The sequence below is a fragment of the Bubalus kerabau genome, chromosome 2, assembly GCF_029407905.1.
Source record: "Bubalus kerabau isolate K-KA32 ecotype Philippines breed swamp buffalo chromosome 2, PCC_UOA_SB_1v2, whole genome shotgun sequence".
In the NCBI taxonomy this organism is placed as follows: Eukaryota; Metazoa; Chordata; class Mammalia; order Artiodactyla; family Bovidae; genus Bubalus; species Bubalus kerabau.
This window is the reverse complement of record NC_073625.1, coordinates 184,196,176-184,688,913: the sequence shown is the minus strand read 5'-3', so window position 1 is coordinate 184,688,913 and position 492,738 is coordinate 184,196,176. Positions and strand designations below refer to the sequence as shown.

The 492,738-nt window shown below is 40.8% G+C and overlaps 1 protein-coding gene and 1 long non-coding RNA gene across 2 annotated transcripts; both read right to left on the bottom strand.

Moving 5' to 3' along the window:
* Positions 1-16,453: 16,453 nt before the first annotated feature.
* Positions 16,454-22,919, bottom strand: LOC129645023 (uncharacterized). The gene is made up of 3 exons (XR_008711125.1): positions 22,751-22,919; positions 19,890-20,023; positions 16,454-16,990 (listed from the first exon to the last, which is right to left on the bottom strand). It is a non-coding gene; the product is annotated as an uncharacterized LOC129645023 (long non-coding RNA).
* Positions 22,920-40,392: 17,473 nt separating this feature from the next.
* On the bottom strand, positions 40,393-300,443 carry CPNE4 (copine 4). Its single transcript, XM_055569694.1, has 15 exons — positions 300,376-300,443; positions 298,696-298,875; positions 244,999-245,070; positions 242,252-242,326; positions 215,390-215,473; positions 212,414-212,503; positions 93,874-93,972; positions 81,925-82,011; positions 77,943-78,002; positions 66,569-66,702; positions 58,839-58,893; positions 55,805-55,856; positions 53,367-53,500; positions 45,954-46,190; positions 40,393-40,974 (listed from the first exon to the last, which is right to left on the bottom strand). The coding sequence occupies exons 2-15, from the start codon at positions 298,714-298,716 to the stop codon at positions 40,840-40,842; spliced, it is 1,335 nt and encodes a 444-aa protein (XP_055425669.1). The 5' UTR covers positions 298,717-298,875; positions 300,376-300,443; the 3' UTR covers positions 40,393-40,839.
* Positions 300,444-492,738: the final 192,295 nt, after the last annotated feature.

Here is a 492,738-nt window from a genome sequence, read left to right as displayed (position 1 = left end):
ACCATCTTTCTAAATTCCATATATATGCGTAAGTGTACTGTATTGGTGTTTTTCTTTCTGGCTTACTTCACTCTGTATAATAGGCTCCAGTTTCACCCACTTCATTAGAACTTATTCAAATGTATTCTTTTTTAATGGCTGAGTAATACTTGATTGTGTATATGTACCACAGCTTTCTTATCCATTCATCTGCTGATGGACATCTAGGTTGCGTCCATGTCCTGGCTATTATAAACAGTGCTGTGATGAGCATTGGGGTACATGTGTCTCTTTCAGTTCTGGTTTCCTCGGTGTGTATGCCCAGCAGTGGGATTGCTGGGTCATAGGGCAGTTCTATTTCCATTTTTTAAAGGAATCTCCACACTGTTCTCCATAGTGGCTGTACTAGTTTGCATTCCCACCAACAGTGTAGGAGGGTTCCCTTTCCTCCACACTCTCTTCAGCATTTATTGCTTGTAGACTTTTGGATAGCAGCCATTCTGACTGGCATGAAACGGTACCTCATTGTGGTTTTGATTTGCATTTCTCTGATAATGAGTGATGTTGAGCATCTTTTCATGTGTTTGTTAGCCATCTGTATATCTTCTTTAGAGAAATGTCTGTTTAGTTCTTGGGCCCATTTTTTGATTGGGTTGTTTATTTTTCTGGAATTGAGCTGCAGGAGTTGCTTGTATATTTTTGAGATTAATTCTTTGTCAGTTGCTTTCATTTGCTATTTTTTCTCCCATTCTGAAGGCTGTCTTTTCACCTTGCTTATAATTTCCTTTGTTGTGCAGAAGCTTTTAATTAGGTCCTATTTGTTTATTTTTGCTTTTATTTCCAGTATTCTGGGAGGTGGGTCATAGAGGATCCTGCCTTGATTTATGTTGGAGAGTGTTTTGCCTATGTTCTCCTCTAGGAATTTTATAGTTTCTGGCCTTACATTTAGATCTTTAATCCATTTTGAGTTTATTTTTGTATATGGTGTTAGAAAGTGTTCTAGTTTCATTCTTTTACAAGTGGTTGACCAGTTTTCCCAGCACCACTTGTTAAAGAGATTGTCTTTTCTCCATTGCATACTCTTGCCTCCTTTGTCAAAGATAAGGTGTCCATAGGTGCATGGATTTATCTCTGGGGTTTCTATTTTGTTCCATTGATCTATATTTCTGTCTTTGTGCCAGTACCATACTGTCTTGATGACTGTGGCTTTGTAGTAGAGCCTGAAGTCAGTCAGGTTGATTCCTCTAGTTCCATTCTTCTTTCTCAAGATTGCTTTGGCTATTCGAGGTTTTTTATATTTCCATACAAATTGTGAAATTATTTGTTCTAGCTCTGTGAAGAATACCGTTGGTAGCTTGATAGGGATTGCATTGAATCTACAGATTGCTTTGGGTAGTATACTTGTTTTCACTATATTGATTCTTCCGATCCATGAACACAGTATATTTCTCCATCTATTAGTGTCCTCTTTGATTTGTTTCACCAGTGTTTTATAGTCTTTCTTGATTCTAAATAGCTCAGCTGGAATTCTGTTACTTCCACTGGCTTTGAGTATAATAATGATTCCTAAGGTCCACTTGACCTCATACTACAGGATGTCTGGCTCTAGGTGAATGAGCACACCATCATGGTTCAGTTCAGTTCAGTTCAGCTCAGTCTCTCAGTCGTGTCTGATTCCTTGTGACCCCATAAATTGCAGCACGCCAGGCCTCCTTGTCCATCACCAACTCCCCGAGTTATGGTTATCCAGATCATAAAGACTTTTTTTGATATACTTCTGTGTATTCTTGCCACCTCTTCTTAATCTCTTCTTCTCATTTAGGTCTTCATCTTATCTCCAATTTTCTTGAAGTGATCGCTAGTTTTTCCCATTCTATTGTTTTCCTCTATTTCTTAGCATTGTTCATTGAAAAAGGCCTTCTTATCTCTCCTTACTATTCTCTGGAACTTGCATGCAGTTCAGTTATGTCTTTCCCTTTCTCTAAATCATCACAAAGTTTTTGGCCCAGAACAATTACTCTTATTTTTTGCATGCTTTCTGTTGGTCAGGAATTCAGAAAGAGCATAGTGAGGACAACTTGTTTCTGCTTTGTTATGTTTGGGAGCTCTGCTGAAATGATGGAAGACTCGGGGTGATGTCAGCTATGGGGCTGAAGTATTTTGAAGGTTTCTTCACTTCAAGTCTGGTGTTTGATGTTAACTGTCAGTCAGGACCTCTACTAGGCTGTTCTTTGGAACATCTGTAGGTGGTCCGGTCATGTGGCTGCTTGGGGTTCCTCATAACATGAGCATTGGATCCCAAGAGCAAGCATCCCAGGAATACCAGATGTAAGTTGTGTTACCATTTATGACCTAACCTTAGAAATCACATCACTACTTCACTTCAGACACATACTGGCCCAGATTTGAAGAATATAGATCCATGCCTCAATGTGAACATTGAGTCACATTGTTGAAGAGCACAAGAGATGGAAGACGTGGTTACTGCCACCTTTAGAAAGCACTGTTGCTCACAAACACTATGTGCATCCACGTGAAAGGGTATAATGGCATCTAGGCAATTGCAGGGATTGATCAATTGCTGGTCAATTATTGATTGAACAATACCATGACAGGTGTCCTCTGTGAAAAAGCTTCAGATTATGTCTGGCTACACATAATCTGGCTGGAAAGAGAATAAGATTCATTCAAGATTTTCTCCTACTTCCTAGTGCAACTTCTTGGTAAATATCTAGTGTTTCCTCTATTTGGGGAGAAGGCAATGGCACCCCACTCCAGTACTCTTGCCTGGAAAATCCCATGGATGGAGGGGCCTGGTAGGCTGCAGTCCATGGGGTCGCGAAGAGTCGGACATGACTGAGTGACTTCATTTTCACTTTTCACTTTCATGCATTGGAGAAGGAAATGGCAACCCACTCCAGTGTTCTTGCCTGGAGAATCCCAGGGATGGTGGAGCCTGGGGGGCTGCTGTCTATGGGGTCGCACAGAGTCAGACACGACTGAAGCGACTTAGCAGCAGCAGCCTCTATTTGGAGAGACAAAGGCCAGGCTTGAGGGACTATGAGCATTCATGAAGACTTGAATATGACTCAACATGAACAGCACATTCTGGGATGCAAGAGGAGACTGATGATCAAACAGGTTGAGCTGCTGACCCTTGAATGCTCACAGCCACTCCTGTGCCTCCTAGTGGCAAGGACTGTGCAGCAGAGGTGGGTCCAGGAGGAGTGGCTGGCTGAAGGGGTAGGGAGGACACTGCCAAGCTGCTGAGGGGTCAGGCAGTGACAGCATTTCCTACCTCTGTGGTATTTAGACTCCAACCAGGCCTAGCAGGATTGTCATGGCAACTTGCCTGTCTGCACCGCTGAGCTGAGACAGGATTCTCTTAGTAACTGAGGAGCCCAGGAGATGATGCTTAAAATAATCTTTTATGCCCAGGCAGAAATGCCTTTGCAGTTTTGTTAACCATGAAGCATCTTGGGGCATGACTTTCACTCCCACTTTATTTCAAAATGGAACAAAATGGCTTTTTAAAGCAGGAATTTCCACTAAGAGCCAAATGCTGTCTTTGCTCTGCAAAACATACATCCTGCTGAAAGCAATGAGCATCACACCCTAGTTTCTGAGAGGAGCTTGTGGTCACTATTATATAAATTACCTTTGAATAAGCCAGGCCATCTCTGGCTGATATCGGTGGTCTTCATCTCATCTGTTTTCTATTCCCTATTGCAGTCCCAGCTAGTCTCTCAGTAGGGCAAATAGTTAGCTTGGCAAGAGTTTAACACTTTGGCTCTTTAGCCTGACAGTTTCTTGCATCTGATGCCCTCCTGCTCACACCACTTCTCCAATTTTCCCTCATCTCCAAGGCCTGCCTCCTCAATGAAGACTCCCTTATCATCACTAGCCCTGCTTGTTAATTCTTCTGTCTTAGCATTTTATGTATTACATTCTTATACAATATTGTTCTCTTTTATTATAAGTAGTGAGGAGCCTTAAGTTTACAAGCCATTACAAACTTTTTCAAGGCAGGGTAATATATTTCCTCAGTTCTCCCAGAAACTTTACATTTATAATAAGAGCTCCAGGGGAGTTCCCTGGCATTTCAGTTATTAAGACTCCATACTTTCACTGCCAAGGGTGCAGGTTCCATTCCTGATTGGTGAACTAAGATCCTGCAAGCCATGTGGCACCTCACCATCCCATTAAAAAAGGAAAAAATATATATATATAATAAGAGCTCCAGAAACACTTGAAAATTTTAGTGGTGATGGTGGTACAACTTTGTGAATATACTAAAAACCACTGAGGTGTACACTTTGAAAGGGAGGATTTGAGGTATATGAGTTATGCCTCAGTAACAAATACTTGAATCTGATGTGAAAAATCAAAAGTAGTCAGAATCATCACCCCAACAAAAGTAGACACAATGCCAGAACAGTAGCTTGGGTGAAAGGGCCTGAACTTGGGTGACCAAATGACCAACAAAAGGAAAAGAGTCTGTCTTGCTCACCAACATGCTCTTTTTGTCTCCTCCACCAACATCAGGGGCAAAGGATTTGGTCTGCTCATATAATACCTAGGAGCAGACTTCTTTTTACAAGTGGGAAAGTCTGGTTTCAGATACTGTGTCTGCTACTATTTCCATGCACCTGGAGGAGTCACTTAGTTTCTTTGAGTTTCCTCATCTATAAAATCAGGGGGAAAAAACCCTCTCAAGGCAACAATACAGGGGAAATGATGCATGCAAATGCTTAACACAGTAGTTGGCATATAGTAATAACCAAAAGAAAAAAGTCAACTACTATTACTATTAATAATATTTACATTTACTTTCTGTTAGATACTGCAATAATAATGAAAAATCTTGGCTTATTCTTTTCAAACTTTCTCATTAATATTTTCTGCATGAACAAATTCATCTTGATCCAATCATACAAGATTCCTAACAGGTATTAGATCTCTTTGCCCTTGATTTGCCTATAGTGTCCTTTATCACCATGTTTGCTGATCTCCTTTGAATACTACAGAAATACAACATATGAAAGGATAGTGTTTTCATTGTTTAAAAACATCACCATTATCACAGTCATCATCATTTTATTATCAACAGCAGCAGCACCACTACCATTATTATCGGCCTTATCACCATCACCACCACCTTCTTTATCATCTTTATTATAATCACCACCATATTCATCATCATCTTTATCATCATCAACATCACACTGCCATCAAGGAGCCTGGGCTCAAGGTGTAGTATGCTAAGCCTATTCCTTTCTCTTCCTTCCATTTCTTTATTTACTCTTGGAATCCACAGTCTCTAGTCTAGGAGCAGTGCAGAGAATGCTAGGTGTGGGTGGGCAAACTTTGTCTTCAAGTTTCCTTCAAATGAATCAGTCATTATGGGAACAGTAATTTGTATGAGACAGCATGAGTTTTCTGGAAAACAAACCACTTATACGGTAGCAATACTAATAGTAGTAATGGAAAGGCTCATAGTAATTTTTTGAATCACTTATATAGTGTTGGGTGTAATGATAAATGTTTTGCAAATATTATTTCACTTAATCTCTACAATAATATATGGATAAAGTATTGTGGCTGGAGAGGTTAGATAAATTGTCCACGATGAACAACAGGACAAACATGGACAAATGTCCACAAGAAAGCCATGTACCTAGCCCAGTGTGCTTTAAAACCAGGTGTCTTAATTCCTGTTCTGTTTCACCAGTTTATATGTTTCTGAGCCCTTGGGTTTGCTGTTTTCAGTTCAGTTCAGTCAGTCAGTCGTGTCCGACTCTTTGCGACCCTATGAATCGCAGCTCTCCAGGCCTCTCTATCCATCACAAACTCCCGGAGTTCACTCAGACTCACGTCCATCGAGTCAGTGATGCCATCCAGCCATCTCATCCTCTGTCATCCCCTTCTCCTCCTGCCCCCAGTCCCTCCCAGAGTCAGAGTCTTATCCAATGAGTCAAGTCTTTGCATGAGGTGGCCAAAGTACTGGAGTTTCAGCTTTAGCATCATTCCTTCCAAAGAAATCCCAGGGCTGATCTCCTTTAGAATGGACTGGTTGGATCTCTTTGCAGTCCAAGGGACTCTCAAGAGTCTTCTCCAACACCACAGTTCAAAAGCATCAATTCTTTGCCAAAAACAGAAGTTATGCCAATAGAAAAGAGGGGAGGGTTGATCTTTAAAATGAAATATCAGCTAGATTGGAACTAAGGTAAAATGTCATTCTGCGTAGGCAAGGTTTCTGCAGAAGGGAGTTTGGGATTTGGTCACAAACAAAGTAAAATATATCAGAAATTGATTCTTGGGAAAATTGACTTTGTCACCGAAACTTGGCTCTTCTTTCCATGAGCAGAGGGGAGCATCCTTCACTGGAAAGTTGGAGATCTCAGGCAGCAGAAAGATGCCAGGCTTGATGGATGCTTTCTTGGACTTCAAAATAGAGTGGCTTTTCTTGAGAAGGAAAAAGAGGCTATCCTATGGACAAGGAGCCATTATCCCTGAAACTTCTCTCAGTTTTCCTCTTTGAACTTCTAGCAAATTTAGAATGTCCTTCCTGCTTTCAAGGATGTGAGAAAGATTTTAATCTCTTCATTGTTTCTGAATTATCTTATTCCAAATCCTGAAATGAGAAGTGTAATGGGCCATTATATAACAAACACCAAGGGAAATAGTAAGAGGTGGTAGATATAGAATGCTAAGAAGGAACATGGTGGGCTCCTGTAGGCAGAGGATAGGAAGACTTTCCTTTTGTTATTTCTCTGCAGTGACAACTTGCATGATTTGATCCATTCCAGAAACAAGTTGTATCTCCTCTGTTTCTTTTCTATCTCACACAAGGAAGAGGTCCTGATGAATGTACAACATGTCTGTTTCATTCAATGAACATGGAAGGACTTCTTTTGTTTCACATCCCACCTGCTATCTGTATGTGAAATCCTACAGGGACTGTAGCCTGTTCTCCAAAGTCCTAAGGCAGAAGACCTACAATAAACTATTAATAGATGAGTAATTGTTATTAATTTAGATACTTCTCATCCTTGCAAGGGTTCAGCAACCAGAAAGAAGTGAGGGGAATGGGTTCCCTTCATGGCTAGTGAGAGAAGGAATAGCCATGTAGCACCACCTCCATCCACTGCTTCCCTGCTGTCTTTCCTCTCTGCCCAAAGCTGAATTCCATATGTGATTGTGAGCAATAGAAGTCCAACTTCAACTAGACTAGGTGAAAGGATAACTAAGGGCTTTGGTCGTTGAGAGTTCTGGGGGCAAGGTTGAATCCAGAGCCTGGCTGAGGTCATTCCTTTTCCCTTTTCACCTCTTCCTTCTGCACTGGACTCATTCCCATGAGGTAGTGAGGATGCTTCCACACCTGCAGGTTCATGTCCTTACAGAACAGCAACATCAAGGGACAGTTACTCTCTCCTGGGAGCTCCAGCCAAAGTCCTGGGTTTGGAGTTTTTGGCCTGGCTCAGGTCAGATGTTTATCCTTGAGTCAGCCACTGTGAGAAGGACCATCAAATGCTATAGTTTTGTGCTTACTTGAATAAGTTTTTAGCCATCTTTTTGTCTTTAAGGCTACACATCTGGCCCATTATGCTACAAATACTTACTTAGAGACTGCTTATTAGATGCCATGCATTGAGATCAATATTTTAAAAATATTATTTCCTGGAGTCTTCACAACAACTCTAAGAGACAGTATCATTTTCCCATCACTTTGCAGATGGGAAATCTGAGGATCAGAGAAGATAACTAAATTTACATTCTCTACAAAACATATTTGGGCCTGACACCAAAACTCTTGCTCATAACCATCAGAAGTCCGCCTTCTCAAGAGGGTCAGACCAGCTTCATAACTCCTCTTTCTAGAATGGATGCCTACTCTAGAATAAATTGAGACTTGGGGGGAGGAGCCAAGATGGCGGAGGAGTAGGATGGGGAGAACACTTTCTCCCCCACAAATTCATCAAAAGAGCATTTAAACACCGAGTAAATTCCACAAAACAACTTCTAAATGCCGGCAGAGGACATCAGGCACCCAGAAAAGCAACCCAAGTCTTCAAAAGGAGGTAGGAAAAAACATAAAAGACAAAAAAGGAGACAAAAGAGGGAGGGACGGAGTTCCATCCTGGGAAGGGAGTCTTAAAAAGAGAGAAGTTTCCAAACACCAGGAAACCTTCTCACTGCCGAATCTGTGCCGAGCTTTGGAAGCACAGAGGGCAACGTAACAGGGAGAAAAAAATAAATAAACAATTAAAACTCACAGATTGTGAGCCCTACGGTAACTCCCCCAGTGGAGAGGCAGCGCAGACGACTGCACACGCCATTAGCAAGCGGGGGCTGGGCAGGAAGGTGCAGCGCAGGCTGCATCGCTTAGAGTAAGAATCTGGCCTGAACACCCTGAGCACTATCTGAGTGAAATAATTTGGGCTAGCAAACCAGACTGTGGGATATCTACCACGCGAAAAGCCAGCCCTAACCTAAGACACCACCAGGCCCATGCATGGAACAAAGGACTGAACAGAGATAGCCGGCTGCAGACCTTCCCTCTCCGGTGACAGGCAGCCAGAGCCAGAAGGGGGCAATCGCAGCCCCAGAGAGACATTATCTATAAAACTGTAAGCAGGCTTCTTTGCTAACTAAAACTTCTTGGGGGTCTTGATGGTCAACATCTGCCTGAGAAGGTGCGCCGGTTGTACACCCAGATAACCGAGTGGCGGGGAGGCGATAAGTCACAACAATGGCGTTCACCAAACACCTCATCACCTGAGCTGCTCGGACCTGGGAAGAGCACAAAACGCAGGCCTAACCGACTCTGCACCTCTGAGGACTACCTGAGTGCCTGAACCTGAGCGGCTTGGACCTGGGAGGTGCATGCAGCCCAGGGCCGGCCTCGGATGGTTCCCCGTGGAACAACCTAGAGCCCGAGCAGTGTGGGCAGGGAGGCTACACGCGCCGTGAGTGGGGGCAGACCCAGTGTGGCTGAGGCACTGCGAGTGCACGCCAGTGTTATTTGTTTGCAGCATCCCTCCCTCCCTCCCCACAGCGCGGCTGAACAAGTGAGCCTAAATTAAAAAAAAAAAAAGTGTCCTCCACTGTCCCCTTTGTGTCAGGGCAGAAACCAGACACTGAAGAGACCAGCAAACAGAAGAAGCTATAACAGAGGGAACTGCCTTGGACGCTACAGGCAATAGATTAAAACCCTGTGGTTACTACCGACTACCTAGGAAGAGGCCTATAGATCTTGAGAAATATAAGTCGGACCAAGGAACTAGCCAAAAATGAACTGAACCCACAACACTCACAACAAAACCAGAGAAAGTCCTAGATATATTTTTACTATTTTTATGATCATTCTTTCTTTTTTTTTTAATTAAAAAAATTTTTTTAAGTCCTCTATTGTTCCTTTAATTTTCACTTTTATAACCTATTACTTTGCAAAAAAAAAAGACCCTATTTTTTTTTCTTCAGCAAACTTCATATATATATATATTTTATAATTTTTTGACCTTGTTTTTTTTTTCTTCTTTTCTTTAACATTGTATTTTTGAAATTCCAAACTCTACTCTAGATTTTTTTTTTTCTACTCTAGATTTTTAATTTTAGCTTTTTGGTATATGTTATCAATTTTGTACCTATAGTTTTTTTTTTATAATTTCTGTGACTTTTTTTGTTTTTCCTCTGTTTCTTTCTCTTCTTATTTTATATAACATTGTATATCTGAAATTCCAAACTCTACTCTAGATTTTCAATTTATGCTTTTTGGTATTTGATATCAATTTTGTACCTGTATTTTCTTTATAATTTTTGTGACACTGTTTTTTTTTTTTTCTCTCTCTTTATTTTTCTTCTTTTTAACATTGTATTTTTGAAATTCCAAACTCTACTCTAGATTTTTAACTTTTGCTTTTTGGTATTAGTTATCAATTTTGTACCTATATTTTCTTTATAATTTTCACAACCTTGTTTGTTTTTGTTTGTTCGTTTTTTCTCTCTTTCTTTTCCTTCTTTTCTTTAACATCGTATTTTTGAAATTCCAAACTCTACTCTAGATTTTTAATTTTTGCTTTTATGTATTTGTTACCAATTTTGTACCTTTAAGAACCCAATCTTCAGTACCCGTTTTTCACTAGGGAGCGAGATTACTGGCTTGACTGCTCTCTCTCTCTCTCTCTTTGGACTCTCCTTTTTCTCCACCAGGTCGCCTGTGTCTCCTTCCTAACCCCTCTCTACTCAACCCAACTCTGTGAATTTCTGTGTGTTCCAGACGGTGGCGAACACTTAGGGAACTGATTACTGGCTGGATCTGTCTCCCTCCTTTTCATTCCCCCCTTTTATTCTTCTGGTCACCTCTGTCTCCTTCCTCCTTCTCTTCTCTGTATAACTCCGTAAACATCTCTGAGAGGTCCAGTTGTGGAGTGCACATAAGGAAGTGATTACTGGCTAGCTCACTCTCTCCACTATTGATTCCACCTCATCTCATTCGGGTCACCTCTAACTCCCTCCTCCCTCTTCTCTTCTCCATGTAACGCTGTGAACCTCTCTGGGTGACCCTCATGGTAGAGAAACTTTTCATCTATAACGTAGATGTTTTATCAATGGTGCTGTATAGAAGGAGAAGTTTTGAAACTACTGTAAAAATAAGACCAATAACTGGAAGCAGGAGGCTTAAGTCCAAACCCTGACTCCAGGGAACTCCTGACTCCAAGGAACATTAATTGACAGGAGCTCATCAAACGCCTCCATACTGACACTGAAACCAAGCACCACACAAGGGCCAACAATTTCCAGGGCAAGACAAACCAAGCAAATTCTCCAGCAACAAAGGAACACAGCCCTGAGCTTCAAGATACAGGCTGCCCAAGTCACCCCAAAACCATAGACATCTCATAACTCATTACTGGACACTTCAATGCACTTCAGAGAGAAGAAATCCAGCTCCACCCACCAGAACACCGACACAAGCTTCTCTAACCAGGAAACCTTGACAAGCCACCTGTACAAACCCACACACAGCGAGGAAACGCCACAATAAAGACCACTCCACAAACTGCCAGAATACAGAAAGGACACCCCAAACTCAGCAATTTAAACCAGATGAAGAGACAGAGGAATACCCAGCAGCTAAAGGAACAGGATAAATGCCCACCAAACCAAATCAAAGAGGAAGAGATAGGGAATCTACCTGATAAAGAATTCCAAATAATGATAGTGAAATTGATCCAAAATCTTGAAATCAAAATGGAATCACAGATAAATAGCCTGGAGGCAAGGATTGAGAAGATGCAAGAAAGGTTTAACAAGGACCTAGAAGAAATAAAAAAGAGTCAATATACAATGAATAATGCAATAAATGAAATTAAAAACACTCTGGAGGCAACAAATAGTAGAATAACAGAGGCAGAAGATAGGATTAGTGAATTAGAAGATAGAATGGTAGAAATAAATGAATCAGAGAGGATAAAAGAAAAACGAATTAAAAGAAATGAGGACAATCTCAGAGACCTCCAGGACAATATTAAACCCTACAACATTCGAATCATAGGGGTCCCAGAAGAAGAAGACAAAAAGAAAGACCATGAGAAAATACTTGAGGAGATAATAGTTGAAAACTTCCCTAAAATGGGGAAGGAAATAATCACCCAGGTCCAAGAAACCCAGAGAGTCCCAAACAGGATAAACCCAAGGCGAAACACCCCAAAACACATATTAATCAAATTAACAAAGAGCAAACACAAAGAACAAATATTAAAAGCAGCAAGGGAAAAACAACAAATAACACACAAGGGAATTCCCATAAGGATAACAGCTGATCTTTCAATAGAAACTCTTTAAGCCAGGAAGGAATGGCAAGACATACTTAAAATGATGAAGGAAAATAACCTACAGCCCAGATTATTGTACCCAGCAAGGATCTCATTCAAATATGAAGGAGAAATCAAAAGCTTTTCAGACAAGCAAAAGCTGAGAGAATTCTGCACCACCAAACCAGCTCTCCAACAAATACTAAAGGATATTCTCTAGACAGGAAACACAAAAACGGTGTATAAATTCGAACCCCAAACAATAAAGTAAATGGCAACGGGATCATACTTATCAGTAATTACCTTAAACGTAAATGGGTTGAATGCCCCAACCAAAAGACAAAGACTGGCTGAATGGATACAAAACAAGTCCCCTACATATGTTGTCTACAAGAGACCCACCTCAAAACAGGGGACACATACAGACTGAAAGTGAAGGGCTGGAAAAAGATTTTCCATGCAAATAGGGACCAAAAGAAAGCAGGAGTAGCAATACTCATATCAGATAAAATAGACTTTAAAACAAAGGCTGTGAAAAGAGACAAAGAAGGTCACTACATAATGATCAAAGGATCAATCCAAGAAGAAGATATAACAATTATAAATATATATGCACCCAACACGGGAGCACCACAGTATGTAAGACAAATGCTAACAAGTATGAAAGGAGAAATTAACAATAACACAATAATAGTGGGAGACTTTAATACCCCACTCACACCTATGGATAGATCAACTAAACAGAAAATCAACAAGGAAACACAAACTTTAAACGATACAATAGACCAGTTAGACCTAATTGATATCTATAGGACATTTCATCCCAAAACAATGAATTTCACCTTTTTCTCAAGCGCACATGGAACCTTCTCCAGAATAGATCACATCCTGGGCCATAAATCTAGCCTTGGTAAATTCAAAAAAATAGAAATCATTCCAAGCATCTTTTCTGACCACAATGCAGTAAGATTAGATCTCCATTACAGGAGAAAAACTATTAAAAAATCCAACATATGGAGGCTGAACAACACGCTGCTGAATAACCAACAAATCACAGAAGAAATCAAAAAAGAAATCAAAATTTGCATAGAAACGAATGAAAATGAAAACACAACAACCCAAAACCTGTGGGACACTGTAAAAGCAGTCCTAAGGGGAAAGTTCATAGCAATACAGGCATATCTCAAGAAACAAGAAAAAAGTCAAATAAATAACCTAACTCTACACCTAAAGCAACTAGAAAAGGAAGAAATGAAGAACCCTAGAGTTAGTAGAAGGAAAGAAATCTTAAAAATTAGGGCAGAAATAAATGCAAAAGAAACAAAAGAGACCATAGCAAAAATCAACAAAGCCAAAAGCTGGTTCTTTGAAAGGATAAATAAAATTGACGAACCATTAGCCAGACTCATCAAGAAACAAAGGGAGAAAAATCAAATCAATAAAATTAGAAATGAAAATGGAGAGATCACAACAGACAACACAGAAATACAAAGGATCATAAGAGACTACTCTCAACAATTATATGCCAATAAAATGGACAACGTGGAAGAAATGGAGAAATTCTTAGAAAAGTACAACTTTCCAAAACTGGACCAGGAAGAAATAGAAAATCTTAACAGACCCATCACAAGTACGGAAATTGAAACTGTAATCAAAAATCTTCCAGCAAACAAAAGCCCAGGACCAGACGGCTTCACAGCTGAATTCTACCAAAAATTTAGAGAAGAGCTAACACCTATCCTGCTCAAACTCTTCCAGAAAATTGCAGAGGAAGGTAAACTTCCAAACTCATTCTATGAGGCCACCATCACCCTAATACCAAAACCTGACAAAGATCTCACAAAAAAAGAAAACTACAGGCTAATATCACTGATGAACATAGACGCAAAAATCCTTAACAAAATTCTAGCAATCAGAATCCAACAATACATTAAAAAGATCATACACCATGACCAAGTGGGCTTTATCCCAGGGATGCAAGGATTCTTCAATATCCGCAAATCAATCAATGTAATACACCACATTAACAAATTGAAAAAGAAAAACCATATGATTATCTCAATAGATGCAGAGAAAGCCTTTGACAAAATTCAACATCCATTTATGATAAAGACTCTCCAGAAAGCAGGAATAGAAGGAACATACCTCAACATAATCAAAGCTATATATGACAAACCCACAGCAAACATTATCCTCAATGGTGAAAAATTGAAAGCATTTCCTCTAAAGTCAGGAACAAGAAAAGGGTGCCCACTTTCACCATTACTATTCAACATAGTTTTGGAAGTTTTGGCCACAGCAATCAGAGCAGAAAAAGAAATAAAAGGAATCCAAATTGGAAAAGAAGAAGTAAAACTCTCACTGTTTGCAGATGACATGATCCTCTACATAGAAAACCCTAAAGTCTCCACCAGAAAATTACTAGAACTAATCAAGGACTATAGTAAAGTTGCAGGATATAAAATCAACACACAGAAATCCCTTGCATTCCTATACACTAATAATGAGAAAACAGAAAGAGAAATTAAGGAAACAATTCCATTCACCATTGCAACGGAAAGAATAAAATACTTAGGAATATATCTACCTAAAGAAACTAAAGACCTATAAATAGAAAACTATAAAACACTGGTGAAACAAATCAAAGAGGACACGAATAGATGGAGAAATATACCGTGTTCATGGATTGGAAGAATCAATACAGTGAAAATGAGTATACTACCCAAAGCAATCTGTAGATTCAATGCAATCCCTATCAAGCTACCAACGGTATTCTTCACAGAGCTAGAACAAATAATTTCACAATTTGTATGGAAATACAAAAAACCTCGAATAGCCAAAGCGATCTTGAGAAAGAAGAATGGAACTGGAGGAATCAACCTACCTGACTTCAGGCTCTACTACAAAGCCACAGTTATCAGGACAGTATGGTACTGGCATAAAGATAGAAATATAGATCAATGGAACAAAATAGAAAGCCCAGAGATACATCCACGCACATATGGACACCTTATCTTTGACAAAGGAGGCAAGAATATGCAATGGATTAAAGACAATCTCTTTAACAAGTGGTGCTGGGAACTCTGGTCAACCACTTGTAAAAGAATGAAACTAGAGCACTTTCTAACACCATACACAAAAATAAACTCAAAATGGATTAAAGATCTAAACGTAAGACCAGAAACTATAAAACTCCTAGAGGAGAACATTGGCAAAACACTCTCTGACATACATCACAGCAGGATCCTCTATGACCCACCTCCCAGAATATTGGAAATAAAAGCAAAAATAAACAAATGGGACCTAATTACACTTAAAAGCTTCTGCACATCAAAAGAAACTATTAGCAAGGTGAAAAGACAGCCTTCAGAATGGGAGAGAATAATAGCAAATGAAGCAACTGACAAACAACTAATTTCAAAAATATATAAGCAACTCCTACAGCTCAACTCCAGAAAAATAAATGACCCAATCAAAAAATGGGCCAAAGAACTAAATAGACATTTCTCCAAAGAAGACATCCAGATGGCTAACAAACACATGAAAAGATGCTCAACATCACTCATTATCAGAGAAATGCAAATCAAAACCACAATGAGGTACCATTTCACACCAGTCAGAATGGCTGCGATCCAAAAGTCTACAAGTAATAAATGCTGGAGAGGGTGTGGAGAAAAGGGAACCCTCTTACACTGTTGGTGGGAATGCAAACTAGTACAGCCACTGTGGAGAACAGTGTGGAGATTCCTTAAAAAACTGGGAATAGAACTGCCTTATGATCCAGCAATCCCACTGCTGGGCATACACACTGAGGAAACCAGAAGGGAAAGAGACACGTGTACCCCAATGTTCATCACAGCACTGTTTATAATAGCCAGGACATGGACGCAACCTAGATGTCCATCAGCAGATGAATGGATAAGAAAGCTGTGGTGCATATACACAATGGAGTACTACTCAGCCATTAAAAAGAATACATTTGAATCAGTTCTAATGAGGTGGATGAAACTGGAGCCTATTATACAGAGTGAAGTAAGCCAGAAAGAAAAACAGTATACTAACGCATATATATGGAATTTAGAAAGATGGTAACAATAACCCTGTGTATGAGACAGCAAAAGAGACACTGATGTATAGAACAGTCTTATGGACTCTGTGGAAGAGGGAGAGCGTGGGAAGATTTTGGAGAATGGCATTGAAACATGTATAATATCATGTATGAAATGAGTTGCCAGTCCAGGTTCGATGCACGATACTGGATGCTTGGGGCTAGTGCACTGGGACGACCCAGAGGGATGGTATGGGGAGGGAGGAGGGTTCAGGATGGGGAACACATGTATACCTGTGGCGGATTCATTTTGATATTTGGCAAAACTAATACAATTTTGTAAAGTTTAAAAATAAAATTTAAAAAAATTAAAAAAAAAATTTCCACAGTGTATTGTGATCCACACAGTCAAAGGCTTTGGCATAGTCAATAAAGCAGAAATAGATGTTAACAAAAAAAAAAAAAAAAAAAAAAATTGAGACTTGAAGGATGGCAACTCAGCTAGGTTCATTCTGATCCTGGAGTTATTAAACAAAGTGTTGGGGGAGTGTGTAATTTCTTTGGTTCTGTCTTGCCACAGCAAAAATTTGAAACAGAAGACCAGTGTTACAGCTTTGTTACAGCTCAGTTTTATTTGGCAAGTGAAGGAAAATGCATCTTTGAGGCATGAGGGCAGGCTGACTCAAAAGAACAGAGGGGCTCAATTTTGGCTCCTCTTTTTATATGTTTTTTTCTCCTCCCCCTGAGCCTGCCCTATGTAGATTGGGCTAGCCAAGAGGGCTGTTTGTTTCACCTGAGGTTCTCATTCCAGTCCTGGGACTTTCCTTTGTTCCATTTTTGTGGGCTTCTCCTTTCTTTGTCTTTTATCCACCACCATTTTGAACTCCTTTTTCCTAGTCTAACTATTTAACATTCCCCCCCTCAAGAGATAGAAGTACACTTCTTTGGGAGTAGGGACATTGAGGTTTCTCTGGCTACTTCCTGCTGAGCTGGGATGGTGAGGGGAATTTGGCCTCCCCCTCTTGCCATTCCCAAGCCTCAGAGTCTTTATAGTGGTGTCCATCTAAGGGTGAGTGATATTTTCTGTGGCTGGGTGTAGTTTCATATATCCTTGTTGAACTGGCATTGCATGTTGTAGCTTGTTGACCTGGGCAGAGACAAAACTGGTTAGACAATTGACAATATATGGAGCAATCATAAGCAGCATCAATATAGTGATAACAAGGTTTAGTAGGGGCATTAGCCAACTCCAGATTCTCCCTTGCTAGGAGAAGGAGCCCACAAAGAAAGATTGTAGCTATCCTGAGAACTCTCCAGCTCATTCTTTGAGATCTTGTAAGATCTGTTCTTTGGAAGGAATGATGCTAAAGCTGAAACTCCAGTACTTTGGCCACCTCATACGAAGAGTTGACTCATTGGAAAAGACTCTGATGCTGGGAGGGATTGGGGGCAGGAGGAAAAGGGGACGACAGAGGATGAGATGGCTGGATGGCATCACCGACTCGATGGACGTGAGTCTGAGTGAACTCCGGGAGTTGGTGATGGACAGGGAGGCCTGGCGTGCTGCGATTCATGGGGTCACAAAGAGCCAGACACGACTGAGCAACTGAACTGAACTGAACTGAAGATCTGAGTAATTTTCTTGAGGGCTGTGAATCTTTCTCTAACTTAGCTGGAGGTATTTACCCAGAAACAACATGTCTCATTCGAGATACCTCAAGTCCCTCCTTGTTCAGGGGTCAGGAGATCTATCTCCTGTCTATTTTGGAGTACAACCCCTACCAAGCTATATTGGCTTTTGAGAACTATTCTGAGAAATCGTATCCCCAGAAACTTAATTTTGGGGGTGTTCATTAGAATGGTGCTTATTTGTAGTCCTGAATAGGTATCTGGGATATCCCAGGGGCTCACGGGTGTATTGAATGTCCTCTTCTGTTTTCTTCCACAACTTGACTCATGAGTAGTAAATCCAGGAATCATGTCCTGGTACCTTGGCTGCTGTGGAGGTAGAAAGTATTACAGGGTAGGGGCCCTTCCATGTGGGCTGGAATTGAGCCTTTGGGGACCCATCTTTCCAGACTTTAATTAGGACTTGAGTCCCTGGAGCATATAGTGGTAGTTCTTTAGAATCTTTTGGGTCCTGGTTGACACCCCACAAAAGTATATCCTGTTGGGATTGCCCAATGACCATGGTATAAGACTGGAGGCTCTGATCCTCTGGATCTAGGAAGAGGTCATTGACATAAACAAAAGGACTCCCACATAGCATCTCATAAGGACTAAAACCAACATGTTCCTTAGAGGCAAGACAGGTGCAGAGGAGAGCTATTGGAAAAGCCTCCTTTCATCCCAGGGAGGTCTCCTGGGTTGTCTTTGGCTTTATCTACTTTTCCTGAAAACTAAGGCCTCCTGGCACAATGAGGTAATAAGTAACACCCAATCATTTAGAGAATCCTGGGTGACCTTAGAAGTAAATGATGTCCCATTGTTACTTTGTAATGACCTGGGTAGACCAAATCTCAGAATGAATTCATGGAGCAGTTTCTTTACCACTTCCTCAGCCTTCTCAGTCTGGGTGGGAAAGTCTTCAACCCATCCTGTGAATGTATCTATCATAACTAGTAGATATTTATACCCTTGGGAAACTGGCATCTGGGTGAAGTCCATCTGCCAGTCCTCTCCTGAGTAGGTCCCACACTGTTGGACATGCTGGACCAGCTGGGGTCTTCGAGCTCCTTAAAGTTGTTTAATTGGCAAATGGGACAGCAGGAGACCACTTGCCTTATATTCTTCTGGAGGCCTGTTCCTCTGAAGGTCCTTTCTAGTAATCTTTGAAGGGCCTTCTCCCCTAAATGAGTGGTGGCATGTAAGGAGTTAATCAACTTCCACTGGAGGTTCCCAGGCAGAAAAAGGAGTCCTTGCTTTTGGAACCACCCCATATGATCCTCCTGAAAGCCCTCATTCTTAGCTTTAAGAGTCTCACCTTCAGTATATGAAGGAGTTTCTGGCAAATTAGTTTGTGGAACTAAGGTGGCAACCCCTATTAGGTCATTGTTCTGTACTGCTGCTCTCTTGGGTGCCTGATCAGCTGCTTGGTTCCCTCATGCCACTTCCATGCTCCCTTTTTGGTGTCCTTTACAATGGGAGACTGAAACCTCAGCAGGCAGATGGACTGCCTTCAAGAGCCTAAGGATTTGATCACCATTTTTGATTGCGGACCCTCAGGTGGTCAAGTGTCCTCTTTCTTTCCAAATAGCAGCTAGTGCAAATAGCACCAGAAAGGCATATTTGGATTCAGTGTAAATGGCTACTCTTTTTCCTTTTCCCAGCTCTAAAGCTCAAGTCAGGCTTATGAGCTCAGGCAGTTGGGCTGAAGTACCTGGTGGCAAAGGTTTAGCCTCTATGGTCTCAAAATTGGAGACTACTGCATATCCAGCTCTTCTTTTTCCATCTAAGACAAAGCTGCTTCCATCAGTGTACCAAATTCCCTCAGAATTGGTCAGAGGATCTTCTGACAACCCCTCTCGGGGTTTTGTCCAATGGCCCAAAGTTTCTTGGCAAGAGTGAAAGGGGAGCGAGCCCTCAGGGGTAGGTAGGAGGGTAGCTGGGTTAAGAACCTCACAGGGGGATATTGTCAGGCCTGGATTTTTCATCAGCACTGCTTAATATCTGAGGATCCTTTGATCAGACATCCATAAATGGCTTCTCCCATTCAAGAGTTGTTTCATTTGGTGGCTGATAAATATAGTTAGTTTGCCCCCCAAAGAGAGTTTTAAAGCATCTTCTATCAGGAATGCAATAGCTGCAAGATTTCAAAGGCAGGGAAAAATCTCTTCCCAATAAGGGAGTAGGACCCTCAGGGACCACCAGAAATTGGTGAGAAAATATTTGTCCATCCCAGCAACAAAGTGCTCAGGTGAATCTTTTTCTAATTATTTTTCCTGTAGCAACCAAACTGGTACAGGTTTGGGAGGAGAAGGCTCTGGAACAGGAGGTAAGGACAGAGTTGGTAGTCCCTGTGTCAAACAAGAAATTCTCAGACCTACCTGCTGCATCCACTTGCACCCTTGGCTCCAGTCCCATGATGGCTATCCAGGCAGGCTGGCTGGAGTGGGCTACTTCAGTTCTGTTGAACCATCGTGAGGGAAGGCTTGGTGCTTGACCTTGAGGCTTTTGGGTCCTGAGGGCAGAGTGCCATCCAATGTCCCAATTGATGGCATTTGTAGCAAGCCATTTTAGGAGACTTACCATGGTTTGGACACTCCTTAGCCCAATGTCCCATCTGTCTAGATTAGGCATTTGCCTTATGCCTTGTCCTTCAAGGAAACCATAGGGCGTCCTTGGAGGGTGGCCAGCATCTGGGCATGCCTTGTCTCTTTGCTTTTCTCCTTTTCCTGGGCATTGGCTTCCCTCTATTATTCTGTTATAAAAGGTATTGGTGGCTGTCTGGACCATCTCATCTTAAGAGGCAGCAGGGTCCTGCTGCTGTGGCTGTTGTAACTTTATCCTGAAGTCTGGTGTACATTGGGACAGGAATTTGTCCTTTATAATCACCTGTCCCTTGTAAGAGTCTAAGTCCAGTTTAGTAAACTTTTGGAGGGCCTCTTTTAGACTTTCCAGAAAGGCAACAGGGTTCTCATTGAACTCCTGAATTATTGCTGAGAAGTCACAGTTCCATGACTAATAGGCTTCCTTCTATTTCCATGGGTGGACTTTCTTAGGGGTGAGTCTTTCTGAAGCTTATCCTTACCAGTACTGTTGCAACCTGAGAGCCGGGTCTTCCCAAGTCAGGGTACAGATCCCCAGGCAGGCTGAGGTGTGACAGCCTCCTGGAGATTGAATCCTCCAGCAGGTCGAGGCATGTCAACCTCCTGGGACCCCTGTACTGGTGGATCCCCAAGCAGGTTGAGGCATGACAACCTCCCGAGGACCCGATCCTAGGCAGGTAGAAGCAGGTTGAGTTCCTGGGGCCCCGGGCTGGTGGATCCCTGAGAAGGCTGAGGTGTGACAACCTTCCAGGCACCAGATCCCTAGGCAGGTCAAGGCAGGTCGACCTCCTGGGACCCCAGGCTGGAGTTGGGCATCCCCAGGCTCTCTAGCGTGACTAGTGCTGGATAGGATTAAGGCATTGTAATCTTACCTCATTGCTGACTTGTCCACCACAGATGGGAACAGATACCATGATGTAAAGCAGTGCAAGCCTGTGCCCTGAAACTGGGAACCTGGCTAAACAACCATAAGCCTTATCCTCTTATTGCTCTGAGGGAATGTAAGTCACTGATTTCTTCCCCTAGTCCTCCATAAGAGCAGTTTAGGGTGTTTCCAGTGGTAAACATTTCATTGTCATAGACTCCCTCTAGGTAATAACAGAAGTAATGACAAAGGAGTGGGTTATCTGGTCCTGTTGGGGCATTACGAGTATTTTAATAATAAGGGGGTGGAGCGATGTTGCCTACAAGGGGTCAGGGTCCTAGTTGTAGACGTTAGTTAGTGACTTAAGGACAAATTGATAAGAGGCAACAGACCAGATGTTCCATAAAAGTGGAGTGGAGATTTGATCCAGGGGTATGTTTGTAACTTTAGGAGAAGGGTGGTAAGGGTTTGGGCCCAAATGGCCTGCAGGGCTAATTCCCAAGGTGGCAAACACTATCCCCAGAAGCCCAATTGCCCTTGAAGGATGCCACCAACAGATGGACTTCTAGCAGGCATTGTGTGCCTGTCACCTGCTCTAGCAGGTTCTCTGAGAGATGCTGTTGTTGCACATGTTGTAGGAAACATGGAAGATGAAGGCCTGACTATCTAGAGGGATTGGATATTATACAGTATTTCCCTCCCAAGGGCCAGATATTATCTGGTCGTCTCTCCAAAAGATTGTAGAGGCAACACTGTGGGCCCCTACGGGGCTCAGGAAAAGAGCATGAAACAGGAACAAAGGGGGCAGGGCACAACTTTTGAAAGAATGAGATAGCCCAAGGGCATAACATAAACTGATTAAAATCAAATGGGTCCAAAATGACAGACAAGTCAAATTCAACTAAACCTTGCTTCTCAATCTGCAAGCTAAATGACACACCCAGAAGCACCATGATAGTTCCAAGGCACTATCAAAAGACCAAGGAGAGGGTGGTTCCCCGATTGTTGGACCGATCCTCCCACTCATTAGCGTATGAAATCGCCCAGCTCAGGAAAACACCACATTTCATGGCCGCTGGATACAACCTCTGTGCTGGCATATACTCTGTGGACTCTGTTTCTCTCTGAATCCAAACAAATCTACCTCTTACCTATCGCTGTGTCTCTCACTGAATTTTTTGCAATGAGACATCAAAAACCTGAACTCATTACGTCCTGAAGCCAGGCACTCTGGGTTTAGGCCGGGCTCAAGTCCCAGTTGAATACGACTAAGTGACTAAGCATAGCAGAGTCCCTGCCATGTGGGTTTGAGTCCCAATCTTAGGTAAACAATTTCAAACACAACTTTCAGAAATGGGAAGATTATGAGTTGCCCAATACTTTGTAAGCAGTGAAATAGATGGAGAGAGGAGCTGAAGGACAAGACGAAAAAGCAGTGGGAAAAGCATGTTGAGGAATCCCGTTCATAACTTGTTGGAAAATCTGCTTAATGCCTGACCTGTGCCCACAATTTTCATTGGCCTGATCCTTGGCACAAAAGAGGTTAAGGACAGAAGAACCCTCACCTACTTGGGCAACAGCTACTAGGTCATAGCAGATAGTGGAGCCTTCAGGACACATTGGGGAGAAGCCCCTGCCAGAGTCCTTCAATTGCACCCACTGCTGCTCACCTGTTCACAGGGGGGTTCAAGGAAACAAGAAACAAGAGATTGTAAAGGAATTAAGATTTAGTTACCCATATGTCCTTCCAGCCATAGGAGCAAGGACTTCCTACCTTAACGGAGGTCTTCTGAAATCTGAGACTGAGCTGCATGAGCCCTCTGCTGAGTTTTGTTTTTACTGTCCCTGTTTGCAGCATGCTGGGCTTCTTGTCACTTCCAATGCACTGCGTTGTCTTTGCATTCAGCTTCCGCTGCATCAGCTTTCACCAAGTTGGGCTTCTTCTGTGCTTGGTTCCGCCTTACAGGGGCCAAGTCAAGGTTGTTTCAGCCAGGTGAAATCTGAGAAATGGCACCAGATATGTTGGGGGAGTGTGTAATTTTCTCGGTTCTGTCTCACCGCAATAAAAATTTGAAATGGTGGACCAGTGTTATAGCTCTGTTACAGCTCAGTTTTATTTGGCAAGCAAAGGAAAATACATCCTTGAGGTGTGAGGGTGGGCCAATCCAAAAAGAGGGAGGTGGGAGGGGGGTTCAGGATGGGGAACATGTGTGTACACCCGTGGCGGATGCATGTTGATGTATGGCAAAACCAATACAATACTGTAAAGTTAAAAAAAAATTATAATAATAATAAAAAAGAAGAGAGGGGCTCAGTTTTAGCTCCTCTTTTTATATGTTTTTTCTCCTCTCCCTGCCGTATGTAAATTGGGCCAGCAGCATGGCTATTTTTTTCACCTGAGGTTCTCAGTCTGGTCCTTAGACCTTCCTTTGTTCCACTTTTTGTGTGCTTCTCCCTTCTTTGTCTTTTATCCACCGCCATTTTGGACTCCTTTTTTCCTATTCTAACTACCTAACAAAAGAAACTTAAACTGAACATGATGTTAATTTTTGGACTGTGGCTATATTTGATGATATTTTTAATCACTTCCAATTCATTTGATTTGCATTCAACTCTAAATGAATTAGTTAAGATTATGAAACCATTTTCTCAGCCTAATTCAGTCCCTGTGGGTGTATATATTTTTCATATCCTGCACTCCAGTCCACCTGAGTTTGACGTTGGTAGTTTTCTGTAATGCAGGGATTGCAGTCTCAGTGGGTCCCAGTTGCCAAAGATTTACCTGTGGATTGTTAATGTATGCAGAAGGTCCTCTTTAGCATTTTATGTCACTTAGAAAAATCATTCAGTATGCAAGAGGGAAGAAAAGATCTTTCTTTTGAAGTATGCCATGCCTTTTAATCATCTGTGAAAGAAATTCCTTTCTCAGAAATCTCATCTGGCCATCAGGATGGGGTGATAATGGGGGAAGTCCTGTCTGTTCATATTAGAGGGAACTCAGCCAACCTTCAGCTCTGCTTTCAATTTTACAACGTGAAAGCTAATGAATACATGTGCATATGTGTACATAGATGTATAAAAGAAAAAAGCACTCCATATACTATAAGAAAACAATGTATGCTTGAGTCTGTTTTATTTTTCTTTTAGAAATTTTTGGGCAAGATTGGAGAAATTATTCATGCCGTCTGAACTTGAAGCTGTGTTTACAGTCTGGGGGAATGTTTTTCATTCCATCAACACGACTGCAACTTTAGGACTCTTTTGTGTTCTCAGGAGTCACAGAAACAGGCAGGAATGAAATGGCAGACTGGTATTCCTTTGTGAATCCACTCTAGGCTTTTAAAATTAGTAATCACTATGCTGCTGCTGCTGCCGCTAAGTCGCTTCAGTTGTGCCCGATTCTGTGTGACCCCATAGACGGCAGCCCACCAGGCTCCCCCATCCCTGGGATTCTCTAGTCAAGAACACTGGAGTGGGTATCTATAAGTTTCACTAAATTGGAACCATGTTTGAAACCTCAGTGTTCTTGGGTAAGCTTCAGAACTATATACTCTGCCCTCAAGACCCCAAAAGGTCAAGGTCCCAAGCAGTTACAAATCCCAATATTTATTCCTGATGTTCTGCTTACATGTAGGGCTTTCCAGGTGGTACTAGTGGTAAAGAATCTGCCTGCCAATGCAGGAAACTCAAGAAATGTGGGTTCAATCTCTGCATTGGGAGGAGACCCAGGAGTAGGAAATGGCAACCCACTTCAGTATTCTTGCCTGGAAAATTTCAGGCACAAAAGAGACTGGCAAACTACAGTCCATGGGGCCAAAGAGAATTGGACAAGACTAAGCGACTAAGCAGTAGTTTACTTGTAAGTAGCAGAAGCACATCACAATGTGAAGAAGGCTTAGATGCATTTTGACTATGAAGAAGAAAGAAGAATGGGATTGTGGGAATGAATGTGTGTTATTATTGGCAAATGTGAAATTCTTGTAAATATTTTATATTGTTTCTTTTTCTCCTCAGAGTTATTAGATGAATGACATATCATGTAATCCATGAGTTCTTAGAGCAAACAGTGCATTCCCTTTTAAAATGTATCTCCATCATGTTAAAAATGTTCTTTGTTCAGTTCAAACATTTAGGAAAGCTTTGCTGAGTGCTGTTCTCTTCTTGGCTATATTTTGGAAAATTAAGCATGGAGACTGTGTCCATGGTGGTGATGGTGGTGGTTATCGCACCAATCTCTGATTTGTGCTTGGCAGCTGCATTTCTCAAACGACTGTGGGAGGTCTGTCACTGACCAGAAGAGCACCTCCTCTTACTGGTTTAGCCTTGCACACTCTGATACTGTATCTGTGCTGATATTAGGACACAGGGGCTCGTTCTCTGGGAGAAACTCAGGTCCTAGCTGGAGAGAGTTCTGACAGAGGTATGCCCAGATGAAAAGGGAACTGGTAGGAAGACTACTTAGCCACGACTTGGTTTGGGAGGGGTTCTGAGAGGAGTTGTCACCTGAGCTGAGAACTCAGATAAGCAGAAGCCAACTGAGTGAAAAGAAGGGTGGGGGAGCTTCAACAAATGGAGTGTGAAGATGTGGTTAGGTAGCAGTGAGATAACTCAGGTAGGTAGGGAAAGTGGGCAAAGATCAGATGGAAATGTCAGGTACATGTTATGTTTAAGGTCACTTTAAAGTGAGCTATTTTATTTTGAAGTTGGTGGGGAGCCACTGGAGGTTTTAAGTAGGGTGGTGAGAGGCTTAGATTACAATCATCACTCTGGAAGGGTACGAAGGACAGATTTGAGGGAGACAATGTAAATGAGGAAAAGCAGTTAGGAGGCTCTTTTATATTCCAGACAAGAGATGATGAAGACTTAAACTAAGTCAGGGCAGTGACTATGAAAAGAAGGATAACAATGATGCTGACAAGTATAATAGCAAGTGTTACAATGTGTTATGTACTTGCCATAGGCCAGGTGTCATGGGTGTTGTGCTGTGCAACCCAGATCTCCCCTTCAGGGTTGAAGGACTTGACTCCAAACCACCCCTCATCTTGAGGCAGCTCACATCACTGGCTGGTCTATAAGGGAGTATAAAGACCTGGCTGTCTTGCCCCAACTCAAGGTAACTTGGAAAGACTATCACAGCTTCAAATAAACCTGTTGCAACCCAACATTTCCTCTGCCCAGGATCACTTCCTTCTCTCTCCTTCCACAGGTCTTACTTCCAAGAATTTTCTCTTAAGAGCTCTTAATAACCTACCAGAATGAAGTAGGGCAAAATTTAATAGACTTCTGCCAAGAGAACGCACTGGTCATAGCAAACACCCTCTTCCAACAACACAAGAGAAGACTCTACACATGGACATCACCAGATGGTCGACTCTGAAATCAGATTCATTATATTCAGTTCAGTTCAGTCACTCAGTCGTGTCCAACTCTTTGCGACCCCATGAATCGCAGCACACCAGACCTCCCTGTCCATCACCAACTCCCAGAGTTTACACAAACTCATGTCCATCAGTCACTGATGCCATCCAACCATCTCATCCTTTGTCGTTCCCTTCTCCTCCTGCCCCCAATCCCTCCCAGCATCAGGGTCTTTTCCAATGAGTCAGCTCTTGCTTGGGGAGGCCAAAGTATTGGAGTTTCAGCTTCAGCATTAGTCCTACCAATGAACACCCAGGACTGATCTCCTTTAGGATGGACTGGTTGGATCTCCTTGCAGTGCAAGGGACTCTCAAGAGTCTTATCCAACACCACAGTTCAAAAGCTTCAATTCTTCAGTGCTTAGCTTTCTTTCTAGTCCAAGGAAAAACCATAGCCTTGACTAGACGGACCTTTGTTGGCAAAGTAATGTCTCTGCTTTTTAATATGCTGTCTAGGTTGGTCATAACTTTCATTCCAAGGAGTACGGATCTTTTAATTTCATGGCTGCAATCACCATCTGCAGTGATTTGGGAGCCCCCCAAAATGAAGTCTTATTCACAACCAAAGATGGAGAAGCAGTATACAGTGAGCAAAAACAAGACTGGGAGCTGACAGTGGCTCAGATCATGAACTCCTTATTACCAAATTCAGACTGAAATTGAAGAAAGTGGAGAAAACCACTAGACCATTCAGGTATGACCTAAATAAAATCCCTTATGATTATATAGTGGAACTGAGAAATAGATTTAAGGGACTAGATCTGATAGATGGAGTGCCTGATGAACTATGGATGGGGGTTCCTGACATTGTACAGGAGACAGAAATCAAGACCATCCCCAAGAAAAAGAAAGGCAAAAAAGCAAAATGGCTGTCTGGGGAGGCCTTACAAATAGCTGTGAAAGAAGGGAAGTGAAAAGCAAAGGAGAAAAGGAAAAATATACCCATTTGAATGCAGAGTACCAAAGAATAGCAAGGAGAGATAAGAAAGCCTTCCTCAGCGATCAATGCAAAGAAATAGAGGAAAACAATAGAATGGGAAAGACTAGAGATCTCTTCAAGAAAATTAGAGATACCAAGGAAATATTTCATGCAAAGATGGGCTCAACAAAGGACAAAAATGGTAGGGACCTAACAGAATTAGAAGATATTAAGAGTTGGCAATAATACACAGAACTGTACAAAAATGATCTTCACTACCCAGATAATCACGATGGTGTAATCACTCACCTAGAGCCAGATATCCCGGAGTGTGAAGTCAAATGAGCCTTAGGAAGCATCACTAAGAACAAAGCTAGTGGAGGTGATGGAATGCCAGTTGAGCTATTTCAAATCCTGCAAGATGATGCTGTGAAAGTGCTACACTCAATATGCCAGAAAATTTGGAAAATTCAGCAGTGGCCACAGGACTGGAAAAGGTCAGTTTTCATTCCAATCCCAAAGAAAGGCAATGCCAAAGAATGCTCAAACTACCGCACAATTGCACTCATCTCACATGCTAGTTAAGTAATGCTCAAAATTCTCCAAGCCAGGCTTCAGCAATATGTGAGCCGTGAACTTCCAGATATTCAAGCTGGTTTTAGAAAAGGCAGAGGAACCAGAGATCAAATTGCCAACACCCACTGGATAATCAAAAAAGCAAGTGAGTTCCAGAAAAACATCTATTTCTGCTTTATTGACTATGACAAAGCCTTTGACTGTGTGGGTCACAATAAACTGTGGAAAATTCTGAAAGAAGTGGGAACACCAGACCACCTGACCTGCCTCTTGAGAAACCTGTATGTAGGTCAGGAAGCTACAGTTAGAACTGGACATGGAACAACAGACTGGTTCCAAAGAGGAAAAGGAGTATGTCAAGGCTGTATATTGTCACCCTGCTTATTTAATGTATATGCAGAGTACATCATGAGAAACGCTGGGCTGGATGAAGCACAAGCTGGAATCAAGATTGCTGGGAGAAATATCAATAACCTCAGATATGCAGATGACACCACCCTAAGGCAGAAAGGGAAGAAGAACTAAGGAGCCTCTTGATGAAAGTGAAAGAGGAGAGTGAAAAAGTTGGCTTAAAGCTCAACATTCAGAAAACGAAGATCATGGCATCTGGTCCCATCACTTCATGGCAAATAGATGGGGAAACAGTGGCTGACTTCATTTTTCTGGTCTCCAAAATCACTGCAGATGGTGATTGCAGCCATGAAATTAAAAGATGCTTGCTCCTTGGAAGGAAAGTTATGGCCAACCTAGATAGCATATTCAAAAGCAGAGACATTACTTTGCCAACAAAGGTCCATCTAGTCAACACTATGGTTTTTCCAGTGGTCATGTATGGATGTGAGAGTTGGACTATAAAGAAAGCTGAGTGCTGAAGAATTGATGCTTTTGAACTATGGTGTTGGAGAAGACTCTTGGGAGTCCCTTGCACTGCAAGGAGATCCAACCAGTCCATCCTAAAGGAGATCAGTCCTGGGTGTTCATTGGTAGGACTGATGTTGAAGATGAAACTCCAATACTTTGGCCTCCTCAAGCGAAGAGCTGACTCATTGGAAAAGACCCTGATGCTGGGAGGGATTGGGGGCAGGAGGAGAAGGGGATGACAGAGGATGAGATGGTTGGATAGCATCACTGACTCGATGGACATGGGTTTGTGTGGACCCTGGGAGTTGGTGATGGACAGGGAGGCCTGGTGTGCTGCAGTTCATGGGGTCGCAAAAAATCAGACACGACTGAGCAACTGAACTGAACGGAACTGATGTAAAGGGCCAACTCATTGGAAATGGCCCTGATGCTGGGAAAGATTGAAGGCAGGAGGAGAAAAAGACAACAGAGGATGAGATGGTTGGATAGCATCACTGACTCAATGGATATGAGTTTAAACAAGTTTAGAGAGATGGTAAAGGAGAGGGAAGCCTGGTGTGCTGCAGTCCATGGGATCGCAAAGAGTTGGACACTACTGAGCATTAACTACAATCCTGTAGCAAACATTGGATTTGGATCCAGGTTGTTCTGAATGGAAAACACTAGGTATTTCCACTGGACCATGCTCAGTAGGAGAGCACAGAGTCTAGAGGCATTTAGAAAGTTGTTTAATTACTAAGTCATGTCATTCTCTTCATAACCCCTTGGATTGCAGGATGCCAGGCTCTCTGTCCTCCACTATCTCACAGAATTTGCTTAAATTCATGTCTATTGAGTTGGTGATGTTGTCTAACCATCTCATCCTTTGCCACCCCCTTTTCCTTTTGGTTTCAATCTTTCTCAGTGTCAGGTCTTTTCCAATGAGTTGGTTTTTTGCATTGCAAAGTGTTAGAGCTTCAGTTTCAGCATCAGTCCTTCCAATGAATATGTGGGGTTTATTTCCTATAGGATTAACTTGTTTGATCTCCTTGCAGTCCAAGAGACCTCAAGAATCTTCTCCAGCACCATAATTCGAAAGCATCAATTCTTTGGCACTCAGCCTTCATATGGTCCAACTCTCACATTCATACCCAACCACTGGAAAAGCCGTAGCTTTGACTATCCTGACCTATGTCAGCAATGTGATGTCACTGCTCTTTAATACGTTGTTTAGGTTTGTTACAAATTTTCTTTCAAGGAGCAAGCATTTTTGTATTTCATGGCTGCTGTTACTGTCCACAGTGATGTTGGAGTCAAGAAAAGAAAATCTGTCACTGCTTCCACTTTCCCCCCCTTCTATTTGCTGTAAAGTGATCGGACCAAATGCTATGATCTTTTCTTGTTTGTTTGTTTAATGTTAAGTTTTGAGAGAGCTCTTTCACTCTCCTCTATAACCCTCATCAAGAGGCTCTTTAGTTTCTCTTCACTTTCTACCTTTAGAGTGGTATTATATGCATATCTGAGGTTGTTGATATTTCTCCTTGCAATCTTAATTCCAGCTTGTGATTCATTCAGCCTGGCATTTTGCATGATGTACTCTGAATATACCAGAACAAGGCTAGTGAAGGTGATGGAATTTCAGCTGAGCTATTTCAAATCCTAAAATATGATGCTGTTTAAGTGCCACACTCAATATGCCAGCAACTTTGGCCACAGGAATGGAAAAGGTCATTCTAATCCCAAAGGAGGGCAAAGCCAAAGAAAGTTCAACTACCGCACAATTGCACTCATTTCACATGTTAGCAAAGCAATGCTCAAAATCCTTCAAGCTAGGCTTCAACAGTATGTGAACCGAGAGTTTTCAGATGTACAAGCTGGATTTAGAAAAGGTAGAGGAACCAGAAATCAAATTACCAACATCTGTTGGATCATAGAAAAAGCAAGAAAAAATTCTATTTCTGCTTCATTGATTCAGTTCAGTTAGGTTACTCAGTTGTGTCCAACTATTTGCAACTCCATGGACAGCTGCACACCAGGCTTCCCTGTCCATCACCAACTAATGGAGCTTTCACAAACTCATGTCCATTGAGTTGGTGATGCCATCCAACCACCTCATCCTCCATTGTCCCCTTCTCCTCTTGCCCTCAATCTTTCCCAGCATCAGTGTCTTTTCCAATGAGTCAGCTCTTCCCATCAGGTGGCCAAAGTATTGGTGTTTCAGCTTTAGCATCAGTCCTACCAATGAACACCCAGGACTGATCTCCTTTAGGATGAACTGGTTGGATCTCCTTGCAGTGCAAGGGACTCTCAAGAGTCTTCTCCAACACCACAGTTCAAAAGCATCAATTCTTCAGCACTCAGCTTTCTTTATAGTCCAACTCTCACATCCATACATGACCACTGGAAAAACCATAGCCTTGACTAGACAGACCTTTGTTGGCAAATTTAATGTCTCTGCTTTTTAATATGCTGTCTAGGTTGGTCATAACTTTCCTTCCAAGGAGCAAGCGTCTTTCAAATTCATGGCTGCAATCACCATCTGCAGTGATTTTGGAGACCAGAAAAATAAAGTCAGCCACTGTTTCCACTGTTTCCCCATCTATTTGCCATGAAGTGATGGGACCAGATGCCATGATCTTCGTTTTCTGAATGTTGAGCTTTAAGCCAACTTTTTCACTCTCCTCTTTCACTTTCATCAAGAGGCTCCTTAGTTCTTCTTCCCTTTCTGCCTTAGGGTGGTGTCATCTGCATATCTGAGGTTATTGATATTTCTCCCAGCAATCTTGATTCCAGCTTGTGCTTCATCCAGCCCAGCATTTCTCATGATGTACTCTGTGTGTAAGTTAAATAAGCAGGGTGAACCTTGACGTACTCCTTTCCCAATTTGGAACCAGTCTGTTGTTCCATGTCCAGTTCTAACTGTTACTTCCTGACCTGCATACAGGTTTCTCAAGAGGCATATCTTTCCTTTTCTCCTTTGCCTTTAGGTCCTCTTCTTTTCTCATCTATTTGTAAGATCTCCTCAGACAACTATTTTTCCTTTTTGCATTTCTTTTTCTTGGGTATAGTTTTGATTACTACCTGTTGTACAACGTCATGGACTTCCATCCATATTTCTTAAGGCACTCTGTCTCTCTGATCTAATCCCTTGAATCTATTTGTCACTTCCACAGTATAATCATAAGGGATTTGATATAGGTCATACCTGAATGGTCTAGTGGTTTCCCCTACTTTCTTCAATTTAAGTCTGAATTTGGCAAAAGACGTTCATGATCTGAACCACAGTCAGTAAAGCATTTGACTTTGTGGATCACAACAAACTGTGAAAAATCCTTAAAAAAATGGGAATACTAGACCACCTTACCTGCCTCTTGAGAAACCTGTATGCATGTCAAGAGTCAATGGTTAGTATCAGACATGGAACAAAGGACTGATTCAAAATTGGGAAAGGAGTATGTCAGGATTTATATTGTTATGCTGTTTATTCAACTTATATACAGAGTACATCATGCCAGGCTAGATGAAGGTCAAGCTTCATCATAAAGGAAATTAACCCTCAGTGTTCATTGGAAGGACTGATGGTGAAGTTCCAATATTTTGGGCACATCATGTGAAGATCTGAGTCATTGGAAAAGACCCTGATGCTGGGAAAGATTGAAGGCAGGAGGAGAAAGGGGATGACAGCAGGTGGGATGGTTGGATGGCATCATTGATTCAGTGGACATGAGTTTGATCAAACTCTGGGAGAGAGTGAAGGACAGGGAATCCTGGTGTGCTGTAGTCCATGGAGTCACAAAGAGTTGGACATGACTAAGCAACTGAACAAGAATAAGACACTCTGAATATTTGTGAAATAAGCACGGTGGCAATATACAGCCTTGTCGTACTCCTTTCCTAATTTTGAAACAGTTACCTGTTCCATATCGGTTCTAACTGATGCTTCTTGACCTGCATATAGGTTTCTCAGGAGACAAGTATGGTGATCTGGTATTCTCATCTCTTTAGGAATATTCCAGTTTGTTTTGATCCACACAAAGGGTTTATTGTAGTCAATGAGGCAGATGTAGGTGTTTTTCTGGAATTTCTTTGTTTTCTCTGTGATCCAATGAACATTGACAATCTGATCTCTGGTTCCTCTCCCTCTTTGACACACAGCTTGTACATCTGGAAGTTCCCTGGTTCACATATTGATGAAGCCTAGCTTGAAGGATTTTGAGCATAACCTTGCTAGCGTGTTGTATGGTAGTTTGAACATTCTTTAGTATTACCCTTCTTTGGGACTGGGATGAAAACTGGCCTTTTCCAGTCCTGTGGGCACTGTTGAGTTTTCCAAATTTGCTGGCATATTGAGCGCAGCACTTTAACCGCATGATCTTTTAGGTCTTTAAATAGCTCAGCTGGAATCCCATCATCTCCACTAGCTTTTTTCCTAGTAGTGCTTCCTAAGTCTTACTTGACATCACATTCCAAGATGTCTGGCTTTAGGTAAGTGACCACACCATCGTGGTTATACAAGCCATTAAGACCTGTTTTGTATAATTCTGTGTATTCTTGCCACCTCTTATTAATCTCTTTTGTTTCTGTTAGGTCTTTACTATATCTGTCCTTTATTGTGCCCATCTTTGTATGAAAAGTAGAATTTTTTTTCAGAACTGATTTGAAGGTCTGTCTCATGCTGGGGGCAGGGAGGAGGAGGATCATGGGAATGGTTGGTCAGCCTCATGTTTCCTCTCACACGTGTCCCCAACTGTCTCCTTCCACTACTCTTCTCCTTTTAATATTTAAGAGGATCTTCGTGAGAAAGTCCTTAAATCTTGTGTGTCTTAATGTTAGTCATGTACGGCATGCCTGCTGCTACTGCTGCTAAGTCGCTTCAGTCATGTCCGACTCTGTGCTACCCCATAGACGGCAGCCCACCAGGCTCCCCCGTCCCTGGGATTCTTCAGGCAAGAACACTGGAGTGGGTTGCCATTTCCTGCTCCAATGCATGAAAGTGAAAAGTGAAAGTGAAGTCGCTCAGTCGTGTCCGACTCTTCGCGACCGCATGGACTGCAGCCTACCAGGCTCCTCCGTTCATGGGATTTTCCAGGCAAGAGTACTGGAGTTGGGTGCCATCGCCTTCTCTGATTGTATGTCTAGCAGGATCCAAAGCCCTAGAATCAGCAGTTCTGGGTTGGGAGCTCCTCTGGACACAGAGATCATGTATTTCCTCTGCTTCCTTTACTCCTAACTATTCCCTCCTGCATGCCCATCCCCACCCGCAAACTTAGAACAGATTGGTATTTAACAAGTAATGGAAAGCCTGAAGCAAGGTGTTTAAACAGACTCAGAGGAAGCTCTCCTGGGCAGCAATGTGGAATCAATGTATATTTTTACCATCACTCCTTGTCTTTGTCTGGATTCTCTTTCCTTTTCCTGGGAGCCTTTTCAGTTCTTGAACACCCTATGTTTCCTTATAGAATCATCTGGCAATATCCTGTGTTCCCTCTGGGATAGGCAGAATAGCCCCCCAGAGATGCCCAGGCCTTATTCTTTAGAAGCTTTAAACATGTTATATCCATGACATCAGGGACTTTGCAGATGTTATTAAGGTTATAGATTTTCAGATAGTGAATCTTGGATTATCTGGTGGTTCAATGTGATCACATGAACCTTGAAGGCAGAGAACTTTCTTTTGCTGGAGTCAGAGGGATGCTGCAGAAGAAGTGAGGGAGTGTCAATGTTTTAGAGGAGTTTGACACACCAATGCAATGCTGGAGGGGCCACATGGGAACAGATAAGGATCAGAGGCCTCTAGGAGTAAAGACCACTCACCCTCCACCCAAACCTCCCAGCTGGCAGCTAGTGAGGAAATGGGACTTCAACCTGAATGAGCCAGGAAGTAGATTTTTTTCTCTGGGCATTCAGTGAGGAATGCAGTCCTGCTGACATCTTGATTTCAGCCTTATGAGCTGATTCTGAATCAGCCCAGCTGATTCTGCCTGGACTATTTTTTTCTTTTTTTAGTTTTTATTTTATATGAGAATATAACTAATTAACAATGTCGTTTCATGTGGACAGCAAAGGGACTCAGCCATACATAGACGTGTATTCATTCTCCCTCAAACTCCCTTCCCATCCAAGCTGCCATATAACATTGAACAGTTTCCTGGCTACACTGTATAGCCAAGTCCTGTTGGTTCTGTTGGTTATTCCATTTAAAATATAACAGTGTACGCATGTCCATCCCTGATTCTCTAACTATCCCTTTCCCTATCTTTCCCCCTGGCAACCATATGGTTATTCTCTAAGTCTGTGAATCTGTTTCTATTTTGTAAATAAGTTCATTTGTATCATCACTTTTTAGATTCTGCCTGTAAGGGATGTCCTATTTTTCCCTCTCTGAGTTACTTTACTCAGTAAGGCAATCTCTAGGTCCATCTATGTAGCTGCAAATGACATGATTTCTTCCTCTTTAATGGCTGATTAGTATTCTAGCGTGCATATGTACCACATCTTTATTCATTCCTCTAGAGCAAGCACTTCTTAAACTGTGATTCCTGAAGGTCCCTTAGACTCTCTCAGAAAGTCTGTGAAGGGAAGATGATTTTCACAGTAACACTAAGATGATATTTGCCTTTTTCATGTTGTTGATATTTGTACCAATAGTGCAAAAGCATCGGTGGGGAAAACCACTGGTGTCTTGGCTCCTGTCAAGGTAGCATCACTTTACCAGTGGTCATTCCAGTTTCGCCAGCACAACCTTGAAGGAAAGAACATGCAGTTTCACTTAAGGATGCTGTTAAGGAGCAGAAAAATTCTTAGTGTTATTAAATGGACATAAGTTTGAGCAAACTCCGAGAGACAGTGAAGGATAGGGAAGCCTGGCATGCTGTAGTCAATGGGGTTGCAGAGTCAGAGCTGAGCTACTGAACAAAACAAAAATTAAATCTTGACCCTTAAATCCATGTCTTCTCCATATGCTGGGTGATAAAAGCACCAGAAAGCCCCTCTGCCTCAAAGAAAGGCACGTGTGTCTTTTCTCTCATGGAACATCATTTTTATTTAACAAAAGACTGATACAGAAATGAGAGTTACTCAGACATGGGTATTCAGGAGATATTTTCTTGAAAATGAATGAAGTGAGCCTGCCACTTCAATGAAAACAACTGACAGTATTTGTTTCCAATGACAGTATTTGAGCTTTCAAGCAAAGAATAGAATTTTGGAAAACCTGTGTCTGCCGCTGGAATTTGACTGATCCTCAATACTCAGACTGTCTGATGAGATCAACTGTGATATTACACAGCAGAAGAACGTGATTTTTTTTTAGACTGTAAAATAAAGTGTGGAAGTATTTGAAGCATGTGAATAAGAGTAGGTCATTATTTTCCAAATGACCAATGTTACAGAATCATGCATGAGTAAAGGAACCATGGAAAATGCCACAAGTATTTATTGATATGCTTCCATATTCCAAATTGCAACTAACCTTTAAGAAACTTGTTGAGTTTTGGTGTGGTAAAAAGAATTAGCACAATTATCTTAAAAATATTCATCCCGTTACCAACTACAAAACCACATGAGGCTAGATTTGTTTCATTGTACTTTAGCCAAGACCTCATTTCATAACAAGTTGAATGCAGAGACAGAAATAAGAATCCAGTGGTCTTTTGTTAAGCAAGAGACACAATGCATCTTGTCTCACTGACCATTTTTTGGTTTTGAAAATATAGATTTTTCTAAACATATTTTATGTTAATATATAATGAGTTCATTATTGGTATAAATTAATTAATAAATTAATTATAATTTCTGTTTCAACTTCAAATAGTGCAAATATTAATAGACATAAACCACAGAAATAAAATCTTTTTGGAGTCCTCAGAAATTTGCCAGTGTGGGAGAAGGCAATGGCACCCCACTCCAGTACTCTTGCCTGGAAAATCCCATGGACAGAGGAGCCTGGTAGGCTGCAGTCCATGGGGTCCCTAAGAGTCGGACATGACCGAGCGACTTCACTTTCAGTTTCAGGCATTGGAGAAGGAAATGGCAACCCACTCCAGTGTTCTTGCCTGGAAAATCCCAGGGACGGTGGAGCCTGATGGGCTGCCGTCATGGGGTCACACAGAGTCCGACACGACTGAAGCGACTTAGCAGCAGCTTAGCAGCAGCAGTTTTAGAGTGGTTGGTATCTACTGAGGCTTGTTGGAGGCCTCACATGGACGTAACTCAATAATTCCAAATTTGCACTCTAGAGCCAATGTAAAACCAGAGTACTTTTAATTTGACTTTAGCCCTTTTACTATGTAAGACAATTGTTGAATTTTGAATGAGTTTTCTCTAATTACAAACTGGCAGTTTTTATGTGAAATATCACATTTTTCAGTTGTCTTGAAAAACTGAATGGCCTGGCTTTACTGGGTCCACATCCTGCCTGGCCCCTGCAGTTGGGTGGAGTAGCCTTCCTCTGCATGCATGCCTTCCAGTGTCCCTCCAATTTTGCCACATCCCATTCCTTACATTCCTCCCTTTAAACCTGCTCCTCCTCAGTTGTCCACATGGTTTCTAAGCTCCTGGAAACATCTGTGTTTGAAATATCTCATTTACATGGTCTCCTCAGTAGCAAGAAGCTGGGAAGACCTGGGTGTGTCTCGAGACTCTTCCACTGCTCCTTGGGGGATGTTATATATCACAAGATGCCAAGAGCCCATGAAGAGAAGATAAAATCACCAGATGAGTCCAGAATTTTTGAAATGGAGGCAAATGTTATATTTTAAGACTCATTTTCTCAAATATCTTAATAATCTGCTGCTGAATACGGCAAGTGGATGGGTAAGGTGTCAGGAGAGTAGCTGAAATGGGGGTTAAAAAATGAGTTTGTGCTCAAGAGCCAGAGTGTTTGTGTTCAAATCTTGGTTATAAACCTTTTGATAGTTGTGTGCCCTTGGATGAGTTATCCAAACTCGGTATGTTTTAGTTTCAATAAATAAATAAATGAAATAAATGAAAAATGAGACTCATATTATGTACCTCATTGGGTTGTTGGAAGAATTAAATGAGGCAGTATGTGACAAGCAATTAGAATAGTGGCTGGCACAAAAGAGGCCTTCAATGATTCTTAGCTGTTATTTTTATTATTCTTTTGACCTGGGCTCGAGCCCGGCTATGAAAAGGAAAGTCAGCTGCCTTAGGTTCTGCCAGAAAACCTGGACTCTGTCCTTACCACCCTATCTCCCAGATCCCAGGCATCCTGACATGAATGCAGTGGATTCCAACAGATATTTGAGAATGACCTGGTGCCTCATTTTGATTGATGGGCACAGTTACTCAATTCATACCTGTTAAATCTACAGTGGATTTGGCAGAAGTACCTAAATAGACATTTCTCCAAAGAAGACATACAGATGGCCAACAGGTACATGAAAAGACATTCAGCATCACTAATTATTAGAGAAATGCAAATCAAAATTACAATGAGCTATCACTTCAACCAGTCAGAATGGACATCAGCAAAATAATCCACAAACAGTAAGTGCTGGAGAGGGTAAGGAGAAAAGGGGACCCTCCTTCACTGTTGGTGGGAATGTAAATTGGTACAGCCACTACGGAGAACAATATGGAGGTTCCTCAAAAAACTAAAAATAGAGCTACCATTTATCATCTGCATTGTGCTTAGTTGCTCAGTCATGTCTGACTCTTTGCGACCCATTGGACTGTAGCCCTTCAGGGTCTCTGTTCATGAAATTCTCCAGGCAAGAATACCGGAGTTGTTGTCACTTCCTTCTCCAGGGATCTTCCTGACCCAGAGACTGAACCCGCATCTCCTGTGTCTCCTGCATTGCAGGCAGATTCTTTACCTCCTGAATATGATTCAGCAATCCATTTCCTGGGCATGTATCCAGAGAAACCATAAATCAAAAAGATACATACACCACAATTTCATTGCAGGACTATTTACAATAGCCAAGTCATGGAAACAACCTACCTGTCCATCGACAGTTGAATGGATAAAGAAGAGGTGGCACATATATATGCAATGAAATAATGCCATTTGCAGCAACATGGATGAACCTAGAGACTATCATACTAAGTGAAGTAAGCCAGACAAAGAGACCTATCATAAGACACTTATATGTGGAATCTAAAAAATGATACAAATGAACTTATTTACAAGACAGAAAAACAGACTCACAGACATGGAAAGCAAACTTATGATTACCAAAGGAGAAAGGGAGGAATGGAGAGATAAATTAGGAGTTTGGGACTAGAACACACACACTCCTATATAAAAAATAGATAATGAGCAAGGGCCTACTCTATAGCACAGAGGAACTATACTCAATATCTTGTAATACTCTATAATGGGAAAGAATCTAAAAAGCTAAATCACTTTGCTGTACACCTGAAGCTAACACAATATTGTAAATCAACTATACTTCAATAAAATTAAAAAAAAATCTATAGTGGATTTGATGTTGCTCATGAGGCATGTTAATAAGTCCATTCATTTGTTCTTTCATGCATTTACCCAGTTGATTAGTATTCTATTTATTCTTTAAGCATCAGTCTACTGAATGGATTTTTATTCATTAAACATATTGCTTACTATGTTCCTGGCACATAGACATAGAAGCTCATGTCCTTGTTTTGGGTTAGAAACAACCATCAGCTATTTCTGATGAACAGGGTCTAAGTATTTTAATTCTCTGTCTGTTATAAACAAAGATCCACATGTTTCTATGGGACTGTTGAAAGATTTGTTCCTAACCTAAGACCAAGAAACATACATGAAATAAATCACTGTTCAAAAATGGCCTTAAAAAGAGAAACAAGACTATAACTCTTGGAAAAAATTCTGTAAGTACCCAATTTATTTATAAAATAATACACTTTCAATATTTATGATTTTTTTCAGTCATATATTTACCATCATTCCCAAATATGCTTTTGGCCAACATATGTTTGTAAGGTTAAGATCTATATAATACTGGAAATCATACAAGGCACTTGATTTGCACATTAAATACTTCCCCCCTTACCAAACAACAAACAGATCTATTGTGCCTTGTCATTTACCTTCCTGTGTCTCTGAACAAATGTAGGCTCCACCTAGGGCATTTTATACTTGCAGAAGATTATACAAGTGAAACATTCATTCTTTAGGTTCAAGAGTGGCCAGTTTATATCAAAACAAAACACCTCTACCCAAAACAGTCCCAAGCATTTGTGTTGATGATTGAATTTGCTCTCAGGAGTGATAAGAAGCACAAAGAAGCCCAAGACTAAGCGTAAAGATCAGTCTGGTGGGCCACCTCTCTGGGGAGCCACACCACATGGCCATTTTCTGTGGACAAGTCTCCACTGTCATGGGTCTATTGAAGACTCTTTGAGGTCACACCTAAGGACTGACATAAACATGGGGCCTGGGATTCTGTGATAGCTGCTTGGATCTTGGGCTCACACAGACCTATTGCATGAGTCTAAACTTTAACAAGACCCTCTGGTGAACTGTATACACAAGGAAGTCTAAGAAGTGCTGGACTGGGTGCCCCAGCCCCACTTTAAGAAGATCACTTCTAGCTGGATAAACCTCTTCTTCAGGGGAGACACCATTCCCAGCAGGGAGGAATTAGAGATGACAACTGCAAAAACAGTATGGTTTTTTTTTTTTTTTTTATTTTAAACATGCAAAATACAGTCCATGCATCTGCCATTTTAAAAAGTCTCTCATCCTGTAGCAGATAAAACCAAATATGTTTTGGCTATCAACATTCAAGAAATGTTTCAAAATGCTTTACAGTGTAAAGATAATAAGAAATTTAGCAAAATTTCAACAAACCTGTATAAAAAACAGATACAGATAACTTTTTATTTCAAGGCAACATGCTGTAATGTAAAGAGTAAGTTATAATTATCTGTGTTTCTTTGTAAAAAGTCTTTAACAATACAAGGGATTAACAGATCCAGGCCTCAGGGCTACACATGCAAAAAAAATTGTCAGTTAGTTAAAAATCACCAAACGTGCTATTTTTAAATGTGTATTTGTGTGTCTTTTTAAGTACAGGAGTAATAGAAGTATTAAATATTAGCAGGAATAGTATCTGAGAACTCAGTAAAAGTGTGTACAGTTCATGGAGCCAGTGTCCGGGAAGATTCATACATTTCTGATGAACATTTCGGCTTAATCCCTTTCCCGTTGTAATAGTCCACGACTTGGTTTGGGACTTCAGCCAACACGCTTTTTGCCAGGGCAGCTGGAGATGCCTGCAGGGAAGAAGAAATCAGCATGACTCTCGCACCTGGTTGAACTAATCTAACCCAAATCAGCCTAAAACACTTGAATCCTGCTCTGAACAGCAGGTTTCATTCACTCATTCATTTATTCATCATTCATTCTGTACTTGTCAGCATCTACTCCAAGCAAGAGTTGTCAGATTGTTGGAAAGTGAGCTTTTAATTTCATAACTATGGTTTTTTCATATCTGTCTCAAAGTATAGAACTATTCACATCTGAGGATGGGTGAACATTGAATGGTAGGAAGAACTGCCTTGCGTTTTGTGTTTGAATTACATTCAAATCCAGACACTTATTTATGTCCCAGGCACTCTGGGAGTGTTCATAGTGTCTGTGGTTCTTGCTATTAGGGAAGTTACAGTCGTGTGAAGGGCTTCCTTGGTGGCTTTCTGCTGTTGCTAAGTCGCGGCAGTTGTGTCCAACTCTGTGCGACCCCATAGATGGCAGCCCACCAGGCTCCCCTCCCTGGGATTCTCCAGGCAAGAACACTGGAGTGGGTTGCCATTTCCTTCTCCAATGCATGAAAGTGAAAAGTTAAAGTGAAGTCGCTCAGTCGTGTCCGACTCTTAGCAACCCCGTGGACTGTAGCCCACCAGGCTCCTCTGTCCATGGGATTCTCCAAGCAAGAGTACTAGAGTGGGTTGCCATTTCCTTCTCCTTCTTTGGTGGCTTAGATGTTAAAGAATCTGATAGCAATGTAGGAGATGCAGGTTTGATCCCTAGGTTCGGGAAGATCCTCTGGAGGAGGAAATAGCAACCCACTCCAGTATTCTTGCTTGGAGAATTCCATGGACAGAGGAGTCTGGTAGGTTACACTCCTTGGGGTAACAGAGAGTCAGACACAATTGAGCGACTAACACACACACACACACATACACACAGAGTCATGGAGGGGAGCCTGGTGGGGCTGAAATGAACCCTCTCATGAGGCAGAACACAATCCACACCACAGAGCAGCAGACTAGAGCTAATGTATCAGAATCTGCATTTTAACCCAATGCCTAGGTGACTCCTATGCATATTGAAATTTGAGAAGCACTGCCCTAAGGAATCACAAACACTGTATAGCTAAAGCACAGAAAATCAAGAGCGTAAATCATCTAAGAGATCACAGCAGGCTTCCAAGAAGAGACAGCGTTTAAGTTGGGTATGTTTTGAAACAGGGAGAAGGAGAGGACTGGCGTTTGATCATTCTAGGGACAGTGAGTCATCTGATGGGGCTCTGAAGGAAGTGTGTATTAGGGATGCAGGATTGGCTGTGCATTTAGCTGGAAAATGAGATGGAATGCATTGAATACTGCGCTAGTTTCTGTAGCCTTTCTTCTATCAGCATTATAGACTCTAAGCCTTGGGGCAGAGGAAGGTGGAGGCTGACATTTTGCATGGACTCTGGACTCAGGCAGAGCTGGGCTTGACCTCTGACCCTGGCACTCACTATTAACTGCCCAGCCCCTGGGCAAGTAAGATTGCCTGAATCTCATTGTTAGCAGTTACTGCAGAGGTGGAGAACTTGAGGCAGAGTGAAATGTTTGAGGTCCCTCAGGAAAAATCATGAAGGCAAGAGGGCTGGCCTAAACACCAGGTGATGAGGTTTCTACCTCTTGCCTTCCTTGTCACTCAGCCATTCGACTTTGCTGCTGCTGCTGCTAAGTCGCATCAGTCATGTCCAACTCTGTGTGACCCCATAGACGGCAGCCCACCAGGCTCTCCCGTCCCTGGGATTCTCCAGGCAAGGACACTGGAGTGGGTTGCCATTTCCTTCTCCAATGCATGAAAGTGAAAAGTGAAAGTGAAGTCGATTAGTCGTATCCGACTCAGCGACCCCATGAGCCGCAAGCCTACCAGGCTCCAACTTTGCTAAGCCCTGATGTTTTGAGACAGGAAAGGAAAGAATAGGAATTCATTCTACCTCAAATATTCTAGGTGGTTCAAAATGCAAGAGATCTTAAAAATTTCAAAAACAATCTGAAAATACTGTGCTTCTAAAGTGACTGCTCACATTTTGAAGATGGCAGTATGCTGGCCATTGGCATCCATTAATAGTCTTTTATTTGATAAATAACTGCTCAGGCGTGTTAGATCATGGCCAACTTGTACACTGGGGAAAACACAAGAGTCATTGTCTCCCTTTTCTCTTTGGTTGTTGCTCACACAAAGGTTAGAAAGATAAAGACTTGATTTCCCAGTCTTCCTGGCATGTAAGGATGCCATGTGACCCAATTTCATTATTTGAGACCCAAGCGAAGTTTCCTGAGGGCTGTTTCTTGGAAAGCTCTTCAACAGACATCATCAGTTCTATATCACTTTTCCCTTCCTTTTTACCTTGAACTAGAATGTGATTTCAAGAGCTTTAGCAACCATTTAATCATTATGAGGAAATAGCAAAAAGAATCTCTAAGTGGTACTGACACTATTGAATCATTGAAAAAACTAGCCAGTAGCCACTAGCCCTTAACATTTAGTTACATGAGAAAAGAAAAGTATATTTGTACTTACATAATCAATTTTGGCACAATTTCTATTTTGCTATACTAGATATGTTTGATTATTCTTCATGTGGGGACTATTCCTCTGGATCATAGGATGATTACAAGCCTTTCTGGCCTCTACCTACTGGATGCAAGTAGCCATCAAAAACGTTTCTAGACATTGCCAAATTTTTCTGGGGAGAAAAAAATCATCCTTGGTTAAGAACAACTCATGTGATCCACTGTGATATGGGTTTGCTGTTATGTTAAGACAAAAATATTCCTGACCAGTGTGTCAAATAGAACTTGCTTGGGTGATAAAAGTATTCTGTATCTATGCTGTCCAATGTGGCAGTCACCAGACACATGGTGTCTCTGAGCCCCTGTGATATGGCTAGTATGACTGAAAAACCAACTTTTTAATTTTAATGAATTTAAATTTAAATAACCACATGTGGCCCTTTGCTACTGTGTTGGATGGAACAGCTCCCAATGATTCTCCTGCCCTTTGCACATCTGTACTGGTGGTTCTGGTGAGCAAAGACTGCTTGGAGGTTCTTAGGTTAGGAAAAGGAAAAAAAAAAAATATGAAAGTAGCTGGCAACAACAGTAATAACAGCTGCATTTATTAACCACCTACATGCACCAGGCACTGTGCTGAGCTTTATATAGGCCCTTCCTCTAATCTTCCCAAGTGTGTGTCCTTTACCTCATTTTACAAATGAAAGTCTGCGACACAGAGAGGTTAAGTAAATTGCCTTGAGTCACACAGCCCACAGCCTCTGCCTGTCTGAAGGTCTGAGTTACTTTGCAGAGCAGAAAACGAGAGGCAATTCACGGGTTCCTGGCTGTATGAAATGATATCAGCACCTCATCTGGTGCTTTATTTATGGTATACTGAATTCAGAGTAGATTAATTTGGATAATGAAATGGTTCTCAGAATCTAATTTGAAATTCAGGAAGATAAGGTGGGTGTTGAGCTCCTGGTGCTATGCTCTGTGGTCCACAGGAAGCTAGGACTCTGGGGCAGAGGGACAGCCAGCCCACCCCCTTCCTGGCCCCATTAGGCACTTCCTTATTGCAGGTCCCCCGTCCCCTCCTGCCACCCCACCAAGGTCTGCCTTCTTCATGTTGCAACTCCGGCCATGTCTCTGAGGTTTTGTAGTGACAGGGTAGCCCTCCTTAACCACCCACAGATCACTTAGGTGGACACCTGTGTTCCAACTGGGCAATTCTCCAGTAAATTCCCAGAAGTTAGACCCATGGCTCCTCATCTCACTGTGGTCCCAGTGCAAGCATGCCGCAGGCAGTCTGTAAGTGTGTGAGGGAGAGCAGGGACTGGAATTAAAGTGGCAGCCCTACATGGCAATGAGGCATATGTGTGTGTGTGTGTGTTTGCAGCGGGTAGGGAGAGGGTGGTTTGAGGAAACTCTTAAACCCCTTATCACTCAGGCAATATTGTGGGTGGTGGTCACTCCTGTGGTACTTGTGTCAGCTGGACATTACAGTCTGGAAGAATGCCCTCTCCCACCTTGGGCATCACCCTAGCAACTAGCTTCATTGATGGACACAACTGTAGGGGCTTCAGCTCCAGCGTACCCCGACTTGACAAAGATACCCCTCCTTGCTGTCCTGTGCAGACACCTTGGGGGCTTGAAACCTCCCCTGGGCAAGTCGAAGATAGGCTACAGTAGCAGAGGTACCCTTCCCCCAGGCTTAACTGCCCACACTTGTGGCAGCTTTCACAAGGGGCATGGGATGAAGGGGACTCTATAACACAGCAGGGCTCTTTAGGGCCACCACCAACCCAGAGGGAAACTTCACGTGAGTCAGAAAAAAAAATTTCTTTTTTAACCCGTTGGTCATGAGCCAGTTTTGAGTCTACCTTGGCAAACTGATTTCAGCATTTTCCCCTACTGATCACAATCAACTGTTTAATATTATCCTTTAAACTAACTTAGTCATCTTGCTGGTTCTTTCATTACTGAATTAAATAAATCTTTGATGATGCTTACTATATATTTATAGAGGATTTAGGATTCTATCATTTTGTAAACATACTTTGCCATGGCAAACTCAGGCCTCTGCCAGGGCACATGGCTTGACAAGGAGAACTGAGGCTGCATTTCAGCTCCTCTTTCTACTTCAGCTGGGCAGGAAACTACAGCTTCTCTTTCTACTTCCCTTGAACAGGAAACAATCTGTCCAACTGTATATGCCAGCCTTGGGTACACTGAAGACCCTAAATTATGTAGATGAGGCCAAATTCCAATGAAAGATTGGCTACATACTTAGCATGACTCCTCATCCATAACTCAGGGCATACTTCTTTCTCCAATGTGTCAAGCGTTACATGTCCTAGCTGGGAGGTCGCCTGGCCTAGGCAGGTATGGCTGGCATTGCTTCACTACCAACACTGGTGGATTTCAACACTGGGGGGTTTCTGCTTTCCCAAGGTAAGCCCCCAAAATATGCGTACGTGTTTGAAGTTCCTGAAGGGCACGAACTGGACGATGTCACGGAGGACAGGCTCTCCCTTGGGTGATCTCAGAATCCCATCATCACCGTCCAGCATCTGCATGTCGCTGAAGTCTGCGTTGCCTACTCCCACGATGATGACTGACATGGGGAGGTGAGAGGCATGGACGATGGCCTCCCGCGTGTCGGCCATGTCTGTGATGACCCCGTCAGTCAGGATCAGCAGGATGAAGTATTGCTGCCATAGGTCGGACATCAGGAGACAATGGGGACAGAGAGGTGGGGGAGACAAGGACAAAGCCGGTTACACACTCAGGTGGCTCCAGTGCACACTGACCACAAAAAAAGATGACTAACTTTTCCTGAATGCCTGAGTTTACAGCCCTAAACACCAAAGACTTAGGATGAATGGAACTTAAAGGCTGGCTCAGTAATTACAAGTAAATCCAAATAATCACCTTAGTGATGTTTATAAAGAACAGGGTATAGACAGAATAGTAGGGGAGTCAGGGGGCTGGTTTCAAAGCCTCATTCTCTGAGATGGTGGGGATTTTCCCCTGAATCCTCTGGGTCTCACCTTTTTCATCTCTCAAGTGAGTGGTGGAGCTGGCTCATTCATAGGGTCCTCTTCAACTTAGAGATTTGCAAATCTAAAGTGGAGCTGCCTAATTTAGCCACCAGCTTCATGTGACTACTGAGGCCTTGAAATGCCATGAAAGCAATGGAGAAACAGAATTTTAAATTTTATCTCATTCAAATAAATTTAAATTTAACTTAAAAAAAATGGATACCTGATTGATTTACTGGAAATCTTTTAAGTATATTTGCACAACTATAAATATGTAAATCTAGGGGACATATGCAGAGAAGGCAATGGTACCCCACTCCAGTATTCTTGCCTGGAAAATCAATCCCATGGACGGAGGAGCCTGGTAGGCTGCAGTCCATGGGGTCGCTAAGAGTCGGACACGACTGAGTGACTTCACTTTCACTTTTCACTTTCATGCATTGGAGAAGGAAATGGCAACCCACTCCAGTGTTGTTGCCTGGAGAATCCCAGGGATGGGGGAGCCTGCTGGGCTCCTGTCTATGGGGTTGAGCAGAGTCGGACACGACTGAGGTGACTTAGCAGTAGTAGGGGACATATGAATACCTATGGATGATTCTTGTTGATGTTTGACAGAAAACAACAAAATTCTGTAAAGCAATTATCCTTCAATTAAAAAATAAATTTAAAAATATGTGAATCTACTTTCTCAATTATCAATTTATTGAATCTATATAAGGATCAAGTATTTTTGATGATAATTTAGCATCCAAATTGAGATGATATAAGGATAAAATTCGGAGAAGGCAACGACACCCCACTCCAGTACTCTTGCTTGGAAAACCCCATGGATGGAGGAGCCTGGTAGCCTGCAGTCCATGGGGTCGCTAAGAGTCAGACGTGACTCAGCGACTTCACTTTCACTTTTCACTTTCATGCATTGGAGAAGGAAATGGCAACCCACTCCAGTGTTCTTGCCTGGAGAATCCCAGGGACGGGAGAGCCTGGTGGGCTGCTGTCTATGGGGTCGCACAGAGTCGGATATGACTGAAGCGACTTAGCAATAGCAAGGATAAAATACACACTAGATTTTGAAGACTTAGTACAAAAAATAACTTAAAATACTTTATTAATAATTTTTATATGGAGTACCCCTTAAAATGATGGTATTAGTTATGCTGAATTAAATAAAATATGTTATTAAAATGAATTTCCCTATTTTTCTTTAGCTTTAAACTGTGACTACTGAAGAATTAAACATTTCTGCACACCTCCCATTCTATTTCTAGAGGATGGCACTGCACTAAAGCCCTAGGAGAGGTGAGGATTGTGGGCTCTCCTTCTTTAGATTGTGCGCCCTGGACTGGTGAGTGGCCTGCAGGTGGCTGCCCTTCTCCAAAGATGGGGGTGAAGGCTCTTACTACTCTAAATTATGGCTGAACAGGCTTGTGGGAGTCTCATCTGAGGCGGAGACTGGACAGGAGGCTCCATACTCATCAGCACAGGGAGGGCTAGGGAAGGGCTATGGGATCTGAAGAGGGAAAGTTCAGGGAGGGCCTCACTGTCCTTAATTATTAGAGGCATCATGACAGCATCTCGGATGAGAAGGGATTCGGGAATGAGGTTACTGAGATGCTGCTCACACCAAACTCTAAAGAACTTTTAATGTAACCTTTGCAATATGCTCATCTACAGGGAATAAATGTGAGATGGTGAAACCACTCCAAGTTGCCACATTTCAAAGGAGAAAGGCTAGATAGGAAATCACATGTTGAACACATCTGGTTTTGAGAATCACACTTAAAAGGTTGCATATAGGGCTGGTAGTGCTAAAGAGTTCCCATTTTTCTCTGTGAGTCTGAAAAAAATATTTTTAAACAAAACAACCCAGTCAAAATATGACTGGAGAGAAGAGAAATTCATACTATGATGAAGACAGACATGTGTCCTTAATGCTTTTCATACAGTTTAATATAGAGGCAAATTCTGTTCCATGTCTGCTAATTACTCACCCCTAGTTCTAACTGAACAATTTTTACATTCGAGTTATCAATTTTCATCCATATCTATGCTTTTGGAGTCTTATACATTCACAGAGAAAGTGGCCTGGGAGTTTGAAGGAAGGTTTTAATCAGGGAAAGTGATGGAGGAGCTAGGGAGGTGCAGGGAGAAGGGGCCAAAGGAAGCAACTTGGTGGCTTAGGGATGGATGGATGTGATGTAGGAAATACCAGAGTCATAAATGACTCTTTGCAGGGTGTGCCTTGGAGGCTATAACAGGTACCAAATCTGGTTGGAGCCTCCTCCTGATTCCTGTGCAGGTGGCCTTGTGAGTGAATCACACTTCTGCACCCCTACCATTCACTCCTCGCCCTCCCCTAACTCCTGTCTGATCTGATCTTCATGGTTCAGGGCATGGATCTCCCCCACCTGTCCCCTACAACACCTCTGGGAGCAAACAACCTGACAATCACACCACCATATCGAGGAATTTAGAGTTGTCATTGTCTAGATTGCGTGTTGGGAAAATATTTTCTGTAAAGGGGCTATGATAAATACTTTAGACTATGTGGGCCATAATGGTGTCTGTGGCAATGACCTAACTCTGCCTGTTAGAATGAAAATAGCCATAGATATTACTTAATAGGAATGTGCGTGGCTGCGTTCCAATAAAACTTTATTGAGGCATACAAGTTTGAATGTCATATAACTTTTGTGTACCATGAAATATGATTCTCCTTTTGGTTTTTTTTCAACCATTTAAAACTGTAGAAGCCATTCTTAGCTAACTGAAAAACAGGTTGCAGAATGTTGCTGGCTTTTCATTTAGAGCAGGGATTCTTTTTTCTTTCCAGTAATTTTTATTCATTCTTTACTTCTCTCTCATTTGCCTTGATTTCGTTTTTTTTTTTTAAATTTTTTTTTAACTGAAGGATAATTGCTTTACAGAATTTTTTTGGTTTCTGCCAAACATCAGGATGAAGCAGCCATAGGTATACATATGTAACAACTGAGAGAGGTGGGATGGTGAGGGAGATGGGAGGGAGGTTCAAGAGGTAGAGCAGGGATTCTTAACCTGGGCTTTCAGACTGTTGAATTGAAATAATTTCAGGCCACCTGCACAGTTGGGGTAAATTAAAGTTCTGTTTTCACTTACCTTTAACTAAAAATGAATCATTTTTCAATTATGAGTATAATCAACAAATAAAATTGGTTTTAACTGTACTTGTGGTTGAGTCACCAATAGAAATCACAGAATATGTTCCTGTTACAATAGAGTGTATCATTTACATTCAATATTACTTAGAAATAACAGGATTATTAGGCCAGGCACTAATTCTCATAATTTAAATTTATTGCTATATTTAGGATGCTTCTATGTCTCACTTAAAAATATTTAGCTAACTGCATTTCAACATAATTGGTTTACTTTATAACATATATTTTATTCTGTGCATTTAAAGGCCATTCTGAGGAGGGGGTCCATGGGCTTTACCAGCTGCTAATAGTGTCCATGGATCAAAAAGGGTTAAGAAGCTGTGGTCTGAAGAGACTGTCAAGATTCTAGACCTGATCCTTCCAGGTTTAATCTCGCTAAAGGTATTAGGCTGCAGACTGCTGGATCGAAACCCTGATGGAAATTTCCAATAAAGCTTGCAGTAACACTTGCTTCCAAAGTCAGGGTAGGAAAATGCTCATGGGTGAAACATTATAGTCTGAATGTACTTGAGGTCCTGTTTAAATAATGAGGGGATTTTTTCTTTCTAGAAGAGTTTCATAAAACTGGGGAAAAAATCCTATAGCCCTGGACTTCCTGACACCACTTGCCTACAAGGTTCAAGGTTAGGACACTTAGCAATCAGTGATAACAAGGGGGCCCTGGACCACACTCTGTTAATAAGATAACAGAAACTCCTAGGGAAAGCATCAGTGTTCCTGGCATACAAGAATGAGTTATTTGAGAAGATATGGATTAGATCCTTTCAGTACTGTTTTCTGATCTGTCCTTTCAGAGCAGACCCACCTGGCCCTGGAGGAGTAAGTAATGCCCAAAACCTCATTCTGGTTTCTATTAATCCAGAATGCACACCTATGTCAGATTCTCTTTACTCCTGTAAGTGTTGGTACCCTAGAGAGGCTGAGATAACTCAGTTCTCAAACTGGGCTCCATGGAGCCCTAGCGATGCCTTGGATCCTCTTAAGGATAAAGCAGCTTAAGTGTGGACCCCACCCCTTAGCCCAGATTCAGTCAGAACAGTCTGTTTTCTTAAAATCTATATGTTTGGTTTCTAAGAAAGATATTATTTGAAGAATTTGAGGTTCTGGTAATTTAAAAGGGGTTAAAATAAATGAAATACTGATCTTGTCCAACCCTATCCCTAAACCTTGCATCTGTGAGGATTCAGAATTTCTCCAAGGCCTCTTGGGTTTGGTAAGATAGAGCTGCTATTGATTTTGACAAGTGTGGTCTTCAGAGTGGTGTCAGGAGCAAAGTTTTGATGGTATGGGTAGAGGCACCAGTGGAAAGAGACATGGAGATGGTGAGTATGGGCAGTTCTTTCAGTGAACTTTGCTCAAAAAGAGTAAAATAAGGGAGAGTAGCTAAAGGGTAGAGTGGTGTCAAGGGAGAGCTTTGAACTTAAACAAGAGAAATTACAACATGTTTTATTTGCTAATAGGAATGAGTCTTCAGTAGAAAGAGAAATAGAGGATAAAGAGAGAAAGGGAATGCAAGTATGAGGTCAGTGTTCCTGGATAGTTGGGAGGTGTGTGCTGCAGCGCACAGAGCAGACACCACTGTGAGATGGGAATATATCCAGCCCATCCTAACATAAGGGATGCTGAGAACACAGGCAGAGAGCATGGGGGAAAGATGGGCTCACATAGGAAGGTGAGGCAGCAGTATATCATGTTCTTTATGCAAATCTAGTGTTGGGGAATCCAGGATAAAATCATAAAGAAAATTTCAGACATCATTAATATTCTGCTAAATCTGAAAAAAATTTCAGTTCAGTTCAGTTCAGTCGCTCAGTTGTGTCCGACTCTTTGCGACCCCATGAACCGCAGCACGCCAGGCCTCCCTGTCCATCACCAATTCCCAGGGTCCACCCAAACCCATGTCCATCGAGTCAGTGATGCCATCCAACCATCTCATCCTCTGTCGTCCCCTTCTCCTCCTGCCCTCAATCTTTCCCAGCATCAGGGTCTTTTCAAATGAGTCAGCTCTTCGCATCAGGTGGCCAAAGTATTGGAGTTTCAGCTTCAACATCAGTCCCATCAATGAACACCCAGGACTGATCTCCTTTAGGATGGACTGGTTGGATCTCCTTGCAGTCCAATGGGCTCTCAAGAGTCTTCTCCAACACCACAGTTCAAAAGCATCAATTCTTCAGTGCTCAGCTTTCTTTCTAGTTCAACTCTCACATCCATACATGACCACTGGAAAAACCATAGCCTTGACTAGATGGACTTTTGTTGCCAAAGTAATGTCTCTGCTTTTTAATATGCTACCTAGGTTGGTCATAACTTTCCTTCCAAGGAGTAAATGTCTTTTAATTTCATGGCTACAGTCACCATCTGCAGTGATTTTGGAGCTCAGAAAAATAAAGTCTGACACTGTTTCCATTGTTTCCCCATCTATTTGCCATGAAGTGATGGCACCGGATGCCATGATCTTCGTTTTCTGAATGTTGAGCTTTAAGCCAACTTTTTCACTCTCCTCTTTCACTTTCATCAAGAGGCTCTTTAGTTCTTCTTCACTTTCTGTCATAAGGGTGGTGTCATCTGCATATCTGAGGTTATTGATATTTCTCCCTGCAATCTTGATTCCAGCTTGTGCTTCATCCAGCCCAGCATTTCTCATGATGTACTCTGCGTATAAGTTAAATAAGCAGGGTGACAATATACAGCCTTGACGTACTCCTTTTCCTGTTTGGAACCAGTCTGTTGTTCCATGTCCAGTTCTAACTGTTGCTTCCTGACCTGCATACAAGTTTCTCAAGAGGCACATAATGATGGTATGGAAAAAAGATACATAGAAAAATTATTATATTATGGTAATATATGTAACTCTAATGTACTTGGGAGGCGCTTCCCAGGTGGTGCTAGTGTTAAAGAACCTGCCTGCCTGTGCAGGAGATGTAAGAGACACAAGTTTGATCCCTGGGTCAGGAAGATCCCTTGGAGAAGGGCATGGCAACCCATTCCAATATTGTTGCCTGGAGAATCCCATGGACACACAGAGTCTGGAAGGCTACAGTTCATGAGGTCACAAAGAGTCAGACACAACTGAAGTGACTTAGCATGCACACCACATATTAGGAAAAAAACCAAACTCTGGCCTTTCAGCTTTGGTTTGCATTTTTCTTAAGAAAACCACCAAAAGGACCTCAAACACATCTTCCCCATGATGCTGTGTGTTACTTCACTTGACTACTAGTTAGAAGAATAACCCATCATTTTATTTTACTTCCATCTGTAATCTGGATACCCTGGAAGTTAAGCTTAGTTTTGGTCAGTTTTTTTTCTTTTTTTCCTTCCCAGGAACTGAAGGTGAGTTGAGCATTGCGACATGGACTTAAACTCCAGAGAATATAGAGGCTTCCCTTGTTCAATGCCTCTTGTGTTCTGGTAATGTTAAAGACATTTGAGTTGTGTCATCCCTAAACCTCATGTTATTCCAGCAGAGATGGGCATGATTATCCCCATTTTTCAGATGAGGAGACTGAGGACTGGGGATGGAAGGTTAAATCATTTATTCATACTTATGCAGGTAAAAATGCAAATTCATTGTCAGAGTCGGGTGGGTGCTATGGCCAGGGGAGGAAGGGTAGGCACCCACGAGCAGGCAGACCATCCCTCTCCTTACCGACGCCTCCTTCGTGTTCGTCTCCTCTGATGCAGACTTGGCTACCTTCTGGATGATGGGAGCGATGTTGGTGGGGCCGTAGAGCTGGAGTTTGGGAAGGCAGCTCTGATAGGCTTCCACAACTCCTTGAATCCCTGAGGTAAAATTGGCAAAGATCAATAGCTAATAGTCTTCTAAATGTATTTAAATTCAAACACACACACACGAAGTATTAACTTCCCTCAAAGAGTCCTTATCAACAGCACATTTATGTTCTTAAGATAAAAAAGAAAACATCACATCTGGGCTGGTGTTTCTGCCTCCATTCCACTAAAATCATTCTCTTTATGCATTTTAGTTATTTTTGAAATTGGCTGGGGAAGAATTTGTTAATGAATGATTGTGTTTCCTACAGAATACAAACAAGCTTTTTTATGACAAAGAGAATATTCTAGACCCAGTTAAAAAAAATGGCAGTTACAAACCTATGTATTCCCAAAACTTTTTTACACTTTCAAAAATAAGGGATTCATGTTGGGGATATTTTACAACCCTATAGCTTAAGACTCAGAGAGAAATCTTTTAGTCAGAACTCATCCTCTTAAAAGGTTCACGTCAAAAGCGATCATTTTTACTGGTGAAGAAACTGAGGCTCAGAGAGGTTTGTTGCAGACTCAGGATTCACATAGGTGTGTCTGGCTCTAAGGGCCATGCTCAAGGCTTTAACACTTCTCTAGTTTTCGCACCAGCCTGTTGACTCTAGTACACCCGTCCCAGGCCACCTATGTGAATAACGTGTACACACAGCCATCTCTCCAGAGGCTAAAGTCTTTGTGGGCAGGAATTGCACCTTCCTCTCTCATAAGCTCGAGGCATGTCAGGCACATAGTAGCTGCTCCCCAAACGTGTGATGGATGAGGAAAATGACTGTTACTGTTATCTGTTGGGGACTGTAATACAGACAAGTGATGCTCATCACCATGGGCACCCCCCATTTAAGGGGGCTTCCATCCAAACATCATGACAGGTGGGCTTTGTTTGTGCAGCTTCTCCCAGCCTGAGTCTTGACTGTGCACTGAAGGTTCTAATCACGACCCCACAGTGACACGGTCCCATTACCAGTGATTTTTGTTGAAAGGGTCCTCTCCATGCCTGTGCCTGTGTTCCTAAAGCCCTCTCTACCCTGAAACAGCACACTTGTCCTTCAGGCCAGAGAGACTCACAAAGTCCCGCCTATGATTGTTTTCTGTCCATATCTTTCTAACCAGCTTTTGGGCATCTTGGATGTAGCTGTATTCTGTTTTACCTTTATACACACATATGTAACAAAATGTGTATGAAAATGACTGAAAGTGTTCCATTATCTTTAGTCTGCCATTCTAAAGACAGATACCAAATCAATATACACAGCCTGGTTTTGAAGTTAAGTGAATTTTTGCTTAAGATAAGCAAGTTTGAATTCGCTTTCAAAGGTACCAGGCAGATAAATTCTAAGATGTGAAACAGGTTAACATGGGATATGTCCTTCACTCTGCTTTGATGGAAAATCACTCTTACAGTTGAAGAGCAGGCATGGTTCCAGATGAGGGAAGCCTAAATTGTAATAAACTTGGCATGAAGGATGGTGAAAGGGAATAAGAGCTGAGTGGAGATCTGGTCTCAGAGGTTGTTCTGTGCAGACCTGGGGATACTGATGTCATGTTCTTGGACAGTTAGTGCCAGATTTGTGAAAGAAACTGCAGAAAGCTTGACACCCCCCACAGGATCTGAATTAACTATGTTCTGGGTTCCTCTTTGACAGGAAGGAGGAGAGACATGAACATTTCCAGTAGCCCACTGTAAAAATGTCTTACCATTTTCATAGCAACAGATGTGATTGGCTCTATTTATCATTTAGAAACCAGGAAAAATGATTCTAGGATACAATTTATCATCATAGTCATCATCATTATTTTGTGGAATGTGTTGGAGAATCTCCAGCTGGAAATAACAGAATAGGGATCAAAGTCTTTAAGGAGCTCTTTCTGGCACAAAACCACTGAAATGACTCCATTACCAATATGGTAAGATTGTCATATGATGTCCATACTTCCCCCTCTTCTTATTACTACATAGGAAGTTGTAAAAAATAAATACTTGATGACAACTTGGAAAGCAGAAAGGGGGTTATCTTATCACTGCCCATCAGGTGACCCTTCCCTCAAGTTTTTTTTTTTTTTTTTGGCCAGAGGATTCCAGAATTGGGATTGATATTCTTGCTGTAAGCTCAAGACCTCTTCTGCATTCTGTCTTTTCCAGCTCTTATACATCTGCTCTCTTGTTATTTGGGTCCAGGGAGCCTAATTCTCTGCTGTGGACAATCATCACTGACGTACTGCATCAGGAGAGAGAAATTAAGATGGGAAAAGGGGGAAGGGAAGGGCTGTGGGACCCCGGCTTCCTTTCACATCGTGATTTACCTGCACATTCTGGGTTGTCTTCATTAAAGTTGATGGCGAAGTCATGAGAGACCTGGACACCAATTAAAATTTACAAAAGGAAGACAGGAGAATGACAACATTAATCCAGTCAGGAGGCACTGGGGTTAGAGTCTGCAAACAGACGCTCATTACATTCATTTTGTGTCAAGCAGCAGGAGCCATTTTAAGCCTTTACAGAATCTCTCTGAGATGGAGGGTGGATTCTAAGCTCCCTGTGGAGTTTAGGTGACAGGGAGATTTTCTAGAATCAGATAAATGCTGGCAGGGGAGGAAGAATAAGATATATGAAAAAAAATACAAGGAAAGATTTCAGAAAAATGTTAACTCCAAATAGCTTCAAGAGAGAAGTGGCCTCAGAACAGAGGCTAGATTTGGCTGAGTTCTATTTGGGCCAAGTGATTAAAAAATGATAACTCAATAACCCAAGCTGTCTGCTCGAGATGGCTATGCTTACAAAGGCTCCAGCTAAGCTGTTGACATTTACGACTCATTCTAACATAATATATAGAACTGCTGGGCAGGAGGATTTTCACGTACATACAGGCAAAAATAGACTCTAGCTTTTGGAAAAGTAATAAAGTAACATAATTTGGAAACTTCCAATACAGATTCCTCTACCTGGTGGGAACTATGTACAATACAAGGTCAAATAGTATGAGGCTTATTTTTTTCTTTCTAAAACTTGATAAAATAAGAGGTGTGTCTTGGCATCTAGACATTTTTATTGGGTCACATGGAATTTTATTGAGGTTTCCATTTCAAAGGCTAGTTCCCAAAGCACTGACTCTCTGGGACCAAGAAAATAGGTCATTGTGGTAAAAATCCCTTTTTTCCCAGTGGGGGTCAGAGCTGATGCTGTTGGTGCCTTACCCACATTCCCTTGCCCTTGGCTCTCCCAGGCAACTCAATCAACTGTCAGTTATCTTACCTGGTTTATTTACCTTAAGTTTTTCTTGGGCTTCCAGAGCTGGCGTGACTTACCCAAGTGACAGGCAAAAAGTGTTGGGGAATTAATGTCCCCTGAGAGTAATGTCCCTGGAGAGTAGCTCTTCAACATGGGCTGACAGGAGGCTGTGAATCAGTATCCCAGCCCTCTAATCCCTTGGGGTCTGTGTGTACCCTGCACTGTCTCCCAGGATTTGGCTTTGGCTGTCCATGCTGGTAATGACTTGTTAGTAAACCCTATGTTGACTTCTTCCCATTTGCCCTCTCTCTACTGAGGCTTTCTCCACCTCTCAAATAAACTGCTTGGATCCTAATCCTTGCTGCAAGGTCCCTGGAGACTGCAAACTAAGACGGAGGTGATTGTGACTCAGTTTCAATGCAAACTGAGATTTTATCCTGAAGAAATAAGTCATGGTAACCTTATAAATTCTCTGGGGGCACCTGAGTTACTAAGACCATCAGGGCCTGTCTGGAGCGGAGGGGGAGATGAGGCATGGAGATGAGGCATGGAAAAGGGGTGTCTGAATGGCTTTGGGGGAATAGAGTGAGGATGCATGAGGGATGCCTGGTAGGGTAGCAGGAAGAAGTTAGCTGTCAGGCAGAGTGGATCAGGAGGGGAATCAGGACTTTAGCTAACAGGTAGAAGAAGTTGACTTAGGAGGGGGACCAGGCAGATGTCAGGGATGAGGACAGGAAGGCCTGGAGCCAGGTATGCCGCACACCTCTATCCTTAGCCCCACTGGGCCAAGGCTACCTAGGGGGATTGGGGAGTATGCTTACACATCTCAGGAGCTGGACTGGTGGTTGTCCAGGTTCAATTCCAGGTTAGAGGCTTAGCAGTTCTGTGAGGAAGGTGGGCACCCACCTGCCCACATCCCGGAACTGATACCCCATCTGAAGGTGACTGCATATCCTGAGATCTGGTTAATTCTTTTATGTATGACCTTTTAATTTTAGTATTGCCATGTCTTTCAGTGTTTCCAGAGAAGCCAGAAATCTGACATTTTCATGTAATTGTCTAATTCTTAAAAAAAAAAAGTCTCAGAATATATTTGTGGCCTGATTAACACCTATAAGCCAACAGTTGACAACACTTGATCTATATTCTTCCCCCATCATGTGCTCCATTTCCAACAAATGTTTCCAGAATTCTGTAGCATGGCCAGCATAGAAAACAGTGTGGGCCATAGGCAAACAAGCAGGAGGACAGGTCATGGAGACAGGCTACTCCATTACTGCTCACTCCAGCAGGAAAAGGAAGGTGGATTCCTTTTTTCACGAAAAGGCCTTCGGTCTGACTGCTGTGGGGTGGGAGCAAAAGTTGGCATCTGCCTCCTGATGTGCAGCTCAGATTAGGTCAGTAAAATAGAAATTGATAAGTGGGCAGTATTGCTTGCATTTATCTGGGATCTCAGAGGCCTCCTAAAAAACAGAGAGCCCTGCTACTCTCCAAGATTCTCCCACCCGGGCCATCTGGTATACCATGGGAGAGTGCCTCAGCCCCACTGCAGCACAAATCTCTCCATATACAGTCTTTGCCTTCTTTGTGTCATGAGAAATTGGCATCAAGGTCAAATAGGATTCCAGTGTTTTTACAGTAGCCTTTCAGCTCCAAATTCTCTGAACCCAAGTAGCTCTTTCCTCAGGATTTCTATGTATCTCCCACACAAGACTGACACTTAGGAACTTGGGATGAGGGAGTCTGTAGACTTCACTGTCATGGACTTTCACTGTCAGAATGGTCAATAGGGTCTTTCTCCAGGGGAGATCTGAATAGATGGGCTCTGAGCTATTGAAGATCAACTTCCAAGTGTTTCCACAGTGTCTGACTTGTCTATATGAAGCTAAACAATGAAAGTTTTCACTTGGAATTGACTCTGAGACAGCCCATCGAGAACCTCAGGAGAATGGGTGACATCTATACACCAGCTCGAGGAGCTAACTTCACTGGTTGTGAAGATCACTTCTGACTATGGGCCTTTACATGATTATATTAAAGGTTGAAAGTGTGAGACTCCTGTGAGGGAAACCCATGCCATCCTTTGTTTATAGTAAAACACCCACTCACCGTGTACTCTGGGGGTATCCTGGCACCGAACCCAAAGGCTGGGAACATTTTGTCACTGAAATTAAAAAAGAAGTTGCTGCATTTTTTCATCTAATGAGAAAGAAAAACATAAACCTGCATTGCCTCCCTAGAACAGGTCATTATGCCAAATGCTAACTCATGCTTTTTGATTACCTGTGGTAACAGGGGACAGCAATAGAGTGGAAAACTGAAATAAAGAAATAATCCCCAAAGCTCATCACTTTACTGCTTTCCTATGCTATAGGTGAGACGTGAGAAGGAGAAGAATGAACGTTGACTGGCACTACAACACCAGATATGATGCTAGGCCATGTCTATACTTAGTTAATTTTCATACAACATTTGAAGGTCCACCTACTTTTTATTTCTATTTTACTGATGAATAAACTGAGCCTCAAAAAGTCTAAGAAAGTGAACTAAGGTGTTTACCAGCAAGCACTGTTTAATTCCAAAGCCTATGAATTTTCTATTATACCATCAAAACTTAATGATTATGTACAGTATTAAATGTGGTTTCCTCTTGTGCTTTCTATAACTGGGCCCCTGATCAGACCATAAACAAGACACTTCTTAAGTGAATTTTGTGCTGTCACGGGATTGTTGCAGTGGAGTTCAGGAATATTGCTCTTTGAAGAGGGCACATCCTTCTCAGGACACCTACTTTTTATTTGCTCTCCCATTAAAGACTCAATTGAGATTTGTTCTTGGAACAATTCCTCCGTTTCTCAATTCTTGCAGAGTCAGTCAGGGAGAAGAGGAAATTCAGATAAGGGCTCACTGTCCCTGGAATGTTCCTGGAAGCAAAAGGGGAGCCCCAGGCCGAGAAGTCAAAGGATCAAAGCCAAACTGTCACCTATCACCATCTACTGATTTAGATGAGGTCACTGGTAGCCAAAGATGGCTTTGATAGACCTTCACCAAAATACACCCAATTTGACCAAATTTGGGGCAGGGGTTGGGAAATTCAGGGAAATCAGAATTCTTTGAAATCAGAGGCTAAATTTGTCAGAAAATTACCAGTTCCCCCTTTCCCTCTCTGTTATGTAGATATGGACTTTGCTTATATCCACTCCAGTACTCTTGCCTGGAAAATCCCATGGATGGAGGAGCCTGGTGGGCTGCAGTCCATGGGGTCGCTAAGAGTCGGACACGGCTGAGCGACTTCACTTTGACTTTTCACTTTCATGCCTTGGAGAAGGAAATGGCAACCCACTCCAGTGTTCTTGCCTGGAGAATCCCAGGGATGGGCGAGCCTGGTGGGCTGCTGTCTATGGGGTCGCATGGAGTCGGACACGACTGAAGCGACTTAGCAGCAGCAGCAGCAGGTATTAAGGTATTAATGATGATAAACAGAAAATCATAAAAGCTTATAAAGGATTAGACACAGGTCTGAAATACTTCTGGGCCTTAGAAATATTGAAATGCTTTGTCTCAGAGATTCTTTCTTAGCTAGGATAAGGGTGAGGAATGTCAGGGAGTTTTTAGAGGTACTTTCTAGTTAAGTCTGGAAGAAAGCTGTTCTGGGTGGAGGATGGGTCCAGCTTCTTCCAACTCAGATGGTTCAGAAGTCAAAGCAGAGAAAATTAGGAAGCTCCACACCTTTTATTTTCTTTGATGAGTTTAAGAGAGGTGAGATCTAGTATTCTGTTTCTAATCAGCAAACCAGTGTTTCAGATTTTATACCTTCAAGCCACCCTTGGGGATTTGAAGTTTACTGAGCATGAGGCACTGTTACACAATTGAGTTTCAACAGCAGGAAGGTAGGGAAAATGTCTCACCTACAAGGGGAATAATTAATGAGTCATGAGGGTGTCAATTCTCTGAAGTTACCACCACACAGGCTCTAATAAGCATATAAAGGAAAAAAAAATCAAGTCTAAGAACAATAGATTTAAACATTCACTTTCGCTGATTAAAAATAAAACTAGACAGAGAAGGGGAAGGCAAGTTGAGCACACAAGCAAGTGAAGGCTTGCCAACACATCAGAGAACTTAAAATGAGACCTACCAGCACTTATAAAGGGGCCATTTAGAAACTACTGAGATGACTGGTGGAACCTCCCAACCTGGAAAATTCAAGGCAGATTGAATTTTCTGAAGGCACTATTTCTTACTATTGGAATAAAATAGTATAAAATATGATCAAAGAGCCCAGGGTTTTCAGTGGCAATGAGCTTGCTGTCGTGAACTTGGGGAAAGACCTTGGTCAGATGATCTGCCAATGGGAGATGCATTTTTATCTTCCCAGGTAAGGTAGAGGGGGCTAAAGCAAGAGATGAATTAAAGGAGAGACTGTGTCCATAAGGAAGTGGAGATGAACTCAGTAAAATCGCATTTTAGAACAGCTAGACATTAAATAAAGGCTGTTCTCTAAAGTGGAAGTCTTAAAGTTGGGGTATGTAGAGGTGCAAAGCCCTTCTATAGATATAAGAGCATAGCCTCTTTGCTTTTAAAGGAAATCAATATTCAGCTCCTTTACGTCTCCATGTATTCTTTGCTGAAATTGATCTGGGAACGTCTGTGATTGAAGAACCTGCTCCTCATTCACACCTCCCCTCTCCCAGTTACCCTCTGCTCACCCACACAGAATCTCAGCCGCTGTGTGCACTGCTCCCCTTTGTGGAAGCTCCAAGCAGAATACAAAGGGACATTTCCTGATGAGAATGACTTGCTAGCAAACAAATCCTTTCATGAGTCAGGTAGTTGCCAGTTTTTGCTTAAAAGAACTGTTGGAAGTGCTGATGTCAGATGGTAGACCATTAAAAATATCTTTTGATGATAGATATGTAATTTTTTTACATAAAACTTTGAATTGAGAGAACTGCATAACACTGCTAGGCAAATTCTTTCCATTACCATGGACTTATAAAAACAAGCTTTCTTAGTATTTACATTGATAAAACAAAAAATTGAATTAGAACTGATGCTGGACTTTTCCATTCTGGTCAGAGGGGGCAGTTACCCACAGATATGTAAACTAACTGGGGAGTATCTGTTTCATTAAGATTAAAAAAAGATTTTTATAGGCAATAATCAGTTATTGAAATTTCCCAAATATTTGTGATCAAGTAGGCAACAATAATGATTATAATAAAAACTAAACCAGAAGATATTTTTAAATGCTTCAGATCTTTTCATTAGATTTGAAATTTAGAAATTGGAAATTTAACAATTTATATTCATATTTCAATTAAAGATATAGTGATCAATTAAGGAATTTCAAAGCAAATTTTAAAGATACATTGGGATGAAATTCTATGGGAGAAGGGAATGAAAATATGACTTCATGAAAAAGAAGAAACAGAATTCTCAACTCAAGCTGATGAACTTGTTCACGCAGTTTTTAAATGGATGATGGTGGGTATCCAGTGGCGTTTAGTTCTGCTGGATGCATTCAGTAGAGTTATGTAAGAGTTTTATTTTTAAATGTCCATATTTACATTACATTAGAATTTTCATTCTTTGTCACTATTTAAACTCATGATGGAAAATGTTAGATTTCAATATAATAGGGTGTGAAGGTTATATGTTTAAACATTCTTTTTAGGGGTATGTGAGCCAAAAATTGTACAGGTCATTGGTCCAAAATGACTTTAAGGTCTGACACTATAGTTCTTTTCCCTTTTGTGTCAGTTGATGTTTTAAATATAAGTAAAGAGTATAAGCCTCTATCACTTAATAATCCTCTATTATTTATTAAGAATGTACAAAAGGCAGAACTTTTATATCTAATTCTTACAACTACTCTGCAGGGGAAGTTAGCTGAATCTTCATTTGCTGTCAAGGAAACAAGGCCCAAGGAGTTTAACCTCAGGATGTGCACCAGACTAATTAAATCTGGGGATCAGGCCCAGGCACCAGACTGTTTTAGGACTGCAGATGGTGACTGCAGCCATGAAATTAAAAGACGCTTACTCCTTGGAAGAAAAGTTATGACCAATCTAGATAGCATATTGAAAAGCAGAGACATTACTTTGCCAATGAAGGTCCGTCTAGTCAAGGCTATGGTTTTTCCGGTGGTTATGTATGGATGTGAGAGTTGGACTGTGAAGAAAGCTGAGCACTGAAGAATTGATGCTTTTGAACTGTGGTGTTAGAGAAGACTCTTGAGAGTCCCTTGGACTGCAAGGAGATCCAACCAGTCCATTCTGAAGGAGATCAGCCCTGGGATTTCTTTGGAAGGAATGATGCTAAGGCTGAAACTCCAGTACTTTGGCCACCTCATGCGAAGAGTTGACTCATTGGAAAAGACTCTGATGCTGGGAGGGATTGGGGGCAGGAGGAGAAGGGGACGACAGAGGATGAGATGGCTGGATGGCATCACTGACTCGATGGACGTGAGTCTGAGTGAACTCCGGGAGTTGGTGATGGACAGGGAGGCCTGGTGTGCTGCGATTCATAGGGTCGCAAAGAGTCGGACACGACTGAGTGACTGAACTGAACTGAGTGGTTCCAAAGTGGAGCCAAGAGAACAATGGATTGGTGTCTGCAGAGTGAAAAAGACAGCACTGTGATGTGACTTCTGACTTCTAACCCAATCCTCTGCATTCTAGCCTGTTTCATTTCTAACTGTACCTCGAAGCACCCTACCCAGCAGTCTTCGGAAGAGACTCACATCTCTGTCGGGCCCTAGGAATGGATGCCACCCTGGCCTTGAGCAGCCTAAAGAGACCACGTTGTTTGTAGGAGCTGGGGGAGGGCTACAACCGACTGGGAAAAGATGAGCTCATTTGGGAGGCACACACTTGGGGTGTTGGAGGAGATGGAAGGCAGGGGTCTCTCTCTCAGAAACACAGAGAAAATGGGCTAGCAGAGCTGCCTGACAGGCTTAGGCCCTGAGCTTCCCCTCAAGGCAGCCCTGAGAACTCTGAGCTTCACGCGTCTCTCAAGCTGTTCAGCTTCATGGATCAGCTTGTCATGACCCGTGAGCAGTGAATGTACAAGGCAGGAAGAAAACTCTTGGCTGTCAGAGGCTGAGAAGAATTTCAAGGTTCCTGGGGATTAAATTCTGCATCACTGCAGGTGGGCAAAGGGGGCCTTCTGTCAGTTTTTACTCAACTGTTTCTTTTTGAGCAGCAACCTCACTGACTTTGATGCAAAAATAAATTAAATCCAAAGCCCCTACTTGCAACTTCCTGACTGTCTGTCTATTGTCTTTCCACCCACACAGAGAAGTGAGGGAAACTTGTCAGTTTTCATGAAGTGATTAGTGTGCCGATTTCAATGCTGAGGTGCTTTCTTTACATGAAAAATAAAAATGCTCCAGTGAGTTGAAGAAATCTGGTTTTCTTGGCCAGTTGGGACCAACAACTTTGGTATTTTCCTTTAAAAATTTTTTAAAAATTAATTTATTTGAATTGGAGGATAATTACAATATTTTGATGGCTTTTGCCACATATAACATGAATCAATTTTTTAAAAGAATCATCTGAGATGATTCTTTATGTAACCGGAAGGTGATCTCTCTTACTTTTATCTGTACTTTTCAGGAAATACAAAAATCCTCCCCAGGCTTTATCTGGCTCATATTATAAAGGGATAATAGCTCCAAAAGGTGTGTGGGTCCCTCTGACTGTCTTATCTGCATTTTGAGTTTGAGGTAATCAGGAAACAGAAGTTCTATAGCCTGTCGAATAAATCTGCTGCAGAAACACAGCAAGGGCTCTGGGTGTTGGTATTTTAATTTCTGGCCAAGCCATTAATATGCTCTTTGGAATTCATTACTAGGCTACCTCGTGCCTGCAGAGTCAGTCAAGGCCAACTTTACTGACTCAACTAAGTGTCTATTGTGTTGTATTAAGTGCTTTTACCTACTTTATTTTATGAGCATTTCAATATTTAAAAGTTATTAAGAATCCTGAAGAAGTTCTTACTCTTCTTCTCTTAAATGGACACATTATGACACAAGGTAATATTGTGTGTGTGTGTTTGGGGTGGGGGGAGGGGAGAGAGAGAGAGAAAGGAAGGAGGGAATTACTGTGGTGGTATCTTGGGGGATATTTGGAGGAGTTTCTAACAGCGGGAATTGCAATCTGTCTGTTTTTTCCCTCTTGGTAGAAATCTCCATTATGACTTGAGCCTCTCTAAGAATCCTTCCTGAATTGGGGCCTGAAGAAATCAAGAGCTGAGATTCAAGTTGCCTTCACGGACAATATTTCAAGGTTAAGTACAAGTATCATTTGAACAAGGTAATTCAAAATGCTATTACTGCTCTCTGTTCCAAACATGGAGGGGAAGTGTTGGCAAGGGCCTCATGTTTAGCACTATCTGATTTTACTGCATCTGTGCATTCATCCCCAACTAGCATCATACACATCTGAGTTATTGGTGATGACCAATCTGAATCCAGAGACTCGCCAGTGGGAAGGACACTCATCCACCTTCTGGTCACCAGGTTGTATCACTCCCTAAGTGCCTGGGTATCAGGTTTTTAATATGGTTATCACCAATTATGAGACTAGAAAGAACAGAAATCAGGCTATTTCATGAAATCTCTCTGAAATTGGAGGACAGAGTCACTTTATTTTCCTGGTCAATTAGTTACTGCTTGGGCTTCCCTGGTGGCTCAGCTGGTAAAGAATCTGCCTGCAATGCGGGAGACCTAGGTTCAATTCCTGGGTTGGGAAGATCCCCTGGAAAAGGGAAAGGCTACCCACTCCAGTATTCTGGCCTGTAGAATTCTATGGACTGTATAGTTCATAGGGTCGCAAATAGTCGGACATGACTGAGCAACTTTCAAGTCACTTAGTTATTGCTTATTACCAACTAGTCCTGATTTACAATCACATCAGGCTGTCAACTGAGATTTACCCACAATATATTTACACTGGCTCTATTTCAAAGAACCTTCTTAATCAAACATGTGAACAACTTCACCTCAATCTAGAAATACTGGAAAGGCAAAATAAATTCAGTTCAATGTAGCTTATGTAAATCACTTCTTACAAGGAATTCTCTTGGTGGGCAAGGTCAATGTTTGCCATCAAGTAAAAATAAGTATAATACTGATCTGATCTCAAAATTGTGTTTTCTATACAAACATACAAACACATATAAACACTGTCGTGGGCACACGCACACCCTCTGCTGAAGTTACCAATAGCTCTTGAGACCAGTGAAATCCCATGATTATGAGCTTATGCTGTGGAAGGAGCTGGCTCTGGGTTTAAATCCTGCCCTTGGCTGTAGGTCAGGGCACACACCACTTCACCTCCCTGCACAGTTTTCCTCTTCTGTTAAACAACACCCATGACAGAAGGGTTAGTATGAGGATCAGAAAGAATAGTGCCCAATAAACCGGTGCTTCTCAAATCTCAAATTGTACACGAATCATCTTGGAATCATGTTACAATGCAGATGCTGATTTAGATGTTCAAGTGGAGCTTGATGTTCTGCGACATTATGCTGCTAGTCAATGCACCCAACTTTGCAAGTTTCTGTATGTAGTACGGCACATAATGAAACTTCACAAAAGAGAAACCAAAATCTCTGTCCAGTGGTCCTGCCAGCCAAGTAAGAGAAGAAAGGATTTTTTGGTGGCCAATGTGAGCTTGGCATGAATTTAGTTCCTCTAGAGGTGAAGAGGATAACACATTTAGAGCTAGGCTTTATTTTGTCCCCTCATGAGCCTCAGCATAACTTCATTTCCATTATTCTGCCCAGGATCAGCTAGGGGCCACAAGAACCACCAGAGATGGGAAGTCTCATACCTGTCATAGTCTTGGCAAATCTCTCCCACTGCCACCAAGGCCTTCAGGTACTCATTGGGCTGGTATGGGTGAATGTAGTGCAGGGAACAGCTGTTCCTGGGGTCCCCATTTGAGGCCGTGAAATCTATAGCTACCTGGAAGAGAAGATAGGAGAGTGGGTGGATTTAAAGTGAACATATTTCATTTAACCTTGACAGCGATGCAGCCTGAGGGAAGGGGAAAGTGATATATTACATATCCTCCTGACAATCAGAGTTAGAGAAAAAATTCATTAGCTTTAAAAACTAGTTGTTCAAATATTGGAGAGGATGTGGCGAGAAGGGCACTCTCCTATACTCTTGGTGGGAATGTAAATTGGTGCAGCCAATATGGAAAACAGTATGGAGGTTCTTATGGAGGGTTCCTCAGAACACTAAAAATAGAGTTAGCATATGATCTAGCAATCCCACTCCTGAGCATATATCCAGACAAAACTCTATTTCAAAAAGATACATGCACCCTCTATGTTCATAACAGTGGTATTCACAATAGCCAGGACAGGGAATCGACCTAAATGTCCATCCACAGATAAAAGGATAAAGAAGATGTGGTACATATATACAGTGGAATAATAATTGGCCATAAAAAGAATGAAATAATGCATTTTCAGCAACATGGATGCAACTAGAGATTATCATACTAAGCAAAAAGTAAGTCAGAAAGAGAAAGACAAATATGATATCACTTATATGTGGAATCTAAAATATGACACAGATGAGCTTATGTACAAACAGAAACATACTCAGAGACATGGAGAACAGACTTGTGGTTACCAAGGGGGAGAGGGTGTTGGGGAAGGATGGAGTGGGAGTTTGGGGTGAGCATCTGTAAACTAAAGGAAGCCAACCCTGAATGTTCACTCGAAGGACTGATGCTGAAGCTCCAATACTGATGTGAAGAGCCAACTCATTGGAAAAGACACTGATGATGGGAAAGATTGAGGACAGGAGAAGGGGGCTACAGAGAATGAGATGGTTGGATGGCATCACTGACTCAATGGACATGAGTTTGAGCAACCTCCGGGAGATAGTGAAGGACAGGGAAGTCTGGTGGGCTAGAGTCTGTGGGGTCGTAAAAAGTCGGACACAACTTGATGACTCAATAACAACAAGCTGTAAACTATTATAATAGACTGGATAAGCAGCAAGGTCCCACTGTATATTGCAGATGACTGTATTCAGCATCCTATGATAAACTGTAATGGAAAATAGTATTTTAAAAAGAATGTGTATATATGTATAACTGAATTACTTTACTATAGAGCAGAAATTAAAACAACATTGTAAATCAAATATACTTCAATAAAAACATGAAAATAAAATAATTTTTAAAAAGAAAAAAATAGTGGGATAATGGGTGACTGAGTAATGGGTAATTGGGGGTGACCTAAAAGGATCAGTGAAATCTAATATCTTCTGAGATAGATTTCATCCTGAAGGTGAAAGCCAAGCCAGTGAAAAAAGAGAGGAAGATAACATGAACTGTGGTGAAAAGTTAGTTGAGGGTGGCGAGTCTACATGCATTTTGCAATCAAAAAGCATTCTAGGTCACACCGATGGGGCACCAACCAGACAAAGGTCCAGATACATTCAGATAATCCCTGGAAAACTCCTCTAAGGAAGATACTCGAAAGGTACCCAAGAGACAGGGTTTGGAGAAATCAAGCATCTCAGGCCTCCTGGATTTGCTAAGCTTCTACACACACCCACCATGCTTGACTTCTGTCCTGACAAGACACACTTAAGAGACCATGGCACCTCACAGGTGTACATAGTGTTTAAAAGTAAACATAGTGCTGGGAAGGCTAGAAGAAAAGCATCTTTTTCTCTCCTACTGTGGAAAGAAAGCACTTTAGAACTGTAGAACATTCTAGAGACTGTAAGGATGTTGCAGAAATAAACTTGATTCTCAGGTAGCACTAGTGGTAAAGAAGCCGCCTGCCAAGGCAGGAGACATAAGAGATGTGGGTTTGATCCCTGGGTCAGGAAGATCACCTGGATAAGGAAATTGCAACTCACTCCAGTATTCTTGCCTGGAATATCCCAAGGACAGAGGAGCCTGGTGGGCTATACTCCATAGGGTCACAGAGCCAGACATAACTGAAGCGACTTAACACACACACGCAAACTTGATTCTGCTCTGATTTATCAGTGTCATTGCAAATATTGCAAATCACTGATGTTCCAATCTACCTGTGTTTTTTAAAACTGCAGTTGTCCCATGTGTGTTGATTACCTGACTGTCAAGGGTGTCTTGTGACGACAAAAACGTGGTGGTATCTTGATGTAAAACCAGAGAATGAAATCAGATAATATAAAAAATAGAGGAGAAAACCTCCACAAAGAAAAATGGCAACTCAAGAAACATAATTGAACATCTAATCCTGCTAAGCACAGGTGAGATCCTCCAAGCATGTAGGCACCAAGAGGCAGCATCTGAGCCCAGGTGTATCACCTGGATGAGTCCCTGCGGTGTGGGAAGAAGTGCATGTAACATCTGGATGAACATTAAAAATTTTGGCAACAACTATATTAAATTTTGAAAAAAATCATAGGGCTGGGATTAGAGGAAGACAAGAGAGGTGACTAGGCATAAACTCAGGAAGGCACTCATCTGAGCTGATCCTACACTTGACCCATCCGAGTGATGCATCCTTAAATTTTGCACCCTAGGTGCTTTCCTCTCTTTCTTCACTCTGGTCCCAGTGGTCTACATCTTTTCATTTCTATCAACTCTTCATCCTTAGGCTTGGAATAATTCCCTTATGCTTAACAAACAAGGGAGAGGCAGAGATGGTGGTAAGAAGAGGATTATGATGGAATATATTAAGCATGGAATAGAAATAGGATATTCGTTGACTGATTGTGAAGTCAGATGCCAGTTAGGGAAGGGAGTGGCCAGATCTCCTTGGGGATGGAGGAGATTATGAAGTGGAGTAACTTGAAGTTCAAGGTTAGTAGGCAGTATTGAGTTGCCTGTTCCTGGTGGTGCTGTAGAGAAAAACATGCCCAGTGGAAATTGCTTTTTATTTTTCTGCAGGCCTCTGGGGTTTGCACTCTTTTTGTGGGGATGGCCCCCTTATTTATAACAACCACAGAGGCTCTTCAAGCTCAGGAGATGCTGATGAAACTTTGGGGAAGGGTATTAAACTAAACATTATCTGATGAAAAAAGGAAATAAAATAATGATCCCTATCACGTGCTGCTTTCTATAGTTCCCTCTGCTCATAAAAATATTTTATCATTTGTTGTTGTAGTTGTTCAGTCACTCAGTTGTGTCAAATTCATGGACTCCAGTATGGCAGGCTTCCCTGTCCTTTACCAATTCCTGGAGCTTGCTCAAACTCATGTCTATTGAGTCAGTGATGCCATCCAACCATCTTATCCTCTGTCATCCCCTTCTCTTCCTGCCTTCAATCTTTCTCAGCATCAGGGTCTTTTCTAATGAGTCAGCTCTTCACATCAGGTGGCCAAAGTATTGGAGTTTCAGCTTCAGCATCTGTCTGTCCAATGAATATTTAGGACTGATTTCCTTTAGGATTGACTGGTTTGATTTCCTTGCAGTCCAAGGGACTCTCAAGAGTTTTCTCCAGCACCACAGTTCAAAAGCATCAATCCTTCGGCACCCAGCTTTCTTTGTAGTCCAACTCTCACATCCATACATGACTACTGGAAAAACCATAGGTTTGACTAGGCAGACCTTTATTGGCAAAGTAATGTCTCTGCTTTTTAACATGCTGTCTCAGTTGGTCATAGCTTTTCTTCCAAGGGGCAAACATCTTTTAATTTCATGGCTGTAGTCAACACTTGCAGTGATTTTGAAGTCCAGGAAAATAAAGTCTGTCATTGTTTCCATTTTTCCCCCCATCTGTTTGCCATGAAGTGACTGGGCCAGATGCCATGATCTTAGTTTTTTGAATGTTGAGTTTTAAGCCAGTTTTTCCACTCTCCTCACTTTCATCAAGAGGCTCTTTCATCCCTCTTCACTTTCTGCCATAAGGGTGGTGTCATCTGCATATCTGAGGTTATTCATATTTCTCCTGGGAATCTTGATTCCAGCTTGTGCTTCATCCTGCCCAGCATTTTGCATGATGTACTCTGCATGGAAGTTAAATAAGCTGGTTGACAATATACAGCCCTGATGTACTCCTTTCCCAATTTGGAACCAGTCTGTTGTTCCATGTCCGGTTCTAACAGTTGCTTCTTGTTAGAAACCTAAATACAGGTTTCTCAGGAGGCAGGTAAGGTGGCCTGGTATTCCCATCTCCCAAAGAATTTTCCACAGTTTTTTGTGATCCACACAATCAGAGGTTTTAGTGTAGCCAATGAAGCAGAAGTAAATATTTTTCTGGAATTTTCTTGCCTTTTCAATGATCCAGCGGATGTTGGAAATTTGATCTCTGGTTCCTCTGCCTTTTCTAAAACCAGCTTGAACATCTGGAAATTCTTGGTTCACATACTTTTGAAGCCTAGCTTGTAGAATTTTGAGTATTACTTTACTAGTGTGTGAGATGAGTGCAATTGTGCAGTAGTTTGAGCATTCTTTGGCATTGCCTTTCTTTGGGATTGGAATGAAAACTGATCTTTTCCAGTCCTGTGGCCACTGCTGAGTTTTCCAAATTGGCTGGCATAATGAGTGCAGCACTTTTACAGCATGATCTTTTAGGGTTTGAAATAGCTCAACTGGAATTACATCACCTCCACTAGCTTTGTTTGTAGTGATGCTTCCTTTTTTTTTTTTTTTAAATTTTATTTTATTTTTAAACTTTACAATATTGTATTAGTTTTGCCAAATATCAAAATGAATCCGCCACAGGTATACATGTGTTCCCCACTTGAGTTCATACTTCCTCCAAGATGTCTAGCTCTTAGATGAGTAATCACACCATCGTGGTTATCTGGGTCATTAAAATCTTTTTTTTTAATTTTATTATTTGTTTTTTTACTTTACAATATAGTTCTCAGCTACCTCGTCTCACTTTATCATTTTACTTGACAGTAAATAGACAGTCTCAGGTACAAAGCAGCTCAAATATCACCCCCACCCCTCCGCCCCCCAGCAAGTGATGGCTCCTTAAAGTCTCCCTGATGAGGCTGGAGATAAGAATTTTGTCTTCAGGAGGTAGTCTTCTACCACCAATTCTCTGTGCTCTTTAAGTTAGCATGAGTGCAAAGAGAACAGAGAGAAAGGTTAGGTTTATTTTAAAAAGCAACAGGGAGACTGTGAAAGATGGGACAAAGTTGAGAAATAAAAGCAAGAAAATGACTGAAAAATGCCAGTTTGTGGAGGAGGCTCTTGATTCCGGGCTTCCTGAATGTGGCTGGCTTGCAGAGCTACTATTTTCCTCTTCTGCTATGAAGCATTTAGGAAAGCCTGCGGTTCTGGTTTGCACTCCAGTCTTCCCAGTGGGCAGCCCCAGAGCAGGCCTCTTTTGTTTCCCCTTCTGCCCAGGAGGCCTCGCTGTTCATTAAGCAGAGCCATGGAGCAGTTTTGCAAAATCTTGTAAAGTATGAGAGCAAAGTGCTTACTTTCTTTATGCTGCCAAGTCCCCAGTGTGAGGAACTGCTTCCGAAAAAGGCTGGACGCTAACGATGTTATCCTTCCTTGGATATTTTTAGCTTCTTATCTGAACCGAGCCCATGCCTCAGATCCCTTCCCTGCCTCTGACAACTGGGCCATTTAAGACCCACCTGGATGTTTTTTTGGGGAAAGCTGCTATGAATCCATCTCTGGTTAGTTGTCTGATCTCTCTGAAATCTTTTTGATATCATCTGCTATAGGGCAGCTGTTCATTTTTCTTTTTAAGTCTGTATACAGTTTGGGCCTATACAACGAGCCTTATAGGTGGTGATACTGTTCAGTCTGGACCACTTCTTAAATAACACATATAATTCTTGTGCTTTTCTGCCTCCTCAAAACTCCATAGCAGGAAAGAAATAGGAACCAAGACAAGATGAGAAAGAACCTGGATGTTGTCTGGTTCACTTCCTGGAATGTGCAAAACATTCTCCTCTTCAACCCAGGACTCAGTCTCATGTCTCAGAGGTCTACACAAGAGTCCATCACTATTTAGTCTGGCATTTAAAATCAGGATTTAAAACTAAACTGAGACATAGTGTGGGCATAGGATGTCCTAAGTGTATTAAGGTCAGAAAAGATGACATGAGAGGACCTTTAATAGGTGATCTTTTCTTAGGCTTGAAGGCTAATCTTCAAGCTTAGCCACATTTAGCTTGTTATATCATATTATTAAAAAATAGATAATAAAATCAGAGAGAATGAAAAGTGATACTCGCCCTTTTTAAGATTTTTTTTGATGTGGGCCATTTTTAAAGCCTTTATTGAATTTGTAACAATATTGTTTCTGTTTTATGCTTTGGTTCCCTGGCCACAAAGCATGTGGCATCTAAGCTCCCAGACCAGAGATTGAACCCCCACTCCCTGCATTGGAAGGCAAAGTCCCAACCACTGGACCACCAGGGAAGTCCCAGCCAATACCCCTTTTAATTAAAAAAAATTACACATAATAAAAAGGGTCATCTGAATATAATAAGAGAAAAATGACCACTCAGGATTCTACTAGTTCAGTAAGTCATATTTTTCCTTTTTGTTTTACATATATATAAATACAAAATATTTTAAAATTTTATATGTAAAATATATATATAACACATAAAGACATTTAACATAGTTGTAATCATAGGGTAGCTTTGCTTTATATTCTTTTTTTCTTCACTTAATGACATTAACATATCCTCGTGTGATTACAAGTCATTATAATTATCACTTAAAATGGCTTTATCATAGTCCACCTAAATGAGCTACAACGATTTATATAGCCATTACCTTATTGTTGGACATTTGTGTTGCTTTCAACCTGATTCCGTGAAAATCCATTTTACAATGAATGTTTTTTGCATCTGGAAAGGCAATAACTTTCAACAGAAACATTTAATTCTTCTACCATTGTCTTTCCAGATGTCTTATGGAGTCTGGCCTCATCTATGCTGTCTATAGCTGTTGATTTTGTAGGTGAAATTCTAGTATCTGGTTTTCTTTTGGCTGCTGTGCCATGTGCCAAATGCATGGAACCCAATCTCTCTCCCTCAATCCCTGCCCAGCTCTTCCAAGACCATGACATGACTGCTGCTCCAGAGTCCTTATGACTCAAGAATTCACATGAGGAACAAAGGTTGTCCTCACAGGTGCCCAAGGGCATCCTGCAGTTGTGTGTGGGGTGGAGTGTGCGCACTTTCCAGTGAGAGGATATAGATCTTGTGTCAGATTTCAAGTGGTCCATGGGACCGAAAAAGAGGAAGAATCACTGATGGGGGCTCTTTTTAGCATCCTTTATCTGCTTCCCTGCCTGGGATCTTTTCTGCTTATTTTATTACTTAAAATTTCCCTCTTCTCATCCTCAGGTTGGCACCTACTTTCCGCCTCTTGTCTTTCCTTCACTGTCGGCTGTCTTCAACGAGTAGATATACCCACTGCGTTCATGTCCTCACTGTCTGTTACACCCCAAACACCTGGGCCTACGGTCTCATTCTGCTGAAGTTGCTCTTCTGAAGATGACTTGTGCTTACTCATCACATGGCTCAGTCACTGATTTTCATTCTTCACCTTATCTTTTCTTTAGCCTATGAGATTATTGTCCTTGATCCTGTAAGACTTTCTCCTGATTATCTGAGTTACTGCCTCCTCTGGGACCTTTTCCTCTGGCATATCTTATCTTACTGTTGGCTCCTCTTTCCCCTGTTGCTGAATGCATATTTTCCATAACATTTTGTTACCAGGCCCCCTATCTTTCTGTCTTCTTCTCTTTAGCTATCTCCTCCAGACCTATATATGTGCAGCTTCCACCTCTCTCCTGAAACCAAGGGCCATATTTATAAATGCCATCTCACTGGGATACCTGAAAACACCCTCACCACATCTTTGGGGAAGTTCATTCTGTCTGGTGGCTAATCTTGATTTCCATATTTCTGTGAATGGGGCCAACATGCTTTGTCTTCAGGCACAAAACATTTGAGTCATCCTGGACTCACTTCCTCTGTTTTGCCTATCTCCACACCAGGAAGCCCTCTTCTCATTTCTCATCCCTCTGCAAAGTTCCCTTTATTTTTCCAGATGGCTTCAATGAAATGACTGGGCAGATTATAAATACAAGGCCAAATTAAGTAAGGCAGGTCAATTGTTAATAACAGTTTGCATTAAATGCTTGAGTAATAAGAAATTATTGACTTAATTTTAGAGGAAAATGACAATGAGGTGGTTGTTATGTTTTCTTTAACAGAAACCTCAAAATAGAACACCTAGCACCTTCTCCTGCATCCCTGGCCTGGAGCCCTCCAGGAGGAAGGACTTTGTTTCAGGCACTGCTTATGGTCTGGCCTCCTCTCCTTGGCATTTATCTGCACCTGCTCTCCCTCTTCAGAGGTCCTGCTCCTCACTCACTGCAGACTTCCTGCAGGTCCCTCTGTGGATGCTGGAGGGCTGAGAAGTGGGGGCTGGGGAAGTGGTGGTGATAACAACTGAGGTGGTCCCTCCAAGTTGGGGAAGGTCAGCAAAAGTGAGAAGGATGGGACATCTGGTGATCCAGTGGTTAAGTATCTGCCTGACAATGTAGGGGATGCAGGTTTGATCCCTGCTCCAGGAAGATTCCACATGCAACTAAGTCCATGCTCTAAAGCCTGCTAGCCACAACTACCGAAGCCACCACAATGAGAAACCCGTGCACTGCAATGAAGAGTAGCCTCCACTTGCTGCAACTAGAGAAAGTCCACACGTACGTAGCAACAAAAACCCAGTGAAGCCAAAATAAAGTTAAAAAATAAAAAGCTAATTGGCAAGTAACTAGTTTTAAAAAACAGGTTTCTTATTACTCAAGTAATTTCTTTTTACTCAAGCGCTTTTTGAAAAAGTGAGGAGGGGAGAGCAACGCCAGAAGAATAATCTCCTTGGGTCAGGGGGACCACACGACCTCCCCTCTCCTCTGTGAGCCAGGGTGTAGAGCTGGAAACCCTCTGGGCTCAAACTTCCAGTTTTCACTGGGGCTGATTCTTTGCAGCCCAACTCCAAGGGCAAAGCAAGCCCCTGAAGGTTGACTAAAGAGTTGTCCAAAAGCATGGGATCTATAGAACCTAAAACAGACCCAAATCGATAGAGCTTTCACTTGAAAATCTATGAATAGTTTCCTGAAACCAGCCCTTTGCCTAAGATCATGGGACACTGTCTCCTCTGTGACATTGCTGGCTCCTCCACCTCCAAGTGCCCAGGACAGACAGAGGTCGGGGTGTTTGCCCACATGCACATGGTCACTACCTTCTAAACATGCCAGTGTGTATATGGGGGTGGGGTGCTCTATGGGTGTGCCTTTAGAGAACCTTAGACTTTAAAGAAATGACCATAATCTATAATTAACTCCCATATATATTCAGTGGCAAATGAACAATGGCCTGAGTTTAGGCAGGACATAGATAGGTTATAGCAAAAGCCCAGCCTCTATCTAGGGAGACGCCTTATCTCATCCCCTTGGGGAAGCCCCCTCTAATCCTTTGGGTTCCACTACCTTTTGTCTCAGGAACACATTGGTCCAGTCGACTCTTTTGGGCTCAAACCATTTTCTTTGCTTTCCTCACATGATTGAGCCCATCTAGGGAGCTCAATTGGAGAAGGCAATGGCACCCCACTCTAGTACTTTTGCCTAGAAAATCCCATGGATGGAGGAGCCTGGTAGGCTGCAGTCCATGGAGTTGCTAGAGTCGGACACGACTAAGCGACTTCACTTTCACTTTCCACTTTCATGCATTGGAGAAGGAAATGGCAACCCACTCCAGTGTTGTTGCCTGGAGAATCCCAGGGACGGGGAAGCCTGGTGGGCTGCTGTCTATGGGGTCGCACAGAGCCGGACATGACGAAGTGACTTAGCAGTAGCAGTAGGGAGCTCAATAGGGCTGAGTTTCACAGGTACACTTCTGTAAGATGGGGCACAGATGCTGCACAACTTGTTTACATCCACGTGATTTTCCCACAGGTTTTAATAGATCTATTTGTTGTCATCTGGGTATTCTCTTTTTGCAGGTCATGTCTGCTGGAAACTAGGAGGATTTTGAATATGAAGCCACTGAGAGCAAATTTTTCAAGGGCAGGTGGATTTACAATCTTGGCCTACCCAGACACTTAAAAAAGACCCAGCCCACCACCAAATACATTATTAGGAGTGTACAAATCCCATGGGCTTACAGATTCCATTTAGGAGAAGATCCTTAGTCCACTCATTAATTCTATTTCTCAACATTGACAGACTTGTTCTCCAGTCTTTTGGAATCCACTTTTTCATTGCCCAATGAGTCATCTAGATGGCTTACTCTTGGCACTGACCATTGGGCTCGACATGTAAGCTTGTGTTCTGTCCAAATGAACACAACCAAGATGTCAGTCATGGTTCACTGGGATGTTTTAGCACGGTTCACTCCTTCCCCAACCCTTTTCACCCAGTGGTGGAATCTGGCAACCACCCACTGCCTCCTGCCTCCTGCAGTTACTGAAAGAATGGAAAGCATAATAGACTGGTTCCCCAAAACCTGAGGTTGAATGGCATGCATTTCCTGATAGGATGCTGAAAAAATAGTCATGGGGAAAACAGAAGTGTAACCTCATTGTACAGAGATGTTCAGTTCAGTTCAGTTCGGTCACTCAGTCGTGTCCGACTCTTTGCGACCCCATGAATTGCAGCACTCCAGGCCTCCCTGTCCATCACCAACTTCCGGAGTTCACTCAGACTCATGTTCATCGAGGTGGTGATGCCATCCAGCCATCTCATCCTCTGTCGTCCCCTTCTCCTCCTGCCCCCCAATCCCTCCCAGCATCAGAGTCTTTTCCAATGAGTCAACTCTTCACATGAGGTGGCCAAAGTATTGGAGTTTCAGCTTTAGCATCAGTCCTTCCAATGAATACCCAGGATTGATCTTCTTCAGAATGGACTGGTTGGATCTCCTTGCAATCCAAGAGACTCTCAAGAGTCTTCTCCAACACCACAGTTCAAAAGCATCAATTCTTCGGCGCTCAGCTTTCTTCACAGTCCAACTCTCACATCCATACATGACCACAGGAAAAACCATAGCCTTGACTAGACGGACCTTTGTTGGCAAAGTAATGTCTCTGCTTTTGAATATGCTATCTAGGTTGGTCAGAGATGTTACTGTATGATATTTCAGCAGTGAGACCTGAGCAAAGCCAACCCAGGGTCTTAACAGACTGTGGGTCCTCGTGTCCCATACCCAGCCCTGCCCTCCAACCTTGCTCCCTGAGTAAGAACAAACAAACAACTCACTGTAAACTGGATTTGGCAGCCACCCATGATGTAGTCCAAGAAAGAATGCATCTTGTGGATCTGCACGGGAGGAGAGGAAGCTGTATTAGAACAGTGTGATCAGAGTACTTACACATTAAAGGCCTAAGCATGGGGTTTGCTGACCTAGGGGGAGAGCAGAGAAGGGCCTGTGGGAAAAGAGGAGTCAGCTGATTATCTCTCATGAGAAGAGAGAAAGAAAACAGATGGGCCTGTGAGGGCTGCAACCATACCTCCTTTTTCTCACTCTTTTTGGGTTTACATATGATTTTAATCAGCCTCTGCCTCTGGGGTGAGACTGGTACTGTGTTTTCATGGGTCACCACTGGTTTGAAATACATGAAGTCTCACACTTAGCTTCAGTCTTGCTGCTCGTGTCTAAGTCCCAGTTCTGGTAATGTTCCTAACACCACAGTGAAAAAGACAAGTAGCTTCAAGGTCACAATTATCCAAGAAGCTCTCCACCATAAGCTGCCAGCTAGTGAGATTCCTCCCTTGCCATGAAAAACAAGGATTAATATTTACTGAGCCCTGCTGCAATTCATGGGGTCGCAAAGAATTGGACACGACTGAGTAACTGAACTGAACTGAACTGAACTGAACTGTATGCCAAGCTTTTAACATACATGATATTACTTTATTCTTAGAACGAGCCTGTGAAGGTGATGCTATGATTATTATTGTGTCCATTTAATCCACGAGGAAACTGAGGCTAAGATCATCTACCTAGATGGTGGAGGTGGGACCCAAATGTATCCTTTTGACCTCTAGGCTGGAAGTCAATAGGCTTCCTGCTTCCTGCCCCACCCCTAGCTCCTGTGTTCTCACACTCTTTACTGATTTCTAGTCTTCATTTCTGCTTCATTATGATTCTGCTGCTTGAGCCTTGGTGACATTCATCTATGCAGTTATTTGACAAGGATTTATTGAGCCTCCACCATGCCCTGGATGCTAAGGATACAGGGAGAAGAGAAACAGGCATGGTACCTGCAGTTACAGAGCTCACAACCTGGATCATTTTACCGGTACAACCATCAGCTGATTTTTGACCCTTGCTTCTCATATTCCATCAGAAGCTCAGGGCATCTTCTCAAAGACTGACCCACAAAACCCTGTGGCAGCATTTCCAGGCACCACCTCCAGGTGGCACACATCTATCAGCAGACTTGTCTCAGGGCTGATGTTTACTGGGCCCTCAGAATAGTGCCTGCTCCCAGCTTCCTTATGGGGATGGATGCTTTGCCTGATAGTTGAGATGCTGTGTTGTACTTAGTCACTCAGTCATGTCTGACTCTTTGCGACCGCATGGCTGTAGCCCACCAGGCTCCTCTGTCCATGGGGATTCTCCAGGGAAGAATAATGGAGTGGGTGGCCATGCCCTCCTCCAGGGGAGATCTCCCCTAGTGCAGGCAGGTTCTTTACTGTCTGAGCCACCATGGAAGCCCAAGAATACTGGAGTGGGTGGACCTACTACTATATCCCTATCAATACCATGTCCTCTGAGTACCAGACTCTTAGATCGAAACAGTTATATGCACAGTCACCTTACAGAGATGGATGGTTGAACTGACTCATCTGGATCGTCTTTTCTCCTGCTTCTAGGGGCACAGGACTGTTCTGAATGCACCAGGATTTGGTCTGTATAGGTAGGTAGGTAAGATGACCAGAGACAACTGCCTTTGAAAGAAGAGTTTATTATTCACAGCTCCCCAAAGGACTGAAGGCATGTCCTGCCACACAAGGGGGCCACATGGGGTAGCACTGGGTTAGTCAGGAGGCAGGAAGCATGCAGGGAAAGCACAGACAAAAGTCATTATGGTGGTTTTTGTGGGGAGGAATGAGTGAGGCAAGGTAAGCAGTTAATCAGGTTTAGGACTGAATAATGAGTGATTCTGGATGCTCTGGGCAATAGGGATGATCTCTAATTGTCTGAAGCTGGCTCTGGGGGGATATTGGGCTTGCAGGGGGAATATTGGCTTGGTGTGTGAGAGCTCAGGAAAGGGGGTGGCTAGGGATACAGGCTCTGGATTGCTCCATCTGCATGTCAAAGATGGGCTCATAGGCACGCTAATTGCTATCTTGAGGAATTAGCTAAACCTAAGAGAGGCAGTTCCTTCCAGTATGCAAGGCCCCAAGATATCAAAGCATCATAAAATACAGCAAACATTATCAAAACAATGACCCCAGATGGGGTAAGCATTGTTATCGTCTAGTTCCAGTAATTAGTTCATGAGATAGGCCTGTGACCTAAGCCAGACCCATCAGTCTTCCCCCCAATTCTTCCATTATGTGAGAATGGGCTCCTACAGCCCCTGGAAGCCAGGAATGCCAACTCTGAGAAGAGGAACCCGATATATTTAGAGAGAAACTGGATGGCATGGAAGTCTCACATCATGGAGTCAGACAGACAGAGATTACAATCTCAGCTCTTACCATGTGTGTGACAATGAACTAGTTACAATCACATCTGAAAGTAGAAATCTCAGAGTTGTGGTAAGAATAACAACGTATTATAGTTATTTTTACCAAAGTAAGTACTCAACCAGTGGCAAAATTATTCCCAGAGATTTTCTGTGGAGTTAGAGCCCCTCTGGGAGAAATTTTTAGGTGCTTTACTCATCCCCCATGTCTTGTTTTCATGGTATCTCTTCAGCATGGAGGAGGTGCCACATATAAAACACTGAGTGGTAAGTACTAGTGATTATCACTTTGTGTGATAAGCACAGAGTAGGTGCTTTAGAAAGTGTCTAAAAATGACACTTTAGAAAGTGTCAGCAGGAAGGAAAGTGTCTTCCAGAGACAGAGGTGGCACGCAGAATATACGTAAGAAAGATAAATCTTTAAGTCTGAGTATGCCTGTGGTTACGGAAGGGGAAATGGAGAATGAAAGTTTTAGTGAAACAGAGTTCACAGAACAAAAAAGCCTGGTGTAGAGTACTTAATATTGAGATCTCTGACAAGAAAAGATTTATATTGGTGTGTATTGAACAGGTAGACTGCCAGTATTAAAACTAGTTCTTCTGGGAAGCTGTAGATGTTACTTTGAAATGGCAATACTTTAATGTGTGGTATAAAAGCACAAAAAAATAAGAGTTAAAATTTACTCTAAAACTTAATATTAGTGTTTTCTTTTGTGAAATATGCATAAATGAAGATTAAAATTTGAATTTAGAATGTAATAGAAATAATCCTGTTATTGGCAGATTATTGCTATTTTCCATAACTTTTTGTGGTATTACATTGTCTTGGTACAGTTCTGGTATTATTAACTATTCTATTTAAAATCTTTTTTATTAAAAACTTAGTGCTTATTACATTTAAGTTTGGGCTTCCATTTAGCCCAGCTGGTAAAGAATCTGCCTGTAATGCAGGAGACCCTGGTTCAATTCCTGGGTCAGGAAGATTCCCTGAAGAAGGGATAGACTACCCACTCCAGTATCCTTGGGCTTTCCTGGTGGCTCAGCTGGTGAAGAATTCACCTGCAGTGCAGGAGACCTGGGTTCGATTCCTGGGTTGGGAAGATCCTCTGAAGAAGGGAACGGCTACCCACTCCAGTATTCTGGCCTGGAGAATTCCATGGACTGTATAGTCCATGGGGTTGCAAAGAGTTGGACTCAACTCAACGACTTTCACTCACTCTACTCAGGAGCTTTAGAAATGTTAGTTGCCCCCAACTGGGGACCTCCCTCTGGTGCTGTCCTGGGAAGAGAAGGACCTGACTTGTGACCAGGACTCTGTTATCTTTGGGCAGGACTGTCTTTGTTGAGGTGATGGAGGCATTGGCCTACCACAGCTCCAAAACCACCCAGACTTATAATGTATGTCCACTAATACCTTGACTTTCTGATTTTTTTATTTTAAAAAGATCATATCTTCTTGACACTCTTTCTGCGCAGACCACCTGGGCCTTCCTCCCAGACGGCCTTAGTTTCATACTCCTGGAAGACAGGGGCTATGCTTATACCTTGCACTGATTCAAAATCACAATGCCCGAGTTCTTATAATTCTTCTTCTTGGCTTTGTACTTGGGGTTGATACACTCCCACTGCACCTGCAATAAGAAAGATTATACTATGATTGCCAGCTCAGGAAGAAGTGAAGTCATTCATGAGGAGGCCCCTGGGTGCCATTGCAGGCGGTCCTGAGGACTGACACCTGGTCTATAGCTGATCCCCTTGCATCTGGAGGGGAAGGAAGGAGAAGTGGTGAGAGGAAGACTCTGACATCATCTGCCTGGTTTGAATCCCAGCTCCTCACTTTCCAGCTGTGTGACCTTTGACAAATGACTCAATTCCCTCATGCCTTGCATATTGCCTCTGTAAAATGAAGCCCATAATTATAGCTATCTCATAGGGTTACCATGAGGATTGAATGAGTAACCCCTATAATGCATTTAGAATAGTACCTGACACTTATAAATGCTTTCTATGAATGGGGTCAAATCAAAAAGCAGAGAGAAGGAGAGATCTTGGGTACATAGCTGAGTAACCCAAATGCTGAGTGTTAGTGTCTGGGAATTGACTTAAGAGGCAGGAAAACTGAGGAACGTTGAATATTGGTTATAGGAAGCTGATGGGGATAATGAGTTTGCTTAACTTCGCAGAGGACTAAAATGACGGATTGATACACGTCACAATGGTGGCACTTTCTCCGTAGGGACTGCTGTGAGGGATAGAATCAGAACTGAGGAGGCAGATGGGAGTTAATGCGTGAACAGAGCTCAACCTTTCTACACAAGACTTCATGGGACAAAGCTAACTGCATTTTGACCACTGACAAAGTCAAACATCCAAGAGTCACCGAATTGCTCCTGCCCACTGTCCTAGAGGAGTCATCCTTGGATTTCCACTCAGAAGACAAATTTTCACCCCCTGACAACTGGAAGTGTCTGAAAACACAGAAATTTCTGAGGCAGATGTTAGTGGATCGGCTGATACAGCACTGTCCACAATGACCCATTCTTCCCAGTGCACGATGACTCTGAACTTCGTCATGTGACTTGCTTTGACCGATGGGACATTAACAAAAGTGATATGAGCAGAGGTTTCACAAGTGCCTGTGCACTGGGGCTTGCCCTGCTCTTGCTGATTGGATGTTTTCACCACCATGTGAAATTAGCCTAGGCTGGTGTCCTAGAGGACAAAAGAGCACATTGAGAAACATCTCAGCTACTCCAGCCGCAGAGGCACAAATGCAGGAGTGAGTCCTCTTGGCATTGTTTGGAGCAGATTGGAGTTTCCCAGAGGAACTCAGCCCAGATTGCTGACTTCTTGTCCTGCCTATAGCTATGGCTTCCTGAAAAATCTCCCTGCCTCACTCTCTTGTCTCTGTACAATTGATTCTCTATACAGTAGCCAGAGTAATCTTGAAAAAAATTAATGTCATTCTCCAATCTTATCATTCTCCAGCCTAGACTCCTCATAGCATTGCCCAATAAAACTTTCTACAATAATGAGAAGATTCCACATCTGTACCAACCAATGTGAAAGACACTGGCCACATGAGCACTTGATATGTATGTGTATGTGTGTGTGTAAGCGAGCAAGAGAGAACTGAAATTTAATTGAATTTAACTTAAAACTTATTAAAACTGAAATAGGTGTATATAGGTAGTGGCTACTAAATTGGAGAGTTTTCAGTGTGCTCTTAACACATTTATGGGAAAATATGAACTCTTTTCTTCAAGCTATCAGAACCTTCTTTTCCTGGCCTCTGCCTCTGTCCTTGATCATGCATGTCCATGCATGGCTCCCTCACCCTCTCTGCTACAGATAAATTGGTCTCTTTACAGATCCTTAAACATACCAAACTCTTTTCTGACTCAGTAATTTGCAAAGTTCCCTCTACCTGAAATGCTGTTTATTTGCTTTTTACATGGTTGACATTTCATTTTTAATGGCCCTCATGTTAAATTTCATTTTTTTCAGGTGATCTCTTTTACATTACACCTTTATAACTAAAATGGCTCAGTTTTTTTAATAGCATTTGTCACAATGTATAATTACAGTTTTGTTTTGTTGCTGTTCAGTCATTAAGTCAAGTTTGACACTTTACAACTCCATGGACTGCAGCACCCTGGGCTCCTCTGTCCTCCACTATGTCCTGGAGTTTGCATAGTAGACTCACATCCATTGAGCTGGTGATGCTTTCTAACCACCTCATCCTCTGCCACCCCTTCTCTTTTGCCTTAAATGTTTCCCAGCATCAGGGTATTTTCCAATGAGTCTGCTCTTTGTATCAGGTGGCCAAAGTATTGGAGCTTCAGCTTCAGCATCAGTCTTTCCAGTGAATATTCAGGGTTGATTTCCTTTTTCATGATTGACTGGTTTGATCTCCTTGTAGTGCAAGAAACTCTCAAGGGTCTTCTCAGCACCAAAATTCCAAACTATCAATTCTTCTGGACTCAGACACTTCTTTACTGTCCAAGTCTCACATCCACACATGACTACTGGAAAAACCAAAGCATTACCTACATTGACCTTTGTCAGCAAAGTGATACCTCTGCCTTTTAATATGCTGTCTAGGTTTGTCACAGCTTTCCTTACAAGGAGCAAGGGTCTTTTAATTCCATGGCGGTAATAACCTCCACAGTGATTTTGGAACCCAAGGAAAGAAAATCTGTCACTGCTTCCACTTCCTCCCCTTGTATTTGCCATGAAGTGATGGGACTATATGCCATGATATTAGTTTTTGAAATGTTGTGTTTCAAGCCAGCTTTTTCATCCTCCTCTTTCACCTTCATCAAGAGGCTCTTTAATTCCTCTTCACTTTCTGCCACTAGAATGGTATCATCTGCATACTGAGGTTGTTGATATTTCGGCAATCTTGATTACAGCTTGTGATTCATCTAGTCCAGCATTTCACATAATGTACTCTGCATATATTAATAAGTGAGAGAAGTAGGGTAAAAATACACAGCCTTGAGTACTCCATTCCCATTTTTGAACCAGTCAATTGTTCCACGGCCAGTTAAAACTGTTGCGTCTTGACCCACATGCAGGTTTCTCAGGAGACAGGTAAGGTGGTCTGGTACTCCCATCTCTTTAAGAATTTACCACATTTTGTTGTGATTCACATAGTCAAAGGATTTAGCGTAGTCAATGAAGCAGAAGTAGGTATTTTTCTGGAACACCCTTGCTTTCCCTATGATCTAATGAATGTTCTCAATTTGATTGATCTCTGGTACCTCTGCCTCTTGGAAACCCAAATTGTACATCTGGAAGATCTTGGTTCATATACTTCGGAAGCCTAGCTTGAAGGATTTTGAGCATAACCTTGTTAGCATGTGAAATGAATGCAGTTGTACAGTAGTTTGAACATTCTTTGGCATTGCCCTTTGGGATTGGAATGAAAACTGACCTTTTCCAGTCCTGTAGCCACTGCTGTGCTGTGTTGCTGTGCTTAGTCTCTCAGCTGTGTCTACTCTTTACCACCCCATGCTCAGTAGCCTGCCAGGCTCCTTTGTCCATGGGGATTCTTCAGGGAAGAATACGGAGTGGGTTGCCATGCCCTCCTCCAGGGGATCTTCCAACCCAGGGATCAAACCCAGGTCTCCCGCATTGCAGGTGGATTCTTTACCAGCTGAGCCACAAGGGAAGCCTGAGAATACTAGAGTGGGTAGCCTATCCCTTCTCCAGGGGAATTTTCTGACCCAGGAATCAAACTGGGGTCTCCTGCACCACAGGCAGATTCTTTACCAGCTGGGTGGCCACTGCTGAGTTTTCCAAATTTGCTGACATATTGAGTGCAGCACTTTAACAGCATCATCTTTTAGGATTTTAAATAGCTCAGATGGAATTTCATCACCTCCACTAGCTTTGTTTGTATTAATGTCTTCTGGACTTCATACTCTAGGATGTCCAGCTCAGAAAGAGGGAGCACACCATCATGGTTTTCTGGGTCATTAAGACCTTAATTGTACAGTTCTTCTGTTTATTCTTGCCACCTCTTCTTAATCTCTCCTGCTTCTTTAGGTCCTTGCTGTTTCTGTCCTTTATTATACCCATCCCTATATGAAAATTTCCCTTGATATGTCCAATTTTCTTGAGAGTTTTAGTCTTTTCCATTCTATTGTCTCCCCCTATTTCTGTTCTTGTTCATTTAAGAAGGCCTTCTTATCTCTCCTTGCTATTCTCTGCAACTCTGAATTCAGTTTGGTATATCTATCCCTCTCTCCCTTGCTTTTTGCTTTTCTTCTTTCCTCAGGTATTTGTAAAGCCTCCTCAGACAACCACTGTACCCTTGTGCATTTGTTTTTCTTGGGGATAGTTTTGGTCACTGACTCCTGTACAGTGTTATGAACTTCTGTCCATAGTTCTTCAGGCACTCTGTCTACCAGATCTAATCTCTTGAATCTATTTGTCACCTCCATTGTAAAATCATAAGGGATTTGATTTGGGTCATATCTGAATGGCCTAGTGGTTTTCCCTACTTTCTTTGATTTAAGCCTGAATTTTGCAATAAGCAGTTTATGGTCTGAGCCACAGTTAGCACCAAGATCTTGTTTTCACTGACTGTATAGAGATTCTCCACCTTTGGCTGCAAAGAACACGGTCAATCTGATTTTGATATTGACCATCTGATGATGTCCATTTGTAGAGTCATCTCTACAAATTGTTGTTGGCAAAGTGTATATGCTATGATTGGCCTGTTCTCTTGACAAAAACTCTGTTAGCCTTTGCACTGCTTTATTTTGTACCCCAAGGGCAAACTTGCATGTTAATCTGGGTATCTCTTGACTTTCTACTTTTGGATTCCAATCCCTTATGATGAAAAGGACACCTTTTTTGAGCGTTAGTTCTAGAAGGTGTTGTAGGTCTTCATAGAACTTGTCAACTTCAGTTCGGCATCAGTTGTTGGGGTATAGATTTGGATTACTGTGATGTTGAATGGTTTGCTTGAAAAAAAAAAAAAAACTGAGATCATTCTGTTGTTTTTGAGATTGCACCCAAGTACTGCATTTTAGACTCTCTTATTGGACTTCCATGGTAGCTCAGTTGGTAAAGCATCTGCCTGCGGTGCAGGAGACCCTGATTCGATTCCTGGGTTGGGAAGATCACCTGGAGGAGGATAGGCTACCCACTCCAGTATTCTTGGGCTTCCCTGGTGGCTCAGACTGTAAAGAATCCTCCTGCAATGTCGGAGATCTGGGTTTGATCCCTGGGTTGGGAAGATCCCCTGGAGGAGGTCATGACCACCCACTCCCATTTTTTTGCCTGGAGAATCCCCATGGACAGAGGAGCCTGGCGGGCTGCAGTCCGTGGGGTCACAAAAAGTCAGACATGACTGAGCAACTAAGCACACAGTACTTTGACTGTGAGGGATACTCCCTTTCTTCTAAAGGATTGTTGCCCACAGTAGGCAATATAATGGTCATGTGAATTAAACTCACCCATTTCCATCCATTTTAGTTCATTCAGTTCTAAGATGTCAGTGTTCAATCTTGCCATCTCCTGCTTGACCACATCCAATTCCTAACATTCCAGGTGCCTATGCAGCATTATTCTTTACTGCATTGGATTTTACTTTGACCTAGTGGTGACAGATCCACAGCTGAGTGTTGTTTCTGCTTTGGCCCAGCCTCTTCATTCTTTCTGGAGCTATTTCTCCACTCTTCCCCATAGCATACCTACTGACCTGGGCAGGGGCTCATCTTCAGGTGTCATATATTTTTCCTTTTCATACTATTCATGGGTTTCTCAAGGCAAGAACAGTAATGTGATTTGCCATTCCCTTCTCCAGTGAACCATATTTTGTCCGAATTCTCCACTATGACCTGTCCATCTTGGGTGGCCCTGGATGGCCTGGCTCATAGCTTCATTGAGTTACACAAGGCTGTGATCCATGTGATCATTTTGGTTAGCTTTCTGTGATTTTTGTTTTCATTCCAAAGGCAGTGGTATTGTAGTTCTTGCTTATTCTGTCTGCCTTCTGATGGATGAGGATAAAAGGCAAGCTTCCTGATGGGAGACATTGACTGTGGTGAAAACTGGGCCTTACTCTGGTAGAGGAGACAAATAGATTCAAGGGATTAGATATGGGAGACAGAGTGCCTGAAGAACTATGGACAGAGTTTCATAATATTGTACAGGAGGTGGTGACCAAAACCATCTCAAAGAAAAAGAAATGCCAAGAAGGCAAAATGGTTGTCTGAGGAGGCCTTATAAATAGCTGAGAAAAGAACAGAAACAAAAAGCAAAGGAGAAAGGGAAAGATATACCCAACTGAATATATAGTTCTAGAGAATAGCAAGGAGACATTAGAAAACTTCTGAAGTGAATAATGCAAATAAACAGAGGAAAATTATAGGATGGGAAAGACTAGTGATCTCTTCAAGCAAATTGGAGATACCAAGGGAACATTTCTTGCAAGGATGGGGCACAATAAAGGACAGAAATAGCAAGGAACTAACAGAAGCAGAAGAGATTAAAAGAGGTGGTAAGAATACACAGAAGAACTATACAAAAAAAGGCATTAAAGATCTGGATAACCACGGTAGTCTGGAAATTCATCTGGACCAGGCATCCTGGTGAAGTCAAGTAGTGTGAAGTCAAGTAGGCCTTAGGAAGCATTACTACAAACAAAGCTAGTGGAGGTGATGGAATTCCAGTTGAGTTATTTAAAATCCTAAAAAATGATGCTGTTAAAGTACTGCACTCATTATGAAAGCAAATTTAGAAAACTCAGCAATGGCCACAGGGCTGGAAAAATTCAGTTTTCATTCCAATCCTAAAGAAAGCAATGCCAAAGAATATTCCAACTACTGTATAATTGCGCTCATCTCACATCCTCAAGGTAATGCTCAAAATCCTTCAAGCTAGGCTTTAACACTACATGAACTGAGAACTTTCAGATATACAAGCTGGATTTAGAAAAGGCAAAGGAACCAGAGATCAAATTGCCAAAATCCATTGGATCACAGAAAAAGGGAATTACAGAAAAAATCTACTTCTGCTTCATTGACTAGGTGAAAGCTTTTGTGTGAATCACAATAAACTGTGGAAAATTCTTCAAGAAATGGAAATACTACACCACCTTTACATGCCTCCTGAGAAAGTGGAGGCCAAGAAGTTCAAGAAGTAACAGTTCAAACTGGACATGGAACAATGTACTAGGGTCCAGATTGGGAAAGGAGTATGTCAAGGTTGTATATTGTCACCCTGCTTATTAAACTTATATACAGAGTACATCATGCAAAAATGCTGGGCTAGATGAAGCACAAGCTGGAACCAAGATTCTCAGGAGAAATATCAACAACCTCAGATATGCAGATGATACCACTCTAATGGCAGAAAGCAAAGAGGAATTAAAGGGTCTCTTGATGAGGGTGAAAGAGGAGAGTGAAAAGCTGGCTTAAAACTCAATATTGAAAAGACTAATTCATCACTTCATGGCTAATAGAAGGGGAAAAGTGTAGAACCGTTGGCAGATTTCCTTTTCCTAGGCTCCAAAATCAGTGCATACCATGACTACAGCCATGAAATTAAATGATGCTTGCTCCTTGGAAGAAAAGATATGACAAACCTAGTTCAGTTCAGTTCAGTTCAGTTGCTCAGTCATGTCCGGCTCTTTGCAACCCCATGGACTGCAGCACGCCAGGCTTTCCTGTCCATTACCAACTCCTGGAGCCTACTCAAACTCCTGTCCATTGAGTCGGTGATGCCATCCAACTATCTCATCCTCTGTCGTCCCCTTCTCCTCTCATCTTCAATCTTTTCCAGCATCAGGGTCCTTTCCAATGAGTCAGTTCTTCACATCAGGTGGCCAAAGTATTGGAGATTCAGCTTCAGCACCAGTCCTTCCAATGAATATTCAGAACTGATTTCCTTTAAGATTGACTGGTTGCATCTCAATGCAGTCCAAGGGACTCTCAAGAGTCTTCTCCAACACCACTGTTCAAACCTAGACAGCGTATTAAAAAAGGAGAGACATCACTTTGCCAACAGGGTCCGCATAGTCAAAGCTATGGTTTTTCCAGTAGTCACATAGATGTGAGAGTTGGACCATAGAGAAGGGGCTGAGTGCTGAAGAATTGATGCTTTCAAATTGTGGTGTTGGAAAAGACTTCTGAGAGTCCCTTGGGCAGCAAGAGATCAAACCAGTCAATCCTGAGGGAAATCAACCCTGAATATTCATTTGAAGGACTGATACTGAAGCTAAATCTTCAGTACTTTAGCCACCTGATGCGGAGTTAACTCATTGGAAAACACTCTGATACTGGAACAGATTGAGGTCAGGAGGAAAAGGGAATGACAGAAGATGAGATGGTTTGATGGCATCACTGACTAAATGGACATGAATTGAGCAAACTCAGGGAGATAGTGAAAAACTGGGAAGCCTGGCATGCTGCAGTCCATGGGGCTGCAGAGATTTGGACACATCTTAATGAAGGAAATGGCAACCCACTCCAGTACTCTTGCCTGGAAAATCCCACGAATGGAGGAGCCTGGTAGGCTACAGTCCATGGGGTTGCAAAGAGTTGGACACAACTGAGCGACTTGACTAATGCCTGAACAAGAACATAGGATCCATTTCCTCAGAGGCACTTAAAGACTCTTTCTTGTTTGTTTTAAAGCATCAGACTTCAGTATGCTTCAGTTGTGATGTATGCTATAATCTTACTTTTAATATGTTCTCAGCATTCTAAAGATGTAATATTTCCCGTGTTTATTGGTTTGTTTATTTCTCTTTGGAAAGGAGAACAAGGCAAAAGTTGGTAAAACTCTTTAAAATTCCAGAGGGTGATGTGGATAACTGTCATTAATTTATTAACTCAAAGGGGCCTTGTCTTATGCATTCAAAGAACCAACAACATCTCTGGATAAGTTCCTAGTTATTTGGGGAGTCACTTTATTTATAGCTTACTGTTGGTTTTAATTATAGTCTTGAAACTCGGAAAGCCTGCTCATGGGTAAAGGCCTCTATCTGACAAATTTCTTGCAATGCTGGGTGTACAACAGTATATAGAGTGGGTTGTGGAAGCTATGCGGAGAACTGCGCTTGACTTCTCAGGCCAAAGAAAGGTATTCAACAAATGGTCTGATTCTGATTAAGTCTCTGATCCTAAAGGATATTAATTTATGTCCATCCAGTCTGGTTTTATCTTGACTTATATCTGAAAGGAGAGACTTGAACAATGAGTTGGGACATTTTCCCTGAGCAGTAATTCTGAGTCAGTAATTCAGACCAGGAACAGAGTCTTATCTCTTATAGAAAAGGTCTTTCTTTGCTATCACTCTTTTCTGGTCTATGGGTCTAGTGGTCCCAGAGTGAGGATGGCAGATATCTTGGTTTGAGTTCTTCCAGAAGCTAATGCTGAAGCAAAGATTTAAATTCAAGTAGCTGAGCTATTTAAAATCCTAAAAGATGATGCTGTTAAAGTGTTGTACTCAATATGCCAGCAAATTTGGAAAAACTCAGCAGTGTCTATAGGACTAGAAAAGGTCAGTTTTCATTCCGATCCCAAAGAAGGGCAATGCCAAAAAATGTTCAAACTACCAAAAATTTTGCTGATTTCACATGCTAACAAAGTTATGCTCAAAATTCTTCAAGATAGGCCTCAGCAGTATGTGAACTGATAATTTCCAGATATACAATCTGGGTTTTGAAGAAGCAGAGGAACCAGAGATCAAATTGCCAACATTCACTGGAGCATGGGGAAAGCAAGGGAGTTCCAGAAAAACAGCTACTTCTGTTTCATTGACTGTGCTAAAGCCTTTGACTGTGTGAATCACAACAAACTATGGAAGTTCTTAAAGAGATAGGAGAACCAGACCACCTTACCTGTCTCCTGAGAAACCTGTGTGTGGGTCAAGAAGCACAGTTCGAACTGGACATGGAAAAATGGACTGGTTCAAAACTGGGAAGGGAGTATGACAGGGCTGTATATTGTCACCCTGCTTATTTCACTTAGATGCAGAGTACATCATGTGAAATGCTGGGCTAGATGAATTACAAGCTGTAATCAAAATTTCCAGGAGAAATATCAACAACCTAAGATATGCATATGATACCACTCTAGTGACCAAAAGTGAAGAAGAACTAAAGAGCCTTTTGATGAAGCTGAAACAGGAGAGTGAAAAAGCTGGTTTAGAACTCAACATTCAAAAAATGAAGATCATGGCATCTGGTCTCATTAGTTCACGGCAAATAGAAAGGGGAAAAGTAGAGACAGTGACAGATTTAATTTTTTTGGTCTCCAAAATCACTGTGGATGGTGACTGTACCCATGAAATTAAAAGACACTTGCTCCTTGTAAGGAAACCTATACTGTATATTAAAAAGGAGAAACATCACTTTGCCAACAAAGGTCAATATAGTCAAAACTATGGTTTATCCAGTAGTCATAAATGGATGTGAGAGCTGGAGCATAAAGAAGGAGTTGAGCCCCGAAGAATAGATGCTTTTGATTTGTGGTACTGGAGAAGACTCTTAGAGTTCCTTGGACCACAAGGAGATCAAACCAGTCAATCCTGAAGGAAATCAACCATGAATATTCATAGGAAAGACTGGTGCTGAAGCTGAAGCTTCAGTACTTTGGCCACCTGATATGAAGAGCTGACTCACTGGAAAAGACTTGATGCTGGGAAACATTCTGGGAAAGAAGACAAAAGGAGAAAGTGGTGGCAGAATATAAGATGGTTAGATAGCATCACCGACTCAATAGACATGAATTTGAGCAAACTCCAGGAGACAGTGGAAGACAGAGGAGCCTGGTGTGCTGCAGTCCATGGGGTCACAAAGAGTCACACATGACTTAGCAACTGCACAACAACAACAACAAGAACAACAATTCATCTAGTAGGTATTTCTAGGAAACAACAGTAGAAGAATGGGGGACTGGGAGAGAGTGATCAAGTCAGGGACTCCATTGTCAGCCAGGGTCACTCCCTGCTGGTGAGCTGTGTTCAGCTGCTCAGAGCACATCTCAGAGTTCTGCTGCCTGAAGGGCAATAGAGATGGGGTGTTATATCCTGCTTACCACTAGCTATTTTTTGAGGGCAGCTGTCTGAAATATGTACATCTTCCCCGACACATTCAGCCTGCTGTTGGCAGGTGCAGAGCAGGATTCAGCAGCCAGAAAAAGCTCTCAAGCAAAGAGATTCAGATTCTGCAGCTGAAGTTGGGCAGGTGAACCCTGGACAGGTTAGAGCAGAAGTTACATGGTCAGGGTCCAGATGACAGCAACTGAATAATAGATGCATGTATGTATCTATCAAAGTACAGGTGCCTGAAGGATACACAGAGAAGGGGCAGGCTTCTGCATGATGCAGTGAAATCCCTATGTGCCCCTGTGGTATGTGGTAGTGTTCAGATTTATGTCTTGATATCAAGAGTGTAAGAATTAAATGGTGAGACTAAATGAAAATCTGGTGCCCAAAATTCAGACTTGAAGGAATCAATTTGTCCAAAGCATTAAATGTGTAATTAATGCTATCAGGTTATGGAAATGTAGAGCTGGAAAGAGTACTGCTACTAGATAATAATAATAGTACATGTTTTGTAAGTTCCAGATACCCTGCCAAGTGTGAATCATGAATTATCTCATTTAGTCTTCACAGGTAGGTACCATTATCGCCTTAATTTTTTTTTAAGTGAGAAAGCTGAGACACAGAGAGACTAAGTCACTTGTTCAGGGCTACACAGCTAAAGAAAATCTGAACCATCCTTATTTGACTTCTCCACTTTGCCAGTGGACGAATGGTATCACACGGGGCAGGGTCCCGTCCAAAGTCGCACTAATTGCAGTAGGCTGGGTTGGCACTAGAACCTGGGTTATGGATCCCTCCATGCTCCCTCCTGGCCTCATTTAATTATACACTAATATTTCACCTCTAGCTGCTCTGTCTGGGTGCTAACGAGGCATCGTGACAGGCGAGTCTGAGAGAAATACCACAGGGGGCTCACCACGTACCTGTTTGCCTTCCATTGCTCCCCTCATCTCCTTGAAGGTTGAAGTGAATTCTCCAATGAAGTCATGTTTGCCATTGGAGTCCCAGTCCCATACTATGCACTGCAACAGAAAAGAAGTAATTTATTTTTTTTTAAACTTAAGACTGTGTCCACAGCAGCTGAAGGCAACGAAAACTTTCTGGGTCAAAAGTCTAGGATTGCAGCCTGTGGAATGAGGTACGCCTTTGGTTTCCACTGGCTTTACTTAGCATTTTTTGCCATGATCTCCTAGAAGCCCTGTTCTGCAACAGTGACTAATAATTTGCCCATTTTTCAGATAAGACCAGTAAGACCAAAAGGAGATAAGTGACTTGCCAAAGGTACCACATAGTGAATGAAAAGTCTGGGATTTGAAGGTATGTATCCTGACTCCAACTCTAATGCTTTCCCCACAGCAGAGCCTCTGTGGTTTGCAAATGGGACCAGGTGCCTGAGTTCATGCCTGTAGTTTCCACAGTGGCAGCAACGATTTGATTTTATGAATCACATTTTCTTTTTCTTTTTTCCTCTGAAGGCAAGAGAGCCAAAAAGTGAGATCATTAATTGTACCCAAGCAAAAAATGGGTGAAAAACAGAGAGGTGAGTTACATTGGTTAAAAAGCGGGCATCCATCACAGTTAAGACACGACCTTCCAACAAGAGGGCTCCACCTAACAGTGCTAATGCTACTTTCTGGGCTCCCAAGTAACACTTTGCAGAGTAATGCAGATTAAATCAATAGCCACCCCTCTGCTTGGCCACATGCTCTTAGATAAAGAGGGAGTCCCCATATTTTCTAGTGAGGAGGTTGGGCCAGGGTCTCAAGCACTTCAAATGTCACTTCTACATCTTAAACCAGGGATTTACAATCAGGAACCCCAGACCTCAGATAAGATCAAGGGAATAAATGAGACATTTACCTCAGAGGTTTTCCCTGGAATATTGGGGTACATGGGGCATCCTGGTTTTTTTTTTTTTTTTTTTTTTTTGGATGAAGAACCTGCTGGTCAGTACTTCCTGGCAAACTTGGTGTGTAAATCTATTTTCTGACTGTGGGATACTGCACAGACCTAAAATGAAATATTGCCCCAAACAAAACATAATCTCCCCCTAAACTTGTTCCTGGGCTTCCCTTGTGGCTCAGCTTGTAAAGAATCTGCATACAATGCAGGAGACCTGGATTCAACACCTGGGTTGGGAAGATCTCCTGGAGAAGGGAAAGGCTATCCACTCCAGTATTCTGGCCTGGAGAATATATAGTATAGTCCTTGAGGTTGCAAAGAGTTGGACATAACTGAGTGACTTTCACTTTCTTTCTTTTCTTTCAAACTTATTCCTACTCATTTATTTTCTGTCACAGTGGATTTATCAACATCCATCCAGTGGGTAACATCATTCAGGAAGCACACTGTGAACAGCACACTGTCAAACACTTGTCCACTGATTTCAGCTACTCACCACAGGGGTTTTTCTCTCTCTTTGTCAGTTCCTGCCCACTGACTCTGGCACTCACACAGTCATTACCTGGAGCCAGAAGCAAAGGAAAGCTTGTCCAGCTTGGACACAGAAAGAAAAGGAAGTGTGTTCCTGGGGCTCTTTTTTTTAGGCTCTTAACTTTGGCCAGTAGTGAACTCAGCCCTGGGATACCTGAATCTGATGGTCAGATACCCAGTCTTCTGTTTTGGGGAGAAGCAGATAAAAATGTAAAGGGGTCAAAATCAATAAGAGGAAGAGAAGAGAAAGCAGACTTTTCTACACTCCCTTGTGTCTTACTGTGTTTCTTTTTAACTCTTCCCTAGAATATAGGAAAAGCAGGAGGGTAGGATTGACATATGTAAATACTACCATGTGTAAAATAGATAGCTAGTGGGAAGCTGCTGTATATATAGCACAGGGCCCTCAGCTTTGTGTTCTATGATGACCTAGATGGGTGGGATAGGGAGGGCAGAGGTGCAAGAGGGTGCAGATATATGTATACTTATGGCTGATTTCATACTGTTCATGGGGTTCTCAAGGCAAGAATACTGAAGTAGTTTGCCATTCCCTTCTCCAGGTAGTGGAGGTGATGGAATTCCAGTTGAGCTATTTCAAATCCTGAAAGATGATGCTGTGAAAGTGCTGCACTCAATATGCCAGCCAATTTGGAAAACTCAGCAGTGGCCACAGGACTGGAAAAGATCAGTTTTCATTCCAATCCCAAAGAAAGGCAATGCCAAAGAATGCCCAAACTACCGCACAATTGCACTCATCTCACACGCTAGTAAAGTAATGCTCAAAATTCTCCAAGCCAGGCTTCAGCAATACGTGAACTGTGAACTTCCTGATGTTCAAGCTGGTTTTAGAAAAGGCAGAGGAACCAGAGATCAAATTGCCAACATTCGCTGGATCATGGAAAAAGCAAGAGAGTTCCAGAAAAACATCTATTTCTGCTTTATTGACTATGCCAAAGCCTTTGACTGTGTGGATCACAATAAACTGTGGAAAATTCTGAAAGAGATGGGAATACCAGACCACCTGACCTGCCTCTTGAGAAACCTATATGCAGGTCAGGAAGCAACAGTTAGAACTGGACATGGAACAACAGACTGGTTCCAAATAGGAAAGGGAGTACGTCAAGGCTGTATATTGTCACCCTGTTTATTTAACTTCTATGCAGAGTACATCATGAGAAATGCTGGACTGGAAAAAACACAAACTGGAATCAAGATTGCTGGCAGAAATATCAATAACCTCAGATATGCAGATGACACCACCCTTATGGCAGAAACTGAAGAGGAACTAAAAAGCCTCTTGATGAAAGTGAAAGTGGAGAGTGAAAAAGTTGGCTTAAAGCTCAACATTCAGAAAGCTAAGATCATGGCATCCGGTCCCATCACTTCATGGGAAATAGATGGGGAAACAGTGGAAACAGTGTCAGACTTTATTTTTTGGGGCTCCAAAATCACTGCAGATGGTGACTGCAGCCATGAAATTAAAAGATCCTTACTCCTTGGAAGGAAAGTTACGACCAACCTAGATAGCATATTAAAAAGCAGAGACATTACTTTGCCAACAAAGGTCCGTCTAGTCAAGGCTATGGTTTTTCCTGTGGTCATGTATGGATGTGAGAGTTGGACTGTGAAGAAGGCTGAGCACCGAAGAATTGATGCTTTTGAACTGTGGTGTGGGAGAAGACTCTTGAGAGTCCCTTGGACTGCAAGGAGATCCAACCAGTCCATTCTGAAGGAGATCAGCCCTGGGATTTCTTTGGAAGGAATGATGCTAAAGCTGAAACTCCAGTACTTTGGCCACCTCATGTGAAGAGTTGACTCATTGGAAAAGACTCTGATGCTGGGAGGGATTGGGGGCAGGAGGAGAAGGGGACGACAGAGGATGAGATGGCTGGATGGCATCACTGACTCGATGGACGTGAGTCTGAATGAACTCCAGGAGTTGGTGATGGACAGGGAGGCCTGGTGTGCTGTGATTCATGGAGTTGCAAAGAGTCGGACACGACTGAGCGACTGAACTGAACTGATGGCTGATTTCTCTTTGTTGTACAGCAGAAACTAACACATCATTATAAAGCAATTATACTCCAATTAAAAAAAGAATATAGGCAAATTTTGGTTTGTCACTGAATCTGAAGCAGAACTATCACTTCTTCTCTGCCCTCTTTTAGGTTTCCCATCATGCTTCTGTGAGTTACTACCCTTCTTCCACCTGCTGCCATAACGTTCAAGATGTTTGCTCTCTTTAGGGGCAGAACCACCCTGGGGTAGAGGATGAGTCAGGCCCAACAGGGCTCCAGGCCCCACCTCCTTGGGCGGGCACGACTGCTTACATAGGCTCTGCTTGTTCAATCAGTGTCACTTCTCATCACGGCAGTTACAGAATTCTGTTTTAACCTTTTCAGAAGGGATCCCAGAGGAAGGAAGACACAGTGAGACATAAATATAAAAACACTATTTTCCTCTCTCTCCCTGCCATGAAGCTGGCTTATATAACAGCTCTGATTCAGCTGACAGAGGAATGCATCTTGGTGAAGAGTAAACAGATCAACTGCTCTGCAGAAAAGTTGAGACAGAGGCAGGTTCTTGGTGTAAATCAATAAGGAAGCCTTGACAGACTGGTGAGAGAGCAGCAGCTCAAAACCATCTACAAGCCAGGAGGCCTTCTCGAGTTCTTAAGCTTGCAGTGGAGTTTATCATCTTAAAATGTTTAAGCTTGATAGATGGTCTTATCAATGCCCTTGTTTACAGAGAAGGAAATTAATTAAAGAGAAGGGAAGTGACTCCTACAAGTTCATCCAGTACAGGATGGAGATGAAGTCCAGGTTTCCTACCTACCTAATTTCCACCTGAACACAAAATATCAAATTACAATAATTGCAACACATATAGTGCTTACTATGTGCCAGAAACTGTTCTGAATACTTTACCCAGATTCATGTATTACCCAGAACAATTCATCATTATGCCCATTTTACAGATGAGGAAACCAAGGCACAGATAGGTGAAGTAAGTTTTCTAAGACTACACAGCTAACAATAGGTAATCTTTGAATGAAAAGACGTTAAACTTCAGAGTTTGCCCTAACTGGTCATTTTATATGAACCCAAGCAATTTGTTTTTATGGTCTCTAATCCTGTACAATAATCTTGAAGTGACAATATTATTGTTATAATTTACAGATATTAGTCACAGGGTTCAATTCAGTTCAGTTCAGTCGCTCAGTCATGTCTGACTCTTTGTGACCCCATGGACTGCAGCACTCCAGGCTTGCCTGTCTGTCACCAACTTCCAGAGCTTGCTCAAATTCACATGCATCAAGTTGGTGATGTCATCCAACCATCTCATTCTCTGTTGTCCCTTTCTCTTCCTGCCTTCAATCTTTCCCAGCATCAGGGTCTTTTCAAGGAGTCAGTTCTTCACATCAGTGGCCAAAGTATTGGAGTTTCAGCTTCAGCATCAGTCCTTCCAAAGAATATTCAGGACTGATTTCCTTTAGGATGGACTGGTTGGATCTCCTTGCAGTCCAAGGGACTCTCAAGAGTTTTCTCCAACACCACAGTTCAAAAGCATCAATTTTTCAGTGCTCAGCCATCTTTATAGTCCAACTCTCACATCTATACATGACTACATGGAAAAACCATAGTTTCAACTAGATGGACCTTTGTCAGCAAAGTAATGTTTCCACTTTTTAATATGTTGACTAGGTCGGTCATAGCTTTTCTTTCAATGAGCAAGCACCTTTTAATTTCATGGCTGCAGTCACCATCTGCAGTGATTTTGGAGCCTCCAAAAATAAAATCTCTGTTTCCATTGTTTCCCCATCTATTTGCCATGAAGTGGTGGGACTGGATGCCATGATCTTAGTTTTTTGAATGCTGAGTTTTAAGCCAGCTTTCCCACTCTCCTCTTTAACTTTCATCAAGAGACTCTTTAGGTCCTCTTCACTTTCTGCCATAGGGGTGGTGTCATCTGCGTCGGTTATTGGTATTTCTCCCCACAATCTTGATTCCAGCTTGTGCTTCACCCAGTCTGACATTTCACATGATGTACTCTGCATATAAGTTAAATAAGCAGGGTGACAATATACAGCCTTGACTCACTCCTTTCCCAATTTGAAACCAGTCTGTTGTTCCATGTCTGGTTCCAACTGTTGCTTCTTGACCTGCATACAGATTTCTCAGGAGGCAGGTAAGGTGGTCTGGTATTCCCATCTCTTGAAGAATTTTCCACAGTTTTTTGTGATCTACACAGTCAAAGGCTTTGGCGTAATCAATAAAACATTTGTTTTTTGGTATTCTCTTACTTTTTTGATGATCCAATTCATGTTGGCAATTTGACCTCTGATGCCCCTGCCTCTTCTAAAACCAGCTTGAACATCTGGAAGTTCACAGTTCACGTACTGTTAAAGCCTAGCTTGGAGAATTTTGAATATTACTTTGCTAGCCTGTGAGATGGTGCAATTGTGCAGTAGTTTGAACATTCTTTGGCATTACCTTTCTTGGGATTGGAATGAAAACTGACCTTTTCCAGTCCTGTGGCCACTGCTGAGTTTTCCAAATTTGCTGGCATATTAAGTGCAGCACTTTATCAGCATCACCTTTTAGGACCTGAAATAGCTCAACTAGAATTCAATCACCTCCACTAGCTTTTTTTTTTGTAGTGATACTTCCTAAGGTCCACTTGATTTTGCATTCCAGGATGTCTGGCTCTAGGTGAGTGATCACACCATTGCAGTTATCTGGGTCATGATTTTTTTGTATAGTTCTTCTGTATATTCTTGCCATCTTTTCCTAAATGCTTCTACTTCTGTTAGGTCCATAACATTTTTGTCCTTTATTGTGCCCATCTTTGCATGAAATATTCCCTTTGTATCTCTAATTTTCTTGAAGAGATCTCTAGTCTTTCCAAGTCTATTGTTTTCCTCTATTTCTTTGCATTGATCACTTAGGAAGGCCTTCTTATATATCCTTGCTATTCTTTGGAACTCCACATTCAGATAGATATATCTTTCTTTTTTTCATTTGCCTTTACCTTCTCTTCTTTTCTCAGCTATTTGTAAGGCCTCCTCAGACAACCATTTTGCTTTTTGCATTTCTTTTTCTTGGGGATAGTCTTGATCACTGCCTCCTGTACAATGTCACCACCCTCCAACCATAGTTCTTCAGGCACTCTATTAGATATAATTCCTTGAATCTATTTGTCACTTTCACTGTATAATCATAAGGGATTTGATTTACATCATATCTGAATGATTTAGGTGTTTTCCCTACTTCCTTCAAGTTAAGTCTGAATTTTACAATAAGGAGTTCATGATCTGAGCCACAGTCAGCTCCTGGTCTTGTTTTTGCTGACTGTATAGAGCTTCTCCATGTTTGGCTGCAAAGAATATAATCAAACTGATTTCAGTATTGACCATCTGGTGAGGTCCTTGTGTAGTCTTCTCTTGTGTTGTTGGAAGAGTGTGGTTGCTATGACCAGTGTGTTCTCTTGGCAGAACTGTTAGGCTTTGCCCTGCTTCATTTTTTATTCCAAGGCCAAATTTGCCTTTTACTCCAGGTATCTCTTGACTTACTACTTTTGCATTCCAGTCCTTTATGATCAAACGGACACCTTTTTGGGGTGTTAATTCTAGAATGTTTTGTAGGTCTTCATAGAACCATCATCATTACTGATGGGCATAGACTTGGATTACTGTGATGTTGAATGGCTCGCCTTGGAAATGAAGAGAGATCATTTTGTTCCTGTTGGGAGAGCTTCCTTTTGGGAGAGACTGACTGTAGGGGAAAGAGTTTTGTTCTGATGGGCAGGGCCATGCTCAGTAAATCTTTACTCCAATTTTCTGTTGATGGGTGGGGCTGTGTTCCCTTCCAGTTGTTTGACCTGAGACCAAACTATGGTGGAAGTAATGAAGATAATGGCAACCTCCTTCAAAACGTCCTGGGCATGCACTGCCACACTCAGTGCCCCAACCCTGCAGCAGACCACCACCGTCCCATGCCAGAGACTCCTGGACACTCACAGGCAAGTCTGGCTCAATCTCTTGTAGGGTCACTGCTCCTTCCTCCTGGGTCCTGGTGTGCACAAGGTTTTCTTTGTGCCCTCCAAGAGTCTTTTCCCCCACTCGTGTATAAGTTCTGTAATCAAATCCCACTGACCTCCAAAGTCAAATTCCCTAGGGGTTCTCAGTCCCTTCATCAGATCTCCAAGTTAGGAAATCTGTTGTGGGTCTTATAATTTTCTTAACAGTGAGAGAATTTCTTTGGTATAATTGTTCTGCAGTTTGTGGGCCGTCTGCCTGGTGGCTATATGGTGGAGTTAATGGTGACCTCCTCCAAGAGGGCTTATGCCACAGGGTGTGTGACCAGGTCTCCTGCACCTAGAGCCCTTGCCACTGCATCAAGCCACTGCTGACTTGTACTTCCACAGGAGACACTCAAACACAGTTCTGGCTTAGTCTCTGTGGGGTCTCTGGGTCCTGGTGCACACAAGCTTTTGTTTGAGCCCTCCTCTCTGAGCTTCTCTAGCACATATGAGGTTTGATTTTCAATGTGATTTCACCCCTCCTTCCATCTTGCTGGGGCTTTTCCTTTGCTCTTGGACATGGGTTATTTTTTATTGGTGGGATCCAACATTCTCCTGTTGATGGATGTTCAGCAGTGAGTTTTAATTTTGGAGTTCTCACAGGAGAAGATGAGCGCATGTCCTTCTGCTGCTGCTGCTGCTAACTCGCTTCAGTCCTATCCGACTCTGTGGGACCCCATAGACGGCAGCCCACCAGGCTCCTCTGTCCCTGGGATTCTCCAGGCAAGAGTACTGGAATGGGTTGCCATTTTCTTCTCCAATGCATGAAAATGAAAAGTGAAAGTGAAGTCACTCAGTCGTGTCTGACTCTTAGCGACCCCATGGACTGTAGCCCACCAGGCTCCTCCATCCATGGGATTTTCCAGGCAAGAGTACTGGGGTGGGGTGCCATTGCCTTCTCTGCATGTCCTTCTACTCCACCTTCTTAGGCTCCACATTGGTTACAGGCTTAGAGAGATTAAAGACTTGACTAGACATATAGAAAGTGACAAAGATGGATTTTATTTCTTTTTCTTGTCCAATTGCTCTGACATGGACTTTCAACATTATGTTGAAAAGAAGGGGCAAGAGCAGGCATTCTTGTCTCATTTCTAATCTTGGAGAAAAAGCTTTAACATTTTCACACTTGAGTAAGATATTAGCTGTGGGCTTGTCATATGCAGCCTTTATTATGTTGAAGTAATCTCTAATTTTTTGAGCATTTTTACCATGAAAAGTTTTTGAATTTTGTCGACACAGGATTGCTAAAGCAATCTTGAGAGAAAGAATGAGGCTGAAGATGTCACTTCCTGATTTCAAAATATATTATAAAGCCATAGGAATTAAAACATCATGGTACTCCCATAAAGACAGATCTGTAGGCCAATGGAACAGAATATATACCCCAGAAATAGCCATGCATGTATGGTCAGCTGATATTTGACAAGGTGTCATGAATACACAGGGGGGAAAATGTAGTTCCTTCAACAGGTGATTTTTTGAAAATTGAATATCCCCATTGCAAAAAAATGAAATTGAATCCCTACCTTACATCATACATAAAAATCAACTCAAAATGGGTTGAAGGCTTAATCATGAGACTTGAAACTGTAAAACTCCTAGAAAAAAGACACAGGGGAAAATATTCTTGACGTTTGCCTAGGCAATGATTTCTTGGCTATGATACCAAAAACACAAGCAACAAAAGCAAAAATAGACAAGTGGGACTACATCAAACTCCTACAGGAATTATAAAAATCTTCTGCATAGCAAAGGAAACCATAAATAAAGTGAAAAGTATCCTACAGAATGGGAGAAGATATTTTCAAACTGTATATCTAATAAGGGATTAATTTCCAAAATATATAAGGAAATCCTACAACTCATTACCAAAAAATTCCCCAATAACCTGATTTAAAAATTGTCAAAGAACTTGAACAGATGTTTCTTCAAAGAAGATATAAAAATGGCCAACAGGTAGATGAAAATATGCTCATAGTCATTAACTATTAGGAAATTCAAATCAAAATGACAGTGAGATATAATCTCATATCTATTAGGATAACAGTTATCTAAAAAATGCAAAAGATAACAATTGTTGACAAAGATATGGAAAAATTCAAGCCCTTGTAATGGTTGGTAGGGATATAAAACAATGCAGCATCCATGGAAAAGAGTACAGTGGTGGTTCCTTAAAAAATTAAAAATAGAACCACTATATGATCCAACAATCTCATTGTTGTGTATACATTCAAAGAACTGAAGTCAAGATCCCAAATGAAGATACCTTCATTCCCATGTAAACTTCAGCAGCATTATTTATGATAACTAAGATATGAAAACAACCCAAGTGTATGACTAATGAAAATGTGGGATACCTGTACAATAGAATATTATTCAGCCTTAGAGATTGACTCAAGATGGCAGAATAGAAGGATGTGCACTCATCTTCTCCTGTGAGAGCACCAAAATTGCAACTTATGAACAACTATTGACAGAAGGATGCTGGAACCCACCAAAAAAAGATACCCCTTGTCCAAAGACAAAGGAGAAACTGCAATGAGATGGTAGGAAGGGGTGCAATCATAATAAAATCAAATTCCTTCATGCTCAGTAGTTGACCTACAAACTGCAGAACAATAATACCATAAAAGCTCTCCCACTGTTGTGAGGGTTCTGAGCCCCACCTCAGGCTTCCCAGCCTAGAGATCTGGCAAAGGGACTAGGAATCTCCAGCGAATTTGACTTTGAAGGCCAGTGGGATTTGATTACAGACCTTTCAAAGGACCAAGGGAAACAGAGATTCCACTTTTGGGGGGTACAAACAAAATCTTGTGTGCACCAGGTCCCAGGGGAAAGGAATAGTGAACCCACAGGAGACTAAACCAGACCTATCTTCTAGTGTTGTAGAGTCTACTGTGGAGGCATGCATCAGTAGTAGCTGACTGTGGGGATGGGGGCACTGGCAGCAGCAGCTCTGGGAGGTGCCCCTTGGCATGAGCTCTCTCAGAGGTCACCATTAACCCTACCATAAAGCGTGTAGACCTCAGGGTTGGGTCACCTCAGGCAAAACAACTAACAAGGAAGGAGTACAGCGCCACCCATCAGCAGACAATCAGATTGAAGTTTTACTGATCATGGCCCTACCCACCAGAGCAAGACCCAATTTTTCCCACCGCTAGTTCCTCCCATCAGGAAGCGTACACAAGGCCCTTAGCTTCATCCATCAAACGACAGACAGAAGAAGCAAGAACAACAATTTTCCTTTTACCAGAAGAAAAATCACATCACAGAAAGTTAACCAAAATGAAAAGGCAGCAGATTATGTCCGAGGTGAAGGGACAAGATAAAGCATCAAAAAAACAACTAAATGAAGTGAAGATAGGCATCCTTCCAGAAAAGAAAATCAGAATAATGATAGTGAAGAAGATCCAGGATCTTGGAAAAAGAATAGAGAAGATGCAAGGAGTGTTTATAAAGACCTAGAAGAACCAAAGAACAAACAAACAGATGAAAAATACACTGGAAGGAATGAGTAGCAGAATAACTGAGGCAGAAGAATGGATATGTGACCTGGAAGACAGAATGGTAGAAATCACTGCTGCAAAACAGAATATAGAAAAAGGAATGAAAGAAAAAAGACTGTAGACAGTCTAAGAGACCTCTGGGACAACATTAAATACATCAATATATGCATTATAGAGGTCCCAGGATGAAAAAAGAGGGAGAAAAGACCTGAGAAAATATTTGAAGAGATAATTGTTGAAAAGTTCCCTAACACGGGAGAGGAAATAGTCAACCCCAGGAAATGCAGAGTGTCCCAGGCAGGATAAACCCAAGGAGGAATACACGGAGACACATAGCAATCAAATTGCCAAAATTAAAGACAGAGATAAAATATTAAAAACAGGGGGAAAATGATAAAATAACATACAAGGGAAGTCTCATAAGGTTATTAGCTGATTTCTCAATAGAAACTCTACAAGCCATAAGGCAATAGCATGATATACTTAAAGTGATGAAAGGGAAGAACCTACAACCAAGAATAGTTTACCCAGCAAGACTCTCATTCTGATTTGGCAGAGAAATCAAAGGCTTTACAGATAAGCAAAAGTTAAGAGAATTTGGCACCACCAAACCAGCTTGATCAGCAATGCTAAAGGAACTTCTCTAGGGAGGAAACAGAGAAGGAAATGACCTACAAAAAGTAAACCCCATAAATTAAGAAAATAGTAATAGGATCATATATATTGATAATTGCCTTAAATGTAAATGGATTAAATGCACCAACCAAAATACCTAGGCTGGCCAAGTGAATGAAAACATGTACATGTATGCATTTTTACTTATCATATCACTCTACTTAACCCCCTAAATTGTATGTAGTTATTTTATATTTTTGGAGAAGGAAATGGCAACCCATTCCAGTATCCATGCCTGGGAAATCCAATGGACAGAGTAGCCTGGCAGGCTGCAGTCCAGGGTGTCACAAGAGTTGGACACGACTTAGCAACTAAACACCGCCACCATTTTATATTGTTAGGTTAATCATGCTTCCATTATGACTTGGAATTATCTTTTATTTTTTGTCATATTACTGATTGTGAAAACTGATAAGCATATTTTAACATTGTGATTTTGTAACTATCATGATTGGTCAACAGAAAATAATAGACTTCTATATCAATAAAACTATCATTTAATAGAAAAACCTGTAATCACTTTTTAAAATCCAGATGCACATTAAAATTATCTTGGAATTTTTTGAAAAATGCAAGTGCCCCGGTATTTTTTTTCCCCCCAAAGCTCCAGATGTGATTCTAATGAGCATGGTGTTTTTTAAAGTATCTTTGATATTAATTTCTAATATTGATATTAGCTCCTCATTTATATGCTTTCTTCTCTGCAATCACCCTCTGTGTCTTTTCAGTCTTTTAAATTTATTGAGGCTTTCAATGGCTAAGTCAAAGATCTTTCTTGGTAAATGTCACATTGCACTTGAAAATATGTGGGTTTTTCTAAAATATCTTCTGATATTGATTTCTAACATAATTCCACAGTAGTAGAACATATTCTGTATAATTTCAATACTTTTAAACCATGAAATTTTTGCACCTTGTTTTACGTCCCTATATGTGTTCCAGTGTCTTCTGGTTTATAGTCTATAAGAACTTGAGTAGAATTTGTATCCTGCTGTTGTGTGAAAATTGTATAAATCTTATGTTGAACTGGTCATAGTGCTTTTCAGATCTACTATATCCTTCTACTTTTCTGTCTATTGATTCTATTAATTTTTGAGAGTGATATTGAAACTTCAGCTAAAAATCTTACTTTATCTACTTAAAAATAATTATATAGTGGAGCTATATGTAACTTTCTTCTGTATTTTCCAAGTCTCTTGTAAATGTGCTACCATAGTTTTGTAATTAAAATTTTTTAAAGGAGTATTATACAGCCTTAAAGAAGAAACTCTTCCCATTTGTAACATGGATGGACGTTATGTTAACTGAAATAAGCCAGTTACTGATGGATGACAGTGCCTGATTCCACTTTTATGAGGCATCTATAACAGTCAAACTCATAGAAGCAGATAATACAATAGAGGCTGCTGAGGTGTGGGGGAAATTGGGTGCTGTTGTAGTGTGTACAAAGTTTTAGTCACTCAAGTTAATTAGTTCTAGAGACCTGCTGTACAACACGGTGCCTATAGCTTATGATGGGTGGGGGAAATTGGGTGCTTTTGTAGTGTGTACAGAGTTTTAGTCACTCAAGTTAATTAGCTCTAGAGACCTGCTGTATAACACTGTGCCTATAGCTTATAATATACTGCTGTGCACTTCAAAACTTGTTAAGAGTGTAGATCTCACGTCACATGTTTATATCACAAAACAAGCCAGAGACATAAAGAAACATTGGGATGTGTAGGATCTGTCTTTTACCTTGATTCTGGTGATGGTTTCACAGGTTCAAATTAATAAAATTATATGCATTAAATATGTATAATTCTTTATATGTCAATTAAATAAAGCTGTCAAAGAATCTCAAAGTAGAGATTTTCCTCGACAATCTGGGTGGGTCTGATATAATCAGTTGAAAGACTTAAGAGCAGAATGAGGCTTCCCTGAGGGAGGAGAAATTTTGCCTTGGGATCATAACTTAACTTTAGTCCCACTGGAGGGTTCCAGTCTGATCTTCCTGAGGGGCTGCTCTAGGGATTTCAGACTTGTGCAGCTAGCCCTCCACAACAGCATAAGCCAGTTTCTTGCAATAAATCTATTAATGTCTATTTTCCATTGATTCTGTTTCTCTGGTTAACCTGGCCTATGCACCTTCTCTCACCTTCTGCCTTGACATTCATGCCTTCACGTGAGTTTTCAGTGACAATTGGTCTTCTTGCACTGATGGAGTTCATCAAGGCTGTATATTGTCATCCTGTTTTTTTAACTTATATGCAGAGTACATCATGAGAAATGCTGGACTGGAAGAAACACAAGCTGGAATCAAGATTGCTGGGAGAAATATGAATAACCTCAGATATGCAGATGACACGACCCTTATGGCAGAAAGTGAAGAGGAACTCAAAAGCCTCTTGATGAAAGTGAAAGTAGAGAGTGAAAAAGTTGGCTTAAAGCTCAACATTCAGAAAACGAAGATCATGGCATCCGGTCCCACCACTTCATGGGAAATAGATGGGGAAACAGTGGAAACAGTGTCAGACTTTATTTTTCTGGGCTCCAAAATCACTGCAGATGGTGACTGCAGCCATGAAATTAAAAGATGCTTACTCCTTGGAAGGAAAGTTATGACCAACCTAGATAGCATATTCAAAAACAGAGACATTACTTTGCCAACAAAGGTTCATCTAGTCAAGGCTATGGTTTTTCCTGTGGTCATGTATGGATGTGAGAGTTGGACTGTGAAGAAGGCTGAGCGCTGAAGAATTGATGCTTTTGAACTGTGGTGTTGGAGAAGACTCTTGAGAGTCCCTTGGACTGCAAGGAGATCCAACCAGTCCATTCTGAAGGAGATCAGCCCTGGGATTTCTTTGGAAGGAATGATGCTAAAGCTGAAACTCCAGTACTTTGGCCACCTCATGCGAAGAGTTGACTCATTGGAAAAGACTCTGATGCTGGGAGGGATGGGGGGCAGGAGGAGAAGGGGACGACAGAGGATGAGATGGCTGGATGGCATCACTGACTCGATGGACGTGAGTCTGAGTGAACTCTGGGAGTTGGTGATGGACAGGGAGGCCTGGTGTGCTGTGATTCATGGGGTCGCAAAGAGTTGGACACGACTGAGTGACTGATCTGATCTGATCTGATTGAACCCTTAACTTTGTCCTAGGTATTGTTCTAAGCTCTGGTACTTAATCTTCACAGTAACGCCATTAGTGGGACACTATTATTGTCATCTCCACTTTACAGATAAGGAAGCTTAGACACAGAGAGAGGAATGATCTACTGTTATGGAATATTTTGGTGTTTAAACTACAACTGGCTTTGAGATCCAAGTTCTTGGGATCTGAATGTGATTCATTTCCTGGAAGACCAAGATGAGCTAGCTACTCAAACTGTGTTTATGAAACTACATAACTGCAGCTCATCACTGCAGAGTCCTTATAGTAAATGGAATCTATTCTTCTTCCCTTGCTCTTAAAATTTTTACATATGTTTATACATCAGTGTCTCTTTTGCTGTCTCGCACACAGGGTTATTGTTACCATCTTTCTAAATTCCATATATATGCGTTAGTATACTGTATTGGTGTTTTTCTTTCTGGCTTACTTGACATTGTAACCTGTCATTTGTCCAGGTAAAGTAGGGTTCACGGCTGACTTTCTCTAGGCTCTTTGATTATACCATCCCCAAAGTTTCCAGTGCAATCTGTTTATATCTGCTTTGACGTGTCTCTGGCTACCTGGTCACCACTGGTCTATATTCATGACTTGAAGGAAACTTCTGAGTATTAAGCTTTCTATCAGAGTTTAGCTCAGTTCTTGGTCACAAGCAAGAACTCAGATAAATCTGTGATGAGTTCATGAAAAAGGTCTTTCTCCTTAAGTTAAGTGGAGGGCAGTTCTCAAATCGGTCCAGTTGCCGTACTGCAAAGGGAAGGTATCATAATCAACTGGTTAATTTTTATTAAAATAGATGATTAAACCAGGTAATATGTTTTGAAATAGTTATTTATTTTGGCTATGCTGAATCTTTGCTGTTATGTGCAGTCTTTCTTTAGTTATGGGGAGTGGGGGCTACTCTCTAGTTGTGGTGGGCAGTCGTATTGTGGTGGCTTTGGTAGTTGTGGCATGTGGGCTGTAGAGTGTGGGCTCAGTAGTTATGGCACAGGTTTAGTTGCTCTGAGGCAAGTGGGATCTTCCCAGACCAGACATCAAACTTGTGTCCCCTGCATTGCCAGGATTCTTAACCACTGGACTAGCAGGGAAGTCCTTCATTCCTTTTGCAACTTTCTGTTTCAAAGTCTGAGATGATCATATTAAAGTTATAAAATTATTAATTATCTGATTAATGTAACACTACTGCCTTTATTGTCTTTTGCAAGGTATCTTTACACCCCTTGAACAATTGAAATTCAATTATTAATTTCTCATGGTGATCCTCACAAGAGCATCATGAGATGGCAGGTCTGTGTTCACAGGTGATGTTGCTAAAATGCAATACAGCAACTGCTGCTGCTGCTAAGTCACTTCAGTCGTGTCCGACCCTGTGCGACCCCATAGATGGTAGCCCACCAGCCTCCCCTATCCCTGGGATTCTCCAGGCAAGAACACTGGAGTGGGTTGCCATTTCCTTCTCCAATGCATGAAAGTGAAAAGTGAAAGTGAAGTCATTCAGTTGTGTCTGACTCTTAGTGACCCCATGGACTGCAGCCCACCAGGTTCCTCCATCCATGGATTTTCCAGGCAAGAGTACTGGAGTGGGGTGCCATTGCCTTCTCCGAATAAAGCAACTAAAAGTGGCTTATTCCCAAGAATTTAATTAGCCTGTGGACCTGGGTTATTTCTCCGTACCCAGGGCCCTTTTCATTACACTACATAGCTTCATAATATACTCATGCCAGGTGCAATTTCAATGGCAGGCTTTTCTTCTTCCTTTTTTCTTTCTTTCTTAATTAAAAAAATTTTTATTTTAATTGGAGGCTAATTACTTTACAATATTGTAGTGTTCTTTGCCATACATTGACATGAATCTGCCATGGGTGTACATGTGTTCCCCATCCTGAATCCCTCTCCTACCTCCCTCCCCATCCCATCCCTCTGGGTCATCCCAGTGCACCAGCCCTGAGCACCCTGTCTCATGCATTGAACTTGGACTGGCGATCTGTTTCACATATGATAATATACACGTTTCAATGCTATTCTCTCAGATCATCCCACCCTTGCCTTCTCCCACACAGTCCAAAAGTCTGTTCTATACATCTGTGTCTCTTTTGCTGTCTCGCATATAGGGTTATTGGTATCATCTTTCTAAATTCCATATATATGTGTTAGTATACTGTACTGGTGTTTTTCTTTCTGACTTACTTCACTCTGTATAATAGGTTCCAGTTTCATTCACATCATTAGAACTGATTCAAATGTGTTCTTTTTAATGGCTGAGTAATATTCCATTGTGTATATGTACCACAGCTTTCTTATCCATTCATCTGCTGATGGACATCTAGGATGCTTCCATGTCCTGGCTATTATAAACACTGCTGCGATGAACATTGGGGAACATGTGTCTCTTTCAGTTCTGGTTTCCTTGGTGTGTATGCCCAGCAGTGGGATTACTGGGTCATATGGTAGTTCTATTTCCAGTTTTTAAAGGAATCTCCACACTGTTTTCCATAGTAGCTGTACTAGTTTTCATTCCCACCAACAGTGTAAGAGGGTTCCCTTTTCTCCACACCCTCTCCAGCATTTATTTTTTGTAGATTTTTGGATAGAAGCCATCTGATTGGCATGAGATGATACCTCATTGTGGTTTTGATTTGCATTTCTCTGATAATGAGAGATATTGAGCATCTTTTCATGTGTTTGTTAGCCATCTGTATATCTTCTTTGGAGAAATGTCTGTTTAGTTCTTGGGCCCATTTTTTTGATTGGGTTGTTTATTTTTCTGGAATTGAGCTGCAGGAGTTGCTTGCATATTTTTGAGATTAATTCTTTGTCAGTTGCTTCATTTGCTATTATTTTCTCCCATTCTGAAGGCTGTCTTTTCATGTCACTTGGTCATGATGTATGATCGTTTTAATATGTTGTTGGATTCTGTTTGCTAGAATTTTGTTAAGGATTTTTGCATCTATGTTCATCAGTGATATTGGCCTGTAGTTTTCTTTCTTTCTTTCTTTTTTTTTTTTTTTTGTGTGGCATCTTTGTCTGGTTTTGGTATTAGGGTGATGGTGACCTCATAGAATGAGTTTGGAAGTTTACCTTCCTCTGCAATTTTCTGGAAGAGTTTGAGTAAGACAGGTGTTAGCTCTTCTCTAAGTTCGTTCTTTTTTTTTTTTTTTTTTAAATAACCAACTAAATCATGGACATCTGACCTCTCCCAGGGAAGAGTATACTTATGTACATTCTTAATGTTCTCTTTTGTAATAAGCACTCTCAAATTGCCCAGAATAATTAATCCAGGCAGAGCCTTACTGAGCTCATTTAAAGGTAGAATTTTAAATTGAGACCATCAAAATTAAATGCTAACAGAATCAGTAATGTAGGAATCAGACTGTGTTCTCATATTACTTAGTCCAGACCAATTTCCTAACTTCAGCTTTTTGGAAATCAGTCAATGCTCTGTCATTTTAGGAGAGAAGGCAATGGCACGCTACTCCAGTACTCTTGCCTAGAGAATCCCATGGGCGGAGGAGCCTGGTGGGCTACCGTCCACGGGGTCGCGAAGAGTCGGACACGACTGAGCGACTTCACTTTTACTTTTCACTTTCATGCTTTGGAGAAGGAAATGGCAACCCACTCCAGTGTTCTTGCCTGGAGAATCCCAGGGACAGGGGGAGCCTGGTGGGCTGCCATCTATGGGGTCGCACAGGGTCGGACATGACTGAAGTGACTCAGCAGTAGCAGGCAAATATACACAACTGTATTTCAGGATAGTATGATTAAGGATTTGGGAGAATTTCATTCATAGTTTAGTACTTGGAATGGCTTCTTTTTTGTTAAAATTCAATGACAATCCTTAACACAAAATTGGTTTAATGATTTATACAGGACTATAAACATCTACAAAAAAAGAGTATCAAATATCTATTTGTTTATTTGGTGGTTGTGATTTGGGGACAGGCAGACCTTGGTGAGGGTGTCCATGAGAACACTCCTTTGATTATTTTATCATTACTTGATTGTTTTCACTCCCTGCAGACTAGGCAGTAACCTTCTAACATCAACTCAGCTACTAGGATGGGAGTTAAATGTAGTTTCTCCATTTGTAATTGAGAACACTCTGATTTGGATCTCTGAGTTTGGCAGGATGGGCTGCATAGGGAGTTAAGACAGAAATCTTCCCAGTAGAGCAGGGATGAAGCCTAACCCTGGGAGATGGACACATGCAGCATCTGGATGGAGGGAAGAGTCTCTCAAATGAACATAATGTAGCAATAGCCACAGAAATGCAGGCAGGGCTGGGGCCTCAGCCATCTGCATCTCTGGGAGTCACCTTTGCTGGGCTGGTGGGCAGGACTAGTGGACGTCTGTCTGTCTGAGAGCCTGAGTATCTTCGGGGACTCGACCTAAGGGGAAGAGAGAGTAGGACAACAAGATGGGCCCAGGAACAAAGAACTGCATTTTCAAGGAGTGGGCAAGGCTGCACAGAATCTAGTGACCATTGCTCAGAATTTTGCATAAGTTTAACCCCAATAGATTCATGTCTGAGTTCGAGGGAGGGAGTTGTAAGTAGAAAGGTAGCCTGACAGAGCAGTTTTCACAATATAGCAGGGTCGTATGTAGGTCAGGAGAAGAGAGGGAGTTAGATGCACTAAGAAGCCCAGATTTGAGCATGCTGAGGGCTCAGTGTATCTCCATGCAGGGGATGTGCTGCTGGGGGCTGAGGGCAGGGGGATGGCAGGGCAGCCACAGCAGGGTGGTCTGGCAGCTTAGAGAGCACAGTCTGGGCCTCCACACACTCAGGCACCTAGGTACCAAGGCAGAAGCAGCAGCAGTAGAGAGAAAATGTTGCTGAAATCTTAGGTATCCATGGAAGATGACACCCTTTGATCTGGGGGCTAATACTTTCCATGAGCTTCTGATAGACTGAGAGTGGGAAAGGGCCCTCAGTGGGCTTCAGGGGAGGCAGAAGCAGGAGGTGATGCACAGGAAGAGGGTCGGGGCATGGCCCAAGCCAGAGGTAGTGGAAATGACATGTGGGTGAACATATGCAAGAACCAGCTTGAAAAATTCAAGAAATAGTTGAAGGGTGACCTTTAAAGGGAAGGGAGGTCAGAGGTCCTGCTTTAGTTGATGGAGCAAGACAAAGAAAAATGTAGTCTCTACCACCAGTCTTTATTTTCAAATCCATACTACATATTGGATATATCAACTTGTCTTAACTAAGGTGCAGACCCTTACATGAGTCTGTGCACAGTCATCCACCACCTGTTTTCCCTGCCCAGCCTGCTGACACCACCTCAAGAGGAAACACAGAGTGTCTGGGACATGCAGTCCAGCGGCAGTGGGGAGGTGCGCTGTGTCCAGCCTGAGGGTACACCACCTTCCTTGTCAGCGCCTTGTGTCCAGACTGGTGGGGCTCCCTCTAATCATGAAACCAAGCTCAGGTACTCAGTGGGAGAAGCAGTCCAAAGCACAAGTTTCCCTGCAGACTTGGGTCAGGGCCATGTACCTCAATCTGCTCCTTATGTCTTGATCTTCAGGTTCCAGACTCCACTGCTGTCGACTTCATTGCTTTTTCTTCTAAATATTCTCTTGATTTATATTTTGCATTTGCCTCACTACCTTTTCACAAATGGGGCACAGCTTCCTTTTCTAAAATTACAGAGTTGTTGGTTAAAAACGTAGGTGCCTCCAAGGGAGGAAATACCTTGACCTTGGGAGGAATTTGCTAGTGGAGTCATTCAGAATTTGATTCAAATCTCCTCTCTTTCCCTGGACAGCTGTGTAATCATCCCCAGCTCATGCTGTCTCCCTCCGCTCCCCATCAGTTTATTCATCTCTAAGATAGGGATGATAACTCCTCTCCACTCACTAGGTTGTTGTGAGGACTTGTTAGACATTTACATGTTATTTATTTATCACCTACCATGGACTAGGAATCACGCTGGCAATGGGGAAAAGAAATGAGGGACTTAGCTCCTGTTCTCAAGATGCTGATGATGTGGCACAGGAGATGGATATTCAAATAGAGCAGAAATGGCGAAACTGGAGGGTTGCACCAAGGGTTGTCTGGGAGTCTTCACTGAGGACAGTCAAGTCAGACAGCAAATGAGAAAACAGCCCCCAGAGAACAGCATATGGAAGCATGAGGAGTCTTGATCTCATCCACACAGAAAGACAAATAACTAAAATCAGACCTTTCCATGAGGTAGGGACAGATACAGCAGGGGATCATCTACCTGAAGGGACCACTGGAGGATGCAGGGGTACTTTCTTCTTTCTCTTGTTCACACTCAAGCCTTAATGCAACAGGAATGTAATCTAATTGAGTCTCTCCTCTCCCCTCAAATTACATGTCCGAGCAAGAGGACAAGCCTATCAGAGCACGTCTCTGCAGGACCTTGTACTATGCTATGATGAATGCCCCAGGATGTGGGTCCTGTTGTGGCATGTGATGCTAGTATCTGTGAGATATTGGGCAGGTCATTTCATCTCTCTGGGTTTCAGTCCTCATTGTCAGAATGACTATCTTGCACTGGAGGAAGAGTGATATAATTTTTATGTGTATGGTTTTAATATGTCTCAGTCAGTTCAGTTCAGTTGCTCAATCGTGTCCGACTCTTTGTGACCCCATGGACTGCAGTGTGCCAGGCTTCCCTGTCAATCACTAACTCCCAGAGTTTACTCAAACTCATGTCCATTGAGTCGGTGATGCCATCCAACCACCTCATCCTTTGTTGTCCCCTTCTCCTCCTGCCTTCAATCTTTCCCAGCATCAGGGTCTTTTCCAAGGAGTCAGTTCTTCGCATCAGGTAGCCAAAGTACTGGAGTTTCAGCTTCAGCATCAGTCCTTCCAATGAATAGTCAGGACTGATTTCCTTTAGGATGGACTGGTTGGATCTCCTTGCAGTCTAAAGGACTCTCAAGAGTCTTCTCCAACACTACAGTTCAAAAGCATCAATTCTTCGGTGCTCAGCTTTCTTTATAGTCCAACTCTCACATCCATAAATGACTACTGGAAAAACCATAGCTTTGACTAGATGGACCTTTGTTGGCAAAGTAACATCTCTGCTTTTTAATATGCTGTTTAGTTTGGTCATAGCTTTTCTTCCAAGGAGCAAGTGTCTTTTTATTTCATGGCTGAAGTCATCATCTGCAGTGATTTTGGATTCCAAGAAAATAAAGTCTTTCACTGTTTCCATTGTTTCCCCATCTATTTGCCATGAAGTGATGGGACCGGATACCATGATCTTAGTTTTCTGAATGTTGAGCTTTAAGCCAGCTTTTTCACTCTCTTCTTTCATTTTCATCAAGAGGCTCTTTAGTTCTTCTTCTCTTTCTGCCATAAAGGTGATGTCATCTGTGTATCTGAGGTTATTGATACTTCTCCTGGCAATCTTGATTCTAGCCTGTGCTCCATCCAGCCCAGCATTTTGCATGATGTACTCTGCATATAATTTAAATAAGCAGGGTGGCAATATACAGCCTTGATGTACTCCTTTCCTGATTTGAAACCAGTCTGTTGTTCCATGTACAGTTCTAACTTGCTTCCTGACCTGCAACAGTCAAGAGTCAACTCTTTGATATGTCTAAGGAGAGCTTATTAATTTTCAGATTCCTGGGATTTACCTTCAGAGATTCTGATTCGGTTTTCTGGAGGAGGGTCCCAAGAACCTGATTTAGAAGCAAGCAAGTTGTCAGTTTGGATGTATGTAGTCTCTGGACACATTGAGAAACACTGGACAGAAAATTCAGGAGTCCATGGCTTGTGACAATGGTGGCAATAATTACAATTATATCCTTATAAAAGACCCTGATGCTGGGAGAGATTGAAGGCAGAAAGACAAGAGGATGACAGAGGATAAGATGGTTGGATGGCATCATGGATTTAATGGACATAAACTTGGGCAAACTCCAGGATATGGTGAGGGACAGGAAGCCTGGCATGCTGCAGTCCATGGGGTTGCAAAAAGTCAGACACAACTTGATGACTGAACACCAACATTCTGGCTTACACTCTGTGTTCTTCAAATCAATAAGAAACTTGATCACAGATGGAAAACAATATCCAAGGGCCATCCTCATTCCTTAATGGTCATTCAATGTAGCACCACTCTAAATAGGCAGCAAAAAATCCTGAAATATTACACTCATGAGAACTGGACTGAGAGATGCCCAGGAGGAAGGGTGATGCACCTGTCTGCTTTATCTCACCAGTGCATACATCTCTTCTCTTCTGGACTGCAGCCAAGCCTGGAGACATTCCATAGTGAGGTGTGTCACCCTTGGATGCTTTCATTGTAAATGTATGACTTTGGGAGATTTGATTAGTTCAGATAAACTTCAGGGGCCGCCAAATGCTTGTCCAAACCATTTTAACTTCACACCTCACTAGTCTTTAGGAAGACTGAAAGCCCTAGAGTTGTGTAAGTGGAGTGAAGAGGCCAGCTTTGATAGTGACTTATGCCCCAAGCTTTTGTCAGGAGCTCCAACTCCATGACTGGTTACTTTGTGTTGCCTTAACCTGTTCTATACTTCTACCAAATTTACAGGTATTATATCTGTCTGAGAAGCTGATATTCAATCAGAGGACTGATGAGTAGTTGAACTCAGGAAAATTCCTTGGGTGAACCGCAAATGTGAATATAATCCCTACTCAAAGCACAGATATTTGATAATACCAGGCAGTCCAGTGGGCTGTTGTAGTATGATGCATACTCTTCTGAACATCTATTGAAGCACTTCTGTCCTCAAGGAATTCTGAAGTTGCAAGTGTCTCTCCTTTCTCTCTTTGGTCCCTCTGCCTCTTTTATCTATATCTCCACCCTCTATGTATTTCCTCAAACCTATGTTGGATGAGTTTGATGTATTCTATAATAGGAGGCAGAAAAAGTGAAAAAATAGGTTTTATTTTTCCTATCTAATGGTTTCCTTTCATTCATTATTAAACCTTTATTGACTACTTCCAATGTGTCAGGAAATGAACTAGATGTAGTCCATGGAGCTACACATGGGGCAGATAGATGAACTGATCTCTACCTATATAAAGCTCACAGTTTAGCATGGAAGGAACCATGCTAAATGTCCATCAACAGATGAATGGATAAAAAAACTGTGGTACATTTTTTCAGTGGAATATTACTCAGCCATAAAAAGGAACAAAATTGGGTCATTTGTAGTGATGAGGATGAATCTAGAGTCTGTTATACAGAGTGAAGTAAAACAGAGAAAAATAAATATCACATATAGGAAGAAAAATGGTACAGATGAACCTATTTGCAGGACAGGAATAGAGACACAGATATAGAGAATAGATGAGTGAACACAGGGCTGGATGGAGAGGGTGGGACAAATTGAGAGAGTAACATTGACATATATACACTATCATGTGATAGTGTATAGAGAGCTAGTGGGAAGCTGCTGTATAGCACAAGGAGCTCAGCTCAGTGCTCTGTAGTGATCTAGAGGAGTGGGATGAAGGGAATGGGGGGAAGAGTGAAGAGGGAGGGGATATATGTATACATTTAGCTGATTCACTTCATTGTACAGTAGCAGCCAACACTATATTGTAAAAAAAAATTATACTCAAATTAAAAAAAAAACTCACAGTCTAGTGGTAAAGCAGACATTACTCACATATAGAAAAAAAATAAAATTAAAGTGGGTACATCATTGGGTCTCAGTAAGAGTTGGTTAGATAAATGAATGAGTAATGACACCAACATGCAAATGAGATCTTTTATTTAAGGACCTTGGAGAACTTCACAAATGCTAATTCATAATTCACTCCAAATATTTTGGAGGATCAGTGGGATCTGGTACAAACCACTTTCATTTAGAATTCAGATTAGGTACATAACCCATAGCCTCAACTTGAACCTCCGAGTTTCAAGACAGAAAAGCCATCCTAGGACTCCAGGGTCAGATATAGTATCCACAATATGTTCTGTGTTAGATTCTTTAGCCCTGTTCAAAAAGCCCAGATTGTAGTTGCATGATGAGCCTTGAGTAAATGCCCTCTGTGCAATGTAGGTCCTGCAGGTCAGAGGTTACAACTCCCCCATTTCCTTGTAAAGTACCCTCTATGCTAAGTCGCTTCAGTCATGTCCAACTCTGTGCAACCCCATAGATGGCAGCTGGATACATGCTTATTGCCCTGTTAGTTTATCTGTTTTTTAATACAATTGGTTTTTGAGTTATTTCTAAGCACCAGGCACTCACTGGCCAAGTCCTCTAAGTACATCTCATTTAATCCTCATAACAAACCTATAAGGCAAGAGTTGATAACAATATTTTGAAGAAAACTAAAGCCCAGTGACATAAGGTAATTTTCCAGAGGTCACTCAGCTAGAAAGTGATAAAGTTGAGATTTGAACCCTGGTCTCTTGGGAAAGAGCCCCTGCTTTTCCATATACCACACTGCATTTTTACTCATCATTAAATGGATATTTATAATCTGTTGTGTTTTCTGTAACTTTCTGGAGACATTACAATTGAGACAGGATGCCATTTCACTATTTTTATGAAGTCTATCCACCTCAGCATTTATCAAATCCCAGAGAATCCTGTAGAATTTTTTAGCTGCAGGCAAGTCTGAGATGTAAACTATTCTAAATAGGGGAATGACATAATCAGACTAGCAGTGTAGAGAGATTACAGTGACTGCCAAGAGGAGTAAGAATAAAAGGGGTGGGGGATAGAAGTCCAGAGATGGCCTGCAGTAAATGTATGGCATGGGAACAGAGGTATTACAGAAGTGGCAGCTATGGGTCTCAATCTCTAAGTAGAGGTTGGGGTTGAGCAAGAAGAAAAAGAAGAAATTGATATTACATGCAAGCTGCTGGTCTGAGTGATTCAATGTACCATCCAGCTGGGTGCCAATCACCGGCAGGCCCGAGGGGTGGTTTAGTATTTGGCTATGTCGAATGTTGACTCCCACGTTCCTGAACTCTAATAAACACCATGAATCTCTGTGCTCAAGACAGGTGATCATTGTTTTTTCTAGAAAAATGCCTGTGTCTCTATTTCTAAATGAGCCATGCTGCTCATGGTTTATTGATTGCTCTAATTTAATGCCTGGCAGCAATCTCCTATTGGTCCCTGAGGAGGAAAAGGCACTTGAAGACCAGAAAAGAACAGATGACTCCATTCATATGGCTTAATCAGTCTGGAAAGCACAAGCTGGCAGCATGGGGCTCACTGACAGCCAGGAGGGAGTCTTGGCTCAGCCAGGCAGCTTCATTACTGTGTGTTATTGTGTGTTTCCCACATAAGCTCATTTACTCACTTCTCTTGTTTAATTATTGCCTTTGGAACCATCACAGTGAAGTGAAAGTCACTCAGTCGTGTTTGACTGTTAGTGACCCCAGGGACTATACAGTCCAGGGGATTCTCCAGGCCAGAATACTGGCGTGGGTAGCCCTTCCTTTCTCCAGGGAATCTTCCCAACACAGGAATCAAACTCAGGGCTCCCACATTGCAGACAAATTCTTTACCAGCTGAGCCATGAGGGAAGCCCTTGGGACCATCATAGGTGTTCAAAATTTGGAGGTTTTAAAACAAGGGGACAAAATTTAGACCCTAAAATCATGGAGAAGAGAGCTGTTCCTAACAAATCCCAAGAAATGATTTATGGAAAACAGTTTTGTGGCTGCCACATCCAAGCCAATTCTGGGAGTTTGAATTCAACTAAAAATGGAAAACAGTGGCAGATTTTATTTTCTTGGGCTCCAAAATCACTGCGGACAGTGACTGCAGTGATGAAATAAAAAGTTGCTTTCTCCTTGGAAGGAAAGTTATGACAAACATAAATAGTGTATTAAAAATCAGAGACATCACTTTGCTGACAAAGGTCCATATAGTCAAAGCTATGGTTTCTCCAGTAGTCACACATGGATGTGAGAATTGGACCACAAAGAAGGCTGAGTGCCAAAGAATTGATGCTTTTGAACTGTGGTGCTGCAGAAGACTCTTGAGAGTCCCTTGGACAGCAAGAAGATCTAACCAGTCAATCCTAAAGGAAATCAACCCTGAATCTTCATCAGAAGGACTGATGCTGAAGCTGAAGCTCCAATACTTCGCCACTTGATGCAAAAAGCCAACTCACTGTAAAAGACCCTGATGCTGGCAAAGACTGAGGGCAGGAGGAGAAGGGGGCAACAGAGGATGAGATGGTTGGATGGCATCACTGACTCAATGGATATGAGTTTAAGCAAACTTTGGGAAATGGTGAAGGACAGGGAAGACTGGTGTGCTGCAGTCCAGGGGGTTTCAAAGAGTTAGACATGATTTAGTGACTGAACACCACCAATCTATCCACAGACAGTATAAAATATCTCAGGCATCCCAGTCAGATTCACAAATATTGCTCTGGATTCTCCTGCCTCATCACCACCACAGATTGGCCCGTGCTATGTCCCTGTGTTTATAATGTTTCTTTGGCTTCTCTGGGCATCCTAACTTATCCTTTGGGCCCCCATGCATGCTCATCTCTTCAGGTTCTGGCTCCACCTTGGGACACACTCACCCAGGTCTCTTGTGGGCCGACATCACATATGACCTCATGTGGCTCCTGAATACTTATCTAGGAATTGACTTCTGACTGAAGTCTTGTATAGATTTACTCCAACACCTTTGAAACCAAGCTTAGGGAAATCCAAAACTTCTGCTTTTAGTTTCATTTAGTTCCTTGTGATGAGGTTCCTCTGTCAATCAGCCTTTCTACATAGCACCAGCTGTTCCTGGTCAATCTGTGCCTTTCTGAGCAATGCTGCCTAGTACGTGAGTGTAAGGAGAAGAGTATGGAGATTCAGGATGAAATAAGAAAGTAAAACAATGGTACTAAGTATCTAACTTACAGTGGCTACTGGTGAAACTCTCCTGGTCAGAGAGAATCATTTTTCCTCTTCTAAGCAGTAATTATTATAGACAGACTTTTGAGTTGAACACTTCCCTGAGAGATAGGAGGGCTTGGTTCTGAGTTGTCCAGGAAGAAGCCCTATTTTTTCATCTGGATGAAGTCAGAAACGCATTTGCAAGATGGACAAGCAGAAAGCTGAGATTTTGACAGTGCTAAGCAGGGCCACTGACCTATCTTATCAAGCTTATTTCCCAAGTAATTGAACCTTTTTTTTCTTTTCCTCATTCCATTTCTATCACCAGACAGATCAGTAGGTTTATTTGTCTCTGGGGAGATGACACAGAATTTCTTCACCTGGAAGTGTAAATTTGTCCATTCACTGATGGGAAGGCCCTCCTAGTAACAGGGTCATGAATAACTACTTTAAAAGCCAGAAAAAGTAGTGGAAACTAGATTTTTTTTTTTTCTGGCTTTCATAATAGCGCATTTTCATTGGTGGTATTTGATAAATGGACCGAAGTTTCCATCTAAATTCCATTCTCCACATCAAGGTTATTATTTTAAAGAGCAGAAATCAAAATCTATATGGTAGCAAAGCCTTTTAAAAGTGCATTTCATAGAGGACCTATTTTATGGGAGGTTAATAAGGTATCAATGAGAAAGAGCTGAATCCTCAAATAATCTTGGATTATCAAAGTTAAACAGCTTTCTCTGTTTTGCAGACTTTGAAGTGTGAGCATGAGGCTAACCAAGCAACAAGGGCACAAAATTTAAGGAAGCACTTGTTCTTAGGGCAGCACAAGCACAGGGTTGTCACTTGCATGAAGCTGAGAGTGAGTTCTTCCTTAAAATTTGCATCAATACTCCTTTTGCCTTTTCTTACTCCACATCCTGCTAATTTGTATTGTGAATAACTTCCAAGATTAGGGCACATATGCAGTATATAATACACAACTTACTTGGTCAAGGAACTTGGACATGTATTTGTAGAATAGGTAGTAAAGAAGGATGTGCTTGGCAGGTGGACAGCACATTCTGGAGAAGCTGTGCTTAGGTGCAAATTCTTTCTTCTGAATCCATCTTATTTTTCTGTTCTGGCAATTTTATGGTGAGCTCACATTTTCTGTAACCTCTGTGTCAGCGAGGCAAAAAACCCTGTTTCCTCATGAGCAGAATTTATCAGCGTTCTTTTTTTAAAAATGTATTTCTTCTTTGTTGATGGATTCATTGCCTTTATCAGTGTGAATGATGCCTTGGCAAAAATGGGAGCGGGGATAGCCCATTAGACATAGGGATACAAATTATCCTTGATAGAGAAAATCTCTGTTCATCAATACTGATGCTGTGTCATCAATTTAATAGCTGAATGCAAAGGACCATTAAACCTAGCTGTGTTTGCCATATCATTATTTATAACAGTGCCCAAGGGTAACATGTACTTAACTCCATGACGGATTGACATAAAAAATGCATGGTGATCAATCATATTTTATAAACACTTGTTACCAGGCTACATGTGGAATGTGAAGGTTGACTTGTGGTATTTCAGTGCTTCCCTGTCTAGACTGTTGCTCTGGGCTGGTGTGGGGCCACCTCTGATGGGAACTTTATTCTCAGATCCAGAGTCAAAGCTGGTAGTTCTACTTTGATATTCAGTATCATCTTGCCATCTAGCTTAATCTTTGGGAGGGGGCTGGTATGGAGAATTTGCCAGTTCCTCCTTATCTAGAATGGCTCCTCTTTTTAGGTCCCCACCAAGTCATGAGTTTTTCCTTTGCCCATGAATCTCTGCTTTTACTGTTTTCCTTTTGCCATTTGCCTTTAAAGCAATCAATTTCCACTCTTCTCCAAGTTTCCCCTCACTGAAGCTATTTTGTGTTTCCCTTCACTAGAGCTATTTTTTAACTTGTCCTCCTCTTTGAGCTGATCAGGAACAACTTCACTATGAGCAAGGGTAGAGGAGACTGTGTCAGAGTTTCCCTCCCATGCAGGGACTGTTTTGTAAAGTTTAGTCACCCCATGGGGTTAGCCCTCTGCCTATGACAGTTACTTGTAACTTAGAAACTCCACATCCTGTGGGGCCAAAAGAAAGACTGAGCTAGTTATTGAGAGTCATTCCAGAGATAAAAATGTCTGATGGAAAGATATGCCTCTCCCATCAGAATGAGGTTTTTTTTTTTTTTTTTTTTTTTTCTGTGTGAATATTGAGGCTGATATGCAAGAATCTGACAAGGCTGCCTATAGAAACTGGACCCTGTGCTTAGGTGGAGTCTTCCCTGAAATGTGGAGGCATCATTTCAAATACCAATAATAGAAGAAGAGACAGGTCTTTAGAGAGGAGAGAGAGAGGATTCTATACCTCTGTTTTGGCATTTCTTTCTTAGGTCTTGGCCAGGATGGCAAATACCTGGCACAGACATAGCATTCCCCTACTACTCCCTGTCCATCCTCTTATCCTCGCCCATTGCAGACATCACCAATCAGTCATTATACTTTCCTCACTCAGACTCTTCCTCAATCCAGCATCCCAGGCAGTCCTTGTCTATTGTTCATAGTTGGAATACAAGATTAAAACCTGTTTCCTATTGTCAGTTTCAAATCTGATGGGTCAGGATGCATGTTTGTAGGGTGGTTTCTAGGAGGAAAGGAACTACCTGAATGTCATTGTCTTACCCATCGGGGCAAGGATAGAAGCCCTGAAGAGTGAGCCATATCTTGTAAACCACATCATTTTCACTTAATTGTACTCACTGGGTTTATTTTCTTTGTTCCTACCTGCCTTTTAGCAACATGTGGTTTGAATAATTTGACTTTGTCATAGCTGGACCACGTAACACCCAGAGGAGAACGGTATGGCCATAATTGGGTCAGAGTTAAGTGGGAAGCCGGTTACCTTGAGACTACTAATTAATAAACACTCCTAGGAAATGTAGGTCCTATAGTTCAGCTGCTTTTTCTTGCTCTGTGATTCTTCCTCCTACTGACAACTTTAGTGATCCAGAGTGTTCTATTAAAGAAAGTAGCTTTCTTTTTTACCACCTTGACAAGACTCGTGAATCATAATGAGCCAGCAAAAAATATTTCATTTACAGAAATTACCATCCCATCCATCTTCTTCCCACCTCTCATTTTCAAAAAGTCATGTGTTTTCCATGACAAGTCCTAATTTTAGGTCAGGTACCAAATCTCAGAGCTCCCTGATGACTCAAGCCCCAACATCCAATCGATATAGTATTGATGATGATGATTTCCCTGGCATGAGTTTCTAAGAGAACCATAGGAAATGTCTTCTCCTGTTCTACTCAAATGGTTAGCTTTTAAGATGCTCTCTGGAGCTTTGATCTACGAAGAGGTGAACAAATTGGCAAATGTGGACTTTTTAATATCTTATTATTCATATTCACAAACAATTACCTTGGCAAGCAAGTATGTGCTCTATAAAGCTACGTACTGATTTGACATGTGAATCAAAAGAGAATTTGTAAGCTACCTGCAGGCAGGTACTCTTGGAAGATTCAGCTTGGCATGTAATCTAGGGAATTTAAAAGATTTGGACACATAATAACTACTAAATGGACCATCATTCTCCTCTGTGTCTCTCTGGTCTTATACAAATCATTCATTTGGCAGGTTCTTTGTAATTCCACTAATTAAGGGCGAACTATTGGTCTTTTTGGCCCTGAGTCAGGATTCTACAAAATTTTTCTTCAAAGCCCAAACATCATCACAACCAAAAACACAGGGTGGAATTAAGATACAGATTTAAGATACATTTTTTAAACTGTTAATTGGCATTTGACCTGATGTCTGGCTTGGCACTTCTTGGGATTCCCCTCCCCTCTGCAGCCCAGAACTGAGAAACATGAATCCACTTTCATTCAAGTGAGTTATCTTTGGGATTTTATTGGTTTCATACCCTAGGTAAGTGGGTAAGAGTCAATCAAAGGGCCGATGAACAAAAGACAGAGAGATTCACTATGAAGGTACTAAGTCCATTCTGTGCACATATATACTATTGTTTCAACCATTACCTCATTCATTCAACTCAACACCATCCCCTAACACATTCTCCATAGCCTGCCAAGAAACACAAAATGTACAAAATGAGTTTTAAACTGTGTCACTGCCCTCAAGGAGCTTGCTATCAGTAGGGAAGCTAAAACACATATTGGAAGTAACCTAAAACCAGAGTGAAGTTGTCTGGAAATTTATTAGAAACTGCGGAGAAAGGTCTGAGTGAAAACAACAGAAGCATGTTGTGTTGTGGGTTCTCACTGCACATGAGAACAGGGACAGTCTTTTCTTTGAAAAGTGTGCCAGGAAAAAAAGTAAGTGTATTTAATAAAAACTTGATGAATGCAACTGAGAGGAAACATGGAAGAATCTTGAAGGAGATCTTTTTTGAAGAAGAACTTGAAGGAAATATGGAGGTTGGGTTAACAAAGAGGAAGGAGGAGGAAATTCTATGTAGGAAACTGAAGGAGCTTAGAAATAGTGAGGGGATAACTTGCTGAAGCAGAAGGGAAGGACAGAGAATACAGAAAAAGAAACATCGTACATTGGTGACATTGATCTTTGGTTTGGACTTTTTCCCAAATCTGACCCCTGTCAGAAGTACTTAGAGAAACAATACATGCTTTTGATCCTAACCACATGATGAGGATATTGCATTGTTCTCATGTCTTCCTGGGGGTCTTCTGGAGCTAAGACAAAAGTCTTAGCCCGGCATTCTCAAACGTTAGTATACACAAGAATCTTTTGGAAGGATTGTTAAAACAGAGATTTCTGGGTCCTATCAACAAACTTTCTGATTCAGCATATTTGGGGTAAGGCATGAGGATTTGTACTTCTAACAAGTCCTCTGGTGATGTTGATCTGCTAGTTCTGGGACCACAGTTTGAAAACCACTGTTTTAGATAAATATACAGTTATCTTTCCCTCATATTTACACCATTACCCAAGACATAGAATCAAATGCCATAAGATGTCTGTGATGATCAGATCTTTCAATAATGTTTGCTGAAGGCAGTTGTTTCAAAGTTGTTCAGATGGTGTAAGATTTCTGGAATAAAACTGCATTGATTTTCAATGTATAAATGGCTATAACTCCAAAGTTCCTGCTGTTAATTGGATGCTGAGAACTCAGAACAACAAAGTTAAATAGTATTTAACTAGATCTCCAGGTTACCAAAAAAGCCCAGGTCACCTGGAATACAGCTAATGCACTCAGTTCTTCATGCTGCTGCTGCTAAGTTGCTTCAGTTGTGTCCGACTCTGTGAGACCCCATAGATGGCAGCCTACCAGGCTCCCCCATCCCTGGGATTCTCCAGGCAAGAACAATGGAGTGGGTTGCTATTTCCTTCTCCAATGCATGAAAGTGAAAAGTGAAAGTGAAGTCGCTCAGTTGTGTCTGACTCTTAGCAACCCCATGGACTGTAGCCCACCGGGCTCCTCCATCCATGGGATTTTCCAGGCAAGAGTACTGGAGTGGGGTGCCAAAATAACACCATGGCCAAACCACCAGTTAAATCAAACACAACCTTTAACATGTGTGCTTCACGCTGACAGATTGATACTAAGATGTTACATACCACTAACTTTGCCAACAAAGGTCCTTCTAGTTAAGACTATGGTTTTTCCAGTGGTCATGTATGTATGTGAGAGTTGGACTGTGGAGAAAGCTGAGCGCTGAAGAATTGATGCTTTTGAACTGTGGTGTTGGAGAAGACTCTTGAGAATCTCTTGGACTGCAAGGAGATCCAACCAGTCCATCCTAAAGGAGATCAGTCCTGGGTGTTCATTGGAAGGACTGATGCTAAAGCTGAAACTCCAGTACTTTGGCCACCTCATGCAAAGAGTTGACTTATTGGAAAAGACTCTGATGCTGGGAGGGATTGCGGCAGGAGGAAAAGGGGATGACAGAGGATGAGATGGCTGGATGGCATCACCGACTCGATGGACATGAGTTTGGGTAAACTCCAGGAGTTGGTGATGGACAGGGAGGCCTGGCGTGCTGCAATTCATGGGGTCACAAAGAGTCAGACACAACTGAGGGACTGAACTGAACTGAAGTTTTGATAAATATATTTCAGTATATTGGGAACTTCACTAATTGAATGATCTTTAACCAAAGAATATAGAGTAGCATGGCATAAAAATAATGAAATTGTGCATAAAGGAGTTCTTAAAATCTTTGTGCCTTTTAAATTGGATTTATACTGGAGGCTCTGGAGAAGGCAATGGCAACCCATTAAAGCACTTTTGCCTGGAAAACCTCATGGACGGAGGAGCCTGGTAGGCTGCAGTCCATGGGGTTGCTAGGAGTTGGACACGACTGAGCAATTTCACTTTCACTTTTCACTTTCATGCATTGGAGAAGAAAATGGCAACCCACTCAGCCATCTATGACGTTGCATAGAGTCGGACAAGACTCAAGTGACTTAGCAGCAGCAGCATACTGGAGGCTAGGGTTCAGAACATCTGCTTCTTGTATATACCTCTTCTGAGGGTTTCTGTCCACACAAGTTGCCACAATGGTAGAGCATGAGAATAGGTATTTGTGAACCCCTTTTGCTTAGGAGGCTGACCAGATGACCTAGTCACTTCTGCCACTCTGAATGTTGAATGGTTTATTGAGTCTTGAACTCTTTAGTAAGTTCTGTGAGACCTAGTGGTTTAGCAGTTCCCAGAATCCTGAGACTGGAGCAAAACCCCTAATATCTTCTTTCTTTTACTCAGGTGAATTCTTACCTAACTCACCCAAACTAAAGGCCATCAAAATTCCTTTTAATAAAAGTAGCCTAACTGACATATACTCCAATGGAAAAATGCCCTAGTGACAGATTTGGCACATAGTTGCAAAATTGGGATAGTATTTCTTTCTTCTCCCTGCAGATCACTGCTCCTGATGGATGAGGACATTAAAATCCTCAGAGCTTTGAATTCATCAGAACTGAAGGCACATCAAAATGCAAGGAATTAAGGCACAGACAGTACATAAAAGAGAAAGGAAGAATGGGAGTCAGGAGATCAGCCCTCAACACAAAAGAAGGTGCAAAGCGTTGATGAGTTGCATCTAGAAATAATTAGCTCTGCCAGCCTCTATGAGGCTTTGGCCAATTGGTCCAGGCCCACTAGGGATAATGAGGGTTAGGACTGCTGCCAGCAAGCTCAGCTCTAACATGAGTCAGAGGACAGTGTGTTCCAGATACTCTGCACTCATGTAATGTAGATTTACAGGGTCTGAGCACTGTTGTGAGGAGTTCTGGTATTCTTAGATTCATTGAATGGGAACTTACTCACCATGCCTGTCTCAAGTGTCACCAGAATTTTAGTAGTTCAATAGTTATTTGGGGATCATTGCTTTAGGATTCTCTAATTTAAAGATAAGAAAACTGAGGGCAAACATCACTAAATTTATTCATGATAGCATTGTTTTAAAGTCTTGTTCTACTTATTCTTAGCTCAGAGGGAGTAAAAACTTCATCTTAACAATCTATTCAGTCACTTAATTTGTGGGGTCATTTATAATATCTCCCCACACTCACTCTTCCACACCAGCAGCTACACTTTAAAATTTTTATTTTATTTTTATTTTTTTCAAATTTTATTTTATTTTTAAATTTTACATAATTGTATTAGTTTTGCCAAATATCAAAATGAATCCTGTCACATATCTCATTTGCTCCTTTCAACCACCCTTTGGGATGGGCAGAGGTATACTTTCTATTTTACAATTGAAGAGGATAAAGCTGAGAAAGGCTAGGCCACTTTCCCAAAACCCAGATTTTCTGATGTGTAGTCCAGATGCCTTTCCAAAGGAGAACATATTTGGAAACAATTTGTAAACTAAAATTTGAAATAGAAATGCTAGTCTTTATTATAACCCTCACCTTAAGCCCCATATCATATTCTGTGGATTACTGCAAAGGTCTGTCCTTAAAGACAGTGTCTTCTTTGTATTTTCAGTTCTTTGCACACTTTGCAATTACAGGAATTTTCCACAGATTAAGTCAGAGTCTCCACTGGATTATAAATAAGATCCTTTGGAATGCTGGTGACTTCAAAAATTTCTCCCAAAACCATTCTGAGCCTTGGCTGAATCACTGTGACCATTTTCTTCAGAGACTTCTTTTTGACACCAGCATTAACCTACCACCACCAAAACCATTTGTTTATTCATTCATTCATTCATTCATCATTTTGTAGGCAATTACTGTGTGCCAGACACTGTGTTAAAGGCTGAAGATACAAAGATGACAATGCAGAATATCTCTTTTCCCAGGAGGTTATAATTTAGTGTAATTTAGGGAGGTGAGGTGCTAAGTGGAGGAGGGGGAAAAAGGTGAGACAGGAAACTATGCCAGCAATGAAAATATTTTTGCTATAGTTAAAGTGCAGACAGGATACTGTGAAAACACAGAAGAAGGTTCTGATTCAGAAAGAGGGGTCAGAGAAGGCATTTTGGAGGAGATAATACTCATCCTGGGAACAAGCCCTCTGTAAGGACCACCTGCCTTTCTGAATCTGCAGGAGAGCTCTTGGTGCAAGTCAAGATGGCTACAGATGGCAGGGAATGCTTCTTTATAGTTCTATATTCTGTCAGATGAGGGAAACCTCTATGGCAAAAGGGGAAGGATCAAGGAAGAATAATAATTAAGTCTTGCTGACATCTAAGCCTAAAGTTATATTAAGCTATATAACTTTTCTTAAAAGTGTTTGGTCCAAGGATCCATTTTACAGATAAGCAGACACTCATTGAAATCAAGTGAGTATCCCAAAGACAGGAAATCATTGACTGGGATAACTCAAACCCAAGTCTCAGGCTTCCCTGGTGGCTCAGATGGTAAAGACTCTGCCTGCAATGTGGAGAGACCTGGTTCAATTCCTGGGTTGGGAAGATCCCCTGTAGGAGGGCATGGCAACCCACTCCAATATTCTTGCCTTGAGAATTCCATGGACAGAGGAGCCTGGTGGACTACACTTCAGTCCAGTTCAATCACTCAGTTGTATCTGACCCTTTGTGACCCCATGGACTGCAGCTCATCAGGTCTCCCTGTCCATCACTGGAGCTTGTTCAAACTCATGTCCATCGAGTTGGTGAGGCCATCCAATCATCTTATCTTTTGTCATCCCCTTCTCCTCCTGCCTTCAATATTTTCCAGCATCAGGGTCTTTTCCAATGAGTCACTTCTTTGTTGGACTGTATGAAGCCCAAACTTATTCCTTTTGGCCTGTCAGTGTGCACAGAAAACAAAGACAAAAGAGCCTATTTCTAATTTAAAGAGAAACATATTTGGGGAGGGGGCAGCAGTGCCCAGGATACTTAGTGATAGTGACAGTGTTGGTCTCTCAGTCGTGTCTGACTTGTTGTGAGCCCATGAAGTGTCTCTTGAGAAATCTGTATGCAGGTCAAGAAGCAACAGTTGGAACCGGACATGGAACAACAGACAAAGTATTGGAGTTTCAGCTTCAGCATCAATCCTTCCAATAAATATTCAGGACTGATTTCCTTTAGGATTGACTGGCTGGATCTCCTTGCAGTCCAAGGGACTCTCAAGAGTCTTCTCCAACACCACAGTTCAAAAGCATCAATTCTTTGGCTGTCAGCTTTCTTTATAGTATGACTCTCACATCCATACATGACTACTGGAAAAACCATAGCTTTGATTAGATGGACCTATGTCAGCAAAGTAATGTCTGTGCTTTTTAATATGCTGTCTAGGTTGGTCATAGATTTTATTTCAAGGAGCAAGTGTCTTTTAATTTCATGGCTGCAATCACCATCTGCAGTGATTTTGGAGCCCCTCAAAGTTTCTCATAGTGGGTTTCCACTATTTCCCCAACTATTTGCCATGAAGTGATAGGACTGGATGCAATGATCTTTGTTTTTTGAATGTTGAGTTTTAAGCCAGCTTTTTCACTCTTCTCTTTCACTTTCATCAAGAGGCTCTTTAGTTCTTCTTCACTTTCTGTCATAAGGGTGATGTCATCTGCATATCTGAGGTTGTTCATATTTCTCCCGGCAACCTTGATTCCAGCTTGTGCTTCATCCAGCCTGGCACTTCTCATGATGTACTCTGCATATAAGTTGAACAAGCAGGGTGACAGTATACAGACTTGATGTATTCCTTTCCCAATTTGGAACCAGTCTATTGTTCCATGTCCAGTTCTAACTGTTGCTTCTTGACCTGCATACAGATTTCTTAGGAGACACTTCATGGGCTCACAAAGAGTCAAACACAACTGAGAGACCAACACTGTCACTATCACTAAGTATCCTGAGCGCTGCTGCCCCCTCCCCAGATATGTTTCTCTTTAAATTAGAAATAGGCTCTTTTGTCTTTGTTTTCTGTGTGCACTGACAGGCCAAAAGGAATAAGGTTGAGCTTCATACAGTCCTGAGCTATTTAACTGCACAGTAATTTGGGAGAATAAGCTTCCCTTGGCCTTATGGTCTTAACATAAATACAGAAAAGACCTGTCTGATAGGTTCAAAGGAGCACTCCCCAAAGATCCCTCTGCTTCTAAAATATTTATCTCTTAGGAGCCAGAGTGTCCACCATAAGTGGGGCAAAGTTGGATGGCAGAGACTTCTGATAAGAAAACATAATCTATTGTTACAATCTTAGGGTTCATTATTTTATCATTTATGAGCAGTTTTGTCACCACCAAAAACTGTAAAAGAACTGAGACATCAACTTGGAGTTGGGTAAAAAAAAAGATTAAAAATAAATCCTGGATCGATAGGGAATTTCTGAAGGGGTTGATAAGGGGAGACTTTGAGTAACTATAAGGGGCTTGGAGGTGAGTACACAGATGATTTGGGAAGACAGAGCTAATGCTAAAAGAGTAGCAAGGGATGACAGTCAAGATGTCTCTGCTCTTACTGTCCTATGTGCTTCTGAGAACTATATTGGTCCTTTGGTTTTCCACATGTATGTACTGTAGTATCTGGGACTTCTTGGAGCATTTCAAGGATATTCTTGGAGAAAATGCAATCATGGAAGAATGCATTTTCTTCCTTTGTTCTAAACTTCCAGGAACCTGTTCTATTTTCTATTGTTGTAGTTCATTCACTCAGTCATGTCTGACTCTTTGTGATCCCATGGACTGCAGCACACCAGACTTCCCTGTCCTTCACTATCTCCTGGAGTTTTCTCAGACTCATGTCCATAGAGTTGATGATGCCATCCAACTGTCTCATCCTCTGTCACCACCTTATCCTCCTGCCCTCAATCTCTCCCAGCATCAGGGTCTTTTCAGTGAGCTGGCTCTTTGCATCAAGTAACCAAAGTGTTGGAACTTCAGTTCAGTATCATCCTTTCAAGGGGTATTCAGGTTGATTTCATTTAGGATTTACTGGTTTGATCTTTTGACAGTCCAAGAGACTCTCAAGAGTCTTCTCCAGCACCACAGTTCAAAGGCATCAATTTTCGGAGCTCAGCCTTCTTTATGGTCCAACTCCTAGGTGTCCAAGTATGTCTGCATTAGAAAAGACATTTCCAGAATACTTGGAGTATCTGTCAAAGCCCTATATGTTCATGGGATATCCATTACTGGGACAAGGGAAGCAGAAGAGGCCCCTGTTCCCAAGGAGGGAGACATCATTGGCCTGTGACCAGGCTGAGCGAGCAATAAACAGTGGTTCACATCCAAGGGCTTGTGTGTAACCCAGGATTAGGGACCATTGACTTTACCTTGGGGAGGCTGGGGAAGGTTTCATGGCAGACAGTAAAGTTTGAACTTGAAGAACAAGCAGTGTGGCCAGTGGAAGGGTAGGAAGCATTGCAGATGAGCTTGTGAAGTGGCTGCCCACATAATGGGGGGAGGAAAATAAACTTTCTGAGCAAAGAGAGCTTGGAAGAAAGGAATTGTTGGGCAAGGGAGTTGTAACTATAGGTAAAATATGGAGACTAATTAAGGAAGGCTGGGCTTAAAAGACCCAGAAAGGACTTCCTAACAGGGCTGGAAAAAGTACCAAGTTCCCACAATGGTGTACAGGACTTTACACACGGCATCCCTCCAGCAGTTCCCTAGTGACATCATCTACCACCTCTCCCCTTGCTCATTCTGCTCCATATATGGTTCCTCCTATCCCCCCAAAGCTGTTTGGAACATGCTTGTCTCATGGACTTGGTGCTTGCGTTCGCTTGTCCTAACACATTTTCCTCACAGGTTGCGTGTGGCTTGCTCCCTTCCCTCCTGGTTTGTGCTAACATGTCACCTCCTCTGAGGCCTTCACTGACCATCCTAGTGACACTGTTCTCTCTCCTCCTTTTATTTGTCTTGCCTGTTTAATTTGTCTCTATAAGACTTGTGGCCATATGACATGCTACATATTCTGCTTAATTATTTGTTTTCTATCTTCCTTACTAGAATTCAAGGACCACGAGGGCAGAATTTTTTGGGTGTTTTATTAATGCTGTATTCTGAGCTTATAAAAGTGCCTGGACTCAGTATGTACCCAACAAAAATTTATTGATGAAAGAAAGTAAAGAAGGAGAAGAGAAAGAAGGAAGGAAAAGGAAGAAAGGCATGTTTACTTTCATGCGGTAGAGAGACTGATGAGGAAGACCCACAGCACATTTTTAAAAATTTGTATTTATTTGTTTATTTTTGGATTTTTGGCTGCACTGGGTCTCCACTGCTGTGCAGGCTTTCTCTAGTTGCGGCACATAGGCTTAGTTGCCCCACAGCATGTGGAATCTTCCTGGACCAGGAATTGAACCCATGTTCCCTGCATTGGAAGGTGGATTCTTAACCACTGGATCACCAAGTAAGTCCCCCATAGCACATTTTATGCAGCAATTGGTTTCCCCCTGTCCTCTCTTCAAGACTCCTCAGTATAAAGGAGCTCAGTCTACTGATTCTTACCATCCCACCCCCATTTCCTTGATTCATTTGTGGTAATCATGTTAATGATGAGCAGAAAGTCTACAAGTGTGATGGAGAGTCAAGAAAAGGAGAAATAGAGGGAGAGCAAAGGGAAAGAACATGGATTTTGTGAGAAGAGTATATTCATGGTTTCAAGAAGCATTTCTACCATCACTAGCTGTGAGACTTTACACAACTCACTTCCTTTCCCTGGGCCTCAGTTTCCTCCCCTAAAATCCTGGGCTATGGGTAGCCTACATTGGTAAAGCTTATGTAGGGCACTTTGCTGCTACTTTCCCTTATAACCTCAATAGTACCCATCAGTACCTGCCAGATTTACTAACTGAACTTGGACATGACCTCAGAATACCATTGGCAATCTAAGTAGCTTACTACCAGTGGCTCAGAACTCACAACTGAGACACCACTGCCACATTTGGCTTAGATGATCTCTCAGGTGATTTCCAGTTTAGCTTTTTGTGCCTTAAAGTCTGGGGAGGTGGGCACGGAGAATGAGATAGTGGCCCATGTACATGGGGTGGGAGAAAAGCAAATTAAAATGAGATCAGTTGGAATGGTGGGAAGGATTCCTAAGCATTCTGTGGAGACGTTGGTGGCATTCCAAGCTACTAAAAACAAGATATATTGTGAAGGTGCTTTCAGGAGATGGCTGATAGACAGGAAATAGCTACAGGGTGATGAACCTCAAACTGAGAGCATGTGAATCACCTAAGGCTTTTCTAAAACTTTATTTTAATTGGAGAATAATTACTTTACAATATTGTGATGGTTTTTGCCACACATCAACATGAATTGGCCACAGGTATACATGTGTCCCCCCCCATCCTGACACCTAGGGCTTTTAAAGTGCAGATCTTTGAACCTCATTCTCAGAATTTCTGACTCAGCAGATCTGGGGTATAGCCCAAATTTGCATTTCTAACAAGTGCCCAGGTAATGCTTCTGGCCTAGAGGCCACATTTTGACACTTTGCTATAGTGTCAGGAGTGGGAAATACAGAGAGAAAGAGATAACAGTGATTTGGGCAAGAATTTCTCAGAAAACTAAAAATAGAACTACCATATGGCCAAGAACACTAATTTGAAAATGTTCATAGAAGCATTATTTATAATAGCCAAGATATGGAGGCAACCCAAGTGTCCATCAACAGATGGGATGAATGGGAAAATAAGATTTGGTATATATATACAATGGAATCCTACATACATATGTGCATACATAGTCGTGTCTGACACTTTGCAACCCTATAGATTGTAGCCCACAAGGCTCCTCTGTCCATGGGACTTCCCAGGCAAGAATACTGGAATGAATTGCCATTTTCTCCTCCAAGTGATCTTCCTGACCCAGGGATTGAACCCACATCTCCTGAGTCTCCTGCATTGCGGGCAAAGTCTTTACCACTGTAGCACCTGGGAAGCCCTGATAGAATCTTACTCAGCTATAAAAAAGAATTAAATTTGCCACTTACAACAACACGCATGGATTTGTAGGGTATTATGCTAAATGAAGTAAATCAGACAGAGAAAGAGAAATACTGTATGATATCACTTATATGTGGAATATAAAAAATACAACAAACTAGTGAATATAACAAAAAAAGGAGCAGATTCATAGGTACAGAGAACAAACCAGTGGTTACTAGTGGGGAAAGGGTGAGGGGCAATATAGGGGTAGGGGATTAAGAGATACAAACTACTATAAGAGTGTGATCATCACTCTGTACCTATTGCTATAACTTTAAGAATAAAAAGAGAATTGAGATAAGTGGTAAAAAAAAAAAAAGAATTAAATAGAGCACCAGTCATCATATACTCTGAAGATTCTTTGGAGCCACTAAGAAATAAAATTGCTCCCTTATTCATACCAAGCCTAAAATTGCCAAAAATAAAATGGGGAGGGTACTTAAAAACTTAGTTGATTCTACAGCCTGTGCTAAATGTATATATCACAGCAGCATGTGGCCTGTGACATGTGACATACATTCCTGATGCAGGGAGACATGAAACTTTGGGAACAGTAAAGAAACTCTCCAGCCAACAGGTGCCCCTATCTAGGGTCCATTCCTAGTCTCAGCCTGCTGAGGAGTAAAACTGTCATGATTCTTTGTCTTGAAGAATAAAAGTCAAGCACTTCCTGGAGAAAATTCCTGGAACTGTGAAGTTGGTTGACATAGCTATAGGGGAAGATTAGCTTTCTTAGGGTACTGTGAAGAAAGGGGAATCTTTGTGGACATTTCCTTGGAGACTAGAGGAAGCTTTATGGCAGGGAAACCTCTGAAAGCCCATGTAATTATACCATAATGTTGATAACTGGGTAGGTAGGGAGGTTCCTGGCAAAGAAATTAACCAAGTGTTGCTCATTGTCATTTTATGACATTTGCAGAGTCAGCCAATATCTCCCAGCTATGAAAATCACAATATGGCAGGCATTGAGGGGAGAGGCATGAAGGGCAGGGAAAGAAGATAATTCACAATTATTAAACTCTGGGCTCTGTGTTCAGTGAAATGTGCACATGATCCTATCAAATTCTCCAAATAACCTGTGAACTCTTTACTGTACAGGTTCTGGGAAGCTTAAGTAACTTGCCCAAGTTCACCAGTTTGAGAAACATTAAAAAAAAAAAATGTGCCTGATTTCTTGGCTAAAGGTGGAAATGCATCTTGCCCATTCTTGCCAGATAATAAGAATTGCTTGCAAATTCCAAGGCCCCTGCAAGAGTTAAAATCAGAATTCCCAAGTGGAGTTTCTGGGATGTTTTATATATATCCCAGGCATTTTGTAAGATCAGGTTATTTGGGAGAAGTCTTACAATGTATCACACTGCCTTGATGAGTGGCATGAGGTTGGAGAGGAAGTGGGATGGCATAGAGAGAGATTGTGCTGTGCTGTGCTTAGCTGTTCAGTCACATCCAACTTTTTGCAACCTCATGGACTGTAGCCTGCCAGGCTCCTCTGTCCATGGGGATTCTCCAGGCAAGAATACTGGAGTGGGTTACCATGTCCTCCTCCAAGCAACCTTCCCAACCCAGGGATCGAATCTAGGTCTCCCGCATTGCAGGCAGATTCTTTACCAACTGAGCCACCAGGGAAACCCAAGAATACTGGGGTGGGTAGCTTATCCCTTCTCCAGGGAATCTTTCTGACCCAGGAATAGATCTTGGCTCTCCTGCCTTGCAGGTGGATTCTTTGCTAGGTGAGCTACCAGAGAAGCCCAGAGAGAGATTAAGAAGATAGAACTGTCTGATTGGACTGTGACTGTAAGAAAGCAAAGTCTCCAATACCTCATCAACACTTTCTGCCTAGAGTTCTGTGGGCTCTAAATCTAAATCTAAATCTCTGCTTCTCACCCACATCCTTCTCTGAGCAGGACAAAAGCAGAGAATGTCCCTGCCACATTGCCCTGAGTGTGAGCTCTCAAGAGAGCTTCAGCCAGAGCATAGTAGCATGCAGGTGTACACATCCAGAGATGATCTTCATCATACTCATAGGTGGAGAGCAATGTAAAAGGGTTTTGGGAGAGCAGCCAACTATCATGTCCATCTTTTCAGAACACAAAAGTTACTGTAATTGTTAGGTTTACTTAGAAACTAATGATGATGATGTATTCTGAAGAGATGATTTGAAGAGAGAGTTTCTTGGAGCAAGAAATTATGTAAGTTTTAAAATGTTTTAAATTGACCAAATTGTACCAGGGTAAATCCTTTCCCTTTTAGCACAACAGGTTGTTTTCCCTGAGCCCTTGGATCCAGATTTACCAGCTATTTGAAGGTCAGATTAATATTTGCTAATTTTTTTGGCCTTTAGTGAAGATATCACTATCTTCAGTGAAGATAGGCAAAGTAATGGTTCCTCAAAATGTCTACATCCTAACCCCTGGAACATGTGAATATGTTACTTTATAAGGCAATAGGGAATTTGAAGATGTGGTGAAGTTAAAAATATTGAGATGGGAAGATCACTCTAGATTATCCTGGTAAGGCCAATGTAACCTAAAGGGTCCTTATAAGAGGGAGGCAAGAAGGTCAGAATCAGAGAAAAAGATGTGATGATGGAAGCAGAGGTCAAAGTGATGTGAGTGCTTGAAAGAGGTCATGAATCAAGGGGTACAGGCATCCTCCAGAAGCTGAAAAAGGCAAAGAAACAGATCCTCTCCTTGAGACTTCATAAGAGATGCAGCTCTGATGGCACCTAGTTTAGCCTAGAGAGAGACTCCTTTTGGATTTCAGATCTCCAGAACTGTAAAATAATAAGTTTGTGTTGTGTTAAGCCACCAAGTTTGTAGTACTTTGTTACAGAAGAAATAGGAAAATAATACACCACCAGGCTTTTGTTCATTATTTCCATGTTGACTAGGAAGGCTCTTGAGGCCAAGTGGGATCCTTAGGAGAAGCCAACATGGGTGTCAGATTAAGCCCCAAGTTCCAAGTTCATGGTGTTGACTCTGACTTAGAACCACCATTGGGAAAAAAGCCCCAATTTCCTCCCTCAACTACAAGATCCATGGGGTTTTTATTCTTTTTTTAAAAAACTTATTATTATTATTATTATTTTGGCTGTGCTGGGTCTTTGTTGCTGCATGCAGGCTTTCTTTAGTTGCAGTTCATGGGCTTCTCATTTTGGTGGCTTCTCTTGCTGTGGCGCATGGGCTCTAAGGCATGCAGGGTTCAGTAGCTGTGACACACAGCCTTAGTTTGCTCTGAGGCTTGTGGAATCTTCCTGGACTGGGGATCAATGTTCTGTGCACTGGCAAGTGGATTTTTAACCACTAGACAACCAGGAAAGTCCCAGAGCTTTTATTCTGTATGACTACAATTAACAGTGTCCCATCTCAAGACTTTTCCTATGGTTATCTATTCTTACTTCTCCTGATGCTGCCACTTCAGGTGTCCCCTAGGCCATTATCCTTTTGAAACTGTAGTGCTCATGGCCAGCTTCAGAAAATCTTTCCTATTGACCATTTCAGTCTGCAAATCTCACTCTGAGGAAATTAAATGTTTGCTAGAAACAGGGCCATTTGTGTCTCATTCTAATGTGTCCTTTCCTAATTATAATCAATGGCTCCCTTAGCTGAGACCTATGCCTCATGACTGTAACTCAGAGAGTTTCTTATATGTAGTCATCAGCACTAATTTTGGTTTTTGTCTTCTGCCTGGTTTCACCACTCTCAGCAACGTTCTTTAATTTAACTTTCTTACTCCAGTTTTGGTCTTAGGGGCTGCATGCAGTTAACCCCCTGCTCTAAAGGGGATTTCACATGCTATATTATACTAAGAAGAGTGGCAGCTTGATTTTGCTCAGTTTGTAAATGAATTAGAATATCTGTGTACCCACACAAGACCTTAAGATTGTCGTGCATGAAACATGTCATTGATTGTTGTCACAAAGTGTGCCTCAAGTAAAAGTCTTGAAGATCATCTCCTATTTCAATGTACATGAGCAGATGTCATCTGACAGCTAATAGCTGAGACAGAGACACCAAAGCAGAGTAGACAATCAGTATTAAACAGTCTATGAGCTAGCGATGCATCCTGGAAAACTTGTTTGACATATGGATGCCTAATTCCTGGAATTAAAATGGCAAAGTCTGCCCATGGGAAAAAGGAGTATGTTGTTTTGTATGCATAAGCATAGCAGGGGACAGTCATATAAAGAATGGGAACATGATTGGCAGGAAAGGTGGAAACTTGATAGGGCAGGTCAGAAGTGACTGTCCTCTGCACAGTGGCAAGAGGGTCAAGATAGTCTGAAAGCCTCATACTGATATCAGAGTTGTATGTCCATAGGGATTTGCCTCTGTCCCTGGTGCTCAAGTTGCTGATCGTAGAACACAGAATTTCATTGCAGTCAATTTGGGGCTGATTCAGCACCACTGCTTGGGACTGGTGCTTTGTGGCCACATCTAGGGTCATCTATTAGAGATGAAGGCATTCTCCAAGTTCTCTTTAAACCCAGATTTCATGCTATAGTTCAAAGAAGACAATAGGTATGAGGTGAAGGAGGGAGCAGTAAATGGGAGACTAGAGAGTTCATGTGACAATTCTCTGTCTGCAGTGTTTACAGTTTCCCATTTCTACCCTTTTGCTACTCACATAACTCTATTTTTATATCAGCTTTCTTTGTCACTAAACTCCACTGTAGTGATATACTCAAACTAAAGAAAATAAACCTTTTACTTTTATGCAATAAGATAGGTGGGGCATGCTGAAATGAAGTCCATCATTGGGTAATGACTTCTGTTCAGGTTCTGAAACATTATAACGACTACAGTGGATAAAGAAAGGCAATGCCAAAGAATGCTCAAACTACCGCACAATTGCACTCATCTCACACGCTATTAAGTTCAGTCAGGTCAGTTCAGTTGCTCAGTCGCGTCCGACTCTGTGACCCCATGAATTGCAGCATGCCAGGCCTCCCTGTCCATCACCAACTCCTGGAGTTCACTCAGACTCACATCCATCGAGTCAGTGATGCCATCCAGCCATCTCATCCTCTGTCATCCCCTTCTCCTCCTGCCCCTAATCCCTTCCAGCATCAGAGTCTTTTCCAATGAGTCAACTCTTCGCATTAGTGGCTCAAAATTCTCCAAGCCAGGCTTCAGCAATACATGAGCTGTGAACTTCCAGATGTTCAAGCTGGTTTTAGAAAAGGCAGAGGAACCAGAAATCAAATTGCCAACATCTGATAGATTATCAAAAAAGCAAGAGAGTTCCAGAAAAACATCTACTTTTGCTTTATTGACTATGCCAAAGCATTTGACTGTGTGGATCACAATAAACTGTGGAAAATTCTGAAAGAGATGGGAATACCAGACCACCTGACCTGCCTCTTGAGAAACCTTATGCAGGTCAAGAAGCAACAGTTAGAACTGGACATGGAACAACAGACTGGTTCCAAATAGAGAAAGGAGTACGTCAAGGCTGTATATTGTCACCCTGCTTATTTAACTTATGTGCGGAGTACATCATGAGAAACACTGGGCTGGAAGAAGCACAAACTGGAATCAAGATTGCCGGGAGAAATATCAATAACCTCAGATATGCAGATGACACCACCCTTATGGCAGAAAGTGAATAAGAACTAAAGAGCTTCTTGATGAAAGTGAAAGAGGAGTGTGAAAAAGTTGGCTTAAAGCTCAACATTCGGAAAACTAAGATCATGGCATCCAGTCCCATCACTTTATGGCAAATAGATGGGGAAACGGTGGAAAAAATGGCTGACTTTATTTTTCTGGGCCCCAAAATCACTGCAGATAGTGACTGCAGCCATGAAATTAAAAGACGCTTACTCTTTGGAAGGAAAGTTATGACCAACCTAGACAGCATATTAAAAAGCAGAGACATTACTTTGCTAACAAAGGTCTGTCTAGTCAAGGCTATGGTTTTTCCAGTGGTCATGTATGGATGTGAGAGTTGGACTATAAAGAAAGCTGAGCACTGAAGAATTGATGCTTTTGAACTGTGGTGTTGGAGAAGACTCTTGAGAATCCCTTGGATTGCAAGGAGATCCAACCAGTCCTTCCTAAAGGAGATCAGTCCTGGGTATTCATTTGAAGGACTGATGTTGAAGCTGAAACTCCAATACTTTGGCCACCTCATGCGAAGAGCTGACTCATTGGAAAAGACCCTGATGCTTGGAAAGATTGAGGGCAGGAGGAGAAGGGAATGACAGATGGTTGGATGGCATCACTGACTCAATGGACATGGGTTTGGGTAGACTCCGGGAGTTGGTGATGGACAGGGAGGCCTGGCGTGCGTGCTGCGGTTCATGGGGTTGCAAAGAGTCGGACACAACTGAGTGACTGAACTGAACTGAACAGTGAATAAACCCTTTTGCAAATTTTGCACTCCTCCAAATCTGCATGTATCAATATAATTCTGAACCACCATGGTCTCCTCTTTCTGGGCACAGGGCTGTTGGCAGCCTCTGCCCCAGGAAAGTTCCCCAAATCATTCTATTCAGGAATTGTTATTCTTGTCTGAACTTGACTTCCTTACTCCTGGAAAATACTTTTCTTATTTCCACTCACAGTCTTTCTTGTAATAGATTTCTGTCTTAACCAAAAGCTAATGCAAGTTGCTGAGTTGAGTCAAGGCCCTTATAATTCAAATTATGGGGTGAATCAGTGTATCCGTCGATCAGGACCATTTTAGTCACAGGCACAGTCATGCTTAGGCCCCACCCCAGACTTACCCCAGGCGCCCTGGAAGATCCCTGAGTGATATGTGTGCACATTAAAGTTCGAGAAACTTTAGGCTTCTCAGTTTAGGCTATTAGTTGGTTGAATTAGAAAAGTCAGTTTTCAGTATCCTAAGTCTGTTTCTGGGTTTATGCATTCATTTAGTAGTGGGCGTCTACTCTATATTAGGCACTTCCCTAGGTTCCGTGGATAAAGGTAGAGAGGGTACAGTTCCTTTTCTTTCTATTTGCTATGACACTTGTTCACTACCTTGCCCTGTCTTTGGCTCTGATTTGCCTTCCCCTATCTTACCATTCTCTTTAATTTTGGGTATCTGACCTGGCTCTATTCTCTGCTACTTGTGTTTTTCCAAAATATTCCTGATCATCTGACTGTTTTTCGCTTTTGTGCTGTCATGAATCCATCTGAATTTTCTGATTATAATTTGTGACATCTTTCTGATCATCAGGTTCTGCCTTATTTACCAAGTTTCTCGAGGCTCCCTTCTCTGTGCCCATGTGCCCTTGTTACATTTGGCCTTGGAACATAACTTTCTCTTTAAAAAAATCCTTTACTTGTTTATTTTGGCTGCACTGGGTCTTCATTGCTGTGCACAGGCGTTCCTCTAGTTGTGGCAAGCAGACTCTACTCTCTAGTTGTGGTGGGTGCGCTTCTCACTGTGAGGCTTCTCTTGTGGAGCACAGGTTCAAGGGTACAGGCTAAGTAGTTGTGGCACATGGGCATAGTTGCCCCATGGCATGTGGGGTCTTCCTGGACCATGGATTGAAGCTGTATCCCCTGCATTGGCAAGCAGATTCTTAACAAGTGGACCACCAGAGAAGTCCAGCTTTCTCATTTTTAACTGTGAGACATATACTATCCTAGCTGCTACTGAGATCTGTGTCCAGGTTCTAGGAATTGTGGCTGTCCCTAGAGACTTCTAGCAACATACCTTTGGGAGAAGTAACCTTCCCTTGACAGGAAAACAAAAGGCTTTATTTTCCAACCACACAAAGTATATCCTTTTTCTAGAGCTTCTTTTTGTCCTTTCTCAAATTTAAGTGTTTCTTTCCAATAGTAGAGTAATGAGCCACAAGTAGAATAGCAAATAGGTCTAGTTTCTAGACAGCCTGTTAACTTTCCATATCCTTTTCATTCTCTTTTATCACTGACAGAACTTATTGTATATTCAATTCAACCCCAAATACATGTAGATTCAATAAGTTGAGAGAGCTGGACTCACAACTACCGATTTTAATTTGGAGTAATTTTTCAGGTGAGCATCATTTGTGCTTTTTACTCTCTTCAATGAAATAATACTTCACTATAGATGACTGAAGCCATAAAAATTAAAAGACACTTGCTCCTTGGAAGAAAAGCTATGACAAACCTAGACAGTGCATTAAAAAGCAGAGACATCATTTTGCTGACAAAGTCCATATAGTCAAAGCTATGGTTTTTCCAATAGTCATGTATGGATGTAAGAGTTGAACCATAAAGAAGGCTGAGAGCCCAAGAATTGATGCTTTTGAACTATGGTATGGGAGAAGATTCTCGAGAGTTCCTTGGACAGTGAGGAGATCAAACCAGTCAATCCGAAAGGAAATCAACCCTGAATATACATTGAAAGGACTGATGCTGAAGCTGAAGCTCCAGTACTTTGGCTACCTGATGCACAGAGCTGACTCACTGTAAAAGACCCTGATGCTGGGAAAGATTGAAGATGGGAGGAGAAAGGGGTGACAGAGGATGAGATGGTCGGATGGCATCACTGACTCAATGGAAATGAGTTTGAGCAACCTCCAGGAGATGGTAAAGGACAAGGAAGCCTGGTATGTCTCAATCCATGGGGTTGCAAAGAGTTGGACACAACTCTACAATTGAACAACTACACAGAGGGACTCTGTTTAAAACATACTCTTTCCCACCTACATTCATATAGGACATTACTGAATTTCTATTATCTCATTTGATGACAGTACAGAAACTTTGAGGTCTCATAGGGGTGTATCATATCCTATTTTCAGATGGGGATCTCATAGTTGGCAAGTTAAGTGAATTCACTGTACCTTTGACAGAATTGACTCAAACCCAAGTCTTAACCCAAGGCTGGTGCTATCTGTCTATAAAGTCTGATATGCCCCTAGTGGAGACAGAGGATGGTTACTTTCATGCACAACAACCCAGATGCCAAAAATGGACTCTGCAAAAATTCTGGTCTTATGTCTTGGGCCCAACAGGCTTACAACTTTCCAGTAATCCTCAAATGGTTTTCCCAGTTTTTACATCTGCTGGATAAAATCTGAATGAATCAGACAAAAAGGGATATACATGTTTTCCTCCACAATTTCAGTTTCAGCCTTGGGAATAGCTAACTATATTTTTTCCTTTATTTTTCTTCTCTCATGATCTGAATATCCCAGTTCTCATCCTCTCCTCAACTGAAGTGAGATCATATAAATATTATGAACTAAAATCTTTCTGGGTCTTCCCAGGTGGCTCAGTGGTAAAGAATCTGCCTGCAATGCAGGAGCTGTGCTTTTGATCCCCAGGTCAAGAAGATACCCTGGAGAAGAAAATGGCAACCCACTCCAGTATTCTTGCCTGGGAAATCTCATGGGCAGAGGAGACTTGCAGACTATAGTCCATGGGGCTGCAAAGAGTCAGACATGATTTAGTGACTAAACAATAACAACAGAAAAATCTTTCTATCAATGAGTACATGTGTTCAAGAATAAATGATGGTCATTTGTAAAGTTATAGTCACCCTCATACCCCAAGTATCTTAGAGAGTCTTCAGTTACATACCAAAACCAACCTGTCCAGCCATATCCCCATGGGGTATGTCATGCTTTTTCCTTTCTTGTTCAGCCTCCTCCTTAGTCACTTCGGGTTGCCATGTGATTACAGCTGTCATTGGCATCCAGAATGATGCCTCCATGAAGGAAAAGTGAAAGTGTTAGTCATTCAGTAGTGTCTGACCCCATGGACTGTAGCCCACCAGGTTCCTCTGTCCATGGAATTCTCTAGGCAAGAATACTGGAGTGGATTGCCATGCCCTTCTCCAGGGGATTTTCATGGCCATATTTGTATCTTTGGGAAAATGTCTGTTCAGATTCTCTGACCATTTAAAAATGAGATTGTTCTATTTTTTGGTATTGAGTTGTGTAAGTTCCTTATACATTTTGGATATTAACCCCTGCTCAGGTGTATGATTTGCAAATGTTTTCTCTTACTTAATAGGTTGCTTTTTATTTGCTTTTTATTTTATTTTAATGATTTCCTTTGCTGTATGCCTTTTCTCTTTCAATATCTATTAAGCTTCTACTATCCATCAGAAATTATATTACTATATTTCATTTATTCTTAGTTATTACTGGTTGAAAGAAACATCATTGTTTTTGGTTTCAATATGAAACTAAAAAAATCCATGATATTTTATTTTATTTTTTAAATTAAATTTATTTATCTTAATTGGAGGTTAATTACTTTACAATATTGTATTGGTTTTGCCATACATCAACATGAATCCACCACGGGTGTACATGTGCTGCCCATCCTGAACCCCCCTCCCACCTCCCTTCCCGTACCATCCCTCTGGGTCATCCCAGTGCACCAGCCCCAAGCATCCTGTATCCTGCATCGAATTTGGACTGGTGATTCATTTCTTATATGATATTATACATGTTTCAATCCCATTCTCCCAAATCATCCCTCCCTCTCCCTCTCCCACAGAGTCCAAAAGACTGTTCTATACATCTGTGTCTCTTTTGCTGTCTCGCATATGGGGTTATCGTTACCATCTTTCTAAATTCCATATATATGCATTAGTATACTGTATTGGTGTTTTTCTTTCTCTCTTACTTCACTCTGTATAATAGGCCCCAGTTTCATCCACCTCATTAGAACTGATTCAAATGTGTTCTTTTTAATGGCTGAGTAATACTCCATTGTGTATATGTACCACAGCTTTCTTATCCATTCATCTGCTGATGGACATCTAGGTTGCTTCCATGTCCTGGCTATTATAAACAGCGCTGCAATGAACATTGGGGTACACATGTCTCTTTCAATTCTGGTTTCCTCGGTGTGTATGCCCAGCAGTGAGATTGCTGGGTCAATAGTAAATTATTTCTGCATGTTGGAACTCAAGAGCCACTCTCTGAGGGTAAGAGCAAATGAGTACCAAAATAAGCCCACCATGCAGGAAGGGATGGCAGGAAAATTTACATATGTCAATATTGGCACTAGTTAAATGGAGGAAAAGAAAAATCCCCTCTGAGAATTTAAGCCAAACCTGGTATTTACTCAGGGCCATGATCTGAAATTGTACCACAAGAGTAGTGCAAAAAAGCCTCAAGCAAAGAATTTAATTTAAAAGACTCTCAAGTTCATCATTCCTCCAGTGTGTAGAAAAAACAAATGTAAATACTCCTTAGAAGAATTCAACTTGACTTGTGTTGTCCGATATGGCGGCCACTAGCCCCATGTGGCTATTTAAATTCAAAACAATGAAGATTACATGTTTCAATGCCATTCTCCCAAATCTTCCCACCCTCTCCCTCTCCCAATCATGTATGAAACGAGTCCCCAGTCCAGGTTCAATGCATGATACTGGATGCTTGGGGCTAGTGCACTGGGATGACCTAGCTGATCACTTTCTACTCTGTAATAGACTTTCTAGATGTGGTTTCTAGTGTATGGACATAAACCCTCCGATTCCCTTAACTGTTTCTCATCTTCTTGAATGCCTAGGAAGGAGTGCCCCAGAGCTGAGTCTCTAAGTAACTCTTCTTCTCCTGCTATGCTCATGTTCTCATTTCCCAGGGTCGTGTTTTATCAACCTTGGGAGTACTGATATCTGGGACAGACAATTCCTTTTTAAAAAAATTAATAGCTCAATTTTATTTGTCTTTTAAAATTAAAAATATTTTTAATTGAAAGATAATTGCTTTACAATATTGTATTAGTTTCTGCCATGCATTAGTATGAATCAGCCATAGGTATACACATGTCCCCTCCTTCTTGAACCTCCCTCCCACCTCTCACCCCATCCCACTCCTCTAGATTGTCACAGAGCCACAGTTTGAGCTCCCTAAGTCATACAGTAAATTCCCACTATCTATTTTACATATGATAGTGTATATGTTCCCATGCTACTTTCTCCATTTGTCCCACCCTCTCATTCCCCACTCTGTGTCCAAAGTCTGTTCTCTATGTCTGTGCCTACATTGCTGCCCTGCAAATAGGTTCATCAGTACCATCTTTCTAGACTTCATATACATGCACTAATATACAATATTTGTTTTTTCTCTTTCCAACTTATTTCACTTTTTATGATAAGCTCTAGGTTCATCTACCTCATTAGAACTGACTCAAATGCATTCCTTTTTATAGCTGAGTAATCCTATGGACAGAGAAGACTAGCAGGCTACAGTCCATGGGGTCGCAAAGAGTTGGACACGACTGAAGTGACTGAGCATGAGCATGAATATTCCATGTGTATACGTACCACAACTTCTTTATCCATTCATGTGTCAGTGGACATCTAGGTTGTTTCCATGTCCTATCTATTGTAAATAGCACTGCAATGAACATTGGGGTACATGTACCTTTTTCAATTTTGGTTTCCTGAGGGTATGTGACCAGTAGTAGTATTTCTGGATCATATGGTAGTTTTGGTCCTAGTTTTTTTTTTTTTTTTTTTTTTTTTTAAGGAATCTCCATACTCTTCTCTATATTGGCTGTATCAATTTGCATTCCCAACAACAGTGCAAGAGGGTTGCTTTTTATCCACACCCTCTCCAGCATTTATTATTTGTAGACTTTCTGTTGATCGCCATTCTGACTGGTGTGAGATGTATACTTGTAGTTTTGATTTCTCTAATAATCAGCAATGTTGAGCATATTTTCATATGTTTATTAGCTATATGTATGCCTTCTTTCGGAGAAGGCAATGGCACCCCACTCCAGTACTCTTACCTGGAAAATCCCATGGATGGAGGAGCCTGGTGGGCTACACGGTCCATGGTGTCGCTGAGAGTCGGACACGACTGAGCGACTTCACTTTCACTTTTCACTTTTATGCGTTGGAGAAGGAAATGGCAACCCACTCCAGTGTTCTTGCCTGGAGAATCCCAGGGACCGGGGAGCCTGGTGGGCTGCCGTCTATGGGGTCGCACAGAGTCGGACATGACTGAAGTGACTTAGCAGCAGCATGTCTTCTTTGGAGAAATGTCTATTTAGGTCTTCTGGGCCAGATAATCCCTTGTTACGATGAGACAATCCAGTGCTTTTACAGGATGTTTAGCAGCATGCATGCTTGCAAGCTAAGTCGCTTCAGTTGCATCCAACTGTCCATGGGATTCTTCAGGCAAGAATTCTGAAGTGTGTTGCCATGCCCTCTTCCAGGGAACCTGCCTGACCCAGGGATTGAACCTGCCTCTCTTATGACTCCTGTTTTGGCAAGTGGGTTCTTTACCACTAGCCCCATTTGGGAAGCCCTGTTTAGCAGCATCCCATCCCTTGTAGTGGAATCATTATATTTCAGTAGCAACCACCTCAGTCACTCCCAGTTGAAAACCATTGTTGTAGGTATTCTCAGCTAATTTTATGGCTTTAAAAACCACCAGCAAGTGCAAAATACCCACGTTTATGTTCCAAGTTTGTATCTTCAGTTCAGACCTCTCCTCTGCCTCCTCGATCTCTCCATCTGGGTGTGTAATATGAACTCTCCATGAGTCTTTGACTCTAAATCTGTTCTACCTATGGTACAACCCATTTCAGTTGCTCAGGCAAGACTTCTCTCTCCCACATTCAGTCCTTTAGGAAATTCTGCTTGGTTTTACTTTGAAAATATATATCCATAATTCAATTGCATCTCATCACTTCCACTACTCACTTCCTGGTCCAAGCCACCATTTTAAAATCATAATAGCCTCCTAACTTGTCTCTTTCCTTCCATGCTTGCCCCTTTCTAATTCTGTCACCTCCCCACAATAATTCCCACTCTACCATAGGAATACTTTCCATGTTGAGGAATCATATTCTTCTCAAGTGCACATGAAATATTTATGAAAATTGACTTCTTGCTCAAAAAGTCAAAGAATCAATATAAGACAGATTTTGTTCTGTCTTATTACTTATCTGTATTATACTTATGTCTTTTCATGTGACTTTAAAATATTTACTTTTGCTTTTTGCCTTTTTTAACTTTTTCATAATATACATTTATATTTTATTGAAGTATAGTTGACTTAATGTTTCAGGTACACATTCAGTTATACATATACACATATATTATTTTTCAGATTATTTTCCATTACAGGTTATACAAGATATCTACTATAGCTCCCTGTGTTATACAGTAAATCTTTGCTGCTTGTAGTATATCTATTTTTTAAATTAGAAATCTAGCATTCAATTCATACTAAGTCAAACAAGAGGAGTCAAAATGTCAGAAATTTTTTAGTTAGGTAAAAATTCATAAGTTTTCTAAGATAAGTTATGTGTGTGTGTATATATATATGCATATACACACACACAAGCTTTTCTACTATGCTTGATAAAGGTTTGAGAAAGAACATCAAAAAATAATAAGAAGAGATGGAGATATTGGAAAACATAAACTAAATGAAGTGAAAGCAGTGAATATGTAATAGAAAATGTGAAATGAACTAGATAAAAGTAAAAGATCATCATATAATCCAGTTGTTTTTAAATATGACTGCTCATTAGAAACATATCTGGAACTTTGGAGGGAAAAAAAAAACAAACAATATCTGGGCATTTGTATTTTTCAAAAAATTCCAAAATACTTCTGATATGTACCTGGATTTTAAAAAGTGATTACAGGTTTTTCTATTAAATGGTAGTTTTGGTGATATAGGATTCTATTATTTTTCTCTTTAGCAATTATGAGACAATGTTATTAAGTGAGTAATAGTTACATAATCACAACAGTAAAAGATGTTTATCAGTTGTCAAAATCAATAGCCAGACCAAAAAAAAAAAAAAAGATAATTACAGTTGTAAGCCATAATGGGAACATGATTAATCTAACAATAGAAAATAATCACATACATCTTGTGGGGGGGGTGTCAAGCAGAATGATGTGGTAAGTGGAAGTGCATACATGCACATGTTTTCATCTACCCAGCCAGTCTATGTCTTTTGGTTGGTGCATTTAATCCATTTACATTTAAGGTAATTATCAATATGTATGATCCTACTCCCATTTTCTTAATTGTTTGGGGTTTATTTTCTGTAGGGTTTTTCCTTCTTTTGTGTTTCCTGCCTAGAGAAATTCCTTTAGCATTTGTTGTAAAGATGGTTTGGCAGTGCTGAATTCTCTTAACTTTTGCTTGTCTGGAAAGCTTTTGATCTCTCCATCAGCTCTGAAGGAGAGTTTTACTGGGTATAATATTCTTGGTTATAGGTTCTTGCCTTTCATCATTTTAATTAATCATGCCATTCCTTTCTGGTTTGTAGAGTTTCTACTGAGAAATCAGCTGATAGCCTGATAGGAGTTCCCTTGTATGTTGGCATTTTCCCCTTGTTTCTGTTAATATTTTATCTCTGTTTTTAATTTTTGTCAGTTTGATTACTATGTGTCTTAGTATGTTCCTCCTTGGGTTTATCCTGCCTGAGACTCTCTGTGTTTCCTGGACTTAGGTGACTATTTCCTTTCCCATACTCTGGAAGTTTTCAGCTATTATCTCTTCAAATATTTTCTCAGATATTTTCTCTCTTCCTTCTCCTTCCGGGACCCCTATAATGCAAATATTGGCACATTTAATGTTGTCTCAGAAGTCTCTTAGGCTGCCTTCATTTCTTTTCATTCTTTTTTCTATTTTCTGTTCTGTGGCAGTGATTTCCACTATTCTATTCTCCAGGTCATTCATCCATTCTTCTGCCTCAGTTATTCCGCTATTGATTTCTTCTAGTATATTATTCATCTGTATTTGTTCTCTAGTTCTTGTAGGCATTTAGTAAACATTTATTGCATCTTCTCAATAGTTTTCCTGAGATCATGAATCATCTTCACTATCATCATTCTCAATTTTTTTTCTGAAAAGTTGCCTATCTCCACTTCATTTAGTTGTTTTTCTGGGGGGATTTTAAAGAAAAAGAAGAAGCCAAATCAAGATGGTAGGAGGGGCATAATCATGATAAAATTAAATACTATACCCGCTGTGTAGGTGACCCACAAACTGCAGAACAATATTACTAAAAAAGTTCCCCCACTTTTGTAAAGGGGAGAAATGGTCCCTTCATCTGGGATATAATTTTCTGCCTTTTCTTTCTGATTAATGTTCTGTAATGTGGCTTTTAGAGAAGACTCTACACATGGACATCACCAGATGGTCAATACTGAAATCAGATTGATTACATTCTTTGCAGCCAAAGATGGAGAAGCTATATACAGTCAGCAAAAACAAGACCAGGAGATGACTGTGGCTTAGATCATGAACTCCTTATTGCCAAATTCAGACTTAAATTGAAGAAAGTAGGGAAAAGAAAACCACTAGACCATTCAGGTATGACCTAAATCAAATCCCTTGTGATTATACAGTGGAAGTGAGAAATAGATTTAAGGGACTAGATCTGATAGACAGAATGCCTGATCAACTATGGACTGAGGTTTGTGACATTGTACAGGAGACAGGGATCAAGACCATCCCCATAGAAAAGAAATGCAAAAAAGCAAAATGGCTGTCTGGGGAGGCCTTACAAATAGCTGTGAAAGGAAGAGAAGTGAAAAGCAAAGGAGAAAAGGAAAGATATAAGCTTCTGAATGCAGAGTTCCAAAGAATAGCAAGAAGAGATAAGAAAGCCTTCCTCAGCAATTAATGCATAGAAATAGAGGAAAACAACAGAATGGGAAAGACTAGAGATCTCTTCAAGAAAATTAGAGATAACAAGGGAACATTTCATGCAAACATGGGCTCGATAAAGGACAGAAATGGTATGGACCTAACAGAAGCAGAAGATATTAAGAAGAGATGGCAAGAATACACAGAAGAACTGTACAAAAAAAATCTTCACGACCAAGATAATCATGATAGTATGATCACTCACATAGAATCAGACATCCTGGAATGAGAAGTCAAGTGGACCTTAGAAAGCATCACTATGAACAAAGCTAGTGGAGGTGATGGAATTCCAGTTGAGCTATTTCAAATCCTGAAAGATGATGCTGTGAAAGTGCTGCACTCAATATGGCAGCAAATTTGGAAATCTCAGCAGTGGCCACAGGACTGGAAAATGTCAGTTTTCATTCCGATCCCAAAGAAAGGCAATGCCAAAGAATGCTCAAACTACCGCACAATTGCACTCATCTCACATACTAGTAAAGTAATGCTCAAAATTCTCCAAGCCAGGCTTCAGCAATACTTGAACCATGAACTACCAGATATTCAAGCTGGTTTTAGAAAAGGCAGAGGAACCAAAGATCAAATTGCCAACATCTGCTGGATCATAGAAAAAGCAAGAGAGTTTCAGAAAAACATCTATTTCTGCTTTACTGACTATCCCAAAGCCTTTGACTGTGTGGATCACAAGAAACTGGAAAATTCTGAAAGAGACGAGAATACCAGACCACCTGACCTGCCTCTTGAGAAACCTATATGCAGGTCAGGAAGCAACAGTTAGAACTGGACATGGCACAACAGACTGGTTCCAAATAGGAAAAGGAGTACATCAAAGCTGTATATTGTCACCCTGCTTATTTAACTTATATGCAGAGTACATCATGAGAAACGCTAGTCTGGTTTAAACACAGCTGGAATCAAGATTGGCAGGAGAAATATCAATAACCTCAGATATGCAGATGACACCACCCTTATGGCAGAAAGGGAAGAGGAACTAAAAAGCCTCTTGATGGAAGTGAAAGTGGAGAGCGAAAAAGTTGGCTTAAAGCTCAACATTCAGAAAACGAAGATCGTGGCATCTGGTCCCATCACTTCATGGGAAATAGATGGGGAAACAGTGGAAACAGTGTCAGACTTTATTTTTTTGGGCTCCAAAATCACTGCAGATGATGACTGCAGCCATGAAATTAAAAGACACTTATTCCTTGGAAGAAAAGTTATGACTAACTAGATAGCATATTGAAAAGCAGACATTACTTTGCCAACAAAGGTCCGTCTAGTCAAGGCTGTGGTTTTTCCTGTGGTCATGTTTGGATGTGAGAGTTAGACTGTGAAGAAGGCTGAGAGCTGAAGAATTGATGGTTTTGAACTGTGGTGTTGGATAAGACTCTTGAGAGTCCCTTGGACTGCAAGGAGATCCAACCAGTCCATTCTAAAGGAGATTAGTCCTGGGTGTTCTTTGGAAGGAATGATACTAAAGCTGAAACTCCAGTACTTTGGCCACCTCATGCAAAGAGTTGACTCATTGGAAAAGACTCTGAGGCTTGAGGAGAAGGGGACGACAGAGGATGAGATGGCTGGATGGCATCACCGACTCGATGGACGTGAGCTTGAGTGAACTCTGGGAGATACTGATGGACAGGGAGGCCTGGCATGCTGCTATTCATGGAGTCGCAAAGAGTAGGACACGACTCAGTGACTGAAGTCAACTGAACTGAATGTGGCTTTGTTCTAGCTATGGGATTGTGGTTCTTCCTGCTTCTTCTCTCTGACTTCTGATGGAGGAGGCTAAGAAGCTTGTGTAAGCTTCTTGATGGGATAGACTGGCAGTGGGAGAAAAACTGGGTCTTGCTCTGGTGGGCAAGGCCTTGCTCAGTGAAATTTTAATTCAATTATCTGTTGATGGCTGGGGTGTGCTTCCTCTCTGTTAGTTGTTTGGCCTTAGGTGACCCAGCCCTAGGATCTACAGACTCTATGACATGGTTAATGGTGACTTCCAAAAGGGCTTATGCCAAGTGAGACCTTCCAGGACTGCTGCTGCCAGTGCCCCCATCCCTGTGGTGAGACCCTGCTGACCCACACCTCTACAGGAGACCCTCCAACACTAGCAGATAGTTTTGGATCAGTTTCCTGTGGACTCATGGCTCCTTCCCTCTGGGTCTTGTCAAGATTTTGTTTGTGCCCTCCAAGACTGGAGTCTTTGTTTCCCCTGGTCCTATGAAGTCCTATAATCAAATCCTGCTGGTCTTCCAGGTCAGATACCCTGTACTGGGATTACCAGTCCTTTTGTCAAATCCACAGGCTGGGAAGCCTGACATGCAGTTAAGAACCTTTACAACAGTAGGAGAATTTTTTTTAGTATTATTGCTTTGCAGTTTGTGGGTCACCCACCCTGTGGGTATGGAATTTGATCTTATCATGATTGTGCCCCTCCTACCATCTTGCTGTGGCTTCGTTATTTTCTTTGAAGGCAGGGTAAATTTTTCTGGTGGGTTATAGCATCCTTCTGTTGATGGCTGTTGAACAGCTAATTGCAACTTTGGTGCTATCACAGGAGGAGATGAGTGCACATCCTTCTACTCTGCCATCCTGAACCAGAAGCATCTTTCTGATACTTATGTCTTACTCATTATTACTATGGAGAAGGCAATGGCATCCCACTCCAGTACTCTTGCCTGGAAAATCCCATGGATGGAGGAGCCTGGTAGGCTGTAGTCCATGGGGTTGCTAAAAGTCGGACACGACTGAGCGACTTCACTTTCACTTTTCACTTTATGCATTGGAGAAGGAAATGGCAACCCACTCCAGTGTTCTTGCCTGGAGAATCCCAGGGACGGCGGAGCCTAGTGCGCTTCCGTCTATGGGGTCTCACAGAGTCAGACACGACTGAAGCGACTTAGCAGCAGCAGCATTACTACTAAGTTAAAACTTGATTTTAAAACACAACTACATCTTCATATTCTTAATTTATAAATACATTTTATTAATCAAATTAATTAATGAAAAAAGAAGTAATAATGATAACAAAATAACTTGGAACTAGATAATAATGAAGATACTAAATATCAGAATGTGTATCATGTTGTTAAAGTGATCCTTATATGGCAAAACCAATACAATATTGTAAAGTTAAAAAATGAAATAAAAAAAAAGAAAATTTAAAGCCTTAAATATTTATATTACCGATGAAGATGATGTCCCTGGTGGCTTCTGCTTCCATAAGTCTTGGGTGGAGTCTGAGATTCTGAATTTCTAACAAGTTACTCAGTAGTGCTGATGCTACTGGTTAGAGATTTCACAATCTGAGAAATACTAGCTTCTTGCTAATGCTTGTTAATCATTAATTTTAGCTTAGGCCATTTCACACGTCCAGTTTGTAGTTCTGAGTTACATTCATCTTTATGGAAGAAAAGGTCATCCATATAGAAAGTAAAATGATTCTAGAATGATGAGTTAGGAGTTCTTGCTTCTTGACTCAGCCTGTGGATTGAATCTGTGACTTTAAGTAAGTCATACAATCCTCTGGGCCTTAGGAGGTTTAAGGTCTAAGGATGATATGAACTCTAGATAAAATTAGCAGGGATGGAAGAGGGGCAAAATCAAGAAAGGTCAAGAATAGTTGGGAACAATTTAAAGTTTAAAAGGCTTTCTAGTAATGGATAGAAAAAAGAAACTGCAAACAAATTATTCCAGCTTTATATAATCCAACCACAGCTCAATAAAAAACAGTTTTCAGATAATAAGGGAAGAGACAGAGAGTGATATTGAACTAATGATTTGCCTCTGATGAACCAGGCCTGGGAATCTATTGCCAAGAGAGACGCTTGAGGTACCAAACCATCATTGCCTGGAAGAGGAAACAGTAAAAAATTGGAAGGCTGAAATCACCTTGGGAAGTCCTCCAACTAAAAGGACACTGATGACTTAAATCACATTTCTGTGTTGCTATCCATCCAATATTGCACAGGCACCTGGAATGTTAGGTCCATGAATCAAGGTAAATTGGAAGTAGTCAAACAGGAGATGGCAAGAGTGAGTGTCAACATTTTAGGAACCAGCAAACTAAAATGGACTGGAATGGATGAATTTAACTCAGATGATAATTATATCCACTACTGTGGGCAAGAATCCCTTAGAAGAAATGGAGTAGCTATCATAGTAAACAAAAAAGTCTGAAATGCAGTATTTGGATGCAATCTCAAAACGACAGAATGATCTCTGTTAGTTTCCAAGGCAAACTATTCAATATCACAGAAATCCAAGTCTATGCCCTGACTAGTAACTGAAGAAGCTGAAGTTGAATGTTTCTATGAAGACTTACAAGATCTTTTAGAATTAACACCCAAAAAAGATGTACTTTTCATCTGGACTGGACTACAAAAGTAGGAAGTCAAGAAATACCTGGAGTAACAGGCAAATTTGGCCTTGGAATACAGAATGAAGCAGGGCAAAGGTTAATAGAGTTATGCCAAGAGAACACACTGTTCATAGCAAACACTTTCTTACAACAACACAAGGAGAAGTCTCTACATATGGACATCACCAGATGGCCAACACTGAAATCAGATTGATTATATTCTTTGCAGCCAAAGATTGGAGCAGGCAATGGCACCCCACTCCAGCACTCTTGCCTGGAAAATCCCATGGATGGAGGAGCCTGGTAGGCTGCAGTCCATGGGGTCGCTAAGAGTCGGACACGACTGAGCGACTTCACTTTCACTTTTCACTTTCATGCATTGGAGAAGGAAATGGCAACCCACTCCAGTGTTCTTGCCTGGAGAATCTCAGGGACTGGGAAGCCTGGTGGGCTGCCGTCTATGGGGTCGCACAGAGTCGGACACGACTGATGTGACTTAGCAGTAGCAGCAGCAGCAGCCAAAGATGGAGAAGCTCTATACAGTCAGCAAAAAGAAGACCAGGAGCTTACTGTGGCTCAGATCATGAACTCTTTATTACCAAATTCAGACTTAATTTGAAAAAGTACGGAAAACCATTAGACCACTCATGTATGACCTAAATGAAATCCCTTAAGATTATACAGTGGAAGTGAGAAATAGATTTAAGGGACTAGATCTGATAGACAGAGTGCCTGATGAATTATGGATGGAGGTTCATGACATTGTACAGGAGACAGGGATCAAGACCATCCCCAGGGAAAAGATGTGTGGCAAAACCAATACAATATTGTAAAGTAATTAGCCTCCAAATGGGGCTGGTGCACTGGGACGACCCAGAGGGAGGGTATGGGGAGGGAGGAGGGAGGAGGGTTCAGGATGGGGAACACAGATATACCTGTGGCAGATTCATCTCGATATTTGGCAAAACTAATACAATATTGTAAAGTTTAAAAATAAAATAAAATTAAAAAAAAAAAAAAGAAATGCAAAAAAGCAAAATGGCTGTCCGAGGAGGCCTTACAAATAGCTGTGAAAAGAAGAGAAGTGAAAAGCAAAGGAGAAAAGGAAAGATATAACCATTTGAATGCAGAGTTCCAAAGAGTAGCAAGAAGAGATAAGAAAGCCTTCTTCAGTGATCAGTGCAAAGAAATAAAGGAAAACAATAGAATGAGAAAGACTAGAGATCTCTTCAAGAAAATTAGAGATACCAAGAGAACATTTCATGCAAAGATGGGCTCAATAAAGGACAGAAATGGTATGGACCTAACAGAAACAGAAGATATTAAGAAGAGGTGGCAAGAATACACAGAAGAACTGTACAAAAAAGATAATGACCCAGATAACTGTGATGGTGTGATCACTCACCTAGAGCAAGACATCCTGGAGTGTGAAGTAAAGTGAGCCTTAGGAAGCATCACTACAAACAAAGCTAGTGGAGGTGATGGAATTCCAGTTGAGCTATTTCAAATCCTAAAAGATGATGCTCTGAAAGTGCTGCACTCAGTATACCAGCGAGTTTGGAGAACTCAGCAGTGGCCACAGGACTGGAGAACATCAGTCTTCATTTCAATCCCAAAGAAAGGCAATGCCAAAGAATGCTCAAACTGCCACACAATTGCACTCATCTCACAGCTAGTAAAGTAATGCTCAAAATTCTCCAAGCCAGGCTTCAACAATACATGGCCCAAGAACTTCCAGATGTTTAAGCTGGATTTAGAAAAGGCAGAGGAACCAGAGATCAAATTTGCCAACATCCGTTGGATCATGGAAAAAGCAAGAGAGTTCCAGAAAAACTTATATTTCTGCTTTATTGACTATGCCAAAGCATTTGACTGTGTGGATCACAATAAACTGTGGAAAATTCTGAAAGAGATGGGAATACCAGACCACCTGATCTGCCTCTTGAGAAACCTATATGCAGGTCAGGAAGCAACAGTTAGAACTGGACATGGAACAACAGACTGGTTCCAAATAGAGAAATGAGTACGTCAAGGCTGTATATTGTCACCTTGCTTATTTAACTTATATGCAAAGTACATCATGAGAAACGCTAGGCTGGTTTAAGCACAGCTGGAATCAAGATTTCCAGAGAAATATGAATAACCTCAGATTTGCAGATGACATCACCCTTATGGCACAAAGTGAAGAAGAACTAAAGAGCCTCTTGATGAAAGTGAAAGAAGAGAGTGAAAAAGTTGGCTTAAAGCTCAGCATTCAGAAAACGAAGATCATGGCATCTGGTCCCATCACTTCAAGGGAAATAGATGGGGAAACAGTGAAAACAGTGTCAGACTTTATTTTTCTGGGCTCCAAAATCACTGCAGATGGTGATTACAGCCATGAAATTAAAAGATGCTTACTCCTTAGAAGGAAAGTTATGACCAACCTAGACAGCATATTAAAAAGCAGAGACATTACTTTGCCAACAAAGGGTCTGTCTAGTCAAGGCTATGGTTTTTCCAGTAGTCATGTGTGGATGTGAGAGTTGGACTGAGCACCGCAGAATTGATGCTTTTGAACTGTGGTGTTGGAGAAGACTCTTGAGAATCCCTTGGACTGCAAGGAGATCCAACCGGTTCATCCTAAAGGAGATCAGTCTTGGGTGTTCATTGGAAAGACTGATGTTGAAGCTGAAACTCCAATACTTTGGCCACCTTTTGTGAAGAGCTGACCGATTTGAAAAGACCCTGATGCTGGGAAAGATTGAAGTCAGGAAGAGAAGGGGATGACTGAGGATGAGATCATTGGATGGCACCACCGACTCAATGGACATGAGTTTAGATAAACTCTGGGAGTTGGTGATGGACAGAGAGGCCTGACATGCTGTGGTCCATGGGGTTGCAAAGGGTCAGACACGGCTGAGCAACTGAACTGACTGACTGACTGATCCGTCCACTGTCCATCTGTAATGGTCAAACTAACACTGCGTATACCTTGAGATGTGATGAGGCCTTCACCACTAAGAGCTGAGTTATCTACACAGATGGCTTCTTGGCTACCAGTTACAGATAGTATCACCACATCTTTCAGGTTTAGCCAGATTTTTTCTTGGAAATCCTGACACTGTTTTTGGCAGTGGATGGTACCTCAGAGAACATATGTACATTTGATTTTATTTGGCCCCTGGCCAATAAAACTATTTTTTTAATTTAATTTTATTTTTAAACTTTACAATATTGTATTGGTTTTGCCATATATCAACATGAATCCGCCACAGGTATACACATGTTCCCCATCCTGAACCCTCCTCCCTCCTCTCTCCCTGTACCATCCCTCTGGGTTAATGAATGGTCTATCATAACATATAATACAGGTGATGTAGCCTATGTTTCCTGAGCATGATATGCCGCGTGAGCTGTCTGCATTTCTTCCTTTAATCTGACAACATCTCTATAAAGCAGGTACTACTTTATGCCAATGATGAAAGTTGAGAGAAGTATCTCACCTGGTTATAAATTAAATAAGTCCAAAGTTTCCATTATAGAGCTTGGATAAAGTGGGCTATGAGCTGGGTTTTCATTATTTGAAGTCTCAGCATTTGAGCCTTTGTGGCACTTGTCTGAGTGGCCCAGCTGCTAATAAAGCGTTTCTAAAATAAGTCCCATAGAGCAATTCAAGTACTTTCAGACTTTCTCATTGACTGAAAAAAAAATGGGACGGGGTGGGGGGCAGACATTATCATCTTTCTTTTGTAGATGATGCAATTTAAGTACAAGAAAGCTATTAATCCAAAGTCAGTAAGGAGAGTTTCAGAATTGTGAGTGGAAATCAGACCTTGACCTTGGAGAGGACTCAGGAAGCTGCCCATAAAAGACCTCTTTTCAACAGCTGCAGAATATCCAATTTCTAACATAGGAGGTTACTGTGCACAGAAAGAAGTCAGAATTTTACTCTTTGTGACTGACTAAGAACACAAACTCTGCTGCAAAAAGGATGACAAACTACACACAAATAGAAGGATAATAAAAGAAAAGCTTTTGGTGCATATCAGGCTAAAATGCTGAAGAGTTCTGGTTACATTTCTCTTAAAACATACAGTGCCCCAAGAATTAAGAGTTAGGCCAAAGTATTTTCTCCCCATCCACAGCAATATATTTCTTATTATAAGATGGAATGAAATTATCTAAATGTTTTAGATAATTGTATTGTTAACTTTCCTTGAAACCACCTATTCTGTGAAACAAGGAAAATTCCTCTCCTACTTACTATGACAGCAGAAGAGTTCACAAGTTAGAATTCTGTCCTCAGGAAATCTCAAAAAACCTCTCACAGGTCTCCAAAGGCTCAACAAATGCCACAGGCTAAATTCAGAGAGTGAGTTCTACTGAGGACAGCTACAGTGTGTCCAGTATTAGAAACCCATCTCAAATCTGGGCTGTTAGCATTATTTGATATTTTCTTTGGCCATTTAGAGCAGTAGTAAATAGACAAGTTGAAGAAGAGAAATGAGACACATCAGGATGAGGAAAAGGGTTGAGAAGCCAGTGGGCTCTGTTACTGCTAGGTAACATCTTTGCTACCTTGGAAATCATTGATGATGCAGAACTTTAGTCCATGGATCACATCATCCTGTCATCTGAACCACTAGACACCAGTCTTTGGGAACAGAGAATCATGGAAAAGATGGAGAAAGAAAGCCTTTCCACTCTGCCCCCAGAAATTTTAAAACTGCTGTGCAGATCCAGAGGAAACTCTGAAGGCTAAAATAGCTCCCACCCTCTTGTTAAGATACTGCTTTGGCCAGAAAGAAAATTCTGCCTTGCACATGACAACTGGAGTGAGGATGGAGCCTAAGAATGATGGTAAGCAAAGAGCAAACTAGAGTTTCTTGATTCTCATCTCTTAAACCATTCCCTTTGGAACACATTAGATATCCCCAAACCTGGTGATGCTGTGAGAAACCCGTCAAATCTACTGTCAGGGGACACTGCAGAGACTGACTGTGTTGATTCCTATAGAGAGGACCAGGTTATCAGGAGGGCCCTGAGCCCCAGAATCATGCACTTGCTGGTAAAGAAGAGAGGTGGGGGAAGGGATGCAGATGATGGAAGGGAGATAAGACTGGTTAGCAGCCCCACACTTCTCCTTCCCTCTGTCATCTCCAATCCTGCCATACCCTTTCTTTTCCCTTGTCACATCTAATGATCCAGGGAGCAGACTTTTGAATCTAAAAAGAGGGTTTCATAGAAAGCCTGAGATGAAGATCCTGGAGGGGGGTGGGTTTGTAGTACAAAAGCATGGGCTTTCGAATCAGGCTGTGGATATGAATCTTGGTCCTGACCTTACTAGCTACTTGATCTTGAGGCTCGAGTAAAATGCTAATAAGAATACCTACCCTATAGGGCTGATGAGGGGAATTAATACGATTACTCAAGCAAGAAATCAGAGAGGAATACTAATCCCCCTTCCCTTTCTCTTCTTCCCCATGTGATATCAAAGCCCTCATAGTTTACTGTAAAACGTACTATGTAGTCTCCAAAAGACTACTTTGCTCTTACACTCAACATCACTGCACTGCAGGACCTCTATCTCTTACCTGGAGAACAGAAACACAATTGCTTTTTTTCTTGTTTAAGTTCAGGGAGTCAAATTAACTATCAGAAATGCGAATCTGACTATAGTTTCCATGTCTCATAGCCCAGGATGGGTGTCCTATAGATTTTTCTTTTCCTGGTATTTCTGCATTTTAAAGATATATCTGTCTGCTTATATGCTGAGATCAAGTTTCCTCATCACACTTTGAATTCCCTTATGGTGGAGACATTGAACTCTGTACCTCCAGAAACTGGCATGGTGCTTCACAGAGAGTAGTTTTTTTTTTTTTTTTTTTTTTGATTTGCAATGTTGTGTTAGTTTCAGGTTTACAGCAAAGTGATGTGTGTGTGTGTGTGTGTGTGTGTGTGTGTGTGTGTGTGTATTAGCTGTTCAGTCCTGTCCAACTCTTCTTGACCTCATGGACTGTAGCCTACTAGGCTCCTCTGTCCATGTGATTCTCCAGGCAGGAATATGGGAGTGGGTAAGGAAATGGCAACCCAGGGACTAAACCCATGTCTCTTGAATCTTCTGCACTGCAGGCCAATTCTTTATAGCTGAGCCACCAGGGAAGATATATATATATATATATATATATATATATATATATATATATATATACACACACTTTTTCAGATTATTTTCCCTTACAAAATATTGAGTATATTCCCTTGTGCTATACAGGTCCTTTCTGGTTATCTATTTTATATATAGTAGTGTGTTTATGTTATGCCAAACTCCTAATTTATCCCTGCACCCCCAATTTCCCCTTTGATAACCTTAAGTTTCTTTTCTATGTCTGTGGGTCTATTTCTGTTTTGTATATAAGTTCATTTGTATTATTTTTTTAGATTCTACTTATAAGTAATATCTGTCTTTCTCTATCTGATTTACTTCACTTATTATGACAATCTCTAGGTCCATCCTTGTTGCTACAAATGGTATTAGTTCATTCTTTCTTATGATTATATTTATGAGTAATATTCCACTGTGTGTGTATATATATACGTATATATCAAATCTTCTTTATAGGTCTTGAATGGAGACATATATAATTAAATAAATGATCACATATTTTATGATCACATATTTAAGAAGCTTGAATTTAAAGCTATTCAGCAAATGATTATCACTTTCAAGGACTAAATGGTTTGAATACTTAAAATTGAGATGGTTTTGCTCCTTTAAAAAAATTATTTATTTATTTATATGCTTATATTTGGCAACACTGGATCTTTGAGATTGTGCAGGCCTTTCTCTAGTTGCGGCAAGCAGGGGCTCTCTATTGCAGTGCCTGGGCTTCTCGTTGTGGTGCCTTCTCTTGTTGCAGAGCATGGGCTCTCATAGTTTCTAGTAGTGCAGGCTTCAGTAGTTTCTGCATGTGGGCTCATTGAGTAGTTGCAGCTCCTAGGCTCCAGAGCACAGGCTCAATAGTCATGGTGGATGGGCTTAGTTGCTCCATGGCATATGGGATCTTCCTGGACCAGGGATCAAATATGTACTCCCCGCACTGGCAGGCAGATTCTTTGGCACTGAGCCACCAGGGAAGCCCTGGTTTTTCTCCTTGATGACTTTTTTTTTTTTTTATGTGAATTGTTAAGATTGTCTAGGGGATCCAAGATTTGCTGAATGGATAAATGAATGAATGAATGAATCCTCTGGAATAAGGGAAAGGACTATTATCTCCATTTGACTGAGGAAGATAGTAAGGCTTAGCTTAGATAAGTTGCTGCTAAGCTTTGGGACAAGCTCAAGGAGGCCTATCACCTGGAAGTAGGTGGCAGGGCCCGAACTAAGTGCCGGTGGTTTGCCTGCCCCTATGTTCTGCAAAAGTCCTTCCTCACCAGAACACAATGTAACCAGTTGGGCAAATGTGGAAACGAAGAATTTTCCTCAGTTCTTTTCAGTCGCTCAGTCATGCCTGACTCTTGCAACCCCATGGACTGCAGCATGCCAGGCTTCCCTGTCCATCACCAAACCCCAGAGCTTGCTCAAACACATGTCCTTTGAGTCAGTGATGCCATCCAACCATCTCACCCTCTGTCATCCCCTTCTCCTCCTGCCTTCAATCTTTCCCAGCATCAGAGTCTTTTCCAAGGAGTCAGTTCTTCACATCAGGTGGCCAAAGTATTGGAGTTTCAGCTTCAGCATCAGTCCTTCCAATGAATATTTAGGACTGATTTCCTTTAGGATTGACTGGTTTGAGCTCCTTGAAGTCCAAGGGACTCTCAAGAGTCTTCTGCAACATCACAGTTCAAAAGCATCAATTCTTTGGCACTCAGCTTTCTTTATAGTCCAACTCTCACATCCATACATGACTAGTGGAAAAACCATAGCTTTGACTAGATGGACCTTTGTTAGCAAAGTAATGTCTCTGCTTTTTAATATGCTGTCTAGGTTGGTCACAGCTTTTCTTTCAAGAATCAAATGTCTTAAAGTCATGGCTGAAGTCTCCATCTGCAGTGATTTTGGAGCCCAAGAAAGTAAAGTCTGTCACTGTTTTCATTGTTTCCCCATCTATTTGCCATGAAGGGATGGGACTGGATGCCATGATCTTTATTTTTTGAATGTTGAGTTTCAAGCCAGCTTTAAGGTAGAATACCAGACCACCTTATCTGCCTCCTGAGAAATCTGTATGCAGGTCAAGAAGCAACAGTTTGAACTGGACATGGAACAACAGACTGCTTCCAAATTGGGAAAGGACTGCCATATGACCCAGCAATCCCACTGCTGGGCATGCACACTGAGGAAACCAGAATTGAAAGAGACACATGTACCCCAATGTTCATCGCACTGTTTACAATAGCCAGGACATGGAAGCAACCTAGATGTCCATCAGCAGATGAATGGATAAGAAAGCTGTGGTACATAAACACAATGGAATATTACTCAGGCATTAAAAAGAATGCATTTGAATCAGTTCTAATGAGGTGGATGAAACTGGAGCCTATTATACAGAGTGAGGTAAGTCAGAAAGAAGAAGATCAATACAGTATACTAATGCATATATATGAAATTTAGAAAGATGGTAACAATGGCCTTATATATGAGACAGCAAAAGAGACACAGATGTAAAGAACAGACTTTTGGACTCTGTGGGAGAAGGTGAGGGTGAGATGATTTGAGAGAATAGCATTGAAACATGTATATTATCATATCTGAAGCAGATCGCCAGTCAAGGTTTGATGCATGAGACAGGGTGCTCAGGGCTGGTGCACTGGGATGACCCTGAGGGATGGGATGGGTAGGGAGATGGGAGAGGGGGTTCAGGATGGGGAACACATGTACACCCATGGCTGATTCATGTCAATGTATGGTAAAAACTACTATAATATTGTAAAGTAATTAGCCTCCAATTAAAATAAATAAATTAAAAAAATTGGGAAAGGAGTACGTCAAGGCTGTATATTGTCACCCTGTTTATTTAACTTATATACAGAGTATATCATGCTAAATGCTGGGCTGGATGATGCACAAGCTGGAATCAAGATTGCTGGGGAGAAATATCAATAATCTCAAATACGCAGATGACACTACCTTTATGGCAGAAAGTGAAGAGGACCTAAAAAGCCTCTTCATGAAAGTGAAAGAATGTTCCTACACTGCTCTATTTTCTTGGTGTTGATCAGTGATGGATTTTCAAGGTTTGGAACATGGAAAGGCAGAAACAGCAGCTGCTAGGATAGCTGTTGACAGGTGAAAAGCTGATTTGCAGTAAGCAGCGTTCGGGGCACACTGTTCTACTTTATCAGCACATCACAATAGAATAAAAGGGAGGTCATGTCAAATTGCTCCCAAGAGCTCCAAGCTCCACTGGTACTCAATCATTCAATGGTTTGAACTCCTCACCTCAATATATTTTTTGGCCCTGACAGATGGTTCTCACACAGACCCATTCTCATGAATAACTACTACATACAGAACCCACTGTTGCAAGTTAAGAGTTTTGGACACAAAATGCATCAGTGCTACAATAAATGTATTCAGGACAGTGTGAATAGCATGAATGGAAATCCAGTAGAAAGGCTAGTGAAAGGCTGACTCCCTTCCTATAATAGGAAGCACCATCAGGAGAGGGGTATCAGGGCATCTACTTCTGCTCTCTCCCTGCCATGCTGAGGTTGTGGTAGGACCTGTGTTCCTTTGTTGCTACAGCTCCTGGGTGTGGGGAAAGGAGATGGGATCTACAGCTTTACTCTCTTGTAACATAATCCCCTGTCCTTGTTCCATTAGACCTGGGATGGTAAAAGCTTCCTGCTATTGTTATTCCTGGACAGTTAACCATCTCTCATTTTACATCTGTAGAGTAGTCCTTCATTAAACGCCCTGTCAGCATCCTGAAAGGTATAGAGGAGAAAATAATTTTCGGCTTTCTCCTTAAGAGAACAAGCTGTTAGCTCTGCCCTAGAAAAATGTGGAAAGAAAACACACTGCCAGAGACAGTATTAAAACATGTTTGTGAGACTCACAGACTTAGAGAATGAACTTATGGTTGCTAGGGAGAAGGAGAGTGGGAAGGGATAGCTGGGAGTTTGGGATCAACACATACACACTGCTCTATTTAAAATGGATAACCAACAAGGACCTACTGTATAGCACAGAGAACTCTGCTCAATGTAATGTGACAGCCTGGATGGGAGAAGAGTTTGGGAGAGAATGGATACATGTATATGTATAGCTGAGTCCCTTTGCTGTCCACCTTAAACTCACATTGTTAATCAGCTATATTGCAATATAAAACAGAAACTTTAAAAGCGAAAAAAAAAAAAAAAAAAAAGAAGATGGTTGTGGACTAGATCCCTTAAGTGAAAAGCATTTTGTTATTATTCTCTTAGCCAAATTGTGGGCAAGAATAGGGCAGTCTGATACGTGTAAATTTTCATACTTAGAGTAGTTGTACACAATCAGCATTTCATAAGTTGACAAAGCTGTGGGAAATAAGTTTACCATTATTGTCTTCTGTAATGTCATCTGGATGCAACAGAAGAAGGGAAGAGAGTAACTGGTTTTATTCTCAGCTGTAAGCTGAGGGTCAAGACCCTTGACTTTCATTTCTGACTGTGTAGCCTGGGGAAGATTGCTTAATCCTACTGATCTCAGATTTATCACTCCCAACTGGGTAAAAAAATACTAACTCCATAACGTAGGGAGGATTAAATGACATCTTAAAGGTAAAGTGCTGAGCAGAATGCCTAGTGCTTGGTGCTCAGATTTTTTATTAGAAAATAAATTCTACACAAACAAGGGAGTACAGAGACCACCCTCTGGTGTATTCATTTTATGTCACTGTGTAACAAATTACTACAACACAGTGATTTAGAACACACACTTGCTATCTCACAATATCCATGGATCAGGAGTCCAGACACATCTTAGCTGCATACTTGCTCAGGCTCTCACAGGTTGAGGTCTAGGTGTGGGCTGGGCTGCATTATCATCTGGGTGCTTGACTAGGGAGAATTTGTGGCTGTAGAATTCATAGCAGTTTGTTTCCTGAAAGCCAGAAACAGAGATATGGGGTGTCTGCTACTTGAAGTCTCTGATTTCAGGGAAGGCACAGGCCCTCTTTTAAAGGGCTTATAATTAGATCAGGTTCACCAGGATAATCTTCCTTCTGAGCAATTAATGTCAACTGATTAGGGATCTTAATGACATTTTCACCTTTGCCATATAAAGTAACACAACCACAAGAATAATGTCCCACCACCTTTGATATATTTACGGGCTAAAAGGTCACAGGTCCTGCCCACACTTGAGAGGAGGGAAATACGCAAAGACATGGATACTGGAGGGTGGCAATCACCATATCCTGGTTGTGCACAACTGGAGTCAATGGGGAAAACATTAGCACTTGCATTTGTATTCATTTTTATCATAGCCTTGAAAATTCTATCATTGTATACAATTTAAAGTATATATACTGTTATTAGTATAAGTACTGTTATTAGTATACCTACAGTTATTAGTATTAGTAAAGGTATATAATTAATAAAATATGTATTATTAAAAGTGCTTTTGATAGAAATGCATCATAAAAAATTATAAATGATTTCAAGCAACAGATCTTTCCCCTACTTTCTCTTCTCACTTTTGCTAACTATCTGTGATATCCTATGCAAATTATTTAATCTATGACTCAGCTTCTTCATGTGCAGAAATGGGAATAATAATTCTGGCCTTGTCTACCTCCCTGATGAGGTCTTGAAGAGAAAATGTTGGGAAACATTTGGAAATAGACACAATACATACAAAGTAGGCAGAAAACCTAAAAAGTAGGTTATCATCTCTAATTTTACACTAAGAAAAGCAGGAAAGAACTGTTCAAGGTGCATCTCCTTTCTGCCTATACTTGATTTCTCCAACATATATACAGGGTTCCCCCCATGAGACTGAAAATACTATAGGGCTCTCTGGGATTTTACAACAAGCTTACAAAATCCCTTTAGGTTCCTGTTTCCTGGCTGTTCACTGCAAGGGCACTTCACCTGAAATGTGATGGGTGATATTAAGTTGCAGGAAAGTCTTTGGCATTTCTCCTCTTCTCTCGTCCTTTAATCATTGACAATGATGGGTAAATAAATCTCCTATTTTTTTTTTCTCCTTCTTTGAAGACAGCAGTTGAACCCATTCTTCCATTTCTCCCAGGCATCAGAATCAGTTCAGTTCAGTTCAGTCGATCAGTCATGTCCGACTCTTTGCGACTCCATGGACTGCAGCATGCCGGGCTTCCCTATCCATCACCAACTCCCGGAGCTCACTCAAACTCATGTCCATTGAGTCGGTGATGCCATCCAACCATGTCATCCTCTATCGTCCCCTTCTCCTCCTGCCTTCAATCCTCAGAATAGGAAATATAAAAGAAGGACCTCTGAAAACCTTCAGGAAGTATCAGATTGACTTTGGAATCCACCAGATCTGGGCTTGGGTCTTAAGAGATCTGTGAATTTTGAGGGGCTTGTTCAACTCTCTGAGCTTTAATTTCCCTGTTAGCCATGAAATTTTGATGTGTGGATTAGAAGGAATGGAAAATGGGAAAGTATCTGGCATGATTCCTGGCATACAGTAGGCACACAATAGGGGCTTAATGCTCTTTTCTCTTCTGTAAGTCCAGGTTCAAGTCATGATTTGGCTTTTAATGAGCCATGTGGTCCAGGGCCAGTACTTTCTCCTCCCTGGGGTTCTATTCCATAATTCTAAGGAGTTCTAGGTTCAAACAGCATTGCTGCATGAGATCCGGGACAAGTCATGGGAGTGTCCTCCATGTCATCCTCCTCATTTTAGTCATCATTCCCAGCCCACTGATTTTAAAGAACAATTGATGAAACCATGAACTTACAGATGTTCAAGCTGGTTTTAGAAAAGGCAGAGGAACCAGAGATCAAATTGCCAACATCTGCTGGATCACGGAAAAAGCAAGAGAGTTCCAGAAAAACATCTATTTCTGCTTTATTGACTATGCCAAAGCCTTTGACTGTGTGGATCACAATAAACTGTGGAAAATTCTGAAAGAGATGGGAATACTGGACCACCTGACCTGCCTCTTGAGAAACCTATAAGCAGGTCAGGAAACAACAGTTAGAACTGGACATGGAACAACAGACTGGTTCCAAATAGGAAAAGGAGTACATCAAGGCTGTACATTGTCACCCTGCTTATTTAACTTATATTCAGAGTACATCATGAGAAACCTGGGGCTGGAAGAAGCACAAGCTGGAATCAAGACTGCCAGGAGAAATATCAATAACCTCAGATATGCTGATGACACCACCCTTATGGCAGAAAGTGAAGAGGAACTAAAGAGCTTCTTGATGAAAGTGAAAGAGGAGAGTGAAAAGGTTGGCTTAAAGCTCAACATTCAAAAAACTAAGATCATGGCATCTTGTCCCATCACTTCATGGGAAGTAGATGGGGAAACAGTGGAAACAGTGTCAGACTTTATTTTTCTGGGCTCCAAAATCAATGCAGATGGTTACTGCAGCCATGAAATTAAAAGATGCTTACTCCTTGGAAGGAAAGTTATGACCAACCTAGATAGCATATTCAAAAGCAGAGACATTACTTTGCCAACAAAGGTCCGTCTAGTCAAGGTTATGGTTTTTCCAGTGGTCATGTATGGATGTGAGAGTTGGACTGTGAAGAAGGCTGAGCGCCGAAGAATTGATGTTTTTGAACTGTGGTGTTGGAGAAGATTCTTGAGAGTCCCTTGGACTGCAAGGAGATCCAACCAGTCCATTCTGAAGGAGATCAGCCCTGGGATTTCTTTGGAAGGAATGATGCTAAGGCTGAAACTCCAGTACTTTGGCCACCTCATGCGAAGAGTTGACTCATTGGAAAAGACTCTGATGCTGGGAGGGATTGGAGGCAGGAGGAGAAGGGGACGACAGAGGATGAGATGGCTGGATGGTATCACCAACTCAATGGACATGAGTTTGGGTGAACTCCAGGAGTTGGTGATGCACAGGGAGGCCTGGCATGCTGCAATTCATGGGGTCACAAAGATTTGGACATGAATGAGCGAGTGAACTGAACTGAACTGAACTGATGAAATCTGTGGCCACACATTTTGTAAAGAAGTTAGATGCTGTAGCTACAGTTTCAAATGCACACTCAGTCCTCAGAATAGGTTGTGGTCAAGACTGAAGAATGCAGAAATGGGGTAAAGACAAACCCACTTCAGAAAAATAACACAAGTATAGAGGGACAGTACTTTTACTTGAGTGAGTTTGTGTCACCAGATAATCACTCTATATTGCCAGATTTCTCTAAGCCTAAGTAGACAGTGGAATTTATGAGAAGATAAGCCACATTGATTTATAGTCTATTTCCTAATTTTGTATAAGGTATGCAAAATTATACAAAGATAAGGCATGAATACAAAAATAAATTTTGTATACAAAAATAAGGCATGTTTGCCTATCACCTGGAAAACTCTCAGGGACTTTTAAAAATAATTACTTCAAATTTTACTTTTTTAATAGGAAGTAAAAAGGACTAAGCAAATAGACAGTGTTGGCATGGATACTAAAAATTGTGTGTGTATTTTAAACTGATCTTCTCTTTTTCCTTGTTGCAATTCTTAAGGTAGAATATTTTTTTAATTCTTAAAAATTGCTTTATTTATTCAGTCACTGAGTAATATGGATTGTTAACATCATTTTGGTGTGTTTCTTTCTAATCATATGCACATGTGTACTTCACACATGCTCACACAGACAGACAGACACCATCTATTCATTAATAACTCTTATATTCAGCCAGCTTTCTCTTCTGAGAGTCAAACTCACCTAGATATCTGCCAGGTCCAAGTGTCCTGGTTTGCCTAAGACCAGGGATGAAACCAGACAGGGATGATGAGACTTGGTACCAGATTGGCTGTTGGATGGAGAAACAGGAAGAAGAAGGCTTCAAGCATCAGTCTCTAACTCTTGGCTTAGTCACACGGATGCTAAATGGTACCAGTGCATAGAAACTCCAGTGCCTCCCATTGCTCTCAGGATAACAATACAAAAGTAGTTTCTTGGGATGCAGGCCTTTCTGTGTTAAAACTGAAACAACCTTGGGCCAACTGCCACTGGATGACCCATACATACCTCAAACTTATCAGGTATAAAACAGAACTCATCATTCCCACCTTAAAACTCCTGTTCCTTTGATGGTCAGATCTCAAGGAATGATACCATTTTTCATCCATTTGACCATGCCAGGAGTTAGAGACTGATGCTTGAGGCCTTCCTCTTCCTGTCTCTCCATCCAACAGTCAATCTGGTACCAAGTCTCATCATCTCTGTCTGGAAAGTAACTCTTACCTCGATGATTGCTGTGACTTCCAACTAGATGTTCTGCTTCAAGCCTTCTTCCTTGAATCCAAATTCCACAAATAGGCAGAGTACTGATCCCAAGAATTCAAATATAATCATGTTACTCTCCTGCATAGACACTCCAGTGCCTCTCAGTGCTCTCAGGATAAAAATCCAAATTCCTTAACATGACCCATAGGGTTGTGTTTGCCCACCTCTAATCCTCCCCTGGGTCCTCTTCCTCAACACATTAAAATTTTGCAGCATTGGGCCTATTAATAATGAACTTCTGTGCTTTTTTATATATCTTCAAGGTCCTGACTTAGATGCTCTACTCTCACAGGAAGCCTGCTTTGAAGCCTGTAAATATTTTATGTTCTTTATAATAAATTTAAGTTACATGGCAGCAGAAGTCTGAAGCCTAGTTGACCAAAAAAGACTTAACAAAACTTCCTGGGAGATCTTGTATCAGGCTGTTCTCTCCTCATTACCTTTAAGAAATAACCAACCAGGGACTCTGGTTAAAGCAGTGGTCCTCCACCTTGGGTGGACATTAGAATCACTTTGGCAGCTTTTCAAATTTTTTGATGCTTTGGGCTCTTACCCAGAAATTACTTAATTAGTCTGAAGTGGGATCAATACTTTTTAAAGGTCCCCAGGTGATTTTAGTATGTATCCATAAAAAAGAATGAAATAATGCCATTTGCAGCAACATGGATGAAACTAGAGATTATCATACTAAGTGAAGTAAGTCAGAAAGAGAACTACAAATACCATATGAACTTTTCTACTCAACAGAAACAGACTCAGAGACACAGAGAACAAACTTTGTTTGTGGTTGCCAAGGGGAGGGGACTAGTGGAGGGATGGATTGTGAGTTTCGGATTAGTAGATGCAAACTGTTATATGTAGAATGGATAAACAGCAAGGTCCTATAGCACAGAGAACTATATTCAACATCCTGTGATAAACCATAATGGTAAAGAATATGAAAAAGAGAAGATGGCAGAGGAGTAGGACGGGGAGAACACTTTCTCCCCCACAAATTCATCAAAAGAACATTTAAGTGCCGAGTAAATTCCACAAAACAACTTCTGAATGCCGGCAGAGGACATCAGGCACCCAGAAAAGCAACCCAAGTCTTCGAAAGGAGGTAGGAAAAAATATAAAAGACAAAAAAAGAGACAATAGAGGGAGGGACGGAGTTCCATCCTGGGAAGGGAGTCCCGTCCCAGGAAAGGAGTCTTAAAAAGAGAGAAGTTTCCAAACACCAGGAAATCTTCTCACTGCCAAATCTGTGCCGAGCTCTGGAAGCACAGAGGGCAACATAACAGGAAGGAAAAATAAATAAACAATTAAAACCCGCAGACTGCGAGCCCTATGGTAACTCCCCACAGTGGAAAAGCAGCGCAGACGCCTGCATCCGCCATTAGCAAGTGGGGGCTGGGCAGGGAGGCGCAGCGTGGGCTGCATTGCTTAGAGTAAGGACCTGGCCTGAATACCCTGAGCGCTATCTGAGCGAAATAATTTGGGCTAGCAAACCAGACTGTGGGATATCTACCACTCGAAAAGCCAGCCCTAACCTAAGACACCGCCAGGCCTGCGCATGGAACAAAGCACTGAACAGAGATAGCCGGTGCAGACCTTCCCCCTCCGGTGACAGGCAGCCAGAACCGGAAGAGGGTAATCGCAGCCCCAGAGAGACATTATCTGTAAAACTGTAAGCAGGCTTCTTTGCTAACTAAAACTTCTTGGAGGTCTGGACGGTCAACATCTGCCTGAGAAGGTGCGCCGATTGTACACCTAGATAAACGAGCGGCGGGGAGGCGATAAGTCGCAGCAATCGCGCTCGCCAAACACCTCATCACCTGAGCTGCTCGGACCTGGGAAGGGCACAAAACGCAGGCTCAACCGAGTCTGCACCTCTGAGAACTACCCGAGTGCCTGAACCTGAGCGGCTTGGACCTGGGAGGTACAGGCAGCACAGGGCCGGCCACGGATGGTTCCCGGCAGAGCAAACTAGAGCCTGAGAAGTGGGGGCAGGGAGGCTACATGTGCTGTGAGCGGGGGCAGACCCAGTGTGGCTGAGGCACTGCCAGCACACGCCAGTGTTATTTGCAGCATCCCTCCCTCCCTCCCAACAGCGCGACTGAACAAGTGAGCCTAAAAAAAAAAGTATCCTCCACCATCCCCTTTGTGTCAGGGCTGAAACCAGACACTGAAGAGACCAGCAAACAGAAGAAGCTATAACAGAGGGAACTGCCTTGGAAGCTACAGGCAATAGATTAAAACCCTGTGGTTACTACCAACTACATAGGAAGGGGCCTATAGATCTTGAGAAATATAAGTCGGACCAAGGAACTAGCCAAAAATGAACTGAACCCACAATACTCACAACAAAACCAGAGAAAGTCCTAGATATATTTTTACTATTTTTACGATCATTCTTCTTTCTTTTTTTTTTAATTAAAAAAAAATTTAAGTCCTCTATTATTCCTTTAATTTTCACTTTTATAACCTATTACTTTGCAAAAAAAAAAAAAAAGGCCCTTTTTTTTTTTTTTTACAACAAGCTTCACATATATATTTCTTATAACTTTTTGACCTTTTTTTTTTTTTCCTTCTTCTTCTTCTCTTTAACATTGTATTTTTGAAAATCCAAAGTCTACTCTAGATTTTTAATTTTAGCTTTTTGGTATTTGTTATCAATTTTGAACCTATAGTTTTTTTTTTTTATAATTTCTGTGACTTTTTTTTTCTTCTGTTTCTCTTCTTCTTTTATATAACATTGTATATCTGAAATTCCAAAGTCTACTCTAGATTTTTAAGTTTTGCTTTTTGGTATTAGTCATCAATTTTGTACCTATATTCTCTTTATAATTTTCACGACCTTGTTTGTTTTTGTTTGTTCGTTTTTTCTCTCTTTCTTTTCCTTCTTCTTTTCATTAACATCGTATTTTTGAAATTCCACTCTACTCTAGATTTTTAATTTTTGCTTTTATGTATTTGTTACCAATTTTGTACCTTTAAGAACCCAATCTTCAGTATCCATTTTTCACTAGGGAGCGAGATTACTGGCTTGACTGCTCTCTCTCCCTTTGGACTCTCCTTTTTCTCCACCAGGTCACTGGTGTCTCCTCCCTAACCCCCCTCTACTCTACCCAACTCTGTAAATTTCTGTGTGTTCCAGACGGGGAGAACACTTAGGGAACTGATTACTGGCTGGATCTGTCTCCCTCCTTTTCATTCCCCCCTTTTATCCTCCTGGCCACCTCTATCTCCTTCCTCCTTCTTCTCTCCTCTGTATAACTCCGTGAACATTTCTGAGTGGTCCAGATGTGCAGTACACATAAGGAAGTGATTACTGGCTAGCCCACTCTCTCCTCTATTGATTCCACCTCATCTCATTCAGGTCACCTCTAAATCACTCCTCCCTCTTCTCTTCTCCATGTAACGCTGTGAACCTCTCTGGGTGACCCTCATGGTAGAGAAACTGTTCATCTTTAACGTAGATGTTTTACCAATGGTGTTGTATAGAAGGAGAAGTTTTGAAACTACTGTAAAAATAAGACCAATAACTGGAAGCAGGAGGCTTAAATCCAAACCCTGACTCCAGGGAACTCCTGACTCCAAGGAACATTAATTGACAGGAGCTCATCAAACGCCTCCATACCTACACTGAAACCAAGCACCACACAAGGGCCAACAAGTTCCAGGGCAAGACATACCAAGCAAATTCTCCAGTAACAAAGGAACACAGCCCTGAGCTCCAAGATACAGGCTGCCCAAAGTCACCCCAAAACCATAGACATCTCATAACTCATTACTGGACACTTCATTGCACTCCAGAGAGAAGAAATCCAGCTCCACCCACCAGAACACCGACACAAGCTTCCCTAACCAGGAAACCTTGACAAACCACCTGTACAAACCCACACACAGCGAGGAAATGCCACAATAAACAGAACTCCACAAACTGCCAGAATACAGAAAGGACACCCCAAACTCAGCAATTTAAACAAGATGAAGAGACAGAGGAATACCCAGCAGATAAAGGAACAGGATAAATGCTCACCAAACCAAACAAAAGAGGAAGAGATAGGGAATCTACCTGATAAAGAATTCCAAATAATGATAGTGAAATTGATCCAAAATCTTGAAATCAAAATGGAATCACAGATAAATAGCCTGGAGACAAGGATTGAGAAGATGCAAGAAAGGTTTAACAAGGACCTAGAAGAAATAAAAAAGAGTCAATATACAATGAATAATGCAATAAATGAAATTAAAAACACTCTGGAGGCAACAAATAGTAGAATAACAGAGGCAGAAGATAGGATTAGTGAATTAGAAGATAGATTGGTAGAAATAAATGAATCAGAGAGGATAAAACAAAAACGAATTAAAAGAAATGAGGACAATCTCAGAGACCTCCAGGACAATATTAAGCCCTACAACATCCGAATCACAGGGGTCCCAGAAGAAGAAGACAAAAAGAAAGACCATGAGAAAATGCTTGAGGAGATAATAGTTGAAAACTTCCCTAAAATGGGGAAGGAAATAATTACCCAAGTCCAAGAAACCCAGAGAGTCCCAAACAGGATAAACCCAAGGCGAAACACCCCAAGACACATATTAATCAAATTAACAAAGATCAAACACAAAGAACAAATATTAAAAGCAGCAAGGGAAAAACAACAAATAACACACAAGGGAATTCCCATAAGGATAACAGCTGATGTTTCAATAGAAACTCTTCAAGCCAGGAGGGAATGGCAAGACATACTTAAAATGATGAAAGAAAATAACCTACAGCCCAGATTATTGTACCCAGCAAGCATTTCATTCAAATATGAAGGAGAAATCAAAAGCTTTTCAGACAAGCAAAAGCTGAGAGAATTCTGCACCACCAAACCAGCTCTCCAACAAATACTAAAGGATATTCTCTAGATAGGAAACACAAAAATGGTGTATAAATTCGAACCCCAAACAATAAAGTAAATGGCAACAGGATCATACTTATCAGTAATTACCTTAAACGTAAATGGGTTAAATGCCCCAACCAAAAGACAAAGACTAGCTGAATGGATACAAAAATAAGACCCCTACATATGTTGTCTACAAGAGACCCACCTCAAAACAGGGGACACATACAGACTGAAAGTGAAGGGCTGGAAAAAGATTTTCCATGCAAATAGGGACCAAAAGAAAGCAGGAGTAGCAATACTCATATCAGATAAAATAGACTTTAAAACAAAGGCTGTGAAAAGAGACAAAGATGGTCACTACATAATGATCAAAGGATCAATCCAAGAAGAAGATATAACAATTATAAATATATACGCACCCAACACGGGAGCACCACAGTATGTAAGACAAATGCTAACAACTATGAAAGGAGAAATTAACAATAACACAATAATAGTGGGAGACTTTAATACCCCACTCACACCTATGGATAGATCAACTAAACAGAAAAGTAACAAGGAAACACAAACTTTAAACGATACAATAGACCAGTTAGACCTAATTGATATCTATAGGACATTTCATCCCAAAACAATGAATTTCACCTTTTTCTCAAGTGCACATGGAACCTTCTCCAGGATAGATCACATCCTGGGCCATAAATCTAGCCTTGGTAAATTCAAAAACATAGAAATCATTCCAAGCATCTTTTCTGACCACAATGCAGTAAGATTAGATCTCCATTACAGGAGAAAAACTATTAAAAATTCCAACATATGGAGGCTGAACAACACGCTGCTGAATAACCAACAAATCACAGAAGAAATCAAAAACAAATCAAAAACAAATCAGAAACAAATAAAAATTTGCATAGAAACGAATGAAAATGAAAACACAACAACCCAAAACCTGTGGGACACTGTAAAAGCAGTCCTAAGGGGAAAGTTCATAGCAATACAGGCATACCTCAAGAAACAAGAAAAAAGTCAAATAAATAACCTAACTCTATACCTAAAGCAACTAGAAAAGGAAGAAATGAAGAACCCCAGGGTTAGTAGAAGGAAAGAAATCTTAAAACTTAGAGCAGAAATAAATGCAAAAGAAACAAAAGAGACCATAGCAAAAATCAACAAAGCCAAAAGCTGGTTCTTTGAAAGGAAAAATAAAATTGACAAACCATTAGCCAGACTCATCAAGAAACAAAGGGAGAAAAATCAAATCAATAAAATTAGAAATGAAAATGGAGAGATCACAACAGACAACACAGAAATACAAAGGATCATAAGAGACTACTATCAACACTTATGTGCCAATAAGATGGACAACGTGGAAGAAATGGAGAAATTCTTATCCATACACCACATTAACAAATTGAAAAATAAAAACCATATGATTATCTCAATAGATGCAGAGAAAGCCTTTGACAAAATTCAACATCCATTTATGATAAAAACTCTCCAGAAAGCAGGACTAGAAGGAACATACCTCAACATAATAAAAGCTATATACGACAAACCTACAGCAAACATTATCCTCAATGGTGAAAAATTGAAAGCATTTCTTCTAAAGTCAGGAACAAGACAAGGGTGCCCACTTTCACCATTACTATTCAACATAGTTTTGGAAGTTTTGGCCACAGCAATCAGAGCAGAAAAAGAAATAAAAGGAATCCAAATTGGAAAAGAAGACGTAAAACTCTCACTATTTGCAGATGACATGATCCTCTACATAGAAAACCCTAAAGACTCCACCAGAAAATTACTAGAACTAATCAATGACTATAGTAAAGTTTCAGGATATAAAATCAACACACAGAAATCCCTTGCATTCCTATACACTAATAATGAGAAAACAGAAAGAGAAATTAAGAAAACAATTCCATTCACCATTGCAACGGAAAGAATAAAATACTTTGGAATATATCTACCTAAAGAAACTAAAGACCTATAAATAGAAAACTATAAAACACTGGTGAAAGAAATCAAAGAGGACACTAATAGATGGAGAAATATACCATGTTCATGGATTGGAAGAATCAATATAGTGAAAATGAGTATACTACCCAAAGCAATTTATAGATTCAATGCAATCCCTATCAAGCTACCAACGGTATTCTTCACAGAGCTAGAACAAATAATTTCCCAATTTGTATGGAAATACATAAAACCTCGAATAGCCAAAGTGATCTTGAGAAAGAAGAATGGAACTGGAGGAATCAACCTACCTGACTTCAGGCTCTACTACAAAGCCACAGTTATCAAGACAGTATGGTACTGGCACAAAGACAGAAATATAGATCAATGGAACAAAATAGAAAGCCCAGAGATAAATCCATGCACATATGGACACCTTATTTTTGACAAAGGAGGCAAGAATATACAATGGATTAAAGACAATCTCTTTAACAAGTGGTGCTGGGAAAACTGGTCAACCACTTGTAAAAGAATGAAACTAGAACACTTTCTAACACCATACACAAAAATAAACTCAAAATGGATTAAAGATCTAAACGTAAGACCAGAAACTATAAAACTCCTAGAGGAGAACATAAGCAAAACACTCTCTGACATACATCACAGCAGGATCATCTATGACCCACCTCCCAGAATATTGGAAATAAAAGCAAAAATAAACAAATGGGACCTAATTAAACTTAAAATCTTCTGCACATCAAAGGAAACTATTAGCAAGGTGAAAAGACAGCCTTCAGAATGGGAGAAAATAATAGCAAATGAAACAACTGATAAACAACTAATCTCAAAAATATACAAGCAACTCCTACATCTCAACTCCAGAAAAATAAATGACCCAATCAAAAAATGGGCCAAAGAACTACATAGACATTTCCCCAAAGAAGACATACAGATGGCTAACAAACACATGAAAAGATGCTCAACATCACTCATTATCAGAGAAATGCAAATCAAAACCACTATGAGGTACCATTTCACACCAGTCAGAATGGCTGCGTTCCAAAAGTCTACAAGCAATAAATGCTGGAGAGGGTGCGGAGAAAAAGGAACCCTCTTACACTGTTGGTGGGAATGCAAACTAGTACAGCCACTATGGAGAACAGTGTGGAGATTCCTTAAAAAACTGAAAATAGAACTGCCTTATGATCCAGCAATCCCACTGCTGGGCATACACACTGAGGAAACCAGAAGGGAAAGAGACACGTGTACCCCAATGTTCATCACAGCACTGTTTATAATAGCCAGGACATGGAAGCAACCTAGATGTCCATCAGCAGATGAATGGATAAGAAAGCGGTGGTACATACACACAATGGAGTACTACTCAGCCATTAAAAAGAATACATTTGAATCAGTTCTAATGAGGTGGATGAAACTGGAGCCTATTATACAGAGTGAAGTAAGCCAGAAAGAAAAACACCAATACAGTATACTAACGCATATATATGGAATTTAGAAAGATGGTAACAATAGCCCTGTGTATGAGACAGCAAAAGAGACACTGATGTATAGAACCGTCTTATGGACTCTGTGGGAGAGGGAGAGGGTGGGAAGATTTGGGAGAATGGCATTGAAACATGTAAAATATCATGTATGAAACGAGTTGCCAGTCCAGGTTCAATGCACGATACTGGATGCTTGGGGCTGGTGCACTGGGACGACCCAGAGGGATGGTGTGGGGAGGGAGGAGGGAGGAGGGTTCAGGATGGGGAGCACATGTATACCTGTGGTGGATTCGTTTTGATGTTTGGCAAAACTAATACAGTGTTTCAGGTTTAAAAATAAAATTAAAAAAAAAAGAATATGAAAAAGAATATATGTATATGTGTAACTGAATCACTTTGCTCCACAGAAGAAATTAAAACAACATTGTAAATCAGCTTTACTTTAAATAAATTTTAAAAATACTTGTATCGATGACTAGCCATGAAAGAGTCTTTGAGTATCAAGAGGAACTAGAGTGAATGAATGAATAAGCTAGTTTTGTCAAGAAGGAAACAATGGATGCAGATATTGAGAAATTTTAAGGTGGAGATGATGAATTGAAGGAAACGTTGTTGAGGTTGTCTCTGAACTGCTGCTTCAATGTCAGTGATTCTCTGAATGTGAACTCTGGACCAGCAGCATCAGCATCCCATGGTAAATGTGAGAAAAGGAAATTCTTTGGCTCTACCCTGGATGCACTGAGTCAGAAACTCTGGGGTTAGAACCCAGATACGTGTGTTTTAACAAGCCCTCCAGGAGATTCTGATGCATGCCCAAGTTTGACAACACTGTTCTAGATCATATCATATCAGTTCAGTCGCTCAGTTGTGTCTGACTCTGCCACCCCATGGACTGCAGATCATATGTTGACCTGTAAAAAGGTCTGTTGTGGTTTGGCCTCCAAGAGTTGGTTTCATTATAGGGAGCAGCAGGGGTTAGTGAATTGTAAGAGAGCGTATGAAGAGGACCAGCTGGTCTGCAAGGGAGATGAGCTGGAGGTAATGCTTCCTGACAAGTCCATTTAGTGATTTTACTCTTTCGTGGGATAGCTGTCATAACATATTTTAAATGACAGTGCAACCAGGCATGCTGGGTGGTCAACAGCAATAAAATATGGATAGATGTTTAATTGCCAAGGGAAATACAAGTAAAAAAAAAAGAATATGAAATTATAGAAAAAGTTCTGAGGGTCAGAATATAGAAGATGGTCCTTTCTTTTCTCACCTACTCTGGGGGGCTTAATTGAATCCTGCTTGTTTCATTCACCCTACCTCTGTCTCCTGACCTTTTCCATTGAAAATCTTACAGCTTACAGATGAACTGGAATTTTTCATTCCCAGTCCTAGATTTGGTCCCTGCTATTTGAGAGATTGTCTGAGACTTGGCATTTGGAAAATTCACAAGGCTACTTTCCTTCCCTTTCTTTTCTGAGAGGAATTTTGGCCCCACTGGCCTCCAAGGCTATGCCGTGAGAGCCAGCTGAGGTCAAGATCTAGTTTATCCTCTTTGTGGCTTTCATTCTAGCTCTTCGTCCTGAAGGAGTGTTTTTTCCTGTTGGCTTCTCCCTCATTCAGACTGCCCTCTTCCTTTCTTTCTCGCAATCCTACATGCCTGGTAGAAGGAAAGATGTGCTTAAATTTAAGGGAGAAACTATCAGGAGAGGGACATGATGGTAAACGGGCTGTAGTGGGGTGTTCTCTGAGACACTGACAATGAGGAGGGAATGCTTCTGTAATGCATTTAGACTTGCCTTACGTAAAAGGAAGTGTTCCAGGTCAAAGTGATGGATGGCAATAAGAAGTTCATAGTGTCAATATATGTGAGGGTAAGAATAAGTAAGTGGATGAGAGGAGTGTTTTTCTTGGAACCCTTAAAAGGGTAGACCGAAGAGCAAAAACTTGCAGAATGCTTCTAAAAGATCTTGCTAGTGTAACTGTGGGCATGCATATACACCATCTATCCATGCATTAATCCATGCATGCCTGCATCCATCCATTAGGCAAATATTTATCAAGCATCAACTATAATGCTCAGAACTGCTTTAGGAGCTAAGGATATAAAGGGGAATTAGATAGGCCAATTCCTTTCCCTTGGACTTTGGTACATGCATTTCAGGATAGGAGACAGACAATATGTAAACAAGTAAACACGAGGATGACAGATGATGATAAGTGCCATCAGAGAGATGAATAGGGTGGTGAGACAGACAGTACTTGAACAAATGTATGTATGAACCACTCAGACATTTCTGAGTGGCTGGGTTTTGAGCTGACATCTGAAAGTTAAGAATGTTACAGCCATTCAGAGATGGAGAGGGAGTGAAGGAGGACAGACAGAAATTTCAAGCATATATCAAGTTCCAGAAATGTGAACTAGGGGGCCAATGAATTTAATAAAAATTATCCATAACCTGGAGACACATCAAGAGTGATGCCGCAAGTCCTTTCAAAGGTACACTGAAGCTTTGTTTAACAGCCCCAAGGATGACTGATTTTCCTACAAGAATGTACCATTGCAAGATTTTGCTATTTATTACTTATTAATTGAGAGCCCAGACTCTGCAAAGTTATATATGTTAAACTTACATAGGATGCAGTGATTTCTATATAATAGCAAAGATAACCTTGAAATTTATGATTTGTTGCTGTGAGGAACACTGACCAATTTTATGTTTAGAAATCTTTGTCTAGTCATGTTTAAATAAAAAGACTATGTAAACCCTATTCCTCTTAGAAAATAGTGTATCATCATATTGGTTTCCTCAACAATGAATGAGTTGATTAAAATTTTTGATATGTGATCACTGATAGTCAGGTGAGTCATGCTTTTAACTTTTGGAAAATTATATTTTGACAAGTCTCTCCATAGCTCAGCCCAGGGCTCTGGGCCAGAGATCAGCCTTAATGAGTATGTGTAGCCTTGAAATTGTCTGCATTTTAAAAGGCAAATATTCTATTACTCAGACTCTCCAAGGGGGCTTTTGTGTCCATTGCTAACCACAGTAGTGTCTCTCAAGACTCCTCATATGCCCTGGCCTTGATTTTTCAAGCAATGTTCTGATGGCCAACTCTGCTTCTTAAAGGTTTAGATATCAGGAAATGAGTACCTTGTGTGGAGCATGGAGATTATAGTTTTGTTAAATTATTAAACTTTTTATAAATTCATATATTGGTCTCCTGATGTATGCATCTAATTTTAACAGGGGTCACTTCTTCCAGGACCCATCAAGTCTGAGTGGCTGTCTAATAACAGAAGCTAGAGATAGACCACGGCAGGTGGACAGGGGCCCGGCTGGAGCTGTTTAGCTGAGCAGCCACTCTAGGCAACATGAAAAGCATCTCACTTGTTTCTAACTTGTTGGGTAGAGGTGGGTGTTGATCATTCTAGCTTTATTTTCCTCATTGGGATGGACATCTGCAACCTCTGCCATGAATGTAAGGTCACAGGAAGGAAGGAACTCACATGCTCCCAGGGGCAAATACTTTATTTCTTATGATGTCAGTCAGTCTGCCTCCCCTGACAATCGTTTCATGTACTCCCCACAGACAAAATCTTAGCTTTCTCCAACCCTTTTTTAGAAGCCTGAGCACCTTTTAGCAGCTGGGATTTCATGAGCACAGTGGCCATGAAGAGCTATTGACACCTCCTCCAGCTCCTGAGAAGGAAGGCCTGTGGGCCCTCAGCACCTGTGAAAAGGTCATTTCTCTAGGCCTCAATAACTCTCTATAAAAATTATCCTTCCTTGTAAAAGAGAGCTCTGTTAATGTTTTATTTGAAATCCTATTGGAAAGACTTGTCACAAGAAATGCCTAGGATGGCTGCAGACTGCAATACTTATTTATTTAAACCTACATTCCTCTTTAATGTTTAAAATGTTGGAGAGTAGCTGAATACCCTACAGAAATGGATTCAATACAGTGGCCTCTAGGGATGTCAACCCAGTTTATGAAAACTTTCCTATTGACAAGGCTACATTTAAAAACGTTTTTGAAAGTACAAACACTAAAATTGAGATCTTGAGGCAACTTAACCTTTTCAGCTTCAACGCTAACAAAGTGGTACAATAAGCGATGAACAGTGACCTAAATAAACACAAACACACAAGCAAACAAGAGCAACCAGCATAAGGGAAATGCCCATGTTGCCCGCACAAAGCATCATTCATCAGAGCAGGGAGCCCCATTGGGTTGAATTGTGCCTGAAGGCTGTACAGAGCATCCCCATACTTAGTGCAGTCCTTCCTTGCCTTCATTCAGAAACTTGGTCCAGCTGCCTAGTTCTCCCTAAGCATCTTCCCAGGAGTTAGTTAGCTATCTTAATTTTCAGTGAAGACGCAGGAATTGATGGGTTAAATAATGTGAAGAGATTGCTTCTCATCAGAGCAATAAATTACAATTTTTGAAATAGATGTTCTGTCTAGTGGGACATGTCCACCTTGGATGACAAGAGGGCTCCCTCTTTACTTTACATGAAAGATCTCACCAGGGCACTGATTAGTGTTTATTTGGTTTTCTTAGTTCAGAACTTCTATTTTCCAAAGGTGATTTCTTCAAAAATCTTTGAGTTAATTGGAGCATAACCATTGACAATTACCCCCACAAAATAGTTGGGCTAGATTGTGCCAACTCTTCTACACTTTTCACTCATAATGTTGCAAGGAAGGACCACCCCTACACCTCACAAGGGTTTCTGAGAGGGAAAGGGAGGAGTCTGGGGGTCTGAGGAGTTGCCACACCCTCATCCCAGGTTACTGTGCGAGCAAGAGCCATCCTAGGTGTGGTTTGCCAGATGTGGGCAGCACTCAAATGCTCTTTAGTACAGTAATGCCAAGCAGGTGTTTCATAAGCAGAAAGTTCAAAGTCACATCAGCAGGAAGAAGATTCTTTTTTTTTTTTTTAAAGAAGATTCTTTTTTTTGCACACATTTTTTCCATTGTAGAAAAAGCTAAATAACATAAAATCTACTTTTAACCATTTTAAGTGCACAGCTCTGTGACACTAAGTACCTTCACACTGCTGTGTACCCAGCACCACCATCCATCTCCAGACTTTTTCATCTTCCCACTGAAAATGTATACCCATTAAGTATTAAGCACTAACTTGCAAGGTTCCTTTTTTATGGAAGACCAGATGATATAGCTTCCTAGGGGAGGAAAACAGCATTTTGACAAGGTGTTCTCTCTTCTTAGGTATTGAGGAAATCAGACTTGATTCCCCATGATGAAAAAATTATCCTTGCATTGAAGTACCTACTTTTGACATGATTTTCAGGACACCCATTCCTCTCCATTTGGAATCATTGAAGATTGGGCAGAGAATGTCTCCCATGAACAGTGAGCACTTGACACATGAAGAGGGGGAAATTTTCTTCTGGGATGATGTTTTTTGAAGAAGAAGGAATGGGTTGCAGGATGGGATGAGTAGATATAGGAAGGCTTCTTGAAGAGAAAGAGAGGAGAGGGTGGGAGGGGATTGCTCTGGCCACATATGGGCAGTGGCTGCTTTCTTGATCATCACAGATACAGAATATTCCATCACAGAGAGTTTTATTGGACAGAATCAGACAGATATGATTCTGGTTATGTCTCTTGCAAGTTCTGTGAATTGAGTCAAATGATTTCCCTTTTCCAAGCCTCAGTTTTCTCATCTGCAAAACGGGGATATTAAGAGTGTCACCCTGTGGGAAAGCCAGCTCACTAGCCATCAAAAACCCACACAAAATCCAACTAGACCACATTTCTCAGCCTCTACTGCAGTTCAGTGTGGCCATTTGACTGAGCTCTAGTCATTGGAATACAGGCAGCAATGCCAAGTGCTGTTTTCACCTAAAACTTCTAGAGAGTGCACTCTCCCCATTTTTTTTACCTGTCTTCCTGTCAGTGCAAGGAGCAGTGAGGCCTTAGAGTATGGAGGAGCCGCAAGATAGAAGCAACTTGGGTTCTGAATCACTGCACGGAGGAGAGGCAGACACTGATTAGCAAGTTTTAGTTCTAATTGTTATGTGAGCAAGACATAAGCTTATTTTGCATGGAGGCTCTTTGTTACTACAGCATTATTTAACCTAAGATAATTACAGGGTTAAATGAGATAATTTAAGCAGTGTCCAACATAGCACCTGGGAGCTGGTGGGTGAATGCTCAGTGAATGTTAACTGTCCTTTAACAGTGAAGCACCAGAATGATACAGCATGCGAGACCTGGTTTTAAACTAAGGCTGTACTTAGTTTGCTAAGTAATCTTAAGCAATTTTCTCAAAGAGTTTTTAATTACTGATCTGTAAAAATGGAAATAATATTAATGAAAGGAAAAATATTATTAAAATTAAGAGAATATGTAGGTTTTTTTTCCCATTCAGAAACCTCTATTCCTGCATGATTAAACATTCTTTAAGCTAGCTGTTGCTTTTTCTTGCTGCAGTACTGTATAGATTACAGATCTCAGTAGGGGCAGCCTGCTGGGCTCAGGTGCCATTTACTTAAAGTAGCATTGAGAATTCTTGAGCCAGGGCTGATCCAATACAGAGACACATTGGTGAGTCTGCAGTCCTCTGGTAATTGCAGGGCATCTAGGTTGAGCAGGCTATCGACAAGGATAAAACCAGCAGCTCTAGAGTCCAAAGGCCATCAAGAGAGCTCTTACATTTTAACAGATATTGAGAAAGATTCGTGGGACCCGAAGCCACCCCCCAGTTTTTCCCTTTCTATTATTACGTAGGCAGAGAAGGAAGTGAACTTGATTCCCAACTGCCTGGTTCTTTACTAGAGGGGTTTCCAGCAACACTGAACATAGTGATGAACCTCTCAATTCCAACTTGCTCTGTTTTTTACCAAGAATCAGGAAATGCTGGTGTAAGCCATAGGTTTTCTAACGATTAAAGCCCCTTCTATGAGTTTGGGGCAACTATGTGACTGTGGCTCAGACCATGAACTCAGTATTGCCAAATTCAGACTGAAATTGAAGAAAGTAGGGAAAACCACTAGACCATCCAGGTATGACCTAAATCAAATCCCTTGTGATTATACAGTGGAAGTGAGAAATAGATTTAAGGGACTAGATCTGATAGATAGAGTGCCTGATGAACTATGGAATGAGGTTCGTGACACTGTACAGGAGACAGGGATCAAGACCATCCCCATGGAAAAGAAATGCAAAAAAGCAAAATGGCTGTCTGGGGAGGCCTTACAAATAGCTGTGAAAAGAAGAGAAGCAAAAAGCAAAGGAGAAAAGGAAAGATATAAACATCTGAATGCAGAGTTCCAAAGAATAGCAGGAAGAGACAAGAAAGCCTTCTTCAGCGATCAATGCAAAGAAACAGAGGAAAACAACAAAATGGGAAAGACTAGGGATCTCTTCAAGAAAATCAGAGATACCAAAGGAACATTTCATGCAAAGATGGGCTCGATAAAGGACAGAAATGGTATGGACCTAACAGAAGCAGAAGATATTAAGAAGAGATGGCAAGAATACACGGAAGAACTGTACAAAAAAGATCTTCATGACCCAGATAATCACAATGGTGTGACCACTGACCTAGAGCCAGACATCCTGGAATGTGAAGCCAAGTGGGCCTTAGAAAGCATCACTACAAACAAACCTAGTGGAGGTGACAAAATTCCAGTTGAGCTATTCCAAATCCTGAAAGATAATGCTGTGAAAGTGCTGCACTCAGTATGCCAGCAAATTTGGAAAACTCAGCAGTGGCCACAGGACTGGAAAAGATCAGTTTTCATTCCAATCCCAAAGAAAAGCAATGCCAAAGAATGCCCAAACTACCACACAATTGCACTCATCTCACACACTAGTAAAGTAATGCTTAAAATTCTCCAAGCCAGGCTTCAGCAATATGTGAACCGTGAACTTCCTGACGTTCAAGCTGGTTTTAGAAAAGGCAGAGGAACCAGAGATCAAATTGCCAACATCCACTGGATCATGGAAAAAGCAAGAGAGTTCCAGAAAAACATCTATTTCTGCTTTATTGACTATGCCAAAGCCTTTGACTGTGTGGATCACAAAAACTGTGGAAAATTCTGAAAGAGATGGGAATACCAGACCACCTGATCTGCCTCTTGCGAAATTTGTATGCAGGTCAGGAAGCAACAGTTAGAACTGGACATGGAACAACAGACTGGTTCCAAATAGGAAAAGGAGTAGGTCAAGGCTGTATATTGTCACCCTGTTTACTTAACTTATATGCAGAGTACATAATGAGAAATGCTGGACTGGAAGAAACACAAGCTGGAATCAAGATTGCCAGGAGAAATATCAATAACCTCAAATATGCAGATGACACCACCCGTATGGCAGAAAGTGAAGAGGAACTAAAAAGCCTCTTGATGAAGTTGAAAGTGGAGAGTGAAAAAGTTGGCTTAAAGCTCAACATTCAGAAAACGAAGATCATGGCATCTGGTCCCATCGCTTCATGGGAAATAGAATGGGAAACAGTGGAAACAGTGTCAGACTTTGTTTTTCTGGGCTCCAAAATCACTGCAGATGGTGACTGCAGCCATGAAATTAAAAGACGCTTACTCCTTGGAAGGAAAGTTATGACCAACCTAGATAGCATATTCAAAAGCAGAGACATTACTTTGCCAACAAAAGTTCATCTAGTCAAGGCTATGGTTTTTCCAGTGGTCATGTATGGATGTGAGAGTTGGACTGTGAAGAAGGCTGAGTGCCGAAGAATTGATGCTTTTGAACTGTGATGTTGGAGAAGACTCTTGAGAGTCCCTTGGACTGCAAGGAGATCCAACCAGTCCATTCTGAGGGAGATCAGCCCTGGGATTTCTTTGGAAGGAATGATGCTAAAGCTGAAACTCCAGTACTTTGGCCACCTCATGCGAAGAGTTGACTCATTGGAAAAGACTCTGATGCTGGGAGGGATTGGGGGCAAGAGGAGAAGGGGATGACATAGGATGAGATGGCTGGATGGCATCACTGACTCGATGGATGTGAGTCTGTGTGAACTCCGGGAGTTGGTGATGGACAGGGAGGCCTGGCATGCTGCAATTCATGGGGTCACAAAGAGTCGGACACGACTGAGCAACTGATCTGATCTGATCTGATGTGGCTGAATTGGGGGCCCCTGCCAAGGATTTAGATCCTGGGGTTGGAGCAGGGCTGGGGTTTCTTCCTTTCCAAGCAGTAAGAACTGGGGTTTGTTAAGGATGAAAAAAATATGGCAACAAAATCCAAAGGTTCAGCAACACTTAGGGTCCAGGAGTAAGGAGTCACATGGGGGTTGGGAATGTTCTGGGCAAACTCCAGGAGTATACTCCAGGAGTCCAATCCATTGAGCAGCTGTGTGACAGTCTGGCTCAGAGAGTCCAAAGCAAAGACATGGATTCTGTGGAAAAGATGGCTTAGTCACACGTGAGAAGGGAGGACAGGAGCAGCTGGATAGAAGTCAAGGACAAATGCTAGGATTGCCTACAGAGGAGAAGCAAATGTCAGCTTTGCAGTGAGGTGGCAGGAAAAACACTGAGCTACCTAAGAGAAGTGCCAGGAAGCCAGCTAGGTTTGGAGATTCTGTAAAAAAAAACAGTGTTTATCCATGTATGCTTAATGGCCTGCACCAGCACTGCTTAGGAAAACCTTTACACTGAAACTTCTGGGACTACTGGGATTCTGATTCCACAGAGCACTCTGCTGACTGACCAGGAATCCGACTGTGAGGAGTTAGGAGGGAGCTTGTGAACACGCTGTTTTAAATCACCCAGGCATGGCTGCAGAAGAGGGAGGGCATGAAGAAAGACCAAGATGAGCAGCTGGTGAAGATGCCATTGTATGGTTGCTTTAGATGTGTGTCCAGGCCTCCTCTCAACCCTCATGTTTTCCTGAGATTCTCACCTTTGCTTTAACTTGGAGGACCTCCTTCTCTTTCTTTTCTGCTACTTATTTCTCCTGGTTCTGTCTTGCTTGTGCCCACCCCACCATGACCTCAGTTAATAACCCGGGCCTCTCTGCTTAATAAGGCTGGGTGGCAAATTTGTATAGAAACAACTGGTCCTCATCACCCTAGACTCCTCTTCAAAGCAACTAGGTTCTATCAATTATCTTCAGAGGATGCCTGATAAACTCTCTAGGGGAAAATCTACAAGTTACCTGTACAGTTTGAGCACCAGAGAACAGGACAGGAAAGGGCCTCTGGGTGCTTACATGGTATTTGGGTTGTTCTGCATGGTCTTTCCCCCAGTGTTAGGTACGATTAGGGTGTTAATAATACTTGCTGGTGGTCACCTTTCCCTCTCTTCCTCTTTAAGATTCTATTCTGGAAGAATCTATTCTAAATACCAGCAGTGTCTCCCAACAAATATATACTAGATATTAATAATGTGTTGATAAAATCAAAGGAAATGATTCATATCATATTTCACAGGATCAAAGAGACACATATTTATTTTCTTAACAACCACAAATTGGTAGGAAAGCACTGTGTTATAGCTTCACTGAGAGTGTTTTTTCTCCCTTTAATGGTATAGTCAATAGTTGATAGCTTCTCAGACTTTATGAACGATGTTACATAGAGACATGTCTTTCTATTAAATATTTGAATGATGATAAACATTTTGGTTGGGTAAGAGTAATGGGATATGGATATAACGATATTATAAAATAAGGGTGACTTATTTTATATGAAATACAACAAAATAGAGGCAGTACAATTCAACGAAAAGCATGAAATTTGGCATTTGAATGCATGGGGTTTTGAGCCTCAGTTTTTCCATCTGTAAAATGAACACATGGAATCTACCTCAAAGTTTGGTTAGAAGTAAATGAAGTGATTTTGATGGTTTTTCCAGTAGTCATGTATGGATGTGAGAGTTGGACTATAAAGAAAGCTGAGTGCTGAAGATTTGATGCTTTTGGACTGTGGTGTTGGAGAAGACTCTGTTTTATTTTTTATTTATTTTTTACTTAAAAAAATTTTTTGGAGGCTATTTACTTTACAATATTGTATTGGTTTTGTCATACATTGACATGAATCCACCACGGGTGTACATGTGTTCCCCATCCTGAACCCTCCTCCCACCTCCCTCCCCATCCCATCCCTCTGGGTCATCCCAGTGCACCAGCCCCAAGCACCCTATATCATGCGTCAAACCTGGACTGGCGATCCGTTTCACATATGATAATATACATGTTTCAATGCCATTCTCCCAAACCATCCCACCCTTACCCTCTCCCACAGAGTCTGAAAGACTGTTCTATACATCTATGTCTCTTTTGCTGTCTCGCATACAGGGTTATCGTTACCATCTTTCTAAATTCCATATATATGTGTTAGTATACTGTATTGGTGTTTTTTCTTTCTGGCTTACTTAACTCTGTATAATAGGCTCCAGTTTCATTCACCTCATTAGAACTGATTAAAATGTATTATTTTTAATGGCTGAGTAATATCCCATTGTGTATATGTACCACAGCTTTCTTTTCCATTCGTCTGCTGATGGACATCTAGGTTGCTTCCATGTCCTGGCTATTATAAACAGTGCTGTGATCAACACTGGGGTACATGTGTCTCTATCAATTCTTGTTTCCATGGTGTATATGCCCAGCAGTGGGATTGCTGGGTATATGACAGTTCTATTTGCAGTTTTTTTAAGGAATTGGAGAAGACTCTTGAGAGTCCCTTGGACTGCAAGGAGATCCAATCAGTCCATCCTAAAAGAAATCAGTTCTGAATATTCATTGGAAGGACTGATGCTGAAGCTGAAACTCCAATACTTTGGCCACCTGATGTGAAGAACTGACTTATTTGAAAAGACCCTGATGCTGGGAAAGATTGAAGGTGGGAGGAGAAGGGAATGACAGAGGATGAGATGGTTAGATGGCATCACCAACTCGATGGACATGAGTTTGAGTAATCTCTGGGAGTTGGTGATGGACAGGGAACCCTGGCATGCTACAGTCCATGGGGTTGCAAAAAGCTGGGGATGACTGAATTACTGAACTGAACAGAACTAATATGCCATAGAAATCATGGATAATTTCATTCAATTGCTAACGTTAAATATATTTCATTGGATAGCTAATATAAAATATGAATTTCATTAAATAACCAATATCAATTATTAAACCTATTTCATTAAATAGGTAGTATTAGATATTAAATACATCAGTTCAGTTTTAGGGCTTCACTCCAGGCTTCCCTGTCCATCACTGACTTCCGGACCTTGCTCATGTCCATCAAGTTGGTGATCCCATCCAACCATCTCATCCTCTGTTGTCCCCTTCTTCTCCTGCCTTCGATCTTTCCTGGCATCAGGGTCTTTTCCAAGGAGTCAGTTCTTTGTATCAGGTGGCCAAAGTATTGGAGCTTCAGTTTCAACATCAGTCTTCCCAATGAATATTCAGGACTGATTTCCTTTAAGATGGACTGGTTGGATCTCCTTGCAGTCCAAGGGACTCTCAAGAGTCTTCTCCAACACCACAGTTCAAAAGTATCAATTCTTTGGCACTCAGCTTTCTTTGTGGTCCAGCCCTCACATCTATACATGACTACTAGAATATTTCATTAAATAGATAATATTAAGTGTAACCCTAAATCTACTCAGGAAGCGGTGCAAAGTCTTTTACATACTTCAGAAGACATTTCAGCTGGTTGCAGCATCATCTCTTGAGTTACCAAGAAAGAATCTTCTATGAATCCTACCACAGGTATTTAAGGCTCAGTAGACATGGTTGAGAAAGTTCTAAGTCTCTGACACCTTCACAATTACTTTAGAAAATTAACCTGTCAGAATTAATAGGGAAATACCAGAGGCTTTTCCACTATAGTGATAGATAAGGCTAATGGGTAAGCCCTCCACTCTACTATTATTTAACACTGTGTTGGGAGCACTGGTCCACACAAATAAATAAGGAGAATCACTAGGTAAGTGAGTAGGGGCAAAACTATCACTATTTCCAGATGAAATATATTTTTAAAACTCCAAAAAATGACAGAAAATTACTATAAACAACAATACAACAGTAAAATAGTAATTTGAGAAACTAAATCAACAGCTTTTATGTTTACAAACAATAGTCTGAAGGAGTAATGGAAGAGAAAGAAAGACACACACAAACTAGGCATAAACTTAAATATTCTAAACGTCTAAGAGGAACACTAAGTGCTCTTGCAAATACAAAAGGAGACTTGAATGAACTGGAAGAAAAGTCATGTTCTGGGCTGGGAACACAGCATTAGAAGAGATTTCCTTTGCAATTTCAATAAAAATACTATCAGTTTTTGCCTTCTGGTACTAGCTGTTTATATCAGTAAATCTGGAAAACCCAGCAGTGGCCACAGAAAAAGGTCTATCCTTATTCCAATTCTCAAGAAGGGCAGTACTGTACTAAAGAATGTTCAAACCACTGGATGATGGCATGCTAGTAAGCTTATACTTAATATCCTGCAGGCTAGGCTTCAGCATTACATGAACCAAAACTTCCAGATGTCCAAGATGGGTTTCAAAAAGAGGAACCAGAGATCAAATTGCCAACATTTGCTGGATCATAGAGAAAGCAAGGGAAATCCAGAAAAACATCTGCCTTTGTTTCATTGACTATGCTAAAGCCTTTGACTGTGTGGATAATAACAAACTGTGGAAAACTCTTAAAGAGATGGGAATACCAGACCATCTTACCTGTCTCCTGAGAAACCTGTATGCAGGTCAAGAAGCAACTGTTAGAACCCTGTATGGAACAAATGACTGCTTCAGGATTGAGAAAGGAGTATGACAAAGCTGCTTATTGTCACCATGTTTATTTAACTTATACACAGAGCACATGATGAAAAATGCTGGGCTGGATGAGTTATAAGCTGAAATCAAGATTGCCAAGAGAAATAACAATAACCTCAGTGATATGCAGATGATACCACTCTAATGATAGAAAATGAAGAGGAACTAAATAACTTCTTGATGAGGGTAAAGGACAAGGGTGAAAAAGTTGGCTTAAAACTAAATATTAAAAAAATAAGATCATGGCATCTGGTCCCATCACTTCATGGCAAATAGAAGGGGAAAGGTGGAAGCAGTGACAGATTTCCTCTTCTTGGGCTCTAAAATCACTGTGACTGCAGTTATTAAATTAGAATATGGTTGCTTCTTGGCAGGAATACTATGCAAACTAGACAGTGTGCCACTTTTCCAACAAAGGTCCATATAGCCAAGGCTATGGTCTTTCTAGTAGTCTTGTACGGATGTGAGAACTGGACCACAAGAAGGCAAAGCACCAAAGAATTGATGCTTTCTAACTGTTGTGCTGGAGAAGACTCTTGAGAGTCCCTTGGACAGCAAGGAGATCAAACCAGTAATCTTAAAGGAAATCAACACTGAATACTCATTGAGAGGACTGATGCTGAAGCTGAAGTTCCAATACTTTGGCCACCTGATGTGAAGAGATGACTCATTGGAAAAGACCCTGTTACTGGGAAAGATTGAAGGCAGGAGGAGAAGAGGGTGACAGAGGATGAGATGGTTGGATGGCATCACTGATTCAAATGGGACATGAACTTGGGCAAACTCTGGGAGATGGTGAGGGACAGAGAGGCCTGGCATGCTGCAGTCCCTGGGGTCATGAAGAGTCGGACATGACTAGGTGACTGAACAACTAGTTGCTTGTAAATGCAAAGAAAGAACTGACTGGAAAGAGTAACAATAAAATATTCAAGAAAATCCTTAAAAGACAAAGAATACAGAAGTAAGAAAACCTAGTTCTATCAGGTATTAAAATGTGCTACACAACAATTACTTATAAGGGAAGAGAGTAAAAACTAGAAGAAACAGAATAGGAGCTAAGCTTTTCTGAATATATTTTGTAGTTTTGACTTTAGAATCATGTAAGCATTTTATATAATTATAAAACTAATTTTGTTGAAAATTAAATTCTAAAAGCTGAAAGCAAAATTAAACAAAGGAACTCAACAGTTCCATGGGTTAGAGCTTCAACCATGGAGAGGAATTATCTCTAGACTTTAAAGTATGATTGAGCATTCATAAGGAGATACATATCTTACAGAAAAAAAATTCAAACTCTTGAATTTAAAAAACTGATACCAGAAAGCAAGGAAACTATTATTTAAAATATATTTAGTTGGAGGATAATTGCTTTCAATGTTGTGTTGGTTTCTGTCATATATCAACATGAATCAGCCATAGGTATACATATGTCCCCTCCCTCCTGAACCTCCCTCCCACCCCAATCCCATCCAAACTACTAAGCTTACATCAAAAGAACTCAAGAGAGAATTTGAAGGGGTTTTAACTCATGAAACATGGAACGCTATAAGATTTCAAAGGAATAATATTAACTGAAATAGATTGAAACACTAGAATACATTAAAAAATCATGAATTCTTGATAATGTGAGGGATCCCATTAGTCACCAATGAAGGATACTAGAGGAGAAATGTGTTATTCTGAAAATAGTTTTTAAAAAAGAAAGAATAAAGCATTTTCCTGTCTTTCTTATACAAATCACACCCTGGGAACCAAATAGTTCTTGAACTGTTAACCAGACAGTTTTTCTGTAAAGAACTCTAAATAATAAAGAAGGAATAACAGAATTAGAAAACTACCATTTTGAAAATTCTAATGAAATCATGTATGTAGGCAATATGCCTCAGTGACTGTTAAGATCATAAAAGAGCACCATCCTTTGTAAAACATTCTTGCTACAAAACAACCCCTGAATCTGATCAAACCCAGCTAGCTATTTAGAGGGTACACAGAGAGAAAAACAGGCTGGTTTCTTCAGTAAGTAAGTTTCAAGGATAAAAAAGAGGGAGAGAGACTGAAAGAGACTGGAGATATTTCAGTCAAATGTAATGCTTGGACCTTGTTCACATTTCAATGAACAAACCCCAAATTCAGCATTCTTGCCTTGAGAACCCCATGGATAGTATGAAAACTCAAAAAGATATGACACTGCAAGATGAGACCCTCAGGTTGGTAGGTGACCAATATGCTATTGGGGAAGAGCAGAAAAATAACTCCAGAAAGAATGAAGAAGCTGAGCCAAAGCAGAAACGATACCCCAGTTGAGGATGTGTCTAGTGGTGAAAGTAAATTTCAAAGCTGTAAAGAACAATATTGCATAGGAACCTGGAATGTTAGGTCCATGAATCGAGGTAAATTGAACTTGGTCAAACAGGAGATGACAAGAGTGAACATCAACATTTTAGGAATCAGTGAATTAAAATGGACAGGAATGGGTGAATTTAATCCAAATGACCATTATGTCTTCTACCGTGGGTGAGAATCCTTTGGAAGAAATGGAGTAGCCCTCATAGTCAACAAGAGAGTCCAAAAATGCACTAATTTGGTGCAATCTCAAAAGCAACCAATAAGCTTGGTTTATTTCCAAGCAAAACATTCAACATCACAGTAATCCAAGTCTATGCCCCAACCACTAGTGCCAAAGAAGCTAAAGCTGAATGGTTCTATGATGACCTGAAAGACTTTCTAGAACTAACACCAATAGAAGATGTCTTTTTCATCACAGGGAACTGGAATGCAAAAGTAGAAGTCAAGAGAATAATGGAATAATGGGCAAGTTTGGCCTTGGAGTACAAAATGAAGTGGGTCAAAGACTAACAGAGTTTTGCCAATAGAATGCACTGGTCATAGCAAAGACCCTCTTCCAACAACACAAGAGATAACTCTACACAGGAACATCACTAGACCGTTAATACCAAATCAGATTGATTATATTCTTTGCAGCCGAAGATGGAGAAGCTCTATACAGTTTGCAAAAACAAGACCTGGAGTTGACTGTGGCTCAGATCATGAGCTCCTTATTGCAAAATTCAGACATAACTTGAAGAAAGTAGGGAAAACCACTAAGCCATTCTGGTGTGACCTAAACCAAACGCCTTATAGAGTAAAAGTGACAAATAGATTCAAGGGATTAGCTCTGATAGATAGAGTGCCTGAAGAACTATGGACAGAGGTTTGTACAGGAGGCAGTGACCAAAACCGTCCCCAAGAAAAAGAAATGCAAAAAGGCAAAATGGTTGTCTGAGGAGGCCTTACAAATAGCTGAGAAAAGAAGACAAGCAAAAGGCCAAGGAAAAAAGGAAAGATATACCCAACTGAATGCAGAGTTCCAGAGAGTAGCAAGGAGAGATAAGGCCTTCTTAAGTGAACAATGCAAAGAAATAGAGAAAACAATAGGATGTGAAAGACTATAGATCTCTTCAAGAAAATTGGAGATACCAAGGGAACATTTCATGCAGAGATGGGCACAATAAAGGACAGAAATGGTAAGGACCTAACAGAAACAGAAGAGATTAAGAAGAGGTGTCAAGAATACACAGACAAACTGTACAAGAAAGTTCTTAATGGCCCAGATAACCACGATCATTTGGCCACTCACCTAGAGCCAGACATCCTGTAGTGTGAAGTCAAGTGGTCTTAGGGAGCATTATTATGAACAAAGATAATGGAGGTGATGGAATTCCAACTGAGCTTTGGTATTTTAAATACCAAAAAATGATGCTGTTAGAGTGCTGCACTCAATGGAAAACTCAGCAGTGGCCACAGGACTGAAAAAGGTCAGTTTTCATTCCAGTCCCAAAGAAGGGCAATGCCAAAGGATGTTCAAACTACTACACAACTGTACTCATTTAACATTCTATCAAGGTAATGCTCAAAATCCTTCAAGCCAGGATTCAACAGTACATGAACTGAGAACTTTCAGTTGTACAAGCTGGGTTTAGAAAAGGCAGAGGAACCAGAGATCAAATTGCCAACATCTGTTCAGTCATATATAAAGGAAGAGAATTCCAGAAAAAAATGTACTTCTGCTTTATTGGCTATGCAAATGTCTTTGATTATGTGGATTACAACAAACTGGAAAATTCTTAAAGAGATAGGAATGTCCGACCACCTTACCTGTCTCCTGAGAAACCTGTATGCAGGACAGGAAGCTACAGTTAGAACTGGACATGGAACTACAGATTGGTTTAAAATTGGGAAAGGAGTATATCAGGGCTGTTGTCACCCTGCTTATTTAACTTCTTTGTAGATTACATCATGTGAAATGCTGGGCTGAATGAGTCACAAGCTGGAATCAACATTGCCAGGAGAAATATCAATGACCTCAGATACACAGTTGACACAACCTTTATGACAGAAAACGAAGAGAAAATAAAGAACCTCTTGATGAAAGTGAAAGAAGAAAGTGAAAAAAATTGGCTAAAACTAAACATTCAGAAAACATTCATGGTATTCAGCCCCACCAATTCATGGCAAATAGGGAAACAATGGAAACAGTGACAGACTTTATTATCTTGGACTCCAAAATCACTGCAGATGGTGACTGCAGCAATGAAATTAAAGATGCTTGCAACTTGGAAGAAAAGCTATGACATACCTTGACAGTGTATTAAAAAGCAGAGACATCACTTTGCTGCCAAATTTCTGTATAGTCAGAGCTATGGCTTTTCCAGTAGTCATGTATGGATGTGAGAGTTGGACCATAAAGAAGGCTGAGCACTAAAGAATTGATGCCTTCAAACTGTGGTGCTGGGGAAGTCTCTTGAGAGTCCCTTGGACTGCAAGGAGATCAAACCAGTCAATCCTAAAGGAAATCAACACTGAATATTCATTGGAAAGATTGATGCTGAAGCTCCAATATTTTGGCCACCTGATGTGAAGAGCCAACTCAATGGAAAGACCCTGATGCTGGGAAAGATTGAGGGTGAGAGGAATATCATTGAGTAACAATGTTGTAATAGTTTCAGGTGGACAGCAAAGGGACTTAGCTATACGTATACATGTATCCAATCTCTCTCAAACTTCCCTCCTATCCAGCCTGCCACATAACATTGATCAGAATTCCTGGTGCTATACAGTAGGTCATTGTTGGTTATCTATTTTAAATATAATAGTGTGTACATGTCCATGTACACATCCATTCCAAACTCCCTAACTATCCCTACCCTCTATTCTTCCCACCTGGCAACCATAAATTCATTCTCTAAGTCTATGAGCCTTTCTGTTTTGTAAATAAGTTCATTTGTATAATTTCTTATTAGATTCTGCATAAAAGAGGTGTCATACAATATTTCTCCTTCTCTGTCTCACTTACTTCACTCAGCATGATAATCTCCAGGCATTTCCATGTTGCTACAGATGGCATTATTTAATTTTTTTTTTTTAGGTTGAGTAGTATTCCACTGTATATATGTAACACATCTTTTTTATCCATTCCTCTGTTGATGGACATTAAGTTTGCATCCATGTCTTGGTTATTGTAAACAGATAACTGACTACTTTTATGGATGTTTAAAAATTTTCATAATAAATAAATAAAAACATCAATTTCTGAAAAATACTTATTTGTTTAAAAATTTTTCCCCACAAAGGAGGAATAGGAAAAATAAAACAAAAGAAAGCGCTGGTTTTACTTCAACTTGGTGTTACTGTGACCCTGAATAAATGAGAGCTAAAGATATCAAGTCTCATTTGGGACCAAGATCTCATTGTTAGAATTTTGCTAAGACTGAGAATATAAATGGACAGAGGGCTTAAAACTTTTTTAATTTAAAAGTTCACTTTCTATTTTTTTTTTTTTTAATTTTGTGGTGGCAAGGAGGTGCTGCCTTCCAATATGGCATATGGCACCATTTTATATTAGGGAAAGCTAAAGTGGAACAGCACTATGAAAATTTCACAATGGCATTTGTGACAAAATAATGAATACAAATAAATAATAATATAGGAAGTCTCTCCTGCCTCTCAAAAAAGCTGCAGGTGAGTGATGATATTGGGTTTGTCACCTAGGGAGCTCAGCACACCTGGGTATCCCCTCTAGCCCAATCAGGTGCTGTCAACCTTGTAGCACTCCCTGTTCTCCATCCATTCCCTCTAGAAACAGCTTCTGTGTGTACCCTGTGCCAAGCACTGGGCTGGATGCATGGATACGCACGGAAAGAAACATCGTTCTCACCCTGCAGGAGCAAACCAGGAAGAATGAGTCACATGCTCAGGAAAGAGAGATGAAAACAGAAATGTTCTAAACAAGTAGAGAGGTGTCTCCCTGAGGTGGGTGCAGAGAACTGGAGGGCACCCATGGAAGCTAAAAACATCAGGGAAGGTTTCTGGAAGTGGAGGGATTTTGAAGAGATCTGAAGAAAAGTAGCAGATGATGATAATCCAAGAAAAGTAGAAGAGTGAGGAGCATGGAGGGGTGCTGGGAGCCGGCATATTGCATATTGAGTGCATATTGCATATTGAGTGAGGATCTGTAATAGCTCAACTGGAATTCTATCACTGCCGGGAGCCAGCGTGAGGCACTCGTGAGGCACTCCGCCCATGACAAAGGTCATGAGGAAGGAGGCTCGGCATACGCAAAGGCGGGATCGAGCCTCAGGAGTCCCCCTGGAAATTCTCGAACATCTACCCCCAAAACCAGAGTCTGCCTACTTTCTGCTTTGTGCTTTCACCTACACCTCTGACTTTACGGGGGGTTGTCCCCCACTACCTCTCTCTGAAAAAAGAGTTAGCTCACAGCTCCAGTTAATAATTCCTGGGTGTGACAGTGTTTAACCTACAAACTCCTTTGGAAATCCTCTAGCCTGCCTGAATGGGTTTTTCCGGCCACATGTGATTGTTCAGAGCCTCCCAACTGTGAGAGGCAGGAGATGTTCTAAACTGCCTAAACACAGATTCCTTTGAGTAGTTAAAAGATTGATTAGAAATTGTATTGGTGAAGGGTTTTTCACTTGTTGGGCCAATGTTTGCTGCTAAGTCTCCATACTCTTTACCTACTGTGTCCTTGGCAGTGTATTGATTGATATAATGGGTGTATAGAAATGTAAAATGCAGCTTTGTTCAATGCTTTTTGGAAGGCTGGCGCCTGACTTTGGAATAATCACCTTTAGAGAAAGATAAGTTTCTTAAAATGTTAACAGGCCTCCGGGCCAGAAGATGATGTCTATCACCTGAACTTTTGCATATGATAAGTTTACAGGAAAAAAGCCTGGCTTGCTGCATGACTCTACCCCTTCCCCCATTATCCTCTATGCATAACTTAAGGTATAAAAACTACTTTGGAAAATAAAGTGCGGGCCTTGTTCACTGAAACTTGGTCTCCCCATGTCATTCTTCCCTTTAACTTCCGGCTGAGCGTCCATCTGGAGCGTGGATGTCCTCTGCGACCATTTATTTGCCTGGGCTTCTAAGACCCACTCGAGAAGGTGTCTAAGGTGGGGCACCTTCCGCTATTCGAGAGGGCGCCTGCGGCCTCCGTGGTCAGAGCTAACCTGGTGTCACGGGTTATATTGATTTTCCGCGTAAACCAAGCCACTCAGCTTCTTTTCTCCACTGAATTTTCCTACTGAGCTATCCTTATTTCAGCCGCTTTTCTCCACTGAATTTCCTCACTGAGCTATCCTCATTCTATTACTCTTTGAATCTTTGATGAATAAATAAATATAAATAAGTCGCCGACGCCGTCCCCGCTTCGAATACCCTGGATCAGCCGGGGCTGGACCCCGGCAGGTGGCGCCCGAACAGGGGACATTCGAAGGTAGGTCCCCAACCCTTTCCCCCAGTGTTGAATTTTAGGGACGGATAGGACCCCACTCAGGGTGCCGCGGACCCCCCTGTAGGATAGACAGGGCGAGTAGGAGTGGGAAGTGTTGAAAGTGTTAAAGAGTTAGAGAGAAAAAACAGTTTCTGAAGTTAAAAGGCCAAAGAAAAGCCTGATCTTTTAAAAGCTAAAAGCTTTATCTTCTATTATACTTAATTTTCTGACATGGGTAACACTGAAACTAAGAATGGCAACTCTTTATACAAGTAATCTTCAAACTGATAAAGAGGCTACTGTTAATTTAGATACTTGGGTGAAGGTAAAAAACAACTAAAAACTTATCCTATAAATATGATTAAAAATGTTCTGGACCCTCGTCATGAGGCTGTGGGATAGCCTATGGGAGAGGCTATATCGGTAGATGGTAGTGGGTCTCCACCTTCTGCGCAGATCATATTTTCTGCCATTGATGAAGAAAAAGAGGGAGACTGTGCTCTACCTCCCGAGAAAGGAGAGGGCTTACAGGACGCTGCGGCCGGGCGCCCTGGCGAGCCCCCTCCCCCTCTACACAAACCTTTAAAAATTTATCCAACAATTTCTGATTTAAGGAGACTACCCCACCTCCGCTTGCACCTCCCAGGGCCTAGGAATTCCCCAGTTTACATCCAAGCCTCCCAGACCATTGCCTAAGGCTGAAAAAGATTTAAAAAAAAAAAAAAAAAAAATTCTTTTAAACAAAGGAACTTTTAAAGAATACACAATATACAGAGCCTGCTCATTGCAGAAAAACCCCTCGGGGGGCCTCACCCAAGCAAAAAAAAAAAAAAAAAGAGTAAAATAAAAAGAGAAAAAGAAAAAGAAAAAAGAAAAAAAAAGTGAAAAAAAAAAAAAAGGAAAGAAAATAGAAAAAGATCTAGAGAAAGAGCTAAAGAGTGAAAAGGAGAGGAACGGAGAAGGAAGGAATCAGGGAACACATCAAGATAGAAAAAGGAAGTTAAAAAAGGAGATACAGAGAAAAAGATAGAAAAAAAAAATTAAAGAAGAGAAGAGGGTAAAGAGAAAGAAACGAGGGAAAGAAGGGTAGCGAAAAAAGAAGGGTGAGAAAAAAGTGAAAAAGGCAAGAAGAGAGAGAGAAAGACAGAAAGAGACGCTGTGACCAGGTGCCCTGGCGAGCTCCCTCCCGTTCTGCACAAACCTTTAAAAAACAAAAAACTTATCCACCACTTTATGATTTAAGGCCATCGCCGCCGCCTCCGTTTGCGCTTTTCAGGGCCCAAGAGTTCCCCACTTTGCCCCCAAAGCCTCTCAAAGTGTTGCCTAAGCCTGAGGAAGATAAAAAGTTTTTTAAACAGTGGAGCTTTTAAAACAAGACTGCATGCACAATATGCAGAGCGTGCTCCTTGGAAAAAACCCCCTCAGGGGGGTCTCACCCAGGCTAAGAAAAAAACCGTAAGGGGATTTAGCAATAATATTAACCCTTGACTAGCTGGTTACTCCAATTCCAATGGGAGTGGCTGGCCCCCTGCCTGAGGGCATTGTAGGACTTGTGCTAGGGCGAAGCTCGCTTTCTTAAAAAAAAAAAAAAAAAAAAAAAAAAAAAAAAAATTCGGTGGTACATGGTGTAGTAGATTCTGATTATATTGGAAAAATTAAAGTTTTGATCTCACAGCCTACTAAAACTACAAATTAATAAAAGTCAAAAAATAACACAGTTTTTGCTTTTACCTTATCAGACAAGAAAAAATTTGACTTCTCAAGCTAAGAGCCACAAAACATTTAGATCTAGTGATCTAGCCTTTTGGGTGCCAGGAAATTACAGCTCCAAGGCCTTTAAAAGATCTTTTAATTCAAAAAAATAAAATGTCAGGGCTATTAGACACAAGAACAGACGTCTCTTAACATTTCTGGGAAAGACTGACCCAGCTCCTGGCCAACACATACTACTGAAAATGAGTTGGTGGGATTAGAAAAAGCGGAGTGGGAATGCTATAGAGAAAAAGGTGAGGGAGAGTTTAAAACCTTGAAGAGTAGTGAGTTCCCCATTGCTGGAAGTATTCAAACAAAGATTAGATGGTTGCTTGTCATCTAAAAAGCTATAGACCAGATTTAGTTTACAAAACGATAATTGGAGAAGCTTATAAAGATGTTGTGCAACACCTCTTTACTTGCTTCTCATATTTAGGTGCCAAAAGTTTTGAAAATTGATAATGCCCATTTGAAGCTGCAGAGAGATTGTTTACTAACTTTAAATGATTTCCAAAAATTATTAGGGGTTATTAGGGGACAGTAATTGGATACGCCCACATTTAAAACTGACTACTGCAGATTTAAAGCCTTTGATTACTTAAAAAGCAATCCTAATTCCAGTTCTAAGAGAAAGTTGACTAAATGAGACAGAGTCAGCTCTTGTTAAAGTAGATGAGACTTTAAATGATCAGTTAATTAAGATTAATATTACCAAAAGATGAGATTAAATTATTCTTGCCACAGAACATACACCTACAGAGTGCTTGTGACCAGTGACTCCAAGAAAAATAGTTTTATCTTATCCCAGCTCGGTGGCATAATTAATTATAAAAGGAAGAAAAAAGAAGTGTAGAACTTTTTAAAAAAGAAGTAACAAATATAATAATTTCACTTAATAAGGATCAACTGCAAGTCTTTTACAAAATAGTGATGATTGGCAAGTTGCCCTGATAGATTTCAGGAGTCAAATTTTGTTTCATTTGCCTTCAAGCCCCCACAGTAGTTAAAAGTTCAAAAATGTTAAATTGGCAGTTTGAGGATACCTGTAGAACTTTCCAACCCTATGTAGTTCCTATGCTCTTCTTTACCCTATGGGGGAGGGACATGCTGTCTCGAATAAGAGATACTCAGAGAAGGGTTTTCTCAATTTCTTAGTCATCAACAGGCGATACAATTAACAATACTTTATATGTTGTTATAAATACATAATATAAATATATTTGCATAATTACAGTTTGCCTAATTAGGTATGGGTATAAATAAAATATAATAAAGGTATACCTAATTCTATTTATAGATCTATACTTGATTAATTTGTATATAAATTAATATGTATACTATATATGCATATTATATATATACTGTATAATTGAATATATATTGCAGTAATATAATGTGTGAGTGGCTGATATTAATTGGTATGGATTGATGTACTGTGATATATGTTCTATATACTGTATTATATATGTGTGACATGTATTATTGCAGTGCATTGGTTTGTGTTGGTTGGTATTAGCTGTGTACGTATTGTATTGCTGTAATATATATATTAATATATTATAAAGATTAATTCAAGTATATCGATTTATATATATTATATGGTAACAAGTATAAACTATAAATACATTTTGCATTTAGGTATATCTGTATACTAAAATGAGATAAGGAGGTTATACGTTTATTTTTTAAATTTATACAAAGACCTAAACTAAACATTAGACCTAAATTAACATATCTTTAAATTCATGTTGTTAAAATGTAAATTTTAAAAATTAAAAAATTAAATTGACAACTGCTTGACAATTCCTTTGCCATAAAACCCCCATAGGTGTAATTGGGGAAGCCAGACAAAAAATTGGTTTTATGGCAAAACGGCCCCCTAGAGTGGGTCCATCTTCCGGCTCAAACTAAAAAAGTAGCGGCTTCTTATCCAGGATTGGCAGCTACTTTAATATTAAAAAAAAAAAGCAGAACATTGAATTATTTGGTAAAGAGACATCAAAAATTGTAATTCCATATAATAAAGAACAACTTGATGTGCTTCTAATGTTTGAAAATTGGCAGATTGCTATAGGAAACTATTTTGGTCAAAATTTTTGCATCATTTACCTTCACATGTTTTGTTGAATTTTATATCCAGACATCCAGTTAATTTTCCTGTCAGATATAAACAATCTCCTGTTCCAAATGTTCAAATAGTTTTTACTGATGGGTCAACAAATGGTAAAGCCTTCATAGTTACTAAAAATCACCAAAAAGTTTTAAAAACACAAAAAACTTCAGCTAAAAGAGCTGAAATAACAGCAGTCATAGAGGCTTTTGCTATGTTTGCAGATGAGGAATTTAATCTTTACTCTGATTCTCAGTATGTGGTCAGGTTGTTTCCACACATTGAAACTGCGGTTTTGCCTAAAAATAAAACTGCCATATTTCATTTGTTAACTAAATTACAACAACAAATTTGGAAAAAAAATAAAATATTTTTCATTGGACATATTCGGGCTCATTCCAGATTGCCCGGCCCTTTAAATGCCTTTAATGATTTGGCTGACTTGTTAACCAGAAATACAGTGACTACTGTGATTGAGGAGGCCAGAGCCTCTCACTCACTTCATCATCAATATGCTACTGCCTTAAGATAACAATTCCAAAGAGAGATAACAATTCCAAAGCAATTCCCAGAGAGACTGCTCAAGAGATTGTGCGTTCTTGCTTACACTGCCCCACTGTTTATAATAGTCTACCTATGGGAGTTAATCCTCATGGTCTCAAACCTAACGTACTCTGACAAATAGATGTAACTCATGTTTCTTCATTTGGAAAATTGTCTTTTGTTCATGTAACTGTAGATACTTTTTCTCATGTTATTATTGCAACTGCTCGCACAGGGGAAGCAGTTAAAGATGTAATACAACATCTCTTTACTTGTTTCTCATATATGGGTCTGCCAAAAGCCTTGAAAACCGATAATGCTCCTGCTTACACATCTAAGTCTTTTCAGAAATTTTGTATAAAGTTTCAAATTAAACATAATACAGGCATCCCTTATTACCCACAGGGACAAGCCATTGTTGAAAAAACACATCAAACATTAAAAATCCAAATTCAAAAACTAAAAGAAGGGGAGTTTAAGTATAGTTCTCCCCATCAAATCTTGCAACATGCTCTTTTCGTAATAAATATTTTAAATACTGATTTCAGCCAGAACTATTGCAATGCTTCGTTATTGGTGCCTGGAGCAATTAAATACAAAACCATTAGTCAAATGGAAGGACCTTCTCTCAAGACAATGGAAGGGTCCTGACCCATTATTAACTAGCAGTCGAGGACGTGCTTATATTTTTCCACAGAATGCAGATTCTTCAATTTAGACAGGCTGATTCGCCATGTTGCAGACCCCCAGACATCCAGTTCACGCATTGCTTCGATCACAAAAGAGGAGCCCGCCAGAAGGGGAGGCAAGATAAACATCAAGATCCCCGCGGGACCGACGGGGCTGCTGCAGCGCGAACTCCAACCAGAAAATAATTCTACTTATTCTGTTTTGGCTTGTCTACCCTCTTCTTATGTTTTTCTCTTTACCAATGATTCTGGAAAACTTAATGTACATGTGACTTTAAACTGGTGGACCCAATGTAGTGACCTGTGAACAATGTATGCTCTCATCTTGTTTAAACCCTCAATATAATGTTTGCTCCTTTGTAGTGTTACAATGTCCACCTTATCTTATAATGTAACCACTTATTGATATAACTATAGTCTTGCTGTATTACAACAACTTCAGGATTTAATGCGATTGTGACGGTTTGTGGGCTTACTTATTTTAGGAATATCAGCTTTAATAACTGCAATTACTTCTGTTACTGTGGCAGCAATATCATTGACTCAACAAGTGCATACTGCCCAATATGTTGATACCATGTCTAAAAATGTTTCACTAACTCTAGCAACACAGGAAGCTATAGATAGGAAATTAGAGATGAGAGTAGACGCCTTAGAAGAGGCAATAATGCATATTGGGACTGAGTTACAGACTTTAAAAGTGAAAATGGCTCTGTCTTGCCATGCTGATTACCGGTGGATATGCGTGACATCTTTAAAGGTACATGAGACAGATTATGAATGGGAAAAAATCAAAAATCATATCTCAGGTGTTTGGAACAGCTCTGACATTGGCCTGGACTTAGGGAAACTTCATAATCAAATCTAGACCCTGAAACACTCTCGACTGGATTTTACCATCGCTGGAGCAGCTAATGACTTTTTTCACACCTTCTCTAACTTTTATTTCAGGAAAAAACATTCTGTCTAATATCCTTGGATACATCGCTGCTGGTGCTTTAATTTTGCTTCTCATATTCATTCTTCCTTGTATTGTCAGGATTCTTCGGCAGAACATTCAGAAGCTCGCGACTGAGCTGCATCTGGCTGTTTTAAGAAATAAAAAAGGGGGAGATGCTGGGAGCCGGCATATTGCATATTGAGTGCATATTGCATATTGAGTGAGGATCTGTAATAGCTCAACTGGAATTCTATCACTGCCGGGAGCCAGCGTGAGGCACTCATGAGGCACTCCGCCCATGACAAAGGTCATGAGGAAGGAGGCTCGGCATATGCAAAGGCGGGATCGAGCCTCAGGAGTCCCCCTGGAAATTCTCGAGCATCTACCCCCAAAACCAGAGTCTGCCTACTTTCTGCTTTGTGCTTTCACCTACACCTCTGACTTTACGGGGGGTTGTCCCCCACTACCTCTCTCTGAAAAAAGAGTTAGCTCACAGCTCCAGTTAATAATTCCTGGGTGTGACAGTGTTTAACCTACAAACTCCTTTGGAAATCCTCTAGCCTGCCTGAATGGGTTTTTCCGGCCACATGTGATTGTTCAGAGCCTCCCAACTGTGAGAGGCAGGAGATGTTCTAAACTGCCTAAACACAGATTCCTTTGAGTAGTTAAAAGATTGATTAGAAATTGTATTGGTGAAGGGTTTTTCACTTGTTGGGCCAATGTTTGCTGCTAAGTCTCCATACTCTTTACCTACTGTGTCCTTGGCAGTGTATTGATTGATATAATGGGTGTATAGAAATGTAAAATGCAGCTTTGTTCAATGCTTTTTGGAAGGCTGGCGCCTGACTTTGGAATAATCACCTTTAGAGAAAGATAAGTTTCTTAAAATGTTAACAGGCCTCCGGGCCAGAAGATGATGTCTATCACCTGAACTTTTGCATATGATAAGTTTACAGGAAAAAAGCCTGGCTTGCTGCATGACTCTACCCCTTCCCCCATTATCCTCTATGCATAACTTAAGGTATAAAAACTACTTTGGAAAATAAAGTGCGGGCCTTGTTCACTGAAACTTGGTCTCCCCATGTCATTCTTCCCTTTAACTTCCGGCTGAGCGTCCATCTGGAGCGTGGATGTCCTCTGCGACCATTTATTTGCCTGGGCTTCTAAGACCCACTCGAGAAGGTGTCTAAGGTGGGGCACCTTCCGCTATTCGAGAGGGCGCCTGCGGCCTCCGTGGTCAGAGCTAACCTGGTGTCACGGGTTATATTGATTTTCCGCGTAAACCAAGCCACTCAGCTTCTTTTCTCCACTGAATTTTCCTACTGAGCTATCCTTATTTCAGCCGCTTTTCTCCACTGAATTTCCTCACTGAGCTATCCTCATTCTATTACTCTTTGAATCTTTGATGAATAAATAAATATAAATAAGTCGCCGACGCCGTCCCCGCTTCGAATACCCTGGATCAGCCGGGGCTGGACCCCGGCAGAGGGGCATGTGCCAAGTCCTGAAGGCTTGGGGAGGGCAGGGTGGGCATGAGTGCTGGGCAGAGAAAAGATTGTAGAGGTGAGACTGAATAGTAGAAAGTGGTGGGGGCACTGAGTTGAGGAAGGGCTCTAACGAAGGGGCAAATGTCTGTGCCAGGGTTCTCAGTGTGGTCTGGGACCAGCAACATTAGCATCACCCAGGAAGTTGGAGAGTGCAAATTCTCAGGCTCAACCCAGACCTGCTTAATCAGAAACCCTGTGGGTAATGCCCAATAATCTGTCTTAACCAGCCTTGTAGGTGATTCTCTAAATGATTTTACCCTCTATGGGACATTTAGTAATGTCTGAATATACTTTGGGCTGTATGACTGATGGGGGTAAAGTATTACTACTAGTGTTTCATAGCCTGGATGCTGCCAAACATCCTACAATGCACAGGACAACCCTTTCCCCTGCCCTGCCCTCTGCCAAAAAATCCAAATGTCAATGGTGCAGCTGTTGAGAAATCCCAATCCTCTCTTTCTCTGTCTGTGTCTTCCTTCCTTCCTTCTTGTCTCTCTTTTATTCCCACTTGTCCTCTACAGACAGACAGCAGAGCACTCAAAAAACCACAAAATTCTCCTTTTCCACATATTTGTTATTTACTCAGTTACGGATAACCATCTCCTTTTATTGAATTAGCAATGCCCCAGGACTAAGTTGACCTGTGGTTAGTATGGGCATTATCTTATTTTTGTCCCAAAGGGTCCATTTCTCTTCCTGGGAGTGGGATGGGATGGCTCAGAGTATAGGTGACAGTCCCCACCTCAGATCTGAAGCTGTAGGTCTTGGCCACCCTGCACATGAGCTTATACCTGAGGCCCAAATAACCAGGAGTCTTGATTTTGGCATGAAAGACAGTTGCAGTGAAAGTGGAGGCTTCCACAAGAGATAACAGGGATAATTCTGAACTCTTCATCCAGACCACAGAAGTAAGCATGTCCATAGATAGTACAAAGTCCAAACAATGTTTTTAAGCAAAGATGTAAAGTCACATGAAGAGTCTGAGAGTAACCAACAGATAGAATTCTGATCTGAAGGATAACATTGACAAATCCAATAATTATATCCACTAGAAGAAGTTTACAGGGCAAAAAGAGTAAGGAAAGTGTAAAGTTACAAATATAGGCATTGGCAGTGCCCATCCAACACTTTCCAGGGGAGCTGGTGCCCCCAATATGAATGTTTAGTCTGCTTATTATTATTCCACTGTGGTGGTAGGTGTACCAGGCTTTTAAAGTCTGAAGCCATTAACCATTTCCATTATCCAGCTTCTTTGGCTCTGTTTTCAGGCTCTCACACAACCCTCTAATAATGGTCTTCCCCATAGTTAACCCAGGTCATCCAGGTCATGGAGAAAATGACCTGGTAAAGTTGATAACGAATGTTGAGTTTGCTTGAGGGCCATGTTTTTCACTAAACAGGAACCAACTTATCTGTTGATTTATGGCTCTGGCCTCTATTGAATCTACTTAGTCATCCTGATTGATAGAATAACCTCTGGGACACTGACAACATGGAGCTTCTGGACTTCCAAGGTAGCATGAGAGCCAGACCAAAGACCATAAGGAACATCTCTGGGGATCTGGTTCTGGCACTAGCCTGTTGTCCTCTTTGGTCATCCTGATCGTCATAATGCATCTTTTCTTCCAACTTCTACATTCTCATGATACTCAAAAAACATGTGTGGTAGATTGAAAAAAGTGGCCATCATACTCTGCAGCTCCTTCCACCAAGAAGTAGAGTCTATGTCTTATTTCTTCATCCCTAAATCTGAGATGGCCATGTGACTGGACAGTAGAACACAGAGGAAGTGACCTCAAGTGAGTCTGAGACTGGGGCTCAAGACTTGTGCATCTTCTGTCCCAGATCCTTTGGACCCTAAAGTTGTTGAGTGTATCAGTCCAAGCTAACCTGTTGAATGATGAGAAACAAATGTCCCTACCACCTTGATCATTCCAGAGGATAGCCAGACAAACCCCAGGGAGAGAGGTACTCTGCTTGGTACAGCTGACTGCATGTACATGAGGAAGTCCACCCAAGACCAAGAGAAGACCCTCTTGTGGCATGGTGTATGTGTGCTCAATCATGTCCAACTCTTTGTCACCCTATAGACTGTAGCCCACCAGACTCCTCTGTCCATGGGATTTTCTAGGCAAGAAATATTGGAGTGGGTTGCCATTGCCTTTCTCCAGAAGATCCTCTTAGATGAACTCAGCTTGCCAATGCACATAATCATAAGCTAAATAAATGGTTATAGTTTTAAATATTAAATTTTGGAGTGGTATTTTATGCAGTAGATAACTGACAACAACAGTATTTGTGTTTATAATAACTCCTAATTAGTCCTTGAACTTATTGCCACATTTCTCTCTGAGAAGCCATGGGATTTGCCTCTCAACCTAACACAACTGGGATTTATCTCTTATTATCTCAGGAGCCTCAAAGGCTCTAGCAGAAGGAAACCCCTTGTTTTTTTCATCAAGATGCTAAGAGATCTAGGTAAAAGCTACAGAAAATTTTGAGTCTGCCAACATTTGCTTGAGGAGAAACAGGAGGATTAAATATGTAAAACTGCATTTCTTAGACATAGACAGATTTCTGACCTTCAGCCGGCGGTCGGGATCTCCACTGCATAGAGAGTTTACAGATACTTTGAATGATTTCCAGGCTGGGCTTAAGTTATTCATCACAACCTGAGGAAAAAAGACAGGAGTGGTGGGTGGGAGAGGACATGCTTGACATTTTCATTTTCAACATAAAAACTACTTGAGAAGCATCGAAAGCTAGAGAAGCTTATGAAACGGACAATTGTCTGCAACAGGTGCCTTAATGAAAACTTGCAGTAGTAAACCTTTGAAAGGTGCTCACTAAGTGAACATTATGGGCAGAACTCCTGTGATCACTAGCCTGGGTGTTGTTTTATGAATAATAACAATAATATTTTACAGTATGTGGGTGTTGGAAATGACCCTTTCTATATCAAAAGAGGGTAGCATTAAGGAGATGGGCTGCCTCTGCCTCTGATAAAGGATCCCCTGTTCTGTAGGTCATTGCTATGGCATAAATTCCCTTCTATTGAGGTCAGCATACATAAAGTCTACAGGTGGGAAATTCTATTGCTGCAGTTGAGTGGTCTTTGGTGACCCGTGACCTTGGTTAGATCAAATTGCAAGTCAGAAGAAAAATCCTAGGAGTATGCTTGGAGGGCATGAAGGCAGATCTTCAGAATTTCAGGATCACAAACTAAGACTATAATGGAGTGTAATCCTTTTAAAAGCAGTTTACTAATCATGAACTTGGTTAAATCCTGCCTGAGGGTCCATTTGAGTCAAGTCTTATTCTGCCATCAAATGATTCAAATAATTCAATTTGGTTTAGAATGTGTGAGTATTTGCTCATATCTAGGATTGTACTGTATGCTCTGGGGGTGAGTCCCAAAGTGTGATTCTTGGAACTGCAGGAACTTTTTAAGTACAAATTCCTAGATTCCAACCAGATATACTGACAGAAACTCCCTAGGTGGGTCATTAGGTGATCCTGATGCATGATATTTGAGAACCACTGTTCCAGCGGACATACAAATGAAGTTAAATGGAATTCTGTCATATTGATTTCTCTTCATAAGAAGTTTTTAGTTAGCAGAAATCTTAGTATTGTAAAAAAATTAATTCTCTATCCAACATAATTATTTTATAAGTGAGTCCCTCTTCTTCTGAATTCCTTAATATAATGATGAATTATTGAGTATACTGTAGGCTCATTATTAAATTTCCTGTAGTGCATTAAAAAGTAGAAAAATAATGTTCCTGTGTGACTTTGCTTTTTGTTCTCATTCCTTGAATGATCAAAGTGATAGTGAGAAGAAAAGTTAGATAAAATTATTTTGGTTAAATCTCTCACCTTTATAGAAATATTAAGAGTGAAGATGTTTCACTACAACAGTTATGTAAAACTCAATAGCAAATCAAAATTTCTACTAGAAATTAAAATCTGTATGTGTGTGTGCACACATGTGCTTACCCAGGGAGAATAGTATTGCCTGGTTATTTTATATCTATTGAGTAAGAAAGAGGAAAAAGCAATGTTATATTGATCGATTCATTGGAAAACTTTACAATCACATTTCTTGTGAGACTCCAGGAGACCCTCACAATGGGGTATGGGGAAGTGTTAGAGACTCTGGGAACAGGGGAACTTACCAGCATTAAAACTGAAAGAAGGGATGCCGTCAGGAGAGAAGTCAAATATGATGCCACCCCTCTTCCTTCTCCCTGTACATTCAAGTCCCCGTGCACTGGTTGGGCAAAGGCATGAATGGGTACCACTTCTGATTCTCTCCAACATTCAGTTACTTCTTCTGAAAGAACTTCGTTCCATCAAAGGAATCTTTATATGGGGAAAAAGTTCTACTTGGTGGTGGTGATGAGGTGCCACTCAGGGTAACCATCCAAGTTGCATTTGAAACTATTCCCTAGGGAATAGTTTGTGACTGTCCAAAGAGTCACACTGTGCTATTACAGGGAGTGGACATACTATGTATATCCAGCTCCATTCATGTATTCATTCTTTTATTAAATGCTAACCACGTACCAAATTACATTCACAGACTAGCCTGTCCAAGATTATTCAGTTTTTGCTTAGCTTAAATATGACATGAAATGTTCCCCTAAGGCTACATGCAACTCTACCACTTCAGGAAAAAGGAACTAGATTTCCAGTGTGAGGTGTGGGAACACAGAAGCTGCTATACTCCTGTAGGAGACATGACAGTTCCTTCTTCCTTTACGCTACACTGCAAGCACAATAGTTCTCTCAGCTCTGAGCCATTCCTCCTTATCAATGCACTTCTCACCCCAACAAGTCTCTCTCTTGAACGAACTTATACAGAAAATAAAATACAAAGTGGAGTCTAGGGTTGGTTGTTAAGTGGGTGTGTGGTCACGGGTAGTGGTGGGTGGGATACTGAAGGATGAGGTTCACAGACATGTGGAGAGAAGGTGGGAGTATGAGAGGGAGATGCAGCCAGATCAAGTGCCTGCTGACACAGGGCAGCTGTTCATATGCAGACCTGACATCAGTACTGTGTGTGGACTTCCCTGGGGAGGCTGATTGGCTTCTCAAATTACAGCAAAACTCAGGGTCAAACACACACAATTCAAACCTTAGCTCTACCTCTTGCTCACTGTGAGAAATGGAAGGTGAATTAACCTCCTCAAAGTTCAGCTTCTTCATCTGTAATATGGGGTAATAATAGCCATGTCAAGGCATAGTTGTGAGAAGTAAATAAAATGATGCATGTAAAATCACTCAGTAGATTGCTTGGCACCTCATCACGCTCATCAAATGGTGACTAGGATTCATATTTTTATTATTAATAAGTTGCTGGCTTTCTGTATTAAAGGTCAATAGTGGAGAATATGTGTGAGAAAGGGTCTCCTCTTATAACACCCACATTCAGAATAAAGAGAGGACTGGGAAGACCCCAGGTCTTGGGGGAGACCTACAGACATTAAGAAAGGTAAAGTCAGTGTATCATGTTAAGGAAACGAGATGGCAAAACTGAAGATGGCACTTCTCACCTCAGTTCGGTGCACAAGCTGCTGAGTTGCATCATCATTCATTCGAAAAATTTCCAGAAATGGGTCAGATTTACTGAAGAAATCCTAAAATAGATAAGCAAAAATGAGTTTTTTTCTCTCCCCCTTGCACAAACACATTTGCTACAGCCCTGGATAAAATACCCCTGAATTTGACCCTTCCTCGCTTTAGTCTTCATCACCTTTGGCTAGAAGAAGCTGTATCTCAACCCCCAAGTCCTTTGAGAAGAAAGGACTTGGTTGACTGAAGTCCCAAGCAGTCTTCAAAGATCAGTTCAAATGCCAGGTCTCTAAGAAGCGGTGTATCTGCTGTCTTAAACAGGTTCATCCTAGTTATTGTAAAGCCTGTGTCTGATGTGTGAAACGGAGTATTTCCGCCATAGTAAACACGGATGTCACAGTCATCAGCTATTCTGAGCCTCCAAATTTAATTTCTGGGCCCGGAAGGCAGCGAGGAAGAGCAATGCCTCCAATCTGGCAGCCATTAAGCTGCTGCCACAAGTTGCCCCCACTTCCTATGGTGAATGAGGAACTAAGGATGTGAAAAATCAAGTTTCAGGGTGCTGGCCCCAATAGCTGAGATGCATATTAAAGTAATGATTTCAGTTAAGTCCAGACTCTTGCATCTTCCTATACATAGAAAAGCACTAAATTTCTTAACTCAAAATATCTAAAGAAATATTTCCTTAATAAATTATAAGGAAATAATTTTCCTTAATTAACAATAATCTTCTTCGTTCAGACTACCTGCCCCTTGTTGCAAACTTCTTTAAACCTGACTCCCCATCCTGCCTGCATCCGTGAAACAGATGGAAAGACCCTCCATCTCTCAGGGTCATGTGAGATGCTGTCTCCCAGGCTTGAAAACCTAAAAATTCCCACAAAATAAAACATAACACTCTACTTTTAGGTTTTGACTATTTCTTTAAGTTGACAATGACTACAGACACTGTGGGCCTGTTATTATCTGTTCTGCCTTTTGTTATGCTTGTTAATTTTTATCACATACTAGACAGTTCAGTTCAGCCACTCAGTCGTGTCTGACTGTTTGTGATCCCATGGGCTGCAGCACACCAGGCTTCTCTTTCCATCATCAACTCCCAGAGATTACTCAAACTCATGTCCATCGAGTCAGTGATGCCATCCAAACATCTCACCCTCTTTCGTCCCCTTCTCCTGCCTTCAGTCTTTCCCAGCATCAAGGTCTTTTCCAAGGAGCAAGTTCTTTGCATCAGATGGCCAAAGGATTGGAGATTCAGCTTCAAGATCAGTCCTTCCAATGAACATTCAGGGCTGATTTCCTTTAGGGTTGAGTAGTTGGATTTCCTTGCACTCCAAGGGACTCTCAAGAGTCTTCTCCAACACCACAGTTCAAAAGCATCAATTCTTCAGTGCTGAACTTTCTTTATAGTCCAACTCTCACATCCATACATCACTACTGGAAAAACCATACCTTTGACTATATGGACATCTGTTGGCAAAGTAATGTCTCTGCTTTTGAATATGCTACCTAGGTTGGTCATAGCTTTTCTTCCAAGGAGCAAGTATCTTTTAATTTCATGGCTGCAATCACCATCTGCAGCAATTTTGGAGCCCCCAAAAATGAAGTCTCTCACTTTTCCATTGTTTCCCAATCTATTTGCATGAAGTGATAGGACCAGATGCCATGATCTTAGTTTTTTGAATGTTGAGCTTTAAGCCAGCTTTTTTACTCTCCTCTTTCGAAAACTTTCATCAAGAGGCTTTTAGTTTTTCTTTGCTTTCTGCCATAAGGGTGGTATCATCTGCATATCTGAGATTATTGATATTTCTCCCAGAAATCTTGATTCCAGCTTGTGCTTCATCCAGCCCAGTGTTTCTCATGATGTACTCTGCATGCAAGTTAAATAAACAGGGTGGCAATATACAGCCTTGATGTAATCCTTTCCCAATTTGGAACCAGTTTGCTGTTCCATATCCAGTTCTAACCATTGCTTTCTGACCTGCATACAGATTTCTCAAGAGGCAGGTCAAGTGGTCTGGTATTCCCATCTCTTTCAGAATTTTCCACAGTTTGTTGTTATCCACACAGTCAAAGGCCTTGGCATAGTCAATAAAGCAGAAGTGGATGTTTTTCTGGAAATCTCGCTTTTTCGATGATCCAGCGGATGTTGGCAATTTGATCTCTGGTTCCTCTGCCTTTTCTAAATCCAGCTTAAACATCTGGAAGTTCATGGTTCATGTATTGTTGAAGCCTGGCTTGGAGAATTTTGAGCATTACTTCACTAGCATGTGAGATGAGTGCACTTGTGTGATAGTTTGAGCATTCTTTGGCATTGCCTTTCTTTGGGATTGGAATGAAAACTGACCTTTTCCTGTCCTGTGGCCACTGTTGAGTTTTCCAAATTTTCTGGCATACAGAGTGCAGCACTTTCACAGCATCATCTTTTAGGATTTGAAATAGCTCAACTGGAATTCCATCACCTCCAGTAGCTTTGTTTATAGTGATGTTTCTTAAGACCCACTTGACTTCACATTCCAGGATGTCTGCCTCTAGGTCAGTGATCACACCATCGTGATTATCTGGGTCGTGAAGATCTTTTTTGTAAAATTCTTCTGTGTATTCTTGCCACCTCTTCTTAATATCATCTGTTTCTGTTAGGTTCAGTTCAGTTCAGTCGCTCAGTCGTGTCTGACTCTTTGCGACCCCATGAATCGCAGCACGCCAGGCCTCCCTGTCCATCACCAACTCCCAGAGTTCACTCAGACTCACGTCCATCGAGTCAGTGATGCCATCCAGCCGTCTCATCCTCTGTCGTCCCCTTCTCCTGCCCCCAATCCTTCCCAGCATCAGAGTCTTTTCCAGTGAGTCAACTCTTCGCATGAGGTGGCCAAAGTATTGGAGTTTCAGCTTTAGCATCATTCCTTCCAAAGAAATCCCAGGGCTGCTCTCCTTCAGAATGGACTGGTTGGATCTCTTTGCAGTCCAAGGGACTCTCAAGAGTCTTCCCCAACACCACAGTTCAAAAGCATCAATTCTTTGGTGCTCAGCCTTCTTCACAGTCCAACTCTCACATCCATACATGACCACTGGAATAACCATAGCCTTGACTAGCTGGACCTTTGTTGGCAAAGTAATGTCTCTGCTTTTCAATATGCTATCTAGGTTGGTCATAACTTTTCTTCCAAGGAGTAAGCGTCTTTTAATTTCATGGCTGCAGTCACCATCTGCAGTGATTTTGGAGCCCCCAAAAATAAAGTCTGACACTGTTTCCACTGTTTCTCCATCTATTTCCCATGGAGTGTTGGGACCAGATGCCATGATGTTCATTTTCTGAGACATCATGTAATACTAGACACAATGTAAACAGTTATAAAGGCTTTAGATGAGACTTTAGCTTCTAGCAAGCAGTTAGAAAGGGGGCAGTCATCTGAATCCAAATAAGGTTGAGCTCTTTATAGAGGTTGGTTTTTTCAAAAGTCTTTAGAAGTCCAATGTAGTTCTGATTTCTTTATTCCTTAGGTATAGTCCTTTAAGACTCTCACTCAAAAACTCACTGTTTATGAGGGATGTTTCTCCTCGAAAAGCCGTTAATACTCATTTTTGTTTGTGAGAGTCTCTGGAAGACTGTTTATATCTGTTATTTCTTTTTTTTCTCTTTTACATAAAAAAATATTTAAATTGGAGGATAATTGCTTTACAATGTTGTGCTGATTTCTGCCATACAACAATGTGAATCAGCCATAAGTATATATATATGTGTGTGTGTGTGTGTGTGTGTGTGTGTGTGTATAATCCCCTCCCTCTTGAGCCTTGCTCCTACCCCTCCTCCATTCCTCCCCTCTAGGTCATCACGAGCACCAGGCTGGGCTCCCTGTGTTACAAAGCAGTTTCCCACTAGCTGTTTTACCCATGGTAGTGTATGTATGTCAGTGCTGCTCTCTCAGTTCATCCCACCCTCTCCTTCCCCACACTGTGTCCACAAGTCTGTTCTCTATGTCTGTGTTTCTAATCCTTCCCTGAAAATAGGTTCATCTGTACCATTTTTCTAGATTTCATGTATATGTGTTATTTGTTTTCATATTTTTAAAAAAAATGATATTTGTTTTTCTCTTTCTGACATACTTCACTCTGTATAGCATGCTCTAGGCCATAATCTCTTGGCTCTACAGTTCTTGGTTCAGTTTCTTTCTAAGTTGCTATTTGCTAATTAGTGAATGCCCTGAGAGAGTAAGTCACTCCAACTGCTGGGCTGCTTCCCTCCTCTGAAGCCTCTACAAATAACCCAAGCTCTCCCTATAACCCTGAGTTCCAGTTTTGCTTCCCCAACCCCATGAGACGATCAAAACCACTGCTCAGTTTATTTCTTAGTAGCTGTTTTCTGCTAGGGTTCCCAGGTTCTCCATCCTTAGGATTTATGAATCAGTCTTATGGAATTGCCTTGAGTGGAAAATCGGCATAGACCATCTGAATCATCTCAATGGATTTCTCTTCTTCCTGGCTTCTCCACTCCTAAATTTTGACTGCCTTTAAAGACTCCCAAAGAGATGTCCCTTATATCTTGTTCAGTGTTTACAGTTGTTTTCAGTGGCAGAATAACATAAAACAAAGAGGCACTTTAATACTGGAAGCAGCGTATCTTTCTTTTAAGTTTGCTTTTTACCCGAATAGATTATAAACACTTCAGAGAAGAGGAATTATGTCTTATTTTCTATTTCTACCTTTTCCTTAGCATCTTCTATAGCATCTAGTTTTTACTGGCACATGTACTTACTGGATATATGAATGAATACATAGGTGAATGAATGAGTGACATGAACACTGTGTATATAATAGAAGTTATCTGAGAAGAAGCTTTAGTCATCACATTCTTACTATGTATTTCACCAGGTTATTTATTCCCTGCCCCAGAAATCCAGGTGGCAGCAAAGTAGAATAAAGCCTAAAGCCATCTTAGTCTTTAGGTCAAAAAAATACTCTCAGGGAATATACTGATCATGGAAACTTGTGCTTGATATTAAGATTCAAGGAAGGATAAAAACTTTTCTCAGCCCTCCAAAGTGCTATCTAGTTTGGTGCTAAGTATACACATAAACATAACCAAGGGTTAAGTGTGAATGAATGAACAACAGAGAAGAGGGAAAGTCGATGGATTTTGAATATAAAATATGGTTGTGAGAAAAAGAAAACAAAGGATGTCACAGTCATCAGCAATGGCAGCCACCAGGTATGGTGAGCTGGTGGACCCTGAGGAACTCAGGAAGGTAAGAACACCTGCCATCTAGTAGCCATCAGACCGTAGCCACTCTCTACAGTGAACCCGGAGGAAACTCAGGATGAGAAAACACAGGATAGTGGTCCCAGATAGCTGACGTGCATATCAAAGAAATTACTTCAGTGAGCCCAGACTCCTACATCTTCCCATACATAGAAAAGAGTTTAGTTCCCTAACTTGGGATATCGGGTTTTCTTTAATTAACAATAATCTTTTGATGTTAAGACTACCTGGCTTTTGTGGCAAAACTTCTATATACCTGGGTCCTCTCTTTGCCTCTTCTCCTTGCCTCCTCAGAGCAGTTCTCTCAAGGTCACTTGAGATGCTGTCTCCAGGGCTTGAAATCCTAAAAATTTCCACCAAATAAAACATAACTTTCAACTTTTAGGTTATGAATATTAAGTACACAGTTATGAGGAGGATGTTTCTAGGGAGGGAATAGACTGACTGAAGGTGTAAAAGAGAAAAGACACACCAAGTAGCTGAATTATGCTGCAGCCTAAGATTGTGTAGGGGAAGAGTTGGAGGCAATACTGGTGGAGCAGTTCCATGAAGTGGTGGGCCTTCCTTACAGGTGCATCCAAAGTGCTTGCATTCACCTGAGAGGCAGTGAGGAGCCACTAGAGGATTTTCAGCAGGAAAATGTGATTGGCTCTATAGTAAAAACTTTGTAGGATACTTTAGAAAGAGGAGGGAGGTGGGGATATTTGCCTTCCATTTGACTGCCCTCCCCGCTCAACCAGGACCAAATGCACAGAGTATGGAAAATACCTTTCCTCTCTATTTTTGAAGGTGCCTGATTGACACTTCAAGAATACACAGAAGAACTGTACAAAAAAAATCTTCACGACCCAGATAATCGCGATGGTGTGATCACTCACCTAGAGCCAGACATCCTGGAATGTGAAGTCAAGTGGGCCTTAGAAAGCATCTCTACGAACAAAGCTAGTGGAGGTGATAGAATTTCAGTTGAGCTATTTCAAATCCTGAAAGATGATGCTGTGAAAGTGCTGCCCTCAATATGCCAGCAAATTTGGAAAACTCAGCAGTGGCCACAGGACAGGAAAAGGTCAGTTTTCATTCCAATCCCAAAGAAAGGCAATGCCAAAGAATGTTCAAACTACCTCACAATTGCACACATCTCACACGCTAGTAAAGTAATGCTCAAAATTCTCCAAGCCAGGCTTCAGCAATATGTGAACTGTGAACTTCCAGATGTTCAAATTGGTTTTAGAAGGCAAAGGAACCAGAGATCAAATTGCCAACATCCACTGGATCATCTGCTTTATTGACTATGCCAAAGCCTTTGACTGTGTGGATCACAGTAAACTGTGGAAAATTCTGAAAGAGATGGGAATACCAAACCACCTGACCTGCCTCTTGAGAAATGTGTATGCAGGTCAGGAAGCAACAATTAGAACTGGACATGAAACAATAGACCAATTTCAAATAGGAAAAGGAGTACGTCAATGCTGTATATTGTCACCCTGCTTATTTAACTAATATGCAGAGTACATCATGAGAAATGCTGGGCTGGAAGAAGCACAAGCTGGAATCAAGATTGTCAGGAGAAATATTAGTAACCTCAGATATGCAGATGACACCACCCTTATGGCAGAAAGTGAAGAGGAACTAAAAAGGCTCTTGATGAAAGTGCAAGTGGAGAGTGAAAAAGTTGGCTTAAAGCTCAACATTCAGAAAACGAAGATCATGGCATCTGGTCCCATCACTTCATGGGAAATAGATGGGGAAATGGTGGAAACAGTGTCAGACTATTTTTGGGGGGCTCCCAAATCACTGTAGATGGTGACTGCAGCCATGAAATTAAAAGACGCTTACTCCTTGGAAGGAAAGCTATGACCAACCTAAAAAGCATATTGAAAAGCAGAGACATTACTTTGCCAACAAAGGTCCATTTAGTCAAGGCTATGGCTTTTCCTGTGGTCATGTATGGATGTGAGAGTTGGACTGTGAAGAAAGCTGAGAGCCAAAGAATTGATGCTTTTGAACTGTGGTGTTGGAGAAGACTCTTGATAGTCCCTTGGACTGCAAGGAGATCCAACCAGTCCATTTTGAAGGAGATCAGCCCTGGGATTTCTTTGGAAGGAATGATGTTGAAGCTGAAACTCCAGTACTTTGGCCACCTCATGCGAAGAGTTGACTGATTGGAAAAGACTCTGATGCTGGGAAGGATTGGGGGCAGGAGGAGAAGGGGACGACAGAGCATGAGATGGCTGGATGGCATCACTGACTCGATGGACGTGAGTCTGAGTGAACTCCGGGAGATGGTGATGGACAGGGAGGCCCGGCGTGCTGCGATTCATGGGGTCGCAAATAGTCGGACATGACTGAGCCACTGAACTGAACTGATTGACACTTGCATTCATCAGTAAGTCTGCCCTGCAAACCGTGTCTCTCCACAGAAACAGTTCTTGCTTCCCCCCAGACACACTTCTATCTGATGGCTACCTCTTTGTGTAACTGAGCAGGATCCTATGGGGCCTTTCTGGGACAAACCCTTCCAGCACATCCTCTGCTTTAGCTCCTCTCTGAAGTACCCAGATAACAGTATTTGGTGCACATGTCCTGAGTTGTTCCACAGATGTGAAAACCTCCCACCCAACAGAAGATGTGAACTATATAATGACCTTCAGCACGTAGCACCCAGACCTCCTGGAACCCAAGGATTGATCATGTTAAACCGTGTGATAACTTTCCTGTTATCTCACCACCATCAGCCAATCAGAGAATTGTGCGTGAGCTGATCACATACCCTGGGACCCTCTTCCTTCACCTGGCATTTTAAAAATGCTGTGCTGAGGAAATTCCCTGGTGGTGCAGTGTGTGCAGTGGTTAGGGCTCCGGATTTTCACTGTCAATGGTACGGGTTCAATTCCTGGTCAGGGGACTAAGATTCTACAAGCTAAGCGGTGTGGCCAAAAAAAAAAAAAAAAAAAGTTTTGTCAAACTTTAGAGCATAAACCACCCGTCTCTCCTTGTTTGGCCCTGAAAGAAATCTTTTTCTGCTCCAAACTCTGATGTTTTGGTTTGTTTGGTCTCACTGTGCAGGGACACACAAACACGCATCTGCTCAAGACATTCACCCCTCAAGTCTATTTGTGTTTCATCCCTTATGTGAAAGAACTGGAGCCCCCTCCCCACTTCCTAGTGTGGACACACTAGCATGTTTTGCATGCCCGTGGGGCCCTCCTCTGGGGGGATAGACTCTTGGTCTCTAATACACTGGAGGAACTCTATCAGTTATTTTTCTTTTTCCTTTTATTGATCATTGTAAACTTTTTGCTATCATTATTTTTAAAAATAGAAAATATGTATAAAAATAGAAATATGAAAAAAATAGAAGAAAAAAAAATGGTCCATAATCTCACCCATAATACCACAACTATCAATAACAGTTTGATAATTTTGTCTAGAATCTAGATATAATTTTCTTTTTTTTTCTTATAAAAAATACTTGTAATTGTACTCTATATACACTTTGGTATCTTATTTTTCCTAATGGAAGTATATCGTAATTTTTTTAAACTTCATTTCACATTCTTTTAAGATACTATTCAGGATTGGCATGGAATTGTCAGGAGGAGGTACTATAAATCAAGATACAATCTTCACCTTCAAGCAACTAAAAATCTAATGCGTAATGCACTGTCTTTCAAATCCTGATTTCATCATATACAATTGGGATGATCTGGGACACGATATTTAATTTTTTCACATCTCAGTTTTCTTACCCATTAATTGGAGAGGATATCAGCCTTTCCTCATAGCAATGCAGAAGGATTAGAGGAAGTGATGCACATAAAGTTTTGAGTCCAGTGCCTGGCACATGATCAGCACTCAGAAAGCATTACTGCTATTTATTATTACCAATAAAAGAGAGAATACATGCTGCTGCTGCTGCTGTGAAGTCACTTCAGTCGTGTCTGACTGTGCGACCCCAGAGACGGCAACCCACCAGGCTCCCCCGTCCCTGGGATTCTCCAGGCAAGAACACTGGAGTGGGTTGCCGTTTCCTTCTCCAATGGATGAAAGTGAAAAGTGAAAGTGAAGTCACTCAGTCGTGCCCAACTTGTAGCGACCCCATGGATTGCAGCCTACCAGGCTCCTCTGTCCATGGGATTTTCCAGGCAAGAGTACTGGAGTGGGTTGCCATTGCCTTCTCTGGAGAATACATGAGGACACTTAGAAAAGCAGTATACAAATACCAGGGATAATTACTATTAAGAATTTAGCAGTACTTCTATCTGGTTTCTGGAAATAAAACTACTCATAAGCATCTCAAAAGTATCTCAAATGTATACTCAGAGATTCATAGTTAAAAACAACAAATCTGCATCTAATTGTATAGTTACTTGACCACAATCTGGAATTTTCAGCTTTCTTGGCTTTGACCATCAGTGTTAAGAAGGCATTTAGGACAGTTCAGTACAATGAAAATTAATGATAGAGGCATTTTACTAAAGTTTTGCTCTAGTGAAATGTTAATAGTGGAATAACTTGGAGGCTATATGCCCTAGCTCTTTTAGTCCAATATGAAAGAAATTTAGTTAAGGGAGATGTCAGTTGAGGTTTGAAAGAGAAAAGGAAGCAGTGCATAGCCATGACAGTGATCATGAAAGTAGAATACTGGAACTGGAAAAGACTGAATGACATTCAGACACTGTGACTTCTTCACCTTGTGACTTTGGGAAAATTTTTTTGCCTCACTGTGCTTCATCTGTAGACTGGAAGTAATGAGACCCATTGTTAAGAATATGGTTATGTTTGGGGAGTAATGCAGGCTGACGCCTGACACCTGGTATATTGTAGATGCTCATGAATGATAATTTGTATCACTAATGTAGGGTGGATTAGTGTTCAGGCAGGCATACTTGAACACAGTAAAATCACAGCACAGCCTGACAGAGTTACCATTGCTATAGAACAGGGGTCAGCAAACTATGGCATGTGGCCCAAATTCAGCCCACTGCTTGTTTTGTAAATAAAGTTTTATTGGAACATTGTCATGCTCACTGACTTATGTAGTGTCACGACTGAGCAACTAAGCACAGCACAGCACATGGCTGTTTTCATACTGCAAAAGCAAAGATGCATTGTTGGGACAGAGACCATACAATCTGCAAAGTCTAAACTATTCACCATCTGGTCTTTTATAGGAAAAGTTTGCCAACCTCTACTTTAGAGACATTTAGCTGCTTATATAGCACCCCATCAAACTAACATCATGGGAACATTAAGAAAATACAGCATATAATGATCATGATTACAGATGTGAAGAGCACCAGTGCAAGAATCAGTTCTTTTTTTTTTTTTTTTTTTAGAATCAGTTCTAACATACCAACAAGAATACTTTCTCAGGAAAGAGAGGAGAAAGAAAAGAGATATAATTCAATTCATATCTCTACTTGTTAGATTAATCACCAACTAGCTGCTAATGTAATGAGGAGCTTTAGGAGTTAAAAAGTCCATCTCTCCACTAAGTGAATTACATTAACGTTACACTAAAACCATTATTTCCTGCAAACCTCACCTATTTTATGTGTGAGTCTCATGAAGCCTATTGGATTTCTGTCTTGAGTAGATAGCTGCTGATCTGGACAGCTTCGGAAAGAGCTTATCAGGCACTGGTGAGGGATCTCTGGCAGACAGCCTGCCAGGAGGAGCCCCAGGGGCGACCAGGTACCAGGAAGTGGGGAGTGAGGGAAGGTCCAGGCCAGAGCACCGAGACAGAGGGGCTGCTGGGTGAGGGGGAGCAGTTGGGGCTTGGGGAATATTTGGGTGCCTGGAGCAGTGTGTTTGTTTGGCTGGGAGAGGGAGGGACGTGCTTTTCTTTCACTTCCTGGGAGGATAGAGGCGCTGCTGGGGGAGGGGAAGCAGTTTGGGTGCAGGGGCCATTTGGGCACACTGGGAGCGGTTTGGGAGTCCTTGGGTGGCAGGAGCAGCATGCCTGCTCGGCCAGGAGGGGGAGGGATCCTCAAGGGTTGGAGGAAGCCCATGGGGTTTCCCTTTTACTCCAACTGGAGGAGTGCAGGGCTGCTGGGGGAGGGGAAGAGGTTTTGGAATGGTTTGGGTCTCTTTGGGCATCCAGAGCAGTGTGCCTGCTCCACTGGGAGCGGGAGGGACCCCTGAGAGGGCTGGAGGATCCAGTGGGGAACCCTCTGGGGGTAGCCATTGCACTTGGCCCCAGGGAATCTTCTGGGGCCAGGGGCCGGGGTATCTGCCTTCTGGGGGCTCCTCTGCCCTCCGTGGCCCTATCTACTCTCCCACTGAGCCATCTTCCCTTTGTTCTCTGGGGTGCCCTTCTCTGCAGGGATTCCCCAGCCCCACTCCTTATCCCCAACACCGTGGGTCATCTGCACGTGAGGAGTGGGGAGGCTCCTGCAGGGTTCCAGGAATAGAGAATTGCCTGGTGTCCCCTGCCCATGGGCCCTGGGAAGCTTCCTAAGGCCCCCAGGCTGACCTCTCTCTGCCCTTTGGGACGACTTCTGCAGTCCAGGGCCCAGGTCACCTTCCAAAGACTTCTCCAGGTCTCCCTCTGCTCTCCACTTCCAGTTTCCTCCCTCCCTCTGGGAAACCCCTTGGGTTCCCCTCTACCCTTTAAGACCCCCCCCCCTTCTCAGGCACAGTCATTCCTCCAGGCTGAGCACTCAGCCATACAGGATACCAGCCTCCACCTTCCAGAGTCCTTCTCTGTTCTCCATGTTCTTCCTCCCTCCAGGGTTCCTGTCCTCTGTGAGTCCCTCACCCCTCCAAGGGCCCTGACTGCCTTCTGAAACTGGCTCTCCACCATCTGGGACCCCCTTAAACCCTCTGGTTCCCTCCTCCTTCTGGGGGACACCCCCTCAATCCTCCAGGGCCCCTCTCCCTCTGACCTCCCCTCTGCTTTCCAGGCTGAGCCCTCTGCTTTCCAGGTTGAGCCCTCTGCCCTCTGGGGATTATCTCTACTCTCTGGGGCCCCCTCTGTCCTTCAGGGCCACCATCAAGGGCACACACTGCCCACATAGGGCCTGTGGGTGCAGGAGGGAGGGAAGACAGTAGGGCCAGCAGGGAAGGGGTCCCTACAGGTGTGGAGGAAAGGGGAATCCATCTGGTGTTCCACCACCCACTCAGCCCTGGGAGCCTCCTGGGACCTGGACCTTATCCTCTACTCCCCAAAGCCAAAGGCAATGCAGAGGCCACCTCAGATGCATGGAGCCTGGGCCTCCCTCCACCCTCAACCAGGGCCTTTTCTGGAGGCTTGGGTCCTGAGTCAGGACCTCACCCTCATGGGACTCCCACTTCCACCTAAAACTGCCACCCCTTAAGCCATTCCCTACCTAAGCCCTGCCCTTTACAGCCAAGGTTTGTTCTGCCTTTTGGTTTTTATTATTATTTTTACTATTTACCAGTGGAGTTTTGTTTTACTCTCCAGTAGTTGTTTCATACATATACTTATTTTTTTCTACTATTTCTGTTAGTTTTCTAAACTTATTTTAGTACTTTTTAGTCTTTGACCCCTCTTATTTATATTCTTACTTATATTCTGTCCCCTCTTATTTATATATATATAATTGCCTCCCCCCCCCTTTTTTTTCCTTCTCTCTCTTTACTATTGGAATACATTTTTACCCTTCAGGGGTTGCTATTTTTTGTTACTATTCTGCCCCCCCCCCTTTTTTAAAATCCACCCCCCCCCAACAGCTCATGGCTTATGGGATCCCAGTTCATTGGCCAGAGATCAGGCTTGAGCCCCTGAGGTGGGAGCACTGAGTATGAACTGCTGAAACAATAGAGAATGTCAGGTCCCAGAGAATATTAATCAGAGTGAGGGATCCCAGAGGTCCACATCTCAACATCAAGACCCAGATTTACCAAACTGCTTGAAAACTCCACTGCTGGAAACCTCAGCTCAAACAACTAGTGAGACAGGAACACAGTTTCACTCATCAAAAAGGAAAATTAAATGAAAAAAAAAATGTTACAGATGAAGGAGTAAGGAAAAAAACTACAAGACCAAATAAATGAAGATGAAATAGGCAACCTATCTGAAAAAGAATTTAGAGTAATGATAGCAAAGAATTTTCAAAATATTGAAATTAGAAGGGAGAAAATGCAAGAGGCATTTAAAACATTTAACAAAGACCTAGAAGAAATAAAGAATAAACAGTGATGAAAAACACATTCACTGAAATTAAAAATGCTCTATTGATAACAGAGTAACTGAGGCAGAAAGGATAAGTGAGCTGGAAGATAGAATGATAGAAATAGCTGCCAAGGAACAGGGTAAAGAAAAAAGAATGAAAAGAATTGAGGACAGTCTTAGAGACCTCTGGGACAATATTAAATGTACCAACATTCAAATTATAGGGGTCCCAGAAGAAGAGAAAAAGAAAGGGTATGTGAAAATATTTGAGGAGATTATAGTTGAAAACTTCCTTAACATGGAAAAGGAAATAGCCACTAGGTCCAGGAAGCCCAAAGAGTCCCATAAAGGATAAACCCAAAGAGAAGTACACCAAGACAATATTAATAAAACTAACAAAAAATAAACCTAAGAAGCTACAAGTGAAAAGCAAAAATTAACATACAAAGGAATAAGGCTAATAGCGAATTTTTCAACAGAAAATCTGCAGGCCAAAAGTGAGTGGCAGAATATATTTAAAGTGAAAGACAAATATCTACAACCAAGATTACTCTACCCAGCAAGGATTTAATTCCGATTAGATGGTGAAATCAAAAGCTTTATCAACAAACAAAAGCTAAGAGAATTCAGCATCACCAAACCAAACTTAGAACAAATGCTAAAGGAACTTCTCTAGTAGGAAACACAAGAGAAGAAAAAGACAAACCCCAAATGATTAAGAAAATGGCAATAGGAACACACATGTCAATAACTACTTTAATGTAAATGGATTATATGCCACAACCAAAAGGTACAGACTAGCTAAATGGATACAGAAGCAAAGTCTGTGTTTATGCTGCCTACAAGAGACCCACTTCAGATCTAAGGACACATACAGACTGAAAGTCAGGTGCCGGGAGCCAGCACGGGAGTTCCCACCCATGACAAAGGTCATGCGGAGAGGACCTGACATGCAAAGGTGAATCAGAACTCGAAAAGCCCCCTGGACCTGCCCGAGCATCTACCCCAAAACCAAAATCTGTCTGTTTTACTATTTCATGACTTTCACCAACTCTTCTGACATTAATGGGGGGCTATCCCCAACCACCTTTCTCTGTAAGAAAATCAACTTAAAACTCTAGTTAATAAGTCTTCTGGGCATAATAGGAGTGTTTCAATTCAAACCCCTCTGATGACTTTCTAGCTTGCCTGACAGGTTTGTTCGGACTCCTGCAGCTACGCATGTGATTGTTCACAGCCTCCCAACCACAAGAGGCACAGGAAGCTTAAGATATTCTAACAATGCAGAGCTTCTCAGAGAGTTAAAATTGTTAGAATAGAACTAGTAGAGGATTTCTTTGTTGAGCCAATGTTTGCTGCCAAGTTTCCATATCCCTTACCTACTGTGTCCCTGGGAATGTATTGATCAATATAGTTGGTATATAGAAATGTAAGTAAGAGCTTTAATGTTTGTAACCTTGGACCCTTGAGTTAATTCTTTTCTTGTTATAACCCACCACACTTTTGCCCTATAGGAATGCAACTTTATCTAATGCTTTCGGAGGGTGGAGCCTAACTTTAGAATAATCACCTTTAGAGAAAAATAAGTTTTCTGAAGAAAGGGTCATAAAATGTTAACAGGCCTCCTGGCCAGAAGATGATGTAAATCACCTAAAGCTTTTGCATATGATAAGTTTGCAGAAAGAAAGCCTGGTTTCGATAAGGATCAAGGACTGCTGACCTTGCATGAATCTACCCCCCTCCGCCATTATCCTCTATGCACAACTTAAGGTATAAAAACTACTTTGGAAAATAAAGTGTGGGCCATGCTCATCAAGCTTGGTCTCCCCATGTCATTCTTTCTCTTTCCTTTTCCTTTTCAGGCTGATTCCCTGGAGCACAGGGGCCCTCTGCATTCACTTTCCTGCCTGGGCTTCTAAAACCCACTCGAGAAGGTGCCTAAGGTGGAGCACCTTCAGCTATTCGAGAGGGCACCTGCGGCCTATGTGAACAAAGCAAGTCCCATGCTGGGGCTTTATTGGCTTTCTGCGTAAACCAAGGAATATCAGCCTCTTTTCTCTTCTCTATTTTCTCAACTGCAAAATTCTTTACTTATCTCTTTCTCCTTTTATCTATCCTTTTCACCAATGCCGTCCTCCTGAGGGAATCCCTGGATCCAACCAGGGCTGGACTCCGGCAGTCAGAGGATGAAAAAGATATTCCATGCAAATGGGAATCAGAAGAAAGCAGGAGTAGCAATTCTCATATCAGACAAAATTGAGATTTTTAAAAACTGTTACAAGACATAAGGAAGGCCATCATAATGATCAAGGGATCAATCCAAAAGAAGATGTAACAATTATAAATTATGCACCCAACATAGGAACACCTCAATACATTAGGCAAATGCTAACAATCATAAAAGAGGAAATCAATGGTGACACAATTATAGTGAGGGACTTTAACACCTCACTTACACTAATGGACAGATCATCCTGATAGAAAATTAATAAGGAAACACAAGCCTTAAATCACACATTAGACCAGGTGGACCTAATTGATATCTTCAGGACATTCCATCCCAAAGCAACAGAATAAACATTTTTATCAAGTGCACATGGAACATCTCCAGGATGCATTGCATCTTGGGTCACAAATCAAGCTTCAGTAAATTTAAGAAAATTAAAATTGTAGCAAGCATCTCATCTGACCACAATGATATGAGACTAGATATCAACTACAGGTTAAAAAAAAAAAAACCTGTAAAAAACAAAAACACATGGAGGCTAAACAACATGCTTCTAAATAACCAATAGAGAACTGAAGAGATCAAAAATGAAATTTTAAAAAGTACCTAGAAATAAATGACAATGAAAACATAACCACTCCAAACCTTATGGGATTCAGCAAAAGCAGTTCTAACAGGGAAGTTTATAGCAATTAAAGCCTACCTCAAGAAACAAGAGAGACAAAAAATAAACACCTAACAAAGAAGAACTAGAGAAGGAGAATGGAAATTGTCAAAGAAAGGAAACAAATTGTAAAGTTCAGAGCAGAAATAAATGAAAATGAAATAAAGGAGACAATAGCAAAGATGATTAAAACTAAAAGCTTGTTCTTCAAGAAGATAAACAAAATTGACAAACCACTAGCCAGACTTATCAAGGGAAAAAAGGAGGAGACTCAAATCAATAAAATTAGAAACAAAAAAAGACAATGCAGAAATACGAAGGATCATAAGAGACTATCATGAACAACTATATGCCAATAAAATGGATAACCTGGAAGAAATGGATAAGTTCTTAGAAAAGTACAACCTTCCAACACTGAACCAGGAAGAAATAGAAAACATGAACAAATTATAAGCACTGAAATTGAAACTGTAATAAAAAAATTCTTCCAATAAACAAAAGTCAAGGGCCAGATGGCCTCACAGGCAAAGTATACCAAAAGTTTAGGAAAGAGCTAACACATATGCTGCTCAAACTCTTCCAGAAAATTGTAGAGGAAGGAAAACTCTCAAACTCATTCTACGAGGCCAATATCACCATGATACCAAAACCAGAGAAATATGTTATATATATATATATATATATATATATATATATATATATATATACACACACACACACACACACACACATGAAAGTGAAGTCGCTCAGTCGTGTCTGACACACACACACACACACACACATGAAAGTGAAGTCGCTCAGTCGTGTCTGACTCTTTACGACCCCATGGACACCAGGCTCCTCTGTCCATGGGATTTTCTAGGCAAGAGTACTGGAGTGGGTTGCCTTTTCCTTCTCCAGGGAACTTCCCGACCCAGGGATTGAACCCAGGTCTCCCGCATTGTAGACAGACGCTTTACTGTCTGAGCCACCAGGGAACCAATATCACTGATGAACATAGATGCAAAAATCCTCAACATAACTCTAGCAAACAGAATCCAACAATGCATTAAAAGGAAATGGCAACCCACTCCAGTACTCTTGCCTGGAAAATCTCATGGACAGAGGAGTCTACAGCTCTCTTTATGGACAGAGGCTACAGTCCATGGGGTCGCAAAGAGTGGGACATGACTGAGTGACTTCACACCATGGTTAAGCGGGTTTTATCCAGAGATGCAAGAATTCTTCAATATACATAAATCAATCAGTGTGATATATCATATGAACAAATTGAAAGATAAAAGTCATATGATCTTTTCAATACATACAGAGAAGCTTTTGATAAAATTCAATGCCCATGTATGAAAAAAGCTCTCAAGAAAGTGGGCATAGAAGGAACCTACCTTAATATAATCAAGGCCATATACAACAAACCCAGAGCAAACACTATTCTCAGTACTGAAAAACTGAAAGCATTTCCTTCTAAGACCAGAAATAAAACAAAAGTGCCCAGTCTCACCATTATCATTCAACATAGTTTTGGAAGTCCTAGCCACAGAAATCAGAGTAGACATAAAAGGAATCAGAATTGGAAAAGAAGAAGTAAAACACACACAGTTTGCTGATGACATGATTCCCTACATAGAAAACCCTAAAGATTCCACCAGAAAATTACTAGATCCAATCAATGAATATAGTAAAGTTTCAGGATATTAAATTAATACACAGAAATCCCTTGCATTCCTTTACACTAACAATGAAAATTCAGAAATACACGTTAAGGAAACATTATCATTGACCATTGTAACAAAGAGAATAAAATACTTAGGAAGTCAGGAAGCAACAGTCAGAACTGAACATGGAACAACAGACTGATTCCAAATAGGAAAAGGAGTACATCAAGTCTGTATATCGTCACCCTGCTTATTTAACTTATATGCAGAGTACATCATGAGAAACGCTGGACTGGATGAAGCACAAGCTGGAATCAAGATTGCCGGGAGAAATATCAATAACCTCAGATATGCAGATGACACCACCCTTATGGCAGAAAATGAAGAGGAACTAAAAAGCCTCTTGATGAAAGTGAAAGAGGAGAGTGAAAAAGTTGATTTAAAACTCAACATTCAGAAAATGAAGATCATGGCATCTGGTCCCAGCACTTCATGGGAAATAGGTGGGGAAACAGTGGAAACAGTGGCAGACTTTATTTTTCTGGGCTCCAAAATCACTGCAGATGGTGACTGCAGCCATGAAATTAAATGACGCTTACTCCTTGGAAGGAAAGTTAAGACCAACCTAGATAGCATATTGAAAAGCAGAGACATTACTTTGCCAACAAAGGTCCGTCTAGTCAAGGCTATGGTTTTTCCAGTGGTCATGTATGGATGTGAGAGTTGGACTCTGAAGAAGGCTGAGTGCTGAAGAATTGATGCTTTTGAACTGTGGTGTTGGAGAAGACTCTTGAGAGTCCCTTGGACTGCAAGGAGATCCAACCAGTCCATTCTAAAGGAGATCAGTCCTGGGTGTTCATTGGAAGGACTGATCCTGAGGCTGAAACTCCAATAGTTGGGCCACCTCATGTAAAGAGTTGACTCATTGGAAAAGACCCTGATGCTGGGAGGGATTGGGGGCAGGAGGACGACAGAGGATGAGATGGCTGGATGGCATCACTGACTCGATGGACATGAGTCTGAGTGAACTCCAGGAGTTGGTGATGGACAGGGAGGCCTGGCGCACTGCCATGGGGTCACAAAGAGTCGGACACGACTGAGAAACTGAACTGAACTGAACTGAAAGAGAAAAAAGCCCTGTATGCAAAAAACTATGACACTGATAAAAGACATCAAAGATCATACAAACAGATGGAGAGATATACCATATTCTTGGATTGGAAGAACCAATATTGTGATAATGACTATACTACCCAAAGCAATCTACATATTCAGTGCAATCCCTATCAAACTACCAATGATTTTTTTTTACCGAACTAGAATGAAAAATTTCACAATTTGTATGGAAAAAGACCCCAAATAGCCAAAGAAATCTTGAGAAAGAAGAATACAACTGGAGGACTCAACCTTCCTGACTTCAGACAATACTACAAAGCTACAGTCATCAAGATGGTATGATACTGGCACAGAAACAGAAATATAGACCAGTGGATCAAAATGGAAAGCTCAAAGATAAACCCACACACCTATGGGCAGCTTATCTTTGACAAAGGAAGCAAGAATATACAATGGAGAAAAGACAGCCTCTTCAATAAGTGATTCTGAGAAAACTGGACAGCTACATGCAAAAGAATGAAATTAGAACACTTCCTAACACCCTATACAAAATAAACCCAAAATAGGTTAAAGACTTAAATTTAAATGTAAGGCCAGAAATGTAAAGCTCTTAGTGTAAAACATAGGCAGTACACTCTTCAACATACAGCAATCACAGCAATGACCGACCTCATTGGGTCATTGCAATAAAAATAAAAACAAAAATAAAGAAATGTGACCTAATTAAACTCCAAAGCTCTTGCACAATGAAGGAAACTGTAAGCAAGGTGAAAAGACAACCCTCAGAATGGGAGGAAATAATTGCAAGTTGAAACAACTGACAAATGATTAATGTCCAGAATATACAAGCAGATCATGCAGCTGAATATCGGAAAAACAAACAACCCAATCAAAAAAAAAATAGGTGGAAGATCTAAACAGACATTTCTCTAAAGAAGAGATACAGATGACCAACAAAAACATGAAAAGATGCTCTTCATCACTCATTATTAGAGAAATGCAAATCAAAACTACAATGAAGTATCACCTCACACCTGTCAAACTGGCCATCACTAAAACATCTACAAAGAATAAATGCTGGAGAGGGTGTGGAGAAAAGGGAACCCTCTTGCACTGTTGGTGAGAATGTAAAAAGATACAGCCACTTTGGAGAACAGTATGGCAATTCCTTAAAAAAATGATAACCCTGTATGCGAGACAGCAAAAGAGACACAGATGTATAGAACAGTCTTTTGGACTCTGTGGGAGAGGGTGAGGGTGGGATGATTTGGGAGAATGGCATTGAAACATATATATATTATCATATGTGAAACGAATCGCCAGTCCAGGTTCGATGCATGATACAGGATGCTCGGGGGTGGTGGACTGGGATGACCCAGAAGGATGGTATGGGGAGGGAGGTGGGAGGGGGGTTCAGGATGGGGAACACATGCACACCCATGGCGGATTCATGTCAATGTATGGCAAAACCAATACAATATTGTAAAGTAATTAGCCTCCAATTAAAATAAATAAATTTATACTAGAAAAAAAATTAGGCATAGAACTACCATTGAACCAACAATCCCACTACTGTTCATATACCCTGCTGCTGCTGCTGCTGCTGCTGCTAAATCGCTCCAGTCGTGTCCAACTCTGTGAACCCCATAAATGGCAGCCCACCAGGCTCCCCCATCCCTGGGATTCTCCAGGCAAGAACACTGGAGTGGGTTGCCATTTCCTTCTCCAATGCATGAAAATGAAAAGTGAAAGTGAAGTCGCTCAGTCGTGTCCGACTCTTAGCGACCCCATGGACTGCAGCCCATCAGGCTCCTCCATCCATGGGATTTTCCAGGCAAGAGTACTGGAGTGGGGAAACCACAATTGAAAAAGATACATGTGCTCTAATGTTCACTGCAGTACTATTTACAATAGATAGGACATGGAAGCAAGTAGGTGCCCATCAAAAGATAAAGGGATAAAAAAAAATTGTGGTACATATATATAATGGAGTATTTCTCAGCCATAACAAGGAAAGCATTTGATTTAGTTCTAATAAGGTGGATAAACTTAGAGCCTGTTATACAGAGTGAAGTAAGTCAGAAAGAGAAAGAGAAATATTGCATATGAACGCATATATAACTACATTCCATGGGGCTGCAAGGAGTTGGGCACAACTAAGCACACAAACACACATAGAATCCAGAAAGATGCTACTAATGAAACTATTTGCAGGGTAACAGTAGAGACACAGGTATGGAGAATAGATATGTGGATGTTGAGGGTAGGATTAATTTAGATAATGGCACCCCACTTCAGTACTCTTGCCTGGAAAATCCCATGGATGGAGGAGCCTGGTAGGCTGCAGTCCATGGGGTCGCTAAGAGTCAGATATGACTGAACGACTTCACTTTCCCTTTTCACTTTCATGCATTGGAGAAGGAAATGGCAACCCACTCCAGTATTCTTGCCTGGAGAATCCCAGGGACGGGGGAGCCTGGTGGGCTGCCGTCTATGGGGTCGCACAGAGTCAGACACGACTGAAGCGACTTAGCAGCAGCAGCAGCAGCAGCAGTAGCAGTATTAAAACATATACATTACCATATATAAAATTAGATAGTCAGTGGAAATTTGTTGTATGACCCATGGAGCTCAAATCTGGTGCTGTGTGACAACCTAGTGGGATGGGATGGGGTGGGAGGTGGGAGGGAGGTTCAGGAAGGAGGGGACATGTGTGTATCTATGGCTGATATATGTTGAGGTATGGAAGAAACCAACACAATACTGTAAAGCAATTACAAGCTCTGAAAAAACGAATTATTCTGATCTGCAATTAAAAAAAAAAAAAAAACTACTTCTATCAAAAGAAAAGAGGCATTTACTTGTCTTCATGGTTTGCAAAAGTAATATACTCCACAACAGCAGTTCTCAAACTTTTTGGTCTTAGGACCATTTTATACACTTAAATTATTGAGGACACCAAGGAGCTTTTGCTTATGTGGATTATATCTAACAATACTTTACCATATTATAAGCTAAAGCTGAGAAATTTTTAAAATATTCATTTGTTATATCATTTTTAAAATAATAAATATAAACCCATTATATCATAATAAAATAATATTTTAATGGAATATAACTATATTTTCCAAATGTATAAAATTATCAGAAGAATGCCATTATGTTACATCTTTGTAAATCAATTTAATGACTGGATCAATAGAAGGCAGTGGGGTTCTCATACCTGCTGCTGCATTCAATCTCTTGTTATACTAGGCATCAAGTAGTTTCTGGAAAATCACTGTACACATGTGACAGAATGAGAAGAAGATAGAAAATAATGTCCTAGCATTGCTATGAAAATGGTTTTGACCTCATACGTTCTTCTGAAAGCGTCTTGGGACCTGGGACCACACCTTGAGGACTGCTGCCTAATAGCATACATACCCTCATCTTCCTCTTCCCTGGATCCCCTCTTCCCTGAAATACATGGGAATATAACCAAGTTCTCCACAGCCTAAGACCAATCTAACCTGTGTTCATTAAGTCTCTGCCCCGAAAAAAGATTTAGATTGTAGTTGGGTAAACTGATTGGGTTCCGCTCTGTCACTGATTGTGAGTGTGGGTGTGAGTGTCTGTGGCCTTGGGTAAGTCATTTCACGTCCCTAAACTTTCACATTTTCATATGTAAAAGAAGGCTATTTGTATTAGGCCAGAGTTTTCTACCAGAGGTATGTGGATAACTGGAGAATTACTTCAAGGAGACTGGGGGCCCAGATGTCCATAACTATTCTGAATTGGATATAGCATATTCATACTGCAATTTTTCAAATGCAGGTAGAAATTAGTTGCTCTCATGATACTAATTAGCAAAATGTTTTAAATTAAGAGAGCTGTTTACCTCAGTGGCTTTTAGTCATGGTCTATTTTGTCAATTAATAGATATAAGTTTAACTGTTAACACAAAGGGAGCGACAACCTCATTTGGTGCTAAGGCTAGAAGGAGGTCTTCCTTGAGAAGCTCTGGGAACAATTTTACTAGCTGTGACATGAAATACTTGTCCTGTCTTATTCTGATTCTGTCACAAAAATACTGTGGCAGGTTGCATTTTCCACTACAATGTCCACACGCTTTTTTATGCATTATGATTTTGCCACTCCCCTACCAAGACATGAGGTCATTTTCCTCCCGACTCTGGGCAGCCTTATGACTCACTTGTAACCAACAGAAGCAGCAGAAGGGATAATGCATGACTTTTAAGGCTAGGTCAGAAAAGGCCATACACATGACAGTGTTTTTATGTCAGTGCTACTTTCTCAATTTGTCCTACCATCTCCTTCCCCTGCTGTGTACAGCTGAAACTAACAGAACATTGTAAAGCAACTATCCTCCAATTAAAAAAAAAATTAAAAAAAGGAAAGACCACACAGCTTTCACTGTCTTCTCTTGGAATGATATCTCAAGCTAGCCACCATACAGAAAATGTAATAAACCTAAGACCACCATGAAGGCACTCTGACTGACCAACCTGGGAAGGCCAGCCATCCAGCAATCCTACGTGCCAAGCATGTGAGCAAAGCTCTTCCACAAGCTGAGTATAACTGCTCTTAAGTCACTTCAGTCGTGTCCAACTCTGTGTGACCCCATAGATGGCAGCCCACCAGGCTCCCCCATCCCTGGGATTCTCCAGGCTAGAACACTGGAGTGGGTTGCCATTTCCTTCTCCAATTCATGAAAGTGAAAATGAAAGTGAAGTCGCTCAGTCATGTCCGACCCTCAGCGACCCCATGGACTGCAGCCTTCCAGGCTCCTCCATCCATGGGATTTTCCAGGCAAGAGTACTGGAGTGGGGTGCCATTGCCTTCTCTGAGTATAACTGAGTGAACTCTTTTTAATTTTATTAGTTATTTATTTTTGACTGTGTTAGGTCTTCGTTGCTGGGCACTCGCTTCTCTAGTTGCAGCAAGCAGGGGCTACTCTCTAGTTGTGGTGGGCAGACTTCTCATGGCAGTAGCTTATCATGTTGTGGAGCATGGGCTCTAGGGTGCATGGGTTTCAGTAGGTATGGTTCACAGGCTGTAGAGTGCAGGCTCCTTAATTGTGGTGCATGGGCTTAGTTGTCCCACAGAATGTGGAGTCTTCTTAGACCAGGGATTGAACCCACATCTTCTGCATTGGCAGGTGAATTCCTAACCACTGGGCCACAAGGGAAGTCCCTAACTGAGTGGCTTCTGTCAATGTCATAAGGAACAGAAGAATTGCCCAGTTGAACCCTGTCTGAATTTCTGACCCTCAAAATGATGACATATAAAAAAGTAGTTGTTAATCTAAATCAACAGGTTTTGAGGTAGTTTGTGATGCAATAAATAACCAGGCAGCAGTGTCTTGGTGGAAATCATCAGGGATCGCTGAGCTTGTTTCCTGAAGAGTTTGTGTGAGCTGATCTTCATGGTATCATCTTGCTCCTCATCTCTACAGTCTCTCTCCATCTGAGACCATTCACCTCCTAGTCCACACTGGAGCAATGGCTTCTGCTTTGTTCTGAACAGGGCCCACTCCTCTTTGGGTGCCTGAGTCTGGGAAAGACCCCACCTCATTATAGAGGACCTGTGGTCTGTGGCTCCAGGGCATTTGGGTCTCAGTAATTAGCAATCTACACAGTCCAGGGTGGGCACAGCCATCGAGAACCATGGTAGGTGTGGATGGGGATCTTTCAGTTCTGTGAGTAAGTGCTTATTTGGATGAAGGGAAGCTGCTTATACACCTTAGAACTGATGGGCCCACTGACAAACCCCCATTTCCCCTTGCTCGTAAGATAAATCAGTTGGAGTGCATGACTAAGTGGAAAGAAGTCATGAGAAGCCATGAAGTGAGTAGTTTAAAACTGCTACACTGTGACTCAATGGCTTAAAATGTCCCCAGGTAAGATACTACAAAGGAGTCTGGTGAATTATTCTGAAACTTGAAGATGATAGAGAGAAAGAGCCTGATAATCACAGAAAGTGAGCAGTAAGATCTTACACTCCATTGACACCATTGCACTCTATAATTCCCAGTACCTCGTTCAGCTAATGTCAAAAGGTGACAGTTTGTGAAAGTGTCACACAATCCACTCAGGATAACAAAAAAATCCAACTATAATTTCTTCTTAAAAACAAAGTCTTTCCTACTATTTCAAGGCAGAATGGATTATCCTTTTCAGGACACTCTGATTTTGTATCATCCTCCTATAGCTTTAGTATCATTATGTCATTTGTTGTTTAAATTGATGTGTCCCTTGGATGGTGAATTGCAGGTTTTGGATATAAGAATGGCTCCAAGGATGCCCATTTCCCACCAACAGATGCATGACAAGCACACGACAAATGTTTGGTAAATGAACGATGAAGGAGTGAATAAATGAACTGATAGGAGAGTGAATTAATGAACACATAATTAGGCTGAGTACTCTTTGTGTGTGAAAATGAACTATGCCAGGATATGTGCTGCTGCTTAATACTATGGGGAGCTGTGAGAAAAGTTTTTCCTTTTTCTAACGCTTACAAGCAATTGTTCAAAAAAGTAGTGCCACATCCCCAAATCGCCTGTTTAGTTGTATGCTAGGAAAATGGAGTCCTCTGTAAATACACTGGTGGATATGATGTTATGGTTGGAGAGGAAACATTTTTTTAAAGGGGTGGAATCCATAGGATTTTTTCTGTATATACAAGACTAACATGGCCTGTGACTGCATGGAAATTGCGAGATATAACCAAAAGAGTACAGATGGAAGTCAGGCTGACCTGGGACTGAGTCCTCAGAGTTATCACCAACTAGCAGGATATCCTTTGGCGTGTCCTTTGCAGACCTCCCAATTAGGGAATGTAACACTGCTTTTGTATTCCAAAATCCAGTCCTGCCCTCATTCCGAGGCCAGGCTGCACAGGGGGTGCTCCTAGCCATTGCTGTGTGTGTAGGGGCTATAAAGGCACTCATGGGAGATACACAGGACTCCTTGCTGGCTTCCTCAGACTTCCTTCCTTAGAACCTTCTTTAGAATTTTCCTTAGACTATGTGGTGTTGCAGAAACTGCCACTTCTTTCCCTCTCTTCTTTACTTATATTCAGACTTGCATTGTGGCCTGTCAGCTCTCCTAGATATCCTTCTTGTGTTCCCTACACAGGCATTTCTCCTAATAAAATCCTGCTTGCATCATTAATTCTTTCTTGGTGTCTATTTCTTGGATTATTTGGACTAACACATGAAGTGACTTTAGACAATTACTTTATCTTTGAACCTGTTACTTCATCTGTAAAACAGAGTTAATAATACCTGTTACATGGATGCTATAAGAATGATTAACTGTGATCATGCTTGAAAAGCTCTTAACCCCATGCCTACAAATATGATGCTTAAAAAATGCCACTTTTATTCCCTTTCCCATCTTCTTTTTTCCTTTGAAAAGTTCCTAGCAATGGGTTTAAATCCCATTCACCTATGCCATGTGACCTGTAGCATTTGGGGACAAATGAAGTCTTAGTGTAATAAAATTGTCTTAATTATAAATTAAATTAATTATAATTATTAATTATAAACTTAATTTTAATTATAAACTTAATTATAAAATTGTTTTAATTATAGTCCTCCCTTCTTCTCATTAACTGTTTCTTAATTAGGGTGAAGTCTTACTTTCCATCCTCTCTGAAATCATTGATCTATTTAATAATGTGAGTTGAAAGGGAAAAAATAGCTTTGAGGGGAAATCTTATTAAGCTATATGTGCTAACTTTATTATTTTCTTCAATAAGGCTGATGCCAAACACTTTACCTTGTCATCCAGTTTCCGTGCATTGAAGGCAAGTTCAACATAGTCATCATTACCAGATAATTCCTCAGCAATCACCTAAAGGAAAAAAGCATTCATCAGGAGCAGTGGCAGTTGGACCACTCAGCCCAGGGATTCATGAACAATTTGGCTGCTGTTTGATCCAAAAATAAACAAAGACTGACACCTGGCATGGAGTTTCCCACAATCCAGTGAATGTGGCACAGCATCTCCAGGTGTACAAGGGAAGTCCCTAGAACAAACCACAGAAGATAAGTAGACTTCACTGGTGCTGAGCATGAGAACATGAAATATGGGGTGTAAGCTGGAGGAAGAAGTTTTAGAGGAGTAATTAGGGAGAGCTTCTCCTTCAAAGGCCACACAGCACTGAACAGCGTGTCCATAAATAATTATATATATTTTCTTCTTTGGGAAGTGACCAAAAAATGAGGAGCAGGCAGCGATATTTCTCCACTGTTTTCTACCAGATCCGCAAAGGATTGTGAAATAAACTGGTCTGTATGGCCCTTCCAAAGGTTATAAGTTCATCAAAGAAAATTCTAATTGCAATACTTTAAAAACAACAGTCCCTGGACTTTTTGAGATGGAGAGAGAAAGAGGAGGGGGGAGAGGGAAGAAAGAGAACAAGGATCTAAACCCTTAACTCCAAAGAACAGAGAATTCTTGACAACAACTTTGACATAAATGAAGAGATAATAGTATCTAAAAGCCTGTTTCATAAAAAGTTCACTTCCTAATATTGAATAATGACTCTTAAACCCTTGAAGCAGAAATTTATGGGAAAAGGAGAAGAACAATGACAACAACAAAATATGGGAGCAGTGTAGTTGCATATAGGTTAAACTACTTCTAAGTCATGTTAAGACTTAACTATGCATTCAGAGGCCATAATGCCTCTGACCTTGTGGACACCCTTGTCAAAGTTATTATGTGAAGACATTGAGTTTTAATTTATCTCCATTCTATCTGAGCTAAACTTTTTCATTATGAGTTGCATTCATCTGTTTTGAGTACACTTTGGTAGCCTCTGGAAATTTTTATTTTATGCATAAAATTAAAGCTAAAAGAGCTATCTATATAGGGAAGGATCCCTCCAAAGGTGTAAGCACCTGAGGAGTAGAGAACATGGGTCCATACTTGAATTTTGTATGGACCCATGTTCTCTACTCTACAAAATTCAAGTCATTCTTGTGTTTTTGCTGTAAAACTCAAGAATGACTTGATAAACCAGGAATCATCATATTTAGGTTGTTCATTTGATTCTCTTTTGTCCTTTAATGCCTCTTATACTCCACTTGAACTATGGCCTTCAACTATCCTGTGTTATAGACATCTTTGTAAAGATGATGAAAGTTATGACTTTCATCTGCAAAGCCTAGAAAAATGTGCACATATTTTCAAGTGTTTTCCAGAAGCTATGGAAGTTGTTCTGACCCAAGGATCCAAGATCAAGAGGAGTTTTTAAATATTTAAAATTAGGAAGGAGATTGAATTTTTATGGGCTGTGTAGAGAAAGGAAATTCCCAATACTTCTTAGAGAAAAGGTGGGAAAATGAGCTTTTGTTTTCCTGGGAAGGAACCATGGTAGATCTCATAACTGGGTTCACCATCCCAAGTCTTTTCTAGGACCGTGGGCTTTGGGTGTGAGCTTGTTAGAGCACTAGTGGCATCGTCAAAGACCATTTGAACCATTTGTTCATGATTGAAAATGGTAGTCATGAAACAGATCTGACATGACTGCATCATTTAAAATATCCAAACTGACAAACTCAGCTAAGTTCTTATGAGAACAGTCCTAACTTTACCAGTAGAAATAAAATAAATTCTTCCTTAAAAAATGGCTTAATTTTTTTTAATGAATCAGTCACTTTTGAGTTAAAAAGGAATGTTCAAAGAACTTGGGTTTTCCTCCTAAGGCAATCTGCCTTGCAAGCAACTCAAATTCTTCTGGCACTTTTTAAACCTATTGTTATTCTTTGCCCACACAACTAAATGGTTAGACTACTTTATCCTTCTCAAGATCTTCAATACAAGATGCCAAAATTTTAAATCCTGGAGTTCTTCTTGAGCATTGCATGTTTTATTTAGAAATACTTCAAGTTTTGCCCAAGAGAACATTCTGTAATGACAGACATGTTCTGTAATCTGCACTGTCCAGTATATGGATCTACTGAGCACTTGATATGTGGCTAGTGTAAGGAATGACTATTTGCTTTTATTTAATTTTAAATAATTTTAAGTTGAAAAATCACATGGCTATCAAACAGAACAGTGCAGCTCCAAACTATCATATTAAAAAGAAGAGTTAAATGCTAGGCTCTCTGATCATTAGGCAACAGACCAAACCTTGGACTAAATGCTATTAGATGTTTTTTCTCAAGAAACTGAGAAGCTGGGATAGGTAGCTTTGATAATTTGAAAATGCCAGACAATTCCATATTCTTACTATGATCAATAACTTCTTTCTTTGTTCCCTGCTAAAACCTATATTTAATTATAGAAGTGCTTAGTTGAAGTGAATGGCCTCACTTTCAAATCCTTTTTCCTACAATGAAAAGGTTAAAATTGTATTATTAGGAAGGAGAAAGATTGAAAAAAAAAAAAAAAAAAAGAGGTGACCGGTATAGCTGAGCAGTTATGGGATCAACCCCTAACATCCAGAGGGTCAGCTTCCCATGAGGCTGGGTTGGACCAGCAGGCTCCATCTGGGCACCTGAGGGAGGGCTCACCGTGATGGAAGATTTCCCTGCTGTGTTCCCATGCTTCAACAAGGATTTGGACAGCTTTCTCTGGGAAACAATCTGTATGAAGGAAACACAAGGTGGAGATACTAGTCATATATTTGCAAGTATGCACTTCAGTATTTTTCTTATAGAATTCTACATTTACACTTCTCCTTTAAACTATGACATCAATGTCCACTTATTTTCCAAGGTTCTTCTACAAACCTCTGCTAAATACAGGTCATTCTCTCCTTTCCTCTTACAGCCTGAGCTATGTGAGTGAAGAATAACAGATAATTTAGTCACTTAGGAGGTGGTTTAATCATTGCTGAGACATTTATATTGAAATTAGACAAAACATGTTGGATATGTAAATTAAAATAAAGATGATGTTTCAGAATGATCTCAAATTAGCACTAAAACCTCTGTGCAGAGTGGGGGATGGGGTGAATGGAGGAAAGAAACTCAAGGTCTAAATATATACCTCCTGTATCTATAACCTCTTGAGTTCTATTTTTAATATATTCATTATGAAGCTATAAAGTAAGTCATCAGGAGACTGATGTTCAGACAAGCCAAAAGGAGTAATTGGGGTCCTCTCCACAATTTGGTGTCAACTAAAATCATCAGTCCACTGGGAATTATTCTCATTAGAACCCACCCCATCCCCCTCTCATGTTCTTTTCTGGAAGGGAAAGATGGCAAGGCATTGAGACTCAGATGTACCCAATGATTTCTAAAGGAAACAAGGCTTAAAAGACTTGAGCGAAAGCCATGCTCTCAGGAGGGAGAAAAAGTCCCCAGTTGTTGTGGCACTTTCTATCTGCAATGGCCCCAGTGATCCTTGCTTCCTGGTGTTCTTGCCTTTGTTTAATTCCCTCTCCTGAGTGTTGGGTGGATCCAGTGATTTGCTTCTAATGAACAGAATACCACAAAAGTGACGGGATTTCACTTTGAAGATTAGGTTCTGAAATCACCCTGACTTCTTTCTTGCTCACCATCTCTCTTTCTCTGTCTTTGCTCTTCGGAATGCAGGCTGCTAGGTTGTGAACAGCCCTCTAAGAGCAGCCCACATGACCAGGAATTGATATCCCCACTCAACAGCCAGTGAGAACCAGAAGCTGATCTGCAGCCACATAGGTAAGCATGGAATAGGTCCTCCCCGCAGGTGAGCTTTGAGATAACTGTACCTTGACAATACCCTGTGAGAGACACTGGTCCAGAAGACCATTGCTGCAACTCCTGACACACAAATACTGTGAGATAATAAATGTTTTTTTTTTTTTTTAAAGATTTCAAGTTTTGGGATAATCTTTGATGCAGTAATCAGCAGAAGTACACATAATAGGGAAGGAGATCACTGTGAAAAGTGGGGGCATAACCTTATTCTCTGAAATCCTTATTTTGTCTCTGTGTTAGAGCAATATCAGGAGTGTACTAATATCCAATGCAAAAAAGCTCAGAGAACTTCCCTAGGCCAAGCAGATTGAACTATCCTAATGTTCAGTTTGCTATCCTCTGAAGAGGAAGGCGTGTTTCCATAAAAAAATCACTAGTGATGATGATGATGATGACATCAAGGAAAACAATGGGAGCTCCCATGTAAGAACACATATTATGTGGCAAGTGCCTTGTTCATTCCAAAAATAATTATTTAGCTCCTATTGTATGACAAACTTGGTGCTATGCCCTAAGAATAGAGTGGTAAGCAAAGTCAGATACAATCTCTGACTTCATGGAGCTTACATTTTCAGTAGAGGAGATAGCAATAAATCAGGGCTTCCCAGGTGGTGCTAGTGGTAAATAACCTGGCAATGCAGGAGGCATAAGAGATGAGGATTTGATCCCTGGGTCGGGAAGATCCCCTGGAAGAGGAAACAGTAGCCCTCTCTAGTATTCTTGCCTATAGAATCCCATGGACAGAGGAACCTGGCGGACTACTGTGCAAGGGGTCACAAAGAGTCGGGCATGACTGAAGCGACTTAGCACAAGCACAAGTAACAAGCCAAATGGTCAAACAAATATAACTTGTCACAAAGGAGAGATGTACTGGCCATGGTGGGGATGATGAATGGGATAATTGAGGGTGAACCATTTATAAATCTCTGGCAACAGGCCAGGTGAGAGGTAACAGTGACTGTGGAGATGGAGAGAAAAGACTGGATTTATGAGATAAATGTAAAATAGTCAAAATTTGGAAATGGATTGAATATGGAGAAAGTGGGAGGCATCCTAAAGGCATCATTGAATCAGACAGAAATGCCCTTCATTGAGTTGAGTCAATGAAGAGGATATTAAATTGGAAGGCAAAGAACAAAGTTTGAGGCAGAAAACACACTGGAGTAGGTTGATGAAGAGAAAAAGAGGAAGGAAATGGATAAGAAGGTAATTCTTTCAATAAGTTTTGCTATAAAGTGGGGAAGAGAGAATAGATCCTGTGGGGAAGGAGAAATTCAGTAAGATTTTTGTCTTAGTGGTCACTATGTTGCTAACTTTACAGCCCTATGAATTTGGTAGTATTAGTTTCTTTTGATAGAGGACCAAAGTTGGACACAGAGAGTTTAAGTAACTCTCCTATGGCTATAGAGATAAGAGGGGGTGTAGCTGGGATTTGAACCTGGGTCTGACTCCAGAAACTGACCCCCCAGTTGCATTATATCTGGTAAGGAAACTCCTAAAAGAGATTCATAAAATGTCCACAGTGGGGTTTGTACTACATGTGTTTGCTTTTAAGCCCTAGATCTCATGTTAGTGCTTAAGTCTCAGTGTGTAAGCATGGAGAAGATGGTAAAGAAATAATTAAGTTAAACCTTAAGAATGAAGTAATCTAAAGACACTGGCTTTGGTTAAGCTCACTGTGGTTAAATGACTAAGAACATAGGTCTTCCATTGTAAATATGTAAGATATTTTCTTAATCCACTCATCTATTGGTGGATATATATGTGTATATATAATATATATATATGATATAAGATATATATTTTAAATATATAAAAAATATATATTTTTAAATATAAGATATATATATATTAAATATAAGATATATATTTAATATGTATATAATGGAATATTACTCAGCCATAAAAAGGAATGAAATTGGGTCATTTGTAGTGATATAGATGGACCTAGAATCTGTCATATGAAGTGAAGTAGGTAAAAAAGAGTAAAAACAAATATTAATACGTATATATAGAACCTAGAATAATGATTCAGATGAAATTATTTGCAGCTTAGGAGTAGAGACACAGATGTAGAGATTGGACATGTGGACACAGGGTGGGAAGGAGAGAGTGGGATGAACTGAGAGAGTAGCACTGACATATATACACTATTGTGTGCAAAATAGATAGCTAGTGGGAAGCTGCTGTATAATATAGAGAGCTCAGCTCGTGATGACCTAGAGGGGTGGGATGTGGGGATAGGGTGGGAAGGAGGCTCAAGAGGGAGGGAATATATGTGTACATATAGCTGATTCACTTTGTTATACAGCACCAACTAATACAACACTGTAAAACAATTATATTCCAATAAAATAAAATAGGTTTTTAATGTATAGCTATCAGTAAAATGACATGAAAAATTCATATAATAAAGGAATTGGCTTTCCTTCCCATAGTTAATTTTGAACCCAAACTCCTCACCTTTCCCACCCTATCATTAAGAATGTTTCAGTGTTTTTAGTCTTATTGGCAAAATCATTATCCCCCTTACTCCATTCCCAGATGATCACTCATTGTAGAAAAGCTACCATTTCCTAGAATAATGTAGACATTATTTTTTTTTTAACTTGAAATAAACCAAAGCACAGAACACAAACAGTAAAATGGCATTAGGAAGACTTTCTCTCCAGGGGTGTTTAAGTAGTGGGGTAGAGGGGAAGACACATGAATAGATGACAAAACAAGAGTTATTGATAAGAAGTAGCCAGGTCAATATCTGTCTAAAGAAAGGCAATATTATGCCCCATTCCCAAATAAATCTGGTCTCAGGAATACTTTGGTCAGGAATTCCCTGTAGTCCAGTGGTTAATAATCCATCTTGCAAAGCAGGGGATGCAGGTTCAATTCCTGGTTGGGGAACTAAGATCTCACATGTCACGGAGCAACTAAGTTCAGATGCTGCAACTACTAAGCCCGTGCACTCCAGAGTCCATGCACCACAACTGGAGAATCCGTGTGCCTCAATGAAAGAACCCACATGAAGCAACAAAGAACCCACATGATGCAACTAAGATACAACATGATAAAATAAATTTCAAAAAATATTTTGGTTCAGTGTCATTGTGTTCCATCCGCATTTGTTACCTATTCCAATAGCTCCCAATGACCCCAACAATCCTCTCAGCACTGAGATGATCCATGCATTGTGTTACCAGGTGTTGGTAGATTGCCTTTACAGATTGTGTCTTCCAAGATCCACAATCTCGTTGTTCAAGGAAGACCAATTATGATCTTAGGTCTCTCTTCTCACTCCTACTTAGCCAGTAAGTTAGTTCAGTCACTCAGGCATGTCCGACTCTTTGCGACCCCATGGACTGCAGCACACCAGGCTTCCCTGTCCATCACCAACTCCCACAGTTTACTCAAACTCATGTCCATCAAGTCAGTGATGCTATCCAACTATCTCATTCTCTGTCATCTCCTTCTCCTTCTGCCTTCAGTCTTTCCCAGCATCAGGGTCAATTCCAATGACTCACTTCTTCACATCAGGTGGACAACGTATTGAAGTTTCAGCTTCAGCATCAGTCCTTCCAGTGAATATTCAGGACTGATTTCCTTTAGGTTCGACTGGTTGGATCTGCTTGCAGAAGACTCTCAAGAGTCTTCTCCAAAACCACAGTTCAAAAGCATCAATTCTTTGGCACTCAGCTTTCTTTATAGTACAACTCTCACATCCATAAATGACTACTGGAAAAACCATAGCTTTGACTAAATGGACCTTTGTTGGCAAAGTAATGTCTCTGCTTTTTAGCATGCTGTCTAGGTTGGTCATAGTTTGTCTTTGAAGGAGTAAGCATCTTTTAATTTCATGGCTGCAGACACCATCTGCAGTGATTTTGGAGCCCAAGAAAAGAAAGACTGTCACTGTTTCCATTGTTTCCCCATCTATTTGCCATGAAGTGATGGGACCGGATGCCAATGCTCTTAGCTTTCTGAATGTTGAGTTTTAAACCAACATTTTCATTCTCCTCTTTCACTTTCATCAAGAGGCTCTTTAGTTCTTCTTCACTTTCTGTCTTAAGGGTGGTGTCATCTGCGTATCTGAGGTTATTGATATTTCTCCCGGCATTCTTGATTCCATCTTGTGCTTCATTCAGCCCAGTATTTCCCATGATGTACTCTGCTGCTGCTAAGTCACTTCAGCCGTGTCCGACTCTGTGCAACCCCATAGATGGCAGCCCACCAGGCTCCGCCATCCCTGGGATTCTCTAGGCAAGAAGACTGGAGTGGGTTGCCATTTCCTTCTCCAACGCATGAAAGGGAAAAGTGAAAGTGAAGTCGCTCAGTTGTGTCCGACTCTTTGCGACCCCATGGAATGCAGCCCACCACGCTCCTCTGTCCATGGGATTTTCCAGGCAAGAGTACTGGAGTGGGTGGCCATTGCCTTCTCCAATGATGTACTCTACCTATAGGTTAAATAAGCAGGGTGACATTTTACAGCCTTGACATTCTCATTTTCCAATTTGGAACCAGTCTGTTGTTTCATGTCCAGTTCTAACTGTTACGTCTTGACCTGCATACAGATTTCTCAGGAGCAGGTCAGGTGGTCTGGTATTCCCATCTCTTGCAGAACTTCCCACAGTTTGTTGTGATCCACACAGTCAAAGGCTTTGGTGTATTCAATAAAGCAGAAGTAGATGTTTTTCTGGAACTCTCTTCCTTTTTCAATGATCCAAGAGATGTTGGCAATTTGATCTCTGGTTCCTCAACATTTTCTAAATCTAGCTTGAACATTTGGAAGTTCACAGTTCACATACTGTTGAACCTGACTTGGAGAATTTTGAGCATTACTTTGCTAGCTTGTGGGATAAGTGCAATTGTGTAGTAGTTTGAACATTCTTTGGCATTGCCTTTCTTTGCGACTGGAATGAAAACTGATCTTTTCCAGTCCTGTGGCCACTGCTGAGTTTTCCAAATTTGCTGGCATATTGAGTGCAGAATTTTTACAGCATCATATTTTAGGATTTGAAAGAGCTCAACTGGAATTCCGTCATATCCACTAGCTTCATTCATAGTGATTCTTCCTAAAGTACACTAGACTTTGCATTCCAGGATGTCTGGCTCTAGGTGAGTGATCACACCATCAAGGTTATCTGGGTCATGAAGATCTTTTTTGGGTCTGGGTCAGAAGTTCTCCTGTGTATTCTTGCCACCTCTTCTTAATATCTTCTGCTTCTGTTAGGTCCATATCATTTCTGTCCTTTATTGTGCCCATCTGCATGAAATGTTCCCTTGGTGTCTCTAATTTTCTTGAAGAGATCTCTAGTCTTTCCCATTCTATTGTTTTCCTCTATTTCGTTGCACTGATCATTCAGGAAGGCTTTCTTATCTCTCCTTGCTATTAGTTGAAACTCACCATTTAAATGGATATATCTTTCCTTTTCTCCTTTGCCTTTAGCTTCTCTTCTTTTCTCTTCTGTTTGTAAGGCCTCCTCAGATAACCATTTTGCCTTTCTTTTTCTTAGAGATGGTCTTGATCACTGCCTCCCATACACTGCCATGACCCTCCATCCATAGTCCTTCAGGTACTCTGTCTATCAGATCTAATCCCTTGAATCCATTTGTCCATTTCACTGTATAGTCGTAAGGCATTCGATTTAGGTCATACCTGAATAGTCTAGTGGTTTCCCCTACTTCCTTCAATTTAAGTCTGAATTTGATAATAAGGAGTTCATGATCTGAGTCACAGTCAGCTCTCAGTCTTGTTTTTGCTGACTTTATAGAGCTTCTCCAAATTTGGCTGCAAAGAATATAATCAATCTGATTTCTGTGTTGACCATCTGATGATGTCCATGTGTGGAGTCTTCTCTTGTGTTGTTGGAAGAGGGTGTTTGCTAGGACCAGTGTGTTCTCTTGGCAAAATGCTGTTAGCCTTTCCCCTGCTTCATTTTGTACTCCAGGGTCAAGTTTACTTTTTATTCCAGGTATCTCTTGACGTCCTACTTTTGCATTCCAGTTCCCTATAATGGCTCAGAGGGTAAAGCGTCTACCTGCAATGCAGGAGAGTATTCTTGCCTGGAAAATCCCATGGACAGAGAAGCGTGGTAGACTGCAGTCCATCGGATCGCAAAGAGTCAGACACGGCTGAGCAAATTCACTTCCACCTTCACTTTCCCTATAAAATATTTCCCTATGAAATAGATATCGTTTTTTTTGGTGTTAGTTCTAGAAGGTCTTGTAGGCTTTCACAGACTCATTCAACTTCAGCTTCTTCAGCATTACTGGTTGGGCAATAGACTTGGATTATTGTGCTATTGAATGATTTGCCTTAGAAATGAACAGAGATCATTCTGTCATTTTTGAGATCGCATCCAAGTACTGCATTTTGGACTCTTTTGTTGACTCTGACTAGGAAGGCTACTCCATTTCTTCGAAGGGATTTTTCCCCATAGTAGTAGATATAATGGTCATCTGAGTAAAATTCGCCGATTCCAGTCCATTTTAGTTCACTGATTCTAAAATGTCAATGTTCACTCTTGCCACGTCCTGTTTGACCACTTCCAATTTGCCTTGATTCATGGACCTAACAATCCAGGTACCTATGGGTATTGCTCTTTACAGCATCGGACTTTACTTCCATCACCAGTCACATCCACAGCTAGGTGTTGTTTTTGCTTTGGCTGTGTCTCTTCATTCTTTCTGGAGTGATTTCTCCACTGATCTCCCATAGCATAGGGCACCTGCTTACTTGGGGAGTTCATCTTTTAGTGTCCTAACTTTTTGCCTTTTCATGCTGTTCATGGGGTTCTCAAGGCAAGAATATTGAAGTAGTTTGCCATTCCTTTCTCCAGTGGACCGTGTTTTGTCAAAACTATCCACCATGACCCGTCCATTTTGGATGGCCCTACACAGCATGGCTCATAGTTTCATTGAGTTAGACAAGGCTATGCACAACATTCAGAAAACGAAGATCATGGCATCTGGTCCCACCACTTCATGGGAAATAGATGGGGAAAAGAGTGGAAACAGTGGAAACAGTGTCAGACTTTATTTTTCTGGGCTCCAAAATCACTACAGATGGTGACTGCAGCCATGAAATTAAAAGACGCTCACTCCTTGGAAGGAAAGTTATGACCAACCTAGATAGCATATTCAAAAGCAGAGACATTACTTTGCCAACAAAGGTCCGTCTAGTCAAGGCTATGGTTTTTCCTGTGGTCATGTATGGATGTGAGAGTTGGACTGTGAAGAAGGCTGAGCGCCGAAGAACTGATGCTTTTGAACTGTGGTGTTGGAGAAGACTCTTGAGAGTCCCTTGGACTGCAAGGAGATCCAACCAGTCCATTCTGAAGGAGATCAGCCCTGGGATTTCTTTGGAAGGAATGATGCTAAAGCCGAAACTCTAGTACTTTGGCCACCTCATGCGAAGAGTTGACTCATTGGAAAAGACTCTGATGCTGGGAAGGATTGGGGGCAGGAGGAGAAGGGGACGACAGAGGATGAGATGGCTGGATGGCATCACTGACTCGATGGACGTGAATCTGAGTGAACTCTGGGAGTTGGTGATGGACAGGGAGGCGTGGCGTGCTGCGATTCTTGGGGTTGCAAAGAGTCAGACATGACTGAGCGACTGATCTGATCTGATGGCCCATGTGATCAGTTTGGTTAGTTTTCTGTGATTGTGGTTTTCGTTCTGTCTGCCCTCTGATGTATAAGGATACGAGGCTTTTGGAAGCTTCCTGATGGGAGAGACTGACTGAAGAGGAAACAGGTTCTTGCTCTGATGGGCCGGGCTATGCTCAGTAAGTCTTAAATCCATTTTCTGTTGATGGCCTGGGCTGTGTTCCCTCCCTGTTGTTTGACCCGAGGCCAAACTGTGATGGAGGTACCTCCTTCAAAAGATCCCATGCATTCCCTGCCAAACTCATTGCCCCCGGCCCTGCAACAGGACACCGTCGACCCGTGCCTCTGCTGGAGACTCCTGGACACTCATGGGCAAGTCTGGGTCTGTGTCTTGTGGGGTCACTGCTCCTTTCTCCTGGGTCCTGATGCACATAAAGTTCTGTTTGTGCCCTTTAAGAGTCTGTTTCCCCAGTCTTGTGTAAGTTCTGTGGCTCAGTGGTGGGATTAATGGCTACGTCTTCCAAGAGTACTTATGCCATATCCAGGTCTGCTGCAACTAGAGCCCCTGCCTCTGCAGCAGGCCACTGCTGACCCATACCATCACAGGAGACACTCAAACACAGTTCTGGCTCAGTCTCTTTGGGGTCTCTGGTTCCTGGTGCACACAAGCTGGGTGCACACCAGAGACCTCTGAGCATCTCTGGTGGGTAAGGGGTTTGATTCCAAACATGATTTTGCCCTTCCTACCACCATGCTGGGGCTTCTCCTTTGCCCTTGGACATGGGGTATCTTTTTTTGGTGGAATCCAACATTCTCTAGTAGACGGTTGTTCAGCAGTGAGTTGTTGTTTTGGAGTTCTCACAAGAGAAGAAGATAACTTTTTTAGAAATGCTAACATTTCCATTGGTAGGGCCTGAAAAGAATGCTACCATGTACCACCTCCTGCCTTTTATGAATGCTAGGAAGACAAGCAATATCCCAGAAAATATTCCTTCTTAGGAAATGGGCCTTTGAGTACATAAGTGGCTAATCAAGCAGGTATTCAAACAAACTTTTTTTTACAGTTCCAGGCCTCCATCTTAGCTCCAAAAAATGAGTAACAATTAAAGTCTCAAATATCTCATTGTAATAATGATTGGCAATGAGTTGATATTGGCATTGCCATTTTTAGGCATTTGGGCTAGAACAGTAGGATACCCAGCTGGAGCAGTGATCTTTGAAGAAAAGCCTATTCATGCCAATCCCCATCTCACGCAGGCTTTGTTGCAACTGAAGCAACTGCATCAGACTCAAGAAAAACCTTTGGTCTTGTCAGAGGATGAGGGGGTTTGAATGACAAGGACTCACCCTTGTCCCAGCTGACACTGATGCCAATAAATAGGCAGTATTTAGCATTGGGCTGAAGGGGATGCACTTGTCAGAAGTCCTCTCATTTGACTCTTCTCACCCTAGAGTGGGGTCGCAGCTGCAATCCTGAGAAAGGTGAAGTATAGGGGGAGCAAACACTCTTATTAGCAAAGTCAGATCAGAGGGACATTATGACTGTTAAGTCTCTGATCTGCATTCACACGTGAATCTATGGAGGAGATGCTTCTCTCCTTCTGAAGTGAACAGTATTCTAACAGCAGGTATCCTCATTTTCTAGGCAAGTCCACTGTTTCACTTAGATAAATGGAAAAAAATCCAGGTGAATAAAAAACATTTTGGTCAGTATTTTAACATGTATATTCAGCTGGATTTGCATACAAAGGCTTTCAAAACAGTCATTTTGGGGACTAGACTGTTGTTTTTCATGAGCTCCTTTTACTGAAAATATCTCCAGATCATTTCTGGAAATTTCTTTAGGAATTTATTGCAAAACAAACATTTATTGAACATCTTTTCTGTGCTAGGTGCTGTTCTGAGACAACAGAGGTGGACAGGTGAGAGCATATTTACAATACAGGACAATCACACCTCTGTTAGCCAGAACTGAGAATGCCCAAAGCATGTGTTGGCTTCCCCAGTGGCTTTACTACTCCCAGGTAATAAAGAATCTTCCTGCCAATGCTTGATACATGGGTTCAATCCCTGGATCAGGAAGATCCCCTGGAGAAGGAAATGGCAACCCACTCCAGTATTCTTAACTGGAAAACCCCATGGACAAAGGAGCCTGGCAGGCTACCGTTCATGGGGTTACAAAAGAATCAGACACAACTTAGTGTCTAAACAATAACAACAGCAAAGCATGTGTCAGAGAACATTCATTCCATGAAAGGTAAGTAAATATTGTATGAGAAAGTCTTTCTGTAGATAAGTCTGGAAATCATAGGATTAGAAAAAAGCTTGACATCTTAACTGCAGGACATCAACAGAGCTCTAGTTTTGAATTACCCTGAGTACAGCCATGGTAGGAGTATTCTTTATACTTTTTTGGCCCCAGAACCTTTTGTCAAGGAGCATCCCTGGTGCTCCGTAAAGTAGTAGTTACTACTCCCATCACTACAGTGTATAACCAAGCATTCATGATGGCTCCTATAGCAACAGAAGGGGACAGGTCCAGGTCCCCTCAGGCTGGACTCTTGCAGGGCTGGCTGGGCTCCCAACAGCTTACATTGGCATCTCTTTGCCTGCAGGTTCCCCTGGAATCTGTGTCCACTGTCCACCAGCTCAGAAAGCTGCAAGTGGAGAGGATTAACACCCTTGGGAGCAGACAGAAATGCCCCAGCTCCTTTCGCCCAGATATGGGGGTAACTCTGTGGTGTTTGCTCTTCACAGAAGCTGAGTTTCCCAAATGGATGGAGCTTCAGTTACTCCCAGTGGTGATTCCTTAGACATCACAGCCTTTGCTTTATTGACTCCTCCTCCTTTCCTGCCATTTGTCCACTCCCTTTCTAGTGTTTCTTTTACTTTCCAAATAGTCTTTTTTTCAATGCTTGTCTGCTTCTGGGAGACACTATTGACATTCTGCTCTGTGTCAGATAATGTGTTGAGTGTTTCACATACATGATCTCATTTACTGTCATTTAATGAGCAAAATATTAAATCCTGCAATGCAGGAAACCCCAGTTCGATTCCTGGGTTGGGAAGATCCCCTGGAGGAGGACATGGCAACCCACTCCAGTCTTCTTGCTTGGAGAATCCCCATGGGCAAAGGAGCCTGGCAGGTCACAGTCTATGGGGTTACAAAGAGTTGGACATGACTGAGCAACTCAGCACAATGAGCAAAACTCTCTCTTGCCCAGAGAAACAGGGATGAGAGAAGCAAGGCTTTGAGAAATTAAGGTGTTTTTCTAAGTTCACAGAGCATTATGGACTGAATTGGGTCCCTTCCCCTGGCTTCAAATCTTAAAGCCTTGACCCACAATGTATTTGGAGACAGGGCCTATAATGGAAATAACTGAGGTTAAATGAGGTCATAAGTGTGGGGCCCTAATCCAATAGGACTAGTGTCCTTATAAAAGAGAACGATACAGTAGAAGTCTCTCTTTCTCTGTCTCTCTCTATGTATATGCACAGAGAAAAAGGTTTATGAGAAGACCACGAGAAGGCAGAAGAGGCCTCACCACAAATTAACCCTGCTGTCACCTTGATCTTGGAATTCCAGCCTCCAGAAATATGATAAATAAATTGCATTTGTTGAAGTCACTAATGTGTGATATTTTGTTATGGTAGTTCTAACAGACTAATACACAAAGCTATAAGATTTGAGGCCAAGATTTACTCCTTCACTGAGTATCCTATTTATTGAGTATCTATCATGTGCTGGATATTGAGAATAACATGATGGCATAAGGCAAGCACACACCGCTCTCTAGAAGTAGCAACACAAAACACGTGTCAAATTCCGACTCTGCAAGGAGAAGCAATGCTGTGCCATGAGAGGAGGCTCACCTGACCCAGAAGGTCAGGTGAGGCACGTCTGAAGAAATTGCTCCTGACCTGAAGGCTCATGGATGACAACTGAAGAGTCAAAGAGGAGAGGGAATGGTAGCTACCAAGGCCATGTATGAATATGAGGAGCAGGGTGAATATATGAGGCAGAAAAGAAGACTTTTCCTTTATTTCTACAGACCAGGTTCCTGGCAGTGTTGTCCTCTGACTGACACTAGGTACTTTAGCAATGTTGGCTGGGGTAGGTTAAAAAGAAAAAAAAAAAATGACCCCCTAAAGATATCCATTGGCTTCCCAAGTGGCTCAGTGGTAAAGAATCTGCCTGCCAATGCAGGAGATGTGGATTTCATCCCTGGGTCTGGAATATCCCCTGGAAGAGGAAATGGCAACCTACTCTATTATTCTTGCCTGGAAAATCCCAAGGACAGAGGAGCCTGGTGGGCTACAGTCCAGGGTGTCACAAAGAGTCAGACATGACTAAACAAAAAGATATCCATACACTAAATCACTGAAACATGTGTGTATTACCTTATATGGCAAAAAAGTCATTATAGATGTAATTAAGAATCTTAAAATGTGGAGATAATCCTGGATTATCTGGGTGCACTCTAAATGTAATCTAAGGAATCAGAAGGAGATATGATAACATACACTTAGAAATGACGGAAATATGAAGACAGAGCAGAGAAATATTTGATGATGATGGACAAGGCAAGGAATGGATTCTCCCCTAAAGCCTTCAGAAGGAGCATGGCCCTGCTCACACCCTGAGTTTGGACTTCTTTCCCCAGAATTGTGAGAGAATAAATTTGTTGTTTCAAGCCACCAAGCTTGTGGTCATTTGTAACAGGGAACTAATACTGACCTAGCCCATGACCAGGTTCAAAGTCCCAGGAAAAGATGTGATGATGGCTTTGATGATGACTGATTTTAGGGAATTCCCTACCGTCTCCTTTCCCTCCCAAGACTGCTGGTAGACAGGTATAACTTCACCTGGTAGACATCAGACTTGCTAAGATAAATATGCCTGAAGACCCTAGCCTTGACACTCTCCCTCCCTTTTCTGGTCACCTGGCTTCCACCACTGACCCAGATGAACCACAGTCCTATCTGAGCACAGAATAATGCCTGAGAAGCTTGGCATCTTGTATGCACTACCAGTAAAGGGAAACTTTACTATTGTTTTAAAGATCATTTTAAAATAGCCTTTAAAGAGCTATGTTTTTTCTTATGCACAGTCCTATCTGAGCACAGAATAATGCCTGAGAAGCTTGGCATCTTGTATGCACTACCAGTAAAGGGAAACTTTACCATTGTTTTAAAGATCATTTTAAAATAGCCTTTAAAGAGCTATGTTTTTTCTTATGCTGTTCCCTCTCCCCTCAATTGGAAAATTTTATTCATTTTTATGAACTTCATTAGAAGCTTGGAGTGGTTGCTGTGATAGGAGGGATGCGGAGTCACCCGTAGGAGAGAGAATTATTCCTTCTCCCCTCACTTGTGTCCGACTCCCCTCCTCATCTTGCTGCTGCTGCTGCTGCTAAGTCACTTCAGTTGTCCGTTCTGTGCGACCCCATAGATGGCGGCCCACCAGGCTCCCCCATCCCCGGGATTCTCCAGGCAAGAACACTGGAGTGGGTTGCCTTTTCCTACTCCAATGCATGCAAGTGAAAAGTGAAAGTGAAGTCGCTCAGTCGTGTCCGACTCTTAGCGACCCCATGGACTGCAGCCCACCAGGCTCCTCCATCCATGGGATTTTCCAGGCAAGAGTACTGGAGTGGGTCACCATTGCCTCCTCATCCTAGCTGGCTACTATCCAGTTGCAGCAGCACAGCCTACATGGCTAGAAAGGCAGACTCTCAGGGCCCACTGCAGACCTGCTGAGCCAGAATCTGCATTTTGATGAGGTCCCCAGGTGACCTGCATGTACATTAAAAGTGATAAGCACTGAGCTAGAAGTGAGAATTACACGTCAACATTTCATGTTGAATTTCAGCACAGTATGATCAGATTTAAAGGATTTTTAGAAAAGGGTTTTAAAATGAATCCATTCTGCTGATTTAGACTTGGATTAAGAGTAAAGTTGTAGCAGCTTAGAAGCTTTCTCAGATATTCAGGAGAGAGAACAGCAACACATGTGTGCATGCACATTTTACATAAACTCAGTCGGGTCCCCAGCTCCCCAGTGGAGACCTACTGAAGGACCAGCCCAGCAAGAATGATTTCAAGTGACAGGCATGATGGGTAATCTGTTTGCTTGGGCTTCCTGTCTCCGGCTTTCTATTAAGCAGTGTTCTAATTACTTCCAGTGTAATTACAGGCTTTTACCCTTTCTCTGACTTCATTAGTAAGGGATGAAGATATGTTCAGAGAAGGATTTAAGGACTGCCTGTGTATTCTGCACCTTTGCCTCCTGGCCCAGAGGCCATCTCCTCATCCCAACCTGAGGGATACCACATGGCGATCCGGAGAAAGAGGAAGAGCTGCATCTCCAAGCAGCTGCTGCCCAGGGGAGGGCCCTGGGTCAGGTCAAGGGCACAAGGCAGCTTTTCAACCATCCTCGCCTTTGGCAGGGGGTGACTCATTGTCAGTGAGGCTGGCAACTTGATACTAGTAGTCTACAGGAAGAGGAGGATGGGAGAAATCCCTGGACTACTTTTAAGTGAAGGATGCAGATTCCAACTTTCAGGTTATTAGACCAAGTATTTTTATTACCAGTTAACCGGTGAAGAGACAGAAGCTCAGAGATAATTAAGTCACACAACTGTCAAAGAATAATACTACTACTGAAGGAAGAGCACTTACTTTAAGTGTGCCAGCTACTGCTCTGAAATGACTTAAGTGTACTGATTAATTTAATTCTCATAACAGCCCTATAAAGTAAGTATTACGTCCATTTTGCAGATAAGAAAATGAAGTATAAAGAGTGTATTGGTTTGCTAGGGCTGCTATAACAAATTACCACAAATTGACATAAAAAAACAGAACCATCTTCTCTCATGGTTTCAAGGGCAGAGTTTGAAATCAAGCTGTCTGTGGGGGCCATGCTCCCTCCAGGGGCTCTGAAGGCGATTTCTATTTCTTGTCTCTGTTCCAGACTCTGGTGCCTGCCGCTGTCCCCTGGCCTGTGGCTGCATCACTCCACCCCCTTCTTGTGGCCTTCTCCTGTCTGTGTCCCTCCTCTGTGGTTCCTTTGTATGGACACTTGTCATTGGACTTATCCCATATGGATAACCCAGGATGACCTCTGCATCTTGCTAATCCTTACTTAACTAGATCTGCAGAGACTCTTTGTTCAAATAAGGTCACATTCACAGACTGCGGGGTTGAGGATGCACACATATTTTGGGGGTGGCCACCATTCAGCCCACTATAGAGAGGCTAGGTGACTTGCTCAAGGTTCCACAGCCAGGAAGTAAAGGAGCTGAGATTTGAATCCAGTCAGTACAGCCAGAGTCCATCTCTTCTCTGCTGCCTCCTATAAATGACAGAGGCTGGACTTGATCCTGCACTAAACACTGCCAGATGTATGCAGTAATTCATACTCACCCCTCACCCTGGAGAAGCTAACCTCAGAGGGGTGTTCCCTCTCCCTCAGACCACTGCAGAAGCCGCTTGACTTGTACCCTAGCTTCATGCTTCACTCTTGCTATATAATGTTGAGTAAGAAACATGGAGGGACCTAGAGATTATCTTACTAAGTGAAGTCAGACAGAGAAAGACAAATAATATATGATGCCACTCATATGTGGAATCTAAAAAAATGATACAAATAAACTTATTTATAAAACAGGAATAGACTTACAGACATAAAAACTTATGGTTACCAAAGAGGAAAGGGGAGAGGGATAAATTAGGAGTTTGAGATTAACATATACACACTACTACATATAAAATAGATAACCAACAAGGTCCTACTGTATAGCACAGGGAACTATATTCAGTACGTTATAATAATCTGTAAGGGAAAAAAATCTGAAAAAAAGCATATATAATGAATCACTTTGCTATACACTTGAAGTTAGCAAAATATTCTAAATCAACTATATTTCAATTAAAAATGAAGATAAATTAATTTTAAAAAGAATCACACATGAGGCTCCAAATGCTGGGCCTGGTATAGGACAAGCAGGGTGACCTCCTCAAGCCTCAGTTTCCTCTTCTGTGAAATGGTGATAATACTATCCACTCCACTGGTTTATTATCATGTGCATAATGAGTACCAATAAAATTACAGCATCAGTCACATGGAGATGCTTAGGAAATGCTCCTTTCTCTTCTTTTCTCTCCCATCTAATCAATGTCCACAAAAAGATGATTATAGTCATTGACTGGCTTGGACTGGGGTCCTGGAAGTAGACTGGAAAAAGAGGTATAGAGTAAAGATATTTAAGACACTGAGTTGATCTCAGTGTGAATAACAATGGGCATTGGGAAAGCATAATGGGTGGGCTGTGGGGCAGAGGGAATGAGTGGCACAAGGGGAGACTCCCAGTATGTTGTTCTTCCTACTCCATCTATTCCAGGCCTGGCCTCAGATCAAAGATTCCTGTTTGTCTGTGGCTTGCTTGGTGAGCCTGGGACATGGAGAGTTAAACTTCCCATCCTTATGGGCCCATGAGTGTCCTTAACTTATCCATTGTTAGTGCTCCAAGCCCTCGAGGGCCACTTCTATAATCAAAAATATGTAACAAAAGGTCAGAACCAGATGCAGAATAAGATGGATGATGCAGGCTGTACAGAGGTTGCTTCCTGGTCATCCTGTAAATCTTGTGTTGAAAGCCTGGTAGGTGTCACCCACAGGCAAAGGCACAGAAGTGCCCAGGAGCTACATTGAAGACATCATCTGGGTGTCAGGAGGCCTGGGTTTAACTTTGCACACTTGAAAATGGCTTGCATTTAAGCAAGTCACTTCAAGGTTCGGGTCTTTAGCAGAAAATATGGAAATACGACGCTTTTCCCTCAGGGGTTCTGTTAGAATGAAATCAGATGGTTCGTTGGCACAGTTTTCAGCATAGGACAGTATGTATGGGTGGTCACTTTGCTCTCTGCCTGGACTGCTTTCCTACAATTCTCTGCATGGATTATGCCCATACTTTATTCTGGCCTCAGCTCAGAAAGGGCCTCCCAGAACCCTTATTTAAATTAGCACCCATCCCTTCCCATCACTCTTTATTCCTCACCCTGTCAAGATTTTTTCCTTCATAGGACTGTTGCTGTTATTATTTTATGTAGGAACAGGTAAATTCCATGATAACAGGGCTTTGTCCCTTTATTCACAGCTGATGCTCCAGGGTCTAGAGGAGTGTCTGGCATATAGTAAGGGCTCAGTAAATGAATGAATACATACATATTTATTTGAATGAGTGAATAGATACATATTAGCTTTTTATTATTATTGTTTGCATTGAAAGTGTTATTCACTGAATGGATGAATAAATGAATATATATCAGCTATTTTTATCTGATTGTTATCCATATCTGGTACATGAACTATAAAGGTCTGTGCCCAGGGAAGTGTGAGGCATGAATACTGTAAGTTGCTCAGATTCTGTGGTCGAGGAGTATGAAGATAAACACTCACAGATGGATGTCATAGGTTTTCCTGAGCTGGGAAAAAGATACAGAAGTCAATTTATCAACATATGGAAAGGGTCGCTTTCTTCCTGACCTTACTGAGCAGTTACTGCAGTTTACATTTAGGAAGAATTATTCTCCAGTTTTTCTAATCTGCAAAGGTTTGTAGAAACTGAATGCAATGGGGATGGGAAAATGGTATACTGTAGGAAGGCAAGTACCAATATCAGGTCTACTTGGGTTTGAATTTTAGTCCCACAACTTGCTGTCAACATGAGTGCAGATGAATTAGTTGAGCTCTCAGAGCCCAGCTCTTGATTTATTAGGTAACATAGCACCTGAGATATACAAGGCCCTCAGATATCAGTCTCCTCCCTCAACTGAGCACTTAAGAGAAAGTCAGTGGTGGGGACATCTGGAGAGGGATATGGATGTTTTTCTTATTAGGTACACAAAACAGAAGTCCAGAGGTAGTGAAGTTTAGAGATAAGAGAGGAAAAGCTTAGGGCTCTGACTCTGAATCCAGAAGCCTGTTATTACATCTTGACTCTGACTCAGGAGGTGTGGATCTTGGTCTGGTGATGATGATGATAATCTGTGATGAACTGTGATGATGGTGTTGACAGCACCAAGCTCATGAATGCCTGGCTTATGATCAGCACTTGATAAATGTCAGCTATGAAAGTGATTTATTATCATGAAGGGACTGTAAAATATATTGTCCTAATTTGGACACTTGAAAATGAAAGAGAACAGTGTTAATAATTAAACCATGACAATAGGTGTGAGCCAAGATGGCCTAGGGCAAATGGAGTCTAGGTTAGCATATCCTTATGAGGATACCTTACAGTAAGGATGAATTCCCCTCCTTGGAAGTACTTAAGCTGAAGCCAGGAGCATGAGGGCTGACACCTGCATAATGCTGGCTGAACCCAGCTGGCCTTTGGTCTTCCTCCCCATTTCAAGGTTTTCTGATTCCACTGGAACTATGTCTGCAAGTTCACCATAGTATTAGTTTTCCTGGTTCAAGTCTCATTGTGGGGACAGAGGTCTGAATGATTTTCATTCATTTGTTGCTGAAAACTGGCTTGGGAGTACGTGATGTCCTCAGTCTCCTGGTGGGCAGATGCCAAGAAAGAGTGGTGAGCACTATAATCAGTTCACTTGAGGCCTCACCTGACCTGTCCAGGAGGACAGAGGAACCTCAAAGGCTCACATTCCATCCAAAACAAAGTTAATGAATACATACTTGGCCTCCTTTTGCCCTTGAATCTGAGCCCAAGACTCTTGGGAACGATTTTGTAACCCAAGCAGTTGTTGTTTTTTCTCCCTTTAAACTTTATTAGTTTAATTCAAAATAAAATATTCTCTTTTTCAAATTAAGCTTGAACTGGAGATTCTGGAGTTTGGGGGAATGTCAGAACCTCTTTGCGATTCTAATGAAGCTTGCTTAACTTATTCATTATTAGAGCTCCAAGTCCTCTTGGGTCTCTTCTGTAATCAAAAGCAGTACTATGACAGATCGGAATCAGATTACCCAAGGAAAACCTCCTCCCTGTGGGCAGTGGCATGGGAATCAAGTCTTTACCTGCAGCACCTGCAAAATTTTCTCAAAAACCTAACAAAAAGGACAGCCTCATCATCAAAAAGTACACAAATAATAAATGCTGAAGTGGGTGTGCCAAAAAAGGAATCTTCCTACACTGTTGGACTGCAGCCTACCAGGCTCCTCTGTCCATGGGATTTTCCAAACAAGAGTTCCGGAGTGGGTTGCCATTGCCTTCTCTGGGAGAACAGTATAGAGGTTCCTTAAAAAACTAAAAATAGAGTTACCATACATTCCTGCAATCACACTCCTGGGTGTATATCTGGACAAAACTCTAATTTAAAAAGATTCAGGAACGCCAATGTTCAATCACAGAAAACTAACCAATCGAATCACATGGACCACAGCCTTGTCTAACTCAATGAAATATGAGCCATGCTGTGTAGGGCCACCCAAGACGGATGGGTCATGGTGGAGAGTTCTGACAAAATGTGGTCCACTGGAGAAGGGAATGGCAAACCACTTCAGTATTCTTGCCTTGAGAACCCCATGAACAGCATGAAAAGGCAAAAAGTTAGGACACTGAAAGATGAACTCCCTAGGTCAGGAGGTGCCAAATATGCTACTGGAGATCAGTGGAGAAATAACTCCAGAAAGAATGAAGAGACAGACCCAAAGCAAAAACAACACCAAGCTGTGGATGTGACTGGTGATGGAAGCAAGGTCCGATGCTGTACAGAGCAATATTGCATAGGAACCTGGAATGTTAGGTCCATGAATCAAGGCAAATTGGAAGTGGTCAAACAGGAGATGGCAAGAGTGAACGTCAACATTCTAGGAATCAGCAAACTAAAATGGACTGGAATGGGTGAATTTAACTCAGATGACCATTATATCTATTACTGTGGGCAAGAATCCTTTAAAAAAATGGAGTTTCCCTCATAAGTCAACAAAAAATTCTGAAATGCAGTACTTGGATGCAATCTCAAAAGCGACAGAATGATCTCTGTTCATTTCTGAGGCAAACCATTCAATATCACAGTAATCCAAGTCTATATCCTGACCAGTAATGCTGAAGCTGAAGTCAAATGGTTCTATGAAGACTTACAAGATCTTCTAGAACTAACACCCAAAAAAGATGTCCTTTTCATTATAGTGGACTGGAATGCAAAAGTAGGAAGTCAAGAGATACCTGGAGTAACAGGCAAATCTGGCCTTGGAGTACAGAATGAAGCAGGGCAAAGGCTAACAGAGTTTTGCCAAGAAAATACACTGGTCATAGCAAACACCCTCCTCCAAGAAGACAAGAGAAGACTCTACACATGGACATCACCAGATGGTCAGCACCGAAATCAGACTGATTATATTCTTTGTAGCCAAAGTTGTAGAAGCTCTATACAGTCAGAAAAAAACAAGACTAGGAGCTGACTGTGGCTCAGATCATGAACTCCTTACTGCCAAATTCAGACTGAAATTGAAGAAAGTAGGGAAAACCACTAGACCATTTATGTGTTGCCTAAATCAAATCCCTTACGATTAAACAGTGGAAGTGAGAAATAAATTTAAGGGAGTACATCTGATACAGAGTGCCTGATGAACTATGGAGGGAGGTTCATGACATTGTACAGGAGACAGTGATCAAGACCATCAAAAGCACACTGGCTGTCTGAGGAGGCCTTACAAATAACTGTGAAAAGACGAGAAGTGAAAAGCAAAGAAGAAAAGGAAAGATATACCCATTTGAATGCAGAGTTCCAAAGAATAGCAAGGAGAGATAAGAAAGCCTTCCTCAGGGATCAGTGGAAATAAATAGAGGAAAACAATAGAATGGGAAAGACTAGAGATCACTTCAAGAAAATTAGAGATACCAAGGGAACATTTCATGCAAAGATGGGCTCAATAAAGGACAGAAATGGTATGGACCTAAAAGAAGCAGAAGATATTAAGGAGAGTTGGCAAGAATACACAGAAGAACTGTACAAAAACAATCTTCATGACTCAGATAATCACGATGGTGTGATCACTCACCTAGAGCCAGACATCCTGGAATGTGAAGTCAAGTGGGCCTTAGGAAGCATCACTATGAACAAAGCTAGTGGAGGTGATGGAATTCCAGTTGAGCTATTTCAAGTTGTAAAAGATGATGCTGTGAAAGTGCTTCACTCAATATGCCAGCAAATTTGGAAAACTCAGCAGTGGCCACAGGACTAGAAAAGGTCAGTTTCATTCCAATCCCAAAGAAAGGCAATGCCAAAGTATGTTCAAACTACCACACAATTGTACTCATCTCACATGCTAGTAAAGTAATGCTCAGAATTCTCCAGGCCAGGCTTTAGCAATACATGAATCATGAACTTCCAGATGTTCAATCTTGTTTTAGAAAAGGCAGAGGAATCAGAGATCAAATTGCCAACATCTGCTGGATCATCAAAAAAACAAGAGAGTTCTATTTCTGCTTTATTGACTATGCCAAAGCCTTTGACTGTGTGGATCACTGTAAACTGTGGAAAATTCTGAAAGAGATGGGTATGCCAGACTACCTGACCTGCCTCTTGAGAAATCTGTATGTGCTCAGGAAGCAACAGTTAGAACATGACACAGAACAACAGACTGGTTCCAAATAGGAAAAGGAGAATATCAAGGCTGTATATTGTCACCCTGCTTATTTAACTTACATGCAGAGTACATCATGAGAAACACTGGGCTGGATTAAGCACAAGCTGGAATCAAGATTGCCAGGAAAAATATTAACCTCAGATATGCAGATGACACCACCCTTATGGCAGAAAGTGAAGAAGAGCTAAAGAGCCTCTTGATGAAAGTGAAAGAGGAGAGCGAAAAACCTGATTTAAAACTCAACATTCAAAAAACAAAGATCATGGCATACAGTCCCATAATTTCATGGCAAATAGATGGAGAAACAGTGGAAACAGTGACAGACTTTATTTTTTTGGGCTGTAAAATCACTGCAGATTATGATTGCAGCCATGAAATTAAAAGATGCTTACTCCTTGGAAGGAAAGTTATGAACAACCTAGATAGCATATTAAAAAGCAGAGACATTACTTTGCCAACAAAGGACCATATAATCAAGGCTATGGTTTTTCCAGTAGTCATGTATGGATGTGAGAGTTGGACTATAAAGAAAGTCGAGCATGGAAGAATTGATGCTTTTAAACTGCGATGTTGGAGAAGAGTCTTGAGAATCCCTTGGACTGCAAGGAGATCTAAGCAGTCCATCCTATATGAAATCAGTTCTGAATATTCATTGGAAGGACTGATGTTGAAGCTGAAACTCCAATACTTTGGCCACCTGATGTGAAGAGGTGACTCATCTGAAAAGACCCTGATGCTGGGAAAGATTGAAGGTGGGTGGAGAATGGGACATCAGAGGATGAGATGGTTGGATGGTATCACTGACTCAATGGACATGAATTTGAGTAAACTCTGGGAGTTGGTGATGGACAAGGGGGCCTGGTGTGCTGCAGTTCATGCGATTGCAAAGAGTTGGACACAACTGAACAACTGAACTGAACTGAATGTTCACAGCAAGCACTGTTTACAATATCTACAACACGGAAGCAACCTAAATGTCCATCAGCAGAGGAATGGATAAAGAAGATGTGAGATTATATATATATATATATATATATATATATATATATATAAAATACATACAAATGGAACATGGATGGACTTAGAGATTACCATACTAAGTAAAGTAAGCCAGAAAGAGAAAGACAAGTACCATATTATATCACTTACATGTGGAATAAAAAAAAAATGATACAAATAAACTTATTTACAAAACAGACTCACAGACTTAGAAAACAAATTTATGGTGGGGGAAATAAATTAAGAGGTTGAGATCAACATATACATACTACTATATATAAAATACGGTTTTCTTGGTTGCTCAGTGGTAAAGAATCCCCTTCCAATGCAGGAGATGAAGGTTTGATCTGTGGGTTGGGAAGATCCCCTGGAACCCCCAGAGAAAGAAATGGTAACCCACTCTAGTATCCTTGCCTGGGAAACACTATGGACAGAAAAGCCTGGCAGGCTACAGTCTATGGTGTTGCAAGAGTCTGACATGACTTTGCAACCAAACACATATACAAAATAGATAACCAATAAGGATCTACAAATAGCATGGGGAACTATGAGTGATATTTTGTAATAACTTATAAGGGAAAAGAATCTGAAAAAGAATATCTATCTATCTGTATATATCTATAGATAGATAACTCAGTCCCTGTGGTATATACCTAAAGTTAACACAACATTGTAAATCAACCATACTTCAACAAAATTATACATAAACATAAAGCACAGACTCAGCAGATATCTTACTCAAAAGTGTTTCTGATCAGTTCCCTAAATTAAGCATCTTTACACATTTTAAATTCTTCAAAATTTGAAATTTATACAATACTAGGTGTCATAGTTTTCTGTGTGAATATGAATTCTTCCAAGGCATCATGCAGGCTTGGCTTTTTAAAAAATTACTATGTTTTTACTAATATTTATTGTAATTTTTTCCTGATTATAGAGGTGATACATATTCTTTTTAGAAAATATAAAAAATTATGGAGGTGACACTAAAAATCACTCATAACCCTACACTCCACATATTCATTCTTGTCATTTAAAAATGGCAAGTCCTAGTCCTTTGGCCTATGAAGAAATTAGGACTTTAAGAGCTAGTAACATCACTGCCCCCCGTCCCATATACACATTTGAGAGACAAGACCAAGAAGAGTTAGTCTTCTGATGGCTACATTTGATGTTCAGAGGAGTGTATGGTAACTGGTAACTAAATTTCATAAGCAGCCAAGCTTAAAAAAAATGCAGTAATCTTCTCAAGTTTTAAAATAATATCAATAAAACACAAATACATTTCAAAAAATTATTTTTGCTAAATAAAAATATTTGGTAGAGAATTAATTTGGGGGCTACTATATTATTTGGTGGATTGACTTTCTGGTTATTTGACTTCAGCAAACTGGCCATTTGGCATATTGAGGATTTGGTTCATAGTGTTGTAGTGCCTCATGCTTAAGAGTTGAGACAAGTCTAGGACACTTTTGTTTAAGGTGCTCAGAATGTTGATAATTGAGAAGGTGCGACCAGACATTGCTGAGAATATAGGCCAGGACCACATAGTGAAGACAACCTGTGTGAATACCAAAAAGATGGGGTCAGGGCGGGATTTTACAGTCAGTAGTTCTGTGTTGGGTGGAAGAGTGATTGGAATGAAGGCTAGCTGGAAATAAGCAGAAGTGGTAGGTCTGGTCCCAGTAGCTGCCTTCAAACCCAGCTGGTACTTGTGGCTTCCCATATGGGTAAACAGGCCCAGGGCACCCTGACCAGGAAGGCTGAAGGTTGAGTGCCTGCACTGGCCTATTTTAATGTGTTGAGATCAGGTCAAACACCTAGAGCTTCTTTTCAGCAGTAATATGTCAGTTCTTGGAATTCTCACTCAGTTCCAGGTCACTTGCCCTCCTCTCTTGTACTTACATGGAGATAGGAGAGGTACCATATTCTTGTGAATGTATGTGGGAGAGGGCCTGTATACACAGACTCAGTTTAATTGTCACTAAATATATCTTTTGAAAGTTATCTTTGAAATTAAGTAGACATGAGGAGCTGCTTTCCTGGGGGGCACTCAGGTGGGAGAGACAATATGTGGCTGAATGATGTCTATGATTGTCAGGGTCAATCTTGGATGAGAAGAGAAGCATTTGGGTGGGGATCTGGCACCCCACTCCAGTACTCTTGCCTGGAAAATCCCATGGATGGAGGAGCCTGGAAGGCTGCAGTCCATGGGGTCGCTGAGGGTTGGACATGACTGAGCGACTTCACTTTCACTTTTCACTTTCATGCATTGGAGAAGGAAATGGCAACCCACTCCAGTGTTCTTGCCTGGAGAGTCCCAGGGATGGGGGAGCCTGGTGGGCTGCCGTCTATGGGGTCGCACAGAGTCGGACATGACTGAAGCGACTTAGCAGCAGCAGCAGCTGAGGGAAGGTGAGCAGAGAGCACCCTGCAAAGGGATGAGGATGCAGGGAGGGGTGCTTTACTTTCAGAAACAAAGGAAAGATAAGAGATGAGTGAGAATCATTGACTAGTAGAACTGGAAGGAACTTGGAGATTAATCAATACAAAACCTTCCCTCTACAGATGAGGTCTAGTCAAAGCTATGGCTTTTCCAGTAGCCATGTATGGATGTGAGAATTGGACCATAAAGAACACTGACCACTTAGGAACTGATGCTTTGGAAGTGTGGTGCTGGAGAAGACTCTTGAAAGTCCCTTGGACAGCAAGGAGATCCAACCAGTCCATCCTAAAGGAAATCAGTCCTGAATATTCATTGGAAGGACTGATGCTGAAGCTGAAACTCCAATACTTTGGCCACCTGATGTGAAGAACTGACTCATTGGAAAAAACCCTGATGCTGGGAAAGATTGAAGGCAGGAAGAGAATGGAACGACAGAGAATGAGATGGTTGGATGGCACCGTCAGTTCAATGGATATGAGTTTGAGTGAACTCTGGGAGATAGTGAAGGACAGGGAAGCCTGGCATGCTGCAGTCCATGGGATGGCAAAGAGTTGGATATGACTGAGCAACTGAACAACAACCACAGATGAGGTTACTACATCACCAAGATCCCACAGGCTTGTGGGATCACCAAGATCCAGGCCCGGGCTTATGATGCCAGTCTAGGAGACCATAGAGGAGATTTAAAGGTACAAAAGGAGACTCTAGAGGAAGCAGAGGGGTTTCCCTAGTAGCCAAATGTAAGAAGACTACTTGCTGGACAAAGATAGCAAAGAAAAAGGCAAGAATTAGTTTTCTTCTTCTTGGAGAGCTGAGGTGTGCTCACTCACAATTACCCTATGTGAATCCCACAGCCAGCATGGAAGCAGCACTGCTTCCCAGGATTCCTCAACTGGTCTATGGGATCCAAGATAATGACAATTATTGATGACATCATCACTCATATGGTTTCTGCTTGCAGTAATTCTGCAAAGTTAGAGAAAGCTTTCCATGTGAGCTGCAGAAGGAAAATGAGTTGCCAATCTTAAAGTGTAAATTTGACTTCCCTGGGCCATCAGTTTTATGTCATGAGGATACTGCATGTTATGTAGCAAAAAATCAACCGTGGGAATCTCACTTTGGACTTTACATTGAGTTTGCATAGCACCCTCTGCACCATCAAACCTTCACAGTGCCCACTGATTGACCCCATCCCAGCCTGAAACCAAATGCATGTAGATTATTGACAGCTTGTGGTCTGCAATCCTTTCAGGAGTCACTGTGGCTTATCTAATCCTAACATTCACTGTGTCAGGAGAGGCACCAATAGTCTACATAACAGGTCCATTCAACTACATTGAGTGGTTAGGAGAAACAAACTTTGGAAATCAAGATCCTCACTGAGAATATAAACCCAAAGCCAAATGCATGCTTCTTTGGGTGACTACACTTTATGAAGTAATTTTTTCCCTGCTCTCCAGATGTTTTTATTCTCCTTAATTTCTCTAGATAATTGCCCCCCAAACATTAGTTCTTTTGTTATTAAAAAAAGTACTGTCCAAGATTAGCATTCCTTCAGGTTAGCATTCCTCCCCCAAGACTCTGGGGCAGTGATTCTCAGTGTGAACAGCAGTATCTCCATCACCTGGGAACTCAGAAAGGCAAATCACTTGTATTCTTGCTAAAGCTTCTGAATCAGAAACTCTGAGAGTGGGTCCCATACTCCATGTTTTATTAAGTCTCCAGGTGACTCTGATAAGTTCAAGTTTGAGAAGCCCTGCTTTGTGGGAAGATGGGACATGATTCTTCTCTCATGAATAAAAGTCAGAGTCCCCAGAGAGTCTCAGACTCCTTTGAGGGCTTAAAGATTTCCTGCTCACTTATGATGACAGGAAGTTCTTGGTGTTAACATATATTCTCTGACATTTAGAGGAGAAATACACAAAAGAACAGTCACAGGACAATGAGGAAAGGACTCCACACAGTGTAACTGTCCTCCCAGCCATGGAAGAGAGAAATTCTGCCTGCAAAAAAAGTGAAGATGAAATTCAGAGCAAGCACTGAAATTGGATAATGGGCTTATACAACATTGTTGAGGATGAAAAGACCAGGAAGGACAACCTCTGGGTGCTGAATATGTAAGGCTATTATTTTGTGAGATTAATACACTATTTAAGAAGTCAGTCAGTTCAGTCGTGTCCGACTCTTTGCAACCCCATGGACTGCAGCATACCAGGCTTCCCTGTCCATCACCAAATTCCTGGAGCTTGCTCAAACTCATGTCCATCGAGTTGGTGATGCCATCCAACTATCTCATTCTCTGTAATCCCTTCTCCTCCTGCCTTCAATGTTTCCCAGCATCAGGGTGCTTTCCAAGGGGTCAGTTCTTCACGTCAGGCGGCTAAAGTATTGGAGTTTCAGTATCAGTCCTTCCAATGAATATTCAGGACTGATCTCCTTTAGGATGGACTGGTTGGATCTATTTGCAGTTCAAGGGACTCTCAAGAGTCTTCTCCAACACCACAGTTCAAAAGCATCAATTCTTCAGTGCTCAGCTTTCTTTATAGTTGAACTCTCACATCCATACATGACAACTGGAAAAACCATAGCTTTGACTAGATGGACCTATGTCGGCAAAGTAATGTCTCTGCTTTTTAATATGCTATCTAGGTTGGTCATAGCTTTTCTTCTAAGAAGCGAGTGTCTTTTAATTTCATGGCTGCAGTCACCATCTGCAGTGATTTTGGAGCCCAAGAAAATAAAGTCTGTCACTGTTTCCATTGTTTCCCCATCTATTTGTCATGAAGTGATGGGACTAGATGCCATGATCTTAGTTTTCTGAGTGTTGAGTTTTAAGCCAGCTTCTTCACTCTCCTCTTTCACTTTCATCAAGAGGCTATTCAGTTCCTCTTCACTTTTTGCCATAAGGGTGGTGTCATCTGCATTTCTGAGATTATTGATATTTTTCATGGCAGTCTTGTTCCAGCTTGTGCTTCAACTGTTAATGCACTGCACTGAATATGCCAGCAAATTTGGAAAATTCAGCAGTGGCCACAGGACTGGAAAATGTCAGTTTTCATTCCAATCCCAAAGAAAGGCAATGTCAAATAATGTTCAAACTACTACACAATTGCATTCATCTCACACGCTAAGAAAGTAATGCTCAAGATTCTCCAAGCCAGGCTTCAACAGTATGTGACCCAAGAACTTCTAGATGCTCATGCTGGATTTAGAAAAGGCAGAGGAACCAGAGATCAAATTGCCAACATCCGTTGGATCATCGAAAAAGCAAGAGAGTTCCAGAAAAACATCCACTTCTGCTTTATTGACTATGCCAAAGCATTTGACTGTGTGGATCACAGCAAACTGTGGAAAATTCTGAAAGAGATGGGAATACCAGACCACCTTACCTGCCTCCTGAGAAATTTGTATGCAGGTCAAAAAACAACTGTTAGAATTGAATATGGAATGACGGACTGGTACCATATTGGGAAAGGAGTACGTCATGGCTATATACTGTCACCCTGCTTATTTAACTTATATGCATAGCACATTATGCAAAATTTAAGAAATCATGTTATATTTAAAATGAATTCAGTGTGCAAATCTTGAGGAGAGATAATAAAAGCTATTTTTCACCCCAAAAGTTTTCCTATATTGCCTCTATCAATTTCGTACAAGACAAACTTAAAAAAAAAATAAAACCCAATGGTGAATGGAATTGTTTCCTTAATTTCTCTATTTTCTCATTTTCTACATTAGTGTATAGGAATGCAAGGGATTTCTGTATGTTGATTTTATACCCTGAAACTTTACTATATTCATTGATTAGCTCTAGTAATTTTCTGGTGGCGTCTTTAGGGTTTTCTATGTAGAGGATCATGTCATCTGCAAACAGTGAGAGTTTTACTTCTTCTTTTCCAATTTGGATTCCTTTTATTTCTTTTTCTGCTCTGATTGCTGTGGCCAAAACTTCCAAAACTATGTTGAATAGTAGTGGTGAAAGTGGGCACCCTTGTCTTGTTCCTGACTTTTGGGGAAATGCTTTCAATTTTTCACCATTGAGGATAATGTTTGCTTTGGGTTTGTCACATAGCTTTTATTATGTTGAGGTATGTTCCTTCTATTCCTGCTTTCTGGAGAGTTTTTATCATAAATGGGTGTTGAATTTTGTCAAAGTCTTTCTCTGCATCTATTGAGATGGCTTTTATTTTTCAATTTGTTAATGTGGTGTATTACATTGATTGATTTGCGGATATTGAAGAATCCTTGCATCCCTGGGATAAAGCCCACTTGGTCATGGTGTATGATCTTTTTAATGTGTTGTTGGATTTTGACTGCTAGAATTTTATACAGCCACTATGGAGAACAGTGTGGAGATTCCTTAAAAAACTGGAAATAGAACTGCCATATGACCCAGCAATCCCACTGCTGGGCATACACACCGAGGAAACCAGAATTGAAAGAGACATGTGAACCCCAATGTTCATCGCAGCACTGTTTATAATAGCCAGGACATGGAAACAACCTAGATGTCCATCAGCAGATGAATGGATAAGAAAGCTGTGGTACATATACACAATGGAATATTACTCAGCCATTAAAAAGAATACATTTGAATCAGTTCTAATGAAGTGGATGAAACTGGAGCTGATTATACAGAGTGAAGTAAGTCAGAAAGAAAAACACCAATACATTATACTAATGCATATATATGGAATTTAGAAAGATGGTAATGATAACCCTGTATGGGAGACAGCAAAAGAGACACAGATGTATAGAATAGTCTTTTGGACTCTGTGGGAGAGGGAGGGGGGATGATTTGGGAGAATGGCATTGAAACATGTATAATATCATATAAGAAATGAATCGCCAGTCCAGGTTCGATGCAGGATACAGGAAGCTTGGGGCTGGTGTACTGGGATGACCCAGAGGGATGGTATGGAGAGAGAGGTGGGAGGGGGGTTCAGGATTGGGACCACGTGTATACCCGTGGCAGATTCATGTTGATGTATGGCAAAACCAATACAATATTGTAAAGTAATTAGCCTCTAATTAAAATAAATAGATTTAATGAAAAAAAAATAAAACCCATCAAGGTAAATTCCAATATGAATTTGCATTAATAGCCACTATGTCATAATTTATAGTAGTTAGTGATAAGCTATTAGGGTAAATGCAAAAGATCCTGAGGGCCTTAGGAGCCCAAAGAGATCTGTATTCAGATTCTAGCTAGACCCCTCAGCAGCTACATGACTTTGAAGAACCTACCAAGCTTTACTGTATCAGCTTCCTCAAATGGAAGTAGAGATAATGGTAATGTCTACCTTGCAGGGATGCTGATCAATGAGTTGAAGTCTAGTGAGTACCCAGGCCAGTGGCTGGTAAATAAAAATGCTTCCAAGGTGGTGCTTGTGGTAAAGAACCTACCCACCAATGCAGGAAACATGAGACACCTGCCTGATCCCTGGGTCCTGGGTCAGGAAGATCCCCTGGAGAAGGGCATGGCAATCCACTCCAGTATTCTTGCCTGGAGAATCCCTTGGACAGAGGAGCCTTACAGGCTACAATTCATGGGGTCACAAGAGTCAGACACGACTTAGCGACTAAACCACCACAGAGAAAGTTGGCTGCTATGTTTATTATTTTTATTATTTCTGACTCACTGTCCACTGTATAGGTGCATGACAGAGTGGAGAAATATGGGGATGAATGAATGAGTTTATAAGCAGTGACAGAAAATGAAAGCATCACATTAAAAGTCAGCTTGGATAATTGAGAACAAGATGACAGAGGGGTAGGTAGACATGGAGTACATCTCTCTGCAAGGTTATATCAGGAATATACTTTCAGACACAGAAGATCTTGAAGAACACCAGTTGAGAGTGGGCAGGAATACCTGACCACTGGAAAATAATATATAGACTGATGCAAAAACTTGGTAGAATAAAGGAAAGAAGGGAAAAAAGAAGAGGAGGGTGAGCAGGACAGGACCTGCACCTGGGGCAGGAGTGGGATGGGGGAACTGAAGGATCAGTCCCCAAACCAGGGCAATTGTTTGGGACAGAGGAGAAGCACTTGAGGCTGTTGGAGAGTGAAGCAGCTGATCTGTGACAGTTGAATGGAATGCGAATCACACAGACAATCCTTGCCACAGCCCTACATACCCTGGACAGGGACGCAAGTCCCCTAAAAAGTGCAGTTCCTGGGACCTGGAGTGTAGGGATTGAAGAGCAATTCCAGGGCAAGGTCTGCTTTTGACTACCAGGAGATGGCACGAGGGGATGTGAGGGAGGAGGCTGTGGTGGGAAATGCCTGTGGAGGAAAATCAGGCAGCCACGGAGGCAAAGCCATACTACTGAGTCATGTGCAGGGGGTGGAGTCATCACTATAGCCACATCAGCACTGGCAGTTGAACAATAAAGAAGACCCCACAGAGGGTGGTCCTTTAAGTGCCTAACTCATGGAGCAATAGTGGAGGACCACAGGAGACCTGGGTTCAATTCCTGGGTTGGGAAGATCCCCTGGAGAAGGGAATGGCTACCCACTCCAGTATTCTTGCCTGAAGAATTCCATGGACCAAGGAGCCTGGGGTCCACAGGGTCACAAAGAGTCAAACACAACTGAATGACTAACAGTCTCACTTTTGGGTTCCCCTCACAGCTCAGTTGCTAAAGAATCTGCCTGCAATATAGGAGAACCGGGTTGGATTCCTGGGTCAAGAAGATCCCCTGGAGAAGGAAATGGCAACCCAGTCCAGTATTCTTGCCTGGAGAATGGCATGGACAGAGCAGCCTGACAGGCTACAGCCCATGGATTGCAAGAGTTGGACACAACTTAGCGACTAAACTACCACAAGTCAGGTGGCCATTTAAGTGCCTGAAGCACCAAGCAATAGAGAAGGACCCCAGCCAGGGTAGCCATTTAAATGTCTGATGTGCCAAGCAACAGAGAAGGACCAGTCAAAGAGGCCCTTTGATTGCCAGCTAGCAGAGGCTATAAAGAGACTCTATAAGGCCATAGCTCCTATGGCTGAGGCAGTCAGTGTCTCTGGACACTTGGCCCCACCAGAGTCCCCATGAACCAAGCAGTTGTGCCACCTCCACACTCAATCCTCACTAGGGCAGAGCTGTCAGAGGCCAGAAAAAAACCCCTAATAACACCATATCTTCTGTGATAATAGAGGCCTTCATCCCTGTGTACCAGGCATTGCCAGGGTCCCTGTGATCCAAGCAACCACACCACCTTCACAGTGGATTCCCACTGAGACACAGCTGCCAAAGACTAGGAAAAAACCATAAGAGCACCATATTTCCTGCTGCCCTAGCTGCCAGCTCCCCTGCATACCTAGTGCTGTAAGGGTTCCTGTGATCCAAGCAGCTGTGCCACTTCCACACCTGGTCCTCACTGGGGCAGGCCCAAGTCCTCCTGGGCAACCTCAGGAGCACACCCCTGTGGATGACTCATATACAAAGGTGGAGATAAAAACACAATTGAAACCCAGGGGCAGTGTGGCTAAAGAAGAGTACCCAAAACCTTCCTACCAGCTATATAAGCTGCAGGTTAAATCCACATGATCAACTAGGCAGAGTGTCTATGGAATATGTAAAAGGACAATGAGAGTTCCCACAAAAGAAAACTCACTAGCTCTGGCAGCTGTGGACATTGGAGGCAAGAACATGCAGAAATAAGATCAGATTAGAGTCTGAGCTGCCCCCACAGCAGGTCTGAGACCAGTGCAGTATTGGATGGCATCCTAGGGAGGTGAGGTAGAATGTGACTCACAGCAAGGGAAAGGACTCTGACAGCTGAGATCCAAGAAAAAACATTTTATTATTATTCTTATGTTTTTTTTTTCTTCTGTGTTTTTTTTTAATTTTATTTTATTTTTAAACTTTACATAATTGTATTAGTTTTGCCAAATATCAAAATGAATCCGCCACAGGTATACATGTGTTCCCCATCCTGAACCCTCCTCCCTCCTCCCTCCCCATTCCATCCCTCTGGGTCGTCCCAGTGCACCATTCTTATGTTTTGACTTGTTCTGTAGCTGCTTCTGGATTTTTTTTCTTTTTCTTTCTTTTTTTCCCCTCTGTTGCTGTAGTTGTTGATTTTATTAGCAGTATTAAATCTATTTAAGCTTTTGAGAATTTTTTTTCCTTTGTAAACCACTTTTATTTATTTATTACTTTACAAAATTGTATGTGTTCTGCCACACATCAACATGAATCCGCCATGGGTGTACACGTGTTCCCCATCCTGAAGACCCCTCCCACCTCCCTCCCTGTACCATCCCTCCAGGTCATCCCAGTGCACCAGCCCCAAGCATCCTGAGAATTTTTTCTAAATTACAATTTCTATCTCCTTTATTTGCTTCTGCTTCTACATTGGCTTTTTGTGATTCTGTGGGTTTTTTTCTAAAAAAATTTTTTTTTTAATTTTATTTTTTTTTATTTTTATTTTTTGCCATATTTATTCTTTTGTTTGCTTTTCTTATTGCTCTTTACTGCTGCAGTTATTCTTTAATATATATAAATCTTTTTTTTTAATCTACCTCTGTTTAATCTTGATTTTCTATTCTTTCTTTTCTTCCTTTTTCTGACCATGGTTGTTAGCTTGTTTTGTTTTTGCTGCTTTATCCTCCAGTTGGTACCTTGCTTTGGTTTTGCTTTCCTGTGTGTTTTAGTTAGTTTTGTTTTTAACTGGTTGATATCATTTTTAGTTTCCTTTGCTTGCTGGGTTAGTCTCTTGTACTTTCTTCTTTTGGGCTGTTTTGGTTTTGTTTATGTGTGTATATGTGTGTGTGTATATTCCATTATTTTTGTTATTATTTGCTTGATTTTGTACTTACCATTTGTCTAGGGTTCATTTTTTGTTTCTTGTTTTGTCTTTTGTCTTTCTCTGTGTGTTTTAATCCCCTTTAATGCCATAACAAATCACTTGTGGAATCTCAGTTCCCCAGCCAGAGATCAGGCCCCGAGCCTTTGAAGTAGGAGTTCTGATGCAAAACCCTAGGCTGACAAAGAACTTCTAAACATAGGGAGTTTTAATAAGAGAGAACTCCCCCAAAGGCCTCCACCTGTATGCAAGACTGGGACCACCCAACTGCCCAATGCAGGATGCCTCACCTAAACAACAAACAAGAAAAAACCACAAATCAATTATCAGTAGGCAGGGTTACCACCTCACACAGCCCTGCTCATCAGAGGGGGAGAAAATACCCACCACCTCCTCCCACCAGAACACAAGCACAAGTCACACCCAGCACATCGCCTACACAAACCACTGAGCCAAACTTACCCACCGAGAGCAGAAACCAAAAGGAAAAAGGAATTCGACCTTGGAGCTTGGGAAAAGGAGACCTCAAATACAATAAGATAAAAAGAGAAAAGAAAAGGCAGATAAATATTGTGCAAATGAAGGGACACGCTAGAAACACACAAGACCGAATAAACAAAGAGGAAATAGGCAAACTACCTGAAAAAGAACTCAGAATAATGATAGTAAAGATGATTCAAAACCTCAAAAATAGAATGCAGAAAATGCAAGAATCAATTAACACATTTAACAAGGACTCAGAAGAAATAAAGAATAAACAGAGATGAACAACACAATTACTGAAATTAAAAATATTCTATAAAGAATCAATAGCAGAATATATGAGGCAGAAGAATCCATAAATGGGCCAGATGACAGAATGGTGGAAATAACTGCTGAAGAGCAGAATAAAGGAAAAAGAATGAAAAGAACTGAGGATAGCCTCAGAGACCTCTGGGACAATATTAAATGCACCAACATTCAAATTACATGGGTCCCAGAAGAAGAAGAGAAAAAGAAAGAGTCTGAGAAAAGCTTTGAAGCGATCATAGTTGAAAATTTTCCCAAAATGGGAAGGAAATACTTAATCAAGTCCAAGAAGTGCAGAGAGTCCCATACAGGATAAATCCAAGTAGAAACATGCCAAGATACATACTAATCAAACTAACAAAGATTAAACACAAAGGAAGAATATTAAAAGCAGCAAGGGAAAAGCAACAAGTAACATACAAAGGAAATCCCATATGATTAACAGGATCTTTCAGCAGAAATTCTGAAAGCCAGAAGGGAATGATGGAATATACTTAAAATACTGAAAGGGAAAAATCTACAACCAAGATTACCCAGCAAGGACCTCGTTCAAAATTGATGGAGAAATCAAAAACTTTATAGGCAAACAAAGGCGAATTTAGTATCACCAAACTGTTTTACAACAGATGTTAAAGAGACTTAAATGGTCAGGAAACACAAGAGAAGGAAAATACCTACAAAACAAACAAACAAACAAACAAACAAACCTTAAACAACTAAGAAAATGGCAATAGGAATATAAATATCAATAATTACTTTAAATGTAAATGGTTTAAATGCTCCAACCAAAAGACACAGACTGCCTGAATGGGTGCAAACAGAAGACCATATATATGCTATCTATATGAGACCCACTTCAGACCTAGAGACACATACAGACTGAAAGTGAGAGGATGGAAGAAGACATTTCATGCAAATGGAAATCAAAAGAAAGTCAGAATAACCATCCTCAAATCAGACAAAATAGACCTTAAAATAAAGAATATTACAAGAGATAAGGAAGGACACTACATAATGATCAAGGGATCAATCCAAGAGGAAGACATAACAATTGTAATTATCTATGCACCCAACATAGGAGCACCTCAATGCATAAGATAAACACTAACAGACATAAAAGGAGAAATTGACAGTAACACAATAATGGTAATGCACTTAAAGATCCCATTTACATCAATGGACAAATCACCAAACAGAAAATTAACAAGGAAAAACTAGTCTTAAATGACACATTAGATCAAAAGGATCTAATTGATATCTTCAGAACATTCCATCCAAATGCAGAAGAATATGCTTTCTCCTCAAGTGCACATGGAACATTCTCCAGGATAGACCATATCACAAATCAAACCTCAGTAAATCTAAGAAAATTAAAATCATATGAAGCATATTTTCTAACCACAATGCTATGACACTAGATATAAACTACAGGAGAAAGCCTGGTGTGCTGGAGTCCATGGGGTTGCAGAGTCAAACATGACAGAGTGACTGAACTGCACTGGAAGACTCAACAACAAAAAAATTGTTAGAGCTAATATCAATTGAATAAATTCACAGGATTAAAAAAAGGCAATATGCAGAAATTTGTGGAATTTTTATACATTAATAATGAAAGAGAAATTAAGAAAATAACCCATTTACAATTGCAGCATAAAGAGCAGAATATCTAGGAATAAATTTAACCAAGGAAGTGAAAGACCTGTGCACTGAAAACTCTAAGATACAAGTGAAAGAAAATAAATAAGATACAAATATATGGACAGATATTCTGTGTTCTTGAATTGGGAGAGTCAGTATTGTGTCAAAATGTCCACACTGCCCAAAGCAATCTATAGATTGAATGCAATCTGTACGAAATTTCCAATGGCATATTTCACAGAATGATGATAGAGATGTCATATTCCCTGGTTTTAAACTATACTACAAACTATAGTAATGAAAGCTGTATGGTACCAGCACATAAAGAAGCACATAGGTCAATAGAACAGAATTGACAGCCCAGAAAAAGCCCACACACATATAGATGATTAATTTATGACAAAGGAGCAAAGAGCATACAATGGAGAACATCTCCTCAGTAAATGGTGCCAGGAGAATCAGGCAGCCACATGCAAGAGAGTGAAATTAGACTGCTGTCTTATACCACACACAAAATTAACTCAGAATAGATTGAAGATTTGAGACCATAAAAATCTAGAAGAACACATAGGTGTTAATCTCACTGATCAGCATTTTTTTTTTTTTTTTTTTGGTGGCTCTGACTCCAAAGGCAAAGGAAAAATAAAAAATAAACAAATGAGACTACATCAAACTAAAAATCTTCTGCATAGCCAAGGAAACCATCATCAAAGTGAAAAGGCAGCCTCCTGAATGGAAAAAGATATTTGCAAATCATATATCTGATAAGGTGCTGCTGCTGCTGCTGCTGCTGCGGCTAAGTCACTGCAGTCATGTCCAACTCTGTGCGACCCCATGGATGGCGACCCACCAGGCTTCCCCGTCCCTGGGATTCTCCAGGCAAGAACACTGGAGTGGGTTGCCATTTCCTTCTCCATTGCATGAAAGTGGAAAGTGAAAGTGAAGTCGCTCAGTCGTGTCTGGCCCTCAGCGAACCCATGGACTGCAGCCTTCCAGGCTCCTCCATCCACGGGACTTTCCAGGCAAGAGTACTGGAGTGGGGTGCCATTGCCTTCTCCGATAAGTTGCTAGTATCCAAAATACAGAAAGTACTCAAATAACTCAACAATAAAAAATCTATGCAGCCTGATTAAAAAATAGGCAGAGAATCTGAAGAGACATTTTTTCCAAAGGAGACATGCATGTGGGTAACAAACACATGAAAAGATATTCAATATCACTAATTATTAAAGAAATGTAGATCAAAACCACAATGAGATAGCACCTCACAGCTGTTAGAATGGCTGTTAAGGAAAAGACAAGAAACAACAAATGTTGGAGAGGATACAGAGGGAAGAGAACCTTCATACACTGTCGATGTGTCTGCATTTTGGCGCAGCCACTATGGGAAACAGTATGGAGATTCCTCAAAAAACTAAGAATAGCACTACCATATGACCTAGCTGTTCAACTTCTGCCTACTTATCCAGAGAATTCCTGTGCCGTCCCACCTGCCTGCACCGCCCACTTCACAGCAGCACCATCAAAGGCTGCAGAGACACATCCAGGTGGGCACAGTGCCCACCTGCACCCGTGGTGTGGCAGGCACGCCGAGGGCTGAGCACCAAGGGCACTAGAGGCCCTAGGATCTTGGAGAGAGGGGGGCCAGGAAGGGTTCCAGAGCCTGGGCCCAACCTGGAAAGGGACTCCTGAGAGGCAAAACTATGGCAGGAAGCACCCTGTGTTGTATGTAATCATTGATGCACAGCACCATAGGGAAGACAAAGAAGATCAAGACCCCTGCCTCCCCGCAGCTTATACCTAAGCAGGTGGTGCAGCGGTAAAGAATCCGCCTGCCAGTGCAGGAGATGTAAGAGATGCGGTTTCGATCCCTGGGTCTGGAAGATCCCCTGGAGGAGGGCAAGGCAACCCACTCCAGTGTCCTTGCCTGAAAAATTCCACGAATGGAGAAGCCTGGTGGGCTACAGTCCATGGGATCACAAAGAATCGGATGCTACTGAGCACACATCTAAAGAATACAGGAACACATTCAAAAAAGATACATGCACCCCTATATTCAATGCAGCATTAATCACAATAGTCAAGATATGGAAACAACCTCAGTTCAGTTCAGTCACTCAGTTGTGTCCGTCTCTTTGTGACCCCAAGGTGAGGGGTTCCCCCAACTTGACTTGTGGTGGTGATCATTTTGTAGTATATACAGATGTCAAATTAAAATGTTACATACTTGAAACTTACATAATTAAAAAATGGTAAAAAAAAAAAAACTGTAAAAAACACAAACACACGGAGATTAAACAATACATTTTCTAAATAACAAACAGGTTATTAAAGAAGTCAAAAGGGAAATAAAAAAATTCCTAGAAACAAATGACAATAAAAACATGACAACTCAATTCCTATGGGATGTAGCAAAAGCAGTTCTAAGAGGGAAGTTTATAGTGATTCAACCCTATTGCAAGAAACAAGAAAAACATCAAACATACAAACTAACTTTACATATAAAACAAGTGAAAGAAGAAGAAGAACCCCTAAAGTTAGTAGAAGAAAAAAAAAATCATAAAGATCAGAGCAGAAAGAAATGAAGAAAACAATAGTAAAGATCAATAAAACTAAAAGCTGGTTCTTTGAGAAGATAAACAAAATTGACAAACCATTAGCAAGACTCATCAAGAAAAAAGGGAGAAGAATCAAATCAACAAAATTATAAACAAAAAGGGAGAGATTATAACAGACAATGCAGAAATACAAAGGATCATAAGAGACTATTACAAACAACTACATGCCAATAAAATGGACAACCTGGAAGAAACAGATAAATTCTTAGAAAAGTTCAAGCTTCCAAGACTGACCCTGGAAGAAAGAGAAATTATGAACAAGCCAACTACAAGCACTGAAATTAAACTGTGATTAAAAAAAAAAAAATTCCCCAAAAACGAAAGCCCAGGGCCAGATGGCTTCAAAGGTGAGTTCTTCCATACATTTAGAGAAAAGCTAATTTCTATTTTTCTAAAACTCTTGCAAAAATTTTCAGAGGAAGAAACACTTCTAAACTTGTTCTGTGAGGCCACCATCAGCCTCACAAAACCAGAGAGAGACAACACACAAAAAAGAAAATTACAGGCCAATATTACTGATGAATATAGATGTAAAAATCCTCAACAAAATTCTAGCAAACAGAATTCAACAACAAATTAAAAAGATCATACACCATGATCAAGTTGAGTTTATCCCAGGGATTCAAAGGTTCTTCAATATACACAAATCAATCAATATGATACACCATATTAATGAGTTGGAAGATAAAAACCATATGATCATTTCAATAGATGCAGAAAAAGCGTTTGACAAAATTCAGTACCCATTTATGATAAAAACTCTTTAAAAAATTGGCTTAGAAGGAACCTACCTTAACTAATACAGGTCATATGTGATAAAACCACATCAAACATTATTCTCAATGTTGAAAAACTGAAGGCATTCCCTGTAACATCAGGAACAAGAAAAGTGCTTCCACTCTCACCACTATTACTCAACATAGTTTTGGAAGTCCTAGCCACTGCAGTTAGAGAAGAAATGGAAACGAAGAGGTAAAACTCTCACTGTTTACAGATACATGACAATATACATAGAAAACTCTAAAGATATTATCAGAACATTACTAGAGGTAATCAGTAAATTCAGCACAGTTGAGGGTACAAAATCAATACACAGAAGTCACTTGAATTCCTATGCACTAACAATGAAAAATCAGAAAGAGAAACTAAGGAATAAGTCCCATTTACCATTGCAACAAAAAGAATAAAATACCTAGGAATAAACCTACCTAAGGAGACAAAAGAGATGTATACAGAAAATTATAAAACACTGATGAAAAAAATCGAAGACAACATAACCAAATGGAGAGATACTCCATGTTTCTGGGTTGGAAGAATCAATGTTGTGAAAATGACTATACTACCTAATACAATCTACAGAATCAGAGTGGCCCCTATCAAATTACCAATGCCATTTCCCACAGAACTAGAACAAAAAATCTCACATTTCATAAGGAAGCATATAAGACTCCAAAGAGCCAAAGCAATCTTGAGAAAGAAGAATGAAGCTGGAGGAATCAACCTTCCTGACTTCAGACTATACTACAAATATACAGTCATCAAGACAGTAAGTTAATGGCACAAAAACAGAAACATAGACCAGTGGAATAAGATAGAAATAGCCCAGAGATAAACCCACACATCTATGGGTACCTTAATTTTGACAAAGGAGGCAAGAATATACAGTGGGGCAAAGATATCTAGTCTCCTCAATAAGTGCTGGTGGGAAAACTGGACAGCTACATGTAAAAGAATGAATGAAATTAGAACACTTCCTTACGCCATATACAAAGATAAACTCAAAATGGATTAAAGACCTAAATGTAAGACCAGGAACTATAAAACTCTTAGAGGAAAACATAGGCAGAAAACTATGACATAAATCACAGCAAGACCCTCTGACCCATCTCCTAGAGCAATGGAAATAAAAACAAAAATAAACAAGCGGGACCTAATTAAACTTAAAAGCTTTTGCACAGCAAAGGAAACTGTTAACAAGGTAAAAAGACAGCCCTTAGAATGTGAGAAAATGATAGCAAATGAAACAACTGACAAAAGATTAATTTACAAAATATACAAGCAGCTCATACAACTCAATACCAGAGAAACAAACAAGCAAACAGTCAATCAAAAAAAAAAAAAAAAAAAAAAAAAAACAGGCAAAAGACCTAAGCAGACATTTCTTCAAGGAAGACATACAGATGGCTAACAAACACATGAAAAGATGCTCAACTTTGCTCACTATTACAGAAATGCAAATCAAAACTATACTTAGATATCACCTCACACCAGTTAGAATGGCCATTATCAAGTCTACAAACATTAAATGCTGGAGAGGGTGTGGAGAAAAGGGAACCCTCTTGTACTGTTGGTGGGAATGCAAACTGATACAGTCACTATGACAGACAGATGGAGATTACTTAAAAAACTAGGAATAAAACCAGCATATGACCCAGTGATCTCACTACTAGGCTTATACCCTCAGAAAACCAAAATTGTAAAAGGCACATGTACCCCAGTGTTCACTGCAGCAAAATTTACAATGGTAGAACATGGAGGCAAAATAGATGTCCATCAGCAGATGAATGGATAAAGAAGCTGTGGTATATAACACACACACACACACACACGTACATATGTGTATGTATATGTATGTACGTGTGTGTATATATATATATATATATATATATATATATATATATATATATATAAAGTGGAATATTTCTCAGCCATAAAACGGAACACATTTGAGTCAGTTCTAATGAGGTGGGTGAACCTAAAGCCTCTTATACAGAATGAAGTAAGTCAGAAAGAGAAAAACAAATATTGTATGTTAACGCATATGTATGGAATCTAGAAAGATGGTACTGATAAACCTATTTGTATGGTAGAAATGGAGGCACAGACAATGAGAACAGACATATGGACAAGAGTTGGGAGGAGGAAAGAGTGGGTGGGATAATGAGGTGAGTAACATGGAAACATATACATCACCATATGTAAAATAGATAGCCAATGGGAATTTGCTGTATGATTCAGGGAATTCACCCAGGGCTCTATAACAACCTAGAGGGGTGGGATTGGGAGTGAAGTGGAAGGCAGGTTCAGAAGGAGGGGGCATAGGTATACATATGCCTGGTTTATCTTGACGTTTGGCAGAAAGCAACACAATGTTTCATCAGTTAGTTCAGTCGCTCAGTCGCGTCCGACTCTTTGCGACCCCATGAATCGCAGCAGGCCAGGCCTCCCTGTCTATCACCAACTCCCGGAGTTCACTCAGACTCACGTCCATCAAGTCAGTGATGCCATCCAGCCATCTCATCCTCTGTTGTCCCCTTCTCTTCCTGCCCCCAATCCCTCCCAGCATCAGAGTCTTTTCCAATGAGTCAACCCTTCGCATGAGGTGGCCAAAGTACTGGAGTTTCAGCTTCAGCATCATTCCTTCCAAAGAAATCCCAGGGTTGATCTCCTTCAGAACAGACTGGTTGGATCTCCTTGCAGTCCAAGGGACTCTCAAGAGTCTTCTCCAACATAACAGTTCAAAGGCATCAGTTCTTAGGCACTCAGCCTTCTTCACAGTCCAACTCTCACATCCATACATGATCACAGGAAAAACCATAGCCTTGACTAGACTGACCTTTGTTGGCAAAGTAATGTCTCTGCTTTTGAATATGCTATCTAGGTTGGTCATAACTTTCCTTCCAAGAACTAAGCGTCTTTTAATTTCATGGCTGCAGTCACCATCTGCAGTGATTTTGGAGACCAAAAAAATAAAGTCTGACACTATTTCCACTGTTTCCCCATCTATTTCCCATGAAGTGATGGGACCAGATGCCATGATCTTCATTTTCTGAATGTTGAGCTTCAAGCCAACTTTTTCACTCTCCACTTTCAATTTCATCAAGGGGCTTTTGAGTTCCTCTTCACTTTCTGCCAAAAGGGTGGTGTCATCTGCATATCTGAGGTTATTGATATTTCTCCCGGCAATCTTGATTCCAGCTTGTGTTTCTTCCAGCCCAGCGTTTCTCATGATGTACTCTGCATATAAGTTAAATAAACAGGGTGACAATATACAGCCTTGACATACTCCTTTTCCTATTTGGAACCAGTCTGTTGTTCCATGACCAGTTCTAAGTGTTGCTTCCTGACCTGCATACAGATTTCTCAAGAGACAGGTCAGGTGGTCTGATATTCCCATCTCTTTCAGAATTTTCCACAGTTTATTGTGATCCACACAGTCAAAGGCTTTGGCATAGTCAATAAAGCAGAAATAGATGTTTTTCTGGAACTCTCTTGCTTTTTCCATGATCCAGCGGATGTTGGCAATATGATCTCTGGTTCCTCTGCCTTTTCTAAAACCAGCTTGAACATCAGGAAGTTCACGGTTCAAGTATTGCTGAAGCCTGGCTTGCAGAATTTTGAGCATTACTTTACTTGTGTGTGAAATGAGTGCAATTGTGCAGTAGTTTGAGCATTCTTTGGCATTGCCTTTCTTTGAGGTTGGAATGAAAACTGACCTTTCCCATTCATGTGGCCACTGCTGAGTTTTCCAAATTTGCTAGCATATGGAGTGCAGCACTTTCACAGCATCATCTTTCAGGATTTGAAATAGCTCAACTGGAATTCCATCACCTCCACTAGCTTTGTTCATAGTGATGCTTTCCAAGGCCCACTTGACTTCACATTCCAGGATATCTGGCTCTAGGTCAGTGATCACATCATCGTGATTATCTAGGTCATGAAGATCTTTTTTGTACAGTTCTTCTCTGTATTCTGGCCACCTCTTCTTAATATCTTCTGCTTCTGTTAGGTCCATACCATTTCTGTCCTTTATCGAGCCCATCTTTGCATGAAATGTTCCCTTGGTATCTCTAATTTTCTTGAAGAGATCTTTAGTCTTTTCCATTCTGTTTTCCTCTATTTCTTTGCATTGATTGCTGAGGAAGGCTTTCTTATCTCTTCTTGCTATTATTTGGAACTCTGCATTCAGATGCTTATATCTTTCCTTTTCTCCTTTGCTTTTTGCTTCTCTTCTTTTCACAGCTATTTGTAAGGCTTCCCTGACAGCCATTTTGCTTTTTTGCATTTCTTTTCCATGGGGATGGTCTTGATCCCTGTCTCCTGTACAATGTCATGAACCTCATTCCATAGTTCATCAGGCACTCTATCTATCAGATCTAGGCCTTTAAATCTAGTTCTCACTTCCACTGTATAATCATAAGGGATTTGATTTAGGTCATACCTGAATGGTCTAGTGGTTTTCCCTACTTTCTTCAATTTAAGTCTGAATTTGGTAATAAGGAGTTCATGATCTGAGCCACAGTCACCTCCCCGTCTTGTTTTTGTTGACTATAGAGCTTCTCCATCTTTGGCTGAAAAGAATATAATCAATCTGATTTCAGTGTTGACCATCTGGTGATGTCCATGTGTAGAGTCTTCTCTTGTGTTGTTGGAAGAGGGTGTTTGTTATGACCAGTGCATTTTCTTGGCAAAACTCTATTAGTCTTTGCCGTGTTTCATTCTGTATTTCAAGGCCAAATTTGCCTGTTACTCCAGGTGTTTCTTGACTTCCTACTTTTGCATTCTAGCCACCTATAATGAAAAGGACATCTTTTTGGGGTATTAGTTCTAAAAGGTCTTGTAGGTCTTCACAGAACCATTCAACTTCAGCTTCTTCAGTGTTACTGGTTGGGGCATAGACTTGGATTACTGTGATATTGAATGGTTTGCCTTGGAAATGAACAGAGATCATTCTGTCATTTTTGAGATTGCATCCAAGTACTGCATTACGGACTCTTTTGTTGACCATGATGGCCACTCCATTTCTTCTGAGGGATTCCTGTCTGCAGTAGTAGATATAATGGTCATCTGAATTAAATTCACCCATTCCAGTCCATTTCAGTTCGCTGATTCCTAGAATGTCAACATTCCCTCTTGCCATCTCTTGTTTGACCACTTCCAATTTGCCTTGATTCATGGACCTGACGTTCCAGGTTCCTATGCAATATCTCTCTTTACAGCATTGGACGTTGCTTCTATCACCAGTCACATCCACAGCTGGGTATTGTTTTTGCTTTGGCTCCATCCCTTCATTCTTTCTGGAGTTATTTCTCCACTGATCTCCAGTAGCATATTGGGCACCTACTGACCTGGGGAGTTCCTCTTTCAGTATCCTATCATTTTGCCTTTTCATACTGTTCATGGGGTTCTCAAGGCAAGAATACTGAAGTGGTTTGCCATTCCCTTCTCCAGTGGACCACATTCTATCACAATGGTTTAAAGAACACAATGTTTAAAGCAATTATATTTCAATTAAGAATAAATAAATTTATATAAAATAATAAAGAAATAAAGTTAAATAAAAAATAAAGTTGGCTTGCTGTTCAAGATGGTGAGGGGTAGAGTTTCTTCCTAGCATGCTCTCTGATGGGTGCAGCGGGAGCAGGGTTTAGTTTCTGGTCTTCTTTCAGCCAACAGCAATCCATGGATGGTCTGCACACTGACACAGAAGGCATACACAGCTTTCTGAGCATCCTGCATCTATGATTCGCCCTCTTCATCCATCTGCTGAGAACACACAGTTCTGCCTTGAGTGCTTTTAGAGGACATGAACCTTCATCTGGCACCACCACTCAGTGCTAAGTCACTTGCGCTGCTGGTACCCAATGTTATGGCCAGTGCCAGTTTCTAGCATGCTGAGGGCTGCTATTTTCCCTCCCCAAATACCATGAGTCCTGCTGAATCACATGACAGAATGGAAATGTGACAAATTCAGACAGAGTAGGTACTTTAGAGGCTCTGAATGTGTGACTTTCTGGATGGGTTTTGAGAAGTCATTTTACCTTTTGTTTTGGGCTTCAGTTGAGAAAGATACAATCAGGAACAAATTACTTCAGAGAAACCATATTTTACTAAAAGTAGCCTGATAAGAGTAAATATTATACACACTGAATCTTTAACTATATAAATTATGCAACAAACTTAAGGCAAAATTATAAGTTCAGTTTTACTAATTGCCCAGGACATGGGTTCTATCATAACGTTTTCACCTTTTTTTTCCCTTCCACATTTACTCCTGAAACAATGTTGGTCCTTACAAGTGTCCATAGTGGTAGCTCCTTAATAACAGGTTTCAGACCCTGAATGCCAGGAACACTGCTTAGCACCTTATATGTATTTTTTCACTTGATCCTACACTATTTCTTGAGGTCAGAACTATTATAATCTCCACTGTGCAAATGAAGAGACTGAGGTTTAAATGGCTGCAGGAGTTGGCCTCTGGACATACAACTGAGCATGGCTGAGCTGGGATCCAACACTAGTCCACTCAGCTCCGTGGTGCACCATCATGAAACAGCGCTTTGGGCCCCCACCACACTGTTCCTACATCTCCTATGTCTACCATTCCCTGCCCAACTAAGCAGTGCAAGGAAAAGGAATCTTTTCTCACTGCTGAAGTTACAAAGAAGGAAAACGTTGATTTTTTTTTTTTTTTTGCTTGATCACATTAAAGAGAAGAACAATTTGGAAAAAGCGAGAAAATTCCCATTCTCACCAAAAGGTAATAAACTGTCAAACTGTGAAGAGTGAAGGAGGTCTGCCTCCTCTTCACAGAGCTCTCATGACAAATGCATTTGTCTGTTGTGTTACTCTATACATGGTACTAGTTTAGTCGCTAAGTCATGTCTGACTTGTGAATCCATGGACTGTAGCCTTCCAGGCTCCTCTGTCCATGGGATTCACCAGGAAAGAATATTGGAGTGGGTTGCCATTTCCTTCTCCAGGGGATCTTCCTGACCCAGGAATCTAACCCAGGTCTCCTGCATTGCAGGCAAATTCTTTACCTACTGAGCTATGAGGGAAGCCCCCTTTATGTAGTACATCAATATCAAATCTTGTTTTAATCACATGTCTGTTTTACTTATCCCATTCTAAATAACCATCCAAATAACTCTTCACATAGAAAAGGATTTTGATTTTCTGCTACCAACTACCATCTGTAGGGAGTCAGCTCCCAAATCTGTGTCATCATCAGGTCCATGTGGTAAAACAATTGGAAACCTCCTCTGGACTTTTTTCACAGACATCCTGAACTTAAGGTGTTGGCACCACATCCTGCTCCCCATCTCATTCGTCAATCTGATTCCCCTCAATGACAGCAAGTCGCTCCTCCAGTAACCTTTGTCAGATGCCAGAAGACTCTGCATCTCTCACCCAGGTTTGAAAACTTGTTGATTGTGCTCTCAGATACATTCCCCTCTGCATCTCCTCTTCTCAACTTTCATCACCACTTTCCTCCCCAACTCTTCTTTATTGTTTTAACAGCCTTCTAACTTGTTTCTCTACCTCCACATCAGTCCTCTCCCATCCACCATTTACAGGAATACCAAAGTAATCTTTCCAGTACACACAATCAGTCTTGACCCTCCCCTTTTTAAAGCTCCTCAGGGCCTTTTGTGCATCCAGTCTGAGCTTCCCAAACTTTAATGGAAGGCTCATGAAAGCATGGGGTCAGCTCAGCTCACCCTCTCCTGTCTGGCCTCCTTTATCCCTTTCCCAACTCACTTGCCCATCCCACCAAGCTGAGTCACTCAGAGTTCTCTGACATTCTCATGCTGCTGTGCATTGATGTGTACCAGTCATTTTGCATGAGAGTCCTTATTTCTTTTCTCTGCTGGTGAATCCCTACTCACTCTTTGAGACTCAGAGTGAGACAATTTTCTTATGAGACCTCCTCAATTGCTTTAGGCAGAGGTAAGTCTTTCCCTCAGAGCCCTTGAAACACAACTCATTATATAGCAGTTAGTAATATGCATTTTGATGATTTCTTTACTAGTCTGTATCTCCTAGCTAATTATAAGCTCTTCTGGAGCAGGGTCCCTGTCTTTTTCATCTTTGTGCCTGTAGCACCTAGCACGGTACTTTTTATGCCTGGGGTCCTTCCTAAATATTTGCTGAAAAAAATGAATACATAAAAGAAATTTATCATGTCAAAATATAAGTTCATACTGATCTGGATTTTCAAAATTAACTGATCAATAAATTTGACTTAAGCACATGATACATAAAGCATATATAATTGCTTTAGAACCAAAGAAGTGCTGAATGTGGCCTGTGGCTCCCAGCTTTAAAAACTTGTAATCTGGGGACGGACCAGGTAACTATAACAATAAGTGCTAAATAAGAGAGAAATTATTTTAATGAACTGATAAAAAGGAACTTCTCAGTGCAATGTAGGATGATTTACATGAATGAAATGAAGTTGGGTTATAGGAGTTTGGAGTTTAAAGAGATCACTATGGTCTGGGAAAGGGGTTCTGTGGAATATAATTCAATGTTAGGCTTCACTTTGTAAGTGGCAAAATGAATTAGCCTATAGTGGTTCAAACAGCAAAGAGAAGATAATGATTGAAATGTTGAGGACAGGCTGGCTTCAGACAAGACTCGATCTAGGGTGCAGAGAACACCACTCAGTTTCTCTCTTTTTCTCCAATAGCACCCACGTTTTTCTCTTGCAGGGTCAATTTCCACCTCAAAAACCTACATTTTCTTTCCTATAAGGCTCTAGCCAACATATATTTGCATCTCATTGTGTCTGATGAGTTACATGATTTCCCTGAAGCAATCACTGTCGCCACAAAATTGAGACATTCTGATTGATTTCAATCAGTGGCATCCCAACGTGTGGGCCAGGTCGACAGCACCAATCACGTGGCTGATATTATGAGAGGGTGGTTATTTAAAAATATACAGAATACCTAGTCAGGCCAGCAAATCACCGGGGTGGGGTGGGGGATGCCATAATATGGCTCAGGAAGCATGGCTGATTTGCTACTCATGTCTTTTTCCTCCTAAGCCACAATGTCAAAAAAATTTCTCACAACATGCAGCATTCCTGCATTCAGTTCAGTTCAGTCCCTTAGTCATGTCTGACTCTTTGCAACCCCATGAATCGCAGCACGCCAGGCCTCCCTGTCCATTGCCATCTCCTGGGGTTCACTCAAACTCATGTCCATCAAGTCGGTGATGCCATCCAGCCATCTCATCCTCTGTCGTCCCATTCTCCTCCTGCCCCCAATCCCTCCCAGCATCAGAGTCTTTTCCAATGAATCAACTCTTCACATGAGGTGGCCAAAGTACTGGAGTTTCAGCTTTAGCATCATTCCTTCCAAAGAACTCCCTGCATTATCCCTTCCTAAATTATGGCAGAAGAAAGAGCTCTGAATTAAAGATCAACAGCTCCTGACTTCTGGTCTTGGCTCTGTCAAGGCGTGGAATCTTTCTGATTCTGTTTTCTCAACTCAGATGCAAACTAGCATATATAAGATGGATAAAGAACAAGGTCCTACTGTATATCACAGGGAACTATATTCAACATCCTTTGATAAACCATAATGGAAAAGAATATAATGTATATACATGTACAGCTGAGTCACTTTGCTGTACAGCAGAAATTAACACAACATTGTAACTCAACTATACTTCAAAATACATAAATTTTTAAAAAGCCATGAGAAATGATCAGCTTGAAAGCCCTTTCAAAAGCATCAAAGTATACTTAGGAAGGACTATTGGTAATTCACCCAAAGTGTTCAGGTCTACATATTTTTTGTCTTGAGAGATTAAGAAGATTATGTGAATGAACCCCTCAGATTCTCTATTCCTTCCACTCTAGGCCATCTGGCCATTTCTCCATACCAACCCTGATGCTTTTCACTTAAGTAATGGGAAACCTCACCCCAAAGGGCTTAGACTGCAGGACACCTTATTCCCTCCTGAGGAGAAGTCCACAAGAAGGTGGGTTCCGGGGATATTCTCCATCATATATTATATAATGATCATTGTATATCTCTCTCATGACTTTTGGAAAGAGTTGAGAGCACGTAGTTCTTGATAGGTACAGTGCACAATAAGTGGGCAATGAATGAATGAATAGTGGATTTGAGGTGAAATTCTGTAATGTATAAATAGACTTAAGTAAACTTAAATAAATAACAAATAAACTTAAAAGGTGATTAAAATGGCATTTTGCAGATAGAAAAGAACCATTTTAAGATTCTCACTTAGCAATGAGCATCCCACCTATGCATAAAAGTTACATGCTGTCCCAAGAAGTAAATGTAGATCCATTAAGTCATGTGAATAAAATATCTTGTTTATCCAAAGCTTTCACAATTTTGTTTGTGTGAATGTTCCTCAAAATTACCTCTTTTGTAAGGCTTATCTTCCTATGTCACACCAGTCCTTGACCCTCTACCTCATGCCAGGCAGTGTGTCAGGGGCCAGTGACACTGTCTTTGCCTTCAAACAGCTCACACTAGTTGGGGATAAAGATGTAAAACAAATAATTACACAAATAAATCACAGCCATTCTTAGGGAGAAGCACAGAAGAGGAAGCAAACATTGAAAGGATGGTATCAAGCAGACAAGAGCTCAGAGAAGGCGCCCAGAAAGAAGTGACATTTCCACTGAAATTGGGAAGGGAACGTGAGTATGAGCAGGGAAAGGAAGCACATTCTGAGCAGATGGGAACACTGCATACAGTCTCTGGAATCAGGAAGGAGTTTGGCATATGCTGCAGAGTATCTTTGTTTGGATTGCCTAAAAAACTGACTCTGAGACTGAAAGTCAAAGGAGGTGAAGGAAGCACCACAGAGGAGTAGAGCAGTGAGGCAGGAAGAGGAGTGTAGCTTTATAGTCCAACTCTCACATCCATACATGACTACTGGAATTAAACCATAGCTTTGACTAGATGGACATTTGTTGGCAAAATAATGTCCCCGCTTTTTAATATGCTGTCTAGGTTGGTCATAACTTTTCTCCCAAGGAGCAAGTGTCTTTTAATCTCATGGCTGCAGTCACCATCTGCAGTGATATTGGAGCCCTCCGAAATAAAGTCTGTCACTGTTTCCATTGTTTCCCCATCTATTTCCCATGAAGTGATGGGAGTGGATGCCATGATCTTAGTTTTCTGAATGTTGTTTTAAGCCAATTTAAACTCTTTCTTACTAATCCCTAAACAATATCCTTACCTCTACATGGGATTATTGCAGGTTTTGTGAGGCTTGAGGCTTATGTAATTTGGAATCTTGCTTTGTGGAAAAAGTACAACACTATGAATAAAAACATGATACACCCTCTTACACTGTTGGTGGGAATGCAAACTAGTACAGCCACTATGGAGAACAGTGTGGAGATTCCTTAAAAAACTGGAAATAAACCTGCCTTATGATCCAGCAATCCCACTGCTGGGCATACACACTGAGGAAACCAGAAGGGAAAGAGACACATGTACCCCAATGTTCATCGCAGCACTATTTATAATAGCCAGGACATGGAAGCAACCTAGATGTCCATCAGCAGATGAATGGATAAGAAAGCTATGGTACATATACACAATGGAGTATTATTCAGCCATTAAAAAGAATACATTTGAATCAGTTCTAATGAGGTGGATGAAACTGGAGCCTATTATACAGAGTGAAGTAAGCCAGAAAGAAAAACACCAATACAGTATACTAACGCATATATATGGAATTTAGAAAGATGGTAACAATAACCCTGTGTACGAGACAGCAAAAGAGACACTGATGTATAGAACAGTCTTATGGACTCTGTGAGAGAGGGAGAGGGTGGGAAGATTTGGGAGAATGGCATTGAAACATGTAAAATATCATGTATGAAAAGAGTCGCCAGTCCAGGTTCGATGCACGATACTGGATGCTTGGGGCTGGTGCACTGGGACGACCCAGAGGGATGGAATGGGGAGGGAGGAGGGAGGAGGGTTCAGGATGGGGAACACATGTATACCTGTGGCGGATTCATTTTGATATTTGGCAAAACTAATACAGTTATGTAAAGTTTAAAAATAAAATAAAATTTAAAATTAAAAAAAAAAAACAAACAAACATGATACAGAACTTTGGAAGGATCCACATAAGTGAAGATCTATGAATTTTAAGCTGCACTAGTTTCCCAGTAAATCAGTCTGTGGCCTTGATTAAGGGTGGTTGGTCCTCTCACCCCTTAGCTCTGCATGGTTGCTCTGACCTCTATGCCTTGTTTACATTGCCTTTTTACCTGAAGATATCCCTCCTCCTCCTTCAACTCCTGGACCATATTTTTTCAAAGTTTGGTTTCACAATGCCTTTTGTCATTCTCCTCAGCAGAAAGCTCTCCCTTCACTGCAGGCCCACAACCATATGTAGAACCCAGGATGAGTTGCCTCATGAGAGCTTAGAGAACATCATGAGTGGCTCTGTTTGAGGGGCACACACTGAGCCTTCTCCAATTAGTCTTGAGCACAGGGACTATTTCTACCTAGATTCCACCTCAGCACTTATTCAAGTTCTGGGTATAGCAGGAAGGAAGGGAAAAAGGAAAGGTGTTACAAAGTCAAAATCATGGGGCTTGGAGTAAGACCCACTTGGGTGTAACTCTGCCCTTGTTAGTGTGGGGTCTCTGGCAAGTCGATTACTTCTGAGTCTTAGTTTCTCTCTGACAAATGAATGTTTATTTCCCAACACTGTTGTGAGGATTAAGTAAAGCATTTATCATTTGCCATGTATCTATTTAGCCTTCTCTTGGGCTGCTTTTGGCACCAGAGGCTTGGGATAGCTGTGACTGAGCGATACTTCCCATGTAATGGTTCCCATAGTTGAGTTGGGAGATAGGAGATTATGACATATCAGGATAAGGCAATAGCAGACATACAACTGGAGCAGAGTAGGTGCTCCATAAATAGTTATTAAATAAATGACTGACAGAATGAAGGAATTCAGAAACAAAAATGATTAACTTTGCAAAATAGGTAACACCTGATATATCTGCACCATCATCCACATGAAAGTGTAACACTGAATATAATGGACATGGCAGTGCATGTCACACAATGCTACATGTTAAAGGAAATAAAATCAACAGGAGAAAGAAAGCAAGGACTGAATGAGGGGAGAGGGGAAAAAAGGAAGGAGAAAGGCCCTCAGAAGGCTAAAGGGGAGGAAGGGCGTCATGGACCCACCTGGCCAAGCGTGCACTCCATACCGCCCAGAAAGTCGGCCTCCTTCAGCCCATTGTGGGTGCTGCTGATGTCATGGACCTCAAACCGCAGGCGCTGCACCTCCTCGAAGTAAAAGTCCACTGTGAACAGTTTTGAATAGACTGGGTTGATGCAGGTGCGAATCACCTCTGTTCTGTCAACCTGCAGGACAGAGGAAGAGAAAACCCATCAGGAATCAGGGCCTTGTATTGTTATCCTTCAGGAAGCTTCATTTTATGGTGCTCTGTCTCCTTCCAAACTGTCAGTGCCCTCCACCAAGTCACCACGGCGAGCAGTCTGGACATCTTAAGGATACACCTTCTGAGAATGAGTCATGGTTCAAGGAGGAAAATCACAGAATAATCTAAGCTTTATGTGTAAGGGTTTTAGAGTACCTTGTATTGTTAAGTAATAAGGCAAGAAGATGGATTGATTATTAGGGGCCACCTGGAGCCTCAGGAAAAAGTCTGAGGGCATGTTTTGGCTCGGGAGGAAAAAAATCTGTACTCAATTCCTGATGTCTTAGGGGCACAGTTGGGCAAATAACCTTGTAGATGTCCCTTTTAGCCAACCCTATTCTAGTGTTGGTGCCATATGAATCCCTGTGGTCTCCAGTGTGTCTCTTATTGGGCTTACACACGTTGACTCAGTAGTTTCAGTCCCTCTGTCTCAGTCCCCTCATCAACCAGTGAGGGCTAGAGGATTAGGGCAGTGGTTCCCAATCTGTCTCTAGGGACCGGTTTCCTGCAAGACAATTTTTCCACAGACCGGGGTAAGGGGGAGGGGGTTTGGGGATGATTCAGATACATTTATTGTGCATTCTACTTCTATTATTATTAGATTGTGATATATGATGAAATAAACATACAGCTCACTATAATGCAAAATCAGTGGGAGCCCTGAGCTTCTTTTCCTGAAATTAGACAGTCTCATCTAGGGGGAAGTGAGCAATGGAGAGTGGTGGTAAGTATAGATGAAGCTTTGCTCACTTAACTGCCGTTCACCTCCTGCTGTGTGGCCCAGTTCTTTACATGCCACTGCAGCAGCCCCACGGGGTACCCTGAAGGGACTCAGGATAGAGAGAAGCAGGATTCTGGACCGAGGTAGGTGAGGTGCATATCAAAGGAGTGGTTTCAGTGAGCCTCGACTTTTGCATCTTCCCATACATAGGAAAGTGCTAAATTTCATTGGCTTGAGACAGCTGTTTTTCTTTAATTAATGTTATCTGTTGATGTTCTCACCACCTGGTCTTTGTTGCAAAAACTCTTGTATATACGGGCTCCTCACCTTGCTTCTTGGGGGCAATTTCTCAGAGTTATTTGAGATGCTATTTCGCAGGCTTGAAGTGCTCAGAATGTCCTCTGAATAAAACATAATTCTCAACTTTTATGTTGTGCAATTTTTTTCCGTCGACAGTTTATTGGATACTCTCCAAGAGTCATTCCTTAGCACCAACTGTGAAAAACACCTCCCCACTTTCATTACAGTACAAGGAGAGTTTCTCAATAAAATGAGGGGAGCCATTTTTGACCATATCATGCATGTACATGTTATCCATCAAAGAAAAAATCTGATACACTCTTGATCTCAGGGTTTGATCCCTGGCCCCATCTCTTCCTATGCAGTGCCCTGTGTGAGAGAGGGCTACCCTATAAGGTGTACCTTCTGCTATTTCTGGTGGGATGGATGATCCTGGTTGTGAGGAGAAGGAGAATATGGTTCTTTTACATCCTGCTGCAAGAGACAGAAAACCAAATCTCAATCCACTGCTGATTGGGATTTGACAACAAGCTACTGCTCAGACCAATGGTTATTTGACTCTTTCCATGAAGAGTCAGCTATTTGAGCTTAATTTATATGCTTTAAAATGTTCATTCTGGGAGGCAGGATTGTATATGTTATTGACTGACTGTGTGGGTACAAGATTTATTATATTGGTATACTTTTTTTTTGTTATTAAGAGATTATACTTTTGAGTAATAGTAAAAATCAGAGGTCTATAAGTTCATAGTGACCTGGAGGTGTTTCATTCATTCCACTTCAAAGTAGTTTTTAGCCTCTCCTTTGGCATTGGCCTGCCCTTGTGCCTTGAGTTTTTCCTAATAAAGCTAAGTTGTAACCTAGCTGTAAAACTGGTCTGCCATTTCAAATCTTTGCTATGGCGAGACAGAATCAAGGAAATTACACACTCCTCCAACATATATGGTGCCATTTCTTGGATTTAACCTGGCTGAAACAAGGTTGGCTCAGCCCCTGTGAAGCAGAGGCCAAGCACAGCAGAAGCCCAACTTGGTGAAACCTCATGCAGTGGAAGCTGAACACGAAGAAAACCCAGTGCAGTGGAAGTAACAAGAAGCCCAGCAGGCTGGAAACTGGGACAGCAAAAACAAACTGGGCAGAAAGCTCACGCGGCTCAGTCCCAGGTTCCAGAAGACCTCCAGTTAAGAAACCTTGGACCACCGGACAAAATCCAGAGAGGGATTGTCAGAAGATCCTCTGACTAATCCTGAGGAAATCTGGTACACTGATGGAAGCAGCTTTGCCTTAGATGGGAAAAGAAGAGCTGGATATGCTGCTGCTGCTGCTGCTGCTAAGTCGTTTCAGTCGTATCTGACTCTGTGTGAGCCCATAGACGGCAGCCCACCAGGCTCCCCCGTCCCTGGGATTCTCCAGGCAAGAATACTAGAGTGGGTTGCCATTTCCTTATCCAGTGCATTAAAGTGAAAAGTGAAAGTGAAGTCGCTCAGTCATGTCTGACTCTTAGCGACCCCATGGACTGCAGCCTACCAGGCTCCTCCATCCATGGGATTTTCCAGGCAAGAGTACTGGAGTGGGGTGCTATTGCCTTCTCCGGCTGGATATGCAGTAGTCTCCAATTTCGAGATCATAGAGGCCAAGCCTTTGCCACCAGGTACTTCAGCCCAATTGGCTGAGATCATAGCCCTGACTTGAGCTTTAGATATGGGAAAAGGAAAAAGAATAGCCATTTACACTGACTCCAAGTATGCCTTTCTGGTGCTACATGCACATGCTGCTATTTGGAAAGAAATAGGCCACTTAACCACCCAAGGGTCCCCAATCAAAATTGGTGATAAAATCCTTAGGTTCTTGGAAGCAGTCTATCTGCCCGCTGAGGTTTCAGTCTCTCATTGTAAAGTACACCAAAACAGGAGCATGGAAGTGGCACAGGGAACCAAGCAGCCAACCAGGCAGCTAAGAGAGCAGCAGTACAGAACAATGACCTAATAGGGGTTGCCACCTTAGTTCCACAGACTAATTTGCCACAAACTCCTTCATATACTGAAGGTGATACCCTTAAAGCTAAGAGTGACTTACTTCACTCTGTATAATAGGCTCCAGTTTCATCCACCTCTTTAGAATAGATTCAAATGTATCAATTATACCAAAAAAAAAAGCTAAGAGTGAGGGCTTTCAAGAAGATCATATGGGGTGGTTCCAAAAGGAGGGACTCCTTTTTCTGCATGGGAATCTCCAGTGGAAGCTGGTTAACTCCTTACAAGCCAGCACTCATTTAGGGGAGAAGGCCCTCCAAAGATTATTGGAAAGGTCCTTTAGAGGAACAGGCCTCCAAGCGAATATAAGGCAAGTGGTCTCCTCTTGTCCCACTTGCCTGTTAAACAACCCCCAAGGAGCTTGAAGACCCCAGCTGGCCCAGCCCATCCAATGGGGTGGGACCTGCTCAGGAGAGGACTGGTAGATGTCAGTTTCTCAAGGGTATAAATACCTATTAGTTATGACAGATACATTCACAGGATGGGTTGAAGGCTTTCCCACCAAGACTGAGGAGGTGTTAAAAAAAAACAAAACAAAACAAAAAAAAAACAACAAAAAAAAACTGCTCCATGAAATCATTCTGAGATTTGGTCTGCACAGGTCATTACAAAGTGACAACGGGACACCATTTTTTCTAAGGTCACCCAAGGGGTCTCTAAAGCATTGGGCATTACTTATTACTTCCATTGTGCCAGGAGGCCTCAGTCTTTAGGAAAAGTAGAAAGAAGCAACTAATTCTTAAAATCAGCGATAAAAAAGATAACCCAGGAGACCTCCCTGGGATAGAAGGAGGCTTTACCAATTGCTCTCCTCTGCATGCATATTGCCCCTAAGGAACAGGTTGGTCTTAGTCCTTATGAGATGGCATATAGGAGACCTTTTGTTTATGTCAATGACCTTTTCCTAGATCCACAGGCACAGACCCTCCAGTCTTATAGTATGGCCATTGGGCAACTCCAACAAGATATACACTTGTGGGATCAACCAGGACCCAAAAAATTCTAAAGAGCTACCACTATAGGCTCCAGGAACTCAAGTCCTAATTAAAGTCTGGAAAGATGGGTCCCCAAAGGCTCAACTCCAGCCCACATGGAAGGGCCCCTACCTGTAATACTTTCTACCCCCACAGTAGTCAAGGTACTAGGACACAACTCCTGGATTCACTATTCATGAGCCAAGTGTGGAAGAAAACAGAAGAGGACACTCAATACACCTGTGAGCCCCTGGGAGATCTCAGATACCTATTCAGAACTACAAATGAGCACCATTCTAATGGAAACTCCCAAAATTAAGTTTCTGGAGATAAGATCTCTCAGGATAGCTCTAAAGAGCCAACACAGCTTGGCAGGGGTGGTACTCCAAAATAGACAGGAGATAGATCTCCTGATCCCTGAAAATTGAGGGACTTGAACCACCTTGAATGAGGTGTGTTGTTTTTGGGTAAATACTTCCAGCCAAGTTGAAGAAAGTCTCACAGACCTCAAGAAAAACATTCAGATCCTACAGGATCTCAAAGAATGAGCTGGAGAGTTCTTGGGGTGGCTACAACCTCTCTTTGGGGGATCTTTCTTCGGGAAAAGGGGAATTTGGAGTTGGCTAATGCCCCTACCAACCTAGATAGCATATTGAAAAGCAGAGACACTACTTTGCCAACAAAGGTCCGTCTAGTAAAGGCTATGGTTTTCCAGTGGTCATGTATGGATGTGAGAGTTGGACTGTGAAGAAAGCTGAGTGCCAAAGAATTGATGCTTTTGAACTGTGGTGTTGGAGAAGACTCTTGAGAGTCCCTTGGACTGCAAGGAGATCCAATCAGTCCACTCTGAAGGAGATCAGCCCTGGGATTTCTTTGGAAGGAATGATGCTAAAGCTGAAACTCCAGTACTTTGGCCACCTCATGTTAAGAGTTGACTCATTGGAAAAGACTCTGATGCTGGGAGGGATTGGGGGCAGGAGGAGAAGGGGACGACAGAGGATGAGATGGCTGGATGGCATCACCAACTCGATGGACATGAGTCTGAGTGAACTCTGGGAGTTGGTGATGGACAGGGAGGCCTGGCGTGCTGCGATTCATGGGGTCGCAAAGAGTCGGACACGACTGAGCGACTGAACTGAACTGAACTAATATCTGTTATCACCACATTGATGCTGCTTATGATTGCTCCTGCTGCTGCTGCTCCTGCTAAGTCGCTTCAGTCGTGTCGGACTCTGTGCATAGACGGCAGCCCACCAGACTCCCCCGTCCCTGAGATTCTCCAGGCAAGAACACTGGAGTGGGTTGCCATTTCCTTCTCCAATGCATGAAAGTGAAAAGTGAAAGTGAAGTCGCTCAGTTGTGTCCGACTCTCAGTGACCCTATGTACCGCAGCCTTCCAGGCTCCTCCGTCCATGGGATTTTCCAGGCAAGAGTACTGGAGTGGGGTGCCATTGCCTTCTCCATGATTGCTCCATGTATTATCAATTGTCTAACCCGTTTTGTCTCTGCCCAGGCCAACAAGTACAACATAGAGTGCCAGTTCAACAAGGATATGTAAAACTACACCTGACCACAGAAAATACCACTCATCCTTGGATGGACATCACTATAAGGACTCTGAGGCTTGGGAGAAGCCAGAAGGGGAGGTCCAATGCCCCCTCGCTGTCCCAGCTCAGTAGGAAGTAGCCAGAGAGACTGTGACTCTCCATTGCCAAAGAATTGGGCCTCCCATCTCTTGAGGGGGGAATGTTAGGTAGTTAGAACAGGAAAAAGGAGTCCAAAATGGCAGTGGCTAAAAGACAAAGAAAGGAAAAAGTCTGCAAAAGTGGAACAGAAGGAAATCCGTGGAGGGGAGTGAGAACTTCAGGTGAAAGAAACACTCCCCCTTATTGGCTAGCCCAATTTGCATAGGGCAGGCTCAGAGGGGAGGAGACAAATGTATAAAAGGAAGAAGCCTAGGCAGATTGAGCCCTCTCCTTTGGGGTCGGCCTGCCCTCACTCCTTGAGGGTGTACTATCCTTTGTTTTTCCTAATAAATCTGAGCTGTGACAGAAAAAAAAAAAGTAGTTTTCCCTTAATTTGCCAATAGAACAGAAGTACTATTTCTATTCCCCTACCTTTGGTGGGGGGGGGGGGGGAACAGAGATTATCTGGCAACCTGGGGCTGGATTTGTACATGGAAACCAATTGGGGGCTGCCCCATTCAGATGGGTGTTCTTTCTCCATTTTCCAAGCTCTTAATCTTCAATGAATTCTCCCATCTGACTCCTAGAGGCATTGTTGCAACATTCAGTCAAAATTCATAGAATCATGAACCATATGATAAGAGATTTAACTGCATTCATGTAGTGCCTTTTGATAGAGGGTTTTGAAACAACAATCCCCAAGAAGTAACTTATAAGTAGATTCTCAAGATATAGAAAAGATGCTTTTCCTATGGCTGAAGGAATAGAGTCCTGGACAGGTTTAGATTATAAGAGATAGGAGATGGAAACTCAGGTCTTTATTTCTCTGCTTTAACCATCCCAAAGGGCACAAATGGCTGATGTGTATCAGTCCTGCTGGTTTTCTTCTTATTTCTTGATTTTCAAATGCTCATCCACACAAACATCATGCCGCACCTCAGATGGACCATTCAAAGCAATACTGAATGACTTCATTTTGTGAGGGAAAGGAATGATTTGGAAAGAAGTTAAGTAACACACATTTGCATTACCAACATAGATAATTACAAGGATAATCTCAGGACCAGTGAGACTCTTGAATATGGATGCTCAGGACTAGAAGGACAATGGTGATGGGGAAATGCTTGTAACACTTGGTGATGTTTCAAAACATTTGGTGTTCCTAGTCTTTATGGGAGATACATTATCTTTTTTGGAGACTGAAGTCAGGTTTAACCTGAGCAAGAGAGCCTAGGATAGCTGTTGTTTCTCATTGAGAGGCCTCAAGGTCAAGGCAGTTGTTTCCAAAGGACCACCCTTTGCCTGGTGCTGCCAGCTGCATCAGAATCATTGGGGGCAGGTTTCCTTACACTCAATTCATGATCCCTACACTTGGGGTTCTGATTCAGTAAGAGTAGGAGATCCTAGAAATGTATATTTTAAAGGTATCCTAGGAAATCTGAATGTGAGAATATCAGAGTAAAAGAATTGAAGAGATGGAGGGTCTAGCTCTTGCTCTTATGTGTTTTTTTTTTTTTTTTTGGTCAAGGTTTTAAAAATTTTGCTTTCTTTCTGTTACCGAGTCTGCAAAACTGTCAACACTTCTCTCTGCTTCTCTCCTCTGCAGTTGTAATGACTGATATCCTAGTGTTGCTTATGGTTTGCAGAACATATTCACACCCATTTTTGTTTGATTCTTAGAACAATCATATGCTGTAGATTTATATTATTTTATATAAGAGTAAAATCAAGGTCAGGCATCAGGACAAAGTACTGGATGACAGAATGGGCAGTGAGCTCAGGCCTTTTGACCATAAAGTCTGGACTATTTTCTTAATTCATCTTTATTCATAAACATCCCTAGAAGGAAAGAAAAAATGTAGCTGTGTTATGATATCACGATGATAGAATCAATCATTGAATATTGATTTTGATGAGATGCTATTTTAAAGACTTTCATCTAAAACGTTTTTCAGTATCCAGTAAAGTTTATGATAGTTAATGTTTATGGAAGGCCTGGTGTGTCATAGGCACTCACTTTTTAAAAATGCATTATTGAGGTATAATTTACATAAAATAAACCACATCCACTTAAAGTACACAATTCAGTAAGGTTTGATATGTGAAACCATCCCCACAAGCAAGTGAAGGCACCCATGACCCCCTACAGTGTCTTCATGTCCCCTTAAAACCTTCCTCTCACCCCTCCCTGCCTTTGTTCCCAAGCAACTACCAATCCGTTCTCTGTTACTATAATCAGTTTGTATCCTCTATAATGGCATATAAGTTAATTGCACACAGTGTAGTCTTTTTGTCTTTATTCTCTCATTCAGTGTAATTATTTTGAAATTTATTCATTGTGCATCAGTGGTTCATCTTTTTTATTTCTGAGTAATATTTCACCGATGATCTGTTTCCAATTTGGCTGTTACACATAAAACTTCCATGAATATTCATGTATAAACATTTGTATGGACTTTATATTTCTTCTCTCTAGGAGTGAAATAGGTGTATGTTTAACTTCTAAAATTCTAACTGGTGTGTAGTGGTATCACATTGTGGTTTTAATTTGTGTTTTCCTAATAACTCATGAGGGCTTTAATAGCATCTTTTAATGTGCTTATGTTCCATCTGTCTCTTTTGGTGAGGTGTATGTTCAAATCTTCTGACTCTGTTTTCATCCTTATGACAACATTGTGATGTAGGTATTATTATCATCCCCTTTCCTGAGACGTCGAGACACCCATACCTTTCCCAATTTCATACAGCTTGTGAGAGGTAGGATTTTTCATCTTTATGCTAAATAGTCACGCAAATTTGAAGCTTTTTCACCTCAATCTTCTTGTACAAAATAAACAACAGACATGGATATGGAACTAATGGGGAAAGTCAGTGAATGAGGCTGTAGTTGTGTCTCTAGTTTGTCCGCTGGCACATTGGAGATACAGTGGAAGACCCATACACTGCCCAGGGAATTGTGTATGGGACAAGCTCAGTCTGTCATCAAAAATAATTCCACACAGATAATGGCCATCTGCTCCCTGAGGCCCCTAAGGACTGGGACTGACAGAGGCAAAGGAGGTGAGGGGACTGAGAGGTGAGCACTAAACAATATGATGCTATTAATGGGGGAAAAACTAAAGCCAGGAGCCAAAACTGATGTCTCACTAAATGGTCTAAGGTTTCCTGGAGAAGTACAAGTCTTTATCCCAAGGATAACAGGGCTGGAGAAGAGTGATATCATGTGCCAGAGAGAGACATAACCTAACCCTAGGGCAGGCTTATAATTAGATATTATTTAAAATTTATATTCCTTAAATATTTTCTCAGTATTTATTTAGTGAGGGTAAGGAGAAACTAACTTTCTCTGAATTAAGAAAGGATAATGTTCAGATCAAAATAAAGGATTGATTACAGACAATTTTTCAAACCATGGAATTTCCAAAGGGACATATTAAACCACATAGAATTTAGATATTAAGATAAGTCACTGAGTCACAGGAATTAGCATTATTCAGCTTCAGATGCTTTCAAGTGCTGGCTGTGGGGTTGGTGGGCTTCCCTACAGCTGCAGAAAACAAGTCACTGGTCTTGAAAATCACTCAACAGGGGGAGATAGGTTGGTGCTGGTGAGATATGGCTTTTATTTTTATTGTAGTGGGTTTTCTACTTGAACAGGACTAAACTCTTTAACATTTTGCTTGTTATGTAAGAAGTCACACGTGGGAACCTGAGTTTCCTGACGCCATTTTTGCTCTATGTCTTTGTGCTTACATCATTCTGGTGGCATGCCACATGGATGGCTCCTGCTCACTAGGAATGAAAATATGCCTGAGTATTTGTCAACCTTTGCTTCTCCCTCACTTACAATATCCTGGGCTAAAGCTGACTTTGCACCTGGACATATGTGGTCCTCAGTGGGGGCAATACTCACTTTTCTAGGGAGCACGTGGAAATGCATAGAGGTGTCTGGGGTTGTCACAATGATGGGGTGACATCACTGGATGCCAAATATCCTACAATGTGGAGGTTAGTTCTAGTCAACCCTGAACTAAACACTCTCCAAAGCTAGTGGTGTCTTCTATTTGCCCAACCCACTTTCAACTCCAACTAAACAAATAAAGAAGCTTATCCAAGGGTGTTTGGGCCTCAGAGCCAAGCATATGAGTGCATTTACTAGCCAAGAGAAGAATAAATATATACAATTATAAAATAATTATAACTTTATAATAGAAATTCTATTTTATTTATATATAATATAATTATATAATAATATAAAACAAATAATATATAATTAATAAAATAATTATAATTTTATAATATAAATTATAATTTTATTTATATTTTATTTCTTATAAAATTATAATTTATATATAAATAATAATAATTATGTATTTATTGTATAATTATATAATTATTAAATAATAATAATTATATCTTTATTATTTAACCAATAAGTCTATTAAAGCATCATCCTTATTTTGCAGGTGACAAAATAAAACTGAATCAGAAAAGCATTGGTGAAGGAAAGGACCAAACTCAGTCTGTCCAACTAAAAAAATATATGCTCTTTCTACCTTAAGATTTATTATGGGTTGAATTATGTCCCTCAAAGTTCATATGTTGAGTACATCAGAATGTGATCTTATTTGAAGATACAGTTGTTACTGAAGTTAGAAGTTAGGATGAAGTCATACTAGAATAGGGAGGAGCCCTGATCTTATATGACTGGTGTCCTATAAATAGGGATATTCTGATATACAGATATGAATACAGGAAGATGCCATTTGGACATGAAGGAAGAGATTGGAGTGATGCACTTACAACACATGAAACACCAATGATGGCCAGCAAACCACCAGAAGCCAGAAGGGACATGTAGAGCAGATTCTCCCTAATGCCCTCAGAAGGATCAAAACCTGGTTATACCTGATCTTAGACTACTAGTTTCCAGAACTGTGAGACAACAAGTTTCTGTCTTCTAAGCCACCAGTCTAAGGTAGTTTCTTACAGCAGTCCTATTAAAATAGACGTCATTCTACCTATCTCAAGAAATGTAAATTGATATAGCAACTGTAGAGAACAGTATGGAGAGCCTTTAAAAAGTTAACATAGAACAACCATATGATCCAGAAAACCATAATTCAAAAGGATACATGTACTCCAATGTTTACTGCAGTACCATTTACAATAGCCAGGGCATGTATATTTACAATATTATAATACCAGAACATGGCCATGCATCTCTGGCCATGCATCTTTTGCTTTGAGAACTCCATGAACAGTACAAAAAGTCAAAAAGATATGATACCAGAAGATGTCATATTGCTGTGACCCCTAGGTCAGTAGGTGTCCAGTATGCTATGGGGAAGAGGGGAGAGATAGCTCCAGGAAGAATGAAGAGGCTGGTCCAAAGAAGAAATAATGCTCAGTGGTGGATGTGTCTGGTGGTGAAAGTATAATCTGATGTTGTAAAGAATAATACTGCATAGGCACCTTGAGTGCTTAGTCCATGAATCAAGGTAAATTGGATGTGATCAAGGAGGAGATGGTAAGATTGAACATCAACATTTTGGGAATCAATGAACTAAAATGGATGGGAATGTTGAGTTTAACTCACAGGACCATTGTATCTAATACTGTGGGCAAAAAGCCCTAGAAGAAATGAAGCAGCCTTCATAGTCAATAAGGGAGTTTACAATGCAGTACTTGGGTGCAGTCTCAAAAATGACAGTAATCTCAGTTCATTTCCAAGGCAAACCATTCAACATCACATAATCCAAGTCTATGCCCCAACCATTAATGCCAAAGAAGCTGAGGTTCTATGGTTCTACGAAGACCTACACACCTTCTAGAATTAACACCAAAAAAAGATGTTTTTCATCATATAGGATTGGAATGCAAAAGTAGGAAGTCAATAGATACCTGGAGTAACAGGCATGTATGGCCTTGGAGTACAAAATGAAGCAGAGCAAAGGCTAACAGAGTTTTGTCAAGAGAATGCACTGGTCATAGCAAACACCCTCTTCCATGTGATGTCTACACATGGAGATCACCAAATGGTCAATACTGAAATAAGATTGATTATATTCTTTGCAGACAAAGATGGAGAAGCTCTATACTGTCGGCAAAAACAAGACTTGTAATAGCTGTGGCTCAGATCATGAGCTCCTTATTGCAAAATCCAGGATTAAATTGAAGAAAGTAGGGTAAATCACTAGGCCATTCTGGTATGACTTAAATCAAACCCTCATGATTATACAGTGGAGGTGAGGAATAGATTCAAGGGATTAGATATGGTAGATAGAGTCACTAAAGAACTACAGATGGAATATTGTACAGGAGGCAGGGACCAAAACTAACCCAAAGAAAAAGAAATGCAAGAAAGCAAAGTGTCTTAGGAGGCCTTACAAATGGATGAGAAAAGGAAAGAAGTGAAAGGCACAGGAGAAAAGGGAAGATATACCCATCTGAATGCAGAGTTCCAAAGAAGAGTGAGATAAGAAAAGCCTTCTTAGGTGAACAATGCAAAGAAATAGAGGAAAACAATAGAGTGGTAAAGACTAGAGATCTCATCAAGGAAATTGGAGATACCATGGGAACATTTCATGCAAGATGAACATGATAAACAACAGAAATGGCAAGGACCTAACAGAAGCAGAAGATATTATGAAGAGGTGGCAAGAATACACAGAACTGTTCAAAAAAGATCTTAATAACCCAGATAACCATGATAGTGTGGTCTCTTACCTAAAGCCAGATATCCTGGAGTGTGAAGTCAAGTAGGCCTCAGGAAGCATTACTGTGAACAAAGCTAGTGGAGGTGATGAAATTCCATCTGGGCTATTTAAAATCCTAAAAAATGATACTTTTAAAGTGTTGCGCTCAATATGCCAGCAAATCTGGAAAACTTGGCAGTGGCCACAAGACTGGAAAAGGTCAGTTTTCATTTCAATCCCAAAGAAGGGAAATGCCAAAGAATGTTCAAACTACCATACAATTGTACTCATTTCACATGCTAGCAATGTAACGCTCAAAAAAATACTTCAAGCTAGATTTCACCAGTATGTGAAATGAGAAATTCCAGATGTACAAGTTGCATTTAGAAAGGCCGATGAACCAGAGATCAAATTGCCAATATCCTTTGGATCATAGAGAAAGTATGGGAATTCCAGAAATATATCTACTTCTGCTTCACTGACTATGCTAAAGCCTTTGACTGTGTGGATCACAACCAACTGTGGAAAATTCTTAAAGAGATGGGAATCCCACACCACCTTACCTGTCTTCTGAGAAACCTGTATGCAGGTCAAGAAATAACAACTAGAAACGGACATGGAACAATGGGCTGGTTCAAAATTGGGAAAGGAGTACTTAAAGGCTGTATATTGTCACCGTGCTTATTTAACTTATGCAGAGTACATTGTGTGAAGGCCAAGCTGGATGAATCACAAGCTGGAATCAAGATTTCCAGGAGAAATATCAACCTCAGATATGCAGATGATACCGCTAATGGCAGAAAGCTAAGAGGAACTAAGGAGCCTTTTGATGAGGGTGAAAGAGGAGAGTGAAAAAGTTGGCTTAAAATTAAACATTCAAAAAAATGAAAATCATAGCAACTGGTCCCATCACTTCATCACAAATAGAAGGAGAAAAAGTGGGAACAGTGGCAGACTTTATTGTCTTGGGCTCCAAACTCATTGTGGATAGTGACTGTAGCCATGAAATTAAAAGACGTTTGCTCCTTGGAAGGAGAGCAATGCCAAATCTAGAAAACATATTACATCACTTGGCTGAAAAAGTTCTTTATAGTCAAAGCTATTGTTTTTCCAGTAGTCATGAACAGATATGAGAGCTGGATGATAAAGAAGCTGAGTGCCAAATAACTGATGCTTTTGAGCTGTGGTGTTGAAGAAGATTCTTGTCTCCTTGGACAGTAAGGAGATCAAACCAGTCAACCCTAAAGGAAATCAACCCTGAATTATCATTATAAGGACTGATGCTGAAGCTGAGCACCAATACTTTGGCCACCTGATGTGAAGAGCCAACTCATTGGAAAAGGTCCTGGTGCTAGGAAATATTGAGGGTAGGAAAAGAAAGGGGTGACAGAGGATAAGATGCTTGGATGGCATTAATGACTCGATGGACATGAGTTAGAGAAAACTACAGGAAATAGGGAAGAACAGAAGAGCCTGGCATGGTGCAGTCCCTAGGGTCACAAAGAGTTGGACACAACTTAGGGACTAAACAACATCAAGAGAACAGAAACAATCTAAATGTCCAATAAAAGATGAATGGATAAAGATGATGTGGTACTTATATACAGGCTTCCAAGATGGTGCTAATGGTAAAGAACCCACATGCCAATGCAGGAGATAGAAGAGATGCGGGTTCAGTCTCTGGTTTGGGAAGATCCCCTGGAGGAGAGCATGGTAACCCACTCCAGTATTGTTGCCTGGAGAATCCCATGGATAGAGGAGCCTCACCAGCTACAGTCCATAGGGTCACAAAGAGTCAGACACGACTGAAGTGACTTAGCATGCGTGCATGTGGTACATATATACAATGGAATATTAGTCACTAAAAGGAATGACATTGAATCATTTGGAGTGATGTGAAAGAACATAGTGTCTGTTGTACAGGCTGAAGTAAGTCCGAAAGAGAAAAACAAATATATATTAACACATATATATAGAATCTCTGGTACAGATAAGCCTATTTGCAGAGCAGGAATAGAAATACAGACATAGAGAACTGACTTGTAGACACTGGAGGCAGGGGAAAGCAGGTGGGACAAATTGGGAGTGTGGCACTGACATGTATACACTACCATGTGTAAAATAGCGGGAAGCTGCTGTACAGCACAGGGAGTTAGCTCGGTGCTCTGTGGAGACCTAGAGGGCTGGGATGGGGGTGAGGTGGGAAGGAGACTCAGGAGGAAGGGGATCTCTGTATACACATACCTGATTCATGATGCTATACAGTAGAAACTAGCACAACATTGTAAAGCAATTATAGTCCAATTAAAAAAGAGATTCATCTCTGAAAAGGCATTCCTCATTCACCCCACAGAAAAATCTTCAAATGTTCTAGATTAAATTGAATGAATTTAATCTAGAATTACAAAACTCAATCCATTGCCAACCCCCACCCCACCCCACCCCCAACACACACATATCACTTAACTTTCTGCTCTGCACTTCATCTTCCTCTCAAGGAACAGAGTCCCTTGTGTGAGCTGGGTTCTCTTTATGCAGCCCATGGGATGAGTCTGCTGGAGGACCTGGTGTGAGGCAGTCCTTTCAGCACGAGTCTCAGCTGGGTTTGTACTGCTCAGAGTAAACAGCAGAGTCACATCACCTCATTGAAGAGTGTAGCTCAGAAATGAATGAAACGAGCATCACCTAGAGGCACCTTCAGAGAGGTCTCAAGGGCCACAGGCAGGGTTCCTGGGTCTTCCTTTTCCTTTGCTGGCCTCCTCAGCCCCCATTGGCAGGGGTTGCAAGTATCCATCTCTGCACCCTCCTCATGTGTTCCTCTCCCCAATATGAGTGCCCAGTGTGTGTGGCTTAGTTCTCATGGTCAAAAATTCCTATTTGAAACATAAGCCCCAGTGTGATGTTATTAGGAAACGGGGCTTTGTGGAGGTAATTAAGTCATGAGGGTGGAATGCTCACAAATGGGATTAATGCCCTTAAAAAAAGAGCCTGCAAAGAGCTCCCTTGCCCCTTCGGCAACATGAAGACATGGCAAGAAGACACCTCAGTGTTTAGTAACCAGGAAGTAGGCTCTCACCAGACATCAAATCTGCTGACCCCTTGATTTGGACTTCCAGCCTCCAGAACTGTAAGAAGTAAATTTCTTTTGTTTACAAATCGTCCAGTCTATGGTATTTTGTTATAGCAGCCCTAACAGACTAAGACACAAGGTGATCTTTAAACTTTTTATGTAATTTAAATTATGAAATTATGTAATTTAGAAATCTTAACCAATGCACAGTTAAGTTTGAGAACTAGTAATATTATATTGCCATCATCCACTGGATCATGGAAAAAGCAAGAGAGTTCCAGAAAAACATCTATTTCTGCTTTATTGACTATGCCAAAGCCTTTGACTGTGTGGATCACAATAAACTGTGGAAAATTCTGACAGAGATGGGAAAAGCAGACCACTTGATCTGCCTCTTGAGAAATTTGTATGCAGGTCAGGAAGCAACAGTTAGAACTGGACATGGGACAACAGACTGGTTCCAAATAGGAAAAGGAGTATGTCAAGGCTGTATATTGTCACCCTGGTAGTTTATCTTATATGCAGAGTACATCATGAGAAACGCTGGACTGGAAGAAACACAAGCTGGAATCAAGATTGCCGGGAGAAATATCAATAACCTCAGATATGTAGATGACACCACCCTTATGGCAGAAAGCGAAGAGGAACTCAAAAGCCTGTTGATGAAAGTGAAAGTGGAGAGTGAAAAAGTTGGCTTAAAGCTCAACATTCAGAAAATGAAGATCATGGCATCCAGTCCCATCACTTCATGGGAAATAGATGGGGAAGCAGTGGAAACAGTGTCAGACTTTATTTTTCTGGGCTCCAAAATCACTGCAGATGGTGACTGCAGCCATGAAATTAAAAGACGCTTACTCCTTGGAAGGAAAGTTATGACCAACCTAGATAGCATATTCAAAAGCAGAGACATTACTTTGCCAATAAAGGTTCGTTTAGTCAGGGCTATTGTTTTTCCTTTGGTCATGTATGGATGTGAGAGTTGGACTGTGAAGAAGGCTGAGCACTGAAGAATTGATGCTTTTGAACTGTGGTGTTGGAGAAGACTCTTGAGAGTCCCTTGGACTGCAAGGAGATCCAACCAGTCTGTTCTGAAGGAGATCAGCCCCGGATTTCTTTGGAAGGAATGATGCTAAAGCTGAAACTCCAGTACTTTGGCCACCTCATGAGAAGAGTTGACTCACTGGAAAAGACTCTGATGCTGGGAGGGATTGGGGGCAGGTGGAGAAGGGGACGACAGAGGATGAGATGGCTGGATGGCATCACTGACTCAGTGAACGTGAGTCTGAGTGAACTCTGGGAGTTGGTGATGGACAGGGAGGCCTGGCGTGCTGCGATTCATGGGGTCGCAGAGTCGGACATGACTGAACAACTGATCTGATCTGATCTGAATATTATATTACCAGGTGCTATGGCTCAGCTCCAAGATCATGGTGACCAGAAGGTATCATGTGATCTACTCTGAGCATCCCCACCTCCTGGTCAGATTGTGTGTTGGCACATTTTTGCTTTCTTGGGAGCTGCCATCTTGACTTCTGCTCATCGTGCTACAGGATATGCAGACTGAAGGAAATAACTAAACTGTGAGCTGATTTAGTTGGAGGTTTATCCATCCAAGTACTCCATTAACTGGAACACTCTCAATTTATGAGAGGAGTTAGTGAATGTGGTTATTAGCCTCCTTTGCATCCACAGATTTTCTGCTCTACTCTGTGCCCCCAGGAGACTGGCTGCATGAATTGCTTTGTTAGGATTTCTTTGCCAGCTTGCCTCCTTCAGCCAATGGGAGGCATCATTAGGAGATTAGAAAGGGGGAGGAAAGAAAGGTTAGTGTGTTTTTCTTGTCCCTCTCCCTGCCCCACACTGCAACTGTACAGTGACTATGTCTTCCCATCCTGCAGTCCTCTGCTAGTAGCCTGCCTGCAAGGTCCTAGCTCTCACTGGGTTCTAGTAACACTGCCATCTCCACCTGCCTATCAAGCCTAGTGGTGCCTTCCCACTATTGCTACTCCCAGAGCATCTCAGCATCTCTTGCTGATCCCTTTAACTCTGCACACACATCCCTATGTGTGTCATTAACATGTCTTATGGAAGAACCTTCAGAATCCCAAGAGCAGGCAAAATTGTGTCCAGTCTAGTGGCTCACGATGAATGCATTATATGCTCTTTTAAGAGTCTGAAAACTGTTGATCAATATATGATTCATGTAGTAACTTCCTCTTAGCCTCAATGTCTATTCCTCAACTGGGTTCTGTAATAGATCACAAGGAACATTGCTGAACACTTCATATGCCATAGGCATTTTTCTAACCAATTCACAATATTATCCCATTAGTGCTCCCAACAACCCTATAGTACCACTATCACTATTTTACACATGAGAAAATATAGGTTAAGCCCACACAAGTGGAAAGAAATTTGCACTTCACTCAGATGCTGGTTATTAACAGAATGGTCCCGTCATCTCATCTCTCTACCACAGTTCTAGAGACCTTGGGAAAGGTCATCCAAGACTGGAGAGCACTAGCTTTCTTATTGGCTGATGTGAAATAGTGAAAAGAAACTCATCTGCAGGATGCTGCATATGCATGCCAAGTCCCACATGTGCACCAACTAGCCAACTATGCAGATGGGCTCTAGAGGCTGCCTCCCCGTCCTTACAACAGGTGCCCACATGCAGGAATGAAGCAGTGGGGGTGGTCCCGTTGCTTGGGGTCAACCTTCTAGGTTCCAGCTCCTCCTCCCCTGACTCCTTTAGAATAATCAACATCCACTCTGCTTATAAGTCAACTCTTGACTGCCCAGATTGTGAAATGATCCAAATGGACCTTTTCTGAATGCCATTGATAAGGGAGAAGCCGATGAGTCTATGCCTGAGGTTCTTGCCCACAGTGCTCCCCCATTCACTGGGGGCACTCACCTCTCCTTGGCTTTTCTCAGAAAGTAGATGTTGTTGATAGTGATAATCTCAGATCTTAGCATTCTTCCAGTCCTAGAATGGCAGCAGCTAACGAGAGATAGGTGGCTCAGACGGGAAAGCGTCTGCCTACAGCTCGGGAGACCTGGGTTCGATCCCTGGGTTGGGAAGATCCTCTGGAGAAGGAAATGGCAACTCACTCCAGTACTTTTGCCTGGAAAATCCCATGGACAGAGGAACATGGTAGGCTACAGTCCATGGGGTCGCAAAGAGTCGGTCATGATTGAGGGATTTCACTTTCACTTTTCATCCTTCTTGGTTCTGAATGGTTGGTGGGAATAGTGCAGAGTAAAAGTGCCTGAGGACATCTCTGTGTTTACAAGGAAGATGGTTGCTTAGCAATGTCTGTCCTAGGTGTGGGAGGGGCAGGATGGCTCAGGTGTCAAATGTGTGTCATTCTTCTACTCTGGTGATTCAACTTGTAACAGAGGAAACTGAGGCCCACAGATATTAAAACAACATTCTCAAACTCCTGAAGCTATAGACTGATAGGTGGGCATGTGAATAAACTAGGTTCCCTGCCTGCTGGTTCAGCACTTGGTCTCCCCACACCAAACTGCTTATTTCACAACTGCTTACACAGCTACACAGATGCTTATGGGACCCAGGGCACAGCATTTCAACTTCAAAGTTCAAAAAAAACAATGACATATTCAACCATTTTTTGTAGTTTTGGTTAATGAGGGCTAATCCCACAACATCTGAAACAACATTCTAAAAGCCAGGATCCCTAAAAGGGACAACACTATGGAACCAGGCCATGCCAGGGAATGCAATCTTAGGAAATGGGCTAAACCACTCCAGATGCCTCTCAACGCAAGTATCATTCAGAAGTGACTATGCAGCCAGATAGATTAGGATGCTTGGTTAACAGAGCAGTGCCCAGTCAGGCATCCTGCCTACCCCAAATGGGATGATCAGTGTTTTATTATTATTTAACTTATTTTTTTGCTGCACTGCACAGCATCAGTTCAGTTCAGTCGCTCATTGTATCCGATTCTTTCCAATCCCATGGACTGTAGCATGTCAGGCTACCCTACAATCAACAACTCTTAAGCTTGCTCAAATTCATGTACACTGAGTTGGTGATGCCATCCAAAAATCTCATCCTCTTTTGTCCCCTTCTCCTCCTGCCTTCAATCTTTCCAGCATCAGGGTCTTATCCAAGGAGTCAGTTCTTTGCATCAGGTAGCCAAAGTATTTGGAGAAGGCAATGGCACCCCACTCCAGTACTCTTGCCCGGAAAATCCCATGGATGGAGGAGCCTGGTAGGCTGCAGTCCATGGGGTCGTGAAGAGTCAGACATGACTGAGCGACTTCACTTTCACTTTTCACTTTCATGCATTGGAGAAGGAAATGGCAGCCCACTCCAGTGTTCTTGCCTGGAGAATCCCAGGGATGAGAGAGCCTGGTGGGCTGCCATGTCTGCGGTCGCACAGAGTCGGACACGACTGAAGCGACTTAGCAGCAGCAGCCAAAGTATTGGAGTTTCAGCTTTAGGATCAGTCCTTCCAATGAATATTCAGGACTGATTTCCTTTAGGATTGACTGGTTTGATTTCCTTGCAGTCCGATGGGCTCTCAAGAGTCTTTTCCAAACCACAGTTCGAAAGCATCAATAAATACTTTGGCACTCAGCTTTCTTTATAGTCCAACTCTCACATCCATTCATGACTACTTGAAAAACCATAGCTTTGACTAGATGGATCTTTGTTGGCAAAGTAATGTCTCTGCTTTTTAATATACTGTCTAGGTGGATCATAGGTTTTCTTCCAGAGATAAAGCATCTTTTAATTTCATGGCTGCAGTCAACATCTGCAGTGATTGTGGAGCACAAGAAAATAAAGTCTGTCACTGTTTCCATTGTTTCCCCATCTATTTGCCATGAAATGATGGGACTGTATGCCATGATCTTTGTTTTTTGAATGTTGAGTTTTAAAGTAGGTTTTTCACTATCCTCTTTCACTTTCATCAAGAGGCTCTTTAGTTCTTCTTTGCTTTTTGCCATAAAGGTGGTGTCATCTGCATATCTGAGGTTATTGGTATTTCTCCCATCAATTTTGATTTCAGCTTGTGCTTCATGCAGCCCAGAATTTTGCATGATGTAATCTGCATATAAGTTAAATAAGCAGGGTGACAATATACAGCCTTGACATACTCCTTTCCCTATTTGGAACCACTCTGCTGTTCCATGTCCAGTTCTAACTATTGCTTCTTGACCTGCATACAGATTTCTCAGGGGGCAGGTAAGGTAGTTGGGTATTCCCATCTCTTGAAAAATTTACCACAGTTTGTTGTGATCCACACAGTCAAAGGCATTGGCATATCAATAAAGCAGAAGTAGATATTTTTCTGGAACTCTTTTGCTTTTTAATGATCCAATGGATGTTGGCAATTGGATGTCTGGTTCCTCTGCCTTTTATAAATCTGGATTGGACATCTGGAAGTTCATAGTTCATGTACTGTCGAAGCCTGGCTTGGAGAATTTTGAGCATTACTTTGCTAGCGTGTGAGATGAGTGCAATCGTGAACATTCTTTGGCATAGACTTTCTTTGGGATTAGAATGAAAATCGATCTTTTCCAGTCCTGGAAAAGAAGAGTAGAGAAGCAGAATGGCCACTGCTGAGTTTTCCAAATTGGCTGGCATATTGAAGGCAACACTCTCACAGCATCATCTTTTAGGTTTTGAAATAGCTCAGCTGGAATTCCATCACCTCTATTAGCTTTGCTCATAGTGATGCTTCCTAAGGCCCACTTGACTTCATATTCTAGGACGTCTGGCTCTAGGTGAGTGAGCACACCATCATGGTTACCTGGGTCATGAAGTTTTTTTTGTATAGTTCTTCTGTGGTTTTTTTTTTTTTTTTTGCCACCTCTTCTTATTATCCTCTGCTTCTGTTAGGTTCACACTGTTTCTGTCCTTTATTGTGTCCATTTTGCATGAAATGTTCCCTTGGTATCTCTAGTTTTCTTGAAGAGATCTCTAGTCTTTTCCATTCTATTGTTTTCCTCTATTTCTTTGCATTGATCACTGAGGAAGGCTTTCTTATCTCTCCTTGCTATTGTTTGGAACTCTGCATTCAAATGAGTATCTTTCCTATTATTTGCCTTTAGCTTCTCTTCTATTCTCAGCTATTTGTAAGCCTTCCTCAGTCAACCATTTTGCCTTTTTGCGTTTCTTTTTATTGGGGATGATCTTGATCACTGCATCCTGTACAATGTCACAAACCTCTGTCCATAGTTCTTCATGCGCTCTGTTTATCAGATCTAATTCCTTGAATCTGTTTGTCACTTTCACTTTACAGTCGTAAGGGATTTGATTTAGGTCCTAACTGCATGGTCTTGTGGTTTTCCATACTTTCTTCAATCCAAGCCTGAATTTTGCAATAAGGAGTTCATGATCTGAGCCACAGTCATCTCCTGGTCTTGTTTTTCCTGACTATATCTTTGGCTGCAAAGAATATAATCAATCTGATTTCTGTATTGGCCATCTGGTGATGTCCATGTGTAGAGTCTTCTCTTGTGTTGTTGGAAGAGGGTGTTTGCTATGACCAGTGCATTATCTTGGGAAAACTCTGTTAGCCTTTGTCCTACTTCATTTTGTATTCCTAGGCCCAATTTTCCTGTTACTCCAAGTATCTCATGACTTCTTACTTTTGCACCCCAGTCTCCTATAATGAAAATGACACATTTTTTTGTTGTTTGTTCTAGAAGGTCTTGTAGATCTTCATAGAACTATTCAACCTCAGCTTCTTCAGCTTACTGGTTGGGGCATAGACTTGGATTACTGTGATATTGAATGGTTTGCCTTGGAAACAAACTGAGATCATTCTGTCATTTTTGAGATTGCACCCAAGTACTGCATTTTGGACTCTTGTTGACTATGAGGGCTGTTCCATTTCTTCGAAGGGATTCTTGCCCACAGTAGTAGATATAATGGTCTTCTGAATTAAATTCACTGATTCCAGTCCATTTTAGTTCACTGATTCCTAAAATGTGGATGTCCTCTCTTGCCATCTCCCATTTGAATATTCCCAATTTACCTTGATTAATGGACCTAATATTCCAGGTTCTTATGCAATATTGTTCTTTACAGCATCGGACTTTACTTCCATCACCAGTCACATCCACAACTTGGTGTTGTTTTCCCTCTTGCTCCATCTCTTCATTCTTTCTGGTGTTATTTCTCCACTATTCTCCCATAGCATATTGGGCACCTACCTACCTGTGGATTTCATCTTTCAGTGTCATCTCTTTCTGCCTTTTCATACTGTTCTTGTGGTTCTCAAGGCAAGAATACTGAAGTGGTTTGCCATTCCCTTCTCCAGTGGGCCACATTTTGTCAGAACTCTCCACCACGACCTGTTCGTCTTGTGTAGCCCTACACATCATGGCTTATAGTTTCATGAGTTAGACAAAGCTGTGATCCATGTGACCAGTTTGATTAGTTTTCTGTGATTATAGTTTTCATTCTGTTTGCTCTCTGAGGTATAAGGATAATAGCATCCTATCCCTGCACAGCATATGAGATTGTAACTACCCAACCAGGGAAATAACCCATGCCCCCTCAGTGGAAGCACAGAGTCTGAACCATTAGACAATCAGGGAAGTCCCTGATCAGTGTTTTATAGCAGCATCCACACAGAAGCGTGCTATGCAACATTGAGTTCAACAAGCAACTCCTAGACATGAGGCATCTGCAGTCAAAAGAATTTTGGAAGTCTTGTCCACTGTTTTAGTTGCTCAGTCATGTCTAACTCTTTGTGACTGCATGGACTGTAGTCCACCAGATTCCTCTGCCCATGAAATTCTCCAGGCAAGAATACTGGTGGCTCAGATAATAAAGAATCTACCTGCAATGTGGGAGACACAGGTTCGATCCCTGCATTAGGAAGATTCCCTGGAGAAGGGAATGGCAACCCACTCCAGTATTCCTGCCTGAAGAGGAGGAGGAATACTGGACAGAGGAGCCTGTCAATCTACAGTCCATGGCATCGAAAAGAGTCAGACATGACTGAGTGACTAGCACTTTCACTTTACACTTCACTGTCCACCGTACCCTTTTCTTAGAAAGTTGTCATGCATAGTGTAGTATGTTACAGGCTCCTGAGGGATTCTGCAGCAATTAATGTGTTAATTTGTCTAAAATTTTCCAAGTGTACTTAACCCTCCTTTCCCCTTCTCCCAAAATATACATATTAATATCCAACAAAACACACTTGAAGGATTTTGCACTAAAGTGTCAAGAAAATAGATATCTTTTACTTTCTCTAAGGGCAGAGAAGTTACAACACAAGTAGGATGTGTTGACTTACATGCTCTACACAGGCACAGTGCCAAACACAAACTGTTTGCTCAGTATTTATTAGATTAATGATACATAATAAACCACTGAGTGTGTTCAATGTTTTGCAGTTTCTGTGGTCCTTGCCTCTCATCTTGCCTGATGTTTCTCTTGATCAGCTTCTCTCTCCAAGCTCCTCTTTAAAGTGTTGAGCTTCTACCTGAAGCCAAACCCCAGTTACCATAAGTTGTTATCATCATGAAACTCTAGCTCAGAAACTAGAAGACAGTAGGAGGGCTGAGTTTCTTCTCAGCCTAGGGTGGATCCTGACACGTGTCACAGTCCCCTGCCTTCTTGCCACACTCAATTTAGATCAAACAGTTTGTTTAGCCACAGGCCATACCTGGTGACAAGTCTGGGGAGTGTCTGTCAGTTCAGCCATTAATCCGGATTCTCCTTCCACTGAGACTCAACTATCAGTGCCACCCCCTCACCCCCCGCCCCTTGCCGCTTCTTTTTGTCCCATTTCCACATATTTCACTTTACTTTTCAGTCCCTGAAAGACTTCTTTTAGAATCCAAGAAATTGGATTCATTATATTATGGGAAAGCTGAAGCTCCAACACTTTGGCCACCTCATTGGAAAAGACGGTGATGCCGGGAAAGATTGAAGGCAAAAAGAGAAGGGAGTGGCAGAGGATGAGATGGTTAGATAGCATCACCAACTCAATGGATGTGAATTTGAGCAAACTCTGGGGTGTAGTGGAGGACAGAGGAGGTTGGTCTGCTAAAGTCCATGGGAACACAAAGAGTCAGACACAACTTAGTGACTGAATATATTTAATGTTTTAGTTAATTTAAAAGTTGAAGCTGCCTACACAGGGCTGAGAGAGAACATGGTGGGACAGATACCCAGAGTGTAGGAGGTACATTCTCCTAGTCAAGTCCCGGTTGTCTGTCCTGAGCCTACCCTGCGGTAAGCTGAATACTGGGATGTTCAAGGCCATGGTGGATGATGACAGCTCTGGCATCACCCTAGAAGATTCAAGCTACTCCACATACCACAAAGGCTCTTTAATTGTATATATATTTCCCCCACATTCCTATTAATTTCCTTGTAAACAACAGAAAGAGCTTCTGATAAATGAAAAGGACTGGTAATCCTAACATGAATCTCAATGGATTTTTAAATTTACTGCCAACCACTTGGGCAGACTGATTCTTTCTTTCTTTATTTATTTTTAATAAAGATGTTTTTCAATGAGGACCATTTAAAAATTTTATTTATTTATTTATTTTTGGTTGTGCTGGGTCTTTGCTGCTGCACAGGCTTTTCTCTAGTTGTGACAAGTGGGGGCTGCTCTTCGTCACAGTGCTCAGGCTTCTTACTGCGGTGGCTTCTCTTGTGGCAGAGCATGGGCTCTAGGGCATGTGGGGTTTAGTAGTTGCAGTGCATGGACTCAATAATTGTGGTTCCCAGGCTCTAGAGAATAGGCTCAACAGTTGAGGCGCATATACTTAGTTGCTCATGTAGGATCTTCCTGGACCAGGGATTGAACCCATGTTTCTTGCATTGGCAGGCAGATTTCTTTACCAAAGAGACACCAGGGAAGCCCCCAGTCTGATTCTTTATGATCACTTTATGACCACAGTTATTCTAAGACTGTCACAAGATAAAATTAGAAGAGGTAAAAATAATCAATCTCTTTTCTTTTTATCTTTCACATTCTCAAACATCTACTTCTACTAACTTTAAATAAACATATATACATACAACATACAAGGCTTCTTTACAAAGCACAAGTCTCTTTTAGAGGCATCTCCTAGAGATGCTGTGACACCCCTCTTATTTGTATTAATTCTGTTGACACTGAAAAGCTTACATTGCTGGGCCCTTCACTAGGTACAAGCACTATCAGGAGTGAAGCCACACTCTCATCACCATCAGCATGATTCAAATGATCATCAGTGACTAATATTTATTGCATGCCTACATTTTATAAGCATGGGGTTAGATACTCCTATGATTACAGCTGGCCCTTGAACAATACGGGTTTGAACTGCCTGGGTCCACTTATATGTGGATTTTTTTTTCAATAAATATATTGGAAAATATTTTGAAGAACTGTGACAATTTGAAAAACTCACATACTGCACTATCTAGAAATATTGGCAAAAATAAGGAAAAGTTAGATATGTCATTAATGCATAAGATATATGTAGATACTAGTCTATTTCATCATTTACTACCACAAAACATATACAAATCTAGTCTAAAAAGTTAAAATTTATCAAAACTTACATACACAAACACTTACAGACCATCATGGTGCCATTCTCAGTTGAGAGAAATGTAAACAAATGTAAAGGTACAGTATTCAATCATATCTGCAGAAAGTGAACGATAGTACATACTGTGCTACTGTAATAATTTGTAGTCATCTGTTGCTATTGTGATGAGCTCAAGTGTTTTTGAGTATCTGCTTAAGATGCCATGTTAAGCTAGTCATCTCCCTGTGAACAGTTTGTCTCTAGTAAATTGCACATGGCAGTAGAAAGTAACCCCTTGCAGTTGTTGAGTATTTTTCATCATGTTTATTAGTTCAATGCCATGAACCTTAGCACCTATGGGACCCACACAAAGTGCTACTGGTGATGCTGGCAATGCTCCCAAGTAGCAGAGAAAGTCATGGCATTACAAGGAAAAGTTCAGTTGTTTGATGCATACCCTAGGTTGAGGCCTGCAACTGCGATTACCACCTGTCAAGATGAATGAATCCAGGGTAAAGTGCAAGTTGCTCACTCCTCCTGTCTGACTCTTTGCAATCCCATGGATAAGTCCATGGACTTTTCCAAGCCAGAATCCTGGAGTGGGTAGCCTTTTCCTTCTCCAGGGGATCTTCCCAACCCAGGGATCAAACCCAGGTCTCCCACATTACAGGCGGATTCTTTACCAGCTGAGCCACAAGGGAAGCCCAAATCATTGTAAGGACCATTGTAAAAAAAAAAAAAGGAAATGTGTGAAGCGATGACTTCTGCTACACCAGCAGCTGTGAAAATCTTGCACTTTTTGTGAAATAGCATTTAATTTTTTGAGAAAGGCAGCATTCATGTGGATGCATATATAGAGAATCTGGAAAAACAGTACTATTTGCGGGGCAGGAATAGAGACGCAGATGTAGAGAATGGACTTGTGGACACAGAGGGGGAAGGAGAGAGTGGGTTGAATTGGGAGAGTAGCATTGACATATATACACTATCATGTATAAAATAGATAGCTAGTGGGAAGCTGGTGTACAGCACAGGGAGCTCGATGCTCTGTGATGATCTAGATGCATGTGATGGGGGAGGTGGGAGGGAGGTCCAAAAGGGAGGGATATATGCATACATGTAGTTTATTAACTTCATTGTACAGCAGACACTAACAACGTTGTAAAGCAACTGTTCTCCAGTCAAAATATAAAAATAAAAGAGAAGCACTGTAATGAGAAGGCTGTACATCACAACTGGAGAGTAGCCCCCATGTGCCACAGAGAAAGCCCATGTGCAGCAATGAAGACCCAGCACAGCCAAAAATAAATAAATACACAGGTAAAAATTTAAAAAGAAAGGTACACCTAAGACTGTAATATGATTTGAGAAAAAAGCAAAATCATTATATGGCAACTTAAAATAAATGGAAGATGAAGAATTTAAAACTGGAGAATTTAATTCCAGGAAAGGATGGATTGATAATTTTAGAAAGAGGCTTGGTTTTAAAAATGTCAACAGGAGAAGCAAATTCTGCCAACCAAGAGACCACAGATAAGTGTCCACTCACCATTAAAAAAATCACTGAGGGACTTCCCTGGTGGTCATGATTAAGACTTCACCTGCTGGGAAGATTTCACATGTCGTGGGATAACTAAGTCCCTGCACCACAGCTACCGAGCCTGTGCTCTAAAGGAGGTGGTGATCAAAACCATCCCCAAGACAATGAAATGCAAGAAGGGAAAAATGGTTGTGTGAGGAGGGCTCACAAATAGCTGAGGAGAGAAGTAAAAGGCAAAGGAGAAAAGGAAAAAAAAAATCTGAATGCAGAGTTCCAAAGAATAGTAAGGAGATATAAGAAAGCCTTCTTTGGTGATTAATGCAAAGAAATAGAGGAAAACAATAGAATGGGAAAGACTAGAGATTTCTTCAAGAAAATTAGAGATTCCAAGGGAACATTTCATGCAAAGGTGTGCACGATAAACGACAGAAACAGTATGGACCTAACAGAAGCAGAAGATACTAAGAAGAGGTGACAAGAATACACAGAAGAACTATACAAAAAAGATCTTCATGACCCAGATAACCACAATGGTGCGATCACTCACATAGAGTCAGACATCCTGGAGTGTGAAGTCAAGTGGGCCTTAGGAAGCATCACTACAAGCAAAGCTAGTGGAGGTGATGGAACTCCAGTTGAGCTATTACAAATCCTGAAAGATGATGCTGTGAAAGTGCTACACTCAATATGCCAGCAAAGTTGGAAAACTCAGCAGTTGCCATATGAATGGAAAGGTCAGTTTTCATTCCAATCCCAAAGAAAGTCCATGCCAAAAAATGTTCAAACTTCTGCACAACTGCACTCATCTCACATGCTAGCAAAGTAATGCTCAAAATTCTCCAAGCTACGTTTCAACAGCATGTGAATTGAGAACTTTCAGATGTTCAATCTGGATTTAGAAAAGGCAGAGGAACCAGAGATCCAATTGCCAACATCCATTGGATCATCAAAAAAGTTAGAGAGTTCCAGAAAAACATTTACTTCTGCTTCATTGACTACAATAAAGCCTTTGATTGTGTGATCACAACAAACCGTGAAAAATTCTGAAAGACATGGGAACACCAGACCACCTTACCTGCCTCCTGAGAAATCTGTATGTAGGTCAAAAAGCAACAGCTAGAAACTAGGAAAGGAGTTCATCAAGGCTGTATATTGTCACCTTGCTTATTTAATTAATATACAGCACACATCATGCGAAATGCCAGCCTGGATAAAGTGCAAACTGGAATCAAGGTCGCCGGGAGAAATATCAATGACCTGAAATATGCAGAGGACACCGCCCTTATGGCAGAATATGAAGAGGAACTAGAAAGCCTCTTGATGAAAGAGAAAAAGGAGAGTGAAAAAGTTGACTTAAAACTCAACTTTCAAAAAAAAAAGACCATGGCATCTGGTCCCATCACTTCATGGCAAATAGATGGGGAACAATGGAAACAGTGACAGAGTCTACTCTTGGGCTCCAAAATCACTACAGATGGTGACTGCAGCCATGAGATTAAAAGACGCTTGCTCCTTGGAAGAAAATCTATGACCAACCTAGACAGCATATTAAAAAGCAGAGACATTACTTTGCCAACAAATGTCCATTTAGTCAAAGCTACAGATTTTCCAGGAGTCATGTACGAATGTGAGAGTTGGACTATAAAGAAAGCTGAGCACAGAAGAATTGATGCTTTTGAACTGTTGGAGAAGACCCTTGAGAGTCCCCTGGAGTGCAAGGAGATCCAACCAGTCCATCCTAAATGAAATCAGTCCTGAATATTCATTGGAAGGACTCATGCTGAGGCTGAAACTCCAATACTTTGGCCACCTGATGCGAAGAACTGACTCCTTGGGAAAGATCCTGATGCTGGGAAAGACTGAAGGAGGGAGGAGAAGGGGATGATAGAGAATGAGATGGTTGGATGGCATCACCAAGTCGATGGACATGAGTTTGAGCAAGCTCCGGGAGTTGGTGATGGACAGGGAAGCCTGGCATGTTGCAGTCCATGGGGTCGCAACAAGTTGGATATGACTGAGTGACTGAACTGAACTGAACTGAAAAAAGTCAGAAACTATGATGTATCTCTATATGATATGTAATATATATATATAAACTATGATGTATAAGTTTACACTCAGTGTGCCTGTCTCCTGTCTGCACGTCCACCACCTCCACCTCTGCCACCCAAGCAAGACAGCAAGACCAATGCCTTCTCCTCTCACTCAGCTCACTCAGTGTGCAGACATACGATAAAGATGATCCACTTTCATGAAATGAATAGTAAATAATTGCCATGTCATGCAGTCAATAAACTTACCTGCCGGGGATATATGTATGTGTTTTGTTGTGAACTCTAATAACTGTACAGCAAGAATGGTGTAGGCATTTTTGTATTATCATCATCACCATCTCCTAAGTGTTCATCATGTAGAACATTGTGTGTAAGACTTGTATTGAAGTGGATAACCTATCATTACATAAGCACTGGGTGAGCAGTATAGAATATAAAGTTAATAATGTGCTAGTCTTTTTTACTGTTTTATAACATTGCTTTCAAAGAATTATGTTACTGTACTGTATGCCTCTTTGTCTCTCTCATAGTTGGAGAAACTGAATATCAGCCTATCATCATAGGTAGTAAGTTTCTTTAAAATGCACTAATATGTTTCCAATACTGTATTATGAATACGATTGTAATACTGTATGCCACAAATATTTTATAACAATTCATTCCTAGGTGACCATGAAGAAATATTTCTATTGCTTCTCCATTATCAATGAATGATTCGTTATACCTGTATCTAAATGTAAATTTCTTTTTAACATCATCTTTTCATTTTTGATGCCTAGTGGTAGTAATACATATAACAGCTACAGTCTTTTATGTTGTATAAGACAATATTGATATAGGTACTAATTCATTTAGTATAGATGATTCATTTTGCAAACATGATGTAGTTTACAGTTTAATACAGTACAGTAAATGTATTTTCCAGAGAAGGCAATGGCACCCCACTCCAGTACTCTTGCCTGGAAAATCCCATGGATGGAGGAGCCTGGTGGGCTGCAGTCCATGGGGTCGCTAAAAGTCAGACACGACTGAGCGACTTCACCTTCACTTTTCACTTTCATGCATTGGAGAAGGAAATGGCAGCCCACTCTGGTGTTCTTGTCTGGAGAATCCCAGGGACGGGGGAGCCTGGTGGGCTGCCGTCTATGGGGTCACACAGAGTTGGACATGACTGAAGCGACTTAGCAGCAGCGGCAGCAAATGTATTTTCTCTTCTTTATAATTTTTGACATTTTATTTTCTGTAGCTTACTTTATTTTAATAATACAGTAGACAATACATATAACATACAAAATATGTGTTAATTGACAGTTTATGCTATTGATAAGGCTTCCAGTCAACAGTAGGCTATTAGTAGTTCAGTTTTAGTCAAAAGTTATATGTTAATTTTTGGCTGCATGAGGGGGTTGGCACCCCAAACCCCTAAGTTGTTCAAGAGTCAACCATATACAGAAGTACCAAATCAACAATAGATGGAGTGCTTTGAATGTTCATCATGGGCTCTGTGCTAAGTTCCTAATGCTCATTCTTTCTTTAAAGCTAGACAACAATCTTCTATGTCAGCCTTTGCTCAACAGGTAAGAAAACCTAATAATATTAGACAGCCAGTGGAAATTTATTGTATTATGCAGGGAGCTCAAATCTGGTATTCTGTGACAGCCTAGAGGGGTGAGATGGGGTGGGAGGGAGGTTCAAGAGGGAGAAAACCATAGCCATACATCTATGTCTGATTCATGGTGATATATTTGGCAGAAACCAACACAATATTGCAAAGGAATTATCCTCTGACTAAAAATAAATAAATTTAAATTTAACATCAAAGGAAACTATTAGCAAGGTGAAAAGACAGCCTTCAGAATGGGAGAAGATAATAGCAAATGAAGCAACTGACAAACAACTAATCTCGAGAATATACAAGCAACTCCTACAGCTCAACTCCAGAAAAATAAATGACCCAATCAAAAAATGGGCCAAAGAACTAAATAGACATTTCTCCAAAGAAGACATACAGATGGCTAACAAACACATGAAAAGATGCTCAACATCACTCATTATCAGAGAAATGCAAATCAAAACCACTATGAGGTACCATTTCACACCAGTCAGAATGGCTGCAATCCAAAAGTCTACAAGTAATAAATGCTGGAGAGGGTGTGGAGAAAAGGGAACCCTCTTACACTGTTGGTGGGAATGCAAACTAGTACAGCCACTATGGAGAACAGTGTGGAGATTCCTTAAAAAACTGGAAATAGACATACCTTATGATCCAGCAATCCCACTGCTGGGCATACACACTGAGAAAACCAGAAGGGAAAGAGACACGAGTACCCCAATGTTCATCGCAGCACTGTTTATAATAGCCAGGACATGGAAGCAACCTAGATGTCCATCAGCAGATGAATGGATAAGCAAGCTGTGGTACATATACACAATGGAGTATTATTCAGCCATTAAAAAGAATACATTTGAATCAGTTCTAATGAGGTGGATGAAACTGGAGCCTATTATACAGAGTGAAGTAAGCCAGAAAGAAAAACACCAATACAGTATACTAACGCATATATATGGAATTTAGAAAGATGGTAACAATAACCCTGTGTACGAGACAGCAAAAGAGACACTGATGTATAGAACAGTCTTATGGACTCTGTGGGAGAGGGAGAGGGTGGGAAGATTTGGGAGAATGGCATTGAAACATGTAAAATATCATGTATGAAATGAGTTGCCAGTCCAGGTCCGATGCACGATACTGGATGCTTGGGGCTGGTGCACTGGGACGACCCAGAGGGATGGAATGGGGAGGGAGGAGGGAGGAGGGTTCAGGATGGGGAACACATGTAAACCTGTGGCGGATTCATTTTGATATTTGGCAAATCTAATACAGTTATGTAAAGTTTAAAAATAAAATAAAATTTAAAAAAAAAAAAAAAAAAAAAAAAGAGAAAAAAAAAAAAAAAAAAAAAAAAAAAAAAAGAATATATTGCCTTGCTGGAGCAACACCAGTGATTTCAGTGCCTAACTTTGGCTCCCTGGAGGACTGCTTTTTCCTTCTATTAGCAACCCAAAGCTTCTTTTCTTGTTTTACTTATTTGCAACGCTTTTGATTAGCACTTCATATTCATTTCCATGTATCCTCTCATTCACTCGATGAAGATGTTTTTAAGCTGCATTGAACATGCAGGATCTTAGCTCCCCCACCAGGGCTCAAACCCATGCCCCCTGCAATGGAAGCACAACTCAATGAAGATTTAATGAGTGCATGTGATTTTTCCAGCACTCAGCTAGACCTTAGGGCTTCAGCATTAAACTATATACCATACCTCTCAAAGTCAAGACTTCAATTTATAATACAGGTGTCTTACTCAATGTCCTATCTGTTCTGTGGGAAGGAAACTTTATGTAGCAGTGGCTATTGGCAACACCCTGGGGTTCCCTACAGTGGACGTTTCCCTGCCCTGCTTAGAGAAAGAAAATACAAGTGTCCTTTGTCAGTTCTGCAAGCTCACTACACAGTTTATTTGATCTAAAAGTTATTTAGGGGGCTGGGCCAAGTGTTTTTTGTATTTGTACAGCAAGTCATCAGGCTTTTAGGAATTAACAGGCCAAGGACAAAGGAAAGCAAATCTTGGCTCCATAAAGAGAGGAACTTTACTTATAATCAGAAAAAACTGAAGGATGTTTTTCAGGTTTTTTTCATTCCACCTTAGCAGAAATGGGGGCTTCCCTGGTGGCTCAGATGGTAAAGTTTCTGCCTGCAATGTGGGAGACCCGGGTTTTATCCCTGGGTCAGGAAGATCCTCTAGAGAAGGAAATGGCACCCCATTCCAGTACTCTTGCCTGGAAAATCCCATGGATGGAGGAGCCTGGTAGTCTTCAGTCCACGGGGTCACTAAGAGTCGGGCACAACTGAGTGACTTCACTTTCACTTTTCACTTTCATGCATTGGAGAAGGAAAAGGCAAACCACTCCAGTATTCTTGCCTAGAGAATCCCAGGGACAGAGGAGCCTAGTGGGCTGCTGTCTATGGGGTTGCACAGAGTCAGACATGACTGAGCAACTGAACTGAACTGAACAGATGCCTTATCCTCATTGAATAGAAGGTTTTTTTCTTTACTTCTATGGAACATTTATGCAAATTGGCTTTATAATTATCCATCAACTGAAATTTAGTAAGAAGAAATGGTACATTTATACAATGGAACATTACTCAGCCATAAAAATGAACAAAATTGGGGCATCTGCAAAACCATAATGAGGTACCATCTTAGACCAGTCAGAATGGCTGCCATCAAAGTCTACAAAAAGTAAATGCTGGAGAGGGTGTGGAGAAAAGGGAACCCTCATACACTGTTGATGGGAATGCAAACTATGTACAGCCACTATTGAGAACAGTGTGGAGATTCCTTAAAAACCTGGAAATAGAACTGCCATATGACCCAGTAATCACACTGCTGAGCATACACACCAAGGAAGCCAGAACTGAAAGAGACACATGTATCCCAATGTTCATTGTAGCACTGTTCACAATAGCTAGGACATGGAAGCAACCTAGATGTCCATTTGCAGACAAATGGATAAGGAAGTTGTGGTACATATACACAATGGAATATTACCCAGCTATAACAAAGAACATATTTGAGTCAGTTCTAATGAGGCGGATGAAACTGGAGCAGAGTGAAGTAAACCAGAAAGAAAAACACCAATACAGTACACTAATGCAAATATATGGAATTTAGAAAGACAGTAACAATGACCCTATATGCTAGTCAGAAAATGAGATACAGATGTAAAGAACAGACTTTTGGACTATGTGGGAGAAGAAGAGGGTGGGACAATATAAGAGAATAGTGTTGAAACATGTATATTACCATATGTAAAATAGATCAACAGTATAAATTCAAAGCATGAAGCAGGGCACCCAAAGTCGGTACACTGGAACAACGTAGAGGGATGGGGTGGGGAGGGAGGTGGGAGGGGGTTTCAGGATGGTGGGACACATATACATCCATGGCTGATTCATGTTGATACATGGCAAAGACCACCACAATATTGTAAAGCAATTAGCCTCCAATTAAAATAAATAAATAAAATTTAAAAATTGGGTCATTGGTAGAGACATGGATAAAACCTAGAGACTGTCATACAGAGTGAAGCCAAAAAGATAAAAACAAATTAATTAATATTAATACATATATGTGGAATACAGAAAAATGATATAGATGATCTTATTTGCAAAGCAGAAATAGAGACTCAGATGTAGAGAACAAGAGTATGGACACCAAGGTGGGAAGGGGAGGTGGAATGGATTGGAAAATTGGGATTGACATATACACTATTGATACTAAGTATGAAACAGATAGCTAATGAGAACCTACTGTATGGCTCAGGAACCCTATTCAGTGCTCTATGGTGACTTAGATGGGAAGGAAATTAAAAAAGAGGGGATATATGTATACTTATAGCTGATCCACTTTGTTCTACAACAGAAACTAACACAATATTATAAGTAAATATACTCCAGTAAAAGTTAATTCAGAAAATGTAAACAGTAAAGATTCTATAGGCATATTGTCTGAGATGAATCCAACAAAAATAAAAGTAAAGAACTAAAATGTGACCAAAAATCTTATTTACTTTGAAAGTTAGAAACAAAATTTATAGATATGTTTATGTTAAGAGGAAATAAATAGGGAGGAGGGTTCAGGATGGGGAACACATGTATACCTGTGGCGGATTCATTTTGATATTTGGCAAAACTAATACAATTATGTAAAGTTTAAAAAATAAAATAAAATTAAAAAAAAAAGAAATTTCAAACATTCTAGAAAGGAACTAAATGAATAATCAAAACTTATGGGACTCGGAAAATTTTATTCTTTGGAAAAAATTTAGCCTTAAATGCTTTTACCACCAAGAATAAAGAATAAAAAAATTTCTTAGAAACTTGGTACTACTCATCTTAAGAAACTAGAAGAATAAAATAAATCAGAAGAAACTAGGAGAATGAACTAATGAAAATGGGAGCTTATGTCAACAAAATAGAAAATAAAGCAATAAAAATATTAGAAAGGATAAACAAATTTGGGAGACAGCTCTTTGGAAAACAATGTAAAGTAAAACAGACCAACACCTAGCAGTGTAATTAGAGATAAAAGAGGAATAACAATCACAGACACAAAAGGACTAAAAGAATATTAAAAAGACTAAAGCAATACTTAATATTAAATATTTCCAAGAGGAAATTATTTTATAGCAAAATACCATGGCAGGTTCATGTTGATGTATGGCAAAACCAATACAATATTGTAAAGTAATTAACCTCCAATTAAAATAAATAAATTTATATTAAAAGAAAAACAAAATATAAATTATTCAAACTTATCTAAGAACAAATGGAAAACCTGAATAGACTGGCAAATATAGACAAGCTTGTGAAGGTGATTAGAGATCTAACATTGAAGAGGGCACTGGGACCAGATGGGATCACAGCTGAGATTGAGTTAAACTTTATAGAATAATTATAATGCTACTTTTACTTTTCTAGGCTATAGAAAAAACTAGACAGCTCCCCAATTAATTTTATGGGACAAGCACAAATTTCATACTAAAATTTGATAAGGAATAGAAGAAAAACAGAAAAGTATATGCTAAACTCATTCGGAATATTGTGAAAATTATAAATCAAATATTGGCAAAAGAATCGAGTGTGTACACGAAAATACATTATGACCACATAGTTTATTCCTGTGATACAAATGAAGCATTAGGAAATTTATTAGTGTAATTAATTATATCAATACATTAAATGGAGGAAACCATGTGCTCAGATCTATAGAAGCTGAAAACGATGCTACTAAGTGAAAGAGGAATGGCTGAGGAGGGAGGAGGGTTCAGGATGGGGAACACATGTATACCTGTGGCGGATTCATTTTGATATTTGGCAAAACTAATACAGTTATGTAAAGTTTAAAAATAAAATAAAATTTAAAAAAAAGCAGGAAAAAATCAAATCTAAACAGAATAAATAAAAATAAAAGCCATTTAACAACATCTATTTAAAAAAAAAATTAATGTGAATATGCCCTTCAGCACAGCAATTCTATACCTGAGAATGTAACCCTTAGAAATAAAACCACTGAGTATGTGAGAAAATATGAACATAATTGTGGACTGTAGAGCTGTTTGGGTGCTGGATAAACTGGAAATATGGTGACTGCTCATAACAAGAGCATGGCTGGATACACTGTCATCCACACCATGGGATATCATGCAGTCATTTGGAAAAATAAATTAACATAGCAACAAACTTAGTACTTTCTATTTAAAAATGCAAGACACAAGAAACAATGTATATGTAAATGCACATAACATAAAACTTACCCTGTTAATAATTTTCAGATGTATAATTTAGAAATATTAAGTACAGTCACATTGTTGGGCAACCATCACCAATCCAACTCTATAACTCTTCTAATCTTGTGACACTGAAATTCTTTGCCCATTAATCAATAATCTACAAAGTATTGTCTCACATATTATTTTATATTCCAGGCTCTTCCTTATAGCCTTGCAAGTCTCAGGGAAGGTATTATTTTTTCTTTGGACTCTTTGTTGTGTATTGGAGTGTAGCTGATTGACACTGTTGTGATGGTTTTGCGTGAGCAGTGAGGGGACTCAATCATGCATATACATGTATCCATTCTCCCCCAAGAATATAAAAAAGAACAGACAGAAACCTATATATTTATATATCTCCATCATGTAAATCAATGATTAGTGTCCATATCAGTGTGTTTATCAAGACAGTGTTTAAGATTACATGAAAAAAGAGAAAAATCTAAATGCTTATAATCTAAGTTGTTTATATTAGAGTAAGAATACAAATTGAAAGATTGAAGAAGATGATGGTGAAATCAAGCAAAAAAAGTACAAGAAAAAGATTGTTCTTATAAAGTAAAGATATATTTGTATATTTGTAAATGTGTGTATAAGTATCCTGTAATTTTTTAAAGTTTAAAAATTAAAAAAGTACCCTAATTACCCATAAAATATAGACATAACCTTTCAGTATATCCAGAACAATTAACTTTTCTGCCCATGTTGGAATAGACTCTGACTCTTTGTGTGAGGTAAGTTGAATTAGTTGATTTACATTTGTAGACCATGCTGTATTAAAAATATGTAACTGTGAAAAAAAATATGTAACTTTGAACACAGGAATAGCTTTTAGCAGCAAGGGAGGGCACAGTAGTCCCCTCTTATGGTGGTTTACTTTCTACAGTTTCTTACCTACTATCAACTGTGGTCCCAAAAAATTAAATGGAAAATTTCAGAAATAAACAATCAGTTTTAATTTGCTTTATGTGGTTCTGAGCAGAGTGATGAAAGCTCATGCCATACTGTTCTGTCCCACCTGGGATCCCCACATTGACATCATCTACTCCTGACATTCAGCCATTAACTCATGGCTCTATAAAACAGGAACACCCAAGCAGGTGATGCTCCTTGGAACACACTGGCAGAATTTCAGTAGCAGCCTAAAGCTATTTTATAATGCCTACGTCATTCACCTTACTTCAGCTCACGAAGTAGGCATTTATCATCTCACATCATCACAAGAGGAAGGGTGAATATAGTACAATAAGATATTTTGAGAAAGAGACCACATTCACATAACTGATTACAGTATTATAACTTCTATTTTATTATCAGTTACTGCTGTTACCCATAGATATATATGCTTCCTGGTGGAAGTGTCTGCCTGCAATGAGGGAGACCCAGGTTTGATCCCTGGGTCGGGAAGATCCCCTGGAGAAGGAAATGGCAATCCACTCCAGTACTCTTGCCTGGAAAATTCCATGGGCAGAGAAGCCTGGTGGGCTACAGTCCATGGGGTTCCAAAGAGTTGGACACTACTGAGTGACTTCACTTCACTTTAGATATTTAGATACTAGGAAAAAACAGTATATATTGGGTTCATTGCTCTTTGTGGTTTCAGACTTCCCTTGTAGCTCAGTCAGAAAAGAATCTGCCTGCAATGCAGAAGACCTAGGTTCGATTTCTAGGTTGGGAAGATCCTCTGTAGAAGAAAATGGCAACCGACTCCAATATTCTTGCCTGGAAAATCCCATGGACAGAGGAGTCTGGAGGACTACAGTCCACGGGGTCACAAGAGTCGGACATGACTTAGCGACTAAACCACCACCTGAGGGTCTTAGAACATATGACCCATAGATAAGAAGGGGCTACTGTAGTTGAATTTATATAATAAGTAAGGCGCTCCTGTGACATGAATCTATGTGTTCTGGCTCTAAACTGGGTACATCATGGCACCCAGGGTATTACAGTGAGCTCACAGCAACATACATTTTCAAGAGAAGTACAGGGACATTTGATATCTGATATCTGATGGATATCTTGCAAACTTTAAATAGTTTACATTTTCAACATTAGATCACTTTACTACATTTCTTTCAAAGTCATGATATCCTTGTAAAACTAGGTGTTTTGGCAGTTGCCAAAATGTGAAACAAGAAATAAGAGTGGTGTGGTCCGATAGCATTTCAAGGTCTGAAAATGTATGCCCAAAAGTCACATACATTCTGCTATCGAGTAACTATGATTACTAAAGAATACAGTTTTGAATATTTTTTCTTTCAATTTATGTTTACTATTTTTTCAAATGCCTTGTTTAGTTGTTTGAACCTAATTACTCAATAGATGGAACTGGTATTTCTTTCAGCCTAGATACATTGTAAGAAATTTTTTTTTAGTCCCTGAGTTGTTTTGGACTCTTTGCAACCTGCAGACTGTAGCCTGCTAGGCTCCTCTGTCCATGGGATTTGCCAGGCATGAATACTGGAGTGGGTTGCCATTTCCTTCTCCAGGGCATCTTCCCAACCCACTCATCGAACCTGTGTCTCCTGCATTGGCAGGTGGATTCTTTACCACTGAATCACCAGAGAAACTCATAAGAAAATTACTGAGCCACTAAAAAGGCTGTGAGAGAATCCCCTGCTACAAGATGATAGAGATGAAGCTGAGCAACTCAAACCTCCACAAGGAAGGAGGCAAGTGGTTGCAACTGCTATGAAAGTCATTAATGGGCCTGGGATGGATGATCACTACTAAAATACAATAAAGTCTTTCCTCTATAAATCTGTTAAAAGAACTTTTTTAACGCTAAATGTGCTGCCACTGACTTTACTCATATTAATTCCCAAAAGTTCATTGCTATTCCATTTACTGTCTCCATTACAACCTGTAGGGAGAAAAGAATACAAAACAATTACAAATTGATTACTGTTACGTTGGGTTTTCAGGCACCATAAATCTGAGCACTGCCTTGCTAGGAGACACAGTAAGTTTGACAAGTTTCTCAATATTCAGAAACCAGGTGTCAGATCTCTTTAGAGTTTGCACATTCTAGTGTTTGATTATCTCCTCTGTGTGTTTTGTAATGGGATTTGTTAAATATAAAGGCTGCATGTTCACCTTATTATATCATTATTAAATAAATCATATTAGGATCATCTGTCCCCTTATGTTAGGCACTCTTATCCTGAAGACTGTCAGGGTTGCTAGTATTGTGAAGCATTTTCTGAGAGATTTTGCAAACCAATTTCCAAAAGCAAAACCAATTTCTAAAAGCCCTGGCACGGCCCAAAGAAATCTTGACAGCGTGCTTCCATAAATTCTCTATTTCATCCTGAAAGAAGGTGAGTAAACTCATCTAAGTCCTCCTGATCCAATAATCATCTTACTGCCAAGAACAAGTGTGTGCCAAGGGTCATGCTAGGGCTTTGAGGGTGGCCATAAAGAGACAGTGGGTAAAAAATGCCAAGAAGACTTGGTGTCCAAAACACTTTGATATCTCTTTGGCCAAACAAAAGAAGTGTTGATACATATTGGTAATTAGACCCACAAATACTCGTTAGTGCTAAAGTAAAAATGATCTCATAAATTAACAACTGTATATTTACCCTGTTCAGTACTCCTTTGTAAGATGCTGACAAAAACAAGGTTTTTCTCAAGGGTATTTATTCTTAGCTCAAGTTTCCATTTTCACCTCATAAATTCTAAACTTTCAGCGTCCACCAGACCCACACAGGAGCCCACTAGACTCTGGCACTATCTCTAACCAGGGCCAAACTTGAAGTACCATTATAGGGCAGAGCTTATGCTACTGTGCTGATACCCTCTTATCCCAAAGTTATCTCCTAGAAAGTTAAATTCCATTATCATCCATCCATGATGTCCTTGGGATGAAAAGAATGAGCAGAGGGTGGCAGCTGGTAGCTCACCTTTGACCATGAGATGGCAGGAGAGAGTATCTCATGGAGAAGGTAGATCCTTTTGGGGTCCCTTTTGGGACTGGGCCATTAGTTACAGTTCTGGGGGATTTAGCAACTCAATAGCAAAGACGTGAGTTGAAGGCCTAGAACTGAGGGCTGAAAAGTGTCTAACTCAAAGAGAAAACCAAGCATGTTAGGACACCAGTGGGATTCTAGGCAGATAATAGGGACAGCATAAAGAGGATGGAATCAAGCAAGAAGGAAAGAACAAGTTAGGGAAACAGAGTCAGTGTAAGTCACTGGGCAGCAAGGAACAGCTCAAATCAGCACTATCCCTCCTATTAATGGGAATAAATCTATAAGGCACATTGCTAGTTGTTCTAAAGACTGCACTCTAATATAGATTAGGTGCTGTGGCTTGCAGATAGTTGTCAATATTATGGCTTTGTCAAGTGTACATTTTATAGGAATGACCTTAAGCAGCTTTGCCACTTCTGAAATAGTACATCCTTCATTATACAGAAAATGCCTTGGTCACTATGATACCCAAGAATGAAATGACTGACAATGAAGCCCACATAAATTATAACTGTAGGATTTTTTTTTCTGACTTAAGGGAGGAAATCATGAGCCTGGCATTTTTTCTGACCTTTTTGTGTGTTTATAGAACTTAATCCTCTTAGCATCCCTGTAAAGTGGACATCCTCTCTGCTGCTGCTGCTGCTAAGTTGCTTCATTCGTGTCCGACTCTGTGCGACCCCATAGACGGCAGCCCACCAGGCTCCCCCGTCCCTGGGATTCTCCAGGAAAGAACACTGGAGTGGGTTGCCATTTCCTTCTCCAATGCATGAAAGTGAAAAGTGAAAGTGAAGTCACTCAGTTGTGTCCGACCCTCAGTGACCCCATGGACTGCAGACTTCCAGGCTCCTCCACCCATGGGATTTTCCAGACAAGAGTACTGGAGTGGGGTGCCATTGCCTCCTCCAGGACATCCTCCCTACTATTGTACAAATGAGAGAAAAGAGGCTCAGGGAGGGTTTATAACTGGTTCAAGGATGTCTACCTGTTAAGTTGCAGATTTGAATCTGACCCTTTTCTTAAAGTTAATTGTTAAAACACATACACACACACAATGTTGTCTGTTCCTTTTCACTAATCAAACCCAGGTTCCCATGTGACATGTTTCTAAATTTCACTTTGAAAGTAAAAGAGAAAGTTGCTTGGTTGTATCTGACTCTTTGGGACCCCATGGACTGTAGCCTTCCAGGTTCATCTGTCCATGGCATTCTCCAGGCCAGAATACTGGAGTGGGTAGCCTATCCCTTCTCCAGAGGATCATCCCAACCCAGGAATCAAACCAGGGTCTCCTGCATTGCAGGCAAATTCTTTAGCAGCTGAGCTACCCACTTTAGAGAGCTTAACTCTTAGCCCCAAATGTAGCAGAGAGCCTGCACTTTTTTTCCATTTCCATCTCCTGAAACACTGTGTCACCCTCGAGGTGCAGAGTACATGCTTATTTGCATATTTCATGGGATAGGATAAATCCTTTTGCTCTTGAGGATGATTTGCTAAGCAAAGCTTTGGAAGTTCACATATATATTCCCAACGTCAAGATCAGGGTCAGGGTCCTGTCCATTCTCATGTTTTTGAGTGGTGACTGGGCCAACCAGACAACAAATCATATGGGGTTATGAACTTGGTTCAGGCAAGAAAAGGAGATTCAGGCGATGATTTCATTTTCTTGGCAGTTAGTCCAAGAAGATATTTGCCGTCCATGGGAAGATATATGCCTTCCTTGTTGAGTAGGTGCCCAAATAAGTCCATTTTGGGATAGAATCTGAACCTTCAGGGCCAGAATGAGGATAAAATAGTTTAGCCTGAGACTTGGGGTAGCATTTGTTTTTTTTTCCTCCAAAGAGGGAGAAGCCAGTAAGGGAGAGGGAGACAGGGAAAAGACAGTAGAACAGAAAAAATGAGGAAAGGGCTCTTTGATTATGAAGTAATTCCACATCATTTCCCAGCCTCATTCCTAATCAGATTACCAAAGAAAGTCACAAAACACTTGATAAAAAGGAATACTAAATCACGAAAAGCCTGGGCACATTGTCTGGAGTGACAGATTGGTACTACAGGAGAAAACTGGTGGTCATGGAGGCAGAGTTCACAAGGAAATAAGCTTCTGAGAACGTTTATCCACTGGTAGGGGACAGGGTGTGGGTCCCACAGCCATGATAAGCTTGGGCCAAGTTCACCCAGATTCTCATGGAAGCCTTCAGCTGCACTGGTAGCTTTACAACTCTGTATTCTTGATTTCTAATTCTATTTGCCTCTCTGAGGACACTGGGACTCTCACCACCACCCCATAATGAAATCTTGAGTGAATTTTGGTCAAATGTCTGAAGAAGAAGAAGCAAAAACTGATGTAGAAATTGAAGTAGGTAGGATTCTGGACATTTCTAAAAACAAACAAAAATCAGACCTACCAAACCATGGTTCGCTAGCAGAGAGGAGATGAAACTCCATTAGCACTGCTTTAAGGCTCACATGAACAAATTAGTAGGCTTTTTTCTGAGTGGAAATAAATGATTGAAATACTATTTATAGTCAATCAATTAGGGAGCAAATGATAGCACTCAAATGAGGTTTCCATTCTCAGTGAAATACATACAGTGACTCATCCTCATGTCCATTTTATTAAGGACCTTTCTAGCAACTTTGTTGTTCACTTCAAAAGGGACCCTGTTTTTAAAATAAGTCGCTCCTATCCCTTTCATTAAATCCTTGCTCTCGCTTTGTTGTTGTTGTTCAGTCGCTCAGTTGTGTCCAACTCTTTGTGACTTCATGGACTGCAGCATGCCAGTCTTCCCTGTCCTTCACTATCTCCCAGAGTTTCCTCAAATTCATGCCCATTGAATCAGTGATGCTATCCAACCTTCTCATTCTCTGTTGTCTCCTTCTCCACCTGCCCTCAATCTTTCCCAACCTCAGGATCTTTTCCAATGAGTCAGCTCTTTGCATTAGTTGGCCAAAGTATTGGAGCTTCAGCTTCAGCATCAGTCCTTCAATGAAAATTCAGGGTTGATTTCCTTTAGGATTGACTGATTTGATCTCCTTGCAGTCCAAGGGACTCTCAAGAGTCTTCTCCAGCACCACAATTCAAAAGCATCAATTCTTTGGTGCTCAGCTTTCTTTATAGTCCAACTCTCACATCCATACATGACTACTGGAAAAACCATAAATTTGACCATACATAACTTTATAGGCAAAGTGATGCCTCTCCTTTTTAATAAGCAGTGTACATGTGTCATAGCTTTTCTTCCAAGGAACAAGTGTCTTTTAATTTCATGATTTACCCCAGGTTTATTCTCCTCCCTCCCCCAACCTCATCCTTTCCTTCTTCCTTCCTTCCTTTTTCCTTCCTTCCTTTCTATAACTATTTATAGAGTTCTTACTATGTATCACACACTATACTAGTTGATGAAGATTGTAACAGTGAACATAATAGAAAAAAATCCCTGGACATATGGAATTTATAAACAAGTGGCAGTTACAGACAATAAACTAAATATGTGAGATATAAAATATATGAAATGATTATGTCATCATAGAGAAAAATACAGCAAGAATAGGTGAATAAATGCATTAGGGGGATTGCAGTTTTAAGTAAGATAGACTGAGAAGGCCTTACTGAAGTAAATAGTAGGTTACATAGGGCAGGATTCTTTGCAGTTCCTCTTATTAAAAGAAGGGTGCTACTGACAACCTTCTTCTAGAATCTGGGATGTAATTGTTACCAAATGTAACAGTATTTGGTAGAAGTTATGCTGTGCCTAGTTGCTGGAGCAGCTTCAAGATGACCAGCAGCCTCCGCTTTGGCCTCGTTTTTCTCTGAGGTGCTATGCAAGAACTTTTACTACTTTAGGGGTGCCATGCTAAAAGGAAGCCCAGGCTATGCACAGCAAGAAATGTGGAGGGAGAGAGAGACCCATCCCCAAGCTGTTCCTATCTTCATCTATACAAGTCATCCCAGCTGAGGCCCCAGAATTTGGAGTTCAGAAACAAATTTCCTCTGTTTTGCCTTATTTTCTGCAGAATCAATCATTTGTAACAGTAATTAATCATTGTTATTTACACCACTAATTTGGGGGGCTCTTTCCTAGATAATGATTGATAACCAGAAGAAAGGTGACTTTTGGGTAATGGCACAAACAGGGTTATGGAGCAAGTTCTTTTAGAAAGAACATTCTAGGCAGAGGGAACAGACTTTCAGAGGCCCTGAGTAGACCTGGAGGGCTCAAGAAATGATGAGGCCACTGTGGCTGCAGCAGACTGAATGAAGGGGAAAGCAAAAGTGCATCAAGTTAGAGAGATGCGTGACTCTGCAGGCCAGTCACTGTAAATACTTTTTAAAATAAATTCAATACATTTTAAAGTCTTTATTGAGTTTTATTACAACATTGATTCTGTATTATGTTCTGGTTTTTGGCCATGGGCCATATGGGATCTTAGCTCTCTGACCAGGGATCAAACCCACAACCCCTGCATTGGAAGGACTAAGTATTTTTGTTTGTTTTTGTTTTCTCTTTGATATTTTTATTTATTCAATTTATTTTTAACCAATATTTAACATTGTAGATGAAAGATAATATCATAAGAGGACCTGTAAGTTTAGTTCAACATTCAAAATCCTTAATTTCCATTAACTGTGTGTATATATGGGTGTGTGCTCAGTCTCACTCATGTCCAACTCTTTGCGACCCCATGGACTATAGCCTGCCAGGCTCCTCTCTCCATGGGATTTTCCTGGCAAGAATACTGGAGTGGATTGCCATTTACTTCTCCACTGTAAGCACTTTGGCTTAATGAGATGTGCAAGGCCATTGGAGGGTTGGAATGGGGGGGAAATATATGGAAGCTTCCATAAGTATTATGGAAAAACCCAAATGAACTTTTTGGTTAATCCAATATATAATGTATGTCATATTTTATTGTTCCTAGGTGCTGCTGCTGCTGGTGCTAAGTTGCTTCAGTTGTGTCCGACTCTGTGCGACCCCATAGACGGCAGCCCACCATTGCCTTCTGCAGTTCCTAGGTGGCGCAGTGGTAAAAAATCTGCCTGCAAATGCAGGACACGCAGGTTCGATTCCTGGATCAGGAAGACCCCCTGGAGAGGGAAATGGCAATTTGCTCTAGTGTTCTTGCCTGGAAAATTCCATGGACAGAGGAGACTGGCAGGCTACAGTCCATGGGGTTACAAAGAATTGGACACGACTGAGCACACACGAAATATATTATATATGTATGCTTAACTATCAGAGAAGGCAATGACACCCCACTCCAGTCCTCTTCCCTGGAAAATCTCATGGACGGAGGAGCCTGGTAGGCTGCAGTCCATGGGGTCACTGAGGGTCGGACACGACTGAGTGACTTCACTTTCACTTTTCACTTTCATGCATTGGAGAAGGAAATGGCAACCCACTCCAGTGTTCTTGCCTGGAGAATCCCAGGGACGGGGGAGCCTGGTGAGCTGCTGTCTATGGGGTCGCACAGAATTGGACATGACTGAAGTGACTTAACAGCAGCAGCAGCATGCTTAACTATTATTCCTTAATGGTCTGTAAGCCAAAAGTGGGTATATGCTATTGAGCAAAACCATCTTAGACACGGCCCTCATTAACTTAAAAAGCTCAGCAGTCAAGTGACAGAGCCAGATATGATCAGGGCTGCATGTCTCCACCAAAGGCTGTGTCTTTCATCACTACGGAATGTCTGGTCACATCAGAGACTGATAAGCTTCTCTACCACATCTCATCCTCATCTAAGGTTCAATATCTTACAATCTTTTACTTAGGACAAACAAGGAATGACTTGCTTTTTTAACTGAAGTTGAGAATTAATACTGAGTAATAATAAAATGTAGGAAAAAAAAAAAAAAAAGAAACCAGAGGAGAAACTATCAGCTAGAGTTCAAGTTCTGGCCACTGTGTGAGGATTATTGTTAAAGCACTGCTATAACAGCTTAAGTTTAAGATTTGTATTGGTGGGACTAAGTGCCAATTCTACCTCAAAATCTCTGTGTGAGCTTGAGAAAGTTGCTTAGCCACTCTGGGTCTCTCATATCTCACCAGTACAGTGAAGAGTATTTTCCAAATGTGCTTTATGTAACATAAACTGACTCTGTGGGAGAGGGAGAGGGTGGGAAGATTTGGGAGAATGGCATTGAAACATGTAAAATATCATGTATGAAACGAGTTGCCAGTCCAGGTTCGATGCACGATACTGGATGCTTGGGACTGGTGCACTGGGACGACCCAGAGGGATGGAATGGGGAGGGAGGAGGGAGGAGGGTTCAGGATGTAGAATACATGTATACCTGTGGTGGATTAATTTTGATATTTGACAAAATGAATACAATTATGTAAAGTTTAAAAATAAAATTAAATTAAAAAAATAAAAATTATGCCTGTTTGTAGGTTATATATATATGTCTGTGTGTGTGTGTGTGTGTGTGTGTGTGTGTGTGTGTATGTGTAGGGGGGAAGGTATGCCAAGAGAGCTAGAAAATTCTGAATATTATGTCCCCTTCTTAAAGATACACAATACTAATGAGCAAATTGAAGACCCTGATAAGTTCTGCAATATACCTACAATTAACTAAAACACCTATGGTCTTTATGGACCTGGATGATGCATTTCACATCTGCCAGGCCAGGATATGTTCCTACCTTATCTCACTGCTGTGGGCTGAGGTTAAGTCATTTGCCACATATTAGCATGTCTAGTCTGTAATTCAGAGAAGGTGATGGCATCCCACTCCAGTACTCTTGCCTGGAAAATCCCATGGTTGGAGGAGCCTGGTAGGCTGCAGTCCATGGGGTCTCGAAGAGTCGGACACGACTGAGTGACTTCCTTTTCACTTTTCACTTTCATGCATTGGAGAAGGAAATGGCAGCCCACTCCAGTGTTCTTGCCTGGAGAATCCCAGAGATGGGGGAGCCTGGTGGGCTGCCATCTATGGGGTCACACAGAGTCGGACACGACTGAAGTGACTTAGCAGCAGCAGCAGTCTGTAATTGATGTTCAACGTATGTTGGTTAGAGTCTTGTCTCATCTTTTTCTGATCTTAGTCAAAACACACAACTTTCTAGACCTTTGTTTCTTGAATAATAGAGTGAGTCATACATGCTCTGAATACTGTAAATGACAGGCACTCATAAGCAGTCACTATCTGCATGATTTGGGGAAGAAATGTATCAGGGATGGAGATTATTCAGTCACCTCATGCTGCCCAAGAGCTTCAACCTCCTCTTCAAACTTCTTTCCAGAGCAGCTTAAGAAGGACAATATTGGAACTTCCCTGGTGGTCCAGTAGTTGAGAATCTGCCTTCCAATGTAGGGATCATGGGTTTGATCCCTGGTCAGGGAATTAAGATCCCACATGCCACAGGCAACTAAGTTTGCACAATGCAATGAAGATTCAGCACAGGCAAAAAAAGACAGTGTGATGACATACATATTCTAGCTTTTTTCTCATGGATTAACAAGTTAATAATCAGGCATGTGACCCAAAGAGGATAACCAGAAACGAAGGGAGCTGATTTCCAAACAAGTGTAAACAAGAACTAGATAACCACTCCTTGAAATACAAAGATATGATAAACACAGTTTAATTCTTTTTGGTGGGAAAACTCAGGTAATAACATAAAAAAAATCAACTGTTTCCCCCTTACTTTAGGTATACATTATTTTTTTTTTTCCTTGACCAAGTTACAGTGGGCAAAAGCTCATGATCTTTTCAATATTACAAATAAACTTGTACATGTCAAGGCAGGAAAAAAGTCACACACACAGAAGTGACTAGACAATTCCCACTGAAATTCTGATGGTGAAGGAGATAAGGCAAGAAAGAATGCATATATCACAATTTTTTTTTTCCAGAAAATAAAACTACCTTTTCAACCCAGGACATGACCATCTAGAATCTCCTTGAAATTCAATAATGTATATTCCCCAGAGAAATTTGGTGTACATGTGTACTTAATTATATAAAGAAGCTGGTGTTTGATTCTCTTTGCAATTCATTTTTCCTCTTTAATCTGGACAAGTAATAGGATTCATGATAAATGTGATTTACCAATTGACTTAATACCTGAGATAACACGAACCACATCTGCCACATCAAGCAGGCTTTGTTAGATGAGGCTGGTCTGAAGCCCACTCTCTGAAGTCCCCATTGTGATGAGCCTGCCCAGCCCAGTGCTCTCTGTGGGCATATGGAGCTGTAATAAATTACATTGTTATTTCTTCAAGTCTTCCACTTGCTTCTGGAGTTGTCTCCTTCTAATTTAGTTCAAGTTAATGATAACCCTAAAGGAGACCAGTCCTGGGTGTTCTTTGGAAGGAATGATGCTAAAGCTGAAACTCCAATACTTTGGCCACCTCATGTGAAGAGTTGACTCATTGGAAAAGACTCTGATGCTGGGAGGGATTGGAGGCAGGAGGAGAAGGGGACGACAGAGGATGAGATGGCTGGATGACATCACCGACTCGATGGACGAGAGTTTGGGTGAACTCTGGGAGTTGGTGATGGACAGGGAGGCCTAGCGTGCTGCAATTCATGGGGTCGCAAAGAGTTGGACACAACTGAGCAACTGAACTGAACTGACTGAATAATAACCCTAACTACAATATTACCTATTATTATTTCTCACTTTAAAAGGTGCCCAAAGGGTGAATGTTCCCTGCTTTAGGTAGAGTCTAGGTCAGCTAATGAGGAGATCATGATGGGCAGAACAGAGAGGCCACAGGAAATTGCACTCCTGGCTCTTGAGTCAGCTCATGTTTACCTTCCAGACTTCGCCTTTCTCAGGTAGGCAAAGGATATAAAGGACACTTGTTGCTAACATCAGGGAAGAAATTGCACTCTCCTATATATACTACTCATATAGGAGAGAGATATCAACAACCTCAGATATGCAGATGATACCACTTTAATGGCAGAAAGTGAAGAGGAACTAAAGAGCCTTTTGAAGATGAAAGAGGAGCGTGAAGAATCTGGCTTAAAACTCAGCATTCAAAAAACAAAGATCATGGCATCTGGTCCCATCACTTTATGGCAAATAGATGGGGGAAAAATGGAAACAGTGACAGATTTTATTTTCTTGGACTTTAAAATCAATGCAGACAGTAACTGCAGCCATGAAATTAAAAGATGCTCGTTCCTTGGAAGGAAAGGTATGGCCAACATAGAAAACATATTAAAAAGCAAGACCATACAAAGGTCCATAAAGTCAAAGGTATGGTTTTTCTAGTAGTCAGGTACAGATGTGAGAATTGGACCATAAAGAAGGCTGAGCACTGAAGAATTGATGCTTTCAAACTGTGGTGCTGGAGAAGACTCTTGAGAGTCCCTTGGACTGCAAGGAGATCAAACCCCATCAATACTAAAGGAAATCAACTCTGAATATTTATTAGAAGGACTGATGCTGAAGCTGAAGCTCCAATTCTTTGGCCACCTGATGCGAAGAGGCAATTCTTAGGAAAAGACCCTGATGCTGAGAAAGACTGATGGTAAGAGGAGAAGCGGGTGACAGAGGATGAGATGGTTGAACAGTATCACTGACTCAATGGACATGAGTTTGAGAAAACTTAGGGAGATACTGAAGGACAGGGAAGCCTGGCATGCTGCAATTCATGGAGTCACAAAGAATCAGACATGACTTAGTGACGGAACAATAAAAATACTATTTATGAGATATACTTTTTCGAGAAAAGTTAGCAATATGAAATAAAAGCCTTAAGTAGGCATGTATTCTTTGACCAAGCAATTAAATATTCAGGAATTTATCTTAAATATTCATTAGAGCATTTTCTGTATCAGAAGAAAAAAGAAACTGAAATGTCCAATAATATAGTTTGGTGAATTATTTATTGCATACCCAATGTTGTTTCCAGGAAATAAGCACATAATGTGTCAGACTGAGTATTGTATGTTTTAACTTATTTAATTTCCCCAAAACAATCCTATGAAGCAGTAATATCATGATCCCTATTTCACAAGTGCGTAAACTGAGTCGCAAGGATATAAATAACCTAGTCATGGTTACACAGCTTCCACATGGCTAACCTGGCACTTGAATCCAGCAGCTGGGCACTATCTTTTACTACTAATATTCCCAAAAGATGTCCTTTTCATCATAGGGGACTGGAATGAAAAGTAGGAAGTCAAGAGATACCTGGAGCAACAGGGAAATTTGGCCTTGGAGTTCAAAATGGAGAGGACAAAAGCCTAACAGAGTTTTGCCAAGAGAACGCACTGGTCATAGCAAAGAGCTGCTTCCAACAACACAAGAGAAGACTCTACAAAAGGACATCACCAGATAGTCAATACTGATTTCAGATTGATTGTATTATTTGCAGCCAAAGATGGAGAAGCTCTAGCAAGAACAAGACTGGGAGCTGACTGTGGCTCAGTTCATGAACTCTTTATTGCAAAATTCAGACTTAACTTGAAGAAAGTACAGAAAACAACTAGACCATTCTGGAACGACCCAAATCAAATGCCTGACAATTATATAGTGGAAGTGACAAATAGATTCAAGGGATTAGATTTGCTAGAGTGCCTGAAGAACTATGGACCAAGGTCTGTGACATCATACAGGAGGCAATGACCAAGACCATCCCCAAGAAAAAGAAATATAAAAAAGCCAAATGGTTGTCTGCAGAGTACTTACAAATAGCTGTGAAAAGAAGAGAAGCAAAAGGCAAAGGAGAAAAGGAAAAATATACAGGTTTGAATGCACGGTTCCAAAGAGTAGCAAGGAGAGATAAGAAAGCCTTCCTCAGGGATCGATGCAAAGAAATAGAGGAAAGCAATAGAATTGGAAAGATTAGACATCTCTTCAAGAATATTAGAGATACCAAGGGAACATTTCATGCAATGATGGACACAATAAAGAACAGAAATGGTATGAACCTAACAGAAGCAGAAGATATTAAGAAGAGGTGAAAAGAATACACAGAACTATACAAAAAAGGTCTTTATGATCCAGATAAACACGATGGTGTGATCACTCACCTAGAGCCAGACATTCTGGAATGAGAATGCAAGTGGGCCTTAGGAAGCATCACTATGAACAAAGCTAGTGGAGGTGATGGAATTCCAGTTGAGCTATTTCTAATTCTAAAAGATGATGCTATGAAAGTGCTGCACTCATTATGCCATCAAATTTGGAAAACTCAGCAGTGGCCACAGGACTGGAAAAGATCAGTTTTCATTCAAATTCCAAAAAAAAAGGAAATGCCAAAAAATGTTCAAACTACCACACAATTGCACTCATCTCACACGCTAGCAAAATAATGCTCAAAATTCTCCAAGCCAGGCTTCAATAGTACATGAACCATGAACTCCCAGATTTTCAAGCTGGATTTAGAAAATGCAGAGGAATCAGAGATAAAATTTCCAACATCTGTTGGAACATCGAAAAAGAAAGAGAGTTCAAGTAAAACAGCTACTTCTGCTTTATTGATACACCAAAACCTTTGTGTGGATCACAACAAACTGTGGGAAATTCTTCAAGAGATGAGAATACCAGACCATCTTCCTACTTCATGGGAAATCTATATTCAGGTCAAGAAGCAACAGGTAGAACTGGACCTGGAACAATGGACTGGTTCCAAATTGGGAAAGGAGTATGTCAAGGCTGTATATTGTCACCCTGCCTATTTAACTTACATGCAGAGTACATCATGTGAAATGCCAGACTGGATGAAGCACAAGCTGGAATCAAGATTTCTGAAAGAAGTATCAATAACCTCAGATATGCAGATGACACCATCATTATGGCAGAAAGTGAAGCAGAACTAAAGAGTCTTTTTGATGAAACTGAAAGAGGAGAGTGAAAAAGCTAGCTTAAAACTCAACATTCAAAAAACTAAGATTATGGCATCTGGTTCCATCACCTCATGGCAAATAGATGGGGAAACAATGGAAACAGTGACAGACTTTCTGGGGACTCCAAAATGACTGCAGATCGTGACTGCAGCCGTGAAATTAAAATACTACTTGGAAAGAATTTCCTTGAAATTAAAAGGCTCCTTGGAAGAAAAGCTATGACCAACCTAGACAGCATATTAAAAATCAGAGACATTATTTTACTGACAAAGGTCCATCTAGTCAAAGCTATGGTTTTTCCAGTAGTCATGTATGGATGGACATGGATGAGAGTTGGACTATAAAGAAAGCTGAGTGCCAAAGAATTGATGCTTTTGAACTGTGGTGTTGGAGAAGACTCTTGAGAGTCTCTTGGACTGCAAGAAGATCAAACCAGTCAATCCTAAATGAAATCAATCCTGAATATTCATTGGAAGGACTGATGTTGAAGCTGAAACTCCAATACTTTGGCCACCTGATGTGAAGAACTGACTCCTTGGAAAAGACTCTGATGCTGGGAAAGATTGAAGGCAGGAGGAGAAGGGAGACAGAGGATGAGATGGTTGGATGGCATCACTGACTGATGGACATGAATTTGAGCAACCTCTGGGAGTTGGTGATGGACAGGGAAGTCTGGCATGCTGCAGTCCATGGGGTCACAAAGAGTCGGAAATGACTGAAACTGAGTGCCTGAACTGAACTGGGCACTACGGTCAGTATTCTTAATCATCACTTACACTGCCTCACAACAATGAGATAATGTTCCATTGGCAGTGTTGGTGTTAGGGCAACATGCCATTTCATGAAAAAGTGTTAGAATACAGAGGTTAGTGAAAACAAAACAAAACAAAACAGGTTCTAAAATAGGTTGAACAGTGTGACCTTGTTTTCACAGAAAAAAGAAGACAGCATTTGTAGAAAGAAATAAACCTGTGGAAACAGTGTCAGACTTTATTTTGGGGGGCTCCAAAATCACTGCAGATGGTGACTGCAGCCATGAAATTAAAAGATGCTTACTCCTTGGAAGGAAAGTTATGATGAACCTAGATAACATATTCAAAAGCAGAAACATTACTTTGCCAACAAAGGTCCTTCTAGTCAAGGCTATGGTTTTTCCAGTGGTCATGTATGGATATGAGAGTTGGACTGTGAAGAAAGCTGAGCACCGAAGAATTGATGCTTTTGATCTGTGGTGCTGGAGAAGACTCTTGAGAGTCCCTTGGACTGCAAGGAGATCCAAGCAGTCCATTCTGAAGGAGATCAGCCCTGGGATTTCTTTGGAAGGAATGATGCTAAAGCTGAAACTCCTATACTTTGGCCACCTCATGCGAAGAGTTGACTCATTGGAAAAGAGTCTGATGCTGGGAGGGATTGGGGGCAGGTGGAGAAGGGGATGACACAGGATGAGATGGCTGGATGGCATCACTGACTCGATGGACGTGAGTCTGAGTGAACTCCAGGAGTTGGTGATGGACAGGGAGGCCTGGTGTGCTGCGATTTATGGGGTCGCAAAGAGTCGGACACGACTGAGCGACTGAACTGAACTGGACTGAAAGATCTTTTATAACCAACTCTATTGACAGTGATTTCTTTGGGGCAGCATGTTTAGATGCTTCTGAAATTTTCCTTTTGCTTCTCTCTTAGTTCTAATCATTGTTACAAAGACCATGTGTTTAAATGTTAAGCACCTTAGAAGTAAAACACATTGAAATTTAAGTACAAGAAATAATAGTATAATTATAAGATATACGTTTTGAACCATAAAACCTAATGTCAACCATATTGTGGTGAAAACAATCCAATCATGCACTGCTGCTCACAGTATAAATTGTTATGAACCTCTATAGAAAGTAAGCTGACAATGAAAATCATTCATGAAAATGTTAATTTCCTGTTAACCCTATGGTCCCACTTGTGGAAATTATCTTATGATCACAATTTAAAAGAAGAAATCTGCTTTATGCACGTAGTAAGAAATACAAAACTGAGATATTTAATTTGTGTCTGATAGGAGAACCCTGAGAGGCTTCTAGGTCCCCTCTTTGCACAGCTTGCCAATGGGTGTATGAGGGAAGACATTGACCAGATATATTGAAGGAAACTGTGTGGTTGACCAAAACCTCCTGTCAAAGTCCTGGTGTCCTAAAGGCCAGGAGGCCCACCCGGAAAAAGCGCAGACTAGACTTAACTCCAGGAATGCCCGTGGGTTGTAGGAGACATGGCCTTTAGAGATCCTCTCACCTGTCTGGGCTTCAGGGACATGATCAGGCTTCTACCAGTCCATGGGGATCACAAAGCATAGATGCAGAAAGGGCCTCTTCCTCCTAAGAACTAAACTACCACTTTTATCTCTCTGATAAACAATACTTGGAGCAAATGTATTTCCTTTTTCTGTGCTAAACACAGTACTGGGAACTCACAAGCAACTTACTTAAGTGCTCTGGGAAGTGCTTGCATTGAGAAGATGACAACATGAACCACAGGAGAGCCTATTGATGAAGATTAGTGGCTGGCTGCAGATCAGGAGTGCTTTTAGGTGATTCCTGACTGTGCCCACAAACCAAAAGCCTGTAAAGTCTCCCTAATCCTGACTAGTTCCTTGCCTCCTAGGACCTACCTTGAATCATGGAGCCCAGACCCTGAAGCCTTTGAACATCCTCTCATTTCCCTGAGAAACTCCTAAGACTGTCCAGGTGGCCTTGTCCTTCACTGCAGCAAATTTAACAAAGTCTGCTATCCTAACCAGCAGGATTTCAGGGTCTTTTGCATACTCCTCTAAGGTTCTCTCAGGTCAAGGGACAGGAGGAGAAACTGGAAGTGAGAGGAATGGGTGAGGTGGTGGCAGTGATGTTGCTGAGGTGGAAGAAAACCCTAGAGCCCTGAGAAGGATGAGCCACAGTATCTGGAAGGCACGAAAAGAAGAAGACCTGTGAGAAAAAGCATCAGAAACCCTGAGAACGGGGAAACTGAATCAATTCACAGAGTGCTGGAACCAGATGGTGCAAGGAAGACAGAAGAGAACAAGTAGATCTGGCACCAGCATCTTCAGGGCAGCCAAGGACAGTGAGAACCTTTGTGTGAGCTTGTGATGGGGTAGGGAGGGAGCTGGCAGGCTTGGGCTTCAGAGAGTCTGTTTGTTGGGGACCAGAGTCAGACTCTCATGAATCCTTTTGACCGCACTGTGAATTAGGAGGGTGACCTCTGGCTTCAGAGTGCATGCACTCTGTCCCAGCCACTCACTAGTTGTGTAATGCTGAGTAAGCTGCTTGACTGTTATCCAAACGGTTCTAAAAGCCTCAGTCTTCTCATCTGTAAAGTAAGTTTACAAATAATTCCTAATTTGATGTAGGATATTATAAGGTGGATAAATAAGGTAGCTGACATAGTATCTTGTTTGGTAAGCACTCAGGAAAAGTTAGTGTTTATTTATTACTACTAAATTATCATTATCCCCTTAGCAGAATTATTCCAGATGTAGAATAAGAAAAAATTGGGATGCTTAGTCAATCATTATGGTATTACATATAATAGGAAAAGCTTTAGAAATGAGTAGTGCAGTGCTAGTAAACTGGTCATATCTGCCAACTTCCATGGTGTAGAAGTTCCTATCATGGCCAATTTGAAGCCACCAACCTGAAGTCTCTGAAGGCAGGGTACAGATGAGATATGAATGATGGACCCCTTGAGCTGGCACAAGCACTGCTCCCCACTGTGGGGAGGCTTAAATATCTGTGGAAGAAGAATAGTCCCTTGATAACATACGTTATGGAAATTAGAATTATAAAGACTAGATACAGCCCTACAAAAAGCTTACCATAATACAAAGTCTAGATTCAAAACCATATCTATGATGAAATGGTAACCCACAGGATTCCTTGATTCTTACTGATTTATTTTGGCTGCCTTGGGTCTTTGTTGTTGCAGGCAGGCTACCTCTAGCTGTGGTGAGCAGGGGCTACCATCTTGCTGCAGTGCACAGGCTCTAGAGCACACGGACTTCAGTAGTCATGACGCACGGGCTTAGTTGCCCTGTGGCATATGGGATCCTAGTTCCTGGATGAGGGATCAAACTCCTGTCCCCTGCATTAGCAGGTAAATTCTTAACTGCTGGGCCACCAGAAAAGTCCTTTCCTTGATTCTAAGATGCACGGTTTTCAGAGTTTTGCTGATTTTCTGTGGTCACTGTTCATCTTACAATCTCCACTTAACATTGTTCCATGTATTTGTTGTTTTTCTGAAAAGCAGTTATTTCATCAGTGGTGCCCCACATAAGCTATGCTTCTCTAGAATCAACAGTAAAGGGCAGATAAATTGATGTCAACATTGGGATGGGGACAGGAAAAGAGTAAAGTGAACACCATTTGATCTGTTGTTGAAGTAATCCCATAAGGGAATTCTTCCATTCATTTGTATGCCTGTTCATGTTGTACAAACAACAAATCAATGAAACTTTAAAATAGAGTATGCTCCTGGACATAAAAGCATGTGTGCAAGAAAGGGGAAAAGCCTATCCTCCCTCCCACCTTCCTTCCTTCCTTTTTCTTTGGTCTGTAACTTTATCTAAGACATCTGATTATGGGATAATAAAAACACAGAGTGTGGAAAGTGTTAAATGTGTGCATGTGTCTGTGGTGTGCATGTGTATTGTATTCATATTTTTAGTAAACACACACACAAAACCTACATCATTTCTCAGCATAGTCTAACCTCTAACCCAAAGTGAGAAACCCAATCCTGGGCATATGTCTGGAGAAAAACATGATCCAGAAGGATATACATACCCCAGTGTTGATTGCAGCACTGTTTACAATAGCCAAGACATGTAATCAACCTAAATGTCCATCAACAGAGGAATGGATAAAGAAGATGTGGTACATATATACAATGGAATATTACTCAGCCATTAAAAATAATGCCATTTGAAGCAACACGGATGGACATAGAGAGGTTCATATTGAGTGAAGTAAGTAAGACAGAAAAGGAGAAATATTATATGACATCCCTTATACATGGGACCTAAAAAGAAATGATACAAATGAACTTACAAAACAGAAAGAGACTCACAGACTTAGAAAAGGTATGATTGCTAGGGGGAAGGGATAGTTAAGGACTTTGAGAAGGTCATGTACACACTGCTGAACTTAAAATGGAAAGCCAACAAGGACCTGTTGTATAGCACATGGAACTCTGCTCCATATTATGTGCCAGCCTGGATAGGAGGAGGGGTCGGGAGAAAATGGATACATGTATATACATGGCTGAGTCCCTTTACTGTTCACCTGAAACTACCACATTGTTAATCGGCTATACCCCAATACAAAATAAAAAAGTTTAAAGTTTGGGGGAAAAAAAACCAACAAAGTGATAAACCACACTGAGACATATATTTAGAGCTGGCCCTTAAAAGAAAGTTGAAGAAAACCAGTTTGGATTGTTTAAAAAAAAAAAAAAATCAGGACTCAATAATGAAGGGCTGGACCCATTGGAATCCAGTGAGTAACTTTTTTTTTTTTTTAACAAAGAGCCCAGTCGGCTCTCTTCAGCTTGGCTGGGGCACTGATGGGGACTGGGGATAGTCATGACCCCTTTCTCCTTTAGGCAAGGAAAGAATGCTGTTCATACTTTGTCAGGCTTGAGAGGGGAAAAAAAAATCACAGTTATAATTTCCCCTCTGCCACCTCAGTGAGTATTTCTTCAAAAGAAGAGCCTCAGATCCAATCTGCCTACCAAGGAGTGAACTTTCTAGAAGGTTTTTTTTTTTTTTTCAATTCCCCAAATCCCCACCCGCAAACACCCACATTCAGATTTCACAGGTATTAGGAGAAATATGTTTTGAGTTCTTGTATCCAGAAAGTCAAAAACCAAGCCTATATCCTTATCAAACTGAACCCACACCCTATTATTTTATTTGGAAACCAGTTTGTGGACTTTTGAGGTCTTAGGCTTTTCTGTTATCTTGCTTTATTTGTCCGCCCAGGTCTGGTTTAGGAGAAGACAGGGAAAGAAAGGCCATTCACTGTAGCTATTGGCCAGGATATCTGGAATTCCAAAGCTTGGTGGAAGAGGAGGCTACAACTTGTGATTGTTATGAAGCTGAAGCCAGTTTGCATGTATTGGAAGTTTCAGTGTTTCTGCAGGAAACCATAGGCTGGTCTTGAGGATGCTTCTACTCACTTATTCTATTAGAACCCAGGGCTTCCCTGGTGGCTCAGAGGTAAAGAATTCACTTGGCAATACAGGAGACACAGGAGATGAGGGTTTGGTCCCTCGGTCAGGAAGATCTCCTGGAGATGGAAATGGCAACCCACTCCAGTATTCTTGCCTGGAAAACTCCATGGACAGAGAACCCTGTCAGGCTATGGTCTATGGGATCGCATAAGAGTTGGACATGATTTCACGATTAAACAACAATAACAAGTTCTAGAACCCAACTCTGACTTCCAGTGGCTTGTACAGTCACTAAGGATGACCAGTAAGAGAGATTCCATCAGAACCCAGGAGTTTCAATTCCTAGTTTTGCAAGGAAAGGTAGAAATGAAGACAGACCATTAGGAAGGCTAAACTGGGTTCAGGAGAGACTTGAAAAAAATCCTACCATACATGTAATATCCTGAGCCCAGAATGAGTCCATCCATTGGGATAGAAATTGAATCAGAAATTGTGTAAATGCCCTTCATGGTGATCGATTCTTTCCCCTCAGTGCTGTGGTGGTATCAAATAGAATCTCTCAATTTTGAGAAATTACAGCATTTTTAGGAGCTTGAACTGGCTGAGCTTTAGCTAACACTATCTGCAAAACCCACTTTAATCAGAGGGACGTCTACTGAACAACTTCATCTTAAGCAGGATGGGGAATGGCTCCCACTGATCAGCTGTTGAAAGGCCTGGGAAAAACAGAATTGCTTCTGCTGTTGAAGATGATTTTACCTTGTTTTTTATCATCCATGAATTTAATGCCACACTTCCTTGCAGTACAACCAGACTGGACATGAATACTGAATGAATCTCCTGGAAAGGAACTCAAGCCCCAAAACTAGACCAGCTAGAAACAAAGGCTACTTGTACCCCACTAAAAGCAATTTGCTTATTCAGGGAAAATTCTAGTTTTTTATAGCTTGACTATGCTACAAAAAGACATTCCAAATATTTCTTAGCCCCAAGGACTGCCAGGGCAAATAGTTATTATATTTAGGTATATGCTGGTGTAAGTATGTGGATTTCCATCAACTATCTACAAAGCTTGACCTCATCCAACCAGTGTTCACCCATTGGTGCTGGTAAACATTTCCATGTTCTGTTGCCCATGGAATTTTCCAGTACTGTGCTGTGCTTAGTCTCTCGGTAGTGTCCAACTCTTTGTGACCCTATGGACTGTAGCCTTCCAGGCTCCTCTGTCCATGGGACTTTTCAGGCAAGAATACTGGAGTGGGTTGCCATGCCCTCCTATAGGGGATCTTCCCAACCTAGGGATTGAACCCAGGTCTCCCGCATTGCAGGCGGATTCTTTAACATCTGAGCCACCAGAAACGTCCAGTGCTAATGGAATCCATACAGTTAGATGAGGTGATGTTGGCTCAGTGACCCTCTTCTGGAATTAGTATCATCATGCAAGCTCAGGGACAGGTTTTGGGTACTCCAAAATCAAGTTACTACGCAGTGAAAACAGAGAAACACAGCTGGTTGGGGGTATCTCTCAGGGTTGTGGGAAGATGTAAAGAAAACTTAAGTGCCAGGTTCCCTTTTACTTCTTCTTTTCTTAAAAAAGGGAAGCACATTTTTAAGTCTTTATTTAATTTATTATAATGTTGCTTCTGTTTTATGTTTTGGATTTTTGGACCCAAAGCACATGGATGGGATCTTAGCTCTCCAACTAGGGAATGAACCCACACTCCCTGCATTGGAAGGAGAAGTCTTAACTACTGGACCACCAAGGAAGTTCCATAGGACTTGGCTGTCTGTAAATGAGGATGCACACTTGTGTGAAGAATATGTACATATTAAATCTAACATTTACTTTTGTAGGTGATATAGCTGACAGTAGTTGATTGGTCTGTGCTGAAAAAGAAACAATCAAGCTTTTTCTTATGATAAATTAGTAACAAGTTGAGATGTGAATTACATCCAGAAAGGAATGGTAACCTGAGATTCCCCAGGCCACAGTGGCTATGACTCCTTTTTGGGGAATCAAGACTGTTTAAGAGGCTTCTTTCTTCCTTGGTATCTGCTCTCTTCCTCCTGCTGCTCCTTCCTGAATGACCAGTTTGGCTGGTCCTAGGATTTAGAGGGCAATGGGGGCCATCCCTTGGCCACTACTGATGGGAGGGAGTTCTCCCCTTTCTCTAGTAACTGGACTATGAATAATGTGTGCCTTATCTTTTAAACAGACTTCTGTAAAAGTCAAATAATTAAAACTGCATTATGAAATGAACATTGTTTATTTTCATACTGTTCATGGGGTTTTCTTTCTTTTTTTTTTTTAAACAGTGCTGCAATGAACATTGGGGTACACCAGTCTCTTTCCCTTCTGGTTTCCTCAGTGTGTATGCCCAGCAGTGGGATTGCTGGATCATAATGGTGTTTTCAAGACAAGAATACTGAAGTGGTTTGCCATTCCCTTCTCCAATGGACCACGTGTTGTGTGTTGCAAAGGGTCAGACACAACTAAGTGACTGAACAGGACTAACTGATAGTTTATTTCCCCTTACCTATATATATTTTTTGCCAAATAGGGCCAAAGATAATATTTGATTTATTCCCTTGGTTTGGGCCCCCAAACACTCAATCAGTTCATGATGCATTTATTCCAACAACAAAGCATGAATCTCAAACTTTTTAATGCTTTCAGATACTCCATTTCTAAATGTATGTGAGGTTTTTTTGTTTGTTTATTTTCATAGCACAAAATGTGTTCTGAGCACTGACCCAGCTATCATGTGGATTCACAAGATGTTGTTTGGCTTTAGGTTTGTGTTAGTGTGTTACACATATAAAGGAACTTTAAATGGAGCTTCTCCTATTACCCTGGAATTACCTCCAGCTAAGAACACACTACTTTGCCAACAAAGGTCCTTCTAGTCAAGGCTATGGTTTCTCCAGTGGTCATGTATGAATGTGAGAGTTGGACCTGTGAAGAAAACTGAGCGCCGAAGCACTGATGCTTTTGAACTGTGGTGGACTGCAAGGAGATCCAACCAGTCCATTCTGAAGGATATCAGCCCTGGGTGTTCTTTGGAAGGACTGATGCTAAAGCTGAAACTCCAGTACTTTGGCCAGCTCATGCGAAGAGTGGACTCATTGGAAAAGACTCTGATGCTGGGAGGGATTGGGGGCAGGAGGAGAAGGGGACGACAGAGGATGAGATGGCTGGATGGCATCACCAACTCCATGGACGTGAGTCTGAGTGAACTCCGGGAGTTGGTGATAGACAGGGAGGCCTGGCGTGCTGCAATTCATGGGGTTGCAAAGAGTCGGATATGACTGAGTGACTTAACTAAACTGAATAACACAAACATCAGTTACTTCATATTTTAAAGAGTGGGATAAATTGGGAGCCAAACACCTCTCTGAGATGACCAAACGCATAAACATCAGTGCCTCCAATTTAAGCTTATGATTAGAAAGGAAGGAAAGTAGGGCCAAGAAGGGCTGGGTTTGTTCTTATTGGCTGATAGCCAGTGTGGTGACTGCTGTCTCCTCCCTCAAGGGAGGTAAAGCTTCACTCTGCAAAGTTAGGGGAGCAGAGTTCCTGCAGGAGAACTCTCCTCAGAAACTGAGAGGGTTAGCAGGAAGGGGATCCTTGGTTGGCCACCTGCTTATGCAGTGGTTTGCTAATATTTCCTTGGCACCGATCTAAGCAGTGAAAGAAGAGAGTTGGCAAGTTGGCTAATGAATCTACCATTTGGTGTGACAAAGATGGGTGTTATTTCTGTTGGTCAAATGATATCCAGGAAGCCAGGCATCATTGAACTGTCTTGCATGCACCCTACTATTGAGGGTCAACTGAGGCTCCAGGAGTTCCAGGAAATCATGGGATAATCCTCTAAAGGCAAGAGTGAAGAGGGCTGCGGGTCTCTGCCCAGTGCTGTGACCACATGCTGGCATTTGATTCTAGGGCAATTTATAAAGCTGATATCCTGAGATTTCTGCCACCCTGGAACCAGTTTAAGCTGTAACCCTGCCACCAAAAGTTCTTATCTTGGAAAACCTCACTGACTTACTTATCTGAGTTACAGGTCATGAAGGGACCCCTGAATCTAAATTGCTGAAGCCTTCCCACCCATCACAAGACATTTACTAGACTTGTCTGGCTGCAAATATGGAGAGATCACAGGTTTTTTCATAAATTGGATATTTCATTTTATTGGCCAAATCAGAACACATGAAAATTTACTTATAAAAGTAATGTTGATATATGTCAAAACCAATACAATATTGTAAAGTTAAAAAAATAAAATAAAATAAAAAAGTAGTGACTAGCTCACATACCTATGGTCAATTACTCCTCAACAAAGGGAGCAAGAATATAAAATGAGGAAAAGACAATCTCTTCAGCAAGTGTTTCTGGGAAAGTTGGACACCTGCATGTAAATCAATGAAGTCAGAATGCACCCTCACACCATACAAAAAAATAAACTGAAAGTGTCTTAAAGACTTAAACATAAGACATGTAAGCCAGAAAGAAAAACACAAATACAGTATACTAATGCATATATATGGAATTTAGAAAGATGGTAAGGATAGCCCTGTATGCGAGACAGCAAAAGAGACACAGATGTATAGAAAAGTCTTTTGGACTCTGTGGGAGAGGACGAGGGTGGGATGATTTGGGAGAATGGCATTGAAACATAAAACTGAAACACTGAAACATATGAAATATCATATGTGAAACAAATCGCCAGTAGAAGTTCGATGCATGATACAGGATGCTCGGGCCTGGTGCACTGGGATGACCCAGAGGGATGGTATGGGGAGGGAAGTGGGAGGGGCTTCAGGATGGGGAACATGTGTACACCTGTGGCAGATTCATGTTGATGTGTGGCAAAACCAATACAATATTGTAAAGTAATTAGCCTCCAATTAAAATAAATAAATTTATATTTTTAAAAAAGATATGGCACTTAAAACTTTTAGAAGAGAGTATAGGCAAAACATTCTCTGATATAAATCATACCAATATTTTCTTAGATCAGTCTACTGAGGCAATGGAAATAAAAAATAAACAAATGAGACATAATCAAGCTTAAAAGCTTTTGCACAGTGAAGGAAACAAAAAAGAATATATAGAATGGGAGTAGATACTTGCAAATGATGTGAGAGACAGGGGCTTAATCTCCAAAATATACAAACAGCTCATATAACTCAACAACAACAAAAACCAAACAACTTAATTGAAAGAGCAGCAGAATATCTTAATAGACATTTCTCCAAAGAAAATATACAGATGGCCACTACATGAAAAGATGCTCAACATTACTAATTATTCAGTTCAGTCGCTCAGTTGTGTCTGACTCTTTGCAAGACCAGGACTGCAGCATGCCAGGCCTCCCTGTCCATCATCAACTCCCCAAGTTTACCCAAACTCACGTCCATTGAGTCAGTGATGCCATCCAACCATCTCATCCTCTATCGTCCCCTTATCCTCTTGCCTTCAATCATTCCCAGCCTCGGGGTCTCTTCAAATGACTCAGCTCTTAACATCACATGGCCAAATATTGGAGTTTCAGCTTCAACATCAGTCCTTCCAATGAACACCCTGGACTGATCTTCTTTAGGATGGACTGGTTGGATCTCCTTACAGTCCAAGACTCTTAAGAGTCTTCTCCAGCACCACAGTTCAAAAGCATCAATTCTTCGGTGCTCAGCTTTCTTCACAGTCCAACTCTCACATCCATACATGACCACTGGGAAAACCATAGCCTTGACTAGACGAACCTTTGTTGGCAAAGTAATGTCTCTGCTTTTCAATATGCTATCTAGGTTGGTCATAACTTTTCTTCCAAGGAGTACACATCTTTTAATTTCATGGCTGTGTCACCATATGCAGTGATTTTGGAGCCAAAAAAAAATAAAGTCTCCCACTGTTTCCACTGTTTCCCTATCTATTTGCCATGAAGTGATGGGACTAGATGCCATGATCTTCATTTTCTGAATGTTGAGCTTTAAGTCAACTTCTTCACTCTCCTCTTTCACCTTCATCAAGAGGCTTTTTAGTTCCTCTTCACTTTCTGCCATAAGGGTGGTGTCATCTGCATATCTGAGGTTATTGATATTTCTCCCGGCAATCTTGATTCCAGCTTGTGTTTCTTCCAGCCCAGCGTTTCTCATGATGTATTCTGCATAGATGTTAAATAAACAGGGTGACAATATACAGCTTTGACATACTCCTTTTCCTATTTGGAACCAGTCTGTTGTTCCATGTCCAGTTCTAACTGTTGCTTCCTGACCTGCATACAAATTTCTCAAGAGGCAGGTCAGGTGGTCTGGTATTACCATCTCTTTCAGAATTTTCCACAGTTTATTGTGATCCACACAGTCAAAGGCTTTGGCATAGTCAATAAAGTAGAAATAGATGTTTTTCTGGAACTCTCTTGCTTTTTCTATGATCCAGCAGATGTTGGCAATTTGATCTCTGGTTCCTCTGCCTTTTCTAAAACCAGCTTGAACATCTGAAAGTTCACGGTTCACGTACTGCTGAAGCCTGGCTTGGAGAATTTTGAGCATTACTTTACTAGCGTGTGAGATGAGTGCAATTGTGTGGTAGTTTGAACATTCTTTGGCATTGCCTTTCTTTGGGATTGGAATGAAAACTGACTTTTCCAGTCCTGTGGCCACTGCTGAGTTTTCCAAATTTGCTGGCATATTGAGTGCAGCACTTTCACAACATCATCTTCCAGGATTTGAAATAGCTCCACTGGAATTCCATCACCTCCACTAGCTTTGTTCGTAGTGATGCTTTCTAAGACCCACTTGACTTCACATTCCAGGATGTCTGGCTCTAGGTCAGTGAATCACACCATCGTGATTATCTGGGGCATGAAGATCTTTTTTGTACAGTTCTTCTGTGTATTCTTGCCATCTCTTCTTAATATCTTCTGCTTCTGTTAGGTCCATACCATTTCTGTCCTTTATCGAGCCCATCTTTGCATGAAATGTTCCTTTGGTATCTCTGATTTTCTTGAAGAGCTCTAGTATTTCCTATTCTGTTGTTTTCCTCTATTTTTTTGCATTGATCGCTGAGGAAGGCTTTCTTATCTCTTCTTGCTATTCTTTGGAACTCTGCATTCAGATGCTTATATATTTCCTTTTCTCCTTTGCTTTTCGCTTCTCTTCTTTTCACAGCTATTTGTAAGGTGTCCCCAGACAGCCATTTTGCTTTTTTGCATTTCTTTTCCATGGGGATGGTCTTGATCCCTGTCTCCTGTACTCCAGGAGATGGTGATGGACAGGGAGGCCTGGTGTGCTGCGATTCATGGGGTCGCAAAGAGTTGGATACGACTGAGTGACTAAACTGAACTGAATGTGTAGCACACGGAACTAAACTCAATATCCTGTGATAAACCGTAATGAAAAAGAATATATATATGCGTTTGTGTATGTGTATGTGTGTGTGTGTTTGTGTGTGACTGAGTTTCTTTGCTGTGCAGTAGAGATTGGCACAACACTGTAGATCTACTATACTTAATAAAAAGGTGAAAGTGATGGCTAAGTGTAATGTATGATAACCATTATACTCATCTTGATTGTAATTCCTTATTTCTATATGTCTGTTAAAGTTTTGCCCCTACCAAGTTGTAAGCCCCATGAAAATGAGAAGCACTTCTAATCCTTTAATGCTGTTGCCCTCAGTGTCTATGGCAAAATATGCCACATAATAGATGTTTAACAAATACTTTTGAAGAAACAATAAATAAACTTTATAATGCCTCAAACAGACATAGCCTAGCTATCAGGCATTTATTTATTTATACCAGACATAAAGAAATTGGGTCTGGAAACCATATTGAATTTTCAAAATCCCCATTCTGAAGAAGTCAATACTATCTTAAAATGGTTCCATGTGCTCCTGACTCCTTCTCAGATGCCTGAGGCATAGTTTGGGGTTAGCATCAGGTTTTATTTTTATTTTTTCCAACACACACATTTTCAGATACAATCATTCTTGCCTCTGAGTCTACATGAAGTTCAACTAGTTAACGTGAACAGTCACTAGCATCCCTCACAATCAGTAAGCAAATGACCAAAAAACAGAAGAGAGAGGCCACAAGGAATCTCCTGAAAGCAATCTCCACATGGTGTCCCAGGAATTGACCATGTTTATTGTCCCAAAGCAGGCTCCTCACCACAGGTTGGGCCACAAGGGGCGGCAGCATCACAGGTTTGGTGGAACTCTCTTCATTGAGACAGACAAGAAGGGATTGACAGAGCAAACAAAGCTAAGTGGCCTGTACCTACCTCACACTAAGAACAGTGCCCAGTGAGGAGCAGGTGGCCAACAAAGGTATGTTACATGAAGAAACAGATGTGATACTTGTTAATATAAGTGCTTATTGGCATTAGGAGGGAACTACAGAGTGAGACTTCAAGAGCTTTGCCACCCTCCCGCTCCTGGGAATATATCTGGACAACTCTAATTAGAAAATATAGATGCACCCCTATGTTCATAGCAGCACTTGGTACAAGAGCCAAGACATGTAAACAACCTAAGTATCCACTGAGAGATGAATGGATAAAGAAAATCTGGTACCTATATACAAGGGACCACCACTCAGCCATAAACGAGAATGAGATAATGCAGCAATATGGATCAACTAGAGATGATCATACTAAGTAAGTCAGAAAGAGAAACACAAATGTCAAATTATATCACTTATATGTAGAATCTAAAATATGACACAAATGAACTTATTTACAAAACAGAAACAGATTCACAGACCTAGAGAATAAACTAATGATTATCAAAGCGGGTAAGGGAGGAGAAATAAATAAGGAGCTTGGGGTTAGCAGATATGAATTATTATATCCAGAATGGTTAAATGACAAGTCCTATTGTATAGTGCAGGGAACTATATTCAGTATAGCTCCCTGCACTATATAATAAATAATGTATAATGGAAATAATAGGTTACTGTAATAATCTGTAATGTAAAAGAATCTAATAACTATATATTTGCATGACTTCCCAGGTGGCACCAGTGGTAAAGAACCTGCCTGTCAATGCAGGAGACAAAAGGGATGTGGGTTCAATCCCTGGGTTGGAAAGATCCCCAGAGGAGGGCATGGCAACCCATTCCAGTATTCTTGCCTGGAGAATACCATGGACAGAGGTGCCTGGTGGACTATAGTCCATAGGGTTGCAAAGAGTTAGACATGACTGAAGTGTCTTAGCACACACATATATGACTGAATCACTTTGCTGTATAGCAGAAACTGAACACCAGTACACTATACTAACACATATGTATATGGAATTTAGAAAGATGGTAATAATAGCCCTGTATGAGAGACAGCAAAAGAGACACAGATGTATAGAACAATCTTTTGGACTCTGTGGGAGAGGGCGAGGGTGGGATGATTTGGGAGAATGGCATTGAAACATGTATAATATCATATGTGAAACAAATCGCCAGTAGAGGTTCCATGCATGATACAGGATGCTCGGGGCTGGTGCACTGGGATGACCCAGAGGGATGGTATGGGGAGGGAGGTGGAAAGGAGGTTCAGGATGGGGAACATGTGTACACCCGTGGCAGATTCATGTTGATGTATGGCAAAACCAATACAATATTGTAAAGTAATTAGCCTCCAATTAAAATAAATTTATATTAAAGAAAACTGTACACAATGCTGTAACACAACGTTGTAAGCCAACTATACTTCAATTAAAACAAAATCTCTTTAAAAAAGAGTCTTGCTGCCAAAGTATGGTTATGGAAGCTCTGCTGAGAGTTTCCACGAGGGCATGTGAGCTATGAGGCAGCATCACCATGTTAGACACGAGCAAGGGAATTCCCTCACAGCATCAGAATCACTACATGCATCTCCTTCCCTAACAGACTTATCAGACTGTCGCAGGCACAAGAAGTCATAATTTTTTCTTTGAAACTTAATTAATGTGAAGTCCCTGGTCTTTCTACTAAGATTTGTGAAACACAAATTGCTTTGTAACATCCTGTCAAAAGAAAGGAGTAAGAGCAGTGAAAAGGGATGCTGAGCCACCCTAGATCTTACTACATGTGAGTCAATGTCAGCACAGTCCTTCCATTCTGTTCCTGGTGGAATTTTGCTCTTTTTCAGAACATGTGATTTATAAGTTCATTATGAACATGTTTGGGGGCACCCATGAGCTCCGTCGACTGAAGGCTGGCTACCCCTTGCCTGTGCTGCCTTATCTACCACTAACAGGCCCACAGAGGAGATGGGCCCTTACCCTGAGCTAGAGCATGACTGGTCAAAACTCAAAATGGTAACCTTATTCTCTCTGATCAGTGATTCATCTAGAGGCGAGTCTCTATCTAGTCCAGCTAAAAATACAGCAGGAACGTCTGTTGAAGACCTCTGCTACATGTTTTCTACCCTTAAAAAAAAGGAGAGAGGCAGAGCAAAAGAACCTCTTTTCTTCCTATGGACATAGCAGAGTGAGGGCATAATTTCTGAGCTATGGCCACCAACTTACAGTCCTGCAGAAACAGCCTGAATGTGAAGCCAACATACTCTGGTTGGAGGAGAGAATAGGAGGAAAGATCCTGGGTTTGTAGGACATTAATTATTAATAATAGTTAATAAATAACTGAGTATTCTACTTGTAATCAAGAGTATTCTAGCCGGAAGAGTGACAGAAATGAGATTTTTAAACACAGGCCTGAGTACAAAGCTCAAACCTTGTGCCTTAGAGGTGCTGGCAAGAACAAGGGAGGAGCTACACTGGAGAGATCTCCATTGCTCCCTCTTCCACTTCTCTGTTTAACATGTAGAAGTTCAGAGTTAGATACTGTTCTTAAAAAGTTTTTCCTGATAAAAAATAATGGAAAATCATTTCACCACTCTATGCAGCCTCTTTGAAGACAGATTATTTTTTTTTCTTCAAGGTAATTCTAAACAGATGGTTTTCTTCTGCTTAAGAAGACTACCCTTAAAATCATGGTCTAAATTTTGCTTCAGTGATTTTTGCTGATAAGGTATGGGGCAGAAAGGAAGGAAAGATGAAATCCAAAGGCAATTCAGAAATCACTCCTTAACTGAATTGGTCTAACGTCTTCTTTCTTATCTATATCTCTCTTCCTCTGAGCTATTAAATAGCTAAAATCACTTTGTTTTCTGTTCTAACCACCCTCTTCTTCTTTTCCCTTGTACTTTTCACCTGTTAGGGAAGGTACTGATGAGGAGTGAAATGACCACAGGTCCTGTAGAAAAGAGAGTTTTTAAGGCAGTAACATCTGACTGTACTGTGGAAACAACCAGAGCATAAGTTCTTTAAAACCTTAGATTCCTCCTGAGACAGATTTCAGTGACTATTTTCTTTTATTCCAGAAGATTAATCACCTTTAGGGGTGTGGAATTTTGGTTCATACACAATATACGTCTAAAGGACGCTAGAGAAAGAGACAGGTTGGGCAGAGGGGCAAAGTGAGGCAGTGTTCCAACAACCTCTCCCATCTGTTTAAATGCCATTTTGGAGGGACTTCCCTGATAGTCCAGTGGTTAAGAATCTGACTGCCAATGCATGGGTTCAATCCCTGGTCTGGGAAGATTCCACATGCTGTGGAGCAACTAAGTCCGTGTTCCACAACAAGAAAGAAGCCAGTACACTGCAACTAGAAAAGCCCACACACAGCAACAAAGACCCAGCACAGTCAAAAATAAATGAAGAAATTTAAAGATGCCATTGGAGCCTTCCCACTTCTTTGGGAGGCTGGAACCTGAATTGTCTAGGTTTTCAATTGCGAGATGGACATGATGTCTGAAAGCCCTATTCTTCAGATTTTGTTTTCTCTGGACTAGGGTTCCTGATGGCAACTTGCACAGGATCAGAGAGCAAATTGTGGGGAAAAAATAAAAAAATGTTCCCGCTGGAAAACAAGGAGATTTCAGGGCTCATATTTTTCTTTTTCTTCTGTTTTTACCTCAATCCAAAATCTCAGACTTCAGAATTAAAAGGTGAGGGAAACAGTGCAGATGTCATGACTTCATTGTGTTTGGGAGAATGTCAGAATATGCAGATAAGAGAGGCCTTTGTGGACCAGCATGAAAGTAGTGCAAAATAAATGCACTGGCCAAGACAGGCTGGACTGTCCTCCCTCAGAAGGGAGGGACATGCATCGGGACAGGAGGACATGCATCATTGTGCCTCTATGCACAATGTGATCCAGGAGAAGGTAAGTGTGTGTGCATGCTCAGTTGCTCAGTTGGGTTTCAGTCTGACTCTTTGTGACCCAGTGGACTGTAGCCTGCCAGGCTCCTCTGTCCATGGGATTATGCTGGCAAGAATATTGCAGTGGGTTGTCTTTTCTATGCCAGGGCATGTTTCTGACTCAGGGATCGAACCCACATCTCCTATGGCTCCTGCAGGAGAAAAGCCAAGCAGATTCTTTCCCACTGCACCACTTTGGAAGCCCAGGTAAGTCCAAACCCAACTTCTCACTAGCTTTCCAATAAGGTTCCCAAACCAACCAAGCATCTTAGAGGATCAGATGTCGGCCTCTTCATGGGCCTGATATCAATGTAGGTGATTCCAATCTCCTTCAGTAAAACTGTTTCCCTTATCTTAAGTCAGGTGGCCAAGGCTCAGAAATTTTGACATTTACTGATTTTCGCTTATAGCAAGTGGGAGGCCAGGATTCCAACTGGGGGACTCTTTTCACTGACTCAGGACATTTCAAAGTCCTAGTCAGAGGATTCCAGAAATTGAAGCCTGAACAGGAGAGGGAGGAGGCTGATAGCATCATGGCTGGAGATTTTTCACCTCAGCACACTACTGCCACCCACCAGGGATGAGGAGAGAGTGTAATGACAGGGACTTTATTTCAGACAAACCCATTCCAGTCAGCTTCAGATTGAGGCACTGAAGCCAAGCAAGAGAGATAACCCCTGAGATAAAGGAAATGCCAATTTAGGGAAAGTGCTGGACAAAAGCACTCAGACGAGAAGCAATCAGTATCTTTAAAAGCCAACCCAGTTTACACAAAACACTGAGGACGAGGCCACCTCGCCTAACACACTGCTTTGTCCCATCTTGCTGCACAATGGCCTTTTATTCATCAGGAGCTGACAGCTGATTAAGGACCTATCTTTAGGGAGAAGGCAACTCCCTTCCTCATCCTCTACCTGGTACACTAATATTTAGGGAGAACTGTTACACATTAAGAAGTACATTGAAGCAAGTGTACAGATTGAATTAAAGAGTGACAGGGTAATTCATCAAGCTTTGTATCAGTTACAGATACACCTCTCCCCTGGTACACAGGAAGGCTGGTCAGAGGCTGCTGAGTTTTTACACTTTCCAGCTGGAGAGGCCATGCTCCTCCATCCTCAGAGCCACAGCCATTGGACCACAGCTCACCTGCAGACTTGCCTGGTCCAAGATGTATTCTTTCCCCAAAGAAGGGCTCTTCTTACAGTAAATATATATCTTTCATGTGGAAGTGCTTCTTTTTTTCCCTTGGGAGGTTGTGTGGTGAGGTGCCATTATTAGAGTAACCCATGTTAATCTTTCCTTTGTAAGATAAGAACTTGAACCCGACCTTGCCCAGCACTCAAAAAGCAGGAGGAGCGTTGAACATACCCTGCTCTCAGGTACATCTGAAATGGTAGAAATGAAGACAGAAAAAAAATGTGAGGTGTGCTCACCTTTGAGTTTTTAAGTAACACTTTGGGCCTGAGATGACAGCATTTCTAGATTTTTATTTTAGTTTCAAGAGCCCAGAAATTTCAAATAACAAAAGGAAACCTTATTATAAATAATTGGGAGAAACAACTGGAGAGCAGGAAGACCTCCCCAGAAGGTAGATGAGGGCTGTTTCACTGGAGTATGGATCACACTGGAGACCCAGGTTGAAGAGGACCCAGGAGGAGACTCCTGGCTCATTGCTCATCAGAAGGCACAGAGGCTGTCTTCCCTGGGTAGGGCGTCTTATTGATAGCAGCCATTGGGACTCAGTATGCACCCCAGGACTTCATGCAATCCCAGGTGGTCCCACCTTTTATGGGCAGCAGTTATCCACATTCCAGGGGAACCTTAAAACCCCCTGCCCCAAGACCGAGGGTGGTGGTTTGGCACATGGAAAGGAACTAGGGTGTGGAATGGAAAGCATTTGACACCTATCCTTGGGCAAAGTTGAAGGAAACACTCAGAGACCTTCTCCTGAGCAGGTCTGGAGGCAAAACACACCCCTGAGCCTGGTACTTAGTGATGATGTGTTGGGGGAGTTTCATAGCTGTCTTCAGAAAAGGGCTTCATACTGGTTCTGTAAGACTCTGGCCCAACTGTCAAATCCAGTTCTCCCAGCAGGACTGGCTTTTGCTCTCCAGTGACTGCATTCCTCATGCAAAGGGTCCTGTCTTGTCCTCTGGATTAGAGTGTGGCTGACCTCAAGAATCAGGCTTATCTCTGGGGACCAAAGACAGATCTCACAAGGCTCCCTATACTCCTACATTCTTCCCTTAGGGATGATGCACTGCCTTGGGGCCAGCTGCTTGCCCGATGTACTTCCTGAAAACCCACTGCCCCCACTCCCCATCAGGCACTCCTTCCAGAAGCACATGTCTAGTTCAGATCTGGTGAGATGTAGCCTGTTCTGTACAGAGTATGGGTTTGGAGTAAGGCTCAAATCTTGTCACTTACAAATGATATGACATTGGGCAAGTCATATAACATTCTTGAAACTCAGTTTCATTTCCTGAAAAGTGGGGATTATAATCACTGCCACACAGGAAGTACATGTAAAGTGCAGTTTGCATGCAGAATAGAGAATATAGAATAGAGGATGGCAGATCCTCAATAAATGGCAGATATATCTGCTCCCTCCACAGTTGGCCTCCCTGTTCAAATCCCAAGGGTGATTGATCAGAAAGAGCACCCATGACACAGCATGCTGAGAAAATCCCCAGCATGATCAGACACTGTGGAGAGCAAGTAATGCTCTTCCACACTCATCTTATCTCCCCTCTTTGGAGCTAGGGAGGTTGGGCTGGAGGGCTTACTGAGCTAGAGGGTAATACAAAATCCAGGGAGGAATACCCAAGAGCAAATGAGAAAAGATACATCTGCCATCATGTCCAGGAGGGGGCATGTGAACCTGGACTGACGTCAAACAGATGAATGGAGGTTGGGAGGCTGCAAAAGGACAGGCCATGATCTTGGCTGTGGTGAGAACCAGTTTGCTCAGGGACTCCCTGACAATTGCATGAGTGAAACCAACTCAATGTTTCTCTGAAGTAGGGGACAGAAGGAGACAAAATTCCCTCTGAATAAATATGTCCCGTTCCATTGGTAAACTAAGGTGAAGATAAAATGAAATTTGGTCTAACTTTGACTCCACTTTTACCAAGAAGTCAAGCAAAATTTCTAAGAAAGCAGCAAAGATAAGAAATATTTCACTGAGTTCTTATACCAGTTGCCTGAATAAGGCTAGAGGCAGACAATTTTCATGAACAAATATGCTAAAAGAGCAGAAAACTTGTTAGATGTCTGGCCTGCCTTTTATAAAGATGCCTGCCTTTCAGTCATGTCTGACTGTTTGTGACCCTATGGCCTGTACCCTGCCAGGCTCCTCTGTCCATGGGATTCTCCAGGCAAAAATACTGGAGTGGGTTGCCATGCCGTCCTCCAGTAGATCTTTCTGACCCAGGGATCAAACCTGCATCTCTTGCGACTCTTGCTTTGAGGCAGATTCTTTACTGCTGAGCCATCAGGGAAGTCCCCTCCATAAGGATGAGGACATCATCAAACTGGACCCCATCTTGTGTTAATCAGAGTTAAAGCTTCAGGGTGTATCTTAATCATTTGAATATCTAAGATAAAGAACGCAACGCACAATAAATATGCAGAGGCCATTCAGAATCTTCATGGCACAGCAGAGTACAGGGTCCTCCTAAATAAGAGACTGAAAAATTAAATTTAAAATGTAAGTAGCTAAAATATGCAGAGGAGTGCAAAGTCAAGTGAAGTCAAAGAAAAACACTCCCTGAAGTAAGGATAAGTAAGTGGAAATTCTTGCATGTTCTGTTCTCCTACCATTTTCCCACTGGGTCAGGCCTGGCTCAGAAATCAACATCCTAGGTCTAAATGCCAAGTGAAACTGTTATTAAATGTACCATCTTAAAAAAAAAAAAGTCTGGGCTTCCTGCTTAAGCTGGAGACATGATTAAAAATTTAGCCCTTTCAAATACTAGCAACCTGTTCTCTTGTTTCATCTCTTTAGTCTCATTCCCTCATCCCACAGAAGGACCTCACCATGCATGCCAGAACCCTGCTACCAGAGTTTCTCAAAGTACAGATAGGTTTTTTGAATCTTTACCTCCAAGTGCCTGCCACTGATTCCGGCACATAGAGGGTTCAGTAGTTACTGTCTATTAAAATGACTGAGGAGGATAAGAGGATAAGATGAGGATAAGAGCTAAATAATATGGAAATACTTTGAAATGGTTAAATGACTTAAAAATAAACTATTTCTGCCATTCTTCATTTCTCCCTTTCAATAATCAGACCTCTCCTGAATATTCATTATGCTCTTAAGCATCCTCAAAATTAAAAGCAGATGAGTACATCAAACCAAGGAGATCAAACTTAGTAGTATCAATTTGGTCAACTCTGAAGAAAACTGTTCCTAAAATTCATAATAAAATAGAATATCTTAGTGAAAAGAGATCTCCAACACAAAAAGATCTTCATATACTATTACAATCTCATCTCTTTTCAAACATATTTAATGGTCCCTAACATGTCTTTTCATAGGCCTCAGTAGTACGTGAACTGAGAACTTCCAGATATACAAGCTGGATTTAGAAAAGACAGAGGAATCAGAGACCAACAATATCCTTTGGATCATAGAAAAACCAAGGGAATTCCAGAAAAACATCTACTTCTGTTTCATTAACTACGCTAATGCCTTTGACTGTATGGATCACAATAAACTGGAAAATTCTTAAAGAGATGGGAATAGCAGACTGTCTTACCTGCCTCCTGAGAAACTTGTATGCGGGTCAAGAAGCCACAGTTAGAACCAGACGTGGAACAAGAGACTGGTTCAAAATTAGGAAAGGAATATGACAAAGCTGTATGTTGTCACCGAGCTTATTTCACTTATATGCAGAGGACATCATACTCAATGCCTGGCTGGATGAAGCACAAACTGGAATCAAGACACCAGGAGAAACATCAACACCCTCAGATATACATATGGTACAACCCTACTGGTAGAAAGCAAAGAGGAACTAAAGAGCCTCTTGATGAGGGTAAAAGAGGAGAGTGGAAAAGCTGACTTAAAACTCAACATTCAAAAAACTAAGATCAAGGCATCTGGTCCCATAACTTCATGGCAAATAGAACGGGAAAAAAATGGAAGCAGTGACAGATTTTATTTTCTTGGGTTCCAAAATCACTGCAGATGGTGACTGCAGCCAGGAAATTAAAAGGCACTTGCTCTTTGGAAGAAAAGCTATGACAAACCTAGATAGCATATTAAAAAACAGAGACATTACTTTGCTGACAAAGGTCTATATAGTCAAAGCTATGGTTTTTCCAGCAGTCAGGTACAGATGTGAGAGTTGGACTACAAAAAAAGGCTGGCTGCCAAAGAATTGATGCTTTCTAATTGTGGTGCTGGAGAGGACTGTTGAGACTCCCTTGGACAGCAAAGAGAGCAAATCAGTCAATTCTAAGGAAATCAACACTGAATATTCATTGGAAGGACTGATGCTAAAGCTCTAATACTTTGGCCACCTGATACAAAAAGCCAACTCATTGGAATAGACCCTGATGCTGAGAAAGATTGAAGGCAAAAGGAGATATGAGCAATAGAGGATGAGATGTTTGGATAGCATCACCAACTCAATGAATATGAATCTGAGCAAACTCCAGAAGATAGTGAAGGACAGGGGAGCCTGGCATATTGTGATCCATGGCGTGGCAAAGTCAGATGTGACTTAGCAACTGAACAACAATAACAACAAACATGTCATATCTTATAAATAACTTTAACTATATTGAAACTATTACTAATTTAATCTACACCCTCCCAATATTTGATGCACTTTGAACATATCTGAATAATTTCAGTTTGGTTTATCTCATTTAAGTACAATATACACATACATGCATACACATAGTTCATTTGTTCCTATTTATTTGGAAAAGATTAATTTTATTCAAAAAAGGCCAGACATGTTTTTTGAAATTAGGCAACTAGATTTAAAATATTTTTAAAAAGAATGTGATATATTGTGAAAGAGCTGGCAGCTGGGGGATGGGATGAGAGATTCTAGGTCCCTTTGTTAGGGAACAATGAGTAAAAACATAGGTCTCTAAGTATTTCATGCATTGCTGACATTTTCTCTAGAAAGAGAGAGCAAAGGATCTGGACTTTATCTGAAGCTGTGGGAGCCCATCTGGAGGCAGCCTGGATGTGTGGTGAGTTATCACTCCCCTGAGTGACCTTAACCAGCCTCCCACACTTTGAAGGGACAGTTCTGAGATGCATGCTAAGGGGGGCCCAGCTGCCCATCCTAGAAGAGCCTTTATTGTCTTTTTCTCTTCCCTGACTCCTTCTCCAAATTCCTTCATGCCTGCTTCTTGGCATCTCCTCCAAAATAAAGATGTGGTACACATATAGAATGAGGTGGATGAAACTGGAGCCTATTATACAGAGTGAAGTAAGCCAGAAAGGAAAACACCAATACAGCATACTAATGCATATACATGGAATTTATAAAGATGGTAATGATAACCCTATAAGCAAGACAGCAAAAGAGACACAGATGTATAGAACAGTCTTTTGGACTCTGTGGGAGAGGGAGAGGGTGGGATGATTAGGGAGAATGGCATTGAAACATACATAATATCGTATATGAAATGAATCGCCAGTCCAGGTTCGATGCATGATACTGGATGCTTGGGGCTGGTGCACTGGGATGACCCAGAGGGATGGTACAGGGAGGGCGGAGGGAGCGGGGTTCAGGATGGGGAACACATGTATACCTGTGGTGGATTCATGTTGATGTGTGGCAAAATCAATACAATATTATAAAGTAATTAACCTCCAATTAAAATAAATTTATATTTAAAAAAGAGAAAAGCAAATGTTGTATATATGTGAAATCTAGAAAAATGGTACTGATGAATCTATTTGCAAGGCAGGAATAGAGTTGCATATGTAGAGAAGACTTGTGGACACAGTGGGGGAAGGAGAGGGTGGGACTAATTGAGAGAGCAGCATTGACATATATACACTATCACATGTAAAATAGATGGCTGTTAGGAAGCTGCCATATAGCACAGGAAGCTCATTGATGACCTAGAGTGGTGGGACTGGAGTGTCATGAGAGGGAGACTTAAGACGGAGGGGATACATGTACATATATAGCTGTATGTTTACATATATGTATGTATGTATACATATAGCTGATTCACTTTGTGGTACAGCAGAAATCAACACAACATTGTAAAGCAATTATACTACAATTAAAAATTTTTTTAATTAAATTAAAAAAAAAACTATATTCAAATCTCAGGGTCCTGTGGTAAGTCCACCTCTTACAATATGCATGACTTTGGTCAGGTACTTATACTTTCTAAGGAAACTGAGGGTGGTGATAATGCTCAGTGTGAGGATTAGAAAGTGCCCAGTTCAGAGGCCTGAAGTGGGCTCTGTCTTCTCAGGCTGAAAGTTTTCTGCTCTGGAGGCTCTTCTAGCAGAATTTATCCATGAAAACTCTCTGTAGCTGCTGAAAAGGAGACTGAGGCACAGTAAAAGGAAGTGATTGTCCAAGGACATGCTGGTTATGAGAGAGACCAAGCCCTGAGCCTTTGGAGTAGAAGTACTGTTGCTAGGACCCTAGACTACCAGAGAACTACACTACGGAGTATCAAATACTGAGAACTCACACAAAGGAAACCACTGTGATGCAAAATCCAGCATCAACCAACCACCAATAGCACACTGTGCAGGACACCTCATCTAAACAGCAAACAAAACAAAAACGCAAACCCAATCATCAGGAGACAGGATTACCACCTAACTCAGTCTTGCCCATCAGAGGAAAAACAAACAAACAAAAACTCAGCACCGACCTCACCGTATAAATTCAGTTCAGTTCAGTTGCCCAGTCGTGTCCGATTATTTGAGACCCCATGAATCGCAGCACGCCAGGCCTCCCTGTCCATCACCAACTCCCGGAGTTCACCCAAACCCATGTACATTGAGTCGATGATGCCATCCCGCCATCTCATCCTCTGTTGTCCCCTTCTCCTCCTGCTCACAATCCTTCGCAGCATCAGGGTCTTTTCCAATGAGTCAATGCTTCACATCAGGTGGCCAAAGTATTGCAGTTTCAGCCTCAGCATCAGTTCTTCCAATGAATACCCAGGACTGGTCTCCTTTAGGATGGACTGATTGGATATCCTTGCAGTCCAAGGGACTTTCAAGAGACTTCTCTAGCACCACAGTTCAAAAGCACCAATTCTTCAGCACTCAGCTTTCTTCACAGTCCAACTCTCACATCCATACATGACCACTGGAAAAACCATAGCCTTGACTAGATGGACCTTTGTTGGCAAAGTAATATCTCTGCTTTTGAGTATGCTATCTAGGTTGGTCATAACTTTCCTTCCAAGAAGTAAGCGTCTTTTTAATTTCATGGGTGCAGTCACCATCTGCAGTGATTTTGGAGCCTAAAAAAATAAAGTCTGACACTGTTTCCACTGTTTCCCCATCTATTTCCCAGGAAGTGATGGGACTAGATGCCATGATCTTCGTTTTCTGAATGTTGAGCTTTAAGCCACTTTTTCACTCTCCTCTTTCACTTTCATCAAGAGGCTTTTTAGTTCCTCTTCACTTTCTGTCATAAGGGTTGTGTCATCTGCATATCTGAGGTTATTGATATTTCTCCCGGCAATCTTGGTTCCAGCTTGTGCTTCTTCCAGCCCGGCATTTCTCATGATGTACTCTATATAGAAGTTAAATAAGCAGGGCAAGAATATACAGCCTCGACGTACTCCTTTTCCTATTTAGAACCAGTCTGTTGTTCCATGTCTAGTTCTAACTGTTGCTTCCTGACAGTTAGGTTTCTCAAGAGGCAGGTCAGGTGGTCTGGTATTCCCATCTCTTTCAGAATTTTCCACAGTTTATTGTGATCCACACAGTCAAAGGCTTTGGCATAGTCAATAAAGCATAAGTAGATGTGTTTCTGGAACTCTCTTGCTTTTTTGATGATCCAGCGGATGTTGGCAATTTGATCTCTGGTTCCTCTACCTTTCCTAAAACCAGCTTGAACATCTGGAAGTTCACGGTTCAAGTATTGAACTCCAAGCTGAGGCCTGGCTTGGAGAATTTTGAGCATTACTTTACTAGCATGTGAGATGAGTGCAATTGTGTGGTAGTTTGAGCATTCTTTGGCATTACTTTTCTTTGGGATTGGAATGAAAACTGACCTTTTCCAGTCCTGTGGCCCCTGATGAGTTTTCCAAATTTGCTGGCATATTGAGTGCAGCACTTTCACAACATTATCTTTCAAGATTTGAAATAGCTCAACTGGAATTCCATCATGTCCACTAGCTTTGTTTGTAGTAATGCTTCCTAAGGCCCACTTGACTTCACATTCCAGGATGTCTGGCTCCAGGTGAGTGGTCACACCACAAACCACTGGACCAAACTTAGAGGGCAGAAACCAAAAGGAAGAAAGAATTCAACCTTGAGGCCTGGGAAAAGGAGACCTCAAACACAATAAGTCCAATAAATAAATAAATAATGAAAAGGCAGCGAAATACTAGGCAAATGAAGGGACAAAGTAGAAACACAGAACTCCAAATAAATGAAGAGGAAATAGGTAAACTACCTGAAAAAGAATTCAGAATAATGATAGTAAAGATGATCAAAAACCTTGAAAGCAAAATGGAGAAAATATAAGGATCAAGTAACAAAGACCTAGAAAAATTAATGAATAAATGTGCCCGAGACAAAGAACACAATTACTGAAATGAAAGATACTCTATAAGGAATCAATAGCAGAATATCTGAAGCAGGAGAACGAATCAGTGAGCTGGAAGATAAAATGGTGGAAATAACTCCTGAAGAGCATAATACAGTAGAAAGAATGAAAAGAACTGAGGATAGTCTCAGAGACCTCTTAGACAATATCAAACACACCAACATTCGAATTATAGGGGTCCCAGAAGAAGAAGAGAAAAAGAAAGGGTATTAGAAAATTTTTGAAAAGATTATAGTTGAAAATTTCCCCAACATGGAAAAGGAAATAGTCAATCAAGGCCAAGAAACACAGAGTCTCATAGAGGATAAACACAAGGAGAAACACGCCAAGACAGTAATCAAACTAACAAAGACCAAACACAAAGAAAGAATATTAAAAGCAGCAAGGGAGAAGCAACAAGTAACATACAAGGGAAACCCCATATGCTTAACAGCTGATCTTTCAGCAGAAACTCTTCAGGCCAGAAGGGAATGGCAGGATATATTTAAAGTATTGAAAGGGAAAAATCTACAACCAAGATTACTCTATCTGGCAAGGATCTCATTTATAATTGATGGAGAAATAATAACCTTTTCAGACAAGCAAAAGTTAAGAGAATTCAGTACCACCAAACCAGCTTCACAACAAATGTTAAATGGACTTATATAGTCAAGAAATACAGGAGAAGAAAAAAGAACTACAAAATCAACCCTAAACCATTAAGAAAATGGCAGTAAGAACATATATATCAATAATTACTTTAAATGTAAATGGATTAAATGTTCCAACCAAAAGACACAGACTGGCTGAATGTATACAAAAACAAGACTCATATATATGCTGTCTACAAGAAACCAACTTCAGATCTCAAGACACATATAGACTGAAAGTGAAAGGATGGAAAAATATATTCCATGAAAATGGGAAGCAAAAGAAAGCTGGAGTAGCAATTCTCATATCAGACAAAACAGACCTTAAAATAAGGAAGATTCCAAGAGATAAGATAGGACACTTCATAATGATCAAGGATCAATCCAAGACAAAGACATAACAGTTGTAAATATCTACGCACCCAACATAGAAGCACCTCAATACATAAAACAAACACTAACAGACATAAAAGGAGAAATGGACAGGAACACAATAATAATAGGAGACTTTAACACCCCACTCACACCAATGGACAGATCATCAAAACAGAAAATTAATAAGGAAACACAAGTCTTAAATGATACATTAGATGAGATGGATCTCCTTGATATCTTCAGGACATTCCATCCAAATGCAGAATATGCCTTTTTCTCAAATGCATATTCTCCAGGAAAGACAACATCTTGGGTCACAAATCAAAGTTCAGTAAATTTCTGAAAATTGAAATCATATCAAGCATCTTCTCCGACCACAACACTATGAGACTAGATGTCAATTTAAAAAAAAAAAAAAACTGTGAGAAACACAAACACATGGAGATTAAACAACACATTTCTAAATAACCAATGGGTTACTGAAGAAATCAAAAGCAAAATCAAAAAATGTCTAGAAGTAAATGACAATGAAAACACAACAACTCAAAACCTATGGGATGCAGCAAAAGCAGTTTTAAGTGGGAGGCTTATAGCAGTACAATTCTACCTCAAGAAACAAGGAAACCATTGAATAGACAGCCTAAGTTTACATCTAAAACAACTAGAAAAAGAAGAACAAAAAACCCCTAAAATTACTAGAAGGAAAGAAATCATAAAGATCCGAGAAGAAATAAACGAAAAAGAAATGAAAGAAACAATAGTAAAGATTAATAAAACTAAAAGCTGTTTCTTTGAGAAGATAAACAAAATTGACAAAACTTTAGCCAGACTCATCAAGAAGAAAAGAGAGAAGAATCAAATCACCAAAATTAGAAATAAAAAAGGAGAGGTTACAAGAGACAATGCAGAAATACAAACAATTATGTAACTATTATGAACAACTATATGGCAATAAAATGGATAACTTGGAAAAAATGGACAGATTCTTAGAAAAGTTCAATCTTCCAAGACTGAACCAGGAAGAACTAGAAATTATGAACAACCCAGTTACAAACACTGAAATTGAAGCTATAACAAAAAATTTTCCCAAAAAACAAAAGCCCAGGACCAGATGGCTTCATAGGAGAATTCTATCAAATATTTAGACAAGAGTTAATACCTATCCTTCTAAAACTTTCAAAAAATTGCAGAGGAAGGAACACTTCCAAACTCATTCTACCATCACCTTGATACCAAAAACAGACAAAGACAACACAAAAAAAGAAAACTACGGACTAATATCACTGATGAACATAGATGTAAAAATCCTCAACAAAATTTTAGCAACCAGAATTCAGCAACACATCAAAAAGCTCATATACCATTATCAAGTTGAGTTTATTCAGGAATGCAAGGATTCTTCAATATCCTCAAATCAATCAATGTGAAACACCATATTAACAAATTGAAAGATAAAAACCATATGATCATCTCAATAAATGCAAAAAAGTCTTTGACAAAATTAATCACCCATTTATGATTAAAACTCTTCAAAAACTGGGCATAGAAGGAACCTACCTCAACATATTAAAGGCCATATATGATAAGCGTACAGCAAGCATTATTCACAATGTTGAGAAACTGAAAGCATCCTCCCTAAGATAAGGAACAAAGCAAGGGTGTCCACTTTCACCACGATTATTCAACATAGTTCTGGAAGTCCTAGCTATAGCAATCAGAAAAGAAAAAGAAATAAAAGGAACCCAGATCAGAAAAGAATAAGTAAAGCACTCACTGTTTGCAGATGACATGATACTGTACATAGAAAACCCTAAACATAATATCAGAAAATTACTAGAGCTAATCAGTGAATTTAACAAAGTTACAAAATCAATACACAGAAATCACTTGCATTTCTATATACTAACAATGAAAAATCAGAAAGAGAAATTAAGGAATCAACCCCATTCACTGCTGCAACAAAAACAATTAAATATCTAGGAATAAACTTACCTAAGGATACAAAAGAACTATACACAGAAAATTATAAGACACTGATGAAAGAATTCAAAGATGACATACACAGATGGAGAGATATTCCATGTTCCTGGGTAGGAAGAATCAATATTGTGAAAAATTACTATACTGCCAAGTGCAATCTACAGATTCAATGTGATCCCTATCAAATTACCTATGGCATTTTTCATAGAACTATAACAAAAAATTTCACAATTCATATGGAAGCACAAAAGACCCCAAATAGCCAAAGCAGTCTTGAGAAAGAAGAATGGATCTGGAGGAATCAACCTTCCTGACTTCAGATTATACTACAAAGTTACAGTCGTCAAGACAGTATGGTACTGGCACAAAAGCAGAAATATAGACCAATGGAACAAGATAGAAAAGCCCAGAAATAAACCCATGCACCTATGGGCACCTTATTTTTGACAAAGGAGGTAAGAATATACAAAGGTACAAAGACGGCCTCTTCAATAAATGGTGCTGGGAAAACTGGACAGCTACATGTAAAAGAAGGAAATTAGAGCACTTCCTAATACCATACTCAAAGATAAACTGAAAATGGATTAAAAATCTAAATGTAAGACCAGAAACTATAAAACTTTTAGAGGAAAACATAGGCAGAACACTCGATGAGATAAATTAAAGCAAAAGACTGTTCTATACATCTGTGTCTCTTTTGCTCTCTCGCATACAGGGTTATTGTTACCATCTTTCTAAATTCCATATATATGTGTTAGTATACTGTATTGGTGTTTTTCTTTCTGGGAGAGGGAGAGGGTGGGATGATTTGGGAGAATGGCATTGAAACATGTATAATATCATATATGAAACGAATCGCCAGTCCAGGTTTGATGCATGATACTGGATGCTTGGGGCTGGTGCACTGAGCTGACCCAGAGGGATGGTACAGGGAGGGAGGTGGGAGGGGGGTTCAGGATGGGGAACACGTGTATACCCGTGGCAGATTCATGTTGCTGTATGGCAAAACCAATACAATATTGTAAAGTAATTAGCCTCCAATTAAAATAAATAAATTTATATTTAAACTAATACAGTTATGTAAAGTTTAAAAATAAAATAAAATTAAAAAAAATAAATAAATCAAAGCAAGATCCTCTATGACCCACCTCCTAGATTAATGGAAACAAAAAGAAAAGTAAACAAATGAGACCTGAATAAACTTAAAAGCTTTTGCACAGCAAAAGAAACTACAAGCAAGGTGAAAAGACAGCCTTTGGAATGGGAGAAAATAATAGCAAATGAAACAACTGACAAAGAATTAATTTCCAAAATATACAAGCAGCTCATACAACTCCATACCAGGAAAACAAACAACCCAATCAAAAAGTGTGAAAAAGAGCTAAACAGACATTTCTCCAAAGAAGACATACAGATGGCTAACAAACACATGAAAAGATGCTCAACATTGCTCATTATTAGAGAAATGCAAATCAAAAGCACAACGAGATATCACCTCACACTGGTCAGATGGCCATCATCAAAAAGTCTATGAACAATAAATGCTGGAAAGGGTGTGGCAAAAAGGGAACACTCTTCCACTGTTGGTGGGAATGTCAATTGATACAGCCACTATGGAAGACGATATGGGGATTCCTTAACAAACTAGGACTAAAACCACCATATGACCCAGGAATCCCACTCTTAGGCATATACCCTGAGGAAACATGGGTTGAAAAAGACACATGTATCCCATTGTTCATTGCAGAACTATTTACAATAGCTAGAACACGGAAGCAACCTAGATGCCCATCAACAGATGAATGGATAAAGAAGTTGTGGTACATATACACAATGGAATATTATTCATCCATAAAAACGAATGCATTTGAGTCAATTCTGATGAGATGGATGAACCTAGAACCTATTATACAGAGTGAAGTAGGTCAGAAAGAGAAAGATAAATATTGTAGTCTAATGCATATACATGGAATCTAGAAAAATGGTTCTGAAGAATAAGTAGGGAAAACCATTAGACCATTCAGGTATGCCCTAAATCAAATCCCTTATGATTATACAGTAGAAATGAGAAATAGATTTAAGGGACTAGATCTGATAGAGTGCCTGATGAACTATGGATGGAGGTTCATGACATTGTACATGAGACAGGGATCAAGACCATCCCCATGGAAAAGAAATGCAAAAAAGTAAAACGGCTGTCTGGGGAGGCCTTACAAATAGCTGTGAAAAGAAGAGAAGCAAAAAGCTAAGGAGAAAAGAAAGGTACAAGCATCTCAATACAGAGTTCCAAAGAATAGCAAGAAGAGATACAAAAGCCTTTCTCAGCAATCAATGCAAAGAAATAGAGTAAAACAACAGAATGGGAAAGACTAGATATCTCTTCAAAAAAATTAGAGATACCAAGGGAACATTCTGTGCAAAGATGGGCTCAATAAATGACAGAAAAGGTATGGACCTAACAGAAGCAGAAGATATTAAGAAGAGGTGGCAAGAATACACAGAAGAACTGTACAAAAAAGATCTTCATGACCAAGATAATCACGATGGTGTGATCATTCACCTACAGCCAGACATCCTGGAATGTGAAGTCAAGTGGATATTAGAAAGCATCACTATGAACAAACCTAGTGGAGGTGATAGGATTTCAGTTGAACTATTTCAAATCCTGAAAGATGATGCTGTGAAAGTGCTGCACTCAATATGCCAGCAAATTTGGAAAACTCAGCAGTGGCCACAGGACTGGAAAAACTCAGTTTTCATTCCAGTCACAAAGAAAGGCAATGCCAAAGAATGCTCAAACTACCACACAATTGCATTCATCTCACGTGCTAGTAAAGTAATGCTCAAAATTCTCCAAGCCAGGCTTCAGCAATACATGAACTGTGAACTTCCAGATGTTTAAGCTGGTTTTAGAAAAGGCAGAGGAACCAGAGACCAAATTGCCAACATCCGCTGAATCATCGAAAAAGCAAGAACTTTCCAGAAACATATCTACTTCTGCTTTATGGACTATGCCAAAGCCTTTGACTGTGTGGATCACAATAAACTGTGGAAAATTCTGAAAGAGATGGGAATACCAGACTACCTGACCTGCCTCTTGAGAAACCTATATGCAGGTCAGGAAGCAACAGTTAGAACTGGACATGGAACAACAGACTGGTTCCAAATAGGAAAAGGAGTATGTCAAGGCTGTATATTGTTACCCTGCTTATTTAACTTATATGCAGAGTACATCATGAGAAACGCTGGGCTGGAAGAAGCACAAGCTGGAATCAAGATTGCCGGGAGAAATATCAATAACCTCAGATATGCAGATGACACCACCCTTATGGCAGAAAGTGAAGAGGAACTAAAAAGCCTCTTGATGAAAGTGAAAGAGGAGAGTGAAAAAGTTGGTTTAAAGCTCAACATTCAGAAAATGAAGATCATAGCATCTGGTCCCATCACTTCATGGGAAATAGATGGGGAAACAATGGAAACAGTGTCAGACTTTATTTTGGGGGGGCTCCAAAATCACTGCAGATGGTGACTGCAGCCATGAAATTAAAAGACACTTACTCCTTGGAAGTAAAGTTATGACCAACCTAGATAGCATATTGAAAAGCAGAGACATTACTTTGCCAATAAAGGTCCATCTAGTCAAGGCTATGGTTTTTCCAGTGGTCATATATGGATGTGAACGTTGGACTGTGAATAAAGCTGAGCGCTGAAGAATTAATGTTTTTGAACTGTGGTGTTAGAGAAGACTCTTGAGAGTCCCTTGGACTGCAAGGAGATCCAACCAGTCCATTCTAAAGGAGACTAGTCCTGGGTGTTCATTGAAGGACTGATGCTAAAGCTGAAACTCCAATACTTTGGCCACCTCATGAGAAGCATTGACTCATTGGAATATACTCTGATGCTGGTATTGGGGGCAGGAGGAGAAAGGGACGACAGAGAATGAGATGGCTGTATAGCATCACCGATTCGATGGACATGAGTTTGAGTGAACTCCGGGAGTTGGTGATGGACAGGAGGCCTGGCGTGCTGCGATTCATGGGGTCTCAAAGAGTCGAACACGACTGAGCGACTGAACTGAACTGAATGGAGAAATAGACATAGAGAATAGACTTATGGACATGGGGAGAGGGAAGGAGAGGGTGAGATGTATGGAAAGAGTAACATGGAAACTTACATTACCATATGTGAAATAGATAGCCAACAGGAATTTGCTTTATGGCTCAGGAAACTCAAACAGGGGCTCTGTATCAACCTAGAAGGGTGGGATGGGGAAGGAGAGGGGTGGGAGGTTGAAAAGGGAGGGGATATATGTATACCTATGGATGATTCATGTTGATGTTTGAGAGAAAACAGCAAAATTCTGTAAAGCAATTATCCTTTCTATAGAAAAATAATTAAAAAAAAAAAGTAAAGTGCCTACTTCAGTGCCTGTACATGGCATACCCTGTAAATGTTACTTCTATCACACAGTGCCCATTTAGAAATCATATTTGTATTGTGCAGGGAAAGAGGATATCCTCTCTGTGAATATGAGTCAATGAGGCTATGCTTCTTTTATCAGATCCTAAAAAGTTAGCACTAGCACAAGTTTCTGACTGCCAGGTGGTTCCTTGTACACCTTCTGTGAACACATCAGTTATTACCAGCTTGAACTTCTGCTTCTCTTTTGTATCTTCACACATTTTAAGTTCATAGTACTTGCTAATTGATGCTGATGCACTTATTTCCTGGCACACTGAAGTTGTTTGTAAGGTTTCCTCTTGATCTCCAGAATTAAGTTTCTATGGGTGCCTTGGAAGGCTTGATTAGCCCCCTTAGGTCCAGGGAGATGCTCAGGGGAAGGAGGGAGAATCTCTAGTTAGGGAGTCTAGAAGCAAATGTTGAGGTTGGTTTATAAAGGATTAACTCCTGTGAGAAGAAGGGGGGGAAAGGCAGATTTGGCAGAGGAAGAAGATGAATGGCAATACAGGGATGATAAAGTCTTGGCCAATTCGTGGGGAGCCCTGGAGCAAATACTGCCTGTCAGGATCATCCTACATTAAGTCCACACAGCTTGGTGTTTACAACTGGCCTCACCTAGGCACCAGATACTTTGGGAAGGGCATGTTCTTGGGTGAGCATTCTTCTGCACCCAGGCAACCCTGAAGGCTATGACAGTTTAAGGTTCTCTGATGACCATCCTTCTCCACTGCTGAGTGTCAAGCTTCCTTGAAGGAGGTCGGGGTGGTGAATCTCTACAACTTCTGCATGGATGTTGAAACTAGACCTGAGATTTCATCAATATTCTAAAGAAAACCTTGAGGCCTTGACCAAAATGATCACTCTTCTTCTTCCTTCTGTCTTGTGCAGGAGTTAATTCAATAGCTTGACTTTCCCCACAGTGTTACACATTCCTAAAGGGCAGAAACTAGGGATTATGCATCTGAAGATCCCATGACACATAGGATGACCCCTTATATAATGAGGAGGATGCGGATGTTGTTAAGTACAAAACTAGGGGAGAATTCTACCAAGGGCCATGGGGAAAATGATTGCTTAGTAGATCATTATTGATATTGTTGTTATTCAGTCACCCACTCATGTCCAGCTCTTTGTGATTCCATGGATTGCAGCACACCAGGCCTCCTTGTCCCTCACCATTTCCTGGAGTTTAACCAAGTTCATGTTCATTGCATCAGTGATGCCATCCAGCCATCTCATCCTCTGATGCCCTCTTCTCCTTCTGCCCTCAAGTTTTCCGAGCATCAGGGACTTTTCCAATGAGTCATCTATGTGCATCAAATGACCAAAATACTGGAGCTTCAGCTTCAGCATCATTCCTTCCATGAATATTCAGGGTTGATCCCCCTTAAGATTGATAGGTTTGATCTCCTTGCTGTCCAAGGGACCCTCAGGAGTCTTTTCCAGCACCACAGTTTGAAGACATCAATTCTTTGGCATTCTGCCTTTTCTTTAAAGTCCAGCTCTCACAACCATATGTGACAACTGGGAAGACTGTAGCCTTGACTACATGGATATTTGTCAGCAAATAATTATTGAACAATTGTTTCAACAATTAATAAGATTAATTGGCATGTATATCATATCATGTACCAAAATGAATGGCAAATGTATCAAAGTATTAACTATAAAAATAAATCCTAAAAGATAATCCTGTGAAAGTGCTGCACTCGATATGCCAGCAAATCTGGAAAACTCAGCAGTGGCCACAGGACTGGAAAAGATCAGTTTTCATTCTAATGTCAAAGAAAGGAATGCCAAAGAAACATTCAAACTACCACACAATTGTACTCATCTCACACACTAGCAAAGCAATGCTCAAAATTCTCCAAGCCAGGCTTCAACAGTATGTGAACCAAGAACTTCCAGATGTTCAAACTGGATTTAAAAAGGCAGAGGAACCAAAGATCAAGTTGCCAACATCCAATAGATCATCAAAAAAGCAATAAGAGTTCCAAAAAAAATCTACTACTGCTTTATTGACTATGCCAAAGCCTTTTTGTGGATCACAACAAACTGTGGAAAATTCTTCAAGAGATGGGAATACCAGAGATGGGAATAGGTGTTACCTGCCTCCTGAGAAATTTGTATGCAGGTCAAGAAGCAACAGTTAGAACTGGACATGGAACAACAGACTCATTCCAAATGGCAAAAAGGTTGTGTCAAAGCTGTATATTGTCACCCTGCTTATTTAATTTATATGCAGAGTACATTATGCAAAATGCTGGACTGGATAAAGCACAAGCTGGAATCAAAGTTGCTGGGAGAAATATCAATAACCTCAGATATGCAGATGACACTACCCTTATGGCAGAAAGTGAAGAACTAAAGAGCCTCTTGATGAAAGTGAAAGGGGAGAGTGAAAAAGTTGGTTTAAAACTCAACATTTAGAAAATTAAGATCATAGCATCTGGTCCCATCACTTCATGACAAATAGATGGGAAAACAATGGAAACAGTAAGAGGCTTTATTTTGGGGCATTCCAAAATCACTGCAGATAGTGACTGCAGCCATGAAATTAAAAGATGCTTGCTACTTGGAAGAAGAGTTGTGACCAACCTAAAGAGCATATTAACAAGCAGAGACATTACTTTACTGCAAAGGTCAATCTAGTCAAAGCTATGGTTTTTCCACTAGTCATGTACGGATGTGAGAGTTGGACTATAAAGAAAGCTGAGTGCTGAAGAATTGATGCGTTTGAACTGTTGGAGAAGACTCTTGAGAGTCCCTTAGACAGAAAGGAGATCAAACCAGTCAATCCTAAAGGAAAACAGTCCTGAATATTCATTGGAAGGACTGATGCTGAAGCTGAAACTCCAATACTTTGGCTACCTGATGGGAAGAACTGACTCATTGGAAAAGACCTTGATGCTAGGAAAGATTGAAGATGGTATAAGAAGGGGATGACAGAGGATGAGATGGTTGGACGGCATCACCGACTCAATGGACATGAGTTTGAGCATGACATGACTCATGGACATGAGTTTTAATATGTTGTTTGGTCATTGACAGGGAAGCCTGGCATGCTGCAGTCCATGGGGTCTCAAAGAGTTGGACATGACTGAGTGACTGAACTGAATGGATAAAAACTGAAACCACAGTGTAAGAAAACAGGTATGTATGAAAAGTCACCATATGACCCAGCAATACCACATCTAGGCATATACTCTGAGGAAATCAAAACTGAAAAAGACACATATACCCCAGTATTCACTGCAGCACCATTTACAGTAGCTAGGACTTGAAAGCAACCTAGGTGTCCATCAACAGATGAATGGACACAGAAACTGTGGTATATATATATAATGGAATATTACTAGAGCTAGAAAAAGGAATGCATTTGAGTCATTTATAATGAGGTGAATAAACCTAGAGCCTTTTATACAGAGTGAAGTAAGTCAGAAAGAGGAAAACAAATACCACATGTTAACATATATATATGGAATCTAGAAATATGCTGCTGATGAAATTATTTGCATGTCAGCAATGAAGATACAGATATAGAGAGCAGACTTAAGGAAAAGAGTGAGGGAGAGGAAGGAGAGGGTGAGATGAATGGAGAGAGTATCATGGAAGCATATACACTAACATATTTAAAACAGATAGCCAATGGAGATTTTTTTGTATGACCCAGAGAACTCAAACTGGGGCTTTGTAACAACCTAATGCGCTGGGAAAGGGTGAGAGGTGGGAGGAAGGTTCAAGAGAGAGGGGACATATGTACACCTATGGCTAATTCATGTTGATGTATGACAGAAATGAAACCAATATTGTAACACAATCATAAATCAATTAAAATAAATAAATATAATTATAAAAAAGAAAGCTGGTACATATGATTTTGATATCTTCAAATTTTAGAAGCAAAGAAAGAAATCACAAAGCAAATTCAGAGTTTGCTTTTATAATTTTAAACCTCCAGATGCAAAAAGAAAGAAAAAAAATTAAAGCAAATAATTTGGAAAATATTTGTAACAGATAAAGTCTTCTTTTTAATAAGAGTTCAGAAAAGGTGATTAGGATAATAAAAATATACTAATGGAAAAAAATGGTATTAAAGTACTTTTCCAAAAAGAAGAAATACAATGACCAAGAAATATACAGAAAACATCTAGCCACTTTATAATAATCAAACGGTTGCAATTTTAAAACTGAAGAAAAAGTTTTTTAATCTATCCAACTACAAATTTTGAAAAGATAATACTGTAGACAAAGATTGGGGAGATGAGATTTACATATAGATTGGGAGGAAAAATAAATTTATATCACCTTTGTTAAGGATATTTTCTGTGTGCATAAAAAGTCTGTGATCCAACTATTCTAACTTTAAAATTTTTCTGTAAAATGATCTGAGATGTAAACACCGATAAACATCCACCAATAGAGGAATTAGGATTAAATAATGATTTATCCACTTATTGTGAAGCTATTAAAAAGCCCCTAATTGAAGAATATTTAATGAAATTAGAAAGTGCTTAGGTTATTGCCAGTCCAGGTTCGATGCACGATACTGGATGCTTGGGGCTGGTGCACTGGGACGACCCAGAGGGATGGAATGGGGAGGGAGGAGGGAGGAGGGTTCAGGATGGGGAACACATGTATACCTGTGGCGGATTCATTTTGATATTTGGCAAATCTAATACAGTTATGTAAAGTTTAAAAATAAAATAAAATAAAAAAAAATAGTTAGAAAAAAAAAAAAAAGAAAGTGCTTAGGTTATAATGTTAAGTTGAAAAAAGTCACAGACAACATTGTAAGTCTAAATTCACTTACAAATATATTTATTTACATACATACATATACATACTAGATGCATAGAAGTTAGTAGTGATTATGTCAGGAGGGTGGAATGGTAATGACGGATTTCCTTATTCATTTCTTTCTCTGTTTTCAAAACTTTTACACTTTGTGCATTTCAGATAACTCAACACACATACACTTTAAAATAGGAAGCTAATAACAGAGGAAGTTAAATATGCTCCTGCTCTTTCACCAGCCACCCATCTTCAGCTACTCACTCTAGATTCTTGAAGAAATGACACCTTCACCTTCTCAGCATCTTTAGTCAAAACACTTGAGATGACTGTCCAGAGCTGAGAGTGTGCAGATTGTTATGGAGTGTAACAGAAATAGCTTTGGAGTTGTACAAGTTTGAATGTGAATCTCAGGCCAGGCAATTACAAGCTGTGTCTCTTGGTCAACTCCCTTATATGTATTTTATGAGACTATACTTTCCTCCTTCACAAAGCAAGGTTACTTGGTTATAAATATATACCCAATATTAATGTGACAAGAACAGGATGGGAATAACTGTTCAACTGGTTCAAAGCACTAACTCAGGAGTCAGGCTGCTTCAGTTCAAATCCCAGTTTGGTTACCTGCTAACTGTGATATCAGGCCAAGTTATTTAACCTGTATGAGATGTGGTGGCTGCCTATTTAATGGGAGATAATAAGAGTGTCCACTTTACAGGGTTTTAGGAGAAGCATATGGGTTAAAAACTGGAAATAGAACTGCCTTATGATCCAGCAATCCCACTGCTGGGCATACACACTGAGGAAACCAGAAGGGAAAGAGACACATGTACCCCAATGTTCATCGCAGCACTGTTTATAATAGCCAGGACATGGAAGCAACCTAGATGTCCATCAGCAGATGAATGGATAAGCAAGCTGTGGTACATATACACAATGGAGTATTACTCAGCCATTAAAAAGAACACATTTGAATCAGTTCTAATGAGGTGGATGAAACTGGAGCCTATTATACAGAGTGAAGTAAGCCAGAAAGAAAAACACCAATACAGTATACTAATGCATATATATGGAATTTAGAAAGATGGTAACAATAACCCTGTGTACGAGACAGCAAAAGAGACACTGATGTATAGAACAGTCTTATGGACTCTGTGGGAGAGGGAGAGGGTGGGAAGATTTGGGAGAATGGCATTGAAACATGTAAAATATCATGTATGAAAAGAGTTGCCAGTCTAGGTTCAATGCATGATACTGGATGCTTGGGGCTAGTGCACTGAGATGACCCAGAGGGATGGTATGGGGAGGGAGGAGGGAGGAGGGTTCAGGATGGGGAACACATGTATACCTGTGGCAGATTCATTTTGATATTTGGCAAAACTAATACAATTTTGTAAAGTTTAAAAATAAAATAAAATTTAAAATAAATAAATAAATAAATTTTAGATCTAAAAAAAAAAAAAAAAAGAAAGAAAGAAACACTTAGATCCATCCTGGTACATGGTACACACTAAGCCCATGCTTTCCACAATAATTCAATGAAGCATTGGGTATAAAACATGATTAAAGAGATGCAATTCAGTTAACCCAGAATCTGAATATCTACTATGTGCCAAGTCCTTCTAAGGAATCCACGATAGCAGAATATATAACCTCTGCTTTTGGGAAAGTAATGATTTTGAGAAGGCAATGGCACCCCACTCCAGTACTCTTGCCTGGAAAATCCCATGGATGGAAGAGCCTGGTAGGCGGCAGTCCATGGGGTCGCTGAGGGTCGGACACGACTGAGCGGCTTCATTTTCACTTTTCACTTTCACGCATTGGGGAAGGAAATGGCAACCCACTCCAGTGTTCTTGCCTGGAGAATCCCAGGGACGGGGGAGCCTGGTGGGCTGCCATCTATGGGGTCGCACAGAGTCGGACACGACTGAAGCAACTTAGCACCAGCAGCTTTTGGGAAAGTAATGATTTTGAGAAGGAGGGACGTATAGAAAGAAAAAAATTTCCTGAATAGAATAAAGTAAATCAGGTGGGAGTCTTTACAGGGCACTCTAGGAGCACAGAAAGGGGCTTTTCATCCGTCTAGTCTAGGAGTTCAGAGAAGGAAGTGATGCTGATCATGATGCACACAATAGGTATCTCACCCACGTCCATTTCTTCCTCTATTCCACTCTGCTAATCATCTCCCCTTGTCAATCCTATGAGGAGACTAGGTAATAAGAAACAGGAGAGGGAATGAGGAGCAGACATGCTTGCTTTTCTTCCAGTTCACTTTCCCATGCCCACTGTAGGTAACTGGTAGTTCACTACAAATTTGCCCTCGCTTTTGACATGCATTTGCCATTTCCAGGCTGTTTCTCCTGCTCTTGCAGTTCTGTACTTCCCCTCCGTGGGTTGGGTTGACCTTTAGTGAAAGGCTATGCTAACCCTTCTGCTCACAAAGCAGTAAATACCCATGTCTTGCTGTCACAGAGTTTTAGGAACACAGAACGTCTGAAAATTAACTAAACTGCTTAGTCAATATCCAACATCCCCAGGGGTACTTCTTTATTCTTCAGGCCAAACAGGACCTGTCTGGATACTCCCTACACCAAAACAGCTGATTTTGTTTTCCAGTCACTCCATGCCTGCCCCTAATTTGCACCTTTCTTAGGAGTCTAATTAAGAAATTCAAATCTCTCCAGTTCAGGTCAAGAATGGGCCAAACCTGGGGCGAGCTCTTTGGAAAGGCCAGCAGCTCCCTCTGGCTAGAAATCCTGTCCTTCTTCTCTCCACCATGCTGATTCCTTATGTCTGCTGAATCAACTATGGCATCACCCCTTCTGAAACACATTCTCTGACTCTGCTTCCTGGCTCAGTTAGGTACCATCAGCAACAGCACCAGTCCCACCAGTAACATTTATAATTCTCTTTCCCACTTTAAAGTGGGAAATTTTGTAAGTGTGGCACTGTAATCCAGTGCCAGTATGGTGGTGACATGGCATGTAACAGGTGTCCAATCAGTATTTGATGAGTGAATAATAAATGAGTGAATGAAAAAGCGAAATTTTCATACAAATCAGGTATACAACTTAATGTAAGATAAAAGAGCAAATCCAAAAAGGCAGAAATGCATCCTTACAGACTCCTGCTAGGACTCTCAGGGCTTCACAGAGGGCCACCTTAGTCATGTAAAGCTGAACATATAGCTTATTTCCCTCAATAAAAGGCCTTTAAACTCTTTCTTGTTTTATATTTTACCACATAAGGAATACATGATTGTTACAGGCTTTGCTAATGCAGAAAAATAAAATAAAGAGCCCAGCCACTGATAATACTTTTAAAATGAAATTCTTTCCAAGACCTGAATGCTAGGAGGTATCTCACATGGGACTAAATGGCAGTACAGAGCAAACAAAATTCTCGGTCAGAATTATACAGAAACTAAGGTGAAATTTCTCATATGCTGAATTCTCTCTCAGAAAACACCAATAAAATACAACTCACTGATGGTAAAGATTTGAGGTGCTAAATATTTTTTAAAATACATGTTTTCATAGTGGTGAAGGACACACAACAGTGTGAATGTACTTAATATCACAGAATTGTGCATTTGAAGATACTTAAAATGATAAACTTTATGTTATGTATATTGTCTGTCTGTCTATATCTCCCCAGTGGTCACTTTGAAATTGTCCTGAACTAAGACTGCAGCACCAAGGCTCAATGACCCGAGAATGGCCATTTAAAATGAGGATTTGTAGGGAGAAAGGGGTAGTTAGGGAGTATAGAATGGACATGTACACACTGCTATATCTAAAACAGATAAGCAACAAGGACATACTGTGTAGAACAGAGAACTCAGCTCAATGTCATGTGGCAGCCTGGATGGGAGGGGAGTTGGGGGAGAATGGATACATGTATATGTATGGCTAAGTCCCTTTGCTGTCCAACTGAAATTACCACAGCGTTGTTAACTGGCTATACTCCCATAAAATAAAAACTTAAAAAAAATTGAATGAAGAGTTGTGTCCTTGGCATCAGAAGAACCTAAACAGCCTGTATGAAGATCTATCACATGCTCTGAGAGTCATCTTCTATCTTTGTGCTTAAATTTCCCCTTAAAAGAAGTTTGAAAAACCATGAATCCACTAAAACACTTCTAAGCTGGCACCTGAAATACTTCATCACCAGCTTTCATAACAAATAGCATTCAGAGTATTTTGATACACTGCCATCTTAAAACTGCTTGAACTCTCAAGAGTAGAAATTTGATGCCATGGTGACTTAATGTTACTATCTATTGAAAAATACATGGACAAGTTCTTCATTAAATTTTACAAAGTTCCTTGGGTCCCTTCAAATTTATTTTCCATTTCATTTTCCTCATAGAATTTTATTTCATGAAATATAATTTTATGTGTTAAATTGTTTTATTCATTGGTCTCTAATACCTTTTTGTGGCAAAAATATGTCTATAAATGTACCTTTTTAAAAAGGTTTCTGTAACCCTAAGTGTTAAAGATTTTAATTTGGATTGAGTTATCATTATGATTATCAGTTCAGTTACTCAGTTATGTCTGGATCTTTGTGACCCCACGGACTGCAGCATGCCAGGCTTCCCTATCCATCACCAACTCCCAAAGCTTGCTCAAACTCATGTTCATCCAGTCGGTGATGTCATCCAACCATCTCATCCTCTGTCATCCCCTTCTCCTCCTGCCCTCAATCTTTCCCAGCATCAGGGTCTTTTCAAATGAGTCAGCTCTTCGCATCAGGTGGCCAACATATTGGAGTTTCAGCTTCAGCATCAGTCCTTCCAGTGAATATTCAGGGTTGATTTTCCTTAAGGTTGACTGATTTGATCTCCTTGTACTCCAAGGGACTCTCAAGAGTCTTCACCAACACCACACTTCAAAAGCATCAATTCTTCAGCGCTCAACTTTCTTTATAGTCCAACTCTCACATCCATACATGACTACTGGAAAAACCATAGCTTTGACTAGGTGGATCTTTGTTGACAAAGTAATGTCTCTACTTTTTAATATGCTGTCTAGGTTGATCATAGCTTTCCTCCAAGGAGGAAGTGTCTTTTAATTTCATGGTTGCCGTCACCATCTATAGTGTTTTTGGAACCCTCAAAAGTAAAGTTTCTCACTGCTTCCATTGTTTCCCCATCTATCTGCCATGAAATGATGGGCAGATTTCATGACCATAGTTATCTGAATGTTGAGATTGAAGCCAACATTTTTACTCTCCTCTTTCACTTTAATCAAGAGGCTCTTTAGTTCTTCTTCACTTTCTGTCATCTGCCATGACGTAGTGTCATCTGTGTATCTGAGATTATTGATATTTCTACCAGCAATCTTGATTCCAGCTTGTGCTTCATCCAGTTCAGCAATTCGCATGATGCACTATGCATATAAATTAAATAAGCAGGATGAAAATATACAGCCTTGATGTACTCCCTTAGCTATTTGGAATGAGTCTGTTGTTCCATATCCAGTTCTAACTGCAGCCTCTTGACCTGCATGTGCTTGCCTGGTGACTCAGAGGTTAAAGCGTCTGTCTGCAATGTGGGAGACCTGGGTTTGATCCCTGGGTTGGGAAGAGTCTCTAGAGAAGGAAATGGCAACCCACTCCAGTACTCTTGCTTGGAAAATCCCAGGGACAGAGGAGCCTGGTACGCTAAAGCCCATGGGGTCTCAAAGAGTCGGACATGCCTGAGCGATTTCTCTTTCTTTATTGACCTGCACACAGATTTGTCAGGAGGCAGGTAAGGTGGTCTGGAATTCCCACCTCTTTCAGAATTTTCCACAGTTTATTGTGATCCAAATAGTCAAAGGCTTTGGCATAGTCAATGAGGCAGAAGTAGAAGTTTTTCTGGAACTCTCTTGCTTTTTTGATGATCCAACAGATGTTTGCAGTTTGATCTCTGGTTCCTCTGCCTTTTCTAAATCCAGTTTGAACATCTGGAAGTTCAGGGTTCACGTACTGTTGAAGCCTGGCTTGGAGAATTTTCAGCATTACTTTGCTAGTGTGTGAGATGAGTGCAATTGTGCAGTAGTTTGAGTATTCTTTGGCATTACCTTTCTTTGGGATGTGAATGAAAACTGACCTTTTCTAGACCTTTTCCAGTCATTTTTGTATAGTTCTTCTGTGTATTCCTGCCACCTCTTCTTATATCTTCTGCTTCTGTTAAGTCCATAATGTTTCTGTCCTTTATTGCATCCATCTTTCCATGAAATGTTTCCTTGGTATCTCTAATTATCTTGAGAAGTCCTCTAATCTTCCCATTCTATTGTTTTCCTCTATTTCTTTGGATTGATCACTTAGGAAGGCTTTCTTATCACTCCTTGCTATTCTTTGGAACTCTGTATTCAAATGGGTATATCTTTCCTTTTCCCCTTTGCCTTTAGCTTCTCTTCTTTTCTCAGATATTTGTAAGGCTTCCTGAGGCAACCATTTTGCCTTTTGCATTTCTTTTTCTTGGGGATGGTCTTGATCACTGCCTCCTGTAGAATGTCACGAACTTCCGTTCATAATTCTTCAGGCACTCTGTCCATCAGATCTAACCCCCTGAATCTACTTGTCACTTCCTCTGTATAATCATAAGGGACTCGATTTAGGTCACAACTGAATGGTCTAGTGGCTTTCCATACTTTCTTCAATTTAAGTCTGAATTTTGCAAAAAGGTGCTCATGATCTGAGCCATAGTCAGCTCCCAATATTGTTTTTACTAACTGTATAGAGCTTCTCCATCTTTGGCTGCAAAGAATATAACCAATATGATTTTGGCCAAAGATGGGCTCAATAAAGGTCAATAATGGTATTGGCCTAATAGAAGCAGAAGATATTAAGAAGAGATGGCAAGAATACATAGAAGAGCCATACAAAAAAATCTTCACAACCCAGATAATCACGATGGTGTGATCACTCACCTAGAGCCAGACATCCTGGAATGTGAAGTCAAGTGGGCCTTAGGAAGCCTCACTATGAACAAAGCTAGTGGAGGTGATGGAATTCCAGTTGAGCTGTTTCAAGTCCTAAAAGATGATGCTGTGAAAGTGCTGCACTCAAAATGCCAGCAAATTTGGAAAACTCAGCAGTGGCCACAGGACTGGAAAACATTAGTTTTCATTCCAATCTCATAGAAAGGCAATGCCAAAGAATGCTCAAACTACTGCACAATTGCACTCATCTCACATGCTAGTAATGTAAAGCTCAAAATTCTCCAAGCCAGGCTTCAGTAATACATGAACTGTGAACTTCCAGATATTCAAACTGGATTTAGAAAAGGCAGAGGAACCAGAGATCAAATTGCCAACATCTGCTGGATCATGGAAAAAGCAAGAGAGTTCCAGAAAAACATCTATTTCTGCTTTATTGACTATGCGAAAGCCCTTAACTGTGTGGATCACAATAAACTGTGGAAAATTCTGAAAGAGATGGGAATACCATACCACTTGACCTGCCTCTTGAGGAATCTTTATGCAGGTCAAGAGGCAACAGTTAGAACTGGACATGGAACAACATGGACGTGAACTGTCCCTATTTGGAATAGATTGGTTCCAATAGGAAAAGTAGTATGTCATGGTTGTATATTGTCACCCTGCTTATTTAACTTATATGCAGAGTACATCATGAGAAACGCTAGGCTGGATGAAGCACAAACTGGAATCAAGATTGCCTGGAGAAATATCAATAACCTCAGATATGCAGATGACACAACCCTTATGGCAGAAAGTGAAGAGGAACTAAAGAGCCTCTTGATGAAAGTAAAAGAGGAGAGTAAAAAAGTTGGCTTGAAGCTCAACATTCAGAAAACTAAGATCATGGCATCTGGCCCCATAACTTCATGGCAAGTAGATGGGGAAACAGTGGCAGACTTTACTTTTTGGGGCTTCCAAATCACTGCAGATGTTAACTGCAGCCATGAAATTAAAAGACGCTTGCTCCTTGGAAGGAATGTTATGACCAACCTAGACAGCATATTAAAAAGCATTACTTTGCCAACAAAGGTCAGTCTAGTCAAGGCTATGGTTTTCCAGTAGTCACATATGGATGTGAGAGTTGGAGTATAAAGAAAGTTTCGTGTTGAAGAATTCATGCTTTTGAACTGTGGTGTTGGAGAAGACTCTGAGCGCTCCTTGGACCATAAGGAGATCCAACCAGTCCATCATAAAGGAGATCAGTCCTGAGTGTTCATTGGAAGGACTGATGTTGAAGGTGAAACTCCAATATTTTGGCCACCTGATGAGAAGAGCTGACTCATTTGAAAAGACCCTGATGCTGGGAAAGATTGAACGCAGGAGGAGAAGAGGACAACAGAGGATGAGATGGTTGGATGGCATCACCGACTCAATGGACATGGGTTTGAGTAAACTCTGGGAGTTGGTGATGGACAGGGAGGCCTGGCATGCTGCAGTCCATGGGGTTTCAAAGAGTCGGATATGACTGTGTGACTGAACTGAAATGAACTGATTTTTGTCTTGACCATCTGGTGATGTCCATGTGTAGAGTCTTCTCTTGTTTTGTTGGAAGAGACTGTTGCCTATGACCAGTGCATTCTCTTGGCAAAACTCTGTTAGCCTTTGAGCTGCTTCATTTTGTACTCCTAGGCCAAACTTGCCTGTTAGTAGAAGTATCTCTTGACTTCCTGCTATTGCATCCCAGTTTCCAATGATAAAAAGGACAACGTTTTTTTTGGTGTTAGTTCCAGAAGGTCTTGTAGGTCTTCATAGACCTGTTCAACTTCAGCTTATTCAGCATTACTGGTTGGGGTATAGACTTGGATTACTGTGATATTGAATGGTTTGCCTTGGAAACAAACAGAGATCATTCTGTCATTTTTGAGATTGCACCCAAGTACTGCATTTCAGACTCTTTTGTTGACTATAAGGACTGCTCCGTCTTCGAAGGGATTCTTGTCTATAGTAGTAGATATAATGATCATCTGAGTCAAATTCACTGTTTCCAGTCCATTTTAGTTCACTGATTCCTAAAATATTGATGTTCACTCTTGCCATCTCCTGTTTGACCACTTCTAATTTACCTTGATTCATGGATCTAACGTTTCAGGTTCCTATGCAATATTGTTCTTAATAGCATTGGACTTACTTCTATCACTAGTCACATCCACAACTTGGTGTTCTTTTTGCTTTGGCTCGGTCTCTTCATTCTTTCTGGCGTTATTTCTCCACTCTTCTCCCATAGCATTTTGGGCACCTACTGACTAGGGGAGTTCATCTTTCAGTTCATCATATCTTTTTGCTTTTCATACTGTTCATGAGGTTCTCAAGGCAAGAACACTGTAGTTGTTTGCCATTCCTTTCTCCAGTGGACCACATTTTATCAGAACTCTTCACCATGACCCATTCATCATGTAGCGCCACGTGTGGCCCTACATGGCATGGCTCACAGTTTCATTGAGTTAGACAAAGCTGTGGTCCATGTGATCAGTTTGATTAATTTTCTGTGATTGTGGTTTTCATTCTGTCTGCCCTCTGACAGATAAGGATAAGAGAATAACGAATATAGCATTGATCATTACAATGAAATATATCACAAATTTTGATTAATAATTATTAGTTAAAATTATAATTCAAAATGCATTTCTTAGTAAGATGAATGATAATTACTTCATTATAAAAGAATAAATATAACCAATCTCTAGCATAAATCAGATTCCACCTCCATTGCATTCCTTTTTATTTTTATAAATGTTTAGAACTGAGCATATGCCAACATACGCTGTATCATAGAAAAAGCAAGACAATTGCAATAAAACTACTTCTGCTTCATTGACTATGCTAAAGCCTTTGACTGTGTGGATCACAACAAACTGTGGAATATTCTTTGTGAGATGAGAACACCAGACCACAATACCTGCCTCCTGAGAAACCTGTATGCAGGACAAGAAGTAACAAGGGCATTGAACAATGGACTGTTTCAAAATTGGGAAAGGAGTACTTCAAAGCTGTATACTGTCACTCTGCTGATTTAACTTATATGCACTGCACAATGCATCATGCAAAATTCTGGGCTTGATGAATCACAAGCAGGAATCAAGACTGCCAGGAGAAATAGCAACAATCTCAGATATGCATATGATACCACTTGAATGGCAGAAAGTAAAGAGGAACTAAAAAGTATCTTATTGAAGGTGAAGGAGGAGAGTGAAAAAGCTGGCTTAAAATTCAACATTCAAAAAATGAAGATCATGCTATCTGGTCCTATCACTTCATGGCAAAGAAATGGGGAAAATGTAAAACAGTGTCAGATTTTATTTCCCTAGGCTCCAAAATCAATGTGGATGGTGGCTGTAGCTATGACCTTAAAAGACATTTGCTTCTTGGAAGAATAGCTATGACAAACCTAGACAGCATATTATAAAGCAGAGACATTACCTTGCCAACAAAGGCCCATGTAGTCAAAGCTATGGCTTTTCCAGTAGTCAGGTATGGATTTTGAGAATTAGATTATAAAGAAGGCTAAGCACTGAGGAATTGATACTTTCAAACTGTGGTGTTGGAGAAGACTCTTGAGAGTCCCTTGGACTGCAAGGAGATCAAACCAGTCAATCAGAAAGGAAATCAACCCTGGATATTCATTGGAAGGACTGATGCTGAAGCTGAAGCTCCAATACTTTGATCACCTGCTGCAAAGAGCTGGTTACTGGAAAAGACTCTGATGGTGGGAAAGATTGAGGGCAAGAGGAGAAGTGGGCAGCAGAGGATGAGATGGCTGGATGGCTTCACTGACTCAATGGAAGTGAATTTGAGCAAACTCCAGGATATAGTGAAGAGCAGGGAAGCTTGGCATGCTGAAGTTCATGGGATCGCAAAGAATCAGATATGACTTAGTGACTGAACAACAACTAGAACTGAAAGTTTTTTTTCTTGTAAATAAACAGACATGAATGAGTTTTGTAATAGAAATGGCCATTTAATTTTTGTACACCTTTCAAGTTGTATCTCAAAATCACAAAGTGATTTATCATCAAAATTATTTTTAATGATCTAGCAGCTGACACGGAGAAGGCAATGGCACCCCACTCCAATACTCTTGCCTGGAAAATCCCATGGACGGAGGAGCCTGGTGGGCTGCAGTCCATGGGGTCGCTAAGAGTTGGGCACGACTGAGTGACTTCACTTTCACTTTTCACTTTCATGCATTGAAGAAGGAAATGGCAACCCACTCCAGTGTTCTTGCTTGGAGAATCTCAGGGATGGGGGAGCCTGATGGGCTGCTGTCTATGGGGTTGCACAGAGTCGGACATGACTGAAGCGACTTAGCAGCAGCAGCAGCAGCAGCTGACAAGTCAATTAGTCCACCTTCAATTTTGTAAAATCAAAGAATTGGAAAACCTGACTTGGAAAAAGATTTGTCAGGACTGTCCTCCTTTTTCTCAGCATCTACACTAACATTCAAATAGCCCGCTGTTTAGCATTTAGGAAGATTTTGTAAACCACTGGACAATGTGCCACTAGACAGAGTCCAGGAGCAAGTTTCTTTATTTGATAAGGTAGGAGAATGGAGAATTCCTACACAGTTCAATTCTTAGGAAGCAGTACAGATGGAACTAGAAGATCTGTAATTATGCCCTTGTACTCTTTGGAAAATCTTCATGTTTCCTTAAAGCATGTGCCTCTAGGGTCTGAAGAATATTGCTCTAAGTCAACTAATCAACAGACCATACAAGATTGGGAAAGGAGGAAAAGTACTGATGTGCTTGTGGAATGGAGAAATTCACTGTGCATGGGAAGGTACCAATCCCCTCACCCCCCACAGCCACTGGGTGCTCTGGAGCCATGCTAGAGGCAGGTTTCACCTCTCCAGGGCTGTCTGCCATCACCAAGCCATGATTCCTCAGTGATTTCGGTTGTTTTCTTTAAGAAAAGGACTTATTTTTACCATTAGGTGAACCACTTCACTGGTATTAAGGTTGTCTGAAGATACTGTTAAGATACTGGACTATAGTCACAAAACTGACAGTTGAAGCAGAATTAAAGGGAACTAGAATCTGAAAGTACCCCCTCACTTGGTAGGAGAACCACCCTGGGGTGAGGGGCAGATAAGGAACAGGACACAATGATTCATCTTCAGATAATTGTCCCTAGAATCAAGGCTGTTGTCACTGAAAAGTTTATTCCTGCCCCCACCCTCATGTCATCTCATAAGTTTCATTTCTTTCTATAGAGAAAAGCTGACCAACACAGGGCTTATTTAAAATACAACAAACTCTTCCACTTCAGATTCTTTTATTTCTTCAAGAAATATTTTAATACGAATACAAGAATTCGCTGCACAGATCCATTATTCCCAATTTTAATTCACACAAAAAAAGCACCCAGTTGCCTTAGATCCCCTAAACATTACCACACCCCCACACTCTCCACATTCGATTGCAAGGAAATCTCAACATACAGCTTGATGTACCATACAAACTCACAATTTTCTACGCATAGTCTGTATCTCTCCCGTAAATTCCTATTGTGAATCAACATGTAGTCTCAACATAACACTCCAGGATGGAAGTTTTTATTCCACTTCTCATCCTCCAAAAGACGTGCTTCTCCTCAGGGTGTCCTATTTCTGTAAATGGCACCACAATGCATTGAATTCCTAAAAAATCTGTTGGCCATTCATCTTTTTCATACTCCCAAATCCAATTCATCAGTACACATATATCTTACAAAATGTGTAGGACAAACCTCCATGCTTCCTCTCTCCATTCAACTCTCCCTCTGATAGACTAAGGTTCCACAGATATTGGCAATGGACTTCTAAGAGTTTCTCTCATTCTTGCCTCTTTTAATTAATTCTCTACACAGGAGCAAGAATGACATTTTGAATATGGAAATCATATCATGTCATTTCCCTGCTTAAAATCCTTCATGATTTTTAAAAATTGTTCCTCAAATAAAATCCAAACTTTTAGAAGAACCTATAAGGCTCCTCATCAGTGATTTTTCACCTGTGATTTTAATCACCTGGAGACATAAAATAACCACAAGAGCAGGAACAGCCACAACAATGAAAACAAGAATCAAACAGCAATGCCCCATCCTAGACTACCTAAATGGGAATCAATGCAGGTCGAGTGACTACATTTTTGATACACAGTGATTGATAATAACCACTGTCCAACATGATAAGATTTCTGTCTCCTGCTCTGACCATTTCTACCATCACGGCCTCTCTCACTAACCAAAATCCAAGCATACTGATTTAAATATCTTTTTGAATGGACCAAATCTGTGCTTGCCCCAGGATCTTTGCACTAGCTGTTTCCTCTCTCTGGAATGCTTTATTCCCAGATTTTCATATTGGCTGGTTCCAGGTCACCATTTAGTTCTTTGCTCAAATATCACCTCTTCAAAGAAGAGAGTCACAGAGAAGTGGGCAATAGACTTGTAAACTTCCATGTCTGTGTACATGAGATCAAAGTCCTTTATCAGGATTTGCCTGTGTGCATGCCCCATTGACTGCTGTCTCATGTGTCCTGTTTCCATGAGCTCATTGCCATGGGCTGCCTTTCTGTTTCCTTGCCTATGGTACACAGACTTCCTGAGATGCCATCAGGATTATCACTAGGAAGCTACTTTTTCAAAGATGCAGTTGACTGGGGTGTAAATCTCTCAGGAGTGGAATGAGCTTCAACTTAGATGCCCAAGCACAATTTGGCTATAAAGGGATATACCTGTCATACACCACTTTCAGTATCTTAAAAGGACTTACACTGATTAAGAGCATGACATCTTTCAAAGAAATCATATAGATGTTCTTCCTAACGGAATCATGAAAACCTCAGAGGAAGGCTGGTACCAAATTTTCTGCACCCAAATTTGTACTGTCCAAGGTTACTTGAATCAAAGCCATTTTGTGAGACAACTTCTGCCACATTTTGGATGAAGTCAGGTGTCCCAACCCTGACTATTTAGACACATTCATCTATTCTGGACCTGCTCCCTCAGGTCAAGAACATGAACTACCCCATGGCTTTCTGCTGAAAGACATGTTTCCCAAGCTTCATTCCTGAAGTCTTTGGAGGAAGGCTGGAAAGCAACTATTTTTTAAGTCAGTTCATTGCCACACATCCAACTGCCCCTTCCTCTCCTGCTCCCCACCTTTATCCCCAGACCCTCCATCAGTACATGTGTTTAACCTCATCTGCTGCTCTCTAGGGAGAATGCATTCACCCACAAGTCTCCCAAGGTACTTCTGTTTCTGGCACAAAAAGCTGAAAATATCAAATGAACAGAAACCTCCCACTCACAGAACATCAGTGTCATTGCAATTCAGAGGTAGACCTTAGGAGTCTTCCTCTTCAAGCCACTGCTTTGTTGTTAGAATAATACACATATATTCTTTTCCTCTGATGATGCTGGGCAAGTTTAACTTTCTTTGAAAAAGTAACAGCTCTGTGCCTCCAACCAGAATACTGATCTTTCTTTGGAGAGGGGTCTGAATGGTTTCACTGACCAGATGACACTGGTCAGTGCCAGCCTCTGACAGGTGTTTACTTAGGTTTCATTCACTCCACACTATGATTACACTCTGCAGATCACAGTGGCTCTGGTTTTATTAAGCAACAGAAATTTGAATTCTGGATTGAAATGCTGGCCACATCAACAGCATCTTCTTGTCATTCTCATTTGTCAAGGATAGTTGGGCTGAAAGTAGGATACTTCAGACCCCTCATCATTTGCAATGGCCTGCTTTCTTGGATTTAGTATTTCCAAAGCAAGTATCCCCAAACTGGCAAAGGGAGGGATCTGAGGAGGGTAACACAGGACACATTCAACTCACTGTGCATCTGCCCATGATATCTCAAGCATGAATGAACCATGATGTAGCTAACTTCATGCAAGTGGCTAATCAAGACTGTTTCGTTTACCCTATCACAGGGATTCCTCCCAAAGTGTAGGAAAGGTTAGATTGCACTACAAACTTTCCAAATGAACACACTAGAGGGGTCCAACTATCAGAACATCTATTATTTGTTTTTGTTTTATTCTATAGAAAACAGGACCATGGAAACAAAGAGGCTCTATTACATACCTTCCAAACTTTAGAGTCTATAGATAGTGGGGTAAGTATTTTACTTATATTAGGAATAGCAGTATTTGTGTCAGTGATGTTCTGAGATAGACTAACTGCCCTGTTCAGACACAGCACATCAATGCTTCTTACAAACAAAACTTCCTGAATGAGTCATGTCAAGTAGCAAGACTTCCCACTGTGTGGACATGAGAACTCTGATGCTCTGCCATTGAACCAATGATAAAATTATGACAAGAGTGCTCCTCAAAGCCTCAGTCACAGGCTTCTGCCAATTAAGATTAGTCTATGGACATGTACAATAATTCACTGAATCACCATCAAGTACCTAAACTGTACCATGACTTGTGCAAGACAATAGGAATATAAGCATGACCCAGCTTTTCCACCCTCAGTAATACCATAAGAGAGACACATAAACAGTTACTAATAAATATAACAAACAGATACAGATTAAATAGCCTAAGTGTGATGTTTAAAGTGGCTTCCTTGGTGGCTCAGTTATAAAGAATCTGCCAGCCAATGCAGGAGACAAGAGATGCAGGTTCTCTTCCTGGATCAGTAGGATCCCCTGGAATAGGAAATGGCAAACCACTCTAGTAATATTGCCTGGAAAATTCCATGGACAGGGCAGCCTGGAAGGCTAGAGTTCCTGGGGTCACAAAGAACCAGACAATGACTAAGCATGTACCCAGCATAGTGCCTTTTAAAATGTCTTAATTCAGCTGTAAAAATTATTTGATCAGGCTGAGAAAGAGACTAAGAGGTGACTGTTTTCTTTCTTCCAAACACATACCTTGATGTTGTTCAGTCACTCAGTCATGTCTGACTCTTTGTGACCCCATGAACTACACTACGCCAGACTTCCCTGGCCTTCACCATCTCCCAGAGTTTGCTCAGACTGTCCATTGTGTCACAGATGCCATCCTCTGTTGTCCCCTTCTCCTCCTGCCTTCAATCTTTCCCAGTATCATGGACTGTTCTACTGAGTCGACTCTTTGCATTAGGTCGTCAAAATATTGGAGCTTCAGCTTCAGCATCAGTCCTCCTAATACATTTTCAGGACTGCTTTCCTGTAGGATTGACTGGTTTGATCTGTTGCAGTCCAAGGGACTCTCAAGAGTCTTCTCCAACACCACAGTTCAAAAGCATCAATTCTTTGGCATTCAGCCTTCTTTATAGTCCAACTCTCACATCCATACATGACTACTGGAAAAACCATAGCTTTGATATATGGACCTTCATCAGCAAACTGATGTCTCTGCTTTTTAATATGCTGTCTAGTTTAGTCATAGCTTTTCTTGCAAGGAGCAAGTGCCTTTTAATTTCATAGCTGCAGACACCATCCGCAGTGATTTTGGAGCCCAATAAACTAGACTCTGTCACTGTTTTCAATGTTTCCCCATCGATTTACCATGAAGTGATGGGACCAGATGTCATGATCTTAGCTTTTTGAATGTTGCGCTTTAAGCCAACTTTTTCACTCTCTGCTTTCACTTCATGAAGAGGCTTTTTAGTTCCTCTTCACTTTCTGCCATAAGGGTGGTGTTATCTGCATATCTGAGGTTATTGATATTTCTTCCAGCAATCTTGATTCCAGCTTGTGCTTCTTCCAGCCCACCGTTTCTCATGATGTACTCTGCATATAAGTTAAATAAGCAGGGTGACAATATACAGCCTTGACGTACTCCTTTCCTGATTTGGAACCAGTCGGTTGTTCCATGTCCAGTTCTAATTGTTGCTTCTTGACCTGCATATAGATTTCTCAAGAGGCAGGTAAGGTGGTCTGGTATTCCCATCTCTTGAAGAATTTTCCAGTTTGTTGTGATCTACACAGTCTCAGTTGGTAAAGAATCCCCATGCAATGCAGGAGACCCAGGTTTGATTCCTGGGCTGGGAAGATATGCTGGATAAGGGATAGGCTACCTGTTCCAGTATTCTTGGGCTTTCCTTGTGGCTCAGCTGGTGAAGAATCTGCCTGCAGTGTGGGAGACCTGGGTTTGATTCCTGGGTTGGGAAGATCTGCTGGAGAAGGGAAAGGCTACCCACTCCAGTATTCTGGCCAGGAAAATTCCATGGACTATAGAGTCCATGGGGTCACAAAGAATCAGACATGACTGAGAAACTTTTACTATTACCACTACACAGTCAAAGGCTTTAGAGTAGTCAATGAAGCAGAAGTATATGTTTTTCTGGAACTCTCTTGCTTTTTCCATGATCCAATGGATATTGACAATTTGATCTCTGGTTCCTCTGCCTTTTCTAAATCCAGTTTGAACATCTGGAAGTTCTCATACTGTTAAGCCTGGCTTGGAGAATTTTGAGCATTACTTTGCTAGCATGTGAGATGAGTGCAGTTGTGCAGTAGTTTGAACATTCTTTGGCATTGCCCTTCTCTGGGATTGGAAAGGACTTCCCGTGTAGCTCAGTTGGCAAAGAATCTGCCTGCAATGCTGGAAACCTGGGTTTGATTCCTGGGTTGGGAAGATCCCCTGGAGAAGGAAATGGCAACCCACTTCAGTAATTTTGCCTGGAGACTCCCTTGGACAGAGGAGACTGGCAGGCTACCATCCATAGGGTCACAAGAGTTGGACACAGACTGGAATGAAAACTCACCTTTTCCAGTCCTGTGGCCACTGCTGAGTTATCCATACTTGCTGGAATATTAAGTGCAGCACTTTCACAGCATCATCTTTTAGGATTTGGAATAGATCAGTTGGAATTCCATCCCCTCCACTAGCTTTGTTCCTAGTGATACTTTCTGAGGCCCACTTGATTTCAGACTTGAGGATGTCTGGCTCTAGGTGAGTGATCACACCATTGTGATTATCTGGGTCATGAAGATCTTTTTTATATAGTTCTTCTGTGTATTCTTGCCACGTCTTCTTAATATCTTCTGCTTCTGTTAGGTCCATACTGTTTCTATCTTTTATTGGGCCCATTTTTGCATGAAATATTCCCTTGGTATCTCTAATTTTTTTGGCGAGGTCTCTAGTCTTTCCCATTCTATTGTTTTCCTCTATTTCTTTGCATTGTTCACTTCAGTTCAGTTCAGTTGCTCAGTCGTGTCCGACTCTTTGTGACCCCATGACTGTAGCATGCCAAGCCTCCCTGTCCATCACCAACTCCCGGAGCTCACCCAAACCCATGTCCATTGAGTCGGTGATGCCATCCAACCATCTCATCCTCTGTCGTCCTCTAATCTTTCCCAGCATCAGGGTCTTTTCAAATGAGTCAGCTCTTTGCATCAGGTGGCCAAAGTATTGGAGTTTCAGCTTCAACATCAGTCCTTCCAATGAACACCCAGGACTGATCTCCTTTAGGATGGACTGGTTGGATCATCTTGTAGTCCAAGGGACTTTCAAGAGTCTTCTCCAACACCATAGTTCAAAAGCATCAATTCTTTGGCTATTGTTCACTTAGGAAGGTTTTCTTACCCCTCCTTGCTAATCTTTGGAACTCTGCATTCAGATGGTTATATCTTTCCTTTTCTCCTTTGCCTTTAGCTTCTCTTCTTTTCTCAGCTATTTGTAAGGCCTCCTGAGACAACCATTTTGCCTTTTTGCATTTCTTTTTCTTGGGGATGGTTTTGACCACCACCTCTTATACAATGTCACAGACCTCTGTTCATAGTTTTTGAGGCACTCTGTCTATCAGATCTAATCCCTTGAATCTATTTGTCATTTCTACTGTATAATCATAAGGGATTTGATTTACATCAAACCTTAATGGCTTGGGCTTCCCTGGTGACTCAAATGGAAAGAATCTGACTGCTATGCAGGAAACCCAGGTTCAATCCCTGGGTCAGGAAGATCCCCTGGAGCAGGGGAATGCAACCCACTCCAGTATTCTTGCCTGGAGAATTCCATGAACAGAGGAGCCTGGTGGTCTACAGTCCATAGGGTTCCAAAGAGTTGGACACAACCAGATAACTGACTTTCTTTCTTTAATGGCCTAGTGTTTCTCCCTACTTTCTTCAATTGAAGTGAATATTGCATAGGAACCTGGATGGTAGGTTCATGAATCAAGGTAAATTAGAAGTGGCCAAACAGGAGATGGTAAGAGTGAGCATCAACATTTTAATAATCAGTGTACTACAATGGATTGGAATTGATGAATTTAATTCAGATGATCATTATATCTACTACTGTGGGCAAGAATCCCTTAGAAGAAATGGAGTAGCCCTCATAGTAAACAAAAAAGTCTGAAATGCAGTACTTGGGTGCAATCTCAAAAATGACAGAATGATCTCTGTTTGTTTCCAAGGCAAACGATTCAATATCGTGGTAATGCAAGCCTATGTCCACAATGCTGAAGAAGCTGAAGTTGAACATGTCTATGAAGACCTACAAGATCTTCTGGAACTAACACCAAAAAAGGTTGTCCTTTTTATCATTGGGGACTGGGATGCAATAGCAGGAAATCGAGAGATACCTCTACTAAAAGGCAAGTTTGGCCTAGAAGTACAAAATGAAGCAGCTCAAAGGCTAACAGAGTTTTGCCAAGAGAATGCACTGGTCATAGCAAACACCCTTTGCCAACAACATAAGAGAAGACTCTACACATGGACATCACCAGATGGTCAATACTGAAGTCAGATTCATTATATTTTTTGCAGCCAAAGATGGAGAAGCTCTATACTGTCAGTAAAAACAATATTGAGAGCTGACTGTGGTTCAGATTGTGAACTCCTTATTGCAAAATTCAGACTTAAACCAATACCCAGTTGAAAGAAGATTGGAAGGTTGAAAAACTTCTTCCTCAGACTCCCAACCATCTCAGAAAACTGTCATCTCTCACTCAGCTTAAGGGCCATCTCTTCTAGGAGGGATCTCCTACCACCCTTCATAGTTCAGGTTAGATGATGCTACTACACATGATTTTTTATATCACTCTATGCATCAACAGAAGCTACAGTCTGCGGAATCACAGAGTCAGACTGGACTGAGCAACTAACACTTTCACTTACATTAACACTTACACTAACACTTCACATGCATTTCTTTAACATCGTTGTTTTTGCTTAGTCACTAAGTCTTGTCTGACCCTTTTGCAATCCCAAAGCCTGCTAGGCCACTCTGTCCATGGAATTTCCAGACAAGAATACTGGAGTGGATTGCCATTTCCTTCTCCCGTGGATCTTACTAATCCAGGCATAGAATCCACATGTCCTGCATTGGCAGGTGGATTCTTGACCACTGAGCCACCAGGGAAGTCACTTTAAACATCACTCTAAAGACTATTTAATCTGTATATGTTTAAAGTATTTACTAAGTATCTGTTTATGTGTCTCTCTTATATAGTGATATTCCTGCTTATCTTCCTATTATCTTGCATAAGCCATGGTACAAAATAGGTCCTTGATGGTAATTCAATGAATTATTGTGTACATTTCCATAGACCGATCTTACTTGGCAGAAGCCTATGACTGAAGCTTTTGAGGAGCACTCTTCTCATAATTATATTATTGGTTCAGTGGCAGAACATCTGAATTCTCATATCCACTCAGTGGGCAGTTTTGCTCAACAGGTGCACTTCAGGCAAGCCTTGACATGACTCATTCAGGGAATTTTGTTGTAAGAGGCATTGATGTGCTGTGTCTGAACACTGCAGTCTGTCTATCTTAGAACATCGCTGACACAAATACTGTCATTCTTACTGTAAGTAAAGTACTTAACCCACTTTCTATAGCTATCGACTGTTAAGTATTGACAAGGTGGTAGGAAACTGGCAATGTTTTGTTAATATGGCATTGATACTACTAACATCATAGCTTGAATTTCACACACGAAAAATAATTGCTTGGATGTTTTTATTTCTTCTACTTTTTAATCTAAAAACCTAGAAGAAAATAAGATAAAATTGTGCAAGATTTAATTCCATTGCACCTTGGAATTTAAATTGAACTTGTTATGCCCCACAGTCAATTAAAGGCACTTTTCTCTAAACTCTTCTGACATTTCCAAAGAGCTTAAGATGTATTTGCTCACTTTGTGGGGTTTTGAAAACTGACTTTGAAATTAAAAAAAAAATGTTATGATCACTACTGTGGATACATTTTTAACTTTTAGAGTTATCTCATGAGAGACTGGGCATAATTGATTTAGAAAAGACACAGACAGCTGGGTCAGGACTTGCTCCTGTGGTAAAAATAAACTTATTAAAGGTTTAAACTTTATGCAGTGTCTTTAAGACCAATGCATGAAGCGGAGCTACAATACTGAATGGGGCTATCATCATAATCTTATCCAAGGTCCTGAACTGAGTTCCGAATTCTCCCATGAGAGCCTTCAGGGGTGTATTCAGGCCCATCTCACTGCATCCTTACTACAAGCAAGAATGAGTCATAGAATTGTTACATATGATGAAAAGAGATCATTATTTTCTACCTGCTCTTGGGTTTTGTTTCATTTCTTTTTCTTTTCTAATAGTTTGCTGTTACTCCTCAGTCTCCAAATTGAGTTATGAAAAGAACTGGAATAATCTTCTTCCATGATCTCCTCTTTCTCCCATCTTTCAGCTCCGACAAATGATGCTCCAGCATTGACACAAGAGTCAAATATAATCACCATTTTCAGTGGTAGCCTAGATCCCCTCCCCCTAGTATGACCACTGGTGAAACATACCTGGAATGATAATTCAGTGGCCTGCAGGTCATCCTAGGGCCAGTTCCAGCAGCTAGATTTACTGCCTTCTCTATATTGTTGTAGAAAAAATGTAAAGTTTAGGACCGGAGTGGGCTTTGGTATCCTAGAGCCCTAGACATTAGGTCTTAGGCTCCAAATGGACTGTTCATTATATATGTGTGTATTTCATATGTCTCCTTCCAGAAGCCTTCCCTAACCTCCCCAGGGGTTTGTGCTCCCTCTGTAACCTTAAAGAGTGTTTTAGCTCACAACACCTAATAGTATAGCTCTGCTTACAGGTCTCTATCACTATCACATGGTTAGATGCTTGAAGACAGGGTCCATTTATCTTAAGGATCTATATCTTCTACTGATCCATATCAACTACCGAGTATATAGTAGTTGTTCTATGGTAGATAAGTGGTGGAAAGGCTTTGGGGTTGTAGCCTCACAATAAAATGACAGAAGAAATAGTTTTTCACAAATCCTGATACTTTTGTCACATTCAATAAATCCATTACTGGCATAAAGAAAAGGAAACAATATTTAGGATTTTGATCCTAAATGTACCAATATTTTAATTTTATGGACACTTATAATGTCAGGGTTAGAATGGAGCCAAGACATTACTTGTGTTAATATTTGAAGGGTAATAAAAAGAGGGCCTCTTTCAATTCTGCTGCAGCCCTTCCACCATGTGCTTCTCATTAGTGTTGCCCAAGAGTGGCATGGGAAGGTCTGGGTGAAGATAACACATAAAAGAAATACTGAGGTTACAATTGGAGAGGCTTTCAATGTTAGCTTAAGTGTGCGACCTTAATTCCAGGATAAAGCCCTGAACAAATGAGAGATATTATTGGATGAATGCTTGGGATAAGTGAAAGAATTGATCTATATTGTGTAACTACCTCTGGAAGTAACCAGAGAAGGCTGAAGACAAAGGTGGACAAGCCTAACTGGCAGCTACTTCATCTTTTATGAGAGAAGTGAAGAAGTCTCCATGAGAATGTGAGATTGAGAGCTACTATAGGAGTGAACTCACCATATTACTCCTGAAAGAAATCATCTAGAATGACTTCCAAGGGACTCATTCAAAATGCCAGCAGGGGCTTATATATCAAGTGGAGTCAGTATCCAGACCCTGCAGCACAGTCATGGACATATATTTCCTCAGTGGCACCTGTAGGCAGCCTCTATCATTTGTCCTGGGGACTGGGAGGAGTGACCTGCTTCTATCAGCAATGCCCACAGCAGGCCAATCAGTCATTATGCAGGTGGTGCCTGGAATTTTCTAAAAAGCTCATGCTACTTTTCTGACTGAAATGGGGTCAGGTTTATTTTTGTACTTAACTGTATTTTACAATAACTTCCTGTCCAATCACTCCAAACCATTTAGATCACTGTAGAAGAGATAAATCTATACACTACAGGCAAAACAGTTGCCTTGTGTCTTTAAAAAGGCATCAAACAATATGTGGAATCCACTCCAGATGTTCCATTAGATCAGTTCTCTGCCAGAGTTTTATGTCAACAGAGGAGAAACAAGGGGGACTCTGGGCCATGGCTTCTTACCAAACACAGGACTCGACCACTGGCTCACTCTTCAAAGAGAGAGCATCACTGTGTAAAAAGTTCTGGGATATAAAATGTAGTGTACTTCATGAGTTTCTCAGGCTTGGGAGGGCTGATAGGTACTTAGTAAATGCTCAGTGTCAGGACCTAGTCTGGGTACACTGACTAGTGACCCTGAGCTCATGCCATGCTAGGAGTCCAAAGAAACTAAGCCAGAAGCCAATAGGACTGGAGAAAAAGTGAAAGAGTCTCATTGCTAGAATCCTTAGAGGAGATGGCAAGAGTCAGATAGGCAGTCAAGACAGAATATTCAGTGTTATAGCCACCGAAAAAGATGCTGCTTTGCTCCTGATGATTTGCAGAGACTAGGTTATAATAACACAGAGCTACAGCAGAATAGGTCAGCACTCACAGTGAAAACCATCCCTGAATGAGTACTTCAAGTCTTGGCATCCTGTCCTTAGTCTGAAAACTTTGATGAACACAGGATTGGAATTAGAAGTTTCCAAGGTTGACTTCAAACATTTTCTACCTTATTATTCCAAATTGGTTTCCAGAGGAGTAGTGAAAGGTAAAATTAAAAAGTACTTTGAAATCAGACAAATGTGAATTCAAATGTGGCTCTGCTGTTAGCTTGCTGGGTGGCCTTGGAATTGGACAAGTTGCATAATCTCCTGGAGGTTTGGAAATGGGCATGACTTCACCCACATCTTGGCTGTCATGAAGATGATGATGATGCGGCACAATGCTTAGCACAGAGCCTGGCATGTGACAGGTGAAAGGAAACCAGAAGTCTCTCCCCATTCTTTACCCACTCAGCTCTATATAAATTTAGTCCCCCTTCCCCCTCAAAAAGCAAAACTATTGAGGAGGTTTTGCTGATAATTGCTTCTATAAAGTTTTTCAGTGACAGAAAAACTGAGTATGTGATTTGTTCTGGTCCTTAAAGGAAATATTTGGATAAGAACACTTTGAAGATATAGACATCTGGTAGTCTTTTCAAAATAAAGAATTTAAAATGTGAGGAAAGATATTTAAAAAATATTGTTAGGTACCTACTCTGTGCCAGGCACTGTTCTAGGCACTAGAGATATAAAGATGAACAATTGTCAGATCTCCTGATGCTTATAAACAAGTTTGGGAGAACATAACTCTGCTCAGAAATGTTTATTGCAACATTATTTATAATAATAAGAAACTAGACACAATATAAATACTTAACAACAGGGAAATGGCTAAGTAACTTCAGTTCAGTTCAGTCGCTCAGTCATGTCCAACTCTTTGCGACCCCATGAATTGCAGCACGCCAGGCCTCCCTGTCCATCACCAACTCCTGGAGTTCACTCAAACTCACGTTCATCGAGTTGGTGATGCCATCCAGCCATCTCATCCTCTGTCGTCCCCTTCTCCTCCTGCCCCCAATCCCTCCCAGCATCAGAGTCTTTTCCAATGAGTCCACTCTTCACATGAGCTGGCCAAAGTACTGGAGTTTCAGCTTTACCATCATTCCTTCCAAAGAAATCCCAGGGCTGATTTCCTTCAGAATGGACTGGTTGGATCTCCTTTCAGTCCAAGGGACTCTCAAGAGTCTTCTCCAACACCACAGTTCAAAAGCATCAGTTCTTCGGTGCTCAGCTTTCTTCACAGTCCAACTCTCACATCCATACATGACCACTGGAAAAACCATAGCCTTGACTAGACAGACCTTTGTAGGCAATGTAATATCTCTGCTTTTCAGTATGCTATCTAGGGTGGTCATAACTTTTCTTCCAAGGAGTAAGCGTCTTTTAATTTCATGGCTGCAATCACCATCTGCAGTGATTTTGGAGCCCCCAAAAATAAAGTCTGACACTGTTTCCACTGTTTCCCCATCTATTTCGCATGAAGTGATGGGACCAGATGCCATGATCTTCGTTTTCTGAATGTTGAGCTTTAAGCCAACTTTTTCACTCTCCTCTTTCACTTTCATCAAGAGGCTAAGTAAATTATGTGCTTCTAATTGCTGGAGCATTATGCAGTGATCACATGATGGTTGTAAAAAGAATGGACAACTATAAATAAGAACTATCTTCTTACTGAATAAGAAATTCAGGTCCTTATTAAGGTTTGACTCCATCCCTGAGCATCTGTAAGATAGACTTCTTGACACAACACACTTCAGCTCTTTTTCCTCACCTTGTTTTATCTTTTACAGTACCTAGAGTCAATCTCTGTCTTTCTGTATCTCTGTTTCTATTTCTCTGTTTCTGTCTCTCTCTCTCTCTCACACGCACCCATGCATGCGTGTGCATGCTCAGTCACTTCAGTCATGTCTGACTCTTTGCAACCCCACCAACTGTAGTCCATCAGGCTCTTCTATCTGTGGAATTCTCCAGGCAAGAATACTGGAGTGGGTTGCCATGCTCTCCTTCAGGGGATCTTGGAGCCATAGAAATTGAAGGGATTGAAACCACATCTCTTGTGTCTCCTGCATTGCCAAGTGGATTCTTTACCACTAGCACCACCTGGGGAGCCCCTCACACACACATACACACACAATATTAATTAATCTATCCCAACAAAGTTGAAGAGGAAATTTCCTCTGAGCACTGACAGTTTGAGATTCTTTGATTCAACCATCATGTACAAGTTCTGAGAGCTGTTACTATTTCTGCCTTCCCTACCCATTCACATTTTATCATCATCAGTATTTACACCTCTGTGGAAACCAGTTGCTGGCCCTAAGAAGAATCCACGTGATTTATCCAAATGCAGTTGGGGAAATGTTAATGTCAAGGAGTGGAAAAGTATTATCAAAACACAAATTGTAAATATCTACTGAATATGTGATTTGAAAATGCCTTTCAAACAGGGAGGTATATCTCTCCTGAGTATGACCACAGCCTTAAGAACCAATGGTCAGCACCTGGCTCTTTTTCATTCTTAGACTGCCCTCCTTAGCCTTATCCATAGAACTAGCACAAAGGTTTTTACTACTGGTCAATCAAGGCCAGGACTAAGTGATTGCAAAATGAATATATATATATATATATATATATATATATAGAAGACAATGGCAACCCACTCCAGTACTCTTGCCTGGAAAATCCCATGGGAGGAGGAGCCTGGTAGGCTGCAGTCCATGGGGTCGCTAAGAGTTGGGCACGACTGAGCGACTTCACTTTCACTTTTCACTTTCATGCATTGGAGAAGGAAATGGCAACCCACTCCAGTGTTCTTGCCTGGAGAATCCCAGAGACGGGGGAGCCTGGTGGGCTGCCATCTATGGGGTCGCACAGAGTCAGACATGACTGAAGCAACTTAGCATATATATATGTATGTATAACCATTCCCCATGTCCCACATCTTTACAATGTGACTTTTCAACTCATCTCTACATGTACAGTGTATTTCCCCACCTTCTTCTTCTGAGCTAGCCTTGTAACTTGCTTTAGCCAGTGGGATGTGACAGAACTATTGTTGACAATTCTAAGCCTAGCTGTAAGACACTTGCTGGCTTCTGCTCTTTCTCTTGGAGCTAAACCACTGCCATGTGACCGATCCTAGGCTATAGTGCATAAAAGTAGGAGATGTGGCCCAATCACTCCCATTATCTTTTCTATTAGCCAAGCCTTACTGTGGTTTAAGACAAACAGATGAGAAAGTTCATCTGAGACCAGAATGCTCAGCTAAGCACGGCACACACTGCTGCCCACATACTGAGTTAAATAAATGGTGGTTGTTTTAAGCCATTATATTTTGGATGGTTTATTACTTAAGGGAAACAGAAGCAAACTAGATTCCAAAATGAGCAGAATTCTGGGCACTTCCCAGATTCATCTACCATGAGTCCAGCCAGAATTCTAGTTTCCTATTTGTGAGTTTTCTTTCCTCATTCCTCATTCTCAATCGATAAATGAATCACACAGCAAAACCTAGAGAGATGCATTGTCTTATTTGCCTTGTGCCTTGGGGAGATATATTATTCTGGATACCTGATCTGAAGAATAATTTTACAGAGATGTATATGACAGGGAGAGCCCATGCTTTACAAGTATTTATGGCAAGATAAACAGGTGAACGGAAGAAGATTAGCATCTAGAGCTACAGTGAGACCACAAGCAGATGATTCCATCAACTTTGACACCTTTAGTTCAGGGTGTTTTTGTCCCTGGGCCAACGTGCTGTTCTAGTTTCTTGTAACTGTCTGGGGAGGAAAAAAAAAAAAAAAAAACCAACCCTGTTTGTAATAATATAGGGGAAAAACTCATCATTTATTATTATTCTCTCTTACAGTTCTGGGCTCAATTATGCGATTCTCAACTAGGATCTCTCATGAAGCTGCAGCCGAATTATGAGTGGCAATGAAGTCACCTTGAACATTCTTCACTCACCTGGCTGGTGGCTCATGCCAGCTGGACAATCTACAAGTGGGCTTTTTACATGGTTTGGGGTTCTTCACAGCAGGGTGACTGGGTACCAAGAATAAGTGTTCTGAGAGACAGCTAGGCAGAAGTTGCAACTTCTTTAATGCCTCAGGAGTCACAGAGTATCACTTCTACTGTGAAGTTGACACTATGATCTGTTGAACGGTACTCAGTCAAAAAGGCATGCCTAGGTGCAAGAAAAAGGGACAAAGATTCTACCTCTAATATTCATGGATCTGGAAAGGTCACATTTAAAGAAAAACATGTAGTGTGGGAGATGTTATTACAGCCTTCAATGGAAAATAAAACTTTCCAGATGTGAAGATAAATAACAGGAAATCAGGAAATTTCTGAGTCATTTTTCCTTGCCCTAAGCCAGATATTATATTAACAGGCAGTTAGAATCCTACTAATGATTTAGACATTAAATACTGTATGGCCAGATTCAGCCAGGTCTCGACTAGAACTTGAAACTTGCCTGATCTGAGTCTGCCTAAAAGCATCTTGAAAGTTAATGAGATCCTTTCTGTTGGCTGGGTACCATCTTTCCACACACAACTAAATGATATTTAATTTAAAAATATGAACTTTGCTGTAAAGTACTAACTTCAGAGCACAGTAATTTTACTGTTGTCAGCCTCTGCCTGGATTAAAAAAAAAAAAAAAAAAAAGCCAAACCATAGCCAACTTGGTCAACTAAATTAAATCCCAGGTGCAGGGAAAAGGTTCAACAACAACATCAAAAGACTCTTAGACACTTTATGAAGCCACAAACTACAGCAAAATTAGTGTTGCATTTTCTTGCTTTGATTTGTCATAGGTGGTCTACTCCAGTTTCCCTGCCTCTGAAAGATGTGGTGGGGGTAAGGGTGAGTGAATTGCTTGTAAGTCTTCCTGGATGTGTTTTCAAAAACTTAACATCTATCCAGGGGAATGGATGAAGAAGGAGTAAGTTTATAGTTTTCACAAAAATTCTTAAATAGAACAGGAGCTGAAAAGGTTCTGCTTACAACCAGAGATTTCCCAAGGTTAGGAGGAAGAGAGAAGAGCAGGAAAAAGGCATGCATAATAGGAGAGCAAGGGAACATGCATTCCTGGCAAGGCCATTAAAATTCAGAGAGATGTGGGAGAGCTTAGAGATCAGTAACTGGTGATATAAGCTGCCAGTGATTTAAGGTGTTAGAGAGAAGGGAGGCACACAAATCCATGAGGAGCAATGGTTATGGTGGGTATAGGTGAGGGGAGGTGCCATTTTGAACAAAAGTACCCTTGCCCGAACCAGACACAGAAACCTCATACAATCACAAGACCTCAAGGCCATGTCGCAAAGGACATCTCAGGGACCTTTCTGGGTCATATGGTCCATGTTTCTTGCCCAACTCTGACACCATATAGATGGAACGAGATGGGTTCAGGGAGTCACAGAAAAAATAGATGCTGACGCTTCCTATTAGCTTAGTGAGACTATGATCATAAATATTAAATTTTATTACAGAAAGTGAAGCAAGTTATATTTCTCACTCACCAGTTTGTAGACTAAACTTCATAACCACTGCATTGTTATTTGAGAAATAAATATTTTTGTAGTTACCATTTTCTTATTTTCAAGAAAATTAATTTTACATTAGTGGACAGAAAATTAGAGAAGGAGGAAATATCTTTCATCCCAGTTTAGTAGAAAGAATACCTGGAGACAGGTAGTTTTGGGTTCAAATCCTGATGATACTACTGACTGGGTATGTATTATGAACATTTCATTTATTCTCAATTTTGTAATCCACGATATGAAACAAAGCATACTTCTGTACAGGACTCTTCAACAGTTTAATTATGACAAATGTGCAAAGGTTGCTGTGAAGTAGCATCCAGATGTGTTAGTCTTCACCTCCTATAGGCAATCATGAAAGACTGGGCAATTTGAATATAATTAAGTTGAAGGCCAACAAAGGTCCATATAGTCAAAGCTATGGTTTTTCCAGTAGTCATGTACAGATGTGAGAGTTGGACTATAAGAAGGTTGGGGACCAAAGAAATTTATGCTTTTGAACTGTGGTGTTGGAGAAGACTCTTGAGAGTCCCTTGGACAGCAAGAAGATCAAACCAATCAATCCTAAAGGAAATCAACCTTGAATATTCATTGAAATGACTGATGCTGAAGCTGAAGCTGAAGCTCCAATACTTTGGCTACCTGATGCAAAGAGCTAATTCATTGGAAAAGACCGTGATGCTGGGAAAGATTGAGGGCAAGAGGAGAAGGGGGTGACAGAGGATAAGATTGTTGGATGGTATCACCAACTCAATGGAAGAGTTTGAGCAAACTCCAAGAGATAGTGAAGGACAGGGAAGCCTGGTGTGATGCAGTCCATGGGGTCCCAAGGAGCTGGATGTGGCTTAGCAACTGAACAACAACAACTTGAAGGAAAAATCATGGGAAAAAAATTCCATTCTTATTTACTGATGTATCATAAAATGTGATGGAATTAGAAATCACTTTCCTTGTCTGCTCTAGTCCGTCCACCCCTTCCTTCAGATATGTGGCCAAAAAAGTTGGAAAATAATTCTGTGATAACCAATATCCAAGAGAGTTTCCAGTGATTTCCATTTCCTATGTAGCTCCCTCCCACACTAAATGGGGCCAGCCTGCACAATCAATAGATGTGTGGTTTCTGAGGCCAGGTCAGTGTTCATCTTGCTCCCTCTTGAGTCACTTGCTGTAGTGGAAACAACCTAATAAACATAAGGGCAACCAGATATTCCCATGGGAAAGTCCCTGTGGTGAGAAATAAAAGGATCAACACAAGAAGAGGATATTACACTTGTCAAAATATATACACCTAATATGGGATCGTGAAGAGTCGGATATGACTGAGCACTTGAACTGAACTGATCCTGAGCTTAAAATAAAGATACTGTACTACTACACTCTGTACAAGTACTGTACAGTAAAGTACACAAAAGCATAACCACTTGTAAAGTATGCTGGTATGTGACAAGGTGCACCAGACACATGAACTAACTTTATTGCACATGCAAACACATGTTCACATCTTTGAAAGTTCTCCATTTGAAGGTTTGTATATAGAACTTACTGTAAAATCTTGAAAATATCAATTAAGTCTAGCTGTTCTATTGTTTCATTTAGGATTTCTGTTGCCTTACTGATTTTCTGTCTCAAAGATTTGTTCATTAATGTGAGTGAGGAGTTAAAATCTCCTACTATTATTGTATTCTTGTCAATTTCTCCCTTTAATTACTAACAAATACTAATCTGTTTTGTTTGTATTTGTTTTATGTATCTGATTAAATATGCACTCTCCATTCATCCACACAGCTTCAGTAAATACCTAGGAACTGTGTGGTGATAAAACTTGGATGAGATTGACAATATGTGCACCAGGGTTAATGAGAAACTAGTGGAACCTGTGCAAACAAGTAACCAAATACGGACAAACACACATAAGCCACAATGTTCACGTATAAGAGTGTGGACAAATCATAATTATATGATATATTATTGCAGGAATTGCAAATTTAATATAAAGAAGGAGCAAATAACTTCAAAGTCAAATTGGCCTTAGGAACAAACTATGAACAAACCTAGTGGAGGTGATGGAATTCCAGTTGAGCTATTTCAAATGCTAAAAGATGATGCAGTTAAAGTGCTTCCCTCAATATGCTAGCAAATTTGGCAAACTGAGCAGAGGCCACAGGACTGGAACAGGTCAGTTTTCATTCCACTTCTAAAGTAAGGCAATCCCAAAGAATGTTCAAACAACCGCATAATTGTACTAATCTCACACACTAGCAAAATAATGCTCAAAATTCTCCAAGCCAGGCTTCAACAGTACATGAACCATGAACTTCCAGATGTTCAAGCTGGATTTAGAAAAGGCAGAGGAACCAGAGATCAAATTGCCAACATCCATTTGATCATCAAAAAAGCAAGAGAGTTCCAGAAAAACATCTACTTCTGCTTTGTTGGCTATGCCAAATTCTTTGACTGTATAGATCACAAAAAATTGTGGAAAATACTTCAAGAGGTGGGAATACCAGGCCATCTTACCTGCCTCCTGAGAAATCTGTAACAGGTCAAGAAGTAACAGTTAGAAGTGGAATCTAATATGCTGTCTAGATTGGTCATAACTTTTCTTCCAAGGAGCAAGCGTCTTTTAACTTCATGGCTGCAGTCACCATCTGAACTGAACTAAGTTCAAATTTTGGAGCCCCCCCAAAATAAAGTCTGTCACTGATTCCACTGTTTCCCCATAGATTTTCCATGAAGTGATGGGACCGGATGCCATGATCTTTGTTTTAGAAAATATTGAGTTTTAAGCCGACAAAGGTCCATCTAGTCAAAGCTACGATTTTTCCAGTAGTCATGTATGGATGTGAGAGTTGGATTATAAAGAAAGCTGAGTGCCGAAGAATTGATGCTTTTGAACTGTGGTGTTGGAGAAGACTCTTGACAGTCCCTTGGACTGCAAGGAGATCCAACCAGTCCATCTTAAAGGAAATCAGTCCTGAATATTCATTGGAAGGACTCATACTGAGGCTGAAACTCCAATACTTTTGCCACCTGGTGTGAAGAACTGACTCATTTGAAAAGACCCTGATGCTAGGAAAGATTAAAGGTGGTAGGATATGGGGATGACAGAGGATGAGATGGCTGGCTGGCATCATCGACTCAGTGGACATGAGTTTGAGTGAACTCTGGGAGTTGGTGTTGGACAGGGAGGCCTGGCAAGCTATAGTCCATGGGGTCGCAAAGAGTCAGACACAACTGAGCGACTGAACTGAACTGAACTAAGTTCAAATAGATTAAAAGACAAACAGTGCTTCCTCATTCATTGAATATCTTTGATTTATTTAAATAAGCAGATTACATCCCTTCATGGGGATACATGAGGGAAAAAAATTGAAAATGAGTCAAAAGAAGAGGAGAATAAGGGGAAGGAGGAAAAGAAAGAAGTAGAAGAGACATAAAAGTATAAAGATGTTGATCTTGGAAATAACCTAAATATGACAGATTGGAACTGGGGCCTCGAGAGAGAACTGATGGGAAGACAGTTAGGTCACTGGCTTCACATTCAGGAGGACAGCTGTCTGGTACCAACTGGAGTTTCTGCTGTGCATTCAAAGCTCTCTCATGAGATTCTACCCCTCCGTGGTTCTCTTCTGCCTCAACCTTGTCTCTAATTCTTTCTCTGAGAATGTTATTCAAATTAGCATTTATATAAAAGTGCTTAATTTTATAAGTGTCCCAGAGGAAAGGCATCATGTAGACTTTCTCAAATTAACAGTTAGTATAGTGAACCAAAAGGAACATGGCCCCAAATGAAGAAGGCATCAATACTGATAAACAACTGATGTCATGCTAGACACCATGTTAGGAGTTTAGCTATATGGTTAGGTACCATGTTAGGAGTTTAGCTATTAAATGCATCATCTCATTTAACCCCCTCATCTTTATGTGGTAGTTTATAACTATCTTGATCAGGAAACTGAATCTTGCCAAAGGTCACATGGGTAACAGTCAGCAAAGGGAGAAACATGGCTTTTCAGAAAGGCAGAAGGATACTGCTTGATATTCCAGTATAAGAGAGTGAACTGTCCATGTTCAAGGGCATGGAAATCAACAGTCCTTGCTAGAAATCCCAGTTTGCCCCCTGCTTGAGTGTCTTTGGGTATAAAAAATAAATTAGGGAATTTTATTCCTATACCCTAACTGATGCTCAAATCATTGTGGACTATAATTAGAATTCAGTGTTTGTACTTCCCAAGAGGAAATAGTCAGTCTGAAAGGGAATCAGTCCTGAATATCCATTGGAAGGACTGATGCTTAAGCTGAAGCTCCAATACTTTGGCCAGCTGATGTGAAGAACTGACTCATTAGATAACACCTGGATGCTGGGAAAGATTGAAGGCAGGAGGAGAAGGGGATGACAGAGGATGAGATGTCTGGATAGCATCACTGACTCGATGGACATGAGTTTGAGAAAGCTCTGGGAGTTGGTGATGGACAAGGAAGCCTGGCATGCTGCAGTCCACGGTGTCTCAAAGAGTTGGACATGACTGAGAGAGTGGACTGAACTAAAGAGGAAATAAAGACGATGGAAATTAAGTTGGCCATATTGGGAGGGAAAAGCCAACAAAGTCTGAACCACAATTCTGTTAAAAAAATCAATAAAGTTAGGGACAGAAAGATGAAAGTAAAGCACACATATTTAGTACAGTATGATGGAAAGCAAGTTGCAGGTCAAGTCAAGGTAGCAATCAGGGTTTAGGCACAAAAACAAAGGTATTGGAGGCTGCTATTTTATCAGTTAGCCCAAAACCCACTTCACCCTTACTCAAGTAAAACTGAATCTGAGTTTCTCTGAGTTCTGCCTTAGATCAACAGCCTTGGCAATAAATATTGAACTCACATGGAAATGTTAGGTACCCAGGAGAGTGCTCAACCTTTGGTTTGTTCCATTCCACAAATGTACACTGAGCACTAACTGTATCCCAAGCACTGCTGACAGCACTATTGCCTACAGGACAGTGAGTTGCAGCCCAGAAGCTAGAGGCCAAGAAAGCAGACTGGTAGACTAAACATTTCAAGATCTACAGAATAGATAGTGCTTCAGAACAGGCACAGTACTGCTGGGGGAGTCAAGACTACTGGACCCCTTCACAAACGGAGCAATTTGAGTTGATCTCAAAATATACATAGGAACTTGTCAGAGGAAAAACAAAGAAAAAATAAATATCTTATTCAGTAAGACTATCTGGGAATATACGCCAAGAAAAAAGATTTTAAATAAATGTATGAAGATATTGGGGCTTCCCTGGTGACTCAGAGGGTAAAGAATTCACCTGCCATGTGGGAGACCTGGGTTTGATCCCTGGGTTGAGAAGACTTCCTGGAGAAGGGAATGGCTACCCACTCCAGTATTCTTGCCTGGAGAATCCCAATGGACAGAGGAACCTGGAGGGCTACAGTCCATGGGTTTGCAAAGAGTCAGACATGACTAAGCAACTAATAATAGCACATGAAGATATTGAAAGCAGATTTACTCTGAAATTCAAACATGGAAACAATCAACATGTTCAACCATTGAAGAATAATTTCACATTATTTAACCCAATGGAATTTCAGTCTAACAGTAGTTATTCCAATGAAAATGGGAGAAAATCTGTAGAAACAGAGAAAAGAATTCATAAAAAGACAGGTAAAATAAAAATAACAAATAATCCACGTGTAACATAATTCAAGCATGTAAAATGTTTCTGTGTTGACAATGATGAAAAAGAAAACTGAAATGAGAATAACTGTTGTAACAGCACAGCAGATACAATGAGAATATTAAAAGTCAATTCATATTAATTTATACATATGTGTGCATAATATAGGCATCTATGCATACACACAAGTATGTACAGATTTAAATTATGGTTGACCAAAATGATAGCAAATTAATCAGAATCCTTTAAAAGTGTTTAGTCAGTTATCTAAAATATTCCATTTAATCTAAGTCTGAAAGAAACACATTAACCTATTTTTCTCCCAGGGAAACAAGAAGTTCACAGTTTCCATTCTTAAATCAAGAAGTTCCGTTGTTAAACAGAAATATCAAACAGCTGCCAACTGAAGTGGGAGTGATTCCCATGCTATGAAGCTGCAGGTTTGGGGAAGAAAAGTTCCAGAAAACTTACTTATTCCTGCTGCTGTCACAGTATCTGGATCTGAGACGTGATGTGTTTAATTACACCCAAGATGGCTTTGCAATAAGATATGGAGGATTACTAAGTTTTTTGTATCTTGAGTCTTTGACAAGATGTTCCATTTGTGTCATCTCTTCGGACCTGATTTCTCTATGACTGATAAATGGCAAGGGTCTAAGAGAAGTCTTCAACTAGATATTAACTGTATCCAATAGAGATTTGATATATCCACAAACAAAGCTGCACTATAACAGGTTTCTGGGCATGACACAGACCTCTCTATATATGGAGCAACTCAGGGCATCTATTAGAGTTGTATTAGTCAGCAGAGGTTAGGTTATTCTACAGTGACAAATAGCCCTCCCACCTCAGAGGCTTAAAGCAATAAAAGTATACTCTTTGTTCTTGTTGAATGGATAGCATAGCTTGGCAGGGTAGGGTTGGGTGTCTCAACTCACTTCAGTAACTCAAGAAATCAGGCTATCAAAGCAGCCACTGTCTTCTTTATTAAAGTATAGTTGATTTACTGGAGAAGGCAATGGCACCCCACTCCAGTACTCTTGCCTGCAAAGTCCCATGGACGGAGGAGCCTGGTAGGCTACAGTCCATGGGGTCGCTAAGAATCGGTCACAACTGAGTGAATTCACTTTCACTTTTCACTTTCATGCATCGGAGAAGGAAATGGCAATCCACTCCAGTGTTCTTGCCTGGAGAATCCCAGGGACAGGGGAGCCTAGTGGGCTGCCGTCTATGCGGTTGCACAGAGTCGGACACGACTGTAGCGACTTAGCAGCAGCAGCAGCAGTTGATTTACAATGTTGTATTAATTTCTGCTTTACAGCAAAATTATTCATCTATGCACATAAATATATTCTCTTTCATATCCTTTACCATCATGGTTTATCACAGGTTATTGAATACACTTCCCTGTGATATACAGTAGGACCTGTTATTTATCCATTCTACATGCAATGGTTTGCATTGAGCAATCACTATCTTGAACATTGGCACTTTTCCTGAGAGAAGACAGTACTCAAGGGTCTTGCTGGTCTAGAAGTGTTTCATTACTCATAATTCAGTTCCCAAAATTGGTCACAAGTTTCTACCAATAACAAGGGCCCAGGAAGTAAAATCCTACTGTGTGTTCAGAAGGCAAAGAACTGGATAAATATTGTTAATGACTGCCATAAAAGTCTTCTTTTCTCCACTGTTTACTATTATTATTTAGAGAAGGATTTATCACTTGCAGCAAGTAAGGAGAGCACTTGCTTCCCCAAAGCAGTGTCTCCACTGTTTATTTTTAACAGAGTCAGGATTCACTGAGATGTGCCTTCAAACACCATCTCTGAGACAGTCTGCAGGGTCACAGGGCAGCAACAATCAGGAGGAGGTCTCAAAAAGTGCAAAACAATTTTAAGAGACTGGTGGGTCTGGTGGATAAAGGAAGATTAGAAGAATTAAATATGTATAGTTTGGCTGAGCTTACTCAGTGGGGAGCAACAGTGGGTGGTGGAGGTGGATGGGTAGCAATCTAAAAATATCCACCAGATGTAAAGGACCAGAGGGAGAATTATTGAGCATGAATATCAGAAAGTATCACTAGGCATCCTAGAGAGATATATAAGGAAATAGGCTCTGGGATCATGAAATTGGACAATGCTAATGATATAAATAAAGTGAAAAAGAGAGAAGCACTTTGAATACTTTTTCCTTGCGAAGACAGGAAAAAAATAAAAAATCCAGTGGATAAGAACTGAAGAGGGTTGGAACCATCCAGGATGAAAATGGAGGGCCCTAAATTCATGTAAGAAGTTCCTGACTGCTAGTCAGATTTCAACTTGAGGGGGTGGGAAGGAAGCTTCTACCATCCTCTTGATAACACTTCTGAGAGTTAAGAGCAACTGAGGCTTCTAAAGAAAACTTATACAGAGATTTACTAAAATTGATTATTTTTCTTTTTAAAAAATCAATTAATTTATTCTAATTGAAGGATAATTACTTTACAATATTGTGGTGGGTTTTGCCATACATCCACTGCTGGGCATACACACTGAGGAAGCCAGAATTGAAAGAGACACATGTACCCCAATGTTCACTGCAGCACTGTTTACAAATAGCTAGTGCATGGAAGTAACCTAGTTGTCCATCGACAGATGAATGGATAAGATTGATTTTTAATGAGATTAAGGGTAAGTGATTACACTACATATGGGCTCCCCAGATGCTGATCATTTGCTTACTCTTTATTATTATCTGCATAGCTCTTAACTTTTTTTCAAAGTGCTATTATAGCTGTTATTTATTTAGAACTTCATAAGAACACTGCACATTAAGATACTGTTACTTCAATTTTGGTGCACTTTATAAAGAACCCTCCCTCTACTCCACTATGGGAAGATTCCAGAACCTGCCTATATACCATGGGTCCCAGGCAGTGCTAGGGGTAAAGAACCTGCCTGCCGATGCAAGAGACATAAGAGACACAGGTTCAATCCCTGGGTTGGGAAGGTCCCTGGAGGAGGGCATGGCAACCTACTACAGTATTCTTGCCTGGAGAATCCCCATGGACAGAGGAACCTGGAGCACTACAGTCCATAGGGTCGCAAAGAGTCGGACACAACTGAAGTGACTTAGCATGCACATTCACCTCAAACTCTGGGATCTAATACCAGATGATCTGAGGTCGAGCTGATAATAGACATAAAGTACACAATGTACTGTGCTTGAATCAGTCTGAAACCATTCCCCAACCCCTGTCAAGGAAAAATTGTCTTCCACAAAAATGGTCCCTGGTGCCAAAAAGGCTGGGGCCACTGCTATATTTAATACTTGCAGAATGTTTGGGAAAAAGTCCTAGTATCTACATTAATTAGAGTTACCTAAGATGTCTATTTCAAATCCTGAGAGATGATTCTGTGAAAGTGTTGCACTCAATATGCCAGCAAATTTGGAAAACTCAGCAGTGGCCACAGGACTGGAAAAGGTCAGTTTTCATTCCATTCCCAAAGAAAGGCAATGCCAAAGAATGCTCAAACTACCGCACAATTGCACTCATCTCACATGCTAGTAAAGTAATGCTCAAAATTCTCCAAGCCAGGCTTCAGCAATATGTGAACCATGAACTTCCAGATGTTCAAGCTGGTTTTAGAAAAGGCAGAGGAACCAGAGATCAAACTGCCAACATCCACTGGATCATTGAAAAAGCAAGAGAGTTACAGAAAAACATCTATTTCTGCTTTATTGACTATGCCAAAGCCTTTGACTGTGTGGATCACAATAAACTGTGGAAAATTCTGAAAGAGATGGGAATACCAGAACACCTGACCTGTCTCTTGAGAAACCTATATGCAGGTCAGAAAACAACAGTTAGAACTGGACATGGAAAAACAGACTGGTTCCAAATCAGGAAAGGAGTACATCAAGGCTGTATATTGTCACCCTGCTTACCTAACTTATATGCAGAGTACATCATGAGAAACACTGGGCTGGAAGAAGCACAAGCTGGAATCAAGATTGCCGGGAGAAATATCAATAACCTCAGACTTGCAGATGACACCACCCTTATTGCAGAAACTGAAGAAGGACTAAAGAGCCTCTTGATTATAGTGAAAGTGGAGAGTGAAAAAGTTGGCTTAAAGCTCAACATTCAGAAAACGAAGATCATGGCATCCGGTTCCATCAATTCATGGCAAATAGATGGGAAAACAGTGGAAACAGTAGCTGACTTTATTTTTCTGAGCTCCAAATTCACTGCAGATGGTGACTGCAGCCATGAAATTAGAAGATGCTTGCTCCTTGGAAGGAAAGTTATGACTAGGCTAGACAGCATATTAAAAAGCAGAGACATTACTTTGTAAACAAAGGTCTGTCTAGTCAAGGCTATGGTTTTTCCAGTGGTCATGTATGGATGTGAGAGTTGGACTATAAAGAAAGCTGAGCACTGAAGAATTGATGCTTTTGAACTATGGTGTTGGAGAAGAATCTTGAGAGTCCCTTGGACTGCAAGGAGATCCAACCAGTCCATCCTAAAGGAGATCAGTCCTGAGTGTTCATTGGAAGGACTGATGTTGAAGCTGAAACTCCAATACTTTGGGCACCTGATGCGAAAAACTGACTTATTTGAAAAGACCCTGATGCTGGGAAAGATTGAGAGCCGGAGGAGAAGGGGATGACAGAGGATGAGATGGTTGGATGGCATCATCGACTCAATGGACATGGGTTTGGATGGACTCCGGGAGTTGGTGATGGACAGGGAGGCCTGGCATGCTGCAGTTCATGGGGTCGGAAAGAATCAAACACAACTGAGCGACTGAATTGAATTGAACTGAAGACGTTTCTATGAGCTTACCTCTGTGGCTCAGAGGGTAAAGAACCTGCCTGCAATGCAGGATGCCTGAGTTTGATACCTGGGTTGGGAAGACCCTCTGGAGAAGGAAATGGCAACCCATTCCAGTATTCTTGCCTGGAGAATTGCATGGACAGAGGAGCCTGGTGGACTATAGTCCATGTAGTCGCAAAGAGTCTAACACAACTGAGCGACTAACAGTGACTGACTAAGATACTTTTGTAAGCATTTAAATTCTTTTTCTAGTCTAGAACCAAAGGTTTTAATATGTCCAGGACTAATATTAATACTCAGGTACTGACAGTTTTTTTCAAACCTTCCATGTTGTCATGGCAGCTGTTTCAGAGATGGTAGATTTTAGACTTATATCTTTCTTTTACTTCCTTGCATCCTCACATCAAAGATTTGTATGACTCATTTTGAAAAGTTGAAAACTGAAATTGGGCTGAGGGGGGAGAGTGGTCATCTTTAGATACCTGAGTGTGTACATCTAGGAGTTTGCTAGCTGTTCTCCTGTTGGTTGTTTCCTGTATTAAAACAAGAAAAGTTCAATCATTTACCTTTTCCCAGCTTGTTTTTCAACCAAAAAAGATAAGAGGTTTTGTTTGTTTCTGTTTTTGTTTATCCAAGAGAAAACTATATGTTTTCAGAGTGAAGAGTTCTAATCCATACCATCTTTATAGGAACGCAACAGGGATCAATTCACTTTAGAAAATAAACTAAACTGACCTGAAAATTTCTAATCTTTGGGTTTCTGAGAGTCACTCTGCAAATAAAAGAAGAGTCAGCAGGGACAATCCAGATCTATAAACACCAAATATTTGCTCTTATCATTTCAAGCCAGAGGGAGTGATTCACATGATATTCATTTGTACTGACTTCTTTGTCCACACTATTTCTGAGGAAGAAACTTACCTTCCTAAATGCCAACTACTACCTCTATCGTATAATATCAGCCCACCTCACACCCAACCCATGTGCTGAAAGGAACAGTTACATCTTCTTTTTAAAAACTTCACTAAAGTAGCTGGATGAGTTTTGACAAATGTGTACACCTGTGTGTTGCTGCTGCTGCTGCTGCTAAGTCGATTCAGTCGTGTCCGACTCTGTGCGACCCTATAGACAGCAGCCCACCAGGCTCCCCTGTCCCTGGGATTCTCCAGGCAAGAACACTGGAGTGGGTTGCCATTTCCTTCTCCAATGCATGAAAGTGAAAAGTGAAAGCGAAGTGGTTCAGTCGTGTCCGACTCTTAGTGACCCCCTGGACTGCAGCCTACCAGGCTCCTCTGTCCATGGGATTTTCCAGGCAAGAGTACTGGAGTGGGTTGCCATTGCCTTCTCCTGTACACCTGTGTAGCTACCACCAAAATCAAGACACACAAAAGCCTGAACTTTTCTTGAGGAGAAATTATTTCTGCTGTTTCTGAAGACTTAGATTTGCCATCTATGGTGGGGGGGGGGGATGAATTTTCAAACCAAATCAATAACGTTGAGAGAGGGAGAGAGAATGAGGAGTGTTTTCTACTAGAATTGCAGTTTACTGCATAGGAACAGAAGGTTATAAGCCTTATGGAAAAAAGAAAAAGGAAAGAGGGTAACAGGATCAGGAATGGTGGAGTGGGGATGGCCTTAATTTGCAGTTTGTAATTTAAAGGAGTAAATCAGGCAAGCCTTCACTGAGAAGGTATGCCTTGAAGGAGGGGGGGAGAGTTAACCCAGGCAAAAGAGTTCCAGGCAAAGGGGGCAGCTATGGCAACAATCCAGCACTGATGCTGGAACATACCTCACACAGTCAGGGAACACCAAGGAGACCATGGCTGGAACATGAGAAGTGAGGAGTGAATAGGAGGATTGCAGACCAGAGAGCTCATGGTGGAATCAAACCACGCTGGCTGCAGATGGCCACTGGAGGACTCTGGTTATTACTGTTATTTTACCCTGTGGTATGGTCGTGTGGTTAGGCCAGCAGGGGTCAGCAGAGTCATCAGCTAAGGGGAAGGTGGCAGGTATGTGTTGGTCCTGGTCCAAGGATGGATCAGATATATTCCTTTCTGACCTTTGCTGCTCCATCCTGAATCAAAAGGATAGAGCAGCAAGGGATACAAGCTTCAAAGGGGCAGGCCAGAAAGACAGAAGTTCTAGGAAAGAAGCCAGGAAGCCCAGGAGGTGGGAAACTATGACGATGCCCATGGCAGGCATTAAATAGAGAAGTATTTCCTTGAACCATTAACAAAGGAAGGTGGAAAAGTCCTTTCCTTACCCTTTCAAAGAAGAAGCAATTTACCATCTCCCCTAAATGAAGTGTATAAATAAAAGGAATACCACCTACCCACATCTGAAAGGTTGCCAACTCCTGTTTTGTAAGAATCCCTAGATCTTTTCAGCAAGAGGTTGCCTTCTAATCTTAAAAAACTCAGTGCTGTGTTGCACAATCTCAACCACTTAGGTCCCCCAAGCCTTTGAGTCACAATCATGTTTCAAGTGAACACCATGAGTTCGATTAAAAAAAAAACTAGTCACCTGATGGGCCATTTGAAAGAGAAAATTTCTCAACAGCTTACTGTCAAGAAAGTGGTCTCTTCAGCAAAATACAAAATTGCTTTATTAGCTGAGCAGATAGAAACACCACAGAATTTATGTTCTTTCCTCCACATGTCTGGGTAACTCCCATTAGTAGGTAGGAGTTGCAACAGCCCACATAAGGGAAAAACAGGATCTTTACAAGGGAAGGCAACACATGGCAGAGATACCCAGGGGCATCCTCTTGGTCACAGTCTGCTTGCCCATGCCTCTGTTTCTCCATTTGGCTGGTGGGTGTGAATTTTGTGCTCTTCTGTCCAAAAGGTACAGGGTAACAAATTAAGAGTTTGTACTAATAGCTACAAGTGCACTTACCTCACACTATGTGGCCAGCATCATGTACATTCTTACTACTCACAGTGTGAGCCATAGACCAGCAGCATCAGCATCAAATGGGAGCCAATTAGAAATGGACTTTGGACCCCAAACCTAACCAGCTGAATCAGAATCTGCCATTTAAATAGAGCTCCATCTTTCACATTAAAGTTTAAGAAGCATGGCACTAAGTTTGCTTAAAATGTAATTTAATCTTTGCAACAGCTCCAAGTGGTAGATAAAATCATTCCCATTTCATCAATTAAGGAGTTGAAATTCAGTCCTGACCTGATCTGGCTCCAAGTCAATTAAGTTACAAAACCAGAAGTCAAACTCAGGTATATCTGATTCTAACAGATAATATAGCTGTCTCCATCTCATGAAACAAGTGTCCAAGAGGAGAAGGCTAGGGGATGAAATGAGAGGAAATCTTCATGCTTTCCTCACCAAGATGTTTAAAATAAAAGAAAAAGGCTGCCATTTGCTAAAACAAAAATTCACTCAGGTGTGTAAGAGAGAAGTATGATCTCAATATAGGTCAGATCTAGTCAGGAAAAACTGTAATTAAGAAGGAAAGAGAAGTCTTTTTCTAGAAGATCACAAACCAAGACCCTTCCCCCATGTATCTTATAGAGTAAAAGGACACACACACACACACATCACACCACAATTTCCGTAAGAAAATCAAATCCTGCTTGGCATGAATACATATAATTAGATGTTCCCTGCGAGTGAGGAGTAGTAATTAATTCAGTGTTAAACATCACAATCTATTACTTGAACTCCATAGCAACTGTGGTTGCCAACAGAGAGAAAACAAAATTTCAGTGCCTATTTTTAAATGATTATGTTGACATTTTTGAAAATGTGTAGAAACTGACACTTGCTATTTTTAAGCTAAACAATAGACATTAACTCAGGGAACAAAAGAAGGATGCAAAGGAATAAAGGCAAAAGAAAAGGGAATTTCATCTGAAACAACCTAGACAGTTATGTGGACAGAATGATTCTGACAAAGCACTGAGCCCAGCTGCTCACTCTGGGAGACAAAACTGTTTTTTTAGGCCAAGAAAAGATATATTAATAATTTCTTGAAACACAGTCCTTATAACCAAACTGAACTAGATTTGGATGCCAGCTTTGTCACGTAATGTGTTTCCTGAGACAAGCTGCTGACTTCACTGAGCTTCAATTCCTTCATCTGTTACAGTGGGGAAATAAGAGATGTTTCAGAAGGTTTCTTGCAAGAATTCAGTGTAAAACGCCCAACAAAGGGTGTTGTAGATTAAGTTCCTTCTGAAGCAGGTTCTGAGTTTACCTTTCAGTAGATGTGTTAGGGAATGCCCCTGGGGCCAAAACATCTGTGGAAGGAAAGAAAAAGGAGCAGAAAGGACAGAAGGAAATGCTGCAATGAGCCCCAACAGTGGACTTGGCTGACCTCATGAGAACTCCGGAGCTTACATGGCCTGACACAGCTGTCTGACAGTGGGCTGAAACAGCCAGATATTTATCCCACACCCATCAGTCAGTCAATAGAGATGGGAAGCTCAGGGAAGAACATGACCTTGGGTGAGGGGGTTCTCTGCAGCCAACTAAGTCCCTGAAGGGGCAGACGGCATTCTTGGCAGCTAGGTGACAAACCCCTTAACAGGGGATCTGGATGCTGTCTCTTCATCCAACACATACTCTGCAAGTCATGTTTATTTCCTTTCCTTTGCTTACACAGTCCTTAAAATTCTTTTACAAATAGAGATTCTGGTGTCCAGAAGGATGCCATTATGATTAACATCTTATCAATTTTGGTTATCTGTTCTTAAAAATAGATTTTAGTACTTTGTTAGATCCTGGACTCCAAGCCTTTGAAACTCATACTCAGTTAAAACTTCTCAATAACTCCATGAGATAAAATTCATCTCCATCTTACAGGTGAAGAAACAAATGCAGACAGTAAGTAGAACTAGTTCTGATGAGTGGTTCAGAGTGAAAGGACATGATATTGGATAGGTTTTTAATGGCACTTCTTGCTACACCACTGATGTGCCTGTCCAACCTCAGTTCAACCCACCAACAGCTGAACAACAAAGGTTCCCTTTCTTCCTGTTTGTTGAGAAAGGTGGCACATGTATTTTGCCAACTCACTTAATGTTTATGTCACAATGTTCCCTTTATGTTACAGTGATTACATTGTAAAGTATAATCAGCCCATGCCTCATCCCCCCACTTCCCCCAAGAACTGCAGAAGAAGGTGATTGGATTACAGCACCACTGGAGCCCCTTTTGACTTGAGAATTCTCCACTGATAATCCAGCTTAATAGGTGGAGTGCAAAGAGTCGGACATGACTGAGCGACTGAACTGAACTGAACTGAACTGAATATACTTTGAAACAAGCTTAGAACACAGGTCTAGATCAGTTATGGTTGCATGCTATAAAAACTAGCTTTGGCCAAGTTATGCAAAAGAATACTTTGGAGAAAGCTAAGAGTTTAGGGCGCGATTCATGGGGTCGCAAGGAGTTGGACACGACTGAGTGACTGAACTGAACTGAACTGAACTGAACTGAACTGAACTGATGAGTTTAGGGAGTCAGTGGAACTGGCAGAACTATGCAGTCCCTGGGGACTGGCAACCAGGAAGCCAGCTGTCTGCTTATTGCAAGAAGCCTGGACAGGTACTATCCATGGTGTAAGTGTAGCCACAGAAGAATGACTCCCAAGTACTCCTTCCACCCTTTATCACTCACCCAAAATGGGAAGTCTGAAGAGAAATCATCTGCTAAGCTGCCCCATAGCTATACCAGGTGAGGACAGAGAGGCCACAAGCCCTTTCGTTTCCACTGTAGATGCAGACACATGGAATTTTTCTCCCATCAAAGCATCACAAATTTGGGGAGATTTTACCTCACAAAAGGAAACCAGGGTATATTTGGAAAAGGGAATGTGACTGGGCCTTGGAATACAAATCCTTATACTTAGTGCAAGATTGCTTACTCAGACTTATGTCCAGGAAGCAAATCAACTTTTTCTTTGTATTCTGAAGCTGTCCAAATCATCTCAGGATTCTGCTTCCCAGGCCCTAGGTCTCTCCAGGGATTCTTATGCTTTCCATTTATAGCTGATAAACTCCTTAGGAAAATAGGAAAACTGGACAAATCAACCCTGAGTAGTTCTTCAAGGCATTGCTTATTCCCTCATTACCAAGAGAAATGTAATGTTAAATAATATTTCCAGGAGTAAGAAGGACTTGGTAAATATTCCAACTATCTGGGAAAATTGTTATTTTATATATACTCCTGATAACTGAGGAAGAAGAAGCCATTTAATACCCAAATTCTATAAATTCAGTGAAATTGTATTTTCAAAACAAAGTAAAAGCCAATGGAGCTGATGAACCAGCTGATTATGTGAAATAGAACTTTTTTCGGGTTGCAAGTAAACTACTTAAAATTTTAACCTCTAATCAGGCTACAACAAAATGTATTTGGTTATGCCTTTGTAGTAAGATGTGGAATTTGGTTCTTTGTCCTGAAATCCCAAAGAGGGGATTTTTATATGCTAAATATACCAACTGCCCTGATACTTAGACCAGCATAGACCAGTGATTGTAATTCCAGCCTTAGCACAAGTGGGTGATATTCCAAAGGAATGAACTAACAAAGGTTAGAAAATAACTGATATATTCTTTTCTCCTTAAATATCCACCCTACTCCCAAATCCCCATGTAATTCAAGATGCACTAATTTAATATGTGGAAAGAATTTGGCTGAGTTTGCTATTCAGCCATCCAAGTTAATGTTCTTGTCTTCCTTGGGGAGTGAACTGGCTTTTTTACCTGCACAGGGAACCAAATACCTGTCTAGGCATAGTTTTATGGAGTCAGGAAGTACGTTGTTCACATATAGGTAACACCTATCAAGCTCATTGCCTCACTCCTGCAGCCCCAGAAAAACCCATCCACTTATGATCATTTGGGAAGTATTCCTGTTTCATATGCTTCAACTTGTTATTTGTGTCCAGCATGAGATCTCTAAAATAATTTCCCCACTTCTCAGGAAGGAGGCAGAAATAAATGGCAACTCACACATCACCTCAAGCTTTTTTTTTTTTAACGCAAGAGAAGCAGGGAGAAATCTATCATTTATTGAAAGCTTTCTATGTGCCAGGCATTGCTAGATGCCTTGTGTATCATTCTGTCCTTATCACAACCCTGCAGGATGCTGGGTTATATTCACTGAATGGACATTTGGAAATGTTAGCAACTTGCTTGAGATCCCACAGTTCATAACTGGCAAGTCTGCATTTGACTGTAACAACAGCACTTGTGAGCTTTCTGCTATGACACTGACAGCAAGACATAAGTGTGATGCTGCCGTAGTTCAGAAATCGCCTCATCACATCACTACAGACACCACCACTGAGCTGAAGTGTATCACCTGTTGATATGTTGGAACTGAAGTGTATCACCTGCTCTGAAGAGAGGGTCAAGACTTTCATTTCCACTGAGTGCATGACAATTAAATATCTTTCTGAAAGCAAATGATGGAGGGTGAACATTGAAGCACCACTGAAGCAGTTTCACTAGAAATGCACTTTCATTAGAATGCAAAAATTACCAGAGTTGCAAAATCATGTTGCAATTACACCCTCCTTAAAGGTTAGGCATGAAGACCAAGTTACTTTCATCAGCCATACTGCATATTATGTAAAGACAAGAACATGTTGTGGAATTTAAATAAGACCATATATCAAATTTATATTTTGTTTTCAGTCTGATATCAAGGGTAGCAAGCCAGATATTTCTTCTCTTCAATAATTAAAAAAAAAAAAAAAGAAACAGAGGCACTGGTGTGCATACTGGAACTTACAACAAGACTGTAAGACTGTTTCATGAGACTGTGAAGAACTGTTTCATGATTCTTTGGAGCCATTTTATTACCTAGCACAGAAAGGATCTATACCAAAGCCGTGTTGAATGAATAAATGAATGAGAGTCTTATTTCTTATTCTCAAGACTAAGAATCTTTAATATGCTGAACTTTCAGAGAATTAAAAACACTAATATAGATGACAGAAAACCTGACTCCTACAGCTGATTAGTTGGGTAAGTCATTTAAATTCTCTTTAGTATTTTGCTGGAGCCTATTTACAGAATGAAGTAAGCCAGAAAGAGAGAGACAACTGCTGCATATTAAAGCATGTATATGGAATTTAGAAAGACAAAACCAATGATCCTACATGCAGGGCAGCAAAGGAGACACGGATGTAAATAACAGACTTTTAGACTCAATGTGAGAAGGAGAGGGTGAGGTGATTTGAGAGAATAGCATTGAAGCACGTACATTACCATATGTAAAATAGATGACCAGTGCAAGTTCAATGCACGAAGCAGGGCACCCAAAGCCATTGCTTTGGGACAACCCAGAGGGATAGGGAGGGGAGGGAGGTGGGAGACACATGTATACCTTTGGCCAATTCATGTTGATGTATGGCAAAAACCATCACAATATTTTAACTATCCTTCAATTAAAATTAATTAATTAAAAAAGATGTGGTAGATATACACAATGGAATATTACTCAGCCATTAAAATGAATGAAATAACAACATTTGTGGCAACATGGATGGACCTAGAGAGTGTCATACTAAGTGAAGTAAGTTAGGAAGAAATATCGTATGACATCCCTTATAAGTGGAATCTAAAAAGAAACAATACAAATGAGCTTACTTACAAAACAGAAAGAGACTCACAGAAAACAAAATTATGGTTATTGGGTGGGGGGAAGGGATAGTTAGGGACTTTGGGAAGGTCATGTACACAATGTTATTAATATTTTTAAATGGATAATCAGGAAGGATCTACTGTATAACACATGGAATTTGCTCAATGTTATGTGCCAGCCTGGATGGGAAGGGGGTTTGGGGGAGAATGAATACATGTATATGTATGACTGAGTCCCATCGCTGTTTGCCTGGAATGATTACAAAGTTGTTAATAGGCTATACACCAATACAAAATAAAAAAGTTTAAAGTTTAAAAAAAAAGAAAGGCTCCAGCTAACAATATGACTCTGATTCTATAAATCAAAACCCAGTTATTCAGATCATACATATTCTGTTAACTTTCTGGTTATCCAATAACATAGGAATTTAACATAAATGTGGCTTAGAAAGAAATGTAGAAATCAGAGTTTTAAAAAAAAAAGAACTGCCTCTTAGGAGGCAGCTTACTTTAAGGGTTCCTGAGTATGTTGTAAAAAGATACTGGATGATGATGACTTTTGCAAATGTGACACGACCTAGTCTAATGTGTGATGAGACCAGTCTAATCCTTTAGTTGGGATGATGGGGAAAAAGGCAGAACTGCTGAAGCTAATAATACCAGTCAGGGGTCTGCTCAGGTTTTTTAATGTCTCTGGGTTTCAGTTTGATCAGTATTTAAATAGGTAAGCCTATGTAAACTTCTCCCACTGGGAAGAACAACAGGTTATTTGAGTGAAAGCAGATTAAGCATAGGAATCTTCTCAGAAGGAGAATGTTCCCCATTTTTTTGGTGTGTCTGTTCCCTTCTCCTCCTGAGTAGAACAAGAGAAGGGATAACTAGAGAATGGAGGCAACATTTCCTTGCTCTCATTTCTAGGGCACCTTGGATTTGCAGAGCAACTCTGGTAAAGGTCCTGGAGAGGACAGCATATTAAGGAGTAGGAAGTAAGACAGGCTGATATTCTTGAAAATTCTCCATAGCAGCACAAAATTTTGAAGTCTTGAAGGGGCAATACAAGTGACCATATAACTGGAAGTTTAGTCTTCTTCTCATGGAATGTGACCTGAACTTCCACCATCAATGGAATAGTTGAAGCAAGACCCAGTGAGGAACCCAGGAGTTTCAGGAACCATAGGGTTCCATCCAAATTACTGCAAATGTAATTAATACTGTGAAATAGGAACCATGTGAGTGGTTCTTTTTTTTTTTTTTTTTACTTTTAATTTAATTTAATTTAATTTTAATTTTATTTTATTTTTAAACTTTACATAACTGTATTAGTTTTGCCAAATATCAAAATGAATCCGCCACAGGTATACATGTGTTCCCCATCCTGAACCCTCCTCCCTCTTCCCTCCCCATTCCATCCCTCTGGGTCGTCCCAGTGCACCAGCCCCAAGCATCCAGTATCATGCATCGAACCTGGACTGGCAACTCGTTTCATACATGATATTTTACATGTTTCAATGCCATTCTCCCAAATCTTCCCACCCTCTCCCTCTCTCACAGAGTCCATAAGACTAGCATACGCTTAACAGTAATCTTCAGAAATGGCAGCTAAAACTTGGCAAAACAATTTTCACTGTTGGAGGCCCAATCAACAAATAAAACCATGGTAACTTTTGTGAGTAGTCATTTCTAAGGTAGAACTTCATCCTAAGAAGAATATCAGAATGAAGAAACATACTCATTCCCAACCAGTGTCAGCTGGTTCTTGGTCATGTCCTAATGGGTCCTGAATATAATAAATTGAGTGCACAAAGTTCAAGGCAAGTAAGAATATATATGGCTTCCCAGGTGGCGCCAGTGGTAAAGAACTTGCCTGCCAATGAAGGATACGCAAGAGACACATGTTCAATCCTTGGGTCCTGGATATCCCCTGGAGGAGGGCACAGCAACCCACTCCAGTATTCTTGCCTGAATAATCCGTGGACAGAGAAGCCTGGTAGGCTACAATCTATGGGATCACAAGAGTCGGACATGACTGAAGAGACTTAGCACAGCACAGGAATACATCTACTCTGTGCAGGTTTAGATTGAAAGTGGTCATAAAATCCTTCCCCAGGCTGATGACTATGATTCAGGTCACCAAACAGAGGCCCAGCCAATGTCCCTGGGCTTCATAAAGGCTATAACACATGGTTAACTCTCGGTCATCTCATTCAATATTGCTGTCTCCAACAGGAGACTGACAGCACAGGCCAGCTGTTTCTAGCATGGTGGATGATAAGCAAGGTCCAGACCCTTTGCCCCAGGTCTTGGATCAGCATTGTGTGAAGGCAGAAATGGACAAAACAAAAGAGAAAGGGCCTCATAAATGCTTGTGATAAAAACAGAACTCTACAAAATTTTGGTAGAATATATGTTGGACTATTTTCACTCCTGAAGGAAAGAAAATGCCTGAATTAATATTTTGTAGACACTAGGGACATCCCAAATCCCAGTACAGAGACAAGAATATAGTAAGTGTTCGATTCAAATTCTGGTTGCATGAATAAATAAGTGAAATTAGCATTTCAGGAGCTGAAGCAAAATAGAGGGGAGATAAGGAGCCCTGGAGTCTAGTTCTGACTTACATAAGCTAAATTTTGGGTAAATTGTTTAATTGCTATACATCTCTATCCCCCCAACACAAATACAGGGTTCAGTTCAGTTCAGTTGCTCAGTCGTGTCTGACTCTTGCAACCCCATGAACCGCAGCATGCCAGGCCTCCCTGTCCATCACCAACTTCTGGAGTTCACCCAAACCCATGTCCACTGAGTCGGTGATGCCATCCAACCATCTCATCCTCTGTCATCTCCTTCTCCTCCTGCCCTCAATGCTTCCCAGGATCAGGGTCTTTTCAAATAAGTCAGCTCTTCACATCAGATGGCCAAAGGATCGGAGTTTCAGCTTAAATATCAGTCCTCCAAAGAACACCCAGGACTGATCTCCTTTAGGATGGACTAATTGGATCTCCTTGCAGTCCAAGGGGCTCTCAAGAGTCTTCTCCAACACCACAGTTCAAAAGCATCTATTCTTCGGTGCTCAGCTTTCTTTATATTCCAACTCTCATATCCATACATGACCACTAGAAAAACCATAGCCTTGACTAGATGGACCTTTGTTGACAAAGTTATGTCTCTGCTTTTTAATATGCTGTCTAGGTTGGTCATAACTTTCCTTCCAAGGAGTAAGTGTATTTTAATTTCAGGACTGCACTCACCATCTGCAGTGATTTTGGAACCCAGAAAAAAAAAAGCCAGCCACTCTTTCCCCATCAATTTGCCATGAAGTGATGGGACCAGATGCCATGATCTTAGTTTTCTGAATGTTGAGCTTTAAGCCAAGTTTTTCACTCTCCTCTTTCACTTTTATCAAGAGGCTCTTTAGTTCCTCTTCACTTTCTGCCATAAGGGTGGTGTCATCTGCATATCTGAGGTTATTGATATTTCTTCCAGCAATCTTGACTCCAGCTTGTGTTTCTTCCAGTCCAGTGTTTCTCATGATGTACTCTGCATATAAGTTAAATAAACAGGGTGACAATATACAGCCTTGATGAACTCCTTTTCCTATTTGGAAGCAGTCTGTTGTTCCATGTCCAGTTCTAACTGTTGCTTCCTGATCTGCATACAAATTTCTCAAGAGGCAGATCAGGTGGTTTGGTATTCCCATCTCTTTCAGAATTTTCCAGTTTCTTGTGATCCACACAGTCAAAGGCTTTGGCATAGTCAATAAAGCAGAAATAGATGCTTTTATGGAACTCTCTTGCTTTTTCCATGATCCAGCGGATGTTGGCAATTTGATCTCTGGTTCCTCTGCCTTTTCTAAAACCAGCTTGAACATCAGGAAGTTCACGGTTCACATATTGCTGAAGCCTGGCTTGGAGAATTTTGAGCATTACTTTACTAGCGTGTGAGATGAGTGCAATTGTGCGGCAGTTTGAGCATTCTTTGGCATTGCCTTTCTTTGAGAATGGAATGAAAACTGACCTTTTCCAGTCCTGTGGCCCCTGCTGAGTTTTCCAAATTTGCTGGCATATTACATGCAACACTTTCACAGCATCATCTTTCAGGATTTGAAATAGCTCAACTTGAATGCCATCACCTCCACTAGCTTTGCTCATAGTGATGCTTCCTAATGCCCACTTGACTTCACATTCCAGGATGTCTGGCTCTAGGTGAGTAATCACACCATCGTGATTATCTGGGTTGTGAAGATCTTTTTTGTACAGTTCTTCTGTGTATTCATGCCACATGTTCTTAATATCTTCTGTTTCTGTTAGGTCCCTACCATTTCTGTCCCTTATTATTCTCCACTGGAGAAGGGAACGGCAAACCACTTCAGTATTCTCACCTTGAGAACCCCATGAACAGTATGAAAGGCAAAAATATAGGACACTGAAAGATGAACTCTCCTGGTCGGTAGGTGCCTGATATACTACTGGTGATCAGTGGAGATATAACTCCAGGAAGAATAAAGGGATGCAGCCAAAGCAAAAACAACACCGTAGTGGATGGGACTGATGATAGAAGCAAGGTTCAATGCTGTAGAGAGCAATATTGCATAGGAACCTGGAATGTTATGTCCACGATTCAAGGCAAATTGGAAGTAGTCAAACGAGATGGCAAGAGTGAACATTGACATTCTAGGAATCAGCGAACTAAGATGGACTGGAATGGGTGAATTTAACTCAGATGACTATTATATCTACTATTGTGGGCAGGAATCCCTTAGAAGAAATGGAGTAGCCATTATAGTCAACAAAAGAGTCTGAAATGCAGTACGTGGATGCAATCTCAAAAACGACAGAATGAGCTCTGTTCGTTTCCAAGGCAAACCATTCAATATCATGGTAATCAAGTCTATGCCCTGACCAGTAATGCTGAAGAAGCTGAAGTTGAACAGTTCCATGAAAATCTACAAGACCTTCTAGAACTAACACCCCCAAAAGATGTCCTTTTCATTATAGGGGACTGGAATGCAGAAGTAGGAAGTCAAGAAACACCTGGAGTAACAGGCAAATTTGGCCTTGGAGTACAGAATGAAGCAGGGCAAAGGCTAATAGAGTTTTGCTAAGAGAACTCACTGGTCATAGCAAACACTCTCTTCCAACAAGACAACAGAAGACTCTACACATGGACATCACCAGATGGTCAACAGCAAAATCAGGTTGTTTATATTCTTTGCAGCCAAAGATGGAGAAGCTCTATACAGTCAGCAAAAACAAGACCGGGAGCTGACTGTGGCTCAGATCATGAACCCCTTATTGCCAAATTCAGACTGAAATTGAAGAAAGTGGAGAAAACCGCTAGACCATTCATTCAGGTATGACCTAAATCAAATCCCTTATGACTATACAGTGGAAGTGAGAAATAGATTTAAGGGACTAGATCTGATAGAGTGCCCGATAAACTATGGATGGAGGTTCGTGACATTGTACAGGAGACAGAGACCAAGACCATCCCCAAGAAAAAGAAATGCAAAAAAGCAAAATGGCTGTCTGAGGAGGCCTTACAAATAGCTGTTAAAAGAAGGGAAGAGAAAAGCAAAGGAGAAAAGGAAAGATATACCCGTTTGAATGCAGAGTTCCAAAGAATAGCAAGGAGAGATAAGAAAACCTTCCTCAGGGATCAATGCAAATATAGAGTAAATAATGCCTATTTAAAGTGATTGTGGGTGAGGATAAGGTAAAATTGCTTCTGTGTGTGTGTGTTTGTGTGTGTACACGTGTATGCACACACGTGGGCCTACAGTAAGTAGGTAATCAAAAAGTTTGTTTAGGCTCTTCATGATCTAAAGGTATTCTAGTGTATCTTGGAATCTTCTGGGTTAGGGTAATGCAAATGGTTAAAGAATGTAAACTAAACCACCTGAGGACAGTTGGGTGGTTTGGAAAAGAAAAGGTTTAAGGTAATTTCATACCTGAGAAAGGTTCTAGCAACAATCACAGAAAGTCAGAGTGGACTGGAAGGAAACTCAGAGAACCCTTATTTTTCCTATTATAAAAAGGGCTTGAGGACAAAGATGTATTTGCCTAAGACAATGTGGAACTGTGCACAGTTCTGACTCTGTTCTGTGACTTTTAACACTAAGCAGGCTTCCCACTGCAGGGCTTTATGAAGGCCACTCTTCATTCATTCTCTTACAATATAAAGGTCAGAACAAAAGGAAAACAGTACGATGGACCTGGGAAGAGAAAAATAATTTCTCAGGGAAGATTCCCATCTATCTTTTGGGTTCAGTGTATCTTGGTTCTTCCAGCTCCCACGTGGGATGGGCTCCCTTGTACCAGGACACTCAGACTGAGGGAGATGAAGTAAATGAAAAAATTTATGATCACTTATTCTTTAAGCTAACATCCTTCCCTAAATGTCATCCTTAAACATTGCTTTTCTTCCACAGGGCCATCCACTGAGGTCTTCACAGCCACTCCTACCTTTTGATGTAAACACACAGATGTACTATACACTCTATCACAAAAACTGTCTTTTTATTAGTTACTAAAATCCAATGAGCTCTTTGTCTACGTAGGCATCCTGAGTTTTTCTTTCTTACTGTTCTTTTTTTTTTTTTAAGTTTTATTTAGTAAAGTCATATATAGTTATTATAGGTTATTTTGATGATGTACTTGTTAAATCTTTACTTTTTATATTTTTAATTGGAGGATAGTTTACAATATAACTTATTGTAGCTTTACAATAAGTTATAGCTTTACAATATTGTGTTGGTTTCTGCCATATATTAACATGAATTAGCCACAGGTATATATATGCCCTCTCCCTCTTGAACCTGCCTCCCAGCTCATCCCACCCCTCTTAATCTTCCTTTTTTTTATGAAGATTGTTCCATGTGATTTGAAGCTACAAAATACATCATACCTCACTTTCAAAGTGGGAGACTTTGAATTATCTTGAGGAATTTTTATGGGATTAAAAAAATGCATCTAAAATTTTAGTGTCAAAGATACATATTTGGGAGGAAAAAGGAAAATGTCTCAGCATTACATGTGAAAAAAATACCATAAAACCTAGTCAGTCCAGTTCCCAATTGTTTCTATGTCCAACCATAGATACTGAATTACCTAACATGTGTTCTAGGAAGAAATCAGACTTTTCATTGTGAAAATGATCTATTTATTTTAAGGTTTCTTGGCTTTGCCAGTAACAGAAACTTGCTTCACTACACACATGACCTGAACGTGCATATACTCAAGGGTGAGGCAAGATACAGTAATCTGCGGGCTCATTACAGCAATAGCCTCTGGCTTTATTTTATTTGTAGAAAATAGCAGCAATGGACAAATAGGATACAACTGATAGCATAGCAAAATATAAAGCATTTTATGGTTTAAACATCACCATAAATAAAAAACTGCAACATAAAGAAAAGTAAGTCAAATCCACTCGTGAATTTTCACATTTTTGCCACAATAACTGTCATGTCTTAGAGTATTTAATTTCATTCTTTACCCTTACTTCATTATATCAAAAGGAAGAGTGTTGAGTTGGGGCTGAAGTATAGGAAAGGGATAGCTCTTCAGGTTGAATGTGTAGCAGAAACAAACAGGAAGTTAATAAGATAAAACAATAGGAATAAACATGGGGCTGATCTGGATCAGGCAAGGCACAAGCACAAACCTTGGTATCTTGTATGATTTTCTTCGGCTGAAGCCATGAAATTCCAAGAAAATACTTTGTGACATGCATTATGCTCTCCATTACAATAAATCAGAGACTAATGAGTTCATATTTCAATGAAGGAGAAAAAATTAGGTGCCATAGTTAAAATAGTAGTTCATTAATATGGTAATGGTAACCCTGTCAGTCTAGGACAAGCCAGTATAACACTATTACTTGAATCCTAAATTTGCTTGATATAATCTTCTAATTGTTTCATCCTCAAATTTTATCCATCATCTCTAGTCTTTCCTTATTGAGGTATAATTTACCAGCATTAAAATGCCCAAATTTCAAGAGCACAGTTCAGTGGGTTTTGGCAACTTTATATACTAGTGCAACCAGTACCATAATCAACATGGTACATTTCCATAATGCAAGGAAGTTCTTTCCTATACTGATGTCTATCATCCTAGCTTTTATTTGCTTATTTTTGATTCATATATATAGAATCATACAGTGTGTACTCTTCTAAATTTAAAAGTGTCAGTCTCTCAGTCATGTTTAACTCTTTGTGACCCCATGGACTGTGTAGCCCGCCAGGCTCCTCTGTCCATGGGATTCTCCAGGCAAGAATAGTGGAGTGGGTTGCCATTTCCTTCTCCAGGGGATCTTCCCAACCCAGGGCTGGAACTGGGATCTCCTGCATTGGCAGGCAGATTCTTTGCCATCTGAGCCACCAGGGAAGATCTTTTACATTTGCTTTCCTTCAATTAAAAAAAATGAGATTTATCCATTCTTATATGCATTGCATTTTTTTTATTGCTGTGTAGTGTTCCATTGTATGAATATATTCAATTTATTTATTCATTCTTAAATTGAAGAAATTTAGATTGCCTCCAGTTTGGGCTATTATAAATAAAGCTGTTATGAACATTCTTACATAAGTCTTTATATGTATATATCTTTCTTCTTGGATGAATACAAATAGGGGGATAATTGACTTCACACATTTTATTCTCAGACTCTTGATTAATCTTTTGGTAAACTGGGTCACATATTAGAATGCTGAAAGGTTTGATAAGCATTATGTATCTTAAAAAATGGTGTCTCTCACTGTTTGCAGATGACATGATCCTCTACATAGAAAACCCTAAAGACGCCACCAGAAAATTACTAGAGCTAATCAATGAATATAGTAAAGTTGCAGGATATAAATCAACACACAGAAATCCCTTGCATTCCTATACACTAATAATGAGAAAATAGAAAGAGAAATTAAAGAAACAATTCCATTCACCACTGCAACGAAAAGAATAAAATACTTAGGAATATATCTACCTAAAGAAACTAAAGACCTATATATAGAAAATTATAAAACACTGGTGAAAGGAATCAAAGAAGACACTAATAGATGGAGGAATATACCATGTTCATGGATCGGAAGAATCAATATAGTGAAAATGAGTATACTACCCAAAGCAATCTATAGATTCAATGCAATCCCTATCAAGCTACCAATGGTATTTTTCACAGAGCTAGAACAAATAATTTCACAATTTGTATAGAAATACAAAAAAAAAAAAAAAAAAACCCTCAAATAGCCAAAGCAATCTTCAGAAAGAAGAATGGAACTGGAGGAATCAACCTGCCTGACTTCAGGCTCTACTACAAAGCCACAGTTATCAAGACAGTATGGTACTGGCACAAAGACAGAAATATAGATCAATGGAACAAAATAAGAGAGCCCAGAGATAAATCCATGCACCTATGGACACCTTATCTTTGACAAAGGAGGCAAGAATATACAATGGAGAAAAGACAATCTCTTTAACAAGTGGTGCTGGGAAAACTGGTCAACCACTTGTAAAAGAATGAAACTACAACACTTTCTAACACTATGCACAAACTTAAACTCAAAATGAATTAAAGATCTAAACATAAGACCAGAAACTATAAAACTCCTAGAGGGGAACATAGGCAAAACACTCTCCGACATAAATCATAGCAGGATCCTCTATGACCCACCTTCAAGAATACTGGAAATAAAAGCAAAAAAAATGTACCTGTGGCGGATTCATTTTGATATTTGGCAAATCTAATACAGTTATGTAAAGTTTAAAAATAAAATAAAATTAAAAAAAAAAAAAAAAAAAAAAAAAAAAACTCAACAGTCAAAGAATTAAAAAAAAAAAAATAAAAAAAATAAACAAATGGGACATAATTAAACTTAAAAGCTTCTGCACAACAAAGGAAACTATAAGCAAGGTGAAAAGACAGCCTTCAGAATGGGAGAGAATAATAGCAAATGAAGCAACTTACAAACAACTAATCTCAAAAATATACAAGCAACTCCTACAGCTCAATTCCAGAAAAAATAAACCACCCAATCAAAAAATGGGCCAAAGAACTAAATAGACATTTCTCCAAAGACATACAGATGGCTAACAAACACATGAAAGGATGCTCAACATGACTCCTTATCAGAGAAATGCAAATCAAAACAACAATGAGGTACCATTTCACGCCAGTTAGAATGGCTGTGATCCAAAAGCCTACAAGCAATAAATGCAAGAGAGGGTGTGGAGAAAAGGGAACCCTCTTACACTGTTGGTGGGAATGCAAACTAGTACAGCCACTATGGAGAACAGTGTGGAGATTCCTTAAAAAAACTGGAAATAGAACTGCCTTATGACTCAGCAATCCCACTGCTGGGCACACACACCAAGGAAACCAGAATTGAAAGAGACACATGTACCCCAATGTTCATTGCAGCACTGTTTATAATAGCCAGGTCATGGAAGCAACCTAGATGTCCATCAGCAGATGAATGGGTAAGAAAGCTGTGGTACATATACACAATGGAGTATTACTCAGCCATTAAGAACAATACATTTGAATCAGTTCTAATGAGGTGGATGAAACGGAGCCTATTATACAGAATGAACTAAGCCAGAAAGAAAAACACCAATACAGTATACTAATGCATATATGTGAAATTAAAAAGATGGTAACGATAACCCTGTATGTGAGAGAGCAAAAGAGACACAGATGTATAGAACAGTCTTTTGGACTCTGTGGGAGAGGGAGAGGGAGAGGGCAGGATGATTTGGGAGAATGGCATTGAACCATGTATAATATCATATAAGAAACGAATCACCAGTCCAGGTTCGATGCAGGATACAGGATGCTTGAGGCTGGTACACTGGGATGACCCAGAGGGATGGTACGGGGAGGGAGGTGGGAGGGGGGCTCAGGATGGGGAACACGTGTACACCCGTGGCGGATTCATGTTGATGTATGGCAAAACCAATACAATATTGTAAAGTAAAAAAAAAAAAGTAATAATAAAATAAATAATAAAAATGGTGTGTTTCTTGAAAACTTATGTAAAATATCTTTTTTAAAATATATACATGGATGACACACTTTTCAAATCCATCTCCTCTCTCGTCAACTATCAATGTCATTGCTTTAAGCTAGGTATTATCATCATTCACCTGGAATATGCCACCTTGAGGTAGGGATGGTATGTATCTTTTCATCATTATGATCCCAGTGCCTGGCACATGGCCAGAAGTTAGTATTTTTCAAATAAAATGTGTGCTTCTTCTGAGTCACTCAAATTTAACTTCACTGGTGCAGTTTAGTTATTCCCTCTTATCCACAAACCAGCCTCATCAGTGCAAGGTGAAAAGTTACAAGAGCAAGAAATTAACATTCAAATCCTAGATGGAGCTGATGAGGCAGTAAAGACAAAAATGATACCCAGAACATTAACCAGATGATTCTATAAAATGATACTATAACTACACTATAAAAAACAATAAACCAAGGAGTAACAAGTCCAAATGGGACATTACTTGACAAGTGTTGAAGATGTTAAACTTGAATAAATCAGAAGCAACACCCCTTCATAAAGGACACTGAGAAATTCGTTGGATTTATATATGCCATTGATTGCTGAAATAACTTTATACATATCACTGTCACCAGGACTATTCACCAGGAAAATGTGGTACTGCATTTCAATCAAGCCACTAGGTGATAGTTTTTAGGTGGAAACTGGAAAGACCCTACATGCATGCAAACACACCTCCAAATGTTAACACTGGAAGATTCTTGCAAGAAGTGGTGATCATCATTTAGATGTACACAGCTCTACAGGCAAAAATTAAGCATTTTATGGGTCTCTTCTCTTAGAGAAGAGGTCTCTTGGAGCTTATAAAATTTCATTACAATGTGGCTGCTCAGGGACCATATTCTCCTCTGAATTAATGCCTTTGCTACAGAGATTCTCTCCCAGATATACCATTCTGTGCTGCCCTCTTGTTGACAAGTTCTTTCACACTCTACATCGAACTCATTGAGAAATCCATTGACCTTCAGCATACATCCAGAAAATGACTAGATTTCTGCACCTCTTCCCTATTTCAAGTCATCACAAGGTCTCACCTGTATGACTACAATACCATTCTACCTGGGTTCCTGATTTCATTCTTGTTCTTCAACAGCTCAACAGCTTATTCCCAAGCTGACAGCATGATTCTTCTAAGAGATAAGCTGGATCATTGTTACTCTGTTTTCTTCCAAATTCTTCACCTCCTTTCATTCCACTTCTTTACATCCCACACTATTGTGACTCAGGCCTCCTTAATATTACTAAAACCTGGATATACTTATTCTCTACAACTGCAATGGTATTTCCTCCTTCAAGTCTCTGTTCAAATCTTCCCTTTCAATAAAGCCTGCTCAGACCCCCCAATGAAATTCCAACCCCTGCTCCCTTTCCAATCCTCACACCATAGTCTTTGCCACATTTTTTAGACTCACCTATTATATATGTTATCTATTGTCTCATTTCCCTAACTATCTTCACAAAGGCGGGATCTACAAATTCTTATATATTTTGTTCACTGATATATCCCAAGTGTATGTTTAGCATACAATATGTACTCAATAAACATTTGTTGAACAAATGAAAACTCTGCATTAGATGCTTCTGGTGATGAAGGCTTTCCTTGAGGTTGACTTCACTATGGAAAATTTAGAAAATATATTGAAAGACACTGTTAGATTTATTGTTGAAGGTCAATTTTTATATTACATGTAGAATCTCAGGTAAAAGTTATTGTACCCAGAAGTGGAGGAGGGCTTTTAAAGGAAGAAAAAAAAATGCAATTCGTCTAGTATTATAATATTGTTAGGAATTTATCAAAATGGAGAACAATAAGTTTTTCTTTACTCTGCAAGAAAAATGCTATCATGTTCTGGTACTGATATTTCTCATATCCAGTGGTCCATGGCATATTGGGATGAATGTGGACCTTAGAGTAAGGGAGCATACATCATATTGTTCAAGCACTGAAATTATCCTAAGAATTTATAGCATCATATCTAAAACAAAATATGTGTTTTCCACAAATTAGTCTTTCATATACTACTCATACTTGCATTTAAATACTATTTTCCTTTAAATTGACATGTTAAAAAAATTAAGTATATCTATCCAAACAAGTGAAGCTTTACATCACTACCATAAATGGAAAATTTAAAATAAAGTTTTAAATAAATACTTAAAATAAAATTTAAATAAAATAATACACAAACAAATACAGACAAAAATAAAAGAGAAAAATAAAAAATATATATAATGAAAGCAAATAAATTCTAGCAGATACTTTTGTTGGCCAAATACTTTGGATATGAGATCTTCACTTTCTTTATTGAAAATGGAGGACATAAAATGTTAAAAAGATATGAAAATGTACAACGCAAAACCAAAACTTTTTTGACAGCACCAAAATAAAAGAAAGAGAATTTAGAAGAGCTAACTGTTTCACTATGTGATTCAGGATTACTTAATTCTGCATCCAGATTTCCCCTAAAATCATCTCTGTGTCCCTAGAACCTTAGAGTAGTTTAGCATTGGCTCTGGAGTCCAAAACACAGATTTAAATGCCAAGTCGATCACTTACCAACTCTGAAAACTTGACCTGGAGCCATAATCTCTCCAAGTTTCATTTTCCCTCACTTGTGAAATGGGGGCAATAGTAACTATTTTGAAGACTGATGTGACAGTAGAATATGAGAAACAGCTGAGCAAGCACTCTTAAATATTGGTACTCTTCTGGTCCCACTATAGGAGTAGCCGTGCAGACAACCCACAAACTGGAGAACAATTATACCAAAGAATTTCTTGCACTGTGCAAAGTCAAGTGGGACTTAGGAAGCATTAGTATAAAGCTAGTGGAGGTGATGGAATTCCAGCTGAGCTATTTCAAATCCTAAAAGATGATGATGCTAAAGTCCTGCACTCAATATGCCAGCAATTTGGAAGACTCGGCAGTGGTTACAGGACTGGAAAATGTCAGCTTTCATTCCAATCCTGAAGAAGCATAACGCCAAAGAATGTTCAAAGTACCACACAATTGCACTCTTTATCACATGTTAGCAAAGTAATCAGAGAAGGCAATGGCACCCCACTCCAGTACTCTTGCTTGGAAAATCCCATGGACAGAGGAGCCTGTTAGGCTGCAATCCATGGGGTCGCTAAGAGTCGGACACGACTGAGCGACTTCACTTTCAATTTTCACTTTCATGCATTGGAGAAGGAAATGGCAACCCACTCCAGTGTTCTTGCCTGGAGAATCCCAGGGACGGGGGAGCCTGGTGGGCTGCCGTCTATGGGGTCGCACAGAGTCGGACACGACTGAAGTGACTTAGCATAGCAAAGTAATGTTCAAAATTCTCCAAGCTAGGCTTCAACAGTATGAGAAGTCCCAGATGTTCAAGCTGGATTTATAAAAGGCAGAAGAAACAGAGATCAAATTGCCAATATCCACTTGATCATAGAAAAAGCAAAAAAATTCCAGAAAAACACTTCTGCTCGATTACTGTGTGGATCACAATACACTGTGGAAAATTCTTCAAGAGATGGGAATACAAGACCACCTGACCTGCCTCCTGAGAAATCTGTATGCAGGTCAGGAAGCAACAGTTAGAACTGGACATGGAACAACGGACTGGTTCCAAATTGGGTAAGGAGTACGTCTAGGCTGTATATTGTCACCTTGCTTATTTAACTTATATGCAGAGTACGTCATGTGAAATGCTGGGCTGGATGAAGCACAGGCTGAAATCAAGACTGCCAGGAGAAATATCAATTAATCTCAGATATGCAGATGACACCATCCTTATGGCAGAAAGAGAAGAGGAACTAAAGAGCTTCTTGATGAAAGTGAAAGAGGAGTGAAAAAGCTGGCTTAAAACTCCACATTCATAAAATGAAGATCATGGCATCCAGTCCCATCACTTCATGGCAAATAAATGGGGAAACAATGGAAACAGCAACAGACTTTATTGTCTTGGGTTCCAAAATCACTCTGGGTGGTGATTGCAGGCATGACATTAAAAGACACTTGCTCCTTGGAGGAAAATCTATGCCCAATCTAGACAGTATATTAAGAAGCAGAGACATTACTTTATCAACAAAGGTTTGTCTAGTCAAAGCTATGATTTTCCCAGTAGTCTTGTATGGATGTGAGAGTTGGACTATAAAGAAAGCTGAGGGCCGAAGAATTGATGCTTTTGAACTGTGGTGTTGGAGAAGACTCTTGAGAGTCCCTTGGACAGCAAGGAGATCCATCCAGTCCATCCTAAAGGAAATCAGTCTGGAATATTCATTGGAAGGACTCGTGCTGAGGCTGAAACTCCAATAGTTTGGCTACCTGATGCAAATAACTGACTCATTTGAAAAGACCCTGATGCTGAGAAAGATTGAAAGCAGGAGGAGAAGGGGACAACAGAGGATGAGATGGTTGGATCCATCACCGACTCGATGGATATGAGTTTGAGGGAGCTCCAGGAGTTGGTGATTGACAGAGAAGCCCGGCATGTTGCAATCCATTGGGTTGCAAAGAGACGGAAACAACTGAGCAACTGAAATGAACCGAACTGAAATGCTGGAGAGAGTGTGGAGAAAAGGGAACCTTCCTATACTGTTGGTGGGAATATAAATTGGTACAGCCACTATGGAGAACAGATGGTTGAATGGCATCAACTCGATGGACATAAGTTTGAGCAAGCTCTGGGAGATGGTGAAGGACCAGGAAGCCTGGCGTTCTGCAGTCCATGGGGTTGTAAAAACCAGACACGACTGACTGAATAACAAAGAACTCTTCTGGTCAAAAAAGAGTCTTGGGGTTTAGTATCAATGACTAAAACCCTGTTCAGGCCATGCTTGCATCCTCACTGTCAAGGGCTCAAAGTTCTATTTGATGGGCTTATGGTTTATATTGTATAATTGACATTTATGTCAATATGTTATCATAGTTTGGTGGTTTGAGTGGAGTGCGACAGTAAATGCTAGGTCAAGTGAGTCTGTTTGGGGAACAAAGATGATCTCTCAGCCTTTACAGTTAAAAATGTTACCTCTGCCAGAAGAGGGGTGGCTCAGAGTATTCAAGATATAAAACTTGGCTTGGCTGACTTGCTCAAGAATAATTCACTGAACTGAGGTAATCTGCAAAGGTCACCACTGACTCATCAAGAACATTCACCATTTCCTCTTCTTTACCATACATTTCACCATGATTCCTGCCTTTACCAATATATACATCCCAGCAAGAGCAAACTCGCATTTTGGGTATATTTTCCCCATCTGTATAAAAGCAGGGGCCATTGAGGGAGGTGATATATCTTTAAATTCATATAACTATTAAAATAGCCAATTAAAATTATTTGAATAACTCAAAAAATTAAAGAGGAAAAGCAGAAATGTCTACAAACTAAAATACAATTGTTTTACTTCTCTATGAAACACCAATTTTAATTTCACATTTTGAAAAGGTGGCAATAAATGTTCATGTTTTTCATTTTTAAAAAGGCAGTAGCTAGGAGGAAAATGCAGACTACAGTGAAAGCCTGTGGTTTAAATTCTCTTTTAAGATTTTATAATAATCTTTATCTTTCTGCATTTTCTTCCTTTATTAATATCATAGGACAGCCAGATTTAATTATCTCCTTTTAAATTCCTCTTATTTCTTTGTTTGGCTCATTTACTTGTTTATCTCTTTAATGTGGACTGTTATGTGGGGAGTAGAAAAGAGAAAATAAGGAGATGCTTTCTATGTCACCTTTTATGAGAGAAGTTAGATTATATTTTATTATTTTGATTCAAAAAGAGAGTTTATTGGGCTTGAAGGTGTGGGTGGCAAAGAAATTCTTCTTTGAGGGAAAAAGGGTTTATTCATTCAATAATTACATCTCTTAGTAGAGAAAAAGGATCACTAAATAAAGAAAGATGCTGAGACAATTATTTGGAAGAAAGATCAAGTTACATCACTTTTCATAAAAGACTAAAAATAAATTTGTTGGTGATCAAGATGGAGAATTAGAACGTAAAGCTCACTTCCTCCCACAAATACGTCAAAAATACATTTACACATGGAATGATTCACAAAGTATGTCTACTGAAGACTGGAAGAAGACCTCAGACTTTTAAAAAGGCAAGAAAGCCTCCATGTGACTTGGTAGGAGAAAAGCAAAAGAAGAAAATAAGAAAATAATCTGGACGGAAGCTGTGCCCCTGGGAAGGAGCTGTAAAAGAGGAAAGGTTCCTACACTCTGGGACATCCCCTCACCAGCAGGAGATCAGCAACGACAGAGTGGGAGCTCCAGAGCCTCAGAGGAGAACACAGCAACTGCTTTGTGGCAGCCAGAATGAAGAGAGACCTGCACAGATGGTCAGTGCCACGATCCCACACTCTCCAGCCTGAGAAACACATCTGCTGGTTCAGGTGGGAGCTGGGTGCTGAAGCACAGACTTCAGAGATCAAACCTAGGGGAGAAAATTGGGGCTGGCTGCATGAAACAGCCTGAAGAAGCTGAAGTTTAGTATGACTGCAACTTAGGGCATACATGGAGGAAGCCTGGACTACCTTAGAGGCCAGGTGCCACTGTTAGCGGTGCATATGGGGAGGGCTGGGGCCCACCACTGCAGCCTTTTTCCCTGTGCATGCTGTCAGGTGGCAGGACATGACCTATACAACTTCTAGGAGTGGTTATAAGCTGCTGCTGCCACGTCCTGAGCTTCAGGAGTGATCACAAGCTACTTCCTCCTTAATTGTATGCTCTGGGATGCATGTGAGCACTGCTCACTGCTGCTCACTGCTGCTCACTGCTGCTCACTGCTGCTGAGAACTCCAGGACCAGACACCAACGACCACATCTGCACACTCCCTACCAAGGAGACAATGACCAGCACACACTGAGGAAGAGGCAACAGGCATCCATACTAAAAATAAAACCCTTCCACAAAAAATATTAAAACCACATGAGCTACATAGAAATATTCCCACATAAACAGCCCTCCAAGAACAGAGTAGATAACTGCTTCTCCTAAACTCTCAAAGTAAGGAAAAGAAAATTAAAATGAAGAAGTAGAGGAACTACTCCCAGTTAAAGGACCAAGAGAGGGACTTCCTTGGTGGTCCAGTGGCTAAGACTCCACACTCCAAATGCAGGGAGCCCAGGTTCGATCCCTGATCAGGGAACTAGATCCCACATGCCACAACTATGAGTCTGCATGCTTCAACTAAAAGGTCCCCCATGCAGCAACAAAGATTGGCAATCCCTCATACTGCAGCTAAGACCTGGCATAACCAAATAAATTAATTAAAAAAAAAAAAAAGACCAAGAAAATTCCCCTGGAAAAACACAATGAAACAGATCTCTTGAGTCAAATGACATGGATATATAAAAGTAGATAATGAAAATACTGAAAGGCTACATCAACAGAAATGCAGATTACTGTAAAAAGGAACTAGAAATTATAAAGAGGAACCAGGAATATTATAAAACTCACTTGCTGGACTTCCCTCGTGGCTCAGATGGTAAAGCGTCTACCTACAATGCAGGAGACCTGGGTTCAGTCCCTGGGTCAGGAAGATCTCCTGTAGAAGGAAATGGCAACCCACTCCAGTATTCTTGCCTTGAAAATCCCATGGATGGAGAAGACTGGTAGGCTACAGTCTATTGGGTTGCAAAGAGTCAGACATAACTGAGTGACTTCACTTTCACTTTTTACTTGCTGAGACAAAAGCTGAGCTAAAGGCAATAAATAGAAGAATGAATAATGCAGAAGAATGAATAAGTGATCTGGTAAATAGAATAATAGAAATCACCCAATCAGTACAGGAGACAGAAAGTAAAAAAAAAAAAAAAAGGCAATATAAGTCCTATGGAATAACATAAAGTGTGCCAATCTATGCATAATAGGGATTCTAGAAGGGGAAAAAAAAGAGAAAAGGGAATGGAAAATATATTTGAAGAAATTATGGCTGAAAACTTCCCAAACCTAAAGAAGGAAACAGATGTCCAAATACAGGAAGCACAGAGGGTCCCAAACAAAATAAACCCAAAGAGACATACACCAAGACACACTATGATTAAAGTTAAAGATAAAGAGAGGATTCTAAAGGCAACAAGAAAAGAACAAAAGAGTTAATTACAAGGGAACCCCCATAAGGTTATGAGCTAATTTCTCTACAGAAACACTGCAGGCCAGAAGAGAGCAGCAAGATATTTTCAAAGTCTTGAAAGTGAAAAATTTGCAACCTGGGATATTCTAACCAGCAGAACGGACAGAGAACATCATTTAGAACAGAAAGAGAGAGAAAGAATTTCTCAGACAAGCAAAAAAAAAAAAAAAAAAAGAGCAATACTAAACCTATCCTAAAGAAAACATTGAAAATTCTTCTCTAAATAGAAAAGAAGAATCTATAGAAAAGGGAAAAATCACAATTGGAAAGTATTAGGGCTTTCCTGACAAGTCAGTTGGTAAAGAATCTGCCTGCAATGCAGGAGACTCCAGTTTGATAACTGGATCAGGAAGATCCCCTGGAGAAGGGACAGGCTACCCACTCTAGTATTCTTGGGCTTCCCTTGTGGCTTAGCTGGTAAAGAATCCACCTGCAACTCAGGAGACCTGGGTCCGATCCCTGGGTTGGGAAGATCCCCTAGAAAAGGGAAAAGCTACCTATTCCAGTATTCTGGCCTGGAGAATTCCATGGACTGTATATAGTCCATGGGGTCTCAAATAGTTGGACATGACCAAACAACTTTCACTTCACACAGATTAAAAAGGTTAACGTTTTTTTTTAATGAACAGCAGAAGAATGAACATGAAAATGTAAAAGAGGATGCTGCTGCTGCTGCTGCTGCTGCTAAGTCGCTTCAGTTGTGTCCGACTCTGTGCGACCCTATAGATGGCAGCCCACCAGGCTCCGCCGTCCCTGGGATGCTCCAGGCAAGAATATTGGAGTGGGTTGCCATTTCCTCCTCCAATGCATGAAAGTGAAAAGTGAAAGTAAAGTCGCTCAGTCATGTCTGACTCTTAGCGACCCCATGGACTGCAGCCCACCAGGCTCCTCCATCCATGGGATTTTCCAGGCAAGAGTACTGGAGTGGTGTGCCGTTGCCTTCTCTGTAAAAGAGGATATCAAAATTATAAAATGTAGGTGAGGAGAGTAAGAAATGTAGATTTTTCCCCCTAGAATGTGTTTGGGCCTATATGTCTATCAGTCTAAGGCAATTTAGATATAGGAAGGGGTTAATGTACTTGAAAAATTGGGTAACCACAAGTCAGAAACATGCAATAGATCCACAGCAGCAAAAAAGAGAGAACAAAAGCATAATGTCAAATAAAATCATCAAACCACAAAAAGGGGAAAAAAAAGAGATAAAGAAGAAATATAAAATCAGTGGGAAAACTAGGCCTAAAATGACAATAAGTACATATCTATCAATAATTACCCTTACATGGCATGGACTAAATGCTCTAATCAAAAAACACAGAGTGGGAGATCAGATTTTTAGAAAAGCCTACAATATGTTATCTATAAGAGACCCACAGTAGGGCAAAGGACACACATAGACTGAAAATGAGGGAATGGAGACATATACTTCATGCGAATGGAAATGACACAAAAGTGGGGATCACAATACTCACATCAGACAAAATAGATTTCAAAACAAAGACCATAAAGGAAGATAAAGAGGGACACTATATAATGATAAAAGGATCAACACAAGAAGAGGATATTGCACTCATCAAAATATATACACCTAATATAGGATCACTCAGATACATAAAACAAATGCAAACAAAACAGATTAGTATTTCTTAGTATTTAAAGGGAGAAATTGACAAGAATACAATAATAATAGGAGATTTTAACACCTCACTCACATTAATGAACAAATCTTTGAGACAGAAAATCAGTAAGGCAACAGAAATCCTACATGATACAATAGAACAGTTAGACTTAATTGATATTTTCAAGACTTTACAGTAAGTTCTATATACAATCCTTCAAGTGGAGAACTTTCAAAGATGTGAACATGTGTTTGCATGTGCAATAAAGTTAGTTCATGTGTCTGGTGTACCTTGTCACATGCCAGCATCCTTTACAAGTGGTTATGCTTTTGTGTACTTTACTGTACAGTACTTGTACAGAGTGTAGTAGTACAGTATCTTTATTTTAAGCTCAGGATCAGTCCAGTTCAAGTGCTCAGTCATAGCCAACTCTTTGCGATCCCATGGACCGCAGCATGCCAGGCATCCCTGTCCATCACCAACTCCTGGAGTTTAGTCAAACTCATGTCCATTGAGTCGGTAATGCCATCCAACCATCTCATCCTCTGTCATCCCCTTCTCCCACCTTCAATCTTTCCCAGCATCAGGGTCTTTTCAAATGAGTCAGTTCTTGGCATTAGGTGGACAAAGTATTGGAGTTTCAGCTTCAACATCAGTCGTTCCAATGAATATTCAGGACTGATTTCCTTTAGGATTGACTGGTTGGATCTCCTTGCAGTCCAAGGGACTCTCAAGAGTTTTCTCCAACACTGCAGTTCAAAAGCATCAATTCTTTGGCGCTCAGCTTTCTTTATAGTCCAACTCTCACATCCATACGTGACCACTGGAAAAACCATAGCCTTGACTAGACAGACGTTTATTGGCAAAGTAATGTCTCTGCTTTGTAATATGCTGTCTAGGTTGGTCATAACTTTCCTTTCAAGGAGTAAGCGTGTTTTAATTCATGGCTGCAGTCACCATCTGCAGTGATTTTGGAGCCCAGAAAAGTAAAGTCTGCCACTCTTTCCATTGTTTCCCCATCGATTTGCCATGAAGTGATGGAACTGGATGTCATGATCTTAGTTTTTTGAATGTTGAGCTTTAAGCCAACCTTTTCACTCTCCTCTTTCACTATCAAGAGGCTCTTTAGTTCTTCTTCGTCTTCTGCCATTAGGGTGGTGTCATCTGCATATCTGAGGTTATTGATATTTCTCCCAGCAATCTTGATTCTAACTTGTGCTTCTTCCAGCCCAGCATTTCTCATGATGTACTCTGCATATAAGTTAGATAAGAAGGGTGACAATATACAGCCTTGACGTACTGTTTTCCCGATTTGGAACCAGTCTGTTGTTCCATGTCGAGTTCTAGCTGTTTCTTCCTGACCTGCATATAGGTTTCTCAAGAGGCACGGTCAGGTGGTCTGGTATTCCCATCTCTTTAAGAATTTTCCACAGTTTATTGTGATCCACACAGTCAAAGGCTTTGGCATAGTCAATAGAGCAGAAATAGATATTTTTTTTGGAACTCTCTTGCTTTTTCTATGATCAGTGGATGTTGGCAATTTGATCTCTGGTTCCTCTGCCTTTTCTAAAACCAGCTTGAACATCTGGAAGTTCATGGTTCATGTATTGCTGAAGCCTGGCTTGGAGAATTTTGAGCATTATGTTACTAGCATGTGAGATGAGTGCAATTGTGTGGTAGTTTGAGCATTCTTTGGTATTGCCTTTGTTTGGGATTGGAAATAAAACTGACCTTTTCAGTCCTGTGGCCACTAATAACCTTAGTGCAGTTATCAATACCAGCAGTTTGACACTGGTACAATATTACCTGAGTGACAAGTATAAAGTGTATTTTATCAGGTTTTTTTTTTTTCATACTCTTTCCCTTTGTTATTTTGCAGTGGAAGCATATAGTTCTATTACTTTTGTTACATGTGTAAATTTGTGTCACCACTGCCACAATTACAGAGCTGTTCCGTCACCTCTCACAAACATTGAGCTTTCCATTCAAATCAATCCCTCCCTATCATAACCCCAATGGCAATCACTAATTAATTCACCATCACTAAGATCTTGTCATAGTGTATCTATTTTTATGTAAAGTGAAATCACACCATATAGTCATTTGAGATTGGCCTTTTCCCCTCAGGATAATGCTCTTGAAGTCATACAAGTTGTTGTGTGTACCTGGAGTGTGTCCTTCTTTAGTGCTGCAGTTAGTATTCCATGGTACAACATCCAACAGTTTATCTATTCACTTTGTGCAGGACATTGAGGTGCTTCCAGTTTTAGGCTATGAACACTTATGTACAAGTGTTTGTGTAAATATAAATCTTTGTTCTATATGGTGAACTCTCAGAAAACTACTGGACGTTTCCTAGAATGGTGGCACTATTTTACATTCTGACCAGCAATGTATGAGAGATCCAGATGCTCTGTTCTCTTGTGAACACCTACTATTTCAAGCCTTTTGTTACTTTAGCCATTCTAATAGACGTGTAATGGTATCTCATTGTGGCTTTAATTTACATATTCCTAAGGTCTAGTGCGGAGAAGGCAATGGCAACCCACTCCAGTACTCTTGCCTGGAGAATCCCAGGAATGGGGGAGCCTGGTGGGCTGCTGTCTCTGGGGTTGCACAGAGTCGGACACGACTGAGCGACTTCGCTTTCACTTTTCACTTTCATGCATTGGAGAAGGAAATGGCAACCCACTCCAGTGTTCTTGCCTGGAGAATCCCAGGGACAGGGGAGCCTGGTGGGCTGCTGTCTCCAAGGTCGCACAGAGTCGGACACAACTGAAGCGACTTAGCAGCAGTAGCAGCAGCAAGGTCTAGTGCTGTTGAAATCTTTTCATTTGCTTGTTTTCCATCAGCATATCTGTGGTAAAGCTTTTATTCAAATATATTATCCATTTTTAAACTGGGTTACTTAATTTTTACTGTTGAATTCAAAGAATTATTTATATATTCTGGATACAAGTCCTTTGTTAGACATATGATTTATAATTCTTTTTCCCAGTCTGTGCAATGTCTTTTCATTCTCTTCACATTGCCTTTAGCCTAGCAAGAGTGGTTTTGTTTTGTTTTGATAAAGTCTACTTGATCAGCTCTATTATGAATTGTTTTTGATGGTATATCTAAGCATTCTTCACCTAACCCTGGTCATGAATGGAAATCTTATTTTTTTTTTCCAAACTCCTTTTCTTTTTTTGCTTGCTTTATTGTTCAGAGTGGAACACCCTTATGCTGAATAAGACTGGTGAAAGTAGACACACTTATCTGAGACTTATGGATAAATATTCAGTCTGCTACATTGAATACAATGTGAGCTACTGTTGTTTTGTGGATATTTTTTTTTATCATGTTGAAGTTTCTATTTCTACTTTGCTGGGAGGTTTTAGCATGAGTGGGTGTGAAATTTTCTCAAAAGACATTTATGCCTCAGTCAATATGATCATGTGGGTTTTTTCCTTTAGAGTTTGCATGGCAGTTTGCATTAATTCATTTTTGAGTTTTGAAACAACTTTGACCCATTTGGTTATGATGTGTTATTCCTTCACATATATACAAATATTTGTTAAAACTTTTTGAATCTATGACCAGGAGATCTGTGGTTCAAATACCAATTATGTTTTAAAGTCTTTGCAATGTCAATTCTGGTCCTATGTAGAGGCTAACCTAAAACCTGGGTAATGTTTTATATCATAATTCAGTTCTCAAAGCATTCACTGTGTTCATTTTTAGTCACTTTTATGCATAGGCCACTTCAGGCTGAGCCTGGGGCTATAGACATAGATGCAAAGGGTCTCTTTCTCTCGCTTGTCTTCTCAGTGATCTCCCCAGTCTCTAGTTAGGGGGAAGCAGCAAATAGACACTATGCTGCCTCTCCTGCATTTGCTTGATGAAGGGGATGGAACTCTACCACTGTATATGCAGCAGTAATGCCAGATTAGGGTGTGAGGATGGGGAGAGGGTACCACTTCCTTGCTGTCATTTGTTCAGTAAAAAGGAGTGCTTTGATGGGGGCTATACTCCAAGACTCTTAAACTATAAGCAAAGAAAGGGACTCTGCCCAGAGCTGCCTCTTCTGAGGTGCTAGAGGGCAAAGCGGGGTAAAAAGGATGTCATCAAAGAGCTTCTTCCTCTCAGTCTTCTGGATGGAGGTAGCAGACTTCTCCTGGGAATAATTGATTGATTTTTTTTTTTTTTATTGTGTCCTGTGGTGATTCTGAGTTCCAGGACATTCTAGCACCCAGAAAAGGATATAAATGAGAAATAAATAAATTAAGCTCGGGGAATTCACCATAAATCTTTCTTCTTCCTTAGCTTTCCTAATTTCACCTTTTCAAAATCTTCTGATAATTGCTTTCTGTGGGCCCAGGGTTTTAGTTATAATTACCAGAAGTAGGATAAAATGTACTTATTCCACCTTGATGAGATAGAGAACCTCCTATTATTTTATTTTCATTACTAGTGAGATTGACTTTGTTTTCTATATTTGTTAATTTTTATTTCCTCTTCGTTGAATAACTTATTCATATCCTTTGGTCAATCTCAAATGATATTTAAATGTTTTTCTAATTATTTAATATGAATGCTTTAGGAATTGCTTATAATAATTTAATTTACTATAAAATTTCTCCATCGCTTTTGTCTTTTTATATGTTTTTGACATATAGTTTTGACAAAACTATAGTTTTTTCTCTTGTTGAAAAATTCAGGCTTAAGTTGAAGAAAGTAGGGAAAACCACTAGTTCATTCAGGTATGACCTAAATAAAATGCCTTATGATTGTACAGTGAAAGTAACAAATAGATTCAAGGAATTAGATCTGATAGACAGAGTGCTGAAGAACTATGGACAGAGGTTCCTAATATTGTACAGGAGACGGTGATCAAAACCATCCCCAAGAAAATAGAAATGAAAAAGGCAAAAATGGTTATCTGAGGAGGCCTTATTAATAGCTGAGGAAAAGAAGATAAGCGAAACGCAAAGGAGAAAAAGAAAGATATACCCATTTGAATGCAGAGTTCCAAAGAATAGCAAGGAGAGATAAGGAAGCCTTCTTACGTGAACAATGCAAAGAAATAGAGGGAAACAATAGAATGAGAAAAACTAAAGATCTCATCAAGAAAATTGAAGATACCAAGGGAACATTTTATGCAATGATGAGCACAATAAAGGATAGAAACAGCAAGGACCTAACAGAAGCAGAAGAGATTAAGAAGAAGTGGCAAGAATACACAGAAGAACTGCACAAAAAGTTTTTAATGACTTGGATAACCCTGATGGTGTGATCACTCACCTAGAGCCAGACATCCAATTGGGCCTTAGGAAACATTAGTATGAACAAAACTAGTGGAGGTGATGGAATTCCAGTTGAGCTATTTCAAATCCTAAAAGATAATGCTGTGAAAGTGCAGCACTCATTACATCAGCAAATTTGGAAAACTCAGCAGTGGCCACAGGACTGGAAAAGGTCAGTTTTCATTCCAATCCCAAATAAAGACAATACAAAAGAATGTTCAAACTACTGCATAATTTCATTCACTTCACATTCTAGCAAGGTTATGCTCAAAATCCTGAGCTAGGCTTCAACAGTACATGAACTGAGAACTTCCAGTTGCTCAAGCTGGATTTAGAAAAGGCAGAAGAACCAGAGATCAACTTGCCAACATCTTCTGGATCATAAAAAAAGAAAGGGAATTCCAGAAAAACATCTACTTCATTGACTATGCTAAAATCTTTCACTTTGTAGATCCCAACAAACTGAGGAACATTCTTAAAGAGATGGGAATACCAGATCACCTTCCCTATCTACTGAGAAACCTGTATGCAGGTCAAGAAGCAACAATTAGAACCAGATGTAGAATTATGGACTGGTTCAAAATTCGGAAAGTAGTATTTTAAGGCTGCTTATTGTCATCCTGCTTATTGAACTTATATGCAGACTATATCATGCGACATGCTGGGCTGGAAGACTCACAAGCTGGAATCAAGATTGCCAGGAGAAATATCCACAACTTGAGATGTGCAGATGATAGCACTCTAATGACAGAAAGTGAAGGGGAACTAAAGAGCTTCTTGATGAGGATGAAAGAGGAGAGAGAAAAAGCTGGCTTAAAACTCAACATTTAAAAAAACTAAGATCATGGCATCTAGTCCCATCACTTCATGGTAAATAGATGGGGAAACAATGGATACAGTTACAGATTTTCTTTTTTGGGGGGGGCTCCAAAATCACTGTGGGCAGTGACTGCAGCATGAACTTAAAAGAGGCTTGTTCCTTGGAAGAAAAGCTATGACAAATCTGCTGCTGCTGCTGCTTAGACAGCATATTAAAAAGCATACACATCATTTTGCCAACAAAGGTCCATTTAGCCAAAGATATGGTTTTTTCAGTAGTCATGTATGGATGTGAGAGTTGGCTGAACACCAACCAATTGATGCTTTTGAACTGTAGTGCTGGAAAAGGCTCTTGAGAGTCCCTTGGACAGCAAGGAGATCAAACCAGTCAATCCTAAAGGAAATCAGTCCTGAATATTCATTGGAAGGACTGATGCTGAAGCTCCAATACTTTGGCCACCTGATGGGAAGAAATAATCCTCTCAATTGGTCACTGTCAACTTAAAAAAAAAAAATATATATATATATATGTATATATATATATATATATATATTTGAAGGATGATTGCTTTATAGCATTGTGCTGGTTTCTACCAAACGTCAACATGAATCAGCCATAGGTTTACCTATATCCCCTCCCACTTGAACATCCCTCCCACCTCCCTCCACATCCCGTTCCTCTAGGTTGTTACTGAGCCCCAGTTTGAGTTTCCTGAGTCATACAGCAAATTCCCATTGACTATCTATTTTACACATGGTAATATATGTTTCCATATTACTCTCTCCATACATTCCACCCTCTCCTTCCCTCCCCCTCCAGCCATTTCCATAAGTCTGTTCTCTATGTCTGTGTCTCCACTGCTGCTTTGCAAATAGGTTCATCAGTACCATCTTTCTAGATTCCATATATATATATATACGTTCTGATTACTTTACTCTGTACAATAGGCTCGAGGCTCATCGACCTCATTAGGACTGACTCAAATGTATTCCTTTTTATGGCTGAGTGATATTTCATTGTATATATGTACCACAGCTTCTTTATCCATTCATCTGTCAATGATTGGATTCATCTGTCAGTGATGAATGTCTAGGTTGCTTCCATGTCCTAACTATTGTGAATAGAGCCACAATGAACATTGGGATACATGTGTCTTTTTCAATTTTGCTTTCCACAGGGTGTATGCATAGGAGTGGGTCATATGGTAGTTTTATTCCCCGTTTTTAAAGGAATCTCCATACTGTTCTCCATAGTGGCTGTATCAATTCACATTCCCACCAACAGTGCCAGAAGGCTCCCTTTTCTCTACACCCTTTCCAGCATTTAGATTTTTTGTAGATTTTTTCAAGAGGGCCATTCTTACTGGTGTGAGGTGATCTCTCATTGTAGTTTTGATTTGCATTTCTCTAATAATGAGTGATGTTAAGCATCTTTTCAAGTGTTTATTAGCATTTGTATGTCTTCTTTGGAGAAATGTCTGTTTAGCTCTTTTTCCCTGTTTTTAAATGGGTTGTTTGTTTTTCTGGTATTGACTTGTATGAGCTGCTTGTATGTTTTTTATATTAACCCTTTGTCAGTTGTTTCATTTGTTATTATTTTCTCCCATTCTGAGGGTTGTCTTCTCACCTTGTTTATAGTTTCCTTTTCTGTGCAAAAGATTTTATGTTTAATTAGGTCTCACTTGTTTATTTTTGTTTTTACTTCTATTACTCTAGGAGGTGGGTCATAGAGGATCTTACTTTATGTCATCGAACATTTTGGCTATGTTTTCCTCTAAGAGATTTATAGTGTCTGGTCTTACATTTAGGTCTTTAATCCATTTTCAGTTTATCTTTGTGTATGGTGTTAGGAAGTGTTCTAATTTCATTCTTTTACATGTAGATGTCCAGTTTTCCCAGAGAAGGCAATGGCACCCCACTCCAGTACTCTTGCCTGGAAAATCCCATGGATGGAGGAGGAGCCTGGTAGGCTGCAGTCCATGGGGTCGCTAGAGTCGGACACGACTGAGCGACTTCACTTTCACTTTTTTTTTTTTTTTTTTTTTTTTTAAATTTTATTTTATTTTTAAACTTTACATAACTGTATTAGATTTGCCAAATATCAAAATGAATCCGCCACAGGTATACATGTGTTCCCCATCCTGAACCCTCCTCCCTCCTCCCTCCCCATTCCATCCCTCTGGGTCATCCCAGTGCACCAGCCCCAAGCATCCAGTATCGTGCATCGAACCTGGACTGGCAACTCATTTCATACATGATATTTACATGTTTCAATGCCATTCTCCCAAATCTTCCCACCCTCTCCCTCTCCCACAGAGTCCATAAGACTGTTCTATACATCAGTGTCTCTTTTGCTGTCTCGTACACAGGGTTAAAGCCAGAAAGAAAAACACCAATACACTTTCACTTTTCACTTTCATGCATTGGAGAAGGAAATGGCAACCCACTCCAGTGTTCTTGCCTGGAGGATCCCAGGGATGGAGCCTGGTGGGCTGCCGTCTTTGGGGTCGCACAGAGTCGGACACGACTGAAGCGACTTAGCAGCAGCAGTCCAGTTTTCCCAGAACCATTTATTGAAGAGGCTGTCTTTGCCCCAATGCATATTCTTGCCTCCTTTCTCAAAAATAAGGTATGTGGGTTTATCTTTATCTCTGGGCTTTCAATCTTGTTTCTTTGATCTATATTTCTGTTTTTTGTGTCAGTACCATACTGTCTTGATGACTATAGCTTTGTAGTGTAGTATGAAGTCTGATGGCCAGCTACTGTGCTCCTCATCTTGAAGGATCTCATCTCCTTTGCAAAACTTTTTAAGCACCACTGCACTGTATGCGTGCTAGCAGTTCCTGGGCCAGATGCTTTCCTGATGTTGCAAGTCATCTCTGCTGCTTTAGAACCCATTTGAACTCAAATAATAATAATAAAAAAAAATCACTCAAATTTGATTTTTGTCTAATATCATTTCTATAGTCTAAAATAAATATAAAATAAATAGCAATTACTCCTTACTGCAAAATTCAGACATAATTTGAAGAAAGTAGGGAGAAGGCAATGGCGGCCCACTCCAGTACTCTTGCCTGGAGAATCCCATGGATGGAGGAGTCTTGTGGGCTGCAGTCCAGGGGGTCGCTGGGAGTCAGACATCACTTCACTTTCACGTTTCACTTTCATGCATTGGAGAAGGAAATGGCAACCCACTCAAGTGTTCTTGCCTGGAGAACACCAGGGACGAGGGAGCCTAGAGGGCTGCCGTCTATGGGGTCTCACAGAGTTGGACATGACTGAAGCGACTTAGCAGCAGCAGCAGGGGAAACCACTAGACCACTGAGGTATGACATAAATCAAATCCCTTATGATTATACAGTGGAAGTGACAAATAGATTCAAGGGATTAGATCTGATAGAGTGCCTGAAGAACTATGGACAGAGGTTCACGACATCGTACAGGAGGCAGTAATCAAGACTATCCCCAAGAAAAACAAATACAAAAATACAAAATGATTGTCTGAGGAGGCCTTACAAATAGCTGAGAAAAGAAGAGAAGCTAAAGGCGAAGGAGAAAAGGAAAGATATACCCAACTGAACGCAGAGTTCCAAAGAATAGCAATGAAAGATAAGAAAGCTTTCCTCAGTGATCACTGCAAAGAAATAGAGGAAAACAATAGAATGGGGGAACACTAGAGATTTCTTCAATAAAATTAGAGATACCAAGGGAACATTTCATCCAAAGATGGGCACAATAAAGGACAGAAACAGTTTGGACCTAACAGAAGCAGATGATATTAAGAAGAGGTGGTAAAAATACACAGAAGAACTATACAAAAAAGATCTTCATGACCCAGATAACCACGATGGTGTGATCACTCACCCTAGAGCCAGACATCCTGGAATGCAAAGTAAAGTGGGCCTTAGGAAGCATCAGTATGAACAATGCTAGTCGGGGGTGATGGAATTTCAGCTGAGCTATTTCAAATACTAAAAGATGATGTTGTGAAAGTGCTGCACTCAACATGCCAGCAAATTTGGAAGACTCAGCAGTAGCCACAGGACTGGAAAAGGTCAGTTTTCATTTCAATCTCAAAGAAAGGCAATGCCAAAAAATGTTCAAACTACTACACAACTGCACTCATCTCACATGCAGCAAAGTAATGCTCAAAATTCTCCAAGCCAGGCTTTAATGGTATGTGAACTGTGAACTTCCAGATGTTCAAGCTGGATTTAGAAAAGGCAGAGGAACCAGAGATCAAATTGCCAACATCTGCTGGATCATTTAAAAAGTACCCAATGCAAAGAACTAACTCCTTGGAAAAAAACTCTGATGCTGGGAAAAATTGAAGGCAGGAGGAGAAGGGGGAGACGAGAATGACATGGTTGGATGGCATCACCGACTTGATGGACATGAGTTTGAGCAAGACAAAGAGCAAGAGTTCCAGAAAAACATCTACTTCTGCTTTATGGATATGCCAAAGCCTTTGACTATGAAGATCACAACAAACCATGGAAAATTCCTCAAGAGATGGGAATACCAGACCACCTAACCTGCCTCGTGAGAAATCTGTATGCAGGTCAAAAAGCAACAGGGAACAATGGACTGGTTTCAAATTGGGAAAGGAGTACGTCAAGGCTGTATATTGTCACTCTGCTTATTTAACTTATATGCAGAGTACATCATGCAAAATGCAGGGCTAGATGATGCACAGGCTGGAATCAAGATTGCTGGGAGAAATATCAATAACCTCAGATACCCAGATGACACCATCCTTATGGCAGAAAGGAAAGACGAACTAAAGAGCCTCTTGATGAATGTGAAACAGGAGAGTGAAAAAGCTAGCTTAAACTCAACATTCAAAAAATGAAGATCATGACATCCAGTCCCATCACTTCAGCAAATAAATGGGGAAACAATGGAAACCAATGGAAACAGTGACAGATTTTATTTTCTTGAGCTCCAAAATCACTGCAGATGGTGACTGCAGCCATGAAATTAAAAGATACTTGTTCCTTGGGAGAAAAGTTATGACCAACTAGACAGTATATTAAAAAGCAGAGTTATTACTTTGCCAACAAAGGTCTTTCTAGTCAAAGCTATGGTTTTTCCAATAGTCATGTATGGATATTAGAGTTGGACCATAAAAAAAGCTGAGTACTGAAGAACTGATGTTTTTGAACTGTGGCATTGGAGAAGACTCTTGAGAGTCCAACTAGTCCATCCTAAAGGAAATCAATCCTGAATATTCATTGGAAGGACTGATGCTGAAGCTGAAGCTCCAATACTTTGGCCACCTGATGCCAAGAAATGACTCATTGGAAAAGACCCTGACACTAGGAAATATTGAAGGTGGGAGGAGAAGGGGATGACAGAGGATGAGATGGTTGGATGGCATTACCGACTCGATGGACATAAGCTTGAGCAAGCTTTGGGAGTTGGTGATGCACAGTGAAGCCTGGCATACTATCCATGGGGTTGAAAAGAGTTGGACAGGAGTGAACTGAATAAGTCCTTAGAAAAAAAAAATAAAGCTAGAAATTTGCATTAAAATGATGTATAACATGATCACATTTAAGAATGTATTTCAATATCATACAGCAAAGTTCAACAATGCAAAACTGCAATTACTTTTGGACCAAGTTTACAAAATGTCCCTGTCCTCTTAAAGGAGGAGTGAGTTATGTCATCTCGGAGTTTCTGTTAACCCTATTATTTTACAGTTCAATTACCTAGAATATGTGAGGCACTATACAAGGCAAATGAGATGGTTGGATGGTATCACCGACTTGATAGACACGAGTTTGAGCAAGCTCCAGGAATTGGTGATGGACAAAGAAGTCTGGCATACTGCAGTCCATGGGGTCACAGAGTCGGATGTGACTGAGCAACTGAAGTGAACTGACGCAAGGCCATGCAAGGTGTGAACTGAACCTCAAATACATTATTATCTACTTAGGGGAAACAATCATGTACATATCTAAATCCATTGTTCATGAGGGAGCGTTTGCTGGGAGTCATGATGTGCACAGAGGAGAAGCCACATCTTGCAGGTTGAGCAGAAACATTTTCATAAAGGATTTTGCAAAATCAACTGATGTTCTCATCTATAATTTTCTCAATTGGCTTCCAATTTTATTCCATTAGTTTTTCGAATCATTATTAGTTTTTATTTCAATTTCCTCTGCAGTGAATCCTGTCAGAAGTGTAAGAGTGACACAGAACTACAAAGATGTTGGCTAAATGCCAGGCTCACTATGAAACAGTCAGCCAAAATATTTATCAACAGGATTTTAATTCTACAGTTTGATTTAAATTTCTGCTCAGCTAAGTATGTGGTATATCTAGCTGGTAAGATTCCTAATCAAAGGACTTGCAAAGCAGCAAGACAAATATTTGTGTGAGAGTTTTGTTGCCAACCTCAGATGGCAAGGCTCTTGAATACAGACACCAATCAGAGTCCTTGGCAACCGTTCATGGAGTCCTTTTGGGAGTTTATTATCTGGCATTTTACATCATACCAGTTGAATGTACCCACATTCCGAAAGTGGGCTTGTAGAACACAGATTCTGGCCTGTTAATGACCTAACCTTCATAGGAAATGAACCTGGAGTACTTCGTCCAGTAGTAATTTACAAACAGGCATTCACACTATGGGGTGGGGGTGGGGGGTAGGGAGCTTGGATGTGACCATTCATCTGAATGGGGCTACCTGCTGTTTCATTCCTTTGGGGGAACTTCACAAGGAGTGAGGTAGCTTCCTTTCAACCTTGCTGCTGTCTCCCTCCTGCCTTGCACTCATATTCTCTTCTGAACAGAGTTCTTCTCCAACCCATCACCACCTCCAAAGGAGCAGAAATGCTGTCTTTCAAGTTCCTGAAACAACTCATCACAGTAAGCCTTGTTCAGATGCTCAGTCATGTCCAACTCTTCGCAACCCCATGGACTGCAGCACACCAGGCTTCCCCGTCCTTTGCCATTTCCCAGAATTTGCTCAAATTCATGTCCATTGAGTCACCGCCTGAGCCACCCAACCATCTCATTCTCTGTCATCCCCTTCTCCTCCTGCCTTCAATCTTTCCCAGCATCAGGGTCTTTTCCAATGAGTCAGCTCTTCGCATCAGGTGGCCAAAATATTGCAGCTTCAGCTTCAGCATCAGTCCTTCTAATGAATATCCAGGAGTGATTTCCTTTACAATTGACTGGTTTGATCTCCATGGTCTCCAAGGGATTCTTAAGAGTCTTATCCAGCACCACAGCTCAAAAGCATCAATTCTTTAGCACTTGCCTTTCTTTATGGTCCAATTCTCACATCCATATATGACTACTAGAAAAATTATGGTTGGAAAAACCATAGTAAGCCTGGAATGTCTAAAAAGGAACCATTGAGCTCCTTTAGCAACAGGGGGGAATTAAATAGTGTTACTCATGCGAAGAGTTGACCCATTGGAAAAGACTGATGCTGGGAGGGATTGGGGGCAGGAGGAGAAGGGGATGACAGAGGATGAGATGGCTGGATGGCATCGCTGACTCGATGGACGTGAGTCTCAATGAACTCCAGGAGTTGGTGATGGACAGGGATGCCTGGCATGCTGCGATTCATGGGGTCGCAAAGAGTCAGACATGACTGAGCGACTGAACTGAACTGAACTGACACAGGGAAGTACAAGGGGAGAAGAGAGTACAGAAAATCAATTTTTGGTTCATATTCCCATTAGAAAGTGACTAGGCCTATGGTTTTTCCTGTGGTCATGTATGGATGTGAGAGTTTGACTGCGAAGAAGGCTGAGCGCTGAAGAATTGATGCTTTTGAACTGTGGTGATGGAGAAGACTCTTGAGAGTCCCTTGGACTGCAAGGAGATCCAACCAGTCCATTCTGAAGGAGATCAGCCCTGGGATTTCTTTGGAAGGAATGATGCTAAAGCTGAAACTCCAGTACTTTGGCCACCTCATGCGAAGAGTTGACTCATTGGAAAAGACTCTGATGCTGGGAGGGATTGGGGGCAGGAGGAAGAAAGTACGACAGAGGATGAGATGGCTGGATGGCATTACCGACTTGAGGGATATGAGTTTGAGTGAACTCCGGGAGTTGGTGGTGGACAGGGAGGCCTGGCATGCTGCGGTTCATGGAGTCGTAGGGTCAGACATGACTGAGCGACTGAACTTCACTGATGAATTCATATAAATCACTTTGCTGTATACCTAAAACTAACACAACATTGTAAATAAACTACACTTCAGTAAAAAAAAAAAAAAAAAAAAAAAAAAAACTCAAAAAAAAAAAAAAAACACTTGTTGAAAAGCTTTAGTAGATTGATTTAAATACTGACTCTTCACCATATACAAATAGACCATCATCATAACCGTCAACATAATCAACTTATGTTGGATATTAATTCTATACCAGGTACCAGGTTCAACCATTCTAATATATTACCCCACTTAATTTTCACAACTCTATGATATATTAACTCCATTTGACAATGAGGAAAATAAGGTTTAAAAGAGATAATTATTTTCTTTGAGGTCACATCTGAGTAGCAGACATAGTGCTCAAACTCAGCATTCTCTGGCATAAAAGATTTTCCTCTTTACCACGCAATCTGCCTTCCAAGGTTATACTGCTCAGCCACTTAACTGTAGTTAAATCTTCTGAAAGCTAAAGTTAACTGTAACACAATTCCATTAAGCTACTTAACTTTGTCATGAGAAACATGCTGTACCTTTAAGAATCCAGGAAGACAAGGGGCCCAAAGATGGAACATAGGTCCAATGAAGTTAAAATATGTCTAAGAATATTTTTTACTACTTTCATGTACTCCGTTTACAATAATAGATGCTGAATAAGTATGTTGATTGAATGAATGATCAATGAAGTAATAATTAGGCATCCATCAAATTGTTGGTCCATACCTTTCCTGTTCAAAGATCATGTAGATGCTGTTTGGTTTCTCTTCTGGTATTTAATGAAGCAGAAATTGGAAAATAGCTTGATTTAGATTCCCCTTAGGATATGTTTAAAATTCCTGGATGGTTACATGCTTTGCATTTTTGCTTAGTGAGAAAAATTTAGTTACACTGAGTTGAAGACTGTTTTGTTTAAATTTTTATTTTATATTGTACTATATTTAATTTACAATGTTGTGTTAGTTTCAGGTGTACAGCAAAGTGACTCAGTTATACATATACTTTTTTTTTTTCAAATTATTTTCCCATTTAATTTACTATAGACTATTCCCTATAGGAGCTTCCCTGGTGGATCAGATGGTAAAGAATCTGCCTGCAATGTGGGGAACCTGGGTTTGGTGCCACCTGGAGGATGGCATGGCAACCCACTCCAGTATTCTTTCCTGGAGAATCCCCATGGACAGAGGAGCCTGGCGGGCTACATTCCATAGGGTCACAAAGAGTCGGACATGACTGACCGACTAAGTACAACACAACACACAGAATGTTGATCATCATTGATTCTATTCTCAGTTCTGGAAAGTTAAATTTAATTAAATCAAGCATTTGAAGTCTGATAGAACAGAGGTCAACAACACTGGGATTAGACCTAGACTGCCTAGATTTTCATTTTCACAAGCCATACAATTTTGGACAAGGCATTTAACCTTTTTGTGCCTATTTCCTATATGTAAAGTGGGGGAAATAATGCATTTAATTAATGGAGTTATTATGAGTTAATACATGTACATTACTTAGAAGTGTTTGGCATTAAATATATATTTTTCAAGAACATCTAGTATAATTTCTAGGGTCCAAGAGGCATTTGTTTAGCACAGATCCTCCAGAATAAGCTGATATCTTCCCTTCTTACTGACTATAGCAAGGGTCCCCAACCTCCAAGATCAAATGCCTGATGATCTGAGGTGGAGTTATGTAATAATAATAGAAATAAAGTGCATGATAAATGTAATGCATTTGAGTCATTCCAAAACTATCCCCCAACCTGGTCTTTGGTCTGTGGAAAAATTGTCTTCCTTGCAACCAGTCTTTGGTTCTAAAGAGGGTGGGGCTGCTAGAAACTACCAACTCTCTTGATGGAATAAACTAACAAAAATCTAACCCTCATGTCCAGCTACCTGAGTTCTTTTTTGTCTTTTAGTTCCTATGTTTTATTGTCAGAAGTCTACCTCTAAAAGTCCTCTGCCTCACCCTAAAGCTTCCCTAGTACAGCCCACTCCCTGTTACCTCCATTTTTTGTTGACAGGGAAAACTTGTCTCAGAATAGATGCATCAATAGTAAGAGAGGTCTAAGGGCTTGGCCTTATTCAGGAAGTGGGTAAAGGTAATGAATCAGATTAGAATTTACTAGGAATACATATAGCAGGTTTGGCAAGGATAGAATAAGTGGCTGTTTCCTGAGGTCACCCACACAGTGAAAAGCTGTTCAGTTTTCTGCCTGGTTCAGACCCTAGTAAGGAAGTAAAGTATTTCCTGCTTCTTTCACAGTAAGGAATGGCTTCAGATGGCATGCTGCCTATTGAGATTCCCAATTCAGCTCTGTGAAATTTGAAGCATGTGAAACCCCAACAGTGATAGTCTTTCTCCATATTTGGAGGTGATGTAGATTTTCTTCTGTGTTTTGTGATACTGCAGCATAGAGTTACTACAAGCTAAATGTCATTTTTATTTTAGATAACTTTGTTTTTACCCTTCTTTAGTCACATGATTCTAGCCTGGGGGGTCCAGCCTTAACTCTGCACCAAATCTCCAGATTGTGACTCATTTCATTTATGTTTACATCTTCCTATTCCAGTTAGTATCCTCTGTAACAAATATCCCAAACTCAGTGGTGTAGAGCAACCATTTCAACATGCTCATGGATTGTGTGAGTTCCTCACACCATGACTACTAGGTTTCAAGAGCAAGTGTTGCCCCAAACCAGGCAGAAGCTGTATTTCCTCCCATAATCCAGCCTCAGAGGTGCACAAAATTCACTACAGTCATGAGCCTACCCAGATCTCACACCTTGAAAGGAAGGATGTCAAAGTCCTATTACAGGAAGAGCATGAGGAAGGGTCCAATTTTTGTAGCCATCTTTGGAAGACACAATGTGTTAAACACCCACTTCCCTGATTCTAGCTCTCAGGCATGATGTCATCTCATTACTGGCTCTTAACTCAAGTGTCTGCCTGCCATTCTTCTTGTGGACACTGGTACCCTAAACCTTCCATCTCATCTTCCCTTCATGGCTGTGCCCTGGGTCCTGGTGGCCACCTGAACTTGGTTTTGTTCATCACCACTATTTCCACTCAGGGTCAGTTTTGTCTAATGTGAGTTTTACATATATATCCCTCGCCTCTCTGTTTCTCTTCCAACAGAGAAGCAAATTCCATTTAGTTCATTGTTAGTCAAACCTAGTATTGAAAATGAAAAAGTGTTAGTCACTAAGTCACGTCTGACTCTTTGCGACCCCATGGACAGTAGCCTGCCAGGCTCCTCTGTCCTTGGAATTCTCCAGGCAAGATACTAGAGTGGGTTGCCATTTCCTTTTCCAAGGGATATTTCCAACTCAGGGGTCAAACCCAGGTCTCCACATTGCAGGCAGATTCTTTACCATCTGAGTCATCAGGAAAGCCCTATATCTAGTATTACTAGTTCTAGGAACCAATGCTCCTAATGATTAATTTTCTCACAATCCTGAGCATATAGGAATAAGTACACTTGAATGCATAGGAATGAAGTACACAGTATATTCAGAGAATAAATCTAGATATTTTCTGACTTGGGACAGAGCTGGAATAGAATCATAGATCAGTAGAGATTGAATTCAAGGCCACTTTAATTGTGTTAAAAGGCCAGACCAATGGGATTTCATTCAAATCCCACATACCGGGGTTTGTCTAAGAGGTTGCAATGAGTGTTAGGAGCCAGCACAAAAATATAAAAAATACACATCCACTTTAGAGACCCAAATGTTTAGAACATCCACTATTTTAAATAGTGTCTCAAAAATTCAAATGGAGAAACAGAAGCTAATTGTAGCAGATGGGCTACTAGATAAGTGATAAAGGAGAAAATGATAACCATGGATTTAAAATTTTTACTTGATTATTGAAGACTATTTGGAATATACCAACATGAATAAAGAAAAAATAGTCTCTTATGTGCTCACAGCTCAGAGAAAAGTATGTACTTTTGGTGAATTTTTTCCTGATATTTTGTGTATATTATAATGTATTCTTTCATAATTTTGACAGCTATGGGATCATATTACCCTTACATCCTTCTTTTTAAAATGCTATTTAATTATCTATATTATTAAATTTTGCTTCAAAATTTCACTATTAACAGCTGAACACTATTGAATTGTATGAAGATAATTTATGTAATTATTTTCCTACTGTACATATAAGCTGTTTTCATATCCACTATTATAACCACCACTGAGAAGGTTGCTCCTCACAGTGCAACCTTTATACATAAGGTTCACATATTAATTAGATCCTATTTTCATCAGCAAAAATAAAAAGTTTAGAATATCTCCCCCTTCCCCCTTCAAAAACACTTTTTATCATTTCCACCTCCTATTGGAAAATTAACATTATTTACCAAGAAGGAACTAGGGGAATAGGGGGCAGAGATTTGCATTGCTTAAGAGTCAAAAATCCACTGAAAATATTTTCTACATGCAAAAAGGAAACATGTATATTGAGAGCAAAGAGAAGAACAAGTGAAGGTGCATGATAAAGCTTTTTTTTAATGATGAAAACATAATGGTTCATTAGTGTGTCTAGAGCTTAATTTCTAACAGGCAAGCTGGGGATTTTAGGTACAATGATCCAGTTTAGTTTCTCAAAGCCTAGCTGCTATAGCCACAGTATAGGATCTCTTCCTATTAGATTGCTACTGCATTGAAAGGTTGCAGCTTCCTAGAGTTCTTTTTAAGAACAAACTATGGTTATTTTTAAGTTGTTGCTTTGAGGGAACCGAAGAACCTAAAATAGCCCCTGGCCAGTATTGCTCCGAGGTCTCAAGTGTTATTTCTTTGGGAAACTTTGTACATGGTACAGGAGTTAAGAGTAACATTGTCTTGCTTTAATTTCTGTACTGGGAATTTCAGGAAATAAACTATGATATGAGGAATTCAAACACATGACCTATCTTACTTTCATTTAATTATTTTGAACAATTGAAATCTTGCTGGACACTGGTTTCTCTGACTGCGTCTTTATAGCCAACTGCTTCTTACTCAAGTCACCTTCAGTAAGGGGCTCAGATGACCAGCTCAACTCCTTGGTTCTTGAGATAGCATTCTTTTTCTGTTAAGATTTCAGTTCTGTTTTTGAATCCTGACTGGATGTCTCTCTGCTCTCACATTCTCTTGGCTTTTGTTCTTTGATCCACTTGTCAGTTTTATCGCTTGACCTCCTCATGGTTTCCCATTCAAACCAGAGGAAGTTAGGTAGTTGATGACCAACAACTCCTGCCTTGTGGATCACATTTTATTAAGTTCTTTTGCTGAGATACTGAGCATACTTAAACAACAACCCAAACATTTAAGTTTGGATAGGAATGGGTTGGTTTATCAAGTAGGACAGTGGACTTGTACTTTAGGAGGAAATACTCAAGAGAGTAAGGGAGAAGATGAATGGGAATTTCACTTTACACGGCTTAGGACAACATGACTCTCAATAAATGAAGCTAAAATTTCTCCTGGATCCCAGAATTCAAACCATATTTATAAATGTATAATTCAACTACTGTACGGTTTAAATGGGCTTGTTGGGCTAGCCTGTGAAATAATACCATTTTTACCATTTTCTACAGAGAAAGTATTTTCCAACTTATGTATCAGACAACTCAATGAACTTTTAAAAACCAGTTTTTATGTTGGAACTATCTGTGCAGCATTTCTTTACAGTTATACATATAGTGTTTTTACTGTAAAACTGAATTAATGTATACAAATAGACCCTTATGCCATAATAAAATTACTAGTACTTACTAAAAAAAAAAAAAAAAAAAAAAAAAAGTTAAGGAATTACAATAATTTAAAAATTGTATTATATTCATATTTATTTGATTATTAATAGAATAGAATATTTTTATGTGTTTATTAGCCATTTAAGAGTCTGCTTTAGGAATTCTGCCCATAGTTTGTGCACATGTATCTGTTGGCATGTGATGATAATATCTGAAGCAGGAATTTATGTATAAGTCAGGGCTTTTAACTGCTAGGAAAAAAGAGAGAAAGGAAGGAAATACAGAAAGAAAGAAGGAAGAAACAAGGTTATGTTAAAAAGATCTGAGGTAGTTCCTAGTGTTTTTGGGAAGGCTTGAAAACTAACCTTGAGGCTAAACAGACAGGAAATATGATTAACACCTCCCTTTTCAACTGATTCTGGTCAAGAAACTACTGCACCTATACAACAACCACCAGAGAGAGAGAGAGAAACTCCTTGTTCTTTGTGTCTCATTTCACTCGCTTTTGAGTCAAAGTCTGGCACCAGCATGGCCAATTAACTAAGCCTTAGACTCCACAGGAAGGAGGAGGCTTGCATGCACAACCCAAAGTCCTGAGATGGAGATTTCCCATAACAGAAAGAGGTGGCAGGTGGGCAGCTGAAACAAAAGTGAAGCACCTCTTATACTCTATAGTGGGAGGCCTCTTCTCTCTTTGTCATTGACCTGACCTACAGTGTTAGGATAAAGCAGAAATCAGTGATGACCTAGGCACACCCGGGAATCATGTCTCAATGACACCTGTAATTAAGATGTCAATTATGCCACCTTATAGCTCATTAACTGATGAGACACTCCTTGTGGGTAGTCTTCCCTGTCTGAATTCCCCACAGTACCTAGGATGGCACCTTCCAGAAGACTCCCAGATACAAATACATGATGTCTTGAATACCTCCTTTAGAAAGGGCATTAACTTGCTTGGCTGTGAAGCCAGCAGGCCAGCTAAGTGAGTCAGGAGGGGGCCAAATGTGCAAGGCTGAGACCATCCAGTGAGGCAGAAGACCCACTAGATACACACACACACAAAAACTCCCAGTGTGATCAATCAACCTCATGGTTATCTTGCACTCTCCTTCCCTCACAGAAGACTTTCTGCTACTATGCTGATGGGTTTTCCAGGATTTATCACCATAAATTAAGCTTTTCACAACTCTGATATTAATTTAACTAACATTTCCTGGACAACTACTATGCATATATCTACTTGAGCTACATACACCAAGGTTTTCAAAATCCAGGTTATTGCTGAACATGCTATGTTCTACCTAGAATTTATGTAACTTAGATAGTCCCCTCCTGACTCTCTTCCCTTCTCCACCCTGCTATCTGCTCCAAAGGCTAACCTTGCCTTCTGGCTTCTGGCTGGGTTTGGGCAATGGGAGCACCAGCAGGAGACTGAAGGGAGAGAGGCAGGTGAAGCTGTTGTCTAGTCTTCCAGGCTCCTACCTGCACTTTCCCTGTGGGGCAACTGCCTCCATACAGTTGCGTACCTAGTTCTAGTGAATGCCCTCTTAGCTGTCCCTCTAGGTCCCTGATTGCTAGGAGAAATATCAATAACCTCAGATATGCAGATGACACCACCCTTATGGCAGAAAGTGAAGAACTAAAGAGCCTCTTGATGAAAGTGAAAGAGGAGAGTAAAAAAGTTGGCTTAAAGCTCAACATTCAGAAAACTAAGATCATGGCATCTGGTCCCATCACTTCATGGCAAATAGATGGGGAAACAATGGAAACAGTGGCTGACTTTTTTTTTCTGGGCTCCAAAATCACTGGAGATGGTGATTGTAGCCATGAAATTAAAAGACACTTGTTCCTTGGAAGGAAAGTTATGACCAACCTAGATAGCATACTAAAAAGCAGAGACATTACTTTGTCAACAATTTCCATCTAATCACGGCTATGATTTTTCCAGTAGTCATGTATGGATGTGAGAGTTGGACTAGAAAGAAGGCTGAGCACCAAAGAACTGATGCTGTTGAACTGTGGTGCTGGAGAAGACTCTTGAAAGTCCCTTGGACTGCAAGGAGATCCAACCAGTCAATCCTAAAGGAGATCAGTCCTGGGTGTTCATTGGAGGGACTGATGTTGAAGGTGAAACTCCAATACTTTGGCCACCTGATGCGGAGAGCTGACTCATTTGAAAAGACCCTGATGCTGGGAAAGATTGAGGGCAGGAGGAGAAGGGGATGACAGAGGATGCGATAGTTGGATGGCATCACCAACACAATGGCCATGGGTTTGGGTGGACTTTGGGAGTTGGTGATGGACAGGGAGGCCTGGCGTGCTGCGGTTCATGGGGTCGCAAAGAGTCAGACATGACTGAGCAACTGAACTGAACTGAACTGAACTAGGTCCCAGGGTGGCATTGGTGCCCCAATGTCTTGGGGTGGCACCGTTCCCAACTTTGTGAACAGTCTTCAATATTACATACCATCTCTTTCCTTCCATGAATCTCAGATATGTCAACTAATAATACTAAGGCTATTACACTACTCAGAGATTAAAACAATTTTTTTTCATGTTAGAATCCTAATACTATGTCTGCAATTTACTTTGGAATTCATTTTACAAAGATGGAGTGATGGATAGAAGTGTGATAAAGCAAACAGGGTAAAATGTTAGTGGCAGAATCTTGGTGGTGAGTGTATGGGTGCTCATTATAAAATCTTTCCAACATTCTGAATGCTTGAAGTTTCACAGTACAATGTTAGTGAAATCTTATTACCACAGACATGGAGAAGACTTAAAAAACTATAAAGGAATGTGACAAGTTTGATGGAATGGACTATTGGTGAGAAATATTAAGTACCGAGATTGACACAAGAAAAAATAATTGAATTGTCTAATAACCATTAAAGAAATTGGAAAGCTCATGAAGTATTTCACCTTAAAACATGCTAGGTCATTATGGTTTTACAGGCAAATTCTATAAAGTATTCAAGGACTTAGTAAATCCTATATTATCTAATCAGTGCAGTTTTCGTCTGTATCTTTCATTACTCCTTTAGGAAAGATTCCCAAAAATGGAATAATGAATTCAAAAAGTATGAAAATGTTTGTGCATCTTGGCTCCCTTTACTGATTTATAATGAGGATAACCAGCACTGTATTTTCATTTGCACAGCTCACCCGTGTCTTTCAGCCAATCTGTTTTTATGTCCTGTATAGCCTCTGTGTTCTCAGGCAGTGTCATGTCATCCCCTTTTGCAAAGTAAAATATTGACATGTATTTTGACATCTCTTGTGATATCAATTGTTAATCTGAGAGAAACATGGATAGTAAATAAGGGTAACTAATCAAGAATCAGAATACAGGTAGTACTGTGACCCTATAAAACAGTGGTACAAGATTGCTTTGTAGTGCTCACTTAGTCATGTCTCACTCTTTGAGGCCCCATGGACTGTAGCATGCCAGGTTCCTCTGTCCATGGAATTTTCCAGCAAGAATACAGGAGCAGGTTGCCATTTCCTACTTCAGGGGACCTTCCTGACCCAGAGATTGAACCCACATCTCTTACATCAGCAGGCGAGTTCTTTACCACTAGTGCCACCTGGAAAGCCACTACTTTGTAGACCAGCTTCCTAAAATAAAGACATTATGAGAGAAACAAAAATGAATGTATCTCTTGATTTGTCTGTTCTTCTTTTAAAACTTCTGATTTTACAGCCTGAGTAAGCAGCGTTTTCAAATTATCCCAGGTCTCATCACTCAAGGGAGGCTTGATAATAACTACATAACAATATTTTACTCAATCACTGAATCCTTAGATATTAATTCTATGTGAGACTCTGGGGAACAGAAGTGGGACAAAGGAAGGTATGTTCAGGGAGTAAGTGAGCCAGTGAGAGAAGAAGGAGGAAGTTTTACAGCTCTCATATAATAGCAGAACCTGCCAGTCCACTGCTGTCATAAAGCACAGCAACAGTACAGGAGGCATTCAGAGTTCCCAGCGCTTAGACAGAACACATCCAACCAAAGTCAATGTCAGCCAACAGAAGGGTGGCTCCCTGGCTGAGGCACCCTGGCTATTTTCTAGAATGAAAATGGGAGGCCACAGTACCAGGAACCATGACAGATGCTCGCCCACACTTGTGTCTCCAGGGAGACCTGCATGGACACTGGGTTACACGTGTCTCTTCTTCATATATAAGGACCACTGAAAAAGGTCCAGTTAGGACACAGAACTCAGCCCAGGGGAATACATGTGACAGCAGATACTAATGCGCATGCTAACGCCCAGAGACAAACAGTCATCATGCAACTACAAATGAAGCAAGCAAAGGGAGAGAAAATAGAAATGCAGAACCTAGACGGAAGAAGGAATAGGGAAGGCTGTTATGCTGCAAGCATACATTTGGGAGAGTATCAAATACAGACTGCGAGATATAAACATAAACTCTGGAGTTAAATCTGGGTTAGAGTCCCAGTGTGGTCACTTATTGGCCACAATACACTGGGCGAGTTACCTGTAAACAAGCCATTCTGAGCCTCTGGTTTCCCATGTGTAAACTGGAATATCACCACCTATTAATAAATCAGACTTTTATGTATAAGTTATTTTAAATAATGTATTAAGTATCAGCACAAAAGATACTCAAGTACTTGACATCTACTGTCACTTGGATATCATTTGGGGTCTCAGTGCCCATGAAGACTGAAAGCTTCAACTTCCTATACTGTGGAACAATTAAAGATGCCCTTTGTATCTTTTTAAAAAATTCTCAGAAATGTGCACGCTGCATGTGTGTGTGTTTGTATGTGCGTTTGTATGTCTATGTTTCAGGGAAGCTGCACAGGTAGATTTAACTCAATATTTCAGATTGCAAAAAATGTAGTTTCCTCTATCTTCTATTAATTCATCTCATCATTTTTTTTCAATTTTGAAAGAAAATATGCACATACCAATTAAAAGTCACACTCTTCACATTAAAATATGTTTTTGTTCAGTCACTCAGTCATCTCTGACTCTTTGCTACCCTATGGACTGCAGCATGCCAGGCTTCCCTGTCCTTCACCATCTCCCAGAGCTTGCTCAAACTCATGGCCATTGAGTCGGTGATGACATCCAACCATCTTGTCCTCTGTTGTCCCCTTCTCCTCCTGTCTTCAATCTTTCCCAGAATCAGGGCCTTTTCTGATGAATCAGCTCTTCACATCAGGTGGCAAAAGTATTGAGCTTCAGCATCAGTCCTTCCAGTGAATATTCAGGGTGGATTTCCTTTAGGATTAATTGGTTTGATCTCCTTGCAGTCCAAGAGTCTTCTCCCACACCACAGTTCAAAAGCATCAGTTCTTCGACACTCAGCCTTCTTTATTGTTCAACTCTCCCATCAGATGGACCTTTGTTGGCAAAGTAATGTCTCTACTTATTAATATGCTGTCTAGGTTTGTCAGAGCTTTTCTTCCAAGGAGCAAGTATCTTAATTTCATGGCTGCAGTCACCATCTATGGTGATTTTGGAGCCCCAGAAGATAAAGTCTGTCTCTATTTCCTTTGTTTCCCCATCCATTTGCCATAAAGTCGTGGGACTGGATGCCATGATATTTGTTTTCTGAATGTTGAGTCTTAAGCCAGCTTCTTCACTCTCCTTTTTCACCTTCATCAAGAGTCCCTTTAGCTCCTCTTTGCTTTCTGCCATAATGGTGGTGTCATCTGCATATCTGAGTTTAATTGATATTTCTTCTGGCAATCTTGATTCCAGCTTGTGCTTCATCCAGCCTGGAATTTCACATGATGTACTCTGCATATAAGTTAAATAAACAAGGTAACAATATACAGCCTTTATTGACTCCTTTCCCAATTTTGAACCAGCCCATTGTTCCATGTCTGGCTCAAGTTGTCGCTTCTTGACCTGAATACAGATTTCTCAGGAGGCAGGTAAGGTGGACTGGTATTTCCATCTCTTCAAGAATTTTTCACAGTTTGTTGTGATCCACACAGTCAAAAGGCTTTGGTATAGTCAATGAAGCAGAAATAGATGTTTTTCTGGAATGCTCTTGCTTTTTCCATGATCCAACAGATGTTGGCAATTCAATCTTTGGTTACTCTGTCTTTTCTTAATAGAGCTTGAACATCTGGAAGCTATTACCTCACATACTTTTGAAGCCTAGCATGGAGAGTTTTGAGCATTACTTTGCTAGCATGTTAAATGAGTGCAATTGTGCAGTAGTTTAAACTGCATTTCTTTGGGATTGGAAAGAAACCTAATCTTTTACAGTCCTGTGGCCATTACCAAGTTTTCCGAATTTGCTGGCATACTGAGTGCAGCATTTTAACAGCATCATCTTTCAGGATTTTAAATAGCTCAGCTGTAATTACATCACCCTCCGCTAGCTTTGTTCGTAGTGATGCTTCCTAAGGCCCACTTGACTTCACACTCCAAGATGTCTGGCTCTAGGAGAGTGATCACAGTATTGCAGTCACGAAGATCTTTTTTGTACAGTTCTTCTGTGTATTCTTGCCACCTCTTCTTAATATCTTCTGCTTCTGTTAGGTCCATACTGTTTCTGTCCTTTATTATGCCCATCTTTGCATTAAATGTTTCCTTGGCATCTCTAATTTTAAAAGTATATATTAAAATAAACTTTCTAGTTATTTCAACTTCTTTGGGTAAGTACTTTGTCAAATTAAGTGTAAAATACACATCACCAAGTGTATTTCTCTCTTTTCTTAAAGGATCTCCCCACCACCACCACCACCACCACCCCACCTTTGTACAAGCCATTCTTGAAGTAAGGTGAAGCTCATATCTTCCTGGCAGCAGGGGAAGGGGTGTCAGGTCCTATGTTGTCCTTCCTCATTGTCCTTAATAAACTCAAGGCTGAGGACAGCTCACCTCACTGAGGATTTAGGCAGTGGCCTCTGTCCTCAGTGGAAACACTGTTCTTTACAGTTCAGGTCGCCTGTGGTTGAGGCCTGGGTTCTCCTCCCAATCTCAGCAGCTCATACAGACTTAGCAAATCTTCTGAGCTCTGACCATGATTCCAATTTAATTGCCAGCTTAGCCTGCCCTACTTCAAGCCCTTGGCCACAGAGTCACTTCAGCCAGAACTTGCCAGAGTGTTCTTCAGTTACATACCATATTTTCACTGAGCATAGTCCTGAGCAAAGTACCACCTGGTCTTTTCCTTTTTACCACAAGTCTTAAGAATAGTGTGGTGGGTGTGAGGGAGAAACAGTGTCAAGTTTTCACTGCACACTGAACAATGCCACATCAATCCTGCTCTGGTCACCATATATCACCCTGAGGCATCGTAGCCGCATCTCTTCCCAGAGTCATAAGGAGAAAGCAGATAGAAGCCCTTTCACTGTTGACTTCTTCTTCAACCTAACTGGGATTTCTTACTTCTCAGGTCCCGAGTAAAGCCAATGCAGTGGAGAAACTGGATTCCTGGATTAGTGTCCACTTCTTGTCACATGGTCCCTTCTTCAAGATTATAGTCTGGATCTTCTCTACACCAGAGTTTACAATAAAATGCTATGATTACAGCCAGACAAGTCAGAGTCTTGATATGTAATGGGAACCATCTATAATTTAGGAAATTCTTGGAATTGTCAAGACACCTGGAATTTGCATACTGACCATCTCTGATTGCCCTGTGGCTTTAATAATACCAATACTCCTTGAGGCAAAGGTTTCTTTTAGTTGATGTGGAGGTCACAAGCACATGCTAAAGGGGAAAAAGATTAAGTTCTAAAACATCCTCATTGTATTAACATCACCTTGGTGGTCTCTTATCCCAGACTCCCAATTCCAATAGATTCCCTCAGGTACATAGTCACCCTGCCTTGTTGCATCTGCTGGTTCTAGTCTTTCCCACCTAGACTCAGGTGTAAAATCAAATAGTCCTGTTCTAAGGCAGTTCACCTTCAAAATGAAACATCTGGGGATCTTGGTGCAATGTAGCTTGGGTCCAAGATTCTCCATTTCTGACAAGTTCGTGGTTGTAGCCCATGCTGGTCCCAAGACAATACTCTGTAGAAGGCTTTGGGAAATTTTGTATTTTTGTTCCACACAGATCAGTTCTGCTCTTCCAGGCTCCTATTGACAAGTTACATTTCCACACCCACTTTTTGCCTTTCCAAACTCAATGTATTACACAAAAAATTGAACTAGTATTTGGTACAATCCACCCTCTTTGACTTCCCTGGTGGCTCAGACGGTAAAGCGTCTGCCTATACAATGCAGGAGACCTGGATTCAATCTCTGGGTCAGGAAGATCTCCTGGAGAAGGAAATGGTAACCCACTCCAGTACTCTTGCCTGGAAAATCCCAGAGATGGAGGAGCCTGGTAGGCTACAGTCCATGGCGTTGCAAAGAGTTGAACACGACTGAGTGACTTCACTTTCTTTTCTTTCACCCTCTTTGGAAGATAGATTCATTTTAAAAACTTCAGATGTTGTTGTTTCCTTTGCATCATGTCCATTTATCTCTAGGTTATTTGTCTATTGCTAAGCAAGTATTACCAGTGGCTAATCTTGTTTGTGACTTCCACCCCATTCATGTCCCTATTCTTCTTCTTTTCCTACTTCATCTCTCTCCACCAGTCCCCATCCCAAAATAATCTCATTTAAGAGACCAATACTTTAAGCTTATTTCCTTTAAGCCTACATCATGTGGGCAAAAATGACAAACACAGAGACAGGCAAGGACTTCTTGTTGGTAAAAATAAAAAGGGAAAAGGGAAAAAATATCAAGCCAATGAAGTAGAATTTGCCATGAGGGCTTCTAAATTTGTTCTGCTGTGAATTCAAATTGGAACACTGGGAACTTCATATCTTAGCCACTTTATTAGGTGATTAGTAATTTAAAATGTCTCAAAAAAAAAAAAAAAAAACAGCACTGAAGAAAATTTGCATCCAACCTTTATTTGGCTCATCTGAACACAGAAGCACTTGAGAAATATAAAATTCTTTAATCACTCCAAATTGCTCAAGTACAAACCAGGCCAAGAGCGTCAATTGCTTCTAAAATAAGATACAGGTGTTCTGAAAAATCTAAAGCAGTCTGTTCATTTTAAATTACTCTTCATTCCATGTGACCATAGGGGAGGGAGAATTGAAGAAGGCATTTTCCATCACTAGTAGAATGACAGTGGTGATTCATACAAAAAAAAAAAGAAAGAAAGAAAGAAAGAAAAGACAAGACACAGATGAGATACAGCCACTTCTTTCTGTCTTAGCTGCTCAACCAAGGCTGGAGGAGCAACTACACAGCAACAAGGGGAATCTGACTAATCTTCAAGGTAAACTGCATCACTGGTCTCAATTTTTCACCCTGCCCAAATCCATGCACTTTGCCAAGTGATTTTGAAGTTCCTCCCTGTAAAGGTAATGAGTATGTTTCTCCACACATTGACTTTGGTTTGTCCATGTTACTTTCTTTGGCCATAGAATGAAGCAGCAGGAACAGTATGCTAGCTCTGAGTCCAGCTTTAAGAGGCCTTGTGTGATGCATGGGCCTCTTTGGGACTTGTTGCTCTTTGGGACTTTTGTCATCACCACAATAGAACATTCCCCTTTTATCCCGCTGCTCCCAGGAGGAGGATGAAAAATTCATGGAACAGAGCTGCTTCAACCAAAAAGAATGTGAAGGAGCCCAGCTCAAACCATCTGGCTCTCAGGCAACCCACAGACACATCTAACTCATCTCTGTGCCACTGAGTTTCTGTGGTTATTTGTTCCACAGAATGATCATAGCTACAGCAGACTCTTATAGTACTATCTAGTAGCACTGAAAGCTAGGAGTCCCCTGTCTTTGGTTTGGTGCTATAAATCTGTCTGTCATTGTGAGTACAATATTCATGACCAGCATCTCCTTAATATTGAGAGTATCTTTTTGGGTTGTAGCAGTCTGAACAATTCATCACTTCCATTTTCCTAAATTTTAAAACAATTTTTAGCTTTTTGGCTAAGATTTAGATCTCCTCTCATCCACTTAATGTTCAGTTCAGTTCAGTTCAGTCGCTCAGTTGTGTCCGACTCTTTGCGACCCCATGAATCGCAGCATGCCAGGCTTCCCTGTCCATCACCAACTCCCGGAGTTCACTCAAACTCATGTCCATTGAGTCAGTGATGCCATCCAGCCATTTCATCCTCTGTCATCCCCTTCTCTTCCTGCCCCCAATCCCTCCCAGCATCAGGGTCTTTTCCAATGAGTCACCTCTTCGCATGAGGTGGCCAAAGTACTGGAGTTTCAGCTTTAGCATTATTCCTTCCAAAGAACACTCAGGACTGATCTCCTTTAGAATCGACTGGTTGGATCTCCTTGCAGTCCAAGGGACTCTCAAGAGTCTTCTCCAACACCATAGTTCAAAAGCATCAATTCTTTGGCAAGAATACACAGAAGAACTGTACAAAAAAGATCTTCACGACCAAGATAATCATGATGGTGTGATCACTCACCTAGAGCCAGACATCCTGGAATGTGAAGTCAAGTGGGCCTTAGAAAGCATCACTACGAACAAAGCTAGTGGAGGCGATGGAATTCCAGTTGAGCTATTCCAAATCCTGAAAGATGATGCTGTGAAAGTGCTGCCCTCAATATGCCAGCAAATTTGGAAAACTCAGCAATGGTCACAGGACTGGAAAAGGTCAGTTTTCATTCCAACCCCAAAGAAAGGCAATGCCAAAGAATGCTCAAACTACCACAGAATTGCACTCATCTCATACACTAGTAAAGTAATGCTCAAAATTCTCCAAGCCAGGCTTCAGCAATACATGAACCACTTAATGCTAACTATATCTTAAATGGGGCTTGGCCTTGAAAAAAATGTTTTCTAAGAGTTCTTGGTGTAGGGTTATGACACCTCTAGAAAAAGCATACCTTCCCCCAGTGGGACTGTCCCTATAGGAACTGAAGGCATCTTGCTGTTTGTTCTGGAAGGATATTCATTAGATCAGAAAGTAGACAATGCTGAATTTGAATTCAAAATCATTAGCTGCATGGCTTCGAACAAGTTACTTAACCTCTCTGAGGCTCAATTATTTAATTGATAAAATGAGATCTCATGGGGCATTAAAAGAGGTAAGAAATGTAGAATACCTGGCCTGATACCTGACATATGCAAGTAACAGAACGAGTATTTTTTTCTTTTTTATTCTGACTCCCCTCCTTATTCAAGGAGCTACTATGGCTACATGAAAAAAAAAACATTGGTGTTAAACACAATTAATAGGATCTCTGAATTTCTAATATGTACTAAACATTATGCTTTACCGAGGATACAACATGAGTAAGACATGATCCGCAGCTTTAGTGAACTAAAGTGTAGCAGACAACACTCTGGAGTGGGTACTATTTTATCTATCATCTCATTTAATCCCCTTAACAATCTTGTGAGATCTTAT

Coding starts and splice junctions, on each gene's coding strand:
- CPNE4 (XM_055569694.1), bottom strand. CDS start 298,716: ATGGAGTGCACGCTTGGCCAG. Junction 212,504..215,389: donor AGCTTGTGCACCGAACTGAG/GTGAGAAGTGCC, acceptor TTTTTTCCTCAG/GTTGTGATGAATAACTTAAG. Junction 40,975..45,953: donor CCTTCAGGAACTTCAAACAC/GTACGCATATTT, acceptor TCTTCCCTGCAG/GCATCTCCAGCTGCCCTGGC.